Source organism: Dunckerocampus dactyliophorus, chromosome 1 (assembly GCF_027744805.1).
Source record: "Dunckerocampus dactyliophorus isolate RoL2022-P2 chromosome 1, RoL_Ddac_1.1, whole genome shotgun sequence".
In the NCBI taxonomy this organism is placed as follows: domain Eukaryota; kingdom Metazoa; phylum Chordata; class Actinopteri; order Syngnathiformes; family Syngnathidae; genus Dunckerocampus; species Dunckerocampus dactyliophorus.
In genome coordinates this window covers 38805387-39336037 of record NC_072819.1, presented here as the reverse complement: position 1 = coordinate 39336037, position 530651 = coordinate 38805387, and the positions used below count along the sequence as shown (strand labels likewise).

The 530651-nt window shown below is 41.4% G+C and overlaps 34 protein-coding genes, 2 long non-coding RNA genes and 2 other non-coding genes across 86 annotated transcripts; 18 read left to right on the top strand and 20 right to left on the bottom strand.

Annotated features, from left to right (window-relative positions):
• Nucleotides 1-26901: 26901 nt before the first annotated feature.
• Nucleotides 26902-49592, top strand: nol4la (nucleolar protein 4-like a). 5 transcript variants are annotated; one of them, XM_054792520.1, is made up of 11 exons: nt 26902-27689; nt 34766-34921; nt 37504-37615; nt 38322-38431; nt 39865-40006; nt 40802-41094; nt 41165-41350; nt 41552-41965; nt 42094-42210; nt 42494-42686; nt 46892-49592. In XM_054792520.1, the coding sequence occupies exons 1-11, from the start codon at nt 27348-27350 to the stop codon at nt 47107-47109; spliced, it is 2283 nt and encodes a 760-aa protein (XP_054648495.1). In that variant the 5' UTR covers nt 26902-27347; the 3' UTR covers nt 47110-49592. The 5 variants fall into 5 exon arrangements, with proteins under 5 accessions (XP_054648495.1, XP_054648487.1, XP_054648513.1 ...); XM_054792512.1 differs by having other exon boundaries at nt 40799-41094; XM_054792538.1 differs by having other exon boundaries at nt 26904-27689; nt 41777-41965.
• On the bottom strand, nt 46704-51169 carry LOC129190132 (uncharacterized). Its single transcript, XR_008572939.1, has 5 exons — nt 51046-51169; nt 50901-50952; nt 50685-50782; nt 47644-47726; nt 46704-47094 (listed from the first exon to the last, which is right to left on the bottom strand). It is a non-coding gene; the product is annotated as an uncharacterized LOC129190132 (long non-coding RNA).
• Nucleotides 51170-59094: 7925 nt separating this feature from the next.
• On the bottom strand, nt 59095-60825 carry ppdpfa (pancreatic progenitor cell differentiation and proliferation factor a). 2 transcript variants are annotated; one of them, XM_054783650.1, is made up of 5 exons: nt 60658-60825; nt 59884-60020; nt 59685-59762; nt 59532-59604; nt 59095-59437 (listed from the first exon to the last, which is right to left on the bottom strand). In XM_054783650.1, the coding sequence occupies exons 2-5, from the start codon at nt 59936-59938 to the stop codon at nt 59305-59307; spliced, it is 339 nt and encodes a 112-aa protein (XP_054639625.1). In that variant the 5' UTR covers nt 59939-60020; nt 60658-60825; the 3' UTR covers nt 59095-59304. The 2 variants fall into 2 exon arrangements, with proteins under 2 accessions (XP_054639625.1, XP_054639617.1); XM_054783642.1 differs by having other exon boundaries at nt 59884-59986; nt 60658-60824.
• Nucleotides 60826-61081: 256 nt separating this feature from the next.
• trnae-cuc (transfer RNA glutamic acid (anticodon CUC)) lies at nt 61082-61153 on the top strand. The gene has a single exon. It is a non-coding gene; the product is annotated as a tRNA-Glu (tRNA).
• Nucleotides 61154-61811: 658 nt separating this feature from the next.
• Nucleotides 61812-67003, bottom strand: LOC129184089 (tumor protein D54-like). Of its 3 annotated transcripts, none has more exons than XM_054780600.1 (9): nt 66866-66955; nt 66397-66472; nt 66175-66323; nt 65894-65941; nt 65502-65603; nt 63339-63365; nt 63195-63230; nt 63062-63110; nt 61812-62989 (listed from the first exon to the last, which is right to left on the bottom strand). In XM_054780600.1, the coding sequence occupies exons 2-9, from the start codon at nt 66445-66447 to the stop codon at nt 62924-62926; spliced, it is 528 nt and encodes a 175-aa protein (XP_054636575.1). In that variant the 5' UTR covers nt 66448-66472; nt 66866-66955; the 3' UTR covers nt 61812-62923. The 3 variants fall into 3 exon arrangements, with proteins under 3 accessions (XP_054636575.1, XP_054636573.1, XP_054636574.1); XM_054780598.1 differs by having other exon boundaries at nt 61813-62989; nt 66397-66509; nt 66866-67002; XM_054780599.1 differs by lacking the exons at nt 61812-62989; nt 63062-63110; nt 63195-63230; nt 63339-63365 and adding an exon at nt 63378-64461 and having other exon boundaries at nt 66397-66509; nt 66866-67003.
• A 1108-nt stretch (nt 67004-68111) lies between these two features.
• dnajc5aa (DnaJ (Hsp40) homolog, subfamily C, member 5aa) lies at nt 68112-72075 on the bottom strand. The gene is made up of 5 exons (XM_054779459.1): nt 71925-72075; nt 71121-71245; nt 70827-71040; nt 70582-70753; nt 68112-69854 (listed from the first exon to the last, which is right to left on the bottom strand). Exons 2-5 carry the CDS (start codon nt 71228-71230, stop codon nt 69751-69753), a joined length of 600 nt encoding a protein of 199 aa, XP_054635434.1. The 5' UTR covers nt 71231-71245; nt 71925-72075; the 3' UTR covers nt 68112-69750.
• Nucleotides 72076-72652: 577 nt separating this feature from the next.
• LOC129192123 (glucose-induced degradation protein 8-B homolog) lies at nt 72653-83436 on the top strand. The gene is made up of 5 exons (XM_054795723.1): nt 72653-72674; nt 73002-73129; nt 73206-73402; nt 73659-73856; nt 77840-83436. The coding sequence occupies exons 2-5, from the start codon at nt 73009-73011 to the stop codon at nt 78011-78013; spliced, it is 690 nt and encodes a 229-aa protein (XP_054651698.1). The 5' UTR covers nt 72653-72674; nt 73002-73008; the 3' UTR covers nt 78014-83436.
• Nucleotides 83437-86889: 3453 nt separating this feature from the next.
• Nucleotides 86890-99868, top strand: LOC129192351 (solute carrier family 17 member 9-like). Of its 6 annotated transcripts, none has more exons than XM_054796308.1 (14): nt 86890-87003; nt 87508-87642; nt 89485-89682; nt 89760-89899; nt 93073-93172; nt 93282-93406; nt 93943-94042; nt 94125-94221; nt 94315-94402; nt 94496-94530; nt 95687-95802; nt 97363-97418; nt 99026-99055; nt 99155-99868. In XM_054796308.1, the coding sequence occupies exons 2-14, from the start codon at nt 87578-87580 to the stop codon at nt 99322-99324; spliced, it is 1320 nt and encodes a 439-aa protein (XP_054652283.1). In that variant the 5' UTR covers nt 86890-87003; nt 87508-87577; the 3' UTR covers nt 99325-99868. The 6 variants fall into 6 exon arrangements, 5 of the variants coding, with proteins under 5 accessions (XP_054652283.1, XP_054652292.1, XP_054652308.1 ...); XM_054796333.1 differs by lacking the exons at nt 86890-87003; nt 87508-87642 and adding exons at nt 87671-89235; nt 89309-89352; XM_054796317.1 differs by lacking the exon at nt 86890-87003 and having other exon boundaries at nt 87423-87642.
• Nucleotides 99869-103810: 3942 nt separating this feature from the next.
• On the bottom strand, nt 103811-109062 carry ythdf1 (YTH N6-methyladenosine RNA binding protein F1). Of its 2 annotated transcripts, none has more exons than XM_054778113.1 (6): nt 108733-109062; nt 108384-108411; nt 107730-107824; nt 105884-107509; nt 105430-105474; nt 103811-105233 (listed from the first exon to the last, which is right to left on the bottom strand). In XM_054778113.1, exons 1-6 carry the CDS (start codon nt 108760-108762, stop codon nt 105174-105176), a joined length of 1884 nt encoding a protein of 627 aa, XP_054634088.1. In that variant the 5' UTR covers nt 108763-109062; the 3' UTR covers nt 103811-105173. The 2 variants fall into 2 exon arrangements, with proteins under 2 accessions (XP_054634088.1, XP_054634097.1); XM_054778122.1 differs by having other exon boundaries at nt 103811-105188.
• Nucleotides 109063-109335: 273 nt separating this feature from the next.
• Nucleotides 109336-113052, bottom strand: nkain5 (sodium/potassium transporting ATPase interacting 5). 2 transcript variants are annotated; one of them, XM_054782649.1, is made up of 7 exons: nt 112875-113052; nt 112213-112350; nt 110435-110515; nt 109925-110122; nt 109788-109848; nt 109617-109690; nt 109336-109508 (listed from the first exon to the last, which is right to left on the bottom strand). In XM_054782649.1, exons 1-6 carry the CDS (start codon nt 112926-112928, stop codon nt 109635-109637), a joined length of 588 nt encoding a protein of 195 aa, XP_054638624.1. In that variant the 5' UTR covers nt 112929-113052; the 3' UTR covers nt 109336-109508; nt 109617-109634. The 2 variants fall into 2 exon arrangements, with proteins under 2 accessions (XP_054638624.1, XP_054638632.1); XM_054782657.1 differs by having other exon boundaries at nt 109621-109690.
• A 3510-nt stretch (nt 113053-116562) lies between these two features.
• Nucleotides 116563-135140, top strand: si:dkey-70p6.1 (uncharacterized protein LOC570575 homolog). 2 transcript variants are annotated; one of them, XM_054791836.1, is made up of 7 exons: nt 116563-116977; nt 123643-123870; nt 126739-126796; nt 126935-127013; nt 127581-127927; nt 132588-132725; nt 132960-135140. In XM_054791836.1, the coding sequence occupies exons 2-7, from the start codon at nt 123737-123739 to the stop codon at nt 133503-133505; spliced, it is 1302 nt and encodes a 433-aa protein (XP_054647811.1). In that variant the 5' UTR covers nt 116563-116977; nt 123643-123736; the 3' UTR covers nt 133506-135140. The 2 variants fall into 2 exon arrangements, with proteins under 2 accessions (XP_054647811.1, XP_054647801.1); XM_054791826.1 differs by having other exon boundaries at nt 127464-127927.
• Nucleotides 135141-138667: 3527 nt separating this feature from the next.
• On the bottom strand, nt 138668-152595 carry uckl1a (uridine-cytidine kinase 1-like 1a). 7 transcript variants are annotated; one of them, XM_054791995.1, is made up of 16 exons: nt 149166-149285; nt 148945-149095; nt 148211-148398; nt 147921-148027; nt 144857-145027; nt 143355-143426; nt 143059-143248; nt 142909-142970; nt 142596-142612; nt 142401-142499; nt 142230-142323; nt 140983-141045; nt 140781-140903; nt 140492-140599; nt 139538-139694; nt 138668-139451 (listed from the first exon to the last, which is right to left on the bottom strand). In XM_054791995.1, exons 2-16 carry the CDS (start codon nt 149037-149039, stop codon nt 139369-139371), a joined length of 1629 nt encoding a protein of 542 aa, XP_054647970.1. In that variant the 5' UTR covers nt 149040-149095; nt 149166-149285; the 3' UTR covers nt 138668-139368. The 7 variants fall into 7 exon arrangements, 6 of the variants coding, with proteins under 6 accessions (XP_054647970.1, XP_054647995.1, XP_054648004.1 ...); XM_054792020.1 differs by adding an exon at nt 148528-148636 and having other exon boundaries at nt 148945-149251; XM_054792029.1 differs by adding an exon at nt 148528-148636 and having other exon boundaries at nt 148957-149251.
• A 286-nt stretch (nt 152596-152881) lies between these two features.
• LOC129189872 (sterile alpha motif domain-containing protein 10-like) lies at nt 152882-162351 on the bottom strand. The gene is made up of 4 exons (XM_054792040.1): nt 161982-162351; nt 159774-159955; nt 158030-158069; nt 152882-152986 (listed from the first exon to the last, which is right to left on the bottom strand). The coding sequence occupies exons 1-4, from the start codon at nt 161992-161994 to the stop codon at nt 152973-152975; spliced, it is 249 nt and encodes an 82-aa protein (XP_054648015.1). The 5' UTR covers nt 161995-162351; the 3' UTR covers nt 152882-152972.
• A 12249-nt stretch (nt 162352-174600) lies between these two features.
• LOC129186630 (EMILIN-3-like) lies at nt 174601-178213 on the top strand. Its single transcript, XM_054785069.1, has 4 exons — nt 174601-174977; nt 175078-175197; nt 175307-175815; nt 175952-178213. The coding sequence occupies exons 1-4, from the start codon at nt 174838-174840 to the stop codon at nt 177877-177879; spliced, it is 2697 nt and encodes an 898-aa protein (XP_054641044.1). The 5' UTR covers nt 174601-174837; the 3' UTR covers nt 177880-178213.
• An 8690-nt stretch (nt 178214-186903) lies between these two features.
• LOC129193882 (opsin-5-like) lies at nt 186904-198265 on the top strand. 2 transcript variants are annotated; one of them, XM_054798644.1, is made up of 7 exons: nt 186904-187060; nt 191837-191927; nt 192021-192183; nt 192297-192424; nt 192520-192854; nt 196650-196742; nt 196889-198265. In XM_054798644.1, exons 2-7 carry the CDS (start codon nt 191837-191839, stop codon nt 197369-197371), a joined length of 1293 nt encoding a protein of 430 aa, XP_054654619.1. In that variant the 5' UTR covers nt 186904-187060; the 3' UTR covers nt 197372-198265. The 2 variants fall into 2 exon arrangements, with proteins under 2 accessions (XP_054654619.1, XP_054654629.1); XM_054798654.1 differs by lacking the exon at nt 196650-196742.
• Nucleotides 198266-199064: 799 nt separating this feature from the next.
• On the top strand, nt 199065-207055 carry rad21l1 (RAD21 cohesin complex component like 1). The gene is made up of 14 exons (XM_054777803.1): nt 199065-199126; nt 199425-199604; nt 199688-199817; nt 200111-200210; nt 200469-200575; nt 203014-203109; nt 203218-203319; nt 203430-203522; nt 203723-203952; nt 204091-204175; nt 204253-204368; nt 204456-204545; nt 205118-205192; nt 205843-207055. The coding sequence occupies exons 2-14, from the start codon at nt 199455-199457 to the stop codon at nt 206017-206019; spliced, it is 1551 nt and encodes a 516-aa protein (XP_054633778.1). The 5' UTR covers nt 199065-199126; nt 199425-199454; the 3' UTR covers nt 206020-207055.
• A 700-nt stretch (nt 207056-207755) lies between these two features.
• On the top strand, nt 207756-219804 carry LOC129181977 (syntaphilin). 3 transcript variants are annotated; one of them, XR_008570534.1, is made up of 6 exons: nt 207756-207904; nt 209927-210019; nt 210104-210235; nt 211674-211823; nt 212731-214019; nt 214090-219804. XR_008570534.1 is itself a non-coding variant. In XM_054777815.1 (5 exons), the coding sequence occupies exons 2-5, from the start codon at nt 209970-209972 to the stop codon at nt 213944-213946; spliced, it is 1548 nt and encodes a 515-aa protein (XP_054633790.1). In that variant the 5' UTR covers nt 207756-207904; nt 209927-209969; the 3' UTR covers nt 213947-219804. The 3 variants fall into 3 exon arrangements, 2 of the variants coding, with proteins under 2 accessions (XP_054633790.1, XP_054633801.1); XM_054777815.1 differs by having other exon boundaries at nt 212731-219804; XM_054777826.1 differs by having other exon boundaries at nt 207854-207904; nt 211674-211764; nt 212731-219804.
• On the bottom strand, nt 215854-226117 carry LOC129181993 (peptidyl-prolyl cis-trans isomerase FKBP1A-like). Its single transcript, XM_054777836.1, has 5 exons — nt 225882-226117; nt 225744-225791; nt 224837-224949; nt 221115-221288; nt 215854-217071 (listed from the first exon to the last, which is right to left on the bottom strand). Exons 1-4 carry the CDS (start codon nt 225916-225918, stop codon nt 221157-221159), a joined length of 330 nt encoding a protein of 109 aa, XP_054633811.1. The 5' UTR covers nt 225919-226117; the 3' UTR covers nt 215854-217071; nt 221115-221156.
• Nucleotides 226118-227032: 915 nt separating this feature from the next.
• Nucleotides 227033-233614, bottom strand: mfsd2al2 (major facilitator superfamily domain containing 2a-like 2). Of its 4 annotated transcripts, XM_054788274.1 has the most exons (14): nt 233474-233614; nt 233269-233388; nt 231607-231731; nt 231409-231535; nt 231187-231265; nt 230915-231072; nt 229849-229939; nt 229073-229194; nt 228851-228934; nt 228684-228767; nt 228476-228588; nt 228152-228295; nt 227891-228064; nt 227033-227741 (listed from the first exon to the last, which is right to left on the bottom strand). In XM_054788274.1, the coding sequence occupies exons 1-14, from the start codon at nt 233483-233485 to the stop codon at nt 227435-227437; spliced, it is 1740 nt and encodes a 579-aa protein (XP_054644249.1). In that variant the 5' UTR covers nt 233486-233614; the 3' UTR covers nt 227033-227434. The 4 variants fall into 4 exon arrangements, with proteins under 4 accessions (XP_054644249.1, XP_054644235.1, XP_054644241.1 ...); XM_054788260.1 differs by having other exon boundaries at nt 230915-231265; XM_054788266.1 differs by having other exon boundaries at nt 229172-229194; nt 230915-231265.
• On the bottom strand, nt 233394-236730 carry fam110a (family with sequence similarity 110 member A). The gene is made up of 2 exons (XM_054788298.1): nt 236580-236730; nt 233394-235735 (listed from the first exon to the last, which is right to left on the bottom strand). The coding sequence occupies exon 2, from the start codon at nt 235631-235633 to the stop codon at nt 234443-234445; it is 1191 nt and encodes a 396-aa protein (XP_054644273.1). The 5' UTR covers nt 235634-235735; nt 236580-236730; the 3' UTR covers nt 233394-234442.
• Nucleotides 236731-237042: 312 nt separating this feature from the next.
• prickle3 (prickle homolog 3) lies at nt 237043-256202 on the bottom strand. Of its 5 annotated transcripts, none has more exons than XM_054788211.1 (11): nt 256022-256202; nt 248820-248902; nt 243120-243303; nt 242918-243031; nt 242344-242481; nt 242019-242222; nt 241261-241447; nt 239019-239357; nt 238644-238934; nt 238191-238556; nt 237043-238115 (listed from the first exon to the last, which is right to left on the bottom strand). In XM_054788211.1, exons 1-11 carry the CDS (start codon nt 256061-256063, stop codon nt 237688-237690), a joined length of 2376 nt encoding a protein of 791 aa, XP_054644186.1. In that variant the 5' UTR covers nt 256064-256202; the 3' UTR covers nt 237043-237687. The 5 variants fall into 5 exon arrangements, with proteins under 5 accessions (XP_054644186.1, XP_054644194.1, XP_054644222.1 ...); XM_054788219.1 differs by having other exon boundaries at nt 248820-248899; XM_054788247.1 differs by having other exon boundaries at nt 243120-244230; nt 256022-256077.
• Nucleotides 256203-258775: 2573 nt separating this feature from the next.
• On the bottom strand, nt 258776-269337 carry plp2b (proteolipid protein 2b). Its single transcript, XM_054798960.1, has 5 exons — nt 268999-269337; nt 260905-261060; nt 260724-260822; nt 259948-260044; nt 258776-259853 (listed from the first exon to the last, which is right to left on the bottom strand). Exons 1-5 carry the CDS (start codon nt 269092-269094, stop codon nt 259840-259842), a joined length of 462 nt encoding a protein of 153 aa, XP_054654935.1. The 5' UTR covers nt 269095-269337; the 3' UTR covers nt 258776-259839.
• Nucleotides 269338-269853: 516 nt separating this feature from the next.
• LOC129179081 (uncharacterized) lies at nt 269854-275151 on the top strand. 2 transcript variants are annotated; one of them, XR_008569893.1, is made up of 3 exons: nt 269854-270022; nt 272762-272993; nt 273961-275151. It is a non-coding gene; the product is annotated as an uncharacterized LOC129179081 (long non-coding RNA). The 2 variants fall into 2 exon arrangements; XR_008569900.1 differs by having other exon boundaries at nt 272755-272993.
• A 1239-nt stretch (nt 275152-276390) lies between these two features.
• sypb (synaptophysin b) lies at nt 276391-292073 on the bottom strand. Its single transcript, XM_054771839.1, has 7 exons — nt 291971-292073; nt 290441-290506; nt 284471-284595; nt 282032-282230; nt 281765-281956; nt 281276-281588; nt 276391-278244 (listed from the first exon to the last, which is right to left on the bottom strand). Exons 1-6 carry the CDS (start codon nt 291986-291988, stop codon nt 281307-281309), a joined length of 882 nt encoding a protein of 293 aa, XP_054627814.1. The 5' UTR covers nt 291989-292073; the 3' UTR covers nt 276391-278244; nt 281276-281306.
• Nucleotides 292074-292513: 440 nt separating this feature from the next.
• Nucleotides 292514-315641, bottom strand: cacna1fa (calcium channel, voltage-dependent, L type, alpha 1F subunit a). The gene is made up of 47 exons (XM_054771720.1): nt 315200-315641; nt 314300-314489; nt 314099-314204; nt 312363-312502; nt 312129-312274; nt 311911-312063; nt 311647-311843; nt 311466-311569; nt 311244-311386; nt 311105-311170; nt 310974-311037; nt 310147-310173; nt 309745-309905; nt 309434-309659; nt 309139-309346; nt 308941-309061; nt 308770-308842; nt 308615-308678; nt 308468-308525; nt 307695-307791; nt 307488-307617; nt 307338-307397; nt 306252-306358; nt 306077-306164; nt 305711-305818; nt 305576-305628; nt 304297-304443; nt 304028-304229; nt 302631-302789; nt 302435-302545; nt 302279-302362; nt 298381-298401; nt 298158-298286; nt 298023-298088; nt 297802-297893; nt 297505-297664; nt 297001-297128; nt 296813-296909; nt 296614-296716; nt 296419-296520; nt 296217-296341; nt 295158-295477; nt 294937-295086; nt 294447-294829; nt 294149-294261; nt 293748-294074; nt 292514-293177 (listed from the first exon to the last, which is right to left on the bottom strand). Exons 1-47 carry the CDS (start codon nt 315216-315218, stop codon nt 292971-292973), a joined length of 6135 nt encoding a protein of 2044 aa, XP_054627695.1. The 5' UTR covers nt 315219-315641; the 3' UTR covers nt 292514-292970.
• A 230-nt stretch (nt 315642-315871) lies between these two features.
• On the bottom strand, nt 315872-321024 carry timm17b (translocase of inner mitochondrial membrane 17 homolog B (yeast)). Its single transcript, XM_054792199.1, has 6 exons — nt 319197-321024; nt 318059-318158; nt 317915-317978; nt 317708-317836; nt 317465-317575; nt 315872-316623 (listed from the first exon to the last, which is right to left on the bottom strand). The coding sequence occupies exons 1-6, from the start codon at nt 319220-319222 to the stop codon at nt 316541-316543; spliced, it is 513 nt and encodes a 170-aa protein (XP_054648174.1). The 5' UTR covers nt 319223-321024; the 3' UTR covers nt 315872-316540.
• pqbp1 (polyglutamine binding protein 1) lies at nt 319738-322108 on the top strand. Its single transcript, XM_054792185.1, has 6 exons — nt 319738-320002; nt 320079-320190; nt 320502-320602; nt 320674-320853; nt 320946-321003; nt 321088-322108. The coding sequence occupies exons 1-6, from the start codon at nt 319915-319917 to the stop codon at nt 321236-321238; spliced, it is 690 nt and encodes a 229-aa protein (XP_054648160.1). The 5' UTR covers nt 319738-319914; the 3' UTR covers nt 321239-322108.
• gpkow (G patch domain and KOW motifs) lies at nt 321810-330553 on the bottom strand. The gene is made up of 11 exons (XM_054792171.1): nt 330360-330553; nt 329961-330172; nt 329755-329888; nt 329250-329356; nt 327067-327280; nt 326829-326961; nt 325398-325563; nt 325198-325318; nt 324203-324272; nt 322132-322217; nt 321810-322044 (listed from the first exon to the last, which is right to left on the bottom strand). The coding sequence occupies exons 1-11, from the start codon at nt 330545-330547 to the stop codon at nt 321913-321915; spliced, it is 1563 nt and encodes a 520-aa protein (XP_054648146.1). The 5' UTR covers nt 330548-330553; the 3' UTR covers nt 321810-321912.
• Nucleotides 330554-331414: 861 nt separating this feature from the next.
• On the top strand, nt 331415-378910 carry LOC129190882 (membrane-associated guanylate kinase, WW and PDZ domain-containing protein 2). 11 transcript variants are annotated; one of them, XM_054794419.1, is made up of 19 exons: nt 331908-332148; nt 344503-344792; nt 346527-346697; nt 349348-349464; nt 356009-356128; nt 360005-360178; nt 361057-361204; nt 362681-362745; nt 363668-363829; nt 364907-365417; nt 366142-366697; nt 366901-366964; nt 367041-367454; nt 372072-372272; nt 372343-372419; nt 372491-372637; nt 372723-372861; nt 373104-373207; nt 375396-375613. In XM_054794419.1, the coding sequence occupies exons 1-19, from the start codon at nt 332066-332068 to the stop codon at nt 375462-375464; spliced, it is 3612 nt and encodes a 1203-aa protein (XP_054650394.1). In that variant the 5' UTR covers nt 331908-332065; the 3' UTR covers nt 375465-375613. The 11 variants fall into 11 exon arrangements, with proteins under 11 accessions (XP_054649785.1, XP_054650394.1, XP_054650478.1 ...); XM_054794503.1 differs by having other exon boundaries at nt 373104-373191; nt 375396-375545; XM_054793810.1 differs by lacking the exons at nt 331908-332148; nt 373104-373207 and adding an exon at nt 331415-331700 and having other exon boundaries at nt 375396-378910.
• A 1808-nt stretch (nt 378911-380718) lies between these two features.
• iqsec2b (IQ motif and Sec7 domain ArfGEF 2b) lies at nt 380719-413140 on the top strand. The gene is made up of 14 exons (XM_054793510.1): nt 380719-382250; nt 402262-402562; nt 402670-402987; nt 403436-404496; nt 404574-404735; nt 404823-404945; nt 405045-405211; nt 406897-407036; nt 407168-407293; nt 407565-407664; nt 407740-407901; nt 408109-408291; nt 408450-408499; nt 409884-413140. Exons 1-14 carry the CDS (start codon nt 381823-381825, stop codon nt 411060-411062), a joined length of 4500 nt encoding a protein of 1499 aa, XP_054649485.1. The 5' UTR covers nt 380719-381822; the 3' UTR covers nt 411063-413140.
• On the top strand, nt 400580-400652 carry trnav-aac (transfer RNA valine (anticodon AAC)). The gene has a single exon. It is a non-coding gene; the product is annotated as a tRNA-Val (tRNA).
• Nucleotides 413141-415535: 2395 nt separating the features above from the next.
• On the top strand, nt 415536-439263 carry kdm5c (lysine (K)-specific demethylase 5C). Of its 4 annotated transcripts, none has more exons than XM_054772472.1 (29): nt 415536-415879; nt 417063-417210; nt 424248-424325; nt 424419-424541; nt 424637-424807; nt 424939-425073; nt 428595-428651; nt 430799-430922; nt 431028-431329; nt 431633-431791; nt 431883-432002; nt 432089-432247; nt 433602-433783; nt 433872-434034; nt 434114-434233; nt 434305-434499; nt 434595-434776; nt 434938-435062; nt 435141-435288; nt 435360-435450; nt 435527-435909; nt 435977-436115; nt 436204-436383; nt 436496-436618; nt 436706-437437; nt 437604-437646; nt 437727-437926; nt 438060-438248; nt 438360-439263. In XM_054772472.1, exons 2-29 carry the CDS (start codon nt 417067-417069, stop codon nt 438366-438368), a joined length of 4776 nt encoding a protein of 1591 aa, XP_054628447.1. In that variant the 5' UTR covers nt 415536-415879; nt 417063-417066; the 3' UTR covers nt 438369-439263. The 4 variants fall into 4 exon arrangements, with proteins under 4 accessions (XP_054628447.1, XP_054628456.1, XP_054628439.1 ...); XM_054772481.1 differs by having other exon boundaries at nt 415536-415914; nt 438060-438236; XM_054772464.1 differs by having other exon boundaries at nt 415536-415914.
• Nucleotides 439264-439353: 90 nt separating this feature from the next.
• On the bottom strand, nt 439354-460226 carry LOC129179355 (PDZ domain-containing protein 4-like). 3 transcript variants are annotated; one of them, XM_054772502.1, is made up of 8 exons: nt 458245-460226; nt 450273-450323; nt 449579-449889; nt 449426-449513; nt 448188-448286; nt 448041-448103; nt 447132-447233; nt 439354-442732 (listed from the first exon to the last, which is right to left on the bottom strand). In XM_054772502.1, the coding sequence occupies exons 1-8, from the start codon at nt 458302-458304 to the stop codon at nt 440903-440905; spliced, it is 2604 nt and encodes an 867-aa protein (XP_054628477.1). In that variant the 5' UTR covers nt 458305-460226; the 3' UTR covers nt 439354-440902. The 3 variants fall into 3 exon arrangements, with proteins under 3 accessions (XP_054628477.1, XP_054628485.1, XP_054628494.1); XM_054772510.1 differs by having other exon boundaries at nt 459963-460226; XM_054772519.1 differs by lacking the exon at nt 450273-450323.
• A 10187-nt stretch (nt 460227-470413) lies between these two features.
• LOC129193377 (zinc finger protein Xfin-like) lies at nt 470414-478859 on the top strand. Its single transcript, XM_054797799.1, has 4 exons — nt 470414-470838; nt 470932-471025; nt 474985-475168; nt 477440-478859. Exons 1-4 carry the CDS (start codon nt 470640-470642, stop codon nt 478424-478426), a joined length of 1464 nt encoding a protein of 487 aa, XP_054653774.1. The 5' UTR covers nt 470414-470639; the 3' UTR covers nt 478427-478859.
• Nucleotides 478860-479716: 857 nt separating this feature from the next.
• Nucleotides 479717-493676, top strand: LOC129186125 (protein-serine O-palmitoleoyltransferase porcupine-like). Its single transcript, XM_054784041.1, has 15 exons — nt 479717-479868; nt 480666-480811; nt 480891-481083; nt 481179-481222; nt 481302-481483; nt 482497-482627; nt 482707-482727; nt 484775-484789; nt 487938-488063; nt 488147-488247; nt 488315-488391; nt 488482-488545; nt 488737-488822; nt 491667-491777; nt 491918-493676. Exons 2-15 carry the CDS (start codon nt 480676-480678, stop codon nt 492017-492019), a joined length of 1389 nt encoding a protein of 462 aa, XP_054640016.1. The 5' UTR covers nt 479717-479868; nt 480666-480675; the 3' UTR covers nt 492020-493676.
• Nucleotides 493677-494714: 1038 nt separating this feature from the next.
• Nucleotides 494715-507706, top strand: wdr13 (WD repeat domain 13). Of its 2 annotated transcripts, none has more exons than XM_054784027.1 (10): nt 494715-494808; nt 495369-495440; nt 495536-495767; nt 496884-496993; nt 497126-497256; nt 497331-497638; nt 503527-503707; nt 506379-506520; nt 506619-506737; nt 506943-507706. In XM_054784027.1, the coding sequence occupies exons 2-10, from the start codon at nt 495400-495402 to the stop codon at nt 507125-507127; spliced, it is 1449 nt and encodes a 482-aa protein (XP_054640002.1). In that variant the 5' UTR covers nt 494715-494808; nt 495369-495399; the 3' UTR covers nt 507128-507706. The 2 variants fall into 2 exon arrangements, with proteins under 2 accessions (XP_054640002.1, XP_054639994.1); XM_054784019.1 differs by having other exon boundaries at nt 496881-496993.
• A 3099-nt stretch (nt 507707-510805) lies between these two features.
• gpr173 (G protein-coupled receptor 173) lies at nt 510806-515634 on the bottom strand. The gene is made up of 2 exons (XM_054779541.1): nt 514756-515634; nt 510806-514029 (listed from the first exon to the last, which is right to left on the bottom strand). Exon 2 carries the CDS (start codon nt 513870-513872, stop codon nt 512676-512678), a length of 1197 nt encoding a protein of 398 aa, XP_054635516.1. The 5' UTR covers nt 513873-514029; nt 514756-515634; the 3' UTR covers nt 510806-512675.
• Nucleotides 515635-523644: 8010 nt separating this feature from the next.
• Nucleotides 523645-527905, bottom strand: LOC129184768 (probable nuclear hormone receptor HR38). The gene is made up of 7 exons (XM_054781055.1): nt 527699-527905; nt 526095-526854; nt 525884-526013; nt 525436-525599; nt 525149-525351; nt 524875-525053; nt 523645-524454 (listed from the first exon to the last, which is right to left on the bottom strand). Exons 2-7 carry the CDS (start codon nt 526842-526844, stop codon nt 524204-524206), a joined length of 1677 nt encoding a protein of 558 aa, XP_054637030.1. The 5' UTR covers nt 526845-526854; nt 527699-527905; the 3' UTR covers nt 523645-524203.
• Between the last annotated feature and the right edge of the window lie 2746 nt (nt 527906-530651).

Here is a 530651-nt window from a genome sequence, read left to right as displayed (position 1 = left end):
AAGACAGTAGGACTCACGCGGTGTACTGTAACAAACAACACGACCTGAAGCACGCCTAGCCAGAAAGCGTAAGTGAACCGAGGCAAATTTTTGGGCGTAAATTTTCAACGAAACGAAAAACACGCTCACCGTACATATGCTAACCGAGGTTACGCTGTACAGCGATTTGTCAAAGTTTTGCTACTCACACTGGCTATCATTGAATGCCATCATTGAATTGTTGGCTGCCTCTCTGAGACTGCTTTTGTGTGTGTTTATGCGCTATGACATGTACGTGAATACCAGGCAGCTGTGAGTGACAAACATTTAGAACAATTTCCATTCAGTTTAACTTGTAATTGTGAAAAATATCTACCTTTTTTGAACAGTCTGTTAAACCAGTATTGGTAACATATTCTAGCTGGTGATGGTGTTCTTATATTTTACAAAAATGTAATCTTCCACCAGTTGCATTTAAGATTGGCATGCATCATTGCTGTTCTTTACAGACCCAGACCCAAAATAAAAGTTGCCTTTTTTGTATTAAGTAATTGTCTTGCGTGAAAATAGCATGCCACAATAAAAGTTTTTTTGTCACTATGTTTTTTATGTAATGTAATGTAGGTAGAATCAGATGTATCATGCTGTTGAGCCAAAGTGGATGTCAGTGAAGTCATAGGAGCCCACTGTAAGAATGTCATAGCCAATCAGAGGTGGGAATGCTTTGGAGTGTTTGAGCAGCAGCGAAGTGTGAATCTTTCCCGTGATGTCGAAGCTGGCTAGTTTTGGCCTGATCAACAGCACAGCAGCAGACATACTGTACAAATATCACTCATTTGAGAGGCAGAGATTGAGCAAGTGTGCTGACGTTGCATTAATCTGAAGTGGCATTGTAAGTCTGAAATTGAAGAGAGTGAGTGGTAATTTTTTTAATCAGAATTGCCCTGTCTTGTCTCTCTTTTCATCCAAGATAGCCTCGACCCCCACTCTCCTTACACACGTTATGGGCACTGCAACCAACAGAGAAGATGGGACCATTTTACTATTTTGGTAAACCATAATTGAGAAAATGCATCATAAATCAATCTGTCAAGCTATCGGTATTTATTTAGAATATGTCTGTTTTCAGTTGTTCATTCTGTTGAACTTGAAACGATCTGGAGATTAGAGCCAGCGCAATGTTATTGAAACACATGTAAAAAGGAGTGATGATAGGCGTCAAAATGGCCAGGTAATCATATTTACTGTCATTCCATGATATGAGTGAAATTACTACCAATGGGGGTCGAAAATATTTTTTTGACAGGCAAGTAAAATGGAATAAAATGAGCCCTAGTTACTACAGACCTGATCAAAATCTTAAGACCAGTTGCTGGAAAATTGCTAGAATTTGCATTTTACACATTTGGATCTTAATGAGGTTTTAAGTAGAGCTACAATATGCAAAAGCAAGAAGGGGGAGTGAGACAAGAAACATTTGGACCAAAAAAAAACAACTGCCCGTTTAGACTTTGCCAGGGAGCATCAAACATGGGACATTGAAAGGTGGAAAAAAGTTTTATTCTCTGATGAGAAAAAATGTAACCTTGACGGTCCAGATGGCTTCCAACGTTACTGGCATGACAAGGAGATCCCACCTGAGATGTTTTCTACACGGCACAGTGGAGGGGGGTCCATCATGATCTGGGGCGCTTTTTCATTCAGTGGAACACTTGAGCTTCAGGTGGTGCAGGGTTGTCAAACGGTGGCTGCTTACATTCAGATGTTGCAGCGGGCATCCCTCATGACTGAGGGCCCTCGTCTGTGTGGTAACAGCTGGGTTTTTCAACAGGACAACGCTGCAGTTCACAATGCTCGCTTGACCAAGGACTTCTTCAGGGAGAATAACATCACTCTTTTGGACCATCCTGCATGTTCCCCTCATTTAAATCCCATAGAGAACATTTGGAGATGGATGGCTTTAGGGAAGTTTATAAAAATGGCCATCGGTTCCAGACAGTTGATGCCCTTCGTGAAGCCATCTTCACCACTTGGAGCAATGTTCCCACTAGCCTCCTGGAAACACTCGCATCAAGCATGCCCAAACCAATTTTTGAAGTGATTAACAAGAACAGTGGAGCTACTCATTACTGAGTCCTACTGAGAAACCAAATCATCTCCCGTTTGAACGCCCACACACGTTGACATACTTTTCCCAAACTTCAGTGTAGAAACATGACCTCCTGCTCAGGGTTGTCCTCTTTCACCTGTCCTGAATTCTCTTGAGCATCCCGACGTTTTTTCTTGTCACATTTGGCTCGCCATCTGTGGTAACGTTGGCGAGCGAGTAGAAGAGCGGTAATTGGAAATGGCTCTCTCAAGTCACTGCGCCTACGGCGCCACCTGGTTTTGAAATGCCGTCATTACAAGTCAAAATGAAATGAATGCAATCATTCACATCAAACCTTAATTCTGTACAATCTTCGCCGGGCCGGATTAAAAAGAACAACGGGCCAGATCTGGCCCGCGGGCCGTAGTTTGCCCACCTCTGTTCTAATATGTCACAACCTTGCAAGTCATAGTGAAATTGTGGATGTACTGTAAATATTACTATAACAATGATGTTGGCTAATGACAAATTTTGCTGCAGGTACATTTATTTCTTGACAGAATGTGTTGCCACTACTTCTTGGCAGTTATAAGCATATGCGGTTAAAGATAAAGCATAAACTTGGTATAAGAACAACAGTTAAGTCATTGGGGTCATACACACACACACACACACACACACACACACACTTTTTTCTTTGTGTCAGCTTCCTCTATGCCCCTTTGAAGCCCCAGAACACAGGATTAAAGAAAGGCAACTTGAGTAAAAGAGAACTGTAGTAAAAGACATTTGCACCTTGGGAATTAGAGGTTCTGTGTTTCTTCTAGTGTTGCGTACTGAAACTCGGTATCATAAAGGCATCAGTGCCGACGTAAAATGGTAGTAACTAGAGCGGAAAACAAAATACAGTCTCTCGTCACACTGTGGTTCGAATTTCGTGGCTTCACTCTATCAGTTTTTTTTCAAACATATATTAATAAATCACGCTGTTTTGTGGTTGAATATGGCCTATTGTTAGTAAAAAAAAATATTCATATTCACTAGGCGTCACTAATTGTTAGGTGAGACAATATGTAATAATGGTAAAAAACAAACAAACACGTATGTAGGTATGTATGTAGGTTTTCTATGTCATAACTACGAAAATATAAAATTTCTTCTGTTCTTAAACATTTTTGTGATGTCACTTCCTGTGTGGATGGACTGAACCGAGGGCTTCATCAATCTCAAAGTTTTTAACTATTTTGCTACTTTTCCTGCTCACACATCTCAACCATAATAACAGATGTGTTTACTGACACCACTGGCTTGTATACCGTCCGAGGTGAGGAACTAACTCTTAAAAAAAAAAAAAACGAGTTATGTCAAGCGCTGACAATGGCTAACAAGACAAGATAGTTGTTGCTAACATCTGATCTTCAAAGGTGTTGATTACCAATGTTCGTACAGTCTAGAAAAAGAGCTTCTGCTTCTGTTTGTGGCACGGCACCTACAGAGGAGGAGGACGTGGAAGAAAGCCAGGAACCAGGTACACTATGGGAGATAATTGTGACGTTGAATAACATAAGGAAGAAATGCTCTATAAACAGCAAGGAGCTAACAGCAAGAGAGATAAAACAGCATGGAGATGTGAAATCCCTAATGAAACACATTAAGGATTTGAAGAACGAAAACGCATCACTTTGTAAACAAATGGATGGGCTGGAAGGAAAAGTGGATGTGTTAAAGAAGCAAAATGGTCAAAAGAATCCCATTATATCGCAAATGGCATGCAGAATTGATGATTTGGAGCATTCGGCACGCATGAACAAAGTGATTGTGACTGGGCTTTACCTAACATGCAGGTCTTATGCCAGTGCAGCTGACAACAGAGAACGACAAGATGTTGGTCAAGAGCAACAGGCGGCTAACTTTCTGCAGTCAAAGGGTGTTGATGTGGATGTCAGCAACATGGATACATACATCTCAATGTCTGGCAGGAACAACAACTGTTGCCTGGCAAAAATGTTTTAAGCACAGCACACAGTTATTATTATTAGGTTCTTTGGCTGCACGGTGGCCTAGTGGTTAGCATGTTGGCCACACAGTCAGGAGATCGGGAAGATCTGGGTTCTCCATTGGGCATCTTTGTGTGGAGTTTGCATGCGTGTGTGGGTTTTCTCCGGCTACTCCGGTTTCCTCCCACATTCCAAAAACTTGCATGTTAGGTTAATTGGCGACTCTAAATTGTTCATAGGTATGAATGTGAGTGTGAATGGTTGTCTATATGTGTCCTGCGGTTGACTGGTGACCAGTCCATGGTGTACCCCGCCTCTCGCCCAAAGTCAGCTGGGATAAGCTCCAGCATACCCGTGACCCTAATGACGATAAGCGGCATAGAAAATGAATGAATGAATGAATTTATGTGGTTGACTCATATTTTCTGATAATATCAAAATACAATAAAATAACTGCAGTGGCTCAATATCGTCTGAAAGGCCTCAGGGCTAGCAGCAACAACAATTTACACACATTTATTTCCAAGTGATGAACTATACGTTGGGCAACAGAAGATTGCTGTCAGTTGTTGTTTTTTTATTTTAAACTCATATTGGTACTTGTCTTGAATATTTCTTCGCTACCTTTGAGTGTTAAATTGCTGTGTAATGATTTTAGCCTTCTATCTAAGATGACACTGTGAGTCAGACTGTTATACTGAGTAATGACCTCCTGCGATTTCCGATGGATTGATAAGCTTGTTGTGAATTTTCTCATAGCTCATGATTGGCTCCTGTCCAATAAAGAGCTGCCTGGTCCTCACGGACTCCTGCATGCCAAAATATGCCATTTTATAACATGGACATGTGTGGCTTATATATGTACAAATCTGTTTTTCTCTTGAAATTGAATGAGTGCAGCTTAAACACTGATGCGTTTTATACACCGGAAATGACGGTAATGCAGACTCAGCCACCTGCAACAAGTGCTTCAAGGTGATATTGTTTCTAAAGTACCGATTTGGCACCCGAGTTTCTTCTATTATCTCCCCGGTTTAAAAAAAAAATTATTCATTAATAAATGATTGCTATTTTGTGGTTGAATATGGCCTATTGTTTGTAAAAAAATGCATATTTAATCAAATTTTGCTTATTTTTGGTCTAAATTAAACATTTTCAAGCTTAAATTGGCTAAATGAACTAACTGCATCAACTAAAATACAAATACAAGGCAGAAGAGGCATTGTACTTGTGAATGCAGTATTCTACATTGGCCACAAGGTGTCAGTAATTGTTTGGTGAGAGAGAGTAATAAAATCCACTTTGTGTCAAAAAGGTATTTATGACATGTCTTGATTGATTTATGACCCCCTGTCATAAAAGTTTATGACATGCCCCTCCCCCCACCCCCCACCCCCCAACATCAAAGCGTTTTCACACCTATGTGACGAAGATCAAAGCGTTTTCACACCTACGTGACATGTTTATGACAGGGCAATAAAACAATAAAAGTTTATGACGGGCCAATAAAACAATAAAACATCAAAGTGTTTTCACACCTATGTGTCAGGGATCAAAGCATCAGGAAGCAATAAAATTTTATGGCATACCAATAAAACAATAAAAGTTTATGGCATACCAATAAAGCAATAAAACAATAAAACATCAAAGCATCAGGAAGCGGACATGCGGAAGTCATAAACGGACATCTGGAAGCCATAAACCATGAAAGAAGTTTCACACCTATGTGTCAGGGGTCAAAGCATCAGGAAGCGGACATGCGGAAGTCATAAAACAAACAAACAATCATAAAATCATTCCCACGTGACTGTGTTTTCTTCCGGCTGCGTGTGGGGGAAGCCCCCATTCCCATACCCCTCCTTTCCTAACGACCCCCCCCTCCACCCCCACCACCCCCAAGACATCCTCCGGCCTTATCTGGGTGTGTCTCAGCATGTGTGACTGGGGCCCCCAATACCGCCCCCGCCGGCCTGTCTGTGTGTCAGGTTGTGTCTCAAACATGTAGTTTTCTCATTGAAACAATAGAAATAATACTGCTAAAACAGTCAAAGCATTGCATCCTTAGCTCACACGTCCCCATTCAAACCATTTCAATCCGCCATTTGCAAAGACAGTCAAAACACTGATCAAAACAACAGTCAAAACACTGAAAACACTTTTTTTCCACATTCTCATTGAAACAATAGAAATAATACTGCTAAAACAGTCAAAGCATTGCATCCTTAGCTCACACGTCCCCATTCAAACCATTTCAATCCGCCATTTGCAAAGACAGTCAAAACACTGATCAAAACAACAGTCAAAACACTGAAAACAATTTTTTTACCATAGTCTCATTGAAACAATACAAGTAATACTGCTAAAACAGTCAAAACATTACAACCTTAGCTCACACGTCCCCATTCAAACCATTTAAATCCGCCATTTGCAAAGACAGTCAAAACACTGAAAACACTTTTTTTACCATAGTCTCATTGAAACAATACAAGTAATACTGCTAAAACAGTCAAAACATTACAACCTTAGCTCACACGTCCCCATTCAAACCATTTCAATCAGCCAATTGCAAAGACAGTCAAAACACTGATCAAAACAACAGTCAAAACACTGAAAACACTTTTTTTCCACATTCTCATTGAAACAATAGAAATAATACTGCTAAAACAGTCAAAACATTACAACCTTAGATACCAGTCTTTCTACTACAGCTATTTTGTTAAACATTATATTTTTTAAGAAAATGCCATGATTACCTGTCAGCCGTCCATCCACCAACCTTGTTTCTTCAATAGCAAAGTACAAATGACACATCTAGGCCACTCCCTCATGCATCTAGACCACTCCCCCCAGCCAGCTGATACAATTACTGTTGAAAAATCACAGCTATCAGCTTGACCCCTTGGCGTTAAAACAGACTTTATACATGAAAGCAAATAAAGGTGATATAGAGAGTCAGAGTCAGGAAGCTGTAAAAAACATGAAACCTTGGGACAACTATCTTATCACCCCCCATGACTTATCAACTGTGGATCATTACAATCATCTCTTAGTACCCAAATACAAGAATGTACTATATTCTCTTTATTTCCTTAGTTCCAAACGCGTACCAGTATACTGCAAGTACCCAAATACAAGAATGTACTATATTCTTTATTTACAACACAGTAGCAGTATACTGCAAGTACCCAAATACAAGAATGTACTATATTCTATTTATTTATTTATTTCCAAACGTAGTAGCAGTATACTGCAAGTACCCAAATACAAGAATGTACTATATTCTATTTATTTATTTATTTCCAAATGCAGTACCAGTATACTGCAAGTACCCAAATACAAGAATGTACTATATTCTTTATTTCCAAATGCAGTACCAGTATACTGCAAGTACCCAAATACAAGAATGTACTATATTCTTTATTTCCAAATGCAGTACCAGTATACTGCAAGCACCCAAATACAAGAATGTACTATATTCTATTTATTTATTTATTTTGAAACGCATCAGGCTTTGCCCCCTTTACCTAGTCTTTGTGAAGCTTTGATCAACAGGGCTCCTCTTGGAACTTCTTCTCCTGGCTTGTTTGTCATGAATGAACACCCTGACTCGGGTCCATTTGGTGTGACCTCTCTCGGGAGTCCATCCTGGCCGCATCTCCATTTGGTCTGCTTTCTTATGTTAAAATGTTTTGCATCTCAGCATGATGTATTGGACTTGTAGAGCTTTCCTCACACAGCCATGCTATCCCTGCAGCGTCTTATCTTTTAATCAGCACTCTAGTGTTATGAAGGACTAAAGGAAGGTAGACTTGCAACCATTTGGGCTCTGTTAATAAAAATAAAAAGTCTAGAACATACTGTATAAAGGTGATCTAAAACAATAGATAGTGACTTTGTTAGGTATGTGTCCTTCTGAAAGCCTTTCCTACAAAGGAGTGTCTTGATTGAAAAGTGTGAATGTTGGTCATCAGCAAACCTGATTGTCCTGATGCGTACATTTGACATTACAGGGCCAATTCCTCCCCCTAAAGTGGATGCAAATACTGTACATACTGTATGTTGGCTAACAGAAAGACACACATATACTGTTTACATATGACCAATATCATATTTATTATCATTATGTATATATTGTTAGAGGTTGTTATTATTGTTATTCATTGTCTAGTTGTCCAGATATGATGTTTTGTATGAGTTCTATTTATTATTTTCATTGTGTCCTTTTTAATCACAGTTAATTAGTACATATGTGTACTATTCATTTTGACTTCTCTTTTACTTCTTTCTTCATTTTTCTTTTTATTACAGTTACAACACGGCGTTCAAGGGGTTGGTAATGACACAATATATGCATGCTACCCGTGCATTCTGTATGAAATCCTACAGAAGTACTGATATGATGCTACTTCAGTTACACATTTGACGAATACATCACTAGCAGCAACTTTAAAGGTTCTTTCAGTTAGATATGCGTATGTGCCTGATAGGACAGGATGCTCCATTTGTTGTATAATGTATAATCATGCCATTCTCTCAGCAGGGGTCGTAAGCACAATACGCTTTTTTATTTATTTAATTTCCAAACACATCGCCAGTATACTGTAAGCATTCAAATACTAAAGCAGAGACATTATTTGATAAAAAAAACAAACCAACAAACATGCCCTGACTTGTCTCCAGGACATGGGGGGGGCCTCAGGAGGCAGGCTATGCTTCCTCAATCTCCACCCCCTTTCGACAGATACCCGAAAAACCATCCGCTGTACTCACAACATTCTACAACCATTTGGGCTCTGTTAATACAAATAAAAAGTCTAGAACATACTGTATAAAGGTGATCTAAAACGATAGATAGTGACTTTGTTAGGTATGTGTCCTTCTGAAAGCCTTTCCTACAAAGGAGTGTCTTGATTGAAAAGTGTGAATGTTGGTCATCAGCAAACCTGATTGTCCTGATGCATACATTTGACATTACAGGGCCAATTCCTCCCCCTAAAGTGGATGCAAATACTGTACATACTGTATGTTGGCTAACAGAAAGACACGCATATACTGTTTACATATGACCAATATTAGATTTATTATCACTATGTATCTATTGCGCTTAATGCACCCGGAAAGATTGGTTAGAGGTTGTTATTATTGTTATTCATTGTCTAGTTGTGCAGATATGATGTTTTGTATGAGTTCTATTAATTATTTTCATTGTGTCCTTTTTAATCACAGTTAATTAGTACATATGTGTACTATTCATTTTGACTTCTCTTTTACTTCTTTCTTCATTTTTTCTTTTTATTACAGTTACAACACGGCGTTCAAGGGGTTGGTAATGACACAATATATGCATGCTACCCGTGCATTCTGTATGAAATCCTACAGAAGTACTGATTTTTTTATTTATTTAATTTCCAAACACATCGCCGGTATACTGTAAGCATTCAAATACTAAAGCAGAGACATTATTTGATTAAAAAAACAAACCAACAAACATGCCCTGACTTGTCTCCAGGACATGGGGGACCTCAGGAGGCAGGCTATGCTTCCTCAATCTCCACCCCCTTTCCACAGATACCCGAAAAACCATCCGCTGTACCCACTACATTCTACTGTCATCTGGAACTTGATTGAGAGAAGGAGACTCTTTTTCCCCCAACCCTTATTTAATTCAACATGGCGCAGCAGAGGTCTTCAGGTAATATTCACCCTTTACTGATGACCACAAACCCATCATCCATCATTGGAGAACATTCCTATAATAAGAAATTCCTATGTAAAACACTATTGTCTAAACATTGACTAATATCTGTTTTTAAAGAGTGCTCATTAGATATAGAATATCATGTGTAGATATATATGTACTGTATGATATAGATTTCCTTTTCATCTCTGACATTATCTTAAAATATGCTTGATACTACTGTGTTGCCGGGCAAATTCGTAAGACCACTGGTAAACAACAGATGCATTACCCATAGCAAAACATACTTTCTCATCAATACAGTTAATCTTGTTGTTTGTTTTATTTCTAATGTCATTATTTTCTTTATAATCATACAGGAATCATCAAGGATCCACACAATAAGACGGCTGAATGCACCAACCTCGACAATGTCCCTACAACTTGGGGTTATGCCGACAATGAATCGACCTACGTGCCCGTTTATCGGCACGACGACGTAACCCCGTCTGAAGACGTTGGAAGGGCGACAAGATTCACTGCAAACATCATCACCCTCTTCCAAACCTTACTGAAAAAATGTTTGAATCAGGTAGCGTGGGAAATAGCACGATCTGAATGCAACGGCTGCATCATAGAACATCCAAGCCAGTTGCAGCATTCCTGTCTCAATGAACGAGGAAGAGTCTTTTACATCAACCACTACAGTAGGGTAGTTGACAGCGTTTTCCGTCCTACCCTGACAACCGCACTTCAGCAGCTGTCATGTGTAGAACCAGGATACGTTGTTATAAGTACAGAGAGACTTCTTGGTGCTGCCGAAGCAATAATACATGACCTGATGGAGAAAGCATGCTTTGGTCGCACTCAGGACGACGATGAGGAGCAAGGAAACGAGCCCTCACATAGAAAAATATCCATGGCTTTCTTGACATGGTTACACTAAAAACCATGTGTCTTCTTTTGTTTTTATTAACTTTTATATCTCTTTTATACAAAAATGTACATTTTTTATATGTAGGATTACCTCACTTATGTACTTCAAATGACAAATGTATTCCTTTGTTTTATCCTGTCACGGTTAGGTACTGCAATGGGGGGCGCTACTGCTCCAATGACCTATTTCCCTTCCCCCACTTCCTGCTCAGCCATGGCTGCTAATTGTCCATTGTTTTTCCGAGACTGCGTACACGCGTGCGTTCCTGTGCTTTCCCCTTGTTTCTTTTTTTCCTGGCTCAAACAACAATTGTTAAGTATATAGATTTTTTCTGCGTGTTTGCGTGTGTACAGTTTTCGCTGGTTGGTGTTCTTATATTTTTGGGTGAAAAAGCATCATTTACATCCAAGGATGGAGACCACCTTTAATCGTCAATAAAAGAGTTCTTTAAAAACTATGCCTCTATTTCCTCATTCGCTTTTCAATAAGCACAATCTTCCAACAACACGTCTTCATTGCATTATGAACACGAACATTTGTAGAGTGACGACGAGCGTCGGACAGTACAGTGACATAAAAGGCTTTGCAGAAGTATGAAAGTGTGAAACTAACGTTTGCCTTCCTTACTGTGTTACCAATGCTAACCAGGCTACATAGAAAATCAATACAAATAAGTAATTACATTTCTCAATCAAAAACTATCACATGCAACTGCAGAATGAACTTGATCGGTACGTGAAATCATTTGCTGCTCAAATCTGAACGTAAAGAATGAGAAGTGCTGTGTGTCACCTTATCCACAGAGATGAATACATCAACTGTTGGCAACTTGGATTGCATAAAAAAAGAAAAGTTTAAAAACCTTGTCACTGTTTTCTGACCCATTATTAAAATGTAATGTGCACTTTTTTATTATGTACTGCTTTTTAGGATGTGTGAGTCCTGCTTTCAGTGCATCACAATTATTGAAATTCACTGACCTGCTACAACTCCTATCCAAACTACCCTCTACTACTACAATATTTTTTTCTCAACAGCGAAATAAGAGGGAACAATTGTACTTAAAATATTTGCATGCAAAAACAACACAAAACCTTGTGTTGTTTTTGCATGCAAATATTTTAAGTACAATTGTGCAAAAACAACACAAAACCTTGTGTTGTTTTCAGTGCATCACAATTATTGAAATTCACTGACCTGCTACAACTCCTATCCAAACTACCCTCTACTACTACAATATTTTTTTCTCAACAGCGAAATAAGAGGGAACAATTGTACTTAAAATATTTGCATGCAAAAACAACACAAAACCTTGTGTTGTTTTTGCATGCAAATATTTTAAGTACAATTGTGCAAAAACAACACAAAACCTTGTGTTGTTTTTGCATGCAAATATTTTAAGTACAATTGTTCCCTCTTATTTCGCTGTTGAGAAAAAAATATTGTAGTAGTAGAGGGTAGTTTGGATAGGAGTTGTAGCAGGTCAGTGAATTTCAATAATTGTGATGCACTGAAAGCAGGACTCACACATCCTAAAAAGCAGTACATAATAAAAAAGTGCACATTACATTTTAATAATGGGTCAGAAAACAGTGACAAGGTTTTTAAACTTTTCTTTTTTTATGCAATCCAAGTTGCCAACAGTTGATGTATTCATCTCTGTGGATAAGGTGACACACAGCACTTCTCATTCTTTACGTTCAGATTTGAGCAGCAAATGATTTCACGTACCGATCAAGTTCATTCTGCAGTTGCATGTGATAGTTTTTGATTGAGAAATGTAATTACTTATTTGTATTGATTTTCTATGTAGCCTGGTTAGCATTGGTAACACAGTAAGGAAGGCAAACGTTAGTTTCACACTTTCATACTTCTGCAAAGCCTTTTATGTCACTGTACTGTCCGACGCTCGTCGTCACTCTACAAATGTTCGTGTTCATAATGCAATGAAGACGTGTTGTTGGAAGATTGTGCTTATTGAAAAGCGAATGAGGAAATAGAGGCATAGTTTTTAAAGAACTCTTTTATTGACGATTAAAGGTGGTCTCCATCCTTGGATGTAAATGATGCTTTTTCACCCAAAAATATAAGAACACCAACCAGCGAAAACTGTACACACGCAAACACGCAGAAAAAATCTATATACTTAACAATTGTTGTTTGAGCCAGGAAAAAAAGAAACAAGGGGAAAGCACAGGAACGCACGCGTGTACGCAGTCTCGGAAAAACAATGGACAATTAGCAGCCATGGCTGAGCAGGAAGTGGGGGAAGGGAAATAGGTCATTGGAGCAGTAGCGCCCCCCATTGCAGTACCTAACCGTGACAGGATAAAACAAAGGAATACATTTGTCATTTGAAGTACATAAGTGAGGTAATCCTACATATAAAAAATGTACATTTTTGTATAAAAGAGATATAAAAGTTAATAAAAACAAAAGAAGACACATGGTTTTTAGTGTAACCATGTCAAGAAAGCCATGGATATTTTTCTATGTGAGGGCTCGTTTCCTTGCTCCTCATCGTCGTCCTGAGTGCGACCAAAGCATGCTTTCTCCATCAGGTCATGTATTATTGCTTCGGCAGCACCAAGAAGTCTCTCTGTACTTATAACAACGTATCCTGGTTCTACACATGACAGCTGCTGAAGTGCGGTTGTCAGGGTAGGACGGAAAACGCTGTCAACTACCCTACTGTAGTGGTTGATGTAAAAGACTCTTCCTCGTTCATTGAGACAGGAATGCTGCAACTGGCTTGGATGTTCTATGATGCAGCCGTTGCATTCAGATCGTGCTATTTCCCACGCTACCTGATTCAAACATTTTTTCAGTAAGGTTTGGAAGAGGGTGATGATGTTTGCAGTGAATCTTGTCGCCCTTCCAACGTCTTCAGACGGGGTTACGTCGTCGTGCCGATAAACGGGCACGTAGGTCGATTCATTGTCGGCATAACCCCAAGTTGTAGGGACATTGTCGAGGTTGGTGCATTCAGCCGTCTTATTGTGTGGATCCTTGATGATTCCTGTATGATTATAAAGAAAATAATGACATTAGAAATAAAACAAACAACAAGATTAACTGTATTGATGAGAAAGTATGTTTTGCTATGGGTAATGCATCTGTTGTTTACCAGTGGTCTTACGAATTTGCCCGGCAACACAGTAGTATCAAGCATATTTTAAGATAATGTCAGAGATGAAAAGGAAATCTATATCATACAGTACATATATATCTACACATGATATTCTATATCTAATGAGCACTCTTTAAAAACAGATATTAGTCAATGTTTAGACAATAGTGTTTTACATAGGAATTTCTTATTATAGGAATGTTCTCCAATGATGGATGATGGGTTTGTGGTCATCAGTAAAGGGTGAATATTACCTGAAGACCTCTGCTGCGCCATGTTGAATTAAATAAGGGTTGGGGGAAAAAGAGTCTCCTTCTCTCAATCAAGTTCCAGATGACAGTAGAATGTAGTGGGTACAGCGGATGGTTTTTCGGGTATCTGTGGAAAGGGGGTGGAGATTGAGGAAGCATAGCCTGCCTCCTGAGGTCCCCCATGTCCTGGAGACAAGTCAGGGCATGTTTGTTGGTTTGTTTTTTTAATCAAATAATGTCTCTGCTTTAGTATTTGAATGCTTACAGTATACCGGCGATGTGTTTGGAAATTAAATAAATAAAAAAATCAGTACTTCTGTAGGATTTCATACAGAATGCACGGGTAGCATGCATATATTGTGTCATTACCAACCCCTTGAACGCCGTGTTGTAACTGTAATAAAAAGAAAAAATGAAGAAAGAAGTAAAAGAGAAGTCAAAATGAATAGTACACATATGTACTAATTAACTGTGATTAAAAAGGACACAATGAAAATAATTAATAGAACTCATACAAAACATCATATCTGCACAACTAGACAATGAATAACAATAATAACAACCTCTAACCAATCTTTCCGGGTGCATTAAGCGCAATAGATACATAGTGATAATAAATCTAATATTGGTCATATGTAAACAGTATATGCGTGTCTTTCTGTTAGCCAACATACAGTATGTACAGTATTTGCATCCACTTTAGGGGGAGGAATTGGCCCTGTAATGTCAAATGTATGCATCAGGACAATCAGGTTTGCTGATGACCAACATTCACACTTTTCAATCAAGACACTCCTTTGTAGGAAAGGCTTTCAGAAGGACACATACCTAACAAAGTCACTATCTATCGTTTTAGATCACCTTTATACAGTATGTTCTAGACTTTTTATTTGTATTAACAGAGCCCAAATGGTTGTAGAATGTTGTGAGTACAGCGGATGGTTTTTCGGGTATCTGTCGAAAGGGGGTGGAGATTGAGGAAGCATAGCCTGCCTCCTGAGGCCCCCCCCATGTCCTGGAGACAAGTCAGGGCATGTTTGTTGGTTTGTTTTTTTTATCAAATAATGTCTCTGCTTTAGTATTTGAATGCTTACAGTATACTGGCGATGTGTTTGGAAATTAAATAAATAAAAAAGCGTATTGTGCTTACGACCCCTGCTGAGAGAATGGCATGATTATACATTATACAACAAATGGAGCATCCTGTCCTATCAGGCACATACGCATATCTAACTGAAAGAACCTTTAAAGTTGCTGCTAGTGATGTATTCGTCAAATGTGTAACTGAAGTAGCATCATATCAGTACTTCTGTAGGATTTCATACAGAATGCACGGGTAGCATGCATATATTGTGTCATTACCAACCCCTTGAACGCCGTGTTGTAACTGTAATAAAAAGAAAAATGAAGAAAGAAGTAAAAGAGAAGTCAAAATGAATAGTACACATATGTACTAATTAACTGTGATTAAAAAGGACACAATGAAAATAATAAATAGAACTCATACAAAACATCATATCTGGACAACTAGACAATGAATAACAATAATAACAACCTCTAACAATATATACATAATGATAATAAATATGATATTGGTCATATGTAAACAGTATATGTGTGTCTTTCTGTTAGCCAACATACAGTATGTACAGTATTTGCATCCACTTTAGGGGGAGGAATTGGCCCTGTAATGTCAAATGTACGCATCAGGACAATCAGGTTTGCTGATGACCAACATTCACACTTTTCAATCAAGACACTCCTTTGTAGGAAAGGCTTTCAGAAGGACACATACCTAACAAAGTCACTATCTATTGTTTTAGATCACCTTTATACAGTATGTTCTAGACTTTTTATTTTTATTAACAGAGCCCAAATGGTTGCAAGTCTACCTTCCTTTAGTCCTTCATAACACTAGAGTGCTGATTAAAAGATAAGACGCTGCAGGGATAGCATGGCTGTGTGAGGAAAGCTCTACAAGTCCAATACATCATGCTGAGATGCAAAACATTTTAACATAAGAAAGCAGACCAAATGGAGATGCGGCCAGGATGGACTCCCGAGAGAGGTCACACCAAATGGACCCGAGTCAGGGTGTTCATTCATGACAAACAAGCCAGGAGAAGAAGTTCCAAGAGGAGCCCTGTTGATCAAAGCTTCACAAAGACTAGGTAAAGGGGGCAAAGCCTGATGCGTTTCAAAATAAATAAATAAATAGAATATAGTACATTCTTGTATTTGGGTGCTTGCAGTATACTGGTACTGCATTTGGAAATAAAGAATATAGTACATTCTTGTATTTGGGTGCTTGCAGTATACTGGTACTGCATTTGGAAATAAAGAATATAGTACATTCTTGTATTTGGGTACTTGCAGTATACTGGTACTGCATTTGGAAATAAAGAATATAGTACATTCTTGTATTTGGGTACTTGCAGTATACTGGTACTGCATTTGGAAATAAATAAATAAATAGAATATAGTACATTCTTGTATTTGGGTACTTGCAGTATACTGCTACTACGTTTGGAAATAAATAAATAAATAGAATATAGTACATTCTTGTATTTGGGTACTTGCAGTATACTGCTACTGTGTTGTAAATAAAGAATATAGTACATTCTTGTATTTGGGTACTTGCAGTATACTGGTACGCGTTTGGAACTAAGGAAATAAAGAGAATATAGTACATTCTTGTATTTGGGTACTAAGAGATGATTGTAATGATCCACAGTTGATAAGTCATGGGGGGTGATAAGATAGTTGTCCCAAGGTTTCATGTTTTTTACAGCTTCCTGACTCTGACTCTCTATATCACCTTTATTTGCTTTCATGTATAAAGTCTGTTTTAACGCCAAGGGGTCAAGCTGATAGCTGTGATTTTTCAACAGTAATTGTATCAGCTGGCTGGGGGGAGTGGTCTAGATGCATGAGGGAGTGGCCTAGATGTGTCATTTGTACTTTGCTATTGAAGAAACAAGGTTGGTGGATGGACGGCTGACAGGTAATCATGGCATTTTCTTAAAAAATATAATGTTTAACAAAATAGCTGTAGTAGAAAGACTGGTATCTAAGGTTGTAATGTTTTGACTGTTTTAGCAGTATTATTTCTATTGTTTCAATGAGAATGTGGAAAAAAAGTGTTTTCAGTGTTTTGACTGTTGTTTTGATCAGTGTTTTGACTGTCTTTGCAATTGGCTGATTGAAATGGTTTGAATGGGGACGTGTGAGCTAAGGTTGTAATGTTTTGACTGTTTTAGCAGTATTACTTGTATTGTTTCAATGAGACTATGGTAAAAAAAGTGTTTTCAGTGTTTTGACTGTCTTTGCAAATGGCGGATTTAAATGGTTTGAATGGGGACGTGTGAGCTAAGGTTGTAATGTTTTGACTGTTTTAGCAGTATTACTTGTATTGTTTCAATGAGACTATGGTAAAAAAATTGTTTTCAGTGTTTTGACTGTTGTTTTGATCAGTGTTTTGACTGTCTTTGCAAATGGCGGATTGAAATGGTTTGAATGGGGACGTGTGAGCTAAGGATGCAATGCTTTGACTGTTTTAGCAGTATTATTTCTATTGTTTCAATGAGAATGTGGAAAAAAAGTGTTTTCAGTGTTTTGACTGTTGTTTTGATCAGTGTTTTGACTGTCTTTGCAAATGGCGGATTGAAATGGTTTGAATGGGGACGTGTGAGCTAAGGATGCAATGCTTTGACTGTTTTAGCAGTATTATTTCTATTGTTTCAATGAGAAAACTACATGTTTGAGACACAACCTGACACACAGACAGGCCGGCGGGGGCGGTATTGGGGGCCCCAGTCACACATGCTGAGACACACCCAGATAAGGCCGGAGGATGTCTTGGGGGTGGTGGGGGTGGAGGGGGGGGTCGTTAGGAAAGGAGGGGTATGGGAATGGGGGCTTCCCCCACACGCAGCCGGAAGAAAACACAGTCACGTGGGAATGATTTTATGATTGTTTGTTTGTTTTATGACTTCCGCATGTCCGCTTCCTGATGCTTTGACCCCTGACACATAGGTGTGAAACTTCTTTCATGGTTTATGGCTTCCAGATGTCCGTTTATGACTTCCGCATGTCCGCTTCCTGATGCTTTGATGTTTTATTGTTTTATTGCTTTATTGGTATGCCATAAACTTTTATTGTTTTATTGGTATGCCATAAAATTTTATTGCTTCCTGATGCTTTGATCCCTGACACATAGGTGTGAAAACACTTTGATGTTTTATTGTTTTATTGGCCCGTCATAAACTTTTATTGTTTTATTGCCCTGTCATAAACATGTCACGTAGGTGTGAAAACGCTTTGATCTTCGTCACATAGGTGTGAAAACGCTTTGATGTTGGGGGGTGGGGGGTGGGGGGAGGGGCATGTCATAAACTTTTATGACAGGGGGTCATAAATCAATCAAGACATGTCATAAATACCTTTTTGACACAAAGTGGATTTTATTACTCTCTGGTGAGACACTAGACTCACTAATGTTCCCTAAGGAACACATTTACTGGCACTGCTCAAGCAGGCGTTTTATATAGGTCTTAAATGGCTTATTTACTCTTATTTTGTCTACTATATTAGGTTAATTGAGTGTAAAGCCATTTAAAGCCATTTAAAGCCACCACGCGGGAGTATGTTATCTAGAAAAAAACAACAAGGAACTGCTAACATGTGAGTCTGTTATTTTATTTATGTCTAATATGTCTTATTTTCTCTGATTATATCTATTATATTGGGCGATATGATTGTAAAGGTGACTATATTGGTGTTATTTCATGTCTGAAGGGTTCTAATAATGTTAAAAAACCTATTTGGAAGATTGTAAACAGTTGTTCTATGCCATAATTGCGAAAATATTCAATTTATTAATATTGAATATTTCTTCGGGGAAATTCACATATCGCGGTTGGGTCTGAAAGCAATTAACCGCCATAAACGAGGGACGACTGTACTGCATTCTCAGCAGCTGACAGTGACACTTGGCAAAACTCTCTTACATTATACATCATATGTGATACATGAAATGTGATTTTCAGTTAAAATGGTTTTGTGTAAAATGTCCCTTTAATAAGAAGGTTTTCTTAATTGTTCTAGCGGCATGAAAAGACAGTTTTAGTGGTTATCACTGGAATAGAGAGTGGTTTAGACAAGGATGGGCAAACTATGCCCCGGGCCACATCCGGCCCGCCAAGTGTTTGAATTCGGCCTGCCAGTTGCTTCCAAAGTATTTCATTCAAACTTTAACATACAAGCAGACGACATGACTTGCAAGTAGTCAGTGCAAATCTTAAACCTGATGGTTGATGGTTTAAGTAGCTTTTCACATACAGCGATCCAGACAACTACCTCACCCATGGTGCCAAACAAACACAAGTCAACAAGTATGTGACACACAACTTAACCTACCTACTGCACTGTCTGGGAAGTAAAAAAAGCGGAACGTTCACATAATCTTTAATAGTCAGTGTCAGCGTTCGTAGTTCATATTGTATATCACACATCCTTTTTTCATGTATTTTATTCATTCCGGGTGTCTTATTCAGGAAAAAAATAACTGTAAAATTCAGTTTTGTTATTTGATGTGGTCTGATGTTAAAAATACACATGTAGCAGATTGTATGACACTTTTACAGATAAAATAAGACAAATAATTTCGTAAGGGTATTTATCAATTACACTCCTGATCAAAATCTTAAGACCAGTTGAAAAACTGCTAGAATTTGCATTTTGCACATTTGGATCTTAATGAGGTTTTAAGTAGAGCTACAATATGCAAAAGCAAGAAGGGGAAGTGAGCCAAAAAGCATTTTGAAAAAGTAATTTACTGAAAACAACAATTAAACTGAAATAGGCTTTTTATCAGCTCATCAATCACAGGCTATAAAAGCCAAAATCTGCTAAAAATTTTAATTTTCTGTCAGGCATTCACACTGTCATGCCCTCCTGATGGCTAAAGCTAAGAAGCTTTCTCTTTTTGAATGTGGTCGGGTTGTCGAGCTGCATAAGCAAGGCCTCTCGCAGCGTGCCATTGCTGCTGAGGGTGGGTGAAGTAAATCAGTCATTCTAAATTTTTTGAAAGGTCCTGAGCATTATGGAACAAAAAAGTCAAGGGGTAGACCCAAAAAAATCACCCCTGCGCTGAGCCGGAGGATCCGATTGGCTGTCCATCAAGACACAGGGCGGTCTTCGACCCAAATTAAGGCCCTTACTGGTGCTGACTGCAGTGCAATAACCATCAGACGGCATCTGCGGGAAAAGAAATCAAAAAACAAATTCAAAGACCTCAACGCCACAAAACTGCCCGTTTAGACTTTGCCAGGGAGCATCAAACATGGGACATTGAAAGGTGGAAAAAAGTTTTATTCTCTGATGAGCCGTCAAACGGTGGCTGCTTACGTGCAGATGTTGCAGCAGGCATCCCTCATGAGTGAGGGCCCTCGTCTGTGTGGTAACAGCTGGGTTTTTCAACAGGACAACGCTGCAGTTCACAATGCTCGCTTGACCAAGGACTTCTTCAGGGAGAATAACATCACTCTTTTGGACCATCCTGCATGTTCCCCTCATTTAAATCGTATAGAGAACATTTGGGGATGGATGGCAAGGAAAGTTTATAAAAATGGCCATCAGTTCCAGACAGCTGATGCTCTTTGTGGAGCCATCTTCACCACTTGGAGCAATGTTCCCACTAGCCTCCTGGAAACACTCGCATCAAGCATGCCCAAAGCAATTTTTGAAGTGATTAACAAGAACGGTGGAGCTACTCATTACTGAGTCTTACTGAGAACATTTTTGGTTCTGGTTTGGAGAGTTTAATTTATTTTTGAGCAATGGTCTTAAACTTTTGATTAGCTGATAAACAGTCTATTTGAGTTTAATTGTTGTTTTCAATAAATTACTTTTTCCAAGTGCTTTTTGTCTCACTCCCCCTTCTTGCTTTTGCATATTGTAGCTCTACTTAAAACCTCATTAAAATCCAAATGTGCAAAATGCAAATTCTAGCAATTTTTCAACTGGTCTTAAGATTTTGATCAGGCGTGTGTATTGTGTGGCCCACCGGCCAGTTTTGTTAAAAACTTTGCCCACCCTGGGTTTAGAATACTGCTGCAGCTTTGGGGAAACCACAACAGTTCCACTTCCTTTTATAAGTTCCTCTTTCCAGTGATACCACACAGCACACAATTATTAGATTTGAGAAACATGGCAGCACGGTGGAATAGTGGCATGCTTCACAGTCAGGTGTTCTGTGTTTAAAAGACTTAAAAGAATAGTTCAGATTTTTTGACACAAAGTTGTATGACATCCCTGTCCGCAGTGTAGCGCATCAACAGTGACTTTTCCCCCACTTCGCCCCATGAGCTGAGTTCTGGTCGTTTTTTTGTGTTTAAGAAAGCAGTTCCTGGTAGTTGGTGGCCTCACTTAAGAAAAGCATTCTGCATCTCAAAACAATATGGTTTGAGTAATGCATTACAAAACCGATACCCACAAAAAAGTCAAACTGTTATTTCTCTCAGTTTGTATCACTGCGTGCTGCAGCATGCCCATTGCTGTGTATATGTTCCGCAATGTTTACATGCGCAGATGAAGACCGCTGGGACGTGAGAGCGTCATTGTGAAAGCGAGGCTAGACTTTTTTGTGGGCAAAGGTTTTGTGATGCAAATGCATTACTATTTTGAACGCATATTGTTTTGAGAAGCAGCATGCTTTCCTTAAGTAACCCCACCAAAGAGCCGGAACTACTTTCTTTAACACAAAAAACAACCTGAACTCGGCTCAAGGGACGAAGTGCAGGAAAAGTCACTGTCAATGCACTACACTGCTGATGGGGATGTCATACAACTTCATGTAAAAAAATACAAACTAACCCTTTAACTTGCCGGATATGGCCCACGGGCCGTATTTTGCCAAGGTCTTTACTAAAGGGATGTAAAAGCCTGACAAGATATCACATATCCCTTTTGTCTCATTTTTTCACTTTGTTCATCAAGTGTAGTATGGAATTACTACACTTTTGAATGAAGAGATGTACTGTTACCACAGGGCTGTGCCTTCAGCGTGCTTGTAGAACCTGCAGGTAATGTATGATGTAAAGCAATGGTGAGACTGTGATGGTGCCAGGAAGCAGTTAGTTATATGTATCTATATCAGTGTTTCCCAACTGAGTTCTCTGACACAACATTTAGACTGTGTAGATTTTCCTTTGTGCATTTGAATAGCATACTAATATGTGCGCCATGACACACAGTGTGTTTGTTGGACATTAGTGCATTGGACATGTTGGACAAACAGTATATCAGAGTGAGGAAGTTTGCATGGCAAAATAGCTCTTCATGTTAGTTTATATGCATTTCTAAATGTCCCTAAAATTTCTGAAAAGTTTCAGATGGAGAAAATTTCTAATTTGGTTAATTTCAAAAGTTTGGTAAAGTCATAGTTGTTGATCATTGGTGGTGCTAACATATATTTTTAGTCTTTAAATTGAGAGTTGGATTTACAGTGAGGGCAAAGAAGCCGGTGAATATACTCCATGGTGGCTTGTATGATGGATCATTGGACCCAGTCTGCAACACCTCTGTTAACCCCTCGTCTTCCACGATGTTTATCGGCCTGTGACAACGCAGCCTGTCAATTGCAGAATTGCTCATAGGCGGGGTGTACTTTGGTGGTAAACACACTCTTTACAAAGAAAGCGAATCACCCTACCTTTGTAAATGGTGCCGTTGTAGCGTTTTTGAATTGTAAATTTCCTATTCATTGGCCCAACAACTCTCATATGCTCCTCCATTTGCTCCTCTTCGATACTCGCCTCTCCTCACCTTGCCCTCCAACTACAACTGCAATCAGCTGATGCTAAACAAGCCCATTCACATGACACCCAATCAATGTCGACTTCAGGGTGTGACTGACCATTGTTTTCCACCCCCAACAGCTCCATCACACAAAGCCCAACACATACACTCCCCTCTAAAAGTTTGGGAACACCTGCAGGTTTGGGAACTTCTTGAGGGGAGTGTAAAAACAAAAAATGTATAAAGAAGGCAACTTGCATGCAGAAACAATAAGGTTACAGATTCAAAATTAGATGAATGTGATTTTAAAAAGTTCACAAAATATGACTGTAAGTAATCACAATTAATGCTTTAATTTTACACTCCTACCTAACACAACACCGACATTGTTTTGATTAAACCATTGTTTAACATCTTTTCTTTTCATATCTAATAATGCACTTATCACAACTTACTCCTCACAATATTTATGTTGAAATAAATATTTCTCAAAGTGAAGTCAGCAAAAAGGTTTAAGGTGAATAGCCTTATAAAGATAATCCAATATGTCGGCATTATTTATCAGTTTAAAAACACACACTAGCTCACGTTATGGCTGTGCTCCAGATTCTTTCACACTCCGCAGAGCCTCTCTCTATCTCTCCATCCTCTGCCGACACTAATCTAGTGTCAGTGCGGTGCATGTGAGGTGGCAATGAACTCCGCTGTTAACAGTGTGAACTGTGGCCCTTACCGCCAGGTTATTATCCCTCTCCTTTCTCTCTGCTAGCCCCTCTTTTCATGATTAACTAGACTCATCACCTTCCCGGTCTGTTGTTTCCTGTTACTTAGTTACCAGTTGCCGTGATTTGCTGGGCCGTTTGTGTTTCCATGGCGACTGTGCCCATTCTGTCGTCTCCTGGCTGCCTCTTGGCTGCACTGTCCCAATGGCCTGTAGCCACCCCGGGCCTTGACCCACAGCTCGTTGCCTCCCAGCGTCCGTGCCTCATGGTCCCATAAGGCTGTCAGTGTGCGTTCGCATCGACACTGCTGCCTCTCGCTGTGTCAGACTGGAAATCCAGCTTCTGGCTGGTCCATGTTGTGGTTGACTGAGCAGACAAAGACAGAGTTGATATAATAGACACTAAATATGCAGTCAGCATGTGCCCTCTCTCCTTTCCACTGCTTCATTTCATGTCACATCCACGACTGATCACGTCTGAACATTTCTGAAATAGCGCATTTTCTCATTCAGCTATTGTGCTCTGGAGCTGTAATTGTCTCTTTTCAGCTTCCAAGAAAATATGACAAAATGTTATGTTATTTGGAAAACATTTTTAGTACACTATGATCTGGCTGGTGAGGACAGTTTTCATTCCAGAATATTCCCACATCATGACAATGACACAGAAATGTGCACACGCAGTGGTTGTGGTTCTGTTTCGGATAGGTCCGGTTCAGGATGGGACACAAAGGAGCTGCAGTTTTCAGTTAAACCATCAGGAGGCAGTAGTCATCAGTTTGTTTTTATCATGCCACCAGAGCAGGACTGGGACAAACAGGGTAAACTTGTCACCCTAACTGAGGCTGATTCACCATTACTCCCCGTCAGTGTGTCTGCCATGCATTGTCTTCACGTCAACACTCACGGCTCTGTGTCAGTTTGATTCCTCGCCCTGTTTACTGAGCGACCTGCCGCTGAGTCCCCCCTAAAGCTCTCTTTCAGGTTCTTTCACAGAGCATGTGATAAAATAAATGTGTCGAGCCTTCAGGTCTGAGTATGACTAGGTTGTGTAAAGTGTTACAGGAAAAATGAGCATACCAAAACATGGTCGAGGCCACTGTAAGGACACATCTGAGGAATCCAGCATGGCTACTGTTTGCACAGTCCAGTTTGGTGGGTGCAAATGACCCAAGAGTTTATAGGCAGGTGTGAAAAAGCTGCCATTGAAGGATTTTTTTTATGAGACAGTCATGCATGAGGTGGTCAGCAGATGTGCATTTTAAAATGTTGAGTGTTCTCATCGGGCATTATGGATGCAGTTTGGGTTTATTAGGCCTATTCAGGCCTGAGTGTCCAACCACCCAAATGGGTGTTAGTGGTCCTACTAATCCCACCATATATCGATGGCTAAAGTAAAAAACCTTTGATTGTGATTTCTGATTTTCACAAGGCTTGTTCTCGTCTGCCGGTCAGAAAATCCTGTAGATCTGAGGTTTTGCGCTTTAGCCCTCATTATGTTTTTTTTAGTATAATTATGAAGTCATTTAAAAGCGCTTTGTTACAAGCCGCAAATTGGTAAACACATCAAATAATACAAGGAAGGTCTTTAAGTTGTTGTCGAACAGTAAAAAACAACACATTCAAATACTACGTTGGTGATAGTATCAACCACAGCCATTTTATGGTTTTTGTCGTAAAATACAGCGCAAGCCAAAAGATTGGACACACACAACACAACCCCATGGTCCCAAACCCATTAAGAGGGCAACAAATTCCACTAAGTAACCCTGACAAGGCACACCTGTGAAGTGAAAACCATTTCAGGTGACTACCTCATGAAGCTCGCTGAGTGAACACCAAAGGTTTGCAGCGCTATCAAAAAACCTACTTTGATCTACTTTGAGGAATCTAAAATATAAGACATATTTAGAGTCATTTCACCTTTTTTTGTTAAGTGAATAATTCCACATGTGTTCATTCATAGTTTTGAGAATCTACAATGTTAATAGTCATGATAATAAAGAAAACGCATTGAATGGCAATGTGTGTCCAAACTTTTGGCCTGTACCGTATAATTAAGCAAAATGGCCTCTGTCTGTGTTATTTGTGAGTCGTGCCACAACAGATGCACTGTACAGTCTATGAATTGTGCTGCCCCACAGGGCCTTAATAGGGAAAAAAATTTAACATTTAGTTTAATTTGTTCAAATCTAAATCTGATATGTGTTCCTTCTCAGACCTAAAAGGAAGAAGAGTTGCATCTTACATCTTTTCCATAATTCACTACACAAGTGTCAATAATAATTGCAAATTAGTGAAAAGACAGAGCCATATTGATGTTTGTGTAAACGGGACAGCCAGAGCAGCGGAGAACTCATTCGAATAATTGAAGATAATCTTTACAAAATAGCAGTGCTGAAATGTTTCCTCCCCTGAGGGAGGTGGAAACTGCAGGAGCTCCTCCTACATGCAGGCCAGTCCTGACAGAAGACTACAGGAGACCAAATGATGAAATGGAATGAAATAGCTTGCAAAGGCTCCGGCCGTCCGCCACACACACACACACACACACGCACAGCCTCACTTCTGCCGTTTTTGATGAGGTGGTGGTGTCGGACTGACCGCCATTCAGTCGGGGTGGGGCTTTTTTTATTCAACGTTCCATTTTCACAGCCTGGATGGAGACATGAGGACGGGGCATCCCACTCACCCTTTGCAGGCCTGAGACTCTGCTGAGCTGCTGTCATGGCAACAGCAGCAGTCACCACCGCCAGCTTGGGCCTGTAATGCACAGGCCAGGGGGAGTCACACACACAGGCAAAAAACTGCACACACAAGACCCCAGTGATGAAAAAACATTGTGATATGTGTGGTTCCTCCTCTCATACACATCATTATCAAAGCAAGACTTTTTTGTAAATCAAAATTTCAGAAGTTTTTACTGTCATTATCATTGCCTTAAATGAAGTGAATTATTTTGAATGATGCTCTTTCTCACAAAATGCATACCAGATGTTGCAATATTGTGAATTTGAATCACATCAGTAAAGCCACTTGAGACAGAAATGCCTCTCATTTCTGTTTAAATAAGTATGAATGCAGTGCTGTATAACAAAGAAATATATGCCTTATTGCACAATGGGACGGTTCATTTTCCCAGTATTTTTGTATGTTTGTCATCGCAAGTGGTTCTCCTTAAATCGGGCGTTGTGTGCGCTTTGTATGGCGGGATAGGTCTGTTAATGCACCATAGGTGGTTCAATGCAAGAGATGCCATTCAAACAGGTGTGAGCAGAGGGAGGCGCATGTGGGTCGGAGGCGCACATTGCGAGCATCTTTGCATCTTTAAGGTCGAGCCCATTGTATGTGAAACTAGTGTCGGTGGTTAGAAAGTAGGTTGATAAAAACTGAAAGCGACGTTTGTTTCCGCGCTTTTGTCTCTATTAGGTCTGTTTTTTGTTCCTGGAGACGAGAAAGACGTTTTACGCACAGGTGGGAGATGGCCGCCCGGCATAGGACAGCCCCCCTTTTCTGCTCCTCAGCTCATGATTTGAGGAAGTGACATTTATCACCGCTGCGGTTCGGGACAGCGCTGCTCCGCTGCAAACAGGTGTGCTGCTGTCCGGGTCACTTGAGCCGAGGAACCACCGCTTCCCAGAAGCCGAATCGAGTACGTGGGACGGCTGGGAGTCGAAGGAGGAGGAAGCCGCTCAAGTGTGCTCTTTATTAGCCCGGGCTTTGGATCCAGACGGGAGGAGAGAGAGAAGGGGAGGCGAGGGTGAGCAATGGCAACGAAGAAGGCGTGCGTGGATGCGCCCAAGAGGAGCCGGAGTCCGGTCGTGTTGGAGGCGGAGATGTTCAGTGAATTTCAGGACTGGTGTCTCCGCACTTATGGAGACTCTGGCAAAACAAAGACAGTCACCCGGCGAAAATATAACAAAATCATGCAGACGTTGTTGCAAAACGACGAGTCGGACGGCGTGTATGTGGACAACAGCCACATTAACGCCAAATTCAAATTCTGGGTGAAGTCCAAAGGATTTCAGGTGGGAACCAACGTTTTGGGAGAGCACAACAAGAAAGGAGCTCCAGGGAAGCCCGTTCTATATGTCCCGGTGAAGTCAACGGTAAAGTGTGTGCATGTGCGTGTGTACGTGTATGTGTGCGTGTAAGCGCACGAGATGTCCCGTCTGCAAGTTGTCATGATTTTATTGCTCAAAACATGCACCTGTCATGATTTTTTTTTTCAAAAAATGTGTACTTATAACGTTTTGTGCTCCCGGCTTGCCCTCATCCCCCTCCACGATAACGCTTGACTTTGTCCACATCCCAGCCGGAGCAGCCCCACTCTCATCCCTGCTGCCATAGCAACGCCGGTGCCTCCCGGCAGTGGTGATGCTGAGAGGCTGTTGTGCTTAGCCATGACAGCAAGGTGGGTCGAGGCTGACGGGGGCTTAAGAGAACCAGCATACTGATAATGTGCTGCATTACACTTTGGACCGGACCGTGTATATCTCGTGTTGTCCGGTGTGGTGGTGGTGTTGCATGTGCGCGTGCACGTGTGCAGCGGCATGCTGATGGCTCGCCTCTGTTAGGACACCCCAGGGTGCCTCCTTGGAGGGCGTGTTGAAGTCAATTAACTTAGAAGATGCCACAATCACCTGCTGATGGTGTGTGGGTGGGATGGGGTAGTCAAGTTGATCATCTGCGGTTGTCTTCACAGCCCGCACCCTTCCTGTCCCATCTAAAGCCACGGACACGCGCACTGTGCTTATGCTCTGCCATTTGAGAGAACATGTGTGTTTGTACTGCAGACAATAAATGTCTGTCTTTTTCAGAAAATATGACTGCTCATGACTGGGTGTCAGCCAATGTGAGTGGCACTTTTTATTGTCCTGCCCAGGACACAGATCCACTCGCAGGCACTCGTTGCTCTGGCAACACCTGTGTACTCCAGGATTGCCTGCTTCTGTTGCATTTTACACTCCAATGTTAAACATATATAGACTGTGTATGATTTAAGACTACTGTAAAGTCATACTTAGCTACATTTTGCAGGCTAGTCACAGCTGACGTTGTGTGAGTTGAGTGTGATTAGTGACCATGCATGCACGGCTGTGCCTGAGACAAAAGGCTCTGTCGCGACACACATGCACACACATATTGTGCTCAGCTTCGCTATACATGCACGATGACTTGACATGTGACATAGTGTAAGGTTAAAGGTCAGGCCATGCACGTCCCACTGCGCATCTCAGGGTCATGTGTTGTTGTTTTCGCTGATATAAGTGATAAACTGTCAGCAGTACCCCGAGAAGCCCTCGTGTGGGTGTGCATGCGTGTCCGTGGATGGTGTTTGGGCCCACTGTGCCAGCGAAGAGACAGCATGCACCATTTTAAATAAGTGCCTTCAGGGAATAATCAACCACTTCTGCCCTGCCTCCCTGCCGGGTCTCTCTGGACCTCTAAGAGCAGAAACACACTGTGTTAACAAACCAGAGGAGATGTTGGCACAGATTAGGGTGTAAATTCATTTGATTCGTGTTGAATAGTTCAGATCCCTCCACAGGTGCTACACCTGTGTGAATGCACAATTTAGATGTGGGCCAACCGTCTTTAGAATCGTCTCTAATCTCTCCTCAATATTATGTTTCCCCCCGGACAAGGGGGCAGGTGTGAATAGTCTCTGCAGGTGCACGTGCTGCCCAAAATGTGTTGAGTGGCTTTTGTGTGCAGCTTTCTTTTGATAAGGTCTGCTTAGTAGCTTTTTGTCCGAGTCATTGATTAGATGTTCTTGGGACAACCCAGTTGGTGTAAATGTATCTCTTTTAACCTCAACTTACGATTGAAATATATTTTATTTACTGGAGAATATCATGTGCTAATATCATGTGTGTGGGGGTAGACCTCCTCCTGACTCAGCACAACTTGGGGAATTGAAAGAACAGACAAAACTTTAAGCAGCACAAGCAGTGTTTAATGATGAAGCAACAGCTCTTTGAATTTATATGCATGTGGATGTTGGAGTGTTACAATGCAATTTTTTTTATTCCTCTCACATTTGTGGGCCTTGTATGTAGGCCGCCGTGGTCTAATGCTAAAGTGACACACACTCATGCGGACGTCCCAACACGCACACAATGGTCATCGCCTCGCCGTACGGCTGCAGGGCTGGGGGTGTGTCTCTGGAGCTTGAGCATTGGACGCCCCGCTGCAGCTGCTCCCGGACTGTGCCAAGTTTCTGTATGGGGGCAGGCATGGGGCTAAATGACGGGAGGCTGGGTGGGGGCAGGGATGGATGCTGGATGATGTGCAGACAGTGAAGGTCTCTTCTATGTGTCAGCGAAGCGTACAAGGCGGCTTCAGTGTGTGATGGGACAAAGGCTGGGCGCAGTCGTGGTGAACAGTACTGACTCGGTGCAGAGGCTTCTGTCCAAGGCAGATACTGAATTATTCTCTCTAGGCTGTATGTCCATGTTGTCTCATGCCTTTTCTGCACAGCTCTCCCAGTAGCCCTCAGTGTGGAGAAGCAACCTCGTTTAGCTCTCATTATGTCCTGATTAGAGGAGGAGGGGACGAGAAATAGGACGAGAAACAGACACAGAGATGCACCGTGAAATTGCATCGTATGGAAATAAAAACAAAGACAGTGGAAAGTGTTGCCAAAGATGCATTGCCCCTTAAAGTGAGCATTGTGCTGAAAATGTAAAAATATTGTGTGCTGCTGCTTTTAGTTGCCATGTCAACTGAAATCTGTAACTATCTTTGATTAGCGCTTGCAGCAGGTTTTGGTGGCCACGCTGCAGATGTGTATAGCAGTTCATAAACACTTGTGACTTGTGAAGCATACAAGGATACATTGTTGACATCAACTAAATAATGAGCTTGGGAAAACCCTTATTTTAACTTGTAAGTCCAAATCCAATAATAAAATAGTGCTACACTGAATGATCAATTAACAAATTAGTAAATGTATTTGAGCTTGGCATGCATATATAATAGGGAGCGTATGGTATTGTTTTTATTTGGTTTTAAATACAAAAGTACACTGTAATGACTTTAACCTTAATGTGGTCCTGTAAGTGCTGTTGGGGGTGTTCTGTTCTATTTGTTTGCAAAAATAATCAATCATCAAAATTTACATTAGCTTTGGACGGTTCCATTCTTTGTCAAGACAGGAAAGAAGACAATTAAATAGCCAAGCTTGCTTGAATTTACAAACAAAGGACTTCAGTTCTCTTTCTGAGATGGAACCTATTATTCTTAATCACCTCGCGTCTTGAAAAATGGGCTCTAGATGTTTGCACCTCCACATCAGCTGAGAAGAGGAACATCATCATTATTATCTGATTAATTAGGCCACATTTCCCCGGAGAGCCTCTTTTGGGGAAGGGCCACAGAGTCAAAAGAATACTGGAACCTATTACTCCACAGCATTTGCATAAATACAAAATTTGGGGGCATTTTGAATCTCCTGTGCTGTTGTCCAGAGTTTTTCTTTCATCTCTGTCTGGCAGCGCTTATCAGAGGGACACATGGCCTCACTCTCATGGGTTCCCAAATGTTCACCATCCTAAACGAGAATCACAGAGTTGTTCTTAGGCCATTGGAGGGAGCCACTAATGAGCTTGTTATCATGAATTAAGCCTTCATAAAGGTGTTCATCCATGGTCAGAGAACTACTTTTTTGTTAGATACTCATCGGGAAATGTCAATACTGTAATGTGGTCATACTGTAAATTAGTGGCACAATGTGGACTGCACATATGTGATACTTTCCACATGTATGTGTGCATGTACAAAGAGGGGGTCGCTGATCGCTTGCTCCGTCTTTCCTCCCTTCAGCACCCTCTCTGTTGCCATGGAGAGACTGTTCTTTGCTTTCCCATAGGAGGAGAAATTAACACCATTTTTAACTGGCCCGGGGGCCTCCCCCCTGTGTGGGAGACAGTCAGAGTTCTGCTCCTCACACACACAGTCACACATGTCTTTAAGTCAGCAATAATCCCCCTCTCGCACCGCTACTGTCATTTTTAATGCCTTTCCAAGGACAACATTTAACGAACGGGGACAGCTTCATAATAGAGAGAAAATGTGAAATTGGACTCTGTGATGATGCATGTACTGGTCATTTACATAACATATCCTCTTCTGAGACTAGAGCGTCAGTTCTGACAGTCCCAGGACTAGTGGTACTCTCACCGGCTCAGTAGCAGTATATTGGGAATGTCACTCTCTCTATCGAATAACGTTCGTTATGGGAGCAGCCCAGATAGACACAGACACACACACACACACACACACACACAACAGAGGGTTGGAGCTCGGTGCACCTAATGTGGATTTAATGATAGACTTTGTGAGCTGAGGCAGAGGGGAGAGGATGATGGTAAAAAGAAAAGACAAGGATGAAGAAATAGAAAGGAGGACAGAAAAAAAAAAACTAAGGAGGTAATGATCTCTCATATACCTGTTTTATGTCATATGCACCTTAATCTGTCACCATCAATCATACGTGCACACACTGGGTATAAGCTCTGTCCCATTTACATGTCCATTAGCTAGCTGATATTTACAGACCTCTTGTCCCATTTGCAAAGAGATCATCTGAGTCACAAGTACTGATGACACAGCCTTTTTACTTCATGTTGTGTTATGTGTGCACACAAGCAAACATAAACAAAGGGCACACTGATATTGGCTCAAATAGAAAAAACAAATAATAAAGACAAAAGTTACATTATTTTCTACAATGAAAATGACCTGACCACCACATTTAAGGGAAGCCTTTGCAACAATGATGACAAGCACGTATAACAAACAAATAACTCTGTTGGAAGCTGGGTGAGTTATTCTATGCAAAAGAAACGGAATCGTGTTTTGGCCTGTATTTCTTCCTTTTGGGGGTCAGACTATTTGTTTTACTGTTTGAATCAAATGTTGTTGCGTCATAATGTTGCGTGCGTCAGTACAAATGTTATTTTAAAACGTCATTGTATTGAGACCAGCAGATTGTTGTATCTTTATCGAAGTACATGCATGCTCCTGCAGTCAGCACTCTTCTGTCTTTGTGCAACCAGCTGTCTTAGTATAAGTCAAATTTTAGCATGTTGACTTTAAAAGTTTCTTTTGAATGTCCACACCTTATTTATCTGTTTGCCTGTGGCGCTCATTTGTGGTGTGATGTGTCTCCTCCATCTCTCGTGGCCTGTCTTTGTGACCCAGCTGCTTCCTGTGAACCGCCCTACCTCCTCCTCCTGACCTGCCTGTGTGCAGGACTGCTCCTCTCTCCCCATCAGCGACTCTGCTGTGTGTGTGTGTGTGTGTGTGTGTGTGTGCGTGTGTGCGTGCGTGCGTGTATGTGTGCAAGACTGCCAGCGGGGGTGGGGGCAGCCGACTCAAACCCTCCAGTCTCCTAGCAACAGAGCGGTTTGTTGCGGGACAGGGAGCCGAGGATGGGGGCTGGTTGTACAGTGGCTGGGGAGAGCAAAGTCCTGCGGGATTAGAAAGAAAGAGAGAAGGAGAAAAGCAGGGTGAGAGTGTTGCAGTGCTGTGTTCATGATGTCTTGTTGCCATTTAGGGATGCTGACATGTCTCCTTTGCTCTTTAAAACGGCACGCTGCTGATGAGACCAAATATCTACAGCTCCATTCAACAGCTGTTCTCCTCTGAGATGCTTCAAGCTCTGCCCGGTAGACGTGTACTGTACTCGAACACACATAGCACGCACAAATAGGCTCATTCAAAGCATGCTGTGTCGAGAGGTGAATGTTTAACTCCCGTGTGCTCTTGTTTGGATGCCTTTAGCTGGCAACCGCTCTCAGAAGCCCAAGACGGCCTTCAGCCACTCGGGCTGTCAAAATGGCTAATGAAAGTCATGGCTGCATTTTCCTACCTTTACATAAACGATTACAAGTATTGTTTTTCAAATTGCATGTTCATTTTGATCCAAAAAAATACACTACCGAGCGAGTGGCAGGATTTTGGAGGAATTCAGCAGAGATGCAGCAGTGCTGTGGGTGCAATGCACACCCCACAGTAGTATGAGATTATCTAAATCCAGCGTGAATGGACCTGACACCATTGTCCCAAGCAGCAGCAGCGGTGCTGGTGATGTCGCTGGAGTGGGGGTTGGCGGGGTGTGGGGAGGGTGTCTGTGACGATGATACCTCGCTAGATTACAGCTGTGATGATGAGGTGGAGGACTGTTATTATTACATTTATTATCGTTACATTTAGCCCATGCTGACAGGGGAGAAGGGCTGGGAAGAGGGAGAGAGCGGGCCGGATTAAAACAAACCCTCTCTGTGAGCTGGTTTTAGTTGCCATGGCAACGATCATTACCTCGCACTTGGGAGAGCCGGAGCAAGAAGAGAGAAGGAGAGGGGGAGTGCTGGGGGTACAGTAAGAAATCTGGGAAGATAGTGTGGACTGATGGAGTTACGGGCTAAAGACATGGCAAAAGGAGAGAGGAAGAGAGGACATGTTGGAAAATAAAGTCAGAAAAATGAAATGTCACGTCCCGGGAACAGTGTGAAAATGTCAAGGTGGTAGGGAGAAAAGTGTGCTGCCTTCAGTGACATGTGAGAACTTTTTGAACCCGGGATGCTCCACTTATTCAAACAGTCAAGGATCACTTTCTTCGAAAGAAGCAAATCTCCAGAAAATGTCAGCGCCTCACCTCTCTGTGGAAAATGACACAACTAGTTCAGTTAAATTCTTGCTGGGGCACTTAATGTTTAATGATGAAAGTGTTAGAAAGCTGAAAAGATAGGGAAGGGAAGCCCTGGGGCACTGTGGATGGAGCCGTTGTCCTGGCGATCCCACTGTGTGTCACATGACCCTTTGCCCAGCACACCTGCCCGAGAGAAATCTGTGTCTGTTTCTATGGCGACAGGGTCAGCGGTGCAGGAGGCAGGATGGCCGCCAGAGGTGGTGGTGGGAGGGACTATTGGTCGTGAACGGTTATTTTTAAACGGTGTGGAAATGAGGGGACGTTTGCCGACCTCTCCAGCTGAAACACAAACATAAACGCAAACCCTTCGTGTGGCGTGTATGACTGTCTGCACCGACATGACCAGTGTGCATAAACAACTACAGTATCGTGTTCTGTCAGGAGAATCTCTGTTTGTAATATCAGCAATGATACACGCCTGTCTGTGCAAACACTAGAATCACCTCCAGTTTCTGTTGTGTGTTCCAGTGTTCAGATGGCCATTCAGCCCAGGACAACTCCTCTTTGAAGCGTGTGGCTGTAGTAGAAGACTTCTTTGACATCATCTATGCCATGCATGTGGAGATCGGTGCTGACCCTGGCAGGGCACCAAAACATGCCGGCCAAAAGAAGACCTACAAAGCGGTGAGTTCATCCTACTTGGACTGCAAACTCTTTGACTACCTATGAAAAATAGATCAGGTCACATTAAACAAATTACTCAAGTGGTTTTAGCAACCTGCTAAATATCTTATTGTCATTTTTGATCAACTGACTCCTGACTTTCCTCCAGCACCGCCAACAGGGAGACCTTTGCAGTTAGAAACAAAGTCTTCAGAGTATATTTGTGAGCACATTTACATGGTTTGCATAATGCATTATGTACATTGTTTTCTCTTGATCTTTCACTCACAAACCTTCTTGAGTTAGTACTTTGTACTTTACAAGTTTGAATATCAGCTGGTGTTTCCTAGTCATCATTTTGACTCTTGTGTACCACCTGTGTGCTTCATGTTAATACGTTTGTTTGCCGTCAAATTGGCAAGTTCAGCAGTATGTTAACTGAGAATGTGTCAGCTGGCTTACAACTAATTGTTGACTGTTTTTTTCCTGTAACTAGTTACACAGAGATATGAAAGATCAATCACTTCAGTCTGTTTCTATTCAAACTTTGCACAAAAAATGATGGTTGTGGTTATGGTTTAATTAATTTCGAACATGCATACAGTGTACATTGAATGTTACAAGTGACAGTTTCACATGTCCGAAAAGCAGTTTATCAAGGTCATTGTTATTGAATGTAGTCCTTCTAGTCCTTCTAGGAACATCTTGTGACCTGGGTGTAATTTGTAGCCCTGTGAGGACCACATCATTCATTCGTGCATTCTGATCCATCTCATCAATTAAGATTTTCATGGTGCGAAAGGCAGCGTTATCCTTCAATAGTGCCTTGATATTATCCTGTAGAATGTTGATATCATTGCAAAATGCTCTATTTTCTTCCTTCCTTCCTTCCTTCCTTTCTTCCTTCCTCTTCTTTTCTTAAACCTCCTTAAGAGCAGCGCGCGAGACAGCTTCCATAGGGTTCATAGCCTCCTTAAGAGCAGCGCGCAAGGCAGCACTGTCTTCCAATAATGCCCTGATATCATCCTGCAGAAACCTAACATCCTTGCATAATGTTGTATTTTCTTTAGGGTTTTTAGCTTCTTTAAGAGCAGCGCGCAAGGTAGCATTGTCTTTCAATAATACCTTAATATCGTCCTGAAGAGCCTTGATATCTTCTATAGGGTTTTTAACCTCCTTAAGAGCAGCACTCAAGTCTGCATTTTCATCTTGCAACTCCTTGACCTCTTCTCTTAGTGTTTTGATAGCCTTGCCTAGCCTTGATGTCAAGTAATCAGTAGAAAAGTGATGTTTTTACTTATTTTGAACAATTCATTTTCTGGGTCCAATGTGCATTCACACTCCCCATGTTGAAAACAAAGTGTAGAATTTGATGGTCAACTAGTGTTTTTAGAGAAGCATGAAGTCTGTTTGTTTGTTACTGCAGAACATCCAGGTATAAAAATAACGTCTTGACATTTTGGTCTATTTCTGATTAAAATGTTTTTTAAAACACGTCGATCATAGTCAAGGTAGCCGAAATGAGTGGTAAAGATTTCAGCCTTTAACTGAAGGGCCCCAGATTTGATTCCCCTTACCTGAATAGGTTCATGCTTCGGAAACCACCCAGGTTTTCAACTTTAAATCAGCCACTGATTAACACCTCTTTGCTTTGTCAAAGACATTATGTTATTGTACCGGCAAAACAATGTATAATTTTTAGCATCAGTAGTTTCCAAGGGAACAAAACCAACTTTGCCTGTGCACTAACCGCATGTGTCACATGGCTGCTGCCTCTAGAACAAAGGCAGCATGACAGTTGATTCCAACAAACGGGTGCGGTGTGATTTCTGATGCCCGGACCAAGTGGCGCAGGACAAAACGAGGTCCTTTGTGTTGGCCGCTGTGTTGGGGCTGTGTCGGGTTCGCGGGACTTCGGTAACCCTCTTTTTCCCCCTCCCCTGAGGAACAACAAAAAAATAAAGCCAATTTCTGCTTGTGCCCCTGCCCTGTAGAGAGGTCCTGTCACGTCTCATAGAGTGTACCCTTTTGAGGAGGCAGCATCATTGGGGCAGGGCATAATATGGAACTGTCACTGTGGCCTTCTGGGAGGAGCACGCTCCTCTGGGTGGCCTTTCCCTCTCAGCTGCCTCAAGGGGCCATGATGTGTGGAGGGGGGGCAAAGGGGATGGGGAGCAGTGGCAGTGGTGGTGGGCCCAGTGGGGGTGGGCACCCCTGCTGTCTCTCCATGGTCTTGTGAAGGTCGCATTTTCCAGGGAAACGCCAGAGGGGATGAGTAGGGGAGGGTGGTGCTAGAGACGAGCAAGGAGAGGAGGCCGACCATGACACGAAGGTGTAGATATGATATGTGCCGGCAGAGAGATGAAAACAAAAAGGAAGAAAAACTCTGCTGTGCTTAATCAAAGCGGGAACATGTACAGGGCTGGAGCTGGATTTAGGGCATCTGTAGGAACAAGAGAGAGGGGACGAATCCTCTTCAGGGACGACCAAGATAATGCGCAATAACTGACCCCAAACTTTTGCTGAAAAAAATCACGTGCATTCACTTTACACTTTGTGATGCCATTTTAAAGCCTTTCTATGCTAATTTCCCCCTGACACAGATAGCAGAGACCTATGCCTTCCTGCCTAGAGAGGCGGTGACTCGGTTCCTAATGAGCTGTGGAGAGTGTCAGAAGAGGATGCACATCAACCCCAGCACTGCAGAGTTCAAAGGTAACATACTGTAACCTGTGGGTGCCCTGCTCATTCTGCAGACGTAATTAGCTGATAGAGTATGCTATTTTGAAATCAACCTTTAAGAGTGGATACCGCACTGATCATTTGTTCAGGGGAAATGGAAATGTGGTGTGATGTTGCAAGTCATTTTGCCAGTTAATTACAGTTTGAAATATTTGCGTTTGTTTGTTTTGTATTGTTGGTTGAAGTTAGACCCATGAGATTTTCCTTATAGTCCTGACTGATTTTAAAAATGACGTGACTGTGGGTTTGATGACTTTTGAGCTCCTCATTGATAAAAACGTGTATGTAACCATCAGCAACATGATGTAACAAAGACTCAAGAGAGCTTCGTGCAGAAATACAATGACTGAAGAGGAGTCCCCCTAGTGGCCAACGGGGAGAATGCAGGCAGCTCACTGACATTACCTGTGTTGTTGCACAGCAGAAGAGGAGTTACTGCTTTAGTTTTGTCACAGGGGAACGTCAGAGAATTATATAAAAAATATTCTTCACATATAAGAGATTAGATAAAACTAAAACACTCCCCCCCGATGACTTTTTGTTGAGAATTTTATGCATTAAAGTCTTCAGTTGGAAAAAATCATTTAATTAATTTGCTAACTACCCCACTAATTACTTACTAAATCATTGTCTAAATCATTGTATTCACTGATGCTTTCACGTCTATTTACTTCTGCAGAAAATGATAGACCAACCTCTCTGGTCCCTGACCTCATTGATTACAACATGCCCCTTACTGCCACCTACCTGAAGCAAATGAAACTGCAGTGCATGACAGCCACGGAGAGGGTAAGTGTGGCTGACTGCAAACAGCGTGCGTGTGTGTGTGCGTATGCGTGTGTGTGTGTGTAATTAAGGAAGGTGTCCTGATGAATACATCGGGAAACCCAGCTCTTTCAGGCCTTCCCCAATTTACTCTAATTAAATTTCTATTGACGGCATAAGTCCCCTGCTTCTTCCCTTTTAAGCCTCATCAAGGCTGCAGAGAGGAAGGCTTTGTGCGGGGCCTCTCAACTTTTAATTCAATATTAAAGAGTAGGTGCAGCGCTCCTGCTGGGAGGAGGGGCCCACTGAACAGGGATTACGCGTGTGTGAGTGACGTCACGCCGGAGACCACTCCCACGGCAAGATGTGACGGAAACACTCCCAAAGAGCTGTCACAAAAGTGCGGGGAGCGGCACTTGGTGATGACAATGTAGACCCAAATCACGCATAATTAGGATTATTGGGAATTATGGCCCAGACTGTGATTCGCGGGTGAGTACAAAACTGGTCGCAAATGATTTGATCATTTAACATTATTTGCATAGCTGCAGAATTGCAGCGTGTTGTGTTGTGTATTTCACTGATTCGCAGGATAATTTTAAGATTAGCATGCATTGTTTTGGGGAAAGATAAATGTGGTTGTGCATGATGACACTGTAAACATATGCTGCACTTTTGTTGGACAAGTTATGAAGGAGCATACTCCCTTATACAGGTCATTAGAGCACAAAACAACAACATACTTATTAAAAGTAAGAATCCTAGCCAACTTTATTCCTGCTGGAGTAGCACTAATATAATCCAGGCTCATTCTCGCTTATTTGTTTGTGTATCACATGTTACAATCTGTCTTTTAATTGAGACAAATGACATTATGAGATGCACATTTGTTTAGATTGATGTTTGTTTGATGGTATTTTGTGTTTGTAGTCTTTACATCTAAAATAACGCAAAAAAGGGCCACTTTATGGCTCCAATGGCTGATTTGGTGTCCAACTGAGCGTCCTCCTAACAAAAGAGTTAAAACCTGTTTGTTTGGTCCATATTCTGCACTGATATATAGCAAGATGACTGCTGACGCACGTCTCTCATGCAGCCTTGGTGCGAAATATGGTCACCAGAGGACAAAGCTCAAGATGTGAATAGTTTGTTCTCCTTTGCTAACCCTCAGCCCTCTGCTTTACTCATGTTTGTGTTACGCTACAGCAAGCATGTTCCCTACGTAACAGTTAAAAATAGCACTGCTCCAAGAAAGATATTACTTAAAAGGAAAGCTTCTTCATTCCTTCGTCGTTCTGCTATCCTGTATCAAAATGTCCATCAGGAGATGCTCAGATGTCATCCTTCTAAAAGCAGAATGCATCAAAAGTTGTTGACAAAAGTGTGAAGCTTTCTCACACCACAGGTTTTCATTTCCTGCCTCATGGTCCCTTTCTCCCCCTGCTCTCCTCCTCCAGGATGACAGCTCGGTAAGTAGCGAGGACATGAACGGTGCTGAGCCTGCATGGGTCGCAGCTGAGCAGCCGCCAGTGCCTGAGCCCAGTCTGCCAAATGGAGAGAGGCTCAGCGACCCAGCAGCCACCATTAAAGAAGAGGACGGTGAGACGGGTTCACATCTCTGCCACTGTCATACAAGTCCTAAGACTAGAGCTGTCCTATCTAGTCAGACTAGTGTTTATCCCACCTAGTAAATGAGCGTGAACTGATGAAGCTTGCTCGGATAAGAGGCGAAACGTTTTTTAAGACAACCTGCATAGTCCGGTTGGGATCGATTCAATGCCACTGAGAATACAATGACCTGGATGAATGAGAATAATTACAGGCATGCGCCATACAAGTGTTTTCGGTACTTTTTAGCTGATTGACAAATGACTCAACATACAATATGAACATGATTGGTGTTGTGCAGGAAACAGCTTGCCTTGTTCTTAGTAGACTAATCCAAATAAATCCAGTGGGTGGGACACCAGTGCAGCCCCAATCCGATGTGCACCCCTCTCTCTCAGGTTGCAGGGCTTAGAAAAGTAGGACAAAGGCCAGCATTAACCCTCACACTACAGAGAGACTGAAATTAGGGCAAGTCATTGAAAGGGAGAAGACCTCAACGAAACACGACACATGTAGGAATCGCACTCACACTGAAGGCTCCCCACCCCCAGTACACGCCTCATCCTTACTGCTCCCTCTTTGTCGTTTAAGCACTAAGATTCAGCCTTTTAACCACTTTTGATGTATTGGACAGTTGACCCGAATACTCCTGAGGCAACATCAGAAAACAGGAAATCCCGCCCTCTTTTCCAGCACATCGTCTTGTTCCCAAGAAAACAGTCGTGTTTTAATGATGAACAAACACGCAACTCATCTCTCAATTTTTGTTCCTACCCCTACCAGCAGACGACGACTCCTCACAGGGCAGCAGCGCCAACGGCATGCCGGCCCTGACCTCGTCAGAGGTGCAGCCTGTGGGCGGGAACCCACCAGAGGGCAGCGCCCTGTACGGGGATGTGACCGAGAACGGGTTGAGTGCTCCCCTGGACTTCAGCACCACCCTGTCGTCATCCTCCCCAGATGACCAGCAGCCGGTCAACCTAAGTGACAGACTGCTGCCAGCAGGGTGTTCACCGCAAAATTCGTATCCAGCAGACCCAAACAGGAAGTACCCCATCAAAACCGAGTACTCCAACAAGGTAAACGCAAACATACTTGAGTCATGAGTCATTGTAATACTAAGATTTGAACATGCTTGGGTGTCTGTAGTCCCCTCCGTACAGCTCAGGAAGCTACGACTCTGTGAAGACTGAACTGAGCATGTGTGCAGAGGACTTGACCTCCGGCCGTGCACAGATAGTGGATGATGATGACGACGATCACGATGACCATGATGACGCCGATAAGATCAATGACGCAGAGGGAATGGACCCAGAGAGACTTAAAGCCTTTAATGTAAGTGACCAGGCTAGCAGGAGCTGTGTAATGCAATACAGGGCGGTTCTTATTTTGAAACTTTGCTGTCACTAAATTATATATTAATATCTTATGCATGGCTACGCCTGTGTAATGTCGGCTGCAAGAAAATGCATTTCAGAGTCTTATGAAAACAAATAACTGTGACACACAGGCAATATTGTCCTTCTCATGATGCAGCGCTTCCATTTTCACCGCCTGTGTGTGTGTGTGTGCACAACCTCCCCCCTCCCTCTTATTCCTATCCTTCCACTGTCGCCGTATGCTCCCCATCCCCTTCCTGCCTTTCCTCTCTTTTGTTTTCAACTCTCGCACCCCTCTCTTACTGCCGCCGCCCCCCGTCATTTTTCTGCTCTACATCCTCTCCCTCCCCTCCCCCTCTCTCCGTCTCTCTCTCTCTCTCAGATGTTTGTGCGTCTGTTTGTGGATGAGAATCTGGACCGCATGGTACCCATCTCCAAACAGCCCAAGGAGAAGATCCAGGCCATCATGGAGTCCTGCAGTCGCCAGTTCCCTGAGTTCCAGGAGCGCTCCCGCAAGCGCATTCGCACCTACCTCAAATCTTGTCGCCGCATGAAAAAAAGTGGTTTTGAGGTATTACGTGCCCCTGGCTGTGCAATATATAAACACACATATCCTGTAATGTCACATTGATAATGCTAAAAAATGGTGCTGCCAGATAACATTTACACATTTACATTTACACATTCACGCATTTACAGATACGACCAACACCTCCTCACCTCACCTCTGCCATGGCTGAGAACATCCTTGCTGCTGCATGCGAGAGCGAAACCCGAAACGCCGCCAAGAGGATGCGGCTCGATGTCTACCCAACGGTAAATGTTTCAGCAGCTGGCTTGGGAATCTGCCTAGAATGGATATAATTCAGGGGTATACACTTACCAATCATAACATTGGATACACTTGCACTATATCAAATTTAATACAATGCTGTGGTTGGAGTCAGTCTATAGGGACACCTCACTACAGACTAAATCTGCAGCAGTAAACATATTGCAAAATGAATACCTCACTGTGTGCATGCATACGTAATGAAGTGTCTGGTGAGTTTAAGTGCTCAAATGGCTACTGCCACTAAAATAAAACATCTGCCCACAGGACGAGCCTATCTCTGTTGACAAGCCCAGCACCAGGGATCCTGCATCTGTGGCCCCATCAGGCTTCGCCATTTCCAGCACAGCTTTTGTCCAAGACCAGCTCTATACCAACGGAGGCCTCAACTACAACCTGCGGGGATATGGCACAGCCAGCAGCAACCAGCAGAACGCTGCTGCAGCGGCCCAAACCAATGGTGAGGAGTACTGTTGGTTTTAGGTCAGGGGTCTTCAATTACATTTGTCCAAGTGCGCCAGAATTTTTCTCCGCAGACACTGTGAGAGCCAGATAGTATCATATATATATATATTTATATATATACATACATACAAAAATAGGAGCAAGACAAAAACATTTATAGCAAGCAAGGCTGATCAAAAGTTTAAGCCCATAGCTAAAAGAAACCCGAAACCCCCCTAAAATAGAAATAAAATCAGTAATGTAACTCAGTAAAGAGTAGCGGCAACATTCTTGGTAATCACCTCAAAAATTGATTTGGGCATGATTGATGCCAGTGTTTCCAGGAGGCTAGTGGGGATGTTGCTTGTGGTGGTGAAGATGGCTTCATGGAGGGCATCCACTGTCTGGAACTGACGTCTATTTTTGTAAACTTCCCTTGCCATCCATCCCCAAATGTTCTCATCTGGATTTATATCAGGGGAACATGCAGGATGGGCCAAAAGAGTGAGGTTATTCCACTGGAAGAAGTCCTTGTCAGGCAGGCATTGTGAACTGCAGCGTTGTCCTGTTCCGTTTGTTCCGTTGAAGGAAAAAGCACCCCAGATCATGATGGCGCCTCCTCCCACTGTGGCGTGTGGAGAACATCTCAGGTGGAATCTCCTTGTCATGCCAGTAATGTTGGAAGTCATCTGGAGCGTCAAGGTTACATTATTTCTCATTAGAGAATACAATTTTCTTTCACCTTTCAATGTCCCATGTTTAGTGCTCTCGTGCAAATTCCAAATGGGCAATTTGAAGAAGACGAGGCCTTTGAAGACGTTTTTGCTTCTTAAAACCCTTCTGTCACAAATGCTGTCTGATGGTTATTGGACTGCACTCGGCACCAGTAACAACCTTCATTACCCAGTCATTACCACACAGATGAGGGCCTTCAGTCATGAGGGATACCCCTGCAACATCTCCACACAGCCAGCTGCCGTTTGAAGCTCCTGCACAACCTGAAGCTCCATTGTTCCGTCCATCCATCCATCTTCTATGCCGCTTATCCTTATTAGGGTCGCTGGGGTATGCTGGAGCCTTTCCCAGCTGACTTTGGGCAAGAAGTGGGGTACACCCTGGTCTGGGTTCTATTGTTCCATTGAAGCACCCCAGATCATGATGGCGCCCCCGCCACTGTGCTGTGTGGAAAACATCTTAGGAGGATCTCCTTGTCATGCCAGTAACATTGGAAGGCATCAGGACTGTCAAGGTTATATTGTTTTCTCATTAGAGAATTTTAAAGGCTGTTGTCTTAAACTCTTGATCAGCTGATTTCTGTTTATTGATTGTTTGCAATAAATAGCTTCCTCCAAATTGTTTTTTGTCTCAATCGCATTTCTTCTTTTTGCATTTTGAAGCTCTACTATTTGATCAGAAAGTTGAAGACAAGTTGGAAAATTGCAAGAATTTACATTTTGCACTGTTGGATCTTAAGAAGGTTGTAAGTAGAGCTTCAACATGCAAAAAGAAGAAATGGCCGTGCGACAAAAACATTTTTGAGGAAGCAATTTATTGCAAACAATCATTAAATGAAATAGGCTGTTCATCAGCTAATCAAAAGTTTAAGACCACAGCTTTAAAAGCCAAAATCTTGGCAAAATGTCATTTTCTGTCAGGTATTCACACTATGATGATTTCTTGATGGCAAAGACAAAAAATCTTTCTCTGTTTGAACGCGGTCGGATTGTTGAGCTGCATAAGCACGGCCTCTCACATCGCGCCATTGCTGTTGAGGTTGGACGCAGTAAGTCAGTCGTTTTAACCTTTTTAGTGATAGACCCAAATAAATGTCACTGGCCCTGAGCTGGAGGATACAGTTCGCTGTCTACCAACACATGGGACGGTTCCCGGCCTAAATGAAGGTTGTTAGTGGTGCTGAGTGCAGTCCAATAACCATCAGACAGTATTTGTGAGAGAAGGGTTTTAAGAAGAAAACACGTATTCCAAGGCCTCGTCTTCTTCAACGCCACAAAATTGCCTATTTGGAATTTGCACGAGAGCACCAAACATGGGGTATTGAAAGGGGGAAGAAAATTTTGGTTGGCAAGGGAAGTTTATAAAAATAGACATAAGTTCCAGACAGTGAATGCCCTCCGTGAGGCCATCTTCACCACCTCAAGCAACATTCCCACTAGCCTCCTGGAAACACTAACAAGATTAACAAGAATGCCGCAGTTGCTCGTTACGTGGTCCTTTTTTGAGCATTTTGCTTTTTTTTTTTAGGGATTTTTTGGGTTTTCTTCTTTTAGCTCTGGTCTTAAATGTTTGATCAGCTGATGGGCACCTTATTTCAGTTTAATGGTTGTTTACAATAAATTGCTTACTCAAATTTGTCTTACTCCCATTTCCTATTTTTGCATTTTTGAAGCTTTTACTTAGAACCTCCTTAGGATCCAACAGTGCAAAAAGTAAATTCTTGCAATTTTTCAACTGGTCTGAAATTTTTTAAGGGAGTGTATATGTATGTGTGTGTGTATGTGTGTTTGCGTGTGTTACCATGTTATCATTTACCTTAATCAGCATTTGAACCCCAATTCCCTTGTACCAAGAGCCAGCAATGTTACCTACTGAACTATTTAGCCACTTACTGAATGCTTTCATTATTTGGGTGAGGTTTTGTGGGCCAAATGAAAGGCTTTGGCGGGCCTGACATGGCCTGCGGGCCGCCAATTGAGGACCCCTGGTTTAGGTCAACTAAACTACAGTCAAGGAAAAAATGATTAGACCGCCCCTGTTTCATCAGTTTATTGATCCATTTTATACCAAGAGCAAGAGCATTTGCTATTTTTGTCGTCATTGTTAGATTTGTCCACCCAAAGGTGCCTTTAGTTGTACCGGGCACTAAAATGAACAAGAAACTGGAGAAACAAAGGTGGTCTTATCTTTTTTTTTTTTCACGACTGTATGTAGTCTCCTACAGTCAGAGGAAAACAACCATATGCAAATTTCAGTGAAGGTGAATATAACAGCCAGTTATGTTTGCTTTATGTGTAACCAACTTTAACAACATGATCTTTTTTTTTTCCTTCTTTTTAATGGGGAGTTCTGCCTCTGACATGTTGACGCAGATGGTTGGCATCTGTGGTCAGAGCATTGTGTTGCAGAAATGACTCATTTGCCTTTCTGGTCAAAAGAGCGACAAAGTGTCAAACAAAGTGATACAAATCATTTTACAAATGAGTAAACGAGAAAAAACCAAAGTGAGCAGATCAGCAAATTATTTTCCAACAGATCTTGCTCCTTTACATTATCCATTTGATTGCTTGAGGCCAGCACAGTGATGTGTTGGTTAGCACTGTTGCCTCATTGTATCATGAATTGGGTTCTATATACGTATTGAACTGTACATCTTTGATTCATGCTCTTGTATGGGTTCTCTAAAGGCTTCTTCCTACAAAGACATGCATGTTAGGTTCATTGAAGAGCTTAAGTTGTCTGCAGATATGTGAGTGTGCATGGTTGTCTGTCTCTGTATTTCATTCCTGTGATTGACTGGCGATCACTCCAGGGTGCACCTGATTTCACACCCAAAGTCAGCTGGGATCACTCCAGGGTGCACCCGATTTTATACCCAAAGTCGGCTGGGATAGACGCCAGCTTCCATGTGAACCTGAATAGGATAAGCCGTCTAGGAAACTGGTGTTCACTTTTGAATTTGTTACCACCGGTCGCTTCTCATTATTTTGTTGTGTGTGACTCCCTGGTGATTCTTCCAGACGTGTGATATTTGATTAGAAGTACTGAAGGAAAACACCTTACTCCACCCTTCCATCACTAGGACTTTACAGTCATTGCCAATTTGGTATTTACAATCCGAAGGCAAAGCTTAGAAATAATTCCAGACCACGGACATACTCGCTAGCAATTTTCTTGCTCTGTGGAGCATGACGCAGTTTGATGAGGTAATCACTCGTGCGCCGAAAATCCAGGAAATATGATATCGGTAGAAAAAACAATACAGATATGATCCAATATCTCATTTTTATTCCAATTTTAGATAATAATATCGGTCGGCCTATATTATCAGACATTCCTACTGCTAATAATTACTTACATTCTGTATACAGTGTATGCACAAGCTACAAGCAATATTCAGTCTATATGTTTAGCAATTAAAACATATACTGTAAATATAATATAACATATAAATACTTCCTAATTTGATTACACTTGTGTCTGCAGGTCCCACAGACCTGAGTATGAAGTCCGTCGCTCCAAACTCCTCCTCCTCCAGCTCCAACAGTCATGGTCAGGGAGGCGGCGGGGGTGGCGCGTCGGCCCAGCTCAGTCCTCCAGAGGTCACGGCAGTGAGGCAGCTCATCGCTGGTTACCGGGAGTCTGCGGCCTTCCTGCTTCGCTCGGCAGATGAGCTGGAGAACCTGATCCTGCAGCAGAACTGAGCTTGAGCCGACCCACAACGCAGCCTGTCCGTCTACATATGTACATATGTCACGCTGACATGCAATTCTTGGACAGACACAAACAGACAAGAGTGGTTCTGCCAAGCACAGCAGGTCCCGTAAGGTACCTTTACTCATCCCACACAATTATTTATGCATTTGGTTCCCTTTGACCTCAGTGCTTTGTCTCGCTTTCACCACCGCAACCCCCATTTGTCTCAGGAAGTGATAATCTGTATGGAAAACTAATCTGATTGTCCATCTAGTGGAGTATTGCAAGAATTCAGTTAGCATTGTTGTGCAAAGGTTTGCCATCTTTGAGTTGTCACACACATGTAAGATATCCTGTACAGTGACATGATTTGATTGGGTGATCTACTCCACATTGGTACTACATTTCTCAATGTTTCCAAAAATAATGACTTAGCTTCACTGCTAAATTGCCTGCCATGCATGCAAAATGCATAGGGAAGAAAAACTAGACTTTTTGGACCATTTTAGTAGTCTCACCAAGCTGTGTGGTCAAAATATTACCTCGTTGTCTGAGACTAAGACTCATGTCTGGCTGGGTAATGACAAGGAAGCCGGAGCATGAGCTGATATGAGGTCACAAAAACCTGTCAGGGAAAAAAAAAAGAGATTAATATATTATTTAATGTCAGCAGATGAAGGTGCAATATTGATGATAATCAGTAACGGTGTACTTTTAGAGGCAAAAAGGGGGAGTATTTCACCGCAATCCTCTCCTGTTCTAACTGTTAAAAGACGTGATAATCCCATGCAGCATTGTAGCCAATTCCATTGTTGTCTTGTTGTGAATACTGATGTTTATCATTAATCATTATCATTAATTATGCTCATACAGATCTACAGGGACAAAAAAGGTGACATGACCTAGACTACTTGTTGCACAATTTGTTTTTTGTGAAGGAATTGATCGGTGAGTTTTCTCATGCACAGCCATTTACAGATTGATTACTTTTTGTTGAGGCGACGGTCAACATCCGCAAGGCTTTACCGGATGTTGTGAGTGTGTGCCTCGCTCACTCAGATACTCTTTCCACCCCCCACACCACGGTCGATGTTTGAAAACTCGCAAGAGACAATCTTTGACAAAGATGTAACTACATCACAGTTTACGCGCCCTGCTGTCTGTCTGTGCTGTATGTGTGTGTGTGTGTGTGTGTGTGTGTGTGTGTGTGTGTGTGTGTGTATTTGGGGGTCTGATGGCACACAGAGTGCTCAAACCAGATGGAGAACACAGTCTCACACTTTTGACGGTGAGTCACTCAGCACAAACATGGTTGTCAAGTGTGTTGATGTGGATTTTTTTTTAATTTGTATTTTTATTAAGTATGATTTTGCTTTGGCTTAAAGTGTTGTTGTGCAGAGTTTGTGTAAAAAAGTGAAGTGGCCCATTTTGTACAAAAATCTGTGAAGATTGAATTCAGTCGCTCAGCACATTCCAAACAAGGACAGTGATTCTCCTAGCGGCCGCCTGGGCTTGCACATGACAAAGTTTAGAGAGATATAGTTCTTTATTTATCTATCATCAAATCTATCATCAAACACGTCATTACCACGCCAGCATCCCAACTGCATTTCAAGTGTAATCCCGATGAACTATTGCAAGTTTGGAAGCACTTTATAGCTCAGGATTAAGGAAACATAAACACAGTGATAAGTGAGTGTGTCTTTACTTCCAAGTCATGGTCACGAGTCAAGTCACAAGCAGCTTTACAGCTCCTCAGCAGGGCGGCCTGCCAACTCACGCGTGTGCCACATATCTAACGTAACCCTGATGTGCGTAGGAGTCTTCCTCATCTCCTCTATTTGTTTTTTGTTGTAACTTTTGCCATGACGCTCACACTCACAGACGCTCTCACCCCAGCGTTTGCTTGGTTTGTAAAGTGGATGCTGAACAACGTTGTGTGCTAGAGTTTGTGTGATCAACAGCCATTTTGTTGTTGTTTGTTTATTTTTTTTTTTTTAATAACGATGCCCAATGGATCTTCTCTTTGTATTGACTGGACAATGTAATAATCTATTGGTGTTGATGAAAATGCCCTGGTAGCTTGTGGATTGCCAACGTGGTCAGATAAGTGTACTGTATAGCTGTACAAAGAGTGATAAAAGATGTTTTGAATTGTTCTTTTTCTGTGGGTACGGCACTGTTTTAAAAAAAAATCGAAGTGGTTTATGCCCTTGCCTGTTTTAACTTATCATTTGGTGGTGGTCTGTAATGCTATTGTTATTTATATGATTTCATGGTTGCCTCTCCTGCACTGATAAGACTGTAGCTCTGTGCATGGGGGGTGTACTGTACACCTGTGTGAAGCTTCGTATCCTCCCTCCCTCCAGTTTTGGACTCAGTGAAAGTGTGATGTTTACATGTACAGTTTTTCAGAATATGTTTCTTTTACGTTTTATGTTAAAGAGTTTTTCCCACTCACCCGTTCCCATAAATTGCAAACACGCACCAAGATAGTCTTCTTTTGCCGCTTGAAGTGCAACTTCTCAAATTGACTCAAATGGCTGAAGATCGCTGTGACACCTAGGCGTGGTCACCTGGGTGTTCTGGTGACAAGAGTTAGTAAAAGAGAACTTCCCAACTTCTCTAAGTGGACCAGCACAGGTGTATCAAAGATGAGTACAACTTAAATCAGCTCTGTTCAAATACTGTTGTGGCCTATAGAAGGAGAGGTGAGTAGGTACATTTTTAAAACGTAAGTGCTCAGAAAACTTCTCTTGAACCCATCTGGTACCCTGAAAGGTACGTGTCCTTGGTAACATATAAGCCATTCCCCTCTCCTGGCCTTTACGGGGAACCCATAAACCTCAGGAAATACTCAATCTCCAAGTAAGAGTTTGTATCCACTGATTTCCTCTGAAATGAGACTGAAATCACTAACAAAAAAACCATTAACATTTATATGGAGATGTCTATTGTTTTGTACATTTATCATTGTGATTTGAAAGTGGATCTTTTTCCGGTACATGTGACTTAATATTTTGATTATGTTGGAGTGTTTATAGGTATAGATATTTATTATTATATGTGGAAATACAAAAAAAAGAAAAAGGTTGAACCTGTTTCATTTGTATGTTTCATGCAAAACTGTCCAGGTGAGATCCTTTCTGCCTCTTACATATCATTAAGGAGGGACCTGTGTTTGTTTGGAAAATAGCGCTTTTTCAGTGTTGCATCAACGCTACGGGGGGAAAAAACTACACCAATGGTTTACCAACACAGTTGAAGACTCTCCTCTTCTCCTGAGATGTCAGTAATTGAATAAAATAGTGCGATGAGCTATCAAAGTGCAACCTTGCTTCCTTTTTCTTAATCACATCTTTAACAAAAACACTTGCTGAACCACTGTACAGCAGGGCGGCGAAAGGGCAACTACATTGTTCCGGGGGCCACATTTTTCAAAACTAAGGCGCGGGGGCTGGAGTATTACTTTCACGATTACAGTATTCCTCTTTTGTAGATACTGTAATGCCTATTGAAGACTCATACGGTCACATTTTGACGCTACCAAATGGCTAACATAGAGTCATAAAGTCATACTCACAAGCGATATGTTTGTTAGTCAAAGATCCTTTACACCAGTGGTCCCCAACCTTTTTTGACCCACGGACCGGCTTGTGTTCCCACAAATCTCCCGCGGACCTGGTGGGGCGGGGGTTCGTACATTATAGCGATCTAAGTTATCTAATTTATTATGTATTGTGTAAAACTAAGACATGAATCATAACAAATTAAAAGCACAAAATGAATGCAGACCCACCATCCACCAGTTCAAGTTCCAGCCAAGTTTTTCCAGAGAGATTATTTCATCGCTGTTTGACGTGTGTGGGAAAAGGTAGTGTGCTAGCATGAATTAACTTGAGACAAATGTGCACATTATTACTCAATAAGTCATCAAAACTTACCTTTATGCATTCTCACATAGTATCAGCATTTTACACCAAATATGAGGTTAAAGAAAAATGGTAAAAATACAGTAGTAGTCTCTGCGGCATGAGATAGTTATCACACGCACAATGGACATGCGTCAAGTGAAACGGATGTAACAGAGAGAATCCGGCCACTTTTCAAAATAAAACAAAAAATGAAATAATGGAAATTATTTTTTCTTTCTGTGCGGCCCGGTACCAAATGACCCACGGCCCGGTACGACGGGAGCACTATGCTTTTTTTTTTACGGGTCTCCTGCGAAAACGCCAGTGAAAGATTTTCATTTGGAGTGATTTTTTGTTTTTAAAGACCTACTGCAAAAAAGTTAGTCAAAAATCCTTGATACAACAGGAGTGCTCTGGTGTTTTTAGGAATCTGCTGCAAAAAATGCGAGTCTCCCCCAAGTTTCGATGTGCACTAACAGGCTGGTCTGATGTCATTCACAGGCCAGATCTGTCTCGTGGGCTGCCAGTTGATAATATCTAAGCGATATGTAATATAATAAAAAGCTCCACTGCAATATGGATAAGCAACAATGTAAAAAGGAAATACACATTTGACATTATCTAATCATACAGTATACCTTGAAAGAAATGTGTTGTTTTAAAGGTCCCTTTACTTAATACAAGCAAAACAAGTATTAACACATTTTCTAATTATTTTTATTGTATTTTAGCTCAACATGCTGATATATACATTTAGTTTTTAATTTAGACAAAGGGCCGACATTTGGGGTGGCAGTGACTCAGAAGGTAGAGCAGGTTGTCCAGTCACCGGAGGGTTGCTTTACACCTTTCCCCCAGGGTCAGCCTCAAATGACAAGATGCTGACCTACGACCCAGATCTGGTGCCTGGGCCCTGTACAATGGCTCCCCGTTGCTCCTCAATGGACGGGTTAAATGCAAAAGACAAATTTCACTCTACTGTACATTGTACATGTGACACATCTTGCTTTAGAACGTTGCGCGAGTGAAGTTTTTGTCCACAAGAGGGCAGCAGAATAGCAGAAAGACAAGGAAGATGCAGCCGCGTGGCTCGTAGTTTTAAGATTTCGTCATGTCGTCCCAAAGTAGAAGGCCAGGTTTACAGGCATTCGCTCAGAATGAACCACTCACATTGTAAATCATATTAAAATAGTAGTTACTTCCCCAAAATTAACGTGTTTCTGAAAAATCCTGATTATGTCATTGTGTCCCAATGCATATTTCAGCAAGATCAACAAAATAATGGCTTCCCTAGAAGAAGTTAAATGTTGTATAATATCCCACAAAGCCAAAGCTAAATCCTATACGTAATCTGTGGTGTAACCCAAAGAGGACAGTGGAGATACAAGCAATGCACTCAACCAAACTTGTAGGTCACTTCTAAAAAAAACCAAAACAATGTTGCATGCTAAAATGATACTCTAGAGTTTCAACACATATGGCATGTTTGGAGATACTGACACAGACGTCATTAATCCTGGTAGACAATGTCAAGCTTGTCCGTAACTTTAGAAGGAATAGTAGTTTAAGAAAAGAAACAACAAGAAAACAACAAATTCCCAAATTGAAAGATTTTCCAAGAAGATCAATGGTATAACACTGGAATTGAAAGTTACATACAATGGTATCATACTGAACTTGAAAATTATGTAAGCTGCACTTTTAAACTTTGTCAAGTGTATTTAGAGGTCTTTTTTGCTCTGTAGTCTGTGGTAGTCTGACCTACTTTCAAGCAGCAACATGGTCAAATATTCTGGCACAGTGAAATGTAGATCTGGGAGAAGCTACAGCTGCCGTCCTATGAGAAATTATACACTCACTTGCACTGAACAGTCTGTCCAGAGCAGCAAATTACTCCATTTTCAGTAAATTGCAAGTCTGCATGTCACAGATTAAAACAACACAATCATATATTACCTGAAATACTAAATACTAAAATGAGTGAAGTAATGGAATCCATTAGAAAGATAAACAATGACGTAAATGTGTTTCCTGAAAGGAACTGAACTTTCCGCTGCGTTTTAATACATCTGCACCCATAGTTTTGTGGTTTCATATACACAGAAAGGTTGATCCCAATCGGTACTGAATGTACACACAGTATACACTTCAACAAAATCACTCTAAGCAAAAAACATAATCTTGTTTTAGACTAACAAGCTATTTCTTCTTACTAGGCACTTTCTATGTTAGAGCAGTGTGCTTACAGTATCTTAATCATACTCTTCTTAAAAAGAAGCAATAACAATCTGCCAACAATACAAGAAAACGTGACCAAAATGCCATTGCTGTTTAAAGTGATATACTGTATGTTCTAAGATCTGACATTAATTTCTTCAAAGAAGCAAAATAATCTGCCGACAAAACAAGAAAACTTGCCAAATTTTCCTCTTCTGTTGGCAGATTATTTTGCTTAGTTTAAGTAATATAGCTCAAATTTGAATACTTACTGCTTAAGACTTGTGTTTTTGACAGGGTGGCATAGTAAGTCCACAAATGAAGAATATCATATAGTTGGGACCTCTCATACTCACCAAAAAATGGATTTTACCAAGCATATTTTGTGGACATTTCTGCTCATGCCATACTCTGTTTACTCTTTAAGAACTAAAAACCAATCCATGTTGCCTTGAACTATAACGGAAGTGAGCCAAGCATGTTTCAAAAATTCTGTTTTCTTTTTTTTTTTTTCTCAGTCTGCTGCACTTCCCACGGGTGGCCCGCCATGCACTTTGAAAACCACTGAATTTAGCTAAGAAAATGTATCTAATGTGGTAATAAAACATAGCATAGTCCAAAATAAGTCTTTTCTTGAAGTCAGATCATTTTAATCTTACTTTGATTTCAGTTTTTGCCGGGTAGCCAAAGTAACTGTGTCAAAGGTCAAATCATGTTTTGAAACAATCATGTCAAACAAAGAACAACCCTGTTAATACTAGTACTAGTACTTAGTTTTATCAGCACTTTGCCATTGTAAATACTTTGTAAGGACAACACAGTGTTATGTAACACACTTTCATAGATAATGAATTATTACCAGTTGATTAGATAATCTTCACGAGTCACCTCAGTCTCAATTAAGGTCTTGTTCAACGACAAGTCCAAGTAGGCAATTATTTTTTATTATTATACTATTGCATGCAGCGGGTCAGGATGAAGCTAACAGGTCGTCGAGACAGTCTATGTAGGTTGGCCTGTGCAAGTTGGCCGTTGACACTGTCAGCCTGTGTGTGTGTGTGTGTGTGTGTGCATGTGAGACATGTCGACATGCACAATGATGAGCGGTGCACATGCCGCCAGCTCATGCTTCTCATCAAATAAAGAGCTAAAAACAGAACGGTGCACCCGTGTAACCGTGCAAGCAGCGAACCCTTCACCTGAGACGGCAAACATGTATCATGTAATCCAATAAGTAACTCCCCACCGATAAGGGGCCACGTGCTTGTTGTTTTTGTGTTTTCCTGTTGCATGCAATGCGGGAGCGGACCTTTCCTTGGCAGCGCTGAGTCACAGGGCAGCTGCCTTTGGCCCAGATTCCTCCCTGGCATGACAGAGGACACCTTCCACTAAGGCAGAGGCTCTCAGTTATTTTCTGTCAGGCCCCCACTGGGGAACAGAAATGTTTTGGGGGACAGAAATGCCCCCTGATGATATCTATTTATTTGTCTGTACTGTACAGACTGAACTCGAAACTGAAACCAGTGAAATGCAACAAAATTAAAGAGCAGCGACGCACACAAGTGTATTCAAGAGTCAAATTGCATGCTGAGTATGACAATTCAACATGTTGGCAGGTTTGGGTGGGGGGCACCTTTTTATCTGAGAAGCACTGCGCTAAGGTGAGGTTTTAAAAAGAATTTAGTGTGTAATTAATTACATGAAATGATATGGTGGTGGATTTTTAAACCTGAAATTTGCAGAAGACCTGCATTAAAGAAGCATTACTGTTTCTGATCCTTACATTTCTCTCTGTTTCATGCCATCAGACCTGTTTGTTACATTGTTTGTTACATTGTGCGCTAGACGGAGCGACTCTCCAGGCCAATGCACACACACGCATCCAAGGACACTCACGCACACGCACGTATGCTACACACACCCCTTCCCCCAATCCCACGCCTTCACCGCTTCATCCCCCCAGTGCTGACAGGCGAGGTCCACGGTATGCGCCTGGCATGGCTGCGACGGCTGTGGCTGGCTGTCAGCCTGTGCTGGAACACCTCCACGGCCCTTTCCCCCTCCGCTGGTGCAAGTCTTTGAGTTCTTATGTTGTAAAGTGTGCCTTTTTGTGCCTATGTTGCAGTGTTTTTTTTCCAGTCCCACACTGCACTCCCCCATAGCGGCATAGTTTCCTCCTCTCTCCTCTTGTTCTCCCCTTTCCTCTCCCCCTTTTATCGCGTAGTCATCCTGTTCCGTCTACGCCCCGTCATATAGTATGGTATCTTGTAAATGTACGGATGGGTGATTGCTATAAGTGACAAGTAAAAGCCATTCTCTCTCTCTCTCTTGTTCTCTATTAAAACGTGTTTTGTGTTGACATTTCTGGCTTTCTAAAAACAGATTAATTGGATTTACATAATTTCACATGGGAAAATTTGATTTGGTTAATGTCTGCTTGGTTAGAGTCGGACCTTCTGGAAGAAAATAATGACACTAACCAAGCTTTGACTGTATTATTAACGCCTACTATTACACATTGTTGCTCTTTGCTCTATTGTTGCTGTTGTTGTTTTTTGGTTTGTTTAATTTAACTTTTGGGAAATTTAATTTGTGGAATGTGTCAATCAATGGGTCAATAAAAAAAGAGTTGTTTGGACACCCCCGGTTTACTGCATGGCTGTTGTGATTTTGACATTGTGACGAGAAGCTGTCCTTCACTGTGTCCCGTGAACTTTACTCATAGAAACCCCTGTCAAAAATTTCACCTCGTTGACACCGGACCGTCTGGACAGGGTCACGGGACATTTTTAGAGCAGGACGTCTCTTCTGATTCGTGCTCAGAGAAATATGGTGGCGCTTTTCATGCCAAGTATCACAGCATGGAGTCACAGTGCTTCGTGTGCCGGACTGAAACATAATCTCTTCCACCTGACTCAGAACAGACTTTGCTCGCTGTGTACTTAATTGCCAGTGTACTCGCTGCCAGATGTTCTCAACATATCTTTTCTTTGAAATGTTTGTGGACCAGCAAATACTCTTCTTGACCTCTCAGTTACAGTTAATAGTTGCACGCCAACAAATTCTAGCGACTGTTTTAAAGGCTATAATGACATATACAGTATATACAATATGTATATTCTGTTCTATAATATATAGGCTAGTGTTCACAAGGTATATCAAAGAAGAAAAATGCATGAGAACCATCGTTCCTTGTATAATTTATCCTGACTTCATTAATTTATATTGTTTAAGTTATTGCTTAGTCTTCTATATCATGCATCTATTCATACATTATACAATGTTCCTGACAGCTTATTCATTGATTTAACTTTAATTTACACTTCTTTTTTTCGTCTTCGTTCCTTTTCTTACGTGACTGTGTAAGATGGCTATCTATTGTTACACATTCTTTATTCTTTTCTCTCCCGATTAGAAAAGTATAACATGTGAACATTTAAACACCAGAAGTGAACAGAATTTTAGGAACTGCTGACACAAGGAGAAGGGGTAGGATTAAATGAACTCAATCTTCCTCGGTGTAACTTGTAGGGTTGTGAACAACAAACCGTTGCCACCGGATATCCGGTTTGGCAAGCGAGAGATGCGACTGCATTGGTAAGCAGCCTCCTGGATCGATAAGAATCGGCCATAAATCCTTAGATTATTCGATTGAAGACACATGCGCCGGTATCGCAAGACTAGCAACCGGTTGACAGGCCGTCTCTTAAACAACACGAGAGCCTGGGCTTCCGGCGGAACGATTGTTGTGCATGCTCTGCGGCTTAGCATGACTGAAGTCGGGAATGGAGCTAAATAGCATTAGCAGCGCACTAGCTATTTACCGGGAAAGATTTCAACACATCAACAAAACATACGTACATTATTGCGATGTCATTTATCGTATTATGTATTGTGTAAAACTATGACAGGAACAACATCAAAATAAAAGCACGACATGAATACAGACCCACCATCCACCAGTACGAGCCTTTTTCAGAGAGGTTGTGTACCAAACAAATGTGCACATTAGCACTCAAGTCATCAAATCTTACCTTTCTGCATTCCCACATAGTACCAGCATTTGGGACCAAATATGAGGTGAGAGAAAAACGGGAAAAATACAGAATAGTAGTCGATCTGTAGAGCGTGGGGGGAAAGTTAGATGGTGCGTTCAAAGACCATCGAACAAAGTGGGACAAAGTCGCAACAAACAATTTACAGTGTTCCCTCGCTCCATCGCGGTTCACCTTTTGTGGACTCGCTGTTTCACAGATTTTTTTGTGTGCAATTTTAGTGCTTATGAACGCTGTTACAGGATGAGCCTGGCCCTTTAAGAAGAATTGGATTGTGGGAAGTTAAGTGTTGTAGTTTTGTGCTGAGGCGGAGGTGTCTCTCTATTCTCTCTCTTCTGTCTGCACCACCGATTGTCTTCTGCGTCCTGATTGGCTGTAGACCATTGTCAATCAATCTCCTTCGTGTTGTCTCCTGTTGTGGTCATGGCTACCAAACTAGCTAACCGCGTGAGCTGCTTTCTAACTGCCAATACTGTAAACACTAGTAGAAACCGAAGAAGCTAACCGTGTGAGGAAAATACAACGACAGGAGCAATATGTTTTAACAAGGATACAAAAACGGTACAGCCAAATGATACCAGGATGAGGCACGGTCAGAGGAGTGAAATAAGCGTGACTCACTTAATAATTTCTTGTGTCCAACCTAGTAGGTTGATCATTGAAGTTCAAATTTCATTTGAACTTTGAGAGTGTTTAAAAAAGTTTGAAATGTGAGAAAATGTACATGCCTGTCTGTGTATAAAGTGTATAGTGAGGGGTTTTACAGCCTTAAAACATATATAATTGTAAAAAAAATATAGTTGGCTATTTTGCAGGTTTCACTTATTGCAAGCTATTTTGGGAACGAATCCCCACGATAAATGAGGGAACACTGTATACAGTTAGAAATCCCCCGGTTTCTGTAGGTTTTTTTTTTTTTTTTACATTTGTTTTTACATTTACATAAAATTTGATGTCGTTATTTACAAATTATTTTATTTTTTCAAGTGTTTTTTTTTTTATTATTGGGGATCCTTGCCTTGCAGCATGCTGTGCTCTTTTACACATTTGAAAATACTGTAAGAATGCCACTTTTATAGAATTGGCTTCTTTGTTTTATAATGTAAGATTAATGTCTACATCAACAAATGTAACCTTTGAATCAAATCGTATCGAATCAAATGGTATCATTTGTACACCGTATCAAATCGTTCTCTTTTTAAAACATATAGGTTTTGAATCGTATCTTAACCTGTGTATCTACTGTAGATGCGTATCGTCTACCACAAGATTTACATCCCTAGTAACTTGTTTAGCATGTGTGAAAGAAATAAAGCTATTACCATTACCATAAGGAAAACAGATCACAAACTACAATTACATCTTTGCAAACAACTCCCATAACTAAGATTATTTCTAATTTCTAATACATTGTTCTGCCAGTGGGCTGAATTTAACTATACTGTATACAGTTCAGGCTCAGTATTGCAGCATGGGCATTGATACCATCAAGTCGGCTGCTGTGTATTGAAACTAAACTTACACTGAAATTGGCCTTCAGGGAACAGAGGCGTTAAATGTTTCACAGCTGTTTCCATTCAGAGAAGTATGCTTGCAAAACCATTCTTCAAGCATGTGTTCCAGTATTCATGCTGACCTACATTTATAGTAAGATGGAAAGTTATGCAAGCTTCTTAGCAACACAATGGCATATTGCCAGTCACACAAAGCCAGCTTACTGCAGTTTGGACAGTAGGCTGCTTGTGTTACAAAACAGCAGCTCAGCTGAGGGTTGCATACATCTTCAAAGAAATACAAAACTAGTACCTGAGAGCAATCATTTTATTATCATTTTTAGCAAATTACAAGAAGAAATAGATGAAAAACACTCAAGTTGTTTTTGGTCGTCATAGAAAGAATCTATACAGTCAAAAAAAAAAAGCTAACTATTTACTAAAAAAGCAATCCTTCATCGCCACCATCATCTCCATCTGGACTGTGATGGCAAGTTGGTGTTGAGGAGGAGGGTGAGGCGCCTCTAGGAGGAGGCAGGCGGGGGGTTGGAGGGCTCAAACTTTCCAATTTCGCCGTTTTCACTGAGTTGGTGCTTCAGAAGCATTTCCCTGGCGATGCAGGTCACCTGACCGTTGGCCACTGTGTAGCTTCCATTTCTGCAACCAACAACAGTTTAAACCACAAGTGCAAATAACTTGATAACATTTGTGTGGCTTCAGTTTTTTTTTTTTTTTTTTAACACAAGCTTACTTTTGGTTTTCAGCTCCGGATTTTGCAAAGAAAAAAGAGGTCCACCAGTGACCAGAGTCTTGTCTTGGAAGTCCTGTAGAGAGCAGATGTGATATTTAGAGACATCCTGGACTTTCCAGTTGAAAACACCACCTTGACCTTTGTCATACATACCTGGGTGGTGTGGGATGACCTCCCCTGAGTATTCAGCACTGCTACACGAGCTGTTGCTGGAGGTAGACCCGATGCGCCCTGGAAAGAATATACATACATTTACTTGTTTAAATTACATACAGAAGGCAGCTTTTGTCATGTGGAGGTGTACAGTATGTTCCTGGAGGAAGTTATGCCATTTAGAAGGACTCTGACTCACGTCTGTAGTAATCATGGGTGGCGACGAGGGAGCCACTTGATGGAATTGCTGCCATTTTCTCCGACCTCAGGTGGAAAACCGCTCACAGATGTACAATGGTGACCTAGACATGGAACGATGATCTCAGGTACAACAGGCTGGAAATACAGTCACACTTTTTCTTCCTTCATATCCTTGTTGATCATTTGCTATATATTTTGCCAGGGCATTCTATCACTTTGTCGAGTTCTGACATGGGCAAAACACGTCTAAAACGTGCCGTGCTGCATGCAGTTGTGCACTCAGTGCTGCATTCCAATGCACGGCCAAATAGCAGCAGAGGCAGCTGCTTCTGGGAATCCAGTTTCTCACGTCTCAACTCGTGTGGCAAACTGCACAAGCTGTGGGGCCCAAACAAATAATAGTCCCCCAGAGCATTTATGTTCAAACATGACTGTCAATAAAGTTTTTACACAATGTGTGAAATTGTTTTATGAAAAAAAACATTGCCATGAAAGCAGTATTGAAGGCATTATTTGAATTAACACAGCATCTTTCCGCCTTAAGGACCAGATGACGGCTGTACAGTTTAGCTGAGCAGCAGATGGCTTCGGGGATTTCAAGGAGCTGAGAACACTTTGTACTGCAGAAGATGCATAAACAACCCACTTGTACAGCTGCTAAGTCATTACTAACATGTAAATAAAAATTCTGATATTTTGTTCACGTAAAAGCTTATGCTTCCAGTATCACACATAATGGCTTTCTGTATAAAAATACTAGTTTATCACATACCTTTTAGGTTAAAATTGGGAAGCAGTTGTTGGCTCCCAGCGCGGTTGGAAGGTTCGGATGGCTGCAGGAAGGTGGAAGACTTCTGGTAGCTCTAACGGCCCATTTGTGGATAGACAATGATGCGTGTTACTTGACGGCTGCCGCTATCAGACAGGACTGCAGGACTGCTTTTAAAGCCTCTGCTGGGGCGCGTATACTGCTGACACTCGGGAAGGGCGGGGCGAAACACTTGGGGACACGCGCTGCGGATTGCCTAGAACGTGGTGACGGCATAGCAAGAAAGAAGAGGCTTTGAATCACCTTTGAATAACATTTACGAAAGACATTTGGGAGCTGAAAAGTATGACGACTTAGACAAGCTCCGCGAACGGTGTATACATTGTATATGATATGTATATCAAAATGTCCTTATGGCATACAGCTGTCCCTGGTGGTCTAGTGGTTAGGATTCGGCGCTCTCACCGCCGCGGCCCGGGTTCGATTCCCGGTCAGGGAACAGAAGTTTTGTTGTCGTTACAGTGACATCCTTTTATTTTGTTATGATGGCATTAAACATGTATTTCTTTTAGTAAATCAAGCTAATTATTTACACTTTAATGCACTTGATAATTCTTGATGGATTTGTTGCTTCAACCATCTTCAGAAGACATTAAAAAATAGGCTATGTTGTTTTCAGTGTCTTAAAAATGCCTGTTCCCCAAACCATCTCAAACTACTGATTTAAGACATGTGCTTAAAAACACTGTCTACCTTTAAAAACACAATAACTGGATATATTTAATACATTTTAACTTACTTTATGACCACAAGTAACACCCTGGTTAGTATGGCAGCCATTTTGGGAAGACAGACTTCTATTTCATCAGACAAATCCCAACAAATCACATAGAACTGGAAAAGCCCAGGATGTCCTCTCCACAGCATCTTTTATTATTGTAGAGTGTTTTTGCACTTGGAATAAGACTGTGAAGCGCTTGTTCCCTGCAGAGGACCAAAATACATTGTTGTATCTTAGGAAGTTATGTCTGGCTGGACTTTTAGTATGCTGTAGCAATATATGATTCATTCTAGAAGTCGCTACAGAAACAACAACCCTTTTGCGACCACCCCCAGGACACACACCCACCAGTGACATAAACAAGGACACTCCACACCCACAGTTTTAGAACTGAAGAAGCTTTTTTTTTAATAGGATCTTTCTGTCATTGGGGAAAATGTGTTGGTTTTTGTATAGCTTTAACATATAGGCAAATTTAAAGGAAGTCAATTGCAGGGCACATATAGAGACAGACAACCATGCACATTCACACTGTCACTGAGGGGAGGATTGAACATGGTACAAAATGTCCCCAAGATCTCTCAAAGGGACTGTAAGAACTTCCAGCTGCCAAGTGGGCACCAACATTTGAAAGTACACATAGTATTACACTACAACCCGGCTCTTCCTGCTTTGAGTATGTAAGATGTACGTAAGATGTAACATACACGCATGTTTTTTGTCAGCTAACAATAGTAATGTGGCTAAGTTTAGTTACTAACATTAGCTATCATTGAAAGGTTAGCCTATCATAACCACACAAATCACTCCAAACAAATTGTATTTGTGGTGTGGTGTTCTCATATTTTTTGGTTTAAAAAATGTCATTAGCAACAAGTTGCAGACACTCCCTTATGATGGTTAAAGGCATTAGTTGAATGTTGTGGTATGAATCGTTACAAATTTCAATCAAAATTTCTCTAGAGAGGAACATTTTAATTCACTCCATTTTATTCACATAACGATCAACATAGCACATGAATCATTTAACTGTCTTCAATTGAAAAATCTTTAAGTACAAAAATATTTAGGAATATTATCATTTGCTAATGTCACAAACAATCCCAATGAACTGCCAATGTAGAGGTCAAAATAAATATTTCTTAGAATGAATTTAACATCATGCCGAAATCCTTGCATAGTAGTATTCTGGTAATGTAGCTCATATTTTACATTTCACAGACAAACCAAAGAGAGCATTTATATTCTGTATTATGATATGAAAAACAGAGGATAAATACTTTGGATCCTGCACCAGACTCCTCAGACTAGAGCTGTCCTATCTAGTCAGACTAGTTTTTGTCCCATCTAGTCATTGAGCATGCTCGGATGAGAGGCAAACGTCTTCTAAGACAACCTGAACAGTCCACTTGCTACCGATTCAATGCCCTGAGAATACAATGACCAGGATGAATGAGAATATTCACAGGCATATATGAAAAACAGTTCTCAAGTGTTGTAACGTGCAGCTTTTCTCTCAAAGCCACACGTTTCTCCATTATTTGTCATCTTGTCCTGTGGGATTCAGAAAGTATGTGAGCAATATTGGTGCAAGAGCGCTGTGTGCATACTATTACCTTAACTCACCTTCATGCTGCCAACCATTTCTTCGAAAGACTTGAATGTAGAAGAGTGTCTAGGAAGACAATATATTTTGATAAGTGATTTACTTTACTACCACACTGCTGCGTAATCATTAGAGGGAAAAAAAGAGATTTACCTCATAGATGGCACACTCATGGTGTGGCTCAGGGTGCTTCCATAATAAAACAGATGCAAATGTAGTATTAAAGGTGACTATAGTGAAATGATTATCATTAGGATAATAATCATCAGGATAATAATTTTTGATCTCAAAGCTTACCGTGGCGGGCTTGGAAGGGGAAGAGCTCTGATGCGTTTGCAGCGTGAAAACAAAAACAGATGCAGAAATGAAGTCACACTAAGTTTGCATATAGATGACAACAACAGGCTTATCTGCCTTGTTCAGGTGTACTAGTGTGATTGGATTATGGCTTCTTAATGTCTTATACAACCTCATGGCAGAAGGAAGCTTTGATGTTTTACATGAAATATACTGTACATGTACTAATGGGGTAATTTATTGATATTCTTGGTGGATGGAGTATCATGTTATTTTTAGCATGCTAATTACCCACATCACTCTCTCAGTTTATCATGTGTCCAGATACATTTTTTTCAACAGGACAACGCTGCAGGACAACAATGATCGCTTGACCAAGGACTTCTTCAGGGAGAATAACATCACTCTTTTGGACCATCCTGCATGTTCCCCTCATTTAAATCCCATAGAGAACATTTGGGGATGGATGGCAAGGGAATTTTATAAAAATGGCCATCAGTTCCAGACAGTTGATGCCCTTTGTGAAGCCATCTTCACCACTTGGAGCAATGTTCCCACTAGCCTCCTGGAAACACTCGCATCAAGCATGCCCAAACCATTTTTTGAAGTGATTAACAAGAACGGTGGAGCTACTCATTACTGAGTCCTACTGAGAACATTTTTGGTTCTGGTTTGGAGAGTTTTTTGTTATTTTTTTGAGCGATGGTCTTAAACTTTTGATCAGGTGATTAACAGCCTATTTCAGTTTAATTGTTGTTTTCAATAAATTACTTTTTCCAAGTGCTTTTTGTCTCACTCCCCCTTCTTGCTTTTGCATATTGTAGCTCTACTTCAAACCTCATTAAGATCCAAATGTGCAAATTGCAAATTCTAACAATTTTTCAACTGGTCTTAAGATTTTGATCAGGAGTGCATGTGTGTATATCATATTATATATCAAATATATTATAGCTTTATAGTTTATATTATATTTAGATTTTATATATTATGTATTATGTTCTCCCCATGCTTGGGTTTTCTCTGTGCCTTGCGATTGGCTGGTGGTGACCGGTGACCGGTGACCAGGATGTACCGCGACTCTCGCCCGAAGACAGCTGAGATAGGCTCCAACATGCCCGCGACTCTAGTGAGGACAAGCGGTATAAAAGACAGATGGATGAAACGCTGGTTTTCAACTGTATTAAAGAGCAGCATTTCTTTTGCGATGACTTTCTGTGAATGCACAAAGTAAGTGTAAAAAAGTGTGTGTGTGTGTGTGTATATATATATATATATATATATATATATATATATATATACATATATATATATATATATATATACACACACACTTTTTTACACTTACATTTTTTACACTTATAACAGTATAACTGTTAACAATGGTCATATAGCAGGACATATATACAGTCATATATACAGTTATATTGTAAAAATAGTTTTATGATGAAAATAGTTTTATAATGCCAGTAGTTTGACTCTCAAATGGATTAATATCAGTTTATATTCCTGGTACTTTCTATGAGAAAAGTTTTAAAATTTGAACAAATTGGACCATGCAGCACCCAAGAGTGAATTATGTTCTAACATATCAATCATATCCACTATCATATCAAACATATCCAACATATCAGTCAATTACTAAATTATTGTGAAAAGTAGCATTGATCATTGACTAAATGAAAATGCATGAGTTCAGCAAAGGAACTGTATGTTTATTTAAGTTTAAACCAAAGTAGCGTACAAGCCGAACCCAAACGACAGATGGACCAACACTGCCCCCCTTGGTGTTGTACTGCTAAAGTGGCAAACAAAGAAGGGGCACACTATTTTCTTTCGCTGTCATTGTGTAAACACTTATCTAGGAAGTCTGGCCTAATAATAATTCATTATTAAAAATAATGTCATTCCAAATTCATAGGATAAAATTCAAATATGGTTTGAGTTGAAGCGCGACTGTAGAGCTGTTTTTTAAGAAGCTTTATAGTTTAGGCACAAGGAGTGGCTTGGCCTGACTGTTGGCCTCCTCCCTGTCAGTCCGTCTGTCTGGATCACTTTGCCAAAATAGACCAGGCATAACCAATCATCAGTCATATTGTGCTAGGAGAGTTAAAGAGTTACAACAGTGTTCCTTCCTTACACATTGCAGGACTCAGCAAGAATTACCTCATCTCTCCTAGCCTCCTGGTGATGACTACACCCATATTGGACAATGCAGAAGATGTCACATGGCCTGCATGAGCGAGACCTTCCTTGGTTCTCACGTATCTGCAGGTAGAAGGAAGTAGCAGGAATAAGAACTTCGTACTTGAGCAGAAACAGAAGGCCTGCACATACGCTGCATGCTGGAGCTTCTGCTAATACAACTAACTGCTCTTTAACTAATTCAGGCTGTAACGCTATTAACAGAGCACCAATCCTATTGCCCTCAGAAAATCCCATCACTTGTTCCTAGGAAGGGAACCTCAGTGCATAAACACTTGACAAAACAACAGGGAATCCCATGCACCGTCTATGTCAGTGTGTTTGTTTTTTCAACAAGTAGAAGACGTACTCACACGTTGGAGTTGCTGATGTCATCCAGGGTTGCAGAGGCTGTGAGATATCTGGAAAGAGACAAACCTGTTGACACATCATGTGACTCAGACTTATAACAGTGATTAGAGGGCTTTCCCTGGTTATGTAATCACAACACACCATTACACGACAAAGTGTGTGGTACACTTAGCGTGTGACTGGAATGTGGAGAAGGTACAACACAGGGCGAGGATTTAACATGACAACGAAATGCACGTTGGAAAATAGAAGGCTGCAAATCCATGCAATGAAGAGTACTCACGGGGATGAGGTCTGAACTTCTTGCCAGCCTTTCGACAAGTTCTGTTTGAGGTTACTGAGAGGACCCATACCCAGCTGCCTCCTGATATCTGCAGCATATTTCTCTTTGGCCAACACCAACTGCCTCAATGTCTGGATTTCCTCCTCCATCTCAGGAAAAACACAACAGGATTAATACAGTGAAAGACAATACCTGCTTTGAGGTACAAAATAGCAGCCTCACCTTGGCAAGTTCAAACCTCAGATTGTCCCTGTCCTCTTCTGTTAGATCCATGGGGGGGCATCCATTCCCTGGCGTGCTGGTGGAGAAACGAATAGATGAAGTCCCACCAATACCTGCACAAGAACAATAAATAGATAGATAGACAGACAGACAGGCAGATAGATAGATAGATAGATAGATAGATAGATAGATAGATAGATAGATAGATAGATAGATAGATAGATAGATAGATAGATAGATAGATAGATAGATAGATAGATAGATAGATAGATAGATAGATAGATAAATGAGGGACTGTCCGTGGTGCTGAACTCACCACTATTGAAGCTAATGCTAATGCTAATGCTACCTGTTGCACATAATGCTTAGGATAGTCAAACAGAGACAAAAATGTCACTATAAAAATACTAAGATTCAAGTTAGAATTAGAAGTTAGATATGACTCATGAATATGAAGCGGTGTTCTTACCGGGTCGGCTCATGGCTGTTCACCAAGGAGGGTTTTGACGAGGCTCGCCTGTGTCGCCGATTTCCATTCAATCAGCTCAGCTTGGAGCAGCAGCAGAAGCACAAACACACACACGTGATCCTGTGTGTGTGCGTGCATGCTATTAATGGCTATTAATGGCTATTAATGGAAACACACACACACGCACATGGCTCATCACATCACATGGCTCTTTAAATGGGACCTTATAAAAATATAATTGTAATAAGCGAATAAATATAAGTGCGCTGACTGCAATAGCTTGTCACAAGTGACAATAACAGTGAATTTGCAGACATATGAGAAATACTTGTGCTGTGTTAACATTTGTTAACAGGTCCTTACATCCATCCATCCATTCCAGCTATCCCAGGTGACTTCGGGCGAGAGGCAGAGTACACCCTGGACTGGTCGCCAAACAACCATTGACACTCACATTCATACCTATTGACAATTTTAGAGTCTCCATTTAACCTAACATGCTTGTTTTTGGAATGTGGGAGGAAACCGGCGTCCCGGAGAAAACCCACGTACGCATGGGGAGAACATGCAAACTCCACACAGAGATGCCCAAGGGAGATTCACCAGATGTTCCCAATCTCCTGACTGTGTGGCCAACCAATAGGCCACCGCGGCCCTCAGGTCCTTACAGTTAAATCAAATAGGTGAATAAAAAGGTTTGCAATAATGTATATGATGCCTTTCTTAGCTGAGTTTATAAAATAAAATATGTTTGTAGAACTCGTAATATGTAAAATAAAACAATACAGTTTGCCTTATTTCAGAGAATATAATCATATGTATAATAAATGCCTACAACAGCTGAAAAGAAAAGGTCTTGTCTCCATCTGCTGGCAGTGGGAGAGTTCCAATGTATTACCTTCACATTCCTGCTAGGACAGCAACAAAAACATGTTTTTTTTTTTACAATACTGAATATTTGCATATTTAATGGTCTGCACTGTTTAGGATTAGCTGCCACCGGAAGTAGCCTACAATAATGCTGTTATTGCCTTGGCTGGATTTTGTTGGGGAGATGAATTGTGTTTTGATGCGATATTGTGTAAATACAAAATTAAATGTACAGTACCGTAAATGTTGGTAGCAGCATCTACCAAAAGTGTCCAAATGACAAACCTGCAAAATCTTGCAATCCTGCAATCATACTAACTTGCGTGCATGAATTAAATGTAGTATTTGCAGGAATATGAAATAATAGAATACAACAAAATGTTTAGGAACATTTATTCACCAACAGCAAATTAGATCATGTTTTCTTCCAGACGCACAATTACCATGCTACAACAAAAAGGTTTCTATACTTTATATAGGTCAAGTGTATGTACAACCAACCTGAACCATTAAACCTTTGCTTGCACAATTTAATGGTTACAATACAACACTGCACCAGTTAAAATGATTTCCGATCGTTTGAAAACATTACAAAGGATGACATAAATAAAATTTCATTAATGCATCATATAACCAGTTCACTATAGTTGCACTCAATACTATGTTCTTTTGATGAGACATTTCCTGATCATTGATCCATTGTAGTTTTTTTTCCTTTTAAACACACAGTGCATTCAACTTAGAACATGTACAGTAGCATTTTCAGTATCTGAATGAAAAAGCCATGACAGGTACATCTATGATTCATCAAGGGTTACAGGAAACATCATACGAGGGCCACGGAGGTCAACATCCATACTGTTAATAGCAGAGGGTGGCTCGTCGCAGCTCACCGCATGTAAACCATTGCAACACATGATTAGCAGTGATCACTCGGACAAAGTGACACGTTTAACTAACTATGGGGATTTGCAAAACATGTATGCGAATCCATATATGTGAAAGTATATTCTGTCGCATCACTCATGATGTTCCGTATGAGCTGTATGGATTCAAACAAGTCAACGATGATCACCGTCAGCACACTTCCTAACACATGGACTTCAAAACAAGATGAAAAATTGAATTCCTCTCCGCTCAGGATTGAAAAGATTTTGCAGTCAGCTTCATTTCCCGGTGTAATGTTCTACATACCACCTTAACCTTGCAGTGTATCCTGGACAAAACCCCAACTTTTTTAGGTTGTAAAGAAATGTGTCTGTTGATATGACAACATTTCACTAAGGGGTAGATGACAACCACTCATGAAACTGCCACACATTAGATAAAACAATCGCATGTTAAAATGACAGCGACTGCAAGGATGGAGCAAAACAAAGCTGAAACAGAGGCGCGAACATCTAAAAGTAATTAACACACCCACAGCAGTTGGTGATAAGACTGTCGTGCTGCAACAGCCCCGTGACTGGTGTGAAAAACACACAGAAGACAAAGACAACAGCAAGTGTCATTCTTTGACTTAAACATCACTGCTTAATAACTGTTGTTATCCAGTGTGTGATGGCACTGATGGCCTCACTGAGCCACAGCCCGGCACTCTCTTAGCATATCTTATGAGAACTGCACTCAAGTGGACATATTGCACATACTTCTGCAGCAACGTGATGAACCTTGCAGAGTAAAAATGCTGCAAAAGAGGAAGGAGAACATGGCAATGTGTGTTACAAATGGTGCATGCTACACAATGATGTAGGAGAGGGAGAAGTGGGGCCTTTAAAGGTAAAGGTAAAGAAACAAAACAAAAATAATTTCCCATTTCTTGTCATATTCTGGGGAAATAAATAGGGGGTGAACCAGGAAAGAGGTGTAAGGGATGAGTAGGTCCTTTCATGGGCCATGCGGACTAGTCCCTCTCCTCTGCATGGCCTTCCTTGTGAAAGATGGATTCTTTCATGTCACTGAGGTGGCGCAGGGGAGCAGGCAGGACCAAGGCAAGGATGGACGGGTGTGGCCGGTTAGTTGAAGCCGGTGTCGGTGTTGTAGGAGTAGTGGCCGTCCGATGTCAGCTGGGTGGTCTCTGTCGCTGTTGGCTGCATCATTATGGGGTCACCTCCGGCCTCTGTAGAGCAAACAGGAAGAAAGTGCTCAGCATTTACTAGGGCTCGACCAATTAATCATACAGCCAATTTAATCGGCCGATTATGGCCATCAGAGAATAATCGGTAATCGGCTAAAAGTTGGCCAATTGACACTGATGTTAACATTTATCTATCACTAATAAAATGCAGGTAATATGGTGTTTTTCTCAGAAATGAATGATAGGGCCCTATCATTTTATCAGCCAAACAAAGCCATGAGAGAATAGAGGTTTACAAATAAATTTTACTTTGTGCACTATAGCCTATCTCTGTTAGACTGGCAATAATAAGAACTCTGGTACTGAGGGAGCATGTGAAAGTAAATGTCTTAATGCATATAGACTTTGCATGATTATCTTATTTCCACCGCCCTTTTGCACATCATATTTTGTATTTATTTTATGTTCAAATTGTTCATATGCTGCTTGTTCCACACAATTTCTGATAATGAAAGTATTTGAAAATAGTAAAATGTTCTCCTTCAACGTATATCTATGTCAACTGTTCGGAACAATATTTAAGCAACCAAAAGCTGGTATTTTGCCTTTTTATTGAAAAATGTACAAATTTAAAATCGGCCAATATATCGGTTATTGGAATTTTTTGTTCCCTAATATCGAAATCGGCATTGGCCCCAAAAATATTCATATTGGTCGGGCCCTAGTATTCACCAAGTGATTGCAGATGGACAAATGTAGATCCTCTCACCTCTCTCATCAGATTGCAGCTGAGCCTCCAGGTCCTCAGGGGACACGTAAAAGTCCTGTTCTTGACCCTCACGAGGCCGAGGTTTACATCTTCCACAGCAGCAGTTGCAGCAGCAGCACAGGCAGCAACAAAAGTAGCAGCCTGTGGCCAGGCCACAGAATACAAACAGTGCCTGCAAGGTAGTGCAACACTGACGTTTGATGGCGAAAAAAAAGAAGCAGAAAATCACTTAAATCCGATCATACCTTTGCCCACCAGCTTGAGAGGACAAAGTAAGTGTTGACATTCTCCTCTCCAAATTGCTCGGCCACATACAGTCCCAGCGAGCCATATTTGTCGTAAATATTACGCTTTGTGGGGTCATTAAGGATGGCATGGGCGTTGTTTATCTCCTTGAACTTATCTGCTGCTTCTGGATTGTCAGGATTCTTGTCAGGGTGAAACTTCAGTGCTAGCTTCCTGCATAGAATAACGTGAACAGTCGCACAAGAGGCCCTAAAACCTTATACGGCATACATCACAATGGGGGATGGTCTCACCTGTAGGACCGCTTGATGTCATCATTTGTGGCCAGCTTTTCCACTCCCAACACATGGTAGAGAGACTCACCCGCAGTGGACAGAGAGCGCTGCCTCTGCTGCTCAGCCATGATGCCTCACACAGGCTGGACACACAAACACACAATCTGCATGTTAACAATTCTATACATCTTGGCAGAAAAAAACTCCAAATGGAGAGATTAAATGGTGCTGACTCCAGGGCAACAGCTGGCCCAGTGCTGCTTGGCCGAGCTCTGCAGAGTCAAAGGGGGGCAAGTCCTGGATTTATGACACGAGCCTGCAGTGTATTTCTCATGCACTAATAGAGTAACTTTGCTTTATAACACGCCTAGAATATATGCAAGGTATTCTTTGTGGTATATCCTAATGGCCAAATATACTTGAAAAAAAGCACATATATTGAAAACATATCTCAGAATAAAAATGCTGTATCGAGCTTTCATACGGGTGTCATCTTGAAACGGATAAAGCCACATTTAAGACAGGTTTGTTAAGATCGTCAACAAAAAACGGCAGATGTCTCTTTGTTGGAATCAAGTTCAACACAAATGTCAATACGAAGGATTAGAGGCCGTGAAAATGTTGCAAGGAGCATAATCTCCGCACATCATCATCATCATCAGCAGCAGCAGCAGTACTGCCATGGCGCGCAGCATCCATGTTGGTTCGCCTCCCGGCCTGCTCTGGATGCGAGACAGGCCCGGTCGTCAGCAGTCTTTTTGAAGGGCAACCGCCATCGTGTACAGGCGAATAGAAGCCAGCGACAGGAAGAGGAAGACTTACCTTTCACGCGGCTCGGATACGATGAGAAAGGAACGATGAACAAGTAGCTAGAAAGGACAGTGTAGCGTGACTATGGCTGCATCTCTCCGCGGACCCTCTGTGGCGCCCACCAACCATGGACAGCTGCAGCAGTACGTTGGCCCCGCCCCCTTCCGTCGACGCAACGTGCGCGTTCACACAGAACAGAAAGATGAGAGGATGCGGGGAGCGGGGTCGCGCCTAAAGAGAGACGTGACTAAATGTACTAGTTTAGAATGGATATATTTTAAATACATTTAACTAGCATTTAACAAAGCAAAACGACCATTACTATTTATTTAGCGGAGATAAATATAATAAGCAAAAGCAATTAAACATTTATTTTATCAACCAGGTTTAAGACAAAAACATATTTACATATATGAAAACTTTATTTTAGTTTTATATTATATTGTAAAATAAGTTAAGGTGATAAACAAATAACTATAAGACTTGTTTTAACTTTATTTGAAAACACACTTTGCCCTGGTTGCGCCTCGGCAACCGTGACGTCACAATCTCCACCAACTGCTGAGCTCGTAGAAATGACGTTACTATCGCGAGGCTATCACGTTAGCTTGGCTTGTTAGCCAGCCGCGAAAAAGCCTCATTGGGAGCCTGTAGTTTCCAGTTTTATTCCTATTTGGGAACCAAGGGGATTTCTTCGCACAATTGTATATTATCTTCACGTCTGCAAGGAAGGAAATAAACACTGGACCTTGCGTTTGACCGGTAAGTTCGCGGCTAACAGTCGGCTAACTAGCCGCGGCTGTTGCCTGGGAGGAGGAAATGGATTTGTTTTGGGATGTGCCGCTTGATGTTCAAATTGGTTTCGCGCTAGAAATCACCCACATGCTATTGCGGCGCTATAGCATATTAGTATCGTCATTATTCTACAATTCTAATAGTTAGCACCTTGTCATTTATTTTTGCGTTTAATACCTGACATGTTTATTCTCCGTTGTACCTCAACTGTTGCTGTAGGTACTTCAAGCAACCAAACCGTGTCAGTCTTGCGCACGTCTTTCTGCCTTAGCTGAAAAGTGTTTCTCTCAACAGGCTTCCAATGATGAGTTATGCTGAAAAGCCTGAAGACATCACAAAAGACGAGTGGATGGACAAATTAAACAACGTGCACATTCAGAGGGCAGACATGAATCGTCTCATTATGAACTACCTGGTGACAGGTGAGGCTCCTGCCCTGGAGGGCGTGGCCTTGAAAAGATGCAAGTGTAATGAACTTCTATGTTCTTATGTTTCTAGAAGGATTCAAAGAGGCAGCAGAAAAGTTCCGTATGGAGTCTGGTATCGAGCCGAGTGTGGACCTGGACTCCCTGGATGAAAGGATAAAGATTCGAGAGATGATCCTGAAGGGACAGATCCAGGAAGCTATTGCACTCATTAACAGTCTACACCCGGAGCTGCTCGACACCAACCGATACTTGTATTTTCATCTGCAGGTACGGTTGCACACGACAACACGAGGCATAGTTCTGTTTTTACTGTGTGTCTGAAGACTGGACAAACAGGGAAAATGGAAGCTGTCCTCAAGAATTCCACTTCATAAGCGCAAGGAAGATTCCGACTTTATTCTTGTAACTGTACAACTTTTTCCCTGTACAAATACAACTTAATTATCATAAGCTTTAAAAAACTAAAGAATGGACAGCAATGTTTGAAAGACTTCATTGGTTGTGCTTTATTTCCCTGGTACAGCAGCAACATTTAATTGAGCTAATCAGGCTAAGGGAGACCGAGTCAGCTTTGGAGTTTGCCCAGACACAGCTGGCAGAGCAAGGGGAGGAGAGTCGCGAGTGTCTCTCAGAGATGGAGAGAACACTTGCCCTTTTGGCCTTTGACAACCCAGAAGAGTCGCCCTTCGGAGACCTGCTGAACATGATGCAGCGGCAAAAGGTAGTCTGAAAATATGAAAATGATGTGTCGTTCATTGCACTTTGTATTGATCAAGAAAACTTACTCAATAGGCTTTTAAGCTATTGTTTAACATAATGCTTTTTTCTTATTATTGTGAATTTCTTTGGCAGATTTGCTATCCTTGCCTTTATTTTGCTATTACTGAGTGCTGTATACGCTCCTGATCAAAATTTAAAGATCGGTTGAAAATTGCAATAATTTACATTTTGCACTGTTGGATCTTAAAGCAAAACTGCACTTAAAAAAAAATTGCCCATCATTCACAATACTTATGTGAAACATGAACACATATTTCTTACCCTTTTCTGTGCGCTCTAACAAGAGCAAAAATGTAGCGTGAGGCACCTAACAATGCACGTCATGGGAGGTTCCTCTTTTGAGGATAAAGCCCTAAAAAAAACCTCAAAAATAGGGTAGCAGTGTTCCATTTACATAACTGCCCAGTATATTAACCAAGCTACAGCGATATTGTTATTGTAACAGCTAATACAAAAAATCTGTATTTATCTGGCGGAGTAACACGCCATGCTCGCCTCAGCGTCACAACGCCTCAAGCCACTGCAACGGGACGGACAGAAGAGTGGATACTACTGGCTTTCAATTTCGCTACGAAGACTCAACAAGATGCTTGTTTGCTGTCAGCATTTTTTACCTGAGGACTGGAGCACAAGTCTTGTGCTGGAAGACACAGCCAAACTGATGAGAGCGGTCATTGTAAGTGTCGTCGCTGTTTCTATGCTGCTGTTGTTGAAGGAAGTAGCGTTAGCTCCTATGGGCTATGTCAAAGCAATGCGCTTAGGAAAGAAGTTCCGGTAATGTTTTAAAATAATCAAAATACGGCAAGATACTGTAAGTATTACATGTTATCATCAATTCCAAAAAAATTGCATCTTTCCTTTTAAGGAGGTTCAAAGAAGAGCTTCAAAATGCAGATAGGACAAATGGGAGTGAGAACCAAAAAAATTTGAGGAAGCAATTCATTGCAAACAACCATTAAACCGAAATAGGCTGTTCATCAGCTGATCGAAAGTTTAATACCAAAACGAAAAAAAACCTGAATCCTCAACTAAAATATAAATAAATGTTAAAAGAAGCACTCAGTAATGAGTAGCTGCGCCTTTCTTGTTAATCACCTCAAAAATTGGTTTGGGCATGCTTGATGCAGGTGTTTCCAGAGAGCTAGAGGGAATGTTTCCTCAGATCATAACGGCTGCTTTCGTATCATGACCCAAAGAGAGTAATTAAATTATTTTCAGCGTTCTACTCTGCCTCTGCATTTTGCGTGGCTTTTGGTGGTAAAGATGGCTTCACGGAGGGCATCAACTGTCTGGAACTGATGTCCATTTTGCCATTCATCCCCAAATGTTCTCAATTGGATTTAAATCAGGAGAATACGCACAAGGGTCCAAACAAGTGAACTGCAGCGTTGTCCTGTTTAAAAACCTACTCATTGCCACACAGACGAGGGCCTTCAGTCATGAGGGATGCCTCCTACAACATCTCCACATAGCCATCTGCCATTTGACGCCCCTGCACAATCTGAAGCTCCATTGTTCCATTAAAGGAAAAAACATTTCAGGTAGAATCTCCTTGTCATGCGAGTAATGTTGGAAGCCATCAGGACCGTCAAGGTTACATTTTTTTTCTTTTAATAAATATTATTAATACAACTTTCTTCCACCTTTCAATGTCCCATGTTTGTGCTCTTGTGCAAATTCCAAATGGGCAATTTTGTGGCATTGATGGAGACGAGGCCTTTGCAGACGTTTCTTGTTCTTAAAACCCTTTTCTCGCAGATGCCGTCTGATGGTTATTGGACTGCACTTGGCACCAGCAGCATCCTTCATTTGGGCAGAGGATTGTCCCATGTTTTTACAGACAGCCAATCGGATCCTCCGGCTCAGGGCCAGTGACGTTGTTGTGATGTTTTCGTTCCATAACCCTCGGGATCGATTCAGAAGTTTCAAATGAAGTCTTACTGTGTCCACCCTCACTTGCAATGGTGCTCTGTGAGAGGCCATGCTTATGCAGCTCAACAATCCGACAGCATTCAATGAGGTTTTTTTTGCCTTTGCCATCAAGAGATCATGACAGTGTGAATACCTGACAGAAAATTACAGTGAATCCAAATTTTTGCCAAGATTTTGGCTTTTAATGGCTGTGGTCTTAAACTTTTGATGAGCTTATGAACAGCCTATTGTACTTTAATGGTTGATTGCTATAAATTGCTTCCTCAAAAATTTTTTGGACTCACTCCCATTTCTTCTTTTGCATTTTTAAGCTCTACTTGGAACCTAGCTGTGCAAAATGTAAATTCTTGCAATTTTACAACTCGTCTTAAAATTTAGATCAGGAGTGTATACAAGTTCAAGTCAAAGTTAAAGTGGTCCACTATAGTATCAAATTCTAGGCTAATTACCAAAATGCAGGCAGAGGGGATGAGTAAGGTGTGGAGCCACTTCACAAAAGACTCAACAGGCGTTAACGTTAGATGCAACATCTGAAGTGTGCAAGTTAGCCAGGTCTCCAGGACCAGCAAAGAAAAGAACACTACAAATTTGTGACCTAAAAGTAAATCACAAAGAGGCATGTCCTTATGTTGACAGTGTTACTAATGAAATGTCCTTACTTTAATTTAGTAGTCGTCTGCTTCTTTGTGTTGAATCGTATTTTGTGTATTATAAAAATGTATGTTCCTGTACGGTATATATCCTGTGGTTTGGTTTCAAATTCATTATGATTGTTAGAATTGCCATATGCAGTATTTCGGTGAGTGCAAGGTTTTATTTGCCGCTATTTTTCATGAACTTAACCTTGTACGGTTATCTTTTTACATGTTTTTTATAATGTGGCAGTGATTGAACACTGCAATAGAAGAAACATGTTTTTAGTGCATCTCAACTTTAAATTTTGACTTAATTGTCTGGTTTTTAGTCAGCAGATTCAGAGAACGTGTCATATACATGTGCGTTGATGAAACCAACGTCAGCATAAGCGTCTGATGTGACGCAAACATATTGGACATCAGCAACTGCCTTGAACACAACAGACCCCTCTTTCGGCCTCTGGCTCTTTTTTTACAAAGCCGCTGTCCTGCCTCTGATACTTACTGAAACATTTGCGGGTCAAATTGGACCCTCCCTTTCAGTGTCAAGACTGTTCACACAGAACAGAGACATGGAATTTTAATAAGCAGTGTACTGGTTATCAGAAAACAATTGGTACCTCTAGGCAGGGGTATGGACTTAAGTCACGTGACTTGGACTTGAGTCAGACTTGGGTCACAATTTTGATGACTTTGGACCCAGTATCATCAAAGAATTGACTCGGACTTTTACATCGTTGACTCGTGAATTGACTCAGACTTTAGTGTGATGACTTGGAAAATACTTGAGATGTTTTGAGAGTGTATTGAGTAAAATGTGTCTCGACTCCCAATTCAAAGTATTCTGCTAATGTGATCGTTATGTTATTTCCAGCAAGACAACAAATCTGCCTCATTGAATGCATCTATTAACATTCAATCAGGTTTCAGAACAAACGAGTGTGTGGATTACATTTCTGTGCATTGTTAAATCCCGAATGCTATGTTGGCACCCTTTCTGTTTTCTGTCTTGTCACACTGGTCTTATTGAGAAAAAAAACATTCAAAATGCATACATTGGTTTTGTCAAATTTTTTGTCAAACAGTGTGACATTAAAATGGCATTTATTTGGTGAAGGCTAAACAGTGTTTGACTTGTAAGGACTCAAATTTCAAGCCTGCGACTTCAGACTTGACTCGGCCTGTCTTGTTCTATTTCAGACTTGACTCGTGACAAGATTAAAGACATGAGACTTTGAGAATTGCAAAACACTTTCTCCCACCTCTGCCTCTAGGTATCGGTAATTTTGAACTTGAAATCGACATGGGAATTTGTGTGGGTTTAAGTGTGTCAAGGCCTGTCTTGCTTGATGCACAGGTGTGGAGTGAGGTCAACCAAGCTGTGCTGGACCATGAAAACAGAGAGTCCACTCCCAAACTGGCTAAACTCCTGAAGTTACTGCTGTGGGCACAGAACGAGCTGGACCAGAAGAAGGTGAAATATCCTAAAATGACTGATCTGAGTACGGGGACCATTGAGGATCCCAAGTGAACAAACAAACAAGGACGGAGTTTATAACGAGTGTGTGTGACAACAACAGGTCTGTTGCACCTGGTTAGTGGTTAAACTGGCATTCTTTATCTTGGTTAAAGTTTGTCATGACTGTTGCACGCAAACAGTGCCATGTATGTTGCCATGGAGACATTTTTTGAAGGGTTAATACGCATACTTAATACACATACTGTATGTTCAATCTATGAGTGTTATGATTTTTCTTTTGTTTTAACAGTATTCAATTTTATTTTATGTGTAGCACTACAGTTACTGATCTTTTTACAATGTTGTAAATAGATGATCTACAGTAAACAGATCAGTAACAATACAGTTACTGAATCTTCCACCTCCCAAAAAAAAAAAAATCTATGCCTCCTATCCTTATCTGGATCTGGTCTCCAAGGTAACATCTGTGCTGCCGCTTTTGTGCAACCCAGTCACAACTACATTCAGCCATGATAACCAAACCGACTTAAACCGCTGTCTAGGATGTGTGCAACAGCATATTATTTATAAATAAATGCTATGTTTTTTTTCATTTGACCAGAGGGAAAGATGAGATTTCACTTACTGCAGAGACTGTAAATCATTGTATTTGCAAATTAACATTTAAATACCCCTCCCGGGTCCTAGGGGAATTGTTGGAGTCAACAAATACAAATTTTGTATATTTTTGTTTCTTGAAGGCCTTGAGTGTGTAGTATTTATTGCAGGACAGTTGTCCGCACATGACATTAGTTTGCTGCAAAGCAAGTTGATGTTATAGAGTGATACTGTGACGAGAGTATAAAGTTGGGAGTTTACTTTTTTGTTTTTAACCAAATACATTTTTAGATTGAGCCCCTTTGTGTGATTTCACAATGTAACTACTGTATATATATATATACATATATATATATATATATATATATATATATATATATATACATACACATACATACATACACACTATATATACAGTGGCTTGAAAAAGTATTCATACCCCTTGAACTTTCCCACATTTTGTCACGTTCCGACCACAAACATAAATATATTTTATTGGCATTTTAGATGAAAGATCAACACAAAGCGACACACAATTGCGAAGTAGAAGGAAAATTGTACATGACTTTTAAATTTTATTAAAAATAAAAAACTGAAAAATGTGGCGTGCGAAAGTATTCAGCCCCCCCGTGTCAATACTTGGTGGAACCACCTCTCGCTGAAATTACAGCTGTAAGTCTTCTGGGGTATGTCTCTACCAGCTTTGCACATCTAGAGACTGGAATTTTTGCAAGACAGCTCAAGCTCAGCAAGATTAGATGGAGAGCGTTTGTGAACACAGTTTTCAGATCTTGCCACAGATTCTCGATTGGATTTAGGTCTGGACTTTGACTGGGCCATTCTAACACAGGATTATGTTTTGTTTTAAACCATTCCATTGTAGCTCTGGCTTTATGTTTAGGGTCGTTGTCCTGCTGGAAGGTGAACCTCCGCCCCATTCTCAAGTCTTTTGCAGATTCCAGCAGGTTTTCTTCCAAGATTGTCCTGTATTTGGCTCCATCCATCTTCCCATCAACTCTGACCAGCTTCCTTGTCCCTCCTGAAGAAAAGCAGCCCCATAACATGATGCTGCCACCACCATGTTTGACAGTGGGGATGGTGTGTTGAGAGTGATGTGCAGTGTTAGGTTTTCGCCACACATAACGTTTTGCATTTAGGCCAAAAAGTTCCACTTTGGTCTCATCTGACCAGAGCACCTTCTTCCACACGTTTGCTGTGTCCCCCACATGACTTCTTATGGCTTTCTTTCAACAATGGCTTTCTTCTTGCCACTCTTCCATAAAGGCCAGATTTGTGCAGTGCATGACTAATTGTTGTCCTATGGACAGACTCCCCCACCTGAGCTGTGGATCTCTGCAGCTCCTCCAGAGTTACCGTGGGCGTCTTGGCTGCATCTCTGATCAGTGCTCTCCTTCTTCGGCATGTAAGTTTCGGTGGACGGCCATGTCTTGGTAGGTTTGCAGTTGAGCCATGCCCTTTCCATTTCTTGATGATGGATTGAACAGTGCTCCGTGAGATGTTCAAAGCTTGGGAAATCTTTTTATAACCTAACCCTGCTTTAATCTTCTCCACAACTTTATCTCTTTATCTTTCACTTGGAGGCCCGCTGGCTACTGGAAGTCCTGCAAGAGCTCCATCAGACTATGTACTCTTACATTCAAAGTCCCCTTAAAGAAGGCGTCTCATCCTCTGTATGTTTCACGAGTGATATAGTCAGTCAGGAGACCTTGGAATTGTCCTTACTCTCCGCCCCTGTATGGCACCCCTGGCCACTAGCACTCATCATAAATACGTAAATTGAAACATTTATCATTGATCTATGTGATCGGTATCGGCCAATTTCACTCATGTATGAGCAGTATCGGAATCAGCAGCATAAGACCCTGATCGGAGCATCCCTAATATATACTGTGGTGTGAAAAAATGTTTGCCCCCTTCCTGATTTCTTATTTTTTGCATGTTTGTCACACTTAAATGTTTCAGCTCATCAGGCAAATTTAAATACTAGTTAATGACAACACAACTGAAAACCAAAATGTAGTTTTTAAATGAAACTTTTTATTGAGGGAGGGGAAAAAAACAAACCTACATGGTCCTGTGTGAAAGTGATTGCCCCCTAAACCTAATAACTGGTTGGTCCACCCTTAGCAGCAACAACTGCAGTCAAGCGTTTGTGATAACCTGCAATGAGTCTCTTACAGCACTGTGGAGGAATTTTGGCCCACTCATCTTTGCAGAATTGTTATAATTCAGCCACTTTGGAGGGTTTTTGAGCATGAATGGCCTTTTTGAGGTCATGCCACGGCATGTTATTATGATTCAGGTCAGGACTTTGACTAGGACACTCCAAAGTCTTCATTTTGTTTTTCTTGATCCATTCAGAGGTGGACTTGCTGGTGTGTTTTGGACCATTGTCCTGCTGCAGAACCCAAGTTGGTTTCAGCTTGGGGTCACAAACAGATGGACGGACATTCTCCTTCAGGATTTTTTGGTAGACAGCAGAATTCATGGTTCCATTTATCACAGCAAGACCTTCCATTAAGTTAAACTCTTGTCTCGTCAGACCACAGAGTATTTTCCCGAAGGTCTTGGGGATCATCAAGATGTTTTCTGGCAAAATTTTGCCGAACCTTAATGTTGTTTTTGTTCAGCAGTGGTTTTCGTCTTGGAACTCTGCCATGCAGGCTGTTTTTGCCCAGTGTCTTTCTTATGGTGGAGTCATGAACACTGACCTTAACTGAAGCAAGTGAGGCCTGCAGTTCTTTGGATGTTTTTGTGGAGTCTTTTGTGGCCTCTTGGATGAGTCGTTCCTGCGCTCTTGGGGTAATTTTGGCTGGCCGGCCACTCCTGGGAAGGTATACCACTGTTCCAGTTTTTTGCGTAATGGCTCTCACTGTGGTTCTCTGGAGTCCCACAGCTTTAGAAATGGCTTTATAACCATTTCCAGACTGATCGATCTCAATCTCAGTTGTGTTTTCTGGGGGCAATCACTTTTCCACAAAAGGCCATGTAGGTTTGGATTTTTTTTTCTCCTTTCAGAATAAAAAGTTTTATTTAAAAACTACATTTTGTGTTGAATTGTGTTGTCATTGACTAATATTTAAATTAGTTTGATCATATGAAACATTCAAGTGTGACAAACATGCAAATAAATAAGAAATCAGGATGACGGCTATATAACATTATTTCACACCACTGTATATTACATTTAAATCGCTAAATTTAAATTTAGCAGTTAATATTTTCAAATCTGAACTTGCCATCCATCAATTGTTTCACTCTGACCGCATGCAAGTGTCTCTTAATCACTGCAGGAAGGACACTTTACTTTTAAAATCAAATCAACCTTGCTGCTACTTGTTCATCTGTACAGGAAAACTGCACTTTTTTGGGAATTTTGCTCATTATGTGAGACATGAACACACATCTTTTTTTGTGTGTGTGTTCTAAAGATATCAATACAACTAAAAAGACTTAGCTAAGAATTAATGTAATGGGAAACACTTATTCCACATATAAAGCCCTCAGAAAAAACTCAAATGTGACATGCATATGAACCAAGTTATAGTGGCATTGTTATTATTATTATTATTATTATTAGTGACATTGTTACGCCGATCGAAATAGTTACTGGCGTATTGACACCTTGCCACATCACACCGGCTAGTTACTAGCCAGCTCGGGACTAGCTTCACCACACGCTTGCCCATAGCGCGTCAGCGCCGCACTCTCAATGCCTCAAAAAGGTAACGCTACATACTGGAGCTGCCGCCACTTCTGCTGTGTTTCTATTTTGGAGTTTAGAAAAGTTAACTATAGGCGTAGCGTCTCTATGTTGCTATGTGAACTCAATACGCCCAGGAAGGAGGTTCCAGTAATGCTTAAAAGGACCAAAATACGACTAAATACTGTAAGTATTACATGTTATCATGAATGTATCTGTTACTACATCCTAATGTCTCACATTAGGATTGTGGATCCATCCATTTTCTATGCCGCTTCTCCTTATTAGGGTCGCGGGGCCTATCCCAGCTGACTTCGGGCGACAGGCGGGGTACACCCTGGACTGGTTGCCAGCCAATCACAGGGCACATATAGACAAAGAACCATTCACACTCACATTCATACCTATGGACAATTTCCAAAAGTCACCAATTAACCTAACGTGCATGTTTTTGGAATGTGGGAGGACACCAGAGTACCCGGAGAAAACCCACGCATGGGGAGAACATGCAAACTCCACACAGAAATGCCCAAGGGAATCGAACCCAGGTCTTCCCGATCTCCAGACAGTGACTGTGTGGCCAACATGCTAACCACTAGACCACTGTGGGGGAAATTTCCAAAAAAGTGCAGTTTTCCATTAAGTTCTTTAAGGGTTTTGTTGTCTTTCTTGAGACTTGCACTGACATATTGAGACATAGAGCGCTCACGTCCCTTTTATTATTCAACATTTGTAAGATCGGATTTGCAAATATTAAAGTAAACACAACTTTTGTGAAACATTTTTGTCTTGTCTTGTCATTTTTAAAATAAGAGTTTAGATTTAACTGAGTAACAACACAAAATACAAAACAAAACAACAGTAATTTCACCTGTTAAAATATATATTTATAAAAATGTTACATTTCTGAGGCCGAGCTTCACCTGTCATGATGAAAAATACAAAAAAGTCATAACAAAATAAATATTTGTCCATTGAACTGTATTCTAATTATATTTTGCGTATGATTCTAATCATTAACATTTTCTTCAGTAAAAATTGCTGAATTTGCACATTGCCTGGTCAAATGCAGGGAAGAAACCTAAGGTGAGGCTGCTGCGAGCATCTCTTTTCGGCCTACCGTCTGAGTGCACGCTGAGTTGGATCACGGTCCCTGCCAGCTTCTATTTGTTATCATGTTGTCAGTAATATAATGTAGCAGAAACATTATGCACCATGACTTTCTAAAACCCATGTAATGTCTTTTAAAGTAAGTGTAACATTATTCTTACTAATCGGACAATAAAATACGTAAAAATGTCATACAGGAAGAACTGTTTTATACTGAGAGGTGGGGGCATGCGTGACCTGGCGGGCGCTTGTCACTGCCATCCTTCCATAGAGAAGCAAAACCAGCATTTTTTTCTTTTTGACAGTTGGATCAGCAAGTCAAATGCAACATATTTTTTATGCTCTGCTGAATGAATGAATGAATTTGACTGCCAAGATGGAGGATTACTTGTATATACCCAAGCCCACCAGGAGGTGATCAGACTTTTACATCAAAGAGCTTTTCCTGGAGAAAGACCACTTGCATGTACTTCATACACAAATGAAAGGTAAGAACACAAATGTTTTCAGGTAATAAAAAAAAATAATAAATGGGAATTGAAGTATTTGAAAACAGTTTTTTAAAAACTCCAAAGGAATGAAAGACATCAACATCGTTCTTTGGGAAGCTGCAAAAGAGGAATGAAAGACATACTGAAAAAAATAAAACCTTGGATACACCTACAAAAGTTAAAGTGATCACATGAAGTCCTTCCATCTATCCATCTCCTATGCCGCTTATCGTTGCTAGGGTTGTGGGTATGCTGGAGCCTATCCCAGGTGACTTGTGGGGTACACCCTGGACTGGTCGCCAGCCAATTGCAGGGCACATACAGTCAAACAACCATTCACGCTCACATTCATACCTATGGACAATTTAGAGTCACCAATTAACCTAACATTCATATCTTTGGGATGTGGGAGGAAGCCGGAGTACCCAGAGAAAACCCACGCACGCACAGGGAGAACATACAAACTCCACACAGAGATGCCCAATGGAGATCTTTCAGATCTCCTGACTGTGTGGCCTCTTGGATGACGGCCCATCACATGAAATATGAACATTTGCCATATTTTCCGGACTATAAGTCACTCTGGAGTATAAGTCGCACCAGCTAAAAATGCACAATGAAGATGAAAAAAAAAATATAAGTCGCACTGTACTGAAAGTCGCATTTTTTGGGTGAAATTTATTTGATAAAATCAGAGACCAAGAACATTTCATCTTAAAAGGCAATTTATAGTAATAACAATAACATGGAGAACAACAGGTTAAATAGGCGTCTGTTAACGTAACGTGAGTAGGTGGTATGTCAACATAACATAGTTATTCAGACAGCTATAGCCTTAACAAGCCGCAAAGTTATCTATATTCTTCGCCTTGGCACCTAGCTGGGCGTGGAGATGTAACTGCACTGTTGACAAGTCTCTCCTGGCACACACACACGCATGCAGAAAAAAAGTCTATATTCTTAACAATTGTTGTTTGAGCCAGGAAAAAAAAACAAAGGGGAAAGCACAGGAACGCACGCATGTACGCAGTCTAGGAAAAACTATGGACAATTAGCAGTCAGGGCTAAGCAGGAAGCGGGGCGGGATATAGGCCATTGGAGCGCTAGCGCCCCCCATTACAGTACCTAACCGTGCCAGGATAAAACAAAGGAATACATTTGTCATTTGAAATACATAAGTGAGGTAATCAAATCAAATCAAGTCAAAAATGTACATTTTTGTATAAAAACAGATATAAAAGTTAATAAAAACAAAAGAAGACACATGGTTTTTAGTGTAACCATGTAAAGAAAGGCATGGATATTTTCTTTGTGAGGGCTCGTTTCCTTGCTCCTCATCGTCGTCCTGAGTGCGACCAAAGCATGCTTTCTCCATCAGGTCATGTGTTATTGCTTCGGCAGCACCAAGAAGTCTCTCTGTACTTATAACAACGTATCCTGGTTCTACACATGACAGCTGGTGAAGTGCGTTTTTCAGGGTAGGACGGAAACCGCTCTCAACTACCCTGCTGTAGTGGTTGATGTAAAAGACACTTCCTCGTTCATTTAGACATGAATGCTGCAACTGGCTTGGATGTTCTGTGATGCAGCCGTTGCATTCAGATTGTGCTATTTCCCACACTACCGGATTCAAACATTTTTTCAGCAAGGTTTGGATAAATTAAAAAAAGCGTATTGTGCTTACGGCCCCTACTGAGGGAATGATTACATGATTATACATTATACAACATCCTGTCCTATCAGGCACATACGCATATCGAACTGAAAGAACCTTTCAAATTGTCAAATGTGTAACTGAAGTAGCACCCCGTACTGCATCATATCAGTACTTCTGTAGGATTTCATACAGGATGCACGGGTAGCATGCATATTGTGTCATTACCAACCCCTTGAACGCCATGTCGTAACTGTAATAAAAAGAAAAAATGAAGAAAGAAGTAAAAGAGAGGTCAAAATGAATAGTACACATATGTAGTAATTAACTGTGATTAAAAAGGACACAATGAAAATAATAAATAGAACTCATACAAAACATCATATCTGGACAGCTCTGGACAACTAGACAATGAATAACAATAATACAGTAACTACCTCTAACCAATCTCTCCGGGTGCATTAAATGACAATATATACATAATGATAATACATATAATATTGGTCATATGTAAACAGTATATGTGTGTCTTTCTGTTAGCCAACATACAGTATGTACAGTATTTGCATCCACTTTAGGGGATGGAATTGGCCCTGTAATGCCAAATATATGCATCAGGATAATCAGGTTTGCTAATGACCAACATTCACACTTTTCAATCAAGACACTCCTTTGTAGGAAAGGCTTTCTATCGTTTTAGATCAACTTTATATGTTGTAGACTTTTTATTTTTATTAACAGAGCCCAAATGGTTGCAAGTTGTAAGTCTACGTTCCTTTAGTCCTTCTTAACACTAGAGTGCTGATTAAAAGATAAGACACTGCAGGGATAGCATGGCTGTGTGAGGAAAGCTCTACAAGTCCAATACATCATGCTCAGAGGAAAGACGTCACGATGCAAAACATTTTAACATAAGAAAGCAGACCAAATTGAGATGCGGCCAGGATGGACTCCTGAGAGAAGTCACACCAAATTGACCCGAGTCAGGATGTTCGTTCACGACAAACAAGCCAGGAGAAGAAGTTCCAAGAGGAGCCCTGTTGATCAAAGCTTCACAAAGACTAGATAAGCGGGGACAAAGGCTGATGCGTTTAGAAATAAATACATAAATAAATAGAATATAGTACATTCTTGTATTTGAGCACTTGCAGTATACTGGTACTGTGTTTGGAAATAAATAAATAAATAGACTATAGTACATTCTTGTATTTGAGCACTTGCAGTATACTGGTACTGCATTTGGAATTTTTTTCTGGCTTCCTGACTCTGTGGTATATCACCTTTATTTGCTTTCATGTATAAAGTCTGTTTTAACGCCAAGGGGTCAAGCTGATAGCTGTGATTTTTGAACAGTAATTGTATCGGCTGGTTGGGGGGAGTGGCCTAGAGCATGGGGGCGTGGCCCAGATGGTTCATTTCTACTTTGCCCTTGAAGAAACAAGGCTGGTGGATGGACGGCTGACAGGTAATCATGATATTTTTTAACAAAATATAATTTTTAACAAAATAGTTGTAGTAAAAAGGTGGTAGCTAAGGATGTAATGTTTTTTGTAAAAGCACATCATAAATTTGGTCTTTTAAAAACAATAAATATAGATTGTAGTTGTAAAAAGAGTTTTCCTGGTTTGTGTTGTTTAAATGGCAATGTGGTAAAAAAGAGTTTACAATGTTTTGATTGTTTTAGCGCTTTACCGGTTTATATTGTTTAAATGGGAAAACTACTTGAATTTTTGAGCCAATGCCAGACACACACGCTGAGACACACCCAGATAAGGCTGGAGGACGTCTTGGGGGGCGGCAGGTAAGATGGGGGTGGTTAGGAGAGGAGGGGTATGGGATTGGGTGCTTCCCCCACCCGCAGCTGGAAGTAAACACAGTCCCGTGGGTATGATTCTTGATTTTATGATTGTTTATTTGTTTTATGACTTCCACATGTCCGCTTCCTGGTGTTTTGCTCCCTGTCACGCAGGTGTGAAACTCCTTTCATGTTTTATGGCTTCCAGATGTCCGCCGCAGGTGTGAAACCGCTTTGATGTTTTATGGATTCCAGATGTCCGTTTATGACTTCCAGATGTCCGCTTCCTGATGCTTTGATCCCTGACACGTAGGTGTGAAACTGCTTTGATCTCTGACACGTGGGTGTGAAAACGCTTTCATGTTTTATTGTTTTATTATTTTAGTATTTTATTGGCATGTCATAAAATTTTATTATTTATTTATGGGAACGTCATAAACATATCCGCTTCCTGGGGCTTTGATCTTCGTCACATAGGTGTGAAACCGCTTTGGTCTTCGTCACATAGGTGTGAAATCGCTTTGATCTCTAACACGTAGGTGTGAAAACCCTTAATGTTTTATTATTTTATTATTTTATTGGCATGTAATAAACATATCCGCTTCCTGGTGCTTTGATCTTCGTCACATAGGTGTGAAACCGCTTTGATGTTTTATTGTTTTATTATTTTATTATTTTATTATTTTATTGGCATGTCATAAACTTTTAATGCCGGGTCATAAATGAATCAAGGCAGGTCATAAATTCCTTTTTGACACAAAGGCGACTCTGTATCTCTCTCTGACACTAATAAAACAATAAAAACAATTAAAAAAACTAAACAAAACCTATAAAAACAAAGCCCAGTTTAAAGTGTTAAAAGCCAGTCCATAAAAGTAAGTATAAGGGAGCCAGACCATCCAGCGATTTAAAAACAAGGAGAATAATTTTTAAATGAACCCTGTAAGAAACAGGTAACCAGTGTAAAGAGGCCAGGATGGGGGTTATATGTTCCCGTCTTTTGGTGCCAGTTAACAGGTGGGCAGCTGCATTGTGAACCAGCTGGCGACAATGTATGGATGACTGATTCAAACCACAACAGAGGGGATTACAGTAGTCCAATGGGCAAGTATAAAATAAATGAACAACATGCTCAAAGACGTCAACGGGAACGGGAACGGGACAAAACGGGACTGAAACCACTAGAGAACAGTAGCTTTAAGACCTACAGTACATTTTGGTCCAAACGTGACAGGAGGATATCATGGTTCACTGTATCAAAGGCTGCCGTTAAGTCTAACAATAAAAGGGCGGCAGAGCCGGCAGAATCTGTACTTAAAAGAAGATCATTATAAACCCTTAAAAGAGCAGTCTCAGTGCTATGCTGTGATTTAAAACTTGATAGACATTTTTCAGAAATGTCATTTGTATTGAAGTAAGCCTGTAACTGGGAGTGTACAACTTTCTCTAACACCTTAGAAAGAAAGAGATTGGCCTAGGAGCACCGCCAGGAATTCTGGGCCCAATGTAAAAAAAAAAAAATCACTTGCGGCCAGCTGTTGTCATCACATCTCTATTTTTTGGACAGGGCCCTTGGAATTGTCCTAACTCTCCCAAACTATGTGGCGCCACTGCGCCCCTATGTGTTACTTCAGTATGCTAAATACCATCAATGGATTTGTCCTAACAAGTTTTACCAGTCGAGCTTGTTTGCCTGAGGCTGGGATTTGTCACTGCAGCGCTCTTTTCTGGGCGGAAGTGTTGTACAGCTAAACCGTAGAAACAGCAGTATACGATTTGAATGGCAGATAAACACACATTGGGAAATGGTTGGACTAACTTTGCTGCTCCACTCTTGGATCCTAAAGTTGACACAGCCAACAAAGTTTCAGATGAGGTGGGAGGCAACCAGCAGTGGCCCAGGTGAGATGAACTTCAATCAGGTTAAGCTGTCTGCCAGTTGTATGTGATTTACCGGTATGTGTTTGTTTTCAAGCTTTACAAATCAACACACCCAACTGAAGAGCGTGGACTGCATCTGTATGTTTTATCATATGAGCTAACAATGTCTTACTTACCAGAATTGCATCCTATGAACAATGGGATAGACATCAATATTCCTCCTACAGTATGTAGAGTAATAGAGTATGTCTTGTGTTGTTCAATCGATAGAGCTGTGGCTCGCAAATGGATGCCAGTGTTGTTTGTGGGGACATGCCTGCTGTACTGTGCCAGGATGACGATGCCTGTCTGTGCAGTCTCAATGGCAACCATGTTCCACTGGAGCAAGATCGATACTGGCCTTGCTTTGGGTGGATTCTTCTGGGGCTACTCTTGCACACAGATTTTAGGAGGGCATGCAAGTGACAAGTAAGTGGTTACCTACCATACATGATTCTAATAGTTTAGAGGCTCAGTTTTTGACTTTGGGATGTTCCACATTGTAGAATCGGAGGGGAGCGAGTCCTGTTCTTCTCAGCAGCATCATGGGCCATGATCACAGCTGCTACACCCTTTCTGGCCTACCTAGGCACTCACACCTTGGCTCTAATGACCATGGCAAGAGTCCTCATGGGACTAGTACAAGGTGATAATGCGGCAGGCTCTGATCTTAAAAAGTGTGTGTGTCTTTCTCTCATTCTTCCTGCATAAGAATTCAAGTTCATTGATGTGTTTCTATTCATTCCTTCAGCTCTTCTCAAACTTAGGGTCGGGGTGCAGTATGGCTCTGTTGTTGCTTCACTGATTGTCCGTGGCAAAATGGTATAAGCAGTTTTATATCAAACATTTATAAAGCCAATAATAAGTGTCCAAGCGCAGAACCATGAGGAATATCATAACTTAACGTGCTCATGACACCAAAAAATGTTTGAAAAAACAAGAACAAAATAAAAGAGCATGATAAAACGTTTTTGTAATACTGCTGTCATCCGCCAGTAAACAACTATAAAATATGAGTGAAATGAAGCTGTTATTTTCAATTTTAAAAAAGTGACTTTATTTACTGCCACCTTGGCACGCTTTTTCACAGTCAAATGTCTTCTGGGTTTTTGACTTTTGTCAAGTGCTTGTGTTTTATCGGTTTAATGGTAGGAACACTCTCCGCTAATACATATTCAGTCGCAAACTTTGCTTTATCTGAGACGCAGTGTCAAAACAATTGTCCTCAAAATGTGTCGAAATGCCAGGCATCTGATGCGGCGAATGGCGTCTTTTGGAAATGTGAACTAGCTTACTCCGTCTTCTCGAGTCTCCGAGCAAAAACTTTCCAGGTGAGTGGGGATAATCGAAAAAAATATATAACAAAAATAATAAAATTTATAAAGAAACAGAACTTCAAGCAAAACGGCACCACAACAATATAGAGTCCATGGGCACTTCCGGGTGAGAGGGTTCTTGGCAAAACGTTCTTCCTTCTTCTCCAATCTCCTTCCAGAGTCTTTTTGCAGTGACGAAAAGTGTAAAAAACATTAAATATTGTAGCATCTGAGCACACATATGACAGGAAATACCGTATGTCTTTCTTTTAAGATACTGTACACCTGGTGGTGCAACCTGGACACATCTTCAGTGATGTACCTGGGGACATGGGGTGTTTTGGGTTTTACATCAGACACCCTCACCCAGGTGAACCAGGCCCCGACTTGTGTCCAGGTAGTGCACTGCGCCACACAGCCCCACTCCTCAACCGGAGCCACCATGATGCCTCTTCAGCAGCTTCCATTATGTTTTTCATGGCCCTTTGCCTGTGTAGCCCACACATTCCTAGAAGTCCCAGGCCTGCAAACCCCCCTCAAGCCACTTCACTGGGTTTGTAAGGAGCCCTCCACCCGTTCCTCTGACAGTAAGAAACCAATTCAGCACACTTGGTATTCTTCCTCTCCAGAGCTTTCTTCATTCAATCTTCTCAGGGGACAGTTAGCTCCAGTAGCACCACCTGCTTGCTTGCCCTGGACATCAAGACCATGTCTGGCCTGAGTGTTGTTACTGCAATGCTGTCCGGGAATCTCAATTGTTTCCCAAGGTCCAACAGTAGTCTCCAGCATGCCACCCTGTGTGGTCTTCTTTGGGGGCTGGGCCTTCTCGCCTGGTTGAACAAAGGTGATGGTACACTTGGAGGGGTGTTTGCGCTTGGTGATGTTAATTCCAGTGCAGATGGTGTCTGCTACACCTCGCAGCACTTGGTCATGGCGCCAACAATACCGACCCTCTCCCAAGGGTTTAGAGCAGCAGTCCACCAAGCCCCAGGTGAACAGGTTGGTAGAAACTTGTTATGGCTCCATCTTCCAAAGTTCTGGCCAGGTGATCTTATGGCCAGCCGCATACTCACACTTGGTCCAAGCCCCCTGTTTGGACACACCCACCATTCTGCTGAAGCGAGCTTCCTTCACTTCAGCACATACCTCCTCCTGGATCAGCTTCCTCTTCTCTCATCTACTGGCTTTATTGTAGGTTTTATATTGCTACCCAGCCCGGCCCGCCCAGTACCCATTGTGCCCACCAGGATGCTGTGTCGCAACCTTGCCTCCGCCCATTCCACAGCTTTGTGGACGCACCACTTTCGTCCTGTTCTGACCTCCACACCTGCTGAAGAGACCTTTGGGTCAGTGGAATCTCTGTAGAGCGGGACATCTCTGGCTTGGGTAACCTTGGAGTCCTCTGCCAGACTGCTGAACGGAAGCTGCAGCTTGGTGTTATGCTTGTAGAGTGCAATGCTGCTTAAGCTTTGTGGCAGGCCCAACCACTTACATACGAAATGGCTAATCTTCCTTTCAAAGCCCTCCACAGTCGTCATCGGGACTTCATAGATTATCAGTGGCAAAGAGGAGATGAGGCAGGATGCCATGCTGGTATATCCAGGCCTTAAACTTTCCAGAGAGACCAGACTTGTAAACAGCCAAGAGCAATTATAATAATTAGTTCAATGTTATTTTTAACGGCGAAAATAACAACATTAACATGTGTTTTGGTGTCATGAGCACTTTAAAGGCACTGTTTGCAACAGATACTGTACGTGGCTGCCTAGAGAGTACTAACTTCGACCATGCTGCAAGCATTAAATCCCACCAGGATTTACTAAAAAGTGGGGATTCTACCCAAAGGATTGCCAAAGGATCGCCTTGTAGTTTAATAACTGTCATTGTGCACCACAAAAGAGTGAAAACATTCTTGTTTGGGTTGTGCCTCTCTCTATCTTAGAGGATAAATGTTTTGGATCCTGCACAATCGCCTCAGACGCCGTATCTAGTTTTCAGCAAGAACTGATGAAGCCTGCTTGGATGAGAAGTGAAACATTTTCTAAGGCGACCTGAAGGGTCCAGTTGCGATTGATTCATTGCCCTGAGAACACAATGACCTGGATGAATGACAATATTCATAGGCACTTTCTAATGTATAATAAGCAATAATTAAGTTGTCAATCCACAGACAGCTGCACTTGAAATGATACAACCCCCATTATGAATTCCATTTTCAATATGTACAAACTTACAATAAAACTCCAGTAAAAAATTCTTGATGAAAAGGGATTTACTGTAATGTTAGCTGTGTTGAACTATTTAAATGTTTTGTTTTGTTAGTATATCACTAACTTCTGCAAGTTTATAACTTGTGCAAATAAATAGAATTTTAAATGAGGGTTGAGTAATTTTGAGTCCTACTGCACATGCAGTAGATGCTGTTAAATAAATCTAAATTAGAAATCTAAATCTAAATTAAGTGAACTAAATCGTTTTTTGTTTGTCCAAAATGGTTCTGTAGGTGTATTTTTTCCATCTTTGGCCAGTCTGATTGCACAGCGTGCAGCAGAAGGAGAAAAAGGCTTTTTAATGAGCATCATGCAGAGTGGGAGCTCTTTTGGGTATGCCGCACACACACACACACACACACACACACACACACACACACACACAAATCATAACTTGAGTGCAAAATGTATTTTTTGTGACACATTTGAATTGTTCTTTCAGAATATTGATTGCAGGTGGACTGGGCTCGCTAATGTTGGACTGGTACAACTGGGAAAGTACATTCTATGCTGTCGGTTTTTTGTCTGGACTCTGGGCACTCATTGTTTGGCAGTGTTTACTAAAAGGTGCAGCATGTACGACTTCTGTGGAACGAATAGCGTAGCTCTGAATGGTGATCTGGTTATGAATGCTAAATAGGCCGCACAGAATGCTTTTCCTTGAATTTACAGTTTTTAGCCATGTCTGCAGTTATTTCCATCACTTTGATGAAGATTAAAGCATAATAACTATTGAATGATTCTTGTGAAATTAAGGACAGCTAACATATATATCGGTGATTAATCTCAATCATTTTGGTGTCTAATAGTTGCAGCATAACCATGAGTCACATGGCCTGTCCTCCACAAAATACAGTTAGGCCCAGGAGTACTTGGACAGTGTCAAAATCATCAAAAACCTCTGCCACCGTCCAAGTACTTCTAACTGTAAGTCAATTACTTTGTTGTCCCTATTATTCAGCAGTGATTCTCAGGAGTTCAACTCAAGCTAAACCCAAGTGATTAACATGTTAAAGTAATGTATAAATGACAGCTATTGTTGTTTTACAAAGTGAAACTTATTTTGGCGCTATAGTAAAATGTTTGCTGTGTGATCCATGCAGGTCAACCTTACCCGATGCAGAGGGAAAGACGAAATGACTCCCAATCAAAGAGTTTTTCAATATCTTATTTGCTGCATCTCCTGAGGAAGCCATGTGTCTGGTACCGCTTTTTACTTTTATTTATGCATTTATTTTTCAGTATTAACAAAACCTCTCTGTCTCCACCCTGTCCGCTTTCTAAGGGCCATGGTTTTTGCTCACCTGTGCACATGTGGCACTTCCTACGTTTTACTTTCATGGATGCCAACATACTTCAGTGAAGAATATCCACATGCTACGGTATTTTTTTTCTCCTTGCAATTTCTCCTCTACATGGCTTCAACTCTATTGTGCAACACTGCTCATTTGTGAATGGCGTGTCTATTGTTGCAGACATGGGTGTACAATGTGTTTCCTTGGCTGGCATCCATTCCAGCAGCTCTTTGGGGAGGATATGTTTCGGATTCACTCATCAGCCAAGGTTATTCTCGTCATCACAGTTAATGACATTATAGATCATATTTTATTTACTTTTAATAAATGAAATTTAAAAATGTACATTTTTCCCATGAAGGATACAGTGTCGTGTTTGTGAGAAAGACAATGCAGGTAAATATGATGACCTTTTTCACACACACTCTGTCTTAGAGGTGATGGTTGAAATCCAAACGTCTACAAATGCAGTATGTGTGTTAAGTGAAAGAAAAGTCATGTGCATGAGGTGACGACATATTCCAACCCATTATCTTATTTTTACAATGTCCAATGTTTATCTTCATCAAAAAGGAAGATTTTAGGTCTGCACAAAAAAATGGGAGGGAATCTAGAAGATGTTCCCGAGGAGAGGAGCGTGACAGCTGAAAATTCTGCCCACCGTTCTTACAGTGGTACCTCGGGTTTTGTCATTAATTTGTTCCAAAAAGGTCAGATTATAACCGAAACATACAAAAATGTAGGCAATTTTTTCCATAGGACAGGAGTGTCCAAAGTACGGCGCGGGGGCCATTTTTTGCCCGCAGCTTGTTTTTATCAGCCCGTGGCAGATGGCAGAAATTAAACGAAACAACAACAGCAAAAATGGTTATTGGGGGAAAAAAGCAAAAGATGAAACGTTGATAGTAATAATTAATCAAAAATAATACACTTTGTCATCAATAATAACAAAGCTGACTTTAAATACATATAAAAATCTTTTTTGTCTTTTTACAAAATAAAAAATACCAAAATGGCCCCGCATCCTTTGACTTTTCTATAAGGCCTCGTTGTAAAAAGTTTGGACACCCCTACCATAGGAAATAATGTAAATCCGGTGAATTCGGTCAAGACACCCACGAATATTAGGAAAAATACATATAGAGAATAATTATAGTTTTACATGCAGAAATAATGTGAAATAATTAGAAATGACAAATGAACTGGATGAAGGAACATCTGACATCACTCGTTGAGCACTACAAGCTATATCGACACCATGGTGCCTAGGACTGAAAAAATATGAACTCTTCTCTAAGTTCAAGTCAGTACGCGAGCAGCAGCATTGTGAACAAAGTCGTGAGTCGTTTGAGACTTCCTGGAAGGAGAGCTACAGTAATCCAGCAAAGAGGCAGGGAATTTCCCATTTTTGTGATGAGTAAGTATACTGTACATCTTCTGAATGTGAGTGCTAGAGGCCTTATCAGAGTGTACTCCTTATCGTACTACTGGATTTAAGGCAATAATAGTTTTATGCCGCTGTTGCTCTTTTAACACATCTCCCCTTCCTCAGTTCATTGCCATGGGTGCATCTGGTGTTTTTGTCATTCCGCTGACTGGAAAGGTCTCATTTCCCATGGCAGTGATCTTGATTTCTGCTGCTATGGTTTCACTCTCCTTAACCAGCAGGTATGTGCTTGCCTCATCATATGATTAAAACACAGTAGAGTTAACATAACCTTGAAGTAATGTTGGAATGTTGGAGATATTGTAAAGACAGCACTGAATATCATAAGTTATATATTAATACGAGGGTTGGGCATCGTTTGAACTTGAGCGATTCAGATTCCGATTCTTCGTTTTGATTCCAGATCCTAACGATTATTGATTCCGATTGTTTTCGGGGTTGTAAAAGTTTACATGGTTTAAATGAGGGCGTAACCAAAGTTCTTGGAGGAAATGTCTGAATGTCTCCATGATTTTTTTTAATTATATGAAATTTTGGTCACACTTTACAATAAGGCACACAAAAATACAGTAGTTACTGAGGAACTAATGAGAAACTAATGAGGAACTAATGAGTTCAGTAGTTACTGAGGAACTTAGCCGCATATATTTAGAGTGGTTACTGAGGAACTAATGAAGAACTAATGGGGAACTAATGAGTACAGTAGTTACTGAGGAACTTAGCCGCATATATTTAGAGTGGTTACTGAGGAACTAATGAAGAACTAATGGGGAACTAATGAGTACAGTAGTTACTGAGGAACTTAGCCGCATATATTTAGAGTGGTTACTGAGGAACTAATGAAGAACTAATGGGGAACTAATGAGTACAGTAGTTACTGAGGAACTTAGCCGCATATATTTAGAGTGGTTACTGAGGAACTAATGAAGAACTAATGAGAAACTAATGAGTACAGTAGTTACTGAGGAACTTAGCCGCACACATTTAGAGTAGTTACTGAGGAACTAATGAAGAACTAAATGAGTAGTGATTAGAGTTAGGGTTAGGTAGGTTCGTTCCTCAATAACTGCTGTAATTTTGTGTACTTTACTGTAAAGTGTTACCCAACTTTTTATGAATTACTTTCCTATAAATTTCTCACAGGGCTATTTTCAACCAGTACATAAATATCAAACCACTGAACTTGAACATAAATGTTGTGAAGTCAGTATCCATCCATCCATCCATTTTCTTCCATTTTCCAAAAAATCAGACCTCACAAATGGCTCGGCGTTATATTTGTATCCCGCCGTGTCCCTGCGCACTCTCGCCTCTCCATTCGTGTGCATGTGATGAAGATGCTCGCTTCTTCATCCGCGATGGAGCGCCGCGGCCATCTTGTTTACGTGTGTTCCACAGCGGAAGAAGATGCGAGCGTCTTCATCACATGCACACGAATGGACAGGTGACAGTGCGCAGGGACAGCCTTCTGCTGTGAAAGGCAGACGTGTGTCCCATTACACCACCAGGGTAAAAGCTGATAGCAGGGACAAATTAAAATTATTTTTTTTCATATTAAATACATAACAGGTATACAAATACCATATTTCTTACAATAATAATTGAAAATATATGTGGTTTTGTATACTTTTTACCATAACCTTATAACTATAGAAAAATGGATTGTTGCTTACAGGAATAAAAAAAAGAATTGGTCTTTGGTTCAATTTCGTTTTGTTCTTGAGTGAAAACATTGAAATGCAGTCACATTGTAACTAACGTTTCCTATGAATGTGTTTCAGTGGTGCGTCTGTGAACGTGCAGGATCTCACCCCATCGTGTGCTGGTGCTCTCTTTGGTGAGTGTGTACCAGGTGGTTTGTGTGGGGAATTCTGCCAAGCGAGTTTTAGTGGCTTAGCGAACTGTGTTGAGTGGAAAGCCAGACTTGCCTGTGCAGCGAAGGTAGCTCTCTTTTAAAGCAGCTGTATCACCATGGTAACCTTTGCTAAACTCATAACCTGGTCCCAACCAGGTTATGTCTAGGCTTTCAGCTTAAAATTGCCGGTGAAATTGCCGCTGTTTCACTGTTTAACTAATCCGAAGATGTTTGTAAGTCCAACAAAAGGTAATATTACCAATGATATAGGTACTACATGTACGTGTATACATGCGTATGTATGTAAATATGAGTTTGGATGCAGTAGTAATATTAAACGAGGATAATTAATGAAAAAAACAATAATAAAAGTGATATAATAATACGTAATGATAAATGTTATTGACTTTTGAAGAAGAGTGGCCGAGCATACGTCGTTGTGGTGGAGGAGGAGGACTTATTGAAAAAAGGACAAATCGTCATCGTCGTTAGACTCTTCTAAAAGAGGTAGTGTTCTGTGGGTGGTGTAGAATTAAGCAGGCCTATTAACTCTTCATAACCTTTAATCACACGCTCTGTCCTGGTTGTATTATACAGCTAACAATGTAGCTTTCTCTCTCCTCTTCCTGTTCTCGACCTGTTGGTCCCAATAGCAGTGTCACAGTGCCCTCTACTGGTCAAGCATGTAACCGTATACTGTAAATATGGAGTTACTATAAGGCAAAATACATGAAAATATAGACCAGTTAGCTTGTGTTCGTATCTCCGAATGTTCGCAAGTCGGATGTTCATAAGTTGGGGACCTAGTGTATATGTCTCAACAGTCCTTGCGTGAGTACTCAGCCCGCCGTAAGAAGGAAAAAATTGTCACAAATTAAAAAGGTCGCCACAACACTCAAAACTGCCATCAAGTGGTCACAACGAGATAAAGCATTTGAAAACAATATTTACTCTATTTCAAAATGAATAAAGACAGCTGTTGCTCGAATTTATTTATTTTCTCAATAGATAAGTGTTAATATGTCAAAGTTGAGCGTTGATAAATGAAGACTAGTAGGGTATAGTTAGTGTAATAATCAGTGTTAACTTGCGCATTCACACGCTGCAAGCTGGCATGCCCGCGGTCCTCCCTCACTCTATTGGCGGCAACAGTGTTGCTTTCAGTATAATCGTTAATCGGGAACTCCTCATAACGGTCCATAATAATTACTTGCCCATGTTGTGTAAAATACACTGGCTGGGATCTCTTCACTTTTCAGCGGAAGTGGAATAATGTGACGCCAAACGCCCCTTTTTATATGAAAGCGCCCTTAGCAAAGTGAGTTGTTAACCACCGTCATGGAACCAATGAAGTCTAATTGTGGATTTTAGGTTCTGTTGAGTTGCATCTTCAGCACAAACCCTGTTTTTTTTTAGCCACTTTCGCAGAACACCCCTGTAATGTAGTTGTGTGCAAGTTTAGTATTGCATTGATTTAACAAATCTGCTCTTCAGAATTGAAGCAAACAGTGTGCAGGTGGTTACAATATATTTAGCTTTACTAAATATTATAAGCTGTGTTAATTATTGATTCTCTTGTTCTGCATTAGGTTTTATGAATATGCTGGGTGCCTTCATGGGTATGTATCAACAGCATTGTTAAGCATCAAATGTGTGTATTCCCACCATGGAGAGTGTAAACATGTAAAGTAAGTGTCATTGAAATGTGCGCTGCACAGGTGTGGTGATGGTCTCACTAACGGGATACCTGATTGAAGTCACCCAATCATGGGCTGCAGTTTTCTCCCTCATCACGGCTGTCCATGCCGTAGGTCTCGGAGTCTTCCTCTACTTTGGAGACGCTCAACGTGTCGACCTAGGACATCCCAAGACATTCACTCAGATGTGACCCAAACCAACAATTCCAACTATGACGCTTACAGCTGTAAAAAAAAAGAAAAAGAAAAAAAAGGACACTTTCAAATACTGAAAAGTATTAGTTGTAATAGTATAGTTGGTTGTATTAGTTAGTAGTTGTATAGTTGGTAATATTACAAACAAGTGTGCCTGGTGTTTACGAGCCAACAGATCTCCAGACTGGTGTTTGCTGTTGCCCGTTTGCAAAATGGAAGCGGCATTAATGATAACACTTGTAATGATAACATACAAGTGCAGCATTAACCTCTGTGTGTTATAAACTAGATCAGCTGTGCAGCACAATCCGAAAGATCATCTGAGGAAAAGTGAGCGATCGAAACCTGAGTGCAATTTGCCTTCAAGACGGACTTTCATCTCACATAAAACTGCTTTTCTAAAAGTCTTCCTTACAGATATTTCTATTGTTGATGTTCTTGCACTGTTTTGCTGTTTTGTTGTGAAACATACTAAGCACTTATTTGACTCATTAAAATGTATTTCTATGTGTTGTGATAAATATTAACTTGATCAACAAACTCTCACTTGTATTTTTGTGTTTTCTTAAGGGTTTGGTTGTATGAAACTACACTGTTGTCACCTTAAAGTTCACATTTTGAAACAATTAAACAACAAAGTAACAGCCTGAAATATAATTGAAATCATTTTGGTTATTTCTAAGGAGGGGCCGCATGGTGGCCTAACAGTCAGGAATAGAACGAAATAGAATAAGACCCAGGTGAGGTACTTAAAATACTTAAGAAATGCAAAATAAAATAAAACGCACATTTACAAGGAAACCATGTATATTTAAACAGACATACAAAAAATTGAGGGTTTGAATCTCTGTTGGACATCTTTGTGTGGGGTTTGCATGTTCTCTCCATGGGTGTGTGGGTTTTCTCTGGGTACTCCGGCTTCCTCACACGTTAAATTGATTGGAGGCTCTAAATTGTCCATCCATCCATTTTCTATACCGCTTCTTCCTCATTAGGGTCGCGGGGGCATGCTGGAGCCTATCCCAGCTGACTTCGGGCAACAGGCGGGGTACACCCTGGACTGGTCGCCAGCCAATCGCAGGGCACATATAGACAAACAACCATTCACACTCACATTCATACCTATGGGCAATTTAGAGTCGCCAATTAACCTCACCTGCATGTTTTTGGAATGTGGGAGGAAGCCGGAGTGCCCGGAGAAAACCCACGCGCACACGGGGAGAACATGCAAACTCCACACAGAAATGCCCAAGGGAGAATCGAACCCAGGTCTTCCCGATCTCCAAGCTGTTACTGTGTTGGCCGACGTGCTAACCACTAGACCACCGTCTAAATTGTCAATATGTGTAAATGTGACCATGAATGGTTGTTTGTCTATATGTGTCCTATGACTGACTGGTGACTAGTCCAGGGTGTACCCCGCATCCCACCCAAAATCAGCTGGCATACCCTTCAGCTCACCCGTTACACTAATGATGACAAGCGGCATAGAAAATAGATAATTATTTCCAAGAAAATATCTTCCCGCATACAATAATAAAGACACAATTCCCTGTCAGTAATATTATGCTATAGTGACCACAAACTGTACGATTCCACTCCAAATTATTCATTGTAAATGGCATTTTCAAGCATTTCCTTTTCTTTCATCACTGTATAAGCCAGGGGTATCCAAAGTGAGGCCCGTGCTGTTTTTTTATTGGCTCTTGGCACGTTCCAAAAATACAATTGACCAGGAAAACTTAAAAAACACAGTACAAATGGAAAAAAGAGCAGCAATTTCACAAGAATAAAAAACAAATATTAAGAGAGTAATGATATTAAGAGAAAAAAAATAGCATAAAGTTGAAAAGTTAAAAGGGGAAAAAAGTATTAATATGAGAAGCAAACAAAAAAACACTACAGTTGCTGTTTTAGGAAAATTAGGTTGGGTAAAAGTTGGGTAAAAGAATGCGGCAATAATAAAGTCAAAATATTACGAGAATAAATATATAATATTGCAAGAAAAAATGTACGAAAAGAAAGCTGAAATATTTGTAGCAATGAAACACAGCAAAAATGGAAAAACTAGCAAAAAAGCGCAACGGAAGGGGAAAAAGTTCATAGTAATAATACGCTTGTCGCAGATAACACAAAGCTGAGATTCAGGCTGTTTTGTTTTTAAATATAAAAACGTCTTTTCATATCCATGGGTTGGTTTAGAAAATGTAAAAGTGGCCCCCGCATCCTTTGATTTTCCAAGATAGAGGCCCTCACTGGAAAAAGTTTGGGTACCCTTGGTTTAAGCTACTGATCTTTTGTTACACAGTCTCTATTTTTTTCTCTCTGTTGTTTAACTTGTCAAATTTAAACACAGGGATTGAACCAACTATCATCCATCCATCCGTCCATCCATTTTTTATGCTGCTTATCCTCACTAGGGTTGCGGGGGTATGCTGGAGCCTAGCCCAGCTGACTTTGGGTGAGAGGCGGGGGCCGCCAGCCAATCGCAGTGAACCAACTAACAGTAATTGCTGACACATGGAGAAGGGGTTGAATTAAATAAGATGCTTTTTGGACATGTTGAACTATACAAATGCAACACGTGATGTAAATAGCTCAACGGATCTAGTACAGAATAGTACAGTCACTTTTTTTTTAAAATTAAACTGGGCGTCTATTGAAAGTTTGCACATTTTGAAAATATATTTAATTTACAACGGGGGTTAAATATTTTCAACAACCCCACCGTATATTTCTCTACCTCTATCTATTGCTAGGATGAAGCTCCATTGGAAGAGGAGGATGAAGAGGAGGAGGAAGGAGAAGTCAGTTGCACGTCGTTCCACTTTCAGCACCGCGGTCAGCGCATCACGATGGGCGTGCAGGACGCTAACATGACGTCATGACGTCATTCTGGACACCGGGACATGGCCGCAGAACGCCACTCAGGACATCATTTGATTAATTGCAAAACAATGTGTGAGTAACTATATTTGCCTGGACATATATTATGTGTCATGGCTAAACAAAAAAAAAAAAAAGGCGAGAGGACTAGAGAGGAACGCGTGGGCCTGCTAATTGGTGCTCCGCTAATGGATCACAGATGTCATGAAATGAGAGGTGTTTCACGGAACAGACAGAACGTTGCCTTCGTGTTATGTGTTGACATTGTAAAATGTGTAAAATGTAACTGATGGAGGAACGCAGGCTTGATGTGCACGTAATGGTGAAAAGGCACAGCGTGTGTCAGTTGACGCCGCTCTTTGTGTTCACAGTGGACCTTGATTACACATCCAAACGGTTAAGGCACGCGGTGAATGTCAAGAGAGGAATCAGCGTGCAGCATGGAACGACACACATGGATGCCGCATTCGATAAAAATATGGGGGTGGGGGAATATGGAGACACAAATACTGGGAAACCTGGTCATCACACCATTACAGGACGTTTACAACAGGGGTGTCCAAATGCGGCTCGGGGGCCACTGAATAGCCCTACCTCGTTTTTTATTGGGCATATGCTCAGCATAAAATTAAAGACGACATCAGAACATTATGATGACATTTAGGGCCACGCTGGAAAGAGCAAAAATGGCTGCGAAAAAAAAGTTATTAGCTTAGCATGGCATGCATGTGTTGATGCAGTGGAAGGTTTATGCCACAGCTGGCGTAAATAATGGCAGCGTGGCTGAACAGTTTTGCAAGCTGTTACCAAGTTTTTTGGGTTGTTATGTGAAAAGGGACTATTTAGTTGTTTCAGTTTAACTGTCAAATAAATAATGACATTGTTTTAAACAAGTTTTTGAAAGAGTTTTCTGTGTAGTTGCAACACCCCTGATCTATAAGACATGCAGAATTTTCTTCACTTCGCTCCTCTATTTCAACCCAAAGATGCATATCATCAGTTCTTCCACACCACACCAAATTTATCCACGTGTGTCTTTTTGGACCTTGCTTGTCTTTTTGAAGTCATGCTAGAAAGGAAAAGGGCCTGCCATGAAATGTTCTGACAAAGTTGGAGGAATGCAACTGTCCAAACCAGCTTGGTAAAATAAAGAATAAGTCTGAACACTTTTGTAAATGTAGTGTCTATGATATCAACATACCTGCATGGGCATCCCTCAATTAATGTTAGTTTGTAGTATTTGTAGAAATATGTAGTAAATGCTATACCAATAATGCTGACACAAAACATCATTATAGATACTGAGCTCTGCATCAAATGAATTTCTCTTGGAGATTAATGAAGTGTCTATCTTGTCTTATCTTATCAAGGGATATGTTTTTAATAAACATGATAGCTGAAGATGTGTGATTCCACCACAAACAAAACCAATGAACTGAATAGCTATGCCACAATTTATGTATTACTAGTATGGCATGTTCAAGTGCTGTATGAATACATTTTCGATAAAGACCAAAAATGTAAATTTCAGAGGTTGGCCGACAACTAAATCAAGAAAAAAACGTGAGCTGTAGTTGACAATAAACAAAGGCACAATAACAGGTAAGTACTGTATATCTTTAATAATGAATATGATCAAATCTAAGAACGTGATAGTGACCTCTGATACAATGATATTTAATTCAGGGGTGACATTAAACTTTTTTTGCATAACTTTTTCTATAATCCAATACTGTTATATAGCTCTGGTTGCACCGCAGTCATACTCCCTCTCTTTACTGTCACACTCATTCAAACACACACACACAAAGACAGAATACAGCAAGTTATTAAAAAAACAAAAACATCACAAACATATAGCATATAGGCTAGTCTCTGGGTGTCCATACACTAAGAATAAATCAGTTAAGTATAATGCTACAGTTAAATGTTTGAGGCGTTTGCAGTTAGAAATGCCAGTACATTAAAGCTTATATTATCTGATGGTGCATGTGGGAGGGTCACAGCAATGGAAATGACGCCATCATCAAATACTAGTATGTTAATAAAGAACAAAACCAAGTGACAAAGTTTTAAAAGCATTACATGCTACATCAGATTTGGACAAGACGAGAACAAATGAGAGAAGAAAAAAAAGCAGCTGACTGAAAGCAAATTTAGTACAGATAAAAAGCCAAACATTATATTTGTTAGCAGAGGGACCATAATCAGATACACAAATTCCCTGAAACTGTCTGAAACTATGTGAAAAGAAACATTAAGGCTCTGCGGTGGAGAGAAAGAACGAAAGAAAAAATAGAGACTGACAAGCTTTCTCCACCATGACGCTCTAGTTTAAATTAGTGTCATCATTCAGTCAAATCTTTTTCGGGCGCTTAAAAAAAAACAAACAAACAAAAAAAAAAAAGTCTGAACCTTTTGCACATTTTGTCTGCAGGCAGACTTGCACACATTCCTAAAATGGACATGACAAAATGTTCTGTGGTAATATTAAACACACGTGGCCACACACAAATAGCAGACATTTGTTCACTCGCAAGATTCACCAACACAAGCACTTCACATTTCTCCGACACACAAACCACAATGTGAACAGTCACTGAATATCAGCAGCATGTTGTCATGAGATCTTAAAAATAGACGTGCAGGTTTATGTCAATTTTTTATGTTCCGGGGCAGCAATAAGGCTTTTAAGAAAAAAAAAACAACAACAAACAAACAAACAAAAAAAAAGTATGTATGTAATTCTAAAGAGACTTCGTCCCTTCACATTTCCTAAAGACGGGGAGCAGTGAGTGACGTGGTTAAGACCGGCCAGAGTCGACAAAATTAAATAGAAAAAATATTAGTCTTCAATATTCTTCATGTCCATGTGTCTTCTTTTTGTTAAATCTAAATACATTTCATTGTATTCATCCCAGCAGGACCTGCAATTGAGCTTCCACAAGGCGTCGCATGTTTACTTCTGACGATCCTGCGTGGAGAGCGAAGAAAACAAGCTTTGGATGCAGTGATACTCCTGCATGGCAGACACGTGCATAATAATAATAGTATTATACAGCACTTTTCAAAGTAATCAAAGATGCATTAACACTGTGGTAAACGGATGCAAAAAAAAATAAATGCTGGCATGCAGGCACTTTGACAGGAATTATATGTAAAAGAATTGACACGTCATTTTCATTTCAGGAAAAAGTACTTCCTTTGCTTTTTACCTGATCGAGTCGGGGTCGGTTCTGTATTGTGGCAGGTTCATAGCTCTGGAAAACAAAGCATAGCCTTATTAAAATACCAAATCATACTGCATAGTTAGGTTTCACATAAATATTCCGTTAACCATCAAGGAAATTATATAATTTTATGCAGATTATTAAAAAAAACTAAGATGTCTCTTGTCAATTTATAGTTATAGCCCTAACTTTGTGTCATGATTATTAGCGTCACCTTTGCTCTTTTTTTTTAAAATCAATGTACAAGTTTCAACTCAAATATTAATGCTGAAGATAAAATGATGTATTCGTGTGTGCCTCTGAAGGCTGCTTTTGCTATGATGTAACACAAACATGCTAACTACACATTTCAAAATAACATGTTTTCTGTTCAAATGAAAGATACTCATGGAAGTATATTTTAACATTGTAATTCATATGTGCCAAACGTAAAACTGACCTTTTTGACCACCTCTTCCTCCTCCTGCTTCTTCTCATAGTGAGAAAAGTCATCAAAGATGGAGGTGGTGTGTTTGTACTGGGCGATGATCTTGAGCACCTGCTTGGCCTTCTCCAGAGGAACCTCTTGAGTGTCCCGCGAGTTGGTGACTGGCTTGTTGTCGTTGTTCTCCAAGCGGATGTGGCGCAGCTGGCTGTTAGGCACGTCCTTAACAAATAACCAGTTCACATCAAACTTGCCCTTCCACTTGTCCTGCGCCCAAACACCAGCACTGGTGCCATAGTCCACGGGCGAGCGCATTTCCGCCACACCGCAGAAATGGCCGCTGCCGTTGACGCTGAACAACAAGTAAACGGGACCTTTGGAGTTCATGGCCCTGAAGGCAGAGTCCAGACGTTTGTTCCCGTGCTCCGTGCTACACCAGATGGAGTACTTGATGGAGCGGTGGATGTCATCTTCAGAGTAGCTCTTGATGATGAACACTCGGCCATTTTTCAGGTTCCAGTCAAACTCCTTGGGGTTGTAACTGTGGGCTGCTCGCAGCTTCTCCAGGACGGGATGGGACTCGCAGCCCGGCTCTAGTCCCAAGCAGACGCCTCCTCCACCCCCGTTACCGATACCACCGCCACTTGAGGAGCCGCTACTGTCCAAGCTTCCGCCACCGTAACACAAGTTGCGATTGCGAGGGGCTACCCAGCGGGTCTGAGGTGCTGGAGCGGAGTTGTGGTTCTGGTAGGACTGGAGGGGAGGAGGCGGAGGAGCCTGCATGGTCATCTGCTGCACAAGAGACTGGGCCGACTGGAGCGACTGCTGAAGAGGAGGCAAGAGGCTGGCAGGGTGTGAGTGAAGCTGCTGCGCCTGGTGCTGTTGGTGGTGGTGCAAAGGGGGAGCCATCTTTGTGGCGATCACTTTATTATCCCACGTGTCAATGTCCATGTTGTGTTTGATGGGTGGTGGGGGCAGAGGTCCACCACCTATGGGCGTGCCAAGCTTGTTCTTGGTCTTTTGCTGTTGTAGCTTTGCGGGCTTACTAGCGATAGCAGCCCACGATGCCGGCTTCGGAGGTGGCATTCCTACTGGAGTTCCCCCGTTGCCCGTGGCAACAGCGACACTAGCGCCACCACCGATCACCGAGCCAGCAGCTTTCACACCCGAGCTGCCTGCTGTCACATCCCCGCCTATTTTAAGGCTCAGCATGCCCTGCTCTAGGTTGTTCATACCTGGAGCCTTGCTGAGGGTGTCGCTATGGAAACCGGTCTGACCATCCGGGACTAAGGTGCCTCCTAATGAGCTTGGTGGGTAGCTGTAACTCCCCCCATAGGCTGAGCTTTGAGTCTGCTGGCCCTGAGAACCACTGGTACCCCAGGCGGAGAAGGCCGGGTTCTCTGGGAAAAAGTTAAACCTGTGTGGATAAATGCTGCTGCTGAGCCCCCCTGGCTGCCCAAACACTGTGTCATGCATGAAGTGGTGGTCTCCATTGCTGAGGGGTGCATAGGGTGTCAGGTAGGGTATAGGTGGGTCACCACCTGTAGACCACGGAGCCTCACTGAGGGGGTAAGGAAATCCAATGGAGGGGGCGTAGTAGCTGGACAGGTATGGGTCTGTCATGGACTGATAGCTGTTATTCTACAAACAATAACAAAACCATTTGTTAGGAGCAAAAATACAATGATTTTGACTTTTCGGCTGTGTTCACACTTGACAAGTTTGGGTTGCTCTGATAGTGTGGTTTGTTTGATCAAGCGTGAACGCAATCAGACTCTGGGGTGTTTCAGATTTGTTTTAGTACCAGATTACAAGTGTAAACACAGCCTTGATGTCCTAAAACCCAATACAAGCTGCCCACCTGATTGGACTGTCCAGTGAGATAAGGCTCAAAGTCGTTGTCGTGGACCGCATCCTTCTGGTGCAGGGAGCCGTTCTGCACTGAAACGGGAAAAGCTGCAATAGAATAGAAATTTGTCACAGAAAGCTCGGCAGTCAAACACTGATCCAGTGTGCCGCTGATGGCGTGTACATCATGTGTTCATTACTCTGATGGGCAATAATCCAATTATGTACAATGCAAGTAAATTACAATCCATTCATTAATTTTCTATTAGGGTCGCAGGTGAGTTGGAGCCTATCCCAGCTGACTTTTGGTGAGAGGCGGGGTACACCCTGGACACCAGTCAGGACGCATATAAATATATACAAACATTCACAGTCACATTCATACACGCGCACACACACCTATGAAAAATTTTGAGTGCCCAATGAACCAAACATGAATGTTTTTGGGATGTGGGAGAAAGCCAGAGTACCCAGAGAAAACCCACTTAAGCAAAGGAAGATCACGCAAACTCCAGTCAACATCATGTAATTGGTAATTCAATTGACTTGTACAAACACTTGCTGATAAATGGATTAATTATGGATCAAATAGGAATGGAGTGTCAGGTGGTATGTTTATAGTACAATTACTCAGTTGGGTGAAGAATGTACTTCATGTACTTCTTACCTTTGCTGGCATCCTGTCCTTTCGATATCTGAGTAGAGGGGTGCATGGAAAGGAGATAAAAGCTTACATGGGTCATGAATGGCACTCAAAGCATCACACATTATCTTCGCTGCACTAGCAACATGATCATATTTCCACATCTAAATGCTGCATTGAAAAAAATGCTATTGGTGTGGTTGCTATTGCAACAATGCACCTAGTGAGGACTGGAGCCCCGTAGGCCTTGATTACAAGCATTTTTTTTCTAGCTAACCCAGGCTTTCAGTTAGCAAATTAGCTGGCCTCAGTGGAAATGCACGTCGATTCCTTGGAGAAATGAAAATGAAAGGCGTTTATTGTTGCTGCTTACCTGCGGGTCAATGCTGGCCGCGGACATCATCGATCCTCCAGGTGTTGTTTGTAGCCCTGTGACAAGACGTTCAGTGTGTAGGCTTCACAAACTCCGCTTTGTGAAGATGCTAGCAGCTAGAGAGGATGTTACTTTGCTAAAACAGTTAGCCGCAGCAGCTATCCGGTGTCTCCAGCAGGAGCGGGCGCTTGGCTTGTTGTGTCCCTGCCGACGCTGCACCACGTCCTGTCAATATGAAGCCAGCGGGGGTTCGAACCCTCACTGTTGCATTTAATATTCGAGCTGCCTTGGTTGTCCTGCTAACTTAACCCGACTGCAGCTTCAACCGGGTCTGTTAGCCGGAAGTGACGTAGCTTACGTACAATACGCGTCTTCGGCAACCTAGCAGCAGCGCACCCATGCTAGCAATACTATTTACTGTAAAATCATATTATATTTGCAGGTTGAATACTTCTTAAGCACTAACTAAAACTAAACTGAAATTCCCACTCCCCCTTTGTGTGTTATAAATATGTATGTCATACATACGAACATGTGCGGAATGTGGAAATCTTATTGGATGGTTGAGCAAAACTTTGACAAACACATATGCAACTCTTTATTTACATATTTCAAGTATACACAGATTGACACACACATATTTACATGATATTGATTCTTTTTGCATCACTGGAGTTTAATATCCTTGACGTGTAAGATTTAAGTAAGGACAAACTGCTGAAGAAATTTCATCACAAGGGATGTGGCCTTTATCAACTAGGTTCCTTATTTATCATCTGAAAAACAAATAAATATATGCTGCACATGACAGATTGCATATGACATACAGTAGATTATTATGTAGATTATGTATTACAGTAGATTGATTGGGAAAAGCCACTTACATACCACAGCTGTTTAGACTAGTGGAAGAAGTGTGGAGGTTTGGATGGGCTGTGATACTCATTAATGGTATCAACTAAAATACATCAGGAAAGAAATGCATTAAACACAATGCAAAAGAAAATATTAATCCGTATTTTTGTGCACAAGCAAATGATTAGTAGCATACTTACAGGTGTCCACTTCATTGGAGAAAAGACTGACCACATAGCAGGCATAAACAAATGCTGGAAGCTGTGAAGATTGACAACAACGCAGTTGTTAAAAAAAACATCTTGATATGCACACAAGACACAAAGAGCTCTCTCACTGATATGAAGAGCTGGGTGATGCCGTGCAGGACTTCTATGTACTGGTACTCCAGCCAGCAGCTCAGTACGGTGGTCAGCTGTGGGTTTCCAGGGTTCTGCCAGTCAGTGGACGGAAGAAGCTCACTCTGACAGTTTGGACCGTTTTCCTTCCACCAGGAGCGATGCGGTGACAGTCTGAGGGAGAGAATGTCGCTCTCCTGCAGTGACAAAACCAGCAGAACATATGTCTCCTGAAGCTTAGTAATTGTTCTAATACTGTGCAGTAGTCAACAATGTTTTATAGCAATGTCCCACTACTGCTACTCATCTTTGCTTTGTTACTGAAAAAAATAATCCAACTCATTATTAGTGCAAAATGGAGACTGCATCAGCATATTCTTTTAACTGGGAATAGAAACAAACTCTGCATGCATGTTAATACACATCAACTGCTTTATAGTGTGTTTCCATGTAAAGAGAGGTTTAGCACTGACAGCACTCTTTAATTAAGAGCTAATCATTAGGCTCACCTTGGAAAGCCCTCCCAGGTCCAAGTAGAGACAGCAAACAAAGACATTCCAGCTGAGCCATAACAGCATCCACAGCAGGTACTGTTCACACAAAAAAAGAGAGAAACTAAAGATGATTTCCTGAGTGGTAAAGTTTTGGTACAGCAGATACTTAGCCTACAGTAAAGTTTTATATCGAGGCAGGAATAGCACACACAAAAAAACAAAAAACACACAATTGACATTCTTACACTTTGTTAATTGTATGGACTGGCTAAAAAAAGACAAAGTATGAACCAGTTGCAAACCTAATGGATTTGTTACCTTTGTAGAACCATATTCTAGCTGTAGCTTCTGTATGCTAAGCTAAGCTGAAGTGGTAAACCCATGGCTAGTTGACTATACCTGCAGTATGTTGTTATTTACCTCATTTACTGCAGTGATTCTCAACTGGTGGATCAGGACCCAAAAACTTATATTAAATATTTACAATAAAGCAGACGTCTAGTTTATTTTTTGAAAAAAAAAATCATAACCATGGGGGCAGTGATATAAAAATTCTGTGGTATGTGTGCAATTTCTTTATTTTTATACAAGCCGCTATCATGTTCCTCCTCAGATTCTTTAATAATGTGCTCTGAAATGTAATTAGAGTGTGTACATTTATGACGTAGGCGATTGGTCACAACTTAAAGCGATGGTTCAGATTTTTTGACATGAAGTTGTATGACATACTGTACCCCTCAGCAGTGTAGTCCAGCAACGGTGACTTACCCCCCACTTCGTCCTGTGAGCCGAGTTCTGGTTGGTTTTGTTGTGGAGGAAAGTAGTTCCGGCTAGTTGCTGGGGTCTCTTAAGTTAAGTGTTTTCCTTCTCTAAACAATATGCGTTCAAAAGAGTAATACTTTTGCATCACAAAACCGTTGCCCACAAAAAAATCAGACCTGTCAATCACTGCGCACTGCCGCTTGTCCATTGTTGTGCATGTGTTCGACCAGAACTCGGCTCGTGGGACAATGTGGGGGAAAAGTCACTGTTGATGCGCTACACTGCTGATGGGGATGGGGAAACTATCCCTTTAAAGGTGCTGTCTGCATTGGTTAGGTACTGTTGCGTGGGGGGTGCGCTAACTTTCGAATGTGCTGCAATTATTGTCTTCTTGCACCGCCATTGCAGGACACACCCCATGTAACACACATGCAGGCTCATTAGTTATGGTTGTTGTCAGCTAATAATAGTAATTTGGCAAAGTTTAGCTTCTAATGTTAGCTTTGATTGAATGAATAGCCTATCATAACTACACAATGGCTCCAAATTGTCACTGGCTTCCCTGAGACTTACGTGTATGTGTTATGGACCAGTCAAAGGTTTGGACAGACTTCCTAATACTATTCAATGAGAAAACTTTTCACCGGTAGTGTACATGTACGACAGCATTGTGTGAAAGCCATGAACGCTATCATTTTGTTCAGCCCAAACTAAATTTTTTATGATGTTTAACTTCAAATTGTGACAAATATAGACATTTTTTTGTTCAATTGGTTCATTCAAACCACTATTGGAAACATATGCTAGCCAGTGGTGTTCTTATATTTTTGGGGGTTGAAAAAGTGTGATTTGGAGCCAAAGAGGGACAGCACCTTTCATGGTCATGGGAAAATGTGGGTGCCAGGTTGTCACCAGATGAGAACCTTTTGATCTACTGTATTCTCCACATCCATGCCAGAGTCTGTGCAAATACAATATTTAATATGTCAGCGTCAACTATTACGAGCATAAAAGCCAACGCAATCCTTCACCAGAATAACATAGCGTGGTCTGTACTGTATGGCACCAAATAGGCCCAGGATGACCACGATGATGTGGATGAAGTTTATCATGATGGGAGCCCACTGGAACCCAAGGAAGTCAAAGACCTGTCTCTCCAGTGTAGTGATCTGTAGGAATAAAACAAGATTGTCTCAACACAGACACCAGGGACAAAGCACCGGTTCTTTGGGGGAAGTGTCCCAGCCTGCCATGAATGGAGGGGGGCAGGGTGGGAAACACAGAGGCAGAGCCAATGCTCTTCATTGTGGTGGACGCAGAGGTGGGCACTCACATAACATGCCTCTGTGTAGGTTTGCTCGAGCCGCAATTATTTAATCAATTTGATATTATTTTGTAAATTAGCTGGTTGGGAACACTGAATTTCTTTTGTACAGCTCTCCAAATTGAGGAAAAAAGGTTTTCTAAAATTTAAATATTCACATATCTAGGTTGGAAAACTGTCAGAATGTCAAGACTTCAAATTGCAGCATGTCCTATAGCAATATATTAAATACAATACTGATAAGTAGAATGTATGCTAATAAAATACAGTGCATAAAAACTACTTTGGTTCCAAATAAACGTAATGGTGCTGTGTAAACAGATGTGTGAGTGTGTGTGTGTGTATGAGAGGAGAAACTGATCATCTTACCAGCTGCAGGCAGCACAGGAGGACCAGCATGCATCGTGCCGAGCAGCAGCCCATGATGATTCCACTCTCAAATGATGCCAAAAACAACAGCCAAGATTCCTTTTTAAATATGCTCAAACAGGAGAAGCCACCCTAAAGATGCAGCAGTGCACACACGCACCTCACCTCATTGCAACAACACTAGGTCTGGAAACTAGGGGGAGGGTTATATGGGGGGTGGTTAGTGCCACACAGCGGCGTAAAAAGAAAGGGTGGGAGGGGGACTGAAGGACAAGATTACATCAAAACATACAGATTGACAGCAACACAGTTTTGGTAGGTTATAAATATTCACCAGATGAAAAACAGCTAATGCGTCATATACAGAAAACTACCTGATTTTATATGTAAAAGATTAAATGTACTTAAATGTACAAAAAAAAGAGCACCAATCAAATCTAGTGTGTGTGATTTTTATCATACGGTTATAAATGGAATATTTTTGTAGTGAGAGCACAGAAAACCTGTGTATGACCTTCTAAATACGGTTATTAACATTATTAGAGTCCTCTAGACATGAAATAGCACCCATGTCGCCACTTTTACACTTGTATTATCCAATATAGTAGACATAATAAGTGTAATAAATAAGTAACTTAAGACTTATTGTGCTTGTGTGTGTTGCTATTAATGTGTTCCCTAGGGGAGTTGAGTGGTGGGCAGACAGGAAGTGACGTCCGTTCAGAGTTGAGTTTTAGCTTGGCATGAGTTACTGCAGCGACAGGAGCCCTTGTTTTTATTAGGGATTATTGTGCCTGTGGTGAGATCATTCAAAGCTGCAATAAAAGCCTGTTGTTCTGGTGATAAAGGCTGGCGCTTGTTTGTCTCACCAAACATTACAGTAACATTACTGACACCTAGTGACCAGTGTAAAATACGATACATGAGGGGTGTCACGACACCCCCAAATCACACGATGAGACAATACACGAGATTAGGTCCACTAGAACGAGACGAGACGAGATTTTAACATTGCTTTTAAGAAAATGAAAGTACAATGAAAGTACTTTAATTTATTATTGCGATGCTGATTTTTTCCTGACCAAGAAATGTCACCACGTTTTAATCTCGCAAGATCTTGTGTCACAAGATCTCAAAAATGTGACACCCCTTCTACATATCATCCACAGCATCTTTGAATGCGTCTTCTGAATGTCTTATATTTGTAGTTTAGTTTGTCTAGCCATTTTTATGCTTGAAAATGCTACATGTAGGCAAAAACTACATCAAATTTGCTTCAATGTGCATATATTTTGACTAATAATAGGCCGTATTCAACCATGAACCATCATGATTTAGTAATTAATATATTTCTGAAAAAACATGATAGAGTGAAGCCGCAAAATTCAAACCGCGAAGTGGCAAGGGACGACCCTATATGCATACACACACACACACACACACTATTTAATGCCTATATTTCACCTGGAATTATTTGTGTGATTTTAGTTCATAAAATCTGCTGTATGTAACAACACTTTAAACATCTGGAGGTTTCTTTGCATTAGTGAATATAAAAGAATTGAATGTCCTTATTGTCATTCTAACTAATCTGCTAAGGCGCTGAAAAATACAATAAAATGATATCACATGATAATTAAAAAACTCACACAGTAATGAATGATAGAATGATAAACATGCTGTGACGGACCACCTCAACAAATAATTGAATTTTACAGGTGTTTACTGAATAACACACAGAGAATGTACATAAATGGAAGATGCGGGTTTTACAATATATGAAGTATAAACTATAAAAGACTGAGTACGTGAACGTCCCTTGCTTACTTCCCTGATGACCTCCGCGACATGTATTGCAATCGAGCAAAAACAAGAACAAACAACATGAAAGTAAAGCAGGTGTGTCCAAACCTTTTCCAGACAGGGCCATATATGGAAAAGTCAAACCCCTACCCACTCTGCTTCGTATCATCCGCTTGTCTTCCTTGAGCTGCTGTGATGCCGTCCCATGGTTATCGGAATGACCAGGACACCACTAGAAAGCACACACTCTTTCGCTCCGGAAATATTTTTGAGTAATTTCAATAGTTCAACATTTACGGTAATTTGAAAATAATGTTGCAAATCGTCCTGCGACTGACTGGCGACCAGTCCAGGGTGTACCCCGCCTCTCGCCCGAAGTCAGCTGGGATAGGCTCCAGCATGCCCGCAACCCCAGTGAGGATAAGCGGCATAGAAAACGGATGGATGGATGGTGTTGCAAATCCTATTGTCGGCTACAGCTTCAACATTAAAGGTTCAAAAAGGCATTATTTAGAAACGTCCATTGGGCCGGATTAAAAGGCTTTACGGGCTGGATATGGCTTCCTCCTGCACTGGACCGTCAGTGGTTTACAGTATCTCAGCTTTCAGTAAGCATAGAAAATAACCACTTTTGTCCTTGATTTCAGATCATTTCATATGAATTTCCACTTTTTGTAGTGTGCTAACTTGTCATAGTCAGCTCCTAACCTGCCCTTGTGTCCACCGGCCATATCTGTTCTACACGAGTATTATGGAGGCCATTTACACACACAAGGCTAAACTAAAAAGGTGTAAACACTGTTGGCCTTTTGTCTACAGTACATGATTTTTGAAAATGTTGGCAATATCTTGGATTTATAACCTTCAATAATGGATGCCATGAGCATTCCGCTTTAAATAATTACCAAATTCTCAACCCAAATATGTAGAAGATACTAAATAACATTTTTAATGCACATGGTATCGGCCTGGTATTGCAATTACAGCCCTGTATTGTTTGACATTGTCATCAATACATTAAAATTTCCAAAAATGTAAAGATGGTTTTTGACTCCTCATAAATGTATTTCCTTATTTAAATGAAATATCAGTTTAAAGACAACAAAGATTTTTGTTTTTTTGCCTGTACTTTGCATGGTATCCTAAGTAATTCTATGGTTAAAACATCATTGTTGTATTCATTCATTCATGGCTTTCTAGTGCTTATCCTGTTCAAGGTCACAGGGGAGCAGAAGACTATCCCAGCTGATTTTGGGCAGGAGGCCTGACTGGTCACCAGTCAATTACAGGACACATACAAACAAGCATTCACACTCCCATTCACACCTTTTGCCAATTTGGAGACACCAATTAACTCACCATGCATGTTATTGGAATGTGGGAGGAAACTGGAGCAAACGTATTCAAGCACAGGGAGAACTCGTATATTTACTAAAAAGATGTGAGGAAAATCTCTGTTGTTGCCAATTTATGTACTTTTTAGTCCTCCTCCATGCTCTCCTATTGTGGCACTGATCGCCCCCCATACAGCAACACTGACTTCTTCTCTCTGATAGGTGGGTGTCTTCTCTCTGCTATTCTCAGAGACACCAGCAGGTGGCAGTAGTCGTACTACTAGCAGGAGTAGTCGGTCTGAAGCCTTTAAAAATGTTTGAGACTAAAACAAGATACAACAAAGGAACGTGTCATTACAAGTTAGATAAATATGTTTTACATTAAGTTTATCAGGTACATGCATACAGTATCTCACATGTAGTCTTTCGTAAATATTATGGTGGCGTTTGCTGGACAATTGTGTAGCGCGCACAACAGGAAATATACATTAAAGTTGTACTTCACAGATCTACCGGTGGATGGTGCCAAAATCAAAAGGCACGATTATAAGTCAGTGGTCTCCAAGCTGTGCTTGAGTCACATGGAAGCGAAGAATCTGAGAGGAGAGGATGCCAGTGGAGATGGAGGGGGCTTGAGGGACACTGGAGGAGAACCTCGCTCTTGGAGATTCTGTTGGACCGGATAGCAACATCAGGACGGCAGGTTCGGCTCTTCCCAGCCTTCCTCCCCCCCCTCCCTCTCCCAATCGGCTGGGAAGCAAGAGGCGCATGGTACGGGGTCAGCTGGCAGCGCCAAAAAGATTCCAGATGCAATATGCTGCATTCCTGTTGTGTGAAGCCCAAGGAAGACAGACTGTCGCATGTGATTGATTATGACCGCTGGGTGGTGGCTGCTGGTCCGAGCCGAAGCAGAACCTGAACCCAAAGGACGGGCAGATGCTGCGCCTCTCCAAACCTCTGAGCTGAGTGAGTAGACAGGGATGCTTTAGCGCAATGATCCGTGCCTGGAGCTCTATGACATGCCGGAGGGTGTGTGTGTGTGTGTTGGAGGGGGGTACATGTACCTATAGCTTGCACGCATGTGATACATACAAAGGATTTTACTGCTAATGCAAGCGTGTTCCACGTTGCATGTTTTCTTTGTGCTGGCTCCACGTCCACACTGGTCATGCGTTTAAGGCGCGGACACGTGCATGTGCACCCTTCGCAGCTGTACTGCATTGTATTTTTTGGTCATTTCAACCCAATTTGAGCGCATTTTATTAGAAAAGATGGGAAAGTGGCCCGAAAAAGCAGCACCCAATCACACCTTTTCATGCGTAATATCCCCCCCCCAAAGCCGTGAAGTGTGCTAAGGTGAAACATAAAGATAATTAAGGTTTCTGTGGACGTTTGCAGCCCCCACCATCCTTCCCTCCCTTCACTCATAAATGAGGGGGCGGGGGGGGCCTTTTCATTTGCCTGCTGACCTCAGGGACATCCTTTACCAGCCACACTTTGATCTGAAAACAAAGCAGTGAGACATGTGGGGAGGAGCATAAATCATATACTCTGAATTTCTATTAAACACACTTCCAGTCATGCTCCCACCACTATCGCTGCTCCGTAACCTGTTGTCACTGCTTTGCTGCAGTTTGAGCCAGCAGCCAACATCAGCCAATGATGGATAGCTGCTTTTGGTGCTACTACATCTACAGACAGAGTCCACACATAGCTCCCCACAAGAGGGTGATTTCTTCTTTCCAAGAGGGCAGTGGAGCCAGGAGATGCTACCGCTGTTGTCTTGTATTGAATCAAGCATACTTTATTTATCAAGCATCTGTATTCAACAGCGTGTCTCAAGGTCCTGTTGTCTGAGGTGCCGGAAAAGGACGGAATCACAAGAAATTGTCCATTTAAAAAACATGATGATAATAATAAACGAGTTAAATCATGTGAGGTAGCGTGGAGCAGATAAAGGCCGAGCCTCTTCCACTTCAGGCTTCTTCCTCACGGGGCGCACGGTTAATCGTTGTTGCAAGCAAACATTTGACCTAATTCACATTCTCACACAATAGCAGTCTCCCCCCTCTCCATCATCTCTCACTCCCCCAACACACACACATACACACACACACACACACACACACACACACACACACACACACTGTTATTTGTGTCACACAGAGGGTGAGGTTTTTGCTTCACCACATGAAGTCCCAGGTGGTTTATCAAAACCTGAGCTGATTGGCAGAGAGGTCGCGGCCTGGCTGACTGAAGGCAGCGCCGGTGTTATTAATAATGGACACACATATAAATGCAGGACATGTTCCTAGAAAATAAAACCCTTCTGGTATTGAACGCTTGCCTGGCTAAATGCTTCCCCATTCTATTTTTGTAAGGATTACACCCTAATTCCTGTTGACTTTATGGCCTTGTCAGGTGCTGCATGCAAAAAACATGCAGGTCTTTCAGTTGAATTTAGAGCGGAAAATGGAATCAGGTGAGGCCATGACAGGGACCGCCATCCAACATACCTCACTCTGCATTTGAAGGCATTTAATTAATGAGATTAGATGCAAGTCAACAGGTGATCTGTGGCTGTCAGGGCTGCTGCACCTGAACACATTGCAGTCCCGTGTGCGATGTATCAAGCTTAATGTGCATATTTGTAATATTGGACTTGTCTGTCATACCTGCAAGGCAATAGCTCTCCGCCTGCAACCTTGTGAGGAAGCCACCATTGTTTAGCTGGAAAGCATCTGTCTAAGGCCTGGTTCTCTCCTCGCTCCAAGCGCTACGTCCAATTGGTTGGCTCCCGGGCCAGAGATTACACTGCAGTGCTGAGGCGTCACTCTGGCTCAGCACCGCAGGCGGAGGCAGGAGGGAGAGGGGGAGACAGGGAATGGGTGGGGAGTCGTGGTCACGCCGAGGCGGAGGAAGACCATGAGGAAACCTCATTGGGAAATGTGGCGGCTTCTTCTCATCATCTACTTTGAGCGTCTTCAAACACCTGACTCCTACGCTCGTCCTCCTCCCTGCCGCTCTGCTTTCTTTCCCTCCCCACCTACACCATCCCCTTTCTTCTCACTCATTACCTTCTCCCTCGTCTCTGCTATGGAGTCTCTTGCCATTTCACAACAGATTTATAACTACACCCCTACAACACCCAGTCTCATGCAACTCTTAATTCACTGACAGATGCCTGATGTGCAGTTCTTCAACCCAAAATTGGTTTATGGCCATGCTGCATGTTGCTTGTCCAGTGGGCTGAGAGACACTACGTAGAAAAAGTATCTGGATATCTGGACAATCACTTCGCATAGGAAATGAAAATGGAATTAAATATAGTTTCTCTTCTGGTAAGACTTTGTAAAGTATGTAGAAGTGAGGTTATTAATTTTGAACCTAAGAGAGGCCCTGTTGACTCACCAACTCTGTTGTAGTTTATCCCAAAAGTGTTAGATGGGGTCTTCAACGCCAGACTCATCCAAGTATGCCTTTGTGAACCTTGCTTTGTGTACGGTGGAACAGAAAAAGGCCTTCCCCAAAGTGTTCCCACAAAAGTGCTGACACGATTTGGTCTTAACCGAACGGTCGTACCTCAAAGCAGAGAGCCAGGCAAAATGCGCTTTAACAATTTATTAACATAGTGCACACAGGTGTGAAAAAAAACTCTAGCATTAAACAGGAAGGTAACAAGGAAGGTAACAAAAAGTGACAGCAACAAAGAGGTCGCTGTTACAAAACCAACAACAAGAAAAAAGTACAAACAAAAGGGGGTTGATGCCAAACTACTAACAAAAAGGAAAAATATAACAAAACAAGCACTAAGCAGAAAAAGTACTAAGTAATAATACCAAGAATAACTACAGGATCTAGTAAGGCTAGAACACGGGGCGCAATGAGCAAAACAAGAGAAGAACGTGGAGGCAAGGGCTAGGAAGAGTCTGGTGTCCACTGTAGAGGCCGCATGGCTGAAGAAGACGATACGGGAATGTGGCTCCGCTCTGGAAAAACGAAAAACCACACATGGGTACTGAAAGAGGGGAGGACAATTTTGGCAAAAAGGCTAGAAAAAGCAAAGGACAGGACCATGACAGTTGTCTTGGTAAAAGGAACAATTGATAGGTGTGTATAAGGATACTTATGTGTATAATAGGAGTGTCCAAAATGAGGCCCGGGGGCCAGTTAGACCTTATTTTTTTTGTCCCCTGGCACAATGTAGACATAATATACAACAAAACAAAAAGAACTGGAAAAATGGAGCCAAAAAGACTGAAATGTTGATACTAATAACTAATAAAAACACAAGGCTTTGTCTTGAAATATATACACAACATTTTTTTTTGACTTTTTACAAAATGTAAAAAAAATATAAAAGTACCAAAGTGGCCTGCAGCATCTTTTGATTTTTCAGTATGCGGCGCTCGGTGGAAAAAGTTTGGAAACGCCAAAAAGTTTGGACACACCCTCGGTCTACAGTCGTCCCTCGCTCCATCGCAGTTCGAACAGCACGCCCTCACTATCACGGTTTTTCAAAAATTAATTAATTGATAAATTATCGCTGTTTTGTGGTTGACTATGGCATATTATTAGTCCAAAAAAATTCATATTTAAGCAAAAGTACATATTTAAGCAGATGTTACATATTCTTCATTTTCAAGCATAAAAATGTTCTAAGTGAACTAAAATTTAAGGCAATACAAGACGTTTATGAACTGTAGTCTACACTGGACACTAGGTGTCACTACTACCACGCACCAGACAAACAGGCCAAACTCAGGCTTTTATTATGTTATAATTATTTATCTCACAGCAGGCCCAGTAATAACTTCATAATAATAAAAGGCATCACTACCATCATAATATCGGCTACTGTTGTGGCCGTACTCATACTAAAACTCAACTCCGAATCCCCCAACGTCACTTCCTGTATGCACGTCCGGAAGACATTTATTGAAACACAAACATGCACAAGTCTTTTATGTGTTAAATGGCTTATTTTCTCTTTTTAATACTGATCTCCTGTATTAGGTAATATGAGTAGAAAGGTGATTATAAGGGTGTTATTTCATGTCTAGAGGACTATAATGGTAAAAATTGGATTAGAAAGTCATAAGCAGGTTTTCTATGCTCGACCTATGACAATATGAAAATATAATATTATTATATAATATTGAATCCTACTTTGCGGAAACTCACTTATCGTGGTTGGGTCTGGAACCAATAAATGAGCTATTACTGTATATAGTGTATGCCAACTTTTTCCACCAATGGCCGCATCCTGAAAAATCAAAGAACGCTTCACTGATATTTGTATTTACTGGTACCGATATATTTATTTATCTAATGTTTTGTAAAAAAGCTAAAAAAAATGTATTGTGTTTTTAGTAGTTATTAGTATGAACATTTCAGCCTTTTCCCCTTACATTGTGCCTTTATGCTCTGTTTTTCCCATGTGTGCTTTTTTTGTTTGTTTCATTTTATGTCCACAGTGAAATAAAACTACCGCAAATGCCCCCTGGGCCACTCTTTGGACGCCCCTGGTGAATGGCATTAACAACAATCAGTGTTGGCTAATAGGACAATGTGTCTGTTCCACCATGACTAAAAGGCAAAGTGTTGCCTGCGTGTAAAACTTGGTACAAATTGGATTTCATGCTGTATATTTGGGTCCACGGCTGGAGCTAATTATAGAAATGCAAATTACCCCAACATCTGCTAAATTTGCACATCTCAGAGCCAGACAAACCTCCTCAAATGTTCTTCTTTAACAGAACATGTTCTTCTCAATGTTCTCAAATGTTCTTCTTTAACAAAACATTTGAACTTGACAAACACTTTGTGCAGACGGAGGCGTAAATTACGGTTACCTAAAGTTCATGTTCTTCCTGCAGCTGCATCACAAATTTCCTGCAGTTAATAACCGAGGCTTTTATTGTGATGCAGCTTTCGGCTTTCACGGTCAAAGTCATAAAGCACTTTTTCACTAAATAATTTTGACTCCTCTGCCACCATATTTTTCAGACGGGTTTCAGACCTGCCTTAGTAAGGTTGTGATGTAGGGAAAACTGTTTGGTCTTTGGAAGTGACCCCAGAAGAAACTTCTGACTGTCAGATCAGCAAAGTCTGAGGTGCAATTGAAAGAATGGAGCAGAGAGGACAATAAAAGCAAAATTGTACAGTTCGTCTGATTGGTGTCTCGTGCCAAACAGGTCATACTGTTGTCAGCATTTGTGAGTTCATCCAAGTCGTAGTAAACTACATCGTGCTATCTTCACAAGCAGCTAGTGTCTGAAAAGTGAAACATTCTTTCCATCAAGAAACATCCTCAGTGATTTTGTTCTTTTTGAGGTTACATTTTCACTAATTCAGGGTGCCCTTCGTTGCGCCGTGCGTTTAAAACATGTTTTTCTCTTTTATCTTCTTTTGAGCAAAAATGTGGCTTGGGTATCCACTTAAAGACTTCATTTCCAGTTTGTGTTGTTCCTGTTGTCATCCACACACCTTCCCACAGCAGCTGATCCGCAGGCTGCCCAACAGCAGGCTTCCCAAAAACAAGAATACCCAAGAGAGACTGACTTAAACAGTGTCCAACAGCCACCAGCATAAAATCTAATTACTTTAGTAAAGAGGGAGAGGAGACCATGAAGACATTTACCGTGTTGGATTTAGTAACGCCTACTAACACTGTGATCTTGAGGTGTCTAAATCCTTGCATCGGCTTTAACAAAATGTTGGAAAAACTTGTGCAAACGCCAGCTTTGACAGACAGATTGTGCCAAATATGAAATACGGAATAAACAGATGTAAAATTGTATTGCAAAGGATGCCACATATGATGTTGTATGCTAAGCATATTAAAAAATCTATCTGTTCATTTTCTATACCGCTTGTCCTCATCAGGGTCATTGGTGAGCCAGGGCCTATCTCCACTAACATTGGGTGAGAGCCGGTGTACACACTGGAGTAGTCATCAGTCAAACATTGGGTACATTTAGACAAACACCCATTCACATTCACACCTATGGATAATTTGGAGTCTCCAGTTAACACGCATGTTTTGAGACCCACGCAAGCACGGGGTGAACATGCAAACTCCAGACATATACTGTATGTTCCAACGGAGATTCAAACCTTCCTTTACTGACAGTGAGGCAGATGCGCTAACCACTATTCTGACATGTTGCCCACATCAATAAATCAATAAACCCGGAAAAAACAGTCCTGTCACAGAAACACGTCAGCGCATTCAGCACAAATGTTAGCATGTTGACAGGGCATGGATACATCTTGAGATTAGTTTTTTTTCTGGAGGTTTGTAGTGCTTCTTAAAAAATACTTTGGGTTTAGCACAGCAAACTAAACACAAGGAAGGTGCGTCCCGAGATGACTGTCTGTTGCAGTTCTGCTGTTGATGTCTAAATAAGTGTGACACAGAAAGCTCAGTAATCCCTCAAACAAGGTAGAAGTGAAGCAAATGCCGGCGGCGTAATGTCTGTTCACTTCAGTGCCTCAGTGCTGGACAGAAATCCTCACATTTTCTCTCTTGTAACAGATGCCTTTGCCACTGAAAGCATTCTACAGTACTTGTGGCTTTTGGCTTCTCGGTATTTGGTTAAGGAGTTGTACTGTTCTTCTCACCGCAGATCCCAGTGAGAGCGTGGCACTTGCCTGTGTGCATGAAACGTGAGGGTGAGAGTGTGAGCGTGTGTGAGAGAAAGTGAGCGCCAGCGCTCCCACATGGCCTCCATGCAGGACGGGCTAAACTTCACGGCTCCTCCCTACGGCAAGGTCCTGCTGCTGGGTGCTATCGCTGCTGCCTCAGCCTTTGTTGTCACTATCCTCATTGTGGTGCTCTGCGTGGGCTGTCAAAGGTGAGATTGCACATTACACACCTGCACACAAGTATTGGTACATAGCCAGCTGATTTGAGGGTGAGTGGTGGGCTATAACCCAGACTGATCACCTGTCAATCACAGGACGAATGCATAAAAGACACTCACATTCACATCTTAAAACTTTCAGTAACAGTACATTTCCATGCACTAAAGCAGGGGTCACTAACATTTTTCCTTGTGAGAGCTACTTTTAGAAAATGAAAATGGCCACGAGCTAATCATTTTTGTAGAAATGATTTTCATAGCTTATTTCAACCCAAACAGATTAAAAATATGCTTGTTTTACCAGAACATTCACAAAATACTTGTCTTTCTAGTGTTTTCACATTAATAACTGAACACCTGAATGAAAAGCAGGCCTGCGGGCGCCTTATGTGGTCGTAGGGTGGTGCCCGCGGACACCATGTTGGTGACCCCTGCACTAAAGAAAACCGAACCATCCATTGAAACATTGCATGTTAACACGTTAATCTGATTACTTTGGACTCTTTAAAGTCCTACTATTTAAAATCCAACATTTCCAACTTTTCAGATTTAAAATGTATTCTTGTTCTACATGATGTGGAAGTGCCATATCATGAGGTTGGCGTTTTAATTTTTGTGCTGCTACTAAATCTTGTGAGCGGTCAAGTACGAGAACTTCACGAGGTCGTTTGAGTTTTTCACATCACAACTCCAGGTCCATGAATGGCAACTTGCCGGGTGGCTAGTGGTCCTCACCGACCGCTGCTCAGTACCGTCACTTTTTCTCGACCCTCGACTGCTGATCAATTGCAACCGAGTAGGTGTGGTTAGGGAGAAGGCTGTGGCATCAAAACATGTTGGCCAAGAGGGGAAGAATGCAGATTTACCATGTACACAACCTGATATTTATGGAGTATTTTATTCAAATCAACTTACTATAGTGACCCACTGGAATCTAACATCATTTTTAAAAGCAGCAGAATAGGAATGTATACACTTTCATTGTTCGAACATTGGAGTGGCCTTTCCATGCACCTGTCTCAGCGGAGGACTAATGGCACAGCCTTGAAAGGTGCTGTCCCTTTTGGCGCCAAAGTACACTTTTTTCAACCAAAAAACATGCAAAGCATATGTTAGCAATAGTGGTTTAAAAGAACAGATAGGTATAAATTAATGTCCATACAATTGTCCCTTGCTTGTCGTTTAATTTGTTCCAGACTCGACCACAATAAGTGAATTTTCACGAAGTAGGATTCAATATTAATAAATAGAATATTTAGACTAGTTAGAGCGTCTTTTACATTTTTAAAGCCCTGTAAACATGAAATAACACCCCATAGTCACCTTTATACTCGTATTACCTAATATAGTAGACTTGATAAGCAATAATAAGACATAATAACTAACTGTTAGCAATGGAAAAGCTCCTTGTTGTTGTAGTATTACACTCGTAATGTGGGTCAATCGTGTATGGCATTAAAAAAGATCGGCATCAGCCTATCATCCATCCTCACTATGATGTTTGTCACTTGACTGATATATTCACGCCAGTCTGACATGCATCTGCCGTACATACCTGTAGATTAACACCCGACAGTACTGCTACATTTGTTTACATCACATTGTGCACCGCTTGCTATGGCATCCTTGAAGTGACAGAAGCGATGACCGCTGCTTTAAACATAGCAACCCTGTGTACAGGGTTGCCTCGCTGTATCACGGTTCACCTTATACGGATTCACTGTTTTGCGGATTTTTTTCAGTGCTTCTTTTTTTTTTATTACAGCGTATGAACACTGTTACAGGCCGAGCCTGGCCCTTTAAGAAGAATTGCATTGTGGGAAGCTGAGTGTCTCTCTCTTCCCTGTCTCATCCGTCTGCACCGCCCATTGTTTTCTGCGTCCTGATTGGCTGTAGACCATTGTCAATCAGTCGCCTTTGTGCCGCCCCGCCGTGTCTCCTGTGTAATCACTAGCTTGCTTGCTTGCTAGCTTGTAAATTAATCTTCGGTTCGAAGGAGGAGGACTGCAACAGAAGGAGTACTGCAGTAATATGTTTTAACAAGGATACAAAAACGTGCCTTTAAACATATACTGTAAAATAACTGTAAAAAAAAATGAAGTTGGCTACTTCGCGGATTTCACTTACTGTGGGCTATTTTGGGAAGCTATCCCCGCTATAAACGAGGGGACACTCCAATTTATTTATCCTAAACGTAAGAATGGGTTTGAAACTGAGTGAGGAAGAAGGACAAAATAAGCAGGCAAAAACGTACCACGTCCATACGGAATAATAGTCTGATCAACCACGAAACAGCGATTATTTATTCATTTAAAAAAAAAACACGATAGAGTGAACTGTGATGTAGCAAGGGATGACTGCATTTGTGACAATTTGAAGTTAAACTTTGTAAAGTCAGAGGAATGGCGTTTATAGCTGTCATACAATTTCCATGAAAAAAACGACTGAAATCACTGTAACGTCCATGCAAGCCCAGTTAATTGGCAATCGCGGAACACTCATCAAACACATATTTGGGATGGACTTGTACAGAGATTAGTGAGAACAGTGACCTCTGAAGTCACAAATGGATACAAATTCCCCCACACACTCCAAAATCTTCCCAGAAGAGATGCTATATCTGCAAAGAGAAGACCGACTTTTTGTACATTTTCACTCAGTGCAATCAGTGTACTGTGGATATAATAGCGAGTTGTGTCAATACTTAGACACATACTGTAGCAGCACTACATGCTATGTGCATACTACATGTTAACATGCAAAGACTTGGACTATTCTTCCTTAACCTTCATGCTCAACCCTGTGACTCACATGTTCTCTCTGTGACCATGAGTGACATAACAGTTGTGTTCACCACAGGAAGGGAAAGACACATAATGTACCCGGCGAGGGTGGAAAGCACCGTCTCATGGACATGGTAGGCATCTTTGTTAAGAAAGCAACTCAATTCAACAGGGAAAAATTTCATTCACATCTTTAGTCTTAATTAGTCTGCAACTGGCCCTCTGTCTGTGTGTGTGTGTGTGTGTGTGTGTGTGTGTGTGTGTGTCATCAGGGTATACTCAGGCAGTCCAAGCTGCGGTCCATCAGTAAATCAGACACTGAGATGAACAAGATGAACTGCAATGGCAAAAGTAAGTGCGTCTTTCACACACGAAAGCACAGACCTTCTTCTCACAGGTACTTCAGCTGATTTCCTTCGCACAATGATGGAGCATGCTTTGGATGCCATCCAAAGGGAATTTGGGGTTGTGTTGTTCCTAGAAGAAAAAAGGGTCAAGGTTTTTGAACCGCAATAGGAACGTGAAAATAAAAAAAGGCAAATCATGAAGCAAACAAACTTCAATAGTAGGAATTTGAGAGAGTAAAAAAACGAATGCAAGTATGTCCACCGTGTTAGAAGGAAGCCAATTTGGATGCATTAACTCAAAATTCTAAAGGTGTTCCCAGATTTGTTGTAATGTTATCAGGAGAGGATGTGACCTCTGCTTTATGGTGACTGTTGTACCAACATGAGCCTGGCAGAGTGTCCAGAACCAGTATGGACCTGGCTGCCGGTCTAACTCTGATCCTTCGTTCTCAAGGCAGGCAGCTTCCCCAGATTCCCTCTGGGACTGGAGAGGACGGAGAGCACACTTACTCTGAAGTGGGCCGAAGCTCCTCCACCACACGAACTGACGACGCGCTCTATGCCATGGTAGGCAGGGCCGGGCAGACGGACACTCCGGCCCCTCCAGCTGTCCCCGCCAATACCCCGGCGCCACCTGACCCGGACGGGGATGTGGAAGGAGGGCTGCCCGAACCTGAAGGCCAGGTCATGTCTCCACCTCACGCTCCTGAAACGGCGGAGTATGCCTGTGTCAGGAAGCTGAGGAAGGCCGACAAAGTGCCCCAGAAGAGGGACAGTGGGACGGACACGGCGGACCCACCGGTCCCGCCACCACGACACCCCCCACCTTCTCATCCCGCCCCTCCACCGCCACATCCTCACAGCACAAAGCTGCCCCGTAGAAACATGGAGGCCTTTAATGTTCCGTCCTTCCCTAAGGTTGGTAAAATCTTCTCGTGTTATTTAGCACTGAGCTAGTGCTATCACTCAGTATGTTTACATGAGACATTATTGGGTTAGGCAGACTATCACCAGACTTAAGATTCAGTGGTACCTCATTTTTCATTATTAATCCGTCCAAAACTGAATCACATGAAAACCAAAACATTTTTCCCCATAGGAAACAATGTAAATCCAATTCATTCTTTCCAGACACCCAAAAATGACAACACAAACACTTTTAATATAGAACAATTCTTGTATTGCATGCAGAAAACAATGCCAAATTCGTTTAATGATGAATGAAAGGGATATACGGTGTTAACATTTAATGTCACTTTTACCTTGATTGAAGAATCTTTTTGCCGAGGATTGAAGAGGGAGGAGGGGAAGCGAGAGCCACACAGACGGTGTATCAGCGTACTTTGCTACAAGTTATTTCTTGATTTCAGTTGTGCTTCTCATCTTCTTTATCAAAAGGCTGGCACTTGCAACCTTCTTTGGCCCCATGGTGGGTTATTTTGAAAAAGTACTCAGTTTAAAAAAAGAAGACTTGTGGTGTAACTGTGTTAGATAGGAAAGAATCTACAGAGTCAACCGGTGATGACGTCATAAAGGGGCAGCGGAGCTGGGGCACATTTACTTCCGGGTGGTGAATGAGGCATGTATTGTAAAAACGACACAATACGAATACAGTGGTCCTTCGCCAATTTGTGGTTCAAATTTTGCGGTTTCACTCTTTCAAAAATTTAATAATTAATAAATCATGCTGTTTTGTGGTTGAATGTGGTCCATTATTAGTCAAAAATGTGCATTTTGAAGCAACGTTTACGTATTAAGCAAAAATTACGAAATTTTCAAGCATAAAAATGGCTAAATTAACTAAAATACAAATATAAGGCATTCAGAAAACACATTCAGAGATGCTGTGAATGGTACATAGTATTCTACATTGGTCACTAGGTGTCAGTAATGTTACTGACAGATAAAAGACAAGCTTGATCACCAGAACAACAGGCTTTTATTGCAGGTTTGAATTATCTCAGAGCAGGCACAATTATCCCAAATAAAAATCCCTAAAAAAACACAAGCTACTGCTATGGTCGGAACCCAGGCCAAGCTAAAACTCAAATCTGAACCCCCGACATCACTTCCCGACATCACATTTATAGAAACACACACGAGTCTTATTTATGTTTTAAATGGAGTATTTACTCTTATTATGTCTTATTATATTATTTATATTGGGTAATATGTGTGTAAAGGTGACTATAGGGGCGTAGTTCATGTCTAGAGGGCTCAGATAATGTTAAAAGAAAACGTATTTAGAAGGTCTATATGCTCTAACTAACAAATATTTGATTTACAAATAAGGAATCCTACTTTCATTTATCACAATCGGGTGTGGAATCAATTAACCGCAATAAACAAGGGATTACTGTACAGTTGGACTCACGCAGTGCATTAATAACACGACAAGACTGAGTCACCGTGGGATACTTTGTTTTGGCACTTGATTTGGCATAATGATACGCGGGCAAACAAACCTGGTCATGGACAGATAGATCTCTGTGTGGATGTGATGCAGGAGTGGTGTTTTTCTGTTGTCTTGTGTATATCTCTTGTTGTCATTGTGATGTTTCCTTTTTGTGTGACCTATTGGTTTTCCAAGGTGGAGTGATTGCGGTATACAACATACTGTACATCTAAAATGATTTTTGCAAGAATTGGGCGCACAAGTTTGAATTTATAAATTTCACAAATATACAGACTCAAATATAAACACATACGTTCACCTTAATGTTTTGACAAGTGGTGCTGAAGGTTCCAGAATGTCTCACTGACTGCAGCTTTTAGTTTCTCTTTGCCATCATAAACACGACTTGTTTGACAGCACTCATTGGATGGACCAATAATCAAAAAAATGGGAAAGTCCAAGAAACACGGTGAAGATTTAAGAAGGAGAATCATAGATAAAAAGTCATTTCTGAAGAACTGCAGATTCCAAGAGGATCAGTTCACATTGTAGGGGGGTTCAAGTCATTTGGATCTGTCACCACTTTGCCAAGATCTGTAAGAAGAGCCGTACTGTCAACTTCAGACCAAAGGAAAATGGTTAGGACGTTCAGGAGCAACCCAGGAACCACTAAGGCTCAATCCTGCCATGAACTGGAAACTGCTGGAACATCAGTGTCACGATCCACAGTTAGGCCATCTTTAAATGTCCTGGACTGAAATTAGAAGAAATGTGTCCATGCTGTAAAATCGACAGCTTCAAGCTCAACAGAATTTGCAGCTGTCAACATGGACAAACCTTCTCGATAAATGTTTTATGGTCAAAGATTGTCAAGCATGGTGGTGATCATCATGCTCTGGGGCTGTTTTGCTGCCAGTGTGCATGGAATCATGATGAATGGGGACAACCCCCAAATTCTTCAATTTCACCTAAAATCAAGCAGCTAGATGACTGAAACATGGGCACAAATGGGAGTTCTAGTTGGACAGTTTTTCCAAACTAGGGGTGTAACAGTACATTATTCATAATCGGATATTTCCGTACTGGAAACTTTGGTTTGGTGCAAAGGCGTACTCATTTCCCACACATTAAAAGGTGTGTCTTGCCATGACACATTTACCTGGTTATCATACAGTGCAGTCCAGTGCAGAAGTTGGAGACTCTTTTGTCGTTAAAAGTAGAAGTACTTTGCCTTCCTGGTGAAATAGTGTACATAAGCAGGCAAAGACAAGTGCGTAAGATGAAATCTGTGTGCCGGCATTGTTTAGTAGAGATAGAACATTGCAAAAACATGCAGGTTAGGTTAAGTGGCGACTCTAAATTGTCCATAGGTATGAATGTGAGTGTGAATGGTTGTTTGTCTATATGTGCCCTGCGATTGGCTGGCGACCAGTCCAGGGTGTACCCCGCCTGTCGCCCGACGTCAGCTGGGATAGGCTCCAGCATGCATAGAAAATGGATGGATGAAACTTCCATTTACATGACTAAAAGTAAACTAATAATTCAAAATGTTGCTGTTGCACTTGCCTGTTTCCTAAAAAGAAATGCAGTAAACCAACTTGCAACCCGTGAGCCATTTTTGGACCGCAGCTTGTTTTTTTGCTGGCCGTTTGCATATTCTAATAATAGAATTTGTTATTAATGAGATGTAAGATATATTAATTTGTTTTACACAAAAACTAAGATGTTGATGTTTTGGTTGATAGCTTAGCATAGTGGCCTACCTTGGATTGGTTTTAACATCTTTAATGCACAAAACGCGGAAAGTGGGACACCCCGCATTTCTGCTAATCTATATTTAGATTTATTTTTTATTTTTTGGAGAATTTTATTTATTAGGTATGTACCTGGCAGCAGTTTAGAGTGTTTTTTGTTTAATTTTAAAAATTAGAGCTGTTGACACAGAAGATGAGCAGTTTTTTGTTTTGCATTTTGTTTCTTTACCGACCCGTGATCTTAAAACTAAGGTAAATACCAAAAGGAATTAGATGTACAGTTACACCCCTAGACTAAACACACATCAAAATTGAGTTTGGAATAGAATACAGCGTATAAAGCAGGCTAACAATAAGCTTCATTAAGGTCCATAGCCCCAACCTCCACCCCACAGAACATTTGTTCTACGCTTACAAGCCATGTCTCTGCCAGGAAACCGACCAATTAAAATGAGCTTCTGTCAAGAAGAGTGGTCAAATATCCAGCCAGGGTTATGCCAGAAGCTCATTGATGGCTACAAAAAGTGCCTGGTCAAGGTGAAACTTGTTAAGGGACATTTAAGTATTAGTATTTACTGTAGCATTAGTGGAAGTGTATGTATTTTTTCAATGTATAATTTTTCCCTTGTGTAAATGAGCGAAAATTCTAAATACATTCAAACTTGTGCCGTCACTTCTTGTTTTTAAAAAACATTGATGTATGTGGTGTAATCATCATCATCAACCCAAGAAAAAGAACAGCTCAAATAAATCTTTAAAAGGCCCATATTAATATGACATTTATGTCCATTATGACTGTATGTAAACTTTGGACCGCATCGGAGACAATGCATGCAATCTAATTGAATGTCTTGACTATAACTAAACTGTGCATGTACATTTACTGAGTGGCGTAAACATTAGTGAGTGATTACTGTCCAGTAAGTCCTGTTAGTAGAGTATTCCTGCTCTCTGTTGCGCACGAGAGCAGTGATTGTATGTACAGCGTATGCTTTGAATGAAAATACGAGGATGAGCTTCCCCGCCAAGTCACAGTGGGAGACCATTTAGCGCCTTGTGTGAAGTCACTGAGGTCAAACTATGCACAGGAACCTGAGTTAGGTCACACGCACAGTTGACAGGATTACATGTGTACAGTCTGCTGGCTGAGCTGCTCAGCGCGCTTTTCCTGTGCATGATGCAAGCTACTGAAAGTGAGTCATCCAGACTCCAAGCACATGGTTCCTCACGTTACAAGTGAATGTCTACTCACTGAAAATCTACTTCTACGCTTCATTTTATGTCCTCGTGAGCCCTTTAGGTGTGATTTGAAAATGCACCTTCTATATTTTAATGCTCGGACATGCATGAACTGTAACTCACCTCACTGGCTGCGTGTGATGTGACCCTGCTGCTCCATCCCAAATGTAATGTGTTGCTCTGCTGACAGGAAGTCATGTTTATGGGCAATGGAGAGCAGTACATCTGGAAGCCTCCAGAGGATGAAGATGTCCTCATGCTCCACAATAAAGCCCTGGGCCCGCTGGGTGCACACACAATGGAGTGTATCCAACCTTCTGCTGCGGTGGTGAGGACACGCCTGACTATTTATAAAGTAGCTTTTCACATTTTTACATTTGACATATTTGTCTCACTGCCCAAAAAATCTTGGATTGCTTTCTAACTGATTTAAATGCTCCACAGTTTGTGTCTCTCATGTAATACAACCGGGATAATTGTGTTAGCGATAATAGTGCTTTAATATTCTAATTTACAAATGCTGTTTCTAAAAATTCCATCGTCTTCAAATGTTTCATTTCAGGTGGCTGAGATGTACTCGAAGGTGTGTAAACCGGGGAAGAAGAAGAGAGCCGTACCTGGGTCTCCCCCATCCAATCCCGGCTTCAGGACCTTGGGTCGTGGTGACCGGGACCGGGACCGGGACCGAGACGGGGGCTTTAGCGTAGTGGTCAAACCGCAGACGTGGGCCCCTCAGGAGGGCAAAGCAACTGGAGCGTCCCTTGACGACCACTGCTATGAGTCCTTCGGGGCCGATGAGTGCGATCCGGCCTACGAGAATCTGGAAGGTGGAGGCGGCTGGAGACGAGAGAGACCGCCCAACACGTGTGCCACTTTGCGGCCGAGAAGGAAGAAAGCCCAGCAGCCTTTGCAGCAGCAGCAGCCCCCTCCGCCGCCGCCCACGCAGCACAACCCCAAATTACAGCACCTGCCTGCCAAAGCCCTGCTGTTGCCTGGGGAGAGCCTGTATGAGAGCATTGGCGACCTGAAGCAGGGCTCCACCTCCTCCAGCACCACCACCATCTTCACCTTCAACGACGGCATGGAGATGTACGTTACAGGGCTCTGAGGCAGCGGCTGCACTGTGACCTTTCCAACAAGGAGCAAACACCACAAGGAACGACGGCTGAGCCCCCGTCATGCTCCCCCACACATACTGTTTACATTACATCATAACGTCATGCCTTTCCCGGGCTCCAGGGGCCTTAAGGCACTAAGGTTTATCTGTTTTGACTAAGTCCAATCTACAAACCTTGTAAGGAACCCAAAGGTAGTGAAGTAATTGATGAGCACAAGACCATTGCAGCGCAATCAGTAGGTAACAGTAGCACTATAGTTCATTCACAGAAATGTGCAAAGCACAAGAAAGTAAGAAGCCGAAATTCTTGCTCATTTCTAACGGGTAATAGTTGTTTATGGGTGGAAAGCAAGCACAGCAATGAGAGAAATATTTGGTAGCACTTGTGAATGGGCCTTCCCTGAAGTTGGTCATTATATGATTAAGGATGGATCATGGAATTTAAATTATTTAAGAAATGAATTACGAGTCAAAACATTTGAAAGCTCAGGGACCTAGAGAAACAATTATGAGAGTATTCAAAGGAAAAGAAATTGCACACTTTTTGCATTCCTCCGTAACACCAAAACCAAGCATTTTCATGTTTAAAAACCGGACCCGATTCTTCTCTCCATTGTGTCCCATCCGACACGGACTGAACACTGTCTCCACTGCTGTCTGTAAATGAGCTGTTTTACTTTGTTGACTCTGTCCTGCACTTTGCCTGCTACAAGTTGCATGCTAAAAAAAAGTGGAAGAAAAAGAAGAAAAATCAAGCACTGTCAAGTGGTACCTATATTAATGTTTTGGGTTTTTTTCCCCTATTGTTGTTGGGTGTTTATTTTCACAGTGCGTTGCTTTATTTCTCTGTAGAACACAAGGCTAGTTAGAGTTGGGACTCATCATTCATCCATTCCCCATCCTTTTGCATCTGCAACACAATAAGGAACTGTTAACGGCTTTTACGGTGGAGACAATGCACCGGACTCCCCCCTCAATCGCATCAACATCAACTTCCTGCCTTGCGGTCATCTGTTTAGGTTTCACCATAGTTGCGGCGTCGAAAGCTACAGTAGTGCTGGTGTGTTCAAGTCATGTCTCATCATTACTCCATCAACAAAACACTCGCTCTTCTCTCTGTTATCAGTGTTCAGATGTTGCAGAAATAAAAAGACAAGCCAAGCAGGACGGCGCACATGCAATGACATCCTGGACAATGAGTTCATTTGACCAAATATCCCCAGCAAAGCGTGTGATTATACTGTATGTTGATGCAATGTGTATGTACATTACAAAAGAGAAAGAATAATAAATATATCATGAGTGTCAAGAAATCTATCTTTTTCTATGATGTTTAGTGGTGTTATGGAATGACTTCTCTTGTGACACAAACGGCTGCAATGTAAATTCCGGTGTGTTCTGTTCTTTTTTTTTCCCCAAGCCAAGAAGCTTCGGCGTGTTCCTGGAAAGCTCGGCCCACTTCAGTGTGGCAGATCATGTTTTGTGTTTGCTATTCAGACTACAGGGTCTTGTACTCCAATAGCGTATCATTAAGTGCTAAGTGCAAAAGATTGTAATGTTTTATATCAAGATTACTATTCATGAAATGTCAGTCAAGTTTATACTTTTGTAATAAAGTGGCACTTTAAAAAAACATATGCTTTATCTCATAGTCTCGCTTATTTAAAAAAAAGAGGGGGCGGGGGGTCATTGAGAAAAGATGCAACAGGGGAGTCTAATCTGGAGTTTGGATGGGAAAAGATTCGTCTTCATTGTTGCACTGGTAAAAATAATCAATAAATAAATGTATTTTTGTTTAAATTATGTCTTTTCACCACCTTTGTTAGTGTGAAGTAAGGTTGTGTGTAGCCTTCCCATGTTGTTTTTATCTACGCGCGTTCCGGTACGGGGAGGGGGGGTGAAAATAGGTCACCCCTTAAAACAAAAAGCTTGCAGTCGACATCGCAACTGTCTGCCGAATTTTCATTGGCGGACTTGTCTCCATGGCAACAGGCTAACCTTGAGGCAGGAGTCATGTGGTCGAGTGAGTCTTGCGCTGTCTTGGAGGATGCAGCGTGCGTCCTGTGACATCCGTGATCGCAGTGTCACCCGCTCCTGGCGGCGGAACAAGCCAAAACACGTGTGGATGTGGGGAGGGGGGACATTATTTGCGACATCCTCACACCGTGTGCGTTAATCGCAACGTGTGCTCAGCGAATGAATTCATGGATGAAAGCGTCCCTTTCATTAAACACAATAAGATACGAGCACAAGGTCACACAAAGTTGCACAGGAATGCGATAGATTGTTATCACAAGATGTATGCGCGTCGTGGTTTTTTTTACTGCCCATTTTGCAACCCTGACATGATATTTTCAGTTTACACACGACACATTGTTCGGCAACACATGACACGATGCTCACATCTGTCAAAAAGTGCCATTTATGTCATAGAACAGGAACGCGTACAAACATGTTAAGGTAAAATCCCTTTCTGTTTTGAGTATATGCTAAATGAGATCACACTGACCCCTGCAGGCCTTTCCGTGTATGACGACAACCCTGAGTGTCAGAGGAGCATGAGGTTACCTTCAAACTACTTCTTACAGTAGGTGCTAAGCTGTAAAGACCAAACTAAATATAAGATTAACATCTTATATCTAAATAACTGCATGAATTCCATGTGTCAACCCTCAGTTATACTGTATTTGGACAAAACAGAGTTAGATAAATTATATGTTCTGATGCATATAAGGTGTTACTATTGACATATTTGGATAAATTATTGCATGAACCCCATGCCAGCGTGGCAGTGACAAGAGAAAATGAACATACCCGGAATTCCCCAATGATCCTGCAGTCACAGTTGTCGATGTGTTTCTTATGTACGTAAGAAAATTCACATTACTGTGGCTCATTAGATTGCATGCCTCAAGTCCACTGAGTGTACACACTGACATGAAATCAAAGATTCCAAGGACTTAGTAGAAATTGTTGTGCATTTGTACAGACGTGTACGGTACTGTCAACTGAACTGAACATCTTCCAGAACGTAAGACTTTTCTGATGCTCATGATTAAACATACAGTGCAGACCAAGCTGTTGCTTTGTTTCAAATCATAGCATGAGCATAAAATCATTCATCCGTGACACTCGTCTGTGTTACAATAACATACTAAAATAATAACACCCGGGTGCATCTCAATCAATTAGAATATCTTTGAAAAAATGTTTTCAGTAGTTTAATTCAAAAAGTGAAGCTCATGTTCGATAGATTCACTACACAGAGAGTGAACTATTTCAAGAATGTTTTTATATTAATAATAATACTAATAAGACATTAACATAAATATTTATTCATAATTTTGATGGCTATATTTGACGGTTCATAAAAAACACAAATGTAGTATCTCATAAACTGTGAGAAACTGGCAGAACGTTCAATGTTGTAAACTAGTGTTGCGCGCATCAATCAATGAATGAAATTCCAAAACTTCCTGAGCATTTAATTTGTTTTTTTTGTCTTAAATGAACTCATGAATTCAAATAAGTTTTGAAACATATTCTAATTTATTGACATGCACATATATATTCTATTAAAAGTTGTAAAAGTTTTCAGTAGTTCCCAGAACTCAGAATGAAGTAGTTTTACATATTTCCACTTTTCCCCCCAGAGATTTAATTATTGGGTCTGTGACACCAAATGACACATCTGCAGTATTACAGTCCCTTGTCGCTTATCCAATCTGTAGGAACAACAGATAATAACTTCACTTTTAGTTGCTCATTTGGAGTCAGAAATGGCTTATATGAAAGGCAAAAGCCTCATGCTTACTATAGCAAAATAAAGTCTTGTATCATTCAATGAGTTTTATCATTTAATTAGGACAGAAAGGTCAGATTGTACTTGGGCAAAAGTCTTGTACCATACAGAAATAATCCATCCATTCAGCTTCGATGCCGCTTATCCTCTCTAGGGTTGTGGGTATGCTGGAGCCTACTAGAAGTGGGGTACACCCTGGACTGGGCGTCAGCCTATCGCAGGGCACATATAGACAAACAACCATTCACACTCACATTCATACCTATGGACAATTTAGAGTCTCCATTTAACCTAACATGCATGTTTTTGGAATGTGGGAGGAAGCCGGAGTAGCATACAAAAATAATGTAAATCAGAAATAATATTTCACTTTGAAAACACAAACATGCCACAATAACATCAGAAGATAAAGTCAGGGTGTCTTGGTAAAAATAATTAACATCGTGTATGACTCCCACGAGCTTGGAGGACTCCATCCATACGTCTCAGCAACGACTCAAATAACTTATTGATGAAATCATCTGGAATGGCAAAGAAAGCGGTCTTGCACGATTCCCAGACTTCATCACAATTCTTTGGTTTCATCTTCCAAGCCTTCTTCATCTAACCCCAAGCATGGTAACAATGTTCATGTCTGGTGACTGGGCTGGCCAATCCTAGAGCATCTTCACCTTATTCCCTAGGCTTAAGTATGACAACAAGTGCCATCCTGCTAAGCAGGTATGTGCAGCAATAATTTAGAGACAACTAAAACACTGTGTTGCGTTGCCAAGGCCCACGGAAAAGTACATGGCAGAAGGTTGATTTTTCTGATGACTCATACATTAAACTGCATCCCAGTAGCCACATATATTGCAAGCGACCTGTTGGAAGCCGTATGCACCCAAGATTCACCCAGAAAACAGTCAGGTTTGTTGGATGAAAATCATGGTTTGGGGTTACTTCCAGGATGGGGGTGTGTGAGAGAGCTGCAGAGTCGACGGCAACATCAACAACCTGAAGTATCAAGAAATTCTTGCTCGCCATTTCCTTCCAAATCACAATAGGGCAGATTCCTAAGCAGAATGGCATTCCTTCTCATACCTCAGCCTCCACATCAAAGATCCTGAAAGTGAAGAAGGTCAAGATGCTCCAGGATTGGCCAGCCCAGTCACCAGACATGAATATTATTAGCACATTTGGGGTTAGATGAAGGAGGCTTGGAAGAGGAACCCAAAGAATCTTGATGGAGTCTGGGAGTCGTGCAATACTGCTTTCTTTGCCATTCCAGATGATTTCATCAATATGCTATTTGAGTCGTTGCTGTGATGAATGGATGGAGTCCTCCAAGCTCATGGGAGTCATACACCACATTAATTCTTTCCACCAGGCTACCCTGGCTTTATGTTCTAATATTACTGTAGCATGTTTGTGTTTTCAAAGTAAAATATAATTTGTACTGTACATTATTTTTGTATGCCACAATACCTTTGTCCAAGTACAATCTAATTAAACCTAATTAAATGATAAAAGTCATTGAATGATACAGGACTTTATTTTGCTATAATAAGCATGAGGCTTTTGCCTTTCACATAAGAGCAAATAAAAGTGTAGTTGTTATGTATACCTCAGTTTCATAAGAGTAAATGCTGAAAATTATATTAGCCGGCTTAAGTTGTAATGTTGCAATATAATTTGGCCCCTTTTTGTGTTCCTAACTTGACTTTCCTTCTTTGTTCTGAGGTGTTTTTGTATTCCCTTATTTATAACTGTGCAACCAGAATAAGCAAATGATGCACATTTTTGTGCATTTACACAAATAACCCACTGATTGATAAGCTGGTGCAGTGAAATCCTGAATAAAATCATTTAAAACATAACATTGCTATTGCATACAGTAGTGGCACTGCTTTCGCCAAGTTAATATACCGTATCACAGTAAAAGTATTCTTCAGCTGTTAATTCAACAAAGTGCTTATAAATGGACCAAAACTCACCCGCTAAAAAAGTACAGAAGTGTTAGATGAGAACACACCATAACACAAGTTTTCAAGTAATTGTGTGTTTCCAACATCAGTATGACGGCTGTTCCTGATCGTCCTCATCGCCCCATCTGTCAGACCCATCCGTCCCGAAGTAGCGGTCCCCAAAGTCCCCTAAAAGCACACAGCTTTAAAATATCTACTCTATAACAATTCAATGCTTCATTCAACTTAACTGCAATGCGTGAGTGATGCCTTACCGATGCCGGGGATGACATGTAAACAGTCGTCAAGGCCCTTGTCCACAGCTGTGGTGATGATTTTAACCTTTGGGAAGGCGTAGGCCACAGAGTGTACCCCGAGCTCCGCCATCAGCAGCGACACCAGCAGAATTTTCTCCTCCTGCACTTCGTGGTCCTGCTCAGTCACACACACATCACAGTCCAACATCAGAGCCGCCAACCTTGAAGACATTTTATGAGTACTGCCCCACCCCTGTAATTCTTGCATTCCGTCAAGGTTTGCAGGTGTTTTTTTGTAAAAAGGCTAATAAAAATAATTCTTATTTAAAGAGAAAGCCGTTAATATCCACATTTCAGCCTTTTCTTGTTAATTATATCTTTTGCTCTATTTTTCTTATTATTGCTGTTTTTTTTGGTTCATTTTAATACTACAATGTTCCATGGGCCAACAAAAATGAACCACAGGCCGCCAATGGCCCCTGAGCCGCACTTGGACACCCCTGCTTTTATATCTCTTTGTCAGGGTTGAATGCGTGATGTGACGTCAACTATGTGAACAACCAGAGCGCTGCGATTCGACTATTTAGCTTGTTTGCTTCCCGTCCTGAGCAAACGATGGTAATTAAAGAGAGAAGGGGAGTGTTACTGCATCTGGAACTAAATTGATGCATGCCAACAGTCAGTAGATCTAAAATCAGAGAAGAAGGTGGTCGCAGAGGTGGACTGTCCTCTCTCTGAACGACTCGAATACACACAGGAAATAATGTATTGTAGGCCGACCACTGGTCAGCATCGCTGCAGTGCAAATTCACACTAATGATACATCTCTTTGGCTTTGTCAATCAAATCTGAGCATCGTTATCTCTTGCGAGTGATCCTAATATTGTGGTGGTGAATATTGATGTTAAAAAAGCTATGTTGTTAGGTCACAATGAGGTCTAAATGGAAGCTAATAATTTCACCTGAACCCACCAGAAGGACTCGCACTGCCATCATGGCCGCTGCACCAGTCGACACAGTGCTGTCCATTAAGATGACATGATCTTCACTGATGTCTTTGGGCAGACGCAGGTAATGTAGCTGGGGAGGCCCGGAGGGAAAGAGACAGGTTACCATGGTTACAAAAGCAGGCGGTGTAGTTACCAAGGAGACACCCATCATCTGGAGAGCAACAATCGAACCTCTTCGTCTTTTGTTTAATGGGGTTCTTTAGATGCATATTTGTCATTAGCACACTTGGTTCTAAAAGAATGAGTGCTACCTCAGGTTCTCTCGAGTCCGGGTTGGTCTGGATGAGGATTTTGCCAATACGCACGTCCTTGCACACGGCCCTCAAGGCAGGCTCCATGGTCTCTCCTGCCCGCAGGATGGACACACCGGTAATCTGTGGACACGAGTCAGCGGATCAGTTCGATGACAGAAAGCCTGAGTACACACTTGAAAGGGAAGCAAGGAACACTCACCCCTTTACCTCCATACCGGTGGCCTTCATACTCGTGGCCCTGTGGGGTCTGAACCTTACAAGGCTGACACAGAGCAAAGGCTTGTCATTCGTGTGATGCATATTAGGAGTGTACAGTATATATCGTGTTTATGTACATACCGCAGCATTTTCACGACTACTACTATATTTCACTGCTTTTTAAATACTTTTTCAGTAAGGTCAATTTAACTTATTGTGGAGAAATGTAAGTTCCATTATTGTCGTTCTCGTATTGTCGTTCTCTGCTGCCAAATCCTCCACCACACTGAAAAAAACTGAACTTACTGCAATTACATAAAAATAAATCACAATATTTCAGATTTTTGAATCAGCGTCACTTTCGTTGTTGTCTGGATATTGACCAAAAAACAAAGAAATAACCTATACTCTGAAATTCACATTGTGTGTCAATGCAGATGTCAGCTCATTTGCATATACACTTTCTTGATTGACATTTAGCAACCTTGTGTGCGTAATAAGCTGTTTCCGAGTGACGGTGCAACGTTTCGTCGGAGTTTGGTCAAAGTGCATGTTTTGGATGTCTCAACATGCGTTTGGTGTACGATGAGTTGTTATGATTCTGGAATCACGGCATCTGAACTCTTTCATGTCACAAAATGGCATCAGATCGTGTTTTATACACAACAGGCAGGAAGAAAGTATTTGATCGTGTGCACACTTGCTGGCGCCCCACCTCTCCCCACTGGGACAAAGAGACTGAATGACTGGGAGGAGGGTTCACTCACTCATTCATTCCGCTATAGAACCAACACGCCCAGGTGTTGAGGCAGATGCACAGAGTGAAACCTCTTGTCATCCAGGCTGTTTAGTAGAAAAAGCGAGGAGGAAAACAAACGCTCATGCACATGTCAATATATAGAGGCCGGCAAAATGGTCATTTGCATTTTTATTTAGTGTGCGATTAATTGATTTATTGACTTTCATGACAGGCCTACCTTTTTATCGTTCGATTGCAGTTTTTGTTGTTAACGGCTGCGCAGGGTCATGTAGGTTTGGATAGTTTGCATCATTTAAAAACTGCATTTTGTGTACTAGGGTTATCTTTGTCTATAATTTAAATCAGTTTGATGATCTGGAACATTCAAATGTGACAAAAATGCAAAAAAGTAAGAAATTGGGAAGGGACTAATACCTTTTCACAGCAGATATATACACACACACACACATATATATATATACACACTCTCTCACCCACACACTACACACCTGTGATGGCAAAAAGGTGAGTGCATGTTCTATAAGAAGGCGCATCAATCTCTTTGAGTAGAAGATGAACTCATCTCTGCTGGTTTCTTTATTCCTGTAGAGGACACAAATCCATTATGCTTCTGTCGCTGTTACAAACACACAAGGAAATGCAGGCCCAGGCAGCGCTACCTGATGATGGTGTGGAGGCCTCTGACTTGGGGCGTGCTCTCCAACACACTGAGCGTCTGTGGAAGTGGCTGTGTCTGCTGAGCGGACGCCAGAAGTGCCCTGGCAAAAAAAATGAAAAGTGTGTCATTTGGCCACAGAGAGAACACAGATGTAGCTACAGGCATCGACACTAGGTAAAGGCAAAATGCACATTACCTGACACTGAGCTCACGCTGCATAAAGACAAAGTAGCAGATGACATGGAAAATGAGAAGAGAAACTAACCCAAAGCTTGTTTCATCTGTCATTAACGCTACAGTAAGGCAATAAGGTTGCTTGTCACCCAAGACAATCAGGTGTTTTTGCATAATTACAAGTGGAATTGAGCCACTTTGGTAACATCTAAGAGCTTATCAATATTGAAAGGAGGAAAACTTGAGAGTTGTCGTTTGAGTTAATTGTAGTTCCAGCATTCGACCACAAGATAGCGCCACTGTCTCATGTTCCCATTATGTTTTGTCCGGCTCACCTCCTCCAGCTGACTGTGCACATGCTGGACTATCAGATCGATGGCCACCATATTGCCACCACCTTGAAGTGAAACACAAGTGATTTGAGGTGTTACTAGTACAGTCTTTGTAGTACAGTGATGGAAACGTTTAAAAAAAAGTTGTCTCGCCTCTTGGCACTACTATGTCCGCCAGCCTCATGGTTGGCTCGATGTACTGCTCAAAGGCTGGCTTCACAAACTTGTTGTATTGTTTGATGACACCTTCGATGTCCCGCATGCGCTCTGTGATATCCCTACGGAGGCGGCGGACCAGCCGGATGTCCGAGTCTGTGTCCACAAAGATTTTCATATCCAGGAGCTGGAGTTGGGAATGTCAAACACAAATAAATAGCTTAATAATATTCACCTTGTGCATCAAACCGCTAAACCAGGAGATATACTTTCTTCTCAACAGGTCACTTTACCTGAAGAAGATCTTTATCTGCAAAAGCCATGATTCCTTCAAAAATGATTACACTTGCACCGTACACGTTCTTCTGCAGAGAAGAGACAAACATGAGTCTTCAGAGGGGAAATTGCGGAGAAATATTCCTCACCAACAATATCATCAGCAGGAAAATACAGGTGCATCCCAATTAATCAGACTGAGAGCTCAATGAAAAGTTTTTGCAGTTCATTTGCTGATTAGAGCGCAAACCAGATGTTCCCAATAATACATTTTTTTGGAAATTTTTCACATTTTATGACATACTGAATTCTTTTTATTAGCTGTAAAATACAATATAGTCATCCAAACTGTTAACAAATGAAGAAATACATTCTTGATATTCATTCATTTATATTGAAATACTTTGTAAGTTGAAAGGGTATTGGAGATTTAAGTCACAACCTGCTATAAACCGCATCCTCCTTAAATGGTTCCTATCCTACATATCCAACATTTCCGACTTGTGTACGTTGTAAATGTTGTACTCTTGCTCTGCATGGTGTAGAAGTGCGACATCACGAGGTTGGTGTGTTTTAACGTTATCCCTGATTCGATTTGTATGTCTCTCCTATATCTCGTGGACGGTAGCCAGCAGCAACTGCTGCTCAGGACCATCACTTTTTCTAGAGTCTATGCTTGACCCCTGACCAATCGCAACAGAGTAGGGATTGTTGGGCAAGAAGGCAGATTTGCCCTGTACTAGACCTTGAGATTTTTGAGTATTTCATTAAAAACAACATATTATAGGTGATCATATTCATTCCGTGTTCCGACCTTCTGTAGTAGATTATCAATACGACCTAGGCGCACGCGGTGGAAGAATGCGTAGGCGGAGTAACACAGAACAACATGACAAGGACAACGTTACATTTGCTCCTTTTCATTAACTTTTTAACTTGAACCTCCATTGTGTCTCCCGAGTGCGAGACAGTTTCTTCTGGTGGCAACGCGTCAAAAGTAAAAGTGAAATTAGCCTCTATAAAACGATTTGAAAGTGGAGAATCAACACTGGCTGCATGCCCAGTCCAACCTCCGCGTTGTGACCATCTTCAAGGATGAGGTGGTATTTTTGAACATGTGAAAGGATATGCCAGTATGAAATGGACAGTGATAATAAAGCAGTGTAGTGGTCTCAATATTTAGACTTCCTCCTCCCATTAAGCCTCTCCCTGCATGCATTGCCCTTCTAGTGGTCAAGACAACCACAGGGATAAAGGTTTTTTTATTTATCTATTATATTATTTATTATTGTTTCATTCTTGGATTTAATCTTTGTATTACTGTGTTTTATGTCTTTGATGTGTTCAGTTAATGACATGGGTGTCAGTTTCCAGATAATTAAGGTATAAGTTCCGATTACACTAAAACTGAAGTTACATTATAGTTGTAGGAACGGGAGCTTGTTTGTAGACCAAGGACCTCCTGTCCCAATGGGATCAAATTTCATTACATTTTCCAGCTTAAAAACAACACACTGACCCAGTCTTTCTGTCGTCTGTGCGTGGTGAAGTCGTACACAGGGATCTTCACACTTTTTCCCTGCTTCAGCTTCCGCAGAGTAGCGACCAGCAGCTCAAAGTCAAAGGCCCCCGGATGATCAAAGTTGTAATCATTACTTGCGGCCAAGGCCTGTTCCTCAGGATATAAATCCTGTCAAACAATAAATACATTTAAATAAAAAAAAATCATCATCTGCAACATTATTTTTTTTATACATGTCATATCAGTGCATCCATATATACACACAGATATATAATATATAGACAGTATATTCATATATATATATATATATATATATAGATAGATAGATACTGTATATGTACTTTTGTTTGGACAAATATAACAATGACAACAAGAATAGCTCATAAGAGTTACATTTTTTGGCAGTACAATGCTATATAACTATTCATGTAAGAAATTAAGTGATTTTGGTTATAATAAAAAAAACATGGAAGTTGCTAGATATCAGCTCTTAAATGAAACTCTTCTGAGCTATATTTGTTATCATCATTATATTTGTCCAAACAAATGTACCTTTAGTTGTACTAGGCATTAAAATGGATCAATAAACTGAAGAAACAAGGCTGGTTTAATAATTTTTTTCATGACTGGAGACAGTTCATACACACCATGACAACACAACTGAACACAAAATGCAGTTTTTAAATGGCAAGGCAAGTTTATTTATAGAGCACAATTCATCCATCCATCCATTCATTTTCTATGCCACTTATCCTCACTAGGATCGTGGGTATGCTCGGGCCTATCCCAGCTGACTTCGGGCGAGAGGCGGGGTACACCCTGGACTGGTCGGCAGCCAATCGCAGGGCACATATAGACAAACAACCATTCACACTCACATTCATACCTATGGACAATTTTAAAGTCTCCAATTAACCTAACATGCATGTTTTTGGAATGTGGGAGGAAACCGGAGTACCCATAATCGTTGTCCTGCTGCAGAACCCAAGTTCATTTAAGCTTGAGGTCACGAACAGATGACCGGACATTCTCCCTAAGGGTTTTTTGGTAAACAGCAGAATTCATGATTCCATTTATCACAAAAAGTCTTTCATGTCCTGAAGAAGCAGAACAAACCCAGACCATCACACTACCACCACCACATTTTACTGTTGGTATGATGTTCTTTTCCTGAAATGCGGCCTTACTTTTATGCCCGATCCAATGGGACACACACCTTCCAAAAAGTTCAACTTTGCCAGAAAACATCAAGATGTTTTCTGGCAAAATTGAAACAAGCCGTAATGTTCTTTTTGTCCAGCAGTGGTTTTGGTCTTTGAACTCTGCCATGCAGGCGGAGTTCAGTTGGAGTCATGAACACTGACCTTAACTGAGGCAAGTGAGGCCTGCAGTTCTTTGGATGTTGTTGTGGGGTCTTTTGTGACCTCTTGGATGAATTGTCGCTGCGCCACTCAGGGGAAGGTTTACCGCTGTTCTAGTTTTTCACCATTTGTGGATAATGGCTCTCACTGTAGTTTGCTGGAGTCCCAAAACTTTAGAAATGGCTTTATAATCTTTTCCACTTAAACTCAGGTGTGATAAACCACAGTAAAGTTATGTTTTAACAGGGGGGCAATCATTTTTTTCACACAATAATAAAAAGTTTCATTTATTTTTCATTTTGTGTTCAGTTGTGTTGTCATTGCAAAAAACAAACAAAAAATAAGAAATCGGGAAGGCGGCAAACACTTTTTCACACCATATATATATATATATATACACACACAACACTTAAGTTGTGCATTAAGTGTGTTAAGTATTAAACATGTTGGACACGTGCATTCAGAATTAGAGAAGCTCATATTAAATTCAGCTGTAAAGGTTATAAAGTAGTACATTTTATGTTCATCCTGAAATGTATCTGAAATATCCCTAACTTCTTTTGAGTAGTATATTTATAGACACATGAAAATGAATGGATGGATATATGGAACCTCGAGTTTTGTTATTACTCCGTTTCAAAGTATCGGTTTAAAACTGAATCGTATGAAAACAGCAACAATTTTTCTCATAGGAAACAATGTAAATCCAATTTATCCATTCCAGCCACTCAAAAATGTTAGCACAGAACACTTTTAATATGGAACAATTATAGTTTTATATACAGAAAACAATTTGAAATGCATATAAATGCATAAAGTAATGAAATGAAAGCGATTAATGAACATTTAATGTCAACGGCGGGAGGAGGGGAGGAGATAGCAACATGGACGACACCTTTGCACTTTGCTACGAGTTATTTCTTGAATTCAGTCGTGTTTTTCTCAACTTCCTTATTAAAGTGTTGCCACTTGTAACTTTGGTTGGACCCATGGTGGGTTAACCTGCAGTTGTGATCAATAAAAAAGCAGAAGTGGGTAACTTATTGAGCAAAGAGCTACAGAACTCAGAGCCACCGATGACATCATAGACGGGCGTCGGACCTGGGGCACGATGACTTCCGGGTGGGAGTTGAGAGCAGCAAACAGACACGTTTTGTAATGAAGACACGTTATGAACACAGTTGGACTCACACAGTGTATTAATAACACAACAAGCTGATTAATAACACAACAAGGCCGATTAATAACACAACAAGGCTGATTAATAACACAACAAGACTGACTCACCAAGGCGTGAGCCTGTGGAATGATACTAGGCAAACAGTCTAGTTTGTGTAACATTCTCACTTGAGTTTGCCAAATGAACGAGCCTTACAGAATGCCGTAGCAGAGCTGCCAACACTTCCTTTTGGCAATGCAGTAGATATTCCAAACCCCCGGCTTGTTTTATATTGAGGTCAATGCGATATATCTGTCCCAAAATTACAACATTTACTGAGGTCAAAGGTATGATTTCTCAAAACAACATGCTTGGGTTTTGAGACAGTTGTATTGAAAATTGCATGGATTCATTCTCTTTGGTAAACAACAGCCGTGATGTAATTTCTGTCAAATGTATGTGAACACTGTCCACTGTCATCTGCCTTTTACTTTAAAAAAACATCATTAACAAAGCAGATTGGAGTGCATGAATGGCTCACCTTGTAGAAGGAATCCATAGAAAGCAGCACCACCCAGGGCACATCCAGAGCCTCAATGATTTTATTGGCCACGGTCGTCTTCCCTGAGGCGCTGCCTCCACACAATCCTGAAGATGGACACAGTATTTCAGAGGACCATTATATGTGTTTTACAGAGTGTGTCTAATGTTGTCGGGCCGCATGCGTGTGTTACCGCAGTGAAACGTTTAAGTAGGACAAGAACAAAGACAGAAGAGGCAGGCTAAGAAAGCAACAGGCAAGGTCAAAACCATGATCACTGAGCATCATACCGATGACAAAGGCCTCTTTGGACTGCGCTCCATGCTCATCGTACCAGGGAGGTCGGCCAGCGGTGTAGATGGTGCGAGTGCCTGTGCGGAGCAAGGGGGGCTCTGTTTTACTCAGCGAGGTAGTGCTCTTTCTACGGGGAGCGCCTGCAGGTGGCAGTAGCCGGTCCAACGAGTCCTCCCCACTTCCACTGAAGAACAAGAAGGTGGGTTATAACCTGAACATTACACTTCACAAGGCTGTGACTGTCCTCTGTTCTGTCTGTCTGTCAGAGTCGTTGGACATTGGCAGAGGTTGGCGGTCTACCCTTTCAACACACCTTGTCAGGATGGCATCCCTGGCCTTCCTAAATTGCAATTGTTACGCAACAGTACAGCATTGTGTTGTGTAAGTGGTACTGGCAGTGAGATCTCTGATGTTCTTCTCGGCTGAAATTAGAACATTCACATGGGCAAACTATAAATAGGAAGAAACGACTAATGAGTGATTTGCATATTTTTGTTGACTAATGACACACTTCAGGGGACCTTCTGAGACTACCAAAAAAACCACATGCTGCTGCTCACATCACAAGCCCACACAGAGCACACTGCCTGTGACCTCTCAGCAACTCCTGCTGAGAAGGCTATTTATAGCTCACACGGCATGCACAACAAACAAGTTAATCTTTTGCGCAATAAAACTGGGATCCTACTTGGAATATACACAAAACATCACTGCAGGCTGCTGCTACTACCTGGAGTCTGACCTCAGGGACCAACAGCCAGAGATTCTCGCACCAGCAGAGTCCTGCAGGGTTCTATCCGCTTCAGATGACAACCTATTGTCCATCTTGCCTTGGCAATCACTTCTACACAACAGAGAGGGTCCCACGACGCTGACAATGCCTATGAATTACTTGAAAATATAAGAATGTATCCAGTAATGTTTTTTTCTTTTCCTATATGTCTTACATGCCTTCTCCTTTTCTGTCAGGTCCATGTGTCCTCAACACTCTCTGACATTGAGTGTGTGGCAGACACTTAAGAGGATCAGGGTAACACTGGTAGCAAAGATCTGCTTGGCTGTATTAATAGAGGCACCTGTACGTTTAAAAAAAAAAGTACAGGATAACATCTTCTGCTGATCCTTTGTCACGGGTCACTGATCAGAGTGACACAAACGGCAAAACTTGACAGAAAGACATCTTGTAACACTTTACAGTCCTGCTAGAATGTTGCTACAAAAACACAACGCCATTTTGGTTTTTTGATATACTGTAATATGCAATTTAGAGTCCACAGTTAAAGAGAGTTCAGATTTTTTGACAAAAAATGCAAATGTTTTAATCTTTTGAACGCATATTGCTTTTAGAAGCCAAACTGTTTACTTAATTGTCCCCAGCAACTAAGAGAAACTACGTTCTTCATCACAGAAATCTGACCAGAACTGGACTTAGGAGACCAAGTGGGCAGTAAAGTCGCTGTTATTGGACTACAATGCTGATGGGGATGTCACACAACTTCATGTCAAAAAATCCAAATGCATGCTTTTGGACTACGCAGGGGGAAGCCAAAGTATCAGGAGAACACCCAGACAAACACAGGAAGAACATGCAAACTTCACACAGCGAGGCCCCAAGGCGAGACTGAAACCCAGAAAGTTCTTACAGCAATACTAACTTATGTGCCACTGTGCAGAACAATCAAAAACAGCCACTTTCTATCGATTACTGTCACTGTTTTGGCCTCTCTGTGGCAGAATTGAGGCTTCTGAGACTTCATAAAAAGACCTGATTTATAAACACTTCATTAAACTGGATAAGTCAAGCACCAATAAAGGTTTTACTTCAAGGGCCATTATGCTATGGAAATTATGCATTGGAAACATGTAATTGGGGTTAAAAAATAATTTTAATAGTATATGAATACATTTGTTCAAAATGACATGTCAATACTGCTGCAAATGTGTGTCGGGTAACACAAATAAAAAAGACTTCATAGTAGATTATGGATTGATAGGGTGACTTAAGCACGAGCACCTTTATGTAGGAACCTTTGCTGTCTAGCAATGTCGATTGTGTAATGTGGTACAATACAATATTTAAATGAAAAATACAACTTTAGAGAGACAACATAATAATAATAATATTCAAAAGTGGTTGTACTCAACCAGTGACAGTGAGGTTCATGGCTGGTGAGGCACTGACTCCTTCTGAGTTTTTTTTTATGTTAATACAGGTTGCTCATTAAAGGAAAACTGTACTTTTTTGGAATGTTACCCATCATTTACAATCCTTATGTGAAACATGAGCACACATGTCTTTCCCTTTTCTATGCGTTCTAAAGGGAGAAAAAGAGTTAGCATGAGGGAGCTAACAATGCACGTCATGAGACACACCTATTTCGACTATAAAGCCCTCTAAAGAAACCAACAACATTTTATCATTTTATATACATGCTTTGACCATGCAGTAACAGGTGCATTCATGACAATATGTAATACTTACAGTATTTTGCTGTATTTTGATCGTTTTAAACATTACCGGAACTTCTTTCCTGGGCGCATTGATTTCACATAACCCACTGATAGGAATTAACGCTACTTCCGTCAACATAGCAGCACAGAAAGCAACTACTAATCATTGCAGACTTCATGAGAGCTGCCGACAGTGACTACTTTTGGACAAATGACGATCCAGATTTGCATTTTTTGTAGGTTTTTTGGGGGGGCTTTATAGTCAAAATAAGTGTGTCCCGTTACTTGCATTTTTAGCTCCCACATGCTAGCTGTTTTTTTCTCTTTAGAATGTGGACAAAAGAGAAAAACATGTGTAGTTTGTTTGGTTAAAAAACATGTTTTCAAAAATATTTCCAGATACTTCTTATTCCCTTATTCCCTTATTTATTTACTTATTTATCAACTGAAAAACATTTGTGTTCTTACCCTTTGCATATTACGTACATGCAACATTTCCTTCTCCAAGAAAAGAGCTGATACTTTGTTGTTAAAGTCTGATCATCTCCTGATGTGTTTGGGTATATAAATCTTCAGTCTTGGCAGTCACATGAATTCATTCATTCATTCAGCAGAGCATAACAATATCTTGACATTTCATTTTCTGTTAAGAAAATCCCTTCAGGATAGTGACGTCACACTTACATTAAAGACGTTATACAGACTATAGAAAGTCATGGTGTACAATATATGTTTTTGCAACATTATATTATTGGCGACATGCTCACAAACAGAAACTGGCAGGGCCATTAGCGAACTCATTGTGCACTGAGACGGTAGGCGGGGCTTGCGCACTAAGCCGAGAAGCCACGGTGGCCTCAGTTTACGTCTCCCATTAGGTTTCTTGTTTAGGAAGGCGACGGGTCTGCCTCACCTGCCCACCCCCTGACCGCACGTCACTGCTCTCAACATACTGTTGTTAAAATAGTCTGACGGTTTTCCTGTAACTGTGCTTGTGACGCACAAATGCGTCATCAGCTCACCCACTTTTTGGAGATCATCTCATATCAAAGCGTTTGGTGTGTCCGCAGCCAATAAATTAAGAATAAACTGAAAAAAAACTATTTCACAGTGGCTATGTGAGGTTTTAATTCAATAGGAATAAAATTTCAAATGTATTTGGGAGAGCGAGCGTATACGGATGGACTACGATATTGGGACGCAGCAGTGATACAAATACAACAACAAAAAGCACAGTGATTGAGATGCTACATAAAATGTATGCACGGCAAAGCATGTTTGGTCATGTACCTGTCAGAGCGACACGACATTATTATCCCACACTCCGTTTCCAGGCGGACCTTGCGAGGTCTGAGCCGGCATCGACCGCCAGAAGCCATGGATGGATACTTCCTCACTTAGGCGTGATGGGTAATGTAGTTGATATAACGTACGCACCGTGACCTTCAACCACGATCAGTTATCATACACAAATCCGTTCATCTTTTATTGATATTGAAATTATTTGATGCTGTTTACACAAACTAAAAGATTCAAATAAGAAAAACATCACAATACAATACAACATAAGTGATTAAATTAAAAGAGATTGTCATCGTGGTGTATTTTCATACTGTCCAGTAAAGAAACCTGATGTAAGCCTGGGTTTAATTCATCCCTGACATTGTGACTTCAAACATTTCTGGCTGCTTACGATCGTTTTTAAAAGCAACCTAAAAAAAATGCTTTATAGTTAAGCAATATTTTAACCAGCAGAGGGCAGAATAAACAACATGACTTTTCCAAATATGTTTTGATGCTATTTTCTCACACTCTGAATTAAGAAGACATCATTCTGAGATTTCTGAGAACAAGATTTGGTAATTTTTTTCATCATCCATCACATACAGCATTAATGCACCTTTAAAAATCGACCGTGGTAAAGTTGTCACGGACCTTCCCCTCTGCTGAGCAGCTGCAGGTTGCGTCCTTCCTCCTGAACCTGCAGCTGAAGAACTTGCTGCAGCAGCTCCTGTCTTAGCGTCTCCTGCACCAGTCCCATCCGCTTTAGCTTGTCACCATTCAGACGGAGCAGGGCCCGGCCTGAAAGTTGCAATGGCTACCAATTTGTTTCGGCTTCATGTTGTAATTTGCGTTCATATAGAGGGAGTACCTGTGATAGCATGATGGGAAAACACCTCTACGTAGGTTAGATAGTTGTGTGGACAGTGCTTCTTCAGCCATTTACAAACATCCTGCTGAGTCCACAGGACCACGGGTCGAATCAAGCTTGGCTGTGTCGGGCTTGTGTTGTATATGCTGTAATTGTCACTGGAACGATACTGCAGATAAACAGACACCAGAAAACAATGATCTTTACTGAATGACGACAACAGCAGCACAATGCTAAGACTGCACTTGTTAAATATCTGGGGGCTATGGGAAATGTGTGGTCTCCACGAAGTGATCGCAGATTAGCTAAGTATAATTCAAAATTGCAAATGTTTGAGCTGACCTTTAACCTGTGATTTCTTTGCCATCTTGTGTCAGACATGATTCAAAATGGTGTTCAGCATTCAAAACGTCAGCACGCACAAACTATTTGCCTTCATGCTGTTTTGCTTTTTAATGATTGGACCCTTCTGCATACTCATCACGTGTGAGCTCTGAGAAAATTGCTGCTTGTCAGAAAAATGCTATGATAATTGCAGGCTTGAGGCTTTGTTAGCAACCAGACAAACAGGCGGAGTTTAACAGCACATTCACACACACATACAGCATATGAGCCTGAGCAGCCTCATTAACGCCTGCAGGGCTGATTGAGACCGTATGTGCAGTTTCCATGCCCTTTAGAAGGATGGGGCGTCTAAGGAGGATCAGTGAGCTGCCACAGAACACAATGAGGAGAGTTTAGGTCGGCATGGTCATGAAATAATGCACAGGAGCCACCATTTAAACTGGGTCTTGTATCATGCTCATCACTTGCACTCTGGTGTCACTGCACAGACTTGCACATGACTTTATACGCAACCTCATAGTGACCTAACAAAACCAGTAGGAATAAACAGATAATTACTTAGTTATTTCACATAGGATGAGGAAAAGATAGGGTAGAATAAGGCTCAAATTAACCATTCACTGTATTAGTGTCATCTGCAAACTGAAGGGTAGAGAAATTATGAAATATCCAGAGGAAGGTGTACAGTCTCTTTCTTCTATTTAGCCTTTCTTCCTGGTTCTTTGGGCCACATTGCTATTGGAGACGTAGTCAATGATAACACAACTTAAAAGGTTTTCAAATTGTATTCACAAATAAGAGCAATATATCCGGTTACAGCGACAAGGAAGATTGATAAAGAGAGAGCCCTGAATGAAAGTACACAGAGTCAGAGCCGCATCCCTCTAGAGAGTGAAAGTCAAGTTTGTGTAGAAGTGAGAGTTAAGCTTGTGTGAGTGACACCAATGCATCTATTGTGTTGCCCCTTCTTGTGTCTTCCAGTATTTTTCCATCAGTCGTATGTAACTGTTGTGCAACTCTGATTGTCCTATGTGAGTGTGTGTGTGTCAAGAAGTTATTAGACTGTAAATGCACTTATAGTAGCTAATCAAAAGGTCTAATAATAATATCTAACAGAAGTCCACAAATTATTTAATTTGATGGTATGGGAGTTTGTCTATATGTGCCCTGCGATTGGCTGGTGACCAGTCCAGGGTGTACCCCGCCTGTCGCCCGTAGTCAGCTGGGATAGGCTCCAGCATACCCCCGCGACCCTAATGAGGAGAAGCAGCATAGAAAATGGATGGATGGTATGGCAGATCATGGGAGATTCAAATGTTCCAAAACAGAGACAGCAGCAGAAACCGGACAAATCGAATTGCATTTTTTGTGGTTGCTTTTCTTCATTTTGTTTAAGTTACGATTGCTTGCTTCTTGACGAGGGACAGACACTGTTTTAAGTCCCACACTGGCGGTATGAATGGGTCAGTATGTGAATATTTGGGTATCTTCTCTGCTGTGATGCTTATTTGTAATCTCACACATCACACAGCACTGGTGCTGTCCATGTTAAGTGTGGCTTTGGTAATTTACAACCTAAGGCAAAAATTATGGAATCACCAGTCTCAGCGGATGTTCATTCAGAGGTTTAATTTTGTAGAAAAAAAGCAGATCACAGACATGGCACAAAACCACAGTCATTTCCAATGGAAACTTTCTGGCTTTAAGAAACACTAAAAGAAATTCAGAAAAAATGGTAGTCAGTCACAGTTCCTTTTTAGACCAAGCAGAGAGGAAAAAAATATGGAATCACTCAATTCTCAGGAAAAAATTATGGAATAATGAAAAGCAAACAAACAAAAGAACACTTCAACACACCACTAGTACTTCGTTGCACCACCTTTGGTTTTTTAACAGCTTGCACTCTCTGAGGCATGTCTCTGAGTGACAAACATTGCTCTTCATCAATCTGGCTCCATCTTTCTCTGCCTGCTGTTGCCAGATCACCTTTGCAGGTAGGAGTCTTCTCGTGGACCATTTTCTTCAACTTCCACCACATATTTTCAATTGAATTGAGATCTGGACTATTTGCCGGACATGATATTGACCTTGCGTGTCTTTTTTTGCTTCAGGGCAAGATGCATTATCATCTAGAAAAATTATCATCATCCCCAAACATCCTTTCAATTGATGGGATAAGAAAAGTGTCCAAATGTCAGCGGAAACCTGTGCATTTATTGAAAATGTAATGACAGCCATCTCCCCAGTGCCTACAAACCAAACTGCTCCATATCATCAATGACTGTGGAAATTTGCATGTTTTCTTCAGGCAGTTGTCTTCATAAATCTCCCCGGAACGGCACCAAACAAAAGTTCCAGCATCATCACCTTTATCACCTTTCCCAATGCTGATTTGCGATTCATCACTGAATATGACTTTCATCCAGTCATCCACAGTCCACGATTGCTTTTCCTTAGCCCATGGTAACCTTGGTTTTTCTGTTTAGGTGTTAATGATGGCTCTCATTTAGCTTTTCTGTACGTAAATTCCATGTGCTTTAGGCACTTTCTTACAGTCCAGTTACAGATATTGACTCCAGGTTCCTCTCATGCGTTCCTCATTTGTTTTGCTGTGCATTTTCTGTTTTCAAGACACGTTGCTTTAAGTTTTCTGTCTTGACACTTTGATGTCTTCCTTGGTCTACCAGTATGCTTGCCTTTAACAACCTTCCCATGTTGTTTGCACTAGGTCCAGAGTTTAGACACAGCTGACTGTGAACAACCAACATCTTTTGCAAAATTGAGTGATGATTTACTTTTTTAAGAAGTTTGATAATCCTCTCCTTTGTGACATCTCTCTTGTTGGAGCCGTGATTCATATCACTCCATAAATTTTCCCTCTGCTCGGTCTAAAAAAGTAACTGTTACTGACTACCAGATCTTTTTTTCTTGATTTCTTTTAGTGTTTCTTAAAGCCAGAAAGTTGCCATTTGAAATGATTTTAGTTTTGTGCCATGTATGTCATCTGGGTTTTTTCTACAAAATTAAACAACTGAATGAACATCCGCTGAGACTGGTGAGTCCATCATTTTTGCCAGAGGTTGTAATACACAACATTCATTCTGAAATAGTATTTGTTTTTAGTGTGCGTAGTCCACGTTATCAAGGAGAGAATGACCAAACATTACATTAGACTGATTTTTTTGTTTCCCAATCGGAGTTTTCAAGAAAATGTTTTAATGGACAAAACAGCTTTGAGAGACATGTATGATAACCCTCTAGAGGTGTTTCTTCAACTGTGCATTTCAGTCATGTTACTGAGAGACTAACCCTAACGATGCTTTTTCTTGTTGCAGGATCTCCCCTAAGCAGGCATGTACTGTATGTATACAGTGTTGGCATAAGAGCTGCAAACTGTATGGAAGGTATAGAAGTGAAAATAGATTATTGCTTATGCTTATATGCTTATCTTCCAAACACACTAAGTTAAATGGACCACTGAAGGAAATGTTAGGAATGAAGGGAGCGAGCAATGCAGGGTATACAACTGTGTTATCAGCCCGGCCCAGTTTGCAGCTTTAGCACTAGCTCATATCCAACTGTTAAAGAGCTTTTCAATGGGTTGAAGACAAAGGCACGGACTCCATGACTTGTAACCACAGGCTTTAAATGAGGCCAGTCTCTGCCGACACCAACTGTGTGAGGGAACAATGCAGCATCAGATAACAGACTGAAATGTTGGATTTAAAGTGGAACAGTACAACAGCTGGATGTAAATCTTGTTGACGCCTCACTTTGGAACTGAAGCCTTTGTCAGAGTCTTTTTTTTATCAATAATGGCCAATCCTCACAAAATATATTTCTGCTCACGCAGTGCCGCTGTGTAGAGTACTGCAGGACCAGTGCTATTTTAGAATTGGAACCCACCAGCCCATGGGGAGAAACAGCTTCTATTCCGTGTTAACAAAGTGGCCATTTGCAATAGGAACAGGACACATTTATCATACAATTTATCATCTACAGTGGTACCTTGGTTTTCGTTATTAATCTGATCCAAAGTGTCTAAAACCTCATCATAAAAAAACTAAAACAATTTTTTCCATAGGAAACAATGTGGATCCCATTAATACGTTCCAGACACCCAGAAATATTAATAAATAATACATTTTCTAAAGAATAATTATAGTTTTACAATAGAAAATAATAGTTAGAAAACAATAAAAAAATAAATACATTTGTGTAAAAATCCAAAAATCCAAAAATAAAAAAATACAATAATTATAAATGATGAATAAAATGGATAAATGAAAATGCAACATCACTTTTACCTTTGTTGAAGACGCTTATTGACAAAAAAGGCAAGGAGGACGAGATGAGACGAGATGAAACGAGACGAGAGGGAGAATGGGAGGGGCGAGGAGGGGCTCCACACCAACGACAACTTCTCAACATTGTTATATCCAAGGATGCACGGACAACAACTCACACAACTTTATTTACTTCAACTGATGCAATCACATGCATGCGCGAGACAGCGCTTTATGGCAAACAAAACACCACTTTACGGCACAACACGCCATACTGACATGACACCACACCACAACAGCATTCGGCTGTATGCGACAAATGTCTGTGTGTTTTGTTAACACCTTAATCACTTTCACAATTAGCTTGCTCGATTTCTTCTTTCTTTGCCAGGATGGAACTTATTGTTGATGCGGACTTCCCTTACATCCTGACGAGATCGGCCACGCAAACGACATCTTCTCACTTGACCTTCTTTATCAAATTGCTGGCACTTACAACTGTGGCCTCATGACGGGGTATTTCACAGTCATACTCAATAAAAAATGCACAGACAGGGTAGGGTAGCATTGTGGAAACTTACGTATCGTGAGATTTGGTGTTGGGTGTGTGATCCAAGATGGCTGAAGAAACGTACCACAACATAACAAAGGATATATTGTACAATAATCAAGCAAGTGCACAACAACCGGGGTAAAGTTTCTGTCGAAAAAATACGAATCATACAAAAATAGGGGCGTTCGAAAACCAAGGTTCCACTGTATATGAATGTAATACTCATTAAACAGTTGTCATTAAGTTCTAGCCAAAATCATCGTGAATTTGGACTCAGGGAAGTTTACGTTTACTTTGTGTAGTTTTCTTTGAATTTTGCAAGTGTAATCATAATGTTCCTTACTGTAACTTTGTGAAGCATGCTCAAAAAATGACTATTACCATTGCAATTCTTATCCTTTAACTTGAAGGACACAACAGCCTATTCTGTTCATTACAGTGCAGGCCAAAAATGTCCAATCCCTTATTTCTCTCTAAGATTAATACCAAGTCTGACCCCATAAGTCAATTGGCTTGAAATTTCTCACACAGCTCAAATGTGCTCTACAAAAAAACCTACTGTTTAGCCAGTAGTGTGCTAGACCTTTAGGGGACTGATGAGCACATCTGTCATCAACCAAAACTTATTTTCAGGGGCACAGGCAGGACTGTTTGTCTAATGATTATAAAACTTTGAGGATATTACATGTATTCTAGTATGTCTTCCAAAGCATTTTGAGCACAGCCCTTAGAGTGCACCACAAATGTAGTTTGTCCCTTTACCTGTTCAATATAGAAAGTTTAATACAGTGGTCCCTCGCTGTATCGCGGTTCGAACATTGCACCGTCACACTATTGCAGTTTTTAAAAAATCAATTAATACATTATCGTTGTTTTGTGGTTGAGTATGGCCTATTATTAGTCAAAAAATTTTGAAAGATAAGTCATATATAATATTCTACACGTCACTAAGCGTCATTGACGAGACACACTTACAATACATTACCTTAACTGGAGTCAGCCATGAATGCAGAATCCTAGGCAGTAACTCCAAATGATTTTCAGTCACAGACATGACATAGTGAAAAGTTCTCCTGCCATTCCTTGTGGAAGTGGTACATTTTTGCCTCTTATTTTGTCATTCTTCCCCATTCAGAGCATAGGAAACTTGTTTCCAATCTTCTAAATAAGGCTTTCAACATTATTAGAGCCCTCTAGGCATGAAATAACACCCCTATAGTTACCTTTACACTTGTATCGCCCAATACAGTGAACATAATAACAGAAAAAGCTATTAATAAGACTTGTGTTTGTGTGTTTTGCTGTAAATGTGTTGCTTAGGGTAGCTGAGTGAGTAAAGGACAGGAAGTCCCGTCAAGGTTGAAAGTTGAGTTTCGTCTTGCCGTGGGTTACAGCTGCAACAGTAGCCAGTGTTTTTATTCAAAATTTTCATTTGGGATTATTGTGCCTGTGTGTCTCACCAAACATTACAGTAACATTACTGACACCTAGTGACCAGTGTAGAATACTACATGAGTCTTTTGAATGCTTTTTATTTGTGTGTTAGTTCATTTAGCCATTTTTATGCTTGCAAATGCTTAATTTAGGCAAAACATACGTAACATTTGCTTAAAGATGCATACATTTTTACTAATAACAGTCCGTGTTCAACCATGAAACAGCATAATGTATTCATATATTTCTGAAAAACCATAATAGAGTAAAGCCGTGAAATTCACACCAATAATATATTAGTTCAAGACGGGAGGAGCAGGTGTGCAGTTGTCCTGTACCTGGCGGGCCTCAGTGCCCGGCTGCTGCAGCAGCTTCACTCCTCTGCCTCCTGCCGCCTTCTGTCCACGGCCATCATGCCAGGTTAGGTTCCCCCCTGTTCGTCGACTCAGCTGGTGTTTAAAGTCCTCAGGCAGAGCTCTGTACTCCACAGCTGGCCTACAAAAACTGAAACTGGATGCAGCTGCAGAGATAAACAATGATTAAAGATGGGGGGCTGCTTTGATTAGAAGAAGACAGACAGCCTTGTAAATGCAGGATCAAGATGATACACATTCAGGTAAACACCATGTCTTCGTGTGGTGAGGTTATGAAGTACCTGCTTGTACCTGCTCTAATGAAACAGCAGTCATGTAGCAACATACACACTCATCAGATTCTTGAAAATGTCCTGCAGGCAGGTTAAAAGAGTTTGCATTGGACTTCAGTGTTTTTAACTTTGAGTGGGCGTGAATGTCGTAGTTGCTCAGCAATGTGGAGGTCAAGGAGACGTCCAATCCCGCTCAACAGCAGGTGGTTTCCCAACAGCCGCTAATTAAAGAAAGTGTGGAAGTACAGCAAGCAAACATGCCGCTCTTGGCACAGATCCCGGCAGAAAGCAACCACTCATTACTGATTCATGTACCATATTGCAAGGCTTTTCTTATGATGTTTGGTGCTCAGCATGCAGCTGTGTTTGCGTGTAACGTTCACTTTCTAAACCTCAATTTGACTAAAGAGAATTTGAAAAGAGGACAGGCGAGACTGTCAGGAGGGACGGGTGATATAAGGGGATGAAAGAGTGTGTTTGGTTTTGTGTGAACCTCCAATTGCTTTCATTCAATACTGTATGTCCTGCCGAAGATAAGCCCTGCAATCACCTGCAGCATCACAATGCTGTGAATAAAAGTCTGGATGATTTGCTCTAGTCTAAATTATTACAGCTTCTTTTTGCTTGAAATTAAAACAGCTGACGTGCAAAACACCCTTCACAATGCTACTCCTCCCTCGGGCTGCTGTTGTAAACATGCTGCCTCTCCATGGTAATGTGGATAATTAGGAACAGTTGTCAAAATGTGTTGTCTTTAATACTGCCTATGTGGGGCTGAACGATCCACAAAATACACTTCAAAATGTTGCAGGGCTTGATGAATTTCATATGTACATGTATGATATGGATCTTCATAACATTTGCTTAATAACAAATGATATATATGAAAATGTGGAAACATGCACTAATATGTATTATGAAATCCTCACATGACTTTCATGATGTGCAGTAAGAGACTCCAAGTTGAAATTATTTAAAAAAAAAAATAATTAAAAAACAGTATGTCATATACAGCATTAGCTATACTGCTATGGGTCACATCAACTAGATTGTCTTTTTTGGAAGATTTCAGAATAAAAGACAGTAAAAGCTCAAAGGGGTTTGGAGCAAAATTATAACAAAAAAGTAATATTTAAATAATAACACAATAAGTAACAAATAATTAGAAGTACAATAATATATATATCCGTCCATTTTCTATGCCGCCTATCCTCATAAGGGTCGAGGGGGGTATGCTGGAGCCTATCCTAGCTGACTTTGGGCAAGAGGCGGGGTACACCCTCGACTGGTCGCCAGTCAATCAAAGGGCACATATAGACAAACAATTACAATAATATATACTACAATACAAATGAAAACAACACATATAAACTAAACAAATACCTGAAGCTGCCAAAAGTTGACAGCAGTCTTAAATGTCGTTTGCACTGCATATTAATCATTACCATTAAGATTTCCATACCGTTTATCTCATTTAATACACATTTGAAAGACCGACACACTCTAACCGGCCACAATATTAGGTACACCAGCACATCTAATGAGCTAAATACAAAAAATCTATTTTATAAAGACGATGATCCAAAGTACTGCCAGAGAGGTGTGAAATTGTATGGTTATTATTGCTGCACTTAATACCGATTGTGTTGATAGTGATTTAAACGTGTTTCTAATATTGTGTACCTATAACCACAACCACAATTATAAACACACTGTTAAATCAACACCCCTGACAGTTTCAATAAACACTTTTTAAAGATCTTTGTAAAGAGCCATGCAGGTGATGTGATTGTGCATGTGAAATTCATGTTGTAGCCACTGAGTGCCAGCGCTTAGCTTTTACAGCTGGTCATTGGTGCACTTTTAGTGTACAGTATATGAATGAAAGCAATCCGCCTACCGTCAACAGCCATGGTCGTTCCACGCCGTGTGCATTGTCTCAGCCTGCAAGAACTCAACTCGCCTCCTCTCTAAACTTTGAATGGGTTTCCCGCAGAAGGGACGACGTCCCGCATCATCTTTGCTCGTGCAGCAGTGGAAGAAGCCCACCAAGCAGCAGTTGACCCGTACACCGCAGCTGTAGTGTCTTGGCTCTCCACAACGTGACGCGAGCGTGTGCGCGTCCGCGAGTGTTAGTGTCGTGAGAATGGGACGCGCGACTCTTTCTCAACAGCACGAATGAGCTCAAAGTGCAGCCTCGGGCCTGTAATTAAGGCAGCCAGTGGAGAGACGCAGATGAAAAGCCTTCTCTTCGCTGCACCCTCCTTCTCTTCTACACTCCCAGACTGTGTAATATAATTGTGAAGGGCCCTGGTGTGATGGGAGGTTAGAGCAGCGAAGGGCTGTCATCGGGAGAGGAACATCCTTCAGAATATAGAATGGATGCAAACCAAACTACCAAAAAAGCTTGGGCTTCAGAATACCAATTCCTCACGAGTCGAACTAAACTACAAGCAACCATGCAGGAAAAATTAGCCGGAAGGCAAAGCTCTTAATTTACCGGTCGATCTATGTTCCCACCCTTACTTATGGTTATATGCTTTGGGTTGTGACCGAAAGAACGATACAAGTAGCTGAAATGAGTTTCCTCCGCAGGGTGGCTGGACTCACTCTAAGGGATAGGGTGAGGAGAGCCGCTGCTCCTTCACATCGAGAGGAGCCAGTTGAGGCATCTAGTCCGGATGCCTCCTGGATACCTCCGTGGTGAGGTGTTCCGGGTATGCCCAGCTGATAGGTGACCCCAGGGCAGACCTAGGACATGCTCGAAGGATTATGTCTTACAGCTGGCTTGGGAAAGCCTTGGTGTCCTCCCCATGGAGCTGAAGGAGGTGGCCGGGGGGTCTGGGCTTCACTACTGAGACTGCTGCCCCCACGACCTGGACCCAGATAAGTGGAAGAAAATGGAATGCAATGAAAGCGAATTGAATTAAATGATCTATTTTCCCTCTCCAGTGCCATGCGACAAGGTCTCAGTTGTGAATGGGGAGCATGTGTTTTAAATTTGATGTTACTGCTGTCACACTCTTATACGGGTGACTGGAAGTTCATTATAGCACTTCATGGAAAACAATTCTCAGAGCATCTGAAAAAACATTGGTTGCTGTACATAAAGATGGCCTCGGCTATAAGAAGATTGCCAACACTCTGAAACTGGGCTGCAGGACGGTGGCCAATACCATACGACACTTTAACAGGTCAGGTTAATCTCAGAACAGGCCTCGCCATGGTCCACCCAAGAAGTTGAGTGCCAGGTGAGGAGTACAAAGATAAGCGTGTCTTGCTTACACTCAAGCATGGTGTGGGCTACATGAGTGCCGCGGGCAGGGGAGCTTGAGTGCTTGAGGGAAACATGAATGCCAACATGTACTATACCATACTGAACAGAGCATGATCCCCTCCCTTCAGTAAGTGGGCTGTAGAGCAGTATTCCAAATTGATAATGACCCTAAACACATCTACAAGATGACCACTACCTTGCTAAAGAAGCTGAGGGTAAAGGTGATGTATTGGCCAAGCATGTCTGCAGACCTAAACTCTATTGAGCATCTGTGGGGCACCCTCAAAAGGAAGGTGAAGGAGCGCAACATCTCTAACATATGTGACGTCGTCATGGAAGAGTGAAAGAGAATTCCAGGGTCAACCTGTAACGTGCTAGTACATTTTATGTCCAAGAGAGTTAGCAGTCATAAAAAATATTGATACTTTGGGTCCAGTTTGGACATTTTCACCTAAGGGTGTGTTTACTTTTGTTGCCAAGCGGTTTAGACATCAATGGCTGTGTGCTGAGTTACAAGTGGTCCTCGGGTTACGAACAAGTAACCTAGACGGTGATGTAAGTCGAGTTTTCGTAAGTCGGAACTTATACCTAAATTATACCCAAATTAACTCAGAAGTCGCTCACACTAGACACGGAACACATGAATGACATATAAAATACAGTAATAAAAAAATTTAATACAGGAATTAAATGAAACAATATAATAAAATAAAGAAAATATATGAAAACAACTCCTTACAGTTATCTCTGTGGCCTCATACCGTCTTAAAATATTGTCCCAGGCTTGTCCAGATGGATAACCTCTTCTCCTCTCAGATGCCCTTGTAACAGCACATGGAATCCATGACCCCTCTAGCATTCATTCATTCAATAATCTTTATCCTTAATGATGGTTGCGACAGTCGAGCAGTTGGGACCAAAACAGTGGCCAGTGGCCGTGTCTCCTGTTGCTAAGCTTTTTATGATTTTCATTTTACAATCAGGCATCAGGCCAATGCTGAAAGAGAGCGAATAATTGGATTTAGCAATGGAAAAAAAAATCAAAATAAATTAAAGTGTTGCTCTTGACTGTTAGCAGGCAAAGAAGGTCCATCAAGAGTGTCCATTCCAGTTAATTACAGGCTCAAGTTAAGTCAAATTATTTTAAACGTGTGGGTACTAATCTTATTTTAGCTCAAACAAAAAAAAAGGGAAAGGGCTGAAACATTTGTTTTGTCAAATCTTAAAGATTAAAATTACGTCATTTATTGATTTTCTGATACACAGTAGATATCTAGTCAAAGATACGTGCTTGAGTCAAAGGTCAGATATGACTTACAATATAGTACAATATTTCTAGCAAAAAGACACATACATATGTCAGCATCAGTCATAAATGTCCTATTTCACATCCTCTCTCGGTAAAAAATAAAACAAAAGAAAAGAGAAGCCAGATTTCATTGCCCCGTTTGATACTGCGCCAAGCAATTGCTATTGTTTTCAATGACTTCATATAATGTCTGATGATACATACCCTAAAATCAATGCCCGAACCACTCAAAGTGAGCCTTCCATTTTGTCAGCTTTTGTTTTTTTCAAAATACCATAGTTTATCCAGGTTACACCAGTACATGAATGTGAGATTGGAAAACCCATGTATGAACCCAACTATTTCAATGTATGCTTACTACAGCTGCAAGTAGTTCATGCACATGACTGGAATTAATTTAGAAGCTCCAGTGCATGGTGCTTCTCTTATACTTGCATCAGCCGAGGCACACTGGCCTAATTTGACCACCCAAAGATGAAAGGAATCATGTGAATTAATCGCTTCCGCGGGAGAGAGCAGCAAAAGGACTTAAATATTAATAGACACATTTGAGATTCAACACAGAGCAGCTGCCTACCATCTTCTGTTTTAATCTCTAACACAAATTAATTTGTATTATGAGTATTTTTTTACAGTCACTTGGGACAGATTCAGGAGGTCCCACCCACTGTATTTTTAGACTGAAGTGTTAGAACATCACTGCTGCCATAAGGCAAACTTTGTATTTGAACCCTTGATGGATTGTCACAACAATTGGCAGAGAGCACATTGAAACGGTGCGGGCAGTTTCTACCTGCAGTTACCACAAGGGGGCAGTGCTACTCTGTCAGAAGTGCATGCTCACTTCTTCTCCTTTCGGCTTTTCCCTTCAGGGGTCGCCACAGCGAATCAATTGCCTCCATCTAACCCTGTCTTCTGCATCCTATTCTCTCACACCAACTACCTTCATGCCCTCTTTCACTATATCCATAAACCTCCTCTTTGGTCTTCCTCTAGGCCTCCTGCCTGGCAGTTCCTTCTACCTATGTATATATTCCCTATCTCTCCTCTGGACATGTCCAAACCATCTCAGTCTGGCCTCTCTGACTTTATCTCCAAAACCTCTAATATGTGCTGTCCCTCTGATGTATTCATTCCTGGTCCTATCCTTCCTGGTCACTCCCAGAGAGAACCTCAGCATCTTCATCTCTGCTACCTCCAGCTCTTTCTCCTGTCTTTTCCTCATTGACACTGTCTCTAGACCAAACAACATCGCTGGTCTCACCACAGTTTTGTACACCTTTCCTTTCATTTTAGCTGAAACTCTTCTATCACACATCACACCTGACACTTTTCTCCACCCGTACCATCCTGCCTGTACACGCTTCTTCACCTCTTTTCCACACTCTCCATTGCTCTGGACTGTTGACCCTAAGTACTTCAAATCCTCCACCTTCTTGATCTCTTCTCCATGTAACCTCACTCTTCCACTTGGGTCCCTCTCATTCACACACACGTACTCTGTCTTACTGCGGCTAACCTTCATTCCTCTCCTTTCCAGGGCAAACCTCCACCTCTCCAGCTTCTCCTCCACCTGTTCCCTGCTCTCACTGCAGATCACAATGTCATCTGCAAACATCATAGTCCATGGAGATTCCTGTCTAACCTCGTCTGTCAGTCTGTCCATCACCATAGCGAACAAGAAGGGGCTCAGAGCTGATCCCTGATGCAGTCCCACCTCCACCTTGAACTCTTCTGTCACACCTACAGCACACCTCACCGCTGTCTTCCAGTCCTCATACATGTCCTGCACCGCTCTGACATACTTCTCTGCCACTCCAGACTTCCTCATACAATACCACAGTTCCTCTCTGGGCACCCTGTCATAAGCTTTCTCCAGATCTACAAAAACACAATGCAGCTCCGTCTGGCCTTCTCTGTACTTCTCTATCAACATCCTCAAAGCAAATACTGCCTCTGTAGTACTCTTTTTTGGCATGAAACCATACTGCTGCTCACAAATGCTCACTTGTGCCCTTAGTCTAGCTTCAACTACTCTTTCCCATAACTTCATTGTGTGGCTCATCAGCTTTATTCCTCTGTAGTTGCCACAGCTCTGCACATCTCCCTTGTTCTTAAAAATGGGCACCAGCACACTTCTCCATTCCTCAGGCATCTTTTCATGATCTAAGATCCTGTTGAACAACCCAGTCAGAAACTCTACTGCCACCTCTCCTACACCTCTCCTAGAATTTCTCCTTCTCCTCCATCTCACATCCTACCTGTGGAGCATACCCACTAATAACATTGAACATCACACCTTCGATTTCTAGCTTCAGACTCATCACTCTATCTGACACTCTTTTTACCTCCAGGACATTCAACTCCTACTCCATTTCTCTTCCTATCTACACCATGATAGAACAACTTGAACCCTGCTAAACTTCTAGCCTTGCTACCTTTCCACCTGGTCTCCTGGACACACAGTATGTCTACCTTCCTTCTCTGCATCATGTCAACCAACTCTCTACCTTTTCCTGTCATAATTCCAACATTCAACGTCCCTACTCTCAGTCCTATACTGTTGGCGTTCCTCTTCTCTCTCTTCCTACGGACACACTTTCCTCCTCTCCTTCTTCGACCAACAGTAGTCCAATTTCCACCGGCACCCTGTAGGTCAACAGCACCGATGGCGGTCGTTGTTAACCCGGGCCTCGACCGATCCGGTAGTCATAGGTTTGATTCACATGTCTAATTTGGCAAAAGTTTTACGTCGGATGCCCTTCCTGACACAACCCTCTGTATTTATCCGGGTTTGGGACCGACACAATAAGACACTGGCTTGTGTCCTCTTGCGGCTACATTGACAAAAGCCGTGGGATACAACAAGGTACCGGTAATCATTTTTTAAAGTTTATTGTTTAAAGTTTCTGTACTTCCAAATTTTGCTGGAGAAGAAAGCTTTTCCACAAATGCACGGATGGATGAGTTTGGTGGGGAAGAATTTCACATCCCTATACCTCAACCCAATGTTCCCTCTAATTTTTCAAGTGTCTGAGCATACAAACAAGCGACCTGAGCATTCTTTGGCTCTCTGTGAGCGCCACCAGACGTGCACATTTGTAGTGTCACACCCGTCCAAAACCTGAGAACTTGAGGTAGTCCAACATCCATTCTGTGGTATTTTGTATACGAGTGGGTTCAAAAGGTCAGCAAGGCGTATTTCACAAAGTAGCTTTCATTTGGTCCACCTCAGACAAAACAAGCCGTGGAACTATCTCATCCAATTAATGATGTAAATCTTGCAGGAAACACCTAGTTTATCATTTCATTTTCCATTTCTTTTCTTTTTTTGACCATTTATTTTGTTAATTATGTCTACTGTTATTTCCTTATTTCTTTTTGCAGCAGCCTGTTCTGGTACTATTTCATTCTGGAAATGTACTTGAAAGTGATGACACATTTGCTGTATAGGTTGACTTTTGTCTAAATAAAACATGAAAATAATGTAAAAAAAAAAAAAAAAAAAAAAAAAAACTCAACTGAAAGAAACAACTACCTTCTGGTCCCTTCCGCATCATCGTGCAAACTTGGCGTAACACTTCCTGTATCCTGTAAATCCAGCCATCAAAATAAAAGCACTGCAGTACCACATGCACTGTTAAGCCACATATGTAGCCCACACTTTTCACTCAGAAAACTGGGTCAGAGCAGCCTTCATTTGAAAAAGAAAAAATCTCATCCCTATTCAACTCTTGTTCTTTTGTTCCCACACACTCCGACAGCCAGTACACATTCGAAGACTTTTTTTTTACTTTAGCTTGGTGCGTGGCTGTGGCACTGCCCGTTTGTTTCGCTATTATACGGGGTAGGAAACAACATTTAGCTCCCCTGCTCCAGTAGCTATAAGCTAACCTGCAAAACAGTGGTATGTATCAATTAACGCGCTATTAATGAATATATTGGCTACGTAAGTAAATACCTGTCAACAGGCTCTTATGATTGACTGGACAGTGTTCGTCTTTGTGTTGCTACCGCTTGTTGTCGCCTGTCACTCACGGAGTGGCATTGCAAAATGGTACAGAATAAATTATGGCTTTATTTTATTTACATTTCAGGTTGTATTTTATTTTGCTGCGCAGCAAGGATTTCTTGTGAGCTGAGAACACAACATCAGTGCGCAATTGCCTCAACCCCATCAAAGACCTTTAGGGTGAACTAGAACAGAAATGGTGAGCAGGCATTCTCTGAATGTTCCTTTGGATGAATGGACAAAAATATCCAACAGAAACACTCCAACATCTTGTTCAACGTTTTCCCAGAAGTTGCAGCTGTTATAAAAGCAGGGGTACCAACTCCTTATTTTCTTCTCTTTCTGGTTATGGCCATGTGTCGGAATAGGTACCGATACTCGGTTCCATAATGCAAACTTTAGCGGTAGCAACCAGACAGGAAAAAAGTAGCTATTGTTGCCTCATGTCGGTGCTAAATTAATGCAGACTCCTACAACAAGTTCTTGAAGGTGATGCTGTCCAAGTAACGTCTTGTAAGTCCCAAAAGAGGAAGACAGAGTCTGACTCTCTTTATACCATTTATTGCTGACTTCAATACGCCAACATCGGTGCTCAGTTCCTTCACCACAAAAATATTTCGCTGTTGTGTTCTTTACAACAGTAACATTAACACTTTGTTCTGACAACGAATCATGGTCGAATTATTGTTATTTTTTCTATTATAATTTTTAAAATATATATATATAGAAATATATAAATTTTAAATATATATATATACTTATTTATTTATTTATTTATTTATTTATGCAGTTTTTAAAATAATTTTTAACATTCCTGTTCTGTATACATGCTGATTTTAATGTGATAATTATGACAGTGTTGTGGGTTTTAGTTCATATTGGTTAATTTATTAAGTATTTCAGTTTTGTTCAACCCGCATGTCACAAACTACAAAATTCTGTAAAAATAAAAAGGCATTGTTTTCAGCCATTGTATCATTTTTTTTTAAGTACAGGTTCGGGCACCGTTTAGCACTAGTACTCTTTCAAAAGTATTAATTTGGAACTGGTATTGAATAAAATGAAGACTACAGTAATCCCTCGTTTATCGCGTTTAATTGGTTCCATACCTGATCATGGTAAGTGAATTTGCGCAAAGTAGGATTCCATATTTCTAAATTTAATATTTTTGTATTCAGAGCATAAGAAACTTGTTTACGGCCGTCTACATACAGTTTTTAACAGTCCTCTTCACATGAAATAACACCCCTATAGTGTCCTTTAAACTAGTAATACCCAGTACAGCAGGTGAAATAGGAGTAAATAAGCCACGACATAAATGAGACTTGTGCTTGTGTGTTAAATGTGTTCCCTAGGGGGCCTGAAAGAGAGGTGGACAGGAAGTGACGCCGGAAGTTCAGAGCTGAGTTTCAGCTTTGCGTGGTAAACGGCCCATGTTTTTATGAGCGATTTTTATTCCAGATTGTGAGTTAATTGTTGTGAGATAATTCAAACCTGCAATAAAAGCCCGTTGTCCCGGCGATCAAGCCTGATGTCTTGTGTGTTTCATCAAACATTATATTAACACTACTGACATCTAGTGACCAGTGTGGAGTATTACATTTCATTAAAGTCTCTGAATGTGTCTTTTGAATACCTTTTATTTGTATTTTAGTTCAGGTAGCCATTTGTATGCTTGAAAATGCTTAATTTAGGCAAAAAATATGTAACATTTACTTCAATATTTTTTTTACTAATAATAGCCCGTATTCAACCACAAAACAGCATGATTTATTAATTACTATATTATGATTAAAAGCATTTAAATACATTATATATAGCAGTTGGGGAAGAAATATATAGGCCTAATAAAGGTTATGTGTTAGCTGAAACCACAGATGTTGCTTGAATTACTACGTAAGGATGTTTAAAAAAGAAAGAGACTTTGGTACAAAAGCTTTGAAATAACTGAGAATGTCTTTCTAAAGAGACCACAGGCATTGTGGAGGTTTGTATGTGCGCGTGCACATGGGTTTGTTCAGATGTGTACACATTGCCTTGAGCCTGGCGACAGCAAACACACTAATCCTCTTGGCTAATGTGCGAAGTGTGCCTTGACCTCTGTCTTACCATGTGGCCTCCAAATGAGGTTTGTTCAGGACAATGTTTGTCTGACCAAATTTGCCAGTTTAGTCATTTATTCTGTCAACATTGATGCCTCCAAATAAGCTTATAACCATCAAAAAGCAAAAATACAAAACTACATTAATATGGAGTTGAACAAAAAACAGATTTCTGGGTGCTCTGGCACAGGAAACCAAATCCAGATTTGTGAAGTGTTGAGACCAATTACTGTTGTTTGTTCTTTTACACGGCTGTGAACGCACAAGGGCGGATATAGGATACTTAAAACAAACAGTGCCACAAGGTCAATAAGAAGTACCTTCTCAAGTTCTGAAGTCCCAAGACAAGCACAGCATGCGCAATGCACAATTTTCTCTGTATGCAATTTAATTTCGCATCTGATTGTGAAATATGACCTTCTATGATACCTGGAATGCATTTTGTTTGTGTCAGGTTACCTCATATGGTGCCAGTCAAGCAATAGAATAGATTTGCAAGATACGTGACAACCGCATATGCCAGACGTTTGTCATTATGATTCCCACATTATTCATTGAGAAAGTAAGAATAATTATGAGAAATTCTCACAATGTTAAAAAAAATACATAACCACTACCGCTGAGGTAAAAATGCACAAAACACACAAAACAGCCAATAAGAATGAGTCTGTGGTTTTGGTTTTGCAGGCAAAGCTACACGGTTGGATAAAATCATTCTTTCGTCTATTAAACCTAAATTAAATGGGCAGACGTATTCTTTGCAAAGAACATTAACTGCATAATCATTTCATCAAACACAAATTGAAAAGGCTCTACTGCCATCCAACCACTTTGCTATATCATCCAAGTTAAAATGATATGCACTGACATATTGCCGAAACAAGCCGCCTTGGCTCAAAAGACACATAAAGAGATTTACAGGCTGGCTCAGAATGTGGGCAGCGAGTGTTAAAATTAAATAGGCACCAAGAAAATTAGAAAGGGCTCAATCACCCAAAGTCATTAATTTCATATACTCGTTTATTCTCATTGCATGAGTGTTTGATTGATTGTGTGTCCAGCACAAAGTCAAAGAAAAACAGTATCTGTGGATTCTCTCCTTTTTCCAGGCTGACTCAATAAGGCCTCACCCTGTTCTCAATGTGGCAATGTCAAGGGCAGCCTTAGCCTGACACAGGAGGTAAAAGAGGCATGTGAGCAAAAACAGTTGGAACTGTGTGATGCCATTCAGGGAGAACTCAGGGTGGAGCCGCCACCACGCTGCAGAATAAAGCTGCACTTGTTCCCCCCGACCAGAACATTGGAGCATGGATGCTGCGTGCTCTGCGGCATGTTCTACCTCCTACAACGAGAGCTTGTTTACAAATGGAGAAGAAAAGGTGTGCCCTGGGAAAAAAGTAGTTTGCACTAAATATAGCCCCACACGCTCAGCACAGGGTGTTAGCAGGTAAAAGAGGTGGGTCATGGCACAAACAGGATACAGGAAATTGGCTTCAAAGATATCATCAAAAAAAATGGCTGCACTTGTTCAAAATTCGGTAATATCATAGGCTGAAGTCAAATACTTGGGTTGTCTTGAGACACCCTTGTCACGAGATGAGACAAGGCACGAGACAAGACGGGACGACATTTTAACATGAATTTTAAGAAAAGTTCAATGAAAAAACAGACGTTTTTATTCAACCACAGAGTCACAAAACAATGCAGGTGTGTTTGGAAATGTCCCACACATTGACGCTCAAAGATATTATTGTCAATATTTTCTCAGACCAAATAAACCACTGTTATGATAATATACTGTAGAACAATAATAAAAAAAATAATAATATAGGTTACTATTTTTCTCTTATCTACTTTGTCTATTTACGTCATGGCTGTCCAGCTGTCCTTTGATATTTGTAATAAAAAAACAACAATTTTTGATCAAAAAACAACCTATACATACATTATACATAATTAAAGATTAGTTATTAGTATCAACATTTTAGCTTTTTCTAATTACATTAAGCCTTTTTGCTCTGTTTTCCTCTTTTGCTTGGTTTTTGTTTATTTTATTTCTGCAATGAGCTCCTGCGCCACACTTTGGACACCCATGCATGTTTTGCCTCAGATGCTTGCTTGTATTGAATTATCAAAAAAATGCATGACAAAAGAAACAAACGCGCACCCTTACTCGTTAAATATAGCGACAATGTTGCTAAAGTGTCAACATGGATCTCTATATATGAGGTGTATTATGAAATGGAACTGGTGATACTTAAAAGTTGGCGCTGAGCCAAATGTAATGAGCGTCTTTAGAACTGCTCGGTGATTAAGGGTCAAGTCCGAACATATACGTGGGTTGATATGACAAATCTTAGGTAAAATTGATCTAATGTAGAATTACTGCAGCTTCTACTTGGACATCAACAAGTAGCAAGCAGCTGCTAAAAACAGCCACACGTCACTCGCTGACGACGCTGTGAACAGCAAGAAGCGGTTGGGTGTGCATAAAGCAGTTAAAGTGCACTTTCAATAATGCCTTGCACACTGCCACTCCCATATTACTGTACTATTATTGATAGTAGCGACCCCATAGTTCACAGTCTGAATGGCTTCTGGCTTCCCTGTTCTCGCGATACAGCTTTCCTCCAAATGAGAAATCTCGCCGCGTTTTAATCTCACCCCTAGGAAACACTGTAACAAAGTCCCCACACATGCAATAAAAACATCACAAGAAGTGACAAAAGTAATAGCCATCTTCAAATGTCCTTCATATAATAACTCAATCCTCAACGTTTGTCCAAGCTACACTTTACCTTGCAAAAAGTATTGTATCAATGCAGCAGAATCCACAGTTCAAGTCCAAACTGAATAATAACTTTAAAACCTAACTATAGCCTTCATATGATTTTATTATAGTCTTACAATGGCTCCCTCAAACTTCAAACAGTGATTGCGACTGCTTTAATACATTTATGAGACATAAGCACTTTGAAATTGGCCGTATCAAATTGCTAGTCAGCAACTTTCAAGTGGAAGCTGTCCAAGCTGGTTAGCTTTCAATACAGAGAGCAGTGAACTTGTTCAACTACACAAAGACTTGCATTATAATGTGAAAGGGGCAAGGCACTCGCAAGTGTGGTTGTGCACAGAAGTGTTTGTGATTATTTGCTCCAGATTCTGGAGGTTTACTGTTAGATTGGGGGTCAGACCCCGTCAATGTGCACGTGTCAAAGATTTCAAGATGTTCGGCAGATTTGATGGCTTCCAGAGCTAGTTTGTGCGTTGTGAGACCTACATTTGGACATTTTTGACCTGAGTAAGAAGGCAAAAAGTTACTAAGTGCAATGTGTTGTGTTCTATGTTCTATTATAACAATGTATTTAGTCATGTTACGTGACAAAAAAAACTATAACTGGGGTGTGCAAGGTAACATTGAAGGAGATTCGTAATTTTCAACTTTAGTATAATTAACACATTATTTCCTTTTTTGTTAAAATAAGTACATAAAAATAGCATTAGTATTTTTTTATTTATGAGTATAGTATTTCTATGAGTGCAGGGCATAAGAGAGGTTCAAAAGCATGAATTAAATGTCTTCTCATCTTGCACTATTTACTCATTCTAAACACATTACAGACAACACTGGGATTTGTGCACTCTCAATCTGCCTCTTTTTCTCTTTCTGCTTTGTAATGATGCCAACACTGATATATACCAACGTGAAGAGTTACTTTACCATTCAACAAATATACGACAAGTAAAAAAAAAAAAAAAACTCACTCCTTTTCTTCAGTGGCACCCTGGTGTCACACTGAGGGTGGTGTGGGAGGAGATATGTAAATAGCGCCTTTGGGGTCCTATTAGTGGCACCCAAACTCACAGTGCACTGTTGTCACTTTGACATACTCCACCACAGTCACTCCCTTGGACAGGATCAGCATTCTGCTTTACAGCACAGAGAGAGCTTTTCAACCTGTACATTTTGACATATTGCAGTTAATGGATGTGTTTTCTTCTTCTGTGAGGGTATTTTTATTTTTATTTGGAACACAGGTATACTTGTAATTTATAATGGCAGCAAGTCTTTTTGTAGCAATGATGCTCTACTTGTCAATGGGAGAGGCGAAGCCATACAGACCAGTCCATTACAGCGACTACACAACTGGAATGATTCAGCACCACGAGCAGGGGAAACCTACCAGCATACACAAGTAAGCGCTGGTTCTCTCATCTGTCAAGTCTACATTGCTTCACTTTAATTCAGCATGACCATGCTGAATTTGTGGCTTGACACATTCCCCTCTTTGACAGGAATCACTGCGCTTATGTGATTGAAAAGACAGTGTCCTTCACTGTTCAGGACGGTGCGGCCCCATATGTTAAAGCTGAGTACAACAAGTGTTCCTGGCATAAAAAATGTCCAACTCTTCTGTGAGTGAAGTTATTATACAACATTATTGCTTGGCTATTTCTAATATATTCGCAGATGTTTTTTGATTGACATTCCACAGTCTGGTAACGTATTGTTCGTTCTTCCCAGGTATCGCCTAATCTACAAACCTATCTATAAAGTGGCGCATAAAACTGTCACAGAACTTGAGTGGCGCTGTTGTCCTGGGTATTCTGGCTACGGCTGCATTGAGGGTCCCCCATCTTACCAACATCCAATGAAAAGCATGCCACCATTTAAAGGTCCACCATTCAAAAGCCCACAGTTCATAGGACCACCATACCAAGGTCCCATGTTCAAGGGTCCCATGTTAAAGGGCCCACCCATGAACCCTCCTGTCAAAACCAAGCCATGGAATCAACCCAAAGAACCTCCTACCAGTCGTTTTAACTCGTACCCAATGCATCATGTTGGACCGCCAAGGTCATCCAGCTATCCAGACAACTCTTTTGAGCCTTATCCAGATGCACATGAACCTGTACCACACCACAAGGAAGAACACCGCACAGAGCATGAACAAGAACATGAGCTGAGACAGGGACCAGAGGAGCATATTCCAGAAGAAACCCTTCCTCCTACTGATGGCCAACAAGCTGAAGGTGAATCTTAAATCTAAAACCGTTGGTTCATGATTTGACTATGCATTTATTCTGGTTGCTCACCTGCTAGCATTTTCTTTGTACAAAATGTGACTGATATTGTTATAATACTAAATCTCTTCCCTTATTATTTTAGGCCATGCTCTAGACAGTGAGACAGAGGAACGCATATATCGAATGGAGGAGGATGTGCAACGTCTAAACCAGGGTTTGGAGAACCTGAGAGGAACCGTGAATGGCCTGGAAGAGAGCCTTAGAGCCTCACTGAGAGAGGATGCCAACAGGATGTTGTCAGCTCTGCTCTCTGCTGCCCCTAGCCCTCTCTCTGCCCCCCCTGTAGCCTCGAGCCCCTCCACGGTAGGCTTTGTTGAGATTCCTGGGGGGGATCCTGAGGCACACGGCCTCGATGGCAGACATGTGTTTCCCGGACTTTCCAAACTAAATGGAAGAATAGAAGAGCTCAGTACGGAGCTACAAGCAAAGACAGCTGAGCTTCAGGAGCTGAAAGCCACAGTAATGACACATGATGGGGCTTTGAAGAAAATGTCAATTAGAGAGGGGGTTGTATCGGACTCTGAACATCTTGGGGGGCAAGACCAAAAATCTACAGAGCAGATGTTGGATGCCAAATTGAGTGCCGCTAGGACAGACATTTTGGATGGGCTTGAAAAGCATGTGGAGAGTGCAGAGAGTCGATGTGTGGAGAAAGCAGAAGATGTACGTCGACAGTGTCAGAAGGAGCAAGGTCAGAGGCAGGAACAAATGGAAGATACTCTGGCAGAAAGTACAACTGACTTGAGGGCAGAGCTCAGAAGGCTCCGGGCAGAGGTGCAACATTTAAACACGCTAGAAAGCTGTTGTGCTACAATGAGAGGACTCGGTGAAAGGGTGGAGTTTGTGGAAACATCTGTGGTCGGCCTCAATCAGTCCCAGAAGCACCTAAGAGTGGAGTTGGGAGGGCATAAAGACCACATAGAGGGAATGCTGGAAGGGCGTCTAAAATATGTAGAGACTAAGCTCAACCTGACTGGGCAACTTAAAAGCACACAGCCCGAAAAGAGGAGAAGTGTCTCAGATAAAGCTGAAACAGGACAAGGCCTTGAGGCCAGAATGGACGACAAGTTAAGAGAACTGGAGGGACGTCTACTGACGGCTTTGGAGGAACTGGGTAATGCCACTGCCCCTGCACTCCTAGAGGGACATGCTGTTCCAACCCTGGAGACAGAGTTGGTGTCCCTTCGGGGAAGACTAGAGATGGATGTGGACAGAGTGCAAAAGCATCTGAGCAACCTTGAGATTCTCTGCTCGACCTCATGTTCCTCACCTAACAACCCCACAATCATCCAAGGGGACTCTGTTGTTGGCACAGCAGAGGATCAGAATGCAGTGGGCTTACTAGAAAAGCATGATGAACGTTTGAACAGCCTCAACATCACACTGCAAAACATCATGAGGCATATAACTGACAAAGAGGACCAACACAAAGAAGGTGAGCTCACAATTCTCAGGTTAAATGTTCACTCAGTTAATTGCACGCTAAAAGGCCTTCAGGACTCGCTGGGGACAGTCGTCAACCAGGTGGGTCAAGTAAACAGCTCCTGGCATGAGAGAGAGTCACGTCTGGCCCGACAGATGAAGGGTGTGGTCCAACTGGTTGGACATCAAGCTTCCATGCTTGGGGCTGGGGAGCGCAAACTGACACGACTTAAGGGTGAGATACAGGAGATGAAGAGGCGGCTCGCCGAGGAGGTCAGAGGCTGTCGGAGCACAGCTATGGGGGTACAAAAAGAAGTAACAGAGGTTGGTGGGCGTGTTGCTAATGTTGAGGACCAGTGTAAAGGCCTTAATTATTTAGCAGAAGATCTGGAGAGAATCAGAGAAGAGTTGGAGAGACAATCAAATGGGTTTCTCCTGCAATTTAATGGAACTCTATCCAGCCATTCCCAGCAGTTGTCTGAGCTGAGAGATGAAATCCGAAACTGCACCACAAAGGTAGAGTCAGCACAACAGAGTTTAGGGTTTGAGGCCGAGTCACAACGAGGGGACACTTTCACTTCAAAGTAGATCTGTTCATAAAGTAATAAAAGATAAATAAAAGATGAATAAAGGGTACATAATCTGGTGGTGGTGGAGGTCCATTAACATGTCTTTTTTGTTTCCAAAAACAAAGGTTTTATACCTGCACTGACGTACAGTTTTAAATGCTGCATACTATTTGATACAGCAAACTCTGACTGCACTCTTACGATTGTGAAAAAACATTTACTTGACTCACGAAGGTGCTAGAGCTGTTTGTTGTTGTATTGTTGTCTACCATCTTTTTGAACAACCAGTGACAGTGGTTGACCTAAACTACAGCAAAGTGCATCTGTGTTACTGTGCTGTTTACATGCATTAAAACCCGTAATCCTTATTTAAATGTTATTTAAAATGTTTACACGATGTTCTTGTTTTTATACTTTCTTATGTCTAGACTACAAAAACACATGATGATTTTTTTTATATTACCGGATGTATAACGTCCCTCATTCTTTCTTCTTGTTCCCTTGTGTATTTGTACCTTAGGGTTGCTCAACACTGAAATAAATGTTATTTACTGTTCAAGCTTTTTTGTGTACCATATCTTTTCTAAAAGCTACAGTCTATGACACAAACAAATAACTTTTAAATAATTTATTTTAGATTTTTTTTTTTTTTTATATGAAGCAATGAAATCTGCTGCTACAGGGAGGGAAGCATTCCATATGAGGGCGTCAGGGAGAGGGAAATACTTATTTGGCTATTGCTGGAGAGCACAGTTAAAAACCTGGCTTCCAAAAATTATGTTTAGAGGAAAGACCTTGTCTTATAACCAAGGAGTCATTTAGTACATTAACCTTGGACTCCTCTCCGCATTACAAATCCAGTGTCCGGCATCCACTACACTGCATTACATTCAGCATTCCAATCGGGAAGGGTTTAGGTGACCTTGCCTTCTCTTTCCTTGACAAATAGCCATTAAAATGACTGCTCTATAGGGGATGAGCTCACTTACTGCATTCATTATAAACACTGCAGCCTGGGATATCTATGGAATAAAAACTAATGACATGCCACTGTGGAAATGAAGACAGAAAGAAAAACATAGGTTAGCACATTCCTGCAGGTAGAGCTGGGTGACAAGGGGGAACAAAAATAAGCCGTTGTAATGATGCTGGTTGTCACACATGCACATACACGAAATCACAGTGGGGCATGCATGGAAAGTGTGATGACAGCATTAAAAATATACCGTAGATGTTTTTTTCTTACATTTTCAACCAGCAAGACAAAATAAAATTCATTCTAAGGTTTTTTTCATTACTTCTTCAGTATTTATTCCATTTATTCTTACAGCTCTCACAGCATACACAGATTAATCTAGTTTGTTTCCAAGTAGGCGCTTGGACAGACAGGACTGTCTGGGTTGGGGCAAATTTGTCTTGTCTGACTCAGTCTTTCCACTGCTCACTCATGGATACGATTTTGAGTTATGCTCAGGGCACAACTCACAGACTGTCACCGAGCGTGGCATGCACTCAGATCTCACAACACAAAGCTGGCACAAACAAGGAGGAGAGAGAATATCTGAGCAAACAGAGCACTGAGGTGGTTTCAAAGGTGACTCACTTTATAGAGTGTCCTAGCTTAAGGTTTGTCTTTGTCCTCATGATCATGACGGTCAGAGACAGTTTGCATGTCGGCTCACTGTCAAGGAGGCCTAGTAAGTGTAAGTATAACCTCACCTGTACAGTATGGATTGTACATTGTATTGTAAGGACAAGACTTCATGAGGCACCACAATTAGCTGGCTGTTAACAAAATCGTTCTGTGCAGTGTGCAGCGTTCAGTGTATTGGTCCCATATCAACACCGGATCCCCCCAGGACTGTGTACTATCCCCCTTGCACTTCTCCTTTTACACCAACTGCTGCACCTCCAGCCATCAGTCTGTAAAACTTATCAAGTTTGCAGACAATACCACCCTCATCGGCCTCATCCTGGACGGTGATGAGTCTGCCTACAGGAGGGAGGCCTCCCCCCTCACCCTGACAGACTCTGCCATCTCCATTGTGGATTCCTTCTGCTTCCTGGGCACCACCATAACCCAGGACTTCAAGTCAACTCATCAAAAAGGCCTGGGGTGGCAACTGAGGAAACTCAAGCTGCCAACCTATATGTTGGAGTTCTACACGGCCATCATCAAGTCCATCCTCACCTCCTCCATCATTGTGTGTGCTGGGAACACTGCCAGGGACAGGCACAGACTAAAGTGCATTGTGCGTGCTGCTGAGAAGGTGATCGGCTGCAGCCTCCCATCTCTCCAGGACCTGTATGACTCCAGGACTCGGAGACGTGCAGGCCGGATCACAGCTGACCCTTCTCACCCTGGGCACAATCTGTTTGTCCCTCTCCCCTCAGGCAGGAGGCTATGCTCTATTCGGAGTAAAACCTCGCGCCACAAAAACAGCTTCTTCCCCTCTGCCATCGGACTCATGAAAACCAAATAACACTACCAAGAACTCATACATACATACACATGTTCACGTAGCTCTGTTTTGTTCTGTTATGCAGGAATGTGCATTTTGTACATACAACATTTGGTACAATTATCTTATATTGTGTTGTATTGTTTAATTTTCTTTAACTTAGTCTATTTTTATTTTTGCATGCCCTTCTAGTTTTATGACTGTTTTATTTTTTAAATTTTATTACTTAATGTTATTTTATTACTTAAATTTTATTTGTCATGCCCTTCTAGTTTTATGACTGTTTTATTTTTTAAATTTTATTACTGTCCTGTTCTATGTTGCACCACCACAGTTCCTAGTTTGTGTAACCTACCATAAAAACTATTCTGTTTCTGAAAACTCTGATATGAACAAACACGGTTGCTCTAAAAATGGTGCCCGCGGCCCACAACGCATTGCATGATCACGTGCAAGTATCGCAAGATTTTGTCTTGGCAGTGTGATCCAAAATGGCGGCGTAAACAAACCGTATCCATTTTGAATGCCAACCAAGTGGGCAAACTCAAATCAAGCAAAATTTTAGGATGTTAACCAAAAATGGCACGGACGTTAACCAAGATACCACTGTACAGTATTTTGCCAAAAAAAAAAACAATTTTACTTCCCAATAACCAGAAGTAAGATTATTTCCAGTCCTGACTTTGGCGATTGATTTTACTTTGAGCGTATTTCTGGTGCGTATTTCCGGTCTGGTAGTGGTGGTGCCTCACAGCGGCGGTCTGCGATGGGAGGGGTCTGACAGTGGAGGTCTGCAGTCAGACCGTCTTGGTTCGAATTGTTTGCTGCATGTAAAACTATCTATCCATCCATTTTCTATGCCGCTTATCCTCACTAGGGTCACGGGGGTATGCTGTAGCCTATCCCATCTGACTTCGGACGAGAGGCAGTGTACACCCTGGACAGGTCGCCAGCCAATCGCAGGGCAAATATAGACAAACAATCATTCACACCCACATTCAGATCTATGGACAATTTAGAGTGGCCAATTAACCTAAGATGCAAGTTTTTAGAAAGTGGGAGGACAACTTGGCCGCATGGTGCTGAGTGGTTAGCATGGTTTACATTATTTCTTATGGGAAAATTTGATTTGGTTAGCATCCATTTCAGTTAGAGTCAGACCTTCTGTATCGAATGAATGACAGTAACCAAGGTTCCACTATATGGTGAAGTTGCTCTTGGTAAATTGTTCATTTTGGCACCCTTTACAGCACAACTTCTGGCTGGGTTGCAAATGACTTTACTTGAAATGCATTCCTTTTTTTCATTGCTTAAGTAATTGACTAACAGGTGAGTCTGTTTTTGAAGTTATAACACATGCCTGCATTCCATGGCAGAGTGTTAACATACTGTAGTTTAATTTAGACTGGCCAAACAAGCTATAGAAATGTTCTCTGGGAGTCATGGAGCAAATGTGGCCAAAACGACTTAACGACTGCGTGTTTAAAAAAATTTGAACTGACTGTCCACATTTAAAACCAGAAGTGTCAGTTGCTCTGATTATTCCCTACCCACTGCCATCTCAATCACACCACAAAAAGTGACTACTTATAAAAGTAAACTGGACTGGCTGTGACATTAAGCTCATCTAAATGAGTCAGAGCAAGTGGCCTGAGAAGGGCCAGGGCCCAGCTAGGGGGTATTAATATGACAGCCCTTCTCTTTATGGCAGCCTGACATCCCGGCAGCCTCAGCACAGCTCAGCTCGTAAGCCCACGCTCCCTTAAGCAGCTTTTTACGACTGTCAGCCTGTGAGTGGCGATGCTGCAAGCACGCCGCATGCGTGGGTATGATAAAGTAGGATGACACAACGCTTTAGCTGCAGTACAAATGCTTTCTACTGGATTTACTGCGTGACTAAAACATATTTTTAAGTGGAGGATTTTGACTAACATGCATGCAAACACATATGCATTAAAACCAGCTTTAATTGCATTGTTAATTCTCACATAATACGAGTGATGAAGGGTTAGAAGAAGAAGAGATTCAGGAAGTATTTTGCCGGATTTTGTCCTCTAACTCCTCTCTTTTATTTTTCAACCAATTCACACAATTCAAGCATCAAATTGTTCAGCTCATTCGGGAATAGCGTGCAACCATTTCAGATTTTTCAAAAAAATTCCCAGATTTTCCCAAAATCCAAAAATTCCACATTTTTCCCATTGAAAATGAATTGACCATTTTTCAAGCCTCCACCATTGGCACATTTCTCAAACGATTTAAACCATTCCAATGTCTAGAAGCACAACTCAATCAGGACATGCACACTGCGCTATCATGCTGTGTTAGCATGCTAGCAGTTAGCATTTCTAGTATTGTAACATTATTCCTCTTCTTCTTTTTCCACCTCATTTTTTTTCCACTAACCCCTCCTCCATTTCTTAACCAATTCAAACAAATCCAGCATCAAAATGTTTAGCTCACTCAGGACAGGTGTGCTACCAATTCAGATTTTTAAAAAATATTCACGCATTTAGTGTCATTTCATATTTTCTGTGAAAATGTTCCCATTGAAAATGAATGGGCATTAATTGGCATGAGCACAGTCATGGTGTTAGATGAACAGGAGAGATAACATTAATATGAAGTAAATACAGTAAATACAGTAAGTAAATACACTCAGGGCATCTACCAATAATCCAAATGACAAAAAAATAATTATATAACATTAAACACGTAATATTAACTATTTAAAGTTGTTAAATTGCGTTATGGGAATTATGTGAATGATGGGAAAATAGCAGTAGAACCATACTACTAGCCCCATTCTGCTGAGTTTTCCAGAGCTGTATTCCTCAGCTAGTAAAGTACTTTGGTTCTTAATCAGGATGTGGTGAATTCCAGTATCAAGCTCAGGCATCAAACTGTTTTATATGGTACTATTAATAAAATTACAATACATCAGACAGAAGTCACTGTTCGCTAATCACTGCCACCTATCAACTAATTAGGGGCGATGGCTGAACCAAGGAAACAGTAAACTCTGACTTTCGGATGACATTGATTTTAGACTGCAATTTCAAGGTATCATTTCTTTAACATTAACAGTATGGTTTTGTTGAGGTCAACACAGTATCCCACGTTTTGCACAAACCCTGCAGACACGGTTCACTTGACAAGACAAGGCTGTAAACAGCTTGTGTTGCGTCAGTCACTGCTGGTGTTTTTTGTTTGTTTTTTTACGTCTGCTTGCTTCTAATTTGGCTGGTGTTATAAAGTCAATTGGAAAACTTTGCTTGTAGTACTGAATGCGGTGCTTTTGAGAAAACTGTAATGAACAAGACTGACATATTATTTCCCTGTTTGCCATCACTGGATGTTTGCATGAATCACCAACTTCACACAGATCATTAAAAAATAATTAAATAATAAAGTCAAACGGATAATAATAACAATAAATATAGCAAATTTTGATCAATCCATCTGAATTTTATCATCAATAATTATTATCAATAAATATTATGCCTCCATGGAGCTCAGTGCATCTCCACAAAAATAATGTTGTAAATGTGCTGTATATGAATAAAGCGAAAAGGTTCTCAGCGTGATGTCTCCAAGGATGCACTGGTTTGGAGCAGTCAAAGGTATAAATGTGTGTTCAATTCAAAGACCACAGCAGGTTGTCCTCTGTTCGGTGGATTTCATCAGTGAAAACAAGCGCTTGTAAAATGTGGTCTTTATAAGGCTTTATGCTGTGGTACTGCACCAACATACCTGGAAAGTATACAAAAAATACACAGAAGAAATAATCAGTAAATTCATGTAGCTTTAGCATAAACATAATGATGAGCCAAAGGCACCTACTGTAATACAGAAATCAATAAGGAAATTAGGACAACATGATGCTTTTTAATACAATACAGGGTTTCCGCTACATGTAATTGATTAAAAATAAAAGCCACCACACCTTAAAAATTAGTTGTTGTTTTTTTAACTGGAAATCAATTTTAAATAATACATTGTATGAATGCATATACAGTATATATGCTATGTAGATACATATATAGGTTATTTTTATGCACATATTGACCACAATTAGTTTGAAAACGATTTAAAATATCCTAAAAATGTTTCACTCTGCCGTATTTTGATAAGCATGCACCGGAATCGCCGGTCTGCCTTGCTGGCTCTTGCGCATGTATGACCAGATACGCGACACGTCTTGTGTTGTTGACTTTCACTTTGTTTCTTTTGTGTTGTCATGTGTTTTTTAATGTCACTGAGTTTGGCATAAAAGTCTGCCTTACAATAGAGAGCCTTTGTATCGTCCCCAATACATGGCTTCAACCAACATTTAAAATCAGGGTTTGATTCCCATTCCTTCTTGTATGTTTGAGTTCTGTTGTGTTGCCTTTTACGTTGGTAAACTTTTTTCCTTTTTTTTGTTCCCCTTAGATTCTGTGACTTCCTAAGAGGGCAGTGCCACGAGGCGCACCTGTAGCCACTTGGCCATTAGGGGTAGTTAGCCAACAATCCAGTTCCTCTGGGCTCTATTTCTGGCTAGGTTAAATTTTCTATTATATACCGCCCTGGTACCGCCCAATTCCAGGATTGTGTGCCATCCACGGTTCCACCGCGCCCTTTTTCTGCTGGGCAGGTGGCAGCCTGCTCCATCTGCGCCCACAACAGGGCTTCCCATCAGGCCCCTGCAGGACTCCTCCATCCACTCCTGTTGCCCCTTCGTCCTTGGTCGCACATATCCTTGGACTTTGTGTGTGGGCTACCAGTTTCCAATGACAACACAGTGGTAATCACCATAGTCGACCATTTCTCCAAAATGGCCCACTTTGTTGCCCTTCCCAAACACCCCTCTGCCATGGACACTGCCAAACTCCTGATGCTTCATGTCTTCCGCCTCCACGGCATTCTTATGGACATTCTGTCAGACAGGGGGACTCAGTTTACCTGTGCTGTGTGGAGATCTTTCTGTGAAGACCTGGAAGCAACCGCTAGTATGTCTTCAGGTTCATCATCCACAGTTTAATAGACAGACGGAGCGTGCAAATCAGGACCTGTCGGTGATACTCCGCTGCATCTGCCATCAGCAACCCTCCTCATGGTCTGCACATCTTCCCTGGGTGGAGTATGCGCATAACTCCTTGGTCAGGTCTGCCACCGGCGTGTCCCCTTTCTACTCAGTCCGTAGCTACCAACCCCCGGCTTTTCCCTCCTTGGAGTCAGAAGTGGCGGTCCCTTCTGTGGTTCACACCCGGCTCTGGTGTTGCGCCGTCGTGCCTGGCGCAACACCAGAGCTGCTCTCAAACGCACCTTGGAGCAAAATCAGCGCATTGCCAACAGTCATCGCAATCCTTCTCCCAGCTATCAAAAGGTTTGGTTATCTTCAAAAGATATTCCCCTGGCAACCACTTCCAAGAAACTTTCCCCAAGGTTCATTGGGCCTTACACAGTGGACCGGATTATCAACCCAAGCTTCGGCTCCCTGCCTCACTCAATATCCATCCTGTTTTTAATGCGTCACGCCTCAAAACTGTCACCACTAGCCTTCCTGTCGAGCCTCCTCCTCCTCCTAGGCTGGCTGACGGCCATCGAGCCTATTCTGTGAGTAAAAATCAATTCTAGGAGACGGGATAGGGGGTTTCAGTATCTTGTTGATTGGGAGGGTTATGGTTCGCAGGAACGTTCCTGGGTCAGTAGCAAGCTCATTCTTAATCCCTCCCTAATATCTGACATTTTCAAAGAGTTCCTGGATAAGTCAGGTGGGCTACCAGGAGATGTCCGTTAAGGAGGGGGGGTACCTTTAGGTTCTGTTGTGTTGCCTCTGTGTTACCCTGGTGACCCTTTTTCCTTTTTGTGTTCTTTTCATGTCAATATGTATTGCAGCGCTTGCCTATGTCAATATAATCATTGCCAGTCTTAGTCGCAAGCAGTGCTCTCAATGGTTTTAGCTTTTTTCCTTTTTTTCCACGCTTTAAACAAAATACTTGCTTTTTGATGTTTCCCAAATCATCATATTTAACAACATTTTCCCATAAAGAGAACACCATGTGATGTTTTCCAATACCATCATATTTTTTCTAAAAAACTAACAAAAAAATCTCACTTATTTTAGTTTTGTTGTATTTTGTTTTACTCACTTTCCCTTGTTTAAAATATATATATATATATTTTAAAGCTCATTCCTCTTTTTCTCAAAAGTTCCCCATAATTGTGTTTTCATGTGTGCTTTTACCAATTTTTCTTTCATTACAAATGATTGCTTGTTTACCAGATTTGTCATGCACAATAACTTCAGCTTCTACCTGCTAATATATGCCACTACAGCGGTATTGTGTACTCAGCGCTGGCAACTTATGCCAGCTACAGTTACAGTTATACCTGTAAACTATAAATTTGCGTTCACTGACGGCTGAACACAGTGGGACAAAACAACACCCAAAGCCAAAAATTATCAGTGGAGCACAACAACATAAACATGTTAAATTATGGGCTTTCTAACAATGAAAGCATCCACCTGGCTGGATGTGTGTGAGTGTCATGTCAGTTAAGAGGAAGAGAAAATACCTTGGCGACTCTTTTCTCTCGCTCTTTTCTCCTTTTCCACTCTCTCTCCCTCTCGGTTATGCTCTGTCCTCCTCTCCAACGTCTTCGTGCACTGGCTGTCAAAGCTCCTCTCCAGTGTCCTGCTCTCCGCCAGGCCTCCATGAGTTTAACAGAGGACGAGCCATTCTTCCCTGAAAGGTAAGCACCGACACCGAGCACCTGATCCACACTAACGCCTGCAGACCAGAGAGTAACAAATACATATTCTTCTTTCTTTCATATTTTGATGACATTGCTTCAAGATATTGCACAGTGTTTAATTTAACCAAATGTAGCATTGATATCTTCACTTGTGATTTATGTGTAAATATCAAAAGCATCATCAGATGGGCAGATGACTGATGAGATCACTGGTCCTGCTTCTGTACACAAACAACAAATAACACTTATTTTTAGGTCCAAGTTAGGATCTTTGAGACAGCTTACTGAAATGGTTTCACAGTGGTGCACAATGTCTAAATATCATCGGCTATTGTTGCCGGGGGTCTGTGAGATGATTTATGTGTTTGTGGGTTTCTGCTGTAGCCTCACCACAGCAGAAACTGAAAGTCATCATATAACAAGACTGTGACCGTGAAATAAAAAGAACAGATAATCTAGAAATAACAAATTGGGGAAAAAAAATGTTTTCTTATTGTCGATCACGCTGGGGTTATACGTTGTGTGATGAAGTGGAAGTAGTTGTGGTGACATACTACCGGTATTTATTTTTTCATTATTTCTGACTGCTGCCTTTAGCCAACAGGCACAAAGACTGGACAGTAAATGACTAAAATCTGAATTTTAAAGTGCAGTTAACAGTGCATTTTACATGATATGCTCATAATGAGCAGTTCAGAAGTATGATGAGACATGATTGACGTTACATGACTAAATAACAAAGCGATCAAATAACTCGCTTTAAAAATATTTTAACTGCTAGCAACAGGCTGTTAAGAGACTTAAAAAAACATTGATAAATACCTGCCTTCCTAAATATACTCCTAAATGCGTGCAAATAAACACAGATTAAGATCCATGTGTCAAAACCGCTTGGCGTGTCAACGGAATCGTCTCCAGTGCCACTACAGCATTCTTTGAAAAGAAAGGACTCCAGCCGCTTTGTCCTGCTGCGGCGTAAATACTCCTCCATAATGGCATTTGCATGTCGCCGTCAGTCACTTTCAGCGGAAGAGGCAGTTGCACACAGCAAGCGTCAAAACAATGCACTTCAATTTCACAAGGTCCTTGGATAGGTGTTTTCAGTGCTTAGGGTGTGGATGTGGTTATATTACACATAACCTGGCCAAATTTGGAGCTAAAGTGAGCTATTATTTGGTGAATAGGTATCTACAAGAGCAGACAAGAAAGTGGCACAAGGCATAAGATAAAAGAGGAGAGATAATACCTATACACTATTCCACGTCCAAAATTACTCTTACTAAATCACTCTCCTTTTTGATTATAGCCATAACAAATGGTCTAAATTCTAATTTACTTAAAGGGATAGCTCAGGTTTTTTGACATGAAGTTATATGACATCCCCATCAGCAGTGTAGTCCATCAACAGTGACTGACTCCCCACTCGGTCCCATGACCCAAGCTCTGGTCGAATTTCGGTGAAGTGTAACGTAGTTCTGGTTAGTTGCTGGGGCCATTAAGTAAAGAGTTTGGCTTCTCAAGACAATATGTGTTCAAGATGGCTGCGACCGAAATGGCTGCGACACTCGGTCGCAGCCATCTTATCAACATATGTGTTCCACAGATGGTCGTGAGGGTCGCAGCCATCTTCATCACATACACAACAATGGACAGGCGATAGCGCGCATTGATACAAACTGAGATAAAGTAACGGCAAGCAATTTGTGAGGTCTGATTTTTTTCGACGGAATATAATTTCATCAAAATGATCTAATAAGATCAGAGATGAGAATAATTTTCAAAATGTGAAAACAAATGAAAAATATGTCTTAATATATATAATGTTCTTAATATTTAGTAAACGCTGAATTTGGCCAGGTTTGAATAATTCTGGGCGTAACTGTATGCATTTAAAGTCCAAATAGTAGCAAAATGAAATGAACTAAAGACATTTAAATGTGAAAAGGAATATGGTCCATCCTAGAGGAAATGCAGCAATCTGGTGGTTCTGCTATGCAATGGAATTCTTGTTCTGTTCATTCTCCCAATAAAGAAAGAAAGAAAAACAGAAGAAAATAAATAAGAACATCAGAAACATAAATACCAATAAATTAAGCAACAACAACAGAAGAGACATTAATACAAATAAATCAATCAATAAATAAAATAAATAAAGTGTTATGAGTGTGTGCGTGTGTTGCGTGCAGAGTGTGTGAGTGCTTCGTTGAGGAGCCTGATGGCCTGTGGGTAAAAGCTGTTTGCCATTCTTGTGGTCCTGGACTTCAAACTCCTGTAGCGTCTGCCTGATGGTAGGAGTGTGAATAATGAGTGTTGTGGATGTGTGCTGTCCTTGATGAGGTTGTGTGTTCTTCGTAGGACTCTAGATTTCTAAATGTCTTGCAGTGAGGGGAGGGCTGCCCCAACAATGTTCTGTGAGGTCTTGATCACCCGCTGGAGTGCCTTCCTATCACGTGTTGTACAGTTACCGTACCAAACAGTGATGGAGGCGGTAAGGAAACTTTCGATAGTGCATCTGTAGAAGCAACTCAGGATTGTGGTGGACATGCCAAATTTCCTCAGTCTTCTCAGGAAGTACAGTCTCCTTTGGGACTTCTTCATAATTTGTTGGGTGTTGTGAGACCAGGTGAGGTCCTCGCTGATGTGTGTGCCAAGGAACTTGAAGGTTTTCACCCTCTCCACCTCAGTCTCATCAATAAACAGGGGTCTATGTGGTTCCTTTTCCCTTGTTCTTGGGTCAATGATCATCTCTTTAGTCTTATCTGTATTGAGATGGAGATTGTTATCACGACACCAAGCTATGAGGTCCGCCACCTCTCTTCTGTATGACGTTTCAACACCATCAGTGATCAGTTCGATGACTGTAGTGTCATCCGCAAATTTAATGATGCTGGTGTTGTTCTGGGAGGCCACGCAATCGTAGGTGAAGAGCGTGTAGAGGAGCGGACTCAGCACACACCCCTGTGGGGTCCCAGTGCTCACAATTCTTGAGCTGAATGTGCGATTGTGGACTCTGACTGACTGGGGCCTGCCTGTTAGAATGTTAAACACCCAGTTACAGAGGGAGGGTGACAGGCCAAGTGTGAGGAGCTTATCTGTGAGTTTGTAGGGGCTGACTGTGTTAAATGCAGAGCTACAGTCTATAAATAGCATTCTGACATATGTGTCCTGGCTCTGTAGGTGTAAAAGGGCTGTGTGGATGGCAGTGTTGACTGCATCATCAGTGGACTGGTTCTGGCGGTATGCAAACTGTAGAGGGCCAGGATGCTCTTTTTGATGTGGGCCATGACTATCCTTTCAAAGCACTTCATTATAATACGAGTGAGTGCTCAAACTTGCATGTGACATTGTTGGTCAAACTAAATATCAGATGGCACAAATCCTCTCCGCAAATAGTAATTTAGAAAAGTAATATTGAGTCATAGAGCATGAGAAGAGAATAAAGGTGCTTTGGCAGATATGTAAATAATAATACTTGACTTCACACATCATCATCCAGAAGTTAGTGTCCCTTGATCAAAGGGTGCAGTTAATCATGGATGAACGAAAGAGTTATTGCAGTGTCATACTGTAGCTCAGCCTCTCAGTGTTGACATGAGTGGACTGATGGCACAGTTGATTTGCTTAGGCTCTTCCGAACTGTCAGTCTGGAGGTATTTCTCCCCTTCATTTGTGCAGATGTCAAGATGCATCACAGATTACCTGTCATAAATATATAATTCAGATTATCTCCACATTGCTAAATGATGATGCACTCACCGGATTGATCAAAAAATGCTCTGATGATAACCAGGGCTCTTATAAAAAAAAAAACAACAATATTTTAAGGCAAGAAAATGAATGATTATCAATACTTGTACTTAAAAAACTGTAAATTAATGTAAAGATAGAGATCTAACTGATAATAGCGGCCATCATGATGCAACCATGCACTGGACAGGCATTAAAAGGAGCAACAACATTGTCTTTCTTGACTGAAGCGCATTTCAAGATTGACTGGTGCCCTCCCTTGCATCATAATGAAGCTTTCCTCTTTATCCCATGTGATTGCCTCAGTCCTTGAGGGTCAGTGTTGCCTTTGAATCTCTAATACTACTCCAACGATTGCTGCAGATTTGTCCCCTGCACCGTAGTTTCCTCTGTGAATTCCAATTCATTTTTTGGTCCCTCAGTCAAGTAGAGCAACATGGTGAATAACAATAATCTCCTTGTTTGCGGAGTGGCAATAGAAGATACTGATTACCTAGATTATACGTCTGACTCAAAACAAGACGAACGAAACTGCTCCAACTTTTACCAATCTATTAAGACCATTTATTAACTCAAAAGTATCTATTGGATTCTTCTGCATGTCGTATGTCCATATTGCACTGTGTCTGTGTGCAAACATACATGACTGAAAGCACAGTTGCATATCGGCTACCTTAATCAAATTGTTTTGCACTTTGGTAGACAAGCTCTTGTATCATACCCCCACTGTAAATCCAGAGAGTTGAATTCTTTCCATCTGTCTGTCGTGCTGTGCACTCTTCATTATTTTAGAGTATTATGAATTGTCCTCATTTTGAAAAAGCTTTTCCATCTTTTGTATTTGATCGAACACAACTCTTATAAATCTTGCAGTGCAGAGCCTAACAGCCTAAAACATATTCCATACAGAGACCATATGTAGTGAGGAAGTCTCTCTCCACCCAGGCCTGCATAGGTTCATCAAAAGGTTATTTCAAACATGTTCCAAATGTACTCATCAGTGCGCCAATGTCCACAATGTTCTAGATGGGAAATGCATCAGACACAACTGCCATGTTTACTTCCACTATCTCCAAGGAGAATGATGTCGCCATGGGCTCACTCTACATCTTATTTTGTAAGTTCACTCAAAAATGATGCCTGCTACCTTAATCCTTTGCTGAACGTGACAAATCCGCACAGGTTCACAATCATTGTTTTTTTTTCCCAGGTGTGCTGTCCTTTGTGGGCAATTGCATTCTGCTACTTGTTGCACATCACAAGCGCTCAACCTTGAAACCAGCAGAGTTCTTCATCATCAATCTCTCCATCAGTGACCTTGGGATGACACTGTCTTTATTTCCCTTGGCAATACCATCAGCCTTTTCACACAGGTATCTCACATTGCTCGCTCCTCCACATTGACTGATGCTTAAAACCACCCTAATGAAATCCAAACAACTAGATATTTTATTACCCATTGCATCCCTCTCCTCTCTGTATACAGGTGGCTGTTTGGAGAGGTGACCTGTCAGCTCTATGCAATGTGCGGAGTATTGTTTGGTCTCTGCAGCCTGACAAACCTCACGACCCTCTCCTTTGTGTGCTGCCTGAAAGTCTGCTTTCCAAATCATGGTGAGGAAATGAGAAACTGATGAACAACAACTAATAGCGTATATGCTTACCCTGTTAAACAGCAGAACACCTCACTGTATTTCCTGTCGTATTAGGCAGCAAGTTCTCCTCGTCACATGCTCGCCTCCTAGTGGCTGGAGTGTGGTGTTATGCAACAGTGTTTGCCGTGGGGCCCCTGGCACAGTGGGGTCGATACAGTTTGGAACCCTATGGCACAGCCTGCTGCATTGACTGGCACGCCCCCAACCATGAGCTTTCAGCTTTGTCATACACTGTCTGCCTCTTTGTCTTTTGCTACGCGTTGCCTTGCACCATCATCTTCTTCTCCTACACATTCATCCTGCTGACAGTGCGGGGGTCCCGGCAAGCTGTCCAGCAACATGTGTCACCACAAACCAAGACCACCAGTGCACAATCTCATATTGCCAAGGTCAGTGCAAATGACACATCTTAGTTGCTTCTATATGACCCGAAAACTATGTTTTCCATGCATCCGTATGTTTGTTACCAGCGTAACTCAAAAAGGTGTGAAGGTGTGAGCAAATTGGAAGGAAATTTGGCATGTAACATCATCGGCATAATCCAATGGTGAATATTTTATGATCTGGACCTACAATTCTGGTGCCAATCCCAATTAAGATTGGTCAACCCCTGCACTTTACTGAGTGCTATTGTCATTTTTTTGTATTGACTGTGTGCGTGTATGTGTGCTTATGTTTGTGTGTGCAGACTCAGGCAGAAACTACTCAATGAAACTCAGTAGGACATGTGACCAAACCTTACATTTTACAGATCTGAAAAAAGTGGTAAAATACTGTAAGATATGCTGAGAGATATTTAAATTGCATATGAAATATTTTTTTTCACTTTGAGAAAAAGTCTAAAATGATTCATACCTTTTATCAATACAGACATACATTATTCACAGTTGATTAAAATACTCTAGTGATTCTCAACTGGTGGGTCGGCACCCAAAAGTAGTTCTCAAATACATTCTGGGAAGGTCGCAGACAGTCAGTTCAGGGTTTCCGCTACATGTATTTGATCGTGGCGGCCCGCCACTACAAAATAAAAGCCGCCACACCTTAAAAATTTACTTGAAAACAATGTTAAGTAATATATTGTATGAATGTATATACTGCATATGCTATATGGATACATATATATCTTATTATTTACGCACATATTGACCACAATTAGTTTGAAAACGATTTAAAATATCATAAAAAATTTTCACTGCGCTTTATTTTGAAAAACATGCACCGGACTTGCCTCTCTGCCGTGTCGGCACATGCTCATGTCATGGCACTAGCTTCTTGTGTTGACGTTCAACCGTGTTCCTTATTATCGTGTAAATAAAAAATAGTCCGTAAACTCTGTAGTCAATTGATGACAGCTTGTCACATGCAAAGCCTTTATATGCCAGCGTGTGTGATCGCTGACGTTTCAATCTCATTCGACTTTCTGGCGTCTTTTACCCATTTGCACTGCCTCTCTGACGGTAGCTAGCTAAATCACGGGCAAGCGAGAAATGGCGATCACATTCATGCTAACTTACTTTTTAAAGTGTCACTTAACAATCTTGCTCTCTTGTTATTATTGTAATACGTATGGCTTGTCTTCAAAACACGAGATGTGTGTCCAAATACGTAGTGTGTCCAGCTTTAGACGGACTTTAGATGCTATCACAGGGGTCTCCAACAGGTACTGTAGCCCATATGCTAGCGGTAGCTCACCAGCTGATGTTGAGTAGTTCACCAAAGAGTATTTGCTTCACATCTTAGTAGTTTTATAAGTGTTCTATTATGAGCACACTGAGTGGAGATGTACTTTGTAAGTGAACTCCAATTAAATGTTGGCAGTCACATAAAATAGCTCACCTCTCCTTTCTTTTTGTCAAAGTAGACTTAATAATGCTGCAAGTTGGATACACCTGTGCTATCATAACCCTGGACTCTCAATTTATACTCTTTATACACCACACATTTCTATAACAATTTTGTTAATTGTGTTATTTTGAACAAAAAAACATATTATTGAACAATGAATTTCCATTTATTTGTTTTACTCTAAAACAGGCATCAAATTAAATTTAGGTTAGTGTCAAATTGTACAGAATGTTGTACTGTTGTGCTAATAGTCACATACTACTATTGGACTAAATAGGTCAGGTAACGAAAAGAGGCTCAACATTTTAAACTCTCACTTAAGTGCTCTCAGCAACTTTGCCTTTCAAATGACAGGTTTGCAATGTTCTCGGTTTATGTCCTGCTGGTTGTTGAAAAACGTTAAATAAATAAAAAAATTTATGACTTAATTTATTTGCCATAATTTTAAAAAATTGCAAATGCAGCAGCAGCACGACACAGCGGCATGTAGCCAAACCACCGCAGCTTCAGAAATTCCGAGGGGGAACCCTGTAATTACATTAAAATATACAGTGTTCCCTCGTTTATCGCGGAGGATAAGTTCCCAATGTAGCCCGCAATAAGTAAAATCCGCAAAGCTAACTTCATTTTTTTTACAATTATTATACAGTATATGGTTTAAGGCAGGGGTCACCAACACAGTGCCACGTAGCCCCCCACGCCCACATGAGGCGCCCGCAGGCCTGCTTTTCATTCAGGTTTTCAGTTAATAATGTGAGAACACTAAAAAGACATGTATTCTGAAACATAAAATGTGAGTTGTGGATACCAGCATTTTGTAAATGTTTTGGTAAAACAAGTATATTTGATTTGTTTGGGTTGAAATAAGGTATGAAAATCATTTCTACAAAAACGTGGCCATTTTCATTTTCTAAAAGTAGCTCTCGCAAGAAAAAACGTTGGTGACCCCTGGTTTAAGGCTTTAAAATCCCTCACCATATACTTTATACACTTTTCCCAGACAAGCAAGAACATTTTCTCACATTTTTCTCTTGTTTAAACATTCTCAAAAAAGTTCAAACCTTCGTTTGAATTTTAGTGACCAACCTACAGATCGGACACAAGAAATTAAGTCACTCACGCGCATTCCACTCCTGTTGCAGTCCTCCTCCTTCGAACAGAATATTCATTTACAAGCTAGCAAGCAAGCTAGCAATGACACAGGAAACACGGCAGGGCAGCGCAAAGGAGATTGAGTGACAGTGGTCTGCAGCAAATCAGGATGCAGAAAACAATGGGCGGTGCAGACAGACGAGAGGAAAGAGAGACACACTTAACTTCCTCCAATGCAATTCTTCTTAAAGGGCCAGGCTCGGCCTTTAAAATGCTGTTCATATGCTGTCATAAAAAAAAGCACAAAAAAAAATCTGCAAAACAGCGAATCCGTGTAAGGTGAACCACAATAGAGCAAGGGAACACTGTATACATAATATACAACCTATTTCTGACTTGTTTTTCTTCATTTAAGTAAAATTGAGAAATATTTAGTAAATATGTAGTCTTGTTTAGTGCAAGTTTGATACTTAATTTGGATTTATGAATAATGTGTGTGGCCCTGCAATTGGCTAGCGACCAGTCCAGGGTGTGGCCCGCCTCTCGCCCGAAGTCAGCTGGGATAGGCTACAATATACCCCTAATGAGGATAAGCGGCATAGAAAATACATGGATGGATGGAATAATTTTTGTGCATGCAGTTATCATGTTCCTCCTCATTTCCTTAACAGAATGCCCTCACAAATTGCTCTAAAATGCATTTTGGACATATAATTATGTGTATTAGTGTTTAAAAAGATGACTTAGTCAATTTTATAAAAACAATTCATTTAGCTTAAGTAAAAGCGACTTAATGACCACTAGAAAATGTGGGTCCCAGGTTGAGACCATTATAGATTATGCTTGAACTTTCCAGAACTGTGCAAAACATGGTTTTGCACAATTTTAAAGGGCTTAAACAAGTTTGCCTAAACATTGTCCAATACAAGTTATGAGCAATTCTCAAAATGTAAAAAAAAGACTCAAAACTGAAAATATGTTTCATTTATATTAAACGCCGGCGCTGATTTCATTGATATGCATATGAAACCGATCTTATCCATCCATCCATTTTCTATGCCGCTTCTCCTCATTAGGGTCATGGGGTATGCTGGAGCCTATCCCAGCTCACTTCGGACGACAGACGGGGTACACCCTGGACTGGTCGCCAGCCAATCGCAGGGCACATATAGACAAACAATCATTCACACTCACAATTTAGAGTCGCCAATTAACCTAACATGCATGTTTTTGGAATGTGGGAGGAAACCCGGAGAAAACCCACGCACGGGGAGAACACGTGTGCAAACTCCACCCAGGTCTTCCCGATCTTCAGACTACATCCTTCGCTGAAGAAGGTTGCAAAAACAATGTATTTTCAGTTTGTTAACAGTTGGGTGTGTACTCTGAATGCTCATGTTGTTAAAAACTATAAGATATAGATATGATTTTGCATGTCTGGTATCATGTATTGTTATTCGTGTGTTTATATTCTTTTTCACAGCTGTCGGTAGCAGTGTGTATTGGCTTTCTTGGTGCTTGGACTCCTTATGCTGCTGTGGCCATGTGGTCAGCTTTCAGTGATGCCACACAGGTCCCTCCTTCTGCATTCGCCATGGCCGCTGTGTTTGCCAAAACCTCCACAATCTACAACCCAGTGGTCTACCTGTTGTGTAAGCCCAACTTTCGTGAGTGTCTCTATAGAGACAGTTCCATGTTACGACAGAGGATCTATAAGTCAAGTCCACAGTCGGATCAGAAGGAACGATTGGGTTCCACACCACAACACAACAAAGTCACGAACATGTCCACACGCCTCTCAAACAGGCAACTGGACATCTGTGAGGTGTGTCTGCACTGCACTGACAATCCAGCAAATTGTCATGTGAGCACATCCCAGAGGACCGCTTGCATACTGACTGGATCTGCTCACAGAGAGGTGACACTCAGACAGCTCTTGACCAAATCACAGGCTGACTTCCTTTAGTGGTGCTGTTTTTTCCTTTTATGATGCAAACAAGACAGGACAGGCGCTCAGAATGACACCATGAGATCACCAGGAATGGACAACAACACACAGAGGGTTTTTGAGTACATCATAATGCAATGATGGGAAGCATTCGCCAATAAACGATCCCTTCATTGTGAAAGCGAGAGCATTGTGAAGCGATTGCAAAGAGTCTATTCAACTCAAAATAACAACACGATTTTGATGACTGCGTGCTTCTACAGTATGTTATTTTAATGTACAGTAAGTCAACTACAGCTTTTTAATTTGAAAGAAGGATCTGGTTTAGTTTACTTTTGATTCATTTCATTTTAGCTGTTTTTTTGTGGTTTATTTTGGATGTTATTTTTATACTTAATTTTTATGTCTTTTAATTTTATTTGCAATGGTTTTAGACATACCTTGTTGTCTTTTGTGAGCTTCTGTGCTTTTGTTTATTATGTCTTCTTCTGTATGTATCATTCTGTACAGCACTTTTAAAGTGCTTCATAAATAAAGTTGGATTGCATTGGACTGGATGGAAACGACTGACGTCCACGCGAATTAAAATGACATTTTATAGTGGGTCATCATCTTTTGCATGAAACAGAGCGCTTAATGTGGGCACAACTTAACAGAAAATAGTTTCATTTTTGTACTGTAACTAATGAAGGACTATAGTAAATGCTTTAATCTCACCCCCGATAAAGCCTACCACATGATATATTATTTGGATTTTATCTCCTAAAGCTCACGAATGTAAAAATATTATGTGTGTGTCTACATGCTTGTGGCAGAGATGGTAAACTGGTACTGAACCCAAAAGTATTCAATGGTTCTTCGGACATTCTGTCCTGGGACGAAATCTACCAACTTCTGACAACCACTTTTCAATTCCCAATCACAGCGTCTTTAATGCAGAAAAGACACATTCACGTGTTGCACTTTAATAAAGAGGTGCCAACGTGGTGAAACTTTGCAGTATCCCTCTATTCATTTTCTATGCCACTTATCCTCACTATAGGGTTGCGGGGGTGTGCTGGAGCCTATCCCAGCTGACTTTGGGCGAGAGGCGGGGTATACCCTGGACTGGTCACCAGTGGCGGAGCTACGTGGTGGCCAGGGTAAAATATGCAAAACGACAATATTTTCCTCTCCTTGAAAGTGTCCAAATAATAGGAAAGAAAGGTGAAACTGATAACAAATATTCATACAGTATAAAGTGCTCCAATATGCATCAAACTATGCATGCAAAACACATACTGCTACACTGTGCAGGTACTTTATAATTACTTACACAGTATAAATTGCGAACGTTTCTGTAGGAATTTTCCCAATTAACATAATGCTGTGCTCTATTTGGGGGGGATCCATTATGTGTGCTTGTGTGCTTATGACATGGCTCCCTCTACTGTACAGTAACGGGAACTAATGTGGATAAATGATCACTATAATACAGGCAAAGATACATGGATGACTTCTTAGTTCCATCGCGTAGGTGCGCTTCAAAAAATAAAAAAAACACAACTTAAACAGATTGAGTTGGTCGATATTATAGTCATCTGCATATTTTGACCTTCCTTTCGTCGCGAGCCCTATGAAGACGCAAAACAAATAGGAGCATGTGCTCATGAGCCTGCATCCACCGACACTGTGGACCGGAAGTCACATGTTCAATCGTTGCTAGGTTACGGTCACGCGCTGTCTGTCAAAAGGCGGGGTTTACAAATACGAAGTAACTTGTTCGCCAGTTTGGTAAGTGGCGTAATTAATTGCTCTTCATATTTGCCGTCTCTCTGCTTAAACCGTGAGTTTATTCATTTAGGACCTTAACACTTCAACAAAAAGTGGTCGTTAACCCCTCACTTCGTGTGGAAAGAAAAGTCCTTCCTTGCTACGCAGCTAGCCACCAGCGTCGTTGTCACGTTTTGCCGTCACATCCACATTTGCTGTCTGCATTTCCTAATGCATTTAACCACTACAGACACAATAAATTGATGTAATTGATGTTAAATTAATACATTAAATGTATGATCTATTGGTTACTTTACAGCTGTAAAGGTGACAACATTGTAGCAGGGAGATGTTCAACTTCTACACGCACGCCCTCGCGTCTGTGCAGGGTTCTCTTACCAAAATCTGGTTAGCAGCACACTGGAAGCAGAAGGTCACCAAGGACCATGTTTTTGAATGCAATTTAGAAAGAACCATTGGAGATATAATTTCTCCACAGGTGAGTAATTGTCAAAAAGCACCTACCATGCCCTATGAAAGCATTCAGAGTAGCCTACATTATGTGATATTTCATATTTACAGATGCAAATTGGTTTACGGACTTCTGGATATTTACTTCTTGGTGTGGTTAGGATCTTCTCCAGAAAAGCCAAGTATCTTCTAGCAGACTGCACTCATGCCCTGGTCAAAATTAAAGTGGCATTCCGGCCAGGTAACACATTTCCCATACAATGCAGTGGTTATTCCTTTTTTTCCAACTGAAAGATTATGTTTGATTGTCAGGATGGAATGAACATGGAGAGCATGGATGAATATACTGTACAGTAGTATCAATCTGTGGAGGGCTGCTCAGTAATTGGGGGACACATGCGTTAAATGCTACAATGCAAGAATGTGCTGCCAGACTGTGTTTTAGTCACACAGAAAATGTTCTCGCTTCTCAAATACAATGTTTAACATTTTGCTTGGTTGAAAGTAACTTTTTTCAAATTCCAAACTTTGCAGATGAAACACAAATGCCTGTTGAAGGACTTGAGGCCACAGTAAAAAAAATCACCTTGAGAGAAGATTTTACTTCCTTCAATGACCAGCTGCCTCACTCAAAGTAGCTTTGACTTCTTCTTCCCACCAGATCTTCACTTTCTTTGTCTTGTGAAATGACAGTGGTCTTGTCAGGTTCAAAGGCACAGTTAGGGGCATTCATTAAGCTAAACTTTCATACTAGTAAAATATAAATGAATAAAATGAAATTACACAATCTGTCCTACACTTAGTTTACAAGTAGAATGTTGCAAGGTTAAATGTGTAGTTATCAGTGAATATTTTGTCCCTAGATATCATTAGTTCTGTGTTTTCCCTCTAGTGACATAGATGTGGATTTGAATTCCTTCTCACTTAACCAAAGTCGACCGGATGAAATCACTCTTAAGGAGGATTTTGGAAATGCCTTTCTGAACTTGACTGACATTGGTAAGAAACCACTTGCGGAAATACAGTCTCTGACAAAAGTCTTGTCGCTTATCCAAGTTGTAGAAACTACAGATAATAACTTCACTTTTAGTGGCTCATTTGGAATCAGAAATGGCCTTTATGAAAGGCAAAAGCCTCTAGATCAGAGGTTGCCAACACGTCAATCGCAATCGACTTGTAGATCTTTGAGAATTTGCTGATCGATCGTGAGAATATTAGAAAAAAAAATTATTATTACATCAGTGCACTCCCCTCTTGGAGAGTGAGCAACCGGCACACATTTTGACCACTGAACACACCCGTACACGTCCCCGCTCTCCAGGCACACAACCTGTAAACTGCAGCCAGGAGCCCGGTCCCCCAAATTTGTCCGGAGTTACCAGCGCACGCACTCCGCCCTCATCTCGCCCGCAAGCAACAGGCGTTGAGCAACAAGTGTGCAGAGAGGGAGTGAGAGACTGTAGCAATGTGCCCACGCACACAACAGTAGTTATTGCACGTTAATATGGCTCAAAAGCTGCCTTTGCTACCTCAAAATTAGGGCACAACTATTTATAACGGCATAGACGTGCACCTCCAAAAAAATGTTAGAGCTGTGGCGACGCGGCTCATTGGGGCTGATTGTTGTCACGCATTGACCAGCCCCTCTCTCCTCAACTACCACCGCTCGCCCACGACACTAAGCCAACAAGCCAAACAGAGTTGTAGCTTGCTCATAGAGCCAAAACCACAAGATCTTGTGCAGGTTCATGGCCGAGACCAAGGATCTTGGGCTCAAAAAGTTTGGTGACCACTGCTCTAGATCATGTTTACATGCTCAGTAATGTTCATGTTTGGTGACTGAGCTGGCCAATCCTGGAGCATCTTAACCTTCTTTGCTTCCAGGATGTGCTGGCTGAAGAATGACAACGAGCGCCATCCTACTGAAGAATATACCCTGTCTTGTGATTTTGGAATGTAAAAAGCAGCAATAATTGCTTGATACGTCAGGCTGTTGATGTTGCCAACCACTGTGCAACTCTCACACTCCCCCATCCAGGATGTAACCCGAAATCATGATTTTCCTCCTGCAAACTTGCCTGTTTTCTGGGTGAATCTTGGGTCCATGAGGCTTCCAACTGGTCTTTTGCAGTACAGTATTTGCGGCCTCTGCCATGCACTTTTTCATTGTTCATCCGCTCTCCAAGCTGTGGCCCTTTGGCAAATGCAACACAGTGTTTTAGTTGGCTGTAAATAATTGCTGCCCATACCTTCCAAATCACAAGAGAGGGCAAATTATTCAGCAGGATGCCACTCGTCATACTTCAGCCTCCACATCAAAGTTCCTGAAAGTGAAGAAGGTCAAGATGCTCCAGTATTGGCCAAGTCACCAAACATGAACATTATTGAGATGTCTGGGGCAAGATCAGTGCTTCTCAAATAGTGGGGCGGGTCACCCTGGGGGGTGCGGTGAACTGTCAAGGGAGCCTTTAAATATTAGTGCAGACCTGCCACCATGTCGTACTCAGCATGCAATTTGACTCTTAATCCGCCTGTATGCTTCTCTGCTCACCATTTTGTTGCATTTCGCTGGTTTCAGTTTTGAGTTCAGTCTGTACAGCACAGATAAATAAATAGATATACGTTTCTCAATAATATTTCAAATCGAGGGGGGGAGCAAAATATTTGTTTCCTAGTGGGGGCATGACAGAAAATAATTAAAAACAACTGAGTTAGATGACGGAGGATGCTTGGAAGATGAAACCAAACAATCTTGAACAGTTAGTAATTTGAGACATTGCAGTCCTCCAAGCTCATAGGAGTCATGCACAATATGAATTATTTTTACCAAGGCACCCTGACTTTGTTATTTTGTATGCGACTTTTGTCCAAGTACAATCTGACCTTTCTGTCCCAACTAAATCATAAAACACAATAAATGATACACAACTTTATTTTGCTATAATAAGCATAATCTAGAAGCTTTTGCATTTTATATATTCCCTTTCTGGTTCCAAATGAGCAACTCAAAGTGAAGTTATTGTCTGTTGCTCCTACAATTTGGATAAGTGATAAGACTTTTGTCAGGGACTGTGAAATCAGAAGAATGAGATTATGGAAAACAGCATTATTATGTTATTATGGTTTAGTTGAAATTGTTCATTTGTGTTTTATTTCAGGTTTCTTGTTAAAAGACCATTCATGCCATTTAAAGGATCTCCCTTCTCACTTTATCTTAAAGTAGTCCCTAGGAAGCCACATCATTATTTGGGCCCAAATGGAAAACATTTTTGTGTAACAACTGCAACTAAATTTCAACACTTTAGAATGATCTAGTTGAATTATGCAATTGTTATTTGTTATGTAGATTTAGTAGTAGTAATAGTCACATGTTGCTCCTGGGTGGGGAAAACAGAGTATACTGACCTTGAAAAGCTTTCTTTCCTTGTAATTGGCAGGAGATGAGTCCCAGTGTTTCCAGGATTGTCAGCTTGATATAAGCTTCCGAAATAACGACTCATTTGGGGATGAAGGTACTGGATTGGATTTACTCGGTAGGTCTTGACGAACATTTTCTTCCTAAATGTGTGTTTGTATTGGACCATTTTGACTTGATCTCCTCAGATATACAATTTGTGTTTTTATGTTCTTTAATCCCGCAGACTTTCTGACAAATGACAGCGATTGTGCTATTTTCACTGACATCAGCCCAGAAACGCCACAAAACGACAATCCAGAGAATACTTCACTGAATGACCAGCATGGTAAAAACAGCATACTTTGACGTTCTCTAGTGAGCATTCAGTTGCGTGAAATATACTTTAAAAAGTTAAAACCTCCATCATCAAGACAGTCCATTTACATTTAACTTGAGGTGCTGACAGAGGAGATCCTGCAGAGGAAGAGTACCCGAGCCCGCTGGCTAATGAGCAGGCGACCTTCGCCCTTGCGCCTGTGCTGGCAACTTGTAGGCACAACAACTTTATCAAACAACATGATGCTTGCAAATTCCAAATTGTGTTTTATAGAAATCCTTTACATTGGCTTATAGCACCATCTGGTGGGCCATTGCTCCAGATTTTATGGTCAAAGTCTCATACATTGACTTGTAAGGTAAGCTTCACAGGTACTTGTAGAAATGTGTTGCTGTGTTTTTTTTATCCTCAGCAAGCGCAAAGAAGAAGAGCGGAAAGAGGAAGTGCAGGCTAATTGTGGACCGAATGACAATGCTGACCAATAAAGCTATGCAAAAGCAGCTCAGCGACTACTCCAATCTGGTTGTCCCCATGGACATGGCTCCCCCCACCAGGCAGGTCATGCTCTGGAAAGAAGGGGGCGCTGCAGTCAAACTGCTGGCACAGCTGTGCACCAATGTTATAGCGCCAGAGATTAAAGAGGTAGATCAACCTCTTTCAACCCAAGTTCAGTCATAAAAATACCTGTCTTAAATTTTTAAAAGTCGTTTTTTTTTCCCGGACCCTAATGAGGATAAATGGCATAGAAAATGGATGGATGGATATTTCTTTCTTTTACAGACTTTTAAAAAGAGTGTTTACCTGGTGGTACATACATACAATGCATTTGATGATGTGGAGGTCATGCGGCAGGATGACCATGAAGGTAGGAAGCTGCATTTTGGCACTTACTGCTTTTTGTAGTCTTCCGTTTTATTTGGCAAGCTCTACCTCATGTGTCAGCGCACAGAAACTTGAGCACACTCAACACTGAAAGCCTCGAGGATCCATCCAGAGATCACAAGCTCACAGACACCCATTACTCAAGCTACAACCAGACTGACTTAGAGCTCACACAAGTAAGCCAAGCTATTTCTCGGTAAAACAGTGGGGTAAAATAGTTTCATTCTCATCCTGAATTATTATCTGTATCGTGTGTCTGTCAGGATGAACACAGATTGGACTTTAGTCATCCAGATCTTCCATCAGAGCACTCCATCTTTGTCCATCCATCTCACTTGGAACAGAACAATCAGGCAAAATCCACAAACACACAGGCATTGGTGGCTTAAAATGTTGTCTGGCTTCAGCTTTTTTCTGCCTTATTTGTAGATTTAACCAACACAAGTATGCTGTAGCACAACCATTGCAATTTATACATGTTAAAGGTTCAACAGATCCCCGCATGAGGAAGCATTTTGGCAAACGTGAAAAGGAAAAATATGCCTTAAACAGGAAGAAACTTTGACCAGAAACAAGACTCGTGTGGAGCAGCCATCCACCTTGACCGGTTTGGTCGAGAGACTAATAAACAGTACAGAGGGATGAGAGAACAATGTACATAATGTAGCAGTTACTGTAGTAGTAGTATAGCACTTATGCATGGATGGATGGTGTTTCACTTCTATTTCCAGTTTTGTCAGTGAGAAGGGTTTTAAACTCCATATTTTACAGGGAACCTATGCAGAGAAGGTAGTCAGGTGATTTGAGGTACTAATATTAGGTGGTTAAGTGTAAGGATTGCTGTAGCAGATGGTTTCTGTTAACTGTTCACAGCCCCTGGAGGTTTAGCTGGCACTGACTGACGTGGTTCCTTTGTAACTTGCAGTCTTTGATGGGCAGCCAAGACTTGGAGGCACAGAGGGTCAACAGACAAGCACAGAAGTTTCTGAAATCACTACAAGTAAGGATCTAAAAATAAAATACTTTATATTACTGCTAATTTGATTCAACACAGAACTTTGGGTTTGTATTTTACATTTACTCTTTCTTAAGACTGTATTTCCTCAAGGAGTGGCCTCTGCTTTCAGAGATGCTGTCCACTTGAATCCCCTCAGGAAAACAATAGCAGGTTGTACCACTAAGTGTCTGTAATTATGTTTACGATATCATCTGACAGCACACAAGTGGCATCTGTAAAGCTAACATTTATGATGAACTTTAACGAGAAAGTTCTGGATGTAAATTGATAAATATTTCAACACTGAGGCAAAAAGAATACAATTTTTTTTTTTTACGTGTTGGTAAGCATACAGCATATCCATTTAAATACAGTATATAATATATTTTAATAACTTTTCATTTGTATTTGTTGAAATTGGATTTGAAAAATATTATACTGTATAATATTATCAAAATGTTTGTACATGTAAAGGCCTCCGCCCTAACAAAGTGCGTAACCCTAGCAGGCTGCTACTCTCTTCGGATGAGTGACATCCCTGGTACCTATATGAGGAATTACCATATGTAACACACTTTATATAGTTAAAATTTAGATCAATTCATGATCAGGGGACCCAGTCGAGATTCGGGATGTATGTGTCTGTGTGGCAGCGTACCAGTGATACGAGGTTCAGCCTGAAGGACCTCTGTGCAAGAAGCACCCGCTCCCAGGCAGCCTCCATCTTCTATTTTCTGCTGGTCCTAAAGAAACAACAGTCTGTGGACCTGCAGCAGAGTGCTCCTTTCGAGGACATCTTTGTCACCCCTGGACCTACATTTTTTTCATAGGTGAAAGGAAAGTCAACTTATCACAAGAGTTGTTAAGTACAAGTAGGAGTAACGAGTTTGTGTTACTACACTTGTAGAAAAAAGTTTATTCATTATGTTTGCATGTTATACACTTATTTTTAAGTGGAATGCAACAAATGTATTTATTGTTAATGTTAAGTTATATTGAAAAACAGCACTTTCATGTTCATTGTTTTGTTGAGTTGGTTGGTCCTTGTCTTTGTGACGTTAACATATTGTTGGAGATGAAATTCTCCACAACCCCCTAAAGGTCAAAGGACCACTTTGGAAAATTAATTAAGCCAATTTCACCTCCCCCTCTCGTGCTCTTTAATCTCCAGTTAAGAGAAGGAAGAAAGACTCTCACACCAAATTAGATTTTTTTCCAAATGTGTTAAAGAATACGTCAGGCATAATAATTGAAAAATAAGTCAGACAGGATAGTTCTCCACAGCTTACAGGACCCTGCACCCCGTTTCATTCACCTGCACCCATCTCCTGGCTGAAATGAAAGAGAGCTCCCCCTGATCGTCCCATAGACATGTTTATACTTGTTTGCTCAAACCATTCGCGTCAGTCTCTCCAAAGATTCTTTGGAGGGACTTTCTCCTGATTCTTTCTTCTGAATTCCTTGACAAAGCTTGTGATACCAGCAGATGATAGCTGGCTCCCTCGCCGTCCCGCTAGCACTTGTAACTTGTAGACTTGTGTAGTTGTTGACACAAACAAAACATTCTTTGCTCCAGCCAATGTTTCTGTTTTGACTACACGTATTCTGGGCCTTATCTGGCTGGTGACCCTGGCTGATGTCAGCTGTTCTGCCCCATCACTTTTCTGTTTGACCTTTGACACACTTAAACCGTTTTCATCTACTCAGCCAATTATTTAATACAGCATTAGTTCTATAAACTACTCATAATCATTCACTAAGTTATTAGATTCATTGATTAAACAGTTATACTGTACTTATTTTAAGACACTCAACAATAATTCAATCAATAAACATCAATACAAACAGTTATTCTACAATCTACTTGTAATAATTATTTACCCATTCAGTAAATTATTTTTTTCCTACAATATGTATACATTTATTGCTTCCAAGTATTATTTCAAAGCTCCTGGCTGTAATAAAATGTGTATTTGTGGCATCTAGCCATGCCACCAGCATAAATTCATGATAAGTCACTGTTACAGTTAAAGCCAAAGCGTCGCCACATGTTGGTGGAATTAATTATTTGTCTATTAAGAGCTTATACAAAGACTTTATAATGTTTAAACCCTTTATGGAGCAGGCTGGATGTAAAACTGACTCCATGAGTATGAAAGTGGGTTCTGTTAATGTAATACAGCATATACTATGAATAAAAGCAGTGGATGAAAATGTAGTTATCCAGAAGAACATTCAGGTCCAGTTAAAGGTCATTGATTTTGGTGAAGGTTATGGCTCAGTCTGTGTTGTTCATTGCAAAAAGGTCATGGCTCTCAAGATCTTCCAGACCCATCTCATCCAAGCACCTAGCTTTATAATCACGTCTTTGTCAATCATTTTGGTTCATTCATGTTTGAATAATTTGTTCTGCTTCATTCGTCATGAGTCGGGCCAGCCATGAAAAGTCAGTTTACATACAACTTGCACGAATGTCCCGCGTCATCCCTTGCTGTCACTTTAAGAGGCGTCGACGTAGCAGTTGGCTCACTTCATCTGGATGCTTCATGGCTGCAGGATGCGCTCGGATCCGCATCAGCGGCATCTTCTCGTCCTGCTGCCAGCGACGCGGAGGCTGCAGCCATGGCAGCGAGCTTCGGCGCCGTCCATGTAAGCTGCATGCGAGTGTCGAAGGCTTCTGACGTTCTCGAGAAGACCCTTGAAGGCTGACAGAATGTATGTAGGACACGTCTTATAGCACTTAATAGTCACCTTTCCCCTCCTTACTTGTTTCCTTGTGTGCTACGTCTCTGCTGCTGTTTCAGTACTTTATATTGTATGTCAGTATGTTGCTAAACCGCTGCTTTCTGTGTACTTTTGTGCCTGATGCTCGCCTCCGCATCAACACTCACGCGTACTTACGTAATATGATTACGCATTTCTCGCCAATAACGCCATGGCCACCTGTTGGTGCTGATCATACGAGGTAGGGGAGGGGCTAGAATTAATTACAGTATAGGAAACTGTGTGCTGTAGGCCATGTTTATCCAAAATGACTGTGCACATAAGTGTGTGTGTGTGTGTGTGTGTGTGTGTGTGTTCCAGGGAAGAACCATATGCAGTTTTTAAAATTGTGAGATGCTGCAGCTTTTTCATGCCTGCTATGTTAACTTTATTTCATGTCAAAGGCAACGTGTACGGTGGCCAACAAATGTGCAAACAATGTCCAAACGCCAAATGATCCAAAACCAAAAACACACAAACTCTGTAAAACAATTGCAACAAAAAAATGCTGCAAATTAAAAAAAAATGGTGCAGTAACTTAAACTCTGCAAAAAAAAACGAATGCAAAAGAAAAATGCTACAAATACCAAAAACACAAACCCCAAAAACGGAATGAGAAATACTGCAATTTTATGGAACAAAACGTAAGTTTGCCACGCCACCAGGGGAGCCAGACCTGAGCGATGTTTGTCTTTAAAGACATGAACTGGATCCCTAACTGTATGAATTGATTGCTCCATAATATTGTAAAACATTATGGCCGAGTTTTTGACTTTGCAGCATTGATGTGATTGCAGCATAATTTTTGTGTGTTTTTGGTTTTAGATCAGGGGTGTGCAAACCTTGTCCACTGAGGGCCGCATACTAAAAAATCAAAGGATGCCGGGGCCACTTTTACATTTTTAAACCAACCCATGTATATGCTGAGATGTTTTTTACATTCAAAGAAAAAATAGCCTGCATCTCAGCTTTGTGTTATCGGTGACAAAACGTATCATTAATCTGTACTTCTTTTTACATTCCCCTTTTTTTCTCTCTCCTTATACGTTTTATCTTATAACATTATGACTTTATTATCAGAATATTATAACTCTTATCCAACCTCATTTTCCTTAAATTGCAACTTATTCTGTTTTGTTTTTTCTTCATAAAAAAAGTATTTTTTCTCTTAACATTATGACTTTATTCTCCTAATATTTTGCCTTTGTTGTCAGAAAGATTACTGTGCTTTTCTTCATTTTTGCTGTTAAGAATAATACACAAATGATATATATATATATATATATATATATATATATATATATATTTCTAGTTTAATTGTGAATAATACACAAATATTTTTTTTTTGTTGTTTATGAGTATCTGAGAATGTGCTGAGGGCCATTAAAAAAAACAGCCGTAAATGGCCCTCAGGCCGCACCTTGGACACCCCTGTTTTAGATCATTCTGTATTTGGATGTTGCTGTGTGTAAAAATGATTACTTTTTCAGTTCTTACAGTAAGAGAGTAAATAGAAGCTGGGGCAAGCAAAAAACTCCACAAAACATGCTCCAGAAAATCTATTTTCTGGGACTAGAAGAGGCCCCAATTGTATTACTGTCTTATATTCTCAGGGTGGGCGCACAGCACCTTGAAAACCTCTGATCAAGAGGAACCAGGGACACAATAAGCAGCACACATGACTTGTAGCTACAACAAATGTCAGAGTTGCTGTTTGACCCTTGACCTGAGTAAAATGTTTCAATGTAAAATGTTTCTGTGCACACAGAGACAGCTGGTGCATGACCTTGAATGGACTCTCTGTCAGTACAGAAAGATCCTTTATTCCAGACTGGACCAGACTATTTTTGTTACTTGCATTGTCTCTTTCAATAAAGAAGCATACAACATTGAGTGAACAAACATTGACTATGACTTCTGTGAGTAGCTGTTTCACTTTTTATTCATTGAATGCGTGTTTGTGTGTTTACTAAGAGTCCAGCAGTAAGGGCTCCAGGCCTTCCTCACCAGAGGCACCATGTCAGTGTCTCTGACCCCGAGTAGGAAGCCTTCATCGGGTCAGCGCAGGTACTGTCCCCTACTCTCAGAAAGAATGTTTAGTCGCACACCGCAGTCTAATAAATGACTTGCTTGTGATGTTTGCCCTGACAGGCGCTCAGCAGGAACAAGTGGCAGCAATGCACGATGCACCCACAGTGACACGTCCAGCACCAGCACCTACCAACTCAAAGTTAAGGCGACAGAGGGCAGCCACACACCTAGGACGTATCCCAGTACACCAAGGTACACAAGCACCCATGAAACTTCTTTTGCACAATACTGTAGGGCCTTTACTTTTCAGCTCATTGTGGTTTAAATTGGTGGTAGTTATTTACAGTGGTGTGAAAAAATGTTTGCCCCCTTCCTGATTTCATATTTTTTTGCATGTTTGTCACACTTAAATGTTTCAGATCATCAAACAAATTGAAATGTTAGTCAATGACAACACAACTGAACATAAAATGCAGTTTTTAAATTAAACGTTTTATTATTAAGGGAGAAAACAATCCAAACCTACATGGCCCTGTGTGAAAAAGTGATTGCCCTCCTGTTTAAAAATAACTTAACTGACATTAATTGAGATCTATCAGTCTGGAAAAGGTTATAAAGGCATTTCTAAAGCTTTGGAACTTCAGCCAACCACAGTGAGAGCCATTATTCACAAATGGCGAAAACATGGAACAGTGAACCTTCCCAGGAGTGGCCGGCCAACCAAAATTCCCCCAAGACCACGACTCATCCAAGAGGTCACAAAAGACCCCACAACAAAATCCAAAGAACTGCTGGCCTCACTTGCCCTCAGTTAAGGTCAGTGTTCATGACTCCACCATAAGAGAGACACTGGGCAAAAAGGCCCTGGATAGCAGAGTTCCATGACAAAAACCACTGCTGAACAAAGGCTCGTCTCAATTTTGCCAGAAAACATCTTGATGATCTCAAAGACTTTTGGGAAAATACTCTGTGGTCTGACAAGACAAATGTTTAACTTTTTGGAAGGTGTGTGTAAAAGTAACCCTGCATTTCAGAAAAAGAACATCATGCCAGCAATAAATTTGGTGGTGGTAGTGTGATGGTCTGGGGCTGTTTTGCTGCTTCAGGACCTGGAAGACTTGCTGTGATGAGTGGAACCATGAATTCTGATAACCGGCCCTCTGTTTGTGACCTCAAGCTGAAACCAACTTGGGTTCTGTAGCAGGACAATGATCCAAAACACACCAACAAGTCCACCTCTGAATGCCTGAAGAAAAACAAAATGAAGACTTTGGAGTGGCCTAGTCAAAGTCCTGACCTGAATCCTATTGAGATGCTGTGGCATGACCTTAAAAAGGCGGTTCATGCTGGAAAACCCTCCAATGTGGCTGAATTACAACAATTCTGCAAAGATGAGAGGGCCAAAATTCCTCCACAGCGCTGGAAGAGACTCATTGCAAGTTATCACCAACACTTGATTGCAGTTGTTGTTGCTAAGGGTGGCCCAACTAGTTATTAGGTTTAAAGGGCAATCACTTTTTCACACCACTGTATATGGTGTGGAGTAAGAACTCAACATCCACAACCCGTACAGTAAAGACCACAAGAAAAGAAAACATTTCCAAAACAACAGGTCTCTAAATAAAATTGGTCAAAACCTACATATAACAGTGCGTATAAACAACTTGGTACCTCTGTGTCTTTTTTGCAGGCGTCAGGCAAAGCACACGGTGTGTAGTGACAACCATGGGATCAGGCCTCCCACCCCAGAGCAGTACCTCACACCCCTGCAGCAGAAGGAGGTGTGTATACGTCATCTGCGAGCCAGGCTCAGGGAGAACGTGGAGCGATTACAACACAGGTGAACATCCTTCACTTCAAATTCAAACAGCGTTATTGGTCCCATTAGAGGCAATTGATTTAAAGCAGCCTATATGCTGTACCGCAGTGTAGGCCAATAGGCGGCCACCCAGCCAGAATTGGACCACAGCCATAATATCTGGGTCGCCAGATTGTTTTGAGACATTTTTTTGGAACTTTTGCACTGTGAGCACATCTCTTCATGTTGTTGTACTCAACATTACAGTTAATCCCTCTGCATTTTCCATGTGTAACCTGCCCTGTTTCGTACCTGCCCGCACCAGGGCTCGAACACACAACCTTCGTAATGGGAGGCGAGGGCGCTGACCACACGACTAAAAGCCCGGACTGTCAACCGACTGTTCAGCGCAGCTCTTGAGGCAGAGGGAGTGAGGTTTTACCAACGTACACTGGCACAGCATCACTGGCTGGCATCCGTTACACTCACCCCCTCAAACCTCACTCCCATCCGGGTCAGGGCACCAATGTAACCCGCCCTGTTTCGTACCTGCCCGCACCAGGGCTCGAACACAGGACCTTCGTAATGGGAGGCGAGGGCGCTGACCACACGACTAAAAGCCAGGACTGTCAACCGACTGTTCAGCGCAGCTCTTGAGGCAGAGGGAGTGAGGTTTTACCAACGTACACTGGCACAGCATCACAGGCTGGCATCCGTTACGCACGCATCAAATGAAAGACTAGAGTAGACAATTTATTCACTTGCACTTTTTTCTGGGCCACTATGGAAAATATTTGACCCAAGGCCAAACTTACTGTAATTGCTGACCCCTGCTGTATAGTTTATGTAAAACACAGGAAGATGATTAAGGTATAAAATACAGTCTATTGGGTGCTAAATCCATGTGATAGATGAAGACGGTGAAATCTTTCCTTCTTTCTTACCACAGGGACTGTGAAATAGATGACTTGAGGACTCAGCTGTACAGGATGCAGGAAGACTGGATAGAAGAGGAATGCCACCGTGTGGAGGCCCAGTTAGCCCTAAAAGAGGCCCGCAAGGAAATCCAGCATCTTCAAGAAGTGGTAGAGTCAGTCAGGACCAACCTGGGTGTTCGGGAACAAGATCCCCACGACCACAAGCCATACTCACAGTCGCACGACAGAAGACCAGTGGGGAGGTCTCGCTCCTGTGGCTGTTCTCCTGCCAGCACTTTAACCCGCGGCGCCACCCGCACCCGTCTGAGCAGCGAGGCCCTGCAGCTGGAGCGTAGTCCAAACGCTCCTGAGTCGAGCAGAGCATCACGCCTGGGGGGGCAGGCCCACCTCCTCCTGGAGGCAGCGCTCCTGTCTGAGCAGACGCCGCCACAGGGCCACATCAGAGGGATGGTGCCTCCTTCTCCTACCTATGAAAGGGTGTGCAGAGGGGGTGCTGTCGTGCCAATGTCACACTCCTGCCACTCTCTTGGTGGCATCTGCAGGTGTGGTGGACACACCTACTTCCCTCATCATCACTTATTCCTGCACTTACCTCAGGAGGAGCCCCTGGAAACAGTTACTGTGACCCCTGCTGCTGACCCAGTCCCAACCCCTGCTACTCCAGCACAGAGGAAACCAGACGTGCGCTCAAGGGCCTGCAGCCCAACTATGACGTGGCTGTGTGAGGAAAGTGTCAAGGAGGAATTGAGTGTCATTTCTACAACAACAGTGGACATGATTCCTTCAGAGGCACATCACTTTCCATCATCTTTGCCTCCTTTGTGTCCTCATCCACACAGGAAAGACCCCAACAAGTCTGTGTACACAACAAAGACGCCTGAGGAGCCCCATGTGTGTCAGCCTCACCCTGCGGCCACACTCCCCCTGAGGCAGGAAGGCACTGTGCTGGAGATAGAGGACGACGCCAAGGAGGAACATGAAACAGGAAATGATTCGCTCCAGAGGTGTCACTGGAGCCCGTACTTCCTTGTGGATCTGCTGGCTTTGGCAATGCCGGTGGTTCCAACTATGGCATGGCTGTGTCGCGGGGCGCCGCAAGACACCATGCCCGTCTATCATATCGGGTCTCTGCTGAGAGGCTGCTGCGCTGTGGCCCTCCACTCGCTTCGCAGGCAGGGTGCGGGTACAGTACGCAGACGGGCCAGCACGAATGGAACATCCATGTGACTTTGAACAGCAAATCCACAGGCACAGCAATGCTGACTTTTCTTCTGATTTATGTGTTGGATATCCCCGCTAAGTAAGATTTTGCATGATGACTGGCCTTAAAGAACAAACACTTTAGTTCTTTCATTTCTTTCTCTCTGCAGTTTCATTTGTGCATGAAATCTTCAGTCAAGTTGGATTCTCTCAGCTGCATCCAAAAGCTACTGTTTGACATTTTCAACTCAAAAACAGACTTCGTTCGGCATCAAGTAAACAGAACATTAGGTAAAGATGAATTCATCTTTTTTTTGTGTGTACATCTCGATTTTATAGCTCCGTTTCCCTTAGAATAGCATTGCCAGTTGGACATTTCTTTAACAAAATAAGTGACACAATTTGTATATAAATGAAGCTTCATCGAGAGCACTTAAGGTTGGTAGCACTTTTTCGCCATGGAAATACTTGATAAATCCGTGTGAACATTTATGGGAGCTTGTACTACAAGCTTTTTAAAGCTTATTAGAGATATGGAGATTAGATTTATGATCCGCAACTGTATGAATGCAAATGGGGGTTTTCCTGATGCATTTATATGACAAGGTTTCAGATATATTTTTGAACTTTGTATAATAAATGAATAATTGTAGTCTCCACAAAGCGTCAGGATAACAAAGGATGTGACTCAGCCAAACTTTTAAGGATAGCTGCTTTATAAGTGGAAAAGAAGCGTAGAGATTGCAACTGAGGTCAAACGAGAGGCCAAATGTCAAATGAATTCAGTGCCAAATCATCAAGTGATCGGTATTTCAGGTATTTCTGTCAGAGCAAGAGCTTAACTGAAGACAACCAATGCGAACGGATAACATCTGCTGAGATCAAAGATGACACACAGGTGTTTTTGGTCAGTGCTCTGCTATTTAACAGTGGACGCTTTGAGGAGACAACACTGCAAGTTGTCTTGCTTTGTGTGGGTCGCTCTGTTGTGCTGCATTTTTAATTACGATCCTGTAAAATATTGCGCCTGTAACAGCTATGATGTGCAGTTGCCAGTCGCAGCCTTATGCAAAAAAAAAAAAAAAAAAGAGGAATGTTTTTGTTTTCAGGGATAGCTTGTAAGCTCAGTTCAGCTGCAACTGACTTGGGTGGTGAGCTCTGCACATATTGCACAAAGGGAATCTTTTTAGGGTGCTTTTAGTTTGTTGATAGGGCTGGGCGGTATATCGATATTTTTTTAAAATATCGATATTTACTTAAGTATGACATCAAAACCGACCATATCGTTGATATCGTTGGATTTGCACTGCATCTCCCTCATTCCCGCATGCAGCAGGAGGGAGGAGAGGCGGAGCAGAAACGCGGCGACTCCAGTCGAAGTTTAGCGACAGCGTCCGCAGTGGAAGAATTAGTCAGCAAGGAATAAGCGGTAGCTGTGGAGGTACCTCGAATTCAGAGCATAAACATTTTTTTTCAGCACCTTAAAACTTAAAACACAAACTTCAATACGAGGAACGTGTGAAGCTGCGCGCTCCTCTTGCGTAAAGAGGAGTTCTATCACTTTGCTAAAATACGGTCCTCGTTGCAACAGTGGAAAAAAAAGGCTTTAAAAACCTGCTGAAAACGATGGACTCGCGATGTCCAGCGAGCTTCGCAGTCACAATTATTTAGCACAACAAGCTGTACCACAAATGTACAAGGAAGTCAGACAGACAGTTGCTAAGCCTGATGCAGTTGACAGGTTGGTGTTCCTGGCACGAAATAAGGACATGCTTGCGTCTTCTAAAAATGTTTACCTAAAAAATACTACTGTTCAATTTTAAGTATTTTTGAGTTGTTGACGTTTTCCTCTTAAAGCGCGCAGGCTCTCCTTTATATTTTGTTCTTTTGTTATTAGCTGAGCATTTGAGAATAGCTAAAGGTTTGTGATTTAAAAAAAAAAAAAAAAAGATTTTTTTCATGGGCATCTTGCATGACGTTTTAAAATATAAAAAATAAAAACATCCTCATGTTAAGCATTCGTTTTAAGAAAACATGACACATATTTGGCTTCGATTTTGTCCAAACTCACTGTGCTGAAAAAATATTGGAATATATATATATCGTATATCGACATTCAACGTAAATATATCGGGATACGAGTTGTGGTCTATATCGCCCAGCCCTACTTGTTGAAAAAAAAACAAAAAACACTGACCTACAAATTGTACGATTGCACCTTGAATCTGTAATATACTTATAAAAGCAAGGAAACTGCAAAAAAGTAGTATGCACAGCTCTGGAAAGTGCTTTTCATCCAATGAAATGGTACACAATCTGGGGGATCTGCAAAATAAAAACAGTCAAGCAAATAGATTGTGGTAAAATTACTCTTTTTTTTGTGAAGGAACCAAATGCAACGTCCACAGCTTGTAACACACAACTCCTTGAAATAAATGCTACCACAAACTGCAAGGTGCCTAAAAATCCCTGTGGGGGAAAGTTTTCATGCAAGTGTCAAAAGCTTTTGCCCCAAACAGTCCCCCCACCCCCCAAAGACCTGTTTGCAATAAACTTTCCCCACATTTTTACAAGCAACCATCACGACAACTGTCCAGTTGTGAGTGTCAGAGCGAAGGTCAGTTCACTCTCATAAATAAAGAATTAACGCGGCCGTATAGACAAAGTAAATTTAACATTTGCAGAGACCTGTAGGCAGCTCATGGCGAATATGTGCTTGATTCAGGAATTGTAAATTATGAGGGATCCTTGTCTAAAGTCGTCTAACAACCAGTCCTTCATTGAAGCCACCTTTGTCAAACAATGTATTTTTTTAAGAAAATGCATTATCCGCAATCGGGACTATTGTGTGAAGGCTGCAGAGCCACAAGGAATGAGACTGATTCAGTTCTTATATAAAAACTGACATGTTTTGCAACTTGTAGAGGTCAAATAAAAAAAAGCAAACATAAAAATACAATGTCACAACACATAGTATGGGATGACCTATGACTGAGTAGAAAGTCAAATATAAAATAAAGTCTTAAAGCAAGTGAAATAACAAGTTGTGTGTGAAATGTGAAGGAGAGTGAATTAGTGAAGCTATAGACATAGGTCCTATGCAGGAATCATCTGGTACGTTTTGCCTCCATGTTCCCATGATAGGAGTTGACCTGCAGCAAACACATGAAAGCAGATTAGGCGATGTACTTGCTCATATCAACACCAATTTATTGTTCGTGCAGATGGAGCAGCTGTACGGCCAAGTGTCCACTTGAATTAACAAAAAAACCCAACAAACTATCCAAAGCTGTTTCTCCTCTACAACTGTCGGGAAAACGTTCCGTGTGTGCAAACACACATCAAACCATGCTATTACCGTCTTCTCTCAGGAAATTAAACTCCAGACTCGTACTAAAAGGTGAATGGCTTGAATTTAATTTGAGCTTCGCTTTTTGTCCACTCACGATGGCTATGCTTGAAGTCTGCATATTCATTTCCTACCAAATTGAAGGGGAAGGTTTATCAAGCATGATAAAGCGGTATCCAAGATACAAAAAACAGGGATAAAGCCTAATTTTCAGGGGAACCCCCACTCACAGTGACAGGTTTTCACTGCTGTACATGATAGCGATCTAATTTATCTTATTTATTATGTATTGTGTAAAACTAAGACATGAATAACATCAAATTAAAAGCACAAAATGAATGGTGACCCACCATCCACCAGTTCAAGTTCCAGCCAAGTGTTTCCAGAGAGATTATTACATGGCTGTTTGACGTGTGTGGGGAAAAGGCAGTGCTAGCATGAATTAACTTGAGGTTGTGCGGCGCTCAAGCTCAGCACATACTTGTCATCCAGCCTCACCTTGGTGCATTCACATACAGCATAAGCATTTGGACAATGGAAAAAATATCAGTCTATTTGTTGGCAGCATTGGAGAAAAATATACAGAACTTTCACTCCCATCACACAACTGCAGTGCGTTCAATGACGACGTGCGAATAAACGCTTTGAAAAAACAACAACCAAAAAACAATGAAACAAAACATAATCTTACAAAAATGGGCTTTTGAACAGTATATTATTTTTCCTATACAATCCTTGTTTCCAAAATTGATATGCATTTGCATAAAATTCAATGTAGTATTTTTATTTATTTATTTATTTTTTTAATTGCTCCTGAAAGTTTTCCACAAGCCAGTTCGGCCTGCCCACAGACGGGTATCGAGCCGTGGCCTGGTGGTTGAGAACCTCTGATTTAATTGATAACTTGATGTTTATTATAGTTAATGATTATGAAATACATATTGTCAATATTCTCATGATCAAATGAAATGATGAAATTCCAAGCATTGCGTTGTTATTTTCATGTATCTTTTAGTCAGGATTAGGGTCGCAGCTATCGAATATTTTAGTAATCGAGTATTCTACTGACATTTCTTTCCATTAATCGAGTAATCGGTAAAAACATGTTTTTGCTTGGTTTAAGAGCAATTCTAAATACACAAGAAAAAATAAAACATTTCACTAAATAATGAACGACCAATGGGTTTAATTTTTTAGATAATCAACCATTTTATTTCTTATGGACTACATGATGGTGCTTTTGTGGATTAATCAATCAAATCCCAGACTGTAACTATTTACTGGAAAAGGAGAGAAATAATAATGACTTTACTAAGACATTACAAAGACAATTCAAACTGGAATTACATATTCCAGCATGTTGATGGCTGTGCATTTCTAATTCTTAAACTTAAACAGTCTGACTAGAAATAAGACAAGTATTCCAAGTTACTGAGTTTTTGCAGAGTTCAAAGTCTGTAGTGGAACACATTACTCTCAACAAGGAAGATGTACTGTAGATGTAATTCCAATCAACTATAAAACACTTATTTTGTTTACGCAATTAGATGAGGCGCAGCAAACAGTCCTCTTATTTAGAAAGCCGGAAGTGTGCTGTGTGTGTGTGTGTGTGTTGACAATGTGTCTTAATGGCTGTGACAAGCTTGGGTGCAAGAATAAACGTCTCTGTCTTTTTAACTCAGAACCTGCACGTGGTTATCGGGCATTGTAAAACGCTCGCTTACATTAAAGCGGTAAAACACAACACGGTCTAAACCAGGGGTGTCAAACTCGTGCCCTGGAGGGCCGAGACACTGCAGGTTTTATCTCCAACCTGTTTCACCAGCAGGTGATTTAATTGATGAGCTCCTTCCCTCAAATTGAAGGTGCTGATCATTAAAATCACCTGCTTTAGTAACTGGCTGGTAAGAAAACCTGCAGCGTCTCGGCCCTCCATGGCACAAGTTTGACACCCCTGGTCTAAACACCCATCCAGCCTGAGTCGCACACACACGGCCGCACTAGTACGCTCTGCTAAACTAAGATAATCCTGATAGCTTCCATTCACGCTCCCTAAGAGACTACTTTCCAAGTTGTTTCGCTGCCGTTTGACATGTTTTGTTCGAGAGGGGGGTGTTGGTGTTCGTGATGAGATCGACCCGTCATGATCGAGCGGTCCGCCAAGAGAATACTTTCCCACACGAACGTTCCTTGTCGTCACAATGACAATTTCATTCACATTATTTCATTTTCAGCGAGATTCCGCGCTTAACAGTAAATTCCATTTTTATTGGCCAATTTCGCGGAAATCATAAGGCTCAACATTAACCTTAATCTCATCGATTTGGGCTACGTTAATTTTACCTTGTCTCGGATATTCCGCTCCATTCGGGAGGAGATGAGACAACATAAGATGTGCTGGTGTGGTATGCAAGTGCCGCGTTACAACGGATACACGTCACGGTGTTCAATTTGCTGTTGAGCCACATTTTCTGTCGTTTTTTTACATTTTGTTTTCATTCTCTTTCGTTGCCTTGTCGCTTTTTTTTTTCTAGCCTCTTCAACCTTCCCGCACCTTCAAATATCCGTTTCCTTCTTTGTCCTCTGCGTGGGTGACATCAGAATGTTGCACGTAAGCGATTACTCAAGGCAGAAAAAAATCCTCCATTATTTTTTGTAATCAAGGTACTCGAAATATTCAAGGAATGGTTGCACCCCTAGTCAGGATAGTAATACACTTGTACGTAATGGTGTTTATGATACATTAGGACTATCAATTTACACTCACCAATCATGTTGACAAGCACATATAATATAGAATATTAGATTTGATTACTAAATTATTTAGCCATCAGTATCATGGAAAATAGCAACGCAGACGTATTTTAAAATCCGTAACAGTGTGACGATTAAAGCAATGATTGATGAACCTTAATTGGCTTATCTGCAATATGACTTCACCACTTAACATGTGTGCCACCTTTCTGCCGTGTCTCCAAAAAGCGCGTACGCCAGCTACAAAGTTCTCACGTCAGGTTGTGTTTTTACAAAAATCACATACTTTGTATGGAAAACAGTGTACGCAACTTTTTGGCCCTGTTTTGTGCATACGCTAGCTTTTTAGAGGATATCCCGGGCAGTAAGCTCAGAAAGGTTACAACAGTGGCTTTCAAACTGTGGAGTTGGGGTTTCCCCAGTGCCCCGAAAATCTGATTTCCTGAAGCTTGAGTTTTCGCCCCACTCCAGACTCTACTTACTCTCACTATAGGAACTAAAAATCTATTAAATTTACCTTTTATGTGACTGAAGTAATCTTAGCAATTTGTAAAACACGTTTTTCTTTAGTTTTCTGTAATGACGACACTTCAGCACACTTAGATAACCCCTGCTCTGCAGCATGTGTCAAACCGGCTTGCCAAGGTATTTTATCAGAACTGAAAAAAATGCACGAGCACATCCGTCCCTTAAAGGTAGTACTTAAATCCAAGCTGTTATTATGATTTTTTTTATATGATGACAGTGCAAACTTTGAAAAGTTTGCCTTTGAAAAAACAACCAGAGCAGGCTCGTCACCACCATGAGTGCAGTGACAAGTTGGATCACCTGCTCTAGGACGGCCTGTGTTTTGACATATAAAAATCAAGAACATTTCTTTCAAGGATGTTCAAGAAATGCTTTGCTTCGTAAACTAGCAACATGTTAATTAAATTAAAATTCTCCTGGAACAAGAGTTAGGTGATGGTGTATATTGTTTGTGTTCTGAGCAATGTGTTTAGCGATAGACACGCAGCAAACTTATAAACTCAACCCAAAATGTAAATGTCTGTTGACACTTATGCTTGTGTGAAAGAAAATCAGACATCTCACCCTGGCAAGTTCAGTGGAATTAAGCAAAGCAGTGTGAGCGTTTCAGGCCTCTAGACGAAGTAGCTCCACATCGAAGGTCAAAGTGGCATTTGGGGGGATGATGCCCGGGTGCCCCTTGCTGCCGTAGGCATAGTCAGGCGAGCAGACCAGCTTGGCCCGCTGGCCTACACTCATCTGTGGAGTAGTGAAAGGGTTACAGATAACTTCTGCTGAAGGAATAACAATGATAGACAACAATAATAGGGATGTCCGCTAATAGTGGCCGATATTGGCATAAAAATTAGATATTGGTTCATATCGGTGTAGGTTTTTTCTGCTGATAATGATATCAACACGCGGGGGATGATGTGTGCCACACAGCACAAAGCTCAGTATGTCCCCGGTGTGGAATTACTTCCAAGTTTCGCCTTTGGATTGCAAATATGCAGTTTGCAATGGAAGTGCTAGTTATGTAAAGGGAGAGTAAGGCGTTTTACTTTAATACTTCTAATCTAATCTGCTTTGTTCATGCTGCATTCACGCGTGACGTGTTGAATAAGCCCATTAATTCTATTAGTTCAGAGTTGCATCCTTTACTTTGTTCTTATGTGGATGTTTGTGTCACATAGAAATGTGCAGCTTTTCAAATAGTATTGAAACCAGTATTATTTCATTGGATTTTATTTGTGAAGAACAATGTTTTTGGATCATTTCTGTCTTTGAAGCCAGTGTTTCCGGTACATTAACTTATTTGTGGCGGCTCGCCACAAATTAATTTTGACAGTCACCGATCAATTTTGCGCTACTTACACGTTGAATCCCAATTTTACCCTTTACCCCTAATCTTACCGCTTACCCCGAGGTTTTGTTTTCAGCACACTATTATTAAACCACTATTACTATTATTATTGTATTTTTCCAACACTCCAGGACCATTCAAAAGCTGCAATGTCATTATGGAAATGTCAAATGCAACAAAAATGCCATTCGGGACTTACAAAAGAATCTGAGGGAGAACATGGACAGGAGGAGAGCGAGGCCAAAACAGGGAGGTTTCTAAACCTTGATATGATGCTTGATAAGCTTTATACTTTTGTTGATAAACTTTGTTATATTGTTATTTTTCTATTTCATATGTATATTTGATACATTTTATTTTATAAATGTTGTTACAGCGCTAGTTGTAAGCTTTTATTAGAGTTATTTGTTATTTTGCAATAAATGTAAAAATCTTGTAATAATGTGAGCCTTTTATTTACAAAAAAAAAAAAAAACGTGTTCTGAGGGAGGCTATATTACATTGAAATGTAGAAATGTACGCGCCTTACTTTGTGGTTATTATGAACAATTTAATTATCTCTTGCCTATGTCACAGCCAGAAAGCGGTGAAGGGTGATGTAATGATAATCAAGTGGTGTCCCACTTTCTTAGTGGCTTCTTCCCCTTGGACCTAGGTTTTAAGAGGTAGGGGAAGGAAATCCTTAATCCTTATGTGAGACATCAACACACAGGTCTTTCTTTTTTGTGCGTTCTTAAGATATAAAAACAGATAAAAAGAGTCATCTAAGAAGACATGTAATGGGATGCAACTATTTTGCCTATAAAGCCTTCTGAAAAAAACCTACAAAACCACCAACAACGCTCCATTTATATAATAAGCTGCATATTAACCAAGCTACAGTGGCATTGTTACTATTATCAACATTGTTATGCTGAAGAACTACTTTACCAGCATAGTGACACCTCACCACACCACACCACACCGGCTAGCAACTAGCCGGCTAGCAACATTGTCTTTTTGTTCTTGAGTTTGGAAAAGTTAACGATAGGTGTAGCATTCGTTTCTATGTTGCCATGTGAAATCAATGCGCCCAGGAAGCATGTCCCGGTAATGCTTAAAATGAAGTATGGCAAAATACTTTAAGTAGTACATGTTATCATGAATACATACAAAATATAATACATACAAATATATATATAATCCTATAAACAAAGGAAGGAGAAGGGGGCCCAGTGTCGTATTTTGCATGTGTGTGGGTTCAAACAGACGGCAAGGCGTATGTCACAATGTAGCTTTCATTATTCTTAACCACAGACAAAACAAACCATGCAACTCTTGTCCAGTTAACGATCTGAACCCCTAGTTTATAATTAGTTAGTTTATAATTAGTTTATAATTGAATTTTAAGTTCAAGTTTAACATTTACTTTGTTAATTATGTACACTTTGATTTCTGTATTTGTTGTATATGTTTATTTGTATCTAAATAAAAATAAATCAAATTAAAAAAAAATCTCAACCAACAATCCGGTCCCATTGGCAACACAAACTCGGCATAACACAATATTTGGAGGACACAGCCGTGGCATAACAAGAGGAAGATGAGCGAGTGCAAGTAGCTTCCGCTGTCAACAGCGTCAGTGGAACGGGCCGCAGAACTTAAAACAGTGGTCAGATATCAAGGCACACATTTGCATCATAAAAATGCCTCCTCAAAAAAAAAATAATAAAAATTAGACCTCACAAATCACTCAGCGTTGTCTCCCGCTGTATCCCTGTGCACTGTTGTCTCTCCATTCTTGTGTATGTGATGAAGACATTTGCATGTTCTTCCGTTGTGAAACACACACATAAAGATGGCTGCAGCGCTCTGTCGCGGAAGATGTGAGCGTCTTCATCCCATACACAAATTGGAGAGGCGACAGTGCACAGGGATACGGCGGGAGACAAATACAACGCTGAACGATTTGTGAGGTCTGATTTTTTTCCAAGAAGGCATTTTTGTGACGCCATTGTATTACTCTTTTGAACGCATATTGTTTTGAGAAGCTAAACTCCTTACTTAAATGAATGCAGCAACTAAGCGGAACTACCTTCCTCGTCACGAAACTCCGACCAGAACTGGACTCGCGGGACCAAGTGGGGGGGTGAGTCACTGTTGATATAGTACACTGCTGATGGGGATGTCATACAAATTCATGTAAAAAAATCCAAACTATCCTTTTAAGAGCATAGAAAACCTGTTTATGACCTTCTAAACATGGTTTAACACTAGAGGCTTCTGGAAATGAAATGACACCCCATAGTCACCTTTACACTCATATTGCCCAGTAAAAAAGCCATTTAAGACATAAATAAAACTGGCACTCGTGTGTGTTGCTATAAATGTGTTGTAGCTGACTGAGTGGCGTACAGGAAGTTACATCAAGCGTTCAGAGTTAAAGTTCATCTTGCTGTGAGTTACGGCCTCAACAGTAGCCCCCGTGTTTATATTCGGGATTATTGTGCCTGCTGTTCCAGCAATCTGGTGTGTGTCTCACCAAAAATTACAGTATCATTACTGACAACTAACTAACCCGCGCAGAATACTACATGTCTTTGAATGAGTCTTTTGAATGCCTTACAGTATATACAGTATTTGTATTTTAGTTCATTTAGCCATTTTTATTCTTGAAAATGCTTAATTTAGGTAAAAACACGTAACATTTGCTTAAATATACTTTTTTTTTTTTTTTTTACTAATAGGCCATATTCAACCACAAAACAGCATGAATTATTTAGTTTCCATCTGATGACTTTCTGACATTCTCTGACCGGAACCCCATAGAGTGAGTAATTCCATTCACCAGTTTCAGCGACAAATATTCAACACTGTTAGCCCTTCTTATAAATACATTATTGTAGGACTCATCCCGTCCCGTGCTCGTTTGCTCCTAATGGCCTATGTGAAAGCTCCTTCTCACCTGGGCAACTCCTTCGTCCCAGCCACGAATAACTTCCTGGTGCCCTATCTTGAATTTGAATGGCTTTCCTCGGTTCCTTGAGGAGTCAAACACTTTCCCATCTGCCAGGGTTCCTAATAAGAGCAATTAAAAGGGAATGATAGATCACTTCATCAATATGGACACTGAAAAAGATTTGGTGCCCTAAACCAGTGTTTCCCAACCATTTTTGTCCTGTGTACGCCCAGAGCCTTTTTGTCATTCCATTAGTACCCCCTCACTCATACGTGTTGATAATTCTCCAAAAGTAGAATGTAACACAACTGTTATGATTTTGGAGCAGCTGTGCCACAGGTGATTGTCTCCCTGGAAAAACTAGTTTTAGCTCACACATTCCATTTTATTGTCTGGCTTAATATGAAATGGTTCCGCTACTCGCTGCAATTTGGTTGCGTACCACTAGGGGAACGCGTACCCATGGTTGGGAATCCCTGCCCTAAAGCACCACTGACAGGCAGGAGCTAAAGTTAGCTCATTGGCGAAAATTAGCCAAAGTTAGCCGGCTAGCATAACGGGCCCCGGTGGCCCTTGCTACCTCGTATGTTAGCCAGTTGAATGTCAAAACTACCAACATAAGTGTCAATTAAAACGACATAATTTTAAGTTGATAACTGATTCTCAGTTTTGACAATAGCACGAGTACGCCTTTAAAAGCCAAAATGACATACTTCTTGGCACTAGCTAAGAGGAGCCTTCCGACGTTAGCGGAAACAAATGTTCATGTTGGATCCATTCCTAAACATAATAGATATTTACCCACCACTAGTTGTCGCGTAAACAAAGAATCGCGTCAATAAAAAAAGTCAAGTGCTTGCTCAAATGAGTAAGTTTTACGCTATTGGTGACAGTCTAGCAGCCCCCTCCTCACCGACATAGTGCACCACGACGCGCTGCCCCTTCTTCGGAAATGTCTGTCCTAGAAAGGAAGAGAGGGGGACATCAGTGTAACGACACACACAAAACACCACAAGTGTGGACAAATAAATAATAATGCACATCTACCTACCATCTCCCGGTTTAATGGTTTCAATTTGTACTCCCATTTTTGCTATTCCACAGCCGTTCCGTCGACCACCGTGCAGACAGCGGAAGCGGGGGGAGGCGGAGTGGGATTGGATGCGGAAAACCTACACACTCCCTCGCAGTGGAGTGTAGCTCGCAGACGTTTTTACGCCGCCATTATTATTTATGTTTTATTGCTTGTATAACTGAGAGGCGTCAGTAGTATTAGATCCATCCATCCATTCATTTTCTATGCCGCTTCTCCTCATTAGGGTCGCGGGTGCATGCTGGAGCCTATCCCAGCTGACTTCGGGCGACAGACGGGGTACACCCTGGACTGGTCGCCAGCCAATCGCAGGGCACATATAGCCAATGATTGCCAGTATGAGGTGAAGCTATAAACATTATTTTAAGAGTCTAGTCATGACAGAAGTCTTCTTACTAGTCAATGTAGTAGATCTCACTGTCAATGTGGATATGGCACCACCTAATGTAATGTTGACAATAAAAACAAGACGAATTATAATCAATATTTCAGAATAATTTCCACCAATAGAGTATATATCATAACTGATACAGATGTATTATATAACTGCTACCGGTGATTGCTTACTTGATAAAAACGAGTTACACTACTTAATTAAGAAATATAACAATACAGTCTTTTAAACTGCTCTTTGGAAGGAACAGCTCATCAAGATCCGGCTGCTTTAAAAGAGCCGTAAATACCATCGCTGGAGAGGAAAAAAACAAAAACGTCCGAGCAGGTGTATTGGGATGATACAGTAAACGTTACTTTTGCAAGCTTCCGGCTAATTCAACTGACAAAACCAATCAGCTTCCTCGTAGCATCAATGGGCGTGGCTTACATGTGCTTTTAACCCTTTAGAGACGCAGTCACAGTCACACATTTCCAACCCCATAAAATGATTGGAGCACATTACACCACTTGTTTTTACTTATAACTTTTTTTTATGACCCAGCATCAGGATAATATTTCACCACACCCAGATTGCTTGAGTTGATATGATTCGATTGTTGCATACAAAGTATCTGCCTTTTTCAAAATAGTTTCTACCTCTCTTTCCAAGAGGGAGTTTGGAAGTAAAGCCTGTGAAGCAAAACATACGACAAGTCTGGCTAGCATTATCCATGTGTTATTGCCTTTTATTCCAATGGGGCATGTAGGTGACAACATCATGACATAGCATAAAGGCAGCAGAAATCCACAGGACATTTCAGGCGCCATTGTTAAGAAAACAATGTCATCAGTGAAGCAGAATAATTGTAAGAAGTGTGTCAAGTCACATTATGAGGATCCCATAACAAGATCATGAAAACATATTTGCTAGGGAGACAAAAGTAAAGGCCTAACATGTCATTTTTACCATTACTATAAATACATAGAGCAACTTACTTGGTTGAGAGAACTTTTGACTGCCATTTGTATTCTGTTCACTCTCTTTATGGGTGGAAATGACTAACTTAAGAGTAATCCAACAATTTAGCTTTTAATCAAAACACATTTCCAGACTGTTATATGAAGTCTGTGTCTTGCTATACCCAAGAGACTTTGGCTCTCTTCTTTGGGCATCTAGACACCTTCATTAAACTCTGCTGAGTGCTGAGACTCTGCCTGTCACATTTATTATTGACACCTGACCGAAAGACTGATTTGCTGTCATTTGCAGAATTTAGGTCAATGGATATGACAGACAATCGCACCGTATCATTTTTAACATGGTTGCCTGGACGTGGTGATGCCTTGGACTTCTGAAATATGTTAAGATGTGACATTGCCGTCACGCCAGCAGGCTGCTCTGCATTTTCCCTTTGCTTGGATGATGAAGATGGAGCTTCTGGACTGTGGGAAGAAATAAATACCAGAATAATTTTATCATGAACTCATTGGGGAAGAGGAAACGTGTACATGCTGCAAACATTTTTCCTTCTAATAGATTATGTTAGCTCTGTCACCTTGAGAGCGTGTCAGTGTTCCATTCACCCACTTACTCAGCTGTGGCTGCTTCTTGGCTTGACAAACTTTTCCTCTCATTGATTGGATAGGAGCGAAAGAACATCATCCCGATTAACAGTAGAACAATGGGAACAGGTGAAAAGAGCACAATTAGAGCAGTCACCACTCTGTCGCCTTGGTGACATGCGCCAGCTCTGTATCCAACAAATCTGTAGCAAAAAAAAGATATGGTCCAGCAGAGGTGCACACCAACACAAACATACCACGTGCATGAAGTGGATGGTGAAGTGACTCACTGCAAAATCAAGGTGGAGAGTCCAACAGCGAGGCCTCCTGCCAACTTATTGCAGAAGGCATAGCAGGAAAAAAACAGTGGCTCCAGGTCTTTACAGGAGGGATAAGTCATGGCAAAGTCATCTACCACATCGGGGAGCATGGACCTTTCATGGACACACGCAACAAGCTGACATTTAACACTTCAAGAGGAGAGCATTGTTGGATTAATCTTCACTCTCTAGAATCTGTGGATGATTCATGTTGTCAGCATTGAGTTCTGACTCAGACGAGCTGTGAAGCCAGCCGTTTGGGGGATGTTGCGTTCCTGCAGAAAACTGACTCACCAGGGTAACAAAAATATAGTCGCCACGCTGAATCCCATCAAGACGCACATCATCATGAAGACAGGGAAGTTGCTGGGAACACAGGCGACGAAAATTGATGCTGGGATGAAAAGCTGAGAGAGAAATAGGCAGCACAGTTGAGGAGGTTCACGGTGTCCATTATTCTTTCTTTTTTTTTGTCCTTTATTCTTTAGATGACATTCCTTACTGAGAGCCCGATAAAAACCGTGGCCTTTTTCCCAATTCTCAGGAGAACTACTTGCCATAGAGGAACTGCTATTGACGCAGAAACCTGTATGTAAAATGTGTGTTTTAGGAGATACTTTAAAAGTCAAGTTAAATATGAGTTATTTCTAATTAAATCAGTGTACTCACCAGTAAAGCCAGTAGGAGGTGCTGGAACTGATCACTGAGTCCAGCCGCATGACTGCAAAAAAGGGCAAAACTTCCCAAGGATGTCTATGAAAACAAACATGCAGAATTCTGACTAGGACAATGCCAGAATGAACAGAACCGTTTTGAAAAGTGAAACACAAATGCACAAAAAAAAGAGTGAATGATGCTGAATCTTTGCATGCTCCTGAGGACAGAAGGGACCTGAAATGCAAAAGCGCTGAACATGAATCCGAGGACCAGACGTTGGTAGGCAATGTGACCGATCAGCATCTTCAGTGAGTTTATATAGGTTGGCCTTACTTTTTCAGTGGAGCTCACAGAGCCTGCAATTAAAGTAAAAACAAAAACAAAAAATTACATTACCATAAATACGCAAATTATATGTAATGGATAATGATAATTGGAGGCATGAGATAACTGGAGAGAAATTTTTCGAAAGTTTTAAACTCTTTATATATAAATTTAATTTCAATGTTTTTAACTAATAATGCTTTGGAGAACGTGAGAAAGCATAGCTCTCTTTTACCATGTGGCCATTTATTAGCAAGTATATTGCACAACACAGCAGCAACAGAACCAATGTTGTAATAGCGAGAAGGATCAAACTGCTCAGCCAGTATTAATGCCACTGAGTTCTATATGGCAAGTGTAACATGAGTTTCACACCAACAGCTACTGCAATTACTGCTATCTTGTGGAGATAATAAAAACTACATCAGGAGGTTGCCTACAGCCGTAGCTGGTAATGCCAGTGTTTTGTGACTTGATGCTAAATTAGAGACCTTGGCGGTAATTTGCTTTTGTAGACCACAGAAACTGCAACTATAGGAGACTCAGCAGTTAACTGAATAAAGTTAATTGGAGCCTTTATGGTATTTATGGAAGAAACTCTTCTTGACATCACTGACATAATCTAATTGCAAAATGCATCCTTTGAGTTACACTGGTAATCATAGCTTGCAAGGGGAATGACTCACCCTGCTGCTCCTTCACCCCCAAAAAGAGAACAATGCTGCTGATGAAAAACAGCCCTCCAATAACCATAGATGATATCAGGAAAGCCTTTTGCTGTATAGGGGATAAAATACATAGTGTACCATGAACTATCAAATCATAACATGTAAAACACAAGTAGATAGAGCTTCTAGTTTAATCAACGTGCACACAGGAAGTTCATGCTCCGTATGCTGCCATGACTGTTTGTCCCGAACCAATGGTCAAAACATACACCCATACTGTGTTGCAAAGTTTGACCCCATAAGTCAGTGACTTGAAATTTCTCACACTGCTCAATCTGCTCAAGAAAAAGCTCACTGTAGTTTTAGAGTGTTAATCTGAATCACCACAAAAAACAAAGTTTGGTACACAACCCTAGGGGACTGACAAGCAGTCTAAAATTTGAACAAGGCTGGTTGAAAAATGTCTTTGCTGGGCCAGCCAATGGCAGGACTTATCAACAAATTGCCCTCTACTCATTGACCATTTTTCTAATTATAAAAAACTTTGATGATATCTGTATTACATGTACGCTAGCATGTCTTCAAAGCACAACCTTGTGTTTCCAACACAGGGTGGTTAGGTAGCAAGGAAAGACTTTCGATAATATAGTGGAATGTGTCTGTAAGATTTTTTATGCACCAAGAAAATTTGTGAAGTCAGACGTCACCTGGCATAGGCTCGCTGGCTCACCAGCTTTGTTGTACTTCATCCTAAAGTTGTTTGCTGGGCTTGACAGACCTTGTTTTGTGCACTGGGGAACAATCACGTAGGAACAGAAAAGGGCCTTCCCCAAACTGTTGCCACAAAGTTGCAATCATAGAGAATATTTTGATGTGCTGAATCATGTTTTACATTTATATGATTTAAAGGTTGTGGCTTATTTTACATAGAGATTTGATTCTGTCAACTTCATTTTGTGAACACACCACACACACTAAGCACAATACCCTGAGCACCCCAAATTACAGGGTAACAAGATATTCCTGCGACTATTCCAACACAATGGCCACTGCTTAGATGGGAGTGTCCTCTAGTTTGACCTACCGTCTCTTGAAGTGACGCAACATGCGGTGGAGATGAGCTTGGAGGTCCATCATGTTCGAGCTGTTCACAGGTCTCCTGTTTTTCTCTGTTGTACAGAGCCACAACCTGACCCTGGATGACGGATGCTAACAGCATTGCTATCATCTCCACACTCATTCCTGCCAACAAGAGAAGACAGGAAGTGCACTGAAGTGTGGTTTGGCAATATTTTTGTGCATGTGTGTTTGCAAGAGCTGGCATGTTTGTGTGTGAGTGAGTAGTTGGATCTTTACTGTAAGCGGTGGCTGAGTCTCTGTCTCTCTGGTCTCCTCCGAGGAACATACCCAGAGAAAGATAGGGGACGTTGTAGCCCTGATAAAAGACGACGAAGGGAAAGAAAACATGGCACACAGGCTGTGGGCATGGTGTGAAATGGTAGCCATGGTGACACAGCTCAGTGTGATGGGGGAAAAATGAGTGGGCAGAGATAGATGACAAGGAGATGGCTGTCTCACACTCATGAGGGTCTCAAAGAGGCAGGCAGCTGCGACAAACCACGTCGTCTTGAGAGATGTCTTAACTTGTGGAACAAACCATAACAGCACATAAGACAGAACACCAAATGGCATCGACAGAACCACCCTACAGGACAAATGTGGATCTCTCAGTTGAAGGACATTTTAATAGATTTTAAGTGATGAAGATCTGCCCACCATGGAGTGAGTTTACCGATCGCCGTTCGCTTGCTGCGGCTCACCAGGTATCCAACCAGCGGGTCAGTCACTGCATCCCAGGTCCGACTCACAAACAGAATGATGGAGGTGGAGAAGGCCTCCAGCTGGGAAAAGACAGCTCAGTTATGACTGTGTGGTTTTCCAGGTACTCCGTCTTTAGTCCAAAAGTACATTAGGTTCACTGACTCTAATTTGTCTGTAGGCGTAAATGTTTGTGTCAGTTTTTGATTGACACATGATCACTCTAAGATGTACAAAAATCTTTTACTCTAGTCATCTTAGTGTCAAGACTGAAAATAAGTCATAGGTCAGTTATTATTGAGACACCGGTTGTTAGAGAAGTACTTTTTGATTGATCGATTCTCGTCAGATGAAATTGACACTTTATTGATGGCCTTAAAAGTAGCAGACGAGTTCTAAATACTGTAGTTTCTAATAAACAGGCTAAAAAATAGTAAACTGAATATTCATGAAAGAGGTACCGAGTCAGAGAACTGGATGTCAAGTGTAACACCTGAGCAATCTAAATTATATAAAATATCATAATACACATCATCAAAGAAAACACATAACATAATGAAGCAGTGGGAAATTCAAGGCCTTTTGACCGCCAACTGCAAAATCTACAATCTACAAAATCTAACTTTAATGGAGGACCGGAGGAAGCCAAAGTACATGTCAGAGAAATGAAGGAACTGGATCAAAATTAAAGATGACATTGACTACCAGGAAATTAAAGATATAACTCACAAAAACTTGATGCAGTTAGTAGTCAACAACAATCGACAATAACAACTCCACAATAGATAACATAGATTATGCCAAATTCAACAATGTTAACAAACACAAACATTTTTTGATTATCACCAATAAGATCCCCATATTATTATATCTATATTTATTATATCTGCAGTATATTTTAATTCTTATTTTTCACCTTTTATTTCTATTTCTTCCTTTTCCTTAACACTGTACAAGGTTTATAGTGTCATTATTTTAACTTATATTCGCTTTTTGATGTAGAGTATATTTCTAACACCTTTCTTTTCGCACAGGAAGAGAACAGAATGTAAATGACAAAATGTAACCAAGTGAAGTATTAGTGTCAACATGTAAAAGATATGGTGTGAATTCATTAGCGGTAATAGACATGGAGAAGGGGTAGGATTAAATAAAGTCTGCTTCTTCCTTCTCCTTTTCAGATGTGTTGAATTGTGCAAATGTAACTTTGTAAATGCGTAATGATGTTCCTTAATCTAACATGTTAAGCATGTCTGAAACAAATAAGCCAAACCATACTTTCCAATCCAATAACTTGATAAAAAAAATTATGCCTATACAAAGATAATAAAGGTCAGTTTTGATTGACACTCTGAGAGGTATTAATTTAACAGTAAGTCTATATTTGTAGTTGTAATTTTAAGTGGTGTAGATGCATAGGTGTCCTCTATTTTGGTTATTAGGCTATATCACGATGATTTTTTTTTAAAAAAGCATTTCAATATGATGCATTGCCAATCTGTCTACACCACTGCAACTCCAAATATGCATGTAATATGTTTCAGACAGCATCAATCCAAATGGAGCATGTTCTCTTCATGAATGTAGCTCACTTACAGGACATTGTATTAGAGGTTTTACCTGTGCAACCTCCAGAAGAAAGATCTGCAGTGAGACACCAATTGCCACAGAGGTGAGCTGATATGGGACACCTCCAGCGGCATAGCATAACTTCCTGGTGAGAGGGATCCCACCTGATACCTTCATAAAGCACAGAGTGGGTCAATGATCTTGTTACGTTAAATACAGTACATGGTAAAATTCCTCCCAATATTTGGAAACGTACCTTCTGCCGCATGCTTGAAGAGGTTCTGTCTGGAGGTTCTAATAACTTAGTTCTTGAGACAGTTAACTCCGGCTCATCACAAGTTAACCCAAACAGATGCAATCTCTCTGCGATCAGTACAATGGATGTTGTTTCACCCCTGTGCTTGTTCTTAAGTCTTGAATTTGACACTGGAATCTGGTCGAACAACTCTTCAGGGGAAAGGCAGGTGCTTTTACTCTGCCCACCTCCTCACACGGCTAAAATATTAGATGCTTCATGCACAAGGTTATGTGAGCCTTAAAAAAAACTTTATTCCATAAGTTGCCACTGTCAGATACTGTACATGCACATTTTGCCACTTTCAATAATCAAATAATTAATCAAAAAAATATTGCATCAGTTCATATGTAATTTATAGCCCAATTGTGTGAGTTCCACTTCAACATCCAATTAAGCTATCAGTGAAACATCATGATACACTTACATAAATAGAAAACTTACAGTTGACAGCCTGATAGAATGTGTTGAATTTACACACTGCTACAGCGCTGACAAAAATATGACCTTTGACCTCAGTTAAGCACAATCAATTTGGGTCAGATCTCATTCAACATCTAAAAGGATTGCTGCTAAGACGTATGATAATAATACTGTAATAATAATAATAATAAAAACGCTAAACCCTGAAATTGCTAACGTGAGTTGAGAACGTTGACCAAAAAAAAAACAAAAAAAAAAACAAACAGTACAGATTTGACCTTTAACCTCACCATTATCCATAACTCCTTGGGTTTATGTTCATTGGCCAATGATTGCCAACACGTTGAACACAACCCACAATTACGAAAAGAATACTTGCTCCCATTTGAAACAAACAACAAAACTGTCATCACCCTGGCTGCCATTTAAAAATGAAATCAGAAAAATGTCTGCTGTACCGCACAACACATAATGGTTTTAAGTTCAACGTCCTGCAAGTAGGTGCACTCACTTAGCCTGACGGACTCCGTAAAGCCATTTGATCACTCTTGCATTCCTCTCAATGACAGAAACACCGTATGGAACACGCTCTTCAGCGTTGTCTTGTTCCTCCTCATCGCCACCGTCAACCTGCCTTCCAGAGCCTGCGCACTCGGACCCCGGCGCGCTGACGCTGCGGAAGCGAGCCATAGACACAATGTCAGAAGTAGATCCAGTCAACTCTTGCAGGTCTGCGGGGTCCAAACCACACAGGTTGAAGAAGCGTTCCAACTCTGTTCCAGCTCGGGAAAAGCGGTCACTCATGTCTGATTTGGAACGGGTCAGAGAGGGCCGTTTCCTGGTGCTGGAGGAAGACAGAAGAGTAACGGCTGGGGACGGAGGAGAGAAAACAGGGATGCAGAGTGGAGATGAGACAGGAAGTAGAGAGGCAGGAAGGTTGTCTGGTTTAGGAAGAACAGCGACAACAGGTTTCAGAGGCATGTTTTTTGTTCGGAGGTATAGGTGTGAAGTAACTGGGCGGAGGGGAAACTGGGGGTGCAATGGGAGAGGCTGAAGCGGCTGGCGGATAAAGAGTGGAGGCCTGCGAGGGGTCTGCACGTGCGTGGCCTGAGGTATGACGTCCACCCGGCGCACAGTCCCTGCAGTTGGAGATGTAATACTCTCTGCCCTGGCCGATCCGGCTGCTTTCAGTCTCACCTTGACGGGACTAGAGCAGTCAGGATGAGATGGCATATCCATCCGTTCTTTTTTCTGCTGAGTCATCACAGTGGGGACAACCTCACTATCGCGAGTATCAGTGGACTCTACATTGGCAGCCGCATTGGGTCCGTCACTCACATCACTGATCAGATTGCTCAGATGCTCCAAGTCAAGCTGGATAGGTTCCTGCTTGGTTTTGGGTTGCGCGGGCATCTTCTTGGAGGGCTTCAAAGTGGCGTTCGGGCTCAGCAGAGGTTGACGTAGCTCAGGAGGCCTGACTGGCTGCTGCTTGGATAGCGCCACTTGACTCTTTACATATTTGGCTTTGTCTGCTTCCAGTCTCTCCACTGCACTCTGCTTCGGTCTGCCTGCTGCAGTGGGATTTTGCCGGTAGAAATCAGGACCCACTGGGCCCTTCGGTCGCAGGCGAGGGGGTGCCGCAGTTACAGCAGTCCTCACAGACTGCCTCGATGGATGCTGGATCGTCCCCACGGGCATTGCTTTCAGAAAACAACCACCTGCTTTCTAAAATGTGCACTCTTGGCTCTATAGGACTTTCCACTTTTTGTTGGACTGGGTCATTGTCAGCACCACTCACACCTGAGGAAGAGACACCAAATATGAACAACACTTCACCTGAAAACTTGTCACCAATCCTTTCAAAGAGAAACAGACATTAAAAGTTACAGTGACATGAGTGGATGAATATGTGCTTAGGGCGGGGCGGGGTGGTGTGTGTGTGTCGTATTGTCTGGAGGCAACACACAACAGATTAAACACACCAACAGCTGCTACAGAAACAATTGCTCCTCTTCTTTAAATAAAGCAGCTACCAGGCTTTGTCACAGGCAACTTCCTGAAGCTCAAGCCTCGCACGGACATGACTAGCACAACAAAATGTCAAAACACAGGTGCTTTTTCTTGTGATGCTCCATGCACTTTAAATATGCTACTACTTGAACACTGCCGTCTGACATTCACATTCTCTACATTGTTGCCATGCCGTCAATGCCAGAGCTTCCCTTTATAACTGATTGCGCTTTCTGTTCATTCTTCTTTCACCTGTATCCAACACTTCATCACAGGGTCTATTTGAACAAAAAAACAATGTTATCATTTGAGGTACGATTGAGTTCGTACACACACACAGATGGAATGCCAAAAGGTGGGCCAGACAAAAGAGGGGCCAATAATTAATAGTGTCAAGAGTCCAAGTCAAGAGCCAACATGTTGAGGCAAACGAAGGGTGGAAAAACGACAGAAAGAAAAGGGACAAAGTCTCACATTAGGACAGATAAGCAAAAAAATGTCCCATATGTGTAGTGAAGACGCAGGGCCTGCACAGGCTTGTCCCCGTCAGCATACAGTACTTTCATTTAAACCCTCCTATGTTCACAAGTAAATCATTCTGAGTACTTTTATAAAATTCGGCTCGAGAACTTACCTGGAAACAAAGCTGAGCCCCTTAAGAGCTACTTGTGTGCTGTTTCAGTCCGGCTAGTCGAGACAGTCGATCATGCTTGCACGACGTGAGGCAGGATGCCTGAAACCATTAGAGACAAACCTGTCCGACAACTCAAGAAGGCTACACTAGACTCCGCCCCTTCTTGCCGATTGGCCCATTCGATCTCTAACCCGGAAACGCGCTGGCCTGTTTATCTTAATTTACCTGCCGGCTACTGGAACTGAAACAATACTTTTTTCAACAGTAATTTGATAAATATTAATAATAGTCCTTTGGAGTAAATTGCACGGTATTTTTGAAGGCTATAAGAATCTATGCGTCTATCTAATTTGTGTGCAGTGAAGCATGTTAATTAAATCAAATTAATTTGCAAATACAGTTTTTTTTGTGTGTGTCAACTATTCAGCAAATAAAACACTTGCTAACCAGAACACATTTATTGCCAAAATAAGCCTGCCTCATTCAACATTCATTATAATCTCTCCCAAAATACAATAATAATTAAACCCTTTGCAGTAGTTGGCCTTTGTACATACTGTATACACATTGATTGTTTTCGCTATTATTTAATTTTTTTTGAGTAACTACCAGAGTTAGTTCCACGTTAAATTCCAAGATACTGATTATTTATTACCGCTGTAATATATTACAGAACTCATTATAAGTGACAGTCAAGCTAATCATGTATGTAATATATTTAATGTCCCATTTATGAGGTGTTTGGTTGATACTATCTGGACTGTAAAAACTTTAGAGGTGAAAGTAATATTTCCCCGAAGGGTCACTGATAATTGTTTAAATTTAAAATTGAAAATAAAATTCAGAAAATATATGTAAAAACACACTGTTCACAGATGGTGACCTAAATGACCTTAAATCTGTCACATCATGTTCAAATGAAGGTATCAAGTGTACATAAGTCCACTCAAATATCATCCCTTAGTTTTTCTTTCTCAAATGCATGATTGTGAATGAAAGACTTAACAAAATAGCAAAATGGTGGCTTGTTGGAATCCATTAGTCATACAGTAAATCATGTGCAGTGATTACTTGTGCCACTACAGTGTGATGTTTTCCAGTGTTTGCATCAGGAGACAGTGCAGTTTTTATCTTTGTCCTTAGCACCATGACTGTGAGCTTGTCTCCGCCTGATACTGCCCCTTAGTCCCCACTGAGCTGGCTCTTCTTCTTTTGTGTCTTTATCCTCGTTGGCTTGATGTTTTCGAAGTTGGGGAGGCAAAGGTATAGGCTGTCCAAGGAAATAGCCCTCTTGCTCCGAGTCTGAAGATGAAGAGCACGTAGAACAGGAGTCTTCGTGCTTGTGCCGGCCCGGCTGTAGGAGCAGTGAGGGGGCATCCTTCTCTCTCTCGTCATGGTCCAGAGTGTCCAGTTGAGGGCGGTCGGCCTGTGCGTGTCGGGAGCGACTGTCTGAGGTCGGGTGGAGGTTTGGGTCAGATGAAACGCGGCAACGACTCCATCCACGCCGCAGACTGCGTTGGTGGTAAGAGGATCCATCTGTTTCAACAAAAACAAAAATAAACTTCCCTGATTCTAGGTGAGGTGAAAGGTTTTCTTCAGCCTTATTCTTACCTAGTAGATCCATCTGAGGTGGGATGCCTTTCTGTAGATGTGACCTGCTTCCAAAACCTCCTTTTACTTCATCTTCGTCCTGAGGGCTGTCCCCATTGTCAGGTGGCTCTACTCCATTCTCCTCTTCATCCTCTTCCTCATCAACAGAGTAGCTGCTGCTGATTGGTTCTCTGAAGCTGACCCTTGCTCTCCCACTACGAGACAGCATGGGTGGAGAATGGGAGAGGCTTTCCTCTGACTGGGGCGTATTTAGAGGGGATGAGTCCTGTGGTATCAGGTCTCGAGTCTTAATGGGGAGTGGAGGTGGGAGGGGAGGTGGTTCAGGTGACATGTCGGTGTGTGAGTTTGCATTTGACTGGAGAGCATCTGGAGAAGACAATCAGATTAATATTTTCACAGAAAACTAACATTTTATATTGATGTTTTTATGTAGTCAAAGATGGTCTGCAATACCTTTCATTGCTTGATTAGTCTTTTCCACCCAGTTCTGACAGTCTTCACCAGTAGAGGTTCCTCTCGAATGGAGACTAGGGGCAGGATGTGCAACATTTCCATTTAAAAGGCCACTCACAGGCAGTTTGATTCCACAGCCCTCTGGCAACAAATTGTAATGTGGAATGTTGCAAGGCCAAGAGGGTCTGAGGCCATTTCCTCGATGAATGTGAGGGAGAGGTGAATAGGAGTCTCGGTGATGACCACCGGATGACGGAATTCCATTTTGAACAGGAGTCGAGCAGCTGACACCTAAGGGGGGAACATGGAAAATAAGAAACTAATCATCATCTTTCCCTGAATATATTAAAGACGCAGTATTTGAGATGAACATACCTCTATTTTCCATTACAGTATAGATGCAGTCTTTTGCAGTACTTATAAGAGGGTTGACGCCCTCTATTGGTTGTAATGGAGAACCACACTGCTGTTGCTGGAGCCTCTCTGCTGCCCCGCAGCGGCTGTGTGGAAGTGGTCTACTCTGCAGTACCGAGTCACAGGAGTCGGAGTTATTGGTGTCCTCTCCAAGTGAACAAGACCTGGAGCAGAAGATAAGCCCCCTCCGAGGGAGGAAGGGGCGTCCCAGCAGAGGTAGTCCACATCGAGCACAGCAGAAACAAAACTCCACTGCGTGCCAATGTTGACCCTCATATGTCATCTGGCTCTGGTCGATGCCTACAAAATGAAATTAAATTATAGCAGCAGCAAAACATGCACCATATCTGTAGTTTTTTCCAAACTGACATTTCCTCAGTTCACTTACCATCCTATGAAGTAACAAAGCATGATACAGAAAGTCTGTTCATGATGGCTCAGTTGATTGATTTTGGAATTTGGCGTGTCATTGAGACAGTATCATAACAACCGAACAAGTTGCTTGCTATGTGTTTCTTAAAGTAATTATTAATATAATATAAATACACTGTAATTGATTTCACCTGCAAAATTAGTGCTTTCATTGGAAATATAAATTCTGCAATAAAAATAGCATAGCAAAAGTTATTGTCGTGGCAGTTTGCAGTGGTGTATACTTACACTTTATCATACTTAGGTGAGTTTGTAAAGTTTTTTCTTCCCCATGTAGTTAAATTAGGGAGACAAAATATTAGAAACACATTTTAATATGAATATGTCTTAAATTTAGTGTTACCGCTCACACTCTCTTATACTTGTTACTGGAATGTCAACATGGCACCTCTTGGCATCGAACTCTCTGAGGATGTGAAAAAGAAATTGAGTGCACATGCTCAGCGTTATATCCAGAGGTTGTGTTTGTTTCACATTGGTCTGCATGCCTGTTGTACCAGAACTCTTCTAAAGATGATGCAAGAAAGCCCGCAAACAGTTTGTTGATGACAAGCAGACCAAAGACGTGGATGACTGGAACCATGTCTTGTTGTCTGAAGAGACCAAGGTAAACTTATTTGGTTCAGACAGTGCCAAGCGTGTGTGGTGGCAACAAGGCGAAGAGTACAAAGACAAATGTGTCTTGCCCACAGTCAAGCGTGGTGGTTGGGAGTGTCATGGTATGGGGCTGGAGGAGTACTTTTGGCACTGGTGAGCTAGAGTTCATTGAGGGAAACAAATTCCAACTTGTACGGTGACATACTGAAGCAGAGCATATGATCCCATCGCTCCAGAAACTGGGCTGCAGGTCAGTATTCCAACATGATACAAACATGGCCCCAAGACACCCACTGCCTTACTAATGAATCTGAGGGTAAAGGCGACGGACTAGCCAAGCAAGTTTCCAGACCTAAGCCCTATTTAGCATCTGTGGGGAATCCTCAAATGGAAGGTAGAGTGTACAAGGTCTCTAACATCCACCAGCTTCGTGATGTCATGAGTGGAAGAGGATTCCAGAGGCAATCTATGAAACCCTAGTGCACATGTGTCAAACTCGTGCCCTGGAGGGCCGAGACGCTGCAGGTTTTCTCTCCAACCAGTTTCTTCAGCAGGTGATTCAATTGATGAGCTCCTTCCCTCAAACTGAAGGTGTTGATCATTAAAATCACCTGCTTTAGTGACTGGCTGGAAAGAAAACCTGCAGTGTCTCGGCCCTCCATGGCACGAGTTTGACACCCCTGCTCTAGTGAACTACCTGCCAAAGAAAGTTAAGGCAGTGCTGGAAAATAATGGTAGCTACACAAAATATTGACACTTTGGGCCCAATTCAGGGGTGTCCTCATTTTTGTTACCAGCAGTTTAGACATTAATTGTTGTGATGATTTATTTTGAGGGGACAGTAAACCAACTACTTTAGATTGTACTAAAGTCTCATTTCTTCAGTGTTGTCCCATGAAAAGATATAATGAAATACTTGCAGAAATGTGAGGTGTGCACTCACTGGCAGGTACTGAATGTATGTACTGTATCTACTGGATGATGCAGGTGGACCTAACATGGTGAAGGATGAATGTAAGCTGTTCTGTTCTTCTAATCAGGCATTTTTATGGATGTGAATACTGTATACACAAAGATTTGCTATCATTTTAGATAAAAGATGGGACTAGTATATCTTGCCATTTAAATTATGACATCTTAAACAAAGGTAAAACAGTTAAATATATTTCCGTACCAATGTGTTCGCCACAGGTGTCACAATACTCTGCATACAGGGACTCATAGCAGGAGCAGCAGTATGGGCGACACTCTCTCATGATGTAACGCTGACCGCCCAATGGTGCCTCACATTCAAAACAGCAGAAGTGCTTCATGTGCCAGAACCTTCCTTCTGCTTCTGTACATTCATCCGCAAAAATAATCTAAGATTGACAAAAAACAGAATAAGAGAGTGAATGTGACAGAACACACTGCAGCAGCTAACTGGTTGCAGATGGGCAATTTTTTACAGAGGATTTGGGTTAAAAGATAAAAAAAAAAAAAGATGCTGGCACCCTGCTCTTGTGGGCTTAACTATTCCCTGAGCATAGAATCTTGTAGGTCAATCGTGCCAGATCCATTAGTAAAGCATGGGCTAATCTGTTAAGTCACTCAGAGGCCCTTCATAGCAAGAAGAGTAGACAGAAAAATGGTCCTCTGAAACAGAGTCATCTGGGACAACTAAGACCAGGGTGGAATCTGAAGTCTTTCTACAGTATATGAGTTTATATAACAACTTCTTCAGTTTGTTTTAAAAGTTACAGCGCTCATACAATGGATAGTAATAGGGAAAATTTACTAAGAAATTAAAGATTTTCCTTTAGTCATGGGTAGGGATTAAGATTGGTTAGTCACTGAACCAGTTTCATCATTAAATGTTATAACACAACAACATTAGACAGATTGTCCGATGTTGTTCAGAATGCAAAGGGATGACTGTTGAGTGACAATCACCTCATCACAAGCTTGACATCGGGGCTTGAGTCTCTCAGCATGATGACGGCCGCAATAGATCTGTCCGTCTTGGTAGAAGTATATCAGGTCAACCAGCAGTTCACTGCAGCAGGCACATTGGAAACACTGAGGGTGCCAACAACTGCCGTTTCCCGCCCGATTGGCAAACACTGCAATGTCTCCGCCGTTGATCTTTCTGCCACACTGGGAAAAAAAATACTTTAATAAGAGAGGGTGGGGTGCAGGAGGAGGGAAGCTCCAGGTATCATGTTTTTCTTACGTAGTCAATACAGTATATGAACATGAAATAAAAATGCTGCTCTACCTGCTTGCAGACAGCTCCAGTCATGGTGACGGGGAAGAGTCTGACAACGCCTCGGCCCACGTTGTCTCGTTTCCTCTGTTGGCTGAACAAACGTAACTCCTTCTTCTCCTCCTCCTTTAGAGAGTTGCAGTACTGTGGCTGCAGATGTACACAGAAATAATAAGTTCAATGCATTTAATTGTTCAAACATGAACAAAGTCACATATTCATTGTAATGTTCAAGGTAATGACTTCTTCAGGAAATCAACGATCAAGAAAAGAAGTGTTGAACTGCGTCTGGCAGCAGAATTACACAAAATACTTCTTATTATAGATTTTTGGGGCACAGGCCAATTAAGGCCAATTAAGAAACCATACAAATTCAGTAACCAGTACTTGTTTTAATTTGTTTGCCTTTGGTGGAGAGCTTAGTGCTCATGCAGTGAGAGAAAATCCTGGATCTACACCTGACTGTCTCCAAGTATATGGCTTCTTCACTGCTTCATGCACTATTCCTCCACAAAGGTCACCCCTCTTTGAGGTTGTTAATTTTATGAGGTAATCACTCCGTATCAAAATTGTTCAGTGGTGTTACCTCACTGTCGTGGGCAGGAAGTTGGTGCAGCAACTGTTTGATTCGGTATCTTTCCCCTGCGCTATTCACATAGGGCACCCTGTCCTCTGGCAAGCAGCTGAAATACTGATAAACCTGCAAAATGAACAGAGGTGTTCACGCAACAAAAATCTGGTTTACTGAAATGATACAATCTTTAGCAAGTTCTTGAGCAAGGGGTCACCTGCTCAGGTTTGAGTCCAGACGGAACCCACGCATACTCCTCAGAGGCGCAGCCCGAGTCGTCATCGGAGATGGAGTGTCTCTGAAAATCGGACACCAACTTTGTCATCATCTTTTCCAGCTGGCCTGGCATTGAGCGCACGGCATGATCCTCTCGCACACACTTGCAGTGCACACAGATCTTCCTGTGGACACAATTAATTAAGGGGTGGGCTCTTCTGTTGTACTCAGGCAGAAATGTTGGCTCACTTCAGATGGTCTTGCTCTTCCTTGACAATATGTACATGATCAAAATATGAAATTTAAAAATAAGATCAGTACCAAGGCTGCAAAACACACGCACTAAAGATTTGCACGGTGGTCCAAATCTTCAGTTATCAATAAAAGGTTTTGGCAAAAAAAACAATGCAACTCAGGACAGAAACAAATGTGACATTGCAGATGCTTGCAGTTACCATGCCACAGTGAACGCATCCTGTAAGCAAAGCTAAACGTGGTACAATGAAATATTAGAGTGCGGAACCCTTTTTTTGACCAGGCAATGAATGACAACTGCAGCAACAAAAAGGAACTTCAACCACAGCTAAAGTTTTTTTTTTCTTTTAAAAATTGCCATTCCCATTTTTGAAGTGTAAAACACAGCCTAATCACATTCTTTGACTCCCAACAACAGCAGCAGCAGTCTGACTCCCAACAACAGCAGCAGCAATCACATTGGAATTAGGAACAACACAGACGCAGTTTAAAAAAACTATGCAGAAAGGTCCAAACTGATAATCATCAGTTCAACAGAAGGAGGGTTTAGTGTTCCACTATTCACACTCAGGGACTAAATTTGATTTTAATCCCATCATTGATGAAATTGAGGCACAAGAGATCATGACTTGTTGTTTTTGCACACATTCTACCAACATCCCACTTCCATTAAGGGCAGCAAGCCCCTTCATTTGTGTCCCAAACAGGCAGGAAATGAGGTCAGTGGCTTAAGGCGGGGGGGGGGGGATGAGAGTGGTAATCTCGCTCAGGCTAACATCACACCCCCTCTCATCCTTGGACTCCACATCTGTCACCGGGTGAGTGTGTTTGTGGGAGCGGCTGATGTAGAAGGCTCACTGTGGACGACAAGGGGAAGTCATGTTTGGGGGGGCGACCATGTGGTAAAGTATTGCACGTACAGTATATCTCTGTTGCATAAGAGACTGCCAGCTGGTACTAGTGGCTCAAGTTGGCACAAAGCTGCTTTATCAAGCATAGAACCCTCACATACCGACACCCAATACAAACGCATATACAAAAGTGCATGTAAACAGCATTGCACCTCCTTTTTTGGAGGTGTGGACCGGAGGACTTTTTCTGTTTTTTTTTTTTTTTTTTTTTTTTTTGGCCCTTGGCATATTCCAAAAAAGAATTAATTAGATATTACACCAATTTATTTCGTCACCTATAACACAAAGCTAAAAAGTCAATGTTTTGTTCAGATAGCTTAGCATGTACAAGTATTAAGCTACTCTGGATTGGTTTTAGCAACTTAGATGTACAAAATGTATCAAAGTGGCCCCCACATCCTTCAACTGCTGTAAGGGCTCTCTTATTTTCAGGACACTCCTTGACATGTCTGTTGTAACGCAGTTAGACTGGGATTTATTTCCATGCATCATGTCTGAAGCGGGGCAAACAGAACATGCACATGTAGGTGGGTGTAAGGAAACAGCTGGCGACATGGCACTGTCCAAAACGTGATGAAAGCATGTTTCATAGATATGTAACTGTCACATATACGCAAGTGAAAGAACCCAAAAAGTTCTAACATCGGTCAATTTAGCATAAAAGATCCATAGGATGATAGAGCGGATAATCTAATGTCATGTCTCTCTCTATGTGCAGGATTGTGCCACTAGAGGGAAAAATGACAAAAAAATCATCAGGGTTATAGACCTAATCTGTTTCAAAATGATAATAAAAAGATTGAGTAAGTCTATCAGTAGATCAACATTTCAAGTCATCTCAGATGTTCTTCACCCCCAATTAACCTCTTTTTGGGACTCCAACCTCAGCTGAGGTGGACTCGGATCATGAACTCACAGTCACAACATTACAACAGTGCGTGCTCTTCTTTACCTGCAATCACGACAAATCAGTCCCGGTTATCATAATGACGTTGTCCCATCCAGGGTGGTGCTCCTCTATAAAAGCAGCCTTTCAGTGCATTTGCTCATTTCTCCGTTTGAACTGCTCTTTTCATTGTCACTGCCACCCCCGACTCCCAACCTCCTCCTTTGCCGACAGTGGGCTCAAACAAAAGACTCATGAGCCAGACACTACAGTATGACACACACAGTTCTCAGAGGACATGCACGCTCACGTGACTTGTGAATTCACTCTAAAAGCTAAAAACTCAGCGCCGGCTGTTATATTACGTGTATCACTTCATCAGCTTGCCTTGGAAGATGCCGTGCATTGAGTCCAAACTGCTGCATCAGATTCACACCAGATGAGCAATAACTGTTTCATGCAGTTATTAATCATACACTGCAAATGTCACACATGAAGTGCAGCATGTGTCATTGTGATCAAGGAAGATGAGAGCACACTGGAACACAGTGTCTCTGGTGAAATGTCAAATAAATCTTTAGCCTTCACTGAAGTCACAACACATCTGTGCACTCTTTAAAATAGTAAAATACCATAATTTCCAGTGTACAAGCGGCTACTTTTTTTTAACCTTTGAACCCTGTGGCTTATGCAGCGGTGCGGCTAATTTATGGCCATGTTCTAATCTCGTGATATCTCCTATAACTATTACTAATCTTTTAAACACTGTGCCGCTACCACAGCTCTTTCTTTGTCAGAAGCCAATCACGAGCTATAAGGGAACTCATGACAAGCTTGTCAACCAATTGGAACTCAATATAACAGTCTGATTCATGGTGTCATCTTAGAAAGAATGCTAAAATAATCACACAGCAACTTAACACTCAAAAGGTAGGTAAGAAATATACAAGACAAGTACCAATACAAGTTTAGAATAAAAAGACAACTATTCTAACTTCTTCCCATCATGTTTGATCTACCTTTTGAGTGTTAAGTTGCTGTGTGATGATTTTAGCGTTCTGTTTAAGATGACACTGAGTCAGACTGTTATACTGAGTAATGACCTTCTGCGATTTCCAATGGGTTGATCAGCTTGTTATGTGTTTTCTCATAGCTCACGATTGTACAATAGTTCCCCCAATATAGAGATATACACATACCCTGACCAGACACAACATTGTAAAAAATAACTACAGTGCAGCATATTGACATGAGTCTAAAATAATATTAGAATAGAATATTTGAAACACCACCCAGATGCACTGCAGACTGATGGTGTTCATCAACACTGGGCATAAATATGTGTCAGAATTTGTCTGAGATCTTTTGATCGCACATGTTGTCGTGATGTTGTGGCTTTTATATGGGCTTATTGAAATGATGAAGACTGGGACTTACTACAATGGTCCATGTCAAACTCTTCTTGGATCTGGTGCAAAGACAGAACAGATGGATCTTGTCCAAAACTGCCTGCCATATAAGCGACAGAGTAATTACTGCATGGCCAGCAGACTAATCATAAATGGGACTGTGAAGACTTCTAAAGCACGACAGAAACCTTTGGGTCAAAAGTAACTCAATTATCTCTCTGCTGGCCAGTGGGAGCACCATCTGGTTAGCCCCTCATATTAAACCCTGTGTGAGAAAGATGGATCAGTTTCCTTTCAGCAAGCTTCAGCAGCTGAGCCTATGCCCGCTTGGATGATTTTCTCCATCACATTCTAAATTGGTTATTGAGGGACATACAATGGCACGAGTCTGTGAGGTCTTACAAAATGACCCCTATCCATCTCTGTCATTTAATCACCCTCATATTTGTTGGTCCTCTCAATCAAACAAAAACAAATAAAAATGCAATGTTGACAATAAAACAATAACAAAATAAAAAATAAAATAAACAAAATAAAAGAATAAATCTGTACAGTACTCAGATGAGAATGCAGCAGGATGTAGAGGGCATACGTTTTAGATTACATTCTACCTGCAAAGCTGTTGTCTTGGCTTGAATAGATGGATGATAACTAAATTGATAAAAGACAAAAGATACAATTACAGCTAGGGATGGAGCCAATCCAATCCAGTATTGGTATCGAGTTCAGATACCAGCGTAATTCACATATAGGAAATTGCAGATGCTACATGTGGTGATTTCCTATCAATGAGCCATGCCTGTGCTTTAATGTTGTCAGTTTGTTGTTGTTGTTAGCAAATGTAGCTCGAAGAATATCACCAAACTGATAGCTGTCTTCATGCGCGGCACACACGCACAAAAACTCTCCGCCTGACACGTTCAAGGCCACACAAAACAGTTGGACAACTACACAAGACAAAACCTCTCCGGGTCGCTACAATATCGTATTTGCCTGTAGAAATATAAATTTATAAAGAAATCGACAATAATTATAATGTAGCGACCTGGAAATGTGCAATGTTAAGAGTTCTGTCCGACTGTCTGTAAAACCATGAACGTGTCAGGCTGAGCGCTTGTGTGTGTGTATGTCGAGTGCTCCATATGTGGAGACAGCTGCTTTCACTGATACTCTTTTGGCGCAGTTGCATATTAAAGCAAACAGAGCTCTGGTCCTGGAATTATATTTGTATCGACTGATATCCGAATTCAGGTTAATTGAAAAAACATAGATTGGTGCAACCCTAATTACAGCCCTGTCTTTACATAAGGTACACGTAACTGCACTAGTCCGACAGAACCTTCAACCCACAGTTCACATATTTCAGGCTTGTGTCAAACCAAAAAAATGACCAAAGTTCAGTATTTGTACTATACTTGTTACATCAAGTAACCTTCAACAAGATGTGGGAATTGTTGTCCTTTTATCTAGAAGAACAATTGTGAGATCTTGGGTCACTGATGTTGGACTTGGGAGAGTTCCAGTTTATTGCAAAGATTTTTAATGGGCTTAAGGCCAGGGTTCTAGAGTTCTTCCACATCAAATTCACCCAAGCATGCCTCTAGTGACCGTGCTTTGTGCACTGTGGTACAGTTAAGCTAGAACAGTACAGGACCTTCAGCAAATTGTTCCCACAGAGATGGACGCGTATATGTATGTCTAAAATACATTGGTAATGACATCAAATTAAGAATTTGATGTTATAGGATGACATCCAGTAATACTGGCTCTCTGTGGTACTTCTTACCATTAATGGCCCTCATGATGGCCATGATTAAGACCAGCACCCTGGATGGGTCACATTTGTTGTCTCCTAGTGTATATCTGCTCTTATTGTGTGCACAGATCATCGTTGAGCTGATTTCTGCCGTGCAGTAGCAAATATACACACAGTAACAACATATAATACAATACCATTATGGAAAAAGACCTTGTACTCTAGGATGATTTCGGTGCGCGTTATTTTGTTACACGTTTTAAGGTTTATGTGGCTGATAAAGCAAAATAAAACATAAAAGGAGTGAGTGTTAACGCCTCTTTCTGCCTGATATTTGCAGATACAGTACATGTGAGCACCAAAAGCACAGAGAAGGGAGTGTGACCTCCAAAGGTCAAAAGACATTGTGAGACAAAAAAAAAAAAAACATTTCCTGCCAAGGCAACATGGCAGCGACACAATCAGTGTCTCCTTCACTTCATACCTCCAGCCATGTACACGGAAGCCGGGACACTGGTCGCCACAGCTCATGCACGGCTGCCCTCTGTCTGGGTCCTCTTCCTCCTGCTGGAAACAAAACACTTTAGTTCACATCATTTCCTACCAGAGGCAGACAAGTCGAGTTCAGGGTGAGAGGTTGGTATATACAAGGTTTGCTCGGCAGGCTCGCAGGAACCGTACCATCATGAAAGTAGAGCACAAACTGATTGCACTGTGGTGGAAAATGGGCTGTCTATACATTTCACACGGATTACTTTATGGCGTGTATGAATCTCCCTGCGCTGTATCAAAATCCTGCATCAGCATAATACTGCACGTGAACTGGCAGGGATATGATCCCTGAGCCCAACACGAAACGATAACATAATTATGTTTAAGTGCACTGAGACATCAGCATTGTGCATTCACATCAAACAGGTTTAGTAAGCAATGTCCACGTGACCACGGATATTTTAAACACTGGTTTTATTTCATGCAACAGCAGTGGTTGTGCTGAGAGCTTATTTTAAAGATTGTACATCTAATATACCACTACAGTGTATTGTTAAACACAGGCATTATAACACAACCAAGTTAGCTGTGATTGCTTTCTCAGGCTTCTGTTTGTCAATGCATTTTTATGTGGATAGAGATTTTCCACTGGTGTGGATGGAGATGTTTTAACACCGGTGTGTGGGTAATGTGCATTTTTGAAATATCCATGTTCATGTGGCCACGGCCTTAAGCACAGGGGAAACTAAATGCTCTGATCCTACTATTTTACATCTACATTATTGTTATTTTTCTACTTTCTTTACTATTGATTATGTGAGACAAAAAGCAAATGCACCATATTCATTAATAAATTCAGGACTTTATTGAGAGCTTGCAGAAAACACAGATGTGTGACTCACAGGTCATCAAAAAAAAAAAAAAAAATCTATAGTCTTAAAAAGGTGCTGAGTATGAATTACACCCAGCATCTGAGTGAGTGTGTCTGTACAGACTCCAGGCTCCCTTATTTTAAAGCTGGGCGGAAGGAAGCAGCCACAGGATGAGAGCTGCACCCTTTCCCTCAACTTTCTTTTCCTCTAATTCAACTTTAACAACTACAGTACCTCCAGTGTGGTGAGTTCCCTGGATAAATGAATTGGTTTAAAAAGTACCATATCCACAGAATACTTTTATCAGCATGTTTCCACTTGGAAATTGACTCAACCACAAGAAGACAGAATTTGCACGCAAGCAAACACACATAAAACAGTATTTGCTCAACTTCTCAAACATACCGACAAACTGTAATTGCAGATGAATGGCGCTTACGAACAGACAGTTTAATGGGAAAAGTACGTGGTTTGAACAGGAGACCTGTACCTACCTGCTCAGTCTGAGCTCTTTTTTCCAATTGTACACACCTTACATGGATGACTGCAGCCACAATTTAAATCAGCAGTGAGCTCAAGACTATTTTTATGCACTTTGGAACACCGATTACTGTTTGTGGTTGAATATGCACAAGGAGAATATCTTGGTTTTTTGCAAGAAATTGTAAACTGTTTCTAGGGTGGGCGTGTATGTGTATGAACATGTATGAACAAAAGTTCCACGCACAAAATTCCCCCCCTTCACATGGAGCTGCAAAAACATCCGAATCGTGTGGTCTTAATAAAGATGTGGATGGACTACTCCCAGCATTGCTTGTTTATTCCGCCATCTTGAATCACACAATCAACTCTAAATCACACAATATTTACTTTACAGAATAGTAAGGGATCCCGTAAGGCACATTCATTTGGCAAACTCAAATAAGACTGTTGCACAAACTAGCCAGTTTGCCCCATGTATCATCCTGCAGTGACTACCCACACAAAAAATCCCACTCTTTGGTGACTCAGGGGCTGTTGTCCACAGGGGAATGTTTTCAGGTCAAAATGGCAAAGTAACCATTTCATCCACACAGCAACGGCGTTGTGGGTACCCTGAAACGATATTTTTAAAAACGGCTTCCAGAGTGGGAAAATCTGATAATGCTGGATTGTTGTAGACAAGCAAACCTCTACTTTCTGAAAACAATGACGTCCCCACCTTGTAGCCACTCTTCGTCATCACGTGACCGCTGCCGACAAGCCACCATAATATCTGGCATGACAAACTCCAGTCGACAGTCTCCTGGTATTTTTTGCCTTATACTCCAAAATGACGCGCAGAAGTAATTCCACTTTGTCGTCCGTCGAGACACGCCTTGGAAAGCGGAAGACAACAAACTTATACGCATTCTTACTTATTTTATAGAGTTTTGGTGTCATGTGGTGGTAGGTAGGTGTGCCTTATGTATTACATTGTTTTCACCCAGTGATCCGTTTGTGCCTGTTAACTCTCAAAGTACAAAATTACCATCTGTGACGTTAAATGTTCATCTATCCGTTTTATTTGTCATTCATTTTTTTCCCTTTTTTTTCCATATTGGACCGATATGAATAACGGATCGTGACAACCCCTACAATTAACCACGATAAATAAGGGATTATTTATTATTACTGTACCACTGTATTTGTACCGTGCACTTATGTAAGGCCAAATTTTTAATATTTTCTTGTTTAGATTTAAGGTACGAATTTGTGTTATGGGAGTAATGTGGCTTCCCTGTTCACAGTGAATGGACACTGGAGAAGTGTCACCAAGCTCATTCTCATTCTGAACATGGAACAACAGCCCTGAGCTCATCCATTCATGAATAAACATTTTATAAAGGATGCATTTTTGTGTGTTTTGACGCGAAATATAATGCAAGTATTTTTAAAAACTTCCACTTCGAGACAGTTTTCAGTCTCTAAAACCGCCAAAAATCGTTTTATAACGGTGCTAAAGGTTCTAGCCCTCCTTGACTCCAAATTACGCTTTTTTTCCACCCCAAAAATATAAGACCACCACCACTGGCTAGTATATGTTGCAAATAGTTGTTTCAGAGAACAGATTGTACAAAAAAGTCTATATTCTTCACAATTATGAGTTAAACTGAATGAGATTTGTGTTTCAGGCCGAAAAAGAGGAGTGGCGTTAATGGCTGCCTCTCACTCACGGCTCGTGTCACATGCCATTAGTGTGCGTGCGCACACATACGCAGTCTCAGAGAAGCTATCGGCTGAGCTTGAAGAGGGCGGGATATAGTACGTTTGAATGCTAGCGCCCCATTGCGGTACCTAACCATGACATTACTATTACAAGTTTGGACTACAACAGATTTGAACATATGGACCAATACTGAGAGTTATAAGTTTGCATATGTTGGTAATCTTATGTCCCTTACTTAATTAAGGGAGCAAAAACAAATGTGCATTTATATTTTCATATGAACATCAATAACTTGGACACAATTGGTAACAGTCCAACATCAAAGCATGCATTCCTAACACAATTTGTAACTTCTGGTCACAATTCTCCATCCTGACAGCAAACATTGCTTTCACAATTTGTTTGAAATTTTACAGTCTATGCTGCAATTCATTCTCTTATAACTTGTGTTGCACACAGCTCCAGTAAGGTACAACCAATGACAAGAGACCAGAGCTGTTATTTTCCTGACACTCTGACACGCTAACTGAGCCTTAGAGGCACACAAGACAAATTGCCTGTACATTCAACTCTCAAAATGATCATTAGCACGGCCAAGAATGAGCGTCAATAGCCGCAGGATCCAAAACACCTTTGGAAGCTGTAGTCACCCTGCTTGATTACAGGATGCTGCACGGTGTTTTGCTGACATGCCATTCAGAGAGTGAACAGATGAAATGACACTATATGATCATGCTTGCATTGTCATTTTCCAACTTGAGAGCTCAGTGACCTGCATGCATTCAGTTTTGTTACTTTAAATGTATAAGCCAATTTGTATGTTAAATTGATCCATCCATCCATCTTCTATGCCGCTTATCCTCACAAGGGTCGGGGGTATGCTGGAGCCTATCCCAGCTAACTTCGGGCGAGAGGCGGGGTACACCCTGGACTGGTCGCCAACCAATCACAGGGCACATATAGACAAACAACCACTTACTCTCACATTCTCTCATATGGACATTTTAGAGTTGCCAATTAACCTAACATGCATGTTTTTGGAATGTGGGAGGAAACTAGAAAACCTTGAGAAAACCCGGAGAACATGCAAACTCCACACAGAGATGCCCAATGAATCCTGACTGTGTGGCCAACATGCTAACCACCGTCCCCTGTTAAATAGATCAGTTCATCAAATTATCATCCTGATCAATCATAGCAATACAACATGACAACAAATAGCAATAACATGAAAAGGTATGCGGAGCAGATCGTCAGTGAGTTAATTCCCGACAAATAATTCCCGACTGCTTTAGAATATATACAGTATATCCTGCTTGGAAAGCAGTGCAGATTTATCATCCCCTGAAAATAAGACAACACAGAGCCATATAAATGAATACCAAAATAATTGTGTGCAGTCAAGCATGGTAGTAGTAGCAACATGGTCTGGTGGTCTGGGGCTGCATGAGTGAAGAGGAGCAACATGATATGTGATTGCTAAGCTCATGCAAGTAACAAATACAGTGTCCATGCAGCCATCCACTTTTACTCATTTGCTTAAAGTTGTGGCCCCAGAGAGGGTGAACATTAACAGCACAGGTGAGAGGTCAGACGCTTTGCTGCTTTGGCATGTTGAGTGGATGCAGCCTTCCCAAATGGGCAGGTTCAAACAGACCACATTCATTCATGCCAGGGGCCTCTAAGGTGCCACACTCTACTTTATACTTGGATGTTTGCTCATCACTGCTTTACCCCTAACTGCGCTTGTGAAAAGTGAAATACTCTAGGTCCTTGGTCTACGTGCGAGTTTTGTCCCTAGAACTGCCGTGTGAGTCAAGTTTTCATGTATGTCCGAACTTTACATAAGAATATTATATTTAAAATGATTCCTAAATTAACACATAACTCACTCACACTGTACACTCATATCAAGGACATATAAAGTACAGTTTTCTTAGTCGGTTAATCTGAAGACTGTTGTTTGGATTCATGAGTAATCGGTTAGGCCCTAGACCAGGGTGGGCAAACTTTTTGACTCACGGGCCACGTTCAGTTAACAAAATTGGCCCAGGGGCCAGGCTATATATATACTACATATATATATATATAGTGATACAAGCTCACTAGTTTAAGTTTATAATTCTAACAGTCAACCTGGAAACGTTTGTCTTATTTCAACTGTAAAAGTGTCATACAATCTTCTAAATGTGCTTGTGTCCCTTTTGTCAGGAGCACTTTAAACATCAGACCACATTAAATACCTTAACAAAATTGAATTACATTTATTTTAATGGATAAGACATCCGGAATGTACATGAATAAAGGCTGTGTGATATACAATATGAACTGTCAACGATAAAACGTTGGCTATTAAAGAGTATGTGAATGTCCCTCCTTTTTTACTTCCCAGTGAGTAGGTTAAGTTGTGTGTCACATATTTGTTGACTTGTGTTTGTTTGGCACCATGGGTGAGGTGGTTGTCTGGATCCCTGCATGTGAAAAGTTACTTAAACCATCAAAAGGTCATCTGAGATTGATTGACTGTCTACTTGCAAGTCATGTTGCCAACTTGTATGTTAAAAGTTTAAATTAAATACTTTGAATGCAACTGGCGGGCCTGATTCAAATGCTCGGCGGGCCGGATGTGGCCCCCGGGCTGTAGTTTGTCGAGCCCTGCCCTAGATGTACCAAATCAATATGAACCAAACACAAAAGGTTGGTGGTTTGGTCTGCAACAGATCACAAAAGAGGTAAAGAAATTTGATCACTGTTTTCCAAAGTCAAAGCTAGTAAAAGTAGTCCTGCTGTTTTCTGATGGGAGGTTCACTGTCTCATACTTTGAAAAACCCCAGTCTAATATACGAGTTAGGGACTCTTAAAAATCAGAAGTGGTGTAAAAATCAACAACAGCAGCTACACTTTGTTGCAATCTAATGCCAAACTCTCTTTTTTTCTCGTGTGGATGTGAGCGTTAAATATTGATGAAGTTCATTAATACTTAAGTGTAGTGACTGCATGCAGTACAGGTGTCCAGACTGCTTAAATACTACTAATTGAAGTATTTACACAAAAGGGACATGTCATCTGATCTGGCCTTATGAAATGCTCCCTGGCCACATACAGTAGGTATATGTGCACAACCGACTGCGATGCAGTGTGAAAGGTAAAAAATGATGCGAAAATAATGCTTAAGGGTTTGTTTTGTTTTGTTTTTTATAAATCAGGTGTTCACGGCACGTCCAACCGGTAGGAGGCCTCGGGGAAGATCCAGGACACGTTGGAGAGACTGTGTCTCTCAACTGGCCTGGGAACGCCTCGGGATCCACCGGGAGGAGGTGGACGAAGTAGCTGGGGAGAGGGAAGACTGGGCTGCCTTGATTAGGCTGCTGCCCCCGCGACCCGACCTCGGATAAGCGGAAGAAGATGGATGGATAAAATCATAATTGGTTTTAGAGTGAAGATATTAATGTTTAATATGTTTAAGACTGTGGTTAGAGTTTGGAATCCTGTAGATTGATACACAGATGGAAATTCACAAACGTGGTCTGGTTTGCATTCAAATTTGTCAACTACATATGTGATTTTGACAAGACACAGTATGGTATAATTGATGGAGACAGTCTGGACATATTCCAAGTTTGCTGCACTGCCAGATGTCCCATGGCGGCACAGCTGTTGGTCGGTCTGGTGCCACAAAACATCTGCTCATCACACAATACTAAACACTTCCAAATTGTAACACCATCTATTATCAACTGTTGCAATGATAAGAACTTTATTAAGTTGCAACATGTTCTATCTGCATCATCCCATCCTGGACAGGTAAGAGGCTATGATGTCACCGCTCCCCTGACTCACCTGAGACGCCCGTAATGACTTAAGTAACAAAGAACTCTCTGAGAGAAAAGATGCGAAATCAACAGGAGTTTGGCTAAAAATGAAGCGTGGTGCGCTTTAAAAACAAACAATACGCTTGCACAAAAGACAGGTGAGGGTGGGATAAAGTTCAGTCAGACCTGGGCAAGTTTCAAATGACAACGACCAGTCAAACGTCTTCAAACAATGTAAATAATCGTGAAAGTTGAAAGAAGGTGCTCATTTAAGTGACTAAAGTCAAAGGTGAACATATAAGTGTTGAAATAGCACACTTACCGAGCGGTTTGACCGTCGCTTTTTAGACCCGCGTAGAAACATGATGGACGTTTTTGTTTATAAGTAATGTATAATATCCCTCTAAAGAGATATAATAGGAGTAAAACGAGGTCTAATTGTAGTCAGTTTGGTCTGTAATAAACTACATGATGTTCCCTCAAACTACGTCTCACCGCCTTTGGCCAACTACCTCCGTAACAAACAAGTTAGCGTGACGACGGAAACACAATTTCCTGTTCAGCATTTCAACGTTAAATAAATAGAAGCATTACCATTAACACTTTCAAGGAAAATGCCCAAACAACGAAGCGTACATGTGGATTCAATATTAACTCATCACGTTTACATTTTAAAGAAACCTCAAACGATTTAATTGCACTAATTTTACATCATAGCGGCTTTTATCTTGAAGGTGTGACGATGTAACTACCGGCTGAAAAGTATATCGTTTACGTGACTTCCCTCCAACTATACCTGTCGTTTATAGAGGTGTGCAGCACCCGCCTGTGCTTCACCATGGACAGTATAGGAAGTGCTTGTATACACGACTCGCTACTTCTACTAGGTCTGAAAAATAGCCTGTAACACAGAGCATTCAACATTCGGTACGGAAGCTTACATCTAACACGGATGATTTAAGTCCTGCAAATTTCTTCCAGTCAGATAATTATTTTCGAGAGAAAGTATTTTAAAAAAAAAACATCACGCACGCAATGATTTGATACATCTAACAATATAATTGTTTTATTCACCACCTCACCTCGTGAGTCTTTTGTGGGACGGCACCCACAGGCTATCAAGCGCGTTGAACTGTATACTGTTATGGTTAGTAGTCTGCTTCCACCAAGTGGCGATTTGGTAGAAGGCAAGTGTATCACAAATCAGCTGCAGTTTTTTTTTTCTAATTCCTACATGCCATTTAATTTATATTTGTGATTTTAAAAGAAATTGAGTTGATTTGTGCATGTTCATTTTAAATTTTCTGGAGCTCCAATTCTAAACACAATTAGCAATATTGAACAATCACAACACAGTATGTGTATCTCATTATACAACCCCTGACAAAAATTATGGAATCACCAGTCTCGCAGGATGTTCATTCAGTTGTTTAATTTTGTAGAAAAAAAAGATCACAGACATGACACAAAACTAAAGTCATTTCAAATGGCAACTTTCTGGCTTTAAGAAACACTAAAAGAAATCAAGAAAAAAAGATGTGGTAGTCAGTAACAGTTACTTTTTAGACCAATCAGAGGGAAAAAATTACGGAATCACTCAATTCTGAGGAAAAAATTATGGAATCATGAAAAAAACAACAAAAGAATACTTCAAACACACCACTAGTACTTTGTTGCACCACCTCTGGCTTTTATAACAGCTCGCAGTCTCAGAGGCATGGACTTAATGAGTGACAAACAGTACTCTTCATCAATCTGGCTCCAACTTTCTCTGATTACTTTTGCCAGATCAGCTTTGCAGGTTGGACCATTTTCTTCAACTTCCACCACAGATTTTCAATTGGATTGAGATCCGGACTATTTGCAGGCCATGACATTGACCTTATGTGTCTTTCTTCAAGGAATGTTTTCACAGTTTTTGCTCTATGGCAAGATGCATTATCATCCCCAAACGCCCTTTCAATTGATGGGATAAGAAAAGTGTCCAAAATGTCAACGTAAACTTGTGCATTTATTGAAGATGTAATGACAGCCATCTCCCCAGTGCCTTTACCTGACATGCAGCCCCATATCATCAATGACTGTGGAAATTTGCATGTTTTCTTCAGGCAGTCGTCTTCATAAATCTCATTGGAACGGCACCAAACAAAAGTTCCAGCATCATCACCTTGCCCAATGCAGATTTGCGATTCATCACTGAATATGACTTTCATCCAGTCATCCACAGTCCACGATTGCTTTTCCTTAGCCCATTGTAACCTTGTTTTTTTCTGTTTAGGTGTTAATGATGGCTTTCGTTTAGCTTTCCTGTATGTAAATCCCATTTCCGTTAGGCGGTTTCTTACAGTTCGGTCACAGACATTGACTCCAGTTTCCTCCCATTTGTTCCTCATTTGTTTTGCTGTGCATTTTCTGTTTTCAAGACATATTGCTTTAAGTTTTCTGTCTTGACGCTTTGATGTCTTCCTTGATCTACCAGTATGCTTGCCTTTAACAACCTTCCCATGTTGTTTGTACTTGGTCCAGATTTTAGACACAGCTGACTGTGAACAACCAACATCTTTTGCAACATTGCGTGATGATTTACCTTCTTTAAGAAGTTTGATAATCCTCTCCTTTGTTTCAATTGACATCTCTTGTGTTGGAGCCATGATTCATGTCAGTCTACTTGGTGCAACAGCTCTCAAAGGTGTGATCACTCCTGTTTAACTGCAGACTAACGAGCAGATCTAATCTGATGCACGTGTTAGTTTTGGGAATGGAAATTTACAGGGTGATTCCATAATTTTTTCCTCAGAATTGAGTGATTCCGTAATTTTTTCCCCCTGATCGGTCTAAAAAAGTAACTGTTACTGACTACCACATCTTTTTTTCTTGATTTCTTTTAGTGTTTCTTAAAGCCAGAAAGTTGCAATTTGAAATGACTTTAGTTTTGTGTCATGTCTGTGATCAGCTTTTTTTCTACAAATTTAAACAACTGAATGAACATCCTCCGAGACTGGTGATTCCATAATTTTTGCCAGGGGTTGTAGTTACATCACCTGTAAAAACAACTAACAAGTGAGTTTTCCTTTGTTGCAACAATGGCTTTTATTTCCCAAAACACAGCTGCTTTGACTTGTGGCATTACATTGTGATGACTCTTGTAAAGCATGTTAGAAAGCAAAATAAGGCATGGTTTTCTTGAATAAACGAACAAGGAAGTTGAGATAACAAGTCACACATTTCCAAATCTCATTACTCAAATCAAATAATTCAACTACATAATATGACATTTGCACATAATGATTTTCTGTGACGTGTACTGTCACAGGATGCAGAGAGGTTGAATAAAAACCCGAAAGAACTAGAGGGTAAAGCTGGACTAAGAAAAATGCATTTTGCACTATACACATGTCCTAGAAACAGAACAAAAAGGGCACAAATTAGAGTGGAAATGTAGAACCTCGCGGTAACATTATGACACATCATTTCAGTTCATTAAAGATTGTAATTAATGGCGAGTGGACGTCAGCAGTTCAAATGGAGGCAGTATAAGATTTCTAGATCAAAGCAGGTACATGACTTCAAGTGTTTAGGATTCTGGAATTTAGAATGACTGACGAAATAGGTTAAATTGAATGAGAATGTGAAGGACATTGGTTAAAACCTGCTGCAAGAAGCATAAAAAAAGAAGCCTCATGAGAATGACACTCATTAAGTTCATAAATCTGATGTTAAATAATCCGTAAGGCACCGATACACATGTTTAAATGATACAGTCACTACCAACTGCAGTAGTCCTTTTAAAAATAGAAATTCATATGACACAAGCTGCTGGACAACATCAGGCAAAGTTTTACATTGCCTATCGCTTACAGTTTTCCCTTTTTAGATCGGATAACACATTGAGTTTTAGTGGTACGATGAGGTTTGTGAGCGGCGTTCCTCCCATAGCAGACTGACGTGCGAGCACAGATGTGTAGTGCCGCTACCGTCATCCTCCTCATAAAGAAGAAATTGCTTCAGTTGACACCCTACAGTGACATGGATTTATTTGTGACCTGTTCTTTTTACTTCCATCGTCCCCTCCCCTCTTCTGCACAAGGGTCCTCTTGTTGTTCCGCTGCATACTCAACAGGGGGACACTCATTGGAGTGTTTAAACTCTGTCGTCTAAAAAAAACAAAAAACAAAAAAAAACAAGGAAATATATTTCAGAATTTTCATTCTTAAAGTGCATTTTATAATGAACCCTGTACGCGCTCACCAGTGGCGGCTGCTGTGTGCTGCCTGGTGCTCTTGATTTGCAAGAAGATGGTGTAGGTGTCATAAGCAAACAGCAGAGCGGCAATCAAACCAAATACCTGAGGAACAACACAGGAATTTAATTAAGCACAATACTCCTGCTTCATTGTTTTGTTTTACATTGCAAATAGAAGACGCAACAAACGTGTCTATTTCTGCATTACTTGGTAGCATGTTTTACATTTTTGCAACTGTCACAACACTACTACTTACTGTAGCTTTCAAAAAGAGAGTCCTTGTGACTCGTCATACATGGCTAAACAGACATGACACTTGATGCAAGTGTTGCTCATCACACTCGGATAGTCTTTACAACCCCTCACTTGTTGAGCTGTGGATATACAGCATCTATGATATTGAGCGGCTACAGTTGTGGCAATAGTTTGACTGCTGCTATTAACAGTGACCATGCTTTGTTAAACCAGACACTTGGGTTTTAACCTCTGTGATTACTTGACAGTAAGCCATGAATAACTTCACCACAACACTTAGCAGTTACACCCATTGAAACGCCTGACAAGCGTCATAGCAAAAGTTAACCTGACTTGGTTAACTTGACACCAGCATACACAAGATTTATGAGCTGCAAATAATTTGATTGTGGTTTGTGTGTCAAACTTATAGTATACAGTACAAGTTACTCAAAATTGACAGTAATTGAAATAATGAATGTAAATAGTTTCTCGTTGTCACAAGCGTACAAAAGGTTGGTCGCATATGTGCACCAGCTCAACTGACCCCGCCTGCAATGCGAGCACCATCCCCGGCTCCTCCAATCACACACACTAGAGAAGTGATGACGTAAAGGATTGCACCAATGCCAGCTCTGAAGAGATCCTGAGAAGAAAAAAAAAAAAAGGGGAAGGTGAGGTTTTTGCTCACCAAGTGTGCCAATGCGTATGTATGACAGCACTCTTACACTCCACACCCAGTTGACCACTTGAATCTGCTTGTCCAGCTCCATCATAAAGATGCCAAAAAAGACCATGGCGAAAACCATCTCGCAGATGGCCACAGCAGAGTAGCCTCCATAGAGGGATGCGGCGTAGCAGATGATGATGATGAAGCTGATGAGCTGTGAGGGTGGATGAAGGAGGGTAATTGTCATTATCACACTCCATGAGGCATCTCTACATCATAAGAGTTCCCACAACTATGACAATACTTGAGAACACTGATGTGTGTGTATCAACCAAGTTGTTTCCATATGAGGGAAAAAGAAGGCCTGCATTCTTCTCGATCCTTTCCACTAAAGTCTTGCCAGCTTGGAAGAAAAATAATACATCATACACGACAGCTGCCAACAATCAGCCCACTTTCAATTGCGCTATTGTCAAACTGTGTGGGCACATGCATTCAAACAATATGCACAAAAGATTAGACATCCATTTTAAAGCCTGGACTTGGTAACAGTGCTGTATTCCATTGATTTTCCATTCCATTGACATTAAAAATGAGCAAACATTTTAACTCCTTATCAAACAAGGGCAACATATAATGCAATGTATCCAGGATGTACACGCATGTCAAAATTCATACTAGTTTTTTATGATGTCAAATGACACCAGATTAAATATTTTTGAAAACAACGTGATCTATAACCTGTACAATTACATTTCTCAGTGAAAAATACAATTTGGTTGTGTGCAGCCCCCTAAAACTGATACAATGCAGCAATACTTCTTTAATAGCAGCGTTCAGTCCTTTTTGGGTAGTCTAGCAGCATGCCACATCGTCACTTGACAATATTTGCCCACTTTTCCTTGCAAAACCATGATAAATCTGTGATGGCATGTCTACAGAAAAAGGTTTATTACAATAAATAAATTTCCAGCCAACATGCTGGAAAACATGTACAGTATGTCAGTCATTTTCTTGAAATACAAACTGGTATATGTTGTTGTATGTTTACTGGCGGCACTTTCATTACATTTTACTGACAGATCTTAAAAGTTTTTGTTTTTTTTAATTGCTGCTATTATTTATAATAACAAATAAACAGAAAATGAGAAATTTGTTTAAAACCAGTCAAGTATTAAAAGAGTCTTAAAATTACAGTCAAACCTCGATTTTCGTCTGCCCCAGTTTTCTTACCATTCGGTTTTTGTACAGTATTGTATGTACCAAAATAGTCAGTTTGTCCTCTACTGTATCGTTCCGCAAAATCGAGTGCTCGTACAAAGAACCCTACCCGTTACTGGACTCACTGTGCATTTTTCATTGAATGCAACTGCTAAATAACTAGCCATGGGGCCCAAGAAAGTTGCGAGTACCAGCACTTTAGATAAAAAAAAAGGTGTGAAATGCTATTGAGTTCAATCTCACCAGGATGTATGGGAAGTCTGCATGAACAATAAGTTGCACCCATTCATCATTTCAAATTGTTTCACATTGTTTTCTGGATGTAAGACTGGCCTTATTCTCAATAAAATGTATTTTTTGTTAATATGTTTGGGTGTCTGGAACGGTTTAATTGGATTAACACAATTTCCTATGGGAAAAATTGCCTTGGTTTTCAGCAAACCTTTTGGAACGAATTATGGTAGTCCCTTGCCACTTTGTGGTTCGAATTTTGCGGCTTCACTCCATCACGGTTTTTCGAACATATATTAATTAATAAAATGTGCTGTTTCATGCTTCAATACAGTGTAGTATTAGTCAAAAACATATGCATATTTAAAGGGATAGTTCTGATTTTTTGACATAAAGTTGTATGACATCCCCATGAGCAGTGTAGTCCAGCAACAGCGAATTAACCCCCACTTGGTGTACTAAGGGCAGTTCTGGTTGGATTTTGGTGATGAAGAGCGTAGCTCCACTTCGTTGCTGGGGACATTTAAGTAAAGAGTTTGGCTTCTCAAAACAATATGCTTTCAAAAGAGTAATACATTTGCATCTCAAAAATGCCTTTTCAAAAAAAATCTGACCTCCCAAAACGCTTTGCGTTATATGCTGTATGTCTCCCGTCGTATCCCTGCGCATTCATGTGTATGGGATGAGTACACTCGCATCTCCTTCCGCTGTTGAACATATACGTTTGGTTTGGTTTGGTTTGGTTTAGTTTATTTGAACATGAGGGTTACAATGGAATACATCTCGTGAATCATTCTTTGACATATACGTAAAGAAGATGGATGGAAAAAGTGTGGTATTACCGCGAGTGTGTTTATCACATACACATGAATGCAGGCGACACTGCGCAGAGCGTTTTGTGAGGTCTGATTTTTCTGAGAAACCAATATTGTTTTGAGAAGCCTAACTTTTTACTTAAATGCCATGAGCAACTAAGTGGAACTACGTTCTTCATCACCAAAATCCGACCAGAACTGGACTTAGGAGACCAAGTGGGGGGTAAGTCGCTGTTAATGGACAACACTGCTGATGGGGATGTCATACAACTTCATGTCAAAAAATCTGATCCCTTTAAGCTAATGTTACAATTTTTAAATTAACCATTTTCAAGCATAACAATGGCTAAATTAAGTAAAATACAAATATAAGGCATTCAAAAGACTTTAAAGACGTTGACATAGTATTCTACACTAGTCGCTACCTGTCAGTAATGCTACTGCAATGTTTGGAACAACAGGCTTTTATTATCTCACAAGAGGCACAGTATTCTCGAATAAAAAGACGGGCTGCTGTTGTGACCGTAACCCAGGACAAGATAAAAACGCAACTCTGGATCGCCGACATCACCTGGCTGCTCACTACTCCACTTCCCCTGGGGAACACATTTATAGCAACACACACACGAGCATGAGCCTTAGTTATGTCTTATATGGCTTATTTACTCTTAGTATGTCTGCTACATTGGGTAATATGAGTGTAAAGGTGATTATAGGGGTGTTAGTTACAGTAAAGTCTAAAGTTCTCTAATAATGTTAACAACCGTATTTAGAAGGTTGTAAACAGGTTTTCTATGCTCCAACTACAAAAATATTCCATTTATAAATAAGGCATCCTACATTGCGGAAATTCTCTTATCACGATCAGGTCTGGAACCAATAAACCGAAAGAAACGGGGGATTACTGTAATAACAAAAACTGAGGTACTGCAGTATAACTTTCTACTCACATAAAGGGTAATGATGATTCTGTAGACTTTGTCAAAGCAATGGATGCAAAAGTAAGTGCAGTACTAAGCTACCACCAGCAGAGGCACTGCTGACTCTGTCTCAACTTGCTTTTTTTTTGGTGTTTAAAAAAACATAAAAAAGTGCAATAAAATTCCTTGTTTCCTCGCATAAAAATGTAAATTGAAAAAATATATAAATAGTTGATCAAGCAAATTTCGTTAAATTCCTTTCCCTAACTTATATATATCACATAATATATCAATCAATATCCACTTGCTGCATTTGATTTATTCTTGGTGTGCGTCTAAAAAAAGCAAGTGTTGCACATTGCTACGTTTTATTCCAAGAGCCACACTCGTGTCAAGTCCTTGCAGCCTATATGATCCACACATGATGTAACACACTCGACACCAGCCTGCATCTGTCACTACTGCTTCCCCTCACCATGCACACAACTGTTACGCAAGCACGCTGCCCGCCCAGCCAGCCGCCACACTAGTTCACGTGTTCTCAGCCTGGCACAGGCTGCCTCAGTAGAGAGACAGGGAGTACTTGAAGTCCTACGCGGTCCTACACAAAGAGGCTCTATTCCGATCAGAGCCGGCAGCTGTGACGGTCCCACATAGAAAACACCCACTACACAACACTCCCTCCGAACAAGAGCGCCTCTGAGACGCTGCCGACACCTTTAAGATGTCAGCACATTGGCACATCTGTTGGCATGGAGCCAATCTGAAAAGGTCCACTGCGCCCTATGCAACATCAGCATAATAAGCTGCTCTTGCAAAGTGACCAGAGGGAAGCTGTTGTGAATGGTTGGCTAATTATAGTCAGCAGATACATGAGAGTCAAGGGCTGGTCCACTGGTCGGAGACTCCCCAAACAGCAACAGTTGCTAGGGAAGTAACTTACATTTTATGGCGGTTTCCCCACCCCCCCTCTCCAACAATTATGGTGGGTCACTAAAGAGAACAGCACATGTGTCTGGTACAAAATGGAAAGTTCCGTTTTGTTCACTTGCCTCAGCTAGTCATTGAAAAAAACATTCCACCATGCGCCAATGAACTTTTCCGGTTTCTGGGTGTATGTGAACATGTAATATTGTTAATATTACTGGCCCAGTGTATGACTCACGTTTACGGTTGTCTCATTTCTTCCACCTGACAGAGGAAGGTTTGTACTAGATGGGTGACCCTGACCTGCATTGTTCTATGTAGAGCATGTATCATGTATGGTCATGCCTCTGACAGGGAGACTGAATCAACATATTTGCTGCCGCTGCTGCCGTAAAGTCAGCAAATAAAACATGCCTTAAGAGTTTTGGCTTTTTCGACTATTCTTTTTCGTACTAGAAAGAACATAACAGGCGGTGATATTGAAGATTACGTCCTTAAGCATTTATCAGACAGTAAAGTTGGGTGAAGTGGTGTGACTCCTCACTTTTAGTAGAAAAGCAATTCTTTGTTCCCAGGCCCAAACTTCACACCCAGCTAGGAATTTCTGACTTTACTTTGAGAAGTCCCCTGACGTGTAAAGGACTGGGAGGATACTTTCCAATCACTGAGTTCTCACTGAAGAAGACATTTTCTCCTTTTTCTATTTGCAGCGCCTAACAGACAGCTGTGAGATAGCTGATAATAGTCCACAGTTGTGGTGTTAAGCTGATGAAATTTAAACAAAGGCGATCGTGCGGGAACTTGAAAAGTTGAAATGATCACTTTCCATAAAGGAGCTAAAAATATATGCGAGTCGAGACAGTCCTAATGGTCCAGACTAGGTGGTGATAAGTAGAAACCTTTTTAAACAGGGCTCCCTCCATGTGTCATAAATGCTCAGCATTTGGCGCTGTGGTGCCAAATGAGAAAACAGAGGCACACAAGTGACAGGTGGAAACCCTTAACCCCTGCTCATGATCCCTCAACCCCCAGAACACATGCTTTTCATCCCATGCGCTCCAGACCACAACAACAACAAAAAAAAAAGGTGAGAAACTCTTAGTTATTACTACATTGATAATGAGGATTGAAGTTAATTAACCCCCCCAAAATATTCAGTGTTTCCAATACATTCATTTATTTGTGGCAGCTCGCCACAATTAAATTTGGGCCGCCACGAAAAACATTTAGCGCTATATTTAATTTTTTTATTTTATTTATGTTCACCCATGCTCACACTTTGATTGTAGCAATATGACTGGACGGCTTGTCATTAGAATTTAGGCCAGTGGGCGGCTTTATGACAATATCAATGTATTAGGTACGTTCCCATTTGCAAGCAAGTGCCAACAACTAACTTGACTCCTCCACTGAAAACAGATATACGGCCATCAAACAGAGTCTTAACCTTGGTTAACCACAAACCAAAAAATAAACAGCACAACACATAACAGGTAAGCTAACACACAATGTCTACGTAGGTAACAATAACTAAGCACTAACGTCAAACTCCCCACAGTGTAGCTGTTGTATTATGCTCTCTCGAGACTCTTATTAATAATTTACTTGCTGATTTCCTGTTCATAGCTGGCTACTCTCTGCTCCAACACGGTTCTAGCTAGACTTCTCTAAAGTGTACATAGCACTCATTCTTCTGTTGTTTTGCTACTTTACATTCAAAATAGCTTAGCGGTTAGCATGGCTTCTCCTTCTGCACTCTCTTGCATACTTATAGCCACCCCTTGTCCCCCAGTGATAATGATACTTGTAGGAAATTTTGTTTATTTGCTGCCATGGAGGCGAGCATTAGTATTAATTAGAGGAGCGACTGCACAGTGAACGACATACTTTAGCTGCGCTAGCTAGCTAGCGCATTGCAGGTGGTGTTGCTCAATTTTGCGAGACCCGGCTAGATATGCGTTGTCCACATGCATTATTGCGATCGGGCAATAAAATCTCTATCCTAGGCCAAGTGTATATTGTTACACCATTTATATCGCGCATTCCAATGTGAGATAAGTACAATGACGTGTACGTTATCTTTATCTTACGTGGCCCAGTACACATTATGATTTTCTTTTTTTTTTTTCTTTCAATTGCCTGTGCGTGTAATAAGGTGCGCCTAAGAACATCCACCGCTGCACAAAATGAAACAACTTGCCATAAGTCAATAACATCACGTTCTGTTGTTAAATAAGATAGAAGGGCTGGCTCTTGGGGGGCCGGTCTTGGTTCTGCCCGCCCCCGTGGGGCCGGTGGCTCTCTGGTGGTGGGGGCTCGGCCTGGCTGTGTGGGGCGGGGCTTGCTGGGTGGTGTGAGGCAGTCACTCTCCGTTCATACATTCTCAGTGACAATTACACGTTCACACATACACGCACATTTATACACGTTCATACACACGAAGACATGCACACATACACAGGGATACCTGTACACGTGTACATATACACACTCACAGTACATACATACTTCCCCACATAACTCACTGATTTCTCCAGGGTGTTATTATTTTGTTGGTTTTATTACAGTGATGGTGATGTCGGCAATATGATTATAGTTATTACAATTGTGTGCATTACAGTTATTGTCATTCTGTTCACTATCATGGTTAATATTTTCATTACTACTATTACCACTAATATGTTACCACTAATATAATTCAGTGACATCACTGTGGCTGTTGATGTTATTTTGTTCTCTCCATTATGGTCTTTATGGCCATTACAGGCATTTGCTGATGTAGTCCTGTTTGTTCCTGTTGTTTTGTTATTGTCGTTGCAATTGTTGTTGTTGCTGTTGTTCTTGTCTCTCCCTGTATTGTCCCCGCACCCCACCTCTGTTTTCTTTTCTATCCCCTCCTGCTCCGGTCTGGCCGCTCCAAATTTGCATAACAACAAAACATCAAATAAAGTCAAATTAAATCTATATAAACAGGGGAAGACTATCTTACACTTTTCCCTGGCAGAGCAAATCTGTTGAGCATGTAAGGGCATTTAGGTCAACAATACTATCTGCCATTATGGCTGAACAGGAAAAGGGGAAAAAGAACAAATAATAATGAGAAAATAGAAGGTTTATAAACTTTAAGTAATGTTGAACATTTGTTATGACATGAACCACAAAGCTCAGTTTCACTGATCTTTAAGTCATGGCCAATTATGCAAATTCAACAACGACATCATCGACCCCCGCCGCAAACCATCGCCACGCATTAACTCCAGACCTGAGGGAAACACTGATATTCCTTTTGGGAAAAAAAACGTTTCTGTGCATTTAGCCCAAAACATATTCAACAAAAATTACTGTGGTACATACAAAAAACAATTCCGCTGCAAAAGAGCCAGTGTGTAAGCTGTAGTAAAAGTAACCTTGGTTGATGATGTAATGTACTACCACGGTCTTCCTCAAGAGGCAATCGTGAATAACTGCTACTACTTTTCATATTTTTCGTCACATCGAGACGCTAACAAATAAGGGCAACATTATGCGATATACAGTAACTCAACAACTTTTGAAATACTGCAAGATAGAATGCAAAGTGGTTAATGACACACACACACACGCATGCATGCATGCATGCATGCATACATGCATACACACACGCGCACACACACATATATGTAACAGTGTATAATACAGTGGAAGGAATGTAAGGTGGCTTAGTCAGAAAGTGATTTTGGTTACTACCACACACAAATGAAGTCTGGTACAAAAAAAATAAGACGTAATATGACTGCGTAGTAAGTGGTAATTTTTCAATTGATATATAGACAAAAATGCATTAAACATAACAGTAAGTCTTGAGTATGACACCGATGCAGTGACAAATGTAGCCCAAAGTACAAATCCTACATTTTAACCTCAAAAGCCAACTTCTTTGAAGTTATCGAGCTCAGACGCTTATAGAAAAGTTAAGTAACTTTATTCTACGTAAATGCAGTAACTCGTTGTAATTCATAGCCGTTGCATAGAGCTGTATGTGTATAGCGTGTAACTTACTATTTCTGCTGCGAGGATAAAACCTTTCGGGGTCTTCACGTAAGTTTTCAGCTTCTCCAGGCAGCTGGCACCACTGGACGCAGACGTATCAGCCATTCTACTTCTGGTTGGCTTTAGATCAGAGTCACCAAATCAGAAGAACACGAATAAACTTTCTCTTGCTTCGGGGGCGGGGGGAGTTTAATGTCCCAGAGTGCACCGCTGCTCTCGCTCACAAGCTAGCGTGTTTTCCTGCTAACTAGTTCCACTAGTTCCATAGGCTGGCACAAATCAGTCACGGGCACAGTAGCGCGAGTCTCCAGAAGCCGTGATAGCTGTTTGAAGAAGGAGGGCGGAGCAGAGAAGCTGTCAGTTGGGCGTTGGCTTTCAATTTTATCAAGGGGAACTATGCTGCCTTCAGCGTAATCTGGGAACTTCAAGAATCTTATAATAAACTCCGCCGTGAGAGGAAACTTTCAGTCCACATTTTAAACAAGTGGAACAATAAATAAATATTACATAAAGAATTAGAAATAAATAATTGTAAGGGTAGCAAACACTTTCCCTAAGTGAAATGTTGAGCAATACAATTAGCTATAGTCTCTTTAATACTGTATTAAGTCAATCGTGATAAAACGATTTATGGGGTTGTGAACGCAGCACCACAGTATGAACTTTGACACTGCTGTAGGAGTGTCATTCACAGTTTCCAGTAAACGTCATTCTACGGTGGCCGAAAATGAAATTTCTATATTAACTACACACAAACACCATAAACCAAAAGCAAAGGCAAAATACTACAAATATTGCTGCAATCACATAAAGGGTGCAGGATCAAAGACAATTGCGACATAAAAGCGCTGCAAATTTCAAAAACATAGACAACCCCCGAAAAACATACAGATACACACTGTAAAAGAACTGCTGCAACTTCACCGGACAAAAGGGAATTTAAGTTAGCCAGGCTACCATGGCACCAGACCTGACGGATGTTGTCTATAAAGGCTTGAGCGGGATGCTCACAAGAAAGTTGGTCGATGAAAAGGTACATTTTTCTTAATGGTTCTGTTAAACTAGGGTGACCAAATGACCTGTTTTCCCAGGACGTGTCGTGGCCATCCTGGGCTTTTTTTAATAACGCGATGAAAACGTCCTGGTTTTCATTGGACCATTAAATTGACTTTAAAGGGCACATTTTTCCTGAAAATACTGGTTACATTCTAGTCTAATTGGGGGCCAAATTGACTAACTTTGAACTTCTACAGCAGTAGCGATATGCAAAGCGGGCCCCCTGTGAATTTTTACCTATAGGGCCCGAATAGATTCTAGAATCATCTCTGCTTATAGCAGGGGTTTCTAAACTTTTCCCACCGAGGGCCAAATACAGAAAAATGAACTGATGGGTGTCAGCAGTTTGATATTCTTCACCCTTTATTTATTAAACGGGTCAAAATGTGCTCAGCAGTTAGTTAGCAAATAGTTATGTATTAATATTAGTGTGATATCTAACATTCCGTATTTCATTTTTTTAATCATAACCTTTTATTATTTTCATTGTGGTCTTAATCCTCGTAGTTTTTTTTAGAATATAGTATAGGGCAATAAAAAAAATTAGGTGTGGGCCGCAAATGGCCCCAAAGCTGCATTTTTAGACACCGCTACCTTATAGGTCAAAAGTCAAAGGTTACTTTACTGGTACCCGAAGGCAAACTTGTTTTGTGCGAGGTGAACAACTCATTGCAAAACAGGAAGGTGGTGATGGTTGATCTTGCTACCATATCGTGTTTTTGGGTACAGCACGTCAAAAATCATGTCTTCAATGAAGGTAAAAGTAACCTTACATATTCATTTATTCCTTTCCATTCATGCATTTATATGGTTCAAAATTATAATTGTAAAACTATGAAAAGATGTTTTGTGGTAGTGTAACATGTTTGGCTTTCTGGAACAGCTTAATTGGATTGACCTTATTTCTTATGGGAAAAAATTGATTTGGTTAGTGCCCGTTTCTGTTAGAGTCAGACCTTCTGGAACAAACTAATGACGCTAACAAAGGTTCCACTGCATTAAAATTTTAAATAGGGACCATGAAAATGTACACAATATGCCAGTCTTGCCAAATGCTAATTTCCGCCTGTTGTGCCTAGACAGGCTGACGTTATCTTGCAGTACATTGCAGCAACATACCACTGCTGACCGGACACACATGCAACTTAATAGCACTAGACATAGTAACATTTATAACAAACAAGGACAAAAAGAAGGCAGAGCTCATTTTTACCCCCACACCAGACCAGAGTGAGGGGCGGACAGGAAGTGAGTTGAGAGTTGAGTTTTATCCGCAACAGTAGCTTGTGTTTGGGATTATTGTGGCTGTTGTGAGATCATTCAAAGCTGCAATAAATGCCTGTTGTTCTGGCAATCAAGTCTGGTGCTTGTTTGTGTCACCCAACATTAACATTACTGACACCTAGTGTCCAGTGTACAATACTACATATCATCACAGCTTCAAATAAGTCTTCTGAATGCCTTATGCTTGTATTTGTATTTTACGTCATTTATCCATACATATGCGTAAAAATTCTTCATTTAGGCAAAAAATACATAACATTTGCTTAAACAAGCATTTTTTACCAGGCCGTATTCAACGCCAAATCGGGATGATTTATTATTATATTTTTGGAAAACGGTGATAGAGTAAAACTGTGAAATTCCAAGTGCAAAGTGGCGAGGTATGGCTGCGTATTGTCTATGTCTTCTTCACATTATTATTAGATCACATTATTGCCTATGTCCTCTTCACATGCATTAGTCCATAGCGCAATTGAGAAAAGTGCAGTAGCGTAGATTGCACATAGCCCTAATAAGGTGCAAAAATTGTATTGCACGTCGCAGTAAAACATTTTAAGCACAGTAAGATACTATAAACATACTGCATAAGAGCTGAATTGTTAGGTTGGATTATAAAGCTGGTAAATAAACTGTACTTTAAAATGGACAAATATGAAAGAAACTATCAAACATTTACCTGGTAATCTTTGATCAGTTCTGCAGTTGGTTCTCCAAAGTACTCTATCAAGCAGTGGATGATGGCATCTCATCTACTTACCACATGTTCCTGCAAAGAGCAAGAGAATACATACATTAATTCTCTACTGCTGATGTACAGGGTCATTGTGAGCTGAATCCTATCCCGACAAAATGCATGGCTTTAGCTCCCACGTTGTCTGTGTGTCCAATAATCCTGTGACAATTACAATTTAAACTGCATAAATTGTCGTACATTTTCTTTCAGATGGAATAAAATAATTGGCATTCATGGCTGTTAGTATTCACCTATGTGTCGGTGGCATGTGCACATACAGTACACAAATGCAGTCTCAGAGAACTGACTAACAATTTACATTAATTTACACTGTTGTTATGATAGGCTATACATTCAGTGATAGCTAACTTTAGTAGTAAACTTTATTGTTATTCTTTGTTATTATTAGCTGACAACAAACATAATTGATGCGGGTGTGTGTGTTACAACAGCGTAGCCTACTCAAAGCAGGAAGAGGATATAATGCTTACCGTAGATTCAAATGTTGGCACCCTCTCTGCAGGTCGCTGGAAGAACCCGCTGCAAACAGTCCCTTTAAAACACACATAATATATATTTATAATTCAGAATTAACCAAAAATTATTTTTAAAAATACATGTCGTGAACATGTAATCAAACTATGTATGTAACTTACTATGTTCCATAAAAGTGAGACATTCTGCTGATTGAGGTTGCAGGTTGAGAGCAGCAGCGATATCACGCGACGAGGACATCATGGAGCCATCCACCGATCTCGCCGCCGACGTCTCCAACTCTGCCTCTACTGTGGGTCCCCCGACCACCGTATCGCCCGGTGCCCTGTCAGACCAACATGCCGCCCTGGATTGCTGCCCGACATTGTGAAGGAAAGCCAGCCGGTATCGTCATAGGATCGACATCTCCAGAGAGATCGATCCACTACCTCTGCCTGTGAGTATTCGGATGAGGAGCAGGCTGCGAATACACCGCCACAGACCATGCAGAGGCTGCAGATCACCGCGAGGGGGGCAAGAGTGTTGAAGTTTATGCCTTGATTGACTCTGGGGCTGACAATTGTATATAAATTCAGGATCATTAAAACAAGTATGGGTTTGATAGTGGAACTGCTTAATCCTAAGGAGGTGAATTCTCTAGATGGGCGGCTCCGGCCAGTGGTTAATTACCAACCGGAACTCTTGACATTGCGGCTCTCGGGTAACCACCACAAATTAATTTGATTCTTTGTTATTCTGTCCCAATCTGCACCGGTGATTTTAGGCTTAACTTGGTTGAGAGTACATAATCCCTCTATAGATTGGAGCCGGATGCATTTTAGTAGTTGGGGCAGTTATTGCTATGCGAGTTGCTTGCGTTCAGCGGTACCCGAGAGCCCAGTAGTCGTATCACCCGTGGAGACTTATTCGTCCCTCATCGTCCCCCCTGGGGGCTGGATTTTTTTTTAGTTGAAAAAAAGGATACTTCTTTGCATCCCTGCATAGATTACCGTGGGCTTCATGAGATCACAGTTAGGAATATTTATCCGTTACCACTTATGGACTCAGCTTTCTCTTCTCTTCTCACCCTGACCCCGTTTTACAATTTTTTGTCGAGGTTGACGCTTCAGATACAGGAGTGGGAGCCGTCTTGTCCCAGCGGTCCCCGGTTGACCAGAGGCATGCTTTCTTCTCACGTCGCCTCACCACAGAGGAAGCCAATTATGATGTGGGTAATAGGGAGTTGCTGGCCATCGTTTTGGCGCTGCGGGAGTGGAGGCACTGGCTGGAGGGTGCTGCCCTGCCGTTTGTGGTGGTTACCAACCACAAGAACCTGGCCTACATCTGTACCGCTCAAAGACTTAATTCTCATCAAGCATGCTGGTCATTATTCCTAACCGGATTAATTTTTCCATAACCTACAGACCCGGTTCAAGGAACATTAAACCAGACGCACTCTCCAGAGTGTTTGGCCTGGCTGAAGTAGAAGGGATGCCCTAGACCATTGTACCTGCAGCCAGAGTGCTTGGAGCCCTCCAGTGGGATGTAGAGAGGAAGGTGTCCGAGGAAACTGTGGGAGCAGAGCTACCTGAGGGGTGTCTGGCGGACAAGCTATTTGTGCCACCGGAACTGAGATCTGAAGTGCTGCAGTGGGCTCACACATCCAAGGTGGCCTGTCACCCGGGAGTCCAACGCACCCATTTTTTGGTGGGCCAGAGGTTCTGGTGGCCATCTGTCGCCTGATCGATGGTCTGCCAGTTTATATGGTAAGAGCCATTTTAGACTTGAGAAGAAGAGGGAGGGGGGTGCAGTATCTGGTTGACTGGGAGGCATATGGATGTGAGGAGCGCTCCTGGGTGTCCCGCTCCTGTATCGTCGACCCATCACTCATCTGTGACTTCCATTCGCTCCATCCTAACAACCCAGGTATGCCACCAGTGGGCGCCTTAAAAGGAGGGGGATACTGTCATACTGTCAGTTGTCGTGCTGCGTTGCTGCCCTCTCTCTGCCATCTGTTGCAGCACACCTTCCACTGGCACAGGAGGAGCTCATTACGCACCTGCATCCAATTATCAGCTGAACTACTTAATGCCACGCGGTTGCTCATACCTGTCCCAGATTGTCTTCCCATCCATGCTTGCGTCATGCTTCTCCCTGCCTTGTATTTTGTACCTTGTATCCTAGCTTTCTGGTCACACCTGCTAACTTGTGACTACCTGTATTTTTCCCTGTTTGGCCTACTCCAGCAGTGGTTTTCTGTTTTACCTCTGTGTAGTACTTCCTGCTGGCTATTCAGCACTGCCTGTTGTTGCAGCGATCAAGTCTGGTATGTGTCTCACCAAACTGCCTGCCAGCTACTTTTAAAATGACCAAGTCCCAAAGATCTACCTCCGACTATAAATATACAGTAGAATATATGTTTATTTACTATATCTGTTAAAAAAAAATATGAGCACGTATTTATGTACGTTATACATGTATATCAGGGATGCACGCACTTTTTCAGCATGCAAGTTACAAGTCAGAATGATCTACCTATAAAACATAACATACTGTATATAAAATCTATCCGGTAAACTTTGAAATACTATTGTAAATATTAATTAGTATTTCACATTCACATTTTCAAAGTTTACAGGTAATCAAAGTAGTTGATATCAAAATTGTATTCAGTATGGCAATAAAGATAATTACACACAATTCCTCAATAGTTGTGTACATAAGCTGAGCACTGGTAATATGTCAGTCAAAATTGCTACAAAACATTCATTGGGAGACACAGTTCATGTATTACATCCAGTTAGCATCTGCTATCAAACATTACCGATATGCAAGAATTGAAAATGATTATGCAAAAGACAATGCAGCCGAAGTCAATGCAACATATTAAGACGGTTTCAGTAATGGACACATTTTGCATTTCATCATGAAATAATAGTTTAAGAAGCAGATGTGTAGAAAACACTGATTTCTGTCTTGGAGTTCATGACGCGAAGCAAAGCCATGAAATAATACTTTTTTTTCTACGTGGCTCAGGTGGTAAAGTGGTTGTCTCCCAACTTGAAGGTTGTGGGTTCGATCCTCCGTCCTCCCGTGATCATGTCGAAGTATCCTTGGGCAAGATACTGAACCCCCAGTTGCTCCTGATGCTGCTTCATCAGTAGGTAAATGTGCTAAGTGTCAAAGCGCTATACAAGTGAAAGAGCATTTACCATTTTACCATAACTAGCCACTACAAGTGAAAAGATTAATTTATGTTACAAATATAAGCATCTTACTGCTGAGTTAGTTTTTCCGTAATCAGAATAATAAAGATGGAAGTTGCATCTCCGTGTGTAGCTTGAAAAGCCGCGGGAGATCAAAAGCAAATTAGGAGGGGAGCTTAATGTCAGCTGACTGATGTCATATGACATCTACAAAGAGACGTTTACGCTATTGACCCAAACTACCCTGGTGATCTACCAGTAGCTCGCGATCGACCTAATGGGCACCCCAGCCTTACACTGTATTTTAGTTCATTTATGCCATTTAATGCTTAATTTAGGCAAAAAAACCCCGAACCATTTGCTTAAATATGCATATTTTTGGACTAACAATAGGCTGTATTCAACCATGAAACGGCATTACTTATCCAATATATTTTTGAAAAACTGTGATAGAGTGAATCCGCAAAATTGAAAGAGTGTCGACGGACGACTGGAAACCAAAGTGTACGCATCGCAGCTCTCCACGTACTCATTTACTTTTAATGTAGAAACCTAAAATCAATGCTTATTCATGTCCTCAAAGAAACAATTAAAGAACAAATTAAGCAAGATCACCCACCCATTTGAACAGAAGCACACTTTTTAACCTTCAACAGAATAATTTCAAGTTTATTTCATTTTTGTTTCACATGGAGCCCATACAGTAAGAATACAGCAGAATTCTGGAGAGTCTTGGATATTTTTCTTCTCTGACTTATCATTATCATAAATACTAATATGTATACATCATACACAATAAACACAGCACTATCCAAAGGTGTAGAGTATCACAAGACATCATTCACCACTAACAACAGAGTATATTTCATTTGAGCATATTTATAAGAGCTACAGAGAGAATAAAATTGTGTACGGGGACAGGAAAAGGATGAACGAAAGAGTGAATCCAGGGCAGAGCATTGTAGCAAAATACTGGAAATGGACAACAGTTAATTCAGATGAGATCTGTGGAAGCAAAACTACAAATGAAAACACATCTCTGACCATTTCCAACACAATTGTCAGGAGTGGTGCATTATCTGGAGTATTTATTGCCTAAATTGTGCTTTCAATGGATCTAACATGCCGTTGTTTTACTATGGAGTCTGTCACCATCCTGCAGCTTCTTAAATATGTTTAAGGGATACTTGAGGAAGAGGAAGAAGATGCATGCAGTAATTTCACTTGCCATTCGAAAGAGAAGCAAGAAAGAAGGATTTAAGATGCAGCAGAAGTATATCTCTGGCATTTTGTTCAGACTGCTTTCAAAAGTTTACCAGGGCAAGATCTTAAACATGTACCCACAGTTCAAGTTTATGTAAGGGGGGAAACTATATGACTGTGTCTTACAACTTTCTGAACCACAGAAACAGGACAAGATTCACTGACAAAACCTGGCCGATACCCACAAATAAACACGCACTTCTAAAACGGACACCCACCGCCCTGATTAATAAAGTTCAAAGCACACAACAGCAGTTTGTGAAACAGCACAGGAAATATAATCAAGCTCACTAAAGTCATCTTCAGCTGTAGGGTCAGGAATATTTTGCACATCCTCTTGACAATGATGGAAAAAAACACCCACAAAGACAAATAAAGTTGAAACCACTTACTGTACTTCATACCACTGCTATTGCTATATATCACACTGTCTCTGCTCACCTTTTATACACATCATTCTCTTTCATATTCTTTTTAATATATCCATTAGCCTTCACCCGGCTCCCAATCCTGCCGCTAATGCTGAGCACATAAAAAAAAAAAAATAACAGTAAGAAATGAAAAGAGAGGCTTGTTGCGATGAATAAAAAAAAAATATGACATTGGTGTGAATGGGAGAGGAGTTGAAGGGCAAAGGCCAAACTATGTGCTCCGAGACAGAACCAAAGTAAATCCAATTGAATAACTCTGTGCTCAACATTTGTTGTATAACAACTAATATGGAGTGCACAATTATTCAACTGAGTACATAGAATCATACTGTATATATTAGCATGTTGATATTTACACAGCACAGACAATACATTCTCTCAAGTTAAATATTACTACAATGTTTTTCCACCCCCCCCAATAAATGTAAGTCTTTTCCATTACAAGATTTCTCTTCAATGTTCGTCAATGTATGTTTTGGTATTTGTATTCAAGTTTTTCTCGTATAACCAAACAGACAATCCTCTGTTGTCTTCTACAATTAAATACATCACGAGAATAAACATCATGTTACAGCAAAGACCCTCCCGCCCCCACCCCATTTACCCTCCCCACCACCTCCTACTCCCTACCGTTGACAACCCGGTTTTAGCCCACCCACACCGTACACCCCACCCTCCCGTCCCCCGTCCACCGTGTCCCTACCTTCCTTCCCTCCCGCCACTTGCCAAACTCACAAGTACACAAACAGACTAACAGACGAGTGCAGAAATGCAGGCGGTGGTTGAGCGCCGGAATCACAAGGTCACCCTGGAAAGAGGATGAGAGAACACACACATAAATGACCTGTTAAATATATAAACCAGAAAAGGGCAAATGGGACCGCATTTATGATCGCAAGCTATAAATCGCAAACAACCATTAAAAGATTTTACGACCTATTATAAAACAGAATTATGTATTGGTTTATTTGTTAGGTCGACTGTGTAAATTTAAAGCACGCTGATATTGTATAGCAACAAAAACAAGAGGTCAAAGGTAAGAAACTATTGTTCATGACAAATATGAATAGAAAAATGTGATTGGGGACATTTTCTCCTGCTTCATTCTTTTCCTCTTGTTATAGCTGGTAATTACTTTTAAATGTTTGGCGCTACTCCAATTAGTATTCCTTTATATTTGTATTGTTGTTGTTGTTGAGCTAGAACAGTGAGAGCCTGTTTGATTAATTGTAACTGAGTGAAACACAAATTACCCGTAAAATGATCAGCGCATTTTTTTTAGCCGCACTGTCGGTACAAGATAACTGCGTTCTTTATTTGTAACACGCATACGTTGTACAGAACATTCGGCGAAGTTCACTATTGTACTGTAGCAGAAAAACACAATAGATTTAGAGACGTATGGTTTTATTTTAATTAACTAGAAATTGCCACGTTCTTTCAAGAATGCATGTCCAATCAAATCTCAGTGCAATGTGTTTACTTCACGCTATTATGTTGATTCTGCTTTTGTATGTCTGTGGTTTGTTTTGACATCACACACGTGATGAAGCGTAAGCGAATCACTGAGGTCACATGCTTTTTTACTCTAAGGAGGGGGAGGTGGCGGCCATGCACGTAGGAGCATTTTACTGTACTGTTTTGGGTCAATGAATTAACCATATGAATTAACCATATCAATGCAATACAATATAAAATGGACCAAATCATATTTTTTCAATCAGGAAAAGCAAAAGTTTGAGTGTTATTATCCAATTCAAGACACAGGACTTGAATTCGATCCCATTAGATCAGTGATTCTCAACTGGAACGGATCCACGGGTCTTAATCTTACACTTTTATTCTGAAGGGTGTTTTTTTTATGCAGCGCTGTGTCGTCTATTAATACAATCATCATTCGCGGTTCGAAAATTAATTAATAAATGGTCACTGTCTCGTGGTTGACTATGGCCTATTATTAGTCAAAAAATATTGAAAGACAAGTCATGTGTAGTATTCTGGTCACTAGGTGTCAGTAATGTTACACTGATGAGACATTACAGTACCTTAGTGCATGGACTCAGCCATGGCATGTCTGACATGATAGAGTGAGAAAAAGTTCTCCCCCCATTCCATGTGGAAGTGGTACATTTTCGGCTTCTTTCTTTGTCCTACTTCCCTACTCCTTTTGAAACACTTTCTTACGTTTACAGCAAATAATTTGGAGGCTAACTACTTAGCTCGGTAACCTGCTATATGCTATGACCGGCGGCCGTCTCTTATGTCCCTGGAGTGATCCCGTAGCCTGCACATCAGTGTTGCGCAATGTAGTGTACACAAAGAATAACAGAAGTGTAAAGGTGGCTGTAGGAGTGTTATTTCATGTCTCAGGGCTCTAATAATGGTAAAAAAAATGGTATTTAGAAGGTCATTAACAGGTTTACTATGCTCATACTACAAAAAATATTTAGTTTGTTAATATTGAATCCGACTACGCGTAAATGTACTTATCGTGGTCTGGAACCGATTAACCGCGATAAACGAGTGACTACTGTATATTGGTGGTGACAATGCTCTGTAGTGCCATTTGAAATCCGCTGTCATAGACGACCAACAACATTTGTTAGTCATCTCCTGCCATTAAGATATTGAATGTGCCAGTCCTGTCTCTTGTTGAGCCTTAGAACGTGTTTAACTGTAAGTATGTTATGCTTATCATATATCAGCTGTTTAAGTGGAATGGTCATCTTATAATGTGTTCCATTTGCCTCGGAATTTGGAAGTCAGAGCTGGGAATGACGTCACAAACAAGGTAGTGGCGTTCCAGTTACAAAGTCAATAAACAAGATGGCCACCTCAACAAAAGCTATTATCGCGCTTAAATAAACAGGTCACGAAAACATAAATAAAAGCAAAAATGTCTGGCAGCAATCTACCAGGCTATTGTTAGCCATTGTTAGCACGGTCTGCGTTGTAGTTCGCATATACCACATGAAAAAAGGTCATTTAAACTACAGCAACATTAGCACATACTGTATATACGTCCAACACTACTGTGTATGCGGATGATTTACTGTGACAAACTGATTATTACAGGAGCTTGTACTTATTGTTTAAAACTCGGGGCAGCCATCTTCGAAAGCCAACTCCGGGGTAGTGAAGGCTGTCCGACTTTCCCAGTAGAAAATCTGACCTCAGCAACTACAAACTCGGAAATCGAGTATAAACCCAGCATTATTTATCTAATTTAATTATCATATTTGGAAGTGTTCAAAATTGCCATGTAAAATCATGAATGCTAATCGCTAGCTCTTGTATGTGGTTTTCAATGTAAATTAGCATCGAGCTAGTGCATTTGTTTAAATGCATTTCATTTATATTGAACGTCACAGACAAATGATTTAATATCTTATGTAAGTTATAATTGACATGCTTTATTTCTGTAAGGTCCATTTTATTACACTGCTTCGAAATAAAGGCTCTGAAATGGAACTAAACTGGAGTCTTTGTTGAGAACCTGTCATTTGTCAGCTGAGCTAGCAAGTAGAGAACAAATGTTAGCCAGGACAAAATACAAAAACCTTTGGACTTTGTGTATAAAAAAAAGTATTATTCCTGAAATGTTCATTAAACTTGTTTTGTGCTAGCACACCGTGTTATTTTATTCACACCGTACCATCTCTTTTCATTAAATATAAGGTATTTGAGAAATGTCCGAAATTTGGGTCGCGGCTTGTCATGAAGGGGTGATGGTGGGTCCCGTAACCAAACTAGTTGAGAACCACTGGTGTAGAGACTATTCATCCAATTACGTAAACTCCCATTTGGAGCTATTGTGATCCCTTTCTGTTGTCACTCACCCTCCTGCAGCTGTGTTGTCACCGCACAGGCTCACATTTGATTGGAGTAGGAGGTGGGCTGCTGTTCATAGCCCTGGCTGTAGCCTCCATCCTCATTGTAGCCTCCCTGCTGGCCGTATTCGGGCTGGTAGCCTCCCTGGGAGCCGGCATACGGGTCCTGCTGACCGTAGCCACCCTGGGCAAAGGAATCAGGAGCGGGCTGCTTTTCCTGCGATGGCATGTATGTACCAGCGAAGGCAGCCATCCAGCCTGTCTCCTTGAAGACGAACCACAGGTTTCCTATCCACAGGATCAGGTTGCAGAAACCAAAAGCCTGGAGTGGTGGAGATACAGTATGTGACTGCTCTATTATGGGACAACTTATTTGTGCAGCACGAGCATGCTACTACTGTATATTTCTCTAGTAAATATAAAATGCATAATAGAAAGATGATAAAAGAAACACTTGAGTCATCATTGAAAATACTTGCACAGACCCAATGGACCTACCACAGAGGTGTTGAGGCCGGAGACTTTGGGGTCGTAGACCTCACGGCAGCGGTTCTCTCGTTCGTCACAGGCTGTGATGAGCGTGACGACACTCTCTGGATCAGTGGCTGTCTTGACGTCGGACAGACCTTTGGCCCACGCACACGATGACACCAGCCACATGAAGGCGAACACTGCGGTCACTACAAAGTCCTGCCAATCAACCGGGATCACGTTTAAGATGAGACTATGCCTTCTGAGACATCAGTCAGCGGTAAGAAGACTCACAATCTGGGCGCCCTTGTTGTTTTCGCGGTACTTCTCCAGGATGAAACAGTACACAGAGAGGGCTGCCATGGAGTAGAGGAAGGAAAAGACACCGATGGTGACAAAGAACTCTGCCGAGGAGGAGTAGTCGCCGACCAGGAATAGACGCTCAGGGTTCCCTCCCTTACAGGTGGGGGCATCAAAGTAAACCTGATGGAGCCTGGGAAAAGACACAAATAACAAGTTTGCGTAAGATTATTTCTTATCAGAGGGAAGCCCACTGTCTTCAAACGTCCCTCGGGATCTTTGCTTGCAAAGTTAATCTATTCAATGAAAACATTGTACATTGTTTGAGGAGAAGACTTATGCCACTCATAGATACAGTATATGGAAAATATGAGTATTAACAGCAACAGTGTTGTGGTTAAGGTAAACAAAATAAGCCTTCAGAAGATTGCAGGGTTGAGGGTGTTGAAGGGATTTCTCCAGCTTCAAACAATCCATCGTTTTTTTCCAAGCTTCATGCTAAGCTGCCCTCAGCATCAGACAAGCACATAAGAATTGAAGAAATAGAATATAAATACGGCCGTCCCTTGCCACTTTGTGGTTTCAATTTTGCAGCTTCGCTTTATCAGTTTTTCAAAAATATATTAATTAATAATCATGCTCGTTCATGGCTGAACACAGCTTATTATTGGTAAAAAAATAAAAGCATATTTAAGCAAATGTTATGTATTTTTTGCCTAAATTGTGCATTTTTAAAAACAAAAATTGACAAATGAACTAAAATACATACAGTATAAAAGGCATTCAGAAGACGCACTCAAAGACGCTGTGAATGATATGTACAATTCTACACTCGGTGTAAGTAATGTCACTCTAATGTTGGGTGAGACACAGGGGTATTAGTTCATGTCTAGAAGGCTCTAATAATGTTAAAAACCATATTTGGAAGGTCATACACAGGTTTTCTATGCTCTATAAAAATATTCCATTTATAAATAAATCTTCACTTATCCCAATTAACCGCGATAAACGAGGGATTTGTGTATTTTCAGGTGTCCAAGCAGCATTTGTGTGGGAGTTTTTATAAATTAAGGAATCATACTTCACAAAAATTCACTTATCACGGTCGGGCCTGGAACCGGTTAACCGCGATAAACTCGGGATTACTGTACCGACTTCATCCTGAGTTTGACTGTTTTTGAATATAGAGCCAAATGTTTTTGTGACACTTATAATATTGATGACTACAAAGAACTACTTGGATCACCAGGTTACTTAAGAACCTCATTCAAAGTGTGACACACAAATTGACGTGATTAGACAACATAACATTCTGCCCTCCCATAAATAATAATGTTCATTTGGTTGACACGGGTTGCCAGAGTGGCATTGACTGAACAATGTTTTGAATTGTGGTAGTAGTTTGCAACATATTGTTAAAGCTCCCATGTTATACTATTTTTCAACGAGTCTCAGGGGTCCCACATTAGTGAATTGGACTTGTATTTGCCAAAATCTAGCCTTGATGCTGGACTTTAGACAGTTTAACATTACAGTCACCTTTTAACAGCAACATCAACCCGGGTTAGCCTATACGCTCAATAAAACAAAATGACTGGACTCACTGACTAAGGGATGCTTGTCAGGGCTCCAGGATGTATTTTAGGATGTGTAGAGAAGCCAACTCGCTTGTTTTTTTGTGTGTTCTTTTTACAAAGCTGCTTTCTATGAAGTGGTGGGTGCAGACATGGACGGGGGCAGGCTCATCCATCTAAGAGCAGGTCTGAGATGATGTCAAAAAGCAAACAAAAAATTTAAATAAAGTTGCTCAAAAGTGGAGCAATCAAGTGAAGGAGATGATACATTTTCACGTTTGGTGCTCATAAACAGGCTCAAGAGACACATATAAGAAAAAGTACATTTTTAATAATAGGGGACCTTTAAAAGAACAGCTCTTTGGTGATGTCAGTCATAACTCAGCATTATTATCTTTGCAAAGGCAGAATCTTGTATTGGATCTCATTAGACTATGTAACTGGCTGGTGGGTGTTTTAATTTGATCTTTTGTTGTATGTATTTTATTATAGAAAAGGGACTTACAGGGACTGTACGCAATTTGCCCCATTTTTTTAAACCAGAAAATATAAGTACACCATTAGTTTAGAATGAACATAACTGCTGTGTGTGTGTGTGTGTGTGTGTGTGTGTGTGTGTGTGTTATGTCGGCATAGCTTTTGTTATGTTGGTGCAGCTTACGCATGCAAAGCAGGAAGAGGGCGGGATATAATGTGTGCAGTACGTTCAAACCCGCTTTTTAAGGCATAGCGTAAATTCCCATAGAGTCCTAATTATGTTCCATGATTCTATTATGAATGAAGAAATTCAAAAAATACAAGGAGCGGGATTCACATGCTGAATGTGATATTCGCAACACCACGATAAACGACACCATACCTGAATGGATATTCAAATTCTACTTCAATGCCGAGGTCACTCTCTGACCGGTTTTTACACTCCACGCTCATCTTGAACATGCCGGAGTAGCTGCCGCATGTCGAGAAGGCAAAGATCGCAAAGATCTGTAGGGGAAAGCGGGAAAGGAAAGACACGTGAACATTTGACAAGATCACATTACTTTTTTTTTTTACCTCTGCCATTCAAAGTGGGGGAATCAAAAAAACAAACAAATGATGACAGATCATTCGTTCTACATGGCATGGAGCGGACCGAAAGCTCCACCAACTACGGCAACATGCTAAAAAATGCAGCGTGATCGCCACTTTGCATGACTGTTGTCATGGTTACCGTTACATTCCACATATTTTGTTTTTTTTGCTTTTTTTTAAAAATATGAGTTCAGTTACAGTATACTTTACGTGCATCCAGATTAGCATTGTGTGCAGTCATAAAGAGACATGCATGAAGATGCACTCACACACACACACAAGAGATTACGAGGCTGACTATTTTTACCACAGCCTCTCTACACCGCAAGCCAGATCCGATTGGATGGAAAATCCAGCTATTAATCTGACTGAGGTGCTCTACCATCTGTCACCAAATACTCAACTGTAAAAACCAGCCACAACACACACACGCACACACATCCCAACACAACAATATCCACGGTCATTACAAGCGCTACTGTTTCCTCCCAACAGCTCACACCTCTCTCTCTGCTGTTGGTAAAGGGCTGATTAATATGATTTAATAATCAATACAAATGTACGTGAAGAGAGCACAAGAGGGTTTGTTCAGAGCTCGGATCAAAAATTCTGGAGTGTAGTTTCAGATTCAGAGGGTGTGAAAACTCACTGCACCGAAGATGAGCTTCCTGCAATAGAGTCACAATATGAAGTTCATTTTAATTAGGCCCCCCAAAATTGCAAGAGGGTGTAAAGTTGTAGCTGAAAAAATGACGCATTTGTCCGCCACATCATTTTGGATAACAGCCATGTCCCCAGCATTTATGTATATGTTTTTTTTATGGTTTTCAAGGTCCTAATATACCTCAGCATTTCATTATCTCCCCGATGACGTCCCAAGAGGGTCAAAACACACCAGCAACATTTGGTGCACCGGCTGCACTTTGAAACTCCCTCAACAACACAGGCTGAGGTTTACCGGTTAAGAGATTATGATTGCAACATGTAATATTTTAAATCTATCGTGGCAGAGTAATGTGATGTTATGCACGAGTGGATTGGATCGCCATGATGTGGTACTACACAGAGCGGTTCAGCCTTGTGCAGCATTGTTACTGTAACGGTGAGGGTCATACTGCAGATAAGTAAACCACAGTGGTGGTGAGGCGCAATGTAAAAGGCTGCTATCCAAAAGCTTAACGTTTATGGTGATGAATGAGCGCAAGGAGGAGTGATGGAGGAGGCTGCCAGGATGAGAGAAGCAATGGTGTTTGGTGCCATGGTAACGCTGCTGGCAGCACCACACAGCGAGGAGGCTGGTTTCTATCCATTCTGGCATGCTGGATGGGTGTCAGCTTTACTGTGGTGAGAAGACACACAGTCGCCCCCCTACTCCCCAAGACACAAACCCAATCCATCTGCCTGCTACTGCTTTTATCTCACTTTAGCTTCCACTTTGTCGCCTCTCTGTCGCAGAACAAAATCAATGTTTGATGCGTTGATGTGTTCTACTGAGGAGAGTAATGCTGCCCATAGCGGACATCATGTTGTTCTTCTTCACATCACAACCTAGCTGAGAATGACCAGGCGGCGCCTCTGCTGGTTGTAGCCAAGTAGTGCACTCCATTTTTTCTTAGTTGCTTCAAGACGTGATGAATCACCAATCATTTTCACACAGCAGAGAGATCTCTGAACAATCAACTGATCAATTCATCGCATATTATGCCCATGCCTAATTACAGTGGATCCCTGCATATTTGTGATTCGACATTTGCGACCCCGCAAATTAGCAGAGTTTTGGTTTTAAAAATGTACTTTTTTTGTTCTTCCAAAAAGAGGCATTTTTTTTCCTGCAGATAACACATCAAATTCACCCTAAGTTGGTCATAATATGAGAAGTGTAAAAGTATAAAAGGCATATAAATATATACTATATGCCTTTTTCCACGTTTGTCACACTTACTGTACATGTTTCAGATCATCAAACAAATTGAAATGTTAGTCAAGGACAACACAACTGAACACAAACTGCAGTGTCATGAGCTGTGGTGCTGCTTTGCTGCCCTCTCTCTGCCATCTGTTGCAGCACACTGTCTGCTGGCGGGAGGAGCTGTTACACACCTGCAATCAATTACTCATATGGACTACTTAAGATTGCAGTTTCCTCTACCTGTTCCCAGGTTGTTTTCTGATCCACACCTGCTTCCTGCCTTGTGTATTTACCTGTTAGTTAGCTTAGCGCTCTGGTCATTCCTACCTGCATTTTGTAAGTACGTTATTGTTCCCTGCTCGTCGGTTTGCATCAGTGGCTTTAAGTTGTACTTTGGTTGTTGTATTCCTGCTTGGTTCTCAGCAGCGCCTTTTGGTTATTGTTAGTTTTCCTGCACGGTTCTCAGCAGTGTCTTTTGTTAGCGTAGCATTTTTTTCCTCCCTGCTATCCCCGTGTCTAGCAGTGTTTTATGTTCAATTATTTTTGTATTTTTCAACCGTGGCTCGGCCCGGACAATTTGTGTTGGACTTTTTGTGCTTTTGTATATTTTTTTGGGGGGGGGGGACTTTTTGCAATAAACTTCTGTTACATGGACATTGTCTCTTCTCTGCATCTTGGGATCCTAATTACTGGCTTTACGCCACCTGTGACATGCATTTTTTTTTTTATGAAGCTTTTCATTAAGGGAGATTAAAAAAAAAAAAATCCAAACTGACATGGCCCTGTGTGTGAATAAGTGATTGCCCCTTAAACCTAATACCTGGTTGTGCCACCCTTAGCAGTAACAACTGCAATCAAGCGTTTGCAATTATTTATTCACACAGGGCCATGCAGGTTCAGATTTTTTCCCCCCCTCTCTTAATTAACAGTTGTGTTGTCATTGACTAATATTTAAATTTGTTTGATCTGAAACATTTAAGTGTGACAAACGTGCCAAAAAAAGAAATCAGGAAGGTGGTAAGCACTTTTCCACGCCACTGTGTATGTACACTGTATATACAATCGGGCCTGAAAACGTGCGGCTCCGTGACACAAGTTGATGTAAGTCGTTACCGGAATTGCAACAGACAGAGCAGCTGAGCGGCTTACCTCAACTGGCTGCTTTAGAGGGAGACGGCTGCGTGGTTGTAGTGCTAGGCTAAAGGTTAGACCGTGACTCTCATTCCATCTGTTAATCGATCACCTTACATTAGCGTTCATTAGCGGTGAGTACATTTTATACTTTCAGTGGGTTTGATCCAGTGTGTGTGTGTGTGAGGCATATTTAGGGCTTAAACCTGGATTGTCGTGAGTGAACAATGGTAATTGAAGATGGACTGGGAGGGTTCTGGAACTGAAACTAATGTAATTACAACAATCACTTTTATTGCAAATGTTGATCTGAAATCAGAGGCGAAAGTCAACGTTGCAGGTGATCTTGGAACATAACCTATTTTATAATTTGCATCACATATATAACTGTTAAATTCAACATTCTTTGACTATTTCATTAGGATCAAGCTGCAGCAAAAGGGGCAGTGAAAATGTGTTATTAGACGGAATATCTCATGACTGACAAAAATAACGCAAAGTAAAGGAATAACCAGAAAACCACAGATAACTGAGCCTTGAAATGGTTGCTCGGTCAATGTAAAAACAATTGAAACCCAGCATGGAATGGTGGGGAGGCTCGACAAACTGTGCTGTTGAGCTTCACATCTGCTTTATTTGGGAACTCAATGTCTTCTTACATCCGTCAAATCGGTGCTTTGTCAGCACAGTGTCCCCCCCACCTCCAAAGACAGGAAGAGGTTGGGTAGGTGGGTAACGCTACATGAGTCAGTGAAAAAAGGGGCAGTGAAAATGTGTTATTAGATGGAATATCACATGGCTAACAAAAATAAAGTAAACAAATAACTGAACCTTGAAATGGTTGCTAGGTCAATGTAAAAACAATTGAAACCCAGCACGGAATGGTGGCGAGGCTCAACAAAGTGTGTTGTTGAGCTTCACATCTGCTTTATTTGGGAACTCAATGTCTTCTTACATCCGTCAAATCAGTGCTTTGTCAGCACAGTTCCCCCCCGAGACAGGAAGAGGGTGGGTAGGTGGGTAACGCTACATGAGTCACACATACGTGATGCTGTTGCGCAGAATTGCTTTCAGAGCATGTGCACATAAGTAGATTTTTCCCGCGTAAGTGGTGACAACCTCAGCCTACATACTTCAGTTCATCCAATACATTTCACACAAATGCAGTTTTGTCTTTTATATAAAACCACACCAGGCGCCACTAAAGCTACACATAAATACCATGCTATAAGAAAACTGTTTTGTTTGTGCAAAACCTGCTGTAAAATCTGCAAAAACCACGAGGGGCCTGGCTTTTCCCTACCCTTGTAAAGACTGTGCGGTGCTGCTTATACATGCCCATATTAATCCAGATAGAGCAGCAGCTCTTCCTCTGGTCTGACACATGATTCATGGGCCCTGGCTCCTGAGCGAGGCTGCTGATTGGTGGTTGGCTTGCAGTGACCCAGGGAGGCAGCGCTGAGCTGCTGGCACACTCGCACAGCTCCAGGGAAGGACTACAGAGTCATGCAGCGCACTCATGCCTCAGACTGAGCTGCAGAGCCTAATACAGTGTGGGACTCTGTCAGCACCACAGGGTTGTGTGCACATATTTAATCATCAATTGTAAGACACATTTCTACTTCCAATTTGGGTTAATCTCACCTTTGTGTATTTTTACACGTTTTATCTACTGTTCCTCAGCATCTTAAAGATATTATTTTTGTTTGTTGTACATGTAGAGTGACAATAAAGACATTCTGTTCTATTCTAAACAGTGCGCTCATTAATTTTCAAACGGAAAAATCAAACTGATGACTATAACGCAACTTAGCTTCGATATTTACTCCCACTACTGTCTGTGTGATGCCCCAGTTGGAAAGAAACATTCACTTTTAACCCTGAAGGCTGCACGCTGCTGTTCCGTCAACAAACAGTGTGGACCCAATGCATCCAGAGAGGGAAACACAACCTTTGACATGTGGATTTCACTAACACCTTGTGAAGGATGCTGAACAACCACAGCTGTGCTTGTTAATTGTCCCCCTTAAGAATAAAAATGGCTTCCCTCCCCCTCCATGCAAAGCATACGCTGAGAAGTGAATGCTGTAGTTTACTCATTGGACTGGCACCAGCGCAGGACCATCCCCTGGTGGTAGCACCGTCACTACAATGATTGCCAAGCTGAGTAATTATTTAAACACTTTCAAAAAAGATGTGATAATATTTCTAAAAAACAGAAATATATACCCATAAGAGGGATTGAACTGTATTTTACGGGCATTGATTAATTTGTTAAGTGCCTTGCAGCTTTATGACCTCTATATGGTAGAAAGTCACAAATCTGCCATAAAGGTACAGTAGTTCATCCTTGCCAATATTCTCGAGTGTGCTCTGAGGTGCATTCGACATATAGTAAGCGTTGCAATTAGGGATGGACATTTCACTGTGCATTTCCTTCAATTAAGCAATTATTTCAGCTTTAAAATGATTTTAATGCGATGGGAAAATCTGTCAGAATGTGTCGAAGCCCTGCTCTTCATGCCAGCATTGCACTGATCAGAATAATGGTTCCCAGGGGAGTTGTGCAGCGAGAGCTGAAGGCATGTTGTTGTTCTTGTTCAAGCTACAAACCAGTTAAGAATGAATCAACAGCGCCTCGGCTGGTCGCAGCCGAGTAGTGCACCCATTTTCCGTGAACGCTTCATATCTCAATTAAAAGACAGAAACGGGACTTACCCATTGGAGGACTTTTATAAATCCCAATGGCTGCTTGATTATTGTGAACTGTCCTTGGGCCACCAACTGTCAAACACACACACACACACACACACACACACACAGCACAACAGAAAAATCAGAAATTCTCACTTTTGAAAAGTGATTTGCAGCAGCTCATATTTAATAATAACAAAACAAGAACCCATTTACCGCAGGATCATAGCCGAGAGTGCGCCTGTATTATTATAATTATCATTATATTTCGTTAAATACGTTTAAGTGGGGGGGACGCACGATGACCTAGTGATTTGGCAGCCACATTGGGAAGATCTGGGTTCGAATCTCCATTTGGTCATCTCTATGTGGAGTTTGCAGGTTCCCCCCAAAATATATCCAAAAACATGCATGTTAGGTTCATTGGCGACTCTAAATCGTCCATAGGTATGAATGTGAGTGTGAATGGTTGTTTGTCTATATGTGCCCCGCCATTGGCTGGCGACAAGTCCCGGGTGTACCCCGCCTCTTGCCCAAAGTCAGCTGGGATAGGCTCCAGCATACCCGCGACCCTAGCGAGGCTAAGCGGCATAGAAAACGGATGGATGGAAGTTGAGTCCTTATCATATTTACTAAAGAGATAAAACGCGCTTGTGTGCAACACAGTGAGACGCCGTCAGCAATACAATTACATAAAGCTGATTAACTGGCCACACAGTTGAGAGCAGCCATTTGTAGCCTGTGTTTACAAGCATGCAAAACGTACAGCACGCAATATATGTCACGTTTGTGGCGTGGGGGTCGTTTGTTGCGTTTGTGCGCAGGTGAATGCGACACCGCAGAGTAGGCGCAGCGTCAATAAATGGCCGCGCAGAGAAGAAGCGGCAATCATGGCTATCTCTCCGTGGCTGAGGGGGTCACACCACGGCGGGCATCCACGAAGCGCGAGACAGTGGGAATCGTGATGCATGCCCGTCCCCTCAGGAAATCCTCTGTAATAATAAAGCAGGCGTCAGTGGTGGTAGAAACGCTGCTATTCACAGGGCCTGTACTGCGGCTATATATGCAGCACCACGCAGGGGCCTCCACGGAAAATGAATCCTGCTTGTTGTCGTAGCAACAGCAGGCTAATTGAGACGTGAGAAATCTCAATCATTTACGCACAATCTTGGCAAATTATATCATATCAACGCCGTGCTAAATGTCATGACTGCGGTTAATCTCTGGGCATCCTTCACACATTTGCAAGAGTCGTCGGGCCGCTCCTCCATCATGTCGATCCTGTACTGCAGCATCAGACGAGAAAATCATCTAATTTGCATCGCACTGTCATGTGTTCTTTTCACATCGTTAAATAAACTGTACCAATGCTGCACTAAGCATTTTCGACGCCTCGCTGAGCTGAGAGCTTTTCATTGCAATATTAACGTCTGTCGAAATGACAAAAAAAATCTATAATAAAGCCCGTCAGAATGGAGCGTTAAAGGAAATTAATGCGCTAATCTGTAAGCGAAACAAAATAACAAATTACATGATTTGGTGTCAAAGCCTTACCTGGTTTACGACATCCATCTTGGCCGCTTACTCGCTGATAAGAGGATCAGAGGGGCGGAGGGGGTGGAGGCGTCTCATCTGGAACAGCCCAAGGGAGGTAGACGCCCAGGAGGAACAGCCGGGGACTGCGTCACCAGCGTAGTAACGTCACATTAGGCGTCAGAATCATGGACCAATCACAACGCAGCTTTATTCTAAGGGCGCAGAGAGCTGACCCCTAGGGTGAGAATGAAGAAAGGCGAGCATGGGGACGGTTCACGCTTTAGTAGACCCAAGCCTTGTTAAAGCGGGTGTCAAATTAGAAGAAAGACTTGAGACTTGTCCTGCAATATAAAATGGCGCAAGTGGTCAAAATAAGTGGTAAGGTTCACAGCAGTGTGAGGATGTGGCTTGTGAATAACATTCTTCACTATGAATAGAAGTGGAAGCCAGATGTTCTTCATCTGTTGGCACAATAATAAAATATTACATAATTCAATCTTTTGTATTAAACCGCCACTGTGGGATTAAATGTTCATAATGCAGATTATCACGTTGAAAAAATAAGAGAAAACTCACTGCTTTATTTGAGTATGCTGGACACAAAAATCCCCAGAATTGTTGCTATTAATTTGCACGCACAAATGCAATAATTTGCTAATGCTACTACTGGAAGTGGAGTGTCCTCTGATGGATGTGTGAGTCCACAGATCCATCAATAGTCCAAAGAATAAAGCATAAAACAGATTTGCCTTAACAAGTAACATAGCAACATAACAGTATGTAAAGTGGCCATTCAAGTGCAGTACAAAATGAGATGCCCATGCAAAAATTGCAAAATAATTATTATAAAACATTTATAATGTACATAAAGGTCTTTGTTGGGTCCACACACAGGCTGCCACTGTGATCCTTGAATGTTTGTGGCAAGAGCAACAGCTGATAGAAACCCCCCAAAAATTATTTCACCCTTTTAAATGACAGAAAATACCTCTCATATTCTCACAGGTATTTTCTCATCTCAGTAAGAAATCACACAGTTCATTTCATCAGCCAGCTCATCCTCAAAGCGGGAAATTCGATGGCTTGCTCCCCGAGCGATCAGGTCAGCAGCAGCGCTCTCCATCTCATCCAGGCTCATGTGACAAGCTTCAGCGATCTCCCGCTTGGCAAAATTCACAAACTTTGGGTCCTTGGCGTAAATTCCCAGACCCTCGGAGATCAGGATCTGACATTAGGAAGGAAAAGAAGCAGTAGAACAGTGACGTACAGCATGCTTCTATGGTTACCGAGATTCTTTTTCTGTCCAATATCTGTATACTACATATTATATTTAATGCAAAGTAGTGACATAAACATGAAATAAATGTGAGTCATAGTTTTAAGTGCATATTTCCAGACAGCTCTCTGTCTAAGGGCACCGCATCATCAGTCCCTAGTTTGCAATTCAAACAGCCTCGTGGGGGTGGCTGACTGACATGTAGCAGTTTTTTAAAATTGGCTTATGGGGCAGTCCTATGAATTCCGCCTAGCAACAAGTGGCCTTGAAAACTTGTGAACTGACCAAGAAAAATAATCCCATACAATCTGTCAAGTAATGTCGCCGCATCTTTTAAAAGGCAAAAATTCAATTTCAGTTGTGAAGTTTGATAAAGAATCACACAATTTCTATCAGTCACAGAAGATATCGGACAAAAAAGCAATAAATAAGAGTACTGTAGCTGTTCTGGTGTGTAGCCTACCCAAGAGGTGGTTTGTGGCCGACAATTTTTTTCCCCGCATACTTATTGACACTCACCGACTCCACCAGACTGTCTGCACTGCCTTTGTCCACAAAGCCCTGGTTGGCCGGTGGCACCCTCAAGCTGCCGGCCCTGTTCTGACCAGAGTACCAGCTGGGATGGCTTCCCGCAGGAAGACTGGCTGAGCCATCGCTCCACAGTGGCTGGCTGGTCCCTGTGGCCTCGTCCACCAGGATCATAGGTGTGTAGATCAGCTTGCCCCGGCGTCCTGAGGCGGCGATCAATCCGGGAGCGGGGGTGTTGCCAGCTGCCGTTGTGTTGGCCCAAGAGACGGATGACAATGAAGACACACTACTGCGGCGGGAGTCCAGGCTTGGCTGGGTCTGATACAACAAACAGAGACCAGTGAAACAAGGCAGTATGTGACTCTAAGAGAGTGTGCGTTCCGTCTGTTTACCTGAAGGCGAGATCTGGATGGGGATGTGTTGCCTCGATAGTTTCCTGGGATGGGAAGGTCGTCCCCACTGCTCTGTGGCCTCAGACACTGGAAGTTAAAGGCGGGCTTGCGACCTAAAAGTGTAAGCCGGAGCATGACTTGAGGATACACAACTGTGGGCTAAATTCTTATAGTGCCGATTGTGCACATGTGTCACAGCAGACTTAAAAATAAATTCTACAAGATAATGATATACATAAAATGTTACTACATGGAGTATAACTACTTCACTAAAGTAGAAATAGTAGATATGATTCACCTTTCGGTATGGAAGGAAGGAGCCTTCGCCGAACAAACTGTGTGCCACTGCTCTCATCTCCATTGTAGCCGTTCCCTGTGTAACCTCCGCTCACAGCGCTACTGTTGCCATTTGTGCTGATGATGCTCCCGTTTTCATTGTAAGCCGAGTATCCATTGCCGGTGTATTCGTTGGTTGGGTAGGGGCTCCCAGCAACACTGTCTCCGTTCATGGTGGTGGTTCCATTGTAACCATTACTGAAGCCATTGGCATTGTGAGGGTCACATGACATCTCGCCAGCGCTGCTGGCTCGTTCAAGGCTCTGATTGTTGTAGGCTGGCTCAGGTGGTAAAGGAGAGGCGGGCTCAGGTGGTAAGGGAGAAGCGGCCTCAGGATATGCATACCTACAAGACAATGATCTGTCTTAATGCAAAGACAAGGTCTACTGCCAGCTGGCTTCAGACTTCAACTATATTTTAGATTGTTTCCCTTAGCGCTTCTTGTTCCTTACCGGTCTACAAATGCAAGACTTGCAGCATCTCCCTCATTGCTATAAAACGGCTCAGCCACTGTAGATGTAGTTGCCTCAGGAGCTATGAACTCAGATTCGACTGGAGTTTCTGGAGGAGGAGGGAGATGCAGGTCGCTGATGGATTCCGCCCTGTTCGCAAGCAAATACAGGAGTTATTTTAGAATTTACAAACAAAATATGTGAATGAAACCGAACCAAACCTGATGGGCAGGGGCGTGGACCGCACTGGTTGCTCTGTGACAACGCTCACTTCTGCCAGCTCTGATCCAGGTTTTTCCTGTTGGCCCGTCACCTGCTCAGTGATCACACCCCCTTTGGTGTCTGGTTCGACAACTACAGCGGTCTGCTGTACCAGCACTTCTAGGGGCGGCATCGGCGTGCTGGCAGGCGTGGTGGGGGCAGAGGTTCCCCGCTCACTGTCGAATATCTCATCTCCATCTACACCCTCCTCCTCTTCCAGGTCGCACGCCATAGCCAGACGCATCTCTGGAGCCAGATCCTGAAGTGTGCGCAGCCCTTGCTAATAACACAGATGTACATAAACAGTTGTTAACTTTCTGACAGACAACAATAAAACACACAGGTGAATCTTATCAGAGCACAGAAACAAGATGATACATACAGGGAACAAACAGTTTTGGAAGAGAGTACAGTCCATAAAGTCCATTTCAGCATGCAGGTACGACAAACTACTGACATGCAAGCAAAATGACCAAGAAATTTAATACAGTTTAATAGTTCATGTATTCTTGATAGGAAGTTGAAGTGCAAAGACTTTTTTCTTGAGATTTACCTGGACCACAATGGACATTAGGGGTTGACAAAAACATGAATTCATGTTGAATGTTACATTTCTGTAATGTAATTAAATGAGATGTAAACAAATTGCCTTTTTTATTATTCCAAGTTTACACTTTTGACACCAAGTAAAAATAAATAACAAAATAAAAAGGAGAATCATGCAGTGAAGTGAGGACCAAAGGGAAAAAGATTACAAATAATTAAAGTTGGAAAAATAAGCAAGTTGCTGCTCAAGCAGACTGTCTAAAAGCGCAGGAAATATGTGCAATCAAGCAATTTACATAAAAAAATAGAAGCATCGTTAAACTGATTTGACAATTTCCTTAAAGTACCTGTGCAATTATGCATTCAGATATGTATTTTCAGACACACAATTATTCGTGATTCTACTCACGTTTGGGGCTGGACGATCTAAAAAATATCAATCTAAAAAACAAACAAAAAAACAGTATGGTTACCTGAAGGGAAGCCGCCTTGTCCTTCCTTTTAGACTTTCTTTCCCTCTCTTTTCTCTTGCGGTATTTTTTGAAATAGTCCTGAATCAAGAAGCTGGCATAAAACTTGCCACAAGTCACCTCATCCCCTAAGAAAGCAGTGGAGAGTTTGAGGAGAAGAAACAGAAACGTAGCTCTATTATGGTATTGTAAAGCTTAAATGCACCTCTAGGGGGAGGAATGAGTTCATCTATGAGCTTAGGCTTGGTCCGCTTCCAGAGTTTTTTGATGATGAGCTTCAGTTCTTCATTCTGCTGATCGATGGGTCCTGAAATTTAAAAAAAATGTATCTCATTTTCACGCATGAAGCATGAATACGGACGCGTTTGTGTGAGAGAGAGTGTTGAGGAAAAGGTATAACCTTCGGTCTTGATCTTAAGGGAAGTTCGCACCAGAGCAAACAAGGTGGCGTTGAAGGTGACTGTCCCATCAGGGTGCAGTGGAACATTCATAGAAACCAACCTCTGCAAGGAATTGTGCACAGAGGAAGGGACAATTGGATATATCTGTTTTGTCCAGTGCCAAATATGCAGGACACTGTGTTAGATACAAGAGCTTACTTTGCAAGCAACACGGTGAGGACACAGTTTTCCAAAACCTAAAGGTGGCTGAATTCTCCGCAGCAAAGTGATGACATCTATGTGCTTAATGCGACCGCTATGAGAAAACAAAACACATACAGTGAGAAGAGAAAGGGCATTTTGACAGCACGGGACGAGAGTGAAAAAAAAAAAAAAAGAGTTATTACGTGGCTTCTGGATCATAGTCCGACCAAACTCTCTTAAACTCGTCCAGGTGGTGGGTACCGAGTACTGTCCAGTCTCTTGTCAGGTACTCAAAGTTGTCCATGATGACAGCAATGAACAAATTGATAATCTGGACAGAGGGAAAAAGCATGGACAAGTTGCAAAAAGAGGGAAACATGAAACAAGCCACATAGGAGGCTGTGAATGTTCATGAAAATGGTAAATGTTAATACAATTGAAGCTGTGTGCCAACATACAATTGATTACAAGCGATTTTTCATCTGTGGTGTGCATAAAAACCTCCTGTTTGAATTCTCTAATGTCAGATACAGTCCAACTGCATATTATTGAAGATTCGGTTCTGCTTTGGGTATTAATTAACTCGGCAAATGCAGGAATCACAGTGATAAAGATAAGCTTTTAAGAAAGCCTGATGAAATAATTAAATGAAGCCTGGGTTACGGCAATTCATTGAACCTCACAATATCATGTTAGACCTCGCTCACCAAGTAAGCGCAGAGCATGAAGAAGCTGATGAAGTAGATGTAGGACAAGTTGCTGCCGCAGGAGAACTCTTCACCAGGCTCCGTGTCTGACTCTGGGTCGCAGCGTCTGCCGGGTAAGGCGGCCAACATGATCTCCTGCCACTGCTCTCCAGTGGCACACCTACGAGGAGAACATGGAGTTTTCTGTTATTTGCCAGTGAGAGGGGCAGAGTGGAAGTACTGAGGGGTGCAATGAAAACAAGCCCAATTGGTATCTACCTAGAAATGTTAGCACAATAAAAGCAAATGAAGCATCACCTGAATAGCACCAGTACAGCCATGAAGAAAGTCTGAAAATTGCAGTTTCTGTTAATATGTGTGTCGTCATCAATGGCCACTTTTCCAAATGTCTACCAGGAAGCAAGCAGAGTGAAAATCAGCTGTTGTTCCAGCTGTTATATCATCAACATAAGGCTGAATTAAATCCAGCTGTTTCTATTTGATCAAATGATTGTATGAAGATAAAAAAAAAGACTTACCTGCATGCCTATCACAGCATAGATGAAAAAGATCATTGCGATCAGCAGACCAACATAAGGTAAAGCCTGAACCGGAAAATGCCAATTAGAGTATTTTGCATGATGCCAAAATGTTCCATTTTATTTTGTACTCACCTGGAGGGATTTGACAAACGTCCACAGGAGGGTTCTAATACCTTCTCCTTTGCTGAGCAGTTTGACCAATCGCAGCACTCGAAACAAACGGAAGAAAGTGATGGAAACCTTTCCGCTTTCGCCTTTTCCCTGCAGCCCAAAGAAAAAAAGGACAGTAGTGTGCAACAATGCTTGAACATCTGCACATCCAATACAAGTCATAGAGGGTTTATCAACATCTCACCTCACCGTGGCCTCCCCCTCCCTGGGGAGACATCCACATTGATTGACATAAGGAGGGAAGAGCAGAGAGAAATGGATCAGTGAAGAAAACACTGGACCGACCAACCAACTACATCCTCTGTGAAACAGGGCTCCTGCCATTATTTGAGAGTTTTTGAGCCAACCGCTCCCACTCCAGTCCAAAGTATATCTCGGCCATTTGGATTCATTTTTGTCCAATACATGTTAAATGTAAAATCTGTTGACTGATTACTCTCCAAGTTCAAAGTGGACTGAAAAAAAAATACACATTGAGATGCAGAGCCAATCATTACACACAGAGATGTTTGGTTGACAAAGTAAATAGAAACAGAACAGCGCAAAATGGTGTGCGCTCACAGAAAGTGTATTTGGCTACATCGCAAAAGAAATGCTGCTCTTTGATACAGTTGGAAGAGCCATCTTTATGAGAAGTGCTGCCAAAGTTTCACAGACAGTGCGGTTTGCTGATGAGAAAATACATGTCACCAACAGCAACTCTACAACTTTACAGCAGTGAAAGATAACATATTAACGAAAATAAGGTAATTCAAAGTGCTTTACAGAAAAGAAGGGTAAAATCACTTCATAAAAGCACTCTATAAAAACATTCTAAAACCATTACATAAAGTTAAAAAAAAGAAATCAGGAAGGGGGCAAACACTTTTTCATACCACTGTAAATATACAGTACATACACTGTATATATAAAAAAAATAAATAAATAAAAAACAGTTTTCTTGTCCACCTGGGTGGTATTTCCTTCAAGCTCGGGTCCTCTACCAGCGGCGTGGGAGCTTGGGAGTGATTGCCGCTATCTACTACATCTATCACCACTGCCGTCTTCTGATGTTTATCCACCGCCACAATGCCAGGCTGGGTGACCGTCACCAGTTTGTCAGTCTGGATCTGGAAGTCCCACAGGATCTTGGCCTGGTTGTTCGCAACCACCTTTGACGCTGTCTGCCATCTTGATTCTGGGACCTCCGGTCTATATTTGGTGCACGGTACACTATTCCTCCTGTCTGGTTGTGCCGCTACATGTATGCCCTTCCTGCTGGCATCTTACACTCTGCTGCAATGTGATGCACTGTCTCTGGGGCTTCTTTGCACAGCCTGCACCTGGGGTCTTTTCTGATGTGGCAGACACCAGCCTCTACTGATCTTGTGTTTAGGGCCTGTTTGTGTGCTGCCATGATTAGTGCCTCTGTGCTGCCATTTCCAGCCACTGGTATGTTTTCCCGATGTCAGCCACTTCTTTAATTTGTCGGTGGTACATGCCATGCAGGAGCTTGTCGTTTCCTCCTGGACAGTGCCTGTGACACTCACTAATCCTCGTCCCCCATCTTTTCGCTTAGTGTATAGCTTTAGGTTGCTGGACTTGGGGTAGAAGCCTCCATGCATTTTAAGGAGCTTCTGCCTCACCCTCTGTAGGTATTTGGCCGTGGCTGCCCTCTGAGCTGCCTCCCCACGGTTGCCATTTGCCTGTGTGATCCCCAGGTATTTGTAACTGTCCTGTACATCCGTTATGCTGCCTTCAGATAGTTCAACCCCTTGAGTAGTGATCATCTTCCCTCGTCTAGATATCATTCACCCACCTATCTAGTCGAATGACATTCTGATGTCATTGCTATATAGCCATGTGAGGTGAATTAGGGGGTGGATCTCACACTCATTCTTGGCATACAGCTTGATGTCATCCATGTAGAGGTGGCTGATCGTTTGTTTCCACTATACACAAAGCTACTCTTGTTTATGATATGACTGAGGCGGTTCATCCCTATGCAGAACAGCAGCAGGAACAGAGCATCTCCTTGGAATATGCCACATTCGATGCTCTGCCCACCTGTGCAATTGGCTTGGAGTTGGCCTCCAGAGTTGCCGTCCACACCCTCACTGAGTTCATGATGAAGGTTCTTAGCATCCTGTTGATGTTATACAGTTTCAGGTATTCCAGTGTTCATATATGTGGCATTGAGTCATGAGCTTTCTTGTAATCAATCCAGGCAGTGCACAGGTTGGTGCTTCTGGTCTTAAGTCTTGTGCAATTGCCCTACCAACCAGTAGCTGGTGTTTGATTACTGGGTCCTGTTCTGGGAGGTTGTGCTGCTCTGCTTGTAAGTCGTGAGTGTTGTGTGACGCCTCCTTCTCCCAGACACTCCTCCAGCATTTCCCAGTATCAGCCTTGGTTGAGTCTGTTACGGTCTTGCTGCCATGCCACTGAGAGTAGACCTTGTTGGGTTGTTGGGGAACACGTTTATTCTCTTGGTCTGTGCTCATAGTGTATATGCCATAAAACCTTCAGCTATCAGAGAAGCTGAAGCTGCTACACTGGACAATTCTTGTACAACTTGGGGTACGCAGAGCTCTTGTTCCAAACAACCACATTAAAGAAAATGTAAAAAACATGCCATCAGAGTCGGCTGGGCCATTAGGCAACGTAGGCAGCGAGGCGCCAAAAAATTGAGAAAAAAATATCCACCTTCAGTATAATTCTATGAAAACACGTTATTACTATTAACTTGAAAAAATGGAAACGCTCACATTGATTCTTATGTAAAGCTATGCTTATTTTTTATTACTATACAGTGTTCCCTCGCTCTAGCGCGGTTTGCCTTTTGCGGATTCGCTGCCCCCCCCCATTACAGTGCATGAAGGCTGTTACAGGCAAAGCCTGGCCCTTTAAGAAGAACTGCATTGTGGGAAGTTGAGTGTCTCTCTCTTCCCTGTTGGTCTGCACCGCCCATTGTTTTCTGCGTCCTGATTGGCTGTAAATCTGTCAATCTTATTCGTATCACCCTGCCGTCTCTCCTTTGTCATCGCTAGCTTGCTCGTTTGCTAGCTTGTAAATTAATCTTCGGTTTGAAAGAGGAGTCCTGCAACAATGTGTTTTAACAAGGATACAAAAACACTACAATACAGCAGAACGTCCCCAGGACGAAAAGGCACGGTCACGGTCAGTGAAATAAGCATGAGTGACTTAATCATTTCTTGTGTCTGACCTGTAGGTTGATCGTTAAAATTCAAATGAAGGTTTGAACTTTTTTGAGAGTGTTTAAACAGGAGAGAAAAGTGAGAAAATGTTATTGCCAGTCTGAGAAAAGTGTATAAAGTGTATGGTGAGGGGTTTTACAGCCTTAAAGTTTATATAATAATTGTAACAAAATGAATTTGGCTACCTCGCGGATTTCACTTATTGCGGGCTATTTTGTCCCCCACGATAAACGAGGGAACACTGTACTACAAATTATAACAAATAGGTCTCCCGTGCCCATCATTTGTGTACAGTTTTGCATATAGTTGTATAGTATAGTATAGTATTTTATATCTTTTGTATATAATTATTTTATTTAGTTTTGTATGGAGTTCATGCAATAGTGCTATTCTTATTGTGTGCAAACTGTGTGGCTATTTAAATTGTTTGAGGTTGATTGTTGTATTCATAATTTATTACTATTATTATTTATTCACTTATTTACAGGGTTTTATTTTGTGGTATTGATACTGTATTTCAGATTTTTTTTGTATGTATTTGTAATTTGTTAACTTGTAATTAAAACTGGTTGACATGTTATTGTTAATATAAATTAACGGCAATGGCAAAACCAATGCTATTGAATTTATTTTGTAAACGTGTGTAAATCCATCATGGAGGAGGCCCCTACAAGTATATAAAATCTTGCCGAGGGCGCCACATTGGGAAGGACCAACTGTATGTTCCCTCACATGACACTAAATGACAAATAGCTAACACTCAGAGCATCAGTAAACCTTTTTGTTTTAAGTCAGAATTGCAGTTATGTTCAACTAATCCTACTGGACAGTCGTTACTTGAATCATTTTTAAATAGCCACTCTCGGAAATGTGAATTTCCAGACTTACACTAAACTCAGAGACTGCGATGTCCAACACGCTCCCCACTACAATTAAAGCGTCAAAGGAATTCCATGGATCAATAAAATAGTGCTGCAGATGAAGAAAAAAAGCTGTGAGTGTCAGGAACTGTTCAGCGTCACAGGTCAACAGGTCAAACCTCACATGAGCCCGAAGAGCCAGTAACTTGATGATCATCTCAATGGTGAACACCACAGTGAAGATCATGTTGAGGATGTCCATAACGGAGGTGAAGAGTTTGGACTGCTCGTAATGCTGAGTAACAATATAAAACCTTCAGTTAGGACAATGCAAGACTAACTCTGTATTTCATGAATATGTGTGGACTGGACATGAGTACCTGCACCGCCAGAGTGAGCGTGTTGCCCAGAATCAACACAAACATGACATACTCAAACTGGCTGGAGTTTATTATCCTCCAGAATTTGAGCTGGGAGGGATTTTTGGGAATGTAAATTTTTATAGGTTGAGCTTTCAAGGCATAGTAGACACACTGGCGCTGTTGAAGAGAGACAATAGGTTGAAGTATAAACAAAATTCTTTTCAATTAAAAACATGATGGAGGAAAAGGCTTCTTGAGACGTCATCTGTACTTCTGTGTAGAAGGTGTCGGACGTTTCGCTCCTCATCCGAAGAGCTTCGTCAGCAAACTAATAAGTGCTGGTAGCTTAGGCCTTAAATACAGTAAGAGTGGGCGGAATTGGTGTGCCAACACCCTCCTCCTATTGGTTCGTTACACTAAGCCTGGGCGGAGCAGTGGTATAATCCTATCCTGTTATTCACACCTACGATAAAAGGGAAGTGTCGCTCCCTGAATTGGGTATGAACGACTCTAATACTGGCTTGTTAGCATCTATTGTTCTGGCTCGGCCCTGCCTTCACCTCATTTGCAAGACTAAGAGCTGTGGGTTTTGGTCTCAGTAACCTGCTGAACACAGGGTCCAAATTAAACCTCAAACCACCATTCCGATTCAATGATGGGTTCTGTTGTTTGACAAAAATAGCTTCCTTTAGATGAGGAATGCAAAGAGCACTACATTGGGGAAACTAAGCAAATGCTCCAAAAAAGGCTTTATCAACATCGCAGGGACAATGCTAGTGGTCCTCAATCAGCAGTACATCTACACCTGAAAGCTACCAATCACTCTTTTCAGGACAGCGAGGTAAAGATTTTGGCCAAAGAAAACAGATGGTTTGAAAGAGGAGTAAAGGAAGCTATTTTTGTCAAACAACAGAACCCATCATTGAATCGGAATGGTGGTTTGAGGTTTAATTTGGACCCTGTGTTCAGCAGGTTACTGAGACCAAAACCCACAGCTCTTAGTCTTGCAAATGAGGTGAAGGCAGGGCCGAGCCAGAACAATAGATGCTAACAAGCCAGTATTAGAGTCGTTCATACCCAATTCAGGGAGCGACACTTCCCTTTTATCGTAGGTGTGAATAACAGGATAGGATTATACCACTGCTCCGCCCAGGCTTAGTGTAACGAACCAATAGGAGGAGGGTGTTGGCACACCAATTCCGCCCACTCTTACTGTATTTAAGGCCTAAGCTACCAGCACTTATTAGTTTGCTGACGAAGCTCTTCGGATGAGGAGCGAAACGTCCGACACCTTCTACACAGAAGTACAGATGACGTCTCAAGAAGCCTTTTCCTCGATGGACAACTCCTGTACGACTGAGAGCCTACACAGACGTAAAAACATGATGGTTGTTCAAGTTTGGGCAACAACTAACCTGGTTTTTGTTGAGTTCACAGTTTTTGAATTCAGCCTCCCCTTGTTCTCGGAAGGTGATAATGACAAAACCCACAAAAATGTTCATCATGAAAAAGGCGATGATGATGATATAGATGATGAAAAAGATGGAGATTTCTACTCGGTAGTTGTAAATTGGCCCGTGGTTTATGGCATTGGCATCCACTGCCCGGTAAAGAAGCCTTTACACAAAGTAGACAGTCAGAAGGTAAAAAATGAACAAAACACTGGCTCGGAGTTCTGACTTACTGTGGCCATCCTTCAAATGTGGACACTGTGAACAGAGCCAGCATGCCCATCAGCACATTGTCAAAGTTGAAGTCGCTGTTTTCCCAGATCCTCTCCCTCACCATCGGATGGTTCATATCCCCGTCTTTATAGACCACAAATGATCCCCTAAAATGATGCATTATTGTGAATATTTTTTGGAATAATGAAACAGCAATAGAAAATTGTGGCAGCAGACACAAAGTGTCGTCGCCGCAAAAGGATCATTGATTAGCAATGGAAGGTAACAGTCGACCTCAGCTACATCAAGCATCTTGAATCAGATTCAAAATACAGACAGTAGTCCTACAGAGGTTCTACTCTGACCTCTCCTATCCTTAGCATCTTACATCAACTTTCTCATAAAATCCATATTTCAATGCAATTGCCATTGATTAGCTGCTACTGACTGTTTTTTGGACTGCTGAACCTCTGTGGTTTTTACACACTGCCACACTTTTGGATGGACTTTCATTAGGATGTTCAATACTATTGGCCGACCGATGTTATTGGTCGATATTGGCATAAAAATGAGATATCGGTTCATATCAGTATCGTTTTACGGCATGACTGTGATGCGGTGATGACGTCACGCTCCACATAACAACAAGCTTGCTATCTCAGTATGTCCACGGTCTGGAATTATTTCGCCTTCCGATTGGAAATATGCAATTTGTAATAAACTGTAAAGCTTGTAAAGCTCTGCGAGGGGTGAGTAAGGCATCTTCCTTTATTTGTAATGTAACATCACACATCAGGAAGAATCGTTGTCATTCTATTTAGACTATTTGTCATGATTTTTAATGATTATTTTGAGACAAAATGTTAAAATAAATATGGCATTTTTTTTTTATAACTCACATTGCATTGCATATTTTACACAAATTGTGTTCATTTGTGAAATGCATCCAGCGGCATCACAGTAAAAGAAGCGTAATGTGTCGTGACACAAGATGTGACCTGACATGAGTGCTGCTGCCAATATCGGTATTGGTTGATACCGGCAAGCTAGTGTCCTTTCCACCACTCAGCAGCTATTTTTGTTTTTTTGTAAGACGTTCACACATATACCAATATGACCTTTGACTTCAGCTACCTTAGCCATCTTTTCTCAAAGAACATTATCATAGTTCTTTTGTTTTGTTTTGGAGAAACGGGCCTATGCTTGCGCCGACAGCGTACCAACATTAAACCACTATACAGACGATCAGTTCTGTCAATTTGTGGGGACTAAACAAATCAGAAACAAAAGAAAACTAACTTGCACTCATCAGGAGTGTGCTTGGCTTCATCTGTGCAGCTGTAGAACCTGCCCTGAAACATCAAACACAAAACACCAATTCGGTTTTTCCACTTACAGCATAGACAAGCACATTAAAATGCAGAGAGAACTAACCTTAAAAAGCTGCACCCCGATGCAGGCGAACATGAACTGAAGGAGTGTTGTGACGATCAAGATGTTGCCGATGGTGCGTATCGCAACAAACACACACTGCACCACGTTCTTTGAAAAGACAAAAAACAGGAATGACACTCTTGAGCCATAATATTAGGTACATCTGCACAATTGCGATCAAAAACAGGAGACAACATAGCGTATTTAGGAAAATGACATTCTGTCAGTGGGAGATGAATTTAACAATATGTATTTTATTGAGATTGTAGTTTGCAGTGGTGTAGAAATACATTGCATAATAGTGTGAGCTTTTTCTAATACTTTTAACATTGTAATACACGAGTACAACAAAACAAGCTCTCTTACTTTCAGTCCCTTGGCTCTGTTGATGGCACGAAGAGGTCTGAGCACACGAAGCACTCTGAGAATCTTCACCACAGAGATAGCGCTCGAGCTAAATAGGTTTAGATTACAAAAATGTAAGTAACATGGGGTGGGGGTGGACATTTCAAGCTTTTCAGTGAATGGCTGATCTACTTACTGAAGAAAGAAAGAAGTGAGCGACACGCTGACCACGAGCAGGTCGAGAAGGTTGAAGGCGTTTCTGCAGAAGGAACCGGTGTGCAGAAAAGCTCCATACACGGTCATCTTGACATATGGCACAAGTCAAGAGGTAAGAAACTCCTCCTGTTGTTTTACATATGATGCTTTAAGTCTCTGTCCCGTATGGCCATTTAATGATTCCGTCTGCCTCCGTCTAAATATTTATGACCGATTGTGTCATACTGTGGCAAATTTAAAATTTTTGGCAATGGACGGTGAGTAACGTCCAAATATATCTTAAAAATGTTTGCTTAAGTATGAATACTGTCTTCATTCAGCTCGGCTTATAAAACATAGAATAACGACTGCTTCATTATGAGTAACAAACAAAATGGCTAAAAAACATCTGAATTACGTCTATCAACATCCAGTTTGCGTCTTATAAAAGGCCATACTCCGCCTGTTGCCTCATCACAACAGTTGTAACTCCTGTACGGTACACATCACTCTTTTTAAAATTATATTTGTTTCGCTATTATCTTGGAATACTATTATTTTGGAGTACTATCACCTGCGCAAGGATCTTCGTTAGTCCAATAAGCAACTAGAGGGAGTGTGATGACATGTGATGGGCTGCCTATACGAAATATGTGAGTATAGAATATACATTTTTAGATTTCTCTAATACAATTGACATGAATTCATTTTATTATATTATATTTGTCATCCTATTGTGGTGATAATGTTGTCATGTTGTGTATGGTAAGCTCTGTGACCAGAGGACGACGAGCTGTCCATCTGCGCAACATCCATAAAGTCTAAAACAACAGTCAGATTAATGGTGAAAACGGCAACAAAATGCCAGAATAACATATGAGAATCACCAATCGCTATTCAAAGCTGGCCGCCAGAAATTTTTAACATGTCCAAAGTTTGGAACAGTTAGCGCCGTCTGTCAATGTCAAGATAGTCTGTAAACCAGCTGAAAAACAGATTAAAAAGTCCAAAAAACGTACACCACTGTTTTCCCAGACGGACTTGTTAAACGGTGCAGTGGGACAGAGCTTTTAAGAGCAGCAGTTACCTTGAGTACAATCTCCACAGTAAAAACGGAAGTAAAAACATAGTCCGCATAACCCAGCACCTGAGAATGACAAAGTCAGCATCAGCTGGGTTGAGTGAGAGGATGAGAAGGTGATGACAGCGAGCGGATATGCTGATGATGTCTGCTTACAATGTTTCTGAATGAGTGGGATTTGATAGGATCCTCTGCAGCTAGAGAGATGCTGCTAAGGATGATAAAAATGAGGATGAAATTGGTGAAGTAGGGGTGATGGATGAGGTTATGACAGGCCACTCGCAAGCTAGGAAATTAAAGAAGATCAGAAGACACATGAGTAAAGAGCGGCAGTGATTCTTGTCGTGTGTGACCTAGACTCACCAATTTTTTTTCCCAAGAATAAAGAAGGAGCTTCCATCTGGGATGGGCACAATCTTTTCTTTGGGACCAGAGAACTCAGGCTTTAATGGGGCAACTCCTACAATTACAATGCAGGATTTGTTTATGCTTTGGCAGGATTGGGGTAAATTACAAATATTTAAAACTACTCTTAGACAGATGACACAAGACAAAAACCGAGGCCAAAACAAATCAGGTTGTAAGCATGCATACTCCACAAACCCTGTCCTCATTGTCACTGAATATTATAACAGACTGGGTGAGAAATCTACTCTTGGTGCTCAGAAACTGAAAAAAAACCCCTTGAAAAGATACATGGATTTACATGACCTTTGACCCTAGCTTCTTCAAGTCAGATATTTTCATCAATAGCACTCTTGGTCTAACAAAGAGAAATCATTCCTGAAGATTTGAAGGAGATCTATAGAAAATGTGTTCTGGTAGAAAGGGGAGAACTAACTCAATTGACCTCAGGTAGTTCTGCCAAAAGTCAATATGATGCTTGATGTAACATAAGGTAATCATCCTCTCTGTGTCTCCACTTGTGATTGGTAAGAGTGTTAGGAGATTGCTAATGGGTATGGATTTCAACATTGGAATGAAATACTTATACAGGATATAGTTATGGACTGTCATTTCTGAAGGTTTGAAGAAGATTGGTTGAAAACTGAATCAGGAAGAATATTACAACACACCTCCATGCCTGGTTATGTTGTACCTACCTTTGAATTAAAGAAATGGTATCAACCACTTACCCTCCAGCCCCTCAATGGCCCTCAGCTCCTCATTCTCCTGCCAGTCGTCGTCCTCGTTCTGCATGCGAGACACAAGAAAGCAGCAGTGATTTAGGTCAGTGTATTCTTGTGTTATGTCTAAAATGAAGTCATTTATGCTTTCATTACCCCTGCGTCCTCGTCTTCTTTCTCATCATCATCATCCCACTCTTCTTCATCATCTTTTTTCTCTCTGAAAAGCCCAAAACAAGCATTGTCTGAAATGTCTCTGCTTGTAATTTCATATGAATAATGAATAGCGAACAATGAGATTTCAAACCTACTCTGCTTTTTTCTGTCCGCCACCTCCAGCCAAGTTGTCAACAGCAATAGCCAAGAAGACATTGAGCAGGATGTCTGATCACACAGTAAATTAAGTCAATCTTGCTCCTTTTTGTGCCTACAATTGTATGCTTTATGCACCCTGTTCATCACTTTATAGTGGGAAAGGATACAGTTACCACAAACAAACAGGATGACAAAGTAAATGCACACCACCATATTGGGGAAGACTGGTCCTCCGTAGGCCATGATGCCATCATACATCACAGCATTCCAGTCCTCTCCAGTGAGGATCTAAAGAGACCATGGAGGACAATTTAATCCCAATCAAACATAGAAGAGGAGTGCAATGTCTTGCTGCATGAATTCACCTGAAAGCAAGTGAGTAGAGCCTGAGGGAAGGAGTCAAAAGTGCTCCTCTTCATCTGTGTTTCATCAAAGTTGAATTTGCCTCCAAACAGCTGCATGCCCAGCAGGGCGAAGATGATGAGGAAGAGGAAGAGCAGGAGCAGAAGGGAGCAGATAGCTTTCATGGAGTTGAGCAGAGAGTTGACCAAGTCAGACAGGGCGGCCCAATGCCTGGAAAAGACAAGTGAAGCTGATCAATCAAAATTCCATTGAATCTACTGTTCATGCAGTGAGTCGTGTGTGAGTGTGAGGGATCACCGAGTCATTTTGAAGATTCTGAGCAGTCGGATGCAACGGAGCACAGAGATGCCAATAGGTGGGATGAAATCCGACTCCACTAGCAGTGTCTCCAGGATGCCACCGCACACCACAAAGCAATCAAAGCGATTGAAGAGAGCCATAAAGTAGATCTGCAGCCCAAAGGCATACATCTTCATCAGCATCTCCAGTGTGAAAAGCAACAGCAGGATCTTATTGGCTCGCTCTGAGGAAACAGACAATACATTCACAAAGTTTTTCTGTAGTGCTTTACAGCTCAAAATCCAATGGGTGGAGGATGGGTTTCCTACCCTGCATTTCTGTGAGCCACTTGGGCTGCCCATAATGCTCTGAGGCACTCGCCACTGTGTTGAGAAACACCAGTAGAAGAACCAACCAGTAGAAGTTAGTGGTCTTGACGGCCACGCGGCAGTTTTTCCTGAACGTGTGGTTCAACTGGCACAACTGGTCACTAGAGATAAGGTGAAACACTATGTTTTTAGAAGGAATTTATATTGAATGATGTACCTTGCATGCGGCACCGCCACCAGATGAAAGGTTTCAAGTTTGGAATTGTCAATTTTAATATTATTGGAACCTTTATACTGTAAAAGTAAAACGGCAAAACCGGTTATGGTCCTAAATAAATGCATGTAAATATGAAAACATTAGCATGTAAATATGAAAACATTAGCAATGTGTCAAGATCTTACCAGAAGCTATTTGCCATCATCTTGGCCCTGGAAGACAAATGAGATTTGTGATTATGCTAATGGTTTAATTTTATTTTGAACATGCATACAGGTTACATTGGAATACATCACAAGTTACATCCCCCTTTTCATTTTAACATCAATTGCTAATACTTTTTTTTGTGCACTTCCTGTGTTCAACATGTACCATTTACCAATTTTGAAACAGAAACCCTTGTAATACAATGATAAGGCAGTATCACAATGTGTTACAACAGGAGTTTACACCCAGAAGCCCAGGGAAGCCAGGCCAAGCCCACCAGCAGAGGCCACAGCACACCCCCGTCCATCCCAACATTCCACCCAGAAGGCCAACACCCCCAACTCCTCATGTTCTGTGCCTTTTCAAGTATTTTAGCATGAAAACAAAACAATAATAGTTGCAACATAGCTCGTACTAACTTCATTAGTGTAGCCTGTATATACAGTATATTGCATACAACAACGCATTTATATTCACACAGCTGCCCACAATTCAGTTTTATATTTACTCATGAGATTGTTTTTAAATAAAATTTCTAAATCTATTTAGTGTAACAAATTCATTTATTCCATATATTAACTCCTTTAATTGACACACATTTTCATTTTACATTTGTTCATACCTTTGCTTTCATAAAATAATCAAACAATGTCTATTCCATTACATGACGTTACAGCACAAACAGGTATTGTTAGTGTTTAACGTACAATCACTGGCTCAAATGGTTTAACTTCTGACTTCTGACATAAGGATGGAATACTAATATCAATATTGTCCCCGATTGAAATTTGATTTGATATCTTACATAAGAGAAGCGCAGCAGCCGTTGTCGTCATCAAGGTATGCTATGTCATCATCCGAGTCAGACTCTGTTGGAAGGTAGAGGCTATTAGAGAGAATAAGATCAACAAAAAAACTCAGTGACATTGGGCGTACCTCCATCCTCACTGTGTTTGTACCAGCCAAACTTCTTCATCATCTTTTTCTTGGCAATAGCAGCTCCTTTGGGGATGAACACATGCAAGTGACTTATGTCCACAATGAAGTCTGCAAACGTGCACGTTAATAAACTAACGTTTGTTTCCTTCTTCATCCACATCCTCCGCCTCTATGAGCCAGTCCATGTAGCCTATCATGTCCTCCTCCATCTGTTTACTCTCCTGCGCCTTCTGCAGCTCACCGCGAGCCACAGCCTTTTCTCTTTCCTTGGAAAACTCTCTGAGCACACCCAGACAAACAAAGTATAAAGAATGAATTCTGACTTGCCGCATGATAAATATTACGCCAATTTGCCTACCCGCTCAGCACACCCAATACAAGATTGATGATGAAAAATGAACCAAAGATGACGAGAGAAACAAAATAGATCCAAGGAATCTCATATCCAATGGCATCGTTCATCTTTGCGGACATAAAGAGAGAATGTGACAATTCTTGCAGAGAAAATGCAGTGAAAGAGGTTTACGGTATATTGTTACCCAGTAGAGCACATCTGTCCAGCCCTCCATTGTAATGCACTGAAACACTGCCAACATGGCAAAGAAGATGTTGTCAAAATTTGTGATGCCACCGTTGGGACCCTCCCACTTGCCCCTGCACTCGGTCCCATTGCCAACACAGAAGCGTCCGCTCCCGGCGAACGCACACGGTGATGGGTCGTCTTCAATCATTAGACCTGAAAGAAAAACAGACAATTAGTTCGCATGTCTGTAAAATATGTTTATACGTGTTAGAGCAGACACCTGTGCTTGTAGCGTAGCACGTCTTGTGCATCCTGCCAATAAAAAGCTCCAAGCCGATAATGGCATAGATGATGATGACAAACATGACCAGCATGCCGATGTGAAGGAGCGGGACCATGGCTTTCATGATGGAATTCAACACAATTTGCAGACCTGACAATTTAAACAAATTTTAGCTCGGCGCATGATGGAGTGCAGGCAGATGCAAATAAACGCACTTGGAACTCCAGATACAAGTCGGAGGGGTCGCAAGACCCTGAATGCTCTGAGAGCTTTGACATCCAGGCCTCCAGGTTTTCCTGCGGCATGATGGGCCTCTCCTGGCTTGTGGTCGGTCATGGCCTCTGCTATGACACTAAACAGCCTGCACAGACAGACAGTATATACTGTATAAATAGCTGGATGCTTCTCAACAGATTTATATTTATGGGTGAAAACAAGCACATGAATACCCGACAATGACGATAATGAAGTCAAGCAAGTTCCATCCACTGCGTATATAGGCGCTGGGGTGCATGACCAAGCCGTAGGCAAGAATTTTAGTGAACGTCTCAATGGTGAAGATGACGAGGAAGACATACTCCACTTGTTCCTGAGAGCAGAGGAAAACATCATATTGAGATTGCCAGTAAATGTCATGTTAATGGTATTAATGGTATTACTGAACTATACAGTACATGAAATATATTGTTAGCTACTGGTTATGGTGGCTTTCTAACCCCTTAACCCACTGCCTAACATATGCTTAAGCCCGTAACCCAATCCTTTCTGTGAAACCTTCAGCTTAAAGCGTCTTAGAAGTGCTACCACTTGGCTTAATGCTGCAGACGAACAGGCTAGGTGTAACAGTGCTTGATATACAGATAAAGGAGTAGTGTTCACAAATAAGAAAAAAAATATGCAGAAAAATTAAATTCAACTAAATGATGAAGAAAGTATGTGTTTAACAGTCATCTTACACTCAACTCATAGATCTACTGGAACCTTGGTGTGTATGTCCCTTCATGACCTTGTAAATTCAAACACCTTCGGGAAGAAACACTGGGGCACTTTGCTTCCACGCAGGCTCACTCAATTTAATTTGTTTACAACAGCATCCTTGTAGCGAAGATTGTTAGATAGTTTGTTGGCAGATAATATAAATGATACTCAGTATGGACAAAAGAACAATAGAAAAAGAGTGAAGCCAGAGAGAGGCAGATGGTTGGTATTTAACTAAGTCACGATCCCTGACAGAGTTACACGGTCACTCAGCTGAGGTCACACTGCAATTTTTTTCCTTCTAATACAATTACTCTTGAACACACCAACATTACCTTCTCGGCAATGGTTCTAACCATCACCATCGTTACCATGCTCACAGGTCACACACTGAAAGACCCCAGATCATAAAATAATCCTAAAATATTTTAAAAAAACGCTTTGACACACATTGAATTCATATAAAGAGTTGCACTCAAAATTATATTAATTGATTTATTAGCAAAGTGTATAATCTTGCAGTGGTTTGCAATAAACCAACAAAATAAAAACAATTTAAATAGAGCTAACAACTCACACTGGCCACAGCTCTAATTGGAATTGCCCTAACTTCCCCCCATACAGTGCCACCAATTACAAGGTAAAAGGTGACCACACCCCTGGTAAAATACAAGGTTTTGATGTAAAAATAAATGGGACCATTATAAAACATAAATTAATTTGCTTATCCCGCTACAAAGGTGAGCTGGAGCTTCTCCCATTTGACATTGGGCAAACAGGACAAATACTGTATAGACCAGGGGTCACCAACGTGGTGCCCGCGGGCACCAGGTAGCCCCCCACGACCACATGAGGTGCCCGCACGCCTGCTTTTCATTCAGGTTTTCAGTTAATAATGAAAGAACAGTAGAAAGAAATGCATTCTGAAATACAAAATGTGAGTTGTGGACACCAGCATTTTGTTCATGTTCTGGTAAAACAAGCATATTCGCTTTGTTTGGGTTTAAAATAAGCTCTGAAAATAAATGTTACAAAAATGAGTAGCTCTTGGCCATTTTCATTTTGGAAAAGTAGCTCTCACAAGGAAAAACGTTGGTGACCCCCGGTATAGACAAACAACCATTCACACTCACTTTCACAATTATGGACAAATTAGAGTCACCAAATAACCCAACCATTCATGTTTTTGGACTGGACGAGAACTCACCAGTTTGTGATTAGTAGCGTTGGAGTCATCATCAGGGTACGGCTTGGTGACACCCATGGCCACACAGTTTGCAAAGATGGCAAGAAGAATAAATATATCAAATGGCGTAAAGGTGGTAGTTAAGGCCTCATCGATATAAACATTTAAGTCATTGTTAGGTCGTGTGTGTAACTGTTCACATGAGCACACGCTGAAGGATATTTCCACTCCACTAGGGCCAGTGCTGCCATGCGTATGGGGTTGCTGAGGGTGAGGCAACAGAGGGCACGAGGGGCTCTGAGGGCAGACTTGTTGGCCTGCATAGCCTTCTTGGCCCCCCCTCCTCTTTTTCTGGCCGAGCCAGTTGACCCCAGGGTGTCGGACTTGCCTCCATCACCCCCTGGAGGGGCATCTGCCACGGACAGAAACAATGGGATCAGCAAGGTTAAACGCATAAAAAGATACAAGTAGTACAGGATAGCAGAGTTCAGAATAGCAATATTCTGTAGATGTTTCATGTTTTTATATAATGGATTTGATTGCAAAAATATATTTGTACAATAAATGCACTGTTGAGCTGCCCAAGACAAATATAGTGCGAGTAAGCATATACATAAGCTGTACTGTACAAATGTAATACAGTATTTACAAAATGTAAACATGTATGTCGGATGGAATTAAATGGTATCATGAGACTAGTGGAAAAGCAAGTACTCTTCAGACCATAAGCATTTGGGGAATAATGTGACTGTGGCTGCTGACCAGCACTCCGTCCTGTTGGCCTCCACTGATAAGACCAGATGTGACCTAGTTGTTAAGAGGGACCACCATGGCAGCAAAGTCAGTTACACCTGTTTTCAAGGCCCTGCACTGACAATACGTATCATGTCCGCCAGAGCAAATATGTCAACCTATGTGAAAAAAACGCTTTTCACTTGGAGCAGAAATGCTTCACGTGTTATAACAATCAAGTGTGCGTATATCTAAACCTATTCGTTTCATGCAGTATAGTCACATTGGAACATAGTCACTGTGTGAACATAGTGTTGAATGCATATCTTTGCATGCACAAATAGTATCATTAATCTTTTATCTATAAGATCTTTATTTAAACAGTTTTACCTTTCTTCGCCCCTTCCATGTCTGCTGTTCAACACCACAGGATGTGCCTGAGAAGAGCCACCATTAATTCCTCTACGATGGTGTGATGCCTAAATGGCACACGAAGACAGAAATCTACAACTTTGTGAGGGCGACAGAGGTCCAGTCTGTCTGCAGCCTCTCATTGCATGTCCACACGCTGCTGCAAAATGCATCCGCAACTCCTCTCGTCTCCTGCATGGAGGATTCCAATTAAAGCTGGTTTCTTTAGAATTTTGAGGATTCTGCTTGAAATGTATAATTGCTTTCATCCGTGCTGGCACTTAAAGGCCAGGTATAACCGTGTCTCCATATCCGCGGTGGCCAACCGTTGGGATTAAACTAGTTGAGCCGTTTAGAGGGATGACAGTGTGGAAATCTTCGAGAGGAAGTAAAGCCGGTGAGGAGGAACCCATTAGTCGAGATTTGCTTAGCTAAATTGTGGTAAAGTTTAAGACAGAACAATTGATAAGCAGTCTCAAGTTGAGGAATGTTTTTCAAAGTTTGCAACCTGACTTGCGACCATAAAAAACTTGTGAATGCAGTACTCTTACGAGAAGACAGGAGGTGCACTTTCACTATTTATTTATCCACCCTCACGAGTCTCATACTGATCATGTCGAAGTGGACAATTAAAAAAAACAAAAAACAATCTTTTAAAGCACATTTGATGTCTTTATTTATTTTAACCACTTACACAAAATATTTTCATTAATATAACAAACATTCTACATATCAAACACATGATCATGTTGATAAATTACCTTTTACCCTTTTAGAAGAACAGAAGGATTTTTTTTAAAGTGCTTTGTGTTTGATCGCTATTGCCTCAGTTTCAGCAATTTATAGACAATCAGGTCCAATTTGACACATTTGCTCTTGTCTGTTGCAGCAAGCAATGCAGAACTGTATGAATGAATACTATTACTTTAAAATGGTAAATATTTGATGAACCGTATCAACAGAAAGTTAACCGGCTACTTTCCCCACTCTTTCGACAAAAGGTTCATCTGAATCCCTGCAAAAAAGCAGATATCAAATATTTCTCATAATGTCAAACTAGCTGATGCCCTGACCTTTCTGAATGATCTCATCTTGATCATGTCAACGCTGCATAAAACCAATCCCTAGTCATACAAAAATATCACATCTTTGGTTATTAACATTCACAGTAATTTTCACCTGAGGTAAATACACAGTGCAACAATTTCACACCAAAGTAGAAGACCCTGCCTCCATCTCATCATGTCGGTACCTGCTGCAAAGTTCAAGTGCTTCCCTGCTGGACTTGTGTCGTCATGTCAACATCTATCCTCCGTTGATCTACTGAAACTGACCCTTGGGTGCTGACTGCCGACCATCATGCTTTGGAGGTAACTGACTGGGATCCTCTGCAAAGGGAATGGCTGAAGGAGGGAAACAAGTAGATATGACCATGTCATGCAGGGTTTGAATGTGAATCTGATCTTTGATAGATACTTTGTTACTCTACAAGAGAAATTCACATTTCCAGCAGCTCTGCAAAAATGTCCTAATGAACTTAATCACTTAATCACAAAATAAAACAACCAAGGCAAGACATGAGAGCTACTAAAAAGAAGTAAATAGACTAAGAATAATTAAATCCGGAACAGATTACGTCAACTTTGTAGTGCAATAATACATAATAAATAATAATAATAAATCCATCCATTTTCTATGCTGCGTATCCTCATTAGGGTTGCGGGGGTATGCTGGAGTCTATCCCAGCTGACTTTTGAGCAAAAGACGGGGTACACCCTGGACTGGTTGAATAATAACACATAATAATAACAATAATAATAATAATACATAAATAAGGCTAATAGTGGGTCTCTAAAAATGTTCAAATGCAAATCGACTTATAAGACGTACATTAAAAAAAAGTATACAATAAAAATCCATCCATCTAATTTCTGTAAAAATTTTCTGCTAATCTGCTAAAACGTCACCTTTTTTGATCCATAAAGGCCACAATACTTTTGCTTTTTGTTCAGCAAAGTTAAAGTGAAGCACCATGGTCACATTGGTACAGCCTAAAAATAGACTTGATTTTTATTCTGTGGACCTACACATCACATTTGTTTGTTGCATCAATCTGAGAGGGGAAGCTGGTAATGATCATCACAAATGTGACCATTTCTTGACACACTACTCTGTGTTGCAAGCACTAATCACACTGAATCAACGACAGAGTTGTTTATTTTGCAAAACGTGTAAACAACTCACGATTCTGAAACTGTTGCGCTGTGTATCTTGTTAGAAGGATTCCGAAACCTTCAATGAGTGCGAGCAAAACTCCTCCCATCATGGCGGAGCCCATCATGGTTAATGGCCCACCTGGACAAAACCAAATACAAACACAAAATCCATTAAACCTCACCAATTAACCCAATATGGTCACACAATCAGAGGATGGCAGTGTCAATAGTACGGTCAACTTGGCTGTGACCTATATGAGTTTTATCTCACTGCGTGCAGCCAGTATGGCCCCTGTCATAGCGCCACTACTTATAGAGTTCCAGGGATCCTCTTTTCCTCTGAGGCGAACTAAACCACAGTCAATTGTGGAGAACAGGCCTCCCCATACTGCAAAGCTGCCTGCAAAATTAATCAGAGAGACAACAGATTATCAGTACACTCGACACCTTAGCCTAGTAGGAGCTAAGACTTGCTCACCGCCAATCTGTGGAGCTCTTATCCTCACTGCTTTGCCACTACCTTTCAGCCTGTGTGCAACACCCTGAAATATTACAGTATTGTTGTTCTTGACATTAAAAAAAATACAGAGTCAATGGGGAAAGCATGAGGAGATGAACTTACAGCTGGGGCGTTTCGAAAGCCCTTGATAGCCTGAAATACCCCTCCTCCAATTGCACCCATGGTGAAGGCACCTCCACAGTCATCCACTACCCTCCAGGGGCTGATACAAACATGAGCAACATTCAACAACAGGATAATTGCATTCGACTGGCATACTGTATAACCTTTATTACCCGAGTCCAGGATTTACTTTACATACTGTTGTTCTAATATCAACCCCCACACTGTGGGACAAATTGAGGATCTTAGAAAATAAGTAATGGTAATGGTTTAATTTTATTAGAACATGCATACAAATTACGATGGAATACATCACATGGTACAACTTGCAGTTCCACACGTCCAAAAGGAGTAGGAAGAAGCTGATCTAATTTAATCCTACCCCCCATCCGTTTCACATCAATTGCAATACATTTATTCACTTCCTGTATTCCGAATGTGGTCTTTGCCAGTTAATACATAGGAACATTACGGTAATTAATGTAACAATGTGGTAATATAATTGTCAAGGTTTTTCCATAATATCATAATAGTCATATATAATAATAATAATCAGTATAATAACAAATAAATTGTTATCAGTATAAATAGACATAACATAACAGTTGGAATAACGGGCGAGTACTGATAATGAACTCATAAGAACGAAGAGTAATGAGTGTGGTAGTGGTTAGACATAGCATTTTGTACACAGTGGTTCAAGACTCTTCTTTGCATTTTGCAAACATTAACTGCTTGTAAGTATGTGTCAACCCATACGTTATTAAAAGTGTCAACTGCAAATGTAATTCAAAGAAATGACGAGTCAAAACCAACAGCTATCAACTCCTGCCAGATAGTATAATGTACTTTAGCTTCATGCCAAAGACTAACATTTATTCAGATACCAATTAGCTGTAATAACAGACGAATTGAATGTTCGCAAAGTTGTCAACCGGTAGTTTGCGTGAGCGCTTAGAGACCACAGTTTGAGCTTTTAATTTGCCAATCCCCTAACTAACTGAGCTAACCAGCAGACTCACTGTTAATTATAGGACAGCTTCGACAAGACGCAAAACAACAAAACAAAAACAAAACGTGTAGCAATGGATTGAATGGTTTAACATACAGATCACATAATATTTCAAAGTAATCTCACCAAGGCTCACGAGCATATTCCTCCATATTTGTTATGGCCAAGAAATGTGTGACGTCACTGTCATTACCATCTCTTCCTCCGCCGCTCGATCTACTTCATTCTTTTGAATGCATGTAGGCAAGTTTGGCACGCCGCTTTAAGATGCCACCTAGTGGTCTGGAGTATAAATCGATCACTCGTTCAAACTATGTCCTAAAATAACAGTTTTTTTGTTATAGATGATCACTTTGATTTAATTAGATATCACCAACATCGTTTATTTGTGTGTGCCTTATAAAGGTTATTTTGAAATAAGTAGAAAGTTAAGATGGCAAAAATAGATGGCAATGCTACTACGTCATCAACGTGCGCAGCCTGTACCGCTGCTGGACGTCGTATCGGAAATTTCTGCACCCCTCATTCAAAGAGGCGATTATTTTAAGGTGATTGTTACGTTCCTTATTATTATTATTTATAATTTCCTTTTTGACATTACTTGATATTCACTGATTGTTTCAGTTACCACTTTGAGGAGAACTTCTTCAACGTGAGCCCGCTGCCATTGTTGAATTCGTGGTTACCTCTGTGTTGTAGTGGTTACGCTGAAATTGTGACTTGCATTTAGTAGTTTGCCTAACTTTATTTTTTTTCCTTTTTTGTATTTCGTCAAGTTTCTGAGTCAATACATTTAAATTTGTCATGCAGACAGACAAATTAATCCGCACCCTTTGGCTCATAAATGTTTCCTCCATGTTGCAGAATGCCTCTTCCTCCGGCACTACTGGCCCGCTTGGCCAAGAGAGGGATTGTGAAACCATCAGAGCAAGGTTGGGTGGGAAAAAACAGAAACGCCCCGAGTTCAATTTTATTTAATTCCTGTGCCATATGACATTTTTTCTCCAGGGGCAGATGAGGAGATTATTGCTGAAGATTATGATGACAACAATGTAGATTATGAAGCCACCAGGGTGGAAAATCTGCCACCAAACTGGTATAAAGTCTTTGACCCTGCCTGGTATGTATACTTGATTCCTGCAATACACTGTTGATATTTTATCATTGTTCTCACCACAAAACATTACTTTTAGGATTTAAAAGTGAATAAACAGGTACAAACGGCTAAAACAAACGCTATGTTGGCAGACATTTGTCTATCTGTGCCATTTAACACACACTGTAGAATTGTGGACAATAATAAAGTGAATATATGTATGATCATTAACTGTGAGACGGTGGACTATGGTTCTACTGCAGTCATATTTTCAGTCATTGTAACATTTTAGAATAACAAATGGCAGGGGTAAATATGTTTTCTCTGTTCTCTAGTGGTCTTCCTTATTACTGGAATGTGGAGACAGATTTGGTAGCCTGGCTATCCCCAAATGACCCATCTGCTCAGATAACAAAAGCTGCAAAGAAACAAAAAGGTCAGAAAAAACACTAAGTATATTTTCAAGGTTTGGAGTTCATTTTCTTAATGCCTTGAATGGATGTTCAGCTGAGGGAGATGAGAGAGGTGAGCGTCAATTTGACAAGTCCGATAGAGAGCGGGACAGAGACCGAGAGCGGCACAGAGACAGAGATCGGGAGAGAGATCGGGAGAGGGACGATAGGAGGGACAGAGACAGAAGGAAGCAAAGGCGAGAAGACACAGCCCCTTATAACAAGGGCAAAAGAGGTAAAGATACATTTTCTTTTTTTTTTTTTTTTTTTTAAAGTGCCTGCCCTCTTTGCTTGGCTCTTACCTGTCTTTTATGCAATTGCTTTCAGGCAGAAAAGACGATGAACTGGACCCAATGGATCCAAGTGCATATTCTGATGCTCCAAAGTACAGTATCCCATTAACTCCTGGCCCTGTTGTGTCCAAGTAGAAGTAGTCACAGTGAACCAAAAACATTTTCTGTTTTTACAGGGGCTCATGGTCAAGTGGTCTTCCCAAACGCAATGAAGCCAAGACAGGAGCCGATACCACAGCAGCTGGGCCTCTGTTCCAGCAGCGACCGTACCCCAGTCCAGGGGCTGTACTACGGGCTAATGCAGCTAACCAACTTCCTAAAGAGTAACATCAACTCCCAGCTGTACTTGGATGTCATTTTTGTTTACTGGTAACTCATAAGTTCATATTTCATAATAACATTTGTCTGAAGTTTGGAGAGGGAGTCTTGATGTAATAAGCTCAAATTGTAAACATCAAACATGAGGTAGTTGGTCTGACCTTGCAATACCACTTTGTTCCTAGGGACAGGGGCTAGTGACTCGCTATACTCATTACAGTTGTACTAAACCTGGAGGTAGCCCATGTAATATTCTCTCAGTGGGTGTGGAATATGATGTGCTTGCTTTAGAAACTAGAAGAACAGATGTAAATATGTTTTGATACGATGTAAAGGAGTGGATACTTTGGCATAGAGCCATCGAGATGCATGGTTTGCTAATAAATTGAAAGATAACTGTGAATGAGTCGTTTTAAACCTATTGGTTGACCAACTAATGACATTATTTTCATTCTGTGCATCCACAAAGGAGAATGGGCATGTTCAGAACAACAATTTGGGACTTATTTTCGAAAGACAATGATAATTTATTTTATGTATCGGTATTCTACTTGATACTAAGAGCGCAAATCTTGTAATATCTGTGCATATGCATGATTTTATTACAAACATTACAAAACAATATATTTTCGTGTTACAATGAAACACTTCAGTACAGATGGGATAAAACTACTTACTTAAATTCAGCAGTGGTCTGCTGCTCCCAAATAGTGACAAATACAGTCATAGTCCAAAGTAAACACTTTCTTTTCGTATCTTTCCAGCTGGACCATTGCTGTGCACTTGTTCTTGTCCCGCTGCAGAATACGACCCACCTGTACACACACATTTAGATATAAAGTTGAGGGACAGCATCACAAACACAATCAAGGGATGGAAAATTCAGATGAGTCCTTGCTCACCTGACCCCGGTGCTCGCCAAGTACAACCATTATGGCATCATCATCACCTTTTGGGACAATAGTTTCCAGCATGGTCTCCTTCACATCTGTCACAGGACAAAAAACATGCATTTAAAGTAATAGTTAACATTAACTGTCACTAAACCAACAATTTCTCAAAATAATCCTGTCCAGCACAATTTTGTAATGTACTGTATACTGTAGTTCAAATATACATTCCTGATCAAAATGTTAAAGGGATAGTTCGGATTTTTTGACATGAAGTTGTATGACATCCCCATCAACATTGTAGTCCAATAACAGAGACTTACCCCCCACTTGGTCTCCTAAGTCCAGTTCTGGTCAGATTTCTGTGATGAAGAATGTAGTTCCACTTAGTTGCTGGGGACAATTAAGTTAAGACTTTGGCTTCTCAAAACAATATACGTTCAAAAGATTAATACATTTGCGTCACAAAAATGCTTTCTCAAAAAAAATCAGACCTCACAAAACACTTGGCGTTATATATTTGTCTCCCACTGTATTCCTGCGCACTGTCGCCTGTGCGTTCATGTGTATGTGAAGAAGACGTTTGCATCATCTTCCGCGACAGAGCACGGCGTCCATCTTGTTTACGTGCGTGTTCCAAAGCAGAGGAAGATGAGAGTGTCTTCGTCACATTCACATGAATGCACAGGTGACAGTGCGCAGGAATACGACGGGAGACCGATATAACGCCAAGCATTTTGTGAGGTTTGAGTTTTTGAGAAGGCATTTTTGTGATGCTAATGTTTTAATCTTTTGAACACATATTGTTTTGAGAAGCCAAACTCTTTACTTAATTTGTCCCCTGCAACTAAGCGGAACTATATGTTCTTCATCACAGAAATCTGACCAGAACTGGATTTAGGAGGCCTAGTGGGGGGGTAAGTCGTTGTTATTGGACTACACTGCTGATGGGGATGTCATACAACTTCATGTCAAAAAATCCGAACTACCCCTTTAGGACCAGTTGAAAATTGCAATAATTTACATTTTCCATTGTTGGATCTTAAGGAGGTTGTAAGTAGAGTTTCAAAATGCAAAAAGAAAAATGGGAGTGAAACAAAAAATCTGAGTTCGCAATTTATTGCAAACAGCCATTCATCCATCTTCTATGCCACTTATCCTCACTAGGGTCACTGAGGTATGCTGAAGCCTATCACAGCTCACTTTGGGCAAGAGGCGGGGTACACCATGGACTGGTCGCCAGAATCGCAGGGAACATATAGACAAACATGTTGCATGTTAGGTTAATTGGCGACTCCAAATTGTCCATGGGTATGAATGTGAGTGTGAATCATTGTTTGTCTATATGTGCCCTGTGATTGGCTGGTGACCAGTCCAGGGTGTACACCACCTCTCGTCCGAAGTCAGCTTGGATAGGCTCCAGCATACCCCCGCGACCCTAACTAGGATAAGCGGCATAGAAAATGGACAGATGGATGGCATGTTTTGGAATGTGTGAGGAAACCAGACTACCCTCCATGCGGGCCATTGCAAACAGCCATTAAATTGAAATAGGCTGTTCATCAGCTGACCAAAAGTTTAAGACCACAGCCTTTAAAAGCCCAAATTTTGGCAAAAATTTGAATTCAATGTAATTTTCTGTCGGGTAGTCACGCTGTCTCAGTAAATATAGAGCCACAACAGTCCTGATTGGCTAAGGGAGAACCAGCCCATTGTGTCCTATGTATTGACAAGTATATAAAAACGCGACAGCCGAACAGCGCTGGGACGAGGCACTTCAGAGGAGTAAATACATTGAGTAACTTAATAATTTCTTGTGTCCAAGAGATTGATCATTAAAATTCAAACGAAATGTGAACTTTGAGAGTGTTTAAACAAGCGAAATGTGAGAAAATGTTTGCCTGTCTGAGAAAAATATATTGTGTGGAGTTTTACGGCCTTAAAACATATATGATAATTGCAAACAAATAAAGTTGGCTACTTCGCGGATTTCACTTACTCCGGGCCATTTTGGGAAACTATCCCCCGGGATAAACGAGGGAACACCGTAACACAAAGAAAAACAATAGGTCTGTGTGCTCACCATCTAACAGTCTTCCCTCTTCGGTTCGACAAATGCAGGTGTACGGGGTCAAGACATCCTCCACGCGCATCTGGAAGAAAATGATTCTATTTGTCTATGATCACAATGCTGTGAAATACTCATAGTAGTAGTAGTAGTAGTAGTAGTAGTTACTAGTTAGTAATGTAGAATGGGGAGTCATGCAAGTCTAAGTAATACACTCAACAAAAATATAAATCTAAAACTGTTGGTTTTGCTTCCAACTTTCTTGAGCTGAACTCAAAAATCTATAACTTTTTCTATGCACACAAAAGGCCTTTTTTTTCTCAAATATTGTTCACAAACCTGTCTAAATCTGATAGTGAGGACTTCCCCTTTGTGGAGCTACCGGTAATCCATACACCTCATAGGTGTGGCATAGCAAGATGCTGATTCGACAGCATGATCATTGCACAGGTGTCAGACAATCTTGAAGGTGAAGGTGCTGGATGGAGAGGTCCTTGGCTGGTGTGGTTACACGTGGTCTGTGATTGTGAAGCTGGTTGGATGTACAACCAAATTCTCTAAAATGCCTTTGGAGAAGGCTTTATGGTAGTAAAATGGACATTCAGTTCACAGGCAACAGTTGTGGTGGACATTCCTGCAATCAGCATGACTATTGCATGCTCTCTCAACACTTGCAACAGATGTGGCATTGTCCTGTATGATAAAAGTGCACATTTTTGAGTGGCCTTTTATTGTGGCCAGCCGAAGGCCCAGCTATGCAATAATAATGCTGTCTATAATGGGCATTTTGATCTGCCACACCTGTCAGGTAGATGGATTATTTTGTCAAAAGAGAAGTGCTCACCAACACAGATTAGACAGATTTGTGAAAAATGTTCGAGAGAAACAGGACTTTTGTGTACATAAAAAATCCGATCTTTGAGTTCAGCTCATGAAAGATGGGAGCGTTGCATCTTAGTGTAGCTTTAAAGTAAAACTAGTGAAACTAGCACTATCAGTGCTATTTATACCTTTGAGTTGTAGTACCGACCACCTTTAAAAGCTTTGTCTATAAAACGAACTTTCAAGTCTCTCTGTAGCCAAGGGGGTGAAGCCTTATGTGGTTTTGCTTCTTTCTCTGGAGGCTTCTCTCTGGACAAACATCAAATATGCTTTATTAAAGAGGAAGAGAAATCAATGTTGCCTAAGCTTCCTAACTTCTTGGACATACCGGTCTTTACTTGATTCTCTGTGTTTCCTTTTCCTGTTATCTTTTCCTCCATCTCTCTCTGAAGACTTATGTTTGATGTCATCTATGTGTCGCCTCTCTTTATCTTCCTGTTGGCGTCGGTCGTTGTCCTCTTTTACCTTCCGTTTATGTGCTTTACTGAGACGACCTGTTGGATGGTATAACAGTTCCTTTAATGGACGCACTAGTGTGAATTTCAACATCCTGGTGTGATGAGTAATGAAAAGTCAATGAACCATAAGCTAAACATAAACTACCATATATACTAGTATATACTGGGGGGACAACCTTACTATCAAAAAAGACATTTTGTTCCCTCGCCCACTAAAGAAAATTTTCCTGAGCCACAAAACTAAATAGCTTATAAACTTTTAAGTTTTCATCTTTCTTAATTTTACTTGTTACAACAGAATGCAACAAACTTAAGGTCGGTGTGCATTTGTAACGGATGCCAACCAGTGAGGTTGTGATAGTACCGTGGTTAAACCTAACTTACCGGATGCCTCAGAAATGTGCAGCACAATGAATTGATAGCCTCGTCCTTTTAGCTCGCTGGTTAACGCTGCTTGACTCAAAAACGGTCAAATCAGTGGACTATGCGGCCGCAGGTTTGTGCCCAGCGTGTGCGGGGCTGTACTGCAGGGATAACCACTGTAAATGTGTAGGTCTACTTAATAAATTACTACTTTTCAGAAAATGGGTGCTTGTTTTGTCTTTTTTGTTGTTTCTAGCCACATATCAAGAACATACGGAGCCCGACATCGTTGCCAGAGAAGACAAAGGAATCTGTCCGTATAGAATTAAAAACTCTTATTTCCTTCTGGTATGTTCTTCTGGAGACGTTTCTGTCAAGTCTCAACGAAAGCAGGCAGGCAAACACTGGCTTCCCTCCCTGCCTCACGCTTTTCCAATCACCAGTCAGAACTCAGCCATGATGCATTCAAGGTCTTACAGAAAGCCGGATATTTTTTTAAACTCTTTTCAAAAATGCACACTTTCATCACTCGGGTGTTAAAAAATATTCAAGCATTGCGAAGGAGCCCATAAAAAGGAGACTGAAGAGCCGCATGTGGCTCTTTAGCTGAGGGTTGCCGACCCCTATATATAAAATTCAGTCCTGTTATTTCTCCATCACTGACAAACAGTTCCATGCAACAAAAAAGAAACAATTTCACACTTGCCATGGCATTTGAATATTACAGGTGCTGTTTGTGTTCTATTTTTATACAATTGGAGCTTGTTAATGTAAGTGACCCCCATATAGGAAAGTTGTTTAATTATTATAAGAAGTACCTGATGATGTAGCTGGTAAGTTGTTCTATTATTTAAGGTTAAAAGTAAAATGGCTAAACATTATTTATATCGCTATCTATATCCCATCTAACCAAAATCCAGCTAATTTTCCCCACTTACTTAGGTCTTTGCTGTATCTGTCATATTCCTTTTGTCTAACCAATTTAACAGCATACTGGTGGACGGACACTACGTCACCACCGATGGCCAGCTTCACCAAAACACGAGCGTTGTCTGTGTCCAGAGCTTCGATCTGCAGCAGAGTTATCCAGAGGGCAGAAAAGGTCAAAGTGGGTTGTTGTGTGGCTTCTTTGTTCGCTTTCAGGATGATCGACATGGGAATCAAACACTACTTTACCTTTCCATAACGCTCTTTATGTGCCCCTGACTCCACCAACACGCAGCCTCCACGACCTAACACAAGCGGCTCCTGTTCTTCCTCCTTGTCCCGCTCCTCGCCTGGTTTGGGCGGGCGCCGTCGTTTGCTGGGCTCCAGATCCTTTATTGCTGAGCGATCCGCCCCAAGACCCAAACCTATAACACGGGGCTTGTATTCATATGGCTTCACATCTCTGTCACAGGAAAAGGGTAAAAACACACAATTGTTACTGTTACATACAACTGGAGGGGCTTGTAAGGACAGTAATGTTATCCTAATTCTCCCCCACTCTTCTATCACACTAGGACTAGTCCAGGCCAATACCTGCAGTATGTAGGGGTGTCATGAGACACCCACCTCACAAGACGATACACAAGATTGGGTCGACGATAACGAGACGAGACAAGATTTTACCATTAATTTGAAGAAAAGTACAATGAAAAAATATCACTGGACAAACAAACTTTTTTATTTAACCGAATCACAAGACCATGCAGGTACATGTTGAAATGTTTATTGTCCCACAAATCGGTGCTAAACGATATTATTGTCGACACTTTTGGAGATCAAATAAACCACTGTTATGATAATATATAAAAACAATAAATAATAATATATCATAATAATGCAATTTTCCTTTAAAGGGATAGTTGGGATTTTTTTTTTTTTACATGAAGTTGTATGACATCACCCATCAGCAGTGGGCTATATCAAGAGTGACTTACCACACCATTTGGCCCTGTGAGTCCAGTTCTGGTTGGATTTCCGTGATGAGGAACGGAGTTCTGCTTTGTTGCCGGGTCATTTCAGTAAAGAGGTTGGCTTCTCAAAGCAATGTGTTCAAAAGATAAAAAGAAAAATGCCTCCTCAAAAATATCAGACCTCACAAATCACTTGGCGTTACATTTGTCTCCCGCCATGTCCCTGCGCACTGTCGCCTCTCCATTTGTGTGTATCTAATGAAGACGCTCGCATCTTCTTCCGCTGTGGAACAAACGTACAAGATGGCCGCGGCGCTCCATCGCGGATGAAGATGCTATCATGTAAGTCACTGTTGATATAGTCGACTGCTGATGGGGATGTCATACAACTTCATGTCAAAAAATCCAAACTATCCCTTTAATATGTCATCTTTCACTCTGTAAAGTGATCTTATTTTCTTTTGCAATGAGCCACGTTCCACAGATGGCTCCTGCGCCACACTTTGGACACCCTTGCGTGTTTTGCTGGCAAGGTGAGGTGCTGCCAGGAGGAGGAGGAGTGTGTCCAAGCTCTGCCTGTCCCTCTCGGGTTGTATTGTGAAGGTTTTACAGACCGGCATTCCACTACTGCTGAACAATCAAGATGCTGCTGCTCTGAGCAGACCCGGTGTTGCCATTATTAATGTTTGGTTTAATTTGATTTGAACATTCATGCAAGTTACAATGGAATACGTCACATGATTCATTTCACAATTCCACATGTCCAAAAGGAGTAGGAAGAAGCAAAGCTTATTTAATCCTACCCCCCATCCTGTGCAGTACATATTATATTATTAATGTTGATGGTGATTAATGGTAACGGTGATTAAGGGTGCAGACAAGTCTGAACATCTACATGTTTTGAGCTGAGAAATATTAAGTAACTTTGATAAAATGTAGAATTACTACAGCTTCTCCCTGGATATTAACAAAGTGTTGCAGCTGTTCAACCCCAATGGAAAAAACATCCACACGTCACTTGTTGACGCTCGGAACACCAACGAGTTGTGCAGTTCCAATAATGCCTCGTATACTGCTACTTCCATATTACGTTTACCATCATTCATAGTAGCAATGCCATGGTTCACAGTCTGATTGGCTTCTGGCTCCCCTGTTCTCGCTGGATATCTTTTCTCCAAACGGGAAATCTCGTCACGTTTTAATCTTGTGAGACCCCTAGTAGTAGAGTACTGTATTATCTGTGCCTAGACATTCAGGCTCCTGAAAGGATGGTCTTAAACACACCACTGCTTGTTCCATCCACCCCTCTGACTCTCATTCTCCATGACTGCACTACCCCTCACTTAACATTATGACCCCTTTAAAGCACTGTGCATTAATTTTTCTCGTAAATTTTACAGAAGACACCATTAATTTAACTTCTAATCAAGGTAAGTCAGAACCAGACTGATGATTACTTACTGTTTAAAGGTGCGCCCAATGCCTTCCCCTTTTTTCCAGCCCATCCCCTTCAGCATAGCGAGTCCGTAGCCTTCGACAGGAACTTTCTCGTAATCTTCTTCTGTAGACTGTAATATCGACAGACAAATATTGTTACATGCAACTGTAAAAATCAGTCTGCATTCACTCAAAGTTAAGAGCACTTCATGCTTTATAAATGGATTAAATTACGTACCAACCAGCCACAAAATTAGGTACAACTGTACAATCCAATGAACCAGTACAAGAGGTGTGTAAAAATTATTTCCTGACCACTTTAATCGACTATATCAAAGAGAGTTATTCACTTAACAATATACAGTAGTTACAGGCTTATCTAGTTAATGAGTTGGGGTACAGTATGATACTATGCAGTGCAAACTATGACAATAAACTCTTCCACTCCAAAACAGTTGTCTTTTGACCTGGCATGTTGGACCTGATTTTGCGACGCATTGCTACATTTTTCTAACAATATTTTACTTACTGGTTCAGGCCGCAGTTCCACATTTATATGGTCCCCATCCTCAAAACCATCAGGCACCTTGTTCTGTGCCAACAGCGGAATGGTGAGGTTAAGCTTAGCCTCTGACTGCATCTCTTCAAGCTTCCTCCTCGAATCTACAAAATGTAATGTAGTGACATGATCACCTCCACATAAGGCAGCATGTAATACCGCGTAGGTACACACACCTTCAATGAGCTCTTTTACAGCCTGAGCCTCGACTGAGTCATTCATTTCACTTGAGTCTTGGGTCTTGTCTCGACTTCCATGGCCATTAATTTGAATAGACGCGGTTTTGTCTTTACTTTCATCGTCCTGGTCGTCTTGGCAAGGTAGGCGCCAGCGGTTCTTCAGGATCAGAGGGATGATGCGTTCCGTTGGCGCTTCAGATGGTTTTGTGCTAAATAACAGAGAAATTAGCAAGGCCTAAGATACCGCTGCTATTCATCCAACACATTAGATTTTACATGTACTTACTTCAAACAACATATTAATACAGCACACTAAATCAGAATGGACGTAAAATTCATGTTGATGCGAGTAGTAATCAAACAAAAACACGGTTAGCATTAGCACATGAAGCCTACCTCTGTAATTCATTTCTGGTGATCCCAGTCAAGTAATCTTTGTCTTCGTCCTTACTCGCGACGTCACCAGTCGGAGGTTTAAACTTGCTCAACGTTTTAGCAAAACCAAAAGAAACCGATGTTGTTTTCTTCTCTCCTTGGACCTTAGAAGACGAGGGGGGACACGCACCAACTCCGTGCGACGCCATTGTTGTGTGGTGACGTCAGAAGAGAGAACTGCATCATGGCAGTTGTAGTTTTCTAAGCTAGCACACCTCACTTCGCTTGTTTACACATTCATAACTATTTGCATACATTTCACACCCGTAATCTATCAAAAATACTGGTAAATTTAATAAAAACATATGTAACATTTACTGAATTTAAGTTAATTCATTTTCAACGATGAATAAGACCACATGCATTAACAATTAAAGAGATCAGTTCATTTTAAAAATGTGAGTATGTGATGCTTTTATTTAATTTCTTTTTTTTGCAGGGACAGTGCACATTAGTCAGGTAACATGTCAGTGCTATTTTGTCCCAGTGGCCATCAGCCTTTCTCTCAAAATAAACAGATTAACAAACAAAAAAGAAGTACTGTATATGCAAAGAAATAAATATTGCAGTCAATGACACAATAATAAAATAGCATACCTCGCCATTATTTTAAAATACTTATCATTTGTCCACACCATTACTGATGAAGCACACACATACACACACACACACACACACACACACACATATATATACTGTATATATATACTGCATATAAGCAGGCAACTTTTAAATAGTCTAAATATACGAATATTTATAGGCTACATTCTTTCAGTTACCACAGTGAAGAAATACAAGTGTTATAAAGTGTTTTTAATGCAAATAACGTTCCTTAGTATGTTTTTGTGAATTCTGTTGTTGCTGTCCATGACTTATAAAATTCAGTTGTTTCACCTTTGTTTGGGTTGGAGTGATGCTGTTGCAGGTGGGTTCCTGCATGAGACAAAAGGGGCGGTACTTTTAACTCCTTATTCCGTCCCTTCCCCACCCCAACTTCCCTTTGACCTTCTTATTTGCATTGTCTTTGTGTTTTTGTCCACTAAATCGCCTTCAAGGAGCAGCATCTACGGTATCTACATCTACAGATAAGCTCCTCCACGTTGTCTAACCTCTAACAATAGACGCCCCGTGTCCTGAACGCACCACGCCTGCAGTTCAATGACACCTCTGCTACTCGGTCAAATCCACTGTGAAGACGTTTACCTTTTTTTTTTAAACAGCGACCGGTTAAAAAATGTAGCCCTGCGAACCTGCCAGAGAAAATCATTCATCTATTTTGCAGCGGATAAAGCGAGTATGAAGGTAAGGATTTCTTCAAATGAAAGTGTACTACATGACGGCTCAGAAGTTAAAAGAGCATGTCAGCCATTTATCCATAGATATTTATAAGCAGCTTGCCAGATTGTGTGAGTGTGTGCGTGTGTGAGCATGTCAATGCGCACCCCCTCCGTCTCTCTCTCTTCGCTCTCTCTCCAACATCTCTCAGAGATTCACTAGTGTCCAAATATCCCGTCAGCCTGTGCATCCTCTGACTTTCTCTGGGATACGGTGGCACTCATCCCTGCAGCCTGCACGCTGCTTCCTGTCACTCAGTTGACTGCTTCTTTTAAAGGGAAACACTATAATAAATATTTATATTGTACAGGATTAAAACGTCCACCGGGTCAATGTATATAGACGCGTTCAAACGGATCCTCTTTGAAAGGCTCAGTTGCTTGAAAAGAATGTGTGTGTGTCAGCGCCAAGGCAGGTCAGTATTCCCCTTCATGTGAGAAACGTGTGCATCTTTCGTGTGTGTTCTAACCATGTGCATGTGCATGTGTGAAGTGGCATACCTGAAGTCATGGGTGTGTGTGCTTGTAATGGTGGATGCTGCTGGCAGATGATGATAAGAATCACGTGGACAGGAGAAGTTGTGTCACAGCAGGTGATGCAAAAGCTAAAAGTTGGTTTGCACCTTTTTAGTTTAAGGAAATACATCAATTGTTGCATTTCTTGTGGGAGGATGTGCACAAATGCCTCAAGGTGTGTGTTTTTCTGCTTTGTTTAGGGTGTGTCCCTGTATGATACACCGGAATGATGGATGAGTATGCATGGCCCTGACTTTACAGTGCTCTTTGCTCTAGCAGCAGTCAAGGATGCTGTGATGAATTTGTTAAGAAGAACAAAAGAAAGATGTGTGAGTTGTTATACTCACTTGCTGCTCTATAGCAAATCCTGCTTTTGTCTTCTGTACTCATGATTCTCCCAAGTTTGTGTCATCAGTGCATGGAAATGCATGTGAACATGAAACATGACTGACTGCGCTCTCACTGCTAACAAGAGTGGAGGGTGAAGCGAGGTGTATTTATCCTACGTCGTAGTAATGCACCCGGGAGTTGTTGATTGCCTAATTATGTACCTCCTATGTCCTTCGGCCTTATGCATATTCATGCTGCTGTTTTAAGGTGAGGCAAAAACAGGGTGTTTGCACATGTGTGTGTGTTTGTGTGTGTGCAAGGCAGTTTACCCTTGATAGGGCAGGGCTACGCAGGCACATTCTCCCATCTGTGGTCTAAACCTTTGCTCCCAGCCACTGCATTTAAATTCTGCACTTGTAGTCTGCTCTATTCTTAGTCCCCTCAACACTTCATAAAATCACAACAACAACAACATTCCTTTGCTCATCTCCACAACACCCATAAGGTGAGATTCAATTTGGATTAGATTAACCTTTGTTAAGTGGTTTGAATTTCACTGAGTGAATAAATCAATAAGAAATCGATGGCACCGTGTGGAGTTACAATTTACACACGGCCATATTTGAAATGTCAAGACGGCCATGAATCCGTGTATCCTTGATTTGGATGTGACTTGGACAAGTGGGATCAATATCAGGTGGTGAGACAGGCAGCAGGAGGAGGCGAGGGGTCACCTTCAGCCATCCCTACTGAATCAGCACTATCTGGCGTACACTTGTAAGACACACACCCGAAGAAGTCCCGTGTAGGTCATGCAAGTTTGACATCATGAAATGGTCATGATCGTCAACTCAACCTACCCTTTATTTCCTCATGAATAACTTCATATAATATATGATATGCTGTAAACAATTATTTACACAAGGGTACCACACTTTTTTTTTTTTTTACATGTGTTGATTCCACAATTTTTCCATCACTGATTCTCAGCTGCTTAATTAAACTGCTTGTGCTTCCCGATGAGAGCTCATTTCTGGTCACACTGTGTGGCGTAATGCATCATGGCAGACTGAGTGAGAGGACCTGTTGTCTCAGCGGTATTCCACACAAGAGCAGGATGTACACAGCACAACAGCAATGACCTTGATCCTTAAATATCAAGTGTCCCCTAAGGGAGCATCACACTGACCCTGTTCTCATGTCACACGTGTGACTTTGCTCAAGTAGACATGTACTGTACTTGCTGAGAACTGGTTTTATTGTTATTTATTTATTGGTCAACATAGACAGCATAATTGGGCTACAATTCCGCTGAGGGCAAACAACCTGTCCTATTGAAATTAATAACACATAGTAAGACAATAGTCAGTTTTTCAGCTCAGGTCCCAAATTCAAAATGTGGTTCCTCCCCATGAACCAAAGTTACAAATATATAGAATATATTGCCGTAACATGAGAATATACGGTCATGGAAAAAATTACGAGAACGGATTGTTTCTTCAGTTTCTTGTTCATTTTAATTCCTGGTTCAACTAAAGTCACATTTGTTTGGATAAATATAATAGTGACAACAAAAATAGCGCATAAAAAATGTATTTAAGAGCCTATACAATGTCTATACAGGCTATAAATGATTAAGTTCTTACATCAATAGCTATGGCATTGTACTGCCACAAAGTTTAACATGTGAGCTATATTTGTTGCCGTCATTATATATAAGTCCTTGCATTAAATCATAAATGTTCTCAGTAAAAAAAAATCGGAATACTTCTTCAAGTCACTCACTGGCATAGATTTTAGATTGGCGTGCAGAGAACTGCCAGTGTACTTTTTCATTCCATGTATTCTTATCAGCTTTTTCATGTACTGAGTCGGTATTGAGTGTGTAAGCACGCTCCCATGTGTTCCCATGTCACTCTGTATGCGAGGAGATATGTTGTGTATGTTTTTTAAGCCACGAGCATTTAATCTTTTATTTTTAAATCGGCCACTGCTGTTCGTTTTGTGCGTGGCACTCGTGTGCCCTAGATTTGGAAGTGAGTGAGCAGGACGGAGCTTTAGTTCACCCCGTGTGGCTTTCTCAGTTTGGTGGGAATATTGCGAGGGAGCGGTCAGGACACAGATGCCTGAAACGATGGAGAAGTCAGGTGTGAGGGTGCACTGTCCGCCTCCTACGTTCGTAGTTCAGATGATCTTAAGGTCACTGCTTATTTAAGATGCTTTACTTGGATGACATCCAATGACGCCGTGGGAAGATAAGAAGCAGCATGTTTCCCTACACGTCACAGTGAAAGAGACTCTTTCTGTTTGGATGTCAATGTCTTTAGCTGTCTGATGCTGTCTGATGCTTCACACAATCCAAATACCAGGCTTTTTGCATGGTGTGGTACTTAATGATTTCTACATTCTGTTCTGTTCTATCCTCATAAACACAATAGCTTAACTACAAACATAACATTTCTGATACTACCCACTGTAATGTAACAGGGTTAGTTTACAGCTACGATGTGGGCTAAAAGTTTGGACACACCTTCTCACTCAATAAGTTTTCTTTATTTTCATGACTATTTACATTGTAGATTCCCAAAACTATGAATGAACACGTGTGGAATTATGTACTTAACAAAAAAGTGTCAAATAACTCGAAATATGTCTTATATTTTAGACATATATTTTACGTCTTATAATTTGTTTTTGGGGTTGCGACCATGTGTGCAATTTCCAAAGTGGACCGCAATCCTTTGCAATTTGTTAAAATGTACAAAAAATCTATTATAACTAATTACTGTGTAATCAGTTCCATCACCAAACTGCTGCCATCATAAAGCTTTTTTTTTACTGTACAGTCATTTTTGCTTTAGCCATGTGCCCCTTTCACACTGCCGTCTTTTTGACAAAGTTGACCTGTCAACTTTCCACTTTTTGAGGTAGAATTAGAGCTGTAAGAGAGGTGGGACTCCACATAAGAAGATTCCACAACGATGTGACTGCAGTGTAGCACTCTTCTCATGTCCTGTTGTGTACCCACATTGTATACCACACACCAGACTTTGGCAATGACATTGTCACACATCTAATTATCTGATTGCGGGATTTTGTGTTGCGTGAAAGCACAGATAGTTTTGCCAATGACCCGCTTTGCTCTGTTCTGTGTAAAAGGCACAGGACAATGAATGCCAGATCTACTCTTACGATCCTATCGTACCTTGGCCTTCAGTGGGAACTTAAATCAACTTAATTCACCGGTTAATACCACCACTGTCACGTCACAATTATACTGCACAAACCATCAATAATGTTCAAAGCCGATATATAACAAGACGTGGCATTACGGAGGAACATTTTCTGTATTGGGGATGAATTGCCACAATTTCTTATTATATTTTGCAGTGCAGTCTTTAATCAGTGTAATAATAAATAAATAATTAAAAATAAAAACAAGCATGACAGACCAATAAATATAATCATCAATATAATAATAAATAATTAAGATGAAGGCAAGCATAATAAAGCAAGTTCAAGACTCTTATATTTAGCAAACATCAACTGCTTGTATTGTTTTTTTAATTTGCTTGTATTGGTACCTTGTTTGAGTTCTTTGCACAATCCGTTCCATAATTAAATTCCGCATACTGAAATGCTTTGGGGTTTTCAGCGTTGTTCTTGCATGTAAGTATTTTAAGTTTAATTTCTGTTTTATAGAGAAATACTGTATGACATTTTTGGGTAACAAGTTATTGTTAACTTTATGCATTATTTTAGCAGTTTGAAAATGTACTAAATCAGCAAATTTTAATATCTGTGATTTTAAAAATAAAGGGTTTGTATGTTCTCTATACTTGGCATTATGAATTATCCTCACCGATCTTTTTGAGTGAGTGAAGATTGCTTTTATAATTATTACCTCATATCTCCACACAAAAAGTTAGATATGGTGATACCAAAGAACAGTAAAGAGCGTGGAGTGATTTTTGATCAAGAACCAATTTTGCTTTATTCAACAATGAAGTATTTCTTGCCACTTTTTGTTGTATATTTTGGATATGAGATTTCCAACTCATGTTTTCATCTATTATGATCCCAAGAAATGTATTTTCTTTCACTCGGGCGACAGGCGGGGTACACCTAAAATTATCGAGAAGCTGATGTTGAAGTTGATGTTTGCTAAATATAAGAGTCTTGAACTTGCTTTATTATGCTTGCCTTCATCTTAATTATTTATTATTATATTGATGATTATATTTATTGGTCTGTCATGCTTGTTTTTATTTTTAATTATTTATTTATTATTACACTGATTAAAGACTGCACTGCACTGCACCCTGGACTGGTCGCCAGCCAATGGCAGGGCACATATAGACACACAACCATTCACACTCACATTCATACCTATGGACAATTTAGAGTCGTCAATTAACCTAACATGCATGTTTTTGGAATGTGGGAGGAAGCCGGAGTACCCGGAGAAAACCCACGCGCACAACATGCAAACTTCACACAGAAATGCCCAGGGGAGAATCGAACCCAGGTCTTCCCGATCTCCAAGCTGTGACTGTGTTGGCCAACGTGCTAACCACTAGACCACCGTGCGGCCCTCTGCTATTTCCAAATAGCATTATTTTAGTTTTACTTAAGTTGAAGGATAATCAGTTTTTAATCAAACCATGCCTTAATATGACCATTTCATCCTTGACCTTTTTAATTAGTTCTTGTGTGCTTTCCCCTGAACAAAAGGCAGTGGTATCATCTGCAAATAATACCAACTTTAAGTCCTTTGTCAATTTACAAATGTCGTTGATATACAAATTGAACAGATTTGGTCCCAATATTGACCCTTGGGGTACTCCACACGTGATATTTAAACTCGCAGATGTGTATTCTCCTAGCTTTACAAATTGCTTCCGGTTTGCTAGGTAACTTTTAACCCAATTCAAAACTAATCCTCTGATTCCCTTTCTAATTTTGTTGTTAAAATATTGTGATTAAGTGCATCGAAGGCTTTTGTAAGATCCTTGAATACTGCAACTGCACACTTTCTGTGGTCTACAGTATTAGTAATTTACTCCGTGACTTCAATCAGTGCCATAGAAGTTGAAATGTTAGCTCTGTATCCGTATCAACTACCTGCTAGTAATTCATTGTTATTAATACATTTGTCCAACCTGTTATTAAATAGCTTCTCGATAATTTTAGAAAATTGGGGTAATAACGAACCTGGTCGGTAATTTGTAAAGATGTTTATCTCCGTTTTTGAAAATTGGAACCACTTTAGCTATTTTCATCTTGTTAGGAATATTTCCAGTCTAAAATGATAAGTTACTAATATATGTTAACGGTTCTACAATCTCATTGATAAGCCTTTTAATTGTTTCCATTTCGATTCCATTACAATCAGCTGATGTTTTTGCTTTAAAATGTTTGACAATGTGAGTGATTTCCTTTTTAGTTACATCAGTGAGAAACATGGAATTGAGATTCCTATCTATGGTTTCCTTCCATTCGTCCATTGTCCAGAGTTTTGGAATTTCTTCTTCCAGTTTTGGTCCAATACTTACGAAATAATTGTTAAACATTTCAACTACCTCATTCATATCATCCTTATTAGTGTTTCCAACCATTAAATTCTTAGTGCTGTTCCTTATAATACTATTTAGGATGCCCCAAGTTGCTCTAATGTTATTTGTATTCTTATCTAGTAAATGACTGTAATATTCCCTCTTGCACACTCTCAAGATTGTTGTCAACTTATTTTTATGAGTCTTATATATTTTTCTGCTTCTTTAGTTTATTGAATGATGAATGTCCTGTATAATGTATTCTTCTTCTTATAGGCGTTTTTTTACTCCTTTTGTCATCCTTGGCTGGTTGTTTTTCTTTCGCTTCTTGGACTTTTCTTGCCAGGGACAGTTCTTATTGTAGAGCTCCATATAAGTACCAAGGAAGCTGTCATATGCTTCATCCACATCTTTTGCACTGTAGACACTCTCCCATCTTTGTTCTTGTAGATCTTTCCTAAAAGCTCTGACACTATTCTCTGTGGGCAGTCTTTGAAAAGTCTTGTTAGCCACCACCTGTCCTTTATTATAATTGTACATTATAAACACTGAAAGATGATCACTGATGTGACTAATTAACAGGCCACTAGGTGTGTTATTATCAAAGTCATTGGTGAATATGAAGTGAATAAAACCACGAGATGAATGAAAATATCAGTATGCTCTCGATAAAGTCGTGATAGAAAGTCAGCAAATTTTTTTTGTTCACTCCAAATGAACTCATCGTCTTCAAAAGGTACTTTCTCTGGTGGCACCTCTTGAGGATCTCCTCTGTGTTGGAGGAAAACCTCAGAACCTCAACCACCTCCACCGGGTACCCCCCAGTGGTGGTAGTGATGGCCTCTGCCAGTTGTCTCTGCTTGCTGATGAATGTCACAATCACCTCTTTGGTCTTTATTGGGTTTAGTTGGAGACAAGCGTCATCACACCAGGTGATAAAGTCCTGATGAACAGAACCATGGTGTAGGTCTGGTGCAAAGAGCAGAGGGAGCGGGTTTTCAACAGGACAACACTGCAGTTCGCAGAGCCCGCCTGACAAAGGACTTCTTCCAGAGGAATAACCTCACTCTTTTGTACTTGTACTTGCTTGTTCCCCTGATCTAAATCCAATTGATAACATCTGAGGATGGATGGCAAGGGAAGTTTACAAAAATGGACATCAGTTACAGGCAGTGGATGCCCCCTATGAAGCCATCTTCATGGAGCAACATTCCTACTAGCCTCCTAGAAACGCTGGCATCAAGCATGTCCAAGCCAATTTTTGAGGTGATTACCAATATAATAGCGCAGCTACTCATTACTGAGTCCATTTTTGAAAATTGTATTTCTATTTTTGTTTTAGCTACGGTCTTAAACTTTTGATCGGCCGATGAACAGCCTATTTCTGTTTAATGGTTGTTTGCAATAAATTTCTTCTTGTTGCATTTGAAGTTCTACGTAGAACCTCCTTAAGATCCAAAAGTGCAAAAAGTAAATTCTTGCAATTTTCCAATTGTTCTTTAAATTTTGAGCGGGTTCACCAATATTATAAATGGCAAAAGCCGGTAATCTGGGGTTGCCATGGCAACAACACAGAGCCTGTTCTTCTCATAACAAGTCAGTATACTATCAAGTAGTTATTTTAAAGTAACAACAGGCAATGACAATAAATGGATATCTTATCTTCTTACAGATCGGTGGATGTACAAAATGTTGTGTTATGTTAAAAATCATGTGTTCATGTGTATTCATGACTTTTAAGCAATATACAGTAAATGACTTGAACGACTGGCTTCAAGCACAGATCAAATATGTGTCTGTATTTGCAGTTGGTCCATGTTAGCACCCCCATCTTCTCACCCTCATCTCCCTGTAGATGTCAGATGTGCTAAGGAACGATGTCACCTACACAGTAATGATAAAAAGAAGGCTATTTTTAGTGCTGTGTGTGCCTGTTTACATTGATTAAAAAATGTAATAAAATTGATCTCAACTAAGAAAAAAAACAACTAAATGTATAACTCCAAACCTGCTAATGAAAAAAAATTCCAAGCCAGTTATTGAGTTGTCTTTCTGTTGACGAATCAGTTTGTGGTTTCAGCTCCCTTGTGTTATGCGAGCAGTGCCCTGAATGACTTGCATTTTTTGTCTCGCTGTCTTCCGCCTATTAGATAATGTTTCATGTTTCTAACAACATGCTGTTGTTTTATGTATTCATTTGCATTACATTTGTTTTCATGATGACTCAGTGAATATGTCGGCCATCCAGATGTGTGTTCCTTTTCAATCAGCATGCGATTAAATGTGTACTGATGACGGTTGTCTATGTGCACCTTTGCATGTGCAGTTGCTGTGGTCTGCAATAATTATGTAAGCATTGCTCATGCTGACTTTGGTCTGGCTTATTCAGACATATAAAAAGCCATCAGTTGTTTGGTTGGTCGTTGGCCGTGAGTGCACCCATCCAGGGAGACAAAAAGGGCTGTTCGGCATTCTGGTCACATTCGAGCTGACAATACACACAGTCAGGCCATCAATATTCGCCAAAATTCACATTTAAGAAAGAAAGACGACTATTTGCTATTGCTATTTGCCTTGAACTTCAAGAGAGGGGGCATAAAATATCAAATAAGCTTACATAAATTCATCGAGCATTCTAGCTGAGCTAATTGAACACACTCATTTCATTATCGTAGAAAACATTTAGAGCGGAAACACAATACAGACAACAGCGTGGCCCATCCCAGCCAAACAAACAACAGGGAGCACATATTTACTGTGTGAACGTGCACTACTCATGTAGGGCAGGAAAGTGCTCAGCTCTATTAGGACTATCAGAGGTCACAGCAACCATTGACGTCAAAAGCTGCTTGTGGTACAAGTTTTGTGGTTTTTGCAGAAGTTGAACAAAAACTGTGTTGTGGTCAAAGGCAATTGTGTCAGAGCGCTACCTACAAGCAGAGGCGGCTTTGATCGGGATGGTGGACGGTATGTGGATAGACAGACAGGAGTGTGGGGGAAATCATTGAAGCTGACAAGCTCTGCCAGACAGCATCACTCGTGTCATTGATACAGGGGGTGCATCACAATAGGCTGAGCTGCCAAAATGTAGGGGAATGTCTTAGTAGTGGGGAAGACAGCTCGCTATCTGGTTGAGAATGCTTAATTTTCATTATAGGACCCCCAGAGGATTATTTTATCAGATTTTTCTTTCAAAATATAAAAAATGAAGGGTACAAAATGTAAAGAATTGACAATCTGATCAACTGTCAAATTGACTGTGCATGTTAAATCTAAATGGACGTGTTTCTTCTACTACTGATTGCTATTGATGGCGCCTCTCAGCATATGCAAACGGGACATCAGTATTCTCCTGTATAAATCTATAAAGTCAATTTGATACTTTCATTGCCAGAATGACCTTTCAGAGAGCAATTCAATTATTCATTCAACTTAATTGATGTGTTTGGCATATAACATTCTTCCTGTGGATTTTTCAAGACCCCTCCACATGTGGTAGACATTTTTGAGCATTGGGGCTACAATTCATTCAGATTTTATTTTTCAGAATGGTGTTGGATGAGTAATAGGCCATCGGGGGCAAAAAAAAAGTCATTTTTCAAACAACAATGTGTGACGCAGCTGTTATTCTCTCCTCTGTACTATTATCGCCTTGAGCCTTCTCTCTGAATAGACAGAAAAAAAATATTTCCAAGAATAGATTCCACAGGATGTGCGTTTTGCCACTGACTGATTGTTGTGGTCTGAAATTTCACTGTGGTGCGTTTGGAAGGGTCTCAAGCCGCAGGGACCCCGAGCAGGATACTGGTAGAGAGGAAGTCAGTGAAACGGGATATGTATTGGTCAGCTCTTTCATGACCTGAAGGTTACAATTCTCTGTGCTGCATTGTTTTTTTTATAAGGCTAAATAGACTGTGTACAGTAGTCTTCTTTGTTGAGCGGTTCAATTGAATACTACGCATTGGTACAACATATTGTACCAATGACACAATAATCAATTCATTGATCATTGAGAATTATTTAGATTGTGGGTAATTGATTATTGATCAATCATGCCTTGAAGCAGCCAGAAGAGCTGTTGGTCTAAATTAATTTGTAGTCTAAAGAAGAACAACATGACACCAGCTATGGCAGGGGTCTCCAAACGTTTGAGCTACAGAAAGATTGCGACTAGATTCCGAGCAGCATTAATCTGCTGGTATTGCAACAGGAGTTCAGAACATTTATAGAGCTTGTCCCATCTTGTTAAAAATAACACTTACATCACATATCTTCCCACTACGGATGGCATCCTAGCCCTGTTGTTAGTGCACTGTGATGTGTGTGGCGAGAGTGGAGCGATGTTAGGGTGTGTGTCAGTGTCGGGAAGAGTCTGGACGTCAGCAGCCCTGACAGGCTGTGGCTCGTTAAAGCGCCATCACACACACGAGGTCAAGACAACTGTTCATGCGACTCTGTGTGTGTAACGTCCACAGGACGGAGCCGGATAATACCAAGTACTAATTAGTTGTTTTATTTTTAGCATTTTAATAATTACTGACCGTTACATGGATGTTCAGAGAACTCTTTATATACATCATGAAATAAGTAGTGGCTTATAAAATTTAAACATAACAGAATGCACGTGGGAATGATTTATATGGCATCGAGTTGATAGTTAGTGCAATGTTTTGTGTGTGGGTGGACGGCTGGCTAGCTTTAGGGAAGCGGGTCGGCAATGTTGTTGCAGAAGCTCTCACAGTGGGGTAGAGCGACTCAGCTTCAGGGTCTGGATGAAGTGCTAAACATAATTCTCAGGTTGAAAGGCGCCACAGCAAACTCGAACTTGTTTCATGTTTTTTTTATTGGAATGTGCTACACTAGCCGTTACCTTTGAGTAAATTGACTGAAAAGTGGCATGTGTATTTTGTTTTTTGGGTAACCTACTGCATTTTCCAAGGTCTGACTCATGTTGCCCGAGCCAAAGTCCTGCAAGGTCAAACAGTAACATCCTGTGCCAACCCCAGGCTGAGTGGCGCCTCTCCATCTCGCTCTGACCTCTGCACTTCTTTTTCGCTCCTCTCGTGTTACAGCGACAAGAGAGATAAGAGAGACGATCTATCTGTATTTCACACAGCTCATTCACATTTTCATCTTTTGATTTGTCTCAGCTTCCTGTCTTCAGTCTCCCCAACCAACTGGGAACCTAAATATCTTAAATGGAGCAGAGAGAGAAATCTCTGTCACTTCTGCCCATCAAGTAGAAAAGATAAGCCGTATCATGTCCTTCTGTTACTCCTCGATGGAGCCTTATTCAGCATTCAGCTCCAGAGGGCCCTGGGGTGCCACTGCTCAGGCTTATCGTGGCAAAAAGCTTCGGCCTTGGTTATTCTTCTCATAGCCGAGGGTCATCAGGGTCTCACATTTGCTTAAGAGGATTGGAATGTGGTGAAGTGATGTATAATAGCTAATCTCCTAGCTAAGACAGAAGTGGAATTATGTTAATAAGGGAAGCAACTTAATTACACTACTACGCCACTATTTGTCAAAACAGTCATTCTAAAAGGCGCAGCGTGTTTCATAAACACACGCGATTTTGCATTAATTTTGTGTGCACAGGTGCAGCTAATCTTGATCAATTGTAGCTGATCTAGGGTAATTATTTTTCCAAGTGGTCCTCCTGTCCACTGACCAACACCATCCTCTAGCTTCATATGCTCTTTTTATCCTTTCAACACATTTCCCCACTGCCTCTTTCGTAGCGTTTTCTATGCTTTATCGTGTACACGGTGTCACCCTTCCCTGTGTGTCAAGGTGACACAGGAGTATTGTCTGCTGTCTCCGGACAACACCGCTGTCACATCATTGTCGGCTTAAAGAAATCTTGTCAGCAACATCCTCAGTATTTACTCTTGGCACTGTTTAGTATTTGCTCCTCACACCTCAGTTGTAAAATAAGAAGAAAAACATGTTTTGCAGCATTTGTTCGAATGCAAATACAGATAATCTCGATCATCAAAGTGCCCATAAAACCTTTATGGTCAGCTTTTTCCCATGTGACCAGAGATTTGTATGAATGTGCACAAACTGCTGTGTGTTTATATGTAAACACAACATCAGCCTGTAGCACACATGAGGGAAAGTGTTCATGTGTGGTAAACAACCAGTCACTGTACTGGTGTTTGTGTTAAAAACAGTTAAAGACAAAGTTCCTATATCCCCGTTGTACTTTTTAAGGAAGTAATCATGGCTAGCATTGCCCTTAGAGATTCAATGTCATCAGCTAACAAAGATTTACTAATCAACCTGCATCATCTTGAACCTTTTTTTCTTTTGAATTGGATCACACCTTACGCTCAACATCAAGTTTTGTTTCCTGTGTCTTTGCAGCTCTTTTGCCATGTCTAAGGCGGCGGTAAAGAAGCAGCACTGGCGTTCCAAGATGCAGGACACTTTTGTACCCTTGACAGGCTCATCAGGGGAGCTTGGCATCGCCATTGGTGGAGGAGCAGATTATGGAGAGTTTCCTTTTGTCACAGCGGCTCCCGGGGATGGACTCACGGTGGGTGATATCATCCTGGAGATTGGTGGAACACCTGTACTGGGCATGACTTTAGGAGATGTACGTGGTGTCCTCAACTCCTGCCCCCATCCTGTCCGCATCAAAACAGTATCACCAGGTATGACTCAGCAAACGGTCAACTCAGGTTTTTGTGCAAGCCAAACATACGATACAGCATACTGCGTTAATGTTAATCAAATTTCTCTGTTTGCTAGTAATGCATTTAGGCTGGATTTACACCACATTTGATCCAGATTTGATTGCTGTCTCACATGCATGCCTGTTCGGATATACATCATGGCAGTTTGACCAGAAATAATCAGATCATCAATCATATGTGGAAAATCAGATATGAATCGGACATATGCCATCTTTCCCCCGGTTAATCAAAGTAGGCTTGGAGGCGCATAGACCATTAAATATACGAACAGTTGAATAGATGCCAGTGGAATAATACCGACGTCTAGGCCAAACTAAACGGTATGATATTGTCACTTCTGTTTCTGTCGCTTTGTAGTTGTTTACCTGCATTCAAGGTGGGTGCATGCGTGTTGTTTCAGGTGTTGAGTAAATGCAAGCGCAGTGGTATTAGCAGTGGTGCTGCCAGGAATTCTTGGCCACATGAAAAAAAATCACACTGGACCCCCGCCGCCCGTGCTGCTGTTACCGCATCTATTTGACAGGGGCCCTTGGAATTGTCTTAGCTTTTCCCCCCATATGACACTCCTGGGTATTAGCGGTGACGTGCGGCCAAGGGAGGCAGGTGAGGCACTGAGGCAGAGCCTCACCTGTCATGGTGAAAAAGACAGCACAAAAATGTCATACGGGAGGCACTGCTGAAAAGGCCAGGCGTGAGTGAACTCGAAGGTGCTTGTCACTGAGGTTCTTCCACAGAAGAAAAGTCAGCGTTTTTGTTTTTTTTTAATTTTTCTTTCTGCTAGAACTAGCTAGCAGAAAATCTAATTCATTCAATATATTTTGATGCTCTGCTGAATGAATGAATTTGACTGCAAAGATGGAAAATTATATACCCTAACTCACCAGGAGGTGATCAGACTTTTACAACAAAGTATCAGTACTTTTCCAGGAGAAGAAAAGGCTGCATGTACTTCATACACAAATACAAGGCAAGAAGACAAATGTTTTTCAGTTTATAAAAAGAAAATGAAAAAAAAAAATAATAAGAAGTCTAAGAAATATCTGAAAAAGTGAATTTTTCTCCTCTTTTTTGGGTTATCCTCTTCAAAAACTCTAAAGGAGTCAGTGCCCCGCCAGCCATGAAGCTCACCGCACCGTCACTGGGTATTAGATATGGATTATTTGAGAGTAGATGTAGATAGACTCAGGATAGGTCCTAGATTAAATATGGAGAAAATTAACAACTTCTTCGAGAATGTTTCTCTGAATGTTTTGAACTTCTATTTTAATGTCGGTGTCATCAGGGGGGCCATATAAGGTGAAAAAGTTCAGATCAGACAATTCCAAGAGCCCCTGACTGAGAGGGTCCCCAAAAATGGTGTCATATTGACACTTTTGTACCATAGCAGAGGTCTGACGGAATGTATCTCAATTTCCCGTAGTGGATTGTTCTTTAGAGCGCAAACTGAATCAATCGTGCCTCTGCTGGCTGCTGCCATGTAGTGCACTCCATTTTGCCTAAATCACTCCAAGACAGCAATTCCACACAATCTATCAAATTGTCAATTCAAAATCAAATATGGACAATAAATCAGAATTGGGCATGAAGACCTGCAGTGTAAATCCAGCCTGAGTTTTTATGCCCTGTCCTGCTGCTGAATCTTCACTTACTTACTGTTGTTTGTCTTCTGCTTCATTGCACTTGCTTCATAAGACTACGCCCAAACAATCACTCTGGTGTCTAATCTGTCATCCATAATAATGTTGCTCAGAAACACCACAGCTCCCCGGCAGTCACCCCCACCTCGACTCTCACAAACCAAATCTCCTGCCCGTAGCATTCTGATGTTGATCTGCACTCGTCAATTAGTATGGATATGTCAAGGTGATCTTGGCGGTCGGTGTGTGGGCAGGAGGTCAGAATTTAAAGACACATGACAAGAGTGTGGTCATATAGTTGTCCGTCAATCGCCGGGGACCTTGATGTTAAAAACACAGGACACGGGTAACGGATGTCTCGGTCGGTTCGGAGTAGAGTAATATGTCAGCCGGGTGTCACCTGACCACAGCTTGCCATGGCCTTGCCTGCTTGATTGATAGCTGATTTGGCCAAGGGAGTGTAAATGGGCACCTTTGCTCCCGGTCCACTGCCACTGTTGAATCCATATCATTTCTGAAGCCTCCCTCGTCAAAATGACTGCATGTTGCCTTGACAGTGATGAATGAGCCAATGCAGCAGGTCACAGCACAACACCTCCTATTCCTTCCATGTCAGCTCTCTCTGTTCAAGCCTCGAAATACTCAACGCAGTATGAGTTTTATCAACACACAACGACACTTTCTTACTTCATCATGCAAATAGCCCACATGTTAATACTAATTGACTGAGGTTCTGATCCATTGTTCTGTAATGGAATTCAGAATAATGGTTTAGCATCTTACTTAACATCCTCAGCGTTCCTCCCTGCACCATCAAACTCGATAAATATGCTAGGAGCAATAAAACGGCACAGTTAATAGCAAAAAACCCCATAACTATTTGCCTGGGTAAATCTGTTATATTAGGGGGAATATAAAAAGGGTGCTCTGTAATTTAAAAAAGTCAGATCTGGGGAAGTAGAATGTTTATCTAGTTTGCACTATATTTTGTTTTTTTTGGCGTTGAATATGCTGCACAGGGGTAGGGGTGATGGTCATTGCTTGATGAGCATTTAACCCATCTTCTTTACCAACAAATAATAATAACTACAGCAGTAATGGCTATAATACATAATAGATAGACATCTTTTATGGCGTTAAGCAAGTATTAGTGTCATCCTTTTATGATAAACTGATAATATATGCACATGGTTTTAATTGCAGTATATAGATAATGAAACCTATTATTGAACTGAAATTCCTGCAAAATGAAGACATTTATGGACATTATATGTTATGACAGGTGCTCATAAAGAGTGGTGTAACACAGGTGTAGGTTAGGGAATCTACGGCTCGGGAGCCAGATGTGGATCTTTTGATGACAGACATTTCTTAACACGATGGCTTTTATTTATTCAAAACATTTTTTTGCTGACATTTTAAAGCAAAACATTGCAGAAATCACAGTGTTCTTAGATACACCTTGTGGTGCCCCAGAACACATCATCAGTGATGTAACCTGGGATCATGAGGGGTCTTTCAACAATCAGGCTCGCTCCTCCGGGCGACCCAGCCGGGGTTGATCAGGCCCCAGCTTGTGTCCAGGTAGTGCTACCCTACATGCCACTCCTCTCCCGTCTTGATCCACACAAAATTTTAAAAATAATGTTCAAAATATAAAACCTTCTTATACATTTTAGAGCCAATGCCAGCTGTCCTGATAACGTGATTATTACCAGATAATGTGGGAGCCTACCCGGGCCATTGAGAGGTCAAGAAGTAAACTTCCCTCCTTTAATCCAATAGTCAGCTAGCTAATTCTGCAGAGCACAACCCTTTTGCTGGTGAATATGGCGAAAAGAAAGAAAGATAGGTAGTACAGTGCAAAAACATTACAGCACCAGAAGTCGTATTCACTGTAAGAAGTATTTTATTTATTATTGGTGAGCTTCAGTATAACAACGTTATTAAAAACAATAAATTCAGAAACTTATTATATTCTAAAATTGTTGGTCTAAATGCACACATTTAGTTGGATTCAATGTTAAAACATATTAAATGGCTGTCATGGAAATACATTTTACTATATGTGGCTTTCATGGCTCTCTTAGCCAAAAAGGTTCCCGACCCCTGGTATAACATAAAACGTTTTACTTTGAGTAATACACTTTACGCTTTAGATAAACAACAAAAAAAGCACATTTTACTCCTGAATCGTCAGTTTGCAGAAGTTTCTGTTGAATTTCTGCCATATGCAGCCGCAGTATGCAGATGAATTTCTCCACGACTAAACTTATACCACTCTGACATTTCTTTTAATAGCCCAGTGAATTCAGTCTGCCACCTATGCGAGCAGACGGCTGGGTGGCAGCCTGCAGGGGAAGCGTTGTCAGAGCGGTCGTCTGTCAGACTGACAGGCCGGAGATGTGCTCAGTCCATCAATAACAGCAAGCAGCCTGTCAACAGAGCCTGTAAAGCACTTGAGATGATATTAAGAGATCAGAGAGATGAAAGCCAGCCCAGGTGATTGGCTCTGCCTCCCCGCGAGAAATCTTCAATTGTTAGGTCTGGTGCAGTTAACTTCAGGAGATTGTTTTGTATGCATGAGGGAGTTGGAGAAATGAGATACTCAGGTGCAATGCGATTTGATAGAGAGAGATTGTTGAGCGTGAATATAAAATTGCAGGTAGTAAAGTGGTAAATCAAGCCCGGCGGCATTAAAAGATTTAAATGAATTTCCATCTCATCTGTCTTCAGATTTGATGAGGTGTAAACAAATTTTATCTTAAACACGGATGTCATCACTCTCGTTGTGCCTCCCGAGCTTATTCTTTATGTGTGTCTGTCTGCCCTGCCTCCTCTCCATTCCATGCTGGTTTTCTTTGCCCTTCCCTCAGGTGCCACATTGTGCAAGGATCTAAGGTTGTATCTGAGTAAGTGCTTCACGCCCGGCTCAGTGGACAGCCAACTTCAGCAGGTCATCCGAGAGAACCTTTACCTCCGAGCTGTACCTTGTAAGTCCACATTTACGCTGCTAATCCTTTGCCTTTGCCTCTCTCAACGCACAGCACCTTTTAATTTAAACTCTGTTTCGACCCAACAGTTCACTTTAGTTCAGCTTGGTATTGTGTCTTTGTGTTTCTTTGTCAAAAGTCTGAAGTGTCTCAAAATAACGATCCTTCCTGTTCCACCTGTGCCTAAACTACAATGTACCGCCTCTACTTGCTACCCTCTACATTTCCACTGGAAATGTGGTATCATAACCACATTGGTGAAACTGTAGCCTATACTGGATTTTTTCCACTTTGAGAGTGTGTTTACACAAAAACAAGAGAGTAAAATATTTTTTTTCTTTTGTTTCTTTGCTTTATTAAAGGGATTGTATGGCTCAAGATTACATTCTTTTCAACCAAAAAATATAAGAACACCAGCACCGGCTAACATATGTTACCAATAGCGGTTTTAAAGACAAATTCAGGTTTTCCGCTACATGTACATGTTCAAAATGAGTTGTTTTTTTTTTTAAACTTGAAAACAATGTTAAGTAATACAGTATATTGTAAGAATGGATATATATGCTACCGTATATAGATCCATACATAGCTTATTATTTACGCACATATTGACCACAATTAGTTTGAAAACAATTTAAAATATCATAAAAATGATTCACTGCGCTTTATTTTGATAAACATGCACCAGTATCGCCTATCTGCCCTGTTGGCACTTGCGCATGTGTGACCCGATGTTGTTTTTTATTATCGAAAGAATGAAACATCTGTAAAATGTTAGGCTAAGCCTATCTATGCCAGCATGTGTGATCGCTCACGTTTCAATTTCATTTGACTTTCTGGCATCTTTGTTTACACATTTTGCCTGGCTCGCACTGCCTCCCCGGTGGCAGCTAGCTAGTTCATTTTTGTCCCACGGGCGAGGTACAAGTGGCTATCACGTTCATGAGATACATGACACTTGCTTTTTTAAAGTGTCACTTAACAATCTCGCACGTAGTGTGCCCAGCTTTAAAATAGTGATGCTATCACAGGGGTCTCCAACAGGTACAGTAGCCGTATGCTAGCAGTAGCTCACCAGCTGATGTTGAGTAGTTCACCAAAGAATACTTGCATCACCTCTTAGTAGTTTTATAAGTCTTGTATTGAAACATGGCGCCTATATTGTATTTAATGGCAAATGGGCACACTTGCCCATTCACTTTGTAAATAAGTACAATTTACTGTAAATGTTAGCAGTCACGTAAAACACAACTAGCTCTGCTCTCCTTTCTTCCTTTCTTCAAAGTAGACTTAATAATGCTGCACGTTGGATACACGTTTGCTATCATAACCCTGGACTCTCAATTTATACTCTTTATACAGGACAGATTTCTATAGCAAAAATATCTAAATTGTTATTTCCATCCATCCATTTTCTATACCGCTTCTCCTCTTGAGGGTCGTGGGAGCATGCTGGAGCCTATCCCAGTTGTTGATTATGTCAGGGTGTACCCCGCCTGTCGCCCGAAGTAAGCTGGGATAGGCCCCAGCCTGCCCCTGCGACCCTAATGAGGAGAAGCGGTATAGAAAATGGATGGATGGATGTTATTTTGAACTAAAAATATATATTATTAAATGATTAATTTCCCATGTACTGGTATTTGTATTACTCTAAAACAGGCATCAAATTAAATTTAGGTTTGTGTCAAATAGTAGAAAATGTTGTACTTTCACATAGTACTACTGGACTAAATAGGTCAGGTAACAAAGGGAGGCACGGCATTTTAGACTCTCACTTTAAGTGCTCTCAGCAGCTTTGCCAGTTTTGCAATGTTCTTGGTTCATGTTCTGCTGGTTGTTGAACAAAGTTCAATGAATAAGTTAGGAAATAAATAAGCCATAAATTGTTATTTATCATGATAAAAATGAAATTGCAGATGCAGCAGTCATATGCAGCCCACCACCACAGCTTCAAAAAATCCTAGTGGTAACCCTGAAATTGTACCAAAACAATGTCTATTTTGGTGTAAATTGACGTTTGGCCCAAATAAGGGCTAGTAAGGATAGGTCACTCACAGCTGGGCTGTTTCCACAGCATGTCCACACACACACAAAAGCCGTTTCTAAGACCATTTTCAGTCATGTTGTTGTTATGATTGCCTATACATGTAGACGAGACATACAAGAGGGCAGGATATAATGCTTGCTGTAGGTTCCAATGTTGGCGCCCTCTAGGCAGTTGGGGAACTCACTGCATATACGTAACACCGTCCTTTTAAGAGAATTTGAAACATGGAAGTAACGTCTCAAGCCCATACAAACATTGCCCTGTGTTATTCCACCAGTCTCCAAAACGCTGTTGTCAAATTCATGAGTGACTGAAGCCAGGAGCAACCAGTTTTTCTCCATTTTTAATTAGAAATAGTCCTCTATAAATGTAGGCTCAGTCTCCTATCTGGCAATGAATACGGTAATTATTGACTGGTAAATATGTACATTTTTTGTGTCAACAAAAGCAAGTCAAACTGGGATAATTTAATCATAAAAAACATTGATGCCAAAACACGATTGGTGTTCAATTGATGCCAAAACACCACATATTTCAGACAACAATCTGTTTTTTCAACACACCGGGTTTATTCACAGAGGCTGTCTCCCCATTTCTGCATAAGCCCCCTGAGAGAGAGGCCATGCATGCAGTTTAATTTCAATGCTCATAAATGAAATCATGTACAATGGCAGCCAAAGGCAGCTAGTTGTAGTACATCTGTTGCTATCTTAATCCCCTCTCATGTATGACATCACTGGGAACGGCCAGAGGATATAGCAGCCGAGTTGGGTTTTATCTGTTTTTTTTCCCATTTAGCTTGTCAGCCTGCACCTGTTTTTTCTACTCTTTAGGTGGACAAGACAGACCAGCTAGTGTATCAGTAGTCTTAACCTTTCTGTGACAGCGTGGAGTATCTGCTAATCCTCTGCGCTACGACAGGAAGTAGGTCATGTGAAGCAGTCAGCCACACAACACATCATCTCTGCCGCCGCACAACAAGCTTTCTTCGTCATGCACCATGTACGCACAGCTATTTTACAATGTGGCGACATATTACTTGTAGAAAGGACTGCATAAAGGAGCCCCAGCTGGGCCGGCCTCCCCATGCTGACCCTCCACCTCAGAATGCTGTCCTTTAGTGACGAGGCAGGCTCAGCCCCCGTGTGTGTAATCCTCTGATCTGTTGAGATGACACTGTAAGATTCTGTTGTTGTCATGCTGATACCACGCACACATGCTCCCCTGATCCTGGGACAGCTTGGAAACGATCACATCTTGTTGCAGAGTGCTCGTAAGGAAGTAGAATTTGAAGTTGTTTTTACTTGAGAACGCTGCTGGGCTTGATGTGCTGAGGAGGATTCATCACTGGCTCATTGTGGCCCCCTTCAGGACCTTATGTATGTTCCTCCACTTTAAATTTCATGTTTTTATGCTCACTAAACATGGGTAGACGTTTAGGGAAAAGAAACATGTCCTTTGTTGAAACACACCTTCAAAGGATCTGTTTTTTTCTGAAACTGTGGTTTTGTACCTTTGTGCTATTTAAAGCGTATCTCATAACCTGAAAGCTTGTCATGAGATAGTGTTTTCTGATGTCAAAGCTGCCATCGTTACAAAGCCTCTGTGGAGACGGCTGTGTGTAAAAATGGAAATGAATGAAGCAAAGGCATGGTACACGATCAATAATCTAGAAGGGGAATTAAATTAAAAGCAAACGTCTGAGGATGGGCTGTCTGTGGGCTGATGGGCTGTCTCGTATTGATGGCTGCTTGGTGACAGGGTACAACAAAAAGCATTATTTTCAAGTAAAGCTTGTTTTTAACCTCATTGGTTGTTTCCTTCACATTACTTTCTCTTGTGCATCTAATTCTCAGACCTCACATCACCCTCACAGTAGCGTTTGTTCGTGTGCCCTCGGCTGATTCAGAAGCAAAGTCATCGTTTCAAGGCCCTCGGCATCTCCCTCCCCCGTAAAGACTTCTCTAATTGCAGTCGCAGATAAGAATCATCATCATTGAGTTATTTTGGTATGCTGGCTGTGTCGTTGTGAGAGAGAGGGAGTGTCTGTGGCCTTTTCAACATCATTAGCGGTTTGTGTGCTGTGATCTTGACAGACAGCTTTGTCTGGATGTTGATACGGATGTTTGTTTAATTACCTCCTCAATCTCTATCTCACTCCAGTCCCGGGGGTTCAGGGCGAGGCACCTACAGGGACAAGGAAGATGTCAATAATCCATTCTGCGAACCCTTGCCACACCGCCTTGGGCACTGACATGTCATCTATATCTCTTAGGAGACTGCATAGATAATGATTACCAACCTAGCGCCGTATCAGCTGGCAACATTCTGTTTGCCTGGAGGGGAGGAGCAGAATTACTCACGTCAGATGTCATCATGGCCGTTGATGTTGGATCTTAAAGTAGAAGGACAGAAACCTCAGATTTCCTCTGTTATTTAAGGGAAGAAAGCACATATGGATGATATACACTGTATTTGACAAGCAGAAAACAACCTTGCTGCACTGTGTGGGGAACAAGCTGAAAGACAAGTGAGAACGTAAGCATTATAATTACTGTGGCTACATTATCAGCAGGTGGATCAGGCGGAGTGTTAATAAGCCCGAAGGAGAGGGCCAGATTGAGATTGCTTTGTGTTGCGTCTCTCTTCCTTCCTGCAATAACCCCCTTCCTTCCTGATTTCTGACTTCTCCTTGAGTGGGACGTCTGTTACATGCTGAATGGAACACGCCATGCAAATGTGCCTCTTTCGCTCTATAGCGAGGGTGTCAAACTTGTTTTCATTGAGGGCCACATCGCAGTTGTGGCTGCCCTCAGAGGCCACTTGTAACTGTCAATATATATGAATACAACCTCATGACATTATCACACAATTGCCCGTGCATGTGTTTATTATATTTTTGCTCAAAAATTGATGGATAAATTTCTTTGCAATGAGAAGTGAAGTGAGAATGTCAAGGTGATAGGCAGACATTACACAAGTATTTCTTTTTGATAACAAAAAATGCTTGGAATATCTTGTTGCAGGATCAGATAATGTTCCAGTTTAGAAGAATCACACGCAGTACAATTTTTCTGTTAAAATGAAAGAACAAATACATTAGAAGAGAAAAGGGGAAGTGCATTATTGACACACATTATTCCCAGGCTTTCGCCGGCCACCTAAAATGTGATATGGTGGGCCACATCTGGCCCCCGGGCCTTGAGTTTGACACCTGTGCTCAATAGGGATCATTTTTACCCCTGTTAGACAATTAAAGTCTGAGCTTGACAAAATGCCATTTTTCATACAATGTTCTCATAGTGTTTAAAAACATGGTTGGAAATGACCAGAATTTCCTTCCGTATGATTATGTTCCATAAAAATCCTTAAAAATAGCTTCCATGGACAGAATAGGGACTTTATGTGCAACAGTTCTTGCTACCATATAAAAATAGCACACTTAGTGCTTTAAGAGAAGGTCAGATTGATGATGATACTAATGTCTGAGTGTCTTTGTGTTCACCAAGCAATTTGTGTGTATGTGTTGCTACAGGTAAGTTCATTTCCTGCGTGTGTCATTGCCATCCATGCTCCGGGGACTCGGGTACATTAATCATTTTTATAGGCTACACAGTACTGTACCTGGGTGTGACTGGGCTCTGCCAGCCCAGTTCTAACATCACATGTGCCCCCCCCAGGAGAACAGGACAGCCTCAGGGTGGAGACAAATGACTTCTCTTGAGGTCAGATGAGGTGCATTGCAGGTCAGGTTGTAAATAAAAAGGTTTTTAGCGGATTTGTTATTTATTATATTGTCAAGAAACTTGGCAAACTTGCGTATTCATAAACTGGATTTTTTGGTCTCAGTGGTCCTGTAATGATGTGGTGCCGTTGTTTCCTTGCTCTTTTGCAGGCCAAGGTCAATGTGAATCAATTATGATGACAGATCATTGATCATCCGAGTGCTCCATCTTTGCAATGGCAATAGAAAGACTTTCATAGTATGCCTCATTAATATTTCATTTACTGTCATTCGTATTGATCAGGCCATAATAAAACAGCCTGCGTAAAATGCTTGCATCATCGTGCTCCTGTGCTTTTGACTCGGTACTGCAATAAGTTAGGTCCCTTATGATTACTGATCTGATCAAAGATCAGTGAGTATGCAGACTGGACTAACTGTAGGAACAAAAGCAAGTCAGTTTCTCTGTTTAATTTATGAGTGGGTTTATAACGTATACACTCCATTTTCCAACTGTGAGTGTGGGTAATGAATATCGTCATCTTGGCTATTTATAGCTTGCTGAATTGCTATTTTGTTTAAACACTGAGCTCAGTGACTCTGGGAAACTAATGATGATTTACGACCCTCAGATAAAAGCAAACAGCCTTGATTAATTGACATATCAGCCACTTAAGGGCTTACAGCATTTCTAGCCTTGTTGCTTTGATGTACGACTCCATATTTTATATTCGTATTTTATATTATATCACCGAGTGTTTTTCCTTTCCCAGGTACAACCAGACCGCCCAGAGTTGGAGAAATTTCTGGAACAGATTATAACTTTGTCTCCATCGAGGAGTTTTTCTCCCTGGAGGAGTCAGGAGCACTGCTTGAGAGTGGCAAGTTTAAAGGTACACGCCGGCAACCTCTCTTTAATTAATCCTTGTTGGACACAGCATGTTTTCACAACAATGGAATAGGTACGGTAATCTTATGTACAGTTGCACACAGATGATTCAACACTCATTGTGATTCTTTCTAAGTTGCAACAAAACAAACATTGTTTAATGCTTTTTAAAACTGATGTAATTATTGCTGATATTGTCATTATTAGTACTTTTTTAGTATTGTGCTACGTCTTCTCAATTGATTTGTGTACATTTCTAAGTGTTGTAAAGCTGGGATTGGGTTGGAGTTGGGGTTCTTTCATTTCCTTTGTTAAATAAGCAATAATAATAATAATTATTATTATTATTATTATTATTAATTATAGACAGGTTCTTATCTCTGTTGGAACGTCTGCTGGAACATCTCTGTGTGGAGTTTGCATGTTCTCCACATGCATGCATGGGTTTTCTCCAGGTACTCCGACTTCCTCACACATTCCAAAAATATGTATGATAGGTTAATTGGAAACTCTAAATTGTCCATAGGTGTGAATGTGAGTGTATATGGTTGTTTGTCTATTTGTGCTCTGGCCCTTGGCTGGTGACCAGTCAGCGACCAGTCCAGGGTGTACCCCGCCTGTCGTGCAAAGTCAAGGTCCAGCTTTACCGTACCCGTGACCCTAGAGAGGACAAGTGGTATAAAAAATGAATGAATGAATAGGAAAAGCTTGTAATTTGCAGTGGGGGTTGAATCATTTTCTGTGCAACCACTCATTTTACAGCAACATGACATTGCCTTGTCAGAATGTAGCATTTTCTTTACTTTTTTTCCATTTTTATATCATTTTTAAATAGAAATAATTAAATAAAATAGTATACATTTATAAAATGGCATTATTATTATTATGATTATATAAATGTTATGTTAAATTTTCAATTATGGTATAAAGGAGTATTATTTTCAGGTCCTATAATACCCTCCTACGACCTGGCGTCCACATGTGTGGACATCACATTTTTGGTTGTCAACACTACAGTGTTAAATTTTGGACAACAAGGGCCTGGCATCCACTTCTGAGGACGTTAAACTGCCACCTAGTGGTGTAAGAAGAGTGTAACAAAGTACATGTAAAATTCAAGATGGCTGACAACCCACCCAAACATTCAGATGGCTCCTCCCAATCAAAAAGTCGACCAGGTAAAAAATTCAAACAAATTTCATGGCTGATTCTTGCTCAGATATGTTTAGAAGTGTTCAATGTGTGTTGTGGAAGTTGAATTTTGCAAAAGTAAGAAAATTTGACGATTTACCATGCTGCTAAAGTTGATGTACACATATGTGGACAGAGGGACTTAGTTTTGTTGATTTTGTTGAACATGTCCACAAATGTGGACAGAGGGAGTTGGTTTAGAATTTGTATTTTGGGATGATTTTGTTAGAAAACATCATTTTATACAGTACAAACAAATATGGCGTGTTTTATAAATAAAATCTATGTAGATTTGTTTTTGGTTTGAAACAAAAAATTTTTTTTCCAAGAGCATTATTCTCTGCAACAAGTAATGGAAATGCTGGGGTTAATTGGTGGAGACAACTCCGAGGTGGAGGATTTATCAGTCATCAGTGATCCTGTGGGAGATGCTGAATATCAACCTCCTCCCACCAGCAGTGAGGAAGACAGTAGTGGGTGTGAGGACCACAGCCCTGTCAGCCTATCAGGGGACGCAAACGTTTGCGCGAGGAATACGAGGGATATCGGTCAGATCGTGACATTGCCACATCACGCACCCCCAGGCGTCACTCTCAGACACCGCAGAAAGAGGCTGATGTCTCAGGCAATGTCTCTGAAGATACAACACCAGGACTCAGCCATGAAGAACAGTCCAACAAAGGGTACCAAGTGGTTTGACAATAAACCAGTGTTGATGTCTACTGTACATGCTCAAGAGCCAGAAGACATGTGCCAGAGATGGGACAAGAAACTGAAACGGTATGTGACCATCTCTCCACCATGTGTTATCCGTGAATACAACTCCAAGATAGGTGGAGTTGACCTTGTGGATAGAATGATGAGCTACTATCGAATGAGTGTCCGGACAAAAAAATGGACACTGAGGATGCTGATGCACTTTACCGATCTGGCTTTAGCCAACAGCTGGTTACTGTACCGCAAAGACCTCACTCTGAATGGCACACCAAAGAAGAACATCATGCAGTTCCTTCAATTCCGCATGGAAGTGGCCATGACCTTCTTGGCTCAGAGAGACAATGACAACTCTGACTTTTCAGAGCAGGAAGATGACACAGAAGTTTCAGTCCAAGGGAAACAGCGTCCATTGCAGGCAGTGCCCCACATCTCATTCCGCAGGAAGGCTAATGCACATCTGCCAGAAGTGGTACACTCAAAGAACGCATCACGATGCAGAGCAAAAGGATGCTCAGGGAAAACTCGAGTGCAGTGTGTTATGTGCAAGGTGTTCCTCTGCTTACAGGCAGATCGCAACTGTTACGCTGCCTTTCATACACAGGCATGAACATTTACCCAAGGGGAAAAAATGTTGGAGCACTTTTGGTGTGCAAGTTTCACGTTTTGAAATAAACAGTTCAACAGTAGCAATGAAAAATATTTTTGAAGGTTTACTTATTTTATATCTGTCCTCCTGCAACTGTTAGCAGCACTTCATATGACTTGCGTAAAGGGGCACAAGTTGTTGCTTTGAATTTTGTTTTTACACTCGGAAAAAATGATGCTGTGTTCAGGCAACAAATAAAGTTTTGCACATCATTACTCAATTGTGATGTTATTGTGTTCACTCAAATTTAAAACGAATGTCCTCATATGCGGACATCATTTTTCTCAGAAACTACATCATGTAAAAAGATAATTCTTTGTTTTTACACTCATCAGGTCCCAATTAGCCTAAATATCAAAGAGAAAATAAAAATGCATGCCTTGCAAGAGTTCGGGTCTTAGGAGGATACTATAAAAATTACTAATTTCCCAAAACACGTATGGTTAAAATGCAAATGAAAGCATGCATGCCTTTTTTTGTGACTAAAATCTAGTGAATTCTCTTGCTTGACAAACTGTGCTGCTTTTTTGTAGCATCGGTTACATACTGGCAGGTTACAGAAATATCATTCAGTTGGTTTGTGATACAAATGCACATAGAAATGTACGTTCAGTCGTCTCTCGTTTATCACGGTTAATTGGTTCCAAACTGGACTGCAAGAAGTGAATTTCCACGAAGTAGGATTCACTATTAATAAATGGAATATTTTTGTAGTTTTGGCATAGAAAACCTGTTTACGATCTTCTAAATGCGTTTTTTAACATTATTAGAGCCCTCAGGACATGAAATAACACCCATAGAGTCACCTTTACATTTGTATTACCCAAAGAAGTAGATATAGTCAGAGAGTTTATCTCTGCTCACAGAAAGCGAATAAATGCTACATTATTCATGTTTTTTTTCTGTTACGACAGAGACGATCCTATACATTACACGTAAGGGAGACATTCAGCTCCCAATACACAGGTCCCACCTCTAGTGTGTGTCAGAATGCTGTGTCTGATTAAAACGGCTGCATGCATTAGCATCCATAATTTATGAGAGTTTAATGGGAGCAATTTACTGTGTCCTCCTTACCTGCCTCACATGTGACATTGACAGATACATTGCTTCAGCAATGTAAGATGTGTCCGCCTTATGTAGCCTTGTGCATTACAAGGAGTTTTTCTTTCTTGAGCTGAAGCAGATTCATATTTACATTCACACTACATGCTTTGCGAGTGAATATCTGAATATTCAGTTTGTTTACTGGAATTGGAAAACATATGAGCATTGATTATTTGTTTTCAATGCACGCAGATCACATCTTGCCTTTCTCTGACTCAGGGAATTACTACGGCACGCCTCGACCCATTCACATCAGCCCGGAGAGCCCCCCCATTACATACCAGGAACACCGCAACCTGCTCAGGAACTTCCGCACGCGCAGCAAGTCGCTCAACAACCTGGAGAAGGCTGCGGTGGAAGTGGAGAATGGCGAGGACGAGCTGGGCCTCTCAGGCAAGTATTACCATCATGTCATGTTGAAGTTTAGCCCTGCTCAGAAGCCAAGAGTTAAGAAGTACATCACATCTGTAGCTTCAGTGTCTGTTCTAAATGAAATGAATCAATCATTAGTATGCTCTGAACTCTCAGTGGGGTTGTGACTTCATTGATCGCCTGCCTACCTCCAAAGCAAGGTCAGGGTGCCTGCAGGGCAAGCACGCATGGAAGTAACCAGATAAGTCCACTTACATAAAATACGGTGAGGGGGAAATAAAATAAATGGTTACCTGGAAGTAGGAAGTTGATTGTCTAACGTCTTTACAAGCACAGAATATATTAATGGCTCTTTTTTTACTGCGCGTTTCATAGATTACAGGTTGAGCCCTATAAGTCACTATATCCATGATATCCATGAAGACAGGGACTTGCACAATGACAAGGGAAGGTGACTGTGTGCTCATTTGGTTGCAGACCTAAATGTCCTAAAAGCTGTCTTCATGTGTGATGGAGTTCTAAAAAGTCATCCCCTCCGGCTTCTGCTGAGTCATCTTCTTGAGTAATACTGTGTAAGATGGTGGGTGGGTTGGTGTTGACCTTCATCCGACATCCGACATCCCTCAGATCCACCTTGGAGCTCACGACTAAAGGACGTCTACAAGGATAATTAGGCCAAAAAAAAAGCTTGCTATTCTTCAGTGTGTGCCACACATGCACAGTCACACACCCTGTCTCCTGAGAGGGAGGACAAATCAACAGAAATGCTGACCTCAGATCTTTTAACCCACTGCAGAAATGCCAGCATCAGGTTATTACTGTCCTTTTCAGCATGGGCTGCATCTGTTTAATGACACGTCACCTTTTTTTTTCTCATTTTCAACACATCTTGCTTACAGGGGGACATCGCTCACCCAGTCGGCGGCGGGCATCGAGCGTCCTCGAAAATGGGATCATCTGCAATATGGGTGGAGCCAGAGGGAGAGAGGTGCCGCCGGATCACTGGGAGCAGGCGTTCAGCGATCCAGGAGAGTGTCACTACAAGGAGTGAGTGCTTGGATTTAACTTATCAGCAAGAAACGGAAAAATGCAGCAAATTCGTAAAAAAGCAATGAATTTGCTTTAACTTAAAAAAAAAATCTTCACATATGAGTCAATTATCAAACTGTCATCATCATAAACCTTCATTAACTGCACATGCAATGCTTAGAAACAGTCTTAAGTGTAGGCTATACCTGACTTGCTGTACAGTAGACCTTCAACTACAAATTCTGTGCACACCCATAAAGGTGCTGTCTGTCATGGTTAGGTACTGTAATGGGGGCGCTAGCGGTCAAACACACTATATCCTGCCCTCTTCCTGCTCAGCCGTGACTGCTATTTGTCGACAACTTCTCTGAGACTGCTTGTATATACAGTCATGGAAAAAAACACCCTTGTTTCTTCAGTTTCTTGTTCATTTTAATGCCTGATACAACTAAAGCTACCTTTGTTTGGACAAATATAACAATGACAACAAAAACAGTTTGTAAGAGTTACAGTTTTTGGCAGTAAAATGCTAGATAACTATTCAAGAACTTAAGTGATTTTTGTCATTATCAAGAAAACCATGGAAGTTGCTCGATATCAGCTCTTAAATTCAACTCTTATGAGCTATATTTGTTGTCATCATTATATTTGTCCAAACAAATGTACCTTTAGTTGTACCAGGCATTAAAATGGATCAATAAACTGAAGAAACAAGGATGGATCTCATCATTTTTTCCATGGCGTGCATGCGCACTACAGGCATGTGCCTGTGAGTGAGTGACAGCCCTTAACGCCGCTCCACCTTTTTGAGCCAAACAACAATTCTCATTCACCTTAACTTGTAATTGTGAAGAATATAGACCGTTTTTTTTGTACAGTCTGTTCTCTGAAACTACTATTGAGAACACATACTGGCAGGAGGTTGTGATCTTATATTTTTTAGGTGAAAAAAAGTGAAATTTGGAGCCAAGAAGGGATTCAGTAGCACCTTGCCTGGGAGATGTGTGTGACTTAGCAGTGTAAATTAAATTCTTCTTTCGAAGACATATCGTTGTTGTAGCCATACAGAAGTACAATCAGTATGTGCTACTTTATACGGTGCAGTCGGTTTTGTTTTCGGTTCTATGGCCCTCATCATCTTTTACATTTTTGCCCTGCTGGTACTCTTCACTTAAAAGGACATAGACGAAGCAGAACACTTTTGGAGTTAACCTTTCAGGTGCTTGCTGAGCTGAATTCTTCTGCAAGGTCTCACTTAATGACAGTTTGACCTCTGCCAAAATGTTTTGTCGTTGCATTCGACACTCTACGTTTCACTGTAATGAGCTTTCATACGGTAACGTACTCCTTTGCTTTGTGCCGTCACTTTCAAACCCTTCGCATGCAGAATTGTGCTCTTTCAATATTCTTGTAGTCTTACAGCCATATCACCCCCTTTGTCCACCCAATACATTGATACCTCTTTTCTTTTGATTTCCCTTTTGTCTCCAAAAGCCACAAGAGGACCAGCTGGCAGAGTCCTCGGGCTCCAAGCAGGGAGTCAATCTACAAAAACGAATGTGAGCCTCTTTGTTTCTTTCATTTTTTATTTGCTCGTCTTCCTTCTGCATGTTATTACGGGGACATTGGTGGCACGTGTAGCTGCTGAACAGCCCCAAATGATGCTACATATTTGTCAAGTACGGAAATAACAGCCACAGCCAGCTGGTTGAAGTCAAATGAGATGGAATGAGCTTTTGGCTGGACCGAGACGAGTAAGTGATTAAGGCCTAAAGCTCGGCGCCGCTGGCACAATGCCAGGCTTGTGAGCCGAGGCTGGCGGGGTCGACGCGTGTATGTCATGTGACTGGCAATTTTACTTCATGAGCTGATCACATGACTCGCTGCAAAAAGAACAAGTACATGCTCTGGTTTGTTGTGAGTGACTGGCACCGCTAATACCCATCTGTTAAATGCTTCGGTTGATCAGCCTCTACAGGTTCCATTACCTTTTTGCAGCCAGCAGGCGGTGCTAAAGTTCCCTTCATTTGAAAACAATGCTGTGCAGTACTAAGTATGTACTTAAAGGTTTATTCAGTGATTATAAGACTATAAAAGCAAAAAACAGGAATGTTTAAACACATGAGACGGCATGACTGATTGTACTGTATGTCTAATTACATATGAAGCACTTTTATTTTATTTATTTAGCTTTCAGTTTGGTGGTTCAGTTTGTGTGTTAACTTAATATAGTGGTATTTTTGGGAAGGACCATCTGCCATGCTTTGACTTTCTCTCCTCTCTCACTCCTAAAACCTGTCAACCACCATTAAGTTGTACAAACACACACGGCTGAAACAGTTTTACTGCCCTTTTGCTCCAATGCTAGCCTGGCAGTAATCCTTTCGATCCTACCACTCCGGACACTTTTATGACTTCCCTCGGAGGGAAACAGCCACACTATCTCATGTCCCTTTTTCTGTTGTTGAATATTTTTTTCAGGGTTCACAGAGCACCCAGAGGATCTTCGGGGTTTTCTTGTGCGCACACATTTGATCAAGGGCCCCAGAGGTTTTGGCTTCAATATCGTTGGAGGCAGCAAGCCAAGAGAGTTCCTGCAGGTCTACAGCGTGACTTCAAGTGGACCCTCAGCACTCAAGACAGGTGACAATACACAAAACAGCCATTTCATTTGGTACTATGGTGTGGATTACTGCACTGCATCATACTGAAGAACTGCATCACAGGCGAGATGTGGTGCAATTCTTCAAAATTCATCAACAATAATAAACATATTGTTAAATTAATATTCTTGTCTAACAGTGCTAATCATCTATTGGCTTTATGGGGAAATGTTAGCTATCTCAGGAGTGTTACTTTACAGAAATCTTTAAAGTATAAAGTAAAGATTATGACAGAGACATTTATAGTATACAATAAATAAGACGAACATACAGTACATGCCATAAGAGCGTTTTATTTTTTTTTTTATCACTCTCCTTCTCAGTCTAAACTCTTTGGGATTATACTGAAAATTCCTGATTTCCTCCATCAAGTGTATATCATAATCAGTGATTAATCCCCCCGGGCTAGCACACTCTAATCTGGCTATCATATTACATGCATATGCAGCGGTACACGTGCAGCTCACGGACGTAAACACTTGAACAAAAATGTCTGTACAGGCTGCTACCACCACTGCGCATTCAGTTTGCAGGGACTGGGCATATCTGTTAATAGGTTGGTTTTCGGGGATTAGTCATTAGGATTAGTCCACACCCACGCAAAATACAAACGGCGTCAGTCTATTTGGTAGCAACGCTCTTGAGAACACTTCAGCATGGAACACATTCAACAAGAGCACTTTAATTCAGAAAGAGTGCAGAGCTCTGCCAAGGCTCAGACAGTCTAAATGTCTGTCAAATTAATGGCAGACAGAACAGTTATTTGGGGAAGTTTCATTCAGAGTAAAAAAAAATATCCTACATTAATGTAATGATCTAAAAACATTGCAGCTTCCGACCTTGCATACAGACAGCAAATGAGATGTTTTAGATTTATCAAAGTTTTGCCCGTGGGAGTGTGAATTTATTGGAAACTATCCTTGAAACTATCCCTTATAATAAATGAAGGCTCATCTATATTAGCAGCCAGGAAGTTGCACACATTAAAAGCATTATTTTAGAGTCTGAATGCCAAAGTCAATATAGTACTAATAATGTGCCTGTGTACTTTCAACAGCGGACATCCTGGTGTATATCAATGACATTTGTGTGTTGGGAGTGTCCCACAAGGAGGTAGTGGAGATGCTCAAGTCAATACCAGTGGGCCACAGTGTACATATAGCAGTCAGAAGAGGATACCCCATGTTATACAACCATGACGGGTGTCTCAAGCAGCCCCCACAGAACATACTGGACAATGAGGACCCCATCTTGTTACCTACCACCTTCCAGCCTCAGTCTCTTCACCAAATACCTCGCCACCCAACACCAACTCCCCAGACCCATCACTTTAACGGATTCCATGGTGATTACATGGAGCCTGGCATGATCCTTGACGCTAATGGAAATGCCACTTCATTAGCTAGCAGACAGTCCTCATTCAGACGCTCCAGTTTGAGTAATGCTGCCTCTCCGCCCCTTACACGCCCACCTCGTTCCCTGAGAAGCTTGGCCCGACTGCAGTCGTTTGACCCAACACTGGCAAGCCAGAGTGACAGTGAAGTGGTCTCTGCAATTGGTTCACACAGGTAAGAAAAAAAAGCCAACAAGTGAATCTAGTGACATTCTTTCCTTTTAGAACATAACAGCATATACGGTGCATCAATATGAGTGTCATCATTTTATGTGTTTAATGAGCTCATGTCCTTTATGGGGGGAAAAAACATCTCGGGTAACGTGGTAAATTTATGACAAAAAATGACACATGACTCACTTTGAAATGAAAACCATGTGAACACATCAGCAGAGAAATGACAATAATGAAAAAAGTATTACATACAGTAAGAGAATAAAAGCTTTATCATGATATTTTTAAGTAAACAATGTATTAAAACAATAAAACTAAACAATCTATATAGCAATGTATTAAAGGTGTATTTAAAAAAAAACTAAATACTTTTGGCCTTAACTTATTTATCAAATATCAAATTGTTTATCAAAGTTATATTTATGAAACACCTAAATTAATTAATACCTAAATGAACAATGTCTCTCATACAAATAATCAAAAATGTTTTCAGTAATTATGCACATTATGTCTTAAAAATTGAGCAGTGGTCTGTGGAGGCAAAATGACTTTGCATTCTCCACCCAGTTAACGGTGTGATGTCATTTATACTTGAACACACGTTTCACTAACAAAGTGGCAGAGAAACACTTTAATTATAGGATTAGGAGGTAACTGAAATCATTCGGAAGAATAACTCCAAGTAGAAATGTTTGACCTCTTACTTTTTCTGTCTTCCTCATCAGGGCATCGGTGATCCGTAATCACAACAATAACTCCCTGTCAACACCGCCCCATCATTTACGTTACGGTACATCCAAGTCATCCGAGAGTGACTTATCTACCTGCACCCTGCCTGTGTCCCGCCTGCCCATGCCTCAGTCACCCAAGAGGCCCTCATCATCCCCAGGTGGTCCCCGCAGTGCTCACGCCCACCTCTTCAGGCCGCAGTCCTCCCACCTCAGACCTCCACCAACACCTGACAGCCCCCGCCACCGCAGCTTTAATGGTTTCCATAGCAACACCAGCCCTACTGCAAGTCCCAGCAAGATGTCCTCTCCTGGTGCAATGAGTGTGGGTAGTGGACTTGGAGGATTCAGCGGAGGGGAGTTGGTGCCGGTGGCTTTGGCCCAGAGTGAAAGAGACAGGGGCCTGGGCTTCAGCATGATGGCTGGTGGTCCAGGAGGCTGGATGACCATTGTGAGGAGAATCTGGGACAGGAAGCAGTGCAATACTTTACAGCCAGGGGATGCTATTGTCAAAATCAATGGAGCTGATGTTCAGAGCCTTAGTCTTGCTCAGGTAACTCTTTCAACACTGCAAGCAGCGTGACAAATCACTTTTTACCGTGAATACCTCAGAAGAAATAGTCAAACATTACTACGTTCTACGGCAAAAAACAATCCGTATCTCCTCTGTTAAATGTCATAATGGAGGCACTGGTATCATTGAAAAGGTGTGAAAACAAATTGTCCCTTATTTAATACAATGTATTGTTTTCACAGGTACAAACAGTTCTTCAGGAGCATACCAAACAGGGAGAAGTCATCCTATTGGTATACAGGGGAGGTAAAAACTTGACTTTAAAGTCAGGGGTTTTAAATATTTACAGTATTTCTCACATCTTTTTCATTGTTATTATCAGGCATCTATCATTCAACTATTTCCCCAGGCTCCATTCGGAGACTTTGCCCTCCTCTGCTCCACCCTCCTCCTCCACCTGGTGGCTTGGACAGCCACGTCATCCACAGTGATGCCTTACCTATGCCCCGTACTTCATTCAGTACTCCTCCATCCTCGGCCCAGACGTGTTCCTCGCTGATCCAGAGCACCAGTTTCTTGGAGTCAATTCCGGTCACTCTGACCATGGAGCCCAAAGACTGGATCAAAACAGGTTTGGAGGATGATGCCGGTAGAGTCACAGAACACGATTCAGGTCTGGAAATGCGAGAAGATGAGAGAGTCCGACCACTGAGAGGGTTTGATGTGGAGTTGAGGAGAAAGCCAGGGGAGGGTTTTGGATTCGTCATCGCCTCTCAAGATCTGGAGAACACGAAAGGTTAGAGACCACTACCAAATCCTATTCTGTCACATATTTTTATTAATTAGTATGGTTTGGTTTGTAAAACTTGTTTTGTAAAAATGACGAGTCAAGACCATTTAAAGTCCCACAGTGAGAGTGCTAAGTGTCCTATCTCTCATCTATGTATGGCCCATTCCTAACATGTCTATATTTAAATGTGTTTTTTCAGGTATACATTATCCTGCATGAGGTTGTGTCAAAGTGCGCATGGTCCATTTTGGTAATCACTAATCAATATTTGGACTCTAACTTGTAAGGCATGACGTTTTCAGATTTATGCGTCCACGTGTCTATTAACTGTCTCATATAAAACGACCTTCTTATGGTTGTCCAACACCAATGTTAACGGGCGCGCCCAGCTGACAGGACAGTTTATGTCCCGTCTGGAAATGGACACATCCTGCCTTGAGTAGTTTAGTGTAAAGCTCGTCCCTGTGATGAATGGGCATGTCTCTGCATCCTTTGTCTCGTATTGGCTGCCCTCTGTTCCACTTTGATGCAGTTCAATTTGCTTTATGGCCCAAGCAAACACACATTTATAAAATCTTTTCATGGCCAGATTGATGTTGCAGGTGCACCTGTCTCCCCAACTTCCATCTTCATTGTGTTTTCACTCCCCTTCATTTCTCACCTGTCACGTTACAGAAAAAAGTCCTGTCTGTCACTCGACATCACCCTCTTTCCTGTATCATCACACCACCACCCCCGGCCCCTTCCCATCTCTTTTTATCTCCTCTGCTTTTCCATCATTCTCGCTCACCGGCACTCGCTCTCTTCCTCTATCTCTCCCTCGCCACCCCTTTACTCTGCAGTAAAAATGTCCGGTCTGGTTTTTCGAAAGATTAAAACTCTGCCTCCCTCCGCCTCCCACCCACCTCCCGCTCTCTCCATCGCTGGCTGAAATGCTACTCTCGTACAGAGGGGGAAAACACACAGTGGGACAGCCTGTCTTTTAGCTCCTGTTAACCATTGCACGTGAACATCAGCACCTTGGAGAGCAATCTGACTTGGACGCAAGGAGTTCTTTTTTCCCTTTTTTTTTACCCATGCTATTAAGAGAGCCATGCTGGAGAGACTGCAGTCTGCTTTGAGAACTGTGAAGGAGTCCAAACGTAATTATTTGCTTCATTTCCTTCTCCTTTTTTGGGCTTTGACCGGACGGGTGAGCTGGTTTGCTGCAGCGTCTTTTTCTATTCAGTTTTATGCATCGGCTGGAAGCTTTTAATTGTAACTCAGAAGTTTGCTCAGTCAGACGTGTTGACTGTGGCCATGTGGAAGTTGGATGGACATGCTTACAGGTCTCTGAATAACTATAGCTCGAAATGATGTTGTTTATCCTAAAGCATAACAAAGGTGATTTTAAAATATGCTTTATATTCAGTCTGTCATGTTACATGTTGCTGGCATTCAGGAATGTATTGGTCCCATTAGTGGGCAATACAATTAACATCTTTAAGAGATATGACAGATGCTGTTTACTAAAGATTAACGGCACTCTCTCATCTTAGATGTGTGGTTATCCTCAGCAGACTGCAGCATACATCTAGGTTGGAGAATAGGTTTTTCATGATGGCGGGAGGTGGAGGAGATGACATTAGTGCTACTTCTTCTGAGCTGTGATCATGCAGCACAACACTGTTACTGTGCTGGCTGCTGGGCATGCTGCAGTGGGATTACTCTGGACAGGACAACATGGACTGCCAGCGGGAAAGACAATTTGATATGAAGCAGCCCATTTGGATGCATCTGTGTAGTGTGTTTGTTTATATGCACGAGTGTGTGTGTGTGTGTGTGTGTGTGTGTGTGTGTGTGTGTGTCTGGCTGAGCACATCTGTCTCAGTGTGTTGTGTGAGTCATTATATGTGCGCATGAGCAGGGCTTTTGCATGTGTGCTTGTGTATTTGGCAGGGGTTGATGTTCCACTGTTGTATTATACATGATAAGAAGACTATTTGCAAAGCTGCCTTGGCTCTGATTTGACCTGATTGCCATTTCTGCCCGCACCACCCAGATGAGGCCCATTGAAGATGTCTCTCATGGGCTTTGAATTATAGGCAGACATAAATCCCATATGATACTAACAGCGATTCAAAGCGTGTCCCTGAAGTCTGGACACAAAGGAAATGTGGAGTTATTGTATCGAGTTGACATGAGTCTTGCAAAGTGCATCAACTTTGGTAGCACAAATGTTGGAAATCATATTGAACATCATATTTTCCAACTAAATAAAATGTGGAAAATGTAATTTATTGAAAACTTTCAGTTTTACCTGTATGTTTAGACTTTAGGCACACCCGGTAGATCTGCAAAGAAGCATTAAAACTGGCTATTTTTATCCCGGAAGCACACTGGGTGAGGGCGCAATTTGTGCCTCATCTGAATAAATAGTTTATGCAGCTGTATAGGTTAAACAGGGACAACAGAAAGACTTGGGAGTGGCCAGCTGCTCCCAGCAGGAGGTAGTATTGTAGAGAATGGGGCAGATTTTATACTGAACAGTCTTAACTGAACATGTTAATGGTAATGGTACTGGTTTTATTTATTTTGAACCTGCATACAAGTTACACTGGAATACATCACGTATTAGAATTCACAATTTCACATGTTCAAAAAGAAGTAATAAAAATAATAATGGATTAGATGTTATATAGTGTTTTTCAAGGTACCCAAAGCGCTTCACACTGAAGTGAACCCATTATTCATTCACTCCTAGGTCACACACTGGTGCTGGTAATCTACATCTGTAGTCACACAGCTGCCCTGGGGTAGAGTAACGGAAACGTGGCTGCCAATTCGCGTCTATGGCCTCTCCAACCACCACCAAACAGACGACTCTGAGTCCAAAGCAAAAAGAGGGAAGCTGATGTCATGGCAGCGCCCCAATGAATGCGTTTCTCAGCCGCAATGCCTTATGGGAAAACTCTAAATGCTTTTTTAAAAACTGATATTGGGACATGTTTGTATATTTGTATATACACCTTTTGAGTATTAAGTTGCAGTGTGATGAATTTAGTGCTGTTAGTAATGTTCCTTGAAAGATGACACAATGAGTCAGACTGTTGTTATATTGGTATATATACTGACCTCCACTAATTTCCAGTGGATTGACAAGGTTGTTGTGAGTGTGCTAATAGCTCCTGATTGGCTCCTACCAAAGAAAGAGCTATTGTTTCGTCACTGACCCGCAAATGGCACAGTATTTAAACAATTAGTAGTAGTTCTGAAGTAAAGGAGATGTCATGAGATTAGAATTTAGCCATAAAATAAGGAAATGAAAAAGTAGCGGCTCATACACCAGAATTTACAGTAATCGCTATGTTAATTAACACAACATTCAAGCAGGTTTATATACTTCATGTACCAGAATTGAATATTATATTTCGACATGCATCGCTTATGCACATGTAGGGTATTAATGCCTTTTTGGATATTATGAATGTAAATGTCACTGGTTTAGAAATCTGAAAAACTCAAAGAAATGGTATATTCTAATTACCCCAACCTCAAGTCATACACCATTGCCACTACAAACCAAAATAATGAAAAATTTATTGGAACTATACGCCGCCTCTCGCCCAAAGTCAGCTGGGATAGGCTCCAGCATACCCCCTCGACCCTAGTGAGAATAAGCCGCATAGAAAATGGATGGATGGATGGATAGTTGGAACTATTACATCAAATAATGTTACAATGAAAGAATAAGAAAATACATTTTTCTTTTCTCATGACTTACTAATTGACTCACTACTGTAATATACCACTGCAATTATTTAAAAAATATAGTATAGTAAATTTAGTTAATCCATCACCACGTCTCAATGCAATAAAAAAAAGGGTTGCAAGTAAAGAAAACTTTTTAAGATACATAAAGATCTTCTTGCACAAAGAAAAGGAGGGACAATAAGCTAAACATGAAAAAATGTGCAGCAGATAAAAAGAAACAAACTAATCTTCCACCTACTTGTGTTGTTGCCGTCATCCTTTCAACACTGAAGAATTAATCTGCAATGTAATAGACAAATTGAGTTCATGGTACGTGTGGTATGTAAGGCTTTCCCATTCCTTGCCCATGCTGCAAGAGGATGGGGCGCATTATCACACACAACGGAAAATACATTTTGTGTTTCCAACACATACTGCAGTATCTTACTAATGGGGGATCATCTCACAAGAGCTGGGAACTAAAATAACCAATGGGGTGAAAGAGAAAGAGTAAACATCTAAAGTCTGGCGTTGTGACAGATTTGGGCTATCAAACATATCAGGGGAAAGTTTGTGTTGTAACAGTTTGTACCTGAGCAGCAAGGCAGTGCAAATGACTGCATGCCGCTGCGTCAGCGGTTGGAAAGATTAGTTGACAGATGGGCTTAAAGAGACGATGTGAGTTTTTTCAAGGAGACAGTGGGTGAGGTGTGAAGAAAGAGGAGTCATTTATAATGTAAACCTACCTACAACCATCGACAGCTCAACTGCACTCCTCATAAATCTCCATGCTTTTAAAAGTGGAATCCAATTATGGTGCACCGAGGCTGATGATAACAAGAAACAAGACATTCAAACTAAGTGTATGGATGTTTTTCACTCCCTCTGCAGCTGCATCCCTTCTCCCCCACCGCTTTGTGACGGTGCGCAGAGGCAGCCCGGCATCTAAGAGCGGTCAGATTCGGCCCGGAGATCGATTGGAGGCCGTTGAAGGACGCTCAGTGGTGACACTTCCTCATCGCGAGCTTGCCCAGATTCTACGGCGTGCAGGAAACACTCTACGCCTCACCATTGTCCCCCGGCCCAGCACCTGTAAGCTGAGACAAGAACACTCACAGTCTTTTGATTCCAGATCTAACTGTGCTGGTATAAACTCCGACAGACTCACCAGGCCTTTCGGAGCCCACAGAGTATGACCTTGGTCACAGAAGCAAAAAGGGTCAGAGGTCACGGCCAAAAGTGAGTACAGCATAAGGAAGACGTTTGCTTATATGATTCCAGTCCACACTCACACTCATCCGACTCTCCAGCGCGACTCCAGGTATTACAGCATCGACTTGGATCGGGGCCCCTCTGGCTTTGGGTTCAGCCTCAGAGGGGGAAGTGAATACAACATGGGCCTCTACGTCCTGGGACTAATGGAGGGAGGGCCGGCCTCACGCAGCCAAAAGATGCAGGTGAATGGGCCAGAAGTGGTTGGATCGAGTCTCTTCCTTTGGGACAGCAATAACAATTGTTTTGAGCGTTTTCATTCTTCTGCAGGTGAGTGACCAGCTTGTGGAGATCAATGGTGACAGCACAGCGGGGATGACACACAGTCAGGCAGTGGAGCAGATCCGCAGAGGAGGCCACCGCATTCATCTGGTCCTCAAGAGAGGAAATGGATATGTGCCTGACTATGGTGAGAAGAACAGGGAGGGTTTGAAAATATTGATATTGGTGATAGCATAATATACTTTCTTGGGAAATTCCTGCATGAGATTTCAAATTCCTTGTTCTATAATACTGTTTGACCCTTTCTTTCCTGTTCACCCACAAACTAATTTTCCCCAACTTGATTTTACATGTTTTCTTCTCCAAACACGTCTGCCCTTTCTGTTTTTCCTGTCCTTCTTGCTTTTTCCCCATTTCTCTTTCACTCAGTGGAGCTGTCCAGTTTGTCTCTTTGTATGACCAACTCCAAACTAGGCGAGCCTTGCTTCTATGTCATTGGACGGACAGAGAATACGCGGTTGGTAATGGTTCCTGTTAGTTCTCCCATTTTCTGTCTCTCTACATCGCCACGCTCACTCACCACTTTTGTCTTCACGTATACACTGACAGAGTTTCCACAATTGTTCCTAAATGAAAATTTCAAACTGCTTGTCCACCTTAGCCCACAACTGAATTATAGTTTGATGAGATACAATTTGTTAGAGTCAGTACACCCGTTACATTTCAGCAACCATTTTATTTTATCTTTTCAGTGGACATTACTATAGACATTAAATGTGGATAAAACTTTGTTGATTGTAGCATTTACTTGAGAGATTGGCATCAGTACTGGCTGCCCCGGAGAGACTCTGCGTGGCCAATTGTCAGGAGCTGGAAGCATCTGCTGTCAGTGGAGACCTCCGGTGCGTTATTCTTCTCCCTGAGAGCAGGTTGATAGTCTTCCACACCTTCCAACTAGAGTGGGTGAAGTCGATTCCACCACTTCAACCCGCCCGGCCCTCCGGGTGGCCTCCAGCTCCTGCAATAAGGTTGTCCCTCTTGTATCCATCCATTCTTCTTGCCTGTTGGTGTTGGCGCGGCAGGAAGCTGCACTTTTCATCCCAGCCCGAGATGCAATTCTTCCTGTATCCGTATGGGATGTTGTGCTTTGGACATTACAGCAGGTGGCGTATGCAGCGTCCACATCAGTTGCTTCTGAGTTTCTTCGGTTTGTCCAGAAGAAGAGCAGACCTTCTTTGCATTTCTGCCATGAACGATTGCCAGTTTGCCTCCCTGAAGTTCCGTCCCCAGACACGTCTCTCCGGATTCCGTTCATTGCTGTGGCATACGGAGAAGGCCAGGTGTGGGTTGATGTAGGAGTTCTAACGTGCAGAAAAGAAGCTTCGGGGCTTTTTTGAGTTGAAGAGCAGCAGTGCTTCAGTGTTAGAAGCCCACTCACATAGCACTTCTCCATCTTTTGTAGTAGCCCCAATCTGTGTGTTGGCAGTTGAAGTCACCTGCATAGATGGCAGGAGTAGGCACAGATGGAAGTGATGATACAGTCAGCGCTGTTGGTAGGAGCTTGTATACATTTATCACATATGTTTCCTGGATTCTGGTGACCAGCTCAATGCTGCAACCAGTTGGAGATTGGCTGGTGGCTGACCAGCTTATTCATCCTAGGCAAGTGTTGGTATTCCATGCTTCTTGCTGTGGATAGAGCCAGCAAGGAGGATCCCTGGCAGCTTGGTCTTGTCATCAGAAGCCCCTCTTGACAGGAGAACAGCTGCTACCTTATTAGAGGTGGCAACGTGTCTGATGACATCAAGCTTGGTGATGGTAAGGCCCTTAATGTTAAGTTGGAGCAATGACAGATCTTGGTTTTTGATGTTTGGGGTGTATGCCAGCTTGTTGAGTTTTTGCCAACGTTAGTTTCATGAGTTGGTCTTTCACCATTTCTCACTACTCAATTAGGAGGCCTTGGGAGGCTGTCGTCTTCTCCTCTCACAGAGCTGGTGGATTTTAAAACACCTTTCACTCCTCCACCTTCCTTCTGCTTGAGAATGCATCATAGGTGCCCAATTGGGTTCAGGTCTGGTCAAATAACTGGCCACTCTTATCACCTTCACCTTTAGCTTCTTCAGCAAGGCACAAGTCATCTTGGAGATGTGTTTGGCCTCTTTATCATGTTGGAAAACTGCCATGCAAATACTTTCTGAAGGGAGGGGATCATGCTCTGCTTTACGGTGTCACAGTACATGTTGAATTTCATATTGCTCTCAATTAACGGCAGCTCCCTAGTGGTGGCAGCACTCATGCAGCAACAGACAATGACGCTACGACCACCATTCTTAATTGCAGGCAATACAAATTCGTTGAGTCATTTTCAGTAGGTAGTAGGTAAATACTGCTATACAAGCTGCGCACCGACTCCTCTAACTAATATGTAAGTTTCATTTCCATATAGTGTTCTCTTAAGAAGATATACTGTAATACAAAGGGTTGCTGAAATGCGGCGTTGGACTCACTGATGTGAGATAATGTCAATAGTAGAGTTGCATGCATGGATACGTAAAAGTAGCTGAGCTCCAGCATCTCAACAACAAAGCATGAAAACATTGTACACTTTCACATTAAATTGCATAACACACTTCCAAACATGAGTTTGGTCCTCTCTGATACTTTCTTGTTTAAAATGTTTTTAATTTTATCCACCCCCACCCCCACACAATGTTTGTCCAGGCCATAAGCACAGAATCACCTCCCCCTCCCACCTGCGTCACCCCCGGGAGCAGGGTATGGCTGCAGTAGACTCTACCAGGCAGAGGGGGCACCGCTCCAAGCAGAAGAGGAGAAGCAAGTCTTTGGACGCACGTGAGAAACGAACAGGAAGGAGGAAAAGGCGTTCAGGAGGTCGCTCAGGATTACGTAGCCCCAACTTGGAGATTGTGGATGACGAGGGAGGCCAGCGGGAGAGCTCACAGAAAGCGAGGAGGAGGAAAAGAGAATCTCGGAGTCTGCCAAAAGACGCCCTGTCGTTTTCTGATAGTGATGATAAGAACGTGACAGCAAGCAGGAGAAAAGGTGAGAGAGGGAGGAGCAGAGAGTGGAGAGGTAGGAGTGAGGAGCACCTGAGGAGTGAGGAAGGGAAGGAGTCTGTGCAAGAGGAGAAGCAGGAAGTAGCTCCTGTTGAGGAGAGGGTAGCAGAAAAGGCCAAAGAGGTAAAGGAGGAAGCAAATCTAGAGAGAGGAGACAGCTCGGAGGATGTTGTGCTGCCAATTCCAAGTCGTGCAAAAAATCTTCCTCGGCCCAAAGAGGAGAGTGAGGAGGAAAACGATGAGAACTGGGAAGTGGCAGCAGGCTACCATGAGATGAAGCAGCTGCAGGGCTTACTAGACGATGATGAGGGTGAAGATCGGCGTCTGGGAGTTGAGGAAGATCACAGAGAAGATGATGCACACAACAGACCTTTGTCAAGTGATGCTGTGATGTATTCACAGAGGAAACCATTCTCCTTCCTCACTTCCTCACTTTCTTTAGATCAGCTGAGGGATGATGAGTCAGAGTCTGGAGGCAGCGAATCAGATGGCAGCATGTCTGCGGCCAGCATCTCTGGCCTCTCTGTGGTCGCTGCAGAAGCAGGCAGGCGCAGGGCCATCGTGCTGCCAGGTCCTTGGCTCACACCCAGCCACCAGTAGGTGGCTCGGGACAAAGTTGAGAACAGGCTCTCTTGAAGGCGGACAGGGCAGGGCGGGGGGAGAAGTGCTGCCTCTTGACTGAAGCAGGCAGGATGTTGAGCAGCAGCAGCAGGATAGTACTGGATCCCATTTTTCATTCGCTTGGAGATCAACTTGATTTCTGCAACAGTCACCTTTATTTTATACAGAAGTAAATTGTATATGTTATTGATACCAATGCAATTATCGACTATGCTCGTCAGTCCGGTTGTGTATCTGTGGAATAATTGTGAGCGAGTTTGGCTATTTTGTAGCAACAGTCGATAATGATCTAAATATGACTATATACGAGCAAGATACGTTTTTATTTTTTATATCATGGGATGAGACTACACAGGATTTGCATTGGCGTGTAGCATTAATGTTAGTTCATATGAATCATTATTATATATGACAGACACGCTTCTCAGTTGTGAGACAGCATACTTAAAGCCCTATTTCATTTGAAATCATAGTTTTACAGAATGTACGCTATTTATCATCCCTCTTTGTCAAACGAGGCCTCTGTTAAATTCAATCTGTAAAATGAAATTATGCAGTTCTTTACTGAAACCACTTGTCAATGCCTATCCCCGAGTTAAAAGTTATATTCTTTGTGCCTTTTTACAGCTGGTTTGTCGCCAGTGTTACAAGTTGTAAATGTCCTTTTCTGTTCTTTCTGTGTCACTGTTGCTCTCGTTATGTTGCACTCCTGTCTTAACTTAATTTTTCCAGGGTAACAAATGTACAGTACAGCGGATTAGATTTACGTATTAACTGTATTGACCCCAAGACAATTTCAGTTTTTCAAGATACATTTTTTGAAAAATATTTGTACGGCAAAATCAAACAAAATAATTTAAAAACAATTGTTTTCAGTATTTATAGTTTAACTGATCCTCATTATCTTAAAATTGGCATAATAACTCCCCTGTTGTTGTTGAGTGACAGGAAGAAAAGCTCTGACTCGCTTGGGGAGAAGTCGTTTGGCGCCACCAAATGTATACAAAACAATGGCTGCCCTAGAAGTAAAAAGAAACAAACGTGATGAATTCACCAAAGGATTAAAGTAAAACCCACACATGAATCAAATTAAGAAATCTGTGGGGTGGTTTGAAGGGGGCTGTGAACAGAAAATACCCTCACAATGTGACAAATTAAAGTGGAGGTGTGCCCTAGACCTACTGTATCTGTGTCTATGGTAACAGGTGCATCAACTAAGTGTTTGTAGATGCACACCATTCTGCCAATATGTTATTTTCATTTTTGCAGTTTGGGATTTCAGTTCATTTTTTAGCAGTTTCATCTTGACCACATCACAAAAACCTTTTTTTGTTATGTGTAAAAATGTGCGTTATGTGTTATGTATCTCACACACCTTCATGTAGTCTGCTCCCCATCTGTCTCACCGCTGTACTTTCCCAAGTATCTCCCACTAGGCCTACTGTACAAAGCCTGCATAAATGTTCACGTATACCTCATGAAGATGCCGAGCAATAATAATGTAACTGTCAGCCATCTGTTTCCCTGTCGGCCTGGTCTGTGGTGTGCAGACACTTGACTTATAGGTGTATATTTCTGATCACGCAAATCCCCTTTTACTGCAGCTATGATAATTTACAGCCATGTATATTCTGTAAATATTTGTAAAGAAGTTTATATGTACATATGCTACATGTAATTCGCGCGACAGCTATCCACTCATATATTTGTTGTGTGATAAATATATATATATATACAGTATATATATAGCTTGTGTGAAGGACCTACATTTAAACATTTAAAGTACATTTGATGATACCAGCCCTATTTGTTAATGAATGTTTTTAATGTGCTGCCTGGGTGTGAATTGGGATGCTCACTTTGTACCAGAAGTCAGTGAGAAATGCCAAAAGTAAGCTGTCGGTGTGCACATTTCAACCACTATCTGGAGTCTTGACAGTGCTGTGCCCATTGTGCCACGTACAGTTGCCTTGGTAATATCAACTCCTTTATCCTGACCTGATCTGTCTAACTGTGAAACCCGTACTGTAATTTCAGTAATTTCGGTCAGGCTCAATCACTGACAAATCATTCACAAGCCTAATTGTTGCGTCTGAGATGGATTTATTTGTTTTGCAATTGTGTTATGGCAATACAAAAACTGGGGTGAAGAGATACTGTGAGATGTTATTTTTCTATGAAATTATCTTTTTCGAATTACTCAGGTTTTCAGATACTTTAGATAGATAAGCCATTTGGGAGGGAAAGTGACACATTTTCATGACGTAGATTCTTACATTATTTGTGATGAGGCAACATCTGGAGACAATGACTGTTATTTTATTCAAAAAAATCCCATTAATACATTCCTGGATTACTACCCCACATGGTTAAACCCTAAAAAGTGTGTTGCATGTGCTGCCTGGAGTGAGAGCACACTGCCAATGTGTCACTTCACTTTTATAACCAATGTTCTTTTTTTGGACTTTCATTTCCCAAAGGAGATTATATGTCTGAAATGTCAACACATTCTAATAAAAGTGCAAATAAGCTGCTGAACCAACATCATCATTGTGTTATTGCTTTTACAACACCAGAACAAGCCACAGTAATGAACAGCAGGTGGCAGCAAAATCACAGCCTATGGGATGCATGGAGGAGACGTACTGAAAAAGCCATAGGAAACCCTTTAGTTTAAGATGTCCATTGGCCTAAAAAGACCCACAGACGGCCATGCACATGTTTGCGAACAAGCCAGACAAATTTCAGCTGCTGCTGCTGGATGACATCTAAGGATAAAACCCCAATCGTGTTCCACAGATCAATTATTAAGCCTGCTTTTGACCAGGACAGGGATTTTACATTTCTCTATCACCACTCACTGCACGTTAATATTATACCACCTGTGTGAGAAGACGACGGATGTATGGTGTCGCACTCCAGATAAGAGCACTTAAGTCCTGCCACTAAAAATAAGATTGCTGTGGGGCCTGCATGTTGTCTTTTTGTCTTGTCCAAAGCTGCTGCCTTCTGTTCAAGTGGGCGCATCACAGCAACTCAGCTCAGGGGTGTCCAAACTTTTTCCAGTGAAGGATGCGGGTGCTACTCTGATACATTAGGTACAAAAAACGATGCTAAAACCAATCTAATCCAAGTCAATACATGCTAGGCTATCTGAACAAAACATCCACATCTCAGCTTTGTGTTATAGGTGACAAAACGAATTTGTGTATTATCCAATAGCATATATAATTAACAATTAATTCATTGTGTTTATGCTATATGCCGAGAGCCGCACATTGGACATCCATGGCTTAGTTAGTAAGAGACAGCTTGAATCAACGCCACCCTTCATCTATTCACTGTTTGTACTCAAAACTGCTGGAGGTGTAGTGTAATGTGTCATTTATACTGAATGAGAAACGATATATGCTTTTTTTTAAACATGTGCTCCTAAGGTTTCTGACGGTGTAAAGCGGCTAGAGAAGGAAAGAAGATGGCTGTGGACACACCTTCAAAATAAAATAAACCAGACTTGCCGGGGAAAAAAAGTACGAATAAGTGCATCATCTCCAGTTTCTTCAAAAACAAAAAAAAACCCCGAAGAAAATCAATTGGATTGTAGCACACATAAAACACATATTGACATATATTGGTTAAAATCGTTAAATGGAATAATGATAGAAATACTGATAATACATTAAATAATCGTAATACTACAGATTTATATGAAAACAGGAAGAATAACCAATACGTAAGCAAATAATTTAAATAAATCTAAAATAATAGAGATTTATATGAAAACGAGAAATCTAACTAAAAAGTAAATCATTCTTTAAGTGGCACACAAAGTGAATTATTTATTTTATGTAACCTTTATTTAACCAGGTAGATCCCGTTGAGATTAACAACCCTAACCCTAACCCTATCTTTTTCAAGGGATACCTGGTCAAGATAAGCAGCAGCATAACATACAAAGTTACACATTTAAGAACACAAACATGAGACACAAAATAATACAAATATATATGACACTATATGCAATTTACAAGCAGATTGTGAAAAACACGTACACGTCATAGAGTCAACTTCGATTACTCTTAGTTTAGATTTAAAAGGACGCAATGAAATTAGGTCTGGTAGTTTCCAGTCGTTGTGCAGCATATTCCATCCGAACGAAAAACATGTTTTACACATTTTGAACACGGCACAGAAAGCATGACACAAACAATATAACCCTTGACTATTGCACGAAAAATCTTAAAAGTTTAAATTTACGATGTCTCCATCTGGGTTTTCAGGTAGAAAATCAGCCAGCTTCCTCTTCGTTTTATTTTGAAAGTCTTGACCAGAAGTTCATCATTACGGTACACTTGACATTGAAGCGCTCCAGAGGCAAAACCGCACGCAATTCTGCAGTCCAGGCGCGCAGGAGGCGTCTTTGTACGCCGTTTATGATGGATTAGCGACAAAACACCTGTTAAAGTCGTTTTAGAGAAGTAACAGAATACGCTTTCTGTTGGCGTATTAGTGCCAAAGGTGTAAATAGAGTCGCACTTTCAAGACTCGCTTGCGTCCACTTAGACTTTTGGACAGTGCCGAATCTTTATAGCCGTTCTGAGGAGTTTCTTCCCTCGTGAGTCTCCAAACGCGCGTGACGTGTAAGTACTTGCTGCATAATTGCTGATGGATGAACAATCCCACACAGTGTCACTTTGGGGGACCAAGTGAAAACCCGAAAGGATGTAGTTTTGGAAGAGAGCACCTGAGGGGAGCCACTGGATCTGAAGAATAAACTTCGTAAGGCAACTTTGCTTACTTTCCAAGCCGTAAAGACGCATCGAGCCATGGGTTGAAAGAGACTTGTGCACGGTGGGGATCTTCAGTGTGGGAAGGAGAATAATCTTCTGAGTTATGTAATGATTGACACTGCCTGATCATTACTGATAGATCATAAATATAAAAGGCCACTGTGTATGTTTGGAAGACTGCTGAAGGATGGATTGACTCATTATTTTAGACATCCTATCAAGTACAGTTAATACCCTTTCATAGACTTGAGTTTTATTATTTTCTTCAATGTAAAAGTAATGATGGCTGGCACTATTCAACCATTCCAAGCTGATTTGGAATGCTCCTGGCAGCAGGAAATAAGAAAATCTACAGTTTTACTCAGCTTGCTTTTAAACGTTGAACCTTCTTTTCTGCATGGCAACACCTCAAAAGGCTCCTAAGATGCTCTAATGCTCATGTCTGCCCTCCCATTTGACGATATGTAGTCATCCTGACATCTTTCTTCTCTGTGACCTCCTGTTTTTTGAGCAACTGACACTAATAGTTCATCTTATTCAGAGCCTTCATTGGTTCCTCCCTCCCCCCAACTCATCAGGGCTGGTGGGGGGGGTGGATCGCGGCCCCTTCGGGTCAAAGCGGCGGTGGAAGTTTCCACCGCCAAAGGCAGGGCTTCTGCCATGGAAGCCAGCCCAGAGAGCCCCAACCGGGCCGTGGAGTACCTCCTGGAACTCAATAACATCATTGAGAGCCAGGCCAAGCTCCTGGAGACCCAACGGCGGCGCATCGAGGAGCTGGAAGGCCAGCTAGACCGGGTCAGCCAGGAGAACCAGGGCCTGAGGCAGGATCGCAGCCCTCGGACCCCCGGCCTGGAACAGAACCACAATCACAGCCAGCCTCTGTCGCTCCCCATCCATCATGAGGGGGACGGCAGCGCCTCCTCAGCTCAGACCAAAGCCGGGTCCGCCACCACACCGGGGTCAAGGGAGAGGAGGACCCACACCAGGCTGACCCGCGGTCTTTCCTGTGGTTCGTCTACCACTGAGCGAGAACGCCTTGAACGCACCGACAGCACAGACACCAACACCAGCGCCACCATTCGCAGAAAGTAAGTGTCTTACATTTGAGCAGCATGTTGAGGAGTGAACCTCTAACAGTAGTCAAGTGTTTAGGATTTGTATGAGTATTTATAAGTTGAGTTTTTAGGATTTGTCTTATGTCATTATTTACCACCACAATCTATTTTTAAAAAACAATCAAGACGTGACTTGAAGACTTTCTGCTTAAATTCACCAGGTTTCTCAAAAATATGGCATTTTCCTTTTAGGAATTGCAGGCATTTGATGCAGAGTACTTCCACCATATTTATTCACCTTATTTATAAATCGAATATTCCCTCAGTTAGATCATAGAAAAACATTTTAGAACCTTCTTAATATGTTTTTTTAACATTATTAGTGCTCTGTAGACATGAACTAACACCCCTATAGTCACCTTTGCACTCGTGTTACCCAATATTGTTGACATAATAAGAGTAAATAAGCCATTTTAGACATAAATAAGACTTGTGTGTTGCTATGAATGTGTTCCCTAGAGGAGCTGAGTGACGGGCGGACAGGGAGTGACGTCGGGGGATCAGAGTTGAGTTTTATCTTGGCGTGGGTTGCTGCAGCAACAGTAGCCCGTCTTATTATTGTGCCTTTTGTGAGATAATTTAAACCCGCAATGAAAGCCCGTTGTTCCGGCGATCAAGTCTGGCATTTGTGTGTCTCACCGACCATTACAGTAACATTACTGACACATAGCGACCAGTGTAGAATACTATGTGTCATTGACAGCATCTTTGAATGCCTTAAATATGCATTTTGGTTAATTTAGCCATTTCATTTTTATGCTTGAAAATGCTTAATTTAGGGAAGAAATACATACAATTTGCTTCAATATGCATATTCTTTTAGTAGTAAATAGGCCATATTTTTGAAAATGTGATTGGTGAAGTGGCGAGTGATGACTTTATTTACAAAGCACTACTCCACTCAAACAATGTCGTCGTTGTGTTTATGCTATTTTGTGCTAATTTGTCATTTAATAATGGCAAAATGTCTGAATTGCACGGCTATAATAATGCTAAGAGTTGAAGCAAACATTCTTTCACCTGATGGTGAGCTACTCAAAATAAGATGACTTGTTGCAGATAGCTCACAGTCGCAAGTGCCGTGTTGGAGACTTCTGCTCTGTAGTATTTGCACAGCAGCCACCTTCACTTGCTGCTTTCACTTTTGTCTTTAGTGAGTGAAAAGCGTGCCCTATTGGTCTTGAGTTGTTTTCATAATACAGTATGTCAAGGGTCGACCCATCAGTTTTGTATCATTTGTGCAAATGTGAGAAGATATTATAGAGCTGATATTATATACTGTACACCTTACAGTCACATCATCAATAAACACTAATGGGCATGTTCCATTTGTGGCCATACATGCCTGTGTCATAACATGGGCTCCACCATGTTTGGCACATGCAGTATGCTTTGGATCATGACCTCTTCCTTCCCTTCTATGTACGTTTGTCTATACATCATTCTGACACAAATTGATCTTGGTTTCATGTGTCCAAATTATCTTATGTAACCAATTATGGCATGCTTCACTTACATTGAGAACTATGTCGAACTCTTAGTTGTGATGTACTGTATGTAGTCCAAATCATAATACAAATGCTTCAGGACCTAACTGTACACTGACCAGCCGCAATATCATAACCACCTACACAAGCTCATGAGAGCCAACAAAGGAGCTCCGACTTTATAAACATAATAATGCTCAGTTGTGATTGATGCTTTGAATTTTTCAGCATGTTTATTATTGTGTGTAGTTCAGTGGTTCCCAGCCTTTATTGAACCAAGGGACATATTTTACATTCGAAGTGTGCCATGACTTATTCCGTTGTATGAATGGCAACAGGTGGCTACACAGGTTAATTATGCACCTTCTGCCATTTAATGGAAGAACATTCAGTTGTTCTGCTTGTCACTACTGTATACGTCGCTGGCATAGATAGATGAACAAAGATGCATTATTTGCATTCTTATAAATAGTATCATTTTCTTACCAATTAAGCGACATTGGATAATTTCCTGCAGCACACCTGATGATCTCTCACGGTACACTAATGTGTTGCGGCACAGTGGTTGTGACTCACTGGTGTAGTTTGTCACAGTGCATAATGGCACTGTGTCATACTTACCTTGTAAAGGCTACAGATTTTGTGTCGGATCCCATCAGATTGTGCAAGTGTACCTGATGTGTGTGCGTATGGGGCTGCTGCCTCTTCCAAACTTCACAGATGATGCTGTCAGCAGGAAGACGTATGCATGCAAAGTGTTAGAGAATTGCAAGGGTAAGAGTTATAGTAAGACGCCATAGTGTCTATTCAAGTTTGAAGTAGCGCTGCAACAATTAATCGATCGGTGGATGATTAATCGATTATCCAATTAATCAACTGATATTTTGATGTTGAATTAAGAATTTCTTTTATTTAAAAAGGTAAATATCCACTGATTTCAACCTCTATAGTGTGAATAATTTTTTTCTTAGTCATCCATGAAAGCAGATTTACAGTATTATCGATGTGTTCTAGACAAAAGCAGATATTCACAAACATCAACTTTGACTTTGGAAAACAGTAATGAACATGTTTGACCTCTTTGATATGTTGCAGACCAAACCACTAACTGTTTGTGTTTGGTTCATATTGATTTGGCCACATTGTTTTAATGAGGTTAGCATGTTAGATCAGGTAAAGCTGTCATGCACGACGACATATTGCCTTAAAGTGTTCTGAGTGAAGTTTTTTTTTCTATCCGTCCTAACTGTCAAATTGAGGGCCTGGAAGCATATGATGTGTCTCTCCAACTCATGACTGACCTTAAGTTAGAGTGCTGTAAGCTATGAAAAACAGCAAGTGCATCTGTCCTCATTTATTATTTTATTATATGCACACAGGCACACACATACACTAGTCGACTCTGCTTTTGTCCTGGAAGCATCACGTTTTTTGAGTAGGCAGCAATTTACGTAGAAAAAAGACAAAATAGCGGAATGGAATGTGGCAGTCTTACATGATACAATCATCTTTATTTTGATACTATCTGTTTTCACTAAGTCCCAATCCTCTTATCAGTCTCTGATTCAGACTCGACCAAATCCCTTATCGACCCAAGCTGCCTCCTCTCATCCCTGGCGGTGTCTTAGTCATTATACAGAAGCACATGTTAGTTAGGTTGGCTATTAAATACTGTGAGGGATTGCGCCTTGTTATTTACCTATGGCTGCCTGTGGAGGGAGGGTCAGAACCACCAGAAGCATCCTGTTGCTGTCTGGCCACCACACATAAAACGGCCGCAGGGACTTAGATCAGCACAAATCCTGGTCAAAATAATAACTGTGTGTTGTAAAATTAGGCAGGGGAAACAGGAAGGGGATATGAACTTACTCAGTAGGTCTAAAAGAAAAAAGGTGGAACACACATTGACTTGCCATCTGTCATCAGGGTGTGTAGAGACCGAGGGGAAGGAGAGCCGGTGAGGGCATCGCTAAGAGAGTTGCTTTTGTTTTTATGATCTAATTACATTTTTATTCCTTCAGCCGGAGTGCTCATGTCTGCCCTTTGCTCGCTGCTCCTCACATCACCCGTAATTCATCATATGGTCTTTTTATTTTTTGTTTCCATGCGTGCAGCAGCTGCATGCATATACAAAGTGTTTCCTCAGCCCTGTCGTGTCCCCGCGGCTCTCTTGTAAACAGCTGTCCTGAGCCTGCCTCGTTCCTCTCCTCCCGCTAATAGCCCTGTGAACAATGTGAACAATGTGAGGCCTCTGGGTGATGTGATGTCCGCAAGCACCTCCGCCAAGATGCACATTTTTGTGTTTTTACTTTTGTGCTTAATTTTAGGAGAGGTCACACGTGTGAACGTCATGTGTGTGTGCGTGAAAGTGTCTCTTTATATAACGTTAAGCCTAAAAATGTGTGGAAAGGAGGAGGAAGGCACATACTGACTGCATGAGATTAATTAGTGTGACCACAGTATAATTACTACTGGCCCAAGGGTGGTCATATCATTACTTCTGTGCATGTGAGTGCATTGTTCTTACCTGGGTTGTCCATTATTAGACACCCTGTAGTCCTCCCCACAGTCTCACCATAATGTGACGCTTCCTCTTGTTGCAGTGGCAGGAGGAGGACAAGCGTCAGGGTCAGCTTGAGGCCTCAGTGGCACTGATACGGAGAGCAACGCCGTTATATAACACCAAAAAAGGACTCAAGCTTTCACAGTGGGTTCTTCATGTCTCTTTAGCTGTCACGGTGGAATGCTTGAAGCTCATACAGGCCCAGTGAAGGTGCTCCACTGCTCCCATTTATGTGCCTCTTCACACAGAGCCTCGCGGTTATGTGCCTGTCGCTCTCGGAAATTGATGTTAATTGTGGGAATGTGGATATCACTAATGGGCTTTTGTTTCAGAAGGAGCTTAATTTGCGAATTTTATAACTCCCCCTCTCGCTCCCTCACACATACATACCCACGTACAGTCGCTCTCTTCCCCTCGCTGTTTCCTACTGCTGCAGCTATGACTCAGACTAACTGCATGTTGTTCACCTTCCTTTCCCTTCCCCGTGCACACTTACCATTACTTATTAGGCTGATTGATGGACATGCTGATAATACATGGCCAGTATTTTACATCATATAGGCTCATGAACAAGTGTGGGTCACCCATTCTTTGCAATTCGGCCATTCTCCATTTCAGGACAGCAGATTGACAGTGTTTATTTAGGGCTTAAATCAAAATGTTGCAACAGTGCTAACAATTGCTGAGATGTCTTAAATTGAAATCATGCGTGTGTGTGTGTGTGTGTGTGAGTGGGAAGCAACCCGAATGTGGGTGGTGTTTATCCCTTGTACTCTTCATTTTAGAGCATGCAGAGGCTTTGTGGTGTTTTTTTCACTCAATGCACATACTCCTTTGAACATTCATAGAACAAACAGGTTCAAGTGTTTTATGGCTTAATATAATTCATATAAGAAGATAATGTATACCTGTTGCCAGCAGACCGGTGTGTCTGTCATTGGTACGCAAGTGAATGCCTCCCATGTTTTTGACAGGAAGTGAAATGTCCTTGGGCCACCACAGCTCTGAAAGAAATAGTTGCTGTGGAAACAGTGAAGACAAAAGTTGCAATATTAAATTTCCATCCCTGCAGCTCACCATTACCTGGAATGGGAGCAATCCAAATACATTCATGTACCCCTCTCCTGATTTAGAGTCACATTTTTTAAATGGTATTTTTGTCTGATCATCAGCCGTGGCACTTTACAGAGCAGAAATTAGTGGCTTTACTCAGTTATTAGAGGGGAGGCTGGTATCAGCATGTCAAACACAACTGCGTGGCTCTAATCATGAACCCTTGCCAGCTAGCCAAGCATCACATAGAAGCACCATAGTGGCCTTCTTGAATCTTTAGTAATCATTTTCCAAAGACGCATATCTTTGGCTGCGGGATGTTTGTCAAACAATCACGCGCATGTTCTGTGGAGCAAAATAGCAAGACTGGTTACCGTGGGAACGCCGTGAGCTCTTCTGTGAAGAACTCTGTGGGCGAGAGAGACACAGAATAGAGAGAGGAGAGGAGAGGGTGGGAGTGGGAGCAGGAGCATAGTCAAAGACAACAAGCGGGATTGAATGATGACTTGAGGAGACATATTGATGAGAGATTATATCTTTTGCAGGTTAGGTTTAATGAAGAAGTTGCGACTGGAATGCTTTATGCCTGATATCTTTGAATTTCTCTCAGCTTTTATTGAAATCCTCTATGTCTTTCACATTCACACTTAATGTAATAGTGACCTCCACTATCCAAACATATGCTTTTTCACTTGCACGTGTGCACAATCTCCCAGGTGCCTGCTATATTCAATCGTAACTGTAAGTGTTCCCCTCCTTCCCCGAGCTTTTGCCTAGCACTCATTGCCATACGCCCACACACGCAGTTCACACTGTTGCCAAGCAGCAGGAGACTCGAGCGTACAGTGGAAAGTGTGTTTGTGTGTGTTGGGGGGTGGGCTAAAACCGATGGAAGGGGAGGGGCGATGTGTACAAAAACACTCCTAACTTTAGGCTGCAACGCAGCGTGTGTGGTTATCAAACGTCTTTGTTTGTCAGCAGGAGTCAGGCGGGGTCACACGCTGGAGGTGGGATGATGCAGAGCGCTCCCACTCGCTTTCATGGACAATGGTCAACAAGCGGTGAAAGTTAGTTGTACCAAGTCAAGATTGGCTGGATAGATTATAACCCAATGAAAATGCAAGCGAAGGAGAAATCTTCCTTGATCCCACTCTCCTTGTTGGTCTATACATAGCCTCACCTACACGCTGACACCCCCACACTAATCATACACAGCTGACACCAGCAACCATCCGCATCCTGTTCCCATTTCACGTACCGTCGTTCCTGCCTCTGCTGATTGGGTTCACCCTTGCCCTCCTCCATGTTCGACCTCTCCCACTCTCATGTAGCTTGTTGTCCTCCCACTCTTGCTCCTGCCTGCAGTCTCTGTCAACTCTTGAAGTCCACACCACCTCAAACCTGCTTGTGGTGTGTTACTTCCTGTAACCTCTCTGCATTTTACTTCCATTTTTTTTTTACCTTGATGTTGATTTTGCTTTGCTAGCTAGTGCACCATATTAATGTTTATACAAGAGTGAGTCATTTTTTTATAAACCAACAAATGGTCTTGAGTTTTGTATGAGTTATTAAGGCACTGAAGAATCCAGCCTAAAGTACCCTTGATTCATAGTAGGGACAATCTGACAGGAGGTAGCTGCTGGTGAAACACAAATATGTGTGCAAGCACAGCTCAGGCTTACATAACAGCTCCTCCACAACCGATATTGAGCAGGTCTACAGGTTCATTCGCTCAAACATGTTTTTTTTCTGTTACAGAGATCGTATCTTAAACCTGCCATTTCCATGTTTGTAATTTCTGTTATCGTCTTTGTTCTGCACTGTTAAAATAACTTCCTACTGTGTAGTGACATTTTCATTAGAACTTCATCCGCTTCGCTCAACAAAGAACACTCCGCTGACACGAGTTTTTGCTTGGATACTCTCACTGTCGAGGTATTTTTTGCTTATAGACTTATTTAACATGTGTGAACATTAAATATCGTCACAATTGCTCTGATCAGCTGGATACATTGAATATGGTGCGTAGAGCTTAAGACAGGGGTGTCCAAATTTATTCAACCGAGGGTTACTGAAAATCAAAAGATGCAGGGGGCCACTTTGATATTTTTATATACACCCCCCTCAAAGATTTTAAAACACTCCAATTTCTCCTGATTGAAAAACCTACATTTTGAAGTGTGAAGATGGTCTGTCTCTCTTCCATTGTTAGTTCCCTTTTTTCTTGCCAACAAATTACTTTCTCCAGTATAATGCTGTTCAACTGATGTTCATGAGGGTATAGTAGTACAGTGTGTTCCGAACACTGTTTTTATGCAGACTGAGGAGGTAGTAAGTACTCCAGAACTTGGAACACCTGTAGGAATTAGTTGCACCAACTGCCAAGGCTTGATCAACCTCTATTTCTGCAGAACAGCTTTAAATTATTGACCCATTTTGTGGTCCCTGAAACAGGCCTTTTTGTATCATTCTGAAATACACAATATTTTTCAGTTTTGGCTAACCTTACTTTTTTTTTTTTTTTTTACCTCCGGCACATACCTTTGCAGCCATACTCGATAACGAAAAATCGGAGACTTGTGGTGTAACGGTGTTAGTTAGCTAGAACTACAGACTCAACTGGTGATGACATAGACGGGTGACGGAGCTGGGGGAGAATGCTAACAGGCTCATTTAATTTTGTAAAAAATAAACTCATAGCGCCGCCAACACCTGTGCCATATCTGAGACCTAAAGTTTTCAGAAAGGTTGTCAGGCTCAACGGCCATATCATAACCAGACACTAGATGTCCCTGTCAAACTTAATTGAGTGAGCTCCTTTGAAAGACCATTCAGGCCCCACTATTTCAGTGGGGCACTGGTTTGAGGTTCTGGCACTGGGGGGGGCGATTTCTTTCAGTGTTAGTGCAGACCTGCCAACATCTTACGACTTCGGGCAAGAGGCGGGGTACACCCTTGGCTCGTCGCAAGTCAATCACAGGCCACATGCAGACAAACAATCATTCACGCTCACATTGATATCTATGGACAATTTAGACTCACCAATTAACGTAATATGCATGTTTTTTGTGGGAGGAAACTCCACCCCAGTCTTCCCGATCTCCTGACTGTGTGGCCAACATGCTAACCACTCGGCCACCGTGCGGCAACCTGCCAACATGTACAAATTTATCGTACTCAATATGCCATACACTTGTGTGCTTCACTGCTCTCCATTTTGTTGCATTGTTGTTACATTTGTTGCCCTGCAGTTCCACTATTTCAAATAATGTATGATATACAGCCACCGCATTTACCCCAACATTCCTAATATAGATAAAACAATCTGTACCATCATGCAGAAGCAGAATAAATTCACAGCAATGCTTGTGCAGCAGCATTTGGCATCCACTATGCCTTGGTGTGACATACCAGTTTTTGGCGGCGATCCACTGCAGTGCGTTTCTTTCATGAGGGCATTTGAGCATCGTGTGGAGGAACCAGCAACTATTTGGATTGATTGTATTTTTTGAAACAATCCACCAGAGAGAAACCAAGGGAACTGGTGAGGAGCTGCATGCACATGTCACCACGGCAGGGCTATCAGAGAGCAAAGGACTTTTAGTGGAGTATTTTGGAAATAAACATCACATAGATTCTGTAGAGATACAAAGTTGTACAAAGTTTTTGCCTCCTGGCCAGTCATAAAAGAATCAGCAAGAAACTGGAGGAGCAAGATGCTCAACTCAACAGCACCAACCAGACAGTCATTTGTTTGAAGGATGAGATCAGAGACATGAAACAGAAACTTCAGAACCAGGACTCCATAATTTCTCATGAGAACTTAAAAAACAGGAACTACAGGTGCATCTGGGTTCATCCAGGAAGTATCAGGAAGTGTCTCAGCTGTGTCAAAGTCTCCAAGAAGCCTAGTCCACCTGCCCAGAGGGCATCATTTGTGGGGAGGACTTTAAGGGCATGTTGGAGAAGATCCATCACACCAACATTGTCATGTGCACCCTGGGGCGGCTGCTTCAGCACATTGACGAGATGGCCACCTTTTACACCTCCAATATGCACATGGAATAAATGAAGCCAATAACACCCTGGACACGGGCTTCGCCGACACACTCAACACCATCATGGAGAACCTCCCCAAGACCTGCTAGATGCTGCTGTTCTCTACCACGCAGACTAAATCTGCCAAGAGTCTGGATCGGCTCAGCCCCAAAGACCCAGAGGACGTGTGGGCTGTGAAGCCTCAAAGCCCAACTGCAGGAGGTGTTGGAGATGGGGACGGCCTTAGATCATGACGCTTAAAGACTGGACTGGAAAGACCCATCACTAGGATCGTCCTCCTATGAGAAGCCCTTGGAAAAAGAAGCAGCAACAATGTCTACGGGGCTCCACACTTCTGGACTTCTTTTATTTTGGTGCATTGTACTGTCAGACATTTATGCTTTGGTTTGGTCTAGACAATTTGGGTTTGTTGTGGGTTTATTTTGGTGGTGGCATTTGTTTATGTTTGGTGAACTGTATTTCATTTGACCACTGGTGGTGGGATTGAGGAATCCTATATAAAGTTCACATGGTTTTTACTACTCAGACACTCACCAGGCTCATTCACACTCATGCATGCTACTGCATGCATGCTAATGCATGCTGCTGCACCATACCTCCACCCTCACCAGTCATCCAACCTGCCGCCATATACCATTCTGGACACAAGGTCACATTGATTTGTTTTGTGCATTACAGTAAATGGGAAAGTACCCCAAACGTAATCACCTGGATATTGATTCATGGAGCGCATTGTAACGTGGATCCCCCACAATCAAAAGCGACTAAAAATGGTAGGACTTGATAGTTGCTACAGATACTACGTATTTGTAAAATGTATTTAATAAAAAGTGTACAGTGAACTGTATATTGCAACAACACAATTATATGTTAATCTATCACTACACTCCATATTTATAGATTTGTTTTTGTGTATTATGGTTGTAGGCTTTTAAGTGTGTGTTGGCCTCATATTTGGCAAAAAATAGTAGAATAATACGAATCCTACAAATCATTAAATAATGCAAAGTTGTTGAATTGCAGTATATTTGTGTTAGGGATGCATTATTTGTACACATAAAATGAAAGGCCCCGTGTGATTTTGTGATAGATGTTTTTTTAAACATCACAAAATCACCCCTTCATGTGGCCAGCCTGAGGCAAAAGAGTCAATTCTGCTTGGTCGAAACATATGCCCGTTCCACAAGCTAAGTAGAGTGGTGCGACAGCTCTCTTTGCTGCCTTCCCTGCGTTTCTTGGCTCAAATGATAGGGACTGCATGTCCTTGACAGCAGCTGGCCGCACCCAGAGCCCAGTCATTTACATGTTAATCCGCCGCCACTGCTCTCTCTTCAACTGCTCGCTTGCAATCTGCAGATGGAACATCGCTAATTCCTGCTGGGGTGGAGGAGCGGAGAGCGGCTTTTGTGTTTGAGGTGCACTTCTGCATGCGTTTCAAGAGCAGTTTCACATTTTTGCTCTGAATGATCCAGCTTTATGTAATCCATTAAACTCTGGAGTTTCTCAAAGAAAACTTTTTCATTCATTAACTGCTCTGGCAGACGTATTCTCAGAATGACCTCCCTTTTGTATTATTTTAATAAAGACATCCACAGATTTGTATATTGCCACACTTGCTTTTAAAAGTGACATTCATTTTGAAACCATTCTGCTGAATGTTGTGTCACTCTTGATGTTCAGCTTCTCTCACTTCACTCACTTTGTCGCTGATCCTCCTTGTGTCTCTGCTTTCTCTATATGTTTGTGTGTATGTGCTTGTGTGTGCCCTCCATCTCTGCTTCTTGCTGTCAGTGTGCGGCCACCGTCCATCTCAGGGCAGCCCACCTCAGCTCCCAGCACTCCCACAACGGCAGGCAGCACTGCCCTCGCCACTCTCTTCTCCAGCAGTCTGACTGTTCACAGCTTCGTCAGCCTCCATCAGTACTGCTGCCCTTCCACTAACCAAAGCTTACAGCAGCAGGGCAGGTAAGGAGGCTCCTCAACCCGTCAACAAGCCTGCCCACAACCTCCAAATCCTATGGTTTGACCATCACTTCATTTGTACAGTGGAAACTCTACATTTGAACTGATTACATTGAAAATCATTTTCGAGGCAAAATATGTTTCTAAAGAGTTTGAAACTGTCAGTGCACTTCACTTATTCATTCATTCCAAAAGAAGGACTCACCTGAACATTACATATTAAGAGAAAATTAATATGAGAAGAAAAGAGGAAGAATATCACCCGTAAGTTGTGTTAAGTAGGAGGACTTATATTTAAAGCAGTCATTTCTACATTTTCTCACACTTTGCCATTAATTCACTAACTTATTCACTTAACTTATTATTACACTTATATGGGAGTTGTAAATGTTACCTAAACATGCTGCCTCTGTCCACAAGAGGGAGCCTCCCTGCAATGATCCATTCAGTGACCTCTGTCCACCAGAGGGAGGCGCCCTCTGATAGACAGAGGCAGCTGAATAAGGCAGCCCCCCCGACAGCCATGGCCAATGAAATGCTTTGCTGGGAAGAAATGCATGGTGGGAAGCCGTTACAAAGGTTGTTTTTTATTCTAATGTCGTATTAGTACTTGTAGATTTATTGCCGATCTTTTGAATGTTAAGTTGCTGTGTGATGATTTTAGAAGTTCCTTCTAAGATGACACCGTGAGTCAGACTTTTTTATTGAGTAATGACCTCCTGCGATTTACGATGCGTTGACAAGTTTGTTGTGAGTTCCCTTATAGCTTGTGATTGGCTCCTGCCAAAGAAAGAGCTACCATTTCCTCACTGACTCGCAAGCGGCACAGTATTTAAACAATTCGTAGTAGTTCTGAAGTAAAGGAGATGTCACGAGATTAGAACATGGTCATAAATTAGACGCACCACTGTATAAGTCGCAGGGTTCAAAGTTTAAGAAAACGGTAGCGGCTTATATATAATATTTCTATTATTGTATAGGACACGGGTCGGCAACCTTTACCATCAAAAGAGCCATTTTGCCTCCCCTTTCAGTAAAAAAAATTGTCGGGAGCCACAAAACATTACACAACTTCAACTTGTTACAACCACAAAATTTATCAAACAGAAGTGTGCAGGCCTACTCAGAAATACTGTAATTTAAACACTTTTCTCTGTAAGTATTACTGAGTGGTTCCCATATTTGTGTAAAATGAAAACAAAATGTAGCCAACTTTAAGATACAAAAGTCCATAAGAGTTCACACATCTGCATATTAGTGTTGTTTGTCCAGTACCGCCTGTGCTAAATTGTCATCAATAACCATTCTATTGGTCCTGTCCTTGACTGTCTTTGCAAAGAGAAGCATTCTTTCATTTTCGGAATAATTTCTTGGTTATTTTTAAATTCAGAGAATAGATGCACTGATATTTTCATGAACGATTCTTTCATGTATTCTCCATCTGTGAATGGCTTCCCATCTCATGTGCAGCCCTGTGGCGACTTTCTCGCTAAATCTGGCGACTTTCCAAACCCTCTTGGTGACTTATTTTCCCAAAAACGACTAGCGACAAATGTAAAGGGAGATTTTTTTGGTATTTGGAGACGTGAAAGTGAAAGCACATATTGTTCTGGGCGGTGACTGTACCGCCAGCTGCAATGTCACACTACCTGCCTCTGCTGGCGTCACCACCTCGGTGATTAGCGCGTCACGGGCTCCGAGCACATAGCTACAGAGCGCTTCTCGTTCCAAAACATATTTCTACGCTCTCGTTAAATTGTTTTATTTGACTCTGCAGTAACTTGCTTCAGACTCAACTCAAAACTCCCTCACCTTTTTTTCTCTCCCGCACAGGGAGACTTACTGCATACACTAGCCTGCGTCCCCCTCCCTTGCTCACCCAATCCGCAGTCAGAACTCAGTCTAGGTGTGTGACTTGCGGTGAGGCGGTGAGTCGGGTATTTCACATTCTTTTCGAAAATGCACATTTCCCCTACTTTGGTGTTTAAAAAAATCAATGAGCTCGGTGAAGGGAGCTGCATCAGGGAGGCTGAGGAGCTGCATGCGGCTCCGGAGCCACGGGTTGCCGATCCCTGGTATAGGAAACTTTGATTTGAAAGCCGAACACCTGATTATGTTCAACCGTAGATGTTCCACTGTGTCGTGCATAGTGTCTGCCTGATTATCTTGCACTTATTCAGTCGTCCACAACTCCCAGGCAAGAAACTGACTGACCTCTGATCCTGTTTTCTTTCCATATTTATCCTCCATCCCACAGCCACATCACTGCACGATGCACCGACACTGCCATCTAAAGGCTTTAGAAGGCAGCAACATGTACATTGTATACTGTACTGTACTTAATGTTATTCAAATGTAGCCCATTCTCGCCATTTCTAGCTTCTACCATACTCTGCTTTGTTTGTGTCTCATGCTCGTCTTCACTCTCTTCTTTTTTGTCCACCTCCGTCTGTCCTTTTTTCACTCCCCTCCCAGAGTGGAGGGGGAGGATGAGGGTGCCCACCAGTTCTGCTGCTCAGCTTCAGGCTGCAGTAGCCCCTCGTCTCGTTGAGCCAAGCTGACGCGCCACTGACCATGCAACCTCTTGTCGATTAACCTCGAAAAAGTCTAGCACTGTGTCTGGGGTAATAGAAGCAATACAATGGACTAATAGAATGCATGCGACCATTCATTGACTGTGTATTCTGTATAAGTCACTGATTTGTGCATATAGTTTGTGTACTATTTTACATTTAAAATATCTTGACAATGTCCTTTCTCAGAGTTCTTTTTGCTCCTGCGTTTTTTTCTTTTCCTGCTGTCGTATCAAGTTGTCAGAACGCATCATCATCATCTGCTGTTGCACTCATCGTTTTACTTGATCTAATAGTCTAGTCATGCCATTTCGGATGTGCTCTGTTGTCACAATTTGTTAGCAAACCACTAACCATGAAGTAGCGTGACAAAAAAAAGAGACCTTGTTAAATGTATCAGCCATTTGTTCAACATGGTATTCATTCCAGCATATTTGTGTTCGTGTTGTGTATCTCTAAAATCTTGAGGATTTATGTTATGGATTTAATTCTGAACACAATAAAGATCTGAACTTCCTGACAGTGCTTACTTTCCTTTTTCCTCCATAAATTCTATGGAGGTGAAAACATCTGCTGGTGTAATGTCAACAAGAATGTTGCATGCACACACGCACTTTATTCATCTCCGCCCACAGTGCCATGATTTAATCTGTACACACCAATTAATCATCCGATTAATCTATTTTCAGACACGATGTTATAATAATGTTGACCTTGAATAAAAGCACCATTTATGACTCTTCTGTTAAGTAAAATTCCAAATTCTTCTACAGACACCACCCACACCACACACAATTAGGGTCACACATGTAGTTTATATCCCTGCATCTTTCTTGTAGTCCACCCATGTTGTGTAATGAAAAGTGCATGATCCTGTATGTCAGTGAGTCAGTGCAGGGAGGGCGGAGGCGAGCAGCTGTGGAGGGTGAGGGCAGTTTGTGGCTGTCAAGAAAACTTGAAGAATGCGGCCTGTGCAGCTTTGCAAGGTGTGTGAATGTTAAGATATGTACGTATGAGTGTATGTGAGTAAAAGAGAGAGTAAGGTTGCGTTTCCTACCATGCTAGTCTGTGTAACAACTGTCACTGTCGGTCCAGCATGGTAAGAACTCTTTTATCATTTGCTCAGAGCAGAGCCTTGTTGAGTGTTTGTGTGATGGGGAGTTTGTAGCTAAATGCATCAGTGTATAAGTGTTGGCGGATAAAGAATGCTCTGACCCATGAATGATTTGATTGTCGTCCTTCTGTGTGGCCACTCAAAAGAATGGCATCCTGTTGTTCAGGAAGAATGCACATTTCATTTCATAAAAATGTTTTCATGCTGCATTTTTTGTTCCCGTTAATGAATCACTAAAGTAATTGTGCGGGGTGCTTCCGAGGGCCACTTGTGTCTTTTGCAAACAGACAAATCGTAAATCTGACACCAAAAAATGGAGATGAAGAGAATACAAAGGAAGTGGTTACTGGCACCACTGTTGCAGCGGTTAATCCCTCACCTCTATGAACTGCTGTGTATTTAAGGCAGTTAGACCCACTGCTGCTCTGTCACACACCCATGCACAGCAGGAACATCAATATTAAATGAGAAAAGTACAGTTTTGCTCCTCTGTATCTTGCTGCTGTTGTGTTTGTTGATGGCCACAAACAACTGAATTGGAGTTGAATGAGTATGTGTTGTACTGCATCATACTGATGTTTCTAATATTGTTTAACCCTCTCATGTAACTAAATATACTGCCACCCATTACATTCCAGCAATCGTTTTTGTTGTGAGTAGCAAGATAATTGTGTCTTGCCGACAGTTGAGCATGGTGGTGAAAGCATTGTGGTCCGGGGTTGCATGAGCAACACTGGGGAGCTGCGGTTCATTGAGGCAAACATGAATTTGAGCATGTACTGTGATATTGTGAAGCAGAGCATCATCCCCTCCCTTGGAAAACTGAGCTACATGACAGTTTTCCAACATGATGAGGAGCCCAAACACACCTCCGAGATGACAAGTACCTTATTGAGGAAGTTGAACATAATGGAGTGGCCCAGTATGTCTCCTCCAGACCTGGGCGCAATTGAGCACCTGTGGAGCATCCTCAAGCGGAAAGTGGAGGAGTGCAAAGTGTCTAACATCCACCAGCTTGGTGATGTCATCATGGAGGAGTGGAAGAGGATTCCAGTAGCAACCTGTGCAGCTTTAGTGAATTCCATTCCCAAAAGGATTAAGGCAGTGCTAGATAACAATGGTGCTCACACTAAATATTGGACACAATTAGGACATGTTCACCGTGAGGTGGCTTGCTTGCGTTGCAATGGCTGTGTGTTGATTTAGAGGATGGTAAATCTAAACTGCCCTAAGTTATGTTCAAGTTTCATTAGTATTGTCCCATGAGAAGTTATAATAAAATGGTTGCTGAAATGTGAGGGATGTACGAACTTGTGCGAGATACCGTTCACTAGGGGTGTCACAAATGTGACAATATTTCTCTTCAGAAAAAAATGTCTCATAGGCACTAGACCTGGCACGATAAAAAATAAATTAATTAATCACACAATAAATGAAAATTAACTAATTTAATAATACTTACTAATAATACTAATCATTTTGCTGTGCTTAACATATTGCCATGTGCATGTGTGTGTGTTTTCCTCATCTCTCGCCTCCAAACAAACAGGAAGAGAGTTCACTCTGTGCATTGGTTTCAGCACCTTTGTGTGTTTGTTCCATAGAACAATGGCATGAACGAGTGAGCCGTTTTGTCAGTCATACAGTCTCTGTCTCGATGGGTGGAGGCAGGGCCGCCAGCATACACACAGATTGCAGAAGAGTATAACGTAGTAGAAATTGAATCAGTAGATTGCAATATATTGTCATATATTTTTTTCATTGTACTTTCCTTAAAAGTAATGTTAAAATCTCATCTCGTCTTGTTCTCGTAGACCCGATCCCGTGTATCGTCTCGTCTCGTGGACTGAGTGTCTGGTGACACCCCTACTGTCCACACATCTTTATTGACTGTTGTCAGTCTAAGGGGGTCTGTCCTGTTTGTTAGATTCGAAACATCTGTTGCTGCACCAATTAAATGGTTGGCTGTGATGAGACTCTGGGCTAGTGTTCATCAAAGATCCTCTGGAGAGAACCTCCCTTTAGAATTCTTAACAGCACCACTTGGTGTCTCTTCCATAAATAATGAAGTGCAGATGCCTGCTGCAATGCGGCCACCTTCGTGTTTTTTACAGCTAACTTTCCCCTCCTATAACGGGTCACGTCACACACGCACATCTGAAATTCCTTTTTAATGCCTGCACTCTTGAAGGTGGGTTGAATTAAGTGGCTTCATTTAAAATGCTTCACCAACTTGAAGAGTTCATTAATAGTGTCTCTCAACTCAAACTTTCATATCTCTCAGCTCAGAAGAATAAATCCATATTTGTCATGATTGCACTGCTTTCTGCTTTTTTTGAGACGGTGGCATGAATGCAAACACAATCTCAAGCTCAGTCATGTTGCTTTAAAGAGCAAGGAGCACATGACAGATGAAGCATTCTTGGTAAAAGAAGAATTCAGAAAGCTTTTCAGATTGCTACTCCCTAATTTAGAATTTTTGTGACTCAACTGAATGAAAATGCCATCTGCTCCTGTTGACGTGCACAGTAGAACATTACAGCTATTGTCTACCTGCTTGTTACACATTCAGATACAGGTCACTCTGCACTAATATGAAGTGCTTTCACAATAAAACAAGCGTTCTTTAGATGATCATTCACAACCTGTGGAGCATCTTCACCATCCACTTTAATAGTGATAACGGTCAATACATCACCATGGCAACTATGTTTCTCATCTGAACAACTGCCTCACCACCCACAAAAGGTCCAACAGCAACCGTCACCAGGCAATCCCCTCCCTCTTCTCAGTTTCTCTATTTAAGGAGCCAAGGAGGAGGAATTATAAATAACCAAAAAATAAGAGATGAGAAGTTGCATGAAGATTTTATTGCCCATGAAAGACTGCGTAAAAAATATGTTGTAATTTTACCCTAAAGCAGTGCTTCTCAAATAGTGGTGCGCCCCCCCAGAACTAGCTTTACATAACTTTCCTTTAACTGACCATGTCACTTCCATGTCCTTTAACATAAAGAAATAAGTTCTTTGTCTACTACGTTTAAGCAATTAAACACTAATATACTTGAGGCGTTTAATAATCAGTGTCTGTCCAATCCATTGTCCGCCAGTGACTTTAAAGTTACAGTATATGAAATTTAACGGTAGAGGAAGTCCGGGACAAAAAAAGGTATTCATCGCCGTTTTTTAATACTGTAATAAAGCTAAGCTACCAAGGTGATATAGCAGGCAGGACCATGTAACCAAAAACAGACAAACTATCTCTTTGTGGACAGCAGGATGCGATAATAGAACAGATTTGTGGACGTTATTTGCTTCTTGCTGTTTTGGGCACAACGCAGTGTTGGCTGATAATTTTACTGTAAAACCTAGATGTGTTGTTGCTTGTGTGTATTATGAGTCTATTTCGTAATTTTGCTGTGTAATGTACTATTTTTTCAGTGCATGTATATATGCATCTATATAAATGTAGTTTCACAAAATGCTGTACAAGTTTCCGTAGTGTAGTGGTTATCACGTTCGCCTAACACGCGAAAGGTCCCCGGTTCGAAACCGGGCGGAAACACTTTTCTATAATTTTATCTTGCCCACTGTATTTTTCAGTTATACCAGTTGAAAATTGCTTTATAAAGACTTTGTCATTCTTTAAAATCTCTTTATTACGAAACAATCATATAGCACACACTTTGAGCTGCGACAGTTAATAGATTAAACGATGAGTGATTGCTTACCCAATTAATTACAGCTGCCAAGCGCAAGCAGCTGAGGTTATGTTTTTGCCGGCGTTCATCTGTTTGTTTGTTTGTGTTCAAAATAACTTTAAGTTCAGAATGGATTTGGATGAAATTTTCACGAATTGTCGGAAATAGGATATGGAAGAACTGATCAAATTTTGGTGATCACCATCTGGACCCAGAATTTTTTTAAGCATTCTTTAACATTGCGCGATAGGACCATTTTCGGCATTTGTGCATATAACTCCACAAAAAATGGTCAGAGCACTTGGAAAAAAGTATAGGACAAGTTTTTTTATATGTTTTCTACAACATATGAAAGACTGATCCGAAAAATGTAGAATTATTTTGTTGTGAATCACAATATGGCGCTTGACAGAGGTCTGCACTCTCCGAGTGTTTTTATAGTTGAAAACTGTTTTGGTATTTGATTAATCATTTTTTTAATCCAAAAAGTAAATATCCTCTGATTTCATCCTCTTAAATGTGGATTTTTAAATTTCCCGAGTCATCCATGAAAGCAGACCTACTGTATTATTGTTGTATTTTAGGCAAAACAATATACAAATGCATCAGCTTTGACTTTGGAAAACAGTGGCTGACATTTTTGCGTCTTTTCTGATATATTGCGGACCAAACCACTCACTGTTTGTGTTTGGTTCATATTGATTTGGTTCATGTAGGGCCTGATTACTTGATTCATCGAAACAACAAGATTCAGATTAATTGACTAAGAAAATAATCGTTAGTTACAGGCCTACACACAGTAGTTGTATGTAAGTGGTAGGCTTTGCAGGTTAGACGTAGTTGGAAAATAACCTACCCTCTTAATTTAATACAAATGAAATGTTGCCCCTTTATTAAAACAGCCAACATGGTAGATGCCTCCAGGAAATGTTTTATTTACAGAGGATTAAGGTTCAATATGGGTTTCATTAGGACAAGGTCAGTTCCCCTCTGCTCAAAACTGTTCTATTGTATTAACTGTGCATGTAACAATTACTGCACCCTGTCACGCTTCGCAGGACAGGAGCGTGTACTTCCTGTCCTGCGCCATTATTCTGGCAAGCGATGCTTCCGGGGTGGTGGAAGGAACTGCCACTCCGCCCCTGGTGGCCGCACAGCTGCGGTCAATACTAATCACTGACAGTTAAAAGACCAGCGCCGTCGTATGCGCCGCGCTGGTTCATTGTTGTTGTCATTTTCATCGTTGATTTTTCCGTGCTGTCACCTACCTGTTTATAGTTGGTATTATTTTTCCCACAGAGTTTTTTCTCTGTCACTTTTAGTTTGTTCCTGTCCTGTGCAATAAAATTACTTTTATTTTTGCACTTTGCCGCCTTCTCTCTGCACCCTGGGGGTCAACCTGCCGACAGCTTCAACGTATCGTGACACACCCTCTATTATTCAACCATCTTAATAGCTTTTTTTCTTCTATAGTGTGGAAGTAGAGTCCCAATGTCCGGGGGAGTCTGGAACCCACAAAGATACCTCTTTCAGCCAGGCATCTTACCTGCGAAGCTCCGAGCGCTACAGTGACAGCAGCAGTGGTTTAATCTCCTCTGGCTCCAGGGGCCCTACATGTGTGTCTGCCTCCAGTTCAGCCAGCCTGGCCTGGGCGCTACGAACGCGGCACCAACCTGCCAGCCTAGCCCTTCGCAAGCAGGAGGAGGAAGAGAACAAGAGATGCAAGGCTCTCTCAGACAGTTACGAACTCTCAACAGATCTGCAGGATAAGAAGGTTACAACGCACAAAATGATATTACAGTTAATGGGATTACAGTCAGTAGAAATAGTACATGATATCCATATAGTTATTGCATAATCATTTCCACATTCTTTCCCCAGGTGGAAATGCTGGAAAGAAAGTACGGGGGCTCCTTTGTGAGTCGCCGGGCAGCCAGGACCATTCAGACGGCCTTTAGGCAGTATCGCATGAACAAGAACTTTGAGCGCCTCCGAAGCTCAGCCTCTGAGAGTCGAATGACACGTCGCATCATCTTGTCCAACATGCGGCTTCAGTATTCCTTTGACGAGCGCCAGCCTCAACAGCAGGCCCAGACACAGACCAACTTCACCCACAGTGTGGCTATAGGACCTCCTCATTCCCCCGACCCTGACCGTCCGGGAGACTACACACACTTGGAGGACTCCTTCTCTAAACAGGTCTGATGTTTTCTCTACTCTTTAGACATCAAAGTCATCCACTTGTCATTTACATTATTCATGTTTGTCTTACAGTATCAGAGAGCGGGGGTCATCCAAGCTCTTGACAGCCTTAAATTCAAAGGCATTTTGTTTTTTCAACTTTTGGAGTAGATAAATCACTTTCGTATGCCGTATTTCTTTTAGCACTTGTACGATTTTCGAATTTATAGGTGTTATTATTCAATGCTATGCTCGTATTCTTTTGTCAAAAAAACCCAACCCTGTTGATTTTGAAGTATTCCCTTCAAAGCTGAAGTCAAAGTCACATCGCTTGGTAGGTCTTCCTTAAATTTTCAGGGATTTTTCTCAAATAGTACAGTACATTTTCATCTACATTGGAAATTGGACTTTATTGGCCTGGTAGGTAATAGTGTGTAACTATAACCCCTTTTTGTGTTCTATCCAGGTTAAGTCCTTAGCTGACTCCATAGACGATGCCCTGACCTGCCGTGCAGGTCGCAGTGACTCCCAGGAAGGCAGCAAGGAGGGTGGTGGTCTCAGTGAAGATTTTGGGGAGTGTGTGTGGAGCAGCAGCAGCAACCCATCCTCTCAAAGAGGCCTAGGTGAAAGAGCCAGAGGAGTCGTAGGACTCAGCATGCACGGAGACAGTACGGCTACCTCATACAGTGATGTCACGCTTTACATGGATGACGGCATGCCGTCCTCCCTGCTCTCTCCAGACCGGGCACCCAGTAGCACAGACACAGAGTACTGGGGACCTGGTGGTGGTGTCGGAGTGCGTGAGGATAGCAGGGACACAGAGGGAGGTGGCAGCAGTAACAGCCGACGCAGTACACCTTGCACAGAGTGTAGGGACTATCGTCTAAGGGGTGCACACTTGCCTCTCCTTACTATTGAGCCACCAAGTGACAGCTCAGTGGACATGAGTGACCGTTCAGACCGAGGTTCTCTAACCAGACAACTAGTCTATGAGCAGGATCCTGGAGTGGGGGCTGGCTCTCCTCAGGGAACCCTTAAACACTCCCCCAACACAGGTGCACGCTCGCCCTCCACAGCAGCCGCTCAGGGTCAGATCAGAGCGCCTGGTAGAGCCATCCCCACGCATATACCTCACCAGGTGGCCTCACACCACCACCACCACCACCATCACCACCATCCCATCCATCACCATCAGTACCCTGACACACCCTCGTCCTCTTCATCACCTCAGCAGCCCCCCACCACCCCTCTGTCATCATCATCCTCCACAGCTCTGCCTTCTGGAGGGCTGGAGCAGCCGTGTTGCTCAGATGGAGACAACGATTCTCTCAATTCCACCACCAACTCCAATGAGACGGTCAACTGCAGCTCCGGTTCCTCGTCTCAGGACAGTCTACGGGAACCTCTGCCCCCTCTAGGCAAGCAGACGTATCAGCGGGAAAGCCGCCATAGTTGGGATTCTCCACCCTTCAACAGCGACGTAGTGCAGAGACGCCAGTACCGCATAGGTCTCAACCTTTTCAACAAGTAGGTGGTTTGTATTAAAAAATCTACATGCAATTAATACTGCTATAGTTGGTCCAAAATACATTTTTCACAAATAGGAAGCCAGAGAAAGGGATCCAGTACCTGATTGAAAGAGGGTTTGTGTCTGACACTCCTGTTGGGATTGCTCGATTCATCCTGGAGAGGAAAGGTCTGAGCAGGCAGATGATCGGCGAATTCCTGGGAAATCGGCAGAAGCAATTCAACAAAGATGTTTTAGAGTGAGTAAAGAAAGTGATAAGCAGTTTTTTGCCTTTTTGTTCTGGATAGATCTGAACTGATCTGAATCCCTCTGCTGTCAATTTCAGCTGTGTGGTTGATGAGATGGACTTTTTGGGAATGGACCTGGATGATGCTCTGAGGAAGTTTCAAGCTCAAATCAAAGTTCAAGGAGAAGCACAAAAAGTGGAACGACTCATTGAGGCTTTCAGGTTTGTGTTTTAGAAGCCTGGAAAAGTTCACCACAAGTAGAGTTCAATATGACTCTGGAAAAACCAAACTACAGTGACTGTGTTTTTGTCTCCATGCAGCCAGAGATACTGTGTGTGTAATCCTGTCCTGGTACGGCAGTTCCAGAACCCCGACACTATCTTCATCTTGGCCTTTGCTATAATCCTCCTCAACACAGACATGTACAGTCCCAATGTCAAAGCAGAGAGGAAGATGAAACTCGAGGATTTCATCAAGAATTTAAGAGGTGCTGCTGCTAAAATTTATGTGCTACAATGCTGATGATGGACTTTGTGCTCGTAGAAATGCGTGGTTGTAGACCACAATGTGTCCCACCGGACCTCGTATGCATTTCTTTCATGTGTTTCAATATTCAGTTGGATGAATGCACAGTTAGTGTAGTTGCTCTACCCTAGTGATGAAGTTGGTAAATCATAGTCTCATGAAGCCTTCAAATCGTCAAATTGATGGTCAGATTGATTTGACCAAGTGAACAACAACATACAATTTTTCACTTATGATGAGATTTCAACTGGTTGAAGAAAAATATCTTAAATATTCCAATCAAACTAGGTCTTGCGTTGTACACAAAGAAATCTGTCTGCAAATACAAAAAAAAATTACTTGAATCACGTATGTGATCCATGAGTATGTATTAAGGGTGTAACGATTCATTTCAGTAACGATTCGATTTGTACCACGATTTGTGGTTGCCAATATGATTCAAGGACGATATTGCTTCATTTAGAACAATATGATCCAAAACGATTCAGTAAAATTTTAGTCAAAAATTTAACCAGTGTGACTGTGAAAAAAACACCTGGATACTGGACAGGTAAAGTTTCCTGGATTCCCATTGTTCTTTGAAAGGGAATCAGTTGCGAATGATTAATAATGCTTATATACTGAAGAATGAATTATCAATGAGTACAAAGAATTTGTTGAAAATGCAATACAAAATCCGGATGAACAGAGGTTGGTATAGCTTGCCATGATTAATTATTTACTTTAAATAGCGCAATCCAAACCTGCACTTTGCACCCACAGGTGAGGGACATTATGCTAATTCCTCAGCAAATGAATGTGGTATGGTATCTTCAATTAGGCGTTGAAACTTTCTTACCTGATCAGAGCAGCCATTTGAAAGAATGATGCAAGCAAAGTGGCGTCCTTGTACCTCTTGCCACTGAGAGGGTCAGGATGGGTCCTTCGTCTTGATGACGTGCTTAACAGAGACACTGAACAGGACACCGTGGTGTGGTGGGTTTATTATAAGTTTTGATAATGATGACACCAAACCGGGAGAGCAAACAGATACTTTGTATGTGAAGTGATGGCAAATCTGCACGCAGCAGTGTAAGGAAACTGTTACTGGACCATAAACTCCCGTCTAGAGGCATACAAAACGTCCTTACTTTGCATATTGTCCCCATAAAAGTCACTTAAAATGAGTTTCAAACCAGGACAGATGAGTTAAATATGAATACTGAATGAAGTGACCAAAAGAAGAAGAAGTAAATCAACTGTATTTCACAGGTCCACTCCAACTCCCATGACCACCACATACCCGGAAAACGATGACGTCACAGACAGGCAGCCTTTCGAGTAACGTTTAACGTCTTTAACATTGAAAGTGCTAAAAAACACACATCCATATAAAGCCTGCCGTGCTTAAATCCAATGCTTTATTTTCTAGTATCGATTCAATCGATTCATTACCTTTTAAAAGATGTTAGATCGATACATTTCGTCAGGGATGGAAACTTGTTGAACAGAGATTGATGTAGTTGGTTCATAGAAATATACAATGATGGATCCATGTAGTGAATGAATCGTTACACGCCTAGTATGGATGATGTTTTCATTAGCTTATGTTATTATTAATCTTGTCATTGACTCATTGCCTAAACTGCTCTCTTTCCTTCACCCAAGGCGTAGATAATGGTCAAGATATTCCCAGGGATCTGCTTGTAGGAATCTATCAGCGAATACAAAAATGGGAGCTGCGCACCAATGACGACCATGTGTCCCAAGTGCAGGCAGTGGAGAGAGTCATTGTGGGCAAGAAACCTGTGAGGGCCAAACCTTAATTTGTTATTATCGTAGGAACATGAACATGACAATTTCTATGTTGCATCTTAATGATGGTGCACATGAAGCTTTCAAATATGTTGCCTCTAAATGTAGTTTTTTGTCTATGAAGGTGCTGTCCCTTCCCCACCGTAGGCTGGTGTGTTGCTGCCAGCTTTATGAGGTGCCTGACACTAACAGACCTCAGAGAACGGGAGTGCATCAGCGGGAGGTCTTTCTCTTTAATGACCTTCTAGTGGTAAGACTATCCATTTTCTGTTCCGCGTTTCCTGTTCAGGGTCATACATGGCAACTATTAATAATTGATAAAGACCCTGCACTGGTTGTGGTTAAAAAAATATTTCTAATTTCATGAGATTAGAAAATCTTGCTTCATTACTTCAAGTTTGTTGTGGTTAACTGTCCAAACAATATGGAAGAAGAATCAATGCTAAATGCTTGGTAAATGCTCAGATATTGAAGATAATATACAATGCCTCATTAAAAAACGTGTTCATGTTCTGTATCAGGTAACCAAAATCTTTCAGAAGAAGAAAACCTCAGTGACTTACAGTTTTAGACAATCTTTCCCTCTGGTTGAGATGCAAGTGCATTTGTTCCAGAACTCATGTAAGAATAGCTTTCTTTGCACATTTGAATGGTTCTCAGTTTTAAAAGATGTTTAATGACCTATTTTTTCTCTAGACTATCCTCATGGTATCCGCCTGACCTCAGCCGTCCTGGGCGGAGAAAGAAAAGTTCTTATCATCTTTATGGCCCCCAGTCAGCAAGACCGCACACGCTTTGTTAGTGACCTCAGGGAGAGCGTTGCTGAAGTGCAGGAGATGGAGAAATATAGAGTTGAATGTAAGTCCACCATCTACTGGCCATTGTTGTGAACGACTCATTATCAGTTCTCACTATAAATGGCCCATTGGTGTGAATGTGAGTGCAAATGGTTGTTTGTCGATATGGTCCCTGTGAGTAACTGTCCAAAGTGTACGCACCGATAGGCCTTAGATCACCAATGAACCATGTAAATGGATCAATGTTCCTCTTCGCTTTTATTTACAGCGGAGTTGGAGAAGCAAAAAGGTGTGATGCGTCCCAGTTTGCTCACTGGAGGTGTGGTTGGTGGAGCTGGTGTTAAGAGTGATGTTGTGAATGGTACCTTGGGAAGGACAAGTTTTGATGACAACTGCGAAGGTCTCAAACGCACCGCACTCAGCTCATCGCTCAGGGACTTATCGGACGCAGGTCAGTAACACATGCCTTTGGAGAGTTGTTTCTTATCGGGTGGCAGAGCTTCAACTGTGATTTTATTCTCTGTTTCTTTTGGAACATCCTTATTTTTAATAAGCAAACGTACCATTCTTCCTCTCTTTGCTGACTTTCCTCTTCCTGGTGGGGTGCAGGGAAGCGTGGTCGCAGGAACAGCGTTGGTTCTCTGGACAGTACCATGGAAGTAAGTCTTCAAGACTACATGTACACGTGTATCAATAGTAGTGCACCACCATCTTGATGAGTGTGTTACTATTGAGTGTACATACAGTACTGGTCAAAAGTTTTAGAACACCCCAATTTTTCCAGTTATTTATTGAATTTCAAGTTGTTCAAGTCCAGCGAATAGCTTGAAATGGTACAAAGGTAAGTGGTGAAGTGCCAGGGGTTAAAAAAAAAAAAAGGTAAGGTTGCCCAAAACTGAAAAATAATGTGTATTTCAGAATTATACAAAAAGGCCTGTTTGGGAGAACACAAAATGGGTCAACAATTTAAATCTGTTCTGCAGAAATGGAGTTGCTCAAACCTTGGCAGTTGGTGCAACTAATTCCTACAGGTGTTCCAAGTTCTGGAGTACTTACTACCTCCTCTGTCTGCATAAAAACAGTGTTCAGAACACACTATGGTACTATACCCTTGTGACCATCAGTTGAACAGCATTGTACTGGAGAAAGTAATTTGATGGTACAAAAATGGCAAGAAAAAAGGGAACTAACAATGGAAGAGAGAGACAGACCATCTTAACATTTAAAAATGTAGGTTTTTCCTCCACAGAAATTGGAATGTTCTAAAACTTTTGACCGGTAGTGTACTTAAACAGTTGGACCTCCGTTTACAGACTTTTGTGGTTATGAATGCGCATTCCATGTATTAATTGAAAACCTCCTTTTGGTCCGTAAGCACGAGACTCGCTCGAGAACTAGTTACACGCACCAACTGTACACTGCTCTCAACAAACAGCTGTCGCAACCATCATTAAGGATAAAGGTCATATTGTAACATCTACCTGGACCTTGTCAGGGTGAGGACGAGGTAAAACAAAACAGGATACTGTCGGCCACAACCACGCCAAAACAACATCAGCAAACTCAATTGTCCTCTCTGCACGCAGCCATCCTCCTCACACGCAGTCAGGACTTACAGTATATGACGTTTACAAACAGTCGGAAATCACGAAACTCTTTAACACTACACATAACTGCCAGATCGCTACAGTATCGACAGTAAGAACCAAGTAGTATAGTGTTTTTTTGTTCTCTCTTTTTATTACTGTTCCATTTGATTCTTGTTTAGTGTTTTTATTACTGTATTTTGTATCCTTTGCTGTGTTCTGTGTACAGTGAGAGTGACTTAAGTGTCAATTTAGGTATGAGTTGTGACTTACACTAAAATTCGACAACATAGGAACGGAACTCATTCATAACCCAACAACCACCTGTAATCTTTGTGTTTGACCTGCACCTTTCGACTTCAAGTTGAATGTCACTTCCTGTTACAACCTTTTATGTGTTACATGTAAGGTGGGATAGGCCTCCACAGATGTTTAGAAAGCACTCTTTTCCTTCCAGGGATCCATCATTAGCAGTCCACAGCCTCACCAGCGCTATCCAGTACCAGGTGTGGTCCCTGGCTGCTACGGAACAGAAGACTTCCGGCCTCATCGCCCCATCCTGAGCCCCGGAACGGGGATGGGGGGTGGGCCGGGGCAGCAACATACCACTGCTGGGACTGGAGTTGGGGGCGTCCCCAGCAGTGTAGAGAGACCAGGAGCGGGGAGCGGCCCTGGGGGGAACAGCAACAACAGCGGTTCCTTCTTGGGCTCACTATTCGGCAGCAAGCGCGCCAAACCACCAGGGCCCCTTATTCCACCGGGGCCACCCTACCCCGCACCTGTCCCCCCACCAACGACGGGAGGGCCCCCTCCTCACTCCCCTTCATCCCTGTGCCAGCAGTTGGACGGGGGGCCTTCCAAAATCCAGGCGCTGCACGCACAGTACTGTCACGCAGCTACAGTGCAGCCCCCACCACCTTATTATCACCACCATCGTTACCACTTCCAAAATGTCCCTCCACCTTTGCAAGGGGTGCCCACTCATACTATACAGAGAGGCCTGCAACCCTGTCGTCCAGCCCTTGGCCCCCCACACGTCACCCACCCGCAGCTGGCCCATCTCTCCCAGCTCTCACAGCATGGGCTTCCGGGTCGCTACACCACTATGGTGGTGGGATGCCCCCCCCTTTCTCCTCTCTCCCAGCATTCCCCGAACCCACAGTTTGCCCTGTACCACGTGCAACCCACACACTCTATCAGAGGGGGCAGCGGCCCTGTTACCAAACCTCCCCTAACCTTGTCCCACTCCCATCCGCACCCCCACGCCCACTCTCAAACCCACCCCGGGCACGTGCACACACCACACCCAGCCAGCCACTCCACCCACCAAACACACTTCATATTCGGCACTCTGCCCCACAATCTACCGTCCGCTACCGTCAACGCACATCACACAGCCTCCGCCGGCCCGTATCTGCCCCAGTACCCTCCTCTTTCTTCGATCCCCCCTCCCCCACCACACTCCCCTTTACCCCCCCCTTCGTCCCCCCTTACCCCTCTTACACCTCTCTCCCCTCTCCCCCCCCAGCACCCCGGGCAGCCTCAGCCGGGGCCGCCGGTGACGGGGGCTGGAGCGACAGGTACAGGGGGCAGCTCCAAATCCAAACCTATCAACCGGATAAGCACCGTAGTGTGAGCAGGATGTGGGCCGCCCGGAGTCATAGGTCAGATGATAGAGTGCAGGAGGTCAGCAGAGCGAGGGCGAGGGCAAGGTCTGCCAGGACGGAAAGTAACAGTAGCAGCGCAGTTGACAAGAGGAAACGCAGTTTGCTCCGTCTCTGTTACTTTCACCTGCGTTTCCCACATATGTAAACTGGGGGATTGCCAAATTGCAAGTGCACATCACATGAACACTGCACACACAATCAGAAGTCTATAGCCATATAATTTAAGATAAATTCTATATCTTGGTACTGCCTCAGTTTTACCTGTTTGAAGTTTAGACTAGTATAAGTGAGTATTTATATGTATGAAAAATGACAACCATACGGTACATCCAGCTGTTTACATTGAGGATCCCAGCAAAGACGATTCCACCAAATACAGTACAGTCCAGCAAAGTTTAACATTATAAACAGCGACATTGCAAAAACTGTCACTTGCCTCTGCAATAATTTCCTTAGCTCCATGATGTCCTCATTCACTTCAGTGTCTACTTTGCAAACAGTATTGTTTTATTTCTAAAGATGACCTCAGATTTGTTGCTGTGTGCTATCTTTTTTAACACCGGTCCTTTGCTTCATGGTTTTTCACATGTCAACAGAAGCCATCTGGCTTCATAATGCATTCCTTCAGAGTTTGGGAAACTAATTATATACATCAACAATCTATTGTGAATGTTTTTGAAGCTTCTTGCTGTTTTATCAATATTATATTATATCTGCTATGAGTATGATGAATAGTGTCTGTCTAATTGTTTGATTAGTTTGTAAATGTATCAGCATATGTTTGTACAGGGTTGTAAAGTGTCGAATACACATTCCTACAGGAAAGTGCTTTGAGCTGAAGTACAATTCACATCACTTTCACCCTTTATCTAATAACATGAAATATCAGTGACATTTTGTTCAAACCGACAGCATTTCTCCATTTTGGTTTTGTTTGTTGGAAGGAAGAAAAACGTACAATTCTCCCATTGTTGAAAACGACATCGTGTTCCAATGTTTGTGGAGCTTTAGAAAGATGTTGTTCCTTTATCAATATACAAAGCAAGTCAACTCACTCTTTCCTGCTCATCACATTTATCATTGGGTGTTTAGATATGTTTTGAAGAAACACGCTTTTACAGGAGGCTTTGTGGTTTTTGCACGTGATGTCTTAAGTCAGAAATGACCTTCATCTTACCCTCACCCCTCCTGCCACTTTTTAAGAACTCTCTTACTACATTTTCTGATGCTTTGGCATCCCGCTGAGGGCTTCTTGTGTAAAAAAAACAAAAAAAACAACAATAATTAAGAATGTAAAACAGCCGACAGATACATACTGTATTCCTTGTTATTCTGTGGGCATCGTGTACCTTTCGCGACTGCAATATTTTGAATTGTGAGTACTGACATAGTTACCTACAGTACCAGCTAATATCAAGAGAAACAATTACATATTCTGATTAATGAGCAGAGAAGTGAGGACAAAACAGTGCCAGTCTTTGGAATTAAGCAACTGAAAGAAAAATTGAAAGTCTGAATACACAAAAAAAGGATACAAAGGAGGTTTGGAGAAAGTCCAGAATGTGAGATGAAGGTTTTGTATGTGTTGCCTAGCCTTTTTCTTCTATGGTGTCATTTTTGACTCTTCTTGCATGAATATATCTGCACTTATTGAATAGATTGTACTGTATAAACCTGAATGTAAATAATATACAATTATATTATCAGCCATGGGACAAGGTGCTCCCAGTCTGTATTCAGGTGCGTGCATGTGAGTGCCATGACATAGGCGTATGTACATACGTATGAGGAACAGAAAATGTTGTCCAAAAGGAATATATATTTGTTTTTCCTTCCTTATTCTTTATGACTGAAGGTGAGCGAATGAATTAGAGTGATAAACATGACAGCTTAATGTTTGTGCTTATATGTTATATGCACTTATTGATATTATTTTTAACAATTCAGTTCCATTTTCTGTTGTGAATCTATTATGTGTGCCAGAGGAATAGATTTGATATGTGAATATTTATTGCTTCTGATCAATTAAAGTGTCCTTGCAGTGACATGGCTAGCATATGTTGTTTTTATTACATTTAAATGTTTTATCTGTTATGAAATACATTAACATAAACTCTTTTACAGAATGTTTGCTTGAAATGCATCTTTTGTCTCACACATGCACACAAATGATAAGATTCAAGACGTTTTATAATGTAATATGGTCATTTCACATTAAAGGGATAGTTGGGATTTTTTACATGAAGTTGTATGACATCCCCATCAGCAGTGTAGTCCATTAATAGCAATTTACCCCCCTCTTGGTCTCCTAAGTGCAGTTCTGGTCGGATTTTGGTGATGAAGAACGTAGTCTCGCTTAGTTGCTGGGGGCATTTAAGTAGAGAGTTTGGCTTCTCAAAGCAATATGCGTTCAAAAGAGTAATACATTTGCGTCACAAAAATGCCTTCCCAAAAAAATCTGACCTCACAAAACGCTTAGCGTTATATTTGTTTCCCACCATATCCCGACGCACTGTCGCCTGTGCATTCATGTGTATGTGATGAAGACACTCGCGGTAATGCTACTCTTCTTCCGCGACAAAGCGCCACGACCATCTTGTTTACGTATGTGTTTCACAGCGGAAAACCAGTGTGCAGGGATATGGCGGGAGACAAATATAACGCTGAGCGTTTTGTGAGGTCAGATTTTTTTGAGAAGGCATTTTTGTGATGCAAATGTATTACTCTTTTGAATGCATATTGTTTTGAGAAGCCAAACTCTTTAGTTAAATGTCCCCACAACAAAGCAGATCTATGTTCTTTATCACCAAAATCTGACCAGAACTGGACTTAGGGACCAAGTGGGGGTTAAGTCGCTGTTGCTGGACTACACTGCTCATGGGGATGTCATACAACTTCATGTCAAAAAATCCGAAGTATCCCTTTAAGCTAAATCAGGTTACTTTCATTTTTTATTATTTTAATTTTAAAAAATCAACAATGTTACTGATCAACTATAATGATTTCTAGATTACATACATAGTAATAGTGAATAGTAGTCTATAAGAGTATAAAAGGATGCATGAATGGGAAATTACAGTTCTCAGTACGTCAAATAAAAAAAGTTTTAAAAAGAATTTTTTGCTGCCGATTCCGATACCAATCACCCATAAGTGAGATTGGCTGATACCGATACCGATCACATGGATTAACTGTACATTTTTTATTTATTTATGATAAGTGCTATTGGTCAGACAACAAATCAGTAAATACCAGTATTAAAAGATAAACAACTGGGCGGATTGTCTTTTTTTGCCTTTCTTTGTGTGAAACTATTTTTGCACTATTTGACACAAACCTGAATTTAATTTGATGCATGTTTTGGAATAAAACGAATACATGGGAAATAAACTTTTCAATAATTATTTTTTAGCTCAAGGTAACAACATTAACAGAATAAAATAATACAAATACATATCTTTATTAAATAGAAATCTGTCCTGCTCAACTTAAAACAGAATAAAGTGTCCAGGTTGCAGGATTGTCCAACTTTCATCACTATTATAGCTGTCAACTATTTGTGTTTTATTTATGACAAAGAGAACCATACCTTCTGTTGACAGACGTGAACCGACAGGGGCCACCAAGATTTTGTGTGCAGTCATGTGACTGCCTAACTACGTTTGATTGGCGAAATGGAGTCAAACGTGACTAGTGATTACGTTGGATTGGTGAAACAGAGTCACGTGACAGCGCCCTAGGCGGAAGGCTTTCTGACAAACCAAAACAAATAACTCTTGCAGGCAATAATAAATAGATAGCGTTTGTTCTTCACATACATATACAGGTGTGTGTGTGTATATATATATGCACATACACACACACACACATATATACATATATATATATACACATACACACACATATATATATACAGTATATATATATATATATACATATATACATATATACATATATATATACACATACACACACACATATATATATATACACACATATATATACACGTATATTTTTTCAACGTTAGGCTCCAGCATACCCCCAACCCTAGTGAGGATAAGCCGCATAGAAGATGGATGGATGGATTTAATCTGTTTACATATAGGGCAACAGTTTACTTAAATACTGCTGCATGCTTGCATGCTTTAGTATATTGGGCATGGATTACATGAAATTGTGTGGCTGGGAAGTAAAATGTCCTCCAATTCTGGAATGACCCATATATTGTAATTACTATACAGACGAACAGTTTACTTAAAAGAGTGTAATGGAATTTCAGTTTCCTTTGTTTACTAAAATTACTTTTGTGATATGTATGAACGTGAGTAACTATGTTAATGTGTTCCTTTACTACATACCGTTGTAAATTTGCGTACGTGGGGACTACTTTCAGGGAATAAACGTGGCGGACGTCAGTATGAAAGCTTGTTGTTGGTGCTTCGGTCGTGAGAAAAAAAAAACTAAGATGGCGGCTCGTCAAGAAAGATAGGATGGCTTGAAGGGAGAGATAGTGTATATCGGAAAATGATTGATAACAACACAACGGTTACTATTTGAGCCTGTAGTTAAGATTAAACGGATGCCTCGCGGCCACATTTTTGAACAGAGTGGAAGTACATGGAGAATTGAGGTAGCAAAGCGGGTAACTTTGCTAGCAGCAGTAGCTCGCCAGCGGCACCAAGCACAGCTGGCCCTCGTTAGCTAACCACCACCAGTCATCACAACAAGAGAGGAAGGAGCGCAGCCAGCAGCCCTATCATAGCCCGGGACATCGAGGTGTCTACGGGTCAGTCACTGGCACACGCCGAGAAAATGTAACATGTATGGATCTCGAAATGTTATTATTCTTTTGGTATATGACGATAAACCCATTCAGTTAACTCGCTATTACTTGCTTTTGGCGTTGACGCAAGTTAGCTCATCAGTGCCCATGTTTGCCTAATTCCCACAGCCGTGATGTTACCTTGTAGCTAACTAACGCTAAACAAGACCGTGGGAGGAGATGGGACTGGGCTGAGGAAATTGGAGGCCTTGATGCTAACGTTAGCTCTTTTGACACGGTTGCCTGGACAATAGAACAAATAGACTTAACTGATCTAAGTGGATAAAGACAAGACTTCACAGTCATTTGACAACGTAAAATGTCATCATTTTTATGACGTGCTTTGACCGGAACGGATAGTTTTATTTTGGTTTCCAAGTAGAGGAGCTAACAGTTGTCAACTAAGTCTCATTGACATTGATTTAAACTTCGTCGGCAATTACTTGTGAGTGGTTTTATTTCATTTATCGATAAACTGACGATTTGCTGCTATGATGTTACTTGAAAGCCTTTTAAATGCACTTACCAAGACACTTGCAAGTGATGCCTTTTTGGCCTTCTCTACCTTTTGAGTTCATGGCCTCCACGCCATTGTTTTGCTACAAGCTTACGCAGCATCAGTTTGTTTCAATTAAAGCCCAATTTGGGAAATAATACTTAGGGAAAGTAATTTTTGTAAATAAGCATCGCATTTCTCGACAGTACACATGTGCTGTTATTGATTTAAGTAGTGATACTATGTGGATGCATGGAAACTGATGAAGGATCTGTCTTGAAACCCCCCTCCATTATCAACCATGTTGATTGCCAGAGCAGTGCATTTGTTTTGTTGTGTCTGCAACTGGGGAGGAGGGATGGCCATGTTGAGGGCAATAACACTTCCTTGTGGTCTTGACGTATTTATTGTTGGAAATTGAGGTCGCTCCAGTTTCAAAGTTGCACAAACGCCTCCATTTTACGCTATCGTCACAGTGACACATTTGTCTCTCACCTCTGCATTGTAACACTGTCAACCTTGTATATTATACTGCTGGCAGCTGATGCAACTTAATGATTGATGCTTTGCAATAATAATGTAACACTAAATGTAGTTTGTTGTTGTAAGGTAACCATTAAACAATGTTTTTGTCAACATTTGTTTTGTCAGGGCAATGGAAGGGGAAGAGTTTATACCTCCTCCGGAGTGTCCAGTTTTTGAGCCATCATGGGACGAGTTCCAGGATCCTCTGGGTTACATTGCCAAGATACGTCCCATTGCAGAGAAGTCTGGAATCTGCAAGATTCGACCTCCACAAGTAAGTACTTCCTCATTTTTGCATCATGTTGAAAAAATGCTCAGTTCTCTGTTATGTTTGATAATGCTCATAGAGTACAGTTCATTAGCAACACAAATTATGGCCTTCAGTCAAACTTACCAGCCAATTATTTCAACGCTTCCATGTAATTTATAAATATATTTTAGTAGTTACGCTGCTTATCCAGTACAGAGGGTAATTTAGTCTCAAATGACGTGCCAAGAGGACAATGACCCTGGACAAGCAGCTAAGCAATCATAGGACTGCCACATTGGAATCTTATCTAGACTGATGTTTGCTGTAGTAGTTATGAGTTAATACATGTTTGGTCAGTTAATAATGTTGCGTGCGTCCACGTCTTTGCAAATTTGCGGATTTTTGGTAAAAAACAAATTCCTTTTGAAACACATCTAATTCACCCTAAGTCGAGAATAATTGATAAGTAGTGTCCACACAAAAGCAGTCTCAGGAGGCGTTGAACATTTTGCAATAATGTTGTTAGGACAGACTATATACAAAATGCAGATGGACATAAAACTGTTACATACAAAATGTGAGTTGTGGATATCAACGGTTTGTTAATGTTCTGGTAAATCAAGCATATTCAATGTGTTTGGGGGGAAAATAAGCTATGAAAATATTACAAAAATGAGTAGCTTGCAGCCAGAAAAGTCATTCATTGCTGTTTTCATCTTCCTCCTGCGGCTTCTTCAGTGTTGGAATTGAACAGCCTCATAATTCCTGCGTCACACACTTCGTCAGTCTGTCTCTGTCTTTTTGTCGCTCTGTGTCACTTTGTCTTGAGGCAAATTAGCCCTTAAGCTTGTGCTGTCCTCTTCATTACGCAGTAGTCCAGCCTTTCGAAACATTTTTTCACATTGCTCCATGCTGTCAAGATCCACCGGCAGACCTCGGCAAAAGTTGCTAGATCGCCTTTAACTTGAAAGCTGCATCATATGCATTTCTTTGTGTGTTTTTCATGATGAGGGTGTGTGCATGAAGCGCAAAATGACTGTTCTGAAGGATACTAGACGTCGCAAGATTAGAACGTGATCATAAATGAGCTGCATCACTGTCACAGGGTTTGAAACATGAGAAAGAAGTAGCGTCTTGTACACCGGAAATTACGGTAATATAACTGTAAAGTTGGTTTCCTCTCGGCAGCAGCTCTCTGTGACATACTACAGCTTTAATACGTGTCTGAGGCATACTTAGGGTTGTTTTAGTAAATATTTACGTACAGTACTACATTACCCAAAAGGCTTAGCCCTGCAGGGAGGAGGAGCGAGACACGTGTCAACATTTTTTTAAAATTGATAATTACTCTCCAGTTTTCACCATTAGCGAGTGGTTTCGGAATCGTAACACCCGCGGGATCTATTGTGTACCTGTAGGAAAGAAAGAGGGCCCATTTTAGTTGGTGGTGTAAATTACAGCCAACAGAAACCGTTTCTGGTTTCCAAATGTACCAACATTGAGGATGAGTGGATTTGTCGTGTAACTACTTCTATTGTAGGCAGTAAAATTGATGCAGTATAGTTTTTCCTGACAACAGCTTCATTAAATCTATTTTTTGTCGGATTGCAGATTTCTGTGACTTACGTTACTAGTACGGCTGTCAAAGTTAATGAGTTAATGGAAGTTTCCTTTAATGGCACTGTTTTTTGACACGCGATTAACATGCACACGTTTGACCCTCGGCCCACACCGTAGTTTGAGGAAGCATCGGTAACTGTAGCCACTAGCGGGAACATATATTGAGCAGAAATGGACAAAGAAAATGATATTTTGATTGGTGCATTTAGTTAGCTTCAAAGTCCTGGCAGATGGCTCTTGCAACAAGACCAAAGTTATCTCGGATGATGTCGCCTGCCAGAGACTGGAGCAGTGCGGGTATTGTTTTTATTGTCATAGGCAGTGGTACCTTGGCATATGAGTGTCCCAACTAGTCTTTTTGAGTGTTTTTTTAGATGCAAGCCGTCTCTCTGCTGATTTTTGCTTTGAACTGTGAGCTAAAATTTGGGTTACAGGCTGCAATTTACGGGCTGTCAATGTGACGACGACGACTGATGTAGAGAATGGCTGCAAATAGCATTAGCAGTGCTAGCCTTAGCATCGAACTAGCTAGTCACCGGGAAAGATTTTCAACACCTCAGTAAAACATATGTACATTATATCTATCTGTTTTATCTTATTTATTATGTATTGTGTAAAACTATGACAGGAACAAGATCAAATTAAAAGGACAAAATGAATACAGAGCCACCAGCATTACGAGTCCGGTGAACTTTGTCTTTCAGAGCGGTTGTGTAACACAAAATGTGCACATTAGCACTCAATATGGTCATCAAATCTTACCTTTATGCATTCCCACATAGTATCAGCATGTGGACCCAAATATGAGGTGAAAGAAAAAGGGGGAAAATGCAGTATAGTAGTCCATCTGTGCAGCGTGGGAGAGCATTAGAAGGTGCCTTCAAGGACCGTTAAAGTAGGACAAATCACCGCTCTCATTAAACATTCAAAAACTGGAGTATTTTTAACTAATAGTTACTGTACTTTAATCAAATATTTACTGTAATGCATTTATGTATTTTGACTATTTTAAAAGAGAAATGAAATTACATTGAGTTTGCAATTTTGACTAAATGTTAGTTTTATGAATATTGCCCTGCTCAAAGATAAAATGTGTTTTTAGGTATTTTCATTTGTGCATTTCATTAAGTAAAGGTGCATTGTGGCAAATATTGAATAATAGTTTCTGAATGTTCCTAAATAGACTTTTCTACTCAGAAAACATTTAGAATTTAAAACCAGTATCATAAATTTTACTTTGAGCTACCACCGTAATCATAATATCTTTGTGTCAGAGTGAGACATCTCAGTGTGTGAGGTCTCACTCGCTCACATTTTGTATTTGCTGAAACTTTGTGGGCGTGGTTAAGAACTAGTATGCTAATAATACAATAAAAATGATAATAAAAAATATGCTTTCTGACTGTATATTATAAATTAAATAATGGCCCATATTTCCAAAATTGATATCCCTTTATATCCAATTTGATGTAGTTGTCATTGTAGTTGCGTATCAAATCGTTTACCACAAAAAGATTTACATCCCTACTTATTTTAGACAAAAACTTATTTCAATCTGCGATTGTGATTAATTATGACTTAACTATGGATAAAATGCAAGTCAATATTTTAATCGATTGACAGCCCTAATGCAGGACTCTACCATGTCAAGTTATAAGTGTTGCTAAAAATGAGCTAAGTTAATGAGGGTGTGTAGAGCAGTTATTGCTGCTATTGTCTTTCCTTTTGCCAAGTGACCTAACATAATAATCTTGGTGATCTGGTGTAACCAGTCTAACAAAGTTTATCATTAATGGTTTTGTTATTTTGGGCTCATCCATGTGAAGATGAACAACATCCATCCATCCATCCATTTTTTATGCCGCTTCTCATTAGGGTCACGGGGGCATGCTGGAGCCTATCCCAGCAGACTTCGGGCGACAGGCGGGGTACACCCTCGACTGGTCGCCAGCCAATCTTAGGGCACATATAGACAACCAATCATTCTCACTATGCGTACATTCATAGCTATGGACAATTTAAGAGTCGCCAGTTAACCTAACATGCATGTTTTTGGAATGTGGGAGGAAACCGCAGTACCCGGAGAAAACCCTCGCACGCACGGGGAGAACATGCAAACTCCACACAGAAATGTCCAAGGGAGAATCGAACCCAGGTCTTCCCGATCTACAGACTGTGACTGTGTGGCCAACGATGCATAAATTGTAATTGAAAATTTTTTAAAATTGTGTTCTGCATTTCTCCACCTCTATGTAATGTGTTTCTATATTCACATTTCACTCCTGCCTTGTGGAATCCTGCTGACAGAGGCAGCTGCAGCTGAAGGATCTCTTGTGTAGATGAGCACACTGTAGTCTAACTGGTCATCAACCTATTTGAGCCCAAGATCTCTGGTCTTGTAAATATGTGTGCAATATATTGAAATATATATTGTATATATTTTTTAATTATACATATATTTTTATTTTGTAGTAAGGTTTTTCAAGTAAATTAAATAGTGATACATATTCAAAGCATTGTCTTTAAATACAAAGCTTTGTGTTATTGGTTGTTGGTGTCAACATTTCAGCTCTTTCTCATTGTGCCTTTTGCTCACTTGTTACCATTTTTGCAGTTTTTTTTAGGTTTTATTTAGTTTCTGCAGTGATGTAATGACAAATGAGCCATAGTCCGCAGATGGCCCCTAGCTCGCACTTTGGGCACCCCTCCTTTTGTGACTTTGTCGGGCTTGTGGCGTCGGCTCTATGAGCAAACTACAGCTCTTTTTGGCTTGTTGGCTCAGTGTCGTGGGCGAGCGATGGTGGTTGAGGGGACAGGGGCTGTGTTACAACAGTCAGTCCTAACAAGCCATGTTTTTTTTTTTTTTTTAGGTCCACATCTTTTATGGAGTAATATTTGTGCCTTCATTTTGAGGTAGCAAAGGCAGATTTTGAGACATTAACGCGCAATAACTACAGTTGTGTGAGCAGGCACATTGCTGTGCTCTGTCACGCTCTCTGTCTATCGCTAAGTCTCTCCACACTTGTGAACCCTGTGGGGCGAGCCGGTGTATGTGTGCTGGTACCTCCGGTCGAGTTTTGGAGACTGCGCTTCTGGCTGGAGCTTGCGGGTTGCGTGCCTGGAGAGCGGCAAGGCGTATGGGCGTGTTCAGTGGTCAAAATGCATGCCTGTCACTCTCTGGGAGAGGAGGGCGCTTTTGTAGTAATTACAGCTGTCAATTGATAAAAATATTTAATCACGATTAATCACATTTTGTCCATCCTTAACTCATATTTAATTACACATAATTATAATATTTTTATAGGCGATTATCTATAATATGTAGGGGTGTAATGGCACATTAAAATGTAATTACGGTTCAGTTTCTTGAAGTGTTAATTTCAGTTCAAAAAACGAAGAAAAAAAGACTTTTTATTAAAAAAAAAATGCAAACAGAACTTTTTTAAAATGAATAAAAGCGATCCATTTGAGTGATATTTCCAATAATTTAGACTGAATTTGTGTAAATAGAAAAATAATAATAATAATAAACTGTTGTATTTAAACATTGTGGCGAAATGTAATGGACATCCATCTTCTATACCGCTTCTCCTCATGAGGGTCGCGGGGTTATGCTGGAGCCTATCCCAGCTGACTTCGGGCGACAGGCGGGGTACACCCTGGACTGGTCGCCAGCCACATATAGACAAATAACCATTCACACTCGCATTCATACCTATGGACAATTTAGAGTCGCCAATTAACCTAACATGCATGTTTTTGGAATGTGGGAAGAAACCCAGGTCTTTCCGATCTCCAGATTGTGACTGTGTGGCCAACATGCTAACCACTAGACCACCGTGCGGCCCAATGTAATGGACAGTTAGTTAAATAGCTCTTTGGTGTGCGTGAAGTCCAACCATCTGTCATAAGTGAAATAGCAGACACGTGGTAGCTCGTTGATGACATCACTTTTAGCTTTTTCATCAAGTGCTCATATAACTTTCTTACTGACCTTATTAAGTGCTAATGTGCATATTTGTTTGGTACACAACCTCTCTGAAAAGTCCAGGCTCGTACTGGTGGATGGTGGATCTGTCTTCATTTCATGCTTTAAACTTGATGTTGTTCCTGTCTTGGTTTTACACAATACATAATAAATAAGATAAACTAGATCGCTATAATGTACATTAGTTTTACTGATGTGTTGATGACTACTCTTCAGCCATGGTCACATATTTACATAAGCCTCCAAATACGCTCTGTATAAATGACAATAAAAAAGAAATACTAGCAGTGCTTCAGTACCTTCTCTCTTCTCTCTGGCAAGTCAACGTACTCTGTGACAATTCCGATCACAGTGACAGATACAAATAACTTTGGTCTTGTGGTGAGAGCCATCTGCCAGGGCTTGGAAGCCAAATTTACCAATCAAAATAGCCTTTTCTTTGTCCATTTCTGCTCTATTTGTTCCCGCTTGTGGCTCCACAGCCGCTACTTCATTAAACTACGGTGTGGGCCGTGGGTCAAACAGGACATGGACACGTTAATCGCGGATTGGTGACCCTTGTCTTACATGTAATGAAGAGTTACAATGAGTAAAGAATTTCCAACCCTTCACATTTCTGCAAACACTGTGCTCATGACATTAATGTAGAATAGGAGTAGGTCAATAAATTAATAGTGACCAGTCAGCATTATGAACATTTTTTAATTTGTATTTTTTATTACTTGCTTAAAAATTATTATTTAAAAAATTGTACTGTGCAACATTGGGGTGTCACAAGATCTCGGGAGATTAAAACATGACAAGATTTCTTGTTCACTAAGGCACTAGGCCTGGGATGATTTAAAATAAATAAATAAAATCACACAATAAATGAAAATGAACTGGATAATTTTGCAGGCCTCGATGTATTGCCAACAGGCTGAAGAGTTCACTCTGCATTGGTTTCAGTACCTTGGTGCGTTTGTTCCATAGAACAACGGCAAGAGCCCTTCTGTCAGGTATACAGTCTCTTTCTTGATGGGTGGAGGCAGGTCCAGTAGCATACACACAGTGCATAAATGTGTAGCCTCGTGCGTGAGGAGCATTGTAAGGTAACACAGTAGAAATGTAATTATTAGATTGCAATATCGATCCATCCATCCATCTTCTATGCCACTTATCCTTGAGTCGTGGGAGAAGGCAATATATTGTCATATTTTTAATTGAAGTTTTTTTAAAAAGTAATGTTAAAATCTAGTCTCGTTCTCATAGAACCAATCTTGTGTATTTTCTTGTCTCGTGACATCCCTAGCAACTTACAAAAAAAAAATCTGATAATATGCCTAATATAAGTGTTTAACGATTCATTGGTGAGGAGCCTTGAACATTAAGATGTAGGCAGTGATGCAGAAATTAAAGTCTGTTTTGTGTTAATGCAGACATCCATGTTTAATATGATCTTGTCTCTAAATAGGACTGGCAACCACCATTTTCAGTGGAACTGGATACCTTCCGCTTTACACCACGCATCCAGAGACTTAATGAACTGGAGGTAAGCTGTTTTTTTCTCCTGATGATCTACATAGTTCATGATTTAAGTGATTGGAGTTGTTGTTCACGGTCTCCTTGATACTTTTTCCTTTAGGCGGAGACAAGAGTGAAGCTGAATTATTTAGACCGAATTGCCAGGTTTTGGGAGATTCAGGGTTCCTCCTTGAAAATCCCACACATTGAAAGACGCATTCTTGATCTTTTCAGTTTGTCAAAGGTGACCGCTCATTTCATTTTATCAAGCAATACCTATTTCAGAGCCTGTAGTTTTTTTCTTCATCTTTGGATTACTAAAATACTTTGGTGTTCCAGGTTGTGTCAGATGAAGGTGGTTTTGAGATGGTTTGTAAAGAGCGGCGTTGGGCTCGTGTAGCTCAGAGGCTTGGCTACCCGCCAGGCAAGAACATTGGTTCTTTGCTGCGCTCGCACTACGAGAGGATTGTCCACCCCTTTGAAACGTTCCAGTCTGGTGCCAGCTTGCCGGTATCTCTTAACACTGTCAAATATTTTTGATTTGCATTACCACTGATTATCACTTTATAGGTGGTTTCAACCTATGTGACCACAGTTAGATGTTGTCTACATTCAGCTTTTGTCTGGGTTGTAATTCCTAGCATTGCAAGCCAAAGCACTACGATGGTGAAGATGTGGATAAGGAGTACAAGCCCCACTCCATCCCACTGCGTCAGTCAGTCCAGCCATCCAAAATGAGCAGTTACGGGCGGCGAGCAAACCGCTGTCAGCCAGATGTAAGTGGAAGCACTTCTATTTCTTCTGATTTACATTGGAACACTGTTGTCGTAGTTGTGTATTGAACCTTTTTATAATTTCCTTTTTTTTTTTTTTTTTTTTTTTTTTTTAAAGATCACATTGACATTGCTTCCCCGTGCCTCTAAACTGGTTATGTATACCCGTTGGAAGTATTTTTATAAACTGACACCATACTAAAGTGTGACATTCACTTCACACACTATTTTCACAAGCAAACCTTCAGGCTGTTCTAACCTAGCAGACACAGGACTGAAAACACCCAAGTTCTCACCCCTGATTTAATAGTCTTGCTGCTTCTCATTATCTACCTTTTCAGGGATTTGAACCTGTCATTGAGTCTTAGTGGCCTTTTTACCCCCCAACTGAAGCTCACATTGGATATTGGTTGGACGTGAAATTGGTCTGTCTTCCATAAACATCATTGAAGTAATGATACAATAACCTAAAAGAAAAAGGTCATACTGTATATCTAAATACTTGACAGAAGGATTGTAAACCAATATGAGCAATGCATCTTGGGAAATGTTAAATCTTAAAACTATTATGATTTTGGGCATGTCAGTCCACAGTCTCTCATCCTTGTTCTTTTGGGTTGAGATATCTGGATTGCAAATACCAAAGTCACCAATATGTTTGCATCCAAAAACTATCCTGTGGGTGCCTCCCTTCACACCCAATGGAAGACTCGTCTCCTGTTTCACATTCATTTTGTCCCCTGACTGAAGATGTGTTGCAACAGTTAGATGGTAGTCCATCATCAATTGCTGATGTTTCTGTTGATGTTAACTTCTTTTTTTTTTTTCTCAGCAAATGCCTGTGTTGATTACAGCGTGTGTCTCTCATATGCAATTGTGCACTACGTGCATCCCAGCTTGTTTCTTTCCTATCCTGCAGTGCTCTATGCCTTAACCTGCAAGTGTTGCTCTTTATTTCATTCCTTGTTGTTTTTCTTTTCTTTCATGACCATCCATTTACATGTGCATGTTCATTTGCTGATGTCCACATAGTAAGGAATGTTGTTTTTACGTATATATTGCTGTGCAGACAGTACAACTGGAAGAATCATTCTAATAACATGTCATATTGTCCCGTATATAAGACAACCTCATTTTCAAGAGTCAGCTATTTTTTTGTTTTTTAATCATGTAATCTAGGCTTGCACCTATCTAATATTTTTGTAATCGGGTATTCTAATGAAAATTCTTCCGATCTTGAGTAATTCGATGGAACATTTGTGCTTGTGCTTATAAATACACGAGAAAATAAGACATATCACCTAATAATGAATGATCAATTGGTTTCATTTTTTTAGATAAGTTTTGTTTCTTAAATTGACATTGTGAATCGGAACAAACTATTTATCCACCATGCTCAGTGGGCGCATGTCTTGGACTATCGACACTCTGTGTCATTGCAGGCATTTTCCAAAATCAAAAAAGTTCATTTTATTTGGTAACCACTGTGTAATATTACATGCTGTTGTTCCCCATCCATGCAGAAGGTAAAGGTCTAAGCCCAACGCTAGATGTTTTTTCTTTCTTAAATAAGCAAGAGGAGGCTCGTAATGGAAGGTGTGGTAGGGCCAATCTGAACCTAAAAGTCCAGGGCTGAATTTTTGTCCCAGTCCACCCCTGGTGTGGTATGCCCGACTCAGAAGCTCAGATCCAGGAGCAGCTTTTCTCTGTGGCTATTTCTGGCTATTAACGTTTTTGCTGCATAACAGATGTGATAATGGGCATGCACTCATTGTCTTTCACCCACATATTCACAAACCCTCCTGTCAAACTCGCGACTGGAAGCGTTTGTGGACCACAGTATGCCTTTTTCTGGCTTTTTTTCATCTCTGTACGGTACCCACTGCAATATCATATATGATATTATCATATGTTATTGGATGCTCAACAGTTGATCTGCTTCATTTATTGCCAATATCTTAAAATTTGCATAATAGCATCTCCTGTTTTGTGTTAACTTGCTGACCTTTGAGAAACTTTTTTTCTCCTGAGTGGGCTGCTGTATAACCAATTGACTAGTGGTGTGTATCAGGAAGATCTTGCTTGGTGAGAAGTCGTTTAGTGCCACCTCCTGGTTTGGATGTATATATCTTGTCATCTATTATAAGACGACCTGCATTTTTTGGAATTTTTTTCTAGGGAAAAAGTGCCATCTTATATTAGGGTTCAATACTAGGATTTGTAATGGTACATGTATTCGTAATTTTCAGTGAGGAATCTTTGGTTTGGTACAGAGATATACTGATTTCCTGCACGGTACACATTAAAACCGAAAGACAGGAAGTGTTCTTAGGGCACTGAAGATGTGATGTACTTCCACAAAAGCCAGTGTGCCTAAAAGCAGATGCAAACAGTGCAGCCCATTCTTTGGCTAGCAAGTCATGGCTGGTGACAGTGTTAAGATGCTAGCTCTTGGAGACTCTTCCATCGTTGGTCTATTTGTGAACACTTGACCTTCCCGATGAAATATGTAAACGGACAAATACAAGTTCATAAGACAAATGCTGCCAGCATTGTTCAGTAGAGATGGGAATGGGCTAGCTGGAACAATTAATATCACACTACAGGCAGAAAGGAACTTGAATTTCCTAAAAAGAATTAACTGTTCAAACTTCTACTGTTGCACTTGTCTGCATCGTTGCACTTTTCTAAAAAAAAAAAAAAAAAAAAAAAAAAAAAAAGAACCACCAGCATTGTGTGGCGTATTTTCAGCCTGCAGTTTGATTTTGATTGGCCCTTGGCATATTCTACAAATAAAATTCAGTTTAAATTAACCATATTAGATATTAAACTATTTTGCTTTGCCACCTGTAGTAAAGATTATAGTGTATAGTTTATCATACAGTATATTGACCTACATTGGATTGACTTTAGCATCTTTAATGGACAAAATATATAAAAGTGCTAACTAAAAATTGTGTGTCGTATTTTCAGCCTTTAGTTTGATTTTGATTGGCCCTTGGCATATTCTACAAATAAAATTCAGTTTAAATTAACCATATTAGATATTAAACTAATTTGCTTTGCCACCTGTAGTAAAGATTATAGAGTACAGTTTATCATACAGTATATTGACCTACATTGGATTGACTTTAGCATCTTTAATGGACAATATATATAAAAGTGCCCCCCCCCCATGCGCAATTGGTGGCTAACTAAATACTTTTTTTTTTGCCCCACTGTGTGTGTGTGTGTATATATATTATAATATAACATAATTTTATTTTTACCGTGAGCCCTTCAGGATTTATTTTCAGTGGGTTTAACTCCTTTTGAACACTTGTATAATTTAGTGGACGTTTTTAGACTGTAATTAGGAAATAATAGGTCTAACTGACTTGTGACAATTAAAAATAGAAAGAGTTGAGTAATGCAATTTTCCCCTTGACTACGGGTTTTATTTTTATCTTCTTTTTCCTCTTCTCCTTAAATGTCCTTTCCTCCTGGCTTAGTTTATTGTTGCTGTTATTGTGTTCCCCCTGCAGGGTCCAGAGGATCCGAATCCCCATCCTCTCACCACTGGCTCTCAACTCATCTCAGCGGTACTGCCTCTTGAGCATATTAGCTCATCCTCAGCCCATACGCTCTTCTGACTTATTTCCCTTCCCTGCTGCACCCTTTTGACATCTACATGCGTTTTTTTGTATTGAAACTAACCACTTGAGCATGTTCATTAACATGCAATGATGTTAGTATTTCTACTATTGGGTTTGGCTACCACACTTCATATGGGTGTTTTTGATAAGTTGGCATACATACAAGTCACAATGATATAATTGGTAGAATGAGTTTTAACATACCGGTACTGTTTTTTTCAGAGATTTTCCAACCTAATTTGCAGACAGACAGTGTGGTAGTGGATTTTCAGGACTATAATCAGATAATAGTTTATTAGTGATTATATAATTAATGACTGCCTGGTGGTGTTTCATGAAATGATGTGTGTCACTTTGCATCCACACCCATCCTTCATATTCAAATGAGCTATGAATAGCACGGAAGATTCATTTTATGCCTAGGTTGGGTTTCTGGTGTTCTCCTGCCTTCTCACATGTTGTTGTAGGATTTTGCTTGGCTTGATATGCTTTGTCGCTGGTCAGTGCTGCTCTGAATCTCGTGGAGTTGTATTGGTATTTGTGTTGTCACTGCAGTGCCAAACCGTTAAAAGTTGCATGCATTCTGAGTGAACGCAAGATGGTTTCATTTCATTGACTTTGATTTTGAATGAATAATGGTCTAATTTGCCGAAACAAGTCAGACTCCTGTTCACCGATACTGTTCCACTCCAGATCTGTAAGGACAGTACTGAATATTACAATGAGTGTAAGGTGTCATACTCATGCACAGCATCCTGTTTCTCCCCTCCCCCATTGCATTTATATTTGGTGAGGAAAAGTGTATCCCTCATCCACATAATTGTCCTTCACGTCACCAAAACTTAACTGGTTCTTTTTTTAGTTGTGTAGTTTTTGCAAAATTCTGCTAACTAACCAACAAACTAGTGGAAATGAATATCTACACAGTCTAATCCAGGCATTGTAATGTTATTTAATTTTTTTGTTTGTTATAGACACTGTATTTTTAGAGGTGTCAAAGGTGAAATAGTTTATTATATTTGTGATTTAATTTAGGCAGTTTAATGGCTATTTTATTTTTAAAATATTTTTCCGGAGGGAAGCTCTCTGTCATTCATCTTAATGAATCATTGCAGCGCCCTGGCAGCCACGGCCAATGAAATGCTTTGCTGGGAAACCGTGCATGATGGGAAGCCGTTAAAATCGTTTTGTTTTTTTTTAAATTCTAAACTCTTATTGGTACTTGTCTTATATTTCTTACATACCTTTTGAGTGTTAAGTTGCTGTGTAATGATTTTAGCGTTCCTTCTTATTGTTTGAGTAATGACCTCCTGCGATTTCCGATGGGTTGCCAAGCTTGTTGTGAGTTCCCTTTATAGCTTGTGATTGGCCCCTGCCAAAGAAAGAGCTACCATTTTCTTAAACTTTTAGTAGTAGCTCTGAAGTAAAGTAGATGTTGTGAGATTAGAACATATGGTGTGGCCATAAATTAGCCACACTGCTGTATAAGCTGCAGGGTTCAAAGTTTAAGAAAAAACTAGCGGCTTATACACCGGAAATTACAGTAATAATTTTTAATGATAATTTGTGAACAGTTTAAAGCATAATGCCTAGGTCATGCATGCAAAGTTATAAAATATTTCAAAATGTACTTTCCTTGTTTTGTGACTTGGTTAAATTTAAAAAAAAAAGTCTTTGTCCAGTCCTATTTTGTCATTGTAGCTTTCTTAAGATTCATGTTAAAATATCGTCTTGTCTCGTTCTTGTGAACCCAAATATCGTGTATCGTCTCGTTTCATCTTTTGAGTGTATCATGACACTGCTACTATAAGAACATAAGTGGTGATTTCATGCAAAGTGGTCTGTTAATATTTGGTGTTATATTCTAGATGTATGGTTGTTGATTCTGGTGAATGTTTATTTTGGTGTTGGGTCATAACCTTGGAGCTTTCCTTACTTTCTAACCTAGCTAGAATAACCCCTTCTAGTGATGCATTGGTTATCAACTTTATATATATTAGGTTTGTTCTGCTTTTGGTACCTTGCTTGTTTGCTTTGGAAAGCAGTGTCACTGAGTCTATTATTTCATGACGATCATGTGCTTTAATTCACAGCCTGAACCTACCGAGGAAGACATAGAGAAGAACCCAGAGTTGAAGAAGCTGCAGATCTATGGCGCAGGACCCAAGATGATGGGACTTGGACTCGTGGCACGTGACAGAGGCATTAGGAAGAAGGGTAAGCGATGTAAGGTCTGGTACCGAATACAATCAGCTCAATAGGATTTTGACTTTTGATGGACAGTAAGTCCTGTAATGACCCACCTTAACTATGTTCTACTAGATGAACTGCCTCAAACTGTGACCATCAAGGACAATATAGCATCTGCTCCCACTGACACTTCTGTCAAAGAGCCTCTTGATACACCAGGAAGAGAGTGTGAGAGCTCTTCTGCTCCCCATCTGCCTCCCTCCAGTATCACAGTAAAGGCAGAGGTCAAAACGGAAATTAAGGTAGAGGTCATGACTGAAGTGAAGAAAGAAGAATCGGAGGACCGTCAGAAAGAAAGTGATCAACATATTACAGATGGTCCGTGCACCAAAATGACGATGAGGCTACGGCGCAATCTCAACAACATGCAGTGTGTAAGTAAACAAATAGATCCATCCAGATACAAGTCAGACTTGGAATGCTATGATTTTTTTGGTAAACGTGCAACTTCCAAAGTCAAACACAAGCCATTTGTGACCTTCAAAGATGTTTTTCCCTAAAACCCTTTTTACCCAAATTTTTACAAACATTTTGGACAAACACCAAATTTTGCAACTGGACAACTGGAGCATTCAAACTTTATACCACTACATTATATGTGGTATTGTAGTAGTTTGTTTTTTTAAAGGCTTTGCTTAAAAATCACCTACTTACCTCTGAAATAACTACTGTCACAGGTGGATTCCTTTGTATGTCGGATGTGTGGTCGTGGAGATGATGATGAGAAACTCTTGCTGTGCGATGGCTGTGATGACAACTACCACACATTCTGTCTACTGCCCCCACTCACTGATCCGCCCAAAGGCAACTGGCGATGCCCAAAGTGTGTTGCAGAAGTAAGTTTTACCATTCAAAATAACATTTTTCTGTCTGTAAAGTTTGCCCGAACATACAAGACTCATTCCTTTTGGGTTTCCTTATATGCAGGAGTGCAAAAAGCCTTCAGAAGCATTTGGATTTGAGCAAGCAACTAGAGAGTACAGTTTGCAGAGTTTTGGAGAGATGGCTGATGCATTTAAAGCAGATTACTTCAACATGCCTGTCCATGTAAGCAAACTCCCAATCCATTATAAAGCACAGCTCTGCTTTATAGACATGAAGATGGAGACATCTTTTGCTGGTCCTCTGTGCAGATGGTTCCCACTGAACTTGTAGAGAGGGAGTTCTGGAGGTTGGTCAGCAGCATAGAGGAGGATGTGACTGTCGAGTATGGAGCAGACATCCACTCCAAAGAGTTTGGCAGCGGCTTCCCCATGAACACAGGAAAGAGGAGTCTGACAAAAGAAGAAGAGGTGTGCCTACTTGTGATTATGACATGTTTGCGATAGAGCACTCACATGGTCCTACTCAGACACATTCAAAAGCAAATTAAAAAAGGGTCTGATCTGCGAATATTCAAGCTAGGGCAACATTTGCAATCAAACTATACAGATATACAAGAAATGAAAAGGATTATGCAAAAGACAATTCAGCCAAAGTCAAGACAACATTAAAAGGTTTCAGCAATGTAGAAATCAGGCATTTCTATTGTGGAGATGCAAAGTGCAGCCATGATAAAATTGACTTTTTTTCTCCATAACTAGCTGCTACAACTGGACAGATGACTTGTTATAAAGGCATCTTACTGCTCAGTTTATCTATAATCGACAGCACACTCGATCGCACCCAGGCCGCAGCAAAATTGGAAGAGGTGGTCTAGGGCCCGGCACGAGTCCATGCACATGTAGCATAGTGGAGTCATAGAATGACTGTATTGCATCTCTCACAGCAGATTATTTAATGATAACTTCATAGAAATAAAACAGATGGAAAATTATCCAAAAGTGAAATGCAGAGCACACTGCTCCTGCATTTATGTGCGTAATAAAGACAAGTAATTTAATTGATCTGCTCTCGCAATTGACAGTGCCAACCTTTTACAAAATTATTTGAATGACATAAGATAAATTGTAGTAATACAGCAGAATAGAATGTATCATTTAATTAATTTGATTGCCCCTCTTGTGTGTAATTGACATTATCAGCCTTGTACAAAATAATCAGAACAACTCCAAATAAGTCTGGAAATCTCACAAACTCAGAAAAATTTTAGTAAAACAGTAGAACTTGAAGTGATGGGACAAGGAAACGGGCCATGGCACAGTGTGAGGCCATTGGCCACCAGAATGGCGGGGCAATCTTGTCAAAGTCCAGTGCGCAACAAATGACTTTCTATGAGTACACCCTTTGAGTCACATTTCCAGGCACAGGAAAAGGTAATCATTGTTGTTGAGAAATTACTCGAGGGGTGCTAAGAGATCTCAAGAGATTAAAATGTGATGATATTTATCATTTAGAGAGTAACTGAAAATTTACACTGTCAATGTGATGGTATGTCTGCCCAACATGTCCTTTAATTTTTAAACTAAAATACAAAATAAATAAATTCCATATGCTACCTGTCCCAATGAAGGCTTGAAGAATGAATGAATGAGTGTGGGGTATATTCTCAACCCTGAAGAAGTTTGAAACAAACTTGAGAAAAAAAAATTATGAGTAAAAACTGAAGAGAAGTGTGTGCACGGTAAACAACATATTAAGTCTAGACAAACAGAAAATGTGTTGTGATGTGTATGTGAATAATGACACAACTTGTGCGCCTGTCAGGACTACGCCCGCTGTGGTTGGAACTTGAACGTGATGCCTGTGCTGGAGCAGTCTCTCCTGTGCCACATTAATGGAGATATCTCCGGCATGAAGGTGCCCTGGCTTTATGTCGGCATGGTCTTCTCAGCTTTTTGCTGGCACATTGAGGACCATTGGAGCTACTCAATCAACTACCTGCACTGGTACAGAAGGCACTTTGTTTCTGAATAGTTCTGGATGTTGTATATTAACTAGAATGCAGCTTTAAAAAGTCTTTCTGATCATCTTTAGGGGTGAGCCCAAGACCTGGTATGGGGTTCCTTCTGTGGCTGCTGAGAGACTTGAGGAGGTGATGAAGAAACTTACACCAGAGTTGTTTGAGTACCAGCCAGACCTCTTGCACCAGTTGGTCACCATCATGAACCCAAACATTCTCATGGCACATGGTGTACCGGTATGTGTCAACACACATGCTCGCAGCACAAATAATGTTTGCTCAAAGTAATTACCTGTGTGATTTATTTTTTTTGCAGGTTGTACGCACCAACCAATGTGCTGGTGAGTTTGTCATCACCTTCCCTAGAGCCTACCACAGTGGCTTCAATCAGGGATATAACTTTGCAGAAGCAGTCAACTTCTGTACTGCAGATTGGGTAAGTGTCCAAATTCTGTCTGATGCTCTTGTATACAAGCAAGATGACAACCGCTGTTTTTCTTGTTGCAGTTGCCTGCTGGTCGTTCCTGCATTGAGCATTATCGACGTCTGCGAAGATATTGTGTGTTTTCCCACGAAGAACTCACCTGTAAAATGGCAGCCAGTCCAGAGAAACTGGATCTTAATCTAGCTGCAGCAACACACCGGGAAATGTTTATTATTGTTCAAGAAGAGAGAAAACTGCGGAAAGCTCTCATGGAAAGGGTGAGAGACATTTTCTGTATTCATTTCTGCTGTGTTCCTTTTGTGTGTCTGGTTTGCATCGGATAGTCAAACTCTAAAATGTGCTTTGCAACCAGGGCATCACCGAAGCTGAGCGTGAGGCTTTTGAGCTGTTACCAGATGACGAGCGACAGTGTGACAAATGCAAGACAACATGTTTCCTCTCAGCACTTGCCTGCTCAAACTGCCCTGAGCGTTTGGTGTGTCTGTATCACACTCAGGACTTGTGCAACTGCCCCACTGCTAAACTTTACCTCAGGTAATCACCTCTTGCTTACTGTATATACTGTGCTCAGTATTTGTCCCTTGATACCTGGGACATTTGCCATATATATATATATATATATATATAAAATCCCCTCTGTATTCTGTTATTACAATGTATAACGGCTTGAAACATTAACATTTTTCTCTTTACAGGTACAGATATACTTTGGATGAGTTGTTGGCCATGTTGCACCGATTAAAGGTTCGCTCAGAGTCCTTTGATTCATGGGCCAACAGGGTAAAAGAGGCTCTTGAGCAAGAGGAAGGAAACAAGATAGGTAAAAAAAAAAATAAAATAAAACATCTTAATGTAGAGAGTTGAATTTCAACTGAGCCATTTGGTATTTAAATCCCAGGAATTGATTACTTGGAGATGCTGAAGACAGAAGCAGCAGAAAGGAAGTTTCCTGACAACGAACTTCTACGAAAACTTAACACTGTTCTCAAAGACATAGAGCAGTGCCAAAAGAAGAGCACCGAACTCCTCACTAACTCAAAGACCAGGTAGGATGGAGGAAGCGTAACATATGTGCTAATTGGTCATATCAGAGCATTCACACAATGCTGTCTTTTAGTGAAGCTAAAATGACTTTGGCGGAGCTGAAATCATTGATAGACATGATGCAAAACCTGCCGTGTGTGATGGGTCAGCTGGAGGAAGTGCAGGTAAGAACCAGATCTTGTGACTATTCATAGAAGAATCAAAAAAAAATTTCTGCAACCATTTTCTCCATGTTTTAAGGCGGTTTTGCAGACAGTGAGTGATTACCAGAGCCGAGCTCAGGAGCTCGTCAACGAGCGTGACTGGAGAAAGGCATCTCCACCTACAGAGCCGTTACAGATGTTATTGGAGCAGGGAAATGAGATGCCTGTTGTGGTGCCAGAGTGTAGTTTACTCCAGGGCCTTCAAGAGCAGGGACACTGGTTGGCAGAGGTCAGGCGCACCTTAGGCACAGAGGGAGGCGAGAGGCAGGAGGTAACATTGGCAGTGTTGAGAAACCTGTTGGAAGCGGGCTGCAGCGTGCCTCAGAGTGCGTCTGTGGAGACTGCCATGGCAGAGCTACAGGAGCTGCTGACAATTGCAGAACGTTGGGAGGAGAAGGCACAGATCTGTCTTGAACAAAGGTACAACACAAAGACAAATGGACAGGGGCAACCTGTCAACCTTGTTCTAAAGTTATTTGTCTTCTAGACAAAAACACCCTCTCTCAACCCTGGAGGCAATTGTAAACGAAGCCCAGCTTATACCAGTGAAGCTGCCCAACATTCAAACTTTACAGGGCTGTCTGAGCCGTGCACGTGCTTGGGTAACAGACCTTGAAGAAATCCAGGTAAAACATACCTCTGTTGTCTCTTAAAGTGGCTGCTGTGATTCATACTAGTGTCAAAATGACAAGAATTATCATGGACTTTTTGTAGAATGGGGAGCATTACCCATGTCTGGATGACCTGGAGGGTTTGGTGGCTATTGGAAGGGATCTGCCTGTCTTCATGGAGGAGCTGCGACAACTGGAGCTGCAAGTGGCCAGCGCTCACTCTTGGCGCGACAAGGCCACGAAGACCTTCCTGAAGAAGAGCAGTCAGCACAGTCTGCTTGAGGTGCACTAACAGTTGTCTGCTTAGTCATTCAAGTCACCTATCACAACGTAGTAATCTGGATGTGGTAACTTTTTATGAAGGAATCTAAAAACGTCATTTTTTTTCCTTGCAGGTGTTGTGTCCATGTGCTAAAAGGAGACACGATGAGACAGAGCCATTAGATGACCCATTAGATGACTGTGATACCAACACTCTGGGCCTCTCTGCTCAGGACCTTAGAGACCCCGCAGCTATTGTGAGTTTGCATGTCATAATTTTAAGACTGACCTCTACTGATGAGGTTTTTCTTAGGTGTGATGCAGTGTGTGCCTCTTGTCCCTAGGCGATGGCGTTCAAAGAAGGGGAACACCGTGAGAAAGAGGCACTACTGAGGTTACAGAAAGTCAACATGGGAAAGACTGGACTTAATACAGAAAGTTACAAGGAGGAGAAGGGGACCATGGATGACACCATGGAAACAGATTCATCCATCCAATCTGAAAACTCTGTCAAAGAGAATGGCAACCATACTGGTAGCATCCCTGCTCAGTCAGTTTGTGTGTGTGGCACTCAGCCTCGCAGGCCTCAATTGCGCTGCCACCTTTGTAAGGACTGGTTCCACTGTGGCTGTGTCCCGTTCCCTTCTCTGCTGCCCTCGTCTGGATCACCAAGTAACCTACATTGCTGGTGGGAGTGGGACTCGCGCTTCTTGTGTCCGCGGTGCCAGCGGTCACGGCGCCCTCGCCTGGAGACTATCCTGGCTTTACTTGTAGCTTTGCAGAGGCTGCCAGTGCGTCTGCCCGAAGGAGAGGCGTTGCAGTGTCTCACAGAGAGAGCTATCACTTGGCAGGGTCGCGCCAAAGAAGCACTGGAGATCCCTGAATTGCAGCAGGCCCTTCAGACGCTGCAAGAACTCAAAGAGACTCTTCATTCTGAGGAAGACGTGCAAAAGGAGGCAGAAGCGAGTTCAGTGATTGTTTTGTCTGACTCGGAAGGAGGGGAAGGTGAGGATGGTATCATTGATCTGACCGAAGATTCACCTAAAAAGAAAACCAAGGAAACCAATGGCACTCAGGTAATAAAGGTGAACGTGTACTATAAATCATTCAGAAATTTTAAGCTCCACTGAGAATAACATGAAATATACAGTTTAATAGGTACAAATGCAAAAGAACTCATCTAAAATAGTTATGATGAAAAATGACTTCTATTTGCCTGATGTGATGCTTATTTGCCCGAAGGCTGCTTGTGAGAACGGAATCAGCAAAAACTGTAGTGTCACTGGTATGTTGGCAAGTTTATATTTTCAATTACGTAAGGCAAGTCACTGTTACTAACCAACCCTGTTTCCTCTGCATGCTCAGGTGTGGGCGCTCTTCTGCCCCTGCTGCCTCAGCTCAAAGGCCAGGTGGTGCAGCTTTCCTCGGCTACAAAGGAGCGACTGGAGCAGCTGCAGCTGGAAGGCGACCTTCTTGAAGTTTCTTTGGACCAGATGCACATCATCAGCAGAGTCCTGCAAGCCGCCTCCAATCCACCCATTACAACACTGCACACACTAATTCAGGTCAGCCTGTATATCCATATTTGGTAATGCATTATTGCACTTTAGCTAGAAGACTTATTTTAGATGGTTCAATATGGCTGGTCAACATGAGCTGCTTCTTTTCCAACCCTCTCGTCCTCTGTGGCTCCCATAGATTGAACTTGAAGAGCAGAGGCGAAGCAGCCGAGGACGTGCTAAAGACTCCAAGAGGAAAAGAAAGAGCCACCGAGGAGGAAGTGGGGAAGGGACTGGAGCGGTGCCACTGGATGAATCCGACCCCAAGAAATCCTGCCCCCTAAGCCTCGGCCCCACCCCTGACCCACCTTCCCAGGTACATACAGAGGTACGGCTGTCCTTTTTGGGGTTCATTTTTTTCTCATTTCATACGTTTAATCTACACTGACACTGAAAAGAGATTCATTCAAACTTTTTTGTTTTTTTCTACACCCCACAGAGTCTGTGACGGTGGATGCTGGATCTGCCAAAGCTACTGAGGGGGCAGAGATTCACTGCCAGGAAAAAAAGTTGCAGGACATCCCGGTCCTCTCCTCAGTTCCCACCTAATCCCTCAATCATGCAGACATCTTAGAACAAAGACTCTTCTACACTCCAGTTTCACTCAAACTCATCACATCAAAGCCCTGATTTTTTTGTCAACCCTGACAAAATTCCACTCCACTTTCCCTGGGCCCCACTCACCTGTCATCTGTTAAGACTGTTGGATCATGTGGGACTTCTGTGATAGCAGTGTGTTTGGTCTAGAATTGTCCCTGAGGTAAGTTGGTATGCTTTGTTACCCCCACTGTATTTAAGTACTTTGAGTGGAAGCCCCACGAGCACCAGCTGCTGCAGGTTCATTTCTTGAGCTCACAGTGTTGAAGTTGGTGGATAAGCTATTGAATTTTGTTTGGTTCTGTTGGGCCAGCGGAACCATGACAACTTGTATTTTTTTTTTTAGGTGTACTGAATCTTGTTCAGTTTTGTTCCAAGAGGACACAAGATTATGAATAAACTGATGACATTTTGGGAAGTGTTTAAAACAGGCATTAATGTTTTTGGTGCTACTTTCCCAAAATGGATGTTTTTTCCCCCCCAACTGGCACTGTCTGACCTTCCAAGTTCCAGTGCCGATGTCTGTTATCCTCAGTTCCACTTTTCTCCCCCTCATCTGCAAAATAAGATAACTTTATGGTAACTCACTTTGTCACAGTTAATTTTATTTCCCTGTTTCAAACAATATTATTATTATTATTATTGCAGAGACACACTGTTGTCATGTTTGTGTATAAACGTTTTATTTTAATGTTGCCTTTGTTTCTTTTCACTCTTGGTAGAAAAATAAAGGTTTAGAATTGTTTAGAAAAACATGACTCTTTCCTTTTAACACGTGTCAAGGTCAGCAGTGACAAATATAAAACACAAAACCAAACGTTCATTAACAGCATTTATTTAAGAAAAGCATTTGCTGCAAAATGGAACTCACTGGACGACACAACATTGAGCAAACAATCACGTTACTGTCATCTATGCTAGTATAGTCACACACAGTATGTCAATGCAGTTGGTCTGAAAGTACATGTAAAAGTCAGCCTCGATATCAAGCATGCATGTAAAAAACCTTTGTTCACATGGAAGGGCACGAGGTCATCTAGTTTTTGTTTTTTGCGTGCAGCTCTTAATTGAAATTATAAACCAAATTTGTTTAAAGAGAAACGCTACAGCTGAATGTCTGACTGATCACTTGAGTTCTTTTAACCGTTTAGTCAGCGAACAGGATGTTTTGAATAGCCAAACGAAGGAAGGAAAATATAGGGAAATGTGCTTTTTAAAACCACTATCAGTGTTTTGCTATTAGCAGTTGTGCTTCATTTAGTTTCGAAACTACCGTTGTCTGTCACATTCATCTACACGTTAACTTAGTTAAATTATAAACCCAATTTTTTGTTGAAAAGAAAAGGGAATGCGACAGCTGAATGTGTGACTGATGGATCACTTTAGTTTTAACCATTTAGTCAGTGAACAGGATGTTTTGAATAGCCGAACGAAGGAAAATATCAGAAAATGTGCTTTTTAAAACCACTATCGGTGTTTTGCTGTTAGCAGTTGTGCTTTATTTAGTTTTGAAACTACCGTTATGTGTCACATTCATCTACATGTTGGCTTAAAAAAAGATCCTCCAAAAGCACCATGAGATCTGCTGTGTAAAACGGGAAATTCAGGATGATCTTTTTGTTGGCACACTTGGACAGAACAGAATTCTTGTAAAAATTCAGCGCACTTGATATTTTCTTTTCAACTCATTTCTAATACAACGTGATGATCATCTCCGTTTCCAGGCTTCCGCCACTAGCCAACCACCAGATGACGCTGTTTTCGTTTAAGAAACAAGTGGCTATGTATTTTTCTGCCTTGCCACACCCAAACTTTTTTTTATTTTTTTTAAATACCCATCTTATTTTGACCTTTTGTTTGCACAAAAATCTAAATACAAATATTTGTGCTTTGTAGTTGCTTGTTAAATTTGAGACTTAAAATGTGGCGTTGTCCAGGCTGCTACACATCCCAGCAAATACAGATTTTTTAAAAAAGTCTGGATTGCAGGTAAATTTACCACTTGACATTTTTGTCATAACCTTAACGATCTTTTCAGAAATTTAAAGTCACTCTGCGTCCAACCTTAGCAACAAGTGTTTGTGCAGTTTTAACAATCTTTCCATTTTCAAAGAAACCCTCCTTTTTGTCATCAGGAGGTAATGACATGAAATTCGTCACATTTTAGCACAGACTTTGACTTTTTAAGGCTTTTGTTGGGCTGATGAACAACATGTTTGTTTTTAAATACAGTTTTCAATAAGTCGCTGACTATATTTTGTCACTTGCTCATCTTTTTTTCATCTGGTTCCAATCACCTACACAAACACTTGATTTTGTTCAAGAGTATCCTCATAGGATAGATCCTTGTGTAACCCTTTCTCCCTAATGGTTTGTCTCTTCATCTCAGACTGTGGTGACAGACAGCAGTGGGTTGTAAACTTTGGTCCCATCAGCAGACCTGCTCCCGTGGGTCAGCAGTTCCTGAATTGTGATCCAGTTGTCCAGAATCCTGCGACTGCGCTTCTTCGTGCTCCTGCGTTGGCACAGCTCCAGGATAGAGGTGGCTTCCTGTTGCTGCGTCACCACCCCCTGCTGCCCCACCATGCCACCCTGTTCCCGCTCCCTGAGGAAGTCGAGGCGGCTCTGCATCATCATCTCCCGGCGCCGGCGTTGTTCCCTGGCCTTCTGTAGCTGCTGCTTGCGCTCCTCTTTGCTCCAATAGCGGCCCATTTTCATTTCGCTCACTGCATCGTCATCCGTAGTCATGCCGCTCCGCTCTTCTCGAATCTTCATGGCCCGTGCCTTCAGGAGGCGGTCCCTCACAGGTCTTTTTGCCACGTAGCGTGAGCCATCACTGCGGATCTTCACCTTCCACTCCATGCGAGGGGACAAGGGTATGGGGGCAACATCTTTACAAGTGCTACCCAAACTCATAGGGCTGACGTCTCCTCCTTGGGGGTCGTCTGTGCCCTCTCTGGGTCCATCTCTGAGTCCGCCGAGCTTCTCGCAGGTCGAGGGGGACCTCAGCTGCATGCAGCTCAGGTAGCGCTGAGGAAGCTTTGTTTCGTTCTGACGGCGGGACATGTAAGGACTGTTCTCCGCACTGCGTCCTCCAGGCCTCACGCTTGTCTCATTAGCTTTAGAATTACGTCTCGCCCCTCCGTCCGAGCCCCTGCGAGCTCCTCCATCTCGGGACAAGGAGCTAAGTTTAGCTCCAGGGTTGGATCCTCTCCTGTGAGAGTGGGAGGCTTGGTTGAGGTTTGCATGGACCCCATCCCCTCGGTCACTTCGGTTCGCCCTCTCTCTCTGTCTTGAGGAGCTTGACAGGAGCAGAGGTTCTCCTCCTTCCAGGCTGGGTGTGGAAGGTGAATGGTGCTGCTCGTTGACAAGTGGGGTGCTCCTGCAGCTTTCCCCTCCAGTGTTGTAGGCACTTGTGCTGTCCTTATCAGAGCGCTCCCTCTCTGGAAGCTCATTGATGTCAGACAGCGCGTGGTGACGGGACTCTTCCAAGCGTGCGCTCTTGTCCTCCAGCGGCCAAGCCTTGAGGCAGCGCTCCCTCAGTTGCTGCATCTTCTGAGCCCTCAGGATGTTTCGACACTTGAACTCCAAGTGGCGCAGCTCCTCCTCCAGGAGCGCCATCTCCTGCTGGGTCAGGCTCTCGTTCCTGTTCTCGTCCAGTGACACGCTGCAGCTCTTCTCATAGTAACACTTGATCTCCAGAAGTTCTTTGTAACGCTCGCAGTCTTCTTCAGTCAGCCCAGGCATCATCATTCTGTCGCTTGGCTCCAACTGATCCAGCCCTCCACCACTGACACAGTCCAGACCTAAGAGAGAGTCTGTGCTGAATTGGAGGTCCTGGGAGTACACCAACGACACTGTGTCGCCTCGGTTGGATGAAAACTTGCGCAGGCTTCCAGGTGTGTTGGTAGCGTTGGTATTGGATGCACTGGTGTGGTCGTCTCCCAGAAGGTCGTGTTCTGAAGACTCCTCGTAGCGCGTGCTTTCGTCTGTGCGGCCCACTCCACTGTCCAGCTCCTGGCTGATGCTCAGCACCGTCTGCAGCAAATCAGGCGAATCTCTGCTCATTAAGCAGCCATGGCCACCACAAGCAACGCCACCAAGGGGGGAAGTCGGGACAGAGGTGCTGTTTTTGGTTCTGTGACTGCCATGCAGATGGACTGCATTGTCCAGTGGTTCCAGTTCTGCTTCATCTGGGTCCGGCTGGTTGTCATTCTAATGAAAGAGAAAATTGTTGGAATAAATGCACTCTTTTTTTTCTTTTTTTTTAAAATCTGTTTTGAGACTCATCAAACCTTATATGAAAACTGCTGAAATACTAAGTATTGGGACACCAGTTGGACCCTTCCTCTTTCGCTACAACAGCTTCCACTCCTCTGGTTAGACTTTTCTTCTACACCAAACTCATCCAAGCATGCCCATACAGCAATCCTTCATTTATCCTGGTTAATTGGTTCTAGACCCGACCGTGGCAAGTAGTAGCCAGGTAGGATTCCTTATTTATAAATGGAATATTTTCATAGTTAGAGCATAGAAAAATACAGTTTTTAACATTATCAGACATGAAATAACACCCATATAGTCATCTTTACACTCATATTACCCAATATAGTTGACATAATACAGAAAATAAGTCAGAAATAAGACATAATGCAGACTCACAAATGTCAGCATTGGGAGAGTCACATTTGAATGATAGATATTTCATTTATCTCCAACAGGAATTCACGAACAGAGCTGCTTGAAAGACAGCCACACACAACGGCGCCATTTTGGAAAAAACAAAACAAAACCTTATCACCAAATACTTCATGTGTTGTCTCATCGATGTAACATTACTGACACCTAGTGACAAACGTATGATACTACATGTTGCTAACCTACGGTTTGTTTCATTTGCTACACGTTTTGCATACATAACCACTAACCAGTGAACAGATTGCAACTTCTTCGATGATGATAATGATAATGCTACGTAGATACGTATACATACACTTTTGTTTTTGATTGCGTGTGTAGTGTCTTCTGAATGCTTTATATTTGTATTCAAACTTCATTTACCATCGTTATGCTTGAAAATACTTCATTTAGCCCCCAAACACAAACTTTGCTTCAATATGCATAATTTTGGACTAATAATAGGCTTTATTCAACCACAAAACAGCATAACTGATTAATTTAGATTTTTGAAAAACAGCGATAGAGTGAAGCTGTGAAATTTGAAGTTTCATGTGGCGAGGGACGATTGTATATGTACCTTGCTTGGTGTACTGGGACAGTCATGCTAGAAAAAGTTAAGGTCCTTCCCCAAACTGTTGGAAGAATGCAATTATCCGATATATCCTGGTAATGTAAAGCATTTGTGGGACCCGCAATTATTGTGTTAATGTACAGAGACTACATGAATATATCAGTGGCTAATTATTGAGAAAACCGGTTATAAAGTTCAAAAAGGCATCTTGGACAGCTATGGGGTCCTCTTGAACCCGGAACAAGGGTCTTGTACAGTGTTGCCAACTTTGCGATTTTGTCGCTAGATCTGGTTTTCATTTAAAACCCCCGTTGCCGACATATTTTCTCAAAAGCGACCAGCGACTTTTTCTGGCGTCGTTGGGGAGTTTTCTGGAATTTGGGGACTTAAAAGTGAAAGCAAGTATCGTTCTGCATTGCGCTCTCACTGAGCAGCAGCGGATGCTGTTGACAGGTCGGCCCCACCGAAAAGCCGGCAGTGTAAAGTACGGTCAGCTTCCGCGGCGATGATGGGGAGCTCTAGCATCGAAAGTGCGTATGAATCACGCATGTGCGAACCGTGATGCCGCGGTGGTAGACCTCGCCATGTATTACACAGCGAGAGCTAAAACGCAAATGTTTCTTAATCTTCAGTAATCCTGGATAAAAGAGGAGGGTGTGTTTATTGTGTTTATATTTTATTGTTTGTCTATTGCTACTCTTCATCTGTAAAATGAAGTGAATTATCTTACAATTCTTCGGGTAAATTGATAAGCCTACTGTATTGTATATTTATTATGAAGCTCAGTTGCTCTTACATATATTACATATATATTACATATATTCACCAGAAGAGTGTGCTACTCACGAACCACACTGAGTCATTTTAATGTGAACCATAGAATAAACACATAATCTGTTATTCGCTGTTCAATTGTGCTAATTTGAAAATGTTCTCAATACCCAACGTGTGTATTCTCGTGTTAAACGATACCAAAGTGTCAGATGATGAGGTTTGCGCATTTGGATGGCTCTGCACGCTGTGTTTTACAGAGTTTTTTTAAAAGACCGAGTTCCGGTGACGTCAATGCAAACCAGCTCACGTCCTGCTTGTGTTCCTGCAAAGACATTTTGGAATGATGTCGGCCTTGTTTTTCAACGAATCTTGCTTAGCTTTTACAGACATGTGCTTATTAGTCCCCTAAAGACGCGTGATAAATTTCATGTGGGTGTAGAGCTTACTGAGACAAATTTCATGTCAATCCGACTAATGGGGTCAAACAAACAACACCCCCCCAAAAATGCAACAGGTTGGCAATTTGTAGTGTTAGTTTTGTAGTGCAGATGCTTTGATGACAAAGGGACACAGGTACAAGACTAAAATGCACTCAAGCCTAATGCACTGTTGCTCTCTCATCTCCTCAGTGACTGATTGAATATCATGCAAATGCTCTTAAACGAGTGATGACTCACCCCTGAGAGCACAGTTGATCTTTCGCCTAATTGGTTCCACGTGAATTGCATTCAGACGGCAAAAGGTATCGATCCTGTACATCTTTGTTCTTTTTCCTGGACTACGTCTGCACAACCCTCTCCACTTTCCCACAGGGCAGCAGATAAAACTTTAATCTTTGCTTGTGCATTTCCCTCTGATGAGCCCATACCTTGCCTGCCTCTGTTGAATCTGAATGAAGAGACCTCATGGCAGCTTTTCTCAGGTATTCAAGGTAGTAGTCATCTCTCCAAGTACAAGGACTTGTATGAACTGCTGTGTGTGCGTGTGTGGAGGCTCATTATGCTGAAACGACAGCCTTTTAAATCTGCCCTCTAGCAGTCTCCCTATAAAATGTGGCCTGCATACAGATTTTGGTGATCTTACATGGAGCGTGGGAGTGTGCCTTTTTAACAATGATACAGAACAGGGTGGAGGGGAACGAAATCTATTTGCTTTTCAATACATTTAGCAGAAATGTCATGTTGGGAGCTTGTGATGTGTGTTGCATTTTTTTAATGTGACCTTGAAGTTGGCAGACTGGTTCCACATAAGAACAAGCATAATTTGTCTTTTTTGCTGTCTTCAGGTTTTGGTGTCTTTACTCCACCTTGTTTATGGGAGGAATACTGAAATACTGAGCCATGCCCTTTTTATACACAATGATGTAATTGTTTGTTATGGTGTATTACCGACCTACAGTGTCTCAAAGTGAGTGCACTCCTCACTCCTCAGCAGACATTTTTATTACAATATACAGTATCTTCTCAGGGGACCATATGATAGTTGTGATACTTTGTAGCTGCTGTTCAAACATGAATTCTAACATGTACTGTGACATTCTGAAGCAGAGCATGCTCCCTTCCCTTCGGAAACTGTTTGATAACAAGCGCCTTTCTGAGTAAGATGAAGATAAAGGTGATGGAGTGGCCGAGTATGTCTTCAGATCAGACCTGAATCCAGTGGAGCACCTGTGGCGCATCCTCAAGCAGAAGGTGGAGGAGCACAAGGTGTCCTCCAACATCCACCGACTACATGATGTCGTCATGGAGAAGTAGAAGAGCATTCCAGTAACAACCCGTGCAGCTCTGGTGAGTTCATGCCCAAGAGGATTAAGGCATAGATAACAGTGGTGCTCACACTGTCGTACAGGTGTACTCACATATGATGCCAGCTATTTTATTCAATAACGGCTGTGTGTTGGCTTCTTTTCAGAGAACAGTACATCTATACTGCTCTTAAAGCTGTACACTGACTACTCTAAAGTGTATCAATGTTATAGTAGTGTCCCTTGAGAAGATATAATGAAACGGTTGCTGCAATGTGAGGGGTGTACTTACTGAACTAATAACGCCAGCATACCCACGACCCTAGTGAGGATGTGCGGCATAGAAGATGGATGGATGATGAGTTCTTCCTCTGGCATCATTCTAAGCAGGGAGCATTGTAGGTCCTTAGGGATGTTTGTATGCAATATTTCCTACTGCAGAATATATAATTCCAATAATTATTTCCACATGACAGGAATGTGTGCAAGGAGTTGCTCTCCTGTGCCCAATAGTTCCTCAAGCAAATGCTGAATGGAGAGAGGTTTATGTCTGGGTTTGAGCAATGAATGGCCTTATTTCATTACCTTTTTCTATTTTAAATATGAAACATTGCAGCAACATATTATATGTCTGCACATGTGTCCTTCCCGTTTTCTAATCTCATGACTAGTGATGTTACAAAGATAACTGACATGATGCAAGTAAGCATAAAAAAAAACCCTTCCACATTGTGACATTGTGGTAATGAAGGAGATAAAGGACAAGAATATATTTTTAGCCGAGCATGCCCAGACTGAGCCTTGTAGCGCTCGATCCCTGTAGACCCCCGATCCAATTTCCTCACCTCTATCTCGGGTCGTGCGAGGAGCAGGGAGACATTAGTGCTGTCCTCTCTGGTAAGGATAGCGACCGCCTCTTCTCTGTCCTGGATGTCCACTCCATTGATCTGGCAGAAGGAGTGGAAGAGCTCTTGAGTTCATACCAACATTATTAAGAGGAATCCATCACTGATGTGCTAATAATGTTCATGACAGTACAGTTCTATCAAATACTGTATATTTATGCACTCCCAACCTTAATGAGAGCCAATACAAGCGCTGTAGTCACAATTTTGCATTAAGCTCATCAGCTTTGATGAATTGTGGTTGCAACAGCATAATGAAAGCTGAATAGTACACTCCCCCGCCCCCATGTTGCTGCTGTGAAGGAAGCCAAAATATAAGGAGAAAGTCTCGGTATGATGAAGTGCACTTACACACTACTGCAAACTACAACCACTGTTCATTCATCAAAACAGAATAATTGTGGTTTTCTTATACAGCATGTGAGGGAAACAATATCATATGCGGTTCTACACCCCAGCAAACCACAATAATAAACAAACAAGTGGTCCTCAGTTTACGACTTTCTGTGTACGTTGTTTTGTGGTTACAAACGCCCTCCAGGGAATTGATTAAAAACGTAATTTTCCGTAAACACAAGACTGGCTTAAGAAGTACTTATAGCACGGTTCGCCTCAGAAGAATACACTAGAAAGAGTCCACACCCCAGAATCATAATGGCACCCCACAATTTAATTAAAAAAAATTTGTAAACAAATCATCTTTGGTGGAGGGCTACACTCTATTTAGTGACATTTTAGTTATACACTATGTGGTCATTAAAATATTGCTAAAACAACATCTAATGGTGGCCTAAGATATCATTCACATCCTTCATTACTATTCCTGCATCTGTTGTGTGTGTTTTGCACCTGCAGTATTCTGTCCCCCTTGCGGATGCGGCCATCCATAGCAGCAATACTGTTTGGGTTCACCTGGCCAAAAGCAGTAGGCTTTGTTAGACAAACTGCGGGTGTGAGTCACAGCAAAGTGCAGGCCCATACAGATGACATCCTCACCTCGCCGACATATATCCCGAGATCCTCCTCATCGTCGGTTCTGTAGCACACCGTCAGTCCGAGTTTATCATGCTGACGAGACTTGTACAGCTCAACCTCCTGTAATAGTTGGAGACATAGATGATTTGGATTTCACAGGTGGTGGGGGGACACAACTGGTTTGAGTATGCGACATGGGGGTTCTTGAGTTGCTTGAACAGTGCCATGATATCTGCACTACGCCTCAAAGCAACATGAAGTTCAAAATATGTTCAGAAATGTAATAACAAAGTTATCATTATACAGAAATTCCACTGTTATTTATCACCAGCTTCTGTGCTTCACCTTGTTAGTCAACGTCAGTTCAACTCATTATCACAAATGTTACATTTGTTTTTGGAATATGTGGTCAATAGACCTAATTTACATACAATTACACCTCATTTTCCACTGAAAAATAAGCAGCAATTATTTTGATCTAGAATTATGAATGAATGAATTATAATTAATTAAACATTTTGATCATAGTTAAACTCAAAAGCATATAAATGGACGGATTTTCACAGACTCGTATACATTATATGAAAATTAATGAAATAATTTCAAATATTTGCACCACCACCCAGTGGTGCGAACTATGGGATTTATCCACTTGTACTTGTGCGTAGGAGAATGCGTACATTTATGTACAACTCTTTCCGTGCGTACACACAAAACCTAGTGGTAGAACAGTGAAAGTACAAATAGCTATGGCTGTGCCTGTTCAGCGCAGGCCATATCATCTTGTCATCAAACAAGGCACTGCCCCTCCCCCCAGAGCAGACGAACCGATGCCAAGCACAAAGCCTGCCCCTAAAGTTTATTTATTTGTCATTTACTTATTGGTGATGCACATGTAGCAGTCTGTGCCAGTGACTTGTGGATTTGCAGTACAGAGTTTGTGATGTTTGTCTTCTTCAATTTCGGTGTCAGAGAAATTCCTCTTCCTCGCCGTTTGCTATGATTTTTGGGAGGAGGGAAAAGGTCCATTCATGCATTCTTAAAGAGAGTGCTGCTAAAAGCGGGAAATGTGCTTTTTTTAATCCGACCAATGAATCGATTATTAAAATAATCGTTAGTTGCAGCCCTAGTCAAATTGTTTTTCGACGGTAAAAACTTCAGAGGACCAAAACTGCCTTTCGAAAAATGTCTGTAGTTGACGAAAAGTTGTCGGAGGAAATCAGCTCAGCAACTTGCTGGTAAGTCTGAGCATCCCTCACCTCATATTCCAGCTCGTCCTGCCTGTCGACGTCATGCTGAGTGATATCAAAGTAGTCAGCAGGATCGTAGTACACAGGTTCTAGAAAACTGAAGAGTCAAAAAACAAAAAGTCAGCTCCAGTGTTAGACAACAGAGAATCTTATGTGACTGACAGTTCATTGAGTAGATATGGCTCCAGGAGTGGGGGTAAAGGGGGCGATGGTGGAGGGTTAGGTGGAGGTGGAGCTCCACAGGGATGCTGTCGGCTCTTGCCCAAAGTCAACATATGTTGGAAGCTGATGTCTGTTTGGGTGCAGCTGTCCACACAGTCGGCCATCCCCATGGTGACCGGTACCATCCCAGCAGGGGGCACCGTGGGTCCTGCACGTCTGCGTGCTCCACGCCTCAGTATGCTGGACAGCAGAGGGTCCCTTATGTCCAGTGTGGGATCCCCAGACAGGCGGGAGAGCTCCTTTCTGTTCACCTGAAGAACGCAGATGATCAGGCAAGTGGCATTTAGAAACCTGGAGGAGTGCTAGCCATGCTGCAAAATACACACGCGAGTGACTCATATGGATGCTAATATGAATCAGTTAGGATGAAGTGGACATCAGATGATGACAGGAAGATGAACAAACTACCCCCGTTGACAGGAAAGGTTAGTTCACATTGGACGAGAGCTGCAACAAGCTAAAGCAAAGACCCACTGTAGCCTGAAATTAAATCTCTGAAGATGTATCCGTGAATTATGGGTGAAAAGGTCACAAGACTGACAGTGTTGGTTGAAGAAGACAGGGACAAAAGAATCTTTAAGCTTTGATATCTAAATGCACGTCACAATGAGCAGTAGAGCAGAAAGCTTGAGACCTTCAAGAGACCATCAGCATGGAAAGAGCATGGCACGCTTACGTGACCCTTCTGTGAAGAGACGAAAGGACAGCAACAATGGTGCAGTTAAAGGTTATTGCAGAAGTCTGACAATAGCAGGAAGTAACCCACACCGAGGTGAGCTCTTTGGTTGAGGAGCTATTAAGTAATATGTTTACATGTAAAATATCTTTAACAATGTTATTCTCATGAGACAAACGTTTAATGACCCCTGCTTAATTATGCATTCTCGCTCAGTGCATATCAATGCTTTATTCAAGCTGAGTTTACATGATGTAATACAGTAACCCCATGTTACAAATACACAATGTAAATGCATACAAGAATACATACCTTTCAAAAAGATTATATTTACACTGGTTTTAACTGACAATGTCAGTAAGATATTCATTTAACATTGTGTATTATTTCTAGTTTGGTCTGATCTAAAACTGCACTGGAGTGATGTTTGTGACCTTATTTACCTACACGAATGGGTTAAAAAAAATAGTAAAAATACCTCTCAGTCTGATGCAGTGCAGTTCTACACCAGTGCAAAGTACAGCTGCTACAAATAATAAACCTGCTGTTACATTAATACTTTTCTGACAGTAACAATTGTAGCTGTTATTTACAAGACATTTTAAATGATATCTGACCCAGAATGTCCTCAGTTGAGAGGGTCAAAAGGCCAAATTGGAAGCTGTGCGGTATGTTCTTTGTCAGTGCTCTGCCAGCTGCATTTTCCTCTTTAGTCACTCTGCTAAGTCTAATATCTGAAATGGTCTCCTGGTTTTCATTTGCATAGATTCATTCTACACTTTAAATGATCCTGAACAGTTAACATGTATTTCCCACTCTTGATGGCATCACATATGCGAAGGTCATAATGAGCATAACGAGACGCATGTGGCTGCTAATGTATGGTTTAACGCTGCTTGCACACACGCTGCTGGCCTGTCTTCTCTTTCCTTGTCTATTTTCAATCCTTGTTCCTTTGTGCAACAAAACAGATGTAAATATTCTTGCCCCCCCCCCCCCCTTTTGTGATTTCTCTGATGGCGCTCCACCGTTCTAACCTGTTTTGTACCCCTACTCTGCCTCCTTCCTTGCCATTGCGTCCCCACGCTCACATTCATCTTGCTTCCTCTTCGCTCTGTAGAACTTACCTCGCCGTGCTGCCTCAGCACTTCTGTCTGCCCTGTCCCTCCCTTGGAGATGTCGACCCAATGTACTCTATTTCTGTTTCAGCCGCTCCATCGCCTTGTGTGTGTTTGTCCTTCCTCACACTAACGTCCCTTCATAAATCTCACTGCCACTTAATGTGCTTCCTAACATGGCAACAAATAAGACGTTTGATCTCTTCCAGGTGCTTGTGGAATTAGTGCTTGTTCACAAAGATACTTAAGCATCCTTAATCAAGTCTTACTGTAAGCATTTCCCCCGTGTCATTTTCACTTTCGACGACAGAAGGTATCAGAAAAAGGCTGTCTATGAGTGACAGGTATGAATACTGAGTGAGTGCAGCATGGTGGAGGGAGGAGGGCTTTTTCATTCATTATCAATGAGGGTGCTCATATTGCTTTGAAGAGGACTTCATGCTGGGTAATAGCACTTGTCTACCCAGACCTGATGGAGCATCCATTAAACACATCTCTGGGTTAGTAGGCCATCACATCTACACTCACTGGGTTACAATATTAGGCACTCCTGTGCTAATAAGACCCACTTTTATTTATTCATTATCACCAATAACTATTGCTCAATTTATATGCAGAAATTAATTACTTATAAACTGATTCAGGCTACATGTTTACTTTTTAAATATTTTTGTCCACAATGTTTTTATTTAATGTCTCCACTTATTCTAATGTGTTAATATTTCTTATTAATAATTTATTCAAATTATTTCGCTTTATTTAATTTTAACCATATTTATTAAATGTTTCTATTTTTCATCCATTTTCATTTTTCCATCCATCTATTTTTTTTTTTTCTTATCTGGGTTCAGGTCATGGGGGTAGCTGTCTCAGTAGGGAAGTCCACACTTTCTGGTCTCTGGCCACCTCTTCCACTCCCACTGGGAGAACACCAAGGCATTCCCAAGCCAGCTGTGAGACATAATCCCTCCAGTGTGTCCTCAGTCTGCCTCTGGGCCTCCTTCCGGCTGGGCATGCCTGCAACACCTCACCAGGAGGCATCCGGACTAAACGCCCGAGCCACCTCAACTGGCTCCTCTTGATATGAAGGAGCAGCAGCTGTACTCTGAGCTCCTCCCAGATGGCCGAGCTCCTCACCCTATCTCTTAGGGATGAGTCCAGCCACACTATGAAGGAAACTCAGTTCGGCCACTTGTATCCGCAATCTTGTTTTTATGGTCATGACCCAAAGCTCATGACTGTAGATTAGGATGGAAACATAAATCGACTGGCTCAGCTCTCTCTTCACCACGATGGCAAAGCGACAACATTACTGCAGAGGCTGAGCCGATCCGCCTGTCGACCTCGTCCTCCAACCTTCCCTCACTAGTGAACAAGACCTCGAAATTACTTGAACTCCTCCAACTGGGGCAAGACCTCACTCCCAACCCGTAGGGTGCAATCCACCTTTTTCCAACTAAGAACCGAGGCTTCAGATTTAGAGGTGCTGAGTCTCATCCCAGAAGCTTCACACTCAGCTGCAAACTGCCTCAGTGAACACTGAAGGTCACAGCCCGATGAGGCCATCAGGACCACATCGTCTGCGAATAGCAAAGATGAGATCTTAAGGTGCCCAAACTGGACCCCCTTGACGCCTTGGCTGTTCCTAGAAAGTCTGTCCATAAAAATTGTGAACAGAATTGGTGACAAATGGCAGCCTTAGAGGCCAACATTCACAGAGAACAGGCTTGACTTACTGCTGGCAATGCGAACCAGGCTCGTGGTCTGGTTGTACAAGGACCGAATGGCACGTAGTAGCATGCCACCAACCCTGTACTCCCAGAGCACCTCCTAAAGGACACTGCGAGGGACACGGCCAAATGCCTTTTCCAAGTCCACAAAACACATGTAGACCGGTTGGACAAACTCCCATGTATCCCTTGCAAGGGTGTGGAGCTGGTCCAGTGTTCTGCGACCAGGACATAAAACCACATTGCACATTGCTGTAGCCGAGGTACGACGGTCGTACCCTTCTCTCCAGCACTCTGGAATAGACTTTCCCAGGGAGGCTGAGGAGTGTGATCCCACTATAGTTGGAAGACACCCACCTGTAATCCTTCTTGAAGGGGGGACGACCACCCCGGTCTGCCAATCCAACGATACTGTGCCCGACTTCCACGCCATGTGTAAGAGACATGTCTACAAAGACAGTCCATCAACATCCAGAGCCTTGAGGAATTCAGGGCAAAACTTGTCAACCACCTGAGCTTTGCTGCTGTCCGCATTCGTGCCCTCAGACTCTGCTTCCTATATAGAAGGCATGTGAGTGGGATTGAGAAGGGCCTCAAAGTATTCCTTCCAACGCCCAACTATATCGTCAGGCGAGGTCAGCAGGCCCCAGTCCCTACTGTAAACAGTGTGGACTGGACACTGCTTCCCCCTTAAGTAAGGAAGTGACCCTCTCGTTTACCAGGGAGGACTCCAGCACAAAGGCACCAAGCTGGGGGGGCTTTCTGAGCATACCTAAATGCAGCAAATTGCACTTCTGCATTAAGACTATCCACTTATTGTTTTCCCTTGCATTTCTGTTTATCTAGACCACACATACATGCATAATAAAGACGTTGTTGTAATGTTCTGAGTGTTCGTGAATGCATCTTGCGGTTTGTCTAGCGACAATGAGGAATTGTTGTTACAATGAGGAATGGACTAGAGATGTGTTTGTTCGGAGTTGGAGGTACATATATGATGTTGTAATTGCACTGCTGTTGATGTGTTCAGGTAGGAATAAAGTTAAAAACAGCGTCAGAGACTCTGTGTGGTTCTGTGGGCCGCCATCTGTCGTCATAACAGAGAGCAGAGGCTTGCCATGATGCGTATGTGTTAATTGCGCAAAACATTTTTACGTAATTAATTAAATAAATTAGTTACCGCCGTCAACGCGCTATTTTTGACAGCCCTAATTAATATCAACTAAAATTCAGCGAAATTGCTGCAGCAAGAAAAAATAGTGTTCGCAGCAGGAGGTGGGCGGTGACTGTATGGGCTGTGGAGCTAAGTGGTGGAGGTTGGATGGAGATGAAAGAGATCAAAATCCAGACTGCTAAAGGAGAGCGAGAAGGCTGGGAGGAGGCTAATGATGGAAGGAAATTGTGGGAAAACAAAACAAGCTCTCAAGGAATTGTTTGGGTGAATGTAAACAGCGAGTGAGACAGGATCAGGGTTCTTGTATATAAACACAATGGGAGCTCCTGGGAAATAACTAAGTGGTTGATGCATAATTAGTTTTTATCTGAAAGAGTTGCTGTACAGCGGGGGGAGGGACAGGACTATGGAGAATTATGTTGCATATCAATGTGCACATAAATGCATACATTGTTTTTCAGGTTTGCATGTGCAGCTCCACAGAGTCAATGCAGACTAAGCCTGCCCTATTGCCCAGTTTGATTCCACAACAATGGATTTTTTTTCTCTCTCTCCATGCTATGCAGACATGAACAGTCACCTTCTCAGAATCAATCAATGCTGGGAACAGTTGACCTAGTGCAGCACTAAGCCCTGTTGTCTGACATCACTGAGCCTTGCAACCACGCTGATGAGGCCCACAGATGTTAGGAAGGCTATATATAAATACATCCAATGTAATATATAACGAGAAGTCAGTTTCCACGAGGTAATTACATCTATGTTTGCTCCGGGTGAAATTAAATTAAAGGCCAGTCTGGTGAATTTAATTTGATAAATGAATTCCAAATGTTGTGAGACATTAAAAGGTCTTAACTACCTGGAGAAATGCATTATATATTATAATATTGTAAAGCACAAAATGTTATCTAAGAGAGAGTATAGACAATACAGGACATTTCATGTAACGCATTTTAAAAATACTGAAAAAACTAACTCTAAACTAATACTAAAACCCATAATATAATGGAAGAAAGAGTAAAAACATATTCACATACATGTAAACTGAATGTGTACGGTTCATTATTTATTTATTATTTGGATAAGATATTTGTAAATATACAACAACAAAAATGTTACTCGTGTGTAATTGGAAAACCCCTAAAACTGGAGTAAAAACAACTGTTTGCTTTTATGTGACATTTTTGCTATCAGTTAATTAAAATTACAATTACAACGTAAGATATACAGTGATGACTATGACTGAGGTTCATATATAAAATGCACTGCAAACATTGAATTGTTTGCAATTATTGGTTTATTCGTGCTATTTTGAATTAAGTGTGCACACACGCACACACACACACACACACGCACACAGAGATTTTTTTTAATGACACCGGTTGCCATGGCAGCAGCTTCCCTTGAAACCAGCATCACAGTAGCAGAAAAAAAAGGTTTGCTCTGCATGTTAAGTCTTGCCCAATTCATAAGCACCCCATTTAACAACTGACTATAAATTGTACATTTGGCTTTTGCATGTTTTTGTAGTCGAGGAGGCTTTGGGTTGCAATCGATTGGTGGGTGTGCAACAACCACCACCGGCGTACAACATTGCTGAGGCCGGATGTATAATGTATGAGTTTTAGTCCTTTGGCAAGAGAGCCAACTGATTTAACATGGTTTGATTTAACCACCTGCACCTTCTGCACTACTAATGCTGAGTTTATTTCATTTGAACACATAATTTTTACATAAACACAAATATACATAGCTTTGAAGGGAAAACTGAGCACTTCAGTGATTTGACGAGGAAGATGTAATCTCCTCGCTTTATATGATTATTATTTAAGCAACATAATGTTTGGATTAATGATGCTTTGGCTGTTATGTTGAGACTGGAGCTTGTAGAAAGAAACAGTCTGTGGTTGCATTGTGCATTATTCACCTCACAGCTCATGCTTGTTTTCTTTTTACAAACCATAACGTCATGACACTGAACATGTCACCTATTCAAAACAAATGCTCAACCAGATGACAACAACACACACATTTTGTGTCGAGACAAATCCTTCAGGCTCAAGAGACCTCATTTTGAAAAGCCTGCATTCATTCCTGCTTGAACACATTTTTACATGCACACAGCCCGAGCCATTTCTGACTGAATCACAATGAAACATCCCAGCCCTTACTGGTTTCATGAGCACATCATACACAGTCTTCCACAGCACCCTGTTGATTTTTTGAAAGGGGCCTCAAGCCTGTCTATACACTTCTGCTCCATCAAATAAATTGCTTCTGACACATGAGGCCAAAGAGCAGAAAAAGAAGACTTTTCTGATTGTCTCCTTTTCCCTGCACATCTCATGAGCATCCCTTTACAGGGGCTCAGGCTTCGCCTCTCTTGCTTCTGGCACCAGATGCAGCCCTATTAAGTAGTCTGGGCCCCTGTGATGCAGTAGTATCCCAAATGGCACATCAGGCCTTACAGACAACAACAGTTTTGCACTGCACACCTGTGAGTGCTGATGATTGTTCAAGCCTTGTGATCAAGGCTTATGTTGGGTCACCGCATGTATTACCTAGTCACCATCAGGAGCGTCCTTGGGCACTGCACCGCCAGACAAGCTTAGATAAGCTCTGAGGTCCCAGTTGGCAGGTGGTGCTGAGGCTGTAACCCTGGCAACCTCTCTCTCACTCACTTTCATTTGAGTCCATCCTTAACAACCTATCCATCGTGCTTCCTCTCTGGCTCCACTCTGTTTACGCCCTCTCCACCTTTCGGGACTTTACCCTACTTGTTCTGATCTTAATCCATACAATCACTCTCCTCATAAATGCCAGTAATTGGCCTGACTAACTGACTATTTCAAAACATGAATACAACAACATGAACAGAATTGTTCATTTATTGTTCATTTATTTATTTGTTCATCGCTTCACTTACTAGAATTATTTTGATTGGCTAATACAGTACAGTATAATGAGATTGATAATATTGTGCAGAGTGACTGCAATTAATATGACATTTTCTCCGGACCTGCTGACTAAAAACCTGGCAAGGGAGTCAAAAATTAAAGTTGAGGTGCATTCAAAACTTGCTTATTTTTTGCAGTGTTCACTCACAGCCACGTGACAAAAAACATGTAAAAAAAAAGATACCTGTACAATGTTAACTTCATGAAATATAGTGGCAAATAAAACATTGCACTCACCAAAATGTATGTCAGTTATACCAGTCGTGATGAAATGGGCACCACATGACTTTTAGATATCATTACATAATTAATTTAATGTTTAATTCATGTGGAGTCATTTGCCCCCATAAGTATAGCCTAGCTCCTTGTTTGCAGCTGCAGTGTGTTAGAAGCAAAACAGAAGGCGTTCAAGACCCTACTTAACGCGCGTGACAGCGGCAGACATGCAAGCTTGATTGGCTTTCCAAAGTACTTCTTGTACTTTCCTGTACTTTCTTTTTGTAGAAATTGTGTGCAAACAGAACATCACAAATGACTGCAAGTCATTTTACAGGGTGCAATTATTTTTTAGATCCGAGCCACTCAATAAAACCGTGATCGTTATTTCAGGTTTTTGTGTTCTTATTTTCCCAATATCCAGGATTGAATCATCAATCAAGAAAAGACCAAACATTATCCACCATTCATTTTATCTTCGCTATACCTCAATAATGGAACAATTGCCATTCCACCTGCAACTAACAATGTCAAAATATACATAGAATAGAAGATCCTTGTCTGCAGGTTCGGAGAATGTGTCAATTATGGAAATCAATATCGGATCCCTGGGACTGAGAGCTAAAATGGGACTTTAAGGTGCCTCCCAAAAAGGATGTTTAATGACCTGTCCTAGAGAAAGGAAAGAAAATATGTGAGACAGCCGTTGGGAATGATACAAGGGTGAGGGCTCACCTGGAACATGACCCTGTATTGTTCTTCTGGCTTTTGGACCACGCACATGTTGCACCCCATCGTTACGTTTGACACACTGCAGGACCGCGCAGGTCCAAAGCAGCGATCCGACGACTGTTTCTTACGCCAGAACAGTTTCTGTTTAGGTCTTTGTCTGTGTCAGTGGGATGCCCCACCCTCTTTTGCTGTGTTATAACACTCCTCTTCCTCAGCTTCACATACAACTCATCCCTGCCAAAATCACAGTGTGCTGGGATCCACTTGTCTTGTGCTTTGTTCAGAAGTCAGATGCTTTATAGAGCATTTGTTGTCTTGGCAAAACATGTCACTCATATTCTTCCATTGTGGATATAATCGTCCGTTTGAAAAAGTTTGTGCTTCTTTCAGACGCATCCCTTTCAATCCAGTGTCTTGACAAAAGTGATTTGACAGTCCGCTTGCTGTGCTCTGCTTTGGGGTTTCTGTGAAGTCACCTTACGTTCTGTCAAACAGTTCCGTTTTCCAACAGTTTTGCTACCGTTCAGGCACTCCTTGAAGCTTCTGGAAGTGGATGGTTAGATAAATGTGCTTTGTTTCCCCCTTTCTGTGGCCTTTCAATGAAATATTGAAATATTATGCTGTCATATACAAGCTTCACATGTCTTCATCTCTTGCAAACACTAACCACTGGCTGAGGAAACCAACCTCTGATTGAACATAGACCGTTGTAAACTTCGGCAGAAAGTCATCATATTTATATCTGCTGCCAGACACCATGAAAACTATCAAGCTACTGATTGTATGAGCTTAGCTGCCTGCTGCAGGGTGAGACTGAATGACAGTTTAAAATGAAGATAGTGACCTCTTGAGATGACAAATGAGACAATAAAGTATCCCGTCTCACCAGCGAAATCAATATCTAATCTGATTGGATTTTGTGCTTGACTATTACAGAGGCCAAGATTTTCACAAGTTTCATTTTTTGCTCTCTGCTCGATCATCTTTAACTGTCCTCACTGATATTACTGATATTACCCTCAGCTTGCGTTCCACAAGGAGGATCTGAATTAAAAGGAAGCACGATCGCAATATAACCTTCCCTGCTGTCTTTCAAACCTTGTTTCTGACCTCTGAGTCTAATCATGTTGGTTTAACCTTTTATCTGTAATCCTCTTGCAGCAAGTGTCAATGCAGTCGCAGCTTGAGCCATGCGTGAAGTGTCCGTGGCTCCGCAGGCTTCCGGTGACAAGCTATTACAGCAGCTAATCCTTGATCAAGGCTTCACTACACCTGTATCCGCTCCAGAGGCGCTGTAATCCCGAAGCCTGACATATGAGCGCACTCGGAAACTACACATGCAAGAGCACAGGAAAAGTGTCAGCGCTCAAGGAACCTCCAAGAGGAGCTTGACAACCTGAGTCCAAGTGAAGACAGAACATGCAACAGTGTCAGAACTACCTCTGCTTTTACAGCTTAACTCCCATGATAGAATCAGTGCAGTCCAACACCTGCGCTTGTTTGCTTTAAGAAGAGCACACACGGAATGAGGAATAAAATAACATAGAATTCTGACTTTAAGGACAAGCGCGCGTCCTCGGGAAACAATTGTGCATCTGTTAAAGTTAATCTCCCTTTAGTTTGCAGAAGGAAAATTCAAGTCCATTTTTATCCTCCTCTCTTCTGCCACTCAGTCCATGTGACAAATCCACAGAATAGTGTTTGAGCAAAGAAGTACAAACCATGGCCAGCATCCCAGTATGTCTGAGACAGATCTGCAACAGCAGCAGCCTCACAAGAAGAGAAAAATAATCCTTGGCTGATTGGAGGATACTTCTCGGCTTCTCCCCTTGGGCGTGATGGTGAATGCCGCCCCCCACTGCAGCGTGGGGAACACAATAGGCGGCTGTTCCCCACTGATGAGAGCCTGCCTGTCAGTACTCTGCACTGAGCTGTTACTACTGAAGCTGCTTTTTACACTACAAGTGTTCCCTCTTCTTCCCCCACCCTCTTTCTCTCTGTTTTCAGGGCTGGACTCTCTTTGCTAGTCCCCCCCATAATTTTGCCCACACCTCATTTGCTGTCCTCTCCCTCCTCCTTGCTCCCGCCTGCCGCTCTATGCCTTGCTTGTCTGCAGGCAAGAGAGCAAGTGCAGGGAAGCCTGTCTGCATTGTGTTTGAGCAGGACTGCACATGAAGCCACATGTAAGTGAATGGAATAAGAAGTGGTGAAGACAATTGGGGAGAAGTTCATTGGCCTTATTAGCGCATGTAAGCAATTCACCTTGACTTGTTGTAAGGCAACAAATAGAAGGACGAGGCCTCTTGTTCATGCCCAAAGCAGGTGGAGAGCTCAGCACTGGCTGTGCATTTAGATGAGGGCATGCACTGCCTCAAAAAAGCAGAGATAGGAAACATGGGGGAGGCATACTGGGGGGGAAAGTGAATAACAGGTGTGACAGAATGAATAAAAAAAAGAGAAGAAAGCCAAGTGACAAAATGCAAATGACTGTGTGGGAGAGCAAGCAAAGATGGGGTGGAAAAATTTTTTCCGCAGTAATCACAATGACTTGTTTAGGGTGTGGAGGGAGAAGGAGAGGGAGGGGTCAGGAAGGTTGAGGCACATTGTGAAATAAGTATCTGCTTTGTAGTCTGCCATTATAGCCTGATATTTTTGGGTGAAATCATTTCGTTTCCCCATCACTCATTGTCTCGTTATTTTGAATTTTAGGATGCACATTTATTGTAACTTGTGTAAATGTGGACAAAGTATGTCTGCAGTGGAGAGGAGAGACATGAGAGATGTGATAAAACGACATACAAAACACACATACCCTGAAAAATATTCACACTAAGCAACTCCCAGGGTTCATCGCTGACCTTTCAGAGGTGATAATTTAATTTTCTACCTGACAGCTTCCTGTTCTATCAGTTTGAACTTCCTCCGCTGAACCAGTCATTTATCGGGGGTTAACGTCACGAAAACGTCACACATCCTGACAGGATTTCATCACGTCTGCTCCATTGTCTACCATCTACAGAAATGCTAACACTGAATGCACCCATACAATTGGCATAATAGAACGTAATCATCGAGGGTAATGATCTTAGAAAGATAACAACATTAACAAGAAATCGATATTCTTCTACAAAATGTCGGAGTCTGTTGTTTTTCAGCAGCCGTTGGATTCTGCACCTGCTGACCATTAGAAGCATTCTTAGTTCCTCAGGATCTGATCTTGCCAATTTTTAATGAGCCTCTAAAGCAATCCTGCTTACATTTGCACTTTCATGTCATCTGTTACATTCACGCATCCGTCAGTCCTGATCTCCTTTATCTTCATTTTTCATTCATTCATTTTTACTCTAGATCGTTATCATCTCAAAATAATACGTTCCCGGTGTGGTGTGCGTACATCTTGGGATGCGCAAATTGTCACAGGGGGTACGTGAATAAAAATTAAAAACAGCTTGACTTCATTGGTGTCTGAAAGCCGAACACACGGAGATACGCAGTGCGCTGGAACACATGTGAACAGCGCACTGCACAGCGCAGGGGAGTACAGTGCAAAAGAAAGGAGCTGGACACAAAGTTATTCATTGTTCTGTAATATATGAACATTTAAGTAAGTTCGATGATTATGTTGTATTTAATCTTGAATATTTAATTTATATTGTGTGTTAAATGAGAGGTGGTCTTCTTACATTTAGCATTTTCTGAACAATGAGCGTGTCATTTGTTTCTGGACTGGATGCACTGACTAGTATACAGTCGTCCCCCAAATTTCACAGCTTCACTCTATCGTTATTAGAGATCAACCAATATTGGCCCGGCCGATATTATCGGACGATATTTGGCATTTTGACACATATCAGCAATGGACGTTTTTTTAAATCCGACGGCCTATAAGAGATTATCTTAACTGTATGTTTGTATCCCAGCTCTCTAGCAACACTGCAAACTTCCTCAAAGCAATCATTGATGACATGTGCCAAGCATAAAAATGACCCCCTACAATGGCACCCTTTTTTGTCTTTTGTCTTCGTAACTTTTTCATCTTTCGGCCAATTGATTACCGCGATTACCGCACCCTCCCGCGACACACAGTCTTTGCATTCTCTCCAAATCAAAAACGATGAAAAAAATCGCTTAAGAGTCTTTTGATGCTTACAGGCGATTATACAGAAAACAATACAGTATGCTGACAAGCATCCTTGCAGGAAGTCTTGCTGTGTGACATCACGTCACAGCTCAAGGGGCTACAGAGAATAGGGGCTGTCTTTAAATTTTATTGTCTTGAAAATTAATTGACTTATATCTATGAAATTTATATGTATTTAATGCAAAAAACGTGTGCTATTTCTTCACTTTATGTGTGTTTGAGATTTTGGGATGACCTTTAGGGTACGAGACTCTCTTAACATCCCAGTCATCTACAATTCACAACTACTGCTAACATTACTGTGAGCCCAATAACGTTCTAGAAACACAAGTGGCATAGCTAGACGAGAAATGCTTAATATGTTTTAATTTATGCTTTCACTGAGTGTATTTCACGCAATATGTTTGCACACCTTACATAACTGCATGAACCCTAATAGAACACTACAACCAAGTCAATGTCTGGTCATTACTGTACTCTGATGAATAAGCAAAATAATTTGAGTTAAAGTAAGTTAAAAGTTGGAGTTTGTAATTTAAAACTGCAAATGAATATCGACTCCAAATATCGGCCTCCTTGGCTACTACAAAAAAAACACGTCGGTCCATCTCGAGTCATGTGTTTTCAAAAATATGTTAATTAATAAATCATGCTCTTTCGTGGTTGAATACAACATGTTACAACATTAGTCCAAAATATGCGTATTGAAGCAAATTTTATGGATTTTTTGCCTAAAGCTTTTTCTGGCATAAAAATGGCAAAATTATGTAATATACTAATATAAGGGATTCAAAGATGCCTTGAATGCTAAGTGGTATTCTACATGAGTCACTAGGTGTCAGTAGTGTTACTGTCATGTTCGGTAAGACACACAAACACCAGACTTTGGAACAACAGGCTTTTATCGCATTCTCAACAGGCACAATAATCCGTAATAAAAACACGGGCTGCTGTTGCAGCCATAACAGATGCCAGGCTAAAACTCAACTCTGAACGCTGACCTCATTTCCTGTCCACCCGTCACTCAGCACATATTTATAGCAACACACACGAGCACACGAGTCTTATTTATGTCTTTAATGGCGTATTGACTCTTATTGTGTCTAATATATTGGGTAATACTAGTGTAAACGTGACGATAGGGGTGTTATTTTATGTGTAGGGGTCTCTATTAATGTTTAAAACAGCATTTAGAAGGTTATAAACAGGCTTTCAATGCTCTAACTACCAACATTTAAAGATTTATAAATAAGGGATCCTACTTCAAATTTTGTTATCGCATTCGGGTCTGGAACCAATTAACTGCGATAAACGAGGGATTACTGTGTGTGCAGTTGAAAAATAGGTCAAGGGATTTTTTTGAGCAAGGCCAGAAAAACTTTACAGACCATGCCTTCATCCAAGAGCGTTGTTACTCTGCTCATTATTGACATTGTGGAGGATGTTGTTAAAAATCTATTACAGTACAGCGCATACGAGCCACTGAATTTTACGCACTACAACTGGATGAGTCAACAGATATAGACCACCTGGCACATGTGCTGTTGTATGTGCGTACATTCATTAAGGGACAATTAAATGTCATGTTCCGCAGGACAGGAGCGAGCACTTCCTGTCCTGCACTCTTACATTGGCGGACTGCACTTCCTGCTGGGAAGAAACTGCAGCCGCTTCACCCCAGGTGGTTGCTACGCAGCTGGCAGTGATTAACATTTGTGGGGTTTAAAACCCCAGCTCCGCCTCGAGTACGGCGCGGGTTCATTGCTTGTATTCATCTCACCTGTGCTGTAACCTGAGAAATTACTTACCTGCTACTGCTACCATTGGTGTTGTTTTGCAGAGCCTTTTCCTCTGTCGCCCTTCGTTGAGTTCCTGTGCAATTGTGAGTTTCTGCACCTGCTCGTGCACTATTAAAGATTTTTATTTGCACGCCGCTGCCTCGTCTCTGCATACTGGGGGTCAAGCTTCCGACAGCAGCCAGATCGTGACAATTAAGTATGACTTCTTCTGCCAAGATTTCCATTTCCAAAATCATAAATTATGTAAATATACACTGTACAATAATTAATTAAGTGTATCAAAGAAGTGAGAAATAATTCATAGTAAGATGTTATGTGTGCTTACAGCCTCTGGTTTAGGTTTTTTAAGAGTGCAGTAGAAGGGGCCACATGGCTTCAGTTCAAATGTCTGTTTGGGAACCACCGCACTAGATGATCACATTAAAACAAACAGATTTGTTGTCTGTCATCGCCTGTCAGATGAAATAGCAGCACATGTCATAACGATGCCACTGTAAGGCACACTTTCAGTTAAATGTAGTTGATAGCTAATATATGAGGTGAAATACAGAGAAAAGCTACAGCCAAACATCTTGTAACATCCATTCTGCAAAGATCTGAACGAAAAAATGAGAGTCCCAACAGTGAAGTTCTAAAAAGTAGAATGGGGAGAGTTGAAGGCACAGGATAAAGGGCAGAGCTAAGGAAGATTAAAGCACATGTTAAAGAAAAACACTGCAAACAGTCACTTTCTTCCCAGTGAGGCTTCCTTTGCTTTCAAGAGGCAGATGGCAGGAATACTGGTAGAATCTTAACATCGTTCTCATAATTTATTAACCACTCAGAGGAACAGGCTGCAAAGTACGTAATAGACCGCAGCAAGATCCATGTTTTGTTTGTAATTTTTAAATGCAGTTTTTGTATGTAACTGTACTGTGTGTGCATGTAACATGAATAGGGGGTCTTTTGACTGAGTTGCAGAGAAGGAGCCATAACAGCGGCTTCATTCACATTCTGGGAGAGTTGCTGTGCTACTGAAAGGCATTTCACAGTAGAAATGATGTCTGCCTCAAAGCAGAACTGAGCTGCTGTGAGAAGGAGAGTGTGGATAAATGAAAGAGTCAAAGAAAGCAAAGGAAAGCCAACAAGTGGACAGAAAGAAAATGAGGTATGACAATGGAGTGAAACAGGCACGTAAACAGACCCCTCGCGGTGCTCAAGCACATGCATGCCCTTTTGTGTTGCATGAGAAAAGTGCCCTTTCTGTTTTGGCCCAGTTTTTTTCCCATTCATTTAGGAATGAATGATTATATTCAATGAATATATGAATGAATGAATGATACATTATAAGCAATTTTGTATTCCTCCTTAATCTGATTTGCAGAGGCTGTTGCTTGCTCTCCACATTAAACAGGGATGTTATAATCCTTAGTGATTCTGTGTGTGTGTGTGTGTGTGTGTGTGTGTGAAGAGATGTGAGAGTTGTTAAACATAATGAATTAAATGATTTATCTGTGACAGCTGAATGGCATTTGCAAGACCTCTTGTTTAATTTCATGGTCATCAAGGGAATGGTAATGGTTTAATTTATTTGAACATGCATACAAGTTTTGCATGTCCAAAAGGAGTAGGAAAAAGCAAATCTTATTTAATCGTACCCCCCCATCCGTTTCACATCAATTGCAATACATTTATTCACTTCCTGTATTTCATGTATATTGCCTCCGGTGCAACATCAAGAAGAGTGCAGCACACGCCGCGCTTCAAGCTCCTGCTGCCCTCTTCGTCCTATCCCGCCTTGCCTCCAGTGCAACGCCAAGGGCTGTATTCCAATTCCTGCACCACGGCCCTTCAAGATCCTGCTGCGCCCCACCTCCGAATCCACGTTGCTCCCAGCGCAATTTCAAGTGGTCAGTAGTAAGCCACTCGCGCAAGCTTCCCGTGCCCGCTCCACACGGTCTGAAGCCCCCCCAGATACTGCACTAAGCTACCTCAAGCTTCTTACCCCCCACCAAAACCCCTCCCACCGCGCCTCAAGCTGCATGGCTCACTCCTGCTGGTTAGGACTCACAGCCCGCTCTTCCTTCTGCAAGCCAGGAGGAGCGCAGTTTGTTCTTCCTCGTGCTGGACAAGACTCACAGCTCACTCCTCCTTCTGTAGGCCAACGGTAGAAGGAATACCTTTATCAATTCCACTGACATACCTTCCATACAGGAATGCGAACAGGTCCATCATCCTTGGCTGAGGTATCTGACATCCTCAAGGCTCTGGATGTTGAGGGACTGTCTTGGCTGACACGTCTCTTCAACATTGCGTGGAAGTCGGGAACAGTACCTCTGGATTGGCAGACCATGGTGGTGGCCCCCCTTTTCAAGAAGGGTAACGGGAGCGTTTGTTCCAACTATTGGAGCATCACACACCCTAGCCTCCCTGGGAAAGTCTATTCCAGGGTGCTGGAGAGAAGGGTACGACCGTTAGTCGAACCTCGGCTACAGCAATGTGCAATGTGGTTTTCGTCCCGGTCATGGAACACTGTACCAGCTCTACACCCTTGCAAGAGTACTGGAGGGTACATGGGAGTTTGCCCAAGCGGTCTACATTTGCTTTGTGGTCTTGGAAAAGGCGTTCCACTGTATCCAGCTGAGTGTGAAGCTTCTGGGATGAGACCCAGCACTTCCAAATCCGAGGCCACTGTTCTAAGTCGGAAAAGAGTGGACAGCTCCCTCCAGGTTGGGAGTGAGGTCTTCCCCCCGGATGGAGGAGTTCAAGTATCTTGTGGTCTTGTTCACAAGTGAGGGAGTGTGAGGTCGACAGGCACAGGGTCTGCAGTAATGCGGTCGCTGTGCCGGACCATTGTGGTGAAGAGAGAGAGCTGAGCTGAAATGGAAAGCTCCCAATTTACCGGTCCATCTATGTTCCCACCGTAAGCTATGGTCATGAGCTTTGGGTTGTGACCGAAAGAACGAGAATGCGGATACAAGCGGCTGAGTTTCCTCCGCAGGGTGGCTGGACTCACCCTAAGAGATAGGGTGAGGAGCTCGGTCATCCGGGAGGGCCTCAGAGTCGAGCCGCTGCTCCTTCACATTGAGAGGAGCCAGTTGAGGTGGCTTGGGCATCCAGTCCAGATGCCTCCCGGACGCTTCCCTGGTGAGGTGTTCCGGGCATGCCCAGCCAGGAGAAGGCCACGGGGCAGACCTAGGACACGCTGGAGGGATTACTGTATGTTTCACAGCTGACCTGGGAATGCCTTGGTGGCGTCTCGGTGGTACTGGAAGTGGTGGCTGGGGACCGGGAAGTCTGGACTTCCCTACTGAGACTGCTGCCCCAGCGACCCGGAACCGGATAAGCGGAAGAAAATGGAATGGAATGGAATTATTAATACTACTATTCTTATTTAATCAGTATTTGTGAAATATTTGCCAAATATTTCATTAAAATCTTAATTTGAAAAGCTCAATTTGAACATTATCCCATCTCCTCATCCCTGTGTGACAACCTTATCTGTGAGATCGGAGGCTCATCAACCTTATCTTTACTGACTTGCCAAATCAATACATTGTTTCATTAACAGAGCATTGTATTTATGAATCAATACAGTTCATCTAGTGTACTTGCCCACAGGGACTGAAGTGCGCATACAATTCTGTGCACACACATACACCTTGAAGCTCGAAGAGGAGCAAAATCCTATTTATTCTACTCCATTCTCCCACTCCAGCCATGGTGATTTCATCCAACGTGATCCCCAGAGACCCCCATTTTTTTAAATGGCTGCTTTAATAGCCAGAAGCTTTGCTATTAGCCTAATCTAGCTCAGCCATAGTTGACGGCTGAGCTAGTACAAAAATTGCACCGCAAAATATGACAGAAATCTGTCACAAAATGTGGTGTATCTATGGAATTCAATGACAAATAATTCTGCTTTTACAAATATAATCATACTTAAATATTAATGAGAGTTAGAGAGTTACATTATAGTACACTGTTTCTAATGTTTTGGTTATCTTATTTAGACTACGAGAAACATTTTGCAGTCTGAGGCAGTCCAGTTCCACATTATTGCAATTACAATCTATGAGAAATGAACATACATACATACATTTCTTGTTTAAGATATCATTAGATTGTGGTAGTGTGCCTCATGACATTCCCTGTGATTTTTAATCGTAATAAATATGGCTGGAACTAGTGATTTTGTGCAACCCTGGGATTACCACACCACTTTTCCTGAGTGTCAGTGTACAGTAAACCAAACTTATCCCAGCCAGGTGTTTTAGGCCATTTGGTAGCTGTGACGCTTCTCCTCCCACACACGCCTACTTATTTGCCCCAGGCTCAACCAAATCAATATATCATTAGCCAGGCTCTTCTCAACCCCCGCTTGCTTTACCTCCCTCACATTTCACGCTGTGTATCTCCCTTTACCTCGTCTCTCATCTTCACCCCTTTGGCCTCCACACTCTTGCTGCAGCTCTGTCCTTTGAGTATTTCTCTGAGCCCAATGCTGATGTGCTGCAAAGTATGAAAGCAGGGTAAAAATGGGAGGGTTAAAGGTGTGTGTGTGTGTGTCATATGTGTGTAGCACGGGGAAGGCATTGCAAAGATGTGAGGAAATAGCAGAGAAAAGAGGCGAAAGGGGGATGGGAGCCTGTCTGGCTGAAATGAATGTGTAATTGCTTGTGGTAGCTAAACCCTCACCAGGCAAGTGAGTGATGGCAGAGGCCGTCATGTCAGAAACAACACTCCCTTTGGATGGAGCTCATGGACCTCCATGACCTCATGGACAGCTGCCAGCATCACTGCACACTTATCAGAAAGTAGCACTGTACTCGTCTCATAATGCACAGTATCAAACGTGGATAGCAAAGTATGTAAGTAAACGTCTTTTCAGCTCTTTGTTTTAATTACAAATTTGAGCTCATGGACCCCTCGTTGCCGTTAATTGTTCATATACTCCATCATCCTCTTTTTCGCTCACTATTTTGCTCCACTCAGAAAGACATGTGGAGGGGTGAAGAAGAGGGTAATTAAAATGGGGATGCTGTGCAGTCAGATGTAGCCAACAAGCAGGCTAACCTCGCCTCCAAGAGTAAAAGAAGAGATGAACAAGTGTGTACTACAATATATTGCTTGATTTTCAGTAATTTCCTGTGTTGAATCAGCCAACCTTTGTGACCCACTAGTCGCTGTCTGGATTGCAGCAGGCCCAGAGCTACAATGTGGAGTTGTGGAATACATGTGGGATAGGGGCAGAAGAGCACTAGATCCTACCTACTATACTGTGGTGACTGCAGAAAAAGGGGATTGGCAACACCAGGGAGGGTGCAGATGGAGGAGTCACCTTGAGGGAGAAGCGGGGGAGGAAGGAGGAAGGGAACACAATAATAATTCCACTTTATATCTTTTCTGGTCATGTATGATCAAATAACTGCTCTGAACAGTTTGGAATAAATCAAATATTAAAATCTGATATACTGGTAACATCCACAACTTTAGTGGCAAAGTCGATCAAGCACAAAGTATTTAAAAATACTGTATAACCACACCCCAGAAATGGCTATCACACTGTAAATCTTGGCTCGTCACTCTTTGATTGAGGTTTGAATTCCATTTGATTTGTTTCCATGTGTTTGTGTTCAGACTCATGCAAAGTGATCAAAAAGGAAAGAATTGTAATTAATAAATTCAATGTTGAGTAATTTGTCTAAAAAATATTATACTGTGTTCAACTATATGCATTATTGAAACGATTAAGGCCAAAGATAGAACGTCCCCACATTAAACAACAGAGCCATCTAGCGGTGGAATGTATACTGAAAATGACGCTAACCCAGTGTTTTAACAGAAATTCAACAAAAAATCTACAAAGTTGTTGAAGAAAGCGGGATAACTGGGATGGCGTTTGACATGGGAAGCTAATTTATTACAATGCCAGAGGATAACCATTTAACTTTCTAATTAGCCTTCCTGTGTCCAAGAACGTATTCACTGAGTTTGTAAACAAGGTACAATACTGTATGTACATATAACAATAGAAACTATTTAACAATAATGAACAACACAGAAAAACACCCATATTAAAACACACTGATTTATAAATATAGAACAGAACTGAAAATATCAATCTCATCACGCTAGTATCGATCCGATAGCGCTACGCCCTTGGTATCAAAGTAATCGATATTTGAATCAACCCACCCACCGGGAGTTGCCATAACATTTCAGAACTTCAAACACAAATAGACCCAGGGAGTACGGCCATGTAGTTCATGGATATTTTTGTCAACCTTGCACACAAAGATATAGTCAATATACTGTATTCACAAAAAAGCACATTGCAGCTGGTAACAGTCGTCTCGCGCAAATATTAGCTATTGCTAACTTCCGGTGTATGCGCGCGCCTCTTGGCAACGGAAGCCGAGCTTCACAGCAGCTAGTACCTTCCTTCCTCAACCGAAGATAACAACTTGTAAACTAAAATGTCTGCCTGCTGTGTGATCGGGTGCAAAAATCGACATTCATCCGGCAACAAACTAAAATTTTACAGAATACCAACAGCATACAGACCGTTTCAGGCTAACCGGCGGCGTTTATGGCTAAAAGTGATCAAGCAAGTGAATGGCAGCACAGAGGAGCTCAAAGAAAATGCTCGGATTTGTGGCGCCCATTTCATATCAGGTAAGCCAATAACTTGTTTATTTTACAACATTTCCTACTGAGACATCGCTAAAACTGTAATGGAAGATGATAACAGAATGTGTGTGCTTGCAGGAGAAGCATCCATGGACCACGACAGTCCGGACTTTGTGCCTTCTGTGTTTACATGCGTGAAGCAGAGCCCGCGCCGCAGGAACCAAAGCAGAAGGCAAGAAAAGCAATTCTTTAAGCAATATCTAGTGCATTGACTGTTTTAAATACTTACTGGATGTGGAAGTAATGATGTTATGTTTGTAATGTTGTGGAGGTTCACTCCGCTAATGCTAACGTTTAGACATCATAGTTTACTAGTTACAGCTTAACGGCAGTGTTATTATGAAAATGCGGAGGGTTTAAACATTCTCACAAACTTTACATTGTGTTATTTTGCTCTGTTAACGGAGCATCAGTGCCATTGCTCAACTGATACTTCTGATATAAAGTCCAAAAATGTGCATATACAAAACACTTAGTAGAGTTCACATATTGTACGGTAGTTTTTCCACAAGGAGATAAAAAGACAGAAAATAAATGTCCTCAAGATAAAAAAAAGTCCTCAACCCCTCTATGTAGTATTTTAGTTGATTTTTTTTTTTTTTTGTCGCGTAAAGAATCAGTTAATGCATGCACTTACAACAAATCAGCGAGAATATGAGTGGAATGCATGGAAACAAATAATAATAGAAGTTGTTATTTGATTAAAATGATCATATGTGTGGTTACACAGCACAACTGTGCACAGTGAATTTCTGTTCAGTGCAAAGCAAGCTTCAAAATCAAAGCATGGCAGTATTAACGTGGATGTCATTGCTTTTGTGTTCAGCAAAGATAACGCTGAAGTTGGCGAAGTGTTTTTATGAGAAGATGAGAACTTAATTAGTATCGGATTTTTCACATATAAAATTGTAAATTGATGTCAGTATTTGTCAGTAATGGCTATGTGTTTATGTAACTCATTTGTTATTTTTTTATAAAAAAAAAAATACAGTACTTAGGAGAGGAAAGACAGGGAGTCTCCCAGAGAAGGCAGGGAAGAACAAAAGAATGAGCCTTTTGAAGAATGAGTCCTGATAAATGCTCTTCAAGTAATGAATTAATTCATGAAGCCTCTGTTGGTGCCATTAAAAATGTCCTGGACATTTTCCAAGACACACTAGGGGCTAAGCCTCACTATCTTTCAGTCCTACTGAGGTCCCTGGTAGCAATGGTCTCAATGCATCTCCAAGAGTAATAGAACTGTTAAAAGTGTGCAGTGGTTTCTAAAGTCCGGTCCGCAGCGCATTTTTTGTTAGGACGCTGCGGATTTATAAAAAAACAAAACATTAAAAATGGACAGCATAACAACATTACCAAGGATGATTAGGGCCAAAAAAACAATATAAACATGACAAGAAAATGCCTGCTAATTAGGGGTGTACGATTCATTTATTACATAGATGCATCGATTTATATTCCTACGGTTCAACTACATCGATGTGGGTTTGCAAGTTTCTATTCAGGACGACATACATACTGTGTGTGTGTGTGTGTGTGTGTGTGTGTATATATATAAACATCGTTTAAAAGGGAATCAATCGATTGAATCGATACTAGGAAAGAAAGCATTGGATTTAAGCATGACAGGATATATGTGGATGTGTGTTTTTTTTACCACTTTTAATGATAAAGACGTTAAACGTTACTCGATTCAGTCTGCCTGTCTGTGGCGCCATTGTCTTCCGGGTATATGGTGGTCATGGGATTTGTAGTGGACCTGTGAAACACAGTTAATTCGCTTCTTCTACACTGAGCGGTACGTCAATATTGTCACCATATTGGATGTGGCAAGAGTCAGAGCGGAAAAGATGGCTCATTCATGTGCTACATGGAAGTGCACGACTTGTTTTAATGCCCAAACCAAATCCCAGGGAATAACCTTTCACAGGTAAGACTTAACAATTAGCTTTGATAGTATTTGGCCCACAGACTGCATGATTTGGCCATTATAACATCATTTTGAGAGCATAATTTGCCGACGTTGTGGAAAACTCTTTATTTCCGCGCACAATTCATTCATTGTCATCTCCCACTCTGTCACGATTTTCAGACATATACTTGCATACACATCTGCACATACATGAAACGTGTTGATCATGAATGTGAATCCCTGACACACATGCATACACAGTCACACACAGTGCTGACAGAGCAAATGTGGAGTGATGAGATTAAGAATGCGGGATAGTTGACAACACTTTGTACTAGCAAAGATGTGACTGACCCTTGGCTGGGTGATTGAGTAACTGTAATATAAACATGAGTTATAATATTTTAATTCAGCCCAAGTTTCAACACCTAATTGAAGATACCATACCACATTCATTTGCTGAGGAATTAGCATAATGTTCCTCACCTGTTTGTGCAAAGTGCAGGTTTGGATTGCGCTATTTAAAGTAAATAATTCATCATGGCAAGCTATACCACCCTCTGTTCATCCTGATTTTATATTGCATTTTCAAGTAATTTTTTGTACTCATTGATAATTTATTCTTAAATATGTCAGCATTGTTAATAATTTATACCGGATTCCCTGAGAAAAAACAACGGGAATCTAGGAAACTTCACCTGCACTGTCCAGTGTCCAGGTATTTATTTCACAGTCACACTGGTTGAATTTTTTTGGCAAATACTGAATAGATTTAAAGTTACTTAATTGTTTCGGATTTTATCGTTATAAATGAATCAATGTCATCCTTGAATCATATTGCAACCACGGATCGTGATACGAATCAAATTGTTATTAAAACGAATCGTTACACCCCTACTGCTAATAGTTGTATTCATCCAGGTCATTGATCACAGCCGGACTGTTTAGGTTGCCTGAGAAGATGTGTATGCTCACGTAGCATGTCATGAAACCGAGTGAAACCGGTCATGTTGGGGCGTGCCACTACACTAGAGGATGGATACTTTGGATCCCGCTCCATCCTCTCAGACTAGAGCTGTCCTAGCTAGTCTTTGAGCATGAACTGATGAAACCTGCTCAGATGAGAGGTGAAACATCTTCCAAGACAACCTGAACAGTCTAGTTGCAATCGATTCAATGCCTTGAGGTTACAAGAAAAGGGTTGTTGGCTTTATTCAAAAAAATATTTTATCTACAATTGCGTGGGTTTTCTCCGGGTACTCCGATTTCCTCCCACATCCAAAAACATGCATGTTAGGTTAATTGGCAACTCTAAACTGTCCATAGGTATGAATGTGAGTGTGAATGGTTGTTTGTCTATATGTGCCCTGCGATTGGCTGGCGATCTGTCCAGGATGTACCCCGCCTGTCGCCCGAAGTCAGCTGGGATAGGCTCCAGCATGCCCCCGCGACCCTAAAGAGGAGAAGCGCTATAGAAAATGGATGGATGGATGGATGTAATTCCCTTTCATTGACTTGACAAAAATCACTGGAATTATTATTATTATATTTTAAATTATAGAGTAGATTAGAAACTTTTTTTTTTTAAATCCTCCATTGTCTACTATTATATTTGACGTAACAAACAAATATACATTTAAAAAAAATATCACTGAAAATGTGTATTGGCCTATATCATTGTTATGTAGTATTTGGATAATCAGGAAATGTATTTATTAAAATTGTAGATGAAATAAAAAATTAAGAAAAATATAGAATTGACCTCTAGTTGGCTGTATTTAACTCCTTATCATATGTTGACCTCCATTGGATTGGTTTTAGTTAGTTTTACAAACCAAATCAAAGTGGCCCCACACATCTGTAAAGTTTGGATTTATAATGTCATAATTGATGCTGCACGCTTCACTGATTTTTTTCTGACTTTTTTCGTCAAGCGTTGAGATTTAGCATTTTGTTTGGCGGTCTTTGAATGCACCACAGTTACGTAACCTCGGCAAAAATCTAAGATCTACAGTACATTGATATACTGTGCTGTGTTAATCAGTATTACAATTGTCAATTAATTACTTGGTACTTGTTTTTTATTTTTTTGGTGTGTTGACAGGACTTCTAAGGATTCACACTCATTTAATGAGGGAATGGTTCCAGCGTTCCTGGTTCATCTTGCAAACATGACAGCTTAACTGTATATTCACCAACAGCTGTTTTCCTATTTTTTCAAGGATATTTGGACGTAGAAAAAGGCGCTGGCGTCGCCATGCAGCCAATATAGAGTCAGAGGAAATGCCAACCAAAGCGGATGAGCCTGAGATTCAAGAGTCCTCTTCTGACCCTGTTCCAATGGAAGTGAAAGGAAGTGAACCTTCACAAGAGATGCAGACACCATCAAGCACCACATGTTCAAAGGTAGATCTTTTTTTTTTATTAATCATTCAAATGGTTAAACATCACAGTTGAACCTCCAAAGTTATACACAATACGTTGCATAATGCTGGTTGAACTGATGTCTTGTTTGGATTTCAAAACAAAATTCCGCACTGAATTACTTCCAGAAACAACACAAATACGTGTACAGCACCAGTCACTAAAAGTCGTTTCTTCACAAAAACCTGCACAATACTGAGCTTCTTCTAAAGCGCAGGAAAGTGGGGAAAAACAAGCGGAAGAAGTTACCAAAAATAAAATCAATAACAGCAGTAAACAGCCACACTTTTTAATGTATTTTTGTTGAAAGGAAAAACACACGCATATGATTAATCCTTCTATGATGTCTGAAATTAAGTTTACAAAGGCGTGCTGACAGTTTGCATGACATACTAAAGATACACATTATGACAGCTATAATTAAATTGTTCAGTGACAAGCTGGAACTACTAATATTTCACTTCAGGTAATAATGTTCATTTAGTAAAAATCTAATAATTCACACTGTATATACTATACTATGTATGTAATGTACTATAAAAAGCAACAGTAACAGTTTACAGTTAGTATATTTTAATTATTTGTTGAGAATTTGGAGAATTGCAAATTAAAGAATTACTTGCTAGCCGTTTGCAGTTTTTTATATTTCTTTTTAAATGTCGTTCAAGTTTTGTACACAAAAGCTAAGCAGTTTTATGTTTTATATTTTGTATCCTTACTGTACTGAAAATAAACCGAGCAGTGACCTTAAAACCAGGGAACAGACCGAGCCACACACACATATGCAGTGGTCATACACATGCATGCACAGCGGAGCAGATTGAATTGCCGTTTTGACATTTCAGAAACTTTCGTTGTATACTGTAGACCTGTTCCATATGAAGGAAATTGTAGCGTCCTGAAAGACACACTGATGCTCCCCCAATTTAATGGTAAGGCAAACACTGGCTTGACTATGATTTTGGGGTTAAGACTCTTCCTTGGACTTCATAGTGGCTCAAACTGTAACAGTACATTCCTGTATTAGTCCCTTTTATTAGCTCCTAACCAGCATTTAATGAAATCTTCCTTGGTCCATGTCCTAGCCCTCTACAAGGTTTGGTAGAAATCAGTTATGTGTTTTAGTGTAATCCCGCTATTTGTGTCTGTCCTGCTATTTACTGTTTGTCTGTGTCAAAATGACTGCCGTGAAAAGGTAATTAAAACAATACATTTAGTCTTGGCCTAAGAATTTACCAGTGAGCAGCGATTGCTGATTAGCTAACCCAGGCATACTATTATTCTAAGATTCTTAGAATAGATCTAGTAAAAAAACTGTGGATATACTTACTGAAACTAATCGATAGGCTAGAGGACGTGTGACAGAGATCCATGTTTAGCTGGCAATTCATGTCGAGAACACTTTCCAGCAACCCGGTTCAAACAAACGCAGCCATGAACGCACAGAAAAGCCAAGAAAGTGACATATTCACAATTATAACACTGGTATTGTGTTGCGATGAGTATGAACATAATTCAAAAATTTGGCCACAAGTTTGTTAGCAGTGATGACACTGACACTTCTATAAACACAGCAAGACACAAGCTAGCAATTTGGCATGAAAACTCATATTATTCTTCTAAGATTCATTGAATATTTAATAGAGAATAGAAAAAAATTGTATCGACTAACTAACACCATGGCACACTTTTCCATGGTCGAACATCTTCTTGGTTTTTGACTTTTCATTTTCATTTCCGTTTGCGTCAGTGTTTGTGCTCTTTTCATTTTCATTTCCATTTGCGTCAGTGTTTGTGCTCCTCCTGGTCTCAGTCGAGGAAAGATTATCGGGACAGCTGATGGTAGGAACACTCTCCAGTAATACACATTCAATCCCAACTCACCTTTATCTGAGGTCCAGTAAAAACAATTGTCCTCCCAAGTTTGCCAAAATACCGATGCATCTGATGCAGCGAATGGTGTCGTTTGTAGTGTTGGAGCAAAAGCCCCTTCCACACAACACGTGGGCATAATATAAAAAATGTATATAAAAAAAATGAAGAAAGACATTCATCTAAAACTGCACCACAACAGTGCAGAAATCATTATGGTCAATGAGAACTTCCGGGTGGGAGGGTTCTCAAAAGGATGGCGCTTCCTCCTTTTTCTACAGTCTTCTTCCGGGGACTGACTTGACAGTCTTTCTCTGAAGAAACATAATTTGAGGATGTAACTAATACAATATACTTATTTCTGTGTTTGTGATTTTACAGGCTGAAGAAACAGTGACTGAAGAGATTAATAACACCGACACTGAAAGGAAAGACACCACCTCAACACCTTTCAGGAAACCCCCACCAGGCCCTTTTAAATTTGGAAAAATCAGTCCTCTGGTGCTCCTGAAGCGCATACTTGCTCCATCGGGTAGTTATCTGTGTGAGCTATGCGACAAAAACTTCCCCAATGTCCCTCAGCTTGTCCACCACAAACGTCAGCATGAAGAAGAAAAAGATGAAAAATCCCCTCCCAGTGGTGTTCAGGAGAATTGCCCCACTACTGTTTTGCCACAGCAAGCTGAGCCGTCCTTTCCGTGCAACATGTGTGATCGAACTTTTACGGACAACCATCGCCTGAAGCGGCATAAACTTCTTCATGTCAGAGATGGGAGGAAGTGCTCAACATGCGGTGTACTTTTCTGTCAACTTCACAGGCACACATTGTTTGTGGCTCACCGACAAGAGTGCACAAGTGAGTCTGAGGAACATTCTTCTGCCAGTGAGTCGCAGGATGTGCCTGAACCAATTGAGGTTGTGGATGAGGTTGAAGACTTTAAGAGTTCCTGGGATTTTATTCCCCTGTTAAAAAACAATCTGTCCATCAGTGAAGCCCAAGCACCAACCTCAGACACAGAAATATTAACTGAAATCCCGCTACAGGACCTCTGCTTTCCAGGTCCAGTTTTGCCAGAAGACAATGACTCCAAACCACAAGGACCTGACGACGCCTTCACAAAACAGTGCTTACCTCCACATGAGGACCTCCCTCCTGCACTGCAGTTGTTTTCACATCAGCTCCTCACCTCAGCATTTTTCCAAGTTAAAAGAAACTATGAGTATATTTTTAGCAAGGAAATGGATGTCACTTCTGCGGTTCATGTAGAAGAGAATCCCTGTGAGACAGAGCCGGACCTTTCAGATGCACAAAATAGTGAGGAGGATGAAAAGAAGACAACTGCTTTCGACCTGCAGATTGTGATCTAACAAAAACACTGAGTGACAGAATTGAGATCTCCTTGCCGAAATGTCATTGACAAATGTCACAACTATTACATCCTGCTGCATCTTTAAAAATGAATGTGACGAGCCTCTCATGCTGCTATTTTTTATACCCAAAGTCCCTACCACTGAATCCTGCCACCTTCATCTAAGATGAGTTGACATGTTAACCTGTTACTTTGTAAATAATTCTGTCTGTAACGGTGGAAAGCTCTTTATAACATTTGGAAAAGGGTTTTGATGTCTTCCTTAGATGCATGAAATGTATTGGTGCAGAATAACAAGTATTGTTCTCTTCAACACATAATGTGGCAGAAAGAGAACCCCTTAGCAACATTGTGGTTTTTTTATGTGACTTTTCTTTTGATGCGTTCTAATAAAAATCATCTGTTGTGCTTCTCACAAAGTCATAATCAAACATGCTCTTCTGGCTTTAAATTCATCTGAAATAGAGTGCATCATATCTTGAATTATCTTTGAATTGGTGTCTTGATATTTCAATCAAGCAGCATTGTAGAGTTAGGGATTAGGATGTCAGCCTCACAGTCAGAAGATCCAGGTTTGAATCTCTGTTGAAATGTAGACTTTTATGTTCTCCCTGTGCTGGCATGGGTTTTTCTCGGGATACTCTGGCTATCTCCCACAGTACAAAAGCATGTAAGGTGAACTGGAGACTAAATTGTCCATTGGTGTCAATGTTAATGGTAAACGTGAAAAATGTGAATGGTTATATGTCTATATGTGCCCTGTGATTGACTGGCGACCAGGCAGGGGTGAACCCCATCTCTAACCCAAAGTCAGCTGGGATAGGCTGCAGCATACCCACGTGACCCTAGTGAGGGAAAGCGGCATGTTCCTAAATATGGTAACCAAATTATTAATTAATATTATCTCAGTAAGATGCAATGTGAAATTCTGCACTACTAAAAACTAAACCAAAAAGTAATAGATACATTAATACATTTCTGACTGTATCAGTAAAGATTGAGATATTTTATCAGTTATGTGTAAGTATAAAACATATTGCTCTTGTGAGATTAAATAAAGCGTAAATCGAATACAAATTGTGTATTGCTACAGATGTCACATTTAGATGAGAATCTGACAGTCCTCTGCACGCTCTACATATTCTATTGGTGAGAAGAAGCCAGGAACGCAATCCTGAGCTGCGATTGGCAAAAAACGCTATCACTCAAAGTTGTACTCAGCACTGATTGGCTGGTACATCTAAACGTGCTAGCTGATTGGCTGCTAGGTGTCCGCGTGGCTGCGAGAATGGCTGGTGCTGATACTGTGTGACAATGGGAGTCATCGAGTTAAGCATCATCTGTACCGAGTGAACACCAAAAACACACTCGCCAAAGTGTCAGTAAACGGCAGCTTTTGCGAGTAACAGGAAAGAGTCGACATCTGCTGTTCGACGAAGGGTAAGCTTCCTTCCGGTAACAAACTGACAAGCGCGCTCGACCGGTTCGGTGCGCCTGTCGTAGTGAACTAGGGGTCGACGCTCAAGTGTACAAGAAGCTTGCGTGTTAATTTCAAGCAGCAAGGTTAGCTTGCTTATCACCAGCTTCTTTCAATAAATCTGACGTGCTGTGCTTGCTGGAATTGGACGTCCTGTGCGGTATTCGCAGAGGTCGCGGAGCAACTGTGTGCCAGCATGTCCCCCTGGTACACTGCATTGCGGAGCCACAGCATGTCCTGCACAGTGATGCCTTCAAATGTCTCATTTCAGCATGTCATATCTGGTTCACGCAAACATGGCATATGAACTCGTGCATTTGTGACATATAGCGACAGTTACTGGAAGCTGAACATAGATTTTTATTAGCTTGATTATGAAGATAACATACTCTGCAAAGTTATTGCATATTTAGTAGATTTATGCTTGTTTGTCATTGGTGGTAGTTCTTTGCTGTTGTTAAACTAGATGTAATATTGAATTTGTATTTGCATTTGTAGCCTATATATCTATGGACCAAAAAGTAATTGAAGTCAAATTTTATTGCTTTTATTTGCTTATTTAATAAAAAAAAAAATTGAGTACATCCTCATAATGGCAGAGAAATACCCCTATTTGATAGCACTCTGCAAAGCATATACCGTATTGTGTTATATACTGTATGAAAAATATAATACTTTGGACTACATTCCATACAACAACACCACTCACATATGACTACATAGCTGTACAAATGTTGACACTGGCCCTGTACTTCTTCAGACTGGCAGTGATGGGAGCGTTCAGCCGCCAGAAGTTTTTCCAGGAGCTGGCTCATGGCTGCCTGTTGCCGACAGCCCAGCAGGGCCTGGAGCAGGTGTGGCAGCTGCTGCTCATCTGCCTGCTGTGTCGCCTTCTCTGGATGTTAGGTGAGCATCTGCTTAATTTTGTGCCTTGTCAATTTTGGTTTACCAGGATTGTCATCATCTCATCAACTCTCTGTGGCAGCCTCCCCCTCTATTGTGAAGCACCTAGCCACGGTGGTGGGAGGTTTCTATGTCCTTTACCTGTTTTTTGAGCTGCACATGATCTGGGTGGTCCTCCTCAGCCTCCTCTGCTACCTCTTCCTATTCCTGTGTCGCCACTCGACCATGCGAGGCACATTTCTTTCCATCACTGTGCTCATTTACCTGCTGCTGGGGTAAGAATGTCCTCTTCTAGCATATGAGGGCTGTGCTAAGGAAGAGCTGGTTTCCTTGATGAAACTGACCCTCTTGTGTTTTCTTTTTTATTCAGAGAACTGCACATGATGGACACCACCAACTGGCACAAGATGAGAGGTGAGCTGTGCACCCGCTCTTTTATGCAGGAAGGTTTGATTATTCAAGGTGGGTTCCAAGTGTCGGCACTGTTGCCCAGGTTCACAGATGGTGGTGGCCATGAAAGCCATCTCTCTGGCCTTCGATCTGGACAGAGGTGTTGTCGCCAGCGTACCCTCGCCTATTGAATTCATGGGATACATTTACTTTGTCGGAACAGTCATCTTCGGGCCGTGGATCAGCTTCAACAGCTACAAAGACGCTGTGGATGGGCATAGGATTGTAAGTGTGATACGCAAATTGATATATACATATCTTCTTACTTTTTTGCATGTTTGTCAGTATTTCAGATCATCAAACAAACGTCAATATTAGTCAGTGACAACACAACTGAATGCAAAATGCAGTTTTTAAATGAAACTTTTTATTATTAAGGGAGACAAAAAAATCCAGACTTACATGGCCTTGTGTGAAAAAGGCCCCTAAACTTAATAACTGGTTGGGCCACCCTTAGCAGCAACAACTGCAATCTGCAAAAACTTGCAATGAGTCTCTTACAGCGCCGTGGAGGAATTTTGGTAGACTCATCTTTGCAGAATTGTTTTAATTCAGTCACAATGGAGGGTTTTCCAGCATTAAGCGGCTTTTCAAGGTAAGGCCACAGCAGGTCTTGGGGATCATCAAGATGTTTTCTGGCAAAATTGAGATGAGCCTTAATGTTCTTTTTCTTCAGCAGTAGTTTTGGTCATCCAAATGTGCCTTGCAGGTCGTTTTTGCCCACTGTCTTTCTTATGGTGGAGTCTTGAACACCTTAACTGAGGCAAATGAGGCCTGTAGTTCCTTGGTCTTTCATGACCTCTTGGATGAGTCGTCGCTGCGCTCTTGGGGTCATTTTGGTTGGCCCACCACTCCTGGGAAGGTTCGACACTGTTCTGTGTTTTCGCCATTCGTGGATAATGGCTCTCATTGTAGTTCACTGGAGTCCCAAAGCTTTATAAATGGCTTTATAGCTTCTTCCAGACTGATATATCGCAATTAATATCAGTTAAGTTATGTTTTGACGGGGGCGGGTACGCTTTTTCCACACAGGGCCGTGTAGGTTTTTTTCTCAGTTAATCATAAAAAGTTTCATTTAAAAACTGCATTTTGTGTTCAGCTGTGTTTTTTTTGATGATCTGACAGATTTAAGTGTGACAAACATGCAAAAAAAAAAAGAAATCACGAAGAGGGCAAACTCTTTTTCACATCACTGTATATTCTAGCCATTAACTGTTCAAATGTCTTCTGCTCCTCAGAGTTTATCCTGGTTATTCAAAGTGTCTTTTAGCTGGGTTAAAAGTCAGATCTGCCTCGTTCTTTCCAATTGCGTGGCACCCTACCTCTTTCCCTATTTCATTCCTGTCTACGGAGAAAAGCTATTGAGAAGGTGAGTGGAATATGAAAGGCAAGGTGCTGGTTTATTCTGGTTTGTAGTTTATATCTTCTTTCATTTTGTCTCTTTGCAGCAAAAAGAGGAGGAAAATCAGGTAATGGACATGGACGTTTACAGCTTTAACTGCATATTTTGAGTTGAGCATTTGTATCCCACGTGCATGACTATAGGATGTTTAAAGGTCATCACAACTTTGTAACATAGAAAAAGTGGTGAAATAGCACACCTTTTTTTCCCATAAAATACATATACATTTTATAGATGGAAGTCAATACATTTTCAAGATAATAAACTTTAGCCCCTCTGTAGCTCCTTGAGCTGTGACATCATATCAGTCAGACATCCTGCAAGGGCGCCTGTTGGCATATTGTTTTGTGTGTAATCACCTGTAAACGTCACAAGAGTTGTCTGCGAATTTGGGACGTTTTTGGACAGAATGCCAAGACTTTGTGTCGCGGGAGGGTGCAGTCATGACACGGCTCACGGTGTTTGCCTTTTTTAATTAGCCAAAAGATGAAAAAGTTGCAAACAGCTTGACGAAAAAAAAGGGCCATCGAAGTGGTGTTTGTTATGCTCGGCGCATTTCAACGATGATTGCTCTGAGGTTCTTTGTAGCGTTGCTAGTGAGCTTGGATACAAGGCAAGACTTCTGCCTTCTGCTGTGCCTAGCATAAAATATCCCTGTATGACTTGTACGTCCGACAAGGAAAACCGGCCACTTCACCCGTCTCAGCTTGACAGACCGAATTCAACAGCCAGCCCACCGGAACCTTTGGCATTAACGCCTGTGGCTAAACCAAGTCGAAGCGCTGTTGAAAAGCAAAACAGATCTAGAGTAAATAAAAGAGTATAATTTTGCATTTCGAATTGTAAAATGTTGGCTAAATTAAATAACGCATTGTTGTAATTTACAGTTGTATAGTCTGTAACTGTTTACATTTTTAACCAAATAGTCCCTGAATAACCTCTAATTCACATAAAAAGCATTATTTTTAAAATGCAAATTTGAATACTTCATAAATGTTGCATTTGGATGAGGAGGGCATTTCAAATGCTATGTAGCGGCATTTAGGAGGAACTATAGTTGGTCAAATATAAACAGTTGCGGATACTAATAACCAACGTGTTGGGCCTATAACATGTTCATTGACAATATTATTGATTGGGAACAAATCCAAATGATATTATTATTATTATTATTATTACTGATGGCTATGAAACATTGAGCTTGAGCAGAGACAACTCTGTCACAAGGCAACACAAGACTGCAGCATAAATTGCTGAAGTTCTCTGCAGCATGCAACATTTTGGAACCTGTTTACATACATGTGGGGAGGTACTGTACATGTCCCCAGTGCAGTCATCCCTTGTTTACCGTGGTTAATTGGTTCCAGACCTGCCCGTGATAAGTGCATTTTTGCAAAGTAGGATTTGATATTAATCAATTTAATATTTTTGTAGTTAGACCATAGAAAACCTGTTTATGATTTTCTAAATACACTTTTCACCATTATTGGAGCCCTGTAGACATTAAATAACACATCTATAGTCATCTTTACACTCCTATTATTCTTTGTTTAAAACACATTGCTCAACTGTAATGCGCATGCTACGGGATCACTGCAGGGATTCAAAAGGCATTTGCCGCTTTAAACATTGCATGCAACTGAGCTAATTAGTTAGCCTTGAATTTATTTATTCCAAACTTAAGAAAGGGTTTCAAATGGAGTGGGGAAGAAGGACAAAGTAAGAAGCCGATAACTTACAACTTTCACACGGAATGGGAGGTGTCGGACATGCCAGGGCTGACTACATGCAGTGTGAAGGTTTTCTAATCTGATGTCATGTCTCATCAATGTAACATTACCGATGCCTAGTGACCAGAATACTACATATCACTTGTCTTTCAATACTTTTTGGACTAATAATAGTACAGAGTCAACCACGAAGCAGCTGTCGTTAATTCATTAATTTTCAAAAAAACGCGAGAGAGTGAGGGAGCGATGTTGGAACATCAGTGTAGCGAGGGACGACTGTATGTGTTTAAAGAAAAAAAAATCCTGTTTGGGATAACCTTTAATACATTTGATGCACATATTTACTAAAACTGAAAACCTTCTCTTTTTGTTCTTTCTGCTCAGGGATACTCTGGCAAAGTAAGTATACTGTTGGATTGTACATGAATACAATGATCATTGCTGTGTTTATTATATTACATACAGCGCTGTCATTCATAATACACATTGTTGATATGCTGACCCTCTCTGGTGTTGGAATCAACTTGAAAAACGTGCCAGATAATAGAATGTGAGAGCAAACCCATACTGATGACTCTGTTATTATGTAATTGGTAGAGTGGTAACAACAAATATATATCAGTTTGACCTTTGACCTTGCCTACCACCGCCATATTTGGTTATGCAGCTTTAAAAAAAAAACAGTTCTGGGATACAGGACAACAACAATTTCAACTAAATTCTTTTTAAAATGTAGCACAGTCGGGAAATCTTTTAATCCCAGTTGGAACATCTCTGTGTGGAGTTTGCATGTTTTCCCCGTGCTGATGTGGGTTTTCTCCGGGTACTGCGGCTTTCTCCCACAGTCTAAAAACATTCTAATTTATCCTATTTATTATGTATTGTGTAAAACTAAGACATGAATAACATCAAATTAAAAGCACAAAAGGAATGCCGACCCACCATCCACCAGTTCAAATTCCAGCCAAGTTTTTCCAGAGAGATTATTACATCGCTGTTTAACGTGTGTGGTAAAAGGCAGTGTGCTAGCATGAATTAACTTGAGACAAATGTGCACATTAGCACTCAATAAGTCATCAAAACTTACCTTTATGCATTCCCACATAGTATCAGCATTTCACACCAAATATGAGGTGAAAGAAAAATGGTAAAAATACAGTAGTAGTCTATCTGTGCGGCATGAGATAAAGTTACCACATGCGTCAAGTGAGACGGATGTAACAGAGAGAATCCGGCCACTTTTCAAAATAAAACATAAAAAAAAGAAACAATGGAAATTATTTTTTCTTTCTGTGCGGCCCGGTACCAAATGACCCCCAGCCCGGGGGTTGGGGACCACTGCCCGAGAGGACAAAAAGGTCCCATTGACTTCCATAATAAACAACATTTTTCAACGCATTGCAATTGGACAATAGAAACATGCATTTTCTAATTTCAGGGTTTCATTTTGTTTGCAGACGTATGCAGATGTGTGCACAGTACGCACACACACCATGCATAGACCTCATACCTTCATTTATTCATGGTGGTCTACTATATTTAGTGAGTAATCACAGAACTATAGATACTCTTTTTCAGAAAAGCAGCTACCGACAACTCTCGGCTAGTGTAGACTTCTGCAGACTCTGCTATACATGCACAAGTCACTTTCTATCATCGCTGAGCACGAAGTGGAGCTGCTAGCTACTCCCTCACTCCTCCCTCCCAACTGCAAAAAAAAACACCACAGCAAGTAGCGACAGCAGAGCAGCTTGTTTGTAGTTCTAAACATGTTTGCTTTGCTTTTCATGGCGATCATGGTCGTCATGGGCCATTACAATCAATAAGCCCGGCCCCCCCACCGCAACTCACCACAGTCACAAAATCTGGTAGGGAACACTTGTCACCTGCAATGTGAAAATTTGGAGACTAAATTGTCCATTGGTGTCAATGTTAATGGTGAATCTCATTCTAAACAGTAAATATGACAAATTGGACACATTTCAAACAAAATGAAACCCTGAAATTAGAAAATGCATGGTTCTCTTGTCCAAATACAATGGGGTGAAAAATGGTGCTTATAATGGAAGTCAATGGGGGGTTTTCTGTTCACCTTAAGTGTGAAAATTGTCCAATCGGTTCTAAACTGTAAATATGACAAATTGGACTATTTTTCAACAAAATGAAATTGGAAAATTGTGTTTCTATTTTCTAATTACACTGCGTTGAAAAATGGTGCTTATAATTTTAGGACATTTGGAATCTGACCCTGCAAAAAGAATAACAAAGCATCAAAATCAATTTTACTACTAATCTAATGTATAGTTAAGCCTGACCTTTGATATTGAGCCACAATATCAATACCTTTGATATTGAGCAAAAACAGTGACATAATTGAATCACATGGGCGTTTAGAGGGTTGAAATAATAAAAAATATTTACATGTTTGGTATTTTTTATTAGAACTGAAGTTGATAGAGAGCAAAACGGTAGAAAAATATATTTATCTGTTATGTTTTTATAGCAGTTTTTGGGAATAGACATTTTGTCCTCTAGGGACCCGAAAGGGTGGGAAATTTGACCTGGGCGTCTGGTTGACCTCGGAACAAATTTTAAATTGGAAATTTTTTTTCATGAAAATAAACTTATGAAATAAGTAATAATCTTATGAAAAATCATGTTGTATGGAGTAATACAACCAAAGTTATGAGCACAATACAAGCAAAAAGATCATTAGGGACAACCAGAGGGTTTAAATATGCACATTTTTTACTTTTAATAGGCCACCTACGAAACAGCGTGATTTATTAATTAATATATTTCTGAAAAAACGTGAGTGAAGCCACAAAATGTGAAGCGTGACGTGGGTAGGGACAACTGTATTGCACTTCTGGTCCATACTCCTCATTGTACTACCCGTATTTTACAGAGTTTATTATTCACCCTTTTCACAGTCAATATTAGGACTATTTCTTATGAACACTGGTTATCCTTTTGCATTGGCTCATTCACCTGCATTGCCTTAACTCAGGGGTCACCAACGTGGTGCCCGCGGGCACCAGGTAGCCCCCCACGACCACATGAGGTGCCCGCAAGCCTGCTTTTCATTCAGGTTTTCAGTTAATAATGAAAGAACAGTAGAAAGAAATGCATTCTGAAATACAAAATGTGAGTTGTGGACACCAGCATTTTGTTCATGTTCTGGTAAAACAAGCATATTCGCTTTGTTTGGGTTTAAAATAAGCTCTGAAAATAAATGTTCCAAAAACGAGTAGCTCTTGGCCATTTTCATTTTGGAAAAGTAGCTCTCACAAGGAAAAACGTCGGTGACGCCTGCCTTAACTGTTGCAAATGTATAGCTATACATGTTTTTGATACCTTGCCATCTAATCAGCTGTAAATATGATGATCTATCCTACAGCACAATACATAACCTGTTATTATGTCAATATGCCTATTTGTAGTTCATCATACATGCTTACTGCTGACAAAGTTGACTCTAATCTATCATCTAAGCTTCTTAAACTAGAAGGTGAGCTGAAATATAACCTCCATTTTTTTGCATCAGGTGGTTACTGGCTTATGAAAACACAATGTCTTTCCACTTGAGCAACTATTTTGTTGCTTACTTGAGCGAGACCACAGCCACTCTGGCTGGGGCGGGCTTCACCGAGGAGAAAGACAACCTCAAATGGTCAGTAAATAAAAGCAATACACAATTAAGAGTGTAATTGTTTCTATTTGTATATTTAAGAAACACATGTTTTTCTTTTTCAGGGATCTGACGGTGTCAAAGCCACTGAAGGTTGAGTTTCCCCGCTCAATGGTAGAAGTGGTCACATCATGGAATCTGCCAGTGTCACGCTTTCTGCACACCTGTAAGTTTGACTGTTCATTTCTTACTGCAAACAAGGAGTGATAACTTGCCATGATCTTGTTTCATAGATGTATTTCAGAGTGCTCTCAAATTTGGGACTTTCTCTGCCATCATGGTGACATATGCAGCCAGCGCCCTTCTGCATGTGAGCACTAAAGCAGTTCCACTGCATTTGTTCTGTTGCTGCAGTCTTTCATGACTGTGTAACAAGTTGATTTCTTATTGTGTCTGGAAGGGTCTGAGCTTTCATCTGGGGGCTGTGCTGATGTCTCTGGGCTTCATCACCTACATTGAGCACGGTGAGAGTCTGTCTAATGTCTCTTTTCCACACAAGAATCTTTCCATTTAGAGAAGGTACTTGGCTTTGTAGTAATGGCTAATTGCACCCGCCATTACGCTCCATTTCTGTTCACTGCAGTGCAATAATTTATCTCTTATCGCTGGGAGGAAACTCTTTATGTTAATGTCTCTGCCCTGTTTTCTGTGTCAGTGCTGCGGAAGAGACTAGCAGCCATTTTTAACGCCTGTATCCTGTCCAAGAAATGTCAGCCCAACTGCAGCCACCAGAACAAAAAGGTAGTGCACCTCTATTTTTTCTATTGATGGTGCTCTCTTCCTGTTGATTAACAGTTTGCTGACTCTTGCGTACTTCCTGAGCTCCCATCTCTGTTTGATATGTGTGACAATTATTTTTGGGGGAGGGTTGGTGTATTTTTTTCCATAACCTTTGTCCATTAGCAGGTTCACGCTGCTGGCATCAGGCAGCATCTCACAAAGGCCATTTGTGAAGTCATCACATCTCATTTTTCTTTCCAGTTTGCTGCAGAGGAAATCCTTTATGGCATTTAGACACTGACATGCACTAACGAAATGATGTAATGAGAAGAAATCTGAAACATGTACTAGCTTGTATCCCAAATCTGTCATGTCATTTATCTCTAAAGGTTCTTGAACTTGTCACACATAATCGATTGTAGATTACATCCAAAAAAAGACACACTGTACCTCAGAAAGTGAGCACATCCCTCACATCTCTGCAAATGTTTTATTATACTCTATCTTTTCATGGGACAACACTGAAGAAAAGATGCTTTGATGCAAAGTAAAGTATCAAATCAAATCAAATCAAAGTTTGTTTGTATAGCACCTTACAACATCCCAATGGTGCCCAAGGTGCTTCACAAGAGTAAAAACAGGTTATAGCAAATGAGAACAGGGTAAGATCGAATAATATAGAATAAAACAACTAAAATAAAATAAAATAAAAAATACATGCACAGAATCACAACTAAAATACATATAATCATCATGTTTCATAAGCCAGTCTGAATAAATGAGTTTTCAAAAGAGATTTAAACTCTGTAGTAGATCTTGGCACAGGTGGAAGGGAGTTCCAAAGTGTGGGCGCAAACGCAGCAAAAGCGCGATCCCCCATTTTTTGTATTTCATCCTTGGGACTTCTAATGTTGTGTGTTGAGAACAGTGCAGTGTACAGCTTGTATAACAATGTAAATGTACTGTTCCATCAAAATAACTCATCACACACCCATTTATGTCTAAACCGCTGCTATATCCCGTGAAAAGATAAAATACAATATTTGCAGAAATGTGAGGGGTGTACTCACTTTTCTGAGGGACTTTATTTCCTCAAAGCCTTCCCACCAATAATTATCTTGCGTCGGCGCGATAACACATTCTGTGTTGAAGTGGTAAGTTTGTGACTTCTTACTTTGCCCTTCTTCTCCGCTCCGTTTGAAACCCCTTCTTAAGTTTTGAATAAATAAATTGGAGGCTAACTAGTTAGCTCGCTAGCATGCAATGCTTAAAGCCGTAGCCGTCTCTTGTGTCCCTGCAGTGATCCCATAGCCTGCGCATTAGCAATGTGATGTAAATAAAAAGTAATAGGAGTGTAAAGGTGACATTTCATGAATGGTAGAAAACATATTTAGAAAGTCCTAAGCAGGTTTTGTATGCTCTAACTATGAAAACATTCCATGTATTAATATTAAACCGTACGCGGAAATTCACTTATCGCGGTCGGGTCTCTAAGCAATTAGCCGCGATAAACGATGGACGACTGAACAGCAAACTTAACACCAACAGATAAGCATATACACATAGGACAACTACAAATATGTATCGTAACATTAAACACGTAACACTGTATTTACAACTATTTACAGTGCAAAGCTGTCCAGCAAAGCATGCTTGGAAGCAGGAAGTGCCCCCAGCGACGCCACAATAGTATTCTGAACTACTGGCTGTCAAAAATAATATGTTGACAGCGGTAACTGAATTATTTATTTATTTCCATTAACATTTTTAATTAAGGCGTGCGTATCATGGCAAGCCACAACTCTCTTTTATGACAGCAGACGGAGGCAAGTGTCAGACAGAGTCTGACGCTCTTTCATAGCTTCACTCTGACCTGAACACATCAGCAGCATAAACAAAATCTCAGTTCAGACACTCAGAGGGCTCTCAACCTAACAACATGTTTATCGTTTCACTTATAGTCTGCTCATTTGATTATGTCGGTTGTTAGAGGGTGTCCACTGGAAGGCTGATATTTTCGGATTCTTTGCATTTGAAAATAACTCCATTGCAGGCAGGGCTGGGTTTTGGGGGAGTTATTGATATGACTGAATGTTTGAATGTGTGCAGAAATTATATCAACATAAGAGCCACTTTCCAAACAAAGCAAGTGACTTTAGCGAAGAGTATTTTTTCATTTGATAATAAGGTTTTAAATCAAATAAAACAGAACACAAAAACGGCCCAAATTTTAACCAAAAAGAATACATAACACAGAGCCGCAATCAAACAAACAATAATGGAAAATAACCTCACTTAATACTGACACAGAGTATGTCAGGGAAAGAGGTGGGACTGGGCCAGATGCACGCGCACACACACACACACACGCACACACACACACACGCACACACACGCACACACAAACACTGCTAAAACAGAATCCATTCACATCCCCTCTTAGAACTGTCCACTCGACAGATTAGACTAGGGCCTGCCGGGAGAACACAATCATATTGTAACAGTTAAAAAGATATAAGGAATGCACTGCGAAACTAGCAGCAGTATGGTGTTTTAATTCTAGAGAAAATTACATCTGCAGTGGTCAAAATACAGGAGCCTCAACGGTCTGCCAGGCCTTGTCAAGTGATATAATTTAGAGTTAGTGTGTCTGGCAGGATGCCCAGCAAAAAACCTGTTATGCTAGATTGGTTAGACAAATCCTGAGCAGCAGGAAGGGAGAATAATGATGCCTGCATAGAAAAGGCTTCCTGCGTGGACTGCACCTTAAAGGCATTATCATACTTATATGTAAAGATTCAACAATGTGGATAAAGGTTGAGGATTATTGCACCAACATGAAGCATATTTTCTCTTGCTCTACAGGCACTATGGGTGTACATGATCAACATAGCATTCAGTGCTCTGGCAATACTCCATCTGACATACCTGGGTTCCGTGTTCAATTCTAGTGTGGACTACATGGAGGAGGATGAGGTGAGGATATAATATTTTATTTGCATCCTCAGTGTGCCTATGCAAAATGGCACACATGGTAAGAGCTGCCATCTTGGGAGAGGAAAGTGACCAAATAAGATTTGTTTGCACTTGATTTTGATACATACCACTCTCTACAGGATGACGTAACCCACCATACCATTCAGAAGTGGTCAGATCTGAGCTGGACAAGCCACTGGGTCACCTTTGGCTGCTGGATATTGTACCGCCTCATTCTTTAAAACTGCGAGAGAGCAAAAGAAGCAATAATGTGAATTCTATCCTCTGTGACTGTAAATTGCATCAGGCTGAGGAGAACAACTCAATATGCAGGTTAATGTCATCCTGACCTGCGAGGGACTCCTTTTGATATCCACGCCACTTTCTTTCCTCTTTGTGTCTGGATGGCATCCTCTTTTTTTTTTTTTTCCCAATGTGAGCCACTGCAGTCGTCAAGCTCTCGTGTTGTGACAGCAGTTTCAGATGTCTCCCTGCGAGTCACAATCAATACCTATCAGCATGGTGGATTTCCGGGGATTGAGCCGTTATCTTGCCCTCTGAGACAAGTGCGCCTGATGCCCCTGCCCTACGTGCATTCCCTTCACCTCAAATGTTTAATAATGTTCTATTTGTCTTGTTTACAGTAAATAAGGATTTTACTGAAATTGCACAATGTTCGTAGGTTGAGTGCTTCCCATAGAGAGAGCAGTGGCCATCTTCAAGTGTTTTCAGCACCACTCTCTCCAAATTGACAGTGAGTTTACATTAGTATGAAATGAGCACAGATTACAGTCAAGTATTTATTGTGTACTGTATCTCTAAATTATTTTCATACGATATTAGTTGAAAAAGTGGTTTCTCAAAGCCCAAGATGACACCCTGAAATTAATTATTACAGAGTATTAAACCAAACCGTTGGCAGTTCATTTGAAGGTTGATATTAAATTAACTGATTCATCAGCTGGAGTTAGAAGTTTGTAATCTTTTAGTCATTTTTAGATTTAGAAAGTCAATCAGGAAATGCATTTGTTGTAGGCATTGTGCATTGTAGAGTAGACAATAATGTTTAAACCCTGATTTGATTCATATGTAGTAGTTCATTTTATGCTTTATTATACAGCCTGTCATGTTGTGAATTTATCCTCGCCACATACTGTATGCTAATGACTCTGCACTACAAGTGAAGAGGTGACATGACCTGTTTTGTCAGAGTGGGTTTAACATACTCTCTGTATTTGTGACGTCAACGGATTTGCATCCTGACGAGCGTACAAAGTGTTAGATTAGAGTCTGAATGTTCAGTCTCTGCACAACCAAAACCTATTCAAGTATTTTCAATATGAATATTTTTCTTGTAAATGTGAATTCACTGGCACACCTGTGATCATTGTTTTATAAAATTTTACATGAAACCTGATTTGCTATGTTCTTTTAAATGCATTCATTTATACAGATCTGTATCACATGAAACAGTAGTCACACACACACACACACACACACGCAAGACTGATGTAAGAAATAGTTGTTTATTTGAATAATTATTTACAAGAAAAATGGAAGGACTGTTAAATAGTCAATTGAATTGGGAAAGGGTGACAAACTGCAGCCTTGCTCCAAGCAGTGGTCCATTTTTTTCCAGGAGTGTGAGCATCCAGTATGTTGGGTGGATAGTTCGGGGAACAGTTAAAGGTATAGGGACAGCTGGCGGTGAACGGAGATCAGTTTAATTTTCCATTTCTGTCAGAGGTGAGCAGATGTGTTGGAAGACCACCCAACAACCTAGTCGGCAGGTTCAGGGGAGCGGAGGAAAGCTTGGCTCAGCCCTGTCTGCCCCGAGGACCCCCGTGTTTGCGACGGCAGGAACCCAACAGCGTCTCCAAAGCCATCTTCACAAACGCCTGGAAGTTACTGCTTCTCTCCCTTCGGCTGTCCTGCGAGGGAATGTAACATGGACAGATAGCTTCACTGGGGACACAGCAAGCTTATCACCTCGTTTCTGCATGTCATGTAGTGTCTCAAAACACCTGACTCATGAGGAGACCCTTAGAATAACTTATAAATGCTTACCTCCTTGCTTCTTGTTGTCATCTCCTTTCTGATCACCTTTCTTCGGCTGCTCTTTAGGACTCTGAGGTTGCTGTGTGAGGCAGACAAATTAAAAGAAATGCAATTTGGAGCAGGAAGGAAAAAAGCCATTACGTTGTAGAATATTGGTAACAATTTTCCTACCTTGGTAGTTGACTTCTTGTCCGACTTATTACCTGTAAGTGATGAAAACATTCAGTTTAATGCTGAAGTTCAAATCAGTTTGTCATTCAGCTCATCTGCTGTCCACCAAAATAACGCCGTGGCATTTTGTAGAAATTAACGTATGTTTTCTTACCTTTTGTTCCTGGCATTTTGGCTGTGCTCCAGAGCCTGTGCTGTTATTTTTCAGAATGCAGTGTTCCACACGGTCATTTATGGCCCACGTTGCTGAATGGCTCTGCCGCTGGGGCCCCTTCGAGAAAGAGCACTGTGAACAAACAAAGAACCCCGTCAGCTGAGCAGCACAGCCTGCAGCTCTGCAGGTCTTTGCTGAGCCAGACAAAACCTCTGAGCTGACCTTGTCATAGTACCATTGTGAAGCTACTGGAACTGTGTGTGCACCTTTTGCTTATGCCGATTGATAGTACAGTAATTATACTCATACAAACATCAAAACGACTTGTTTCATTAAGATCATATATATATAGTCCTAGATGTAGAACTGGTTGCATTATGAAGTAATGAAATGCATTTTCATCAAGGCAACACAAAATGAGGAAAAACATTAATCATAATAATGGTATTTGCTTAATTGTGTTTTTTAAATGTACCTTATAAATCCCAACAACAACATTTGTATTCAGTTTGTCTTGTGCGTCATATAATGTAATATAATCCATTCATTCAAAAGTCGCCATCATGTTGACATCAACTGTAGGGTTCCTCTGGCTAGCATACCACGTGACTGTACCGGAAGAGCAACGATGGAGAAAAGCTAACGAAGGTGCGGCGTTTTCGAATATATTTTTCGGCGTTTTTCTGCTGTGTCATCCCAGTGAGTTTTCACTGGTGTGTGCAGTACACACAAGCAATTTAGTTGAAATAGAGAGTAAATGTTAAACAGCGGTGTACGTGATTAGATTGTAAACGACGTTAAGGATAGCCTGCTAAATGCTAGTTTGGCCGCGTTAGCATTGAAGAAGCTTCCTTTCGGAAGCTACGTTTCGGAATTAAGCGATATCCGCAAGCAGAAGTAACCCCAAACTCATACATTACACCAGGTTAGCTCATTCAGCTGATGACACTTATTTATTTGCCTGTGACACGCTGACACGGGAAAAGTAGAAGTCCCAAGCTGTCTGGTGGTGTGTAGTGATTCTGCACCATCTTCTGTAGTGCCGCGAAGGGAGGGTGACACTTACATGAATATCACGGCCATTTTACCGAATGTTAAGTTTTCAGCTTAATATTATCTTGAATTGTGCACAGGATTATGAATGTTGTCATTCTTTGCAGCAACAAGTATGAATTAACGTTATTTCTTTGTACTTCCTGCCCTGGCAGTGGCGTCCTCTTCTCCCAGTGTGACTGTCTAATGGCAGCTGTTTGGCAGCAGGTTTTGGCAGTGGACGCAAGGTGAGACAAACTTAAGCGGCAGAAGAACTTTCAGACTGCAATTTCTCACTGATCCCTTTTGAGTGGTTGTGTGTTTTATTTTTCTGATGCCACAGGTACAATGCTTACCGCACGCCCACCTTCCCACAGTTCCGAACTCAATACATCCGCCGACGCAGTCAGCTGCTCAGAGAGAACGCCAAGTGTGGCTTTGAGCCGGGGCTGCGCAGGCAGTATCTGAGGCTGCGCAGTCAGCTGCTGGCCCTGCGCTACGGGCCCCTGTCAGAGCAGAGCAGCTTCAGGGCCAGCAGTGTGCGCAGCTCCCGCACCACACTGGACCGCATGGAGGTCAGACACAGAAAAAGCCAGTAGGCAGAAAGAGGGACGGAGAGGGAATGCTGTTCTAATTTGGAAAAAAAACATGTAAAGACATCTTTGTGGATGTCATCTAGTTTGACTTGTTACAATCAACCCTTATACATGACATGATATCCATGCATACTCAGCTGAGCAGCGTGGCTGGCACTGCCTGTACATATTGGATATTTTATCATATATACACTATTGGCAAAAGTATTGCCATATCGGGCCATTATGTCTAAAATGAAACTATTGTAGTTTTGCAGCTATAACAGCTTTCACCCCAATGAAGTGAGACACTTCATGATTTTGCAGAATGTATGTGGGACTTGCACATTATTCATTCTTTCAACCAGTATTTAAGTCTTGGGGAATCACTGAGGGCATGCCTTCAGTTTCAATGATTTAATGGGAACATAAAATATGATTTAAAAACAGTAACAATCATTGCAAAACGTAGTTTTAAGAAAGAGTTGCATTCAAAAGCAGTACATTGCACAGTCATGGTGGTCAGTGTTTTCTAACACTATTATTTCTTACTTGCAGGATGGCATGTCATTTCTGTCTGTGCATGTTTGCGCGTTTACAATTCCGTGCTCTGTATTACACATGGTGGTGTTCCACCGCGATGCTCACGCACACAGAGTGAGCGAGTCAAGAAACATGCCGTGTCAACCACCTGAAAAGCAGGCAAAAATATCTGCATTTTTTTGTCCTAAAAAGAAATGTTCAAATGTTGAGTTTTAAATAATTAGAATAGTTCAGTTGTTAGAATTGGCTGCTGTCATTGAACACCATGATTCCTTTTAAGTGGTGTTGGTGTCATCTTGTGTCTTCTTATGCTGCGCCTTCTCCAAACTGTTCCCCCAAAGTTGGAAGCATACAAAATGTCTCACTGAAATAAGTAGAAACAAAAAGGTCTATCCCTTCCAACAATATAGTGGTTAATCAATTCATATATTGATAACTCTGCTGCTCGAAAGTGTGTTTTAATACTTTTGTCAATGTATAAGTCTATTTTAAAAAGTTAATGGTGCCTATTCAATTATTATTTGCACTCTAACAGGTCCTTTCTTCCTTTACCTTTCCTCTCATCATCAGCAGGACTTCGAGGAGGACCCTCGTGCCCAAGGGGCTCGTGGCCATCGCCGGTCCGTCAGTCGAGGCTCATACCAGCTGCAGGCTCAGATGAACAGAGCCGTCTATGATGAAAGGTAAAGCACTTGGCTAATCAAGGATTGATTCTCCTATTAACTGCGCTGGTTGTGTTTATCAATCAAATGTCTGAAGGTTTAGATGTGTTGTATGTTGAAGTACTCACGACGCTGGCTGGTTTTGGTCTGCAGGCCTCCGGGCAGTTTGGTGCCGACCTCAGTGGCTGAGGCGAGTCGGGCCATGGCAGGGGACACAACTTTGAGTGAAAACTATGCTTTTGCTGGAATGCACCACATATTTGACCAACATGTTGATTCTGCAGGTAGGAAATGCCTAATAGTTGCATGTGCATCATGGTAAAATTCCTCTCACTCCATCTTCCTGCCCATGTTGCAGTTCCACGGTTGCAGTTTGCCAATGATGACAAGCACCTCCTCGCTTGCTGCTCGCTCGATGGCACCTTGTCCATCATGACGCTTTCCCCACCTCCTGCCAGCGTAAAGGTGACCCTGAAAGGTCACGGCGGTCCTGTCACAGACTTTGCTTGGTCCCTCAGCAATGATGTCATCGTGTCAACATCACTAGATGGGACCCTGCGGATCTGGAACACGGAGGACGGACGGTGTATCCGAGAGGTCCGAGACCCAGAATCTAGTGAGCTGCTCTGCTGCACATTCCAGCCGATGAATAACAACCTCACTGTGGTGAGTCCCATCTTTAAACACATTTGATGCCCTTCATTCAGTTGGATCCTGAATTAAATGAATTATTTATTATGGTTTCCGAATGTTACTGTTCCTGTGCATCCCCCAGTTTGTATTCTGTTCTTCCCCTTAAAGGAAAACTGCACTTTTTTGGGAAATTGGCCCATCATCCACAATCCTTTTGTGAAACTTGACCACACGTTTTTCTCTTTTCTGTGCATTCGAAAGAGAAAAAAAACAGCTAAAAACAAACAGCTAGCGTGTGGTAGCTAACAGTGCACGTAATGGGACACACCTATACCCCTTTTCCACTGCAGCGAACTTTGGTGTTGGTGCTCGATTAAGTTCGAGGCCGGGTTGGAACCGTGTTGCCTGGACAATTTTCCATTGTCCTGGTCGAGTCTTGTCATTACATCACAGGGGTTACGCCTCCAATCAGGAAATAACAGGAAATTTCAAATGTTGACCATTTTTTAATCAAAACACACAACTCACTATAGTCCTTGACATTGCCATTATTTACAGGTAAAAATGTAAATATAAAGGTGTAAAAATTAAGGTGCAAAATGCCAAACATTTTAACGTAAAGATTGCACATTGCAGACTTGGGGTTTGTGGGGAGCTCTTAGCGAGGGGAGGATGATCCATCTCATCACCATTGTTTTCTGACAGAAAGATAAAAACATATTGAACCAGAACACAGTTGCACAATACATGTTACTTCTTACATGACAACAGCTTTACAATGAAACTAGTTTGCTAGTTTTTCAAGTTTGCTATTTATTTGTTTGACAGACCGAAAAAAAAACATGCAGCAGCCATTTCGCCTCTTGAATCATCCCAGTATTGGCTGGGTTCTTGTTGCCGTTTCAAATTTCTTCTGCACTTCTTCGGATGTCCAAATGGATAAGAGACAAACCTTTGAGAACCAGCTCCAAAAAATGCTCAGAACCAATCACAGTGGAAAAGGACTACTAGTTCAACGATAAAGGCCTAAAAAAAAAACCCTCAAAAAACAGTAACAATGATCTATGTACATAACTGACCTGTATATAACCAAGCTACAGTGACATTGTTATTGTAGCAGCTAACACAAAGAACTATTTTTCTGGCATAGTTGTGCAGCGCCTCATGTCACTACTGAGCGCCGTTTAAAACAATCAAAACAATGCAATCTGTATTGACTAGGAAACAAGAACAAGCATATGAACTACTACGAAAAGACAACCAAATTATCGGTAAAGTATTAGCCCACATTCCAGGTTTTGTTTATACACTGCTAGATGTACCGTGTGTTATATCATGTGCTATGTGCTCCATGTATGGTGACTTAGTCGATGGACAGTTGTCCGTCTGGTCCAGCTGGTCTGGGGTGTTTTTCCAGTTTATTTTGGGTAGGTGGAAAAAGTTGTAATCTCTTAGAGCAATGTCCTCCTTGCCATACGCACGAAGCCTTTCCATCCATGATAAGACTGTATGCCACACGCCATTTCTATCGGCATGGGTTGAAAAGCTCCACATTTACACCACCAAGTCATGCTGGTATAATGACTTGCCCCTCATCTGCTACCTTCGATGTTTCACTCGGTCTTCTTCCGGGCTCAGCTTCTCAAACCTGTAGCTCCTCCTCCGTATATTCAGCCTCAAAAAGATAAGGCTCTGGATCGTCATTTGTCCAAAAGTCATCGGCGGCGGCTCCCACAGTCTGCCATGATTACTAGTAACAAACAGACACTCACTTGACACCCTGCTGCTGTTGACGGAAGTAGCACTAGATGTGAAATCAGTGCGCCCAGGAAAGAAGTTTAGGTAATGTCTAAAATGATAAAAATACGGCAAAATACTGTAAGCATGTTATCAAGAATGTACCTGTGCATGGTCATGGCATGTATATAAAACGATAAAACGTTATTGGAGGAGTTTTACAGGGCTTTATAGTCGAATTAGGTGTGTCCCATGACGGGCATCGTTAGCTTCCTCATGCAAATTTTTTTTCCTCTTTAGAATGCACAGAAAAGGGAAAGACTTGTGCTCATGTTTCACATAATGATTGTGGACGATGGGCAAAATTCCAAAAAAAGTGCAGTTTTCCTTTTAAAGTGTTTTCGTAAAGACCCACGGTTACATTATCCTTTGTGGCATTTTTAAACACATCAACAGGAATTTACTGTGATGCTGTGTTGCACAATTGGAAGACAATGTGTTGAGAAAAACATGATAAATGAATGACTTTGGCAAAGCAGAATGCGAGCAGTTGTATTTGTTTCATCTGCATAAGCATGAGCGATGACATTAGATACTGTATTTTGGATTTCAGTGTTCATGTATGTTTATCACCCAAACAATGTAAGACCATTTGCACATTGCACAGGTGTGCCTTAGATAGGCCACTCCGAAATGTGCAGTTTTCTTTTGTTTTTTTTCTCTCTTCCCTCCCCTGTCCTGTCCAGCCTTTAAGGCAGATAGAATTGTAGATCTAAATGGCCTCACGTGTTCAACAGATTTACTCTGCCAGGGAAAAGTGTGAGATACACTTCCCTGTTTTACAGAATTTATTTGACTTGGATGCTTTGTTATTATGCAAATTTGGAGCGGCCGGACCAGAGCAGTAGGCGACGGAGAAGAAGAGAAAAGAAAACACAATACAATGCACCCGTGTTTGTTGTCCATAACATACGTACCTGCCCATACCATGACTCCACTGCCACCATATGCAACTCCATCCACAACACAGGTGCATTTTACTGTATTGATGGCATTTTGAATGCACACAGATACTGTGACAAGAGCCTTAGGTCCGTTGTTGTGTCATTCACTCACTAGCATCACCTCATGTTGCAGCATGATAATCGCAGTGCTCTCACTTTAGCTCTCCCGCGTTGCAGTGGTTGTCATCCGCACATTTAAACACTATGAAACCCATAAACAACAGTGGGCAAGCGGAAGCATTCAATGATTCAAAGGGAGAGAAAATAGCGTAGAGCAAGTGTGAGGTCTGACTTTTTCATGTCAAATGGTTTTGTGATGCAAAACGTTTACCTTAGTGACTCTACCAGCTTGCCGGAACTACTTTCTTCAACACCAAAAACTAACCAAAACTCTGCTCGCGTGACGAAGGCGAAAAGTCACTGTTGTTGCACTACACTGCTGATTGGGATGTCATAAAACTTAATGTCAGAAAATCAGAATTATCTCTTTAATCGAAGGAATTTTCAGTAGAGCACTCGATTAATAATATGTTTGATAGCTGTAGGCCTAGTCCAAACAGGAGGCGGAAGAAGCAGAATTCATTCAAACCTACCCACAGCAACCGTTTATGCATTTATTCTCACTTCCTATATTCATCATGTTCCATTTACTACTTTTTTGTAATGATAGAAGAAAATGATGAATATGTATAATAGTAGAGTTAACTGTTTGTAGATAGCTGTTACTGTAATATAAATAAAGTATATGGACTTTAAGAAATAGATAACCAAATACATACACAGCGTTTCCCCTGGGATTTTTTTGAAGCTGTGGTGGTGGGCTGCATGGGAGGTTGGACTGCTGCCGCTGTGTCGTGCCACTGCTGCATCTGCATTTTTTAAAATGACAAATAGGCATTTTTTATGACTTGTTGACTTATTTAACTTTTTTCAACAACCAGCAGAACATGAACAGAGAACATTACAAAAGAAAGTGGGATGAGACTGAAACGTGAGCGATCACACACGCTGGCATAGATCAGCTTAGCATGTAACAAGCTGTTGTCAATTGACGACACATTTTACGGGCTATTGTTCATTCTCCCCATAATAAGAAACAAAGCGAAAGTCAGCACAACACGTCTCGCTTATCTGGTCAAATATGCGCAAGTGTGAGCAAGGCAGACAGGCGATTCCGGTCATGCTTGTCAAAATAAATTGCAGTGAAACAATTTTATGATATTTTAAGTCGTTTTCAAACTGAGTCTGGTAAATATGTGCTTAAATAATAAGCTTTATATGTATCTATATATCATATATATCCATTCATACAATATATTACTAAAAAAAAAAAAAGGAGGTCACTTTTAAGGTGTGGCAGCTTTTATTTTGTTGTGGTGCACCACCACAATCAATTACATGTGGTGGAAACCCTGATTTAAGTAAATAAGTAGTTTCTTTCCAAAAAAGCCAAACTTGTGTATTTTTGGGAGCCTTTATTTTGTAATTTTAGGGGCGTCACGATAAAGTCAGCTCACGAGACGAGACAATACACAAAAATGAGATGAGACGATATTTTAACATTACTTTTGAGGAAACTACAATGACAAAATATAGGATTGGGCAGACCTTTTTGTAATGTAACTGAGTTACAAAACAATGCAGGTACATTTTGAAATCTTTTATAACTTTTCATGCATGACCTAAGCATGATGCTTTTAACTTTTGAACTTTTATTCACAAATTCAAACAAAAAGGAAAAATTATAAAAGTTAAAATAATTATGGCAGTTGTAGCTGCTAGTGATAATTTATGTTGACGAGTAGTTATGTAAAGACACATGTAAAATAGTTTGCAGATTGCATTAGTTTAGCTGTATGTTTCTGCAAAAAGAACTAAAGTTCACATGATGCTTAGAGTTTCATGCCAGGAAGGAGTGAATTAGTCCAAAGTAGTCCGAAATAGAAGCTCGTATCACATGTTTTGATAGAAGTCATATGCAGTGATCGTGTTTTGATTTGCCAAATGTTAAGTGCTATATTTTCCGGACAATAAATCGCTCTGGAGTGTAACTCGCACCAGCCAAAAATGCACAATGAAGAGGAAAAAAAACATGTACAGGGTCAGGCAAAATGATCTGACACATTTGTAGGTTAAATAAAAGGCAAATAAAGTAAAGAAACAAGAAAGTACATAAAATGCCATTCTGTTTCATTATGTTTTAAAAATTAAATCAGTCAAACGAGATCCATTATTGTCCACACACTCAATGCAGATCCAGTAGCTCTGAAGTTGGTAACCCATAACATGGTCGTGTTTCGAGCTGGTACGGATCATGTCTACCAAGATTGAAGTGCAAACGGAACGCTTGTTGTGTTGCAGTTACAGATTCGTTTGTTTTGATAAACGTTTCCACAATGAAAGCGCGATACTCACCAGTCCAATTCATGGCAGCAACTGAAAAAGAAACGAAAAACAATGGCATTATAAAGAAACAAAGGAAAATGGCATTATATGAACAAAAATGGCATTATATGTACTTTTCAAAAATAAAAACACTTTTTTGTTTCTTTACTTTCTTTGCCTTTTATTTAACCTACAAAGGTGTCAGATCATTTTGTCTGACCCTGTACAACATACTGTTGCAGATACTGTACATTTAAAAACAGAAAAATTGTAGTACTAGCTGCAGACAAGACGTGAACAGTAAAGCTCCAAGTGTTGGGTTTCTTTCCCTTAGTGCAAACCATTCCAAAATGCACTAGAACCAGCCCGTTTTAGTCCTTGGTTCTAAAATGACACCCAAGATACAGAGAACAAAATAAATGGTGTCTTGTAAAGTCACATAGTTCAGAGCCCATGGACAGAAACTAGCACATCCGCAACAAGTTGCCCCCAGATACCCAGTTCACCTGAGTCACTCATCACAGAACACGTGCAGAAACTGCCACCTGGGGCGGTGCATGTCTGGCCCTTGGGCCCTTACATTAAACTGTAGCGTTCTTTATAAGCCTGCTATGTTGATTATACACACAGCAGTCACTAGTTGTGTATTATTAGCTTTGCACAGGAACAAATTTACTTTTTTTTTTTTCATGCATTAGATTGTGCAAGTGTGTCTACAGTGTCCAGTGAGTATAGTATGTGCACAGTCTCTGTAGGAAAAACAAAATGATTTGCAATCTGACTTCTTTCCTCAAGGTGGGGAATAGTAAGCACCACCTGCAGGTGGTAAACATCTCCACGGGGAAGAAGGTGAAGGGTGGCTCCAGCAAACTGACAGGCCGGGTACTATCACTGTCCTTCGATGCTCCAGGAAGGATTCTCTGGGCGGGGGACGACAGGGGCAGTATCTTCTCCTTCCTTTTTGACATGGCCACAGGTACCGTCACAAACAGACCCATTTAGTAGATCTTCATGACATGTTTTTACAAGTGTTAGTTTTTACAAGGGTGTCAAAGTGAACGCAGAAGACTCCTTTTAACGGCGGCAATATTGAGCAGAAATGGATAAAGAAAAGGTACCGTAAATGGTGTCTAAGCCGCAACCACTAAATTTAGAGGAATAAAGAGATTTGTACATATATAAGCCCCACTGGTGTATAAGCCGCATGTATCCACGTCATAAAATGGCATATTTTGGCACGCACGAGTCTGTGAGAACCAGGCAGCTCTTTGACAGGAGCCAATCATGAGCTATGAAAAAACTCACAACGAGCTTGTCAAACCATTGGAAATTGCAGGAGGTCATTATGGCAGTGGTAATGGTAATGGTTTAATTCATCTTGAATATGCACACAAATTAGACTGGAGCAAATCACATAACACAATTCACAGTTCCGCATGTCCAAAAAGGAGTAGGAAGAAGCATAGCTTATTTAATCCTACCCCCCATCCGTTTCACATCAGTTGCAGTGCATTTGTTCAGCTCCTGTAGTCCATATGTACTTCTTGTCTATTGTAAGTACCTAGGAAAGTGATAATGCAATATAACCATATAGTGCAATGATAGTCTAAGTTTATACTCAATGTAAAAAAAAGCTATATAACAGACTTAATGATAGTAATAAATTGATAGTAGCTGACAAAATAGTTGACTTAGACACAGTTTGATCATGAGTGAGTACTCTCTCCTGATCAAACTGTGTCTCTGTACAGACAGTACAGACAGTGTATTCACTAGAAATGAAGAGTTAGTCGTCAATGTAAGAATAGTTAGACATAGCTTTGTATGCACACAGTGGTTCAGGTGTCTTCTTCCTTGTACTTTATGCACATCAACTGTTTCTTGAAATTGCTGATTTTAGTGCATTGTTTGAGTTTCTTACTCAATCCGTTCCATAACTTGATTCTACATACAGACATTCTGAAGGTTTTTAGTGTTGTCCATGCATATAAGTTTTTTAGGTTTAATTTTTCCTTAAGATCATATTTCTCCTCTCTTGTTGAGAAGAATTGTTTTACGTTGTTGGGTAACAGGTTATTTTTTTTGCTTTATACATAATTTTAGCATTTGTTATGTTTAGTCAACAAGACAATCTGACTCACTTTATCATCTTATATAGAACACTAAGCTCATCATACAGCAACTTAACACTCAAAACGTATACCTAATAAATACACAAACATGTACCAATACAAGTTTAAAATGGAAAAAAAAAACATTTTAAAGTTTCCCCATAATGCATTTCGTTTGAGCAAAGCATTTCATTGGAAGACAAGCGGCATAGAAAATGGATGGCGCTGCAGTGCTGTCTCTTTCCACCAGAGGTGCCCAGAGGGAGGCTGACGTCATTGCAGCATCCCAATGAATGTGTTGCTCAGACGCAGTGCATTACTATAACTATGAGTCATTTTTTTTCCATTTGACTCATATTGGTACATGTATATTTGTCACATGTACCGTTTGAGTGTTAAGTTGCTGTGTGATGAGTTTAGTGTTATTTGTTGATATACACTGGTAGCTCGTGATTGGCTCCTGCCAAAGAAAGAGCTACAGTTTCTTCACTAACTCGCGAGCAACACAGTATTTAAACAATTAGTAGTAGTTCTGAAGTAAAGGCGATGTCACAAGATTAGAACTTAGCCGTAAATTAGCCACACCGCTGTATAAACTTCAGGGTTCCAAGTTTAAGAAAAAAGTAGCGGCTTATACACAGGAATTTACGGTATTTTAATTGGTAAATTTTGCTTCAAAGTCCTGGCAGATGGCTCTCGCAACAAGATCAAAGTTATTTTTATCTACTGTCGCTGTGATTTGAGTTGTCACGGACTATGTCACCTGTCATTTATACAGTGGTACCTAGTCATACGAGTGTCCCAACCAACAAGTGTTTTTAGATGCGAGCCGTCTATCGGCTGATTTTTTTTTTGCTTTGAATTGCAGGCTAAAATTTGGGTTACGAGCTGCTATTTAATGGCAGACACAGCCGAGGACAGCTATTCGGGGGCTTGTGTCAGTGTGACCATTGGCTCAAGACGAGAATGGATGTATTAGCATTAGCAGCACACTAGCTAGTCACCAGGGAAGATTTTCAACACATCAGTAAGACATACGTACATTATAGCCATCTATGTATCTTATTTATTATGTGTTGTTTAAAAGTATGACAGATACAACATCAAATTAAAGACACAAAATGAATACAGAGCCACCATTCACCAACCACTACAAGCCTGACATCCATACAAATATGCACATTGGCACCCAATAAGGTAATCAAATCTTACTTATATACATTCCCATTTGGGAGCAAATATGAGGAAATAGAGAGGTTAATAATGAGTTAATGAGTTATGGACAAAATGTGATCAATTGCGATTCAATATTTTAATCGATTGACAGCCCTAGTTTTTACTCATAATGAAATTGAAAACATTCACATAACTTAAAAACAAACCTGTTGGTGTTACTGACTAATCTCCCTTTGAAATTTTCAATCAAGTGATATCCAGATCAGTTAATAGGAAAGAAAGAAAGAAAAAAAAATTGTAAATACATTGTTTGTGGGTGCTGTGTCTCTTCTGTCTGCTCCACCCCCATCATCCCAACAGGTAAGCTGACCAAAGCCAAGCGTCTGGTGGTGAGTGAAGGCAGCTCCATCTGCAGCATTTCTGCTCGCTCTTGGATTAGCCGAGAGGCCAGAGACCCCTCGCTGCTGGTCAATGCCTGTGTCAATAAGCTGCTGCTCTACAGGTCTGCACGGATGGGCGCTTGCTTCGCGCACGCACACACTTTTGACACACGCCTTGCATTGTTTCATTGGCTTATATGCCTTTTTGTCACCTTCGTAGGGTTGTGGATAACGAAGGTGGGCTACAGCTGAAGAGAAGCTTCCCCATCCAGCACGGCTCGCAGCTTGTTCACAGCATCTTCTGCCCCCTCATGTCCTTCAGACAGGGCGCCTGTATTGGTAAGGTTTCCTGTTACTGGATAACAGAACTCCACTCTTCATTGCATGCTTTCACACAAATTGATTAGTTTTTCCCTCCCGCACGTTTAAAATGCATCTGTATGTTCAACCTTTGCGATATTAGTCAAGTTCAGTTTAATAGATGTGCAGCTTGTAGTTGACAAACTTTTTATTCCTCCTTCTACTTTAAATCCTCCTTTCACAGTGACAGGCAGTGAGGACGCCTGCGTCTACTTCTTTGATGTTGAACGCAACGCAAAGGCAATAGTGAACAAGTTGCAGGGTCACGGGGGACCAGTGCTGGATGTCAGCTTTAACTGTGATGAGAGTCTACTGGCCTCTGCTGATTCCACAGGCATGGTCATCATCTGGAGAAGGGAGCAAAAGTAACTCATGTACCAATCAAATGCTTCCATGCTGCACGTGCAGACAAACCTGCTGGTAACCGTCCGGAAAGTCTGTAGATTTTTTTTTTCTATTTAACAGGCTGCTTTTAGACCTTTAATGTCATGTGTGTAAGTGCAATCAGAACACCATGCTACATAGGGGATGTTTTGGAGAATTGTGAGGTGGTGGTTACTCTTGGTGTGAGTGTGTGCGTTTGTTAGTCCAGTGCAACTGATTTTGTGTTTCTAGAAAGAAAGGAAGTAGCCAGTGCATGTTGCTTGACTGAATGAATGTGGGGGTGTGACAATGACAACCTCCAGAGAAAACATTTTTCAACACTGTCAAGTCCCTCTGGTGTAACTATTGTTCACTCTTTATGTAACTGTTATTGAAGCAGTGTGTGTGTAGTAAAAAAGCTCTATTTGTTTTACAGGTGTGCACTGTCCTATTTGCATTTGAGACCATCATCACTATGCTAAGAAACACATTTTAAGTTTGTTTGTGCTCATCTATGTATGTGTGTATTTATTGGAGATGCTTACAGTTCAATTTAATGCACATAAAATAGACTCCTGTAAATGACTAAGCTTTGTTTTTGTGCAGACTATACCAATGCAAAGCGTCAACTACATCTACAATTTATCCTGACTGCCACAGCTGGAAGCATTCTTTGAAAATCTACCTTCGTCGTGATATTAACTGTTAACAAGCATAATTGATTCCCTGTTGCAGATAAAATCTAGTGATGATAAAAAGCCTCCATTATCATAATCTGATTTGAATTCATATACGCAAGATTTTATAGCCGCCATCTGGAGAAGTTTTGAAAACAATCATGTTTTGTGTTCTTCACTGAACACTTGGTGCCGCATACTGTGCTGTTCAAGGGTCAGGGTAAGATGGAACATTTGTGAAAAGAATTAACATGTTTGAAATAAACGCCAATAAATTCAATTAACCCTCAAATATAAATTCAATTGCATTTCTAGGTAGGTCTAACACACTATCAACTGCAAGTGTCAGCAGTTTGTACTAAACTGAAACTAACTGGAACACAAAGCACACTGGGGCAGCATGGTGGCCTAGTGGTTAGCACAGCTGCCTCATAGGATATGGAGGTTTGAAATGTAATGAGGCTAATGGCAGAAAAACAAATACATGAATTTTGGTCTATATGTGTTCTGTAATTGATCGGTGACCGGTCCAGGGTGTATCCTACCTCTTGCCCAAAGTCCGCTGGGATAGGCTCCAGCTCACCTGTGACCCTAATGACAGGTTTCTATACTTTGTCCTCAACGAATGCCTAGTTGTACAAGGCAACAAGTTTAACATAAAAATGGACCCAGCATGCCACCCCGAGGCAATAAAACCATCTGATTTCCCCTAGCCAATCAGCAAAAATAATAATGCTGAAATGTGGGCTATATCTGATCACACATGTTAATCACAGGGCTGACAAACCATCCACACCTACAATTTGGAGCCCGTATGTTGATGTTTTTGGACTGTGAGAGGAAGCCAGATTACGTGGAGAGCACACGCAAACTCAACGCAAAAAAGACAAGATTTGAAACCGGTGCCTTCTTGCTGTGCGTTAGCAGCAAAACCGCGCTTCACGAAGGTAAAAGTCTTGTTTTGTTGTACAATAAATGTCAAGCTGAGAAACGAGTGTGCAATAAAGGTCAAAAGTATTTTCTCTATTATGTGAAACTTTAACAAGGAACATTAATGTTGGCGTTATGGGCTGTGAGGAACATCTTTTTGATTAGATTTTTTTTACTGGAAAGTATGCTTTTGTAGGTTTTGACCCAATTGCATGACCGTCACCCTCAAGTCTGTCAATGATCAGGTCAGTATTCCCTTGTGTCCAGATTACCATCTATCCATCCATTTTCCTGACAATTTAAGCCCATCTGACTGAGCGAGAGGTGTGTTACACCAGAAGCATCACGAGGTTTTAAAAACAGAGGGGGCTTATAGCAGCCAGGCTATATAGCACATATATAAAAATCATTAGATTACCCTTGTTTCTTCAGTATCTTATTGATTTTAATACCTGGCACAACAAACCGTTTACATTGGAGACATATGGACTTCAATGAAAATAGCATTTTTATTTTAAAATACAGCGGGACGTCGGTTAGTGTCCACACCGGTTAGCGTGTTTTTAGTTAACGTTGAAAATTTACGCCACGATTTGCCGTCAGTTGAGCGGTTTGTGTACAATATGGCGCAAGTCTTGTCATGTTATTGATACGCTGCATGAGTCCATCTGTATTCTTAATACTTATTTTTTTTAGCAGAAAACTCTCAAAATATTAACACAAAACATGTTTTTATAGTTTTATAATAATAGTTTTACATGCATAAAGCAATTCTAAATGCATATAAATGACAAACGGAAGGGCTAAATGAACATTTAAGGTTACTTTTACCTTCACTGAAGTCTACTGTTTCCAAAGACACGATGTGGCCCACGAGACACCACACAGACACCATCTTCCTGTTTTGTACACGCCCAACAGAGATTCGAACCTCAGGTTCACCACTGTTCCATGTTTTCGCCATTTGTGGATAATGGCTCTCACTGTGGTTCGCTGGAGTCCCAAAGCTTTAGAAATGGCTTTAAAACCATTTCCAGACTGATAGATCTCAATTAATCTCACTTGAGTTATGTTTTAACGGGGGAGGGGCAATCACTTTTTCACACAGGTGTTCAGTTGTGTTGTCATTGGCTATTTAAATTATTTGATGATACGAAACATTTAAGTGTGACAAACATGCAAAAAAAAAAGAAATCAGGAAGGGGGCAAACACTGTATCACACCACTGTATATTTATTTTTGGAAATAACAGGGCAAATTTATTTCCAGCCCTGTCGGCAACAAGAGGATAAGACGGCAGAATGTGACAATTAAATCAGTGCTTTCTGGTGGAGCAGTGGTCTTCGTGTCCCCTACAAGTCACTAACATCTTGTAATGGGTGCTGTCCGAATTATTACTATAATTAAAGCTAAGAAGTAACTTTCTTTTAGAGCTAGAATGTTACTTTTGACAGCAGAACAACTGTAAGACGTGTGCAGAGGTTGTCTATAGGAGTGCAAGCCAGGTTTTTATTTGTCAAAGAGGCGTATTGGGTTCATTAATGACACGGGACTTTCTTTCAAGCTAACTAATTGTTCCGACCAGCAGTGACGAATACTTACTTTCTTGAAGAACGTTCTGATATCCATTCGTGTTTCTTTTTAAGCAGTTCTCACCGGCCCTTTGCGCTAATCAGAAGCACAACACAGCTGCAGCGCTACTGAATGGTCGCATGCAAACCGTGGACTGGTGTGATGGAGTGATGTGGGTGTCCTCCTATGAACAAGTGAATAGATTGCATAACAATGCACAGGGGACTATTTCCACCTTAAACGATCAAGCGAAGTCAAACTGTCAAAAATTATGACATAAATATCATGTTTCATTGAAAATTGACAGGTCACATGATTATTTATTTAAACTCATATCTTGCTTACTTTATTTTTAATGCCTGCATTTTTTTGGGGAAAAGAAATATAATTTCAGATAAAACAACACCAAATTATGTCAGGGGGGCTTCAACGGCGCCACTGGGTTACACCCTGGCCCCAATCTCAGGACTGAAAGAGACAAACGTGTGGGTACTCTCCAATTACCCGAACATACACATATTTGGAGGTAAACACGGAGAACATGTAAACTCCACACAGATCTGAAGATTTGAAGCCAGGCCCCTCCCTGTGTGGCAGCCGTGTCTAAAATCGACGTTATGTTACATCCCTCAGAATAGTGACGATACAAATTCACCTCATACCATCCATTTTTTTGTTTGTCTATTTCAAGTGAAATATGCCCTGCAGTGGCACGGCCGTCTCGCCTCCCAGGCACCACATAACTCGGAATGCATCAAAAGTAGAGTCTTTATTGATGAGTGGGCAAAAGAGCCACCTCAGCTGAACTGTACAGTTACAGAATATCATCTCGCAAAGCAATGCCAGACGTAAAAATCACAGACCTCAGTTCACTTTTCACTTGGACTTCCATATCGACATCTGTACAAGTTAGCTCCAAACCCCCCCACCCCCTTGTCTTGAATCTGAAATGCAGTGGAATACATGCTAATGCAGTGCAAGTGTCCACATTCAAGATTGACTGCACACATTTATCTATGCCTAATGTACTGCATTGCACACATCTTAATTTGAAGAGACGACTCAATGCAGCTGTTGTTCCAGCTTTGGAGACTGTTGAAGGGGGGGGGATGTGATCCATCCAGACACGCAAATGGTTGACGTTGGAGGGGCACATGAGTGGACATTTAATATTCCTCCAGATTGGGAATCACTTATTTTCTGAATTCTTGGTATCACGGTGAGAGCATAACATTACTTTAAAAACATTCCCCAGCATCATCAATCTGCTAATAAGTGCCTCTTTGATGTTCTTTTAAAATGACAATGTACATAACCATTAACTACTTCATGTGGTCTGTTTGTAGCATTTTCTAATCACTCTATTTGTATTAGCCACTTGTATTTAGCATTTTCTTTTCTACTGAAGATTTCCATTTCCATTTGATGGCTTGTGTAATAGGACACCACAAGGATATTTCATTTCATGTTGACTTTTTCACATCATCTAGCCCTCTTTTATTCCCCCTCACTCCCATGGCATGACTGGGATGACCACATCGGTGTTGTTCCCATCCAAACATGGTCAACGTGTAATTATGACATCGCAGCAGCACCGACGTAGCGACTTCAGTGCAGGCTTCCCCTCGCACACCTACTCACAAATGCGATATAAAAACACACAAACAGGAATATACGTTCCTGTACAGTCCATACAATATGAAATCAAGTCATATTTCAAAATAGTGTCATCTGCTTACCATGAATCGTTTACAAATAAAGGAAAACAGGCATTTTTTTGTTATGATACAAAGAAATCAAACGCACCCTAAATGAAGTCCAAAAAAACGTAAGCATATTAGGGGCCTTGTGGGTTCATCGCTGCTATTTAAATGTATCCAAAGAAATCCGTGCCCATTCAATATTCGGTGGTCTCCTTTGAATGACATGAAAAGGAGTCCGAGGCGGTCGCTCCATCCTTTCAGACTCTGTTGAGTTCCTTATGATGTGTTTCAAGTCTGTAACGTGCTGATCGGAACATTTGATTTAGCATCTGCAGCCATTTTAATGCTCAGTTTTGTGCCTCAAGTGACACAGACACGGAATTGTGTCCCTCTAAAATAAGGCAACATCATATTAAAAATGGCATCCGTCTCACTTTCAGGGGTGAGCTGACCTACCCATCCATCATCAGAAGTACAAACATTCTAGAGTTGTGAGGGGTGATCTGGTGCCCCGTCCAAACCTCTGACAGACAAATATCGACATTCTTTTGGAAATGGCACCGTGCCTGCGCTTGTTGGCAAAAATTGGGGTTTTTTGTTGCGCAAAACAACAAAAGACACAAACTATATTCTTCTTCTCATCTGCAAATGACATTCTCCTGGTGAAGGTCCTCACATGATGCAGTAGGCCTCGTCCTGGGGCAGATGTTGTTTAGTCCTCCAGTAGGTGGGCAGGTGTGCTCGCAGCACTTTTCTCAGATCCTCGTTGAGCAGGAGACAGAAGATGGGGTTGACTCCAGCCTGAGCGAAGCTCATCCACACAGTGATGGAGAGGTACTTTTGAGGGATGCTGCACGACTTGACAAACACCCTCCAGAAGCACGCCATGATGTAGGGAGCCCACAGGACCAGGAAGAGCAGGGTGATGGTGTAGAACATGCGGCCCAGCCTCCTCTCAGACCTCACCTCATCCATCCCCAGCAGCCGCCGGTGTTGATTGTGTAGGTTCTGCCTGATCCCCAGCAGAGTGGGCGGCATCGGGCCTCGACCGAACCCTGCGATCCAATTAGCTGCGGCTTGGCCCGTGGCACCGGGACCGTGGAAGGTCCAGTTCTGGCTGATAGCTGGCACGAGCTGGACCGGTTTCATTTTACGGTGCCTGTACTCGAAGAGCAGCAGTTTGGCGTAGAAGCCGTGCGTGGCCAGGACCACCACGGCCAACATGAGCATGAAGCCCAGGGTGTCGTTGGTCTTCAGGTAGCGGTGTTCAAAAATGCACTGATCCTCATCACGGATGAACTTGTAGGTTCCCACGTCAAAGACGGGTGGGAACGCCATGGCGACCGCCAAAGTCCACACCATGCAAATGATGGCGGCGCAGGTCCAGATGGTCATGCGCTTGGCGTAGAACCTGTGGTGGGCGATGGCAAGGTAGCGTGTGACAGCCACACAAAAGAGCATGAAGGCAGCATGAAAACAAAAGAGCACGGCCATGAACGCCACAACTTTGCAGCTCAAGGTGCTGTAGGTCCACGCCGAGCTGTTGTGCACCGACACCAGCACGAAGGGGAAGCACGCGGCCGAGCGGACCGCATCGGCCAGGCACAGATCCAGGAGGAAGAAATATGGGGCCTTGTGAAGTGTCCGGTCTCGTAGGACCAACATGGAGACCAAGAGGTTGCCCACCAGGCTGACACAGATGATCAACCCCAAGAAGACTAACTTAAAGTATGCAGACACGTCTGTGGCCGAGATTCCTCCGCTGGTGCTGCTATCGCTGCTGCTGCCTCCTCTGGCCAGGCCGCTCTGTGAGGCCAGCACAGCCAGTAAACTGCCCGGGCCGTCGATGGCAAAGCTCTGGTTGGCCATTCTATCAGCCTCCACACGGGCGTGCCTGCTCGGGGCCCTCTATAAGCTCTACTGATCCTCTTACAGCCGTCGTCTGCTCGCCTCGGCTCGCTTTTACAAGAGGAGGCCTTTTCTACACGTCAGACTCATCTTTCCTCTTTGTCCACGACCTCGCCACCTGTGAACACAGACACAGATTTCATGAAGGGTGGATGTGCTCGTTTGGTGCGCGACGGCCCACTAGAGATGAACCGCTGTTATGTCGGGCAACACCGTGGAAATCTGTGCCTTCCTGTTTCACTAAGGCTGGGATCAGATCAGCAGCTCGACAGCATGCCAGCTCCTTGGCTCTCTCAGTAATTACCTATCCCGTTGCTAAGATACAACAGCTCGCATACTTTGTGCAAGTGTGGGTGTTTGAGTGAATGCACGGGGGTGTACAGGGGGGGATGGAGCAGAGACTGGGCATGTCCAACAAACTGAGATGTTGTTGCAAATGAAATGGTGCGCTTTGTGTGTCAGGAGAGGATGTTCTCTCTGCACCATTCACAAGCAAATGTGGCAAATTATTGTAATTATCGAGACAGGGCCTCTGCAAAAGAAGAGAGATTTTTATGAATGCATTATGGCTCATGTAAAACACTCTGCTGTGCTAGTCTGGGTGGGCCTTGTCAATGTAGGCCACGCAGAAAGCAATAAGCTCATGTTCATCACACATATGCACACACATACAAGCCCTTTGCCACCTTGACAAATATCTTTAGCGGAGGCTGCCATGTCAACTGGGCCAGGATGGACTAAAAAAACACACAAACAGGTGTCACAATCGCCTCTATGTGTGCTTATGTGCGGGCATATGCGCGCGCGCGTGTGTGTGTGTGTGTGTGAGGAGAGACACACATACCTTGCATCCCCTCGTTTGTGCAAGAAAAAAAACCACCATCAAAAATATGAGTCGCTTTGTCTCACCGTTGCTCGCACGGAGAGAAGAGCACATAATATAGCCTCATGTTGTGCTCTCAGCATTCAGCAACACCTGTTATGCATTAATCCATCCAAAGGGAATCGGAACATATGATCAACACAACACCTCCAGAAGACACAACAGCTGATCAGACAATCCGGGATGAAGATAGTGAGCCACATTTAAAAGGTGAATGGCGACGAAAAGAAAAAAAAAAGATATATCCACTGTTTCATTTGAGCATCGGTCGTGTAAACAGTCTGTGCTGCATCATGTCGAAGGTGGCTCTCCAGAGGACAAATGAAAACTATCTTCTTCTGTTCATTTATCCAAATGATGTCAGATTTTCAATGCTTATAAAAACCCACCCACAGACGGCGGAGAGAGGGGGGAAAACGACCGTGCGGCCCCTAAATGAATGGTCTTGACGTGTATTTGGGCTACTGGCACCGGAACAATCAGTCCACACAGACAAGCGCCTCCATACGTCTCTTTCTCCATCTTTCTGTGGGGAAAAAGGCCGATGGATTTCCTCGCAACAGTTCAAATGCAGCCTTTGTTTTCCTCCCCAGCGAAGCTTTTACATTCCAGAATACATACAAAAAGACGTCTCGTCCATGACACCATCAAAACAGGCGAATGTAGATTCACATCGCCAACGACGTCGAAATGGTGAACACCGACGAAGGAGTGGAAAAAGAACACAGGGCAAGGCGACTGGATTGAGCGAATTATTCCTGAATAATCCCAATTATGGCTGCTTGCTCGGACGCAGCTCGTATATTTGCGGAATCACTCGGTTCTGTTCGGAGAGGGAGAGACGGGGAGAGGAGGACGACGGAGGCTGGGGTGCGGGTGGGGGTGTGGGGGTGTGGGGGGTGCCCTGTAAACTGTATTTAAAAATGCATGTTTTGTTGACGTCTTCTCAATGAAACACAGTCTGAACACACTGACCATCATTAGGATAACCAGAAGATATCCTAATGCAAACACCGAGTGTGATTTTAAACAAGCGCTAGAACGAGAGGAATATCAAATAGCAGATTACTGCACCGCATTAAAAAAAAAATGCGGTTAATGTAAAACTGACATTTCATAAAACCAAACGGTCTGTATAAAAAGGAGATAACCAAGACTAACGGAGGACTGCATTCTCGCGCCCTCTATTGGTCAGTCTGATAACGTTAGGCCCGGTAGGAAGGCCTTCAATTTTTAGGTAAACTTGCTAATGTGATTCAATACAAGAATTGCATGAAAAACAGCAGCATTCAAAAACATAACACAGTTTTGAGAGGTATTAATCTGGCAATGCAGGCATGTTTGTTATTGTGAATCTAGTTGGCACTGCCACTGCCTTATTTTAATTGTATTAACCTTATTTAGCTACCGTATATGTGAGGGGGAACGCATGCTGGTACTATGCAGTGCAGCCAACAGCAACCACAAAAGGAGTGTGATATTCCACCATTCAACTGTTGTCTGGAGATGAGCATCTTATATTTTGTTTAAAACAGCTTTCATTAGTGCAGCTAATTAGTGGCTAGTAAAGCTATACTGCTGTACAAGATGCACACTGACTATTCTAAAGTATACCCACTTTGGTGCAATACTATGTACTCTGGCAAGCTTTCCCTTGGGTTTGTTAGTTTAAATGATGAATCTGCATCTCCTGTTGGCATGACACCATGACTACAGAGAGACACATGAGCCTCGCATGCATATTGCTGTCTGTTTTCACATCAAGCAAAGCTGAATGCTCTCTGGAGGCCAGTCGCTAAAAGCACCAATGTAACTTTAATGGCGCCAGACTCGCTGAGATGCTGCTGCTCTACGGTGCAGTGTCTCCATAGAGAATGGAAGCAAAGTGTTCATCACTTGGATGTGCATAAATTGTGAATAAAAAGGTTTGAATACTAAATTAAAACGTCTCACATGCCATCCACAGAAGATGATTGAATGTCGTACGACCTGAAACAACACAGCACTGACATAAGCAAATAGGTTTACATAACAACACACGCATAGCGGTGTGACTTTTCACCACAGCTTCTTGAAGTATCTTCTATCCGGTAACATTTGAAGTCGGGAGGGTTTGTTTAAAAGCCTCTGACAAGCAAAATGGTGTCATGATTATGACACCTGCAGGAAGTGTAAATGGAAGAAAACGGGACGTTGTTACCCGCTTTGCAGCTTTAACAGCTTCCGCTCTTCTGGAAAGACCTTCTACGAGATGTTGGGCGGTGTCCAAGGGAAGAAGAACACAGTTCACTGGTGTAGGGCCTGAGAAATGGCCTCACTGTGTTTGTTCCAGTCCATCCCAATGGGGTTTAGGGAAGTGTTTTGAAGTTCCATACTAAACTCGACCAAGTACGCCTTTGCTTTGTGCACTGGAGCACAGTCATGACAAAACAGAAAAGGTCCTTCCCCAAAATATTTCATTACATTTCATTAAGGGGAACACAAAGACCACTGATGAATTAATTTATTGGTTAAGCGGCGTGTCTTAAGACTTTTGTCCATGCAGTGTGCCTTAACTGTATCCACATGGTCAATTTCAGGAGCCTAGGCAGTGGTATCCAACGTGCGGCCCGGGGGCTATTTGCGGCCTGCTGCTCGTTTTTAATTGGCCTGCGGCACATTGTAGAAATAAAATTAAACGAGATACCCCCAGAAAAATAGGAACACTTGAGCAAAAAAGCATAATGTAAAAAGAAAAATCTGAAATGTTGCTACTAATAACTCAAATAGTTTTTAAATATATACACCGTCATAGCTTGTTTATTATTAAATTGTTAATTGATTCCAGACCCCACCACCACCACCAAGTTCATTTCCGCAAAGTAGGATTCAATATTAATATAATATAATACATGGAATATTTTTGTAGTACCTGTTTATGACTTTCTAAATACGATTTTTCCCATTTTTAGAGCCCTCTAGACATGAAATAACTGCCCTTTGAACTCCTATTATTCCACTTATACGCAGGCTACGAGATCACTGCAGGGATAGATATAGACCACCGCCGCTTTAAGCATTAGCATGCTACCGTTAGCCTCCAATTTATTTATCCTAAAGTTAAGAAAGGGTTTCAAATGGCGCGGGGAAGAAGTAAGAATTTTTTTCCACGATAACATATGGGACATGCTGCGACTGACGACATGCAGCTCTAAGCAACATTACTGACACCTAGTGACCACACTACTACATCCCGTACGACTTGTATTTCAGTGTTTTTGATAGGGATGATCCGATGGATCAGCCACCGATCAATATCGACCAATTTCTGTGAAAAAGCATGTGATCGACCTATGTCGATGAATGCCTATCAACGGCGATCACACTAGCCGATCACCTGTGGCTCGTACTATTGCAGCGTGCAGCTTGTAGAGATTGTCCACTTTCCTTCACATTGTGCAGGCATGCCAAACCGAAAACCAAAATTTCTGCCGTGTGGAACTTGCCTGTCGTTTGTAAGAGTGATATAAACTTTGCACCCTGCAAAACATGCCACGGAAAATATCTTACCGGGGTAGCGTGTTACAAAGCTTTCATTTAATGAGGCGTTTGAAGAACAAACACTTGATGGACTATGGTGAGTTTTCGTGGCTTATGCGATCACCAGTCAAACGGCAGCTAACGTAGCCTAAACGCTGGACAGCACTCGCTCGTATGTGCATGACAGTCGCAAGTCTAAAGCAAATAACCCCCAAAATAATTGAATGAATCGGACTAGCTGACCAGCCTCTCTCAGCGGTGAAGACACCGGGTTTGCTCTCTCACTTGCTCTCTCACTTGGAGCCCCGTTGCGTGATACCTGGAAGTCCTGCTAGGACGCCATCAAACTATGTACGCTCACGTCCAAACTCTCCTTAAAGAAGGCGCCGCATCCCCTGTAAGTGTCACGAGTGATACATGTTTTCTTGGAAAAAGGAAATCTAATATGTTTTTGTCTATTTGAGGGTGATTTTATGGTTCCCTTTTTCATAATATATAGCCTATAGTAGGGGTGCAAGCAGGAATTCTGGGGCCCCTGAAAAAAAAAATCACATTGTGCACCCACCGTTTTTATTTTTTAATAATTACCTATTTTTTGGGCCCCCTGGCAGTCAGTTGACCTCGGAATTGCCCTAACTTTCCCCCCTTATAGTGCCACTCATCATAAATAAATGTAAAAATATACACTTAATCTATGAGATGGTCATCGGCTCGTTCACTCATGGGTGATCGGTATCGGAATCAGCAGCATAAAAACTCCCTAATTTGTAATAATATTAATATGCCATAGTCAACCGCGAAAGAGCGATCATACAATATATTAATTGATAAACCGCAATAGAGTGAGGGAGTGATGTTGATTTTTTTCAGTATTTTGCGCTCAGTGGAAAAAGTTTAGACACCCCTGGCCTAGGTTACCTGAGACTGATGGAGGTGCCATGTTTAGGCTCGTATGATCAAGAAGGGGGTGCTCTCTGTGAGTTGGTGTGGTCGCAGGGCTCCAATTCTACATCCAGAAGCAAATATTTTAGATCGATTTTCTTGGGAGCCGCCTTAAGTCGGCATTGTCAGTGCTACAGACTGCAACTTACTTAGTTGGACACATTCACTCAATACTAAGGCTAAATTCGTTTCAGGAGACATTCACAGCAACCCTCCACCTGTGTGCCATCAACAGATGGATGCTCTTGGTCACAGGGACCAGATGGATGAGGTGCAATCTGTGAACATGCAACAGTGAAAGCACAGTGACAGCTCACAGTGGAAAAAAATAACAAAGAGCAGTGATTTTTTTAAAATTTCATGTTAGTTGGAAAACATTTTACCGCTATAACAGTAGATCCCCGCTTTACGTGGAAGTTACGTCAAGGACCACCTATAAAAATATCTTTGCTATAGCTTGACATTGACATTCTACTCCAATTTTGGATCGGCATTTGCAATAAAAGTGACTGTCATTATTAGATTAGATTCAGCCCCACAACCCTCCTCTTCTCTCTTCAATTGGCATTGTTCACTCACAACGCAATCCAGGTTTAAGACCTAAAAGTGCCTCACACACTTATTAAATGCATTTGAAATGTAAAATGTATGGGTATTCATCACTAAACCATGATAATGTAAGATGATCGATGAACAGATGGAATCAGAACCACGGTGTAGCATTTAGCCTGGTTATCAGGCTAGCGCTCGAAGGTGCCTCTCCAGAATCCACCATACTTGCCTGATGTACACTCTTTGTACACTCTTTTTCCTGATTTACGATCATATGTTAACTTGTGCTCACCTCGCTGCAAGTTTTGAGGCCGGCTTGGCTGTGGAAGCTTGTGCTTCCATAGCTAAACAAACTTTTGCGTCTCACAGCACACGACCACGGTGCATTCAGGGCTTGCATTTTGGCATTTGTCACCTTAGTGACTTTTAATGGAAATATAGGCACTAATTGGGGCAGTAAGCGTGTGTTTTTTTGCACTGACACGTCATTATTATACCATATGTTGGGTCCATTGTAGCATCCTTTATTTAACAAATGTAGGCGATGTCGTTAAATATCCACTAGATGGCAGCACGCCGTCAAATTCTACAAGGTCAACCAGGCCAAGTCCGTGTTTGGTGTTGGGTTAGCATGGCAGTAGGCATGGGAAACTAACAAAGAAATACTACCCGTCTGACCGCACAAAAATGATCATAAATCAAAATGGAATGGACAAAATTCAATGCTCCTGTTGCTCTAACTTAGTCAATTCCCCCCAGTATATTTTAAGCAGAGTAATTTAACAGTGCTTTTGTGATGCAATTCATTCATCTATATGTCAAGCATTGTTAAAGCAGACACTTCTGCTCAATAAACTGTAGTATTTGGCAGCATAATTTACCTTGCTTTATGTTCTGGAAAAAACAGAGAGTTAGAGTGATGACTGCCAGGATAATCTCTCTGTGAGAGCAGGCAGCCCCCTTTGTCACATCTAATTGACATTATTGATTTCATGTGATGACCATCTATTTTTGTTGCAGCTATTATTGGAAGTGTTCAGACAGACTGTGGGCTGCTGTGTCACGATGAGATACGACCCCTCAGAAGAGAGTACACGCAATATCGCTTCCTTCTCTTATGCAAGTGGAACTGAAGCTCCTTGTTGGCTTTGCTTCTTTCGGTACACGGGAAGAATCATGGCTGTGTTTACTGTATGACATGGCAACACACCACAACTATATAACCAGCCAATAAACCTTTTCATAAATCAAAACTGAGTGATGCTGTACGTGATGCAAGGGCATCATGTACAGTAAAATGGTGTCTGTCACAACTACATCTTTCTAAAATGTTTGCTTTGTTTTTCGGTCTAATGCCAAATATATATTTAACAATATGAAATAGCGTCACAGATCTAGTTCTAAACTGAGTGGGCACGCACAAGCTTCCATGCCGCACTAAAGAAAAAAAAAAGAGTCATTTTATATTAAACAGCTTAGACTTTTGTGCATCCGCTCTCACATCAAGTAGTCAGTTACTTGGAACCCTTTTGTGTTGCGTCACATTGGAGCCTCAAAATGTTATTCATTTGTCACATTGTAGGACTCTCCAAGCTGTGACCTTGATGAAAGTCATCATGCTCTCGCAGGCTACTCGGTGCTCTGCAAACAAGTTCCAGGCATGCATCTCCGGCCTGTCGCCTGCTAGGCAAAGTGAAGCTGCTGTGTTGGCTTTACATCATAAATGTGACGTTCGATATAGAAATACCTCGAAATCGAACTGGGTAGACCGTGACATGTTATAATGTAATTTCTGTTCTGTGAGTCAATGTCATCCATTTGATCTTGTTGTGTAAGTCTAACATTTGCAAGGTTATCAAGTTCTTGGACTTATTATGTTGCCATACAACACCAGCATATGACACTCAAGATAGGCAGGAGATCAGCTCCTGCTGCTTTGGATAATTCAGATGTAAAAGCACTTTGAGATGTAATAACATGTCTATTTAGTGTCTGAAATGACTTTGGAACAGAACAGACTCATGACAGGCCAAGTGTAAGGAAGCGATAGGAATTTATAGTGCTGTAACTGATAACCTGCTACACAATCATGCATGTTACAATGTAGCCGCAGCTCCAGGTGGGTGTGAACAGAGCACACAACCAAGTTATCCGTCAGCTGGGGTAGGCCCCAGCGTCCCTGTGCTTGAGAACAAGATAAATGGCATGAAAATGGATGGATGCGCATTTGCCAGGCAGAGCCTTGCACAGGAGAATGTACTCAGAATCGAAACTTTGTTCTCAGCCACCTTGGCCCTTGTCTGTTAAGATTATTGGAATTCTAGTTCAGAATTCCCTATCTGACCTGGACAGAATGATGAGCGTTGGATGCTCTGACCTCTGGCCTGGCCCCGTGGCTCTTATAGCTCTGATTTACAGCGGAACTTTCATCTTGTCATGCATGCACGCCCGCCTGACAGTGGGGAACTGTGAAGAGGATGATGTTGAGGCATCGTGGGTCACTTGATACCAAGCTGAGAATTCCACCCACCTCTAAAAAGAGAGCAGCACATAACTGGGAGGCAGAAGGACAGAGATACATTTTTCACTCCCGTTTTCTGATCTGCTGAAAGGAGAATTTACAGCATAGTGGGACACCCAGCGTAACCCAGCAACCAGATAATATACAGCCAACTTGCTTACTCTTTGTAACGTAAGACGTGTGTGTAATACTAAAGTAAAGTGAAAACTTTTTATTGTGGGTGTAGTTTGCAGTGGCGTAGAACTACATTGTTCTGAGAGCTGTGTCTAATATTCTGGTATACCTCATTTAGCTATGTTATCGTTAGAATAACAATTCTCAGTAGGGTACAGTGCAGGTCTACCCCACTGTAAACCATACATGCACCCATTTTCTATGCTGGATAGCCTATTTTGGGCCACGGGAAAGCGGGAGCCTATCCCAGCTGACTTTGGGGGAGAGGGACGGGTGGACTAGTGGACAGACATAGATAAAATTGTTGATACCCTTCTGTGAAAGATAGAAAAACCCACAATGGTCACTAAGATAACTCAAAACTGACCAAAGTAATCATAAAAAATACATATTTTGGAAATTGCCAAAATGCCAGGTCATAGGTCCTCCAACTGAACAATGACCCAAAACACTCAAAAATGGCTAAGGGCGAACCATTTGGTTATTCTGTGACCTTCTGTAATCTCTGGCAAGCGCTGAAACGTCAAATCTGGTGAAGATGCCCATCAAACCTGAGAGAGCTGGAGCAGTTTGCCCAACAATGGGCCAAAAACACCTGTTGACAGGTGCAGGAGTGTCACTGAGAGTCACAGGAAGCACTTGATTGCAGTAACTACTTCAAAATGGTGTGCAATGAAAAACTAGGTCAAGGTTTTGTCCAGGCCAGGTTAGTTAGCTGTTTTTGTTTTTTTTTGGTTGTCTTTTTTCTGAATTATCACTTTTGTCAGTTTCCAATTATTTCAACGATTCTTGTGGGGGTCACCAGCAATTTTGTGTATGTGTACTGTATGTATTCAGGTGGAAATGTCTTTCCACTACTGGATATTATCAGAATGCATTTGCTAATACTTTGGCATGATTGTATGACAACAGAAATAATATATTAAAAAGCAAGTGAAGACATTGATTTTTTGGAAAAATATCATCTATTTTGGCCTTAGTCGGCCCACCAGATTTAGGCCCGTGAGGCACATTTCTGAGAAATGCTTTTATACCGACTTGCTTGATGCAGTCAAACCCAACAGAAGTTGGAAATAGCTTTAAATGTGTCACATATAAGCAAGAAATACATGATTATGAAACTGAACATTTTATTCCAAGCTCAAGTCCAGAGAAAATCTCCGCTTAAGTAAAAACACAATTCTGCAGTAACACAAGCATTTCACGACCTTTACAAGCCAGTGTATAAGACACAGTATGGTAGCTGCTCCAAGTCTATTCATGATACATGAATGGTACTGATCATTTTGGTGGCGACCACTCACCCATGAAAAATACTGATGATTTAAGATGTGAAAGGACATCCGACATCAGCCAGGGGTTGTATGACAATATTATTAAGTAAAGTCACAACAATGCTTGGACATGTTTCTGTGTAATTGTCCAACAACAACAGCACGAACTACGCGAAACAAAACAGTGGCACGACTGTGAAATGACAGCACATTTTAGTTTGCGAGAGTTTGGACAATGCTTCCATCTTCCCTCCATCACAGCTGATGCCGTTCATGGCACCTGGTACGTACTGTAAACAATCACTACTTTGGTCCGTGCGCTGCTTCATTCTCCCACACGTACAGTGCATGACTGGATTAAGAAACAGCCCTTTTTGTTGCGGCATCCTTTGACTCCAGATTGATGTGCTGTCTCACACCACGGCACTCAAAATGGAAGTGAGTCCATGAATATTTTGTCCACAATTGGAGGTGGGGGCACCAGATCTTCTAATTTAAGATAGAAGATGCGCTGGAGGCCTTGAGTGCACAGTGTCCTTAGCTCGGGCAGCTTCCCAAGCAATCTGGACAAATAGTTGGGACGCGAGGAGGGGCAGCCCGACACGTGGTCTTTCAGGCTGGCGATGAGCTGATTCTGCAAGTCTTCCACTCGCTTTGGCTCCTGGAGACCATGTCGGTCTAAGAAGAAGATCATTTTATATTAATTTTATGTGTAAAAAGTGCCAGGCTGTCTTTCAGTCAGCTGGAATTGACTTCAGCTCATCCGTGATCCCAACCAATCAACTCTTCAGTAGATATTGATCAATGTTTGACAAAACAAACATCGACAATGACAACCCTTTTGTTAAACACCCACAAAGGTATGAAAAAGCAAAACCTCTATTGTGATTATGTTTAGCCTGGTGCCGTATACTATTGTATGTTCTTTTGTTGTGCTTGAGGTTGTGTTACATTTTGTCAAAACACCTGTTCTGTCAGTCCTTGAGTTGCATAACCATCTTGTACTGTACCCAGCGGTGAAACCAGAGACCTCGTAAAAGCTCCCCACCCCCCACCTCTGACCGATTTTGGAGGTGTCAGTGGATTAGAGGTTCTTACCCGTGATAATGACCAGCGCCGTGAGGCAGGAGAAGGAGGAGACATCAAGCTTCATGCGATGAAGATTTTGAGAAAACTCCATGATGGAGTCAATCCAGTCCCCGAAGCCTTTGACACACTGGGTCTTGTGAAGCACTTTCCCGTTGCAGAAGACCAGCTGGTTCGTTTCAGGGTTTGACCTGAGAAACAACAACATTTGTGTGCTGTTTGCTCACGAAATGTCTGGAAACTTGCATCGCTTGGATATGCAGCTTTCAAAGGAAGTTGCACTCACCGATATGCTAGACGCAGGATGAAGAGTTCAACAAAGGCAGACTCCAAAAGCAGTTCTTGATCTTTTGAGCAGAACTCAGAGAAACCCGGGATACACTTCGCCCACTTTCTGATGACCTCCATAGAGGCCATGAGCAAGTCGTAGACCTGTTTGACGTCACTGGCGTCCTCCTTCTGGTTTGTACAGACGTCTATTTCATCATACTAGAATCACAGACAAGAGAGTGTTCAAATGGATTCCCCTCTGAGTGTAATCACGCCTAAAAGAAAAAAATAAAGTGTGATTACTTTGGAATAATCCATTTGTCCATCGTTGGGGTTTGAGTCGATGTGAGCCCTCACAAGAGATGCGATCATGCTCACTGGAGACACTGTGAGTGCCACGTCTTGGATTACTTTAGGCTTGGAGGGCAGGCGACCTCTTCGACCTTTCAGGCTGTCTGTCCTCACAACTGTAAGTATCGGGGGGGTAAGACCAATGTTGATTAGGAAAGTGCCTTGTTGTCACTACATTAGGTACACTAGCACAAGTTAATCAGATACAATCCAATAAATTAGCAACAGCTCTCAGTATGATGAACAGTACATCATATGCAGGTAATGTACACAGATTGTTACATTAACACTTTTCTCACGGTGTCAATGAGCAGCTTGTGTTGGATCTCATCTCCATTGAAAAATTGCCCATAGTTCACATTTAACATTGCGAGTTTTGCCTTGAATTTATTAAACTCACCTTCCTTCACCATTCCTACGGTGAGACACTTCTGGAAGCGACAAAACTGGCAGCGATTCCTCCTCCTCTTGTCCACAGGACAGTCCTTATTGGCCAGGCAAACATACTTGGAATTCTTCTGTACTGTCCGCTAGTCAATGAAAAGAATAATTAGTATAAACAGGCCTAATCCCGCCTTGTTCTTTTGCAGATTAGTGAAAAGTCTGATTACCTTGAAAAAGCCTTTGCATCCCTCACAGGTGCGAACCCCGTAGTGTTGGCAAGAGGCACTGTCCCCGCAGACGGCGCAGCAGCCCTCGTTCCCTCGTAGGCTTTTTAATTTGAGTGGCAAACTCCCGTCCAGGTGGTCAGCGGCATCCTGGCCACATGCTTCTATGGCCAGGTTGGGGAAGGTGAGTGAGGGTGTGTCAGTGAAAGCATCATGCTCTCGCAGGTGGGGTTGCCCCAAAGGAGACAACTCCTCCACAGTCCCTGAACCAAATGTGACAAAAGATGGCACATGTGGTACTGAGATGTCCTCAGCTGCCCAGTATCCTGCACTGGGTGAATACGCCCCACAGGATGAGTTCCAGGTGGGTGCATGCTGACTTTGGAAATTGGGGGTTGAAGGAGTCAAAACTGATGCTGAGCTGCCGAAATAATCAGACCCACAAGGGGAAGGGGAAAGGGCCTCCTCTGGGTAAGTGAACATGAACGCACCAGGGTAACAACCGTAAACCTGGAGGTCATCCAGCCTGAATGGGCTCTCCTGGCCTGGCGTGAGGTGGGCCGGCGTTGCTGTGAACTGGCATGTGTAGCTGTCAAAGTTGCTTGATTGAGTGCCCGCCATGGAGCTGATGCTTGGCAGGGACGGGGCAGCGAGGTGATCCAGCCTGGAGATCAGGTCTGGGCTTTGAGGCTCCAAGCTGACCAGGTTGTTATTGTAGGGCCGAGATCCGTGCTGGGGGTGTATGCAAGTCATGGCTACAAAACTGAAAGGAGAATCACCGCACACAATGTCAAGAAAGGAAATAAAGCAACAGCACATACAGTTGCATTCAAAATTATTAAAGCTTCACTGTAAATTCTATTTTGGAAAGTTTAGAAACGAAATGCAGAAGTTTTCAATAAACCAGCAATACAAAACACAATTTCAATAGCTCAACCCATCTAATATTACAGTTGATCATATTTAATTGCCCATTTTGAAAATAAATTGAATAACTTTGTGTGCAACTGTAGAACATGTTGATGTCTCCGAAAGCTAGAGGATTGTTCCACCCCCAGCGTATGATAAAAGGCCGGGTCCTGTTTGTGGCATGCGTATTTAAAAAAAGTAGTATTTTTAGGGATGGCACTGTGAACCATTCGTCACATTGTAAATCAAAGTACACTGGAGAGATGTGGGCATATTGAGGTCTCAGGGTTAAGGGCCTGCTTTGCCCTGTTGAGAATCCATCCAAAAGCCTTAAATTAATCTATTTCCTCCTCTCAGCAAAACAATTTCAAGGCATTTTATATTTTAATTATGCTATTTTCAGTGGCACACTGTTATTTATCTTATTGTGTGTAAGCACAGAGTTTGAAACGAATGAATGAATAACAGATGCTGTGGGTAGAGAAGAGATTGTTCTGTTCTATGCGAACATGCAGTGACAATAAAGACATTCAGTTCATTTCAATTTAATTAAAAGGCACAAACTAAAATTACATGTACAAATTCATCTAGACCTAGTCGCGTTTATATTCTACTGACCAGGCTGTAGGTGGAGCACTTCTTGCAAGTGTACTTCATACAATTTATATGACAAGCGAACGAACAAAAGCATCTCTTACCCGTGTATAAAGGTTAGAAACAGGTTGCTCTTCAGCAGCACTCTCTCATCCTTTGTATCTCCCAGCTAAAGGACAGTCCCTTCGGTCGCCCTTACACTTCTTTATAGCGGCCTCAGGAGTGTCCATGACGTCAGAGACAGGTTCCATACAAGGCAGGGCGGTGGGCGGGGGACGTCTGAGCTGTAACCAATCACAGCGAGCCTTCCGGAGAATGGACGTACGATGACGCACTCCGGGATTCCGTTGACGCGCGTACAGAACAACCGCAGCATTGTCTTAGACATACGCACACACACACACACACACACACGCATGGAGACGCGCACAGGCGCAGCGATGATGAAAACGTGATAAAGTTTAATATGCGTTATATTTAGAGCAGGAAGACACGCTCTACCCTACACGTGACACCACTGATGTAGATAAAAAACAGGAAGGCACAAGCGTGTGTATGTAGAGTATGCATGGCATCTGAAAAGAAGAAGAAGAGCAACGGAAAACAGATTATCAGGGGAATCCATCGTTCTACAAGTTTTAGTCACTTTTTTTGCATGTCTTTTTCTGTATGTCCTTAAAAAAATTTTTTTGTAGTTAATAAGCAGTCATGATTGACTTCATCAATCAAAAAATAAACGACCAGAAACAATATAGCCCTTAGAATCTATACTATTGATGTGTGTGTTTTGTTTCTCCACCCCAGTGGACACAGATGACAAGTAGACTGTAGACGTTTAAGTAAAACAACGAAGATGTTGGAGAAAGGCTAAAGAGCTGAGGGTGGCCCTGGACGGCTGTGACATACACAGAGAGGAAAGGTGGACGCAGATGATTAGATTCAACTGTGGGCATGAGAAAACTACGAGGAAACATCTTCTGAACTCAAACCCATTAGGGGAATTTTCTTCACGCGGTCGGCAAAAATGATAGCAGGCCAGCATGCCTGGGCCTCCCTCACGCTGCACGTAAACTGATTTCACTGGTTATCTAAACGGAACGATCAGATCCAGTCTCTAACAGTCCAAATGTTATTTTGTAGATGGAAAAGGTTGTTGATTTGCCACAAGTTGTCGATGCAGCGTATCGGTCATATCATTAGTGTGCACAAAGACTGTTGCCACAGTATTGTCACTTGCTATCGTTGTGGCCACACACACACATGCACGCACACGCACACACGTACTTGTTATTTATTATCACATGTACATGGCCAAAGCCCTGCCCACCACCTGTTGCTCTGTCAGAGTGCTATTTTTGTGTTGAGAAGATGCTTGTCATTGTGGAGAAGTCCTGCGGTCCTTCAGTCCAAACTTGTAACGTCCTGAGAAGATTTCTGTGTGTGTTTCTATGCGTGCTGCTGACATTTGGATTGTGAAAGCATTGTATTCAGATGAGGCACTGAGTGCAGGTGCCTGACACTTTGCAAGCATAGTAAATGTTTTGTTTTCCTTGTGATCTTTACCTCCGTTAAATACATTATACAGTACTAATTACATATTTGTAAACTGCAGGCAAAACATGCCTTTACTATAGTGACTTATGACTCAAAAACGTACTTGGGATAACGTCACGGGTCATTTTGCACTCATAATGGATTATAGAAATGTTATTATAGAAAAATCCTGTGTTATATTACATTGTTGAACATGCAAAATGCAGTATCACAATCAAAAAATGTCAAACGTCTAAAAGTTTTTTTTAACTCGCTTTGTTTCTTTAAGCTTTTGGCGTCTCCATTCATGCATTCACTTTGCACTGCTAATCCCGTTCATGGTCAAAGGAAAGCTGGACCCCAGCTGACTTTGGGTGACACGCGGGGTACACCCTAGACAATCACAGGACATGTAAAGCAAGCAGGGGCGTATTTAGTCATTTGGGGGTCGAAGGCAAACCTAATCATTGGGGCCCTCCATCTCCTTTTTTATTTACATTTTTACTGCTAATGTGAGTATGTAATCTGGGCACTTTTTTTTCCTGCTTTTGAAATCTGTTACATTTATCTGTCATCTTAAGTTGCGAGTTAAAGTTGCTCAATATACTCACATCTTTGATGAAAAGCATCACTTTCAGCTTCATGTCTACAACTACACTCACAGTAGCGGTGCTGCTGTCCTCATGTGTCTACTCTGTTGTGACTGTAAAAAAGGTTGACACCTTCGGTAGTTTTGATCAAATCTGTTTGTTTTCCTCTTGCCTTCTCCTGTTCTCCGATCCACTGGGGAAACTCCGCACCGACAGGTTTGTCTCCCTGTCGTTTTGCACATGCAGTAACATGGAATAGTCCATTGCATGAGAAGGGAGGGGGAGCGGTCGAAATGATCATGACCAATTACGCACTTGGAGGTAGTTTTAAGCACGTGAATTAAGACTGAAACAGTAACATGTGCTTTAAATCAAAGAAAAAATATCAATAATCACTGGAAATCGCAGGGCCCTCGGCAATTGCCTGTGTTTGCCTAATGGTAAGTCCGCCCCTGATAGCAAGGCCGTTTCTACTGGCCTAAACACTGGCCTACATTTACTTCTGAAATTCTCGTATTTGTTCCATGAAGTTCATTCAGTCTTTATGCTTGTACTCACTAAGGTTGCGGGGGTATGATGGAACCTATCCCAGCTGACTTCAGGCGAGAAGCGTGATACACCCTGGACTGGTCGCCAGTCAATGGCAGGGCACATATAGACAAACAGCCATTCACACTCACATTCATACCTATGGACACTTTAGAGTCTCTGATTCACCTTTTTTGAAATATGGAGGGGACGAGGAGAGCATGCAAAGTCCACAAACCCAGACTAAGATCTCCCGACTGTGTGGCCAACATGCTAACCAGAAGACCACCGTGCGATCCTTCCGTGCAGTTGTACTAATTCATTCCAGCCTATTATCTTCATTCCGTAGCGTGGCTCTTGGCTAGCTGGCGTACAGTAACGTCCGTGTTTTCTCTGATTCCTCTGA

Coding starts and splice junctions, on each gene's coding strand:
- nol4la (XM_054792512.1), top strand. CDS start 27,348: ATGGCAACGAAGAAGGCGTGCGTGGATGCGCCCAAGAGGAGCCGGAGT. Junction 38,432..39,864: donor GCATGACAGCCACGGAGAGG/GTAAGTGTGGCT, acceptor CTCCTCCTCCAG/GATGACAGCTCGGTAAGTAG. Junction 41,966..42,093: donor TGAAAAAAAGTGGTTTTGAG/GTATTACGTGCC, acceptor ACGCATTTACAG/ATACGACCAACACCTCCTCA.
- ppdpfa (XM_054783650.1), bottom strand. CDS start 59,938: ATGGCAGCAATTCCATCAAGTGGCTCCCTCGTCGCCACCCATGATTAC. Junction 59,605..59,684: donor GGTCATCCCACACCACCCAG/GTATGTATGACA, acceptor TGCTCTCTACAG/GACTTCCAAGACAAGACTCT. Junction 59,438..59,531: donor TCCGGAGCTGAAAACCAAAA/GTAAGCTTGTGT, acceptor TGTTGGTTGCAG/AAATGGAAGCTACACAGTGG.
- LOC129184089 (XM_054780598.1), bottom strand. Junction 65,942..66,174: donor GAAGTTCAGACCTCATCCCC/GTGAGTACTCTT, acceptor GTCTCTTTCCAG/ATATCTCACAGCCTCTGCAA. Junction 62,990..63,061: donor AAATGGTTGGCAGCATGAAG/GTGAGTTAAGGT, acceptor TGAATCCCACAG/GACAAGATGACAAATAATGG.
- dnajc5aa (XM_054779459.1), bottom strand. CDS start 71,230: ATGGCTGAGCAGCAGAGGCAGCGCTCTCTGTCCACTGCGGGTGAGTCT. Junction 71,041..71,120: donor GACATCAAGCGGTCCTACAG/GTGAGACCATCC, acceptor TATTCTATGCAG/GAAGCTAGCACTGAAGTTTC. Junction 70,754..70,826: donor TCTCAAGCTGGTGGGCAAAG/GTATGATCGGAT, acceptor ACTACCTTGCAG/GCACTGTTTGTATTCTGTGG.
- LOC129192123 (XM_054795723.1), top strand. CDS start 73,009: ATGATGAGTTATGCTGAAAAGCCTGAAGACATCACAAAAGACGAGTGG. Junction 73,403..73,658: donor ACTTGTATTTTCATCTGCAG/GTACGGTTGCAC, acceptor TCCCTGGTACAG/CAGCAACATTTAATTGAGCT. Junction 73,857..77,839: donor ACATGATGCAGCGGCAAAAG/GTAGTCTGAAAA, acceptor CTTGATGCACAG/GTGTGGAGTGAGGTCAACCA.
- LOC129192351 (XM_054796300.1), top strand. CDS start 89,114: ATGGCAGATAAACACACATTGGGAAATGGTTGGACTAACTTTGCTGCT. Junction 93,407..93,942: donor TTGGCAGTGTTTACTAAAAG/GTGCAGCATGTA, acceptor TGATCCATGCAG/GTCAACCTTACCCGATGCAG. Junction 97,419..99,025: donor GTGTGCTGGTGCTCTCTTTG/GTGAGTGTGTAC, acceptor GTTCTGCATTAG/GTTTTATGAATATGCTGGGT.
- ythdf1 (XM_054778113.1), bottom strand. CDS start 108,762: ATGATGTCCGCGGCCAGCATTGACCCGCAG. Junction 107,825..108,383: donor AGGACAGGATGCCAGCAAAG/GTAAGAAGTACA, acceptor ATTCTATTGCAG/CTTTTCCCGTTTCAGTGCAG. Junction 105,475..105,883: donor AGGAAGAGGTGGTCAAAAAG/GTCAGTTTTACG, acceptor TTTGTTTTCCAG/AGCTATGAACCTGCCACAAT.
- nkain5 (XM_054782649.1), bottom strand. CDS start 112,928: ATGGGCTGCTGCTCGGCACGATGCATGCTGGTCCTCCTGTGCTGCCTG. Junction 112,351..112,874: donor TCCTGTGCTGCCTGCAGCTG/GTAAGATGATCA, acceptor TTATTCCTACAG/ATCACTACACTGGAGAGACA. Junction 110,123..110,434: donor ACCTGGGAGGGCTTTCCAAG/GTGAGCCTAATG, acceptor TTGTCACTGCAG/GAGAGCGACATTCTCTCCCT.
- si:dkey-70p6.1 (XM_054791826.1), top strand. CDS start 123,737: ATGGCCTCCATGCAGGACGGGCTAAACTTCACGGCTCCTCCCTACGGC. Junction 123,871..126,738: donor CTCTGCGTGGGCTGTCAAAG/GTGAGATTGCAC, acceptor TGTTCACCACAG/GAAGGGAAAGACACATAATG. Junction 127,928..132,587: donor ATGTTCCGTCCTTCCCTAAG/GTTGGTAAAATC, acceptor CTCTGCTGACAG/GAAGTCATGTTTATGGGCAA.
- uckl1a (XM_054791995.1), bottom strand. CDS start 149,039: ATGGACAATAGGTTGTCATCTGAAGCGGATAGAACCCTGCAGGACTCT. Junction 143,427..144,856: donor ACAGACGACAGAAAGACTGG/GTCAGTGTGTTG, acceptor TCTTCTCTGCAG/AAGAACGTGTACGGTGCAAG. Junction 140,904..140,982: donor ACCGGTATGGAGGTAAAGGG/GTGAGTGTTCCT, acceptor TCGTGTCCACAG/ATTACCGGTGTGTCCATCCT.
- LOC129189872 (XM_054792040.1), bottom strand. Junction 158,070..159,773: donor CGGGCACTGAGGCCCGCCAG/GTACAGGACAAC, acceptor ACGTTTCTTCAG/CCATCTTGGATCACACACCC.
- LOC129186630 (XM_054785069.1), top strand. CDS start 174,838: ATGGCAGCAAGTCTTTTTGTAGCAATGATGCTCTACTTGTCAATGGGA. Junction 174,978..175,077: donor AAACCTACCAGCATACACAA/GTAAGCGCTGGT, acceptor CCTCTTTGACAG/GAATCACTGCGCTTATGTGA. Junction 175,816..175,951: donor TGATGGCCAACAAGCTGAAG/GTGAATCTTAAA, acceptor TTATTATTTTAG/GCCATGCTCTAGACAGTGAG.
- LOC129193882 (XM_054798644.1), top strand. CDS start 191,837: ATGGGAAATGCATCAGACACAACTGCCATGTTTACTTCCACTATCTCC. Junction 192,855..196,649: donor CACAATCTCATATTGCCAAG/GTCAGTGCAAAT, acceptor GGAATGTGGGAG/GAAACCCGGAGAAAACCCAC. Junction 196,743..196,888: donor TACATCCTTCGCTGAAGAAG/GTTGCAAAAACA, acceptor TCTTTTTCACAG/CTGTCGGTAGCAGTGTGTAT.
- rad21l1 (XM_054777803.1), top strand. CDS start 199,455: ATGTTCAACTTCTACACGCACGCCCTCGCGTCTGTGCAGGGTTCTCTT. Junction 200,576..203,013: donor TCTGAACTTGACTGACATTG/GTAAGAAACCAC, acceptor TGTAATTGGCAG/GAGATGAGTCCCAGTGTTTC. Junction 205,193..205,842: donor AGTTTCTGAAATCACTACAA/GTAAGGATCTAA, acceptor TCTGTGTGGCAG/CGTACCAGTGATACGAGGTT.
- LOC129181977 (XM_054777815.1), top strand. CDS start 209,970: ATGTCAGTGTCTCTGACCCCGAGTAGGAAGCCTTCATCGGGTCAGCGC. Junction 210,020..210,103: donor CCTTCATCGGGTCAGCGCAG/GTACTGTCCCCT, acceptor TTGCCCTGACAG/GCGCTCAGCAGGAACAAGTG. Junction 210,236..211,673: donor ACGTATCCCAGTACACCAAG/GTACACAAGCAC, acceptor TCTTTTTTGCAG/GCGTCAGGCAAAGCACACGG.
- LOC129181993 (XM_054777836.1), bottom strand. CDS start 225,918: ATGGGAGTACAAATTGAAACCATTAAACCGGGAGATG. Junction 224,950..225,743: donor CGTCGTGGTGCACTATGTCG/GTGAGGAGGGGG, acceptor TGCTCTTATTAG/GAACCCTGGCAGATGGGAAA. Junction 221,289..224,836: donor GGGACGAAGGAGTTGCCCAG/GTGAGAAGGAGC, acceptor ACTACTCCACAG/ATGAGTGTAGGCCAGCGGGC.
- mfsd2al2 (XM_054788260.1), bottom strand. Junction 228,589..228,683: donor CGGTTTTTATCGGGCTCTCA/GTAAGGAATGTC, acceptor TTTCTCTCTCAG/CTTTTCATCCCAGCATCAAT. Junction 228,296..228,475: donor ACTATATTTTTGTTACCCTG/GTGAGTCAGTTT, acceptor TGTCCATGAAAG/GTCCATGCTCCCCGATGTGG.
- fam110a (XM_054788298.1), bottom strand. CDS start 235,633: ATGCCCGTGGGGACGATCCAGCATCCATCGAGGCAGTCTGTGAGGACT.
- prickle3 (XM_054788211.1), bottom strand. CDS start 256,063: ATGTTTCTACGCGGGTCTAAAAAGCGACGGTCAAACCGCTCG. Junction 248,903..256,021: donor AGCGACGGTCAAACCGCTCG/GTAAGTGTGCTA, acceptor TTTTGTTTCCAG/CAGGAGGAAGAGGACCCAGA. Junction 243,032..243,119: donor CTGGACTCAAACCTGAGCAG/GTGACCCCTTGC, acceptor TTCATTTTGCAG/GTTTATCAGTATTTCAGCTG.
- plp2b (XM_054798960.1), bottom strand. CDS start 269,094: ATGGCTGATACGTCTGCGTCCAGTGGTGCCAGCTGCCTGGAGAAGCTG. Junction 260,823..260,904: donor TGGTCAACTGGGTGTGGAGT/GTAAGAGTGCTG, acceptor TTTTCTTCTCAG/GATCTCTTCAGAGCTGGCAT. Junction 260,045..260,723: donor GTGCTCGCATTGCAGGCGGG/GTCAGTTGAGCT, acceptor GTTGTTCCTCAG/GTATTTGGTTTGATTGCCGC.
- sypb (XM_054771839.1), bottom strand. Junction 284,596..290,440: donor TTATAAAAGTCCTCCAATGG/GTAAGTCCCGTT, acceptor TTTCCCCTACAG/ATCTTTGCGATCTTTGCCTT. Junction 282,231..284,470: donor GAATTTGAATATCCATTCAG/GTATGGTGTCGT, acceptor GTCTTTTCCCAG/GCTCCATCAGGTTTACTTTG.
- cacna1fa (XM_054771720.1), bottom strand. Junction 312,503..314,098: donor ACGCTACTAATCACAAACTG/GTGAGTTCTCGT, acceptor CTCTGCTCTCAG/GAACAAGTGGAGTATGTCTT. Junction 308,526..308,614: donor AAGAAGACGAGGACGCAGGG/GTAATGAAAGCA, acceptor TCTCGCATGCAG/AACGAGGACGACGACTGGCA.
- timm17b (XM_054792199.1), bottom strand. CDS start 319,222: ATGGAGGAATATGCTCGTGAGCCTTG. Junction 317,576..317,707: donor GGCCATACTGGCTGCACGCA/GTGAGATAAAAC, acceptor GGTTTTGTCCAG/GTGGGCCATTAACCATGATG. Junction 316,624..317,464: donor AGCGCAACAGTTTCAGAATC/GTGAGTTGTTTA, acceptor TCCCTCCTTCAG/CCATTCCCTTTGCAGAGGAT.
- pqbp1 (XM_054792185.1), top strand. CDS start 319,915: ATGTTTCCTCCATGTTGCAGAATGCCTCTTCCTCCGGCACTACTGGCC. Junction 320,003..320,078: donor TGTGAAACCATCAGAGCAAG/GTTGGGTGGGAA, acceptor TTTTTTCTCCAG/GGGCAGATGAGGAGATTATT. Junction 320,603..320,673: donor AGCTGCAAAGAAACAAAAAG/GTCAGAAAAAAC, acceptor ATGGATGTTCAG/CTGAGGGAGATGAGAGAGGT.
- gpkow (XM_054792171.1), bottom strand. CDS start 330,547: ATGGCGTCGCACGGAGTTGGTGCGTGTCCCCCCTCGTCTTCTAAGGTC. Junction 324,273..325,197: donor GTCGGTACTACAACTCAAAG/GTATAAATAGCA, acceptor ATTTTCTTCCAG/ATGCGCGTGGAGGATGTCTT. Junction 322,045..322,131: donor TTGGCGAGCACCGGGGTCAG/GTGAGCAAGGAC, acceptor GTGTGTGTACAG/GTGGGTCGTATTCTGCAGCG.
- LOC129190882 (XM_054793636.1), top strand. CDS start 332,066: ATGTATATAGACGCGTTCAAACGGATCCTCTTTGAAAGGCTCAGTTGC. Junction 332,149..344,502: donor GTGTGTCAGCGCCAAGGCAG/GTCAGTATTCCC, acceptor GTGTCTTTGCAG/CTCTTTTGCCATGTCTAAGG. Junction 363,830..364,906: donor ACCCTCAGCACTCAAGACAG/GTGACAATACAC, acceptor TACTTTCAACAG/CGGACATCCTGGTGTATATC.
- iqsec2b (XM_054793510.1), top strand. CDS start 381,823: ATGGAAGCCAGCCCAGAGAGCCCCAACCGGGCCGTGGAGTACCTCCTG. Junction 382,251..402,261: donor AGCGCCACCATTCGCAGAAA/GTAAGTGTCTTA, acceptor TTTCTTCTATAG/TGTGGAAGTAGAGTCCCAAT. Junction 405,212..406,896: donor TTTCATCAAGAATTTAAGAG/GTGCTGCTGCTA, acceptor CCTTCACCCAAG/GCGTAGATAATGGTCAAGAT.
- kdm5c (XM_054772464.1), top strand. Junction 424,326..424,418: donor AGAGACTTAATGAACTGGAG/GTAAGCTGTTTT, acceptor TTTTTCCTTTAG/GCGGAGACAAGAGTGAAGCT. Junction 425,074..428,594: donor CAAACCGCTGTCAGCCAGAT/GTAAGTGGAAGC, acceptor TTCCCCCTGCAG/GGTCCAGAGGATCCGAATCC.
- LOC129179355 (XM_054772502.1), bottom strand. CDS start 458,304: ATGGGGTGCAACATGTGCGTGGTCCAAAAGCCAGAAGAACAATACAGG. Junction 449,514..449,578: donor CCATATCTACTCAATGAACT/GTCAGTCACATA, acceptor TTGACTCTTCAG/TTTTCTAGAACCTGTGTACT. Junction 447,234..448,040: donor AGGGGGACAGAATACTGCAG/GTGCAAAACACA, acceptor TCCTTCTGCCAG/ATCAATGGAGTGGACATCCA.
- LOC129193377 (XM_054797799.1), top strand. CDS start 470,640: ATGTCTGCCTGCTGTGTGATCGGGTGCAAAAATCGACATTCATCCGGC. Junction 471,026..474,984: donor CGCAGGAACCAAAGCAGAAG/GCAAGAAAAGCA, acceptor TATTTTTTCAAG/GATATTTGGACGTAGAAAAA. Junction 475,169..477,439: donor CAAGCACCACATGTTCAAAG/GTAGATCTTTTT, acceptor GTGATTTTACAG/GCTGAAGAAACAGTGACTGA.
- LOC129186125 (XM_054784041.1), top strand. CDS start 480,676: ATGGGAGCGTTCAGCCGCCAGAAGTTTTTCCAGGAGCTGGCTCATGGC. Junction 481,223..481,301: donor CAACTGGCACAAGATGAGAG/GTGAGCTGTGCA, acceptor ACTGTTGCCCAG/GTTCACAGATGGTGGTGGCC. Junction 488,392..488,481: donor CAGCCAGCGCCCTTCTGCAT/GTGAGCACTAAA, acceptor TGTGTCTGGAAG/GGTCTGAGCTTTCATCTGGG.
- wdr13 (XM_054784019.1), top strand. CDS start 495,400: ATGGCAGCTGTTTGGCAGCAGGTTTTGGCAGTGGACGCAAG. Junction 495,441..495,535: donor GTTTTGGCAGTGGACGCAAG/GTGAGACAAACT, acceptor CTGATGCCACAG/GTACAATGCTTACCGCACGC. Junction 495,768..496,880: donor CCACACTGGACCGCATGGAG/GTCAGACACAGA, acceptor TCTCATCATCAG/CAGGACTTCGAGGAGGACCC.
- gpr173 (XM_054779541.1), bottom strand. CDS start 513,872: ATGGCCAACCAGAGCTTTGCCATCGACGGCCCGGGCAGTTTACTGGCT.
- LOC129184768 (XM_054781055.1), bottom strand. CDS start 526,844: ATGACTTGCATACACCCCCAGCACGGATCTCGGCCCTACAATAACAAC. Junction 525,054..525,148: donor ATCCTGCGTCTAGCATATCG/GTGAGTGCAACT, acceptor GTTGTTTCTCAG/GTCAAACCCTGAAACGAACC. Junction 524,455..524,874: donor GGCGCTGGTCATTATCACGG/GTAAGAACCTCT, acceptor TCTTCTTCTTAG/ACCGACATGGTCTCCAGGAG.